The following is a 540,434-nucleotide window of genomic DNA, read 5'->3' as shown; positions in this document are numbered from 1 at the left end:
AGTTGTGAATGCTGAGCTAATCTGAAAATTACATCCAAGATGTCTGACTGAGCAGCCAAAAAGTGAGGCACCCATAATCTGTAGCTAGTTCTGAAACTGCTAGCTGGAATGACTCCATATTCTTCTGAGACATCTGATAGTGTCAAGCCTAAGAGTTGGAAAATCTGAGTGAGGCCCTAACAATCATGATTAAAGTTGTACTCTGCTGGCTTTCTTCTAGCATGAGTTGTTATAGCTCATGAGTCCAAGCTTTTCTCCACAATGGCCAAAACTTTTTTTAAATGAAAGCTGAGTTCTCATATAACTTTTGGAACACAGACCTCAAGAAAAATCACCAAATTTTGTGAGACTTGCAATAAAAAAGGTAAAAGTAGGCAGCATGCATAGCTATCAAACTTTAGGTATATAACTTGCAATAAAGTTAAGGCTTTTTTTTCATTTGAGGCCAAATGTGCATTGTATCTAATTAATGCACAGAAGTATTTTAATGGAATTTTTAAAAATTGCTTTTGAAGGAAGGTACGGTCTGGAGAATTATACAGGCCAGATGCAATTAAGCAGGATGCAGTACAGTATGTTCTGACTGGGAAAAATTACTGTAGAAACATGATATACTATACTAACAAGTAAAATTATCATTTCCTCTTAGAATCAGGCTAGTAAATTTAAGTGGCTCTTTTAGTTTTCTTCTGTCTCACTCTTTTGGGCCACCTCATATTATAAAAAAAACACTACAGTAACATTCCAGAATGCTGTGGTAATTGGGTCAGTAGAGAGCTTACTTAAATAAAGGAAATATTAATAAACCATGCAGATAAGTACATTCCATACTCTGACTCCTTTTCTTGTCAGAGAGAGATTCCCAGATTCTTTTTTTATCTGTTGTTCTATCATTATGAAAGAGGGAATTTACTAATGTGAAGTGTTAAATGTACAGATCTGAGACTTTAAAATTCCTTCTATCCTACAGAAAGGGACACTCCCCCTTTTCCTCCAATTTTATGGTCTCGTTTTAAAAAAAAAAAAGTGATGTTCGATAGAATTGAATTGGTGGGTCAGGAATATAAGGATGGCTATTCTCAGTCAAACCAAAAGTCCATCTAGCCTAGTATTCTATCTTTCAACAGTGGTCAATGCCAAGTACTTCAGAGAGAATTAACAGAACATGTAATCATCATGAGGAATAAAGGGTCAGGACTTTTTGCATCATTACATCACTAAAGAATACATTGCATGATTTTGTAAAACACTTTAATATTGTGAAACAGGCGGACTTCAAAGGTATTATATGGTCTGGTACATTTCAGTGTTTCCTGTGTGGGGAGACTGAATACACAATTCAATCTTACTAATAATTATTAGGAGACAAATTCTGCTCTTCATTGTGTAGATGCGGGATCCAATTCAGTTTCTTGGGAATTCAGCTTCCATATGAAAGAGCACAGGTGGGCTCAAAGATCAGAAATAATTCACTGCTTATTAACATCACTTTGGACTGAATTCAGAGAAAGTCTGAAACTTTCAGGGATGGTAGTAAGTAGGGATGACAAAACAGTTAACCAGGTAAATGCTAGTGCTTAATCGGTTAACCAGTTAAGTTAGAGCCTGCTGCCTGGCCCACCAATGTGGCCGTAACTTTGATGTCCAGCCATGGCTGGGAGGCCCCACCACCACCACTGGGTTCCACCATCCAACCTACTGCCCCCTCCAGTTGTGCAACTGGAGTTCACTATCAAGGGCTTGGTAACCATTTAGCATCCTTAGTACTGAGCCTTCTGCTAATGCTGTGTCTATAGTTCTTTCATCAGGACTGATCTAATAATGAACAGGGTGAGAAATGGTCACTAACAAGAAGAAATCTGTTATGGGATCTTTTAAATTTTCATGATATATGTTTGTCCAGTAACACATCTGTTTGTACTGGTAAATACTAGTGCAGGATCCCTTCAAGCAATGATTGTCCATAGAACTATGTTGGAATTGTTGTATAACTTCTCAATACACAGTCAAGAATTACAGGAACATGGTTCAGGTAGTCTGTAGGGCCAGTTTTTATATTTACATCAGGCTTTAAAAATGTACTTTTGAAAGCCCGATGGGGATGTTTTCATGAAATTAAATAAATATTTTTACTAACTAATTATTTCCTGTCAAGTTGTGAATCCAAACTACAGCACTGTGGTAAGTGCATGAAACACAAAATAAAACAAACCTTCATCCTAGAAACTTGCACAACACGCTGTGTGCTCATTAACACTCCATTGTAGGTCCTGAAGCTTTCCTTAGTTCATGCCAGAATTTTCCAGGCAATAATAGCTGATGAAACTCCCCTGAAATGCATGAAATAACTAGAACATACTTGCTTTCAACAGAATCCTTTTGAAACCATTAATATGCGTTTTTCCTTTCTAATTAAGGAGAATTATCTTTGACAGGTTGGGAGACCGGCAAAAAATGAGTCACTGTTGGGTGACGATCTGTGTAGAAATCCAGCACGAAGCTTATGTGCTTCTTTAGTTGCGTTTCAACTCTCAATATAGGGCTTCAGAGCTCTGTGCTGGTCCTTTATGCAGCAGTTGATTCCACACCAGTGTGACTAAGAAATTGTATTGCCAATTCCAGGCATTTAAAAAAACAACAACCATGAATCAGTCAGCTTTCTTTTTATTTGTTTTCTGGAGCTGGAGCCAGCAGGCTGTGTGTTTTCATGCTTTTCCTACGCAACCATGAGGGGTGGAAACATTTCTTCTTCAGTGAAATCTGTGATTCTCACACAACATGAATCTAAGAGCCAGGCTTAAATACCATATATATAGTGAGACTCGCGATAAAATTGTAGGAGTTGGTAACAAGGATAAATCCTCCCAATTCAGTTATAACTTGGCCACTTAAAGTCTGATGCTACTGTTTTTAAGTGACTGTACTCTTCAAAGATTTCAGCAATAAGTATTCTAGGGTACTTCATAAACTGCCTTCATTTTATTCTGCTAGTGTAAACGTATTGACCCCAATTTTGGCATTTTGTGATATTGTCCTTTATCAAAGATAAATTCAGCACATTTCGGGATATAACGATTGAGTTTAATTGGCCTTCTGAAAGTCTTTTTGAAAAACATGAAAGTTGTAGAATAAGGATTTCATTACATGTGGAAGCTATTGCAAAATAAACTAGAGTATGAATTTAAAGCTCAATAACTATTCCACTGTAAATCCCCATGAGGACACATTTATTCTTCACTAAAGGTGCGTCTTTGTGGTTCAGCTTTATCCATTTTAGGTTAATCAAAGTGCATAAAGGTATGATTGTGTGGAATCATTTTTTGAGGAGTAACGTTAGTTCGAACCAAGGGGTTTGATTCGACCTAACGCGTCCCGGAGCACACTTCCTGGTTCGAATCAGCTGTTGAGTGGAATAACGCATGGGCGAGATTATGCTAATGAAGCGCCGGATATTTAAATCCCCGCTTCATTAGCAATTTCGGTCAGCTACATTTGCATCCCTAACTCTAACTAGGGAGCAAGTGTAGATGTACCCACAGGGAACTATTGCAGAATAGCTATTTTGAGCTATTTCTAAGTGCAGACAAGACTTAAAAGTCATATATGTCTTTTGCTAGGTCTAGAAAATGTGTATTAACTGGGAAATGACTAAAACGGTACCTATTCTGTGTTTTCCACTGTGTCAAGAAATTTCAAGATACCTCATGTTAGCATCATTCTTAAGCTTTTTAATGGAGAGAAAATAATGACATGCTTCAGTAATTGCAATCTTCCTAGAATCTCTCCTGGCGATCTTGTTGAATATTTTCTATCAGTTATGAGTTTTATTATTAATTCAACTCTGTCCTTAACCCAATTAATAGAATGCTTGAGACTTGAAGGTAAATATGGCTTCCTTGGAGCTTACATTTTCTGCAGGCTTTTGTTTAACACTAATAAAAGCAGATACAGGATGGAAAAATCTTACCAGCAAATGTCTGATGCCATACTGTACAGTTATCAATTGCTGTTTTGCTAAACATCTGCAACTTTCACTCAGTCCTACTCAGACCTGGCTGTCAAAAGCCAGGAAGTTGTCTCAAAATTGTGAAGTGGCAATAGAGTGGTTGGTTCATCTGCAGATGGTTTTGTGGAAATTTACATTCAGAACATAGTGTTCAACTTCTTTTTCTGAACTACAGGATGCTGTAAGAATATCATCTTAATTCATAACACCAAACAAAAGGTAGGGGGTAATATTAATCCCTATAGAAACTCTCTGGGAGTACGTCTACACAGCAACATGTTTTTGAAATAACTAGCATTGTTTTGAAATAACTGAGTCCACGTCCACACAGTAAGCAATTATTTTGAAATAATGTTGAAATACTGTCAAGCTGGAAGACTTCCTACTCTGTCCTGTAAACCTCATTGTATGAGGAGTAAGGGAAGTCAGAGGAAGAGTACTCTTTTGAAATAAATGCTGTGTAGACACTCCCAATTTCAAAATAAGTTACATGATTAACGTGGCTTAATTTGCATAGCTTATTTCGAGTTAAGCCCTGCTGTGTAGATGCACCCTAGAACACCAGAAGTCTGTTTATTAAAACTGATTAGTATTAATCTGGGCAAAACTACTAAGAGTTTAAATATGTATTTTTAGTACAGAGAAACCAATCTAGATGTGATACGATAATAGGCTACTTTGCTATAGTGGATTGTGCAAAGATAAAACCAGATCTTCTCAAATACAGAACCAATGAAGATAAACAAGGAAATACAATGCACATTGCCAACCCAGAGAGGAACAATTGCAAGTAATGTAACAGAGGAGCGACTGTGATTGACAAACACTTGCTCTGCTAGTATACAAATGTTCTAGGACTGTGAGAGAGATACTCTATATACCCTATCACAAATGTGAAACTTTACATTTAAAAAAATACATAACCCAAGGAGAAAGAGATAGCTGAGACAGCACCATGTTAAGTAGCTGGTTACTACTGAACATACAAAAAATAAAAATGATCATGAGTCAACACAGGAAATTAAACACTAAACACTTGCTGAAGTCCTGTTCTGAGCACATGCATTTACCTTAGTGATCCTCTCCAAGGTCTTATGTTCCATTACAGTTTGGCCACAATCATGTATCTTGTCTTGAAAAATATTTGATTTTTTAATTTGCTGTGTCAACAGTTTAACAAAACACTGCAGCTGTTAAGTATGGTAACTTGGTTTTGGTCTAATATCAAATGCCTGCTGCTATGGAGGTGCAAGTATTCTTCTTAAAAGTCAGAATTATTATAATGGAAAGCATGAGGAAAACTTTATGTTGAGCTCTTTGCTTCTCTCCCTGTAATCCAAAACATTACAAAAATCCAGTTGTAGTGCAGGATATACTTAAGTTTGGGCCAACGTCTGTCAAGCTTTGTGAGATGTATCCACTGATATCTGAACCCTAAGAACAGAAGAACAGCCATACTGAGTCAGACCCACGATTCATCTAGCCCAGTATCCTGTCTTCTGACAGTGGCCACTGCTTTATGCTTCAGGTGGAGTTACGACAACAAGGCAACATATCGAGTGATCCATCCTCTATCATCCAGTGCCAGTTTGTACTAGTCAAAGGTTTAGGGACCCCCTAGAAAATGGGATGGCATCCCTGATCAGCTTGGCTGATAATCATTGATGGACCCCTGGCATTGTGCTTTATATTCTTTATAGATATATGCTTATGATGTAAATATGGCATAATTAAGGTGAATCTGATGAAAGATGGGTCTTGTGAGTTATCAGTGGAAAGGTTATGGTTGAAGCAAAATACAGGACTATGTAGCACTTTAAAGACTAACAAGATGGTTTATTAGGTGATGAGCTTTCGTGGGCCAGACCCACTTCCTCAGATCAAATAGTGGAAGAAAATAGTCACAACCATATATACCAAAAGATACAATTAAAAAAAAAAAAGAACACATATGAAAAGGACAAATCAAATTTCAGAACAGAAGGGGGATGCAGGCGGGGGGGGGGGGGGAGAAGGTAAATGTCTGTGAACTAATGATATTAGAGGTGATAATTGGGGAAGCTATCTTTGTAATGGGTAAGATAACTAGAGTCTTTGTTGAGACCCCCGCGCAAAGTGTCGAATTTTAGCATGAATGACAGTTCAGAGGATTCCCTTTCAAGTGCAGTTTTAAAAGGCTTTTGAAGCAGGATGCAGGTAATTAAGTCATTGAGACAATGTCCTTTCTGGTTGAAATTTACTGAAGTTATGATTTACTGAATGTGCTTATCCAATTCGTGTGCATGTATCACTTCTGTATCTTGAGTTAGGAATATTGACTATATTAATTACAACTGTGATTATACCTGGAGAACTCCCAACAAGCAGTAAGCAGTCTGCCTGGATGCACTATTGGGAAAGGATGCTTATCTCCCGTTCTCCTGGAGTTCTTTCTTGTGGTTGTTACAAATAAGCTTTGTCTCAGGGATGCTTTAACGCTGTAAAAATGATGTCACCTGCTTGAAATACACCTTGGACACTACTGGTACTTTTCCACTGGAAGGTGTGGGCTATGAAACAAAAGATTCCCATCATGTATAAATCCTATTTAATCCTGGGAGTTAGTTAATCTTGCCTCTTCTTTACTGCTTACCCGCCCAAGAAGGAGGAGTGCCAAAAACACCTGAAGAAACAAAGTGATTAAAAATCAACCTGCAAAAATGAATCCCTGGCGATAGTGCAGTTAACTTTCAAGAACCTGCAACCTGCTTAAGGTGAAAAATTATTATTTGTAGTAAGTATTACTTAATGTATTAAGCTTAGTTTGTGGGGTTTGTTTTATTTGCTCAGTAATCTGTTTTGATCTGTTTGCTGTCACCTATCACTTAAAATTGACCTTTTCTAGTTAATAAAATTATTCTTTGTTTTGAAAACCACTTTGTGCAGTTCATATCTGTGGGTGCAAAAATCTGTGCATATCTTCCTCTACATTGAGGGAAGGGGCAATTTTCATGATTTTATGCTATCTAGATCTCTATGTAGCACAAGACAGCATAATTTTGGGTTTATACTCCAGAAGGGGTGTGCCCCAGAGCTCTGCGCAATTCCCTGAGCTGAGTCCTCCCGCAGAAAAGCTGATGCAGACTCTGTATGATTCTACAACTAAGCATGTCCCTACCTGTGTGTGTTCTGGACAGGGCAGCTTGAAAATCTGACACAATGGCACAGAGTGAGGTGAGAGGACCCTGGCTTTTGGGACAGGTGGGCTCAGTGGATCCCTAGTAGATCAGGTGGCATCCCCGAAAGGGGAGTCCAACACATCACAGGACCTATCCTTCATGAACCTAATTCTTTTCTGAACACTGTTACAAATGTGGCCTTCACAACATCCCCTGGCCTGAGCTCTACTGATCGTGCATTGTGTGAAGAAGTTTATTTCCTTATGATTGTCTTAAACCTGCTGCCTATTAACTTCATTGATTGCTCTCTGGTTCTTATGTTATATGAAGAGGTAAATAATACTCTTTCTCTACACTATTAATGATTTTATAGACCACTATCATATCACACCTCTCCATTGTCTCTGTTTCAATCAGACTAATCCCAGTTATTTTAATCCTCATATGAGATCTCTTTCATACCCTTAATCATTTTTGTTGCCCTCCTCTATACTTTTTCCAACTCTAACACACCTGAGATGACAAAAATGGCATGCAGCGTTCTAGTTGTGAGTGTAGCATGGATTTACTTTGTGGCATTATGATATTTTCTGTCTTATTATCTACCCCTTTCCTAATGGTTCCTAACATTTTAATTTCAGCTGTACGTTGAGCAGATGTTTTCAGAAAACTACCCAGAGTGAGTCCAAGATCTCTTTCCTGAGTGGTAATAGCTAATTTAGATTCCATCATTATGTGTATACATTGTTGGAATGATGTTTGCCAATGTGCAATACTTGGTATCTAACATTGAATTTTGTCTGCCATTTTCTTGTCTAGTCTCCTAGTTTTGTGAGATACCTTTGTAACTCTCTGGAGTCAGCTTTGGACTTAACTAGCCCATGTAATTTTGTATTGTCTGCAAACTTTGCTACTGTCAGCTAAGTGGGATGAGAGCTAGAGTCAGAGCCAGAATCAGTTGTCGGGAGCCAAAGCCACAAGTAAAACAAGGAAGCAGAAATTGGGTAGGAGTGCCAAGGGTCACAATGGCATCTGTAATCAGGAGCCAGAAACAAGGGGCAAACCAGTGGGCAGGAAGCGAAGCAACCATAGTAGTGGGCAATGAAAGGTTCAAGGCAGGGACAAGACAGGAACAAGGCAATGCAGGAGCAGGCACAGTGGTGGGCACGAGTGTTGAGAAACCAGCAAGATGCTGGCTTGAGAGCCAGTCTACTAGCCTCTGCAGCCAGTCAGGCGATGGAGTTCATCAGGTGGCCAGTTGCAGGCCAGTTGCATTGATGAAGCTGCCTGGAGCCTAGCCATGCTGCAGACACCAATTCCTCACTATTTACCCATTTTTCCAGATCACGTGTGAATATGAAGAGCACTGGTTCCAGGGGAGAGCCCTACTTATTTCTATCCATTGTGAAAACTGACCATTTATTTATTCCTGTCCTTTGCTTCCAGCCTTTTAACCAGTTATTGATCTATGAGAAGAGCTTCCCTTTTATCCCACAATTGCTAACTTTCCTTAAAAGCCTTTGATGAGAGAGCTTGTCAAAGGTTTTCTGAAAGTCCGAGTACACAGTATTGACTGAGCCACCACTGTGCACTTGTTTGTTGACACCTCAAGGAATTCTGATAGATCGCCCAGGCATGCTTGCCCTTTTCAAAAGCCATGTTGACTTTTCCCAATATATCATGTTTATTTATGTGTCTGACAGTTCTGTTCTTTACTGCCATTTCATTCAGTTTGCCTGGCACAGAAATTAGGCTTTACTGGCCTGTAATTGTCAGGATTGTCACTGGAGTCTTGGTTTAAAAAAAAAATCATTCTCACATGAGCTCTCTGTCAGTCATTGAGTACAGAGCCTGATTTAAGTGATAGATTATATACCCGAGGTACCACTTCTGCAATTTGGTATATGAGTTATTTCAGAGGTCTTGCGTGAATACCTTCTGGGCCTGATGACTTATTGCTGTATCAACACACCATAACACCTCAATCTGGGACAGTTCCTCAGATTTGTCACCTAAAAAGAATGATCCAGGTGTGGGAATCTTTCTCCCCATTCTCGGCAGTGAAGACAGATGCAACAAATTAATTTAGCTTCTCAATGGTCTTGTCTTCCTCGAGTGCTCCTTTCATACCTTGATTGTCCATTGCCTCCGCTGATTGCTTAGCAGGCTTCCTGTTTCTGATGTCTGTAAACAAATATTTTGCGTTTAGTTTGTGTATTTTCCTAGCTGCTCTTCAAATACTTCTGTGGGTTGCCTAATTCTACTTGACTTACCTGGGCTATTTTCTATTTTCCCAGACAATTCCCTTTTTAATGAGCACACACCACTTCCTTCCTCAGTCATATCTGCTGAGCCATCTCAGACATAGAATGGACCAGAACAGCTGCTTCAGGGAGACATGAGGACCAAGGCAAACTGGATGTTATTACTGGGCTTGCACCAGCAGCAGCAAGGGACCCAGACTCAGCCCACCCTGCTTCCCTCTCCCGGAGTCACTAGAGGGAGGGGCAGAAGACATAAAGAGGAAGGATGGGAACACAGGGTTGGGGAAGGGCATTGTCCTAGGCCCCATGTTTTTTAAAAGAAAAAAGAAATTCTACCATCAGCCTTGGAGAGCCAACACATCACCAGGAGAGTGAGCTGGCTTCTTTGTTGGCTCATGCATCATCAAGAAAATTAACTAAATTCCAAAGACAGGACCACCCTTGCATTCTTGTTGGTTTAAAATTATATGCTTTGTTCCATCCCTATCAAAGCGGACGTGCAATATTTTTCTTGCTAGTAATGATGTTGTTGCCCATTCTGACACCAGAGGCTGGTTCAGGCATCATTGGCACCTTTCCTTTGAGTGGTCCATGTTCAGGACCTTGCAGGTTGGCTCCCAGTGGAGAAAAAAAAAAGAGTGATGCTGAAGCTTTACTCTGTGTAACTTGCTTTATTTCCGCAGAAGCACCCAGTCAAAAAATGAGATGCTCAAAGAGCAAGCAGGGCAAACCCTTCTTCCAGGAATCTCAGTACTGTATTAATGCCTGGCTTCCATGGTTCAGCTCTGCCTCTAGAATGGCTTCGGGTGCTGATAAGAGTAAGAAAGCAAACACTTCTGTTGCTTGCAGAGCTTCCTCTATTCCAGTGTTGCTTCTACAAGCAGCCTTGCATAATCCAAAGCTAACGCCACAGGATGTATTTTTAAGTCAAAAAACTTCCTCTCACACTAAGGAAAAGAGCTTGACAGACTGTGTCATCACACCATAAGATCATTGCCACAGGAAGCATTCAAGCCACTTTTTGGCAAGATTCAAAAAGTTTGGCTGCTGACCCTGAAAATAAGATTATCCAGAGTTGTTACCCCTTCCAAAATGTTTGCTATTAATTGTATTGAACCTCATGCTTCAAAGCTGAAACTACTCTCTAGCTAATAGAGATCAAGATGAGACCAAGGCTATGTCTAGACTGCAAAGAAAAGTCGGAAAGATATACAAATTGTGAACCGCAGTTTGTGTATCTCTTTCAGCTTTTTTTTTTTTCAGAAGAGGCTTTTCCAAACTTTGGTATGTCTACACAGAGCCAAATTTCAGAAAAACCTCCTCTTTAAGAACATCCCTTTTTCTTCATACAATAAAGAATACAGGAATGCCAAAAGAATACATCTGCTTTTTCAGAAACTGTTCTGAAAAAGTGGACACATTCCTTGAATGCGGCATAGCCCAAATGTAGGTGTGGTCAGCTATCCGTACACCATGTCTGTTACAGGGCTCTGTATCGTCCTCTGAAACATCTGGTACTGGCCACTGTCAGAGACAGGAGATTGCAGTACTCACGCAGTGTGGTAATTCTTATGCAGCCCGTGACATCTGCTTTAATGATACATTAAAGGAGAAAATAGCCCACAGCTTTGACAGTCAGAAACAGGATTCCATTTGCAAGGCTGACAGTTACCTTTCCTTTCACCTGTAAACTGAGCAAATTGATATGAAAATTGCTGAGAAAAAAATAGAACCATAAAGTCAGTTTTTGGAGTAGAACCACACTTTGTAGAAGGCATGCAGCTAGTTTCTATAGTTCCCACAATCCTCCTTTGTACCAAGAGCATTGTTGCTGGCTCCATAAGTGCTCTGGAGCTGGAGCACCTACAGGAAAAAATGAGTTGGTGTGGAGCACCCACCAGTGCCAAGTTCCCTCCCTTTGCCCTCTCCCCCCACATGCCTCTTGTGCGCTGATAGCCAGGGGTGTGTCTAAACTACACCCCTCTGCCGACAGAGGGATGTAGATTAGGCACATTGCTATTGCAAATGAAGCAAGGATGTAAATATCCCGTGGTTCATTTGAATAAAAATGGCCACCGCTTTTTGCCAATGCGGCACTTTGCCAGCAAAAAGTGACAGCCTAGATGGGGATCGGTCAACAAGGAAAGCCTTTTCCAACCGATCCTGTAAACCTCATTGCACAAATCATAAGGGATTAGTTGGAAAAGGCCTTCCTTGTCGACTGATCCCCATCTAGACTGCCGCTTTTTGCCGGCAAAGTGCCGTGTCGGCAAAAAGCGGCAGCCATTTTTATTCAGATGAAGTATGGGATATTTAAATCACCGCTTCATTTGCAATAGTGATGTGCCTAATCTACAGTTGGCAGAGGGGTGTCGTTTAGACACACTCCATTTACTTACCTACTCCTTCCCCTTTCTCTCAGCATGTCTAGCATGCTGCAAACAGCTGATTCACAGTGTTCAAGCTCCAGAAAGGAAGGGGAACAGGCTCCAGTGGACTAGGGGATAAGGCATCAGCCTGGGGAGCCCAGGGATGTGGGTTCAAGTCCCTCCACCCATCCTGTAAGTACACAGACAGCTGCCCCATAGATGGAGCAGAAGAGCTGAGGTAGGCTTACTCCTGTGTTGGCCCTGCAGCTCTCCTGAAAGTAGCTGGCATGTATAGCAGTGGCTCCATGTCTGCCCCTCATCTACAGGAGATGGGGAAGTGGTGAGATGGGGCAAGGCAGGGGTGGGGTGGAGTGGGGAAGTGGTTGGGAGTGGAGGGGGAAGTTGAGTACACCCTGGCAATGTGAGAAATCAGCACCTATGACCAAAAGCTTATGTAAATGAAACAAAATAGAACAGAATAAGTAAGAGTTCTAAATGCTTATCAGTTATATTGTAACTTCATATACATGACAGATATTTCAATAAGCAGCTTCTATCTGATCAGCTATGCCACCAAATAATGAAACTTGAAGTTGTCATCAGCTTCAGAGATGTACTTATTTTCTCCATTTAGACTGCTATACTGAGAGAAACTATTACAAATTTCCTACCTCTTGTTGGCTCGCATGGCAGTACCATCTCAATAAGCCTTATTTTAACCCAAAGAATCTTCCACAGGTGAATGTATTAAGGATTGTTTCCCATGTTGTGAAAGTTGGATGCATTGGAGATGCATTTGTCCAAGAAGCTTTTGCTGTCTGCCCCCTAGGACTGCTTTAACACTAGCCTCCAAAAATCTAGTCTTAGTAGAGGGACATTGGCCCAGAACTCATTTTCTGTAGTATAATGAAAGCTAGAGTTTGGTAACATCCAAGCTGTGTTGCTAATCTTTTAATTTTAGGTACTTAACAGATGCTGGAAGCATATAGTTTTGCAAGATTTGTTGGCTACCCAGGTAGGTTGGTTGTGTAATTATTTATTTTGTTACCTAGTGTGGGAAACAGTGTTCCAGTCCATTGTGGGATCAGATACTTTGAAACTGTTATGACAATAACAACAATTTTAAAAAAAATACTGTTGCTGGATACTGGCTTCACTTTTATGTAGAATAGATAATGGTTCTTGGGGCTTTTGTTCCTCCTTAGCCTTCTGAGAAGTTTCCCACAAGTCTCATTCTCTAAATTCTAGAGGAGTCAACACCTGGCTTAGCAATTTATGGAACCAAATTCAGCAACTTGGGGACTTATTGCCTCTGGATACAAACTACTTTGTAATTTCAAATATGTACTTTTGTTTTAAATTAAACCCACTTCAGTATTCACAGTGATTTCAGAAAAGCAAATTCTTCAATCAACTCAACTGCAAAAAAAAAAAAAAAAATCACAAAACCTTTCCAACTGGTGATTAGTCAAAGTGATACTATTGTACATCTGAGAGTATGCTCTTTGCCAGTGATGTTCTCGGAGAGCTGGATTCCTTCAAATTCTGAGAAAGGTACATTCATTAATGCTTCTTAATCCTTTATCTGTGTTTCCCTCGTTCTAAAAATGAGTGCCAGCGGATGGCACTGATTTGTTGTGGGGCATCTTACTGGCACACAAGCCCCCGACAAGATCACAAGTAATATCATTAGTATCTCCAAAAATGAATAGGAGAAAAAATGGGAAGACACAGAGAAAAAAAAAAGACAATTCAAATAGTACACCCACTGTGGGCATCCAAACTAAGGAACTACACCACTTAACTGCCAAAATGTTTAAATCCAAAGTTTAGAACCACAAAACTCCTGCTCGGGTGGTGCCTAACCTTTAAGGTTCTTATGTTTCCTCTGGCAAAGTCTGGTAGGCACCAAAATGTCTGCTGGTGGACATCAAAAAGTCACCTCTGTTCAGCATGCACATTTTACCTATATCAGTTCTATTTCCAGGATTAGAAGGTTGGACTGCTTTAAATCACAGTTTTATTATAATTTGAGTGTCTGTGGTGAGACTCTACTAATCAATAATCCCCACATCATGGTTTACAGTAAAGCTCCAGCTCAGATTCCCTAAGTTCAATAACAATTCTCTCTTCCAAGTAATCTGGCATCATTCATGATTATGCTGATCGTAAGTCTCATTTTTCTCATTTGCTCTTTACAGAGACATTGTTCTTATTACCATTTCCCGAAATGTTCTCACAAGCCACTCAATTGGAGTGTCATTAAGAGACATTATTCCAAGATAGCTGGAAGCCTTACTTAGGTAATATAGCAGGAAGCTTTGCATGGTGAAGCATAGTTTTGTGCTCCCACCACACCCCTTAAAACACTGTTTCAGAATTTCACTCCTCTGATGGTTAGAAACCTTCATCTAATTTCAAGACTAAACTAATTGATGGCTAGTTTATATCCATTTGTTCTTGTGTCCACATTGGGGCTTAATTTAAATAATTCTTCTCCATCTGATGTGTTCATAGAGAGCGATCACATCTCCCTCAACCTTCTTTGATTAGGCTAAACAAATCTAGCTCTTTGAGTCTCCTCTCAGAAAGTAGGTCATCTTAGTAGCCCTTCTCTGTACCTGTTCCAGTTTGAATTCATCTTTCTTAAACATGGGAGACCAGAACTGTACACAGTATGCCAGATGAGATCTCAATAGTGCCTTAAGGTACGGCTAACCTGGGAGGAGAGGGGGTTCAGGATACCGGTGGTATCCTGAAAAAACTCCACTGCGTCCAGGGAACGCATATGCTCTTCTGCTTTTTTTGCAGAAGAGTAAATATATTCTTTTGGAAGCTCCTGTATTCCTTGTTTTACGAGGAAGAAGGGGGCTTTCGAAAAAGGATTTTTTTCTAACATTTGGCCCAGTCTAGATGGGCCAAATGTTGTAAAAGCCTCTTCCAACAAAAGAATTGGAAAAAGGTACGCAAAATGTGGAGCGCATTTTGCATACCTTTTTCTGACAAAAACTTGTAGTGTAGCCATACCTTTACATAATGGTAATAACACTTCCCTGCCTCTATTGGAAATATCTTGCTCAATGCATCGTAAAAGTGCATTACCAGTAATCTTTTTCATGGTCACAACACATTGAGGACTCACAGTTTTCCTGTTCAGTGTATTATGATATGTTTGTCTATTTTGTAGCATGGCACTTGGGAGAACTTGGCGGGAGATGTCTTTGTGAGAGGGTTTTATAAGTAAAATTTGTGTTAGGTGTACAGGAGGTACTTTATAAATAAAATTATAATTGCAGAAGAAATACACAACCCTGACCTCAAATAGTTGGCAATTTACTGTTGAAATGCATTTATGTATAATATTAAGGCTAGTCACGTATTCGATTAATGATTTCAGGATGTACATTTTTTAAAGCATTTTTTCATACATTGTTCAATTCACCTATAATGTTTTACCTCAGGCATCATACACTGCCTACATGGGTGTTTATTTGTACATTCTTGAAGTCTTATAGATTAGAGCTGGATATTTTCAACTAAATGAAATTTCATTTGAAATAAAGAAATATGCTGTCTCGTTAAAGGATTTCCTGGAGAACACTTATCAGAAGTTGGGAATGGGTGGCAGGGGTGGAATCACGTAATGACTACCTGTTCTGTTCATTCCCTCTGGAGCACCTGGCATTGGCCTCTGTTGGAGGACAGGATACTGGGCTAGATGGACCTTTGGTCTGACTCAGTATGGTCATTCTTATGTTCTGGAGGTATATCGGGAACAGGACATCCTGATAAGCTTCTTTCAGAACAAGCCCATCTCAGCCTACCTGTAGTAATTAACTGCCTAGACCCTGGTCTACACTAGGGAGTTATTTTGAAATAACTCCCCCTTATTTTGAAATAATAAGCAGAGCATTCACACTACCAAACCCTTTATATCGAAATAACAGGCTGGTTATTATGAAATCTGTACCCCTGCTTTCCTTGGGGAATAAGCTTATTTTGAAACAGGTATTTCAGGAGTTTTTATTTAGAATGTAATTATTTCTAAATACTTTCCTAGTGTAGATATGCTCTAGGTGGCAACTTGGCAGCTAATTGACAAATGAACATCTGGGCCTGTTAAAATGCTATCAGATCCCAGAAGGGACACTCCTAGAGGATGCCTCTATGTTTCTCCAAGCCTATGGGGGAAAGGAGTAAGTAGGGGAAAGAAGCTAGCTGGGTAGAAGTTAGATAAGGCCAATAGATTGATGAAGAACCAGCTGGGAAAACCAGCTCGGGATTCGTAATTCAAAGTGAGAGTGACTGTTTGTCACTTAGCTCTGGGAAGAGGGCTTCTGGAAGCCACTGGTCTAAAGAAGAGAGTGACTGTCTACAACCCAACCTCAGGGGAAGAGCTATGATACACTTGAATTATTACACAGAACCAGTTTGAGAATCTTTGATTCTTGGATTAAGGGGAGATCTGTTGTGAATTAACACCTGGACTCCCAGAAGAAGGATAGACATGAAGACTGAAGAGTTTATACTGTGTGTCTCACAAAGGAGCAAATTTTGATTTAAGTACTCAGGTCTGATGTGACATGCAAGATGACAAGCTGAAGAATCCAAAATGGCAGCAAGCCTATGCTGTGGCAGTAGGGGCTGTGTACAGAGGAGAGTGTCATATCACACCATACCTCAGACTCAAATCCCTACTTTTCTTGATTGAATGGTCTGGGATTAGAAATGAACAAACCCATACTTTGGAGCAGGAAGTTGAATACAAACCCGTGCCCTTGCCATTAGATGGTACAGCATGACATGCTAATATAGCTGGCCTGCTCGATCATGTTTTGATCCCCAAACCAGATTCAACACAAATTCAACACAATTATAATGCTATGACAATGTTTGAAAGGGTTTGTTTTTGTTCCAGAATGGAAAGAGAACAAAGTTCAAAACCTTTGCAGTTGCTACAAAGCAGAATAGTCATCCTCCGGCCAGACTTAATTGGAGACATTTGCTATTAAGCTGAGGACAAGTGAGTAGTACTGGAAATTCTCCTGTCACCCAGTGGTCTTTTTACTTCTAATTATAAGCTTTTTCTGCCTGATTTCAAGATCCTGCCTGCTAATGCAAAACTCACCAATTAGATGAAAACAGGAACTAAATGAGCTTTGAAAGAGTGCAGCAGACATAGGCTTAATTCATGAAAGCTAATGAAGTAATAAGAGCATGACAAATAGGCTCAGTGATGGCTAGGCTGGGTATTTTATGCCCATGGAAAATCTATTAATGCTGGAGTTTCTGCTCTTTAACAGGAAGTAGATCCACTTCAGTTGTCATTGACTAGAGCAGGGACTAAGGGAAAACGTTTATCAAAATTGTCTCTGATAGGACTAGTAATTGTATATGCTCCTTAACTCAGTTCAACTCACTTCTTCTTCGATGGCTTTTAGCTACACAGTAACATTATTGCAAGATAACACAGTGGTTTAAATTGCCTTGTGTAAGAAAATCTAGCTTAATCAAATAACAGAAATCCCACAAGCAGAACTGCAGCCAAATTTATAAAACATTCTGCAAACATAAGACAAACCCTGGGATACGAAACCATATTTTGATAGTCCTGGTGACATTTATACACATTGATTATTCTTCCATTTCTTTCTCTTTGCAACCAGGATGTCCTTGTGGTTTAAGGCACTGAGCTTTGAACTTAGAAAATGGGTTCTTTTTCCAGCTCTGCCTCAGATTTCCTATGTGAACAAGAACATAAAAGCAGCCATACAGGATCAGACTCAAGGTCCATCTAGCCCAGTATCTTGTCTTCCAACAATCGCCAATATCAGGTGCTGGCAAACAGAAGCTAGAAACAGAAACCATCCTTGCCTATCCTGGCTAATAGCCTTTAATGGACCTATCCTCATAAACGTTGTCTAGCTCTTTTTTGAACTCTGTTAGGGGGCATCTATGCTGCACTGTAACTCAAAATAAGATACGCAATTCGAGCTACACAAATTGCATAGCTTATTTCGAGTCTATTTTGAAATAGCTTATTTTGTCATTTGGCGCTGTTTATACAGCACCAAATTTCGAAATAAAGCACTATTCTGAAACATCCCTCACTCCTCGTAGAACGAGGGACATTGGAATAGCGAGCCTGAAATAATGGGCTTGCTGTGAAGACACAGGACAGCTATTTTGGGCTACTCCGGTATCCCGAAATAGAGTTACGGTGTAGTTGTACCTTTATAGTCCTAGACTTCACAAAATCCTCTGGCAGAAAGCTCCATGGACTGAATGTGTGTTGTGTGAAAAAATATTTCCCTTGTCTCTCCGAAACATATATGTTCACGTGATGGTGTGGTGATCCCTCACCCCCGACATTTGACCAGAAAGGGTTAATGCAGAGTGAGAAGGGGGCTAATTAACCCAACAAACCAAAGCTGAGGGGAATCAGCTGGCCAAATAATCCCTTGGCTAAATTAGGGGCCCTGCTGAGGAGGAACCAGTTGGACTGGGACCATAAAGACAGGAAATTGGAAGTAGGAGGGATGAGTGGGAAAGTTTGAAGTCACTTCTTGGGAGAAAGGGGGTGGGGTTTAGAGGCTACATAGATAGGCATCCCTTAGTTACTCTCTGGGAAGAGATTAGGAGGCTGTCAAACCCCAGAGAAGGTATAATGCTGAATGTCAGGAGAGGGCTCAGGGAAAGGCAGTAAGGTCTAAAAGGGAACAGACCTTGATTGCTGGCTAGAGGATCCCTGAGTCGCAAGCTGGAGCAGAAAGTGTGTCCATGTTCCCCCGGCAGCCACTGAGGAAGTAGCATCAACAGAGTAAATGGAAAGGCTGCCTAGGACTACTGAAGGTTACCCTGGAAGGGGAAGACACGTAGGCTGACTTGGATGGAAGGTAAAGTCACTAAGTGAAGGCAGTGGCTCATGCAGCTAAAGAGGGCCTGCAGACCCTGGGTATGTCTACACTGCAGCGCTAATTCGAACTAAGCTAATTCGAATTAATTAATTCGAACTAAGCTAATTCGAACTAGCGCATCTAGAACTAAAAACTAGTTCGAATTAGCGTTTTGCTAATTCGAACTAGCGCGTCCACACTGATTGGACGCAGGGGAGCATTTAAGGGCAGCTGAAACCGGTTCTGGCAGGGCATCAGGTCAGTAGTTGCTTTGTGTGGCTGCTGTCTGAGGCTATCTGAGGCTCGTGCTTAAAGGGACCCCCCTGGACAGCCGGTTCTCAGCTTTTCCGCTTGCTTGCCTACCTCGCCGAGGGACAGCAAATCGTTTTTCTCTGCGCCCGTCTGTGTCGGTGCTTCCCTTCGGGGACGCCGCCGCAGGTGGCAACATGGAGCCAGAGCTCGCCCTGCACTTTCTCGTGCAGTTTATGGACTTGCTGCTGCAAGCCTGCCAGCAATGGCTGGAGGCTGCCTGGTTCCACCTGGTGCACAGCAGCCCCCTGCCTCTCCGCCTGGCCACCCTGGGGGTCATGGCGCAGCTGCGGCAGCGCCCAGGTGCCGGCATGCCCCACTGCATCTGGCGTCTGGACACCAGCAGCGACTGGTGGGACCACATCGTCCTGGAGCGCTGGGGAGACCAACAGTGGACCCAGAACTTCAGGATGAAGAGGAACACCTTCCTGGAGCTCTGCGAGTGGCTCGCTCCTGCTCTGCGCAGAAGGGACACTCGCATGAGGCCTGCCATCCCCCTCCAGAAGCGTGTGGCCATCGCCCTCTGGAAGCTCTCCACGCCAGACAGCTACCGATCTGTCGGGAACCAGTTCGGCGTGGGGAGATCCACCGTCGGAGCGGTGCTCATGCAGGTACGGCACTCGCCGGCCACTGGGCCGGGGACGAGGGGGGCTGCAAGGAGGGGATGGGCTGCCCCAGGGAAAACGGGGGGACGGGGGGACGAGGAGGCAAAAGTGCCCCACACTGGAGGGGCTGGTCTCTCCCGGCCATACTACACACAGCCCGGGGGGGTTGCTCCCAGGAGTGCGGTGCGGGGCACTGCCAGGGCACGAGCACTCCCAGCCACCCGGGCGCCCCACTGATTCGCAGGTGGTCAAGGCCATCAACCGGGTGCTGCTCCGCAGGGTGGTCTGCCTTGCCAACCCGGACGCCATCATCCTGGGGTTCGGCGCCCTCGGCTTCCCCAACTGCGGGGGAGCCATTGACGGGACGCACATCCCCATCCGTGCCCCGGAACACCAGGCCTCCCAGTACGTGAACCGCAAGGGGTACTTCTCCGTCCTCCTGCAGGCCGTGTGTCACCACCAGGGACAGTTCATGGACATTAACGTGGGCTGGTCCGGCAAGGCACACGACGCCAGGGTGTACCGGAACTCCTCCGTGTGCCAGAGGCTGCATGCCGGGAGATTCTTCCCCAACCGCCACATCAGGGTCGGGGACGTGGACATTCCCGTCTGCCTGGTGGGGGATGCGGCCTATCCCCTACAGCCCTGGCTCATGAAGCCCTACACGGGGCACCTCAACCCCTCCTGCCAGGCCTTCAATGCGAGGCTCACCAGGGCCCGCATCATCATTGAGGGGGCCTTCGGGTGACTGAAAGCCCGATTTAGGTGCCTCCTCACCCGCCTCGACCTCGCCGAGCACAACCTCCCTCCCGTGGTGACAGCATGTTGTGTGCTGCACAATTTGTGCGAGAGGATGGGAGAGGCTTTCCTGCCAGTCTGGATGGCAGAGGCTGACCGCATGGCTGGCCAGTATGCTCAGCCATGCACCACCGCCATCCGGGAAGCCCAGCGTGGGGCTGTCCGGATCCGGGAAGCCCTGTGGGAGAGCTTCCAGGTGGAGGAGGAGGACTGAACTCTCCCTGCATGCCCCACTGGGGCCTTCTTCCACCCTCCCCTCCTTCCCCTTTCCCCTCTCTAACCTCCCTTCCTAACGTCAAATAAAGACACCTGTTTTGGCAAAAAAACCTCTCTTTATTTTACATAACTGGGGTGGGGGGAGGGAGGAGTGAGGGTGGGAGGGGGAGGGGGAACCCTGGGAGGAGGGAGCTGGAAGGGGAGTGGAAGGGGAGGAAGGGAAGGGAAAGCTCAGGCTTGGGGGTCCGGCTGGCTCTCCCGTCTCGCAACACTGCGGGTGCGGGGGCCTCGGGGGGGAGCGGGTGTGGAGGGTGGGGCAGGAGGAACGGGGTGTGTGGAGGAAGTGGGAGAGGGAGCAGGGGCAGCAGGGGTGGGAGGAGGAGCGAGAGCTGGGGCAGCCGCAGGAGCTGGAGCAGGAGGAGGCAGGAACCGGTTGACCAGGGTCTGGAGGTGGCCTCTGAGGCCATGGCCCTGCTCCTCCAGGGCATCCATACTCCGCTGGCGCAGCCGAAGGTTCTCCCGGACCCAGTGCTCCTGGTTGCGGAGCAGCTGCTCCATGAACCGGAGGTGCCGCTGCTGGTAGTCCTCCTGGTTTCTGGCACGCCTGCTGGCCCGGGTGCGGGTGGCTGTTGCAGGCGGGGTGGTGCGCCCTGCAGTCCCAGGTGCTGTGGCTGTGGTGAAACAAGAGCAGCGGTCAGTTCTTCCTGGGGACAAGGTGGGTGAAACCCAGCCCTCCTCTGCAAGGCCAAGGCCCCTGCACGCCACCCAGCTCCTGCTCCATGGTGGGCAAGGTCCAGGCGCACGGTCCCTGGGCTCCCTCTCCCTCCCACCCCCCCGTACACATAAGGGGAGCATGATGGTACTCACAGGTGGAAGCCTCCCCGGCCTCGGACGACACAGGAGATGTTGTCTGTGGGGTTCCTCAGGGGTCCTGGGTCCTGGGCAGGCTCCCGGCAGGCTCCTGGCTCGTGGCATCCTCCGGCTCCTCCTCCTCGGTGTCCAGGACCGGTCCCTCTGCCCCAGGGTCGATGACCAGCTGGGGGGCATGGACGGCGTGAGCCCCCAGGATGCGGTCCAGGGTGTGAAAGTGGGGGCAGGCCTCCGGGTTGGCCCCTGGCAGGCAGGCCCGGGAGCAGGACTGCCGCAGGTCCTTTATTTTGCAGCGGACCTGCTCCTGGGTCCACTGGTGGCCTCTGGAGGCCAGGCTGTCAGCCATGCGGCCGTAGACAGCCGCGTTCCTGTGGCTAGTGCGGAGATCATGGACATTGGAGGCTTCCCCCCAAACCTCAATGAGGTCCACGATCTCTGCACTAGACCAAGCGGGCGCCTGCCTCTTGTGGCCCCGGGCAGGCTCCTGGGAGCCGCCAGGCTGGTCCCGGGAAGAGGGGGAGGGCTGGGTGGCATCGGGTGGCTGGCTCATGGTGTGCCAGGTGCAGGGTCTGCTGGCTGGGTGCTGGCAGCCTTGCAACTGGCACAAACTGTGTAGCCAGCCCGTGGCCCTTTAAGGGCTCCGGGGCCGGGAGGGGGGCAGACAAGTTTCCCTGGTGTTGGCCAGAGTGGCCACCAGGGCAAGCTGGGGAGGGCTAGCCTCCCACTAGTTCGAATTAAGTGGCTACACAGCCCTTAATTCGAACTAGCTAATTCGAACTAGGCATTAGTCCTCATAGAATGAGGTTTACCTAGTTGGAATTAAGCACTCCGCTAGTTCGAATTAAGTTCGAACTAGCGGAGCACTAGTGTAGCGCCTATCAAAGTTAATTCGAACTAACGTCTGTTAGTTCAAATTAACTTTGTAGTGTAGACATACCCCCAGAGAGAGAAGCTGAAAGATGGCATGCCACTGCAGGAAGGGGTGTTGGCCTTGGGAAATAAATGCCAGCTCTGTGGGTGCTCCGAGGTTGTGGTTTCTATATAAATTATTGCCAGGTGCTCAGCACCCACTGGAAGCCAGCTTCCACCTCTTCCCCACAATGTAGAGAGGGGCAACCTCAGCTAGTGAGTGGGCCTCATGAGTAGCCCTTCATCTCAGTGGGCTGCAAGATTGGCTTAACCAAGATAGTTGCCTGGAATAGGGTAGTTTTGTTAACAGTGCTTGCCTACCTAGAATTTGCGGGGTGTATTGATTGAACTGTAGCCGCGTTTTGATGGGCCACAGAGGGAGCACACAGCTCTCACAAGGTTGTGTGCTATCCAGGGCCAGATGGAGGCATGGGCGAGCCGGGCAGCTGCCTAGGGCGCCAACCAATGAGGGGCGCCTGATGGCAGCTGTAAGGGGTGTGCCTGTCCCCTACAGCTGCCATCAGGAGCCATGTGCCCAGCTCCCGCAGCGCCGGCCTGCCCGCATCCCCGTGGTGCTGGCCAGCAGCGCCCTTCCCCCCACGGCTGTGGGGCCCTGCACGGCCCAGCATGCATGCTAGCATCACTGGCCAGGCCTGGCTGGGCAATGCTTGTGCCGTGCGCCCTGGGGGCGGGCCCCAGGCTGCGTGCCAGAGGCCGTGGCCGGTGCGCGCATACGCCATGTGCCCCGGGGGGCGGGCCTGGGCACCCCGGGGGGGGGCAGGTCCGCACTCCACAGGCGGGCCTGCGCATGCGCCCTATGCCCGGGGGTGGCACCATGCGCCCAGACCCAGGACGCCAAAAGGGCTCGGGCTGGCCCTGGTGCTATCAACACACACTTCACTTCACATGCCCTTGCTTTACGTGCATGTCACTTTTGTAATACCGGTTGCAAAAAATCCTACGTGGATGAAAACCAGCAGAATCTGATGACCTTGTATGTGGGCAACAGTAAACAAAATGCCTTGTGGTCCACACGTAGAACACCAATGGGCTGCATGTAACCCTTGGGCTGCAGGGTTCCCACCACTGCCCCAGTGCCTCCTATCTGCAGGTCAACTCCTCCTCCAGCTAGCATCTCCAGCACCCACAATCAGCCTTTTCACCGTGAGCAGGTGGCTCCAGGAGGGAGAGCGTGCAGGGAAAGAGTGGGAAGAGGAATCATAGAATCATAGAATCATAGGACTGGAAGGGACCTCGAGAGGTCATCGAGTCCAGCCCCCTGCCCTCAAGGCAGGATCAAGCTCCGTCTACACCATCCCTGACAGATGTCTATCTAACCTGTTCTTAAATATCTCCAGAGAGGGAGATTCCACCACCTCCCTTGGCAATTTATTCCAATATTTGACCACCCTGACAGTTAGGAATTTTTTCCTAATGTCCAATCTAAACCTCCCCTGCTGCACTTTAAGCCCATTACTCCTTGTCCTGTCCTCAGAAACCAAGAGGAACAAATTTTCTCCTTCCTCCTTGTGACACCCTTTTAGATATTTGAAAGCCGCTATCATGTCCCCCCTTAATCTTCTTTTTTCCAAACTAAACAAGCCCAGTTCATGAAGTCTGGCTTCATAGGTCATGTTCTCTAAACCTTTAATCATTCTTGTCGCTCTTCTCTGTACCCTTTCCAATTTCTCCACATCTTTCTTGAAATGTGGCGCCCAGAACTGGACACAGTACTCCAGCTGAGGCCTAACTAGTGCAGAGTAGAGCGGCAGAATGACTTCACGAGTTTTGCTTACAACACACCTGTTAATACAACCTAGAATCATATTTGCTTTTTTTGCAACAGCATCACACTGTTGACTCATATTCAACTTGTGGTCCACTATGACCCCTAGATCCCTTTCTGCCATGCTCCTTCCTAGACAGTCGCTTCCCATCTTGTATGTATGGAACTGATTGTTCCTTCCTAAGTGGAGCACTTTGCATTTCTCTCTATTAAACCTCATCCTGTTTACCTCCGACCATTTCTCTAACTTGCTAAGGTCATTCTGAATTATGTCCCTATCCTCCAAAGAAGTCGCAACCCCACCCAGTTTGGTATCATCTGCAAACTTAATAAGCGTACTCTCTATCCCAATATCTGCATCATTGATGAAGATATTGAACAGTATGGGTCCCAAAACAGACCCTTGAGGAACTCCACTTGTTATCCCTTTCCAGCAGGATTTAGAACCGTTAACAACCACTCTCTGACTACGGTTATCCAGCCAATTATGCACCCACCTTATCGTGGCCCTATCTAAGTTATATTTGCCTAGTTTATCAATAAGAATATCATGCGAGACCGTATCAAATGCCTTACTAAAGTCTAGGTATATGACATCCACCGCTTCTCCCTTATCCACAAGGCTCGTTATCTTATCAAAGAAAGCTATCAGATTAGTTTGGCATGACTTGTTCTTCACAAACCCATGCTGGCTATGGGAGGCATGGGGACTTGGGGGAAGAGATGGGGGTAGGGCCCGGGGCAGAGCTGGAAGGAGAGTTTGATAAGGACAGAGCCTGGGGTGAGGTAAGGGGCTGTTGAGTTCCACCCTGGCCAGAGGAAACCAGTGTCTATGCCTCAGGAGCTATCCCTGAGAGAGAGACCAGGAAGAAATACCATCCAAGTGGAGAGTGGAGCACCTGTCCTCGCACAGAAAAATAAAATGGCCAAATTCCACTCAGTCATGTCTGTGCAGAGGCAGCAGAGCAGAATTTGTGCTGCAAGCACAAGACTGGATTGTGATCATGTGCAGAATGTTTCTTCTTGCACTGTCGTCTTCCCCTGCACTGCTGGTTAGAGATTGAAATCTCAGTATGCTGAAAAAGCAAAGTAAAAAATTAAGATGATTGATTAATTTGATTATTCTGGTAAAATGTAAATCCTTAAAGTACACAGTTGATTTGCAGAACAATTTACATGTCATGAAATACGCTCTCATTTGAAATAGTTAGCTTGAAATCTCTGTCAACAACAGCTGGTGAGCTGTCAGGGGACAACACTTTTCAAAAACAAGAAGTGTGACAGCAGGAAAAGAGAACTGACCTGGAATTTCACTAGGGTAGGAAATGCTCTGCTTGTGTCTATATAAACAGCAACTAATGGTTAGAACCCAGCAAATAAAATGGAGAGAATCAATCATCAATGTAATTTTCATACGCTTTCCAGCCTTTCTGGACCTCCTAAGTTCCCCCCAGTCTCTCTCATCTGTACAAGCCTCTGATGTCTTATCAGTTTGGAAGCTCTGATTCGTGCTTTTCCCACCCTGTCTAAAGGGTCTTATGGCTCAGTGCTTCTTAGGGACCCGAGATATGCTGCTAATTCCCCCAATAGTGTGGGCTCACTGAAAAGTCTCTTTTGGCTCTTTGGAGGTCAGGAGGCCATGTAGGGTGCCTGCCAACATCTTTAGGGATGTCCTAATGCTGGTGGGGGGTGGGTTGTGGCAACTGAGGAGCATCCTTTGGCTCATTTAGGGAACTGGGAAGCTGTGAGTGTGATTTTGTTTTCTGTTGGGCAGAGGAGGAGATGATGGATGGAGGAGTGGATTCCTGAAGCAGCTCAAGTGGTGGAAAGTGGAGGCTACAAGGGAGCTAAACATGGAATGCCAGAGGTTTGTCACTCCCTGTAACCCTCTTCACGGGGGCTTGGGAGCAGCAGAAAGGCCAGGGAGAAGCTTTTCTCTTCAGTTCAGCTGAACCCCCAAATCTTCTGCCTGACACATTTCCCGCTTATTGCAGGCATCAGTGGGGAAGGGCTAGTCCTTTGTATATTAGGAATCAAAGAGGAAAGTAGCCAGGTGGGGCATGTCTGTGTGCACCCACGGTTCTGCAGAAGATGCGTCCAGACCCGGTGAATCTCTGTAGAAAATCAGAAGTGGGACACTATTTTTGCAGAACTTAGGAGGTCTGAAGTGCCAGGACTTTCTTAGACAAGACAGTGGATAACAACAGTGGTGAACTGAAACTCTGTAGCTGGCAGACTTAGAGAGAGAGTTCCCACTTCAGTTATCCACTGGGAATTCTTCAAGTAAACCTGGGATGATTTCTGAAGTTTTGTCCAAATGAACATGAAACTTGGAGGTTTTGTCTGAGTTTTACTTTCATCCTCACGTTTGAATGCCCACAGGACTTCAAACTCAGAGCAAAATTCAAGAGCTGAGAATTCACACCAAATAAAACTGAAGGTGCGATTCACACAAATCCCTAAGGTGAAACTGTTGAGTAATAACAATGACAAAGACACTGCATTTTTCTTCAGTATTTGTGCTGGGGTTTAAGAACAGTAACAGTAAGACACTAATTTCACTTCCCTCCTCCTCTTCTGAATGTTGGCACACTCATGTATACATGGCTAATAACATTTGTCAATTTCTTTGTTTAACCAACTCTGCCCAATTGAATAAAATGTCGTTAATTATGATTTCATGCTGAGAATTCATCTGATCAGCTGGAGTGGTTTGGATTTGCCTCCCTTACTCTTACAGAATGTGGGCGAAGTGAGTATGAACTATCTGAAATGGGTTGAGACTATGTAGGTGACTTCTGTAGTTAAAATCACGTTCATTAGTACATTAGCCAGCTGGCTAAGAGCTAGTCTCACTCAGCAAAGGTCCAGCCCATGGTATCTAAGTAGGAGCTCAGAATATCTTTTTACCTCTAGAGCATCTGGCACAGACTATTTGATGCATCAGGAAGGAGAGAACATAAAAATGGCTGTTTATGAACTCTTCTCTCAGATTCCTTCACTGATCTCCATAGCTGGCTGGAAAAGTGGGATAATTGGACTTAGTTTTTTATGTTCCACTATCATTATGACAAATCAGAGGCTTTTCCAAATGTTTTAAAAGTAGGGTAAATACGCGAGTTGAAACTAAGATCTCCTTTCCCTTTCCGCAAACTTAAGGCTCTTTTTAGCAATCTGCAGCTTCAGACATCGTGCAGCATTTCTTACCTTAATCATATTGCCATCATTTCAGTCCATTATGGAGGATATGAGCTGCTGGAAACCACTCACTATTTTTTGGATAGCTTGAAATCATTAACCAAGGTTTCTGCCCCGACTGGCTTTGCTGGGGCTGCAGAAGGTGCATGCAATCTGAGGTGCAATCTTTACATGCATATGCTGTGATGTTTTGGACAAGTGCTATGGACTACAATTGTATTTTTTGTACAGGTAGGCTGTGTCTACGTTGGCACCCTTTTCCGGAAAAGGGATGCTAATGATATACTTGGGAATTGCAAATGCCGCGGGGGATTTAAATTTTCCCCGCGACATTTGCATGAACATGGTTGCCGCTTTTTTCCGGCTCGGGGCTTTGCCGGAAAAAAGCGCCAGTCTAGACAGGGATCTTTCGGAAAATAAAGCCTTTTCTGGAAGATCCCTTATTCCTCTTAAAATCAGGAATAAGGGATCTTCCGGAAAAGGCTTTATTTTCCAAAAGATCCCGTCTAGACTGGCGCTTTTCTCCGGCAAAGCCTCGAGCCGGAAAAAAGCGGCAGCCATGTTTATACAAATGAAGTGGGGGATATTTAAATCCCCCGCTTCATTTGCAATTCTGACTTGTCTAATCTGCATCCCTTTTCCGGAAAAGGGGTGCAGTGTAGACACAGCCATAGTGATCTTTAAAGATGGTATTAGGGAAGTGAGACTGCAGTGACTAGTAGGCTTTTAAGCAGGGCCATACTCATTTACTGGCCAGGGTCAGCTTGCTGAATTTCTGGTTAACATTGGAAGTATCCAGTTGTGTGGGAAATGAACCCTTCCCACTAGATTTCTAGTGAGTCAAGGAGTTATGTACTTTTGAAAAAGGCATCCAGAGCTTTGGCTACTCATTTGGCTACTATCTGAAGCTGACCTCCAAATTTTCTGAGTTTCTGCCAACACTTTCTTCCTCAACTTTACCTTAGTGGTACTACTGTGATGCTGCCTTTATATGCATGCTTTCCTACAGTGCAAAGATCTGTCTACACTGTTCTGGATGGCAGTTTAAGCACAGATGCCATAAACAGTTTTAACTCATTTGTGGTTAAATAGGCCATTAGGTGGAGGGGGTGGGGAGCAATGTTGGCCACATGGTGTGTTGTTAACCAGCTATACAGTTTGGCCATCAAGTGGTAGAGTGTGTTCACTCATCTAGATTCTGCAGTTTTCTCTAATGCAGGCAACTGCCCCCTAATGCCTTGAGGGGATTTCTGGAGAATAGGATACAATGAAGAGACAAACTTGCCTGCTCCAGCAGTGGCTAACTCAATGAGCAGACTAAATGGCTCAGATGTCACATAATTTCTAGCAAGGTTGCTAGGCGACTAAAGTGGGTTCCTTAGCAACTGCTGAATAATGATTATTGGTATCTCTTCACCTGAGCAAGCTGACAGTGGAAGCAGGAGTGTTTGCGTTGCTCTGTAGGGGTAGGGACTGAGTACATATCACCTATCCCCCTCTCTTCTCCGAGAGGAGCCCTTATGCATTGAGAGGTGACATCATTTTGCTGTTGATCTTCCAGGGTTTGAATTAGTGGGTCTAGTGAAGACATGCTAATCCAAACTGAGAGGGGCACTCTGGTCAATGCTGGTAGTTCTGTGTCCACAGGGAGTAAGGGAAGTCGAAGGGAGATTATTCCTGCAGTGTGGACAGTGCCAAAAGTCGAGTTAAGGTACTTCAACTTCAGCTATGCAATTAATGTAGCTGAAGTTGTGTATCTTAATTCGACTTTATCCCGTAGTGTAGACATACCCAAAAAGTGTAAGAGTGATTCTGTTGTGTGGGGATTAGGGCACTCAAATGTATGTAGGAAACACAGCTTCCATTCCCCCTGCTCCACCTGATATCATCTTCAGTAACATTTAAAATGTGGTAACTCTTTTTTCCTTTTCTATATCTTTATTAAAAGGATAAGGTATTTGCCATGATATTGAGCAGACTGAGATCTTCAAACCCTGACTCTCATTTTAAAACTGAAGTTGAACAGAGTCAGGGTCATGTTAACACCTTCGATTCTTTGGGCCCAAATACTGCATCTAAATGAATAGAACAGGCCCCCCACCCATCAGAGTGCCTTAGCCACCGAGCTATCGTGTAGCTTGTTCTCAGTCTAATTTAACCTGTTCCGCTGTGTATAAATAATAAAGATATAGAAAAGGAAAAAAGAGTTACCACATTTTAAATGTTACTGATTTAATAAGGCTTTAATTTTAACATCCCTGCCTTTCCCTTTTGCTGTACAGAGCCTTTAGAAGGACAGCCTTCTCCCTTTTCATGGTCTTCTAGGTGCTATAGAAGATGATGGTTACCACTCTTTTGTGTAAAAAAGAAATGAGTTGAGATAGGCAGGAACTGTTTTTGTTTAAGTCTGATCTCGTTTTCTAAAAGGTAAAAAAAGACACACACACACAGGAGAAAAAATGTAGATGGCACCTCAGGCTTTGACTCTCAGTTGCAGTCTCATTGCTAGAAAAACACAAACATAACATACAGACTTATCAACCATCTGAGTCAGGACAAACTTATACCAGTATTGGTCTGTTAGGGCTTTTAGCTGCCTTTCTGGACACACGCTCACAGCCTTATTGTGGAAGAGCCAGTTTTTGTCCTGCTTGGTTTGCCAGCATTCCCAAACAGACAGTCCAGATGCCATTGCTCAAATGGCATTCAGACTTCCTGGTCAGGAAAGCTGGCAACCTTCCAAGTCAGCCTCTTATTAGAGAGAAGAGGGAAAAGGAGACAAATAGGAAAGAGAAGAAATAAGGTAGGAAGGAAAATGACACATAGGGGACACAGAGAAGGAAGATAAAGCCTCACATCTGAGCTGATCTTTGGGATTTGTTGGAGTTATGGAAGGTGCCGGTATCATCTGGGGCTTTGTCTAGACTACGGGTTTTTTTCCGGGATACCAGATGTATCCCAGAAAAACTCCGCTGCATCCAGGGAATGCATCTGCTCTTCCGCTTTTTATTTTTGTAGAAGAGCAGACGTGCTCTTTCGGAAGCCCTGTCTTCCTCATGCCACAAGGAAGAAGGGCTCTTCCAAAAGAGGAGGTTTTTTCCAAAATTTGGCCCACTGTAGACAGGTCAAATTTCAGAAAAGCCTCTTCTGACAAAACTATCAAAAAAAGGTACACAAATTGCAGAGCACAATTTGCATACCTCTTTCCGACAAAACATTGTAGTCTAGACAAAGCCTGGGTCTCTCTGGTCTGGTCTGGTCTGGTCAGGAAATCTCTCAGGATTAGAAAGAAGAAGGTCTAGGGTCCCAGAAAAGGATAGAGTTAGCAGCCATGATGATGAAGCTTTCTCCTTCCCCTTCCTTCATTTTGCAGTGATTCAGCATTCCCATCTCTGTGTATTTCTTTCCCAGACGTAAATATGGCTGCGTCTAGACTGGCATGATTTTGCTGAAATACTTTTAACGGAAAAGCTTTTCCGTTAAAAGTATTTCTGCAAAAGTGCGTCTAGATTGGCATGGATGCTTTTGCGCAAAAGCATCTGTGGCCAGTCTAGATGCGATTTTGCGCAAGAAAGCCCTGATGGCCATTTTAGCCATCGGGGCTTTTTTGCCCAAAATGGTTCTTCCCTGTCTACACTGGCCCTCTTGCACAAGAATACTTGCGCAAGAGGGCTTTTTCCCGAGCGGGAGTGTGAAAGTATTTGTGCAAGAAGCACTGATTTTGTACATTACAAAGTCAGTGCTCTTGCGCAAATTCAAGCGGCCAGTGTAGACAGCTGGCAAGTTTTTGCGCAAAAGCCATTGCTTTTGCGCAAAATCTTGCCAGTCTAGATGGACCCATAGGGTTCTTAGGGCCCAAAAAGGGAGCACTGGACAGAATAGCCCATCTCCTCATTTTGTTCCCCAGTTAGGCCTATCTGATCTTAACACAGTCCATGTTATGTAAGGAGGCCTTTTTGTTTGGACTCAGTAGTGTGTGTTTCCATTTTCTCATCAACGTTTGTTGTTTCAGGTTATTGTGACATTTTATGAATTTTCACTGACTTCACAGTTGAGCTCACAATTAAGCTATATATGAAGGTCCAACCAAACACTCAAGTTAAAATCCCTGCTGCATGTCAGGTTGGGGGGTGGGAGTGAGAGGAAATGGAGGAAGAACTGAGCCCAAGTCTCCTATAGTTTGGGAAAGTGCTCTGATCACTGGGCTAAAAGCTATGGAGGGAGGGAGGGGACAGGGGAAGCAGTTCTACTTACTTTTTCTTTCTCTCCTTTGTGGAGCCTCATCTAGTAGATAGCATGTCAGAACACCCAGCAGACTGGGCTAGGATAGATGGGGAACAGCTTGTTGGGTCTTAGTCATGAGACAGTTGCATGGACTGAGATTCCTGTGCACATGCCTAGCAGCAGATTTTAGACACCTTAGAAAGGGGTGGGTTGCTCTACAGAAGAGGGAGTTGATAGGGCTGAATTAACTAGAGCCTGTTTACAGTTTATAAAACAACATGGAGTGACATGCTGGTAGAGGCTTTTTCCACATTGGTATAAATCGGAATTAAACCAGAACTCCTGCAACTGAGCACAACCCAGAGAGGATGAGTTGTGCTCAGAACTGAAACGACCTGTATTACCCTCTTCCCCCCGGTCCCGATTTGTTACGTATTGGTCCAATTATTGCATCATTTCAATTAAATCTGCTAACCCCTGTGAACTGAATCACAGTAACAATGGCATTGATCCTGCAATGAGTGGGTGGACTCTTGCCACTTGCAGAGCTCCTGTTAAGTGAATGGAGCTCTATGTTAGAATCTTCCAGTGTGACACTTACTTCAGAATTGTTTTGCAGCTGTTGTGTGAACTGAACCTGCATAATTTATAGCTGTAAGATTTGCTTCTGCTTGTCAATTATTATGAGAATTTTTCAGGAAAGGTATGAAATTGTATTTAAAAAAGTATGAAATGGTATTAAAACTTACTTTTAAAAGTAGGCTAGTAAGGGGTTTGTTTCTTTAAGCCTTTGGTAGTCCTTAACTGGCATTTTAGTCTTCTGTGCTTAAGGCCTAGAGCATTTCACAGAAAAAGCATTTTAAAACCCTATACTGCACTGATAGTAAACTCTGCCCTTCACTTTATAGGAGGCCTGGCTGTATTTTCCTTCTAAATATAAACATGTTCTTATTGATAAGTAATTGTACAACACTTTAGTTATGAGTCTGTTTGTATGGCTGAACAGTACAGATTACATCTGATGTGGCCAGAGAAAGTGCTGGTAGCTGGATCTCCCTCGGGCCTCATCTGGTCAAAAAACCTCTCAGGATTAGAACAAAGAAGGTGTAGGTCCAGAAAAGGGTAGAGGTGGTAACTAGGTTGGTGAAGCTTAAAAATCCCCAGATTTGTTTAATCTTATGAAACATAAAAGTATTCTAGACAGAAGGTAGAAGAGAGTTTTTATTCATATACATGGGGAGGAAACCTCACTCATTTGCCTAAAGGAAAAATTGTCTTGATTCCCTATTCTTCCTTTGATAGAGAGATGGAACAATCAAGACAAGAAAAACAGAAATGATTGGAACAGGTGGATTAACTTGTGGATGCACGGGGACTATTTAAACTCTATAAAGAGATAAAAGGAAATGAAGAAATTTTAATTGTTCCATTATTTCACTGAACAGGATTTGTCACAGGGAATAGGGAACCAGATGCAGCTGAATAATACTGGTAACTAAATTTGCATCAATTACCATTACATTACATACATCCTTATATATTCCATAGTCTATATTAAATTGAAAGTAAATTAGTGCACATGTTCAGTAAATCTTCAGTTCAAAAAGTTATTTATTCAAGTGCCTAGGCTGGCTGTCTCATCCCCCCTAATCTCTTCCGGAAATCAAAGTTCAATGTGAGGTGCTCTTCATAAAAATTTGCACAGGCACTACAGATTGAACCTTTCTAGTCTGGCAATCTCTGGTCCGACTACATCTGTGGTCCAGCCAAATTTTAGTTAGTTGGAGGTCCACTTAGGGGTGTGGTCAGGTTTCCTGTGGTCCCATAAAGTTTGTCTGCAGCCACCAGTTCTGGCTCTCAGAGCTCTGTGCTGCTGTTTAGCTCTAATTTACCCCTAAATGTCTTCTAAGAGCCCAATAAGCAGTGGAAGTGTTGGTAATGCTGTTAGACAATATTGACTTCCTGTGGTTTGGCAAATTCTCTGTTTCAGCACCAGTTGGGTCTCGAGAGTGCCAAACTATAGTTCAACCATTTAGCTTGGAAATTTTATCTGAGTTATTCTGTTGCTTTGATCATTTGGTACAAAGACAATGAAATAATGCAAATATTTCAAACTTTACATATAATTCAAAATACATTAAACCCTGAGCATAATCTGTAAATGCAGAATTTATAATGTAAGTAAGTTATTAACAGTTGTTGTATATAATTAGTATATGGTCAAGAGGTTTTCAGCCTCTAGTCCATGGGCTTCTGAGGGTCCATAGATTATGTCTCAAAAGGCTGACTGAACAGAATTTAATTATATAGAAACAATGGATTTTCAAAGGCATCTGTGCTTCCATTTGAAATTTCCAAAGGGGTCTGCATGCACCTCTATTAGACATTTTTTAGGGATTCATAAATAAAAAAGATTGAAAACCACCAATATAGACTATAGACATGGTCTGGTTAACAGTTCAATAAGCTTTAGCCAAGTCATTGCCATCAGGTGTAGTTCAACCAGTTATCACCCTTTCTAGACAGCTAAAATCGATGCATCAGTTCTATTGGCTGTAATGAAAGTGGCATGATGGAAACAAGAAATATGTCAGAATTCTCACAGAGGGATTACTTGGCACAACTGTTTTTTAGACAAAAAAATACATTAAAATAGAATTACCCTTAAAAATACATATCAGTCACTGACTTAAGGGTAAAAAATAATTATCCCCAAACCAAGCATTAGAAATCAAAGAAATTCAGTATTAAGGCTATACTGTAAAGAAATGCACAATAAGGCACTTAAATAACCTTATATCTACCCTCTAGTGACACCACGAGGAGAGAAAAATTGAATGAAATCCAATGTGCCTTTAAAAATTAATGTAATTTACTCTAGGACCACAGATGGTAAAACTTTAATCATAACCATCAGTTTAGTGCATGACATCACACTACAAGAAATAAGGCTGTTTGGGTATCTTCACTGTGTATATCTTACCTTCAGCATGTTTTCTTGTTTTACCCCATCAAGCTATTTCAATAGTTTCTATGAAATGCACAGATGCTCACTCTCTGTGAGCTCATAAAATGCATAGCCCGTTTGAAAGCATCAGGCAAATATTCATGCCAGAAATGCTATAACATTTTTATTCCAGTGAGAGAGACCACAGACTAACTGTCAAAAGCACTAGAGAAGGCACAGACCACCAGCAGCAGTATAGGAAATAAAACTGCTTTCTACCGCACTCAGCTTGTCTGGATGGAAAAAGAAAAAAGCTGCTGTAATTTAACTGATATCATCATCATTTGGCATAAGTGGCCCTCATACTCAGACCAGCAATATAGAAGACTGGTCATAGTTCAAAAGCAGCAGACTCTTTTTGGCTGTGAGATGCAGTTTATTAGGAGTTGTATGGAGTTAAGGTTGAAGGAAGATGTTAGATATAAGCAGAGTTTGTTTCCTAAGAGGCATGTGATTGAGTGACTATATAGTTGGTAGGGGTATTATATATAGTTAATTAAGTAAATGTGCAACTGCTGAAAAATTCAGTGGTTACATGCCGGGGTAGAGGAGGGGAGTCAGCTCTCCAGGAGCCAGGGTGTGTGGGGAGCTGGCTTTTTAGCCAGATTCCCATGTGTACCAGGAGCCTGCATGTAACCATGAAGGTTAATCCATGTACACAGTTACACTTTCACACCCCTATTAGCTGGTATGCTCTTCAGAGTAGCTGTTCTTTAGCGGTGCTTCAGATGGGTAGCTATGTTAGTTTGCAACGGGAAAATCTTTAAAATCAACAAATAGTCTTGCAGCACCTTAGAGATTAACAAAAGATGTAGAATGGTATCATGTGCTTTCGTGGGCACAACCCACTTCTTCAGATTAATGGAGTTTAAGGGGTCCAGTTTTCAAATAAATAGCACAGAGAGGGGATGGGGGAGTGGAAAGAGGAGAAAAAAGAAGGAAAAAAAAGGGAAAGCAATTGTCAGTGCGAGTGTCCATGTTAAACAAAGCTGTTAAGAATACTTAGTACCCACTTTAAGTACCCTTTGTTTTTTTTTATGTCATTAGGATTTGGAATGCCATGGGCCATCCAGCCAATGTCTTTGTTAAGACTTCTGTTGCGGGAGTTAAACTTGTAAATGAAATTAAGTTCTGTAGCTTCCCTGTTGAGCTGGCTTTTGAAATTGGTTTGAAACAATACGATGACATTGAGTCATTAATGAGTGCCCAGGCAAGTTAAAATGTTCCCCGACGGGTTTCTGTGTGCTGCCTTTTTGGATATCTGATTTCTGTCCATTAATTCTTTCTCATAGAGACTGTGCAGTTTGGCCAATATACATGGTAGAGAGGCATTGCTGGCACTTGATGGCATAAATCACGTTAGTGGATGTGCAGTTGTATGAGCCTCTGATGTGGTTGTTTACATGGTTAGGTCTTGTGATGATATTGCATATATAGATGTGTGGACAGAGTTGGCATCTGCATTGATTACCGGGGTGGGTTCGTGGATGAGTATGATGGAGGTGCTCTGGATGGTTATAGGAAAAAAATTGTTTGAGATTAGGGGGTTGTCTATAGGTGAGGATTGACCTGTCCCCCAAAGCTTGTGAAAGTGAGGGATCATTTTCCAGGATAGGTAGTAGATTATTGAAAATGCATAGGAGGGGTTTAAGTGGGGGGCTGTGGGTGATGACAAGTGGTGTCCTGTTTTCTTTGTAGGACCTATCTTGAAGTAGCTGATGTCTGGGTACTCCTCTGGCTCTATCAATCTGTTTTTTCACTTTTCTGGGTGGGTATTTCAGTTTTAAGAATGCTTTATATAAATCCTGTAGGGCTACGTCTACACTGGCCCCTTTTCCGGAAGGGGCATGTAAATTTCACGAGTCGTCGTAGGGAAATCCGCGGGGGAAATTTAAATATCCCCCGCGGCATTTAAATAAAAATGTCCGCCGCTTTTTTCCGGCTTTTAAAAAAGCCGGAAAAGAGCGTCTAGACTGGCCCCGATCCTCCGGAAAAAGTGCCCTTTTCCGGAGGCTCTTATTCCTACTTCAAAGTAGGAATACTTTGTGCAGCTGACTTGAAGATATAAATTGTCCTCAAATTGGAAATAGTTGTGGATGAGGACAAAGTGGCAGAGCTCAGTCACCAGGTGTCTAGTGGCATCATTAGGGAGAGTGTTCCTGACTCCAATAATCCATCGTTGTACGGAATGTTGGTGGAAAGAGCTTCTATAGCCATTGTAGCCAGGATGGTGTTTTCGGGAAGATTACTGATGACCTGTAGTTTCCTCAGGAAATCGGTGGGGTCTCAAAGATATCTAGGTGTGCTGGCAGCATAGGGTCTGAGGAGAGAGTCAATATAACCAGATAATCCTACTATGTGTGCACGAGTGCTTGAGATAATGGGTCGTCCGGAATTTCCAGGTTTGTGTAACGTGGATAGCAGATAGAAAACTCCTGGTCAGGGATTTGGGGATGTGTTTGTGTAGAGTTAGTGGTGCTGTCAGTGAAGGTGGCTTCAGGGCTTTCATTTTCCCCTGGCTTCTCTTTGTATTGCCAAACAGGGAGAAAGGGCCTCTAGGTCTCTCTCTTTTATATAATGAAGAATATAATATAAAGAGTAAATCTGAAGATGTTTTCCTTTTTATGAACTTCTCTTATTGTATTGCTGTCTAGAAGCAGGTAACTGGCCTGAAACTTCAGAGAGTTATTTGCTGTCAAAACAGGGTTTGAATTAGATACCACTTGGCCATTTGCTTCTCTTGCTTTGTGTGCTCAAACTGCAAAAACAAAGAGGCAAAAATGTTGAAACAAAAGCTAGGGCAGTACCTCTACACTGAAAAAAACAAAATAAAACCCATGTCAGCAAGTCTGAAAGACTGAGTCTACTGACTTGTGTTTATACCACCAGGCCAACAACTGCCATGTTCTGTGGGTGCTCCTGCTTGAGCTCTGAAGGTATGTCTGTGCTACAGTTAGACACCCAGGGCTGGCTCATGCCAGCTGATTCTAAGTAGATTTTCAGAGTGTCACTGGGGTCTGCCCTCTAGGACCCTGAAAAATAGTAGGGTCCCAAACCCCAACACTTATATAGCAATTAAAAAGGCTCTTGTCCTGAGATCCATGAGACCAAGTGAGCTGGTAAAAGACTAGCCATGGGTGTCTAATTGCAGTGTAAACATATCCTGAGATCATTCCCACCTACCTTTACTCTGCCAATGCCACCATTTCTGAAATGTACAAGCTCTTCTCCTTTTACTAGCAAGTCACTTTTCTTCATGGGATTCTATAATGCTGTTAAAGGACAAAAAGGAGGAAAGTGGGGAGGGAACAGTTTCCTGTGCCACCTTGCCTCTGTTCTCATTGACCTCAAACTAACCAGTAGGAATTATGTGCATACACTGCTTTTACTATTGCTATTTTGAGGGTGCTACCTCATGCAAACCTAGTATGGGTATATTCCTGTGAACTGGGAGTAGAAAGCTGTATAAGGCTGTGAAGTGGTTCTTAATGTAGGGTTGTTGTTTTTTTGCCATTGAATTGTGTTTTTTCTAGAGGCTTTTTTTTCTTGGCAATTGAAATCTGACCAGCAGAAAATCAGACCTTGTGTTCTTATGCATATAAAATGGCTGTGTTGACTAGCTTCTCATTTTATTTATTTATTTCTGGAAATCAGCTTCCCTGTTGTCATGTTTGCTAGGTAAATGGCTCCATAGAATTCTTTTTTGGCATGTAATCTTTTGCTGTGTTAATGTTACCATTATTGTTAATTGCAATGTAAAAGTACTGCCTGGGGCTCCCTGATATTTCATTATGTTTTATACACACAGCCTTTTCTTTAGTATAATTCTGTCTTGGTTTCTTTTAGTGCACTTGCTCCCTTTTCCTCTGCACAGTGAATTTTAGACATGGCATTAATGGGATTTTTGTATGCTCTCATTCATTTTGAAGATTGGAAAAAATAATCTCTTAATGCATGCTAGCAACAAAATACCTACACTCAACAGATCTGTATTTCAACAGCAAATGTCAGCAGAATAGCTCCCTAGTGAAGATTTTAAGGCAGCTGAACCCTTGATTTGCTAAAGTATTAGGAAAAACATCTACTGAGAAAGCAAGCCAATGTTCCACTTCCACAGCCAGTAGCCATCTGAAAGTAGTAGTTAATTCATGTACATTTTGTGGGGTTTGAGTCACCTCTCCGTTATCAATCTGACACCAGTGTAGCACCACTTATTTTGGTGAAATTATTCCTTGCGTGCACCCATGTTAAATGGGATGAGCAAGAAGCCCCACAAGACTAGAAGTGCATAAAGTTGGAAAAGGGCATGCCCAAGAAAACTCATTCTGAAAGAATAAAAATTTGATTTTGAAAGAACCTGAATATTTCCTGCAAGGTGCCCGGTGCTGTGAAATCCCAATAAAGTAAGTATTTCTAGTGGAAGCTGAGGGGACTCATTACTTCAGAGAATTTGGCCCTAACTTTAGTTTCCACCCTCATATTTCTCTGGAACAGTAAATTAATAGATTTATTAGATGTGACTCTCAGTCTCAGTAGATGGATGATTTAAAATGCTTCTAGGATTTCATCTCATTTAAGTGTTTCTTACACATGTAATAGCCTGATTCTTGGTCCTAGTAAAGCCACATACATCATTCTACAATGTGAGGCCTTTTACATGCCAGATTAGTGCAATGAGGGTTTAGCTGAGGATCAGACCCTTAAAGAAGCATGTGTTTGTGATGCCCAGGAATTGAGTAACCTGCTTTGGATTTCAGTTGTGCCACAGACTTACTATGTGACCTTTTTTATGTCATTAAATTCTCTCTGTCTGTTTTTCTTCACATTTTTAAAATGGAACTAAAACTTCCCTGTGTGCTGAGGAACCTGCCCCCACACAAGGTCAGAGTAGGTGTAAAAAGGCCAATTAAGCCTGTGACAGGCTGCATCTGGAAAGGCATCAGGGCTGTTAAGTTCTAATTGATGATGAAGCCCAGGTGGGCAGGGACAGGCTGAGCTGAAGAAGAGGGGAGTTGGTAAAAGAGAAGCAGGAGGTGTTGGGTTCCTTCTTGGGGAAAAGGAATATGGATTGTGTGAGGTAGGTGTAGAAAATAGAGGAAGCTTTAGTGATAACCCAGGGGTGAGTTAGAAGATAGTGAGACAGAGCTTAGTGAAACAGTACCTGTGTCTAAGATTTGGTAGACTGTGGTTGCTACGCAGTGTCTCTGGGCCGTGGATCAGAAGATTGCCTGAGAGAGTTAGTCTAGAGGGCCTTTCGTACCCTGGAAAAACAAAATGATAGTGACCTGGGCTGGTAGGATTAACCATGAGAAAGCGAATAATCTGTCCTGAGAGAATGCTCACAGGATGAGCAACCAAAGGAGCAGGAGCACCAGATTAATCGAGCTAATGACCAGATAAGACCAGGGCAGAGTTTTAATGGTGAGTAATACAACCTGTCTCAAAATCTTGAAGACATAATTAATTGATGTTAGGTTCTTGGATGGGAGGAATTTTAAAATCCAAGTTTTCACCTACATACATAGGCACTATAACCTATGCTACAGGTTAAAATAGGCTGCTGATCCAGCTAACCCAGCATTTTAGTGCTGGTCATAGCCATTAATTAGTGTTCATCTGGGCAAACCAGATTAAAACCATTGTGTGAATTACAGTGCTGTTGTGTTATGATGGGGATAAAGGAAATAATTTTCCATCATGAAAAGATGGAGACTAAATAAAGCTTTTCAATTCTTGATCTAGTGGATTTCTCATGTCTTTAAAATCCTGCTAAGCTATTTGCCATTACAGCTCCTTATGGCAGCAAATTCCATGTTTTCATTCTCTGTGGCCTTTCAGTGTGTCCTTATCTTGGTTACACTTGTCTTTCAGTTACACCAAAAGTACTTGCATTTTCTGAAATGAGCACATGGTAAAAACTTACGACTTACCCCACAATTCATGTAAAATAGGGATCTGAAGCTCCTTGAGACACACACAAATTTTCCTGTGTGTATAAAGATTATAGTAGAACTGCATGAATCCCTATAGTAGAAAGGCAGTACAAAACCAGAAGCTCTCACTAATGAGAGCCTAATTATGTAAGCCATTAGTCATGAGTAGTCTCATTGAATTAACCAGAATTGCTTTTGAGTAAAGGTGGTGAAATCAAACTCTCAAATCAAGCTTAACAAGTGGAGGGGGGAAATGGATTTTCTTTGGAATGAAAGTTGTTTTTATTGGATTTTAAAAATGTTTCAAATAGGTATGAAATGGTCAGGATGCAAACCCATGCTTGGGATATCCCTAAGCCTCTGTCTGCCAGATGGATAACGGGGTGGATGGCTTGTTCATTCACTTTGAAGCATTTGACATTGGCCTATGTTGACAGATGGGGATGCTGGACCATTAGTCTGACAGTCAGACCAATCTGGCTATCCTTAGATTCTTGGAAATATAGTCTGCAGGTTTTGGTTAAAATACTCAAATATTTGGAAGTGACCTATTGTGCAGCCCTCATTCTGTAGAGTAAACTCATGACATTCAATCATGCTAATTACAAAAGCAGTAACTGTTGCTATGTGCTGGAAGAAAGGTAATCTCAAAGTATTTTTTGGCTCTTTACTCCTCTTTGTCTTCAGTGCACATATGTTAAGGCTGAAAGCTAATATGGGTTCCTGAGGTAACCACACCTCTGAGCTCTTTGTGTCTGGGCACTATACCTTCAGACTGAGGGCTTGGTTTCACACTCCTGCAGTTCACTGATGATCTTACCAGGTCTCAGGTCCACTCTACACCTACGTTAGGTTGATCCAGCTATGTGATTCTGGGGTGTGAAAAATCTGCATCTGAGTGATGTTATTGAGCCAGCCTGATCCCTAGTGTAGATTGTACTTCGTAAAAGGGAAAAATCCTTCTGTCAACCACACTCCTGCTGCTTGGGGAGGTGGGTTAACTACATTGATGGGAGAACCATTGGGCTAGGTCTACACTGGCAGCTTCTTGCACAAGAAAATGTTCACACTGCCATGTGTGAGCTGTGCTTTGGCACAAGAGCATCTGTGGCAGTGTGGAGGCTCTCTTGCACAAGAAAGCTCTGATGGCCATTTTAGTCTTAGGGCTTTCTTGCACAAGAAACCCCTGCTAAGCATCCACACTGCCCTCTTGTGTAAGAGCTCCTGCGCAAGAGGGCTTATACCTGTTTAAAAAAGAGCGTAGCTCTTGCGCAAGAATCCCTCTTACCATGCTGTACTGTAAATCTTCTTGCGCAAGAGCGGGTGGGCAGTGTGGATGCTCTGCAGAGGAATGGCTGTTCTTGCACAATAACCCGCCAGTGTAGACATAGCCTTGCTGTAGTGAGAATCTATGCTTAACTGCTACAGCAGTACAGCTGTAGGGCTTCACCTACACTGTTGTATTGTTTCGAGTATAGATAAGCACTGAGACTAGGTCAGCCCTCGGAGCCCTGTTGTCTTGGGGCAATGACGGAGTGATCCAGTGACAGCCAGCTGTGTCAGAGCTATGGGTTAGCCATTCTGAATGAAAGCGTTACAAAGAGAACCATTTATTTGCTGGTTTCCTTCAGCAGATGCTTCCTGATCTTTCACAGGAGGGTCCTAGCCAGTTTCAAAGCATTGCAAAGACCGTCTCTGCTGGTTGCAGTTTCGTGTTAGCTTTTGGATTGCATGTGAATGAGCCAGGACCATCTTGAGGATTTGTGGGGTCCTACACAGGATCATAAAACGGTGCCCCACTGACCCAGTGTGTCAGGGGGCACAGCCCCTGGGCAGAACCTATGTGGGGGGCGAGATTGGACCACATCACCCTACCAGCTCACTTGCCCCACAGGCAGAGCCCCTCTGCTGCTGGTTAGAGCAAGTCCTCCACAGCCTATTTGGAACGAGAGCAAGGCCAGGTGAACAGAGCAAAGCCTTCCTGCCTTGATGCATACATGCTCCCCTCTCTCCTGGCCCTGCCCAGCTCTTCCTGCTGCCCAGCTGCTGCCTGAGTGAGCAGAGGAATGGAACCCAGCATCCTGCACTCTCCAGGTGAATCCCTGCCCTATCCCTGAGTTCACTGGAGATCCACCTCTCTACTTTCAGTGGGTCTCCTATCCTGCCTTCCTGATGTGGGGTCCAGTTCCATCCCTGGGGCAGCCTGTGTTGGCTGTCTGGCTGCCCCTAGGGTCTAATTTTTATAGAGATGGTGCTGCTCATACCTGGCTTGGGCCAGCAAGGAGGGGACAGGAGGCTGGCAGCCAGAGATGAAAGTAACTCACATTACAGGTACTGTTGTATCGCACCCCACCCCCTTTGGGTGGGCAGGTCGCAATAGGACAGGACTGCTACGTCATATCAGACTAGACATGAAGGTATTCCACTTCATGAGGTAAAAACTGAAAAGGATTTGTCATGTAAAATATTGTGATTGTAAAATATATGTAATTAAAGCAATAACTCTGTCTGCTATTAAAGCAGTTTGATTCTTGTTGGAGTGTGTGGGAAGGAGCCAGTGGGTGTGTGGGGGATGCAGGGTAGAAGGGGGAATTCTAGAGGCTTGGGATGGCAGCAGCGGGGAGGGGACGGGGTGAAAGAAGGGAGGGGGAGGAGGCTCAAGGCAGTGGGTGGGAGTGTAAGAGACTCAGGGCAGGATGTGTGTGTGGGAAGTGCAGGAGGAGGGGGATGGCACCACAGGGAACCCTGCTGTCTGTGGTGCACTTCCCCTTCCTGTTCCCCACTCACACCAAGCGGTATGAGCCTCTCTGTGGGGGGGAGGTGGGGCCAGAGCAGCTGAAGCAGGCTTTCCTCTGTTCTGGCTTGGCTGGTGGGGGGGGGGGGGGGGGGGGGGAGGAAAGAAAAGGGGCACAGAGGGCAGCCCTGCCTCCTTCCAAGAACAACTGACTGCCTGAGGTGCACACAGCACCTGTCGGGGGGAGGGAGAGCACTGTAAAATTTTCCCCCAATGTTTGGGTGTCCCATGCAGCTCCATATTTCACATATGCAGAGGGATAGACCTGGAATGAGCTCATTTAGACCAGGGCTGTCTCTTCATAATGTCTACAGTTGTCTGGCTGACTGGACTCTTGAATCAGGTCAAACCAGTATATGTTCTCTTCCCCCAGCAGTGAAACTTTGAAAATCCCGAACTGCATTAGGGATTTTCTGTAATTATTCCCCTCTCTTCCCTGTGTGATTTCAATTCCTGTATTAAGCCAGAAATACAATCAACAGCTAGCACATCAACACTTATAAAGTATGTGAATATTTGATGTGCTTTTAACATCTGTCACACCTAAAAACAATCTTGAGATTTTTTATTAATGATTAAGTACTCCAATTGGCATGTTTGATTAATGTGCTTTATAAGTATCTAACAAGAGGCTTCATAAAGGAGTTCAGGGATAGCTTATCTCATTTCATATACCTTCACCTTAACCACACTTTGCTGCTTTTATTTCGTATGAATTTTATTGCCATCCCTAAATTTGGAATGATGTCAAAATTGAGCTCTGTTCATTCAGAGGGTGGGGGGACAATCTGCCTCATGATGTCAGATTAGGCAAAATTAAAGTTACTTCCTGCCTTTCCCTCTCAAAACACCTGTGCCATATGCACAATGTCTGTCTCCTTTCTGAAAGAAATGGGGGTATGCTTGATTATCTCAATGGCACTCAGATGGATCCGTGACTCAGTTATTGTGAAATGAACAAGGTATGCCCCATAGAAATCTGAATGCTGTCCTCTCAGAGTCTCTATCTAAGGGATGTAGGCAGGTTTTAGAAGATGCATGACAGTTGCTCCACCAAATATGCATATTTTAAAAGTTGAACTCCACTCACAGGATGCATGGGGTTCACCATAAAACCTGAGAAGGATTCTCTTTGGTTGGCATCATTTTCATTTGTTCTGCTCTGGATTCTGGAGAGAGCTTCCAAGTAAATCAGGCCCACCGACAAGGGTGGCCAAGGGAGCAATTGCCTCAGGAAGTAGAGAGTTAAAGGGGCCCCTCTGTTTCCCGAGGCAATTGGGACAAAAAGGACAATTGCACAGGGGCCTGGAGATTCAAAGGGGTCTGGAGCGCCTGGCAGCTGCTGCAGCAGCAGATCTGAGGGCACGGGGAGGGGGCACTGCAGTCCTGGGACTGCTAAGAGCTGACTGTCCTCAGCCCCGCCTTTTCTGCCCTCAGCTCTGGCCCTTCGGGAGCATGGAGTCAAGACCCCCTCCTCACCTTGCCCTGGGGCCTGCAGTGGCTGTTGGGCCTGCTGCAGCAGATAATACCACCCTGGAAATATAGCCTACACAAAGCCAGTATGTTGCCCCCTATGGAGTGCAACTTGCCAATATGCCCAAGCAAATGTTTGTAGGACCAGAGGCAGATGTAACTTTGAGGAGAAAAAATGAAGGTGGTGGAAGGACAGAGTGATCTTTTAAAACATAGTGACTATGTCTAGACTGGCATGATTTTCCGGAAATGCTTTTAACGGAAAAGTTTTCCGTTAAAAGCATTTTCGGAACAGAGAGTCTAGATTGGCAGGACTCTTTTCCTCAAAAGCACTTATTGCGGGAAAAGTGTCTGTGGCCAATCTAGACGCGCTTTTGCGCAAAAAAGCCCCGATCGCCATTTTCGCGATCGGGGCTTTTTTGCGGAGAACAAATCTCAGCTGTCTACACTGGTCCTTTTGCACAAAAGTGACTTTTGCCCGAATGGGAGCAGCATAGTATTTCCACAAAAAGCACTGATTTCTTACAGTAGGAAGTCAGTGCTTTTGCGGAAATTCAAGCGGCCAGTGTAGACAGCTGGCAAGTTTTTTCCGGAAAAGCGGCTGATTTTCTAGAAAAACTGGCCAGTCTAGACACAGCCAATGCTTGCAGGAAGAAAATACTGCTTCTTAAAAGGATCCTTTCTTGGCAGAGATCAACAGTGGCCTACATGTAGTAGAGCTGTCCCTGAGTAATTCTACTATTTATAGCTTATATATGGCAGTTCTTTTACTTGGGATGTATTGGGAGTAACTTGCATTAGAGGGTGTCACTGATAAAATGTACTGTTACCTACATTTTTGTCAGATATCAAGGGAGCATATATTTACCTTTCCATACACTATATAACTTGTCAACTTTCCCTGGGTAGGTAGCAGGTGTAAGTCAAACAAGAGGAAATACTTTTGCACACAACACAAAATGAGCCTGTGGAACTCATTGACATTGCATATTGTGATGACCAGGTGTATAACTGGGTTAAAAAAGAATTGGATACATTCATAAGGATAGGTCCAACATTGTCTATTAGCTAAGATAGTCAGGGATGTAACCCCATGCCTGGAGGGAACCGAAGCTTATGTTAGAAGATAGGAGTGGATCTTCCAAAATTTGCCCTGTTTTGTACACTGTCTGTGAAGCTCTGGTATTGGTTATTACAGGCACTGGATTCCCCTGTTCTGCCCCAGACACTTCCGCCCACCAAACCCCTTCCACCAAGTCACTGCTCCATCCCTGCTCTTCCCTTTCCTTCCCACAGTCTCTGTACTCCTTGAAACAGCTGATTGCAGGAGGCACTGGGAAAAAGGGGAAGGAGTGAATCAGCATGGCTGCTGATGGCTTGGAGGGACTAGCTGCTGGTGAGTGCTAAGCACCTACTGATTATTTTTTCCTTGGGTGCTCCAGCCTATTTCACCCTAACAGAAGGCACCTATGCTGGTTGTTTTTGGAAAGAGGATACTGGACTAGGTGGGCCATTGGTCTGATCCAATATGGCCACTCTTACGTTCTTACACATAGTACATATGCTACCACGCTGTATGGTGCAAATCTTGTATGCTTTGCTCAGGTTTTATGTGGTCCTTACCTAGGTTTTGATCGGTATGAGTTTGCTCACTGGCTCCCACTTTGGGATCTGGGATTGCCCTTGGCACAGAATGAATCAAGCACATTCTATCTTTCTCTGGAAATTGCACTTACCTGCTGGGCACTGAATCCCAGTCAAAGGGATCTGAGTGCTTTTAGAATCTGACAGAAGTGAGCCCTAAGATTGCTTTTTAACTGATGGGGAAAGAAACCAAGCCAAACCCACAAGAGACTGCATAATCAATAATACCATTGCAGATTAGGAGGTTCAAGAGAGCCAGGGACACACTGTAACATGGGGAGTTCACCTTTCTCTTCCTGGAACAGCAGTTCAGTTTGCAACCAGTATTTTGATACGGTTTGTTGGTGTGTCCTCACTTCACTGAGACGGCCCTTGTATGAGGCTAGCTAGAAATGCATTATGCAGTGCCATGTTTGACTGCCACTTGGGGAGAGAATTAAGCTTCCAGCCAGGACAGATTCTGACCCACCTGGGAGCTGTTGCAGGTGCTGTCAGTACAGGAGCCAGAAGTAAGACTAAGAGGCGGGGCTCTGCTGCATCTCCCCTCCCTTCTCCCTTCCTTGCTTGCTCTGTGGTTGCTATAGCAGCAGCCGCAGCCGCAGCGGCATCCTCACGCTCAACTTACACCCATAATTTAAAGAACAAATTAAGCGTGTTTTTTTAAAGGGGGAGTGGGGGTGGTGGTGGTGGGGAGAAAGGTAGTTCAACTCACTGCTGTAAAAGAAGCATTTACTCTGTCAAAGTCACTTGGCAAAATTTAGAGCTGCAATTCTACCTATCCCTCCTCTTCCTTTTTTCCTCTCCCTCCCCTTTCAAAGCCTGAGTGTGAAGCAGCAGCTCCTCTGTGTGTCTGGCTGCCTAAGGAGTGGGAATTGGTGGTGGTCACACAGGAAGCCACACGGTACACTCGAGAAAGGGGCTCCAGCATATCCCAGAGATTGCTGCATTCTGACAAGTTCTCTGTGTCTGTTAGACACAGCACTCTCGCTAACTCACAGTTCTGGCTGTCTCTCTCATCCTCTTCCACGCATTCTCACATTTTCTTCTTCCCTCAGCCTGTGAAAGAAAAATTCCAACATGCCAATTGCCCACTTACTGGAGCTATGGAAAAAGATAGAGGTGGAACCCATGGACACAGAGGTGAGCCACAAACCAGCTCTTAATGATTTCCACAGGCAACCCAACTCCATTGGAAATGGACTAGTTAGAAGATGTAATTTATATAAAATGCTTATTTATTCATGTAAGTGCTTCGGGGAGTTCTCTGTCAGCGTGGGAACCTCTGCTCTGCTTGGCAAAACTTTTGGATGTTTCTTTTCATGTCTTGTTTTGTGTTGAATGGAGAGCCCAATGGTTGATGGTGATGGACAATGTGAATAGCTTAATTAGTGAATTGCTTAATTTACTTCAGCAATGGGATAAGTAGCAAGGGAATGAGATAAATCTGTCATATTTAATACCTCTTTGTGGAATTATTCTTAAGAGATGGCCAGGAAATTTGTCATGCCTGAGCTCAATGGCTGCTGATTTCTGAAGTGATGAAAAACTTCAGGTCCTTTGACCATATTGGATGTTTGCTTAGACACCTACTTTGAGCAAACTGCCAGAGTATCGATCAATATACGTTGCTTTACAGAGGTGGTTTTTTTTTTTTAACGAAGGGGCTCTCTTGGAGATATTCTGGGACACTCTTAGTGTTGGAGAATGCCTATTGTACAGTTTCAATATGTGCTTTACATACAGATTGGATTTCTGTGACTTTTTAAAAAGTGTAAATAGGTGGAATTAGTCTAAAATGTTTAAGACCAGAATAATTGTGCTTCTTGAATGTAAGAACTACCTTGATTGATTTTTTTCCCTAGCGAAGCTAAACCATTCCTCTTACCACTAGATGTAGTCTTGCTACATAAACGTGTCTCCCTTGTATTCCAATATCTACTAACTTTCTTCCACTACAAAATCCTTATAGGAAGGGGCATAAATTTAGGGGTGGGGTGGGGGTTGCATTTCTTTTCCCCTGCATTTGATGCTTTACGTTTACTGGACATTTATTTTATACCAGTGAAATTTAATTGGCTTCGGTGGAGTCACACCTGATTTTGCTCCATTGTAGGTAAAATCAGAAATTACCCACTGTCTTTACTTGCCTCTAAAAATTATTGTTCAAATTCTGGATTGTACTCTAATTACCTAGCAGAGAAGATGATTGATAACCTATTAAAAAACTCACCAAGAACTATATAACATCATTACAGCATCTTGACTGCATCAGCCTTTGTCTTCAATACCTGTGTAGTTGTAGATCTTGTCTTATACTTGGAACAGGGCTATGCTAAAAAGATAGTTGACCCAGCTAAGTTGCTCAAGGGTGTGGAAAAATCCACACACTGAGGAACAACATTATGCCGATGTAATTTCAGGTGCGGTCAGTGGTAAAGAACCCCTGCTGTTCCTCTAATGAGAGACAACACTGAAGCACTGTATAACTGTAGTGGCTTAAGTACAGACATAGCCCTAGTCTCTGCCCTGAGGAGCTTACAAAACTCTCTTCTTCAGCTGGGTTTTTGTGCTGGTACTGTGAAGCATTGAATGCAATGAGCTGCGGTCTTACGTGACTATTAGGGGCTATTAGGTTCTGTCACAATATAAATTATAGTGTTTGTGGCTTTTCAGGCCTGTATATTCAGGAATTCCTGGGGTTGGGGGCGTGTTGCAAGTTGTGGGTGGCTGCCCCATCCTCGGCCTAGATCCTGGAGCGGATTGGGGGTGGGGGTGGGGAAAGGAATTCAGCCTTAGCCTTCCCCCAGCTGTCTGGAGCATGGGGGAGGGAGGCTGGGGCAATGTGCCACCCCAGCCTCACGCTTACTTGGAGGACTGGGGGGGGGGGGGGGCTGCATTCACACCCTTCACATGCCCCTTGCGTAGGGGCCTGCTTTTGTACATTTCCAGCACAAACTACAGTATCATTAGATGCATTACTAAATGAGAGCAAGACTTTTAAAACTGTAGACTTGTATATATTTGCCAGACTTATGCCTGGAGTGCAACAAACAGTTAAGCACACCCCCAGGACTATGGGAAACTGTGTGTGTGTGTGTGTGTGTGTGTGTGTGTGTGTGTGTGTGTGTGTGTGTGTGTTTTCTAGCCATAGTCTTCATCATAGTCATAGCCTTTCTGAAGTATAGCTTAACATAAGACTGCAAGAGATTAGGCCTTATTTCTCAAACTGAGATGCTGAATTTGCAAAGTTTTCTGATGTGAATTTAAGTAAAATACATGAAAGATAAAGCAAGACAAAACAAAACTCACAATCACTTAAATTCTACTTTTACTGAGTATATAAATCACTTGTTTATTATCAAATCAATATAAATAATTTTCAAAAGTATTATAATAAATATCATAGCAATAGCTTGGTGTGAAAACCCTATGTTAGGAATGTATTTGCCTGGGGTGATCAAATGCTACCTTGAGCCATATCATTCACCTCCTTTCTTGTGGCAGTTCACTTTCTCACAGTTGATTTATGAGGAAAATCCTTTTATATAGCCCTGAAAACTTGCTATTTTAGGGAAATCCAAGCATCTTAACAAATATGGCACCTCTAAGCAATGTTCCCTCTAATTTTTTCCATCCATGTGTGGAATAAATTTTATGTGCAGTGAGGCATGTGTGGAGGGCACCTCCAGTAGAAACACACACTCTCGGCTGTGGGAGTTTTGCTAATCAGCTGGGTAGCATTTGAATCTCTCCTGAGTAGCCACCCAAGTGCTCATCTTAAACCACCTCTAAGTATAACATTGTTGCCCCTTTGGCCCACACAGTTAGCTAGCATTTGGGGCCTTGCTGACTTGTCTTGGTTAGGAGAGGAAAGTGGTGATAAGAGCTAAGTGTTCCTTTGGTGGAACTCTATTTATTTACAAACCATGTACATGCAGGCCTGTCTACCCTGAACACAATAAACACAAATAACAGCAGGCAGTTGCCTTGCTCAGGAATCCATTTTTGGAAAATGTCCTATCAAATGGAGACTATCAAAACAAAACACTTCAGCTATTTGGGCTAGACTCACAAGGGCATTTAGACGTCGTTCACAAACCAGGCAGTTGTAATGGTGTCCCCTTCCCTCCCTTACACTTAACAGCCTTGGGGGAATGCCCTCTTGGGGAATGATGGGGACCTATGTTCAAAATCCCACTCGAGAACAGACTTGAATCCAGGCCTCCCCACTCCCAGGAGCCCACAAAGTAATCGGGGGTGGGGTTGTCTCAGTCTCTGCTTTGGAGCTTTTTGCATAAAATAGCAGAGTAGTCATGGGAGCCATGACACACTGAGTGACTGGATGACCACTGATTGGGGCATTCACTTGGGAGGTGGAATCCCTGGGTTTCCAGTCCTTGACCCAGACAGGAGACTTTCACCTAGGCCTCTCCCATCCCAAATGTGTGCCAACAATGGGGCTATTGGGCATAAAGAGATCACCTCTTGTTCCTTCTCCAGTCTTGTGAAAACAGACCTTATTTTGCTTTGCTTTCCTTAAAATACCCCAAACAATTTTTTTTCCAACTTTTCAATTTGTAAAATATTTCAGTTCTGGTCCAACCCAAATGAAAAATTTTTTTGGTGTCATGCTATCTCGCTTCTGTAACTGCTACCAAACCAAAGTAAGCAATGTATCACAATGGGGAGGGACTAAAACACACATCTGTTAATTACAGGCATTAATAGTTGCCAGTCCATGCTACGGGGTGGGTGATGGGATTACGTTTTTGTGCATATAATGAACCAAAAATAAGAAGATTAAATAATTCCTTATTTAAAATAGGACCCTAGATCAGTGTTTTTGTTGGACTTAATTTCCAGCTCTAAAAGAATAACAGTTGGATAATGGACTCCAGACTTGTTCATTTTTATGTTAAGGTTTTGTTTTAGGAATATCTTAATAAGGATTACAATTACTAATAAATTGTTAGCATCCAAAAGGTCTATAATTTGCTCCACAATCATGACTTATGTCTAATTCCTTCTGATTTTTGCTTATACCCATCTATAATACATCCTACTCATGTCTGTAGCCTACTTATAACCCATGTAATCATTTATTAACCCTTCAAATATTTCAGAAACAACATTTTCATATAAAGTGTGGCTGTTTAATTCTAGCCTTGGTGAGTGGAAAGTTTTACCATTTGATAGCTGTTGATAGACATTTGATAGACTTTTCAATGGAAACTAGGAGCCTAAATACCTTTGTGAATCTGGGCTATTCTGTCTCCAGTGAGCAAGTGTCCATATCAAGTCATTGTCATGACAGTTGTGAATGCAGAATCCTGCTTTAAAAGTAAATACATTAAACTTTTACCTAGACTAAACCCTTAAAGTCTGCAATGTCTCCTCCACAAAAGATTTTCACATTTTGTAAACATGCCATCTGCCAAGGAGGGAGATAAACATCTTATTTCTTTTGTGTATGCAAATCTTCCCCCTTCATGCCAAAAAACCTTTCAAAATGCATTACCAGTATCCGAGCATGACTCAGTTGCAAGCATTTAAATACAGCACTTACACTAAATCAATTTTTTGTCAGCAGAGGTTCAGTAAGGACATGTACTGCATTGTGTAAAGTGAGTAAACAAGGAAGGATTAAGGTCCAAGTCCTACTTGCTTTCCTCACTGAATTTCAAGGGAACTGCTTCTGTGAGTAAAGTAAAAGGGATCAGGCCTTACACCATAAAAGATTACAAAATGAGACCGTTTTTAGTGGATCTGATCTTGCAGTTTGCTCAGGCAAAGCTCCGTTAATTTCAATTTGGCTTCCTTTGAGGATATTTTCCTGAGCAAGGACTTGGAAGGTCAAGCCCCGAATAATCTTGTCTACTTTAAAAGCCGTTTCCTCCCCCCAAAGACCTCAGCATCCAGTAGCTCCAGCCCACATAGGTACTTAGGGTACTGAATAAGTGGTAATACAGGCAGTCCCCAGGTTACGTGGATCCGACTTATGTTGGATCCCTACTTACGAACGGGATGAGGGAACCCCGCACTAGCTGTGCCTCCCCCCTCCCCCCCAGCAGACCGCAGAGATGCGCCGCGGCGGTCCCGCCCGCGTCCTCCGCGGCAAGAAAAGCTGTCTGGGGGCCCACCCAGCAGACTAGGGAGACGTGGAGCAAAGCTGCGGAGGACGTGGGTGGCAGGACCGCCGAGACACGTCGCGGTCCCGCCGCCCCCGTTCTCTGCGGTGAGAAAAGCCTGGTCTGCTGGGGGGGGGGGGGAGGCGCAGCTAGTGCGCGCGCCCCCCCCAGCAGACCAGGCTTTTCTCGCCGCTGGTCAGTTTCAGCAGCGGCTGAATCAGGATGCCTGGGGTAGAGCAGCTGGGGGGCTGCTGGGTTGGTCCCACAGCGCCGAGGTGCGGCGCTACTGGACCAACCCAGCAGCACCCCAGCTGCTCTGCCCCAGGTGTCCCCAAGTCAGCTGCTGCTGAAACTGACCAGTGGCTGACTACAGGAAGCCCGAGGCAGAGCTGCTCTGCCCCAGGCTTCCTGTAGTCAGCTGCTGGTCAGTTTCAGCAGCAGCTGAATCGGGGACACCTGGGGTACAATATGTACCAGTTCCGACTTACATACAAATTCAACTTAAGAACAAACCTACAGTCCCTATCTTGTACGTAACCTGGGGACTGCCTGTACTTTACTGGGAGCTAAACTCTTCTGGAAAATGTAGCCCTGAGTATTCTCTTTTTCTCCCTAGTGAAAGGTTGTTACCTTTCTAGATCTCCAGAATAATCTGTTTATGAATAATTTTTCTTCATTTTTTATTCAATCTTGACATGTTAATTGCATGAGTCTGTTTTTGATTATTCAGCGATAATCATGTGTAATAGACATTGCACTCTTAGTCCTGTCTATTATAACCTTTTTTCCTCATGTATTCTCCTACCTTTTTCTTATCAGATGAAACTCCTTACTTTGTTAAATAACAGGTAAGTAAAATGCACACTATTTAGTGCATATACACAGTAGATTCAGTATTATTTGGCGTTATGATATCTTTTTAAGGCAAAATAGGTAACTGAATTCCAAAAATGTAAGGCTTTTAGTTATTGGGGGGGAAAAAGGTTAATTTAACCATTGTAAATCTGGAGCAACTACCCTGACCTAAATTGATTCAGTTTTACACTGCTATAACAGAGCAGTCTTGTTCAGAATTGTGGTGGGTTTTATCCTCTGACTCTTCATAATCTATCTTCATGAGACTTTTTTCTTTTGATTGCCAGCCTGCAGTGGAAGATGCCAGTGTGGATGAAGAACTAACAAGTGAGGTAATGCTGTGCATGTTATAATTTCTGGCTATTTTCTACCTTCATGGGGAAAAAGTCTAGTCCCCACTCCCCCATCCCTTTCAAGAAACTAGCGTGATAATTGACTTTAACTCAAATGCTACTTTGAAAAATGAACATATACTATTTGGCCTGGATCCTGGGGATCTTTCCTAGCAATAAGTCTATTCAACTGTCAAAAAAAGCTATTGATGCCATGATGCTTGTCATTTTAAGAACTGGCCTAGAGAAAGCAACAGTGATTGTGTAAAGCAGGAAACTATTCTGCAGTGGCCAAAGGATAGTTCAATTACTCTAATAGTACTTTTATTTCTGTAATTCCTGACAGCTCCAGAATTGTTACAAAACTTTCAACAGCCATTCTATTCTAAGCATGAAAATGCTATTCTTTCAAAAGTGAGACAGCAAAACTGGTGTGTGTCAGTCTTGTAGCTTAATATGAAGGAAGAAAGGTTTGAGATGTTGAATGGAAGGAGTAGGGGAGAAACCCGATAAGAGTTAAAATGGGAGAATAGATTGAGGGGTGTGTGTGTGTGTGTGTTTGTATGAGCTCTCACATAGAAAGAGAGAGCTCTCTTTCCCCTCCTCCCCACTTCCCCTTCCACCCCATGTACTGACGAGCAGGGAAGAAAAGGGTTGGAGTCAAAGCTAAGAAGGATGAATAAGTAAAAGAGGAGGATAGATATAACATACATACTCTAACTCTTTACATGTTCTCTTGTATACAGATGTAATGGTGATCTGCTGGTCTTCGGAGCTAGTAAGCAGTGCAATTACACAAGTTGCAGTGCACTAGACTCTGCTGTGGTGAATTGATGCTAAATGCTTCCAAGCTTATGGGCTTACTTCCATTAGACTGGCTCTTCATCTCAAATAGATTGTGTTCTCATAGTTTAATAGCAAAGATAAATAAACAGTACTACACTTTTGTCTGCACAATAAAAGTACTTGCTTCTAATAGTAGGTACAGCCTGTAAGTGTTCAGTGCCATGTCAAAACTGGGATTAAAACCTGCTCAGCAGGGCTCCCCCTCATCCCCATGAGCTTTGGGCTTATTGAAACACTTACCCCTAGGAGGTTCCTTGTGAGTCATTCCTCATGTCTTAATAGTTTTTTATTAATAGCTCCCTTCAGGTAGTCGAAGGCTGCTATGAACCCCTCTCCCCCCACACACTCTTTTCTTCTGTAGACTGTCCTCAGACACTCCTCACAATTCATGTGCCCCAGCCCCTTAATCATTTTCGTTGCCTTCTGTTGTATTCTTTCCAATTTGTCCACATTCTGTAGCTGGGGAGCCCAAAACTGGGGGCATTACACTGGACGTGGCCTCTCCAGTATTGAATAGAGGGAATAATCACTTTGCTTGATCTGTTGGCAATGCTCCTACTAGCACATCCCAATATGTCATTAGCCTTCTAAGCAACAAGTGCACACTGTTGACTCTTATGCAGCTTCTCATCCACTGTAATCCCCAGGGATTTGAAAGCTCACAATTGAATATTGATTGAATACATCTTTGAAGTTTTACTATGCCAAAGAAAAATGCTATTTCCCTTTAATTTTTTAGTCCTTTACATTTAACTCAATACTGTGCTTTTTTGCTGCTGCTGGATTGTCTACTTCTGGTCCAAATGAGTGAGTGTGATTGACTGGTCAGTTTATAACTCAGGGTTACAAAGACCTGAGGTTCTACTGTATTTTGGAAAGTTCTTATTAGTCAGGTGCTCTCTCTACTGCAGACCTATGATAGTAAGGAAGAGATCCTCCTCTTCACTCTGTTGTTGCTCAGAGTTTTCCCCCATGCCCTCCATTGCCTTTGGTTCTGAGTACCATGTTAGCAATAATTTAAGCGAAATTTCCATTAAAAAATGTTGACTGCAGCTTGCGGGAACAGATTGGTGGTTTATTCCCTAATACCGTTCAAGAAAGCTATGTTAGAAAAAATAGGAAAATCACAGATCAGGTGAAACTTACTCGGGGTAGTCCTAGAGGAAGTTCCAATAGGAGAACTCAGAGAGTGACAATCAGAAAACTTTGTTGCTGTCTCAGAGCTATAGGATCCGTGCAATGCCCCATTTTTTTCAGTCTGTTGAAGGAACACCTTCAGTCTGGCAGACCCTCAGAGGATCCCATGCTTCCTTAAGGGTAGACCACACAGCCTCACCACAATATACTTTGTTCTGCCCCAAGAACTGATTTAACTCTCTTGCACCCCTAGGTGGCAATGCAAAGTAGAGTGGGAAACTAAGGCATGCATAGGCACCATTATGTTATTACAGAAAGTTCTCACTTCACTGCAGTTGTCTTATATGGAGTTCTCATTGTTTATTAGCACCTTGGTCTTAAGGTTTCTCACTTTGTGGATACTTAAGACAGAAGGCAAAAGTGCATAAAGCACTTACCTGCGGATATAGTCTCATACTCTGCTTTCTGTACCTTCCCTAGCAAGTTGGATGCATAATGAGTAACTGAAAACAAGGAGTGGGACTATGCCTATCTAAACAGCCTGCCACAGTGGGCTTTTATTTTTTTTTAAAAAAAAAAGATGCACACAGAACAAGGAGGCCATTTTTCAGTTACTCAGTGTACAAGTGTCCTCTATCCTCATCTTAAGTTTTCTTAAACACTCTTTTATTGCATGGGGTCACAAGTAATGTTTGCTTTTTCAGATCATACCCTGCTGATCACCATGAGATTTGTGCTCTCAGACTGCAGACTATCCAAGCCAGAGTCTGTATAGCACCAAGAGCCTTTAGCTTAGGGTAAATCTTACATATAAAACCACTATAGAGGCATAGCTGTGCTGCTGTAGCACTCTAGTGTAGACACGGTCCATGCTCATAAGAAGGGTTCTCCTCTTAGTATAGGGAAGCCATCTCTGAGAGGTTGTAGTTGGGTTGACAAAGGAATGCTTCAGAGAAGGACTGGTTTCTTGAATGCTAGGAGTTCCCCTCCCCATGGGAACTACTGGCTGAGTAACACTAATATATCTGCCACAGGACATAAGGCAACCTTCTAGCTGATGGATATGCTGCATTCAAATCCAAAGCCAGTATTACCAGGGACACTTAGATCTATATTTCAAAGGGTGGCTTGAAGCCCCTTAATGCAGACAATAGATTGCATTCACTGAAGGGATGTGTTAAATAAAATGCTTTGGGCTATGTCTGTATCCTTTTCCACTGCTATGCACAGTCTGCCTAAACCAGTTAAAACAGCAAAACAAATGAAATTACATTCCTTATTGTCTGAGTTAGTGCTATCTGACTTTGCTGTCCAAGTGGACAAGTTCTCTGAATGTCCCAGCAGGTAAAAATGACTTAAGAAAACACTTTAATAGACAATGATTTGCCAGTACTAGCCAAGCAGCAGGAAGTACTGGCGGTACCCATGCTATTTCTGAGAATAATTTCACACACAGATGACCGGGCTGTTTTGATTGTCAAAGTGGGGCTGCTTCCAGGCAAATTTATTTCTTTGTAGAAGAGCATTTCCCTCTGTCTGAAAAGTCTAAATGTGTTAATGAAACTGATGATTTAGTGACTTAAAAACAGATTTTTTTTGGCCAATGGAAATCTTTATAACTCAGAGTTAAAAGATCCTGTGGTAATGTTAAGGGAGGGTGTTAATGCCTGTGTTTTGACCAAACTTCTGTCTGTCTAGGCTTTTCCTATAGCTTCAGTTGGGAGATGTATTCTCTCTCTCTTCGCTATTGAGAAATTAACTTGTGCACTGCTTAACAGTAAGGCCATGTCCACACTATGTGGAAGATCAACGCTGCCCCAGTGAATCTTCTGGTGTTCGATTTAGCAGGTCTAGTGAAGACCTGCTAATTCAAACTCAGAGGGTGTCCTCGTCAGTGCTGGTACTCCTGCTCTTCACGAGGAGTAAGGGAAGCAGATACACGCATTTGCTCCCATTGACTTTCCACTGCGTGGACAGTGATTTAAGAGACTTTGACAACAGCTATGTAATTAACGTAGTTGGAGTTGCATATCTTAAGTCAATCTTCTGCTCTAGTGTAGAGCAATCTTCATTGTGTTCCTCAGAAATAGCTTCTTCCTTTTAGTGGTAAATTAAATATTTCTACACTTCTGTTCCTCTATACCTTTGCCAGGAGTGTTGCAACTCTTACCTTGAGTATTTTCAGATCTGCTGCTGGAAACATACTATTGAAGTTCAGTGTGTTACTATCAAAAATGATTTCTGTCAGTTGCCACCAATCCAGATATAGAATTAGACAGATCCTCTCAATTTGTTTAATGAAAACTTGTTAGCACAACTAAAAAAGGTGGGTTTCAGAGCTACTCATCTCCCACTTTCTGACATTTTCAAATAATGATGTTGCATTGGGGAAAAAAATGATTTTCTACAACAATAAAATCGGTAGCTAGATAAAAACAGAGGCAGAAATGGAATTCTTGTGGTAACGTTTAGAGAGATCACACAGTGGCATATAACCCATGCTTTTGGCGTCTGATAGTGCAAGAAAGGCCACTAGCAGTATCCTCTGAAGCTACTGTAGTATTCACACAATTGTCCAAAGCAGTTTACCAGGGAAACCGAAACAGGTGTTCTAAATATGCTTATCCATAGTTAAGTATCTATTTTTATATAAAAGCAAAAGTGACAGGCAGAAGGTGAAAAATTACACTGAACACAAATATTAAAAGATTAAACAGAGCACTCGCATAGGAGCAAAAACTTGATGCTCTTGCGTTCCTGTTGTCATGCCAACAGTGTATTCAAAGAATGTCTGTTTGTTACACTAAACTCAAATGCCTAAAACAAAAGTTTCCTATAAAACTGGGGTGGTATTCAACTGTCAGTTATGGTAAGCACATTTTCATCCTATTTGTTCACAATTTAATGTCACTTAAATTACCTCTATAGCAATTTCAGTGTAGCTTCTGTATGCATAATATCTGGCAAATAATCACTGTTCATTCGGTGCCTGGGCAGATCACTATTATAGTTCAAGTTAATAATCTTCTCACTGTCCCAAGAGTTGTTTTCATTAAGATAATGACTTCACCCGACATCGTAAAGTTTAGTAATGGTATTTTTGATGAGCTTTCCCTGTTAGGAAAGGTACTATTAACTGGATATATTGGAATAGCAGAGGGAGGTCTCTGCTATTTAAGGATGGCATCTAATATTGGATTTAAGAGTGGGATATTCAAAGGTATTAAGCAGGGTCAGCATGAGGCATCTGTAGTCAGTTCTCACTGCACATGGTCCCACGCTTTATTATTGGCCCCACTCCAGGCTCTATTCTCATATACAGGAGATTTAGACTATTTTTTTTTACATATATATTATACACACAAATAGGCCCTGTTCCTGATCCATATATTTTAAGTAGGCCCAGTAAATAATCATGCCAGCCCTTGTATTTAGGGATCCATCCTTTGGGTTTAGGCTCCTAAATCCCAGTTTTGGGTCCACTGATATTAACAAAACTCCTCTCAAATCCTGTAATAGCCAAAACTTCACTCAGCACATAAGTTTTCAGAGTAAAAGCTCCCTAGCCCCTATGTTCCTGTGTCCTGTCCACTGTTGCCTCCATCTAGGCATCTGGAGGAGTGTCTGTGTGTTTGTGGAGAGGGAGAGGTTTTTCCTGATGGACGACAGACTGATATTGTCACGCTCTCTGGCCATGAAGGCATCCAGAGAGAAGAGGGTTGGTGAGCGTAGTGAGCAGTGGGCACAGCCCCTTAGTCAATTTTAAACCAGTGGTCAGAGCACTCACCTTGGAAGTGGGAAACCCATGTTCAGTTCCCCTTTCAGGAGGCTGCTCTTGTCCAATGTTTCTCAACTTTTTTTTTTTAAATAAAGTATCCCTTAAAAAATAAGTACTCCCAGTACCTATAGTTTTCAGACATACGCAATTTTTTTCTACCATTGCAATGTATTTGTTAAACAACTTAATCATAGCCAGGTGGGCGATGAAACTTTTGGGTGTAAAAAGTACAAAAATAATAAATCGCTATAAAACGTAAACAAAAATTCAGTTGTCTCCAAATTTCAGTTGTGTTGACATATCCCCCAGACTTCTCTTGAGTACCCCTAAGGGTACTAGTACCACTGGTTGAGAAACATGCTGTGCCCTCAAACACTTCTGTTGGAAGCTGCTCCACTTTGGATCAATAATAAAAGTGTGACAAGAGCAGCAGAACTGGCCCCAGGGTCTCCTAACCCCATTCTTTTTCTCACTTGCCCAATGACTCTCTGTGCTCAAATACTTAACTAACATGTATTCTCCACAATTGCAAGGCCTCAGTCCCTTTGTTGACCATGACCTAACTGCTTTACGTCACTGCCACTGTATATGTGAAAAGTCTCAGAGGGGGAGCTGTGTTAGTCTGTACTGCAAAAACGAGGGAGTCCTGTGGCACCTTATGCTATATCTACGCTACCAAGTTATTTCGAAATAACTCCTGAAATAAGCTTATTCCTCTTCACAAGTAAGAGTTATTATTTTGAAACTAGCCAATTAGCCCGTCATAAGACGGGATTTTCAGGTCTCTCCTCTACCTTGGTCTTCTCTCCTGAGCCTCCGGTCTCTCTCTCTCTCTCTCTCTCTCTCTCTCTCCTCCTACTGCCTCCCCCACTCTCTCTCAGCTCTCCTCCACCTCCTGCCTCTCTTGCCTTCTGCCTCTCTCTCCGTCTCTTTCTTTCTCTTCTTCCCCTCCTGCCTCTCACTCTCCCTTTCTCTTCTCCTCCTCCTCTAGCCTCTCTCTCCCCTCCGTCTCTCTCTGCCCCCGTACCGCTTCCCCTTCCCCTCCTGCCGTGGTGCTTGGCTGAGTGCTGCCTGCTCAGCTGGGCCACGGTGAGGGAGGGGGGCGGGGCGGGGCGGTGACTTACACGGTCAGGAGGTGGGGTTATGTACATCATTGCCCTGCCTCCCCTCCTCTCCCGCCGTGGGGGAGCCCAAATGGCCCCTTGTGCCACTGGCTCCCCCGCGGCGGCTCGGCTGAGGGGCGCAGCAGGAGGGGAGGAGGGGGGGGGGCGGTGATGTACATGGCCCCACCACCTGGCCATAAACGTCGCTGCACCGCTCGCTTCCTTTCCCTCCGTGATGGCTCGGCTGAGTGTTGCATGCTCAGCCAGGCCACTGCAGGGGAGCCCAAATGCTCCCCCGCGGCAGCCTGGCTGAGGGGCGCAGCACTCAGCGCCACGGCGGGAGGGGAAGGGGGGTGAGATGCTGACGTACACGGCCAGGGGGCATGGCCGAGTATGTCAGCATTACAGACTCACTGACATTGGGCTACTATATATATAATAACAAGCTTAGTACTATGGACGCTTGCCTTATTTCAAAATAACTCCCCAGTGTAGACATTCCCCTAGGGCAGTGATTCCCAAACATTTTAGCATCACACCCCCCCTTTTTGATTTTTGAGGAAATCCTCATGCCCCCCCTCCCAAAAAAAAGCAGCAAAACTTGGGGTGGGATTGACAGGGGTGTGTGTGGCTGGGTTGCCTAGCGCCCCCCTGGAATTTCTTCATGCCCCCCAGTTTGGGAACCCATGCCTTAGGGTATGTCTACACTGCATTCCTCCTTCAAGAGAGGAATGCAAATGCAGCTGAGTGAAATTACAAATGAACTGCAGATTTGAATTTCCCCACTTCATTTGCATAATTGCGTCTGGGCGCTTTTTCAAAATACCTTATTTCGAAAGAAAAAACACAGTCTAGATGGGGTTATTTTGGAGAAAAAAAAACCCTCTTCCAAAATAACCCTTAAACCTCATTTTTAAGGAGTAAGGGTTATTTCGAAAGAAGAGTTTTTTTTTTCAAAATGACCCCATCTAGACTGCATTTTTTTTCAAAATAGGGTATTTCGAAAAAGTGCCCAGATACAATTATGCAAATGAAGCGGGGAATTCAAATTCGCGCTTCATTTGCAATTTCTCTCAGCTGCATTTGCATTCCTCTCTCGAAGGAAGAATGCAGTATAGACATACCCCTAGAGACTAACAGATTTATTAGGGCATAAGCTTTCATGAGTAAAACCTCAAAGATATAGTGCATGAATAATAGCACAAGATGGAACAAAAATGTCACATAAAGAAAAAAAAAAACCAGCCATACTTCAGAAGTCTAAGTTCTGCTTTAAAAGCAAAAAAACAAAACAAACAAAAAAAACCCCAAACAAACAGAATGTTTGAGGCTTTGTGCTTTAAAAAGTCTTTTGATCTTAGGAATAGTTTGTTCCTTCCAAGAAAAGCACATAGGTGTATAAAACATCAAAAGCTTCTGTTTTAAAAACTGGTTGAGGTTAAGTGACAGAGCATTTAATCATCAAATTGTTTACAAAATCCAAGCTTTCACAAATGAGGAAATGAAAAAAGACATTATATATCCTGTTCTGCTGAAATAATGAACAGACATGTTCTTATCAAGTAATGCTTTTTTTTTCAATAAAATCATACCTCTGACCCAAAATCCTAGACTACTCATTTATGAGGAATCTCAAAATATAAACACAGCCCCTTTGAAAAAGAAGCATGAAATTAAAAATTCACTAACCTTAAATGTACACCCATATATGTAATTTTACCATAGGTTGATACTGATGCATGTATACCTAACAAATTACTCTAATTTTCAATTCTTCATAATGCAATCAGTGTTACTTTGTGTTCTACTTAATGAAAATGCTGTATGTGGGCAGTGTAAGCTTTATGAAGTCCTTAGCTATTTATTTATTTTCTTTTAAGGATTTGGTAGGTAACAATATTTTTGTAACTTAGCAACATTGACTTTTGAAATGGATTTGTATGGTCTTTTGGAATTTCCAAAGTTTTATCTTTTCTTTAAACATTTCTCATTATTTCTTTCCAGTACATAAATAAAGAAATGGCTGGGTTTTTAAAAATGTGAACAAGTGGAATTAGTCAGGGCACAACGTTAATAGTGGCTCCTGAATTACCCTGTCCAATTAATGCATGTGACAAACATGCTGTCTCAGCCTAGACCTGTACACAGACAATTGCAGAAGCACCCCTCCACCTGTGCTGAATCCACTTGAAATCATGGGGAAGGGAGATGTGGGTGCAGGGATTTGTCCATGTGGGGTTAGCTGCAAATATATATTAGCCATTCAAGTACAGTCTAGCTTCATTCTGCATCATGGTAAGAAGTTCAAAAGTCATAGTACACTAAGGGGCAAATTGTGCCTGGCTGTTGCACAGGGCTGGGCTGGGCAGATGAGGAAGAGAATAAGGGGAAATGTGGAGCTTCCCTTTCCTAGGGCATTCACAGGGCCCTGGCCAGACACCCTTCCTCAAAGGACACTGCTGGTTTTATATTAATTATATGGTTTCCTTCTTCCCACACTAGCTGAACTAGGACATCTGACATATCTTTAAATGAGTAGGAGGAACTGTTTCCATATGAAGAAAATAAAATGTTCTGCTCTCTGGGATTTTTTCACCGTGCTCATTTTTTGTCCATTAAGATACATCACGGCTATGTCTACACTGGCCCCTTTTCCGGAAGGGGCATGTAAATTTCACGAGTCGTCGTAGGGAAATCCGCGGGGGATTTAAATATCCCCCGCGGCATTTAAATAAAAATGTCCGCCGCTTTTTTCCGGCTTTTAAAAAAGCCGGAAAAGAGCGTCTACACTGGCCCCGATCCTCCGGAAAAAGTGCCCTTTTCCAGAGGGTCTTATTCTAAGTAGGAATAAGAGCCTCCGGAAAAGGGCACTTTTTCCGGAGGATCGGGGCCAGTGTAGACGCTCTTTTCCGGCTTTTTTAAAAGCCGGAAAAAAGCGGCGGACATTTTTATTTAAATGCCGCGGGGGATATTTAAATCCCCCGCGGATTTCCCTACGACGACTCGTGAAATTTACATGCCCCTTCCGGAAAAGGGGCCAGTGTAGACGTAGCCCAAGAGTCTGCTGTGCTAACACAAAAATCCCTTCCCAAGTACTGCATCCGTTCAGACCAAAGCGGTCACTTCATAGAGATGGAGCTGTGTATCTAGTAGTGGCTGATGTATAAGAGTTTACCAGATTGGGAGGTGTGAAAATTGTGTCATGGTCCATGAAATCAGGTCTCCTCATTGAAATCTTGGTTCCAGCCAGTCTGCTCTGAAGACATAGCAGAGAGCATGGGCTGCTGGCCAGGTGCCCAGCGGTGCAAGCAGTGCTGTGGCCAGCAGCAGTGGAGAAGTGAGTGTGGTTTGGTATGATATTGCTACTCTTCCTTCTACACACCTGTCGTCATCCTGTGACAAATATTGCAGAAAAATCCCACGCTTATCAAGCTGGGGGCCCCAACCCAAAAGGAGGGTTGCAATCCTATCGTGTGTGTAGGGATCACAGAATTGTCACCTTCACTTCTGCACTGCTCCTGCTGGTGGCACTGCCTTTAGAGGTGGGTGCCTAGACTGCAGCAGCAGCTGCTGCTCTCAGCTCTGCTTTCAGAGCTGGGCAGCTGCAAAGTGGCAACTGCTGGCCAGGCACCCAGTGCTGAAGGCAGCACTGTTCAGAAGTAAGGGTGAAAATACTGTGACATACCCTTTCCCCATTTGGGGTGCACCCTCCCCTTTGGGTCGGGGCCCCAGTTAGATAAAGTAGACCCCCTATAGTTGTGTACAGAATATGGTACAGCTAACTTATCTTCTCTCAAAGCAGAGAAGAGTATGAGCACATCAAATGCTGGGAAAAACAGAACAGTCTTATTATGAAAATGGTCTTTGCACTTAGAGGAGAAGTTAGAAAAATGTGGAATGGTTACCTGATCTACAGGTCATTCTTTTGTAATCAGCTGCACATATTTGATGGGTTTGCATCCACTTGAGCCTGACACTGTTTGTACTAACAGCAAAGAAAATAACAACATACAGCCAAATAAAAGCATTTCAATACCTCTTTTTTTTAAAAAATACATATTGCAGGCAGAGAGAAGTGACTGAAGTATTGTTATAACAGAAGAATAAAATGCAACATTACAGTCAGATGTATTTATATTAAACATCACTTCTTGGCTGTAATGTTAAGACTGTGCAATTAAAATAGTGACCGGAATGGGAAATGTTTGCATTCTCTTATGGTGTGGTAGTAGACTTAGGTCATGTGCTATTGAGCTTTAGTACAGGACATATTACCAAGACAGTTGCACTGAATGACTGCTTTCTTACAGCAATTCACAGATACAACTACAGTTCATGTCGCTTACCGGCTCTAGCTTTTTATATGGCCAACCCCAGACTGTTACTGAGGTTACTGGTAAATAACACAGCATTCAGCTTATTTCTCTTCAGGACTGGGAATGGTGAACAATATCGATTCTCTTCCTCAAGAGCCTTTGTGGAGGGGGTCCCGCAGGGATCCACCCAGACTGCTCCCACCTTAAAGCTCTAGCTGAGACCACTAGAGGTGTTAAAAAATCATTTTGTGCAAAATGACAGCCCCTATCCTTGATGTGAGGGAACAATTTCTTCTTTGTTCAGATTCTTTCCTTGATACCCAGTTTACCTATTTGCTGTTTAAGGCACCTTGACAGTGACCTTCAAAACCTTCATTGGAGCAGGGTGCAGTTACACACTGACCTCCTCTACATCCACGAGTTGCACAGGGAGCTTTGTTCCTGTGGGACAACACAATCCACACAAAGTCAAGGGCATGAAAAGCAATAAGCAAGAGGCTTCAGGTGTGGGCGGATGGCTTTGGAATGCAAAATTACACAAAGGATTCCCCAAATACTCTCCTAGTCACTGAGGGCTAATCGAGAAGGAAACACGGTGAAGTCTAGTTAGGAATCTCTGGTACTCACAGCAGGCAATTGGTAACATGGTGATGAGAGGCTATTGCTTAAAAAAACACCCTTAAAAATATTTTTCACTCTTGACCACAGCATTCATTAGCAACTGCTCCAAAGCAAGGAAAGACCTGAAAGTTTTCCAGAAGGTACAAAACATGTAACAGAGTTAGATTGCTTGATTAGTGGAAAATTAATAGTTCTATTTAGTTTAAACAGTTTTCCTCCCTGAACAAATAGTCCCTTATGACAGCATTTTTCAAATCTGGGTCGCAAGACTGCCAGGGTAAGCCATTAGCAGGCCCATGTGGCTTTGTTTACTTACTGTGTCTATAGCCACGGACCCTTGCAGCTCCCATTGTCTGTGGTTCACTGTTTCCAACCAATGGGAACTACAGGGCTCTGTGGCTATGGACAGGTCAAGTGAACAGAGTGGCACGGGCCTGCTAGTGGCTTACCCTAGTGGTCATGTGACCCAAGTTTGAAAAAAATGCTGTCTTCTGAGAGCGCCCTCCTTAAGTATTGTTTTGGATCCTCTTTGTTCATTAGTGGTCAACACCAAGCCACACTCTGGATTTCTGCATGAGAGAGGCGTAAATGGAGGTCAATGTCTGACAAGGAAGTGACAAAAGAACCAGTGGCAGAGTGTATCTCCTGCCATATTTGGTGCCCAATTGAGATTTGTCTGTATTTAAGTAAAACAAGTGCCATTATACATGTCTTCACAGAAATTGCATCCTTTGCCTCAGTTCAACAAAATCTGATTAAAAAGAAGTTGAGCTTGGAGGCATGGTATCTCAGTAATAGAATCACACAACTGCATTTCCTTCCACATTGTTGTTGTATTTCTGCTTTATCTTTCTCATCTTGGCTATCAGATAAAGTTTGCAATAAGAATGAACATTCAGAAATGAGTTGTATTTCTCTGTAAACGGATAGAAGATGCAAGTTATGATATTTCGGCTTCATTGACATTCTGTAATGTTAGGAATATTTGTGAACCAGAGAAGCCTAAATGAGGTGTTTTGTTTTGCAAAACAATGCAACAATAGCATCTAAATTGCGTAGCTAATACAAGGTAACTGATTGATTGCAGTATTTCATTGAAGCTAATTTCCCTTGTTGATGAACTTGTTCTAGTTTGCCAGTCATATAGAACAGTGTAAATGCATGTTAAACTCCTCAGTTTCAGCCTTTGTTTCTGACAGTTCGGGATATATAGTATATTAGGGGTTATCCATGTTAAGGACTATGGGTCAGGTTACCCATTTACAAGCTTGTATTGTCGATGAGACGTAAATGTGTTCTAGAACTTGAAGCTTTGGGCTTGTAACTTGATCAGAAGACAAACATGTAATTGCATCTTCTAAAGCTTTTATTATTAGTGTACATGGGGACTGACTTGTACACTGTTTCTTTTCTTCCCATTAGAGAGAGCATTCTATTTGCAATTTAATATTTTGTTTCATAGTGTTTGTATGGCAAGACAATATGGGCAGTGCTATAGTAGTGAAAACAAACAGCAGACAATATAACAACAACTAGCTGGTAAATGTAAGAAATAGTAACCCCAGAAGAATGTGTTTTGGTGACACTGGGTGATTTTTCTGAAAACTAGGCAGTTGTCACCATTCCTCCAAGGTATAGGTATATGGCTGGAGAGAACAATAATATTTGATGGGGGACCATTCCAAGAATTTGGTTAGTCATCAGGGGCTGAACATTTCTACAGTATTAATGGAGGGGGGTTCAGGGTCTGAGATGGAGTTTGGGTGCAACAGGGAGATCTGGGTAGCAGATTGGGGTGCAGGAGGTGGTATGGGGTCTGGGAAAGAATTTGAGTTCAGAAGGGAGTTCTGACCTGGGGTAGGGGTGCAGAAGCTGAAGCAGAGTCGGGGAGGGTGCATCAACACAGCACCCTAAATTTAAATAAGATAAGAAATTTGTGCCAAGCAAATTGCATATCTTGTTTCGATTATATTTTGAAATTGGTGTGTCTACACAGTGTCAAATGTTGAAATAACATACTATTTCAAGACATCCCTTAACCCTCCTGGAACGAGAGTTACAGGGATGCCAAAATAGCATGCCTATTACTTTAAAAAATATTTTGAAATAATGGGTGGCTTGTAAAGATGCAGGGTAGCTATTTTGGGAAATCTCTGGTATCTCAAAGTAGCTGTTCTGTGTAGATGTACCCAGAGGGATTTGGAGTGTGGGAGGGAGTGGGGAAGCAGCAGGTCTCTGTGTGCTGCACACACCTCAAGCACTGCCCTGGAAGCTCTCATTGGTTTCTGGCCAATGGGTGGCTGTAAGAATGGTGCTGGGGCAGAGCAGGGCGTGGAGACCTTTGTCATCCAAGGGATGTGTGCCTCGCAGACACAAACCTGCCTCAGCAGCCAGCCACTTGGAGCAGTGTGTGGGGCTATGGCAGCCTGAGGGTCCTGCTGGTCTGTGGAGAGTTGGATTCAAATGTTTGCTAAGACATATGCAGCCTGTGGACTGTATTTTGTCTGCCTCTATTCTGTGACCCACTGTGACCTGCCTTTGAGAGGTTACTTTGGGAGAGAGGAAATTGCAATGAAGATGTGTTCTCAGATTTCTGCAGAAGTAACACGTGCAGATCTCTGAGCTGGCGTTTCAGTGTGTTTATCTAAATTGATTCTGTGATAAAGCTTTCAGGGTTCAGACTGTTCCTTACCTACTTGAGTTTTTACGAGACTTAATGTGTATGAAGCATTTTGAGACTTACTGAGTCATTTTGGCTGAAACACGATTATCACACTGTAAATGTACATGGATGGTAGACTGATAAAGTTCCACTGCCCCTTAACCGTTTTTGAATAAATCATTTTAATTTAAAAAATTGTCTGTATATATTCCCCACAACAGGGTCAACTGAAAATATTTCGTTTAAGAACAACAAAGTGGAATTGTGGGAATCTGCTCAGTTTACTAGTTAAAAAAAAATTTAGTTTTCTGAGTACAACTCTCTTAATTTACTGGGGTTTGAAAGTCAAATTGGGATAATCATCAAAAGTAAAATGAAAATGCAATTGGAACTTAACTAACAATCCTGTTGCTAAGCAAGCTAGAACAGGCTCCAGCTCGTATTTCCAGACCTTCATAGTCTCTACAAGGCTATTTTGAATAACAAGTATTTGAATTTTTTTTTTGTCCTTCAAATCAACTAACAGGACTCTGAATATACACCAGGAGAAAAGGCATTGAAAAACAAGATGGCAATTTAATGTAAGCATTGTTCAGAACAGAACTTCACCTTAACTTTGAGTTTTCTGATACTTTTCTGTTTCTGTAATAATCTTATCTCTTATGAATAATTTAAGACAAAACCTGCCCTTACTGTACTCTAGTTATGATGCAAAATCAATCTAGGTAAAATATCTAAAGGGCAACACATATTAAAGGATCTCTTTTGCAAACATGCAGAAGAGGAATTGTTCACATCTTTTTCAGTCTGCCAGTGATTCACTGTTGTCTGACTATGTATAACGGAAATTGCTGTTCTTCGCCTTTGTTTTCAGTTAGTATCTGCTTCCTGTGGTTCCTCCTTTCACCTTAAAAAGTCTAAATTGTCATGTCAGCTTTGAGAGAAAATGCAGCAAATTCTTTGACATTGTTGGAACGTATTGAGATATGTATATATGGATTGGTTTATTAAGTGGGTCTTTGGTCATACACAATGTAGAGATCATCTCTAAATCTACCAGTTGCTCAAAGGATCTCAAAGATTATACCCTGGGTCAGAAATGGGTAGGTTAGTGAGGGGGCAGCTACATTCTTTCTCTACCTCCTACTTTATGGCTGTCTTATAAATAAGTCTTTCTAGGAGGGTTTATTTCCAGGAGTAACTGTGGCCAGTAGTGTCTGCTGGATAACTTGGGAACTTGACTGCAGATCAGCATTTCCCAAGTTTGGGGTTGGAACTGCTGCCAAATCTTGTGCCCTCCCTCCCAGGTATATGTGGGGTGGGGGAGATGTCCACAAGAAGGATCCTTAGAAATGTTTCTTTCCTCTGATCTGGTGGCTTTACTGCGGGGAGGGTGATCCTGCATATTTCAGAATAGCTTTGAAGCATATCCTATATAAAGCTGGCCTCTCCCTCCCAAAAAAGCTCAAACTCTGTTTTCCCAAAAAATGCAGATTAGGGTTGACAAACATTTACTGAATTCATGTGAATTTCAATGAAACAACAATGAAAATTATTGGAAACTAGCATTACCTGTCCTGTTGTGATGGCTTCCACCCTTCCTGCTGTTTCTGGGGGTGGGTAGGCTTGGGTCGGCTCGGACCGCATGGCCGCCTCCTTTCCCACTGCTCCCAAGGTGGGGGGAGGGGTTGCGGATGTGCAGCCTCTTCCCTTCCCATTTCTCCAGGGATGCTAGGATGCACACATGGCCTCCTCCCTCCCTGCTGCTCCTTGGGGTTTGTCTACACTACAAACTTATGTCAGTCTAATTATGTCACTCAGGGGACTTGATTGTCTCTTGGGCAGGTAGAGTCCCTACGCTGACAGAAGAAGCACTCACATTTGCATGGATAATATGTTCACTAAGCGCTACCATGGCACAGCTGCATTGTTGCAGCTGTTGCAGTGCTGTATGTGTAGACAAGCTGTCAGCTCCATCTTCACTTACAACCATCAGTGCCTAAGTGGGCACTATGTGTGTGGTGTAGCAATTGCTATGTTCATGGCGTGCAGAGAGAGAAGTGAGATGAAACATATATACTCTTGCTGGGAAGTTGCAGCCATATAGGCGAACTAGGTGGTCACCTAGGGCACCAAGTTAAATGGGGCGCCAAATGGTGGCGCAATATTATTGAGAGGTTTGGAGGTGGGGGCGCTGGTTGCTGATCGCTAGTCTAGGGCCACCCCTGGTTGCAACCTAACACTATTTGACAATTCATAATAGTCAGAACCCACAATAGAGAAACAAAGCGAGTTGCTCCTTAAAACTCATTCATCGCATGTTGTTCCAGGTTGTCTGTCAGCAGACTAAATGCTGCTACCTAGCTAGACCCCGATCAGGCATAAACCCGCCCTTAGTCTGCAAGTAGATCCAGGAAAACCCCCATAAATGTAAAGTGACAGTTCACAACTTTAACAGTTTTCAACACACTACAGAAATAACCAAGAAATCCATGACAGAAAGGCTAGAGTCTGTTAAATGTTGATATTGAATGAGAACACTGAAAATTATCGCTTAAAAATCTGGCCTCTTTCACACTGACCCAACTATTATGCAACTGTCTGCTACATTTCTGTGTAATGAATACTGAAACTATTTCTAGGAGATCATTATCTCTTTCCCAGCAGACACAACTCTATCTTACAGTCTGTCATCAGGAGGGAAAAATAATTCTCTTAAAATTCATGGATTATATTCAAATCTCTTTGAGGTGTGGGTGCACTATCAACACAATTATTATGCAAGCAAGTCACTCTGTTCTATCACTGTAGTTAAGTCATTGTTAAGGTTGATGGGTACCATATTAAGCTATACTAACGATAGTGTGTGTGGTGTGGTCTCTATTTTCCTCTCCCTCCCCACAACAATATGTCTGAATCTGGGAAATCTATTTGTTCCTACAAAATAGCAGGTGCAACAGTATGCTCTAGCTTCTGTGACATTAAAATAACAATCTCAACATCTTCACAGTACAGGTGTAAGGTGTTGGGCCACATGTTTTTATGCAGTCCTGTTCCAGTATTGTGACTAGGCAGGAATCAAAAAAGAAAGAAATTAGAACAAAGGCCTAGTTTGGTCTTAAAAAGTTGGACCAACCCAGCTATGTTGTTAAGAGGTGTGAAAAATCCACACACCCCAAGTGACCTAGATGTGCTGACCTCAGTCTCAGTGCAGATAGTGGAAGAATGTTCTGTCACACTAACTACCACCTTGTGGGGAGGTGGATTAACTACAGCAAACAATGAAAAGGGAGTTGTCCACACTACAGCATTTCAAGTGTACACAAACCTTACAACCCGACAGCAAGAAACACAGAACGGGTGTTACACTCATGCCCTCTGGGACAATGCTACGCGAATCTAAATTACTGTCTTCAGCCTAGCACCAGAGCGCAGAGCAGCACTTAAAAAGGCCAACTTGGAACACAGCAAACAATGGTGACATCTAGTGGCCTGTATTAAGATTGAACAAACAGGGAAGAAAGTCACAAGCACTTCGAGTTGGGCTGAAGAACTGGAATAAATGTGGGGTTTCACAAACCCTTTAGAACATTGGAAAAAAGTTAGCAACCAAGACAGTACCAGTAACTTGGCCCTAGGATCCCGATTGGCTTATTCATATAAACCAGGCTGATGCTTCTCTTGCTGTTGCTGATGCCACGAAGGAATTCTGAATTGCAACACTTTAGCTGGTTGGTATGGTAGAAGCTAGGAAATCATTCTGAAGCTGTGGGGTGCTGACCTCTGCTTCCATGCAATGCTCTATGCCCCCCACTAATTCACTGGCTCACGTTGCTTGGGGGAGGGGACTTTGGGTAAGGGGGGAAGGAGCGGGGCAGAGCTTGAGGAAGGGGTGGGGCAAGGCAGTGGTGGAGTAGGCCCCAGGCTTCCCTAGGTACCACCCTGTTCATGGTGGTCTGGTTCCAATCATCTTGGAGAGGTGGGCTCCAGCCAAAATTTCAGCAGGGGGTCCAGATCTAAACTTCCTTAAAGTTCAGGGTGTGGGTTCTCATCCAGTATTTTGTTTTGGGCTCCCCTCTACGTGAAATTCCAAACCAGCTGAATTTCACCAGGCAATATATTTTTATATAAATGTTTTGCAGTACTTTCATGGGTGGTGGGTGAACTTAGGGCTTGGAGAGACAACCCCTGAGTCCTGTCTCTTCCACTGAAGACCCAGTCCCAGCACACAAGGAGGGTGGGTGGTGCACCCTCAGCATGGCTGGGGGCAGCCCGGGAGCAATGCTGAAGCAGCGGGTGGAGTGTGGGTGGGACCAAGCCTGGCAGTTTGGGAAGGCAATGCCTTCTCCTGCCTCTTACACCCACTGCCCATGCCTACTTTGTTATAATAGGCAACTCAGATGACTGCATATCTGGGAAGATTAGATTGTGCATCTTTATAAGTCTGTGTCAGGTGACAGCTCTTAGAAAATGAGCATCTGATTATATATAATCTCATTTTAAAAGATTAATAATTTGTTTCTTTACTCTAAGGAGAGTATAGGGGCTGTTATTTTCTGCAAAACGTGTGGAAATTTAAAAAAAAAATCAAATAGGTGTGAATCCCAGCTGTCACACTCTTTCTGTGGGGACGTGGGACGAATATCTTATTTTTTGCCTCAGTTTCCTACCTGTAAAATTGGTGATACAAATCTTTTGGCTCATGTATGTGACTGTGTGTTAGGATTATTTCAAAAAATCTGTAAATTGCATTGTTTTCTTTGAATGATGGTGCTAAAGTTGTGCCTATTTATTAGTTAACAGAGAGGCTTACATTACCACATGGCTGTGTCTACACTGGGCCACTTATTCCGGAAAATCAGCCGCTTTTCCGGAATAAGCTGCGAGCTGTCTACACTGGCCCCTTGAATTTCCGGAAAAGCAACGACGCTGTACTGTACAAAATCAGCCGCTATTCCGGAAACCATACACTGTTCCCGCTCGGGCATAAGTCCTTATTCTGGAAAAGCTTTTCCGGAAAAGGGCCAGTGTAGACAGCTTTTCCAGAAAAGCAGAAGACGCGGAAAAAAGCGCTTTCGATGGCGCGAGACCCCGTAGGAGCCCCGGACTTCCTGGTAACCCGAGCTCTTAAAGAGCTCGGAGGCTGCTGGGCACCCGTGGCAGGAGCCTGCCGGAGAGCGTGCACCTTGAGTTCTGCCACGTGGCGCTGTGCTGCCCAACAGCCATCTCTGAGTCCAGGATGGCAGCTCCGGGTGGTGAGCCATCTGCACCTGGAGGGGAGGAAGCCCCCAGGGGCCAGAAACGCCGGGCCCCATCCTGGACCCCCAGGGAGCTGGAGACCCTCCTGGACCTCTGGCAGGAGGAGGAGGGTCTCCACGACCTACAGTCCCGCCGCCGCAATGCAGACCTGTATACGCGGCTGGCGCAGAACCTGGCACAGCAGGGACACCTCGGCCGCAACAGTGAGCAGGTGCGCTCCAAAGTGAAAGAGCTGCGGCTGGGATATGTGCAGGCCACCGACGGAAGGGGGGCAGGGCCTGATGCCTGCCCCTATTACGACCGGCTCCATGCATTTCTGGGCCAGCCAGCCGCAGAAGCCCCAGCTGTCCCTGTGGACACCTGCCAGCGCCCCCCCATCAACCGTCCCACTGAGCCAGGGGAGGGAGAAGACAGCGCCAGCGCGTCTGGCGGTGAGGAGGCCAGCGCTGCCCCCTCCAGCAGCTCCGCCAAGGCCGGGGAGGAACCCACTGGTGAGTTTGTGCAGTTTGCACTCCCAACAGGCGGGGGGCGGAGGGCGGGGGGGGGGCCAGGTGCCCGGAGGGAGGAGGGGAGAGCATGTCACTCAGGCCACGTGAGCTGCACGCTGCGTAGCATGAGGCAGCAAGCAGCACGTGCAACCACGTGCAGCCTGGTGACCGAGCAGCACGTGGCCGCGGCAGGCAGCTGCAGGGCACGCCTGGGACCGTGCTGCTCTCACGCATTTGGCAGGACCAGGGGAAAGGGTGGATGCTGGCTGGAACTGGCCAGGGCCCCAGGGACTCAGCCCAGAGCCCGCAGCTCCGCCAAGGGTGCAGCACAGAGAACAGCACACTGTCCCATGCCTCGCTGTGAGGCACAGCCAGCTGCTATTGGGTACACCCCAGCGTCACGGTCCTGTGACCCTGGACCCCCACTAAGCTCCTCGCCTGCTCCCGGTGCCTTGGCTGCCTCCCCGAGGGAAGTCCCCACTGTGGCCACACATGTCCCTGGGCTACCGGGATTGCGGGAGGGATAGTGGGAGGGGGAAGGGCCCCTGAGTGTTGCTGCAAGGATGGAACATCCCCCCACCCAGTCACTCTTCTGGTTCTGTCCAGGAGATATCCCACGCGAGGGGATCTGAGAGCCCAGACCGCCTCTGCCAGATGTGCTCCCAGGCACTGCGTGGGGATGCATCTCGCTCCCTGTCTAACACCAGTGATTAGCCCAAAGCTTTTCACAGTGTCCACCGGCAGGGAGTTCCACAAGTGAACGCAGCACACGCACCCTCCCACCTTCCACGGGGCCAGGATACAGACCGGTGCTTACAGTACTGGAGGGGGGACCCTACTCCAGGGGCGGTCCTCCTTGCAAACATACAACATGGGGGCAGGAGGGGAACCGAGTGGGCCCAAGCCACACAACTGTGCGGTCACCTGGGCTCAGGGGTGGAGGGCATGAGGTGTGGGGACAGTGGACGGCCTGCCTGACTGACCCGTCCTTTCTTCTCTTCCCTGCAGCGGGACCCAGCACCAGACCCTCCACTGCGGCAGCAGCGGCACCCCCAGCTGGCCAACCCCGGAGGCACAGGCTCCGCCAGAGGGACCAGCTGCTTCGCCAGCACGTCAACGCCGTGGAGGCAATCCAGGCCTCCATCGCGGAGCGGGTGCAGGGGGACCTGCAGTGGCGGCAGGACAGCTGGGCTGCCTTCCTGGACGAATGCCGAGGGATGCGCACCACAATGGACACGCTGACGGCACATATTGTGCATGCGATTCACTATGGCATGGGCGGAGCGCAGGCCCCCGCCATCCCTCCCGTAGCACAGCTCATGCCCCTGCCCCTGCCCCTGCCCCTGCCCCTGCCCCTGCCCCTGCCCCTGGCCACCTCCGTGTGCAGCCTGCCCCGACGCAGTCTGCCCAGCGTGGGCGGGCTGGCCCCCAGAGGAGCGCTCGCAGGGGCCGCCCGTCCCAGTAAGTGCCCCCCCTTCCTGTCCCAGTTGAAGGTCTCCCTCCCCCTTGTAAATAAACAGTTCTCTATTTTGCTGTTCATTCCTGTGTTGGGTATTGTGTAACTCTAGGTAGTGTACGAAATGATGTGAGATGCCACTTAAATTTAACACGGTGGCAAACTGTGGACAACAAAATCTGTACTCTATCACTGGGGGGGCCCTTCATAAGTGGTCAGTGGTTTGTGGCGCAGAAATAAATGCTGACACTTTTCAGTAAAATGTAAACCACAAACTATATTTACATAGCTAATAAACTAGCAAGAACGGTTACAAGATGCACACAACAAATAATTAAACATAGTCTAGGTGCAGGGAGGACGATTGTGGTGTTGCTGGCCACCTCGATCCTTTGGTCCTTCAGGGCCTCAGGAGAGTAACAGCCAGGAGATCCCTCGACGGAAGATGACTGGAATCAGGTACGCTGACTTCAGCCTTCCGCACGAACCCCACATCCTCGTGGCTGTTCTTCGGGACAGGCGATGGTGGCCTAAACCCTAGCCTAAGCTAAAAAGAAAAACCCTAACTAATCCCGACGCACCCGACAAACAGACTCGATGACGACCGACATGCTTTGACCCGACGCTTTACAATTGGAGGGGAGCTGTGGGGAAGGGTAGGGGACGGGCGGGAGTAGTCTGGGGAGACCCAGGCGATCCTACTACGGGGTTTGGGCAAACATGTCCACCAGGGCCTCTCTGATGCGCACCGCATCCTGGCGTGCCTGGCGGACGGTAGCTGTGTCGGGCTGTTCCAAGGTCTGTGCCTCGGCTGCCACCCATGCAGGGAGGAAGGCCTCCCCACTGCGCTCCACAATGTTGTGGAGCACGCAGCACGCGGCCAGGACCTCCGTTGCATTCTGCTCACCCATCTTGAGACGGGTGAGCAAGCAACGGAAGCGGGCCTTTAAACGTCTGAAGGCCAGCTCCACTGGGTTTCAGGCCCGGTTGAGGCGTTCATTGAACCGGGCCTGGTTCTGGTCCGGCTGCCCCGTGTAGGGCCGCATTAGCCAGGGCATCAGGGGGTAGGCCGCGTCCCCGACGACGCAGATGGGCATAGGCACATCCCCGACAGTCAAGTCCCGCTGGGGGAAGTAGGTGCCTGCCTCCAACCTGCGATACAGTCCAGAGTTCCGGAGGATGCGGGCGTCGTGTGCCCGGCCGGACCAGCCCCCGTAAATGTCCATGAAGCGGCCCCGGTGGTCCATGAGGGCCTGCAGAAAGATGGAGCAGTACCCCTTGCGGTTCATGAAATGGGCCGCTCGATGCTCCAGGGCCCGGATGGGGATGTGGGTGGTGTCCAGGGCTCCCCCGCATTTGGGGAACCCGAGGGCAGCGAAGCCGGCCATGGTATCATCCACGTTGCGCAGGCGGATGATTCGTGGGAGCAGGATGTCGTTGATGGCATGGACGACCTGCAGAAGGGTGCAGAGAAACACAAGGGAACACATCACATACAGGAGGGGTGAGTGTGCGCTCCCTTGGCCCCCCCCTTGATTCCCTCTGTCCTCTCCCTCTCTCTCTCTCTCTCACACTCACACACACACACCCCGGGGCCCCCCTCGCCGCACGCCCCCCCCCCCCACCGGGCCTGTGCAACGGAGGGGCGGCCCAAACCCCTGGGCGACCCAGCCAGGAGTCTTGGCTGTCCCTGGGCCTGGAGTGCAGCACCCTCCCCCCATCCCACTCCCCCTGGGACTTACCTCCACGACGATCACTCCAACGGTTGATCTTCCCACCCCGAACTGCTGGGCCACCGAGCGGTAGCTGTCCAGTGTGGCCAGCTTCCAGAGCGCGATGGCGACCCTCTTCTTCATGGGGACAGGTGCCCGCAGCCCGGTGGTGGCTCTCTGCAGCGTGGGGGTGAGCCAGGTGCACAGCTGCAGGAAGGTCTGCTTTCTCATTCGGAAATTCTGGATCTGCTGGTAGTCGTCCCATCGTCCGAGGACCACCCGGTCCCACCAGTCGGTGCTGATGTCCATACTCCAGACGGGCCGGTCTATGGTCGGGTGATGATGCCACACGGTTGCTAGGGCCTCCCTGGTGAGGGAGTCCAAGGCGATCTCTGCCTCCTGGTCCATGAACAGCATGGCACCGGCCTGCAGCAGGAGCCATCTGTACAGCCCCAACAGGGGCCCGACCAGGCACATGGCCACCCGTGGCTCCATAGCAGACAGAGCAGGGCAGAAAAAAAAAAAACCGCAGGCAAATGCAGTTGGGGGCCAAAGGGTGGTGTCCCCAAAAGTCAGAGGGCACCCACAGACCCTGCGAAGGGTGTCAGTCCCTGGCAGAGGCCCCAAGGCATGGGAGCAGGAGACCAACGGCTGCCCGGCGAGACCCCTTTAACCACGTGTCTGAACGGCGCTCTGGCCCCGCCCCCGGAAAGGTCTGGTGGCCTTTGCCCTCTTCAAAAAGGCTCCGGGCTTCTGCTTTTCCAGAAAAGCGCTTCATTACGACGATAACTCCGGGGCCAATGTAGACGCTCCTTTTCCGGAAAAACTGAAAATGGAATAGTATTCCGTTTTAAGCATTTCCGGAAAAAGGTGCCAGTGTAGACGTAGCCCATGGGTTTAGCTGGATTGGGAAGCATATAGAAAAGCTAATTTATTTGTCATTCTGTGGTATTAGAAGTAAATGGGTTAAACTGCAGTGACTCTGTCTGACAGTAGAGGTCTTTCTTGTATAAAAAACACACCAGAATTATCTTTCAGAATGAATCTGCACTAGAGCTGTATTAACTGTATGACTCAGAAGGCAAAGAGCCTTGGCTACGTCTACACTGGCATGATTTTCCAAAAATGCTTTTAACTGAAAAGTTTTCCGTTAAAAGCATTTTTGGAAAAGCACGTCTAGACTGGCAGGATGCAAAAGCACTTTTTGCGGAAAAGTATCCGTGGCCAATCTAGATGCGGTTTTCCGCAAAAAAGCCCCGATCGCCATTTTCACGATCGGGGCTTTTTTGCGGAAAACACTACTGTGCTGTCTACACTGGCCCTTTTGCGCAAAAGTCTTTCGGAAAAAGACTTTTGCCCGAACGGGAACAGCATAGTATTTCTGGAAAAGCACTGACGATCTTACATGAGATCGTCAGTGCTTTTCCGGAAATTCAAGCGGTCAGTGTAGACAGCTAGCAAGTTTTTCCGCAAAAGCAGATGATTTTGCGGAAGAACTTGCCAATCTAGACACAGCCCTTGTGTTTATCTCTTATGGTGCATCTACACAGCAGTATTATTTTGGAATAACATAGTGCGCATCTACACTACAAGCCTTTATTTTGAAATAATGTCAGGCTGAAGGACGATTTACTCTGACTCAAGGTAACCCTTGTTTCACGAGGCATAAGGGAAGTTGAAGGAAGAGTGTTCTTCTTTCAACTTCCTGCTGTGTAGACAGCACTAAAAGCCGAATTAAGCTATTTCGACTTAAGCTATGCAATTGATGCATCTGAAGTTGCATAGCTTAATTCGGCTTTAGCCCTGTTGTGTAGAGGAAACCTTAGAAAGGTAACTTAGCTGTTTGTTCTTGTAACAATAGCTGGTATATAAGTACCAGGTAATGAATAATATATGTCAAATATCCCACCAGTTGCACAGCTAGTTGACTAACTTTATTTGCTGAATAATTTATTTGACGAAGGGCTGCAACAGTTTACTGAGTAGGAGAGTCCGTATTGGTTGAAGATCTATTTTATTTTCATTTGGCATCAACAAACTATACACCCTAATGACGAACCTGGCAAAATAAGCCCATTGAATTAGTCTGTTAATAGATGGTAGTGGCCACACTTCAGAGGGTTCGGTTCAAGCCAGTCTAAATGCTCACCTGAAACCTGTTTATGTCGAAGTCAAGGAGTCAATCTCCTGTGAAAAGCTTTTCTAATGGTGTATTAGTCTTTCAACTTCCTATTTGACAAAACCAGGAAGCATAGGTAGATGTATGAGGAAATGTGAATACACAAACACAGTTGTCAAATATCTATAAATGCTTTGGGTATAGCTTGTGATTTGGGAAAGATTCAGGTCAGTTCTTATTTATCCACTCTAGCTGCTCACTAACAAAACAGTTGTTTTAATAAGAAAAAATATATAGTGATTCTGAATTGTTTACTAAACAGTGGATACCCTCAACAATACTTCATAATACTTTGTGGCAAACGGCATAAGAACCATTGCCTGGAAGATTGTCAGACAAATTCAAAGTAGAAATAAGGCCCAGATTTTTAACAGGATAGGTGGCGGGAACAAACTACCAGCGGTGAATTCTCCTATCTCTTGATGTCTTCAGATCAAGACTGGATGCCTTCCTGGAAGATATGCTTTAGTCAGACACCCGCCATGAGGCTCAGTGCAGTGCTAACTGGGTTTTTCAGACTGGTTGCAGTTTTCTCCAGCTCTGATCTGTCTTCTGGGTATGTGAATGCAGGAATTTGGGACAGTCTAGAAGGTGCTCTCTCAGCTGAGGACCATAAGCTCCTCAAAGGCACAAGGCCTCAAGTGCTTGTTTGCATTGCTTGTGGCTAAGTCTGATCTTGTGAGCAGATTAATGTCTGTTGAGCACCATGTCTTCATTGCTCTAGGCAGAGACCTGAAGGTGGTCATACACACGCACAGAACAGTCAGGTTAGCCAAACACACTCAGTTACTGCACAGTTGCCTCCCCTTAACACAAGGATGCTGCATCATGTTGATGTGTTGGAAGCTTGTTCTTTTTTTCACTGCAGTCAGAGCACAGAGATACTGTACCACTTCTTACTCAATCCTATGGCCGTTCATCGTTCACAGCAAAATACCTGCACCCTGGCTAATTGTACAATATGCTAATATCCACACTCTTGCTGTGTCTTCTACAAGAATGGCTGCTTTTAGCGTCCCGATTCCTTCAGCTGACAAAAGATTAAGTGAAGGCTGATCTAATTAGGAATTTTCCAAAACTGATAAGGAAAGCAAAAGGACACAAGGAGAAATTTGTAGCCAGCAGAGTTAAGGACAATAGGGTGGAGGTTTTAAAATTACTTTGGAACAAAAGGAATTATTTCCTAGCAATGCTTTTGAAACATTTCTACATGGAAATGGTAGAATTATCAATATTCAAATAAAAAAGATAGAAGTATTTAATAAAACATCTCTTAATGTACTTTGGAAAAAACAAACATCATGTTCTTTCCATTCCGCTAGTATCTCAGAAGGATGTTAAACCTCAGCTTCTGAAGTTAGACATTTTTATTGTATCAGCTAGGTCACTTGCATCCCAGAGTTTTTTAAAAAAACTGGACGAGGCACTTGTTGATTTTTTTTTTTTCAGTAATTCTTGGAACACTGTAGAAAGTCTAGAAGACTGGAGGAAAGTTAAACGTGCCAATATTTTTGAAAGGGGAACCTGGGCAATAAATAGGTCTTTCAGTCTGACATCAATCCAGAAAAGGCATTGGCGTGGCTTAGTGTTACCTCTAATTTTTCCGACCCCTGAGCAAAAAATGTCATTAGGTGAACACTCAGGGATGCTAAGGGGTTCATGAGGTGCATCGCTACAGAGGTGATGCGTGTGGAGATGATGTGTGCACATAACAAAATTCATATAGTGGGAGTGGGTCCTGAGTGTGGGAAAGGCCTCAGACCTTGTGCAGAGGTCTGGGGTGCAAAGGTGGCAAGCTTCAGCTGGGGCTGTAGTTCTGAGGTGGCGCCATAGATGAGGGGTTCAATGCTGGGGCAGAGAGTTGGGCAGCAGGGATATGAGGGCTGTAGGTGGGGGTGTGGTCTGTGGGGTGAGGTTCAGCTGAGGGTTAAGGGTGAAGGAGGCCAGTCACTAGGCTGGTGAGGAGAGGCATCTCTCCACTCAGTTGCAGTGCTGGGGCCACATGATAGACACACACACCCTTCTTCTCCCAGCAGCTTCAAGCCAAGGCTGGGTTGGAGCTTGGGGGAGAGCCATGCTCACTGCAGTTGGGTTCAGGTGTTGATAGGGGCACCCTTGCAATGGCAGGTCCAGCTTGTGGCAGAGTTGCACCTGGGGTAGGGGCACTCTGGCCACAGCAGATCCTGGCACCCCAGCCATGCTAGGTCTGGGCAGCCCCAGCTGTAGCTGATTTAGGGCTGGAATAGGGGGTGCCATGGCCACTGCAGGTTTGACTCACAGCAGAGTTGCAGCTGGGGGAGAAGAGCCCTGGCTACAGCAGGTCCAGGCCAGCACTGGGTTCAAACCCCCCCCCCCCCCGGACATGGCAGGTTGGGGCTGGGGAAGGGGTGGCCTCCCCACAGCTATGGCAGGTCCCCGGGCAGGTCCCTTAAGCACCTGCGCAGCAGCAAAGAGCAGCTGCATGGCAACAAAGCTTACAGGGAACATAGGTGTCTTATAAGGGACACAATTAATAAAGAAAGGAGAATAATGCAATTAATGTCAGCATGGCTTTATGGAAAATCTTATCAAACTTTTTTTTTATTAAATTGTAAGTTTGGTTAATAAAGGTAATAGTGCTGAAGTAACATACTTAGACTTCTGTAAGGCATTTGATTGGGTACATAAAGTTATGTATATAATGGCACACATTAAATGGTATATAATGGCACACATTAAATGGTTTAAAAACTGATAGGTCTTGTAATAAGCACTGTGCTTCTAGTGGGATCTGTTCTTGGTCCTATGCTAGTTAAGGTTTTTATTAATGACCTGTAAGAAAACATAAAATACTCACTGATAAAGTTTGCAGATGACCCACAAAGTGGTGGCATGGAAAATACTGAAGAGGACAGGTTACGGATACTGAACGAGCCGGATGGCTTGGTAAGCTGCACTCATGCGTGCGTGTGCGTGTGTGTGTGTACACACACACACACACACACACACACAGTTTATTGTGACTAACGGTAAATGTATACATGGAAGAACAAAGAATATAGGCCATACTTAGAGGATGTAGGACTCTCCTGGGAAGCAGTGACCCTGGAAAAGATGTGGGGGTCTTGATGGATAACCACCTGGACATGACTTCTGGTGTGATGCTGTGGCCAAACGAGTTAATGCAACCCTAGTGTAGCTAAGCAGGAGAATCTCCAGTAGGAGTAGGGAAGTTCTCTTAGCTTTGCCTTTGGCACTGGTGCCACCACTGCAGGAATACTGCTTCATGTTCTGGTGTCCACAACTCAGGAAGGTTGTAGAAAAATTAGAGTTCAGGAAAGAGCCATGTGAATCATTAAAGGATTAGAAAACCTGCTTTATAGTGATCAACTCAAAGAGCTCAATCTATTTAGCATAACAAAAAAAAGGTCAAGGGGTGAGTTGATTAGAGTCTATAAGTACCTATAACTATTTAACAAGGGCTCTTCAGTCTACTAGAGAAAGTTATAACACAACCCAATAGCTGGAAGCCTAAAGCTAGGCACGTTCAGATTGGAAATGAGGTTGAAATTTGTAACAGTTATGGTAGTAGTAATTAACCTTTGGAACAATTTACCAAGGGTTGTGGTGGCTTCTCTGACAATTTTTGGGAAGTTTTATGGCCTGTGCTATACAGGGGATCAGACTAGGTGATCACAGTAATCCCTTCTGGCCTTGGAAGTGATGAATATTGCCTTAAATCATGTGTGCGTGTGCGTGTGCGTGTGAGAGAGAGATCATCATGAGGGCAAATCCCAAAGGGAAGAACTAGCAGACTGAGTGCCATCGAGGTATATCTAAAACCCCGGGTGTCATCCAGCAGCCCCCAGCTCTAATGTACCACCTGTTCAGTATTAACCTGTTGGGGATAAAGCAGGTGGCAACTGTCCAAGAAATGGGGAGCATCATAGGCTGGAGAATATAAAAACGGCCATACTGGGCAAGAACAATGGTCTGTCTTTTGACAGCAGCCAGTGCTTGGTGCATAAGAGTAAACAAACAGAACAGGGCCATTTCAAACGATCTATCCCCTGATGTCCAGTCCTAGTTTCTGGCAATTAGAGGTTTAGGGATATGCTGATCTTACGGGTGCATAACTGTCCATCATAGACAGTAACCATTGATGGAGCTGTCCTCCATGAATTTATCTAATTCTCTTTTGAGCCCTGTTTTACTTTTGGTCTTCATACCATCCCATGGAAGCCAGCTGACCGTGCATTGTGTGAAGAAGTACTTATTTATGTTTGTTTTAAAGCTGCTGCCTATTAATTTCACCCAATGAAATTATTGTTATGTGAAGGGGCAAATAACAATTCCTTATTCACTTTTTCTGTAACGTTCATGATTTTATAGACCTGTCATATCTCCCCCCCTTTCCCCCCATAGTCAAATATTTTATAAGATGAACAGTCCCAGTCATCTTAATCTCTCCTTATATAGAAGCTGTTTGCTATATCTAATCATAGGCGCTGACTCTGTGGGTGCTTTGGGGCTCAAGCACCCATGGAAAAAAATGTGGTGATCAGCACCCACCATCCACAGTGGTTCTGGTTGGGAGCTGGCCACTGATCCGCTATTCAGGAGGAGGCGGAGTGGAGGGAGGCTTGGGGTGAGGCGAGGGCCACATGAGACTGGTGAGAGCACCCCACAGGAGAAAAAAGTCAGCATCTGTCCCTAATTATTTTTGTTGCTCTTCTTTGTACCTTTTACATTCTAATATATTTTTGAGATCGGGTGACCAGAACCACACAGACCATTCATGGTGTAGATATACCATGGATTCGTATAATGGCATTATGATATTTTCCTGTCTTATTATTATAGGGCACTGCCAAATTCATGGTCCATTTTTATTATTTTCACAACCATTGGATTTGAAAAATTAGCTAATTTCAGATTTAAACATCTGAAATCTCAGTTTTTTAACTGTGGGGTCCTGGACCCCCCTCCAAAAAGGGGGGGATATTGCAAAGAAGCCGTGGGAAGAAGGGGGACATGAGATTACCACCCACACTTCTGTGCTTCCTTCAGAGCGGTCTTGAAGCCAAAGGAAGCTCCTGGTCATCAACATGAGTCTGCTCTCCCCTCATGCTTCTGGGAGTGTGTCTGCTGAGGGCTCCTAGCTGCTAGTCCCAGTCATCTGGATTTCTTCTGCTATCTATAATAATCTGAATACATAGATTTTAATAGAACAACAAGGTGTCCAGTGGCACTTTAAAGATGAACACATTTATTACAGTGTTAGGGCGTAAGCTTTTGTGAGCTACAGCTCACTTCCTAAAATGCTGACGGGGGAAAAAGAAGACCGAGATGGGAGTGTAACATGCATGCTAATTAAATCGGAATGGATGTGGCTCATCTCCAACAGTGAGGAGAAGGTGAGAGTCCCTGAATGGGAAATTATCTATTGTAATGAGAGAACCACGCCATGTGTCGATTCAGACTAAGGTTCAAGGTGTCAAATTTGCAGGTGAATTTCAGAGCAGCAGTTTCTCCTTGCAGTCTGTTTTGGAAGCTTTTAGCCTGAAAATGGCAACTTGCAAGTCCAAAACTGTGTGTACAGGGAGGTTAAAGTGCTCCCTCTCTGGTTTTGGTATGTTGCCATTTTTATTGTCTGATTTATGTCCATTTATTCTATTACGTAGCGACAGTCCGGTTTGTCCAATGTACGTAGCAGAGGGGCATCGTTGGAACATGATGGAGTATATTACTCTGACCATTCTGCCAGATAGCAACAGCAGCAGCCCGGGCTGGGTTCATTATCTATGGGTTCTTCTCCATCCATCTAACACAGAACTAGCTCGGGCCCCCACCCAGTAACCTGGGAAATTCACACATACCCCTAAAGGCAATGCTTCCCCACTCACAAGCACAGAGTCTGAGAGTAGAAAAGAAACCTTTCATGAAAGGGGAGGGAAGTAATGTGGCATTGATTTGGGAAAACACCACAAACAGAATTCACAACCAAAACCCATGAGTAACAGTCCCAGCCCAAGTAGGTTGGGCAGTGTCCTTTTCCTCTCAGGTTCTTAAGTCCAGCAATATAAATGTCCCCTTCACATGTCCCACCCCTTCTGTGCACCCTACTCTCAGTCACTGCCCTTGGTCAGGGCAGACCAGAGTTCAGAGGTGCATCCGCAGAGTTCATCTCCTATCCTGAGATGAAAGGAAGAGAGGTAAGGAGGCATCTTACTCACTCCACTGGTCACTTGCCGTCACACCTCGGGGCTACCACTCTGCTGGCTGCTCATTATGCCTCTACACTGGCCGGTCTGCTGGCTGCTCATCACATCTTCCACTGGCTTGTAGTGGTTTTGGCTTTGGGACAAGCCTAGGGATTTCAGCTCTTAGGTCAAAGCACAGTCCAGGCACAAGAGATTCCAGCCTGAACTGGAACAAATTTAAGTCCTTATGGGGCCTTTCTTGAGCTCTGTCATTGAAACACTGGGGAGAAGTAGAATGAAGCAGTTTTCCAGCTCACACCTGGAGGGCATGTAGCCTGCTGATCGAGTCATTCCTCCCCCAGCTTAATCTGACAGGGCTCTGGGATGGGAGCCTCTGTCCATCCAAGTTTATTTACATTGACATTGTCTCCCTTGTGCTAGGTGAAGCGCACAGACTTTCTTCTTTCATATCCCCATAATAAATATAGACATTGCAATTAGTATTAACACAATTTGTGACCCAACACCAGCCCAGCTGATTACAAAACACCATTGTAACAGCCAAATATCTATCACGTCTAAGCAAACTATATTTACATAGATACACCAAGGGCGTCTCTCCCTTTCCAGCTGGCTGTAATGGAAGCATTGATTCAGACCCTGCTTACATTACATTAGTAGATGTGCAAGTAAATGAGCCTTTGATGGGATAGGTGATGTGGTTAGGTCCTGTGAAGGTGTCACTTGGGTAGATGTGTGGACAGAGTTGGCAACGGGGTTTGTTGGAATAGTGTTTTTGTTGTGGGTTGTGAAGTTGATGAAGGACTGTCTGTAAGCAAAGACTAGCCTGCCTCCCAAGGTCTATGAGAGAAAGGGTTCATCATCTATGATAGGTTGTAGATCCTTGATGATGTGTAAAAGATGTTCTAGCTGGGGGCTGTAGGTCATGGCTAGTGGAGTTCTGTTGCTTTCTTCGTTGTGTCTGTCCTCTACTAGGTGACTTCTGTGTATTCGCCTGGCTTTATCAATGTGTTTCCTCACTTCTCCTGGTGAATATTGTAGTTTGAAGAGTGCTTCCTGGAGATACTGTAGGTGTTTGTCTCTGTGTCTGAGGGACTGGAGAAAATGTGGTTGTATATTAGGGCTTGGCTCTAGACAATGGATTGTGTAATGTGCTCTGGATGAAACCTGGAGGCATGTAAGTAAGTATAGTGGTCAGTAGGCTTCCGGTATAGAGTGGTATTTATGTTACCATCGCTTATTTGTACTGTAGAGTCCAGGAAGTGGCTCTCTTGTGTGGACTGGTCCAGGCAGATATTGATGGTGGAGTGGAAATGTTGAAATCCTGGTGACATTTTTCAAGAGTTTCCTTTCCCTGTGTCCAGATGATGATGATGTCAACGTAGCACAAGTAGAGAATGGGCACATGGGGATGGGTGTTGAGGAAGTGTTGTTCTAAGTCATCCATAAAAACGTGTCCATGGCAGCGTCTCTGACCTGAAGGTAAAATTATCCTCAAATCTGAAATGGTGGTGGGTGAGAACAAAAGCACCACGTTGAGTAACCAGTTGTGCCATGACACCATTGGGGATTCAACTCCTGGCAGCTTGTACTCCGTCTTTGTGTGGATTGTAGGTGCAGAGAGCTTCTACACCCAGGCTGAGTCTAGACTGGCATGATTTTCCGCAAATGCTTTTAACAGAAAAGTTTTTCCATTAAAAGCATTTGCGGAAAAGAGCGTCTAGATTGACACAGATGCTTTTGCACAAAAGCACTTTTTGCGGAAAAGCATCCGTGCCAATCTAGATGTGGTTTTGCACAAGAAAGCCCCGATCGCCATTTTTGCCATCGGGGCTTTTTCGTGCAAAACAGTCCTCCCCTGTCTACACTGGCCCTCTTGCGCAAATTCATTTGCACAAGAGGGCTTATCCCTGAGTGGGAGCATCATACTATTTGCACAAGAACACTGACAATCTTACTTTAGATCGTCAGTGTTCTTGAGCAAATTCAAGTGGACAGTGGAGACAGCTGGCAAGTTTTTCTGCAAAAGGGGTTGCTTTTGTGGAAAAACTTGCCAGTCTAGATGCAGCCCCATAGTTTTCAGGGTGAGTTTTTTGGGGAAGATCACCAATGGATTGTAGGTTTCTTAGGAAATTGGTGGTGTCTCGAGGACAGCTGGGAGTGTTGCTAGTGTAGGGCCTGAGGAAGAAGTCAATACAGTATAGCCAAACAGTCCTGCTGTAAGACTGCCAATGCCAGAGATGGTGGGCCATCCTGGATTTCCAGGTTTATGGATTTTGGGTAGCAGACAGAATGCCCCTGGTCTGGGCTCTAAAGGCATGTCTGTGAGAATTTGCACTTGTGCTTCTTCAGTTTCTTGAGTGTGGGCGCACTCTCTGTAGAAGCCCAGTGTAAAGACCATGATTCTTGTCTGGAATACAATGAACTGGAGCTTTTATCCAAATGTGTTGTGGATTCCTTTCAGCTGGTTTTGGTAGATAGGATCCAAACATTTTGGATCCCTGAACAGTAACAGAAAATAAGTAAGTGGGTATTTCACTTCCCTACAATCTCTTCATCTGCTGTTACAGGCGTCTGAGGTTCATTTGACGATGGCTACTGTGGGTAAAAGCTAGACATACACAAATCCATGGGTCCAGATTTAATGCATCCGAGGGTACTGAGGGAGTTGGCAAATGTCATTGTGGAGCCTTTGGCCATTATCTTTGAAAACTCGTGGAGATCAGGAAAGATCCCGGATGATTGGAAAAATGCAAATGTAGTCCCCATCTTTAAAAAAGGGAAGGAGGATGATCCAGGGAACTATAGACCAATCAGCCTTACCTCAGTCCTTGGAAAAATCATGGAGAGGATCCTCAAGGAATCTATTTTGAGGCACTTGGAAGAGGGGAAAGTGATCAGGAATAGTCAACATGGATTCACGAAGGGCAATCTGTGCCTGACCAATCTGATTAGCTTCTATGATGAGGTAACTGGCACTGTGGATATGGGAAAGTCAGTGGATGTGATATACCTTGACTTTAGCAAAGCTTTTGATACGGTCTCCCACAGTATTTTTGCCAGAAAGTTAAGGGAGTATGGATTGGATAAATGGACTTTAAGATGGATAGAAAGCTGGCTAGACTGTTGGGCCTTATGGGTAGTGATCAACAGCTCGATGTCAGGTTGGTGGTCGGTTTCTAGCGGAGTACCCCAAGGATCTGTTCTAGGACTGGTTTTGTTCAACATTTTTATTAATGACCTGGATGAGGGAATGGATTGCACCCTCAGCAAGTTTGCAGATGACACTAAGCTAGGGGGAGAGGTAGATATGCTGGAGGGCAGGGATAGGTTCCAGAGTGACCTAGACAGCTTAGAGGATTGGGCCACAAGAAATCTGATGAGGTTCAACAAGGACAAGTGTAGAGTCCTGCACTTGGGACGGAAGAATTCCAAGCATTGTTACAGGCTGGGGACCGAATGGAGAAGTAGCAGTTCTGCAGAAAAGGATCTGGGGATTACAGTGGATGAGAAGCTTGATATGAGTCAACAGTGTGCCCTTGTAGCTAAGAAAGCGAATGGCATATTAGGGTGCATTAGGAGGAGCATTGCCAGAAGATCTAGAGAAGTGATTATTCCCCTTTATTCGGCTCTGGTGAGGCCACACCTGGAGTATTGTGTCCAGTTATGGACTGCCCACTATAGAAGGGATGTGAACACATTGGAGAGGGTCCAGCAGAGGGTGACCAAAATGATTAGGGGGCTAGAGCGCATGACCTATGGGGAGAGACTGAGGGATTTGGGTTTGTTTAGTCTGCAGAAGAGAAGAGTGAGGGGGGATTTGATAGCAGCCTTCAACTTCCTGAAGGGAGGTTCCAAAGAGGATGGAGAGAGGCTATTTACAGTAGTAAAGGATGGCAGAACAAGGAGCAATGGTCTCAAGTTACAGTGGGAGAGGTCTAGGTTGGCCAGTAGGAAAAACTATTTCCCTAGGAGGGTGGTTAAGCACTGGAATGGGTTACCTGGGGAGATGGTGGAATCTCCATCCCTGGAGGTTTTTTAGTCTTGGCTTGACAGAGCCCTGGCTGGGTTGATTTAGTTGGGGTTGGTCCTACCTTGGACAGGGGGCTAGACTTGATGACCTCCCGAGGTCTCTTCCTGCTCTATGATTCTAAAAGAAGAAAGCAACTTCTTCACAGAAGAATTCAATCTGTCATGAATGGTGGCATATGCGATTTGAAAGATGTTTGTCCAAAAGCTGATCTGGCCCTAAATTCTGGCTTCCTTCAATTTAATAGACTGTAACTTTAAGGTTTCAACACAACTGTGCAGAGCTACAGAAAAAAAAAAAACTACTTTTTGACCTAGCTATTGTTTTTATTGTTTGCAATTAATTTTCTGACTCTGATATGGTTTGCTATATGTTGTCCAGTGTGTTCTGGTGCAGAGATAATGTTTAGTCATTAACACATTTTAATGAAAAACTTTCCTAAGAATGCAGGCTCAACAACTTAAGTGTATTTCCTGCCAGCCTGGTTATATCTCGGAGGGATATAAATACTTGGGGGCTTAGTTATTCAGCCCAAGATATAGTTATTACCTCATAAGCAGGGATTTTCAAAGTTTGTCTCGTTGATAATTGTTTTTACGTAGCTAGTTAATTGTATTGAATATATTTTTGTAGATTATCATCTATTGCTTCAATAGCTGTAATTATGACAAATAATGTAATTACTTGATATGCGATAATGGGATGATTTTCAAAGCGGTGAAGATGGTTTTTAGCTTTGTGATGGGCAAAACCCTTGCATGTCATTTAAAATGTTTTATCTCTGTGCAAGGCAGTGAAATAATATCAAAACATGCACAAAGGTTTCTTTAATCAGGAGAGGAAATGAACTGAACATGTGCAGAGTAAGGTTTTTAAAATTCAGTAACTCAGCTGTTTCTTCTTTTTCTTCTCTCCTCTCAGAACACTTGCAGTAGCACAGGCATGCCTCTTTGTTCCAACTCGTGTGTTGCTATTGGTATCAGTAGTGAAAATGCAGGATACTGGCTTCGCAATCCTTTTTAGAGCTGTGTGGCCTATAACAGGTCCTGCATGCATAAAGAATAGAATACAAAAACTGGCATTATGTACATCATTTGTACTCTGTTCTGGTCACCTTATACCAAAAAGAGTTAGCTGAGGAAAAGCAGAAGAGGTCCAAAGAGGCAGTGAAAATGAAGAGAGGTCTGGAGAGACTTCCATATGGGGAGACACTAAGAATGTTAGGCCTCCTTAGGTGAGAGAAGAGACAGGTAAGAGAGGGTATGAGGGAACATCTAAGAGAATGAATGATCACTGAGGCACTCTTAGTCACCAATTCATATCGTATAAAAACAAGGGAGCATCTAATATGTTGTGAATCTGTACACTTTACTGTCTCAAAATGATTTTGAGGCATAAAACTTAGCTGGACTAAAAAGAGATACAAATTATGGGGGGCATTAGCCAGCCATTAATTGCCTGGTGATAGGAAAATCTTTCCCTCTGGGTAGATTACATTGTTGTATAGTTGGGCTTCCCTACACTTTCCTCTGAAGTATATAGTATTGATCACTGCGATAGATGGGCTAGTGATCTGATCTGGTACAATAATTTCTCTGTTTCTAAGGACAAGACTGGCCTAAGTATTGTGAGTAAGATTTGCATAATGATGTAATGTTACTAATGTATGTATTTTGCATTTTGATTAGACTGTGGCTCTTCTACTACTTTAAGATTACACAAGCAAAATTAAAACTGGTTACAGAATAAAAGAATGTTAATAAATTAGAGCACTGCAATGAAATTTTCTATTCTGCATGTGAAATATGAGAAGCATTACATCTCTGACTGTGCAGCTTCCTGTTTCTCTGAGTGCAATGAGAAATTACACCAACGTGACTCCATCCTGGTGGCAATTATTGTAACAAGAACAGAGTTTGGTATATAATAACCTAATCCATGTTCATGGCAATTTAAAGAGCCAAATTCTACCCTTGAACTTATATGAACTACTGTGAAAATTGTCTCAAATTATGAGTTTCATGATATTAAATCATCCTTTGATTTGAAATATGATCTTCTACTGTGACTGACGACATTCTCCTTCAAGTTCTGGGACCAATCATCTTTTTACTAGAAAGACACAAAAATGTTCCAGTTTAAAGACATAGCATGGATAATATGCAATATATAGGTTAAAATTAGCTATTTGCAAGAAGCAGACAAATGCTGTAGAATTCCCATTCTCAGCCAAATCTGCGAAATCAAACCGTTTTTTGTGTACAATGTAGCATATTTGGAGCAAGTATAGCTCTCAGACACACATTGATTGTTCTCTGAATGAAGTTTTTACTTCAAATGTACAGAGTTTCTCCCAGGCCCTCATTCTGCAAGCAGAAGTGCTCATGCCAGCATCCATGCCTATCTGGAGTCCTGACTTTATTGTGCCACTGTGCTGGTATACGGGATTGACACTAGTGTTTTTACTTGTTGGAGAGGGGGCAGATGTTGTTCCATGACCTTTCTCCAGGTGTCTTAGCCCATCACTCTCTTGCAAGTATAAGAAATAGTTTAACTCAACCCCTAGAAAACTGCTATATAATTTCATTCCCCCCTCTCCTTTCATCAGAGTTAATAAAAATAATTGTGTGTAAATTGAAGCTTTTCCTTTTAATCCATTTTCTTCCTATGGTCAGATCCTTCAGTTATTTCACAAATCAATGTCTTGTTAATGTCAATTAGCTACAGTATGTTGAAGGTTAGTGTAATATTACAAAGCGCGGACTGTGGCATTATTACTGAATTAGGAGGCAAGAGGAGGATGGTATAAAGGGGCAAAGCTCTATCTGGTAGACAAGAATATCTTGATAACTGTTCAGCTGTAGAGACAGGACTCACAGCTGGGTGTGTGGGATGTGACAGCTGATATTTTGGTCAAATATCTGTATTTTTTTTGTAATTTGCCTGCGGGTGGCAGGTGCTCTTTAAAGGGATATTACCAGCTTATTTTTTAAAATATTTGTATTAGAAACCTGAAACTGAAATCTGTTATCAAATATTATGTGTTAACTAAGAACCATTTAATCAGATATGTTGGTCTTCTCTTCAGGGACATGTATTCATCTGTTCCATAGCATGTCCATTTCCTCTCTGACTCTGCTTTGCAAATCTCACAGGCTACGTCTACACTGGCCCCTTTTCCGGAAGGGGCATGTAAATTTCACTAGTCGTCGTAGGGAAATCCGCGGGGGATTTAAATATCCCCCGCGGCATTTAAATAAAAATGTCCGCCGCTTTTTTCCGGCTTTTAAAAAAGCCGGAAAAGAGTGTCTAGACTGGCCCCGATCCTCCGGAAAAAGTGCCCTTTTCCGGAGGCTCTTATTCCTACTTTGAAGTAAGAATAAGAGCCTCCGGAAAAGGGCACTTTTTCCGGAGGATCGGGGCCAGTGTAGACGCTCTTTTTCCGCTTTTTTAAAAGCCGGAAAAAAGCGGCGGACATTTTTATTTAAATGCCGCGGGGGATATTTAAATCCCCCGCGGATTTCCCTACGACGACTAGTGAAATTTACATGCCCCTTCCGGAAAAGGGGCCAGTGTAGACGTAGCCACAGTGTGTCTTACCTAGTCTACACCTCTTTAACTCATACTTACCCTTCACTTCAGCCCTGAGTGACCAATTCATCTAAGCATGTTACACTATAAATATGTGCAGAAGCTTTAGGGGTAGCCAAGTTAGTCTGTGCAAGATAAACTTAAAAAACATCAAATGGTCTGGTAGCACTTTATAGACTAACAAAACATATAGATGGTATCATGAGTTTTTGTGGGCACAGCCCACTTCTTCAGATGGCTGGAGCTTGAGTTTATGATGTCTAGACCCAAAATAAATAGGGGAGAAGGAAGATGGTGGAGGGAAGGAAAAAATGTGAGCAGTTCCATTGAAGTGACTGCTCATGTGCTGAAAGTTAAGCACGTGTTTCAGTCACTTGCAAAATCTAGTTGAAGACTCTTATTTTTCCATTGTGTTCTCCCCCCCCCACCAGTGCAGATTTTCCCACGTGTTAGTAATTCTGTAAATCCCAGTCAGCATCCCTTCTCCTGGTGTATTACAATCAGCACACTCTATCTCCTTGGAGCAAGAGGCATGTCCAAGAGTTTTTCCCATCAGCAGGAGGCATTTTCTTAGGGAAGGAAGGATCTATGCCTAGATAAATACCTTGAATTTAAGGCTGTCACAGTTTACCAGACCTAACAAGCATCAGAGAAGATAAATATCCCAAAAAGTTACAATGGAAGTAATGTAAACATTAAGAAGTATGGAAATAAATGAAAGTAAAGAATTAAGATTCAGACATTTGCTAACAAAAATTGACACCTATGAAAATTAACATTCAACATCCTTGACTTTGATCCCTGTAACTTTACTTTGTGAAGTATAGTTGCTCAGGAAGATGCTTAATAAACATGGCATGATATAGAATGTCAGTTGTCTGAAGATGAATGATGCAAATGGTATTTTAGCTATTATGTATTTAGCACAATTGATGTGATTCTGTAGGAGGATATGTCTCAGTTACGTAAGTATTGGATACAAGCTAGTGTTCCTTTAATGTCTTCAGAATTAAATAGTTTAAAATGTTGGTATTCTGCAGTTACCTATGTGTTCAATAGACCTTGAAATGCATTGCTTTGTATAGTTTGGTGCAAGACAATTAGAATGATACCAGTTTTTGTGTGTTGAAGTAAATGTGTTCCTTTTTAAAATCTTTCTATAACTCAAGTACTGAAGTGTACTGTATTACGAGTTGTGGTAGCTATGTCTTGGAGGACAGAGTTAAGATAGTTTTCATCTCTGTACAAAACTGTTAGAAAGTATTAAGTACAGCTCACCCTTAACCATTTGATCTCTCTCTGTCTTCATGAACACCCATATTAAGTCACCAGCCCAGCACACGCACTTCTTTCAAGGTGGCATCCTGTGATTCACCGCACTTGAGTCTCGGTCTCCTGGTTGTAGGACCCAGTTTACCAACGGTGTTCCATTAGCAAGTTCGACTGGGTTTAGTGCCTGCATGAGACTTCCGGTCAGCTGCTGTGATCAGTAGCAAAATTCAATGACATTAGATAGCTTTTAAAAAAGAAAATACTATTTTTTTTAATCTACAGTAGCATGGCAATGAGAGGGCAAAGGGTTAAAACAACAAAAGGTCTAAGTGTATATGGTCTTAACTAAAAACTTTCTATTTCCTCAGTGCCTTGATCCCTAACAACACCGTGTTGTCTGGGGTGCTACAGTTCACTTTGGCCAGCCAGGAACACAGTCTACATTCCTCTAGTTCCAGCAAGAACTAACTGTCTCTGGTTCTGCAGCAGCTTTTCTATGTTCTTCCTGGGCCCTGATTGGCTGCAACTGTTCTAGAATGCTTGGACGACACTTTTGTTGCCCCTTTCCTGGGATGGGTGTGGCAGGACACTGAGGCCTCCATCAAGGAACTTCTGAGCCTAGTCCTCCACATCACACTATCCTATTTTATAAGCAGCAGTCACAGCACACCAGCTACTAGTGAGTGTTTTGTATCCATCATGACAGAATTGTTTAAAGGAAAGATCTGAAGAATTCCTCTCTTCTCCTCCTACACTGGACCTGAATTACAGCAATGCCTGCACTATGGACCTTACAGCAGTATAGTTGTACTGTGACAGATGTGCCATAGTAAGCTGCTCTACTGCCAGCACAATTAAACCATCCTCAACAAGTGTTGTTAGCTGTGTCAGCAAGAGAGCTTCTCCTGCTGATGTAGCATGTCCACACCTAGCACTTCTGCCTGTTAAATTTGTGTTGGCCAGGGGTGTGGGTTTTTTTCACACCCCCTGACCAACACATGTTTTCTCAACAGAGTGGTAGGATAGACAGAGCCTTCGATGAGCCCCAGTGTAAGAATGAAGCTTTAGTGAATGCTGTGGCTTTGGAGAAGTAGCCCAGGGAACCACAAGCAGTTAGTTGAAAGGACCTAGTGATGTGTGGCTGCTATTCTTAGGGTTTCTGGGCTGGGACCTGGAGTGGTGAGCAGACGCCTGGGGAACTGGGCTACAATTGGACAGTGGGAAACGGAACTTTCAAGAAGCCCAGGTGGAGAGCAGGGACCAGAAGGGAACGCAAGTGTGAAAACGTTACCTACAGGGTGGAAGCTCTGCAGGGTAGGGCCCATCACTAATGGAGCCGGGGCTATTTAAAAGCAGACACACCCAGTCAAAATGGGTGCTCGTGAGAGTTGTGCGCCGCCCTGTTACAGCGTCTGTTACCGGTCGTCTTCCCTTTCCCTCTGGGTGTAGGCTGTCGGCACGAGGTTTTTTATTTGTGTTCCTATGCTAAGATGGCGAGACTTCTGAGGCTGGAACAGTCTCTGTTATTACCTGCGTGTATAATGCTTATCAGAATGATCGGTGATTGGGATGCCTAGCCATGGCCACAATGCAAATAATAGAGGCTGCTGATAATGAATGGGTACATTTCTTGAGCTGGACACAGAGGCACTCTGTCCGTAGGACGGGTCGGGGCAGCTGCCCCAGGCCCTGCACTTTCAGGGGGCTCTGTGGCCACCACCCCAACTATCCTATGGATGGGACAGTCCCCCATATTGATATTAGTACATGAGGCTGGGGTGGAGGGTGGCGCAGGGCAGCAGCCGGGGTCAGGGGCTTTCCCACAGTCTCTCTCGTGGTGAGAGCCATGACAAGCTAAAGGACCCAGCAGCCTGCTCAGCTCCGCCGCAGTCTCCCAGCTGGGTCACTCTCTTCACCACACTGGACCTGGCTCCAGACCACTTCACTCTGCTCCTGGAGTGATACAGGCTCTGGGGAGCAGGTTGGGGCCAGGGCACTCTGCTTTCTGCCACGGTGAAGCACAATGACCCGGCTGGGCAATGGCGATGAAGAGGAGCAGGCCACTGGGTTGCTCAGTTTCCCGTGGCACCCACTGCCATGGTGAGTGCAGGGGGGGCATGACCCTTGCTGCTGCCCTGCAAGAGGTCCCCCACTCATCTCCTGGGCCATTTTTATTTATTTAAATATTTTTACCCCACCTTTCTATTTAAAATATTCATCTCTTGGAGGAGCTTTCAGGAAAGGGGTAAAACGCGGGTGGGAGCAGACGGAGCTGGGGCAGGAAGAGGCAGGGTGGAGGCGGAGCAGGGGTGGGGGAAAGGACAAAGTGGTGGTAGGGCCTGGAGCAGGAGGTTGCCCCAAGCTGGATGCCAACAAGTGGATGGCCTGTGTTGTGCAGGAAATCAGTCAAGAAAATCACCATGGTCCCTCGTGACCTTGGACTCTGAATCTATGAAAATCAATTCATTTACATTGTTCCTGCTCACAGGTGTTGGAATTCAAGTCATTCTCTGTGAGCAGGACTTGCATTTACTATTTTATTTCTGTTTTGATAATATAAATTGTACCTTTTGACTTGGGTTTTCCCTCACCAGCTACAATGACAGAGGCTCTGCTCTACTGTCTAAAAAAAAAAAGCTAATTCTGGATATTGTTTGTTTTTATGACTTGACTACTAACCTAGCCACAAAATTATGATGCAAAACTAATTACCAAGAGTACTAAATTAAAATCCTACTCTATTTTCATTATATTTGGGGACATAAAGAAACATTTAGAAGCATGGTGATTTACAAAGAGGGGTCTTTCTAAAAACTTGACCTGGAAATGCGTTTGCTCAACTTGTTTCAGAATTTCAGGATAGAAACACTTCAGTTTCATCTGAGAGCAAAACTTAACATGGAGGTTGAATTTTTAAATCGGCAAGGTGATGGCTGTCCTTTAAAACATAAGTTAAGTTACAAGCTTAAATATAAAGAGAGTATATTTCTCCTTAATAATAATATGCATCTCCTCATGATAGATCAGTCTTCCAAAATAATTCAGAGCCAGATTTTCATGTGCTAGATGCCTAAAATCAGGGCCAGATTTTCATTCTCAAAAGAGTTCTGTTCCTGCCTTAACATAGCAGGCCTATACGCAGGGATGTATGAAGGGTGTGAAAGTATCCCTCCATGGTCCCCCAGATAAGCAAGCACTGGCTGGCCAGGGAAAGGCAGAAGTAGCACACTGCCTGAGCCTCCTTCCCCTGTGATCTGACCAGCCGGGGGAAGGCTGGGACTGATTTCCCCACTTACTTGGGGGGCATGTGGGGAGTGCATTCACACCATTGTGGTCCACATTTACAAAAAAACACACACGCACTCCAGAAATTCCTGCACACGAGCCTGCATAAGGTCCACAGCCTCACAAATACTCAGCACCCAACAGTTCCCGTTGTGCAGGACTGCCAAGAATGAGGTGGGGGGAGGGGAATAAAGGGGACAGTTGCCCCATGGCCCAGAGATTCAAAGGGGTCCTACAGGCCCTGTCCCTTCCAGGAACACAGAGCTGGGTCCCCTAACTTGCCCACAGGCCCGTGCAGGCTGTTGGCATCCTTGCTATTGAGACACCTTAAGGCCAGATATTCAATACAGCTCAGTGTCCAATGTACTGAGCTCTTCTGAAAACATGGCTGGTTACTTTGGTGCCTAGATGACTGCAGAGCCCTCTTCAAATCTAGGCCCAATGGTGGATGCTTAGATCGTTCTTAACAAAAAAAAAAAAAAATCTGCCCATGTGTTTGTGCAATAGTGAGGGACGTGCCTCCTGATGGTAAGAACAATACAGGTTGGACCTCCCTGGTCCAGCACCCTTGGCACCTGACTTTTCCTGAATGAGTCATGTTGCTGGATCAGGGAGGTCCCCTGTTATGGTTGTCCCAGCCCACTGCCTTTCCCTGTAGCTGGCTCTGCTCCAGCCCCACTGCCACAGGGCTGCAGACCTGCTGCTGCCTGGCTTGGTCTCGGCTGTAGCGGGCTGAATGGAGCTCCCCCAGGAAGGAGCTCCCCAGCCATGGTAGCCCTACTTCTGCCTCACCCAGCTGGAACTCCCTGAGGATGCAGTTTGCCAGCCCTGCTGCTGCCCTGCCTAGCTGGAACTCCTCAGGGATGGGGTTCGCCGGCTGCTGCCCCACCCAGCTGGGGCTCCCCCAAGATGGAGCTTGGCAGTTCTTTTCTGCCCTACCTCACTGGGGCTTCCTAGAGACGGGGTCCTAGGCCATGACTAGCCCCACTGGTGGGGCTCCCCATTGTTCAACTCCCAGTGCCAGAGCTCTCTGGTCAGGCAACATGAGTGGTCCAGAAGGACCATGGATGTTGCCAGAACAGCAAATACCAGATTTTTGAGGTTTAAACTGTAGTAGGACAATGGGTCTTAAATTAGACACATTGCAAACTTTAAAAAAAAAAAAAACCCAAAAAATAGAGCAGCTGCTTTATTTAAGAATATGAGCCGTTTTCTTTGTGGCATTCATAGGTGGCTGAAAACTAGCCTTGAAAAGAAGCCCTGATTGCTACAACGACCATGGAGAGGATTCAGATTGCAACCAGGACTTGATCACCATCGTGCTACTAACCAGTGTTCCTTTTGTTTAATTGTGCTTGTGAACGTCAACGGCAAACTGTAGGCCACTGGACTACAACTGAATTTCCCATCCAGATGGGTATTTGAAAGCCCAGCTTAGTGACTCATTTACTGGAATAAAGATGTGGAAATGTCTCTGACGTTTTTGCTTTTTGGCCTTTCTCCAAGGAGACTCTCTAAATAATTTATGTTTAGTGGTGTGCACTTAGAGTGGAGATATTATATTAGATTCCCAGATGGGATTCATTTGGGTTACTGCAGCATCTGTTACAAAATTTATTGAAACAATAGAGGATTGACTGACATTTTGGGGATAAAAAGACTTCAGTAAATTTTAGCATGAAACTCTCAGACCCCCTAAATAGAATTGCTTCCTTTCTCCTGCCATCCAGTGATACTGACAATATACAGTGTAAAACAAGGCTACTGCTTGCTTTATAATGGACTTTTAACAGAATTGACTATGTATGTAGCTGTGTGTGTCAGATGCACAGGAAAAATATAATTGGGGGTGTATAGCTCATCACCCCCACTTACTCTGCGCACATGACTTTTTTTTAATTGTATCCTTTGGTATATATGGTTGTGACAATTTTCTTCCACTATTTGATCTGAGGAAGTGGGTCTGGCCCACGAAAGCTCATCACCTAATAAACCATCTTGTTAGTCTTTAAAGTGCTACATAGTCCTGTATTTTGTTTCACATTACTTTTCATTTCCCTCCCACTATGGGATGTTCATAGTCATATATTGGTGCCCCTGTCAAACTGGCTGAAGGCTGCAGGATAAAGCTATAGAAGCTTAGGCATGGGAATAAGCAGTGTGGAGTATGCAGCAGGGCCCCCACCCTTGCATCTCAGCTGTCAGCGCCAGCCCCCTTTCCTCTATCCAGGTCCCCCACCCTCCTAGAGACATGGCCCTACACCCTGCCCCAGCTCTGGGCATGGGAGAGTAGACAGGGGAAAGAGGACTGGCTTTCAGTGCCTGAGTGTTAAAAATGTTCCAATGCCACTGCACAGAAGTGTGCAGGAGAAGGGGTTTGGCAGGGAGAGGAAGAGAGAAAAATGTTGCTAATTTTTTTCTACTTTTCCCACCCACAAACCCAGCTAGTTATCCCTTTGGGTTTCTTTGGTGGTCTCCTTTCAGACTCACATTTACACCAGTTCAACACTAAGAAAATAGGTTGCCCAGAGGATTTAACTCTCAAAATTTTAAACCAGACCTTGCAGTATGTTCTTTTTAAAGGGGTCATGACCTACAATGAAATGGTTCTGGATTTGGTGAGAGCTCCAACGAACAAGAGTTTTCTGCTGCAGCAAATTTTAGTGAGGAATTATTTCTTCAAGAAACCTCTTGTTACTATGGCCTTTACTGGGAAACATTTGGGAATGGCTAATCTAAGTTGCTCTCATGAACTGTTGTACAGATGCTCTTTAAAAGGCCTGAAAATTGGAGATAATTTGGAAGACTTTAAAGAAATATAGTGTGCCTATGCTGGTTCTGTCAATTCAGAATGTGCATGTGTGGTAATGGTGGGGTGAGTCTGGCATTATTTCCTAGATGCAAAAAAGAAAAATCTGCATCAGACTCTGATCCAAATGTATGAATTCACAGTGAAACATGGAATTAATTCTTTAACAGTTGGTTGAAAGTTGATTCACCCTTGGCTTGTAAGGAGATTCAAAACCTCGGAGGCTTCTCCACTTTAAAGTGCTGCTCTCACTTCCTGTGTGTTGTGCCTAGATTCCCAGCTTCTCCAATAATGAATATGCAACAGTGCTTTTTAAATTTCAGTGTCTCAATCAATTCTTAACGCTTCAACCCGGCACAACCCTAGCCAGATATGGCTGCTCCTCCAGCATGGGTCTTTTCCTTCCTCTCCTTCACCCTCAGCATGCCAGCTGGCTGCTCAGCCAGCTATCCAGCATGGGTCCTTTCCTTCCTCCCAGCACAACTCCAGCCAGCTATAGGAGCAGCTTGTACCACGCCACTTCCACCCAGCACAGCTGGGGACTACAACTCCCAGGAGGCAAAGCGGACCAGGAACGGAACCCCCATTTATATCATTTCACCTATGGGAAATAAGGGTTCAACTTACGATGGCTCCACTTACAATGGTTCTCCTGGAACCAATTAGGTTGTAAGTGCGAGGGTTGCCTGTATTTCTCTTTTAATGATCCTGCTTCCATTTCATGGCTGAGGGCAGTGGCATAAAGAGGTCCCATTGATGCCTTGAGCAAGAGGGAAACAGCTGCTCTGTACAGACAGGTTCCCCACTTCTGCCAACAGAGTTAAGAGAACCCAGCTTTCTTGCTTGCCTCCCCCAAGGAGAGATCTCCGGGGGGGGGAAAAGGGTGTGTGGCACACTTTTTCTTTAGCGGGACCTACCATTGTGCATACTAATTCAAGCAGAATGCCAATGCCAATGCAGGCACTGCTTATAGTAATGGCTGAAGAGGATATACTAAAACTCAGCCCTTTGCTATATTTTGCACTTTTGATCTGTCGCGGATGCCTGCAGCAGCCCTCTTTCATACGCTGGTGGCAGGTTGTAGAATTTTTCAGAACAAGTCTAAGTCCCCCCCCCTCCCACCTGCCTATGGCTCTGGGAAGGAGTTTGAGTGCAGGAAGGAATCTGGGATGGAGTTTGGGTGCAGGGTGTGAGCTCTGGACTGGGACAGGAGGCTGGGGAGCTGGAGGAGGTGCAGGCTCTGGAAGGGAGTTTGAGTGCAGGAGGAGTGAGGGTTTTGGGTCAGAGTTTGGGTGTGGGCTCTGGGCTGAGGCAGGAGATTGGAGTGAGGGGTCAAGCTCTGGGAGGGAGTTTGGGTGTGGGAGGGAGTTGGGGGTGCAGACTCTGCAATGGAGTTTGGGGGAGAAAGGAGGGGCGGAGGTGTGGGGCTTGGTGCTTACCTGGAGCAACTCCAGTAAGTTACTTGCACCCTTCTCTAGAGGATGCTCGTGGGCAGGAGAGTCAGGGGGTCTCCATGTTGCTGCCCACAGGCACTGCCCCTACAACTCCCATTGGCTGCAGGAGCCCTCAGTGCAGGGGGCAGCATGTAGAGACACAAAGCCTCACCTAAGGGCTGCAGGGTGTGCCAGCAGGCATTCAAAGTGGGCAGGCAGGAAGCCTCTGCAGTCCTGCTGCACTGCCATTGGTGGTGGTGGAGTCTCCAGCCCCTTTTAAATAGCTCAGGGGCAACATGTAAGGCAGCAGGAAGGTCCAAGGAAAAGATTCAGCCCTGAATTTTGTTGGAGCCAGGTCTCTGGGCCAGGAATATTCATAGAGCCCAAGCACCACAGGCCCATATAACATGCTTTCAGATGCTCCCCCAACCCTTCTCTATTGCATCCTGAAGGTGTGTCCGGTGATGATGAGGGGTGGCGATTCAAGGTTTTAAAATGCTGAAAAGATGGAATCATGAACTTCTATGATTCTCGAATCGTACATTCCAGATGGCATGTTACCAGTTTGCTAGTAGCTTAGATGTTTTTTTCTGTCAGTCCCACAGACTTCTCCTAGGATTAGAGAATTAAGTTGATTTCTTTCCTTCGGGTAGATCACCAGTAATTTAGAATGTGGGGGATGGGCATTTATGCCTTCATTACATCTGTGCAGTCCCTCTATCTCTAATGGATTTTCACATGTACAGTTGACCGGGATATAACAATTCCAATGCTGCACCAAAAGGAATAGAACCTATCTCACTTCCTCACGTGTTGTCTCCACTGGGCTAATAGGAGGTAGACATGCAGGAAAAGCTTGTTTTTATCATTGCAATATGTAGGTAGGACAAATGAAAGGAAGAATGCATTTTTTTTACATAGGTGCTTTATTATACTTTCTGGGCTTGATCCAAATGGTCCTTACATTGGGAAAATCCTGGAGCACAGGATCAGGCCCTACATAAATTGCACTGTGTAACTTATGTGGTGTGTGACAAATCTAGCAGGGCTGCCCTTTGAAAATAAGGGGTTTGGTTTTCATACTGAAGAATGTAAGTGTACAGTATAATTGCTGCCAGGCATTGAGTGTCCAAGTCACCTCTGTGAAGATTAAATCCATCATTTGGGCTCTCCAAGTTGATTTTTAAAAGTCACATGAATGGATCCTCTTGTCACAGTTCCAGGGTTAATTGCAGCTCTGTGCCTTTCATGTCCTTCACTTAAGCACCCCTTAGATCTAAGGCCTCCAGCTGTCATGTTGGTCAGGCTTAGAACCTGTGTCCATGTTCACACCAGGGTTCAATCTTTTTGGAACTCACTGTGTGTATCACAGCGGTTCTGGCTTTCATTCACCACCTGCAGTTCTGAGACAAAATTGATAGCTTTAAGACAGCTTTTTCAACACACTGAATGCTTTTTAAGGCTAGAAGCATGAGAGAAAACTTGTAATAAGTTTAATTATACCAGATACTACCCATCATCCTTGTGGATTCTAACACATCCATACATAAGTGTTTCTTTTTTAATACTCTGATTGTCTTTCTTGAGTCAGGTCAGGCTAACTCTCATGCAGTTTTTGGGGTCTTTGTATCCCAGGGCTCCTGAATCAGGTAAAACCAGTCTATGCTATTTCCCACAGGGAGTGAAGCTTCAAAGGGATGCCTATCTGCACAACTGGCACTGGGAATCTGCATTAATTAGCCCCCAGAAATTCCAGATTCTACAAGAAACCCAGCCAGTCAGGAGCACACAGGTATAAACAACACTTACTGATACAATCATCTGTGACTATGCTATGTGCTCATAGTGTCTGGCATATCTAACTATAATAGACTTGAAATTTCCATGCTTCTGAGGTTTAACATCTGTGTTTAGCATCTCTGAGCAGAGGCAGATATAGATGGGCCCAATCAAATGTATAACACATGGAGCGGCAGAAAGGCAGTTAGCCAAGTAAGAAACTGACTTGCATTAGGGGACTGTTCCATCAGTATCTGAGTCCCCAGTTCATCACTCCTGTCAGACTGCTCATCCCAAATGTTACTGTACATGCAGTAATCAAAGTCTCAGACTTAAGTCACCCCAGAAAGGGAGAAGTCATGGGAGTCCTGTTGGTTGTTTTTGTTTTGTTTGCATCTTACAGATGTGGGTTGTAATGGTAACAACTATCTTTTTATTGTATGTTTGCACACTTCTTAACACAGCAGGTCTTGGTCTATACCTGGGGCTCCAAATTACAAATATTACTAATAAACATCAAGGGTAGATTGAATGACTATCACAGCAGGGACTGATTTTTGGTTAGCTATGATCCATATAGACTTAGTACTGATAGGGATAAAATACAATGCTAAGTTCAAAGTATTTACTATTTGTTTGTTGAGAAAGTATTGACAGGCTTTACAGGTTCTTGACATGAAACTATCAGAAATACAACAAGAATCATTACAACACTGAGCTTTCATTGAAAGAGACATTGTACAGTAATAGCCACTTGATCTCTCCACATCAGAGGGTGTTACTATATTACAGAGTAAGCATCATTATCATACTTTTGACATTACTTCTAATGATTTTTTTCTTAAATGGAGTGAAATATCTGCATATATTAACATACTAGCATGTTGATCAAATATTAATAGTAAAAAAAAAATTAGATAGGTGTGCTGGGTGTTTTGCAAGCAAATGTATTTTGTCTTAATAAATGGTAACCAAAATCTATTTTTTCCTCTATTTTGTGAGTTACATAAATGTGTACTTCCTTAAAGTTTCCTCTCCTGTCCCTTCTTACTCTCCAATAAAGCTGGGCTTCTTTTTCAAAAATGATTTGATTTAGCAATTTCTGAAAAAGGAGAGGAAGGATGCAGTTTGGAATAATAAAAATAACTCATGCAGCACTTTTTATGGGTAGAGCTCAATATGGCATAATACCGTATAATATTTACCAACATAAATTTGCTTTTTTATTTGATGTTCGCATCCAAAATGTGATAGGTGCTGTACAGACGCATTGGAATACACAATGCAAAATAAGAAAAGAAACCAAATACTGTGTTGTTTTGTCAGAGACTATTGTATCCATTCTTTATTTGAGAGGTATAATCTTGCCTACTGCTGAATGATTTCTGCTGGTTACCAAGTTCCCTCATTTTCCATAAAGGTTAAGCATCTGGCAAGATTGGGCCCACAAAGAACAGGACTCTTTTCCCCTTCTTTGTGCTATTCAATTGAATTAAGATGCTGAATTTCCTACATTGGTAAGATTAGCAACATAAAGGAGTAAAGTAAGCATTCCTCAATGCATGAAACCCTTCTTTACTCCCCACAAAAAGGCACCTTTCAGTGCTATATATAGCACAAAACAACAGGCAGACTCTGACAAAAAGAGCATGTGGTGATGCTTGCATATAAAATGCATTCATTCTTTAAATGACACAATTGGCTAAATGGATGGTGAGTAAGATGAGATTGTATGGTGTTATGTCTCTTTACGGTGACATTTAATAACAAGGAATTATCTGCCATAGTAACCACAGCAGTGTTTAAAACATTCAGACACACACCTAAAGTACCTTAAAATAAATTAGAAAAACCTTTCCACAGTGGGCAGAAAGGTAAGCATGTTTGTAAGTGCATTTATTATTAGAACCTCGCTGTGGATTGTAAGAATAGACATGGGGTGTCAGATCCTGAGGCAGACAATGCTGCCAAACCTCAAGGATAGTCCAGGAGTCTCAGGGAATTAAAGATGAATCTTTAATTAAAGATTATGTTGTGTGATGAAATCTCCAGGAATACATATACTCACAGCTGGCAACCGTAGAGGCAGTGGGGCAGTGAGCGGGGAGAAATAAAAGCAGCTGTAGCAGGGAGAATACAGAGAGGGAGCGGGAGATTGGCTACAGGTTGAACTGGTTTTGCAGCTGTGACTTGTTTGCGGAGAAATCCCTGCCATTTAACACAGAAGTGACCACCTCGGGGTGGTGGTATTTATTTAAAAGCATTTCCCTCCTGTTTTTTGCTCTTGCCCCATTGTCTTTCATGGGTGTGAGGACATATTTTTGTTTAAATGATGAGAAGCCAGTTCTGCACTGCTTGGGTGTCACCAGACAGCTCAGATAGAAAAAAGACTCAACAGTCCAATCACAATGTAGCTTTGAACAATCACAGTCCTTCCCCCTACCCCTCTAAGCCATGGATTATGCCAACTTCTAGCGCTATAAGTGGAAGGCCAAGGAGGTAGGAAGTGTGCTTTGCATCACAATGTACCTTCTACTACTCCACTGAGGGGTTCATGAAGTGAGCTGCCTTGGTCAAGGATATGACTTGGCTAGGTGAGCTGCAGATGTAGGAAGTTAGGCTCCACTTCAGATAGGCATCTGTGGCAGCTGCTAAATTTAAACATAGGGGCTCTTTGGTTGCCTTTGTTGAGACTTATCCTGTGCGTAAAGCTAGGTATCACTTCAGCACTTTGCTGAATCAGCACCTCAGCTACCTTGGGTAGCTTCCACCATCAACCCATGGTCACAATCATGCCTGCCAATGGTGAGGGGGCAAAGGGAACAACTGTCCTGGGGCCCCAGGTCCTCTAAATTGCTACTGGAGCACCGCAAGCCATACTCTTGAGGCCGGGGTGGGATGCTCCAGCTGGCACTGAGAGCAGGAGCAGGAGCGGGGGCGCGGGGGGGGGGGGGGGGGGGGGTAAAGCAATGTGGGCCTGGTAGGGCTGAGGGCTGGCTGCCTTTGGCCCCACCTATTCTGGATATGTGGAGCCCACACACACATATGCTCCAGGCTCAGGGGCCCAGCAAGGCTATTGGTTCCCCTGGTCACAATTCAAAGTTGCAATCTCCTGGACAAACTCTGAGGGGCTGGGGGAGAAGGAGAGTGGTGCATAAAACTTGCAGTTCTGAGTGACAATGAGCCAAGCCCAGTATTTGCAAATCATATAAATATCTGTGTGTTTGTGTAGTATCTTTGTGTAGTCTTCTCTTTTTCCCATTCCAAGGAAAAAAGTCTCTGGTTCATTTCAGAAAGAAATGTAAATGACAAGCTCTTTTATTGTGCTTGGCTGAGTCATACAAAATGCACACAATTAACAGGTGTACTGCGGCGAACGGCACACAGTCGGCATAGCTGGATGTCTTTCAGTGTCAGATACTGAACTAGTTTCTTCTGTGGCATGGGCTTTGAAGGATCAGCCAGATGTGGAGCTCCAGTACATTTTTGCTTTCCCTTACATTTCTTTTCCCTGCAGATAAGAATCTATTGTAACTTTGCAATTATTTTAAGAAGATAGGTGCAGCCTGCAGGCTTGTTTCTTTTTTTCCCCTCCTGCTGACAAACAGAGCTAGGCTTCAGCTGAAGCTAGAGCTGCTGTGTCTGTCCACCTGATTTGAGTCAAAGATTAGATCCAGTTGAGCCCTTGCTTTTTAATCTGTTGCTGTGATGGGGCTGCTGTGTGACATGCTGAGCTAAGCTGGTTGCAATAAGATGACAGGGAAGATGAAAGGTGTTGAACCCCTGCAGAATGGTTCAAGTACTTGCAGAATCTGACCGACGCCACAGTTCTGTATTCTGACAAAAATGATAAAGCTGTCTCACAAGAAGCTACAAAAATTGTTCCTGAAAAAGGTAAGGTGCTTCTTTGCTTTGTTTGGGACCAGACTGATGACAAAGTTTGCCAGTTGAATTGTTCTCGTGCTCACCCTTATGAAGGCACCATTGTCCTCCACCTGAGATGCATTACCCTTCTGTTTCACCAAGCTAGTTTTTTTCTTTGTGGTTTTAATGCTTTATTCTGTGTCCCAAACTAGACCTACATACAGCACAGAATGCTGCATATTTTAAGTCCAGGATAGTCACTGTTTAGAGACTTTCTCCTCCTCCTCAAGTTATCTTCTCTCTCCCCCCCCCCCCCATCTGGGTTACACTGTCTTAGGTTGAAATACAGGCTGTTCCCATCAACTTAAAGGTTAATGTTTACTGCATTTCACAAAGTGTGGGGCACCTCATTCTAGTAAGTAGAAAATGATGCACCTCCACTGACTACTTAGCAGTTTAAAAGGAAGAAGCTGTTGTTAACAAAATCAGAATTGCCCATATTTCACACTTATACCATAAACTCAAGTATCCGCTTGTAATTAGTGCATTTCCAAGTGGTGTAACTGAGAGACTCTGGTATAACACTTTCTAGGTTCAAAGCCAATTCTGTCTAAAACTCCCTGGTGAATCTGTCCCTGGTATAGTTGTGTGTTTAAATGCTGCCAATTGCTGTACTGAATAAAGTAGTCTGGAAAATTGTGTGTAGGGGTTGGGAATCTGTTGTAATCTGGGAGTAACAACTTTGGTAAAATAGTTTTTAATTTGTCTCAGCAATTTAGCTCAGTGTGGTTTTTTTTTTCCTCCCTGAGCCTGTGACCCACCCCATTTCAAGCATTGGTATTTAATATTTAGGTACTATAGTACCAGCCTTATTAAATGCCTTGTTAGACAGTTGTGCTACCTGAAGGGCCTCTTTCCCTCTCCCCAAAATTTTAGTTTTTATCCCATGGTGTATAAATGTACAATCACTGATTCTCCCCCACCCCATCTTCATATACTTGCAGTTTATTAGTGACACGTAAGACGAACAGTTTAATTCAGCATGACTCTCAGTTTCAATGTATTGTAATTTCACATTTTCCAGAATGTATTTTCACATTCACAGAATTTCACATTGATCTCCATAATATTTGCTTTTGCTTAAAAAAACATTTTGATTATATTCTTTTTGGAATAAAAAGAAACAAAGCCCTTTTTGAAAACATTGTCTCGGTGCACTATAGTCACAATCCGATTTAATTGCTGAAGATGAGTATACTCTTGTTGTGAGGAATTCTGTAATTTTTAATGTTGGTATCATTCACCTCTGTGTAACTGTCTTTGGGAGATTCTGCAGGCAAAGTGAACAATATATTGCCCTTCCCCCAAGAACATGTACTTTTTATAGTACTGAAATTTGTATGTGCATCATATGATCAGAAAATGGTTGATTTGTGTGTGCATGTAGTGCTCTAATTCCTAAGAGAATTATAAATAGATTAGGAGAATTTAAAAGTTGCATAATTCACCTTTCCGCCTTTGGCGTAGTTTTAAGAAATGCACCCTTATGCAGTCAGGGTATGTCATTGCTGAGCGACTGTTTGCAACTGATAAAGTAAAGCTGGTGCAACCTAAAAAAGAACTGAACATTATTCAGCCTGAAAATAAAACAGCAGGCCATCGATAGCATCAGTGCTTTTTTTGCCAATGAAAAAGGTACTGGTAGTTCAGGGGAAAAGTTGTTGAGCTCTGACTGGAGATGCTGGTACTGCGTCCCAGGCAGTACCATGACAAAAAAAGCACTGGATAGCATTTGGTGTCCTGTAGCAACTTTCTTTACCATGAAAAAGTACATCAATGTGGTACCACACAGTCAATACACTAAGTAGAATTGTTACCTGCCTATGTTTATGGCTAAGGCAAAGATTCACTAAACATACTTATGACTAAAATGATACGTCACAGATGGTGAATTTTTGTTTATTACCAGTCATCTGTCCATGACTTTTGTTAAACAAAAATTCACAGCCTGCGACCTGTCCATGATATTACTATATAAATACCCCGACTAAAACTTAGCAGCTCCTGGGGTTCTGGGCACCACTGCTCTGGGGGGTTGGAGGCCAAAGGTTAGCTTCTGCACTGGCTTTGGGGACTGACTGACTTGAGATATACCTGCTCTGAGGCCATGAGGACAGCTACCCAAGTAATGGCTCTTATAGCTAGCTAGACCTGGGACAGACTCCTCAACTACTGCTTGGGCACTCTTCAGGACTGGACGCTTCCCAGAGTCAGCCAACCTGGGACCACCTGAGCAATGACTGGTCCCAGGGCCACTCCAGCTGGGGGGCAAATAAAGCTTTTTTTTTTCAATAAAATACCTTCTATATTTATAGAAATAAACCTAAAAACATTTTGTAAATGTCTCTGCATCACACCTCAAATTTGGAGGAGGAGGATGAATCAGTATAGAGACTTTTTTTTTCTTTCAGTAAGAGTCAGGAAAATCACTGCAAAATAGATTAAATTATGCTAGGATTCACATGCATATTTCCAGTTCAGTTCATTATAGCTGCATATTTAGGTCATAATTGGACTTGAAATGAGACAGATCTGCATTTTATAATCTGATGGACAAATCACAGCATTAAGTGTCAGCAGATTGCGGTCCCATTCCTGCTTATGTCACAGATTTGCTCTGTGATAACTAGAGCTGTTTGAAATTTCAATGAAAATTTTTCATGAAAAATAGTGAATGTTGTTCAGTCAGCTCTGATGACCAGGTCACCCTCTAGTGGCTACTCTATGAAAAGGGACGAGGAGTCCTGTGGCACCTTATAGACTAACTGTAGCAGTATGGAGTGGAAATCTATCAACTTCATGAAGAAACTTGCCTTCAGTTAGTCTATAAGGTGCCACAGGACTTCTCGTCGCTTTTGCAGATTCAGACTAACACGGCTACCCCTCTGATCTATGAAAAGGATATGACCTCCAATAACATTACCTGGCAGCTAGTGATAACTTTGTCATGGGTCTGCAAACGATGGGGCTGTATCTGGCCTTAGAGTTCCATTGCCCTAATCCAGCACTCCTGCCAGGAAGCGGTCTCGGGGTTCAGACTTATAGAAGTATCAATGCTAGTAATTTTGAATACAAAAGAGGTTCTGCATAAGTAGCTGTAGCTTTTCTTTAAAAAAAATCATGCTGTGTATTACTAGGCATGCTGGAACAATTTTTATAGTTGGAGGGGTGGGGGGTGGGAGGGGTTGTTGAATGCTATTGAATCAAACTGTAAACCTGCATAAAATGAAAATCCCCTCAAGCTAGAACAAAAAACAGGACTATGTAGCACTTTAAAGACTAGTCTCTAAAGTGCTACATAGTCCTGTTTTTTTGTTCCAGCTACACCAGACTAACACGGCTACATTTCTATCTGTATCCCTCAAGCTAGGGCATACAACACCATCCCCTGAACACCTAGATCCAGCACCTGTATATATTAGTGTGTTTTTTAATGTTATCCAGTATAACACTGGTGTAGAAGCTACCCACAGTAGTGGAAATCCCTTTCAGGGACTGTTCCTTAAAGCATTTACTCACACAGCTGATCCCAGTGGTTTTAGTGGAACTACTTGTATGAATAAGGAGGATGATTTGTAGATTCACTTTAGCTGGTCCGTTCTGGCTATAGTCTGACCTCCAGCACCTTGTAGGCCACAGAACCTTACCTACAGGCTCTCGTAGTAGGCCTATAACCTCATTTTGAATTAGTCAAGTCCTCAAATCTTGATTTGAAGACTTCAGGTTACTGAGAATCAACCATTTACAACCATTTAAACCTGGAAGTGACCTGGGTCCATGCTACAGAGTCACTTGTTAAAGTGCTTCTGCTCTGAATATGGATTGAAAATGGCATTGTAGGATTCTAGCTTAGTCTCAATGGACCTGTCCCAAAGTGTTCAATTTAAAAGTAAATTGATGGGCTTTTTTCTTCATAAACTTAGGCTACTCTCTAAGGGCATGTCTACACTACAGTGTTATTTTGAAATAACGCATCTACACACAAAATGCATTTCAAAATAGCATGTCCACATTGAGTGGACTCTGAATCGCATTTAAGGCTGGCCGGAACCAGTTCCAGCAGGGCACCAGGTCAGGACTTACTGTGTGGGGCTGCTGCCTGAGGCTAAAAGGGACCCTCTCGGACAGCCCATTCTCAGGTTTCTCTGCTTGCTTGTCTACCTCGATGAGGGACAGCAAAGCATTTTTTCTCTGCATGCTCTGGTTGCCCTCACTCGGGACACCACAGCACTCTGCACCATGGAGCCAGAGCTGTCCCTGGGCACTCTGGTGCTTCTTTTGGACGCATTGCTGTGAGCCTGGCTGCATTTTCTGCAGGCTGCAATCTGGGAGGTCCATCGGGGGCTGTCAGTATCCAGGAGGCCCTGCAGGAGAGCTTCCACCCTGAGGAGCACTCCCTGGTCTGCCCCACTGGGGACTTGTGCCTCATTCCTCCCTCACGTCCTTCCACTTACCCTTCCCTAACCCCCTTTGCCAATGTCAAATAAAATACACATTTTCATGAACACAAACTCTCTTTATTTAACAAAACTGGGGGGGAGGGAATGAAACTCTGGTGAGACTGGGGAAAGGAGGCAGGAGAGGGGAGAAGAGAGGGTGGGAGAGGGGAGGGGGAAACCTGGAGGAGGGAGCTGGAAGGGGGAAGAAAGGGGAGGGGAAGCTCAGGGCTCAAGGTTGGGGGTCTCATCGGACCAACTTGATTGTCATGCAGACCTGTTTCTGGGTTCGCATGTGGCCTTCGGTGTCCAGGCTGGCAGCTATCTTACCATAGATGGCCGTGTTCCTCCATCTAATGCAGAGATCATGAACACTGGGGGCATTCCCCCCCCCCAAACCTGAATAAGGTCCATGATCTCTGCCCTGGACCAGGAAGGTGCCTGCCTTCTCCGAGCCCTGGCAGGCTCCTGGGGAGCGGTGGAGGGCTGGCTACCAGTGGCTTGCTGGCTCATGTTTTGGGGCCACTGGGTCAGGGACAGTGACTGCTGGCTCTGGGCTGGTAGGCTTTGAGCTGGCATAGGCACTGTGGCCAGAGCCTACACCTTTAAGGGCTCCGTGGAGGGGAGGAGGGAGTGGAGTGTTCTTGGTTGAGGCTGGAGTGGCCACCAGGGCACCCTGGGAAGGCTGGAGAGCCCCTATTTTGAATTAAGTGTCTACACAGCACTAATTTTGAAATAGCTATTTCAAATTTGGTGTTATTCCTCGTAGAATGAGGTTTACCAAATTTGAAATAAGCGCTCTGCTATTTCGAATTAATTTCATAAAAGTGGTTTGTCTGTGTAGACGCTAGGAAAGTTATTTCGAAATAAGGGCTATTTTGAAATAACTTTGCTGTTTAGACATACCCTAACAGCAAAGTATCTTTTCTCTTCCTCTCATCCCCATCTACATGTTTTGTTAAAGTGCTACCAGACTAATTGTTGTTTTAAGTTTGTCCCCAGTACTATCATTCATGCAATTCAGTGTTTATTCTGAGCATTTTTTAATCTTAAAAAAATTCTACAGAAAGAGGTGAAAAACAGCTTCTATAGGCTTTCCAACGAGACAATTCTATGAAACTTGGTATTCATAAAAAACCCACAACCTTACATAAACTACTTAATATAAAATATGGGTATAAAAGTCATTATTGTAGTAAACTATAATTTAATAACTGAATAAGGATGAAAATAAAAAGCAGAGCATATTTTAGTTTGTGTCGTGTGGGAGGGAAAAATAGACTCTTAAACACATGTAATGCAGAGTATATCACTGTTATTAACAGAGGATGCATCCTTTGTTAATAAAGAAAAGCATGTCAGCAAAAATGTAAATGAAGATTTTAGTGGCCATCACCTTTTTCATGAATCTGATGCTGCCAATATTTATTGTAGGGTTTGTAACATGCATACCAACTCAGTACTGTTAGCAGGGAGGAATCTGACTTTTATTTCCCAGTGAAGAGAGTGATGATTTGATAGTGATTACAATATTGGCAGAATATAGCTCTGTGATGGCTTATAATAAATGTCTGTGTCATACTGATCACCACCACCAATGAAAGTTTCTGTCCTTAAAGAACATATGGTTGAGTCATTGATCCCAGGGAGAGAAGAATGAAAAGCAACATGAATCTGAAGATGTAACAATCCTCTAGATGTCTTGGGGTACATTCCGGCATATGCGAGTCATATACATGGGGAAGGTATTTCTTTAATCTTTACAATGAATCTCATTGTTCTTCAGATACTGTGTAAAAAATTTTTACCTGTTTCTAACACAATAATTTTTCTTTGTGGCATATGCAGGCTTCTTTTCTATTGCAAGGTTGGCTGTGAATTCTAAGTTGCTTTTGCAGTGTGTGGTGTGCTAGCTCCAGAAGTGGCTGCATTTCAATGAACGTGGGGTAGGGGTTTGGAATCCAGGATGGAATGTCAGAGGTCGGTCAGTATGTGCATTTTTGGATGGGGCCATTTTTTTCCCTCTTGCATCTCCAATGCAACAAATTCCTGTCTACTGTGATGACAGCACAGTGTTGGGCTGACAATTATGAGGAAAATTAGAGATGCGATTTCATTGGATAACTATATTTTGGGTTTAAGGTGGGGGAAATAATCAGGTCCCTTGTCTGCTGCCAGATTTGCAGAGTCTCATGCTGCTTGTGCCATGCTTAATATAGTGTTTCTTTTTAACAGGGGCTCGACAAATCAAGGTTAATTTGAATGTTTGTATGATGATTGCCATTGAACTCAGTTAAATTAGAGTCATTTTTCCAGGTGTCCCATATTCTGCATAAGGAACTATGGTCACCCTACCTATAATGCCTATAAGAGACCAAAAAGAGACCAAAATTAGTTGCTGTGGGAACCATGCCTTTGAGATTTTTTCCCTTTTCCCTTAGTGCATATGAACTATGCTGGACCCCAGCCTGTGGTCCTTACTGACAAGAATCTCCCTTACTTGCATTCATGCTTCCATTTTTGACAGCAAAACTAATGTGTGCTAGTAAGGGATGCAGCACAGGATACAACATTGCATATGTTAAAAAGTGTTAGGTAGAATCCTGCAAACTAATTGTGGATTAATCCCATAAACAATTGAAGATCACCATTGCTGTTTCTCTCTCTTTAGGGTGCCTCTTCAGTTCACTCAATTTAGGCGCCACCACCTTTACTACAGGGGTGGGCAAGAGGCAGCCGGTGGGTCAGATCCAGCCTGCCAAACCACCTGATCAGGCCCGTGGCCACCTCCCCAGAACCCTTAGGCAGAGAACAGCTCACACTCTGCTCTGGATGCTGGGGAGAGAGGAGGGCGGCTTTGTGCACTGCCCTGCCCCCCAGCAAAATCTCTGAGCTTTCATTTGACCAGTTTCCAGTCAATAGGAGCTGAGAGATTTTACTGGGAGTAGAGGCAGTGTGTGAAGCCTCCCTCTCTTTGCTCTCTCCCCATGCTCAGAGCAGAGATGTGATGCAGCCAGCCCATGAGCCTGGAGCTGCAGTAGACAGGCAGGGAGCCTGTCTCAGGTTCCTGCAGGGCTGCTGGCTGGGAGCTGCCTAGGTAAGTGCCTCCCAGCCAGAGCCTGCCTCTGGTACCCCACCTCTTCTCTCTCCTCCCCCCCCCAACTTCTTGCCCCAGGCCACTACCTAAGACCTCTCTACTCCTTTCCCCATTTCTCCCAGGTCACAGCTCCCTCCCATACCCTGCACCTCTTCCTATACGCTGCCCCAGGCCAACATCCTCTCCTGCACCCATATCCCCTCCTTAATTCTGAGCCCTATTCCCTTGCCCCAGGTTACCACCCCTTCCTGGACCCCAAGCTTCCTTCTGCACCTTCATCCCAGACCCCACACACTCTCCACAGAAGTGCAGCCCTTGACCACTTACCAAATCTTGGAGTGGTCACCCATTAAAAATTATTGTCCACCCCAGGTTTACTAATTCATAGGGCTCAGGGCCAGCCTTACCCAGTTTATAAGGCTCAGGACATGACTTTCTGTGGGCTTGTAGACCTTTTACCAGTGAAATAGCCTTATACAGTATTATCCCTCACCTTATTTATTAACCATTACAAAAACAGACTACACACACTAATCACACAATGTCCACCACTCCCAATAAAGCAGGCAAACTTTTCATGCTGGCCAATCAGGATCAGGTTGTGCTCCTCTAGTTTATGCACAATATGGTCTGCAGTGTGTTGAAATGTGGCAACTCTGATCTTGGCTGTGTCCTGGAGTTAGGTTCCAAAGAACTGACTTTTGGACCTCACTTTAATTCCACAGTGGGTAACCTGCGACCCACCAACTGCATGAAGCCCATCGGGATTCTGTGTGTAGCCTTTGAGGCCTATTTTGTTTACCATTGCTCAGGTGCAGGGTTGCCAGATTCTGCTGGTTTCTGTCCATGTAGTTTATTGTTGTTGGGTTTTTTTCCTGCTGGAACAGGCTGATCCTCTCCAGTCTGGCACTGTCTGGTCTGGCAACATCCGTGGTCCAGCATGATTTTTAGTTAGCCAGATGTCTACTTATCATGGATGTGGCCACGTTTCATACCATTCCATAAAGTGTGTTTACAGCCACCAATCCTGGCTTTCAGTGTTCTGTGCTGTTGGTTATCTCTAATTTACCCCTAAATGTCTTCTAAGAGCCCAATAAACAATGGAAGTATAGGTAATGGCATTAGACAATGCTGACCTCCTTTGGTTCAGCAAATTCTGTGGCTCAGCACCAATCAGGTCCTGAGGGGCTGGACTAGAGAGGTTCAACCTGTATCGGTACAGTTATATGCATCTAAAGCTAGGGTACGTGAAGTGAGGTGTATGCTGATTGCACACAACATTGCCAGTGGAAGCCATGTGCTCCCTCTGTATCCAATCAAAACACGGCTACAGTTCAATCGGCACACCCCAGAAATTGTAGGTACACAAGTGCAGTTAGCAACAATACCCTATCCCAGGACATCTTGGTAACAACAATCTTGTAGCCTACTGAATTGAAGGAGGGCCACTCGTGTAGCCCACTCACTAACCTAGGCTGCCCATCACTGGTTTATATAGTGAAATTTGAGTTCTGCTTAGTTTTATCATAACCAATCATTTTAAACTAAAATACTACAAAACTGTATTTATTTTTTTCTCCAGTCCTAGTTCACTATGAAACAATTCTTTAACCAATCATACCCCAACACTTTAGTTGATTTAAATGTTGCAAAATTAGTTATTGAGGATAGGAACAATTAAAGAATCGGATAAAGCTCATACAGATAAACAATAGAGAAGTGGGAATCAGAAAGGCAAAACAATAGAGATTTTATAATTGGAACCATGGAAAGATTCCTTGCCAGACAGAAAGCTATGAAACAAAGTTGCCATTAAACACAGCAAGATCTGTTTCTTTATTTGGTGATGCTGAGTACTATTAGGATAGGGGGCACCTTCTTAATTTGATATTGCATTATTTTGATATAATTTAGAGGCAACGTGACTGCTTCTTAGCTCACCCAGTGCTAAAGAAGCTGTAGTAAAAAGGCCTCTGACTTTACAAACTTAATTTTCATTGCACTAACACTGTTGTGGCAACTATTGTGAGATTTAGAAATGGCAAGGATTCATATTGAGAGAAAAACATTTGACTTGTGTTTGAGAGAAACAAATTGCTGTTAACCTCCAAGGAGATGAGCAGTGCTCCTAGTGAGACTTTTAAAATGAAACAGAGGCAGTAGCTCTGTCTAGCTGATTTATGTTTGACATGAAACCTCCTTGTTCCGGTGTAAATTCTGGAGATGAAATAGCTCATTTGTCTTCCTCAGCACAAACAGCGGATGATGTTGATTCTTTGTTCTCCATGTGCTCACTTCTCTTCTCTCACCTTTAAAATATAAAGATGAGAGAGAAAAACTGGCAAAGACTGATGCTTTAGCAGCTATGATATTGACAGCTAATTTCTGCATTTTTAGCTGCTTGTCTCTTTCAAAATTGCTCTTATTGAGCTTAGCACTTGCTTAATGCTTTGCTGGCTGTTTGTCTACACAGAGCAAAACAACTTTTCTCAGAACCCTGTGTGTTGAAGAGAGAATACCCTGGGGGTCATAGCTGCTACCAGGAGATCTCTATTTCCAGCATGCTGCAACTGAGCCTTGTTTCCTTTTGTCAGTCCAACTTGGGCGGTGACATGTATGGCACTTGCCAAGATTCCTTGGTTTTGCAGTCCGTGGGCTAACACATCTTCTGCAATCATGACCCACTGGCGTGTTCTCAATAGCACTGAAAAAGATGCAGTAGAAAGCTGGACTTTGCTGTGTTCGGATATGGGCATACTTTCAGTGGACAGTGCTTTTGCCTCCCTGACCGAGGACGAAGGACCCTTGGAGCCATCTACTGAAACTTACACATCTCCAGTGGTAGGTGACTTTTGACTGAGAGGCTCGGTATCAGAATGAAAATTTGGTAGAATAGGGTTCAAATATTGCTTATCGTTTCAAGACATAAGAGATACTTAAAGTTGCCAAATCTACAATAGTTTGCTTGACTGATGGTAAGCAAAACAGCTGAAGATTCAATTTTGATTGATGTGAAACTGAACTGCATATAACTGATACATTAAACTAGTGTGTGCAATAATTTTATGTCTTAATTTATTATCTAAACTGCATTTAAAGAACTTGGAAAAATACTAACAAACTGTTTGCCTTTTGCAGCATCAGTATAGATTTTGACAAAGTTCATCTATTGAATTAGTCTTCCTTTTATAAATTTTAAAAATATATATTTTTTATTCTGCCTTTCCCTTCCCTCCTCCCCCCACCAAACCCTGGAGACTTATTCCCACATAGGAGTAATAGCTTCTCTGGGGCACAAGGTAGTAATATGCTCTTTGAAGATGAAGCAGCATTGTTGTTATAGCAACTAAAGTCCACGGCTATATGCTGAGTGTGCAAAAATGTGATGTTTTACTATTACATCCAATTATTCTTGATTATGGCACCCTTTGATATTGCACTGCTAGCTCTTGAAACTTTCCATGAAATGAAGCTTAACAAAAATTTTAAAGGAAACGAACTTTACCTTGTTTTCACGTGTCAAGCCAGACTCTTTCATTTAATAACGTATTGTTTGAAACTCTGCAAGGGTTCAAGATAAAGCAGACAGTGGGGTTCTCATGTATTATGTATTTACTAAGGATTTTACTCTCAAGCATCTATCTTGATCCAACTGGGAACAGACTTTGATGTTTGGTCTGCTCGAAGAATGTTGCCCCTGGCATTGAGGAAACTTCTCTGATAAACAGAAATGTTGGTTTTTTTTGTGTTTGATGTCTCTGGGAAATGCAGCCATTTCCCTTTTTGAGACATATTCATTTCCTGTAAATGTGAAGGCATTATGAACCCCTCAAGTGTGAACTTCTTCAGGCTTGTAGATAGAAAAATCCTAAGAGGCTGACTCATGGGCACATGCCTATTGTCTGTTGCATGCCACAGCTGGTTGTAAGTTATGATGAAAGATGACTAAAAAGCTACAGGAGCTGTGTTTGCTTTTTTTTAAAACAAAAACAAACCTGTACATGGCTTATTGCTATGGGTATACTTTGTCTCAAATTAGAAGAGTACAAGAGACTCCTGCAAGCACCTGGGAGTAGCCTGATAAAGACTTCTGCTCAGATGCATGGTGAAAGGCATCACCTGCCTGTTCACTGATTGTCCCACAATCAGTTTGTAGCGGTCTTTAAAACATTAGTAACGTGTACTCACAGCTTTTTGTAGTACCCAGGTGCTCAGTGTGTGATGTCAGTCTGTAGCACAGGATTGGGAAGATGTCTACATGAGAACTCTCTCTTCTCCCCGCCCCCACTTTAATTTACCTCCTATCATTGAATCTGTTGGGCACATGAGAGTGCTTTCATATGTTGGTCACCATGCACTTAGAGTACATGATTGCACTTTAGAGGATTCATAATTATCTGATGGGAAATACCTGACCTTGCTCAGCTCTTGGCTTTTTCTATGCCTTCTTATGCCCTTCCCTTGCAAATGACTCTTATTTATAAAAACCAACATGGTAAAACTTTAACCATTGCCGGTGTTGGTCTGTACAGTCATTAGAGAACAGAATAAGATCTAGCTGTAGTACTTGATTCTGGAGGCCTCTCTTGGCACAGAATCACATTTGTGCAATACTGAGGGATTTTTTTTTAAAGGGTTAAAATTAGCAATTCAGTGTTAAGATTCCCACAGTCCCTATAACATTGCTCCCTTTCACTTGGCACATGCAGTATCTATATTTTTTGTTACTGATCCTTACTAATTGTAATACCTTTGGACATAGGCCTGCTCACATTGAAGCCAATGGGAATTTTGCTGTGGAGTCCAGTGAGAGTAGAATTGGACTCGGGGGTTCTTCCTGAAAAAATGCATAGAAGAGGGGGAGGAGAGGACACCGGAAGCTCCGTGCCACCTGCAGCTCATATATATGCCCATCAGGCAGGGCTGTCCTTCAGATTTATGGGGTATTTAATAGTAATACCAGTACTATTAAGCTGGTGTCCCTATGCCCAAAAGCAGTCAGGGGCGGATGGCAATTTTTTAGAGGTATATTGCTGAAGATTATAAAAATCACATGAATAAAATATCTTAAACTAAGACCCTATAGATTAAAACAGTAAATTAAAAAACTGACAGTATATTCCTGGGGTTGGCAACTGGCTTCATTCCCATTTGAATGGCTCTCTTGATGGGTTCAATGTTCTGCTAATAGGTCTGACAGGCTTTTTCACTTTTAAGTTAACTAGATCCTCTCTGGAGGAAGCAGAGCCACTGAACAGGGATAAGAAGAGGCTGGTGGGTAGACATGAAGGGCTAGTGGTGCCCCAAATTATGTTTACAACTGCATATTCTGCATATGGGTAAGGATGGCCCTGTCATCAGCCACCTTGGGGGGGAGGGGAGGAGAATAAAAACCATTGTGATAAAAAGGCCAGATAACTAGATATAGATTCCTCCTTTCCATTCCCTGCACCCTATTTTCCATAGGTGAATGGTTGTATCCTGATGCCCGTGTCCAAAGTTATGGCTTTATTAAGAGTGTTCTTATGGGGCCCAGGAAAAAACTATTAGCTCTGAGAAAAGTTTCAATAAATATAATTTTAAATGCTTAAGGGTTCTGCAGTTCAAAAAGCAGTTGAGTTTTGGAGGTAACTACAGTGAAAACTAATTACACTAAGGCTCATCTCCAGTAGGAAACCGCATCTTAAGCAACCACTTTAAAGTAACTTAAAGGTCCCAGTCAAAGTCTTTCAGCATAAAGACCTAGTTTTCTAGTCCTTTGTGCAGTAGCTTAAGACACTATTCATGTGCTTTTAGAGAAGTCCATTTCTCTCACAATTTTGAGGCCTGTCCTATATTCTTGGGATCGTACATCCATCCTTCTCTCACACTTGCACAATGTTAGACCTCTTGTTGAACTAGGGCTTGTAGCTGCATATATCTTACAATCTAATCTTTATTTCTCCAACTCCTTGTTCCTTGAGTTGGATAAACAGAGAATTCTTGGATATTTACTCAGAGTTACTACCCAGCAACAAATAGCTTAATGCTGAGTGGTCCTAAACTTGCCTAACACCTTCTGACTTGGGGTGCATCTACATGGTGGTGCTTAACTCGAAATAAGCTACACAAATTGAACTACGTCAACTGCGTAGCTTATTTCGAAATTAGGAATGTCTACACAGGATTTATTTTGAAATAGAGCACTCTTCCTCCAACTTCCCTTACTCCTCGTACAATGAGGGCTACAGGAGTCAGAGTAAGATTTCTCCAGCTTGACAGTATTTCAACATTATTTTGAAATAACTGCCTGATGTGTAGATGCGGACTAGGTTATTTCAAACTAATGTTTCTGTGTAGACTTACCCTTGAGGTACGTGGTACTTCTCAGGACCAGATCAAAACATTCTGTCCTGAAAATTGCTGACCTCTACCAATGCATGAAAACTATAACTGTCTTCCTCCCCATGGTCTTATAATTTGGCTTGGTGATTTTCCCCCTTTGCTGGACTGCAACATTCTCAGCAGTCATGCTAGGTGTATTTATTTTAGGGTGCTGAATCAGCCACAAACAGTGCAGTACCAACCTCAGGAATATCTGATACTGGACTATAAGGGTATTTTCCAATCTTTTTTCACCCCCTCTGTTACCTGCAAGTGATATCAGTGATGGCTTTTAAGTACAATTCTGTCCTCTTAACATTATCTTCAATTACTTTGATTTGGGGTACATATTCTCTCTCTCTCTCTTTTTCTCCCTTCATCATACCTCTGTCCTATAGCAGTTTTATTACTGGAGAATATCCTTACTACTGGAAGTGGATGAACCACTGGTTTCTTGGTGGAATTTTACCTCTAAAATTTTGAGAGGGTGATAAACTTCTGATGTCTAACTTGCATTTTGGAGTGAATTGTAAAGTCAGGTTGAGACATTTCATTGTCTTCATAGGTTATTAATACAGGTTGAACCTCTTTGGTCTGGCAACATCCATGGGCCAGAAGGATTTTACTTAGCTGGATGTCCATTTACTATGGGTGTGGCCAAATTTCCCATGGTCCCATAAAGCTTGTTTATAGCCATCAGTTCTGGCTCTCAGTGTTCTGTGCTGCTATTTAACTCTATTTTACACCTCAGCATCTTTTAAAAGCCCAGTAAGCAGTGCAAGTGTTGGTAATGCTTTGACAAATTCTCTGGCTTGGCATCAGTCAGGTCCTAAGGGTACCAGACTAGAGAAGTTCAACTTGTACTTTAGAGAATTTACTGTCAGTTGACTTTGTCTTTTCACTGCCATAAACTCTTTCTGTATAGCACGCTGCCTAAGGGCAAGAAATAAAATGCAGAGATTTCACTTGTAGAATGTCTACGTCCCTGACAATTCTTACAATATGACGAGTGCCCCAATGCCTTTTTGCCCACAGATAACACACAGGTCTCTCTCCTGGTGCTCTTTTTTTATTTAAATCTCCAAATGTCCTTCATACACTAGCTGTGACATTTCAAGTCTCACCAATGTGAGAATCACAACTTTCCAGCCTTTCATATTGCACCTGGCTTAACTAAGAGCACATCTAAATTACATTCCTCTGTCAAAAGAGGAATGTAAATGAGCCTGATAGAAAATGCAAATGAAGCGCGGATTTACAAATCTCGTGCTTCATTTGCATAATCCTGTGAGAGCGCTTTTTCGAAAAAGGGTTATTCTAAAAAGAAACCTCAGTCTAGATGGGGTTCTTTTGGGGAAGAAGAAAAAAAACAACCACCCTTTTTTTTTTTTTTTTTTTTTGAAAGAACCCACACTCCTCACTTTTTCAGGAGTATGGGTTCTAGACTGCGATTTCTTTTTCAAAAAACCCTTTTTTGAAAAAGTGCTCTCACGTGACTATGCAAATGAAGCACGAGATTTGTAAATCTGCTCTTCGTTTGCATTTTCGATCGGATTCACTTACATTCCTCTTTCAACAGAGGAAAGTGGTTTGCACATAGTTGACTATGAAATTAGACATATGGCTAGCATAAATATTTTAGCTTTGCGTCTCTGTTCATACTGATTTATCCCTTTGGGTACACTTCCTGTTTCCACTCTTGTTATAAATACAGTAATTATCATTAGATTTCTACCCCACTTTCTGAGGATGTAGTCATAGGACCTGTTGGGGGACAGGAGAGAAGAAACTTCAGCATTTGCTAGATATATATACAGCTGTTTTTAAGCTTATATTTCTGGACTCCTGAAGATGAACAGAAATATTATTGGGTGTTGACTAAATAAACTGAGTCACCTTCTTAAATTTTAAAAATGTTTGGTTTAAAATGTATAATTTTACTGGAGATTTCTAATCAAGGAGAAGTGGAGTGGGGTGGCCACACCAAGTTTTACTTCAGTCTTCACATATTGCTTCTACCATTGTAACTGTGGGCTTGCCCATGTTTAAAACTCAAATAGCACCGTTGTTGTTGTTGTAGTTGTAGTGCTTCAGTTAGGATGCTACCTACACTGATGGGAACCCTTCTCCCATTGGTACAGGTGTTTCACTTCCCTGAGAAGTAGTAGCTATGTCAACAAGAGAATTCTCCTGTCCAACCTAGCACTACCTACACCAGGGGCTAGGTTGATTCCTCCTCTCCCTCCACCTTTGGACATGGGCGTCCGGTGAAAGCCCAGCTGGGGAAGGCAAGACCCAGCCTCACCCCTTCAGCCTGAGGCCCCACCCTGGAGTCAAGCTCCCCCCACCCTCCAGACCGATCCAGTTTGGCCAGGTGGAAAGCCAGGATTAACATGATGCCCCTGGCCTGGCCCTCGCCAGCAGCTGGGAAAAGCCGCATTGCCCCAATGTGGCTGTGTTTTCCCCCTCACTCCCAGTGGCCTGGTTGCTGAGCTGAGCTGCCTTCCCTGGGGGCCAGGGGTGGGGGATCTGGGCTGCGACACCATGGTTCCAGCCTTCCCCAGCGGTGGCCCTAGCCTTACACAGTCGGTCATGTAGGCAGTTTTGGGAAGGCTGTGCCTTCCCTTGCCTACATTACTGATTGCCCATGCCTCTGGGTGCCATAGCTGAGTTGACCTGACTTTTTAGTGCAGCCCAGGCCTGGGCCTGACTGCAGCAGACATTGGAACCTCTTATTGAGAACAGCCTGGAAATGCTCAGCAGTTCTACTGTTCCAGTGATTTCCAAACACAGTTGGTGGTCTTGTTATAGCAGCCTGTCTAGTTCACCTCTTGGTGCCTGTGAGATTTTATGGGGCTGATGAAAAATGATTGGGAGGCAGCATGGTCTAGTGTTCAGGGCACTGGACTGGGACATAAGAGTTAAGTTCTGTTTCCAGGAGACTCATGTCAACCTGGGCCACTTTTCCTGTCTACTAAATGGGGATACTGATACTTGCCTGCCTTTCTAAAGTGAGCTCTTGCTGGAAAAACTCAAGAGAAGAGTCCACATTTTTTTAAAAAATTTGTCACCCCTCTTATTTTGCCTCAACCTCAGTCCTTCGTGACTGGTCCAGTAAAGGCTAAGGGGAATGTAAAAGCAGCACACTGTCAACCTGGGGAGGAAAGAGCATTTGCTATCACTGTGGAATAATCGCATTCCACCCCTTCTTAACCCTTTGCCTAATCTTTAGGGAGAGAGGGCTTGACTCACAACATCTGGATCTGAGCCTTTTAAAGATTATGGCTGTGTGGCTCTGGATTGTTTCAGGCCTATTTCCTTATTTGGAGCTGTATTTAATTTTATCTAGATGAAACTGGTTTTGGCCTACCTTTCTAGAAAGGTCACCTTCTAAAGGATGTGGTAGTGGGAGCATGGGACACAGATGTGGAACCCAGCAATGCATTCCAAAGATGATGCCTGTTAAAATGTCTTGGAGGCTGTCCAATACATTCTTTTTGCATGTGACCCCACTGCTCATTATTGGGGCAACAGTCCTGGCTGACAAAGGGTATAGACATGTTAGGGTAACACACATATTCCAGTCCCCTATGGAAGCATCTTCTATTTTGTGCAATTGCATGGCCCTACCTTTTTTAGGTTGGTCTGCACTCCTTTGGAAGCAAAACCTGTCAGACCAAGATCCTCTAGAAATACCTGTCATCCAGCTCTTCAAAACAACACCTGTTGTTGTATCACAAAGAAGCACCTTATGCTGAACATTAGTCAAAGAATACCCCCAAGAAAAGGAATGCTTACTTGAATAAGAGAGTATGCTTGTTTGTGCTTCATTCCTTATAGATGTTTGGTTAAAAAAACTGAATATAAGATTACACATTTACCTTTGAAACACTTTACAAATCGAGGCACAGGACTAAAGATACTAGAAAATTGTGTGATCACATATGTTGCATCTTAAAATTTGTTAACAGTCCACTCTAATATATTTGCCTCAGTTTGTACTAATAGATCCATGTGAATCTAACAATAAGGTTCAGTTTGTTATAAATTTTATACCTAGAGTAGATGATTGCTTCTCTTGACCTATTTTATTACTCAAAGATTTACGTGTTATTGCTTGAGTTCCTAACTCAATTAATTTGTTTTTTCTTAATTTAAATAATTCCTCTGGAAGGGGCTGGAGGTGAGGGGTTCAGTATGCAGGCTTCCCTGGGGATAGAAGACAACCCCATCTCTCTGTCACTGCAGCAGCTTGGGGCCAGGTGAGACGTGCCTCTTCATGGCTGCTGCAGCCTCAGCAGGCACAGCTGAGGGAGGGGTGCATGTCCCCTGGCTGGGGCAGGCCCAGATTCATCTGCCCCCTGAGCTTCCCAGCCAGACTGAGGAATAGAGCAAACTGTGCACTTTCCCTTGTTCCCTGTGTGGGGAGGAGGGAGCTGCAGCCTCCTCCCGCCTTCTCTAAATGATGCCTGGCGGGTGGGATGCTTGGGGCTGGGTCAGTCCTGAATGGGGAAAGGGTGCACTCCCAGCCAGCCCCTTTCACCTGCCTAGTTATCCTGTGAACCTGTCTCTTTTCTGTATGGTTTTATCATGTCCCCATATGCAGAGGGAAAGCTTCAGCCCCTCCCCCTGTACAACCAAACCTTTATCTCGCTTTAAGTTCTGATATGAGGAAGCTGCATACCAAATTTGGAGGTTCTAGCTCTTACCATTTAAGAGGAGCTCTTGAACAGACAGACTCGTTCACTAACACAGACAGACAAACTCTCTCATGTATATAGTAGATACCAAACATTACTTATTCAGTCTGATGCTTTCAATTATTTTTAACTGTGCACTTATTATTGGTATAGGTTTTATCTATATACTTCCTGGTCTCTGTTCATAGCTGAGGGTAATAAAATCTGTAAATTTATGTTCCAGTGTCTAGTTACCAAAAGTGTTCATGTCATAATTGCATTGGTTTAACTGGCTGTGTAAAGCTTTTTCTTTTTATTAAATTTCAATCCATTTTTCCAAGTAAATGCATCTTCCTTTTTTGAAGATCACAATTTAGTCTCTGCTTTTTAAGTCCTACAGCAGATCACATTTAAAGCAGTGGCTCAAAAAGCACAATGTGGTGACTTCATTCTGGTGTCTCAGATTCCTTCTGAAAGCAAGAGCAAAAAATACGTTGTACAGATCATGTTCTTTTGTGGAATGTAGTAGGACTCGGTCTTTTTTTCCCCTCACTGTGGAATAGTTCCCATTCCTGTGCAGCACGAGCTCCAAGAGATTATAGGATGTGTCTCCAGGGTGCTTCATTTCTTGCGTGGCTGATTACAGGGGTGTTTCATCAGCTCCTCTGGGGTAATACAGAGTTGAAAACTAGCTGAACTTGTGTAATGTTAAGGCTGTTTCTTGTTAGCTACAACTTGTTTGGCAGTGAATTCATTTTTTGTACCACGTTATGGTATGAAGAATGGAACAACATGCTTTGTCTAGACAAACTATTATCCATGTCCACACAGTGGCATTAGAACAATTTTTAGGGTGAGAGTGCTGAGCTGTGCCTTATCCCCTCTCAGTGCTCCTCACTGCCACAAGCTGGGCCCTGGAGCCCTAGGCAGGAGGCCGGTAGTTGGGACAAACAAGAACAGAATTCCTGGGTCTGGTGACTAGGATCCTTGGGCCAGTGGCCAAGATGCTAGCAGTTGGGACCCTGATGCTGGGCTAGTGGTGGAGACACCAGGCCCAAAACATGGAGGTGCTGTAGCACCTTTCACATCCTCCCCATTTCCTGTGTTTATGGGTCCACAACTCTCTCCTTAAGCCAACGTTTTCAAAATTGAAAATTGATCTGGGGAGAGAACTACCACTTTGGTTTCTGTCCACACTTTCCTCCCACAATTTGAACCCTTATCAGGCCTTTTTAGGGTCTCACATGGAGCTGAACGAAAAATAGAATTTCCATGTTTTGGGAAATTCTGATCTTTCTAAATCTGTTTTCCTTCTGAGTGAGAAGTAAAAGTCTGAATATCAATTTTTCACAGAGAAAAATTCAATTCAGAAATGTCAAAACACTTCACTTTGGATTAAACTGAAATGTTTTGACATACCTGAACTGAGAAGTTTCATCTTGGTATATTGAAAGAAATTTACACATTTCATTACATTTTGAGTCAGTTCAACGTTAAAATGCATCTGTCTAATGGTCTTTGCTGCCACTTTTTCTTCTTTATGGGTTATCTGGACTGATTAAATCTCTCATACTGCATGGATATGTGATTCCCATCATGTACCACGTGGCTCACTCAGAGTGGAGATCATGATTCATGGCGGGAGATGTAGTTTGACCAAGGAACTCAATCAATAGGAGAGAATGGGGGTATGATACATCTGAATTGCAATAGCCCTGATACTTGCACATTACACAGATAGAATTAAATTCAAATTGACTTGAAACAAAATATTTTTTTCCTTGACAGATTTTTTTTTTCTGTGTGTACCATTAAAAAAACTTGGTGAAGTTTAGGTGCACCCTAGATCTCTGTTCCTCCCAGCTGGCCATTTTGATTTCACAAGGGAGATTGGAAAAAATAGTGGTGAACTCCCAAGCACAGTATTCTCCTTCAACTGGGTTATCTTGAATTTGGTCCACCAGGTACTTTTGATGTGACTCTTGTCATATTGTGATTCATCTTCAGACTGGTTTTCCTGCATGCCTTACTGAATCCATGTAGCATAGTAATAACATACTACACATTTAATGGTTTCACAGTCCAATACAGTTCATCATTCCCCCAGTGCTAACACTAGCCTTTGTAAATTCTGAAAAGGAAAAAATTAGCAAGCTTTCTCTTGAAACTCTTAGAAGCCAAATCTGTGAGTTTGGAACAATTCTCTATCACCTATTTACGGTATTATTGTACATGTTACTCAATTGGGAATGTAAGTAATATAAAGAAGGGAGCTTGTGGTGCCCTTCTAAAAATCTGAGATAATTAAGAGCCTTAAAAGATAAATAAACCAGAATAACAATGATACACATAAAAATTACTGAAATGCAGTAAAACCAGTTAGCCTTGAAAGCAGCATAAATCATTTCTTTTGTGCTTTTCCCTCAAGAAAACATGAACCCAGTTCTCAGTTTGACTTGTAATTTTGAATATAACTCTAAATGTACCAATTAGACTGTATTGCAATGCGTCTTTCAGGCTTCTCTTGTCATATAAACAGAACGATAATTGCCTCATAAGCATCGGAAATAAATATAATAGGCAGTGCAGTTAGAGTTTATACAGTTCTAGAATATTTTATCTTCACTCTCAGCTTTCAGAGTAAAGATGAGAAAGCATAGTGACAAAGGCCAGCAGTAGGGCATCTGATACAAGATTCATTGATGACATTGTGAGTTTCACTTGCCCAAGCCCAAAGAAGACATCCGTTTGGAGGTACGTGAAGGGAAAGCATTTGCTTTGGGTGCTAAGATGCAAAGGTGTGTAACAGGAAGTTGGGCATTGCAACTCCTTACTCGCAGCACTTGATACAGTCTTGAATTCATTTGGAGGGAAGACTAATTTGGGTGGGTGGGTGGGTGGTTTTTATATAAGTCAAGCACATTAGAGGAATCTGAAAACCATAACCAGACTGGGAGAGGTAAAGAGAAAGGGAAACCAAAAAGGATATTTAGCTTGTCAGACAAGTGGATGGAAAAATCCAGGCAAGAAGTAAGTGCTCTCTAGAAATGCAAGATTGTTACTTTACTACACTAATCCAAGATACACATTCTTAGCTTATTTTTTTGTGATTGTAAGGCTAGATGTGCTATACAGATTGTCTTTTGTTTTACTGTGATTTTCTCTCTTCTTGACTAAAATTCATAGAATCATAGAATACTAGGACTGGATGGGACCTCGAGAGGTCATCGAGTCTAGTCCCCTGTCCTAATGGCAGGACCAAGTACTGACTAGACCATCCCTGATAGACATTTATCTAACCTACTCTTAAATATCTCCAGAGATGGAGATTCCACAACCACCCTGGGCAATTTATTCCAGTGTTTGACCACCCTGACAGTTAGGAACTTTTTCCTAATGTCCAACCTAAACCTCCCTTGCTGCAGCTTAAGCCCATTGCAAGTCTTCTCCCTCCTCCTTATGACACCCTTTTAGATACCTGAAAACTGCTATCATGTCCCCCCTCAATCTTCTCTTTTCCAAACTAAACAAGCCCAATTCTTTCAGTCTTCCTTCATAGGTCATGTTCTCTAGACCTTTAATCATTCTTGTTTCTCTTCTCTGGACCCTCTCCAATTTCTCCACATCTTTCTTGAAATGCGGTGCCCAGAACTGGACACAATACTCCAACTGAGGCCTAACCAGTGCAGAGTAGAGCAGAAGAATGACTTCTCTTGTCTTGCTCACAACACACCTATTAATGAATCCCAGAATCATGTTTGTGTGGTTTTTTTGTTTGTTTTTTGCAACAGCATCACACTGTTGACTCATATTTAGCTTGTGGTCCACTATAACCCCTAGTTCCCTTTCTGCCGTACTCCTTCCTAGACAGTCGCTTCCCATTCTGTATGGCTATGTCTAGACTGGCCCCTTCTCCGGAAGAGGCATGCAAAGCAGGCAAGTCAGAATAGGGAAATCCGCGGGGGATTTAAATATCCCCCGCGGGATTTAAATAAACATGGCCGCCACTTTTTTTCCAGCTTGGGGAAAAGCTGGAAAAGAGCGTTTAGACTGGCGCGATCCTCCAGAATAAAGCCCTTTTCCGGAGGATCTCTTATTCCTACTTGCAAGTAGGAATAAGAGATCCTCTGGAAAAGGGGAAAAGCCGGAAAAGAGCGTCTAGATTGGTGCGATCCTCTGGAATAAAGCCCAAGCCGGAAAAAAAGCGGCGGCCATGTTTATTTAAATCCCACGGGGGATATTTAAATCCCCCGCGGATTTCCCTATTCTGACTTGCCTGCTTTGCATGCCTCTTCCGGAGAAGGGGCCAGTCTAGACGTAGCCTACGTGTGAAACTGATTGTTCCTTCCTAAGTGGATCACTTTGCATTTGTCTTTATTAAACTTCATTGTGTTTACCTCAGACCATTTCTCCAATTTGCCCTAACCTCCAAAGCAGTAGCAACCCCTCCCAGCTTGGTATCCTCTCCAAACTTAATAAGCATACTTTCAATGCCAATGTCTAAATGGTTGATGAAGATATTGAACAGAGCCGGTCCCAAAACAGACCCCTGCAGAACCCCACTTGTTATGCCTTTCCAGCAGGATTGAGAACCATTATTAACTTCACTCTGAGTATGGTTATCCAGCCGGTTATGCACCCACCTTATAGTAGTCCCATCTAAATTGCATTTGCCTAGTTTATTGGTAAGAATATCATGCGAGACCGTATCAAATGCCTTACTAAAGTCTAGGTATACCACACCCACCACTTCTCCCTTATCCACAAGACTCGTTATTCTATCAAAGAAAGCTATCAGATTGGTTTGACATGATTTGTTCTTTACAAATCCATGCTGGCTGTTCCCTATCACCTTACCAACTTCCAAGTGTTTGCAGATGATTTCCTTAATTACTTGCTCCATTATCTTCCCTGGCACAGAAGTTAAACTAACTGGTCTGTAGTTTCCTGGATTGTTCTTATTTCCCTTTTTATAGATGGGCACTATATTTGCCCTTTTCCAGTCTTCTGGAATCTTTCCTGTCTCCCATGATTTTCCAAAGATGATAGGTAGAGGCTCAGATACCTCCTCTGTCAGCTCCTTGAGTATTCTAGAATGCATTTCATCAGGCCCTGGTGACTTGCAGGCATCTAACTTTTCTACGTGATTTTTAACTTGTTCTTTTTTTATTTAATCTTCTAAACCTACTCCCGTCCCACTAGCATTCACTATGTTAGGCGTTCCTTCAGACTTCTCAGTGAAGACCGAAACAAAGAAGTCATTAAGCATCTCTGCTATTTCCAAATTTCCTGTTACTGGTTCTCCCTCCCCATTGACCAGTGGGCCTACCCTGTCCTTGGTCTTTCTCTTGCTTCAAATGTATTTATAAAAAGGTCTCCTTGTTTCCCTTTATTCCTGTAGCTAGTTTGAGCTCATTTTGTTTTAAATTTGTTTTAAATTTAACTAATTTAGTTTGTGATAAAGTAGAGGGCTGGCCTGGCATATATTTGAAGGAAAAACATTCTTTTGACTAATGCTGGATAGAAAATGGAATTTCCATTCCATGGGATATTAGGAGACATGGCATTGTTTTCATGTCAATTAAAAACCTGAAACTTTGGGCAAAACAGAAATTCTGAACTTTTGATTTGGGACAATCAAAATATTTGCTTATTTGTATTGGCTTAAAATCTAGCAGACCTAGTCTTGGACTGGGACCCTATCATGCTGGGTGTTGAACAAACACACAAGAAAGAGAGGAAAAAGTCCCTGCCCCCCATAGTTTACAGTGATTCACTTAAACTTTTGCCTGTCAAAATAAACACCTTCCTGCAAATCATTCTGATGGAGTCAAAATTGTATATGTTGATCAACTGTCCTGTTGAATATTTTTCAACTAGCTTTACTTCTGATCTCTTTTGTGAGAGGCTGCTGGGGAGAAAACAATGTCTTTTATGGAGCAATTCTTTAAGGTTCACTAAAATACTGGCTGTTTCCCATATCCGCTTTTTATTATTATGAATGAAAATGCTGAACACTTACTTTCAGAAGAAGGAGAGAGGGAAACTAGGAAATGGGCTTCTTTGCAATTGAAGAGAAATTATTAGTGGATTGACATTGCTAACAGTTATTTTAAAATTAAAATCACATTGAAATGGGAGGATTTGTTGTCCATTTTTCCAGTTACAAAACTACATACTAAGATAGTGTTTGAAAATTGTCTCATTACAGAAGTATGGTGCAGTTCTTCAGCTTGCAGTATCTACTCCCACAAATTCTAGTGACACAAGCTTTTTCTCTGATGAGAGCTAGATAGTAATGTCCTTGAATTTGCTCTATCCCACTTAATGAAAAATAAATTCAGCAGTAGCCATTAGACCAAGAGTCTTTCCTTATCCCTTTCATAGGAAACAAGCCAATTTTTGTTACTATGGTGCTGTGTTCTTTCCCATCTCAACCTTTAGAATTATCATTTGTTGCTGTTATTTTTCTGTTTTTTAATATTTGTACATTTGTCAGGCCATGCAGTCTATCACAATAAGAGCACTACCAGTCTTTTATAGAGTTTACGTTGTGTTTCTGAAAGAATTTTTGTGGCTCTTGTCAGGTCATTTTTTGATATTTTAGAGAACGAATCTGGAGAATCTAAATTGCTTTTAATTAAAATCACTTTGTGTCCTCTTTTTTTTTTTCTGCATGGAATACTTTCTCTTATAAAACACTTGCTGAGGATGTTTCAGATGCTTTCAGCATTTCAATGTGCCAGATTTAAAAAAATTCTTTGTATGCGCATTAATTGACCTTTCAAACCTCGGTTTTGCTTAACCTTTACAGCTTATTTTAGAAATAGACTAAAGGCCTAGAAATCTGATTTGGTTCTGGATTTTGATTACCAGGAACTTACATGGCATTTTCAGATTTTCTCTTTGGCCCACTCTTATTAGGTTATGTCTAGACAGCAGCATTATTTCAGAATAACTAACGTTAGAAGGTAGCATTACTGTCCCAATACAAGGATGGCCAGAATCAAATGGCATCAATGGAAAGATGCTGATTTACAGCAACTGAAAATCTGGGTTATAATCTTTATTTTTCTGCATTTACCTATAACATGACAGAAGTATGAGGCGATTTCTTGATAATTAGAATATCAGTGCAGATACATGGGTGCCTTGTGCTATATTTGGGTGGCAGGCAGATGCAGCAACAGAAGCCTTCTGTTTTAGATAGTGTCCTCTGAAAGGAGCTGGCCTTTCTGTCTATCCTCCACTTTCCTGACTGTCTTGACTAGTACTACAGCCTTTTTCTGTCCAGGGCATTAACCTGTAGCAAAAAAGAATTCAGAAAAGAACTTGGAGCAAGGAGGATATTTTTTAGAAACTAACTTATTACAACAACAAAAGTGTGCAAAGGTACAGTCTTCTGCTCAAACTACTTGCTTCTTAACATTGTTCAGATGGAGGGGGCTTGCAGGTCCAGAAAATGAGGCATTGACCCATGAGGAAATAGCGGAAACAAATGTTTCAGACTCCTGCTTTTAGCCTAGATTCCCTCCTCCCACCCCCACGAATGATGATTTAAAACTTCAGAGTAAACAGAATCTCTCTGGAGGTTCAGCCAGAATTTGTTGCTCAGTTCTGAAAGTCAAGGAGACAGTCTTGTAAGGCACAGGAGCTCCTTCCTATATTGTCCTCACTTTCCAAGGAATAACCAAACACAGAGGGAGAGCAATCACTATCTTCCTTTTAGTTCCACGTCATTTAGCAGGAGAGGGAAAACTAGTTGAATTTCCCTGAAGTTCTGATTGTGATGAGAATCTTCCCTAGCTAGGGAAATAGTCAATGTCTCTTGTCAGAAAAAGATATGCACATATGGGTGGGTAACAGGAACGTGTTTCTAGCTCATGAAAACTTTTAAAAGAAACTAATATTCTAGGCTCTTAAGATGTTTGGATTCTAATAACCTGATTCTTCAGTGCCTTGCACCTTGTGTAATTGCATGTGCTAAATGGGTGTAAAACACTATAGTATTTAATTTAAATAGCTTTTTATGCTCATTTTTCCTGTGCTTCTCCCATGTATAAATGAAAACATGAAACAAAGAAATAGAGAATCAGTCCCCAAGCATTGGGTTGCCCATGTTGCCTCCTTAATGATATAGAATTGCAAATGTTAGCCTTAAGATATTGCAGAGAGAGGTAGCTAGTCACATGGACCTGGAAGTGAGTGCGTAGTTCCAAAACCAACTCTCCTCCACAAATAAACAACAAAACCCACAACTTAAATCTTTTTTTCCCTAGAACTCTGTCTTTCCAAAAGCTCTCATGGTAATTGGACTCTGCATTTATCATATGGTATAAAAGCTCTGTGAGATATGAGGATTATAGGAAAGAAGAGAAACTGGGGGGGTGGGGCGGGGGCGGGGGCAGGGAAGAAATATTTTAAAAATGTAACCACAATCTTGATTAAATCAAAACTTTATTAAAGTAATTGAAATGGGGGTCAAGGGAATTACTCAGTATTCATAATGAAAAATCTACAAGATGCTACTTAGATTTTCCAGTGGTAGCAGGTAGTCATTGGCATTTTCTCAGCTTTCCCATAAGATAGCAACAATTTTGATGCTTGTTTCTATTACTGATACAAGGTATACACAAACTCCTTGGATCTTTGCTGAAATCTTTTAAGTGGCAGAACCATTCCTGAGCCATCAAATGAAGCCACTTATTTCCCCATCTACTGCTTATCCAGACTTTGCATTGTTAATGCTTCCTTCTCAAAATATTTTTTTCAGTGATGAGTGCCTTATAAGGCAATATAAATAGGAGAAGACCTACTATATATTTAATTTCCCCATGAAAATGTATGTCCCTGCTGTGGTAAATGGGTTTGGTGCTGGTAGTAGTGCAATATCTCCAGGTGTTCCATATGCAGACTCTCCTCAAGCAATGCTTATCTGTCGTGATTTGCAATGATCTTTATGGCACTGTACTCCTAACTGACATTGGGTTGGAACAAAAATTGTTTGCTAAACTTCACTGCTAATACTGGAGGGCACAATATGATGCCAGGACAGTCAACATCTCCTACTGTTTTTCTAATCCAATGTAATAGTAAATATATGCCTCATGAAAATGATTCATGCTGTAGCTCTCCTCATACTCCTTTTCTGTGTATGCTCAAGAACAGGCTTTATCAAAGTGCAGTCATTTCCATTATCAGCTAGGACCTAAGATGACAAAATTACTCAGCCTGCTCCCAGGCTGCAATGAGAACCACTGAGAGCCAGTTTCCTGAGCTGAACCAAAGTAGCATGAAGAGTGTAAACTAACATTATAACTGAACTGGTGTATACGAAAGGAACTTTGCAATAAGCATCATTGGAAGTAACAGTGGATCAGAATAACAGATGTTCCCCTCAAGCAGTTGTTGAAACTGGCAGGGTTAGCTTTGCAACCAGTTTAATGGACACTTAGTCAAGGAAGCTAAATGTAAACAGTCTGATGAATGCAATATGTCTAAGCCCAAATCTTGGCTGCAGTTTCCATGGCAACAAGGGGTGTAGTAACTGGCTACGGCTGAGCAAACTGGCTGCACACCAGGCTCACTAACCATGGTTTAGTCTTGTACACAGACAAAGGAGATAGGAGGAGCCCCCTCCAGTATCCCTAGGCAGCAGGTGTTTGTTGTGGCAGAACAGAAAGTTCATTCAAATCAGGTCATATCAGTAATATGAGGAGAAGAGAGGAAAGTGGGGGGTGAGGAATCGCGCGAAGTCTCCAGGGGGATGGGTCAGAAAGAAGAGCTGCCAAAAGAGAGGTTGAAGTAGAGTAAAGGAAAGGCAGATACAAGAAATGATCCCTTGCCAGAAATGATGTGTGAGAGGGAGGAGGAGATGATGATGATGATGGAGTAGGGATTAATGGACCTTAGTGAGCAGGAGGGAAGTCATTGTCTGGGTGACTGAGGTGTAAAAGACTACTGAGGCGGGGGGAGAAAGTGGTCTGGGTTAGAGTGGATATTTTACTGCACTAAGTCAAAAAAGATATGGGAGTGAGCACTTAAAAATTGCGTAGGAGGGAGAATGACTTGGAATAGGTGATTTGGTGCCTATACGTCCGTCAATATGCCTTGGGTACCTGGCATTACCCAGATAATGCCTGAATACTGTCCATACACATTAGAAATAAAGGTGATCAAACCTTGTTTTCAAAACTGTTTGTTGTTCATGCTGCCTCATTTTAAAAGCCTATGTAAATGTATATTTTTAAGTAAGAAGTTTAGCTTAGAAGTGTGCTTGAGATCCAGCATTTACATATGGACGGTATTTTAAATACTTTGTCATATGCTGCGATTGGGGGCGGGAAGGGAAGGCTCTCAGTGTCTTGAAGATCATCATTGATGTGAGGTTTCAGTATGGAAAATGGATCATATGACAACCACCATCAATAACTATGATCTTTGTCGTCATCAATAGCAAAGCATAAACACTCTCATGAGTTCAACACCAAGCTGTGTGCAAGAATAATAGCAACTGTAGTGTGCGGTAAGTTAAAATGACCATTCCTATTTGTTTTATTTGGAGTCTTTTTGTTGATTTGAACCTTCAATAACCAGTGTAAGGGACAGCCGTGTTAGTCTGTAACTTTAAAAACAAAGAATAGACTTGTGGCGTCTGGGGGCATTTCTACACTAGGAAATTATTTCAAAATAACTTACTTTGGAATAATAACTCACAAAATAACTGTTTCAAAATAGTGTGTCCACACTACAGGGAAGCCTTATAATTAGTCAGAGGAAGGCTCCCTTAATGTGGACATGCTGCCTCAGCTTAGAACCCCAGGAAGCACTGGGGAATAATTACTATGAATGACTCTGGGGAACAGTGAAGCATCCACACTGCTGCTATTTCAAAATAACTATGTTGAAATAAATGTTATTCCTCATGGAAATCAGACATTATTATTTCAAAATAACCAGCCCCTTACTTCAAAATAATGGTCTTAGTAGTGTGGCCCCTCTGCTTGTTGTTTCAAAATCCAGGCTCAGAGACTAACAAACACTATACATTTTTGTTAGACTCTAAGGTGCAACAGTACTATGCAGTGAATTCATGCTTTGCAGACAGTCAGATGTGACAACTCCCCTCCCCCCAAAAAACCCAAACAAACTAGAAGTGACCCAGAGATACACATAGATAATGGAGGTCAGCAGAGTGTTAACTGAACTGAACAGAGCGAAGTGCATAAAAACATATAAAATCCCTTAATTCTTTTTAAATCCAGACTAATCCATATGATTGCGGATAATCCTTTGAAACTACACTAAAATCAGCAAAGGGAGCATTTTCAGAAGCATAATGTTTAGCCTCGACACATCACTCTTATCTCTCTATTGCTTCTGTGAACAGTATGACACCTCTGATCACCAGATCTTCCTTCTCTCTCCCTGCCTCTCATGCCCCAATTTGCAACTGTCAAACTACCTAAAATCCTTTGGTTGCGAAAAGTGACGTTTTAGAACATTCACTATTTCTTAAGTGCTTAAAAGGAAAAAAAATAAGGTAAAATGTAATGTGTATAGAGACAAAGACAACTGGGACAAAGTTTCCTATAAGGGACCCTAACTGGCCACTTGTAGAAATATACTGCAGTAGGGGCATTCGTTACCTGATAACATAAATGGAGTGAAGTGGTTCATCTATACAGCTAAAGAAAATTACCCTTTTTACCTTTTGAAAATGTGTCCTTTTTAATCTTCTTCAACAAGGAGAAGATACTTCAAATATTTTTAAAAGCTCTTTGTAATATAATAAGAACCTTTTCCTCTCTCTGAAAGAGTATAACATAAAGACTTGCATGCTAATATTTATTAAATCATTAACACAATGGAAATAACAAGTAGTCCTGTGGCACGTAGAGACTAACCAATAAATATCGTATCATGAGCTTTTGTGGGTGAAACCTACTTCTTCAGATGATAATCTTGAAGTGGGTTTTGCCATGAAAACCCTGTGTGTCAAGAGGAATAAGCTTAATTTAAAATAGTTATTTGAAGAGTTATTTTGAAATAACCCGGTAGGGTAGATATAGCCTAAGGTGCCACAGGACTACTTTCTGGTTTTTAAAGTTACAGACTAACACGGCTAGCCCTCAGAGATTTTTAAACAATGGAAATAAGAAATTTATTTTGGCCTTCAAGGGAAAATAAAGTTAATTTTTCACTTTCATGCATACCACATCCATGTAGGCAGTGCCCTGGGTTTGATTACTTCATGCTAGATTTTTCCCTATTCCAATATTCAGGAAGGTATAGGTTAACAGTACTCCTATATATTGAAAAAGATGGTAACTCTGGGAAAGGGCATGAGCCCTCCAAATATTTCTAATATTTAGCTAGAGACAACTAATTCAAAAGGGGCTCCAAAGCCCATGAACAAGAATGACTTTCAGGTCACATGGTCATGTTGTCCCTTCTTCATTGGTCTCTCCATTTAATATCAATTGAGCACCATTTTCAAAATCTGGGTCTGTATTTTGAAAAAGACCTGTAGTTTGTGGGATGTTGGGATCTAGAATTACTGTGCAGGTCCATTTCTATTAACTATATTAGTTTAGAAAATAACTCTTTTTACTTTGTAAATCACACTCAAATACATCATTAATTGTTGCTTATAATTGAAAATCAGCTATATTTACAGTTTAGTTTTCTAATCTTAATTTTAGCCTTGGCAGCCTTCATTTCTTTGCAAATACCTCCTTCCAGGCATCAGCAGTATTACCCTTCAACAGGTTTAGTCCGGCAGACAGATTGTGTACAGTTTAATTCACCTCATTGCTTCATCAACAGTGAGGCCAAGCCTGAATGGTACAGCCAGCTTCAGAAAAGGTGCACTGATGGTATCATAAATCAGTATAGCATTTTCACCATTTCTTCCTCCCATCCTTAAGCACTGGAAAATGACAGAGGGAGCAGCTGAAATTTTTACATGAATTTTTGACAGGCAGATGATCCCTTATTCCATTACACTGTGAGAGACTCACTAAGTTCTATTGATAACTTTATTAGATACCTTGAGCCAGAGTTGAGATTGAGATGGTTCAGTCCTCCCATGCTTTATGAAATGTACTTATGGACATAAATGTACATTATTCAAAGGTGCTTTGAGCAAATTCCTTCATGTAACTTATCGATCTTCATGCCTTAATCCGCTGGATCTGTTTATCTTATTTTGGTGTATGTATCATTGTGGAAAAATTAGACATATGGAGTAGGGAATACATCATGGGTTTTAAATATGTGACTGAAAGTCATCAAGGTGTCTGGCCAATCATATATGCAAATAGCCTTTTGTCCGTAAGTCTTAGCAGTGGTTGGTAGGGAGTGGTCAGGTGATTCCCAATGCAATAAGGGAATTTTTTAAAAAGAACAGGAAGGTAGGAAGGAGTATTTTGTCTTTGGTTGGCTGGACATACCTGAGGAAGGTGAACCAGAGATCTCAGGAGAAGGGAGGTGACCCTGGTTTGGAAGGCAGCTGGAATAGAAACAGTTTTAGGGTGAGTTTATAATAAGTTTGTGCTGATGATTTAGTGTTAGGATTAGCTAAGCATTTTTTGTTTCTTTTGATTTGAAATCTACTTTGCCTGTTCTCACTTATTACCACTTCAATTCTACTGCTTGTACTTAATAAAATCACTTTTACTTACTATCAAGCCCAATATAAACAATTATTATCTGGGGGAGCAATCAGTGTGCACATTCCCCCTTTCATTGTTAAAGGGGTCTTACCTCACTAATTCTTTGGGGTTTGATCCCATTTGGTGAGTGGCATCCCAAAAAGCTGCATCCTAAGATGCACTCTTCTTGGACCTGAAGAGATTCAGTGTCTGTATTGCTTCTTGGGGGGACATATAAAAAAATCAATAATTTTTGTTAGTCTCTAAGGGTATGTCTACACTGCACCTTTAGCTCAAAATAAACTATGAAATTTGAGCTACACAAATTGCATAGCTTATTTCAAGTTAATTTTGAAATAGATTTTCTCATAATTTGGTGCTGTCTGTACAGTGCCAGATTTTGAAATAGAGCATTATTCTGAAACATTCCTTAATCCTTGTGGTACAAGGTTTACAGAGATGTCAGAATAGTGCACCTGTTATTTTGAAAGCCATTCTGAAACGAGTGCGCTGTCAAAATGCTATTTTGGGATACTAGAAGTATCCCGAAATAGCACCACTGTCTAAACACACCTTCTGGTCCTCCAGTACTACTTGGCTATGTCTAGACTGGCCCCTTCTTCGGAAGAGGCATGCTAATTTCTAACTTTGGAATAGGGAAATCCGCGGGGGATTTAAATATCCCCCGCGGGATTTAAATAAACATGGCCGCCGCTTTTTTTCTGGCTTGGGAAAGGACTTTATTCTGGAGGATCGCGCCAGTCTGGACGCTCTTTTCCGGCTTTTCCCCAAGCCGGAAAAAAAGCGGCGGCCATGTTTATTTAAATCCCGCGGGGGATATTTAAATCGCCCGCAGATTTCCCTATTCCAAAGTTAGAAATTAGCATGCCTCTTCCGAAGAAGGAGCCAGTGTAGACGTAGCCCTTGTGGGTTTTTTTTTAAGTTGAAGATTAACATTGCTACCTCTCTGAGACTTTTGGATGGATAGGAAGAGCCTGATAGCAAATGAGAATTCTTATTCTGTGACGTTTAGGAAAGACACTACAAACAAGCATTAGTGTTTGGTTGTTTTAACATGAATAGCTCCATACAAGCAACAGACCCACATGGCTCTGAGGTCTGGTTTTCTGGTAAGTATCTGTTAGAACAGAGCAGAAGTTGAGAGGGTAACAAACTCACTCTTCTTAATCTCAGGAAGAAAACAAGACTTAATCTACTCATTCGATTTCTACAAGGGGGGAATTTCTTGATACTCTTCCTCCACAAAGAGTCATCCACAGGGTTAGAACCTGCAATGCTGAGCCCCAAAACAGAGTACTTGAGCTGAAAGAGTAATTGCTCCGCAACTATTGCTGTTAGTGGTATAGGTTTTTGCAAACCTGATCTCTTTACCAGGGAATTACGCTGACCTGTGACTTGGTATCCTTTTTCAATAACCTGACTCTTGATGCCCTACAGAACAATGAGAGTGTTTAGAGCAGTGCTATAGCCCATATGTGGGCAAAGCTCCTAGTGACACATAAGGATTTGGAGTATTTAACACGGAGTCCAAAAAAGCTATTAGCACCAAAACACTGGGCTTTTTCAAATACTGAAAAGGAATGGGAGTCTTCTGCTATCTTCATGCCACCTACTAGACTTCTTGCTGTAGTTGTTAGAAATATTGTACCTCTAGTGTATTCCATTACTTTTAATTTGTTGTATAATCAATTTTGTTGCCCCTTTCTTTTGCTTGCCTGGCATAACATTTCTTGTTTTTTATGAGAGAGATCAATGGCTGCCAAAAATGGTCCGTAACACATTTGCTGTTGCTCCCTGGGGAGCTGGCTGGTGCCCTAGAGATAACTTTCTTCTTTCCTCATTGAGACAGCTAACAATGAATTGAATACATTCCTAGTGTTACTTTAACATATTAGGAATTGCTGGAGGTGCCAAGAATTACACAATCACAGAGGGTGGGTAGTATCCCTTGCAATTGTGATGAGACATGAATATACCCACTAGGTAACCTACACTTATTGTTTTTGACCAGCTCTTGAAATAGATAAAAGCATTGGATGATCAAAGAATAGTGGTACATTTTCCCAGAATGAGTTTTCCTAACATGATTTCTTCTTTTCTGTGTTCTGAGAATTTGTTCCATTATGGTGGTATATACACTATGAGAAAAACCCTTTTTGCAGGGTCTTGTATCCTGTCGGTGACTTCAGTCATCTCAGGAACCAAAGCCTTATTGTTGCTTTGTGTGGGTGCAAGAGAGAGCTTGTGGTGATCTATTGTAGGTTTTAGGCCCAAGAAAGCACAGAAGCTGAAATATAGCCTCTCCCCAACTTACGAACCAGTTACAGACCAAGCAATTGGTCGTAACTCAGTTTGTTCGTAAATCGGATCCCATAGAGTTACACGCAACCACACTGTTTAAGCGTGGATCGCATTCGTAACTCGGGATACGCCATTTATGACAGCTTTGGTCGTAAATGCGAATGGTTGTAAGTTGACCGTTCGCATCTTGGGGACCGGCTGAATGTTATTGACCTGAATTTAAAACAATAATTTGTATGTACAGGTCGTACCTCCCTGGTCCAGCACCCTCCGGACTTAACTGGTTCTGAACCAGGGCATCTGCTGAAGCAGGGGTGGTCAATGCTGGCACCTCTGCTGCTGTTGCTGGCTGCGGGACTCCGCTCTGGCATCAACAGAGGGGCTGATGTTAACTTGAGCAGGGCACTTGAAAGAAGAGGCAGGGGGGCTATGGAGCTTTTCAGCCCGGGGGCCAGGAGCACAGCCCCGTGGGACTCTGCACACACCTTGCCTCTTCCTCCCAAGTGCCCCATCCTATCCCTGCTCCTCACCCTCGCTCCATGAGCTTGAGTGCCACAAATGAGCTATTTGTGGTGCTTGGGAGAGCAGGGCAAGAGTTTCTAAGCATGGGACCGGACTTTTTCCCCATGAGTACTCCAGCCCAGGATCACAAATGTTGCCAGACTATGGAAGTCCAGACTATAGAGGTCAAACCTGTATTGGAGGCTGGTGAAACATCAAAGTTATAATAGGTCTCTGTACAGCTAGTGAAGAACCCTCTTAATTCTGTTCCTAACAAAGAAAACCTCCTTTCCCTGTTTGATAGCTCTATTTCACCTGCCAATGCCTTTAAAAGTAAAACTTGCATACAATTTCAGTTAGGTGTCAGATTCATGGATTTCAAGGCCAGGAGGGATTGTTCTGATCATCTAGTTTGACCTCCTGTATAAAAGAAGCCATAAAATATCCCCCAAATAATTCCTGGAGTATGTCCTTTAGATAAACATCCAATATTGATTTTTAAATTGCCAATGATGGAGACTCTTTCCTGGGACTGTTAAACATGTATGCCTTATTTCCTGTCCAAATTTGTCCAGCCTTTGGCTGGATAGTGTTGTACCTTTCTTCTGCAAGTTGAACAATTCTATTATAAAATATTTGTTCCCCAAGGCTATGTCTACACTACAGGGTTTTTGTGCAAAATTGGACATTTTTGTGCAAAAATCTGCGGCGCATCCACACTTCAAGCATGTTTTAGTGCAAGAAAATTTATAGTAAAATGGCAGAACAGAGGGCTTTTTGTGGTGTAGGTGTAACTCTTTTCACAAGGAATAACTCCATTTTGCGCAAGAGTTCTTGCTAGTGACAAGCTTCCCAAGAACGTAGCTGAGAAAAGCCAGTTTGGTACAATACATTTCCAGAAACCTAATTAACCATTCAGTATGGTAGCGTGTAATATGAATATGCAAAGGTAGTGGTTTTTGTTTTGGCTCCTTGTTCTCTTTTTGGCAGGTCTTGAAAACTGGTCATATGGAATTGATGAAATACTAGTCTAAACATCACATGGCCCAATCATCAGACCTAGAAGAGTTTAGTCCCTTAGGGTATGTCTACACAACCACCCTAGTTCGAACTAGGGTGGTAATGTAGGCAAGCGGAGTTGCAAATGAAGCCCGGGATTTGAAGCACGGACTAGGTACTTCGGACTAGGCTTCGTAGTCCGAACTACCGTTACTCCTCGTGTAGCCACGCGGCACGGAGTCCGCACTAGCAGACATTTAAAAATGGCGGCGCCCGGCTTTATGCAAATGAAGCCCGGGAAATTCAAATCCCGGGCTTCATTTGCAACTCCGGTTGCCTACATTACCACCCTAGTTCGAACTAGGGTGGTAATGTAGAAATACCCTTACATAGTTAGTTCTAGTCATGTTGTTTCACAAACTCACTAACCATAGTTTCTTACAGAGATATCAAAGTCTGTGTCTGTGCAATTTTTTTTAAACGACTCCCTTTCAGCATTATGTGCATTTTTCATATGGCTTAGGGACTTTCCCTATTAAGTGTCCCTAGGGCATATGCATCAGCATTTTCTACACTCCGAGAATGAAAAAAGAAACATAGTAGTTCATGGATCTCATTCTTAGTCAATCATTCAATTATAGGTCGATCTCTGGTTTTGCACACTCAGGACAGGAAGCAATGGGCTTATACTGCAGCAAGGGAGGTTTAGGTTGGACATTAGGAGAAACCTCCTAACTGTCAGGGTGGTTAAATGCTGGAATAAATTGCCCAGGGAGGCTGTGGAATCTCTATCACTAGAGATATTTAAGAGCAGGTTAGACAGCTATCTGTCAGGGATGAACTAGACCATGCCATAAGGGCAGGAGACTGGACTCGACCTCTAAGGTCTCTTCCAGTTATAGGATTCTATGATTCTATGAATTGTCCCTCATGGCCTTTGTGCAATGGAGTGGTCCTACTGGTTTGAATGGGACTATTTGCTGTGCGTATTAAGTTAACTAGATGAGTAAAAGTCTTTGCAAGATCAGAGCCTTGCTTTGTATCAATCTATAGTAATGTTATCACTGAAAGTAAGAAAACATAAATTCAAAATTATTATATTTGGCAACCTGAGTTCACCTTGTAGTTTCAGTTCAGCATGGCATTTTTCAGCTACCGAAATACTGCATGGAATTGCCATATGCTATCAAACAGCTGAAGCTTTCCATACGCAAATGATTGCATTTCAGTGGTGAATGAACTGCTTCCTGTAAACATAATCCTCAGCTATTTCAAGTCAATGAAGTTATATTGATTTATATCCACTAAAGATTTGGGTCATAGTTTGTAGCATGCCGATTTATCCAGATGAAAGATTCTATTAAAATGTAATATCCCAGTCCTCTATTTGGCTTAATAAACTGAAATTTAATTGGAATAAATAGCCAGCCAATGGAAGGGGCAACTTTTGGGGAAAAAAAAATTAACCAAGTAGAAACATGACTTAGATGCATGAGAGGGGCCAATATTTATTTTGAATTTTCTTTTTTATAATCTCCTATTCACCACCCTTTGACTATCACTATATGATAGCATGCAAATAATTCACCTATGAAGATACAGCTCACTTTGTGATCTTTCATTAGACATGTGCTTTAAGCCATGTACCCACTGCAATTCTCAGCCATAATTTATTTTAACCACAAACTTGACAGCAAGATACATTTATAATGTCATGCACTTGATAAGCAGTGTCAAGAGGTAATGCTGACAACTGGGCTCCAATGATTTGAAACCGAAGGAAATCATTAGCCTGTCACTGAAAATACCTTACCATATTGTAAATATATGTTTATATTGGAGGCTATTATCTTGCTTTATAGAGAAAATAAATATTGTCATCATAGTAAGACCTTATTATGACACTCAGCTTTGATTTTGTTTGTATGTTGCTTATTTTTTCTTCCAAGCCTCGTTGATTTGATGACAGTTATTATGAGAGCATAGTACTAGGTAAGTGGTAGTGCAAGCCCCCCGCAGAAGCTGTTACTGACTTATGCTGATGTAGTATTATAGGATTGAGTCCTGGAAAAGAGGCCTATACCTTGCATTGCTCACTTTCTCCTCTTCAGAAAGTGCCTTTCCTTGAGGAAGTGAACTCTTACTTTTCAGAGCTAAACTTTTCTGTGTGGCATCATGCCCCAACGCATTGGTTCGTGGCTGCAAAGACATTTCCAGCCTTTAATGTCTGATATTTATATTTACATTCTGTATAATCTCAGCTCCCAAGAGATTCTGTCTTTGTTGATAAGGTAGGCAATGGGGCTTTCACTTCTGTCTTTGTTAACTTGGAATGCATCAAGACAAGCTGGTGGCTTTTTTTAAATAGCTGGTCTACAAAAATATACTCTTTTAAAGACATGTCTTTGAGGAAAAGTTCTATGTTATGAAAAGTAGGGTGAATACTCCAATGATTACAAGAGTTGGCATGTGTCAACAGTGTTGCCTTTGAGAAGGAAACTACAAGGCATACTTTTTCATTAATTGATTTCAGATGTTTGAAATGGTAGCAGCCCAATGGCTCTAGAATATTTGGAATATGTAATAAATTAATATATGGAGGCTCTTTTTCCTCACTATCATGTTGCTGGATTTATTTGAAAGGCTTCGTTTAAAAAAAAAAAAAAAAAAAAAACCTTCCTAATTGTTAGGACCAATTTTTGTGCTCGTTCTGATGTACCTCTACCGATATATTGAGAACAGCATTTGTCCCTCATGTTTAATGCCAGTTCATATTTTATCAGTTAAGGCCAGAAAATTACATCCAGCCAGATTTGTGCACATCAGACTTCTTCATGGTTCATTAAAGGTCTCTTGTTTCTTGATTCCATAGCAACTCACTTTTGGTGCCATTTTGTGAACTGTTGTATCATACCCCCTTGTTCAAATTCCTTGCTGTAACTTCAACAACTGGAAAAGATGACAATCGGAAATGTCAATAAAATGGTGCAGAAATTAACCAGCTGTTGTGGAACATACTCTCAACACTCTGGGCATGGTAGGAAGTGCTGCCCCAGAAACTGAGAAGATCAATCCTTTTCCAGCCTGCAGGAGATTGTAATTGGTCCCCAGCTGCCGATACAGAGCGCTATTGTTGCTGCAGATAAACTGATGAACAAACTCTTTTGGTATTGATTTTTTTCAGGAGTTAAATATTACTTTGAGTATACATTTTCAATTTAAGCACATGTGAAAAGTCGTATGAAGTAGTGGATTGATAGTATTGTATGAGAAGATATAGCAGTTTTGGGTCTGTGAAGCGAATTTTTGTTTGTGTAGGAGAGAATAGAGGGATATTGCATTACCCTGATCTGTTTTATCTGCACATGTGCAAACCCTGTCTATGGGCCTTGAAGAGAATGGATTTTAGCAGTGAAGCAGCACAACTTAGTCTTCTGAATAGAGAGCTGCATCCCAGGCTTTTCTTGCTCCCTCTTTGCGGTTTTTTAATCCTTCATAGTCATATTTCTGTGCTTTGTAATATTTAGCTAACACCTTAATGATACTGAAGTTATTTTGTTTATCCTGCGTTTCCTCAGGAGAGAAACTTTTTGCTTGTAGCCGAGCTATTTTGTATGGGAGTGCTTTGTGCTACAAAAGGAGAGGTCATGTAAATAAAAGAAGTGTGGACTTGAGGGCCCCACCTCCCGCTTGATTTTACGTAAAGGAGATTCAAAAAGGATTTTGCAAAACGCTCTCCCCTTTAATTTTACATTTCAAATTATCGTAAAATCGTGAGTATAATGTGCACCTATGTATAATGCACATCTTCCTTTTCAATGTCAGAAACCTGGAAAAAAGTGAACTCCTATATATAATGCGCACCCCCATTATATTCGCGATTTTATTGTGTGTATATATAGGAAGGAAGGGGCTGCTCTCACCTGCAGGGTTGCCTGGGAAACGCACGCGCAGCACCGGGGAGCCAACTGTTTAAAACTCCCTACGATACATTATTCTTCTTATGTAGTGAATTTAGCTCCTTGGGTTTTTTAAAAAGCAACAAACAAACAAAAAAACCCCAACCTGCTATTTAACTCCGTCACCATCAAAATCTAAGAGGTGTTAACAAAGGCTTACTAAGCCTTTTACTAAGCCTTTGTTAAAGATTTAACAACCCAATTCTTTAATTAAGGGGTAAGAGAGCTTTCAATAGGATTCTGAAACACACCTTTCCTCTAAAGTCCTATAGCAAAACCAGAGAAGATCAGACTTGTAAAACCAGAGAAGATTAGACAGCAAATAGAAAAATAGCCATTTCTTCCCCGGGCCAAATCATCAAAAAGAAGGAAAAGGAGCACAAAATCCTTCCTCCCTGCTCCCCATTTGCATGTCACCTCTAAGACACTGCCCCTAAAGTAAAATGTCCTACTAAAATCTACATGTACCTCAATATCTTTCTCTAGTGGAGATGGTTTTGTAGTGGCTGTGATCTTTTAAAGACTTCTTTCATAGTTTATTAAAAAATGTTCAGTAGCTATTTACCAGCCCATATTTAATGTGCCCCACCCCTTAGATGACAGAGTACACTGCACAGTAGGCAAGGTAGATAATAGGTTATCTAGATTTTTCTCTCTAAATGAGTGACAGTACTAAACCTTTCAGGATAAGGTCCATTGTCATGTGTTGGCAGTTATTACAAATAGCTTTGTTTATATACAAGGCTTTGCTGACCTACAGCGTATTAACTGGAAAATTGTAATTTTAATGGAATACTGAGATTATAAATCTATTTTCCTATTGGTGACTGTACCCACCTTAACATGGTAAATAGTCCTACTTCTATGAAAAGCACACTTAAGGTAGAGCAGGCCCATATGCAGTGGGAAGGGAGGTGTTGAAGGGAGCAAATGCACTCTTCCCCCCCCCCCCCCCCCAGTGGTCCTCCAAGTAAGTGTGAGGCTGGGGTGGCACATGGCCCCAATTTTCCTCTCACATGCTCCGGAAGGCTGGGGTTGATTTCCAGCCCTCCAGTTCTCTCTTTCCCCTCTCCCCCTCCACAAGCAAGGCCAGAGGTGGGGCTGGACTGCTGGGGCAGGGCAGCCACCAGCTCCCCTCCCCCCTGATGGCTTGCACTCCCTCCCCCTCTCCCCCCCCCACAGAAATTCCTGCATATGGGCCTGTAGAGGGTGATTTAAAAAAAAATTTTTAACAAGGCACAAATGCAGGTAGGCCCCAAACTCCAACTGAAAGTCTGTACTGATTTCTGTGTTGTGTGAAAGTCAATGGGAGTTACATGGCTAACTCCATTTGTGTCTTTGACAATCTTTCACCCAATGTGCAGATAAACCTTTAATATTTCAAGCCCACAAAAACTCAATTGTAGTTGGTATAGTTCAAGTATCTTCCATTTTGAAAGATGCCAGCAGAACAGCCACATTTTTATTTTTATGTCATGATATAATCATAAATGCCCTAAAGACAATGTGTATATAGTATGCATCTTGTGGACACCCTGGGTTGCCTTTGAAACTTTTTAAATAAGCCAATGTATGCTAGCGCATGTCTGCTCTGTATTTTAATCACAGGATGCAATCTTGACTAATTGAAATGCCTCCCTTTGGAATGGTTTATAATTGTTTGTTGCTATTTAAGATACTTTAAAACTTACTGCTCTGAGTTACCTGTGTTTAATGTGCACTGTAATTCAACTGTTGCTTCAGAATTATAACTCATCTCAGACTACTTTTTAAAGATGCAGAATTTTCTTCCCGTTTTTCATTGTGTTTGCTGGAATTGATGCAGCTCCATTCAGGTTCAGAATGGCATAACAAGATATCTGCTATTGTAATAAAAGTGCTCCCACACAAAACACCCACATGGTGTGTTTTGAAAAATACTTTTGTTCGGGTTTTTTACTAACACAGTGTGTTGGAAACCATAACTATCATTATCTGCACCCTGCCTACTTCAAGGACAAATACTAAAAGGTGAAAAATGTTTAGCCTATTAACCACAGGAAAATCACTGTTACTTTAGTAATTCTGTCTGAATATCATCCATTACTAAAAATGCCTTACTATTTTTTCTATAATAATCATATTCCATTTTCTCTGAAATATTTTTTTACCGATTTTCATACAAATATTCGTACACTGATACTAAGATGGGCAAACCGTCACAATTTGAACTTGTAGTGGTTGAATTTTGATTATTTTTTATTAGGGCTGAATGAATAATGTTTTTTTTTTTATTTTGGAGACCAACTGTTCCTGCCCCTCCGCCACAAACAAAATCTATTTCAATTTGAACCAAATCCATTTTTTTTTAAAAAGTCATTGAATCAAAAAAAGCAAAAATTCATTCCAAAACAACTGAAATGTTAGTCAGATTTGAAACACATTTTTTTGAGTTTTCAGTCCTTTTCAAATTGAACAAAATGTGTTTTAACCTAAAATTTATTTTGTAATTTTTTAAAACAGTTCTTGTCAATTTGACCATTTTGGGGTGGTTTTTTCAAAACTGTTTTTGAAATTGTTTTTCAAATTTCTTTCAAAATGGAGTTTTTAATTCAAAGTTGAAACATTTTTTAGAGATGATTTGAAACAAAATATATTGACTTGGAAAAAACTTTTCTCAGAGACTTTAGTGATCCAATTCAAACATAGTTTGAAAACACTGAAAAATGCATTTTTGATGGAAGAAAACACTAATCAACAAAATTTTTGCTCAGGTCTGTTTCTTACTAAATATAAACATTTTTTTCTTCAAGTAAACAGAGTTAATTTTTTTTAGAGGGGAGGGGGATAGTTTTTTCTCACTGATTCAAGAGAAAAGGAAAAGCTAACTTCATCAATCAGTTGCTTCCCTCACAACTCCTGAATTTGTGATGTCAGAGAATGGGTTATTCTGCAGTAATAATATCTCAGATTTGTCTGGTTTTATTCATTATTGTTTCTGGACTACATGTGAGAATTCAAAGCATCTTAAGCACAGGTGACTGGGGCTCTCTCGTATTAGTGCAGATTAGATAGACAACATTATAAGAGCTAAAAGCTCACAGCATCTCCTTCATTGGGAGTCTACCTTCAGGCTGGAGTTGGTGTCTTGCTGAGAAAATTAAATGGCACATTTTATTACAGTTACTGGAAGAGGAGAGGAACACTATTTTGGCACAAGAAAGTGTATGAGTGATTACTAAATATTAGTACTCATCGTTTTGTTATATTTATGGCCACTTTGGCAAACTGTGATGAGTTTGATAGCGGGGAGATGTTACCAAGGGTAACATCCTGTTGGGTCCATGCTTGAAGCTTGGGATGAACGGAGAAGAACGATTCATGGTCTTTAAGGCTAAAAGAGGACAGTAGATAGACATTAAAATATGACTTCAATATATTGTTAGCAGACCTAACTTCACTGTCTGTCCTTTTAATCAGCAAACTGTTGTATTTCCCGATCCACGGTACAAAACAACATTCTAAGATGTACATAATTTTTTCCACTTCTGTTTGCCACATAGAAGACCAACCATCATTGTTCTGGGGACATATTGTTTGAAGAATCTCATTACCCTTGGAGTAGGAAATGGGATGTTTAAATAAAATCTGCAAACTATATTCATCCTGTGGACAAGAGTGTCTTATAGCTACATAAGGATAAAACTTTTCTTTCCTTTACAGAATTAGCATCCTGTTTGCCTAAACACATGGGCCATGGTGTTCTGGAAATTAAGTTTGAGAGAGAGAAGCATAAACCTACATTTTGTTTTTAAATGGGACAAGAATAGCTTTCCCCACCCAAAAACCTGAATGTTTTAGAGGTCAAACTACTTGATACCTCTTGCGGGGTGTGTGTGTGTGTGTGTGTGTGTACACCTCTCACCTTAGTTTAAAAAGTGTACTTTTGTCTGTCTTGTGAATCAGGTATACATTTATTTTATATGAATAGTCTAAATCTGCCAGTGAACATCTTGTATCTTCTGATAAACCTGAGCAAAACTGAAAAAAATTATATATAATAAAAAAAGAATAGACTGTGCTCATTTGATTTAGTGTAACTTTGAGGGATTTTGTGTGTCTCTTCTCATTGTTCTATTAGAGAAGTGATAGGAATTGTACAGAAGTAGATGAAAAAAGAAATGCTGAAAGATATAAGCACCTAATCAGGGTATAATTTTGGAATAATAAGAGAAATTGCTTAAAAAGGAGATTCTAGTTAACCATTGGGGCTAATGATACAATCTGTACAATTATTTAAATCTTTTGACAAGAAGAAGCATGGAAGACGTTTTTTATGCACCGGTGCACCATCACCACCTACTGGATATCAATGTAAGCAGCTGAAAAACTGAGAGCCAGGTCTGCATTACTGATTAAGTTACATTGCTTCTACATTGCAATCTAACTTACATTGCTAAGGAATGTGAAAAAGACATCCCTCTGAGAGATCCATGTAACTTGTGTCAAAGTGATGTCCATACCAGCACCATGGCTCTTGGGAAGGTGGAGTAATTTATGACAACAGGAGAGTCATCTTTCATCTGCATACAGCATCTTCTTCAGACATGCAGCTGCACGGATGTAGTGAATCTTGTTGTAGACCTTCCCTTAATGAGAAAGCTGAAGGCAAATGCAGTTGGTAGCTATCCAACAGAAAGCAAAGGGTGTTCTCCAACAAGCCCAGAAATCAGTGAATCTCTGTGAGAGAGACTCCCTTCCTCCAAGGTCACAAGACTATGTCTGGAGAGGACACCTCCACCCCATTCTAGGGCTAACTGGGTAAGAAATGGTAAAATTGATTGATCTTTAACATAAAAAACAGACAGTTATCTTATTGAATCTATACTCTTTAGTGAGACCTCAAATATCCACATTTTGAGATTTTAACTTATGCTGTATGCCTACAAGCGTATTGGCTGTAGACCATTTTGAACCAGAATTTTAAGCAATTACTTTTGGAATTTTGAACATGTTGCTTCCAGACCAAACTAGTGAAATAGCAGTGACAACACTCTTAAGTGTCTAATGCCAAGAGCATCCTTCTTTCTTGGAGAAATATCAGAAGCAGGATAAATCAATGTGTTAAGTACCAACAAAATTGATTATTGATAATGTGAGAAATCTTGGTCATTTGCACTGTTCTTTGGTGTAACTGCTGATATGTGGCCCTGACACTTGCTTTCAGGAGTGGGTGTAATACATGCCTAGATTGGTTATATTTATGCTTGATTAATGAACTGTTGATTGTATACTTATGTGGTTTTTGGTGAATTAATAAACTGTTTATTAAGAATAACCAATACTCATTTGAGAAATGATGTGTGTGTTTAAAGCACGTATCGTTAAAATTAGGAAGCTGACATTCCCTGGACTCAGAAAAAGGAGGTTATCCTATTCGATTCTATGCTGATATTGACTACAGCACTTACCCTGTTGGCAGCTCTAACTTATTAGATTTCAGCTTTAAAATCTAATTGGCACCTCGGTACATTCATAAAATTGCCCTGTTTCATGCTTACAATGAATCGTTTAATCTGATTAATTGACGTAACACTGGCCATCGAGAATTTATCCAAGTAATTCCTGCATCAAGACCAGTAATTTGACCTAGAGCATACCTTTTAAAAAGAGATAGTGTCTTGATTTAAAGACTTCAGGTGATGGAAAATCCTGTGTCTTAGTAGTAGTTAACCCTGTTATCTCCTATATCTGCAGCTCAGATTCTCCTCCAAACACCCAGTTGTTTTTAATTAATCTGCACCCATTCAATTGGCTCCATCAAGTTCCATAAATAATCAATTCCTTTGATCCTTCCAGGTATAGATGGTTGTCAAAAAGTTCCCTTGAACTCCCAGTTCCTGTCTCTCTTTTGTGGCATCAGATTTAACAGAACATGGCTGCCATTTCCTTTCCTGTTCCTCTTACCAATTGTTTCTTCCTTGAACCCAACACAGTCCCTACAGGACTCTCCCTGTCTCCCTTTCCGTAGGGAATTGTCTAAATTTTGTGAACTCCATACTAGCTCTCCTGCAGAAAGACATCCCACTTCCTGCTGGTCTCCCCCCATTTGTGAACAGAAAGCCCATTTTAGAAGAGCATTACCTGAGTTGTCATAAATCCATTGGTCAGCTGACCTGTGGTCTTTTCCCCTGACCTGGTTGCATGACCTTTTGAAGATCACTTCTCTGTGCCTTTGCTTTCCTGTCTGAAAAAATGGGATGTACTAAGAGAGCTGAACATGAAAAGTGCTAAGAGGCCATAATTTATAATTCATTCCAAGTCATTTATCTCTTTGTTTTCCTGTCTGTCAGTAAAGTGGGGGGGAGGGGGAGGATAATATTGACCTATAGCTTTAGGCAACATAATCCAGGATCTGATTCTCACGATAAGACCCTATTACATTGCCAGTGTGGTGCTACTCAGAGCTGTGTTGGCAACTCTTGTGTGGGGTTTCTTTTTGGGGAGGTGGGGGGAGGGCAGTGATAGGATTGTGGTGATGGCATGAGAAGCTCCAGTCATTTAGTGAATTCCGGCCTTCCCAGGGGAAGTGAAGAACCCTTCTGATTGAGAAATGGAACAGTCAGACAATCTCCTGGGATGGAGCAGTCCTGATTGGCTGCTCCAGGAAGCAGGCAGAGCTCTACCTGCCACATAACCCAACCAAGAGAGGGGAAGAGAGAACGGAAAGAGTCCTCTTACTGGGGCTGCTCCATTCCCTCTTCTTCACTCGCTCTTTCTAAGCAACTGGGTGACAGCTCTGCTTTTCCCCTCCTGCTTCCCTCCTTGCAACAACCTGGGAAGGAGAGAGGGGAGTGAAGAGCTCCTGGGGCTGCCCCCCCAGCCTGGAAGGCGGAGAAGGAGGCTGTCACAGACTCACAGGATTGTGCTATGTCCCCAGCTTTGGAACAGGCCCTTGGATGTGCCAGATGCCCAAGGTGTCTCCCTCTTCCTCTGGTGAAGGCCATGCAGCCTCACCACCTTCTGAGATTGAACCTCTGCATGTCATCTCTCCTGCTTCCCACCGTGAGCTCTGTCCAGTGAGTCCAATGCAGATAGAATCTTGGTAGAGACTTCAGGGGCGAATGCACCTCCCCAGGCATTTGCAGTGACTCTCAGGTAACATCCTCAGAATAGTAGATTGATTAGTCAGTTGGAATACAGGGGTTAGCACAGAGAAATGAAGGTGAAAGCATTGATCATACTGGTCAGCTCAGAGCAATTCACCAGCCAACCTATAGTTAAAATCCATTTACAGATTCTCTAGAAATGCTGCAGAAGCAGTGCCTCAATGTAAACACTAGCTACAGAGATCTGAGGGATTCTCCCATGGGTCTAATTAATCTCTTGCTCTCCAAGAAAGTAACAACTTAAGTTAATGGAAGAATTCTACCCTCTACCTAGCAATGTCCACACTGGGAGTTAGGATGGCCAAACTACTTTGCTCAGAGTATTCCAATATTTCACTCTCCTGATTGGAGTAGATGGGTCAACCTAAGTTTTTAATATAGATCTGGCCTGAGTCTGTCTGATCTCCTTAGTCAGCTCCTAGATGAGAGAGCTCCCAAATTCCCCCAGAAACCAACATTTTATCCCTATACCTCACACCTTCCAGTCTGTTCTTGAGGTGGGGGTTGTTGCTTAGTTGTCCTGATGAAAGACTGGGTCATTGGTTGCTAGATGTCAACATCCTGATGGCTGGGTTTTCTGCTGTCTTCTGCTGATACAATGTCAGCCCCACCTGATGCTTTTTAATGACACATTCAGGCTCAAGGGACCACCCATGTCCCTTAGCCCTCCCTGAGAGATAATTTAGTTGTCAGCCCCTATGCCCTGCATGGTGGCTGTGCAAAAATATATAGGAAACTGAGGCACACATAGGATTAATAAAGATGAGAGAAAATTTCTACTTTGTCACAGGGATGCCTCTACAACTGCCCTCATCTGAGAGAGGGGTGAAGAACCTTAGGAAAAGCAGAGGTGATGCTAGGGGTGAATAGCACTGATGTGGGGGCAGAGTGATCTGGGCAGATATGAGGGTCAGTGCTCCAGCAGCAGGGGCCACCCTCACCTGTCCCCAAAAATTTGGGAAAGTGAGCAGCATTATCTCTCTCTCACGTAGTGGGGATGGTCAAAGGGAGCTCAACTATCAAAAGACATGCCAGAAATACAATATGATCTCTTGGCCTCCACAAGCAAGTGGTTCTTAAATCTCATCGTTTTTCTGTCTGTGTGATCTGACTCATGGCTTTGGAGGTTGGCAGTACTGCTTGTCAATCAAGTTACTCCCATGCATTCATAGCTGCAGGATTGAATCCTGCATCTTTGATTTAACAAAAGGTACCTCTCAAATTCATATTTCTATGCCCAGGAAATGTCTGGCCCTGTGTCAAACGTAAATGAAAATCAATTAAATAAATTTTGTGGTAAATGATTAAGGAAAACACACTTGAATAGTTTGTAAGAGATCTCTCCTAAAATTATGTAAATCACTCTGTTTAGATCATCCTTCACACGTGAAATGCATAGAGATCAGTTAGCGATTATGCATCAGTTTTGTAATCTGGAGTTACAGCAATTAGATTTATGGGGTAGTTATTAATCTTCAGGTATCTTTCAAAATATATTTATGTATTAAAGCAAATAGTTGATGTTGCTCGTGAAACTTCATGGAGCAGATTCTTTTCATGGCCATCTGTTTGATTGAATCTGTTTTTATTTGGCACCCATCATTGCGGTATCTGATAGTCTGCAAAAAGTTAAGATGAAAAATTCCAATAAATGGACTACATTTCTCTTTCCTCTCTAGAAGGTTACTGATTTAAAAAAAAAAAGTAAATGCGAGTTTCCCATCTTATTGCTGTTCTCCTCTTTTTCTTGTTGTTGATGCATTTGTGGGAAGGTCAACTAACAGAAGTGAGCTAAAAAGTGGAAATGAAGAGTAAGTGCCTGGTGAAAGAATTGTCTGACCATACATAATAACCATCAATATTTCATGAGAGCTCACTATGAGCACAGGGGGGAGAACAAACATCCTGTGTCATTATCTTATGGTTGAAAAATTAGGGTGTGTCTGTGCTAAATTTCTCCTATGTTAAATCAATTAACAGAAATCCCATTATCCTCTCTGTTATAGTTTACTTACCTACAAAATGAGGTTGCTTCATCTGTTTCCCCATCTTTAAAATGAGGATAATACTGACTTTTTTTTTTGTAAAACACTTCATGAGCTATGGATGAAAAGCATTATACAAGAGCTAGGTATTATTATTTATTTCCTATCAGAATTAGGCCCTGATCCTGCAAATTAAATTCAATAGCACCCACATTTATCTCCACCCAAAGTCCCATTAAATCATCCTGTCTCTATGTAGGTATTGGCGCATACCCCTCACTTCAGGACTGGGGCCTTTGTGAAGTACAGAGCCAGTTTGACGGTTTTTGAACCAAAAGCTTTGGCTTCAACAAATCTAGGCTTTTTCCCCCCCCAAGAGAAAAATTTAAATGGAAAAATGTTTCTAAGCCATATTTAAAAAACTAAACACATTATTATTGTGTGGGTTTTTTTTTTTAAACTGAAAAACTTTTGTTGTCCACTTTGGGGGATGGATTTTTGATCCCCCTCTCTTCTTATACTATTTTAGAGTCTTGAATGATAGATATGCACAGTGACTAATAGATTACATATGCACATGAGCTAGTATAGGAAAACTTGGAATGTTGGGTATATCGATAGTACTGTAATTAAGAATAGTTACTATTTTCATTTCTTCCTCTTATTCTTTCCTTTCCTTTCCTTGTCTGTGATTTTTAGCTGTTTTCCTTTCCATGTTTCTCCCAGTTGCATTACAGCTAATCTCATCATTATGTGGGCTTCTTGGAATTTTACTTAAGGAACTAAAAATTAAACTGCATAAATATTATTGATGAAGGCTATTGCTTTTCTAGTTAGAACCTCTTCTTGCTTACATATTTTAAATCTATATGGCCTTCAGGTTGGGTAATGTGCATTCATTGGTTTATCTAGTTAGCTCTGTAAGGGACCTCTTATGGTACTGACTCTGATTCACCTAGTGCCAACAGTGGGCATGTTTGTTTATTGAAAATCACTTGCTTTGAAATATTAGGTGAAACCAAAGAGCCTCTTTCATTTTGTGATATTGTTTTGATTGTTAGATTTGAAAGTAAAATGTAATAACATTTAGTACTGCCTGCAGCATGGCTCTTTATCCATTGAAGGAAGTTCTTAAAACGTGCAGCCACCTTATCTTCCTTTATACCTTACCTTACGGCTCATTTCTGCCATGATCCCTACAGAGCTAGTCTGATGGTCATGGCTCCACAAGTAATAAGCAATCACTGTCCTCCTCCCTCTTCTTTCCTTTTTCTATTTGTTCAGTCTTACTTGTTTCCTGACTCTACGTCTAACCAAAATCAAAAGTTCATAAGCAGATTAAAAAAAAAAAGCTGCAACAAAGCTGTGCTATTTTTCACCATATGAATCTACTTGTATGTTCTTATTACTTTGTCTTTTTGTATCTTTTTAACTATAAGTAGAGCTGGGAAAAACTTTCTTGGTGAATAGTAAATATGATTAAAGTCATTTTTAAGGGCACCAAATTATCTGTGAATTTGGGTTGAATTTGATTAATAGTTTGTGACCAAATCTTTTTTTAAGTTGAAACAATTTTTTTCAACCATCTCAAAATTGAAACCTTTTTGCTTTTTGTTTCAAGAAATTTTATTCTGTTACAAAATATTTGTTAAACAGTTTTTTGGAAATCTCATTTGTGGGTGTTTTGCAACCTTTTTAACTAATATTCAAAATGAAATTGTTTCTGAGAAATAAAAACAAGAGGATGAAAACATCCCAGCGTTACTTGAAACAAAACACCAAAATAATCATGTGGGGCACATGTACACAGCAGCCTTATTTCAAAATACCAAAGTGAGCGTCTACACAGCAAGCCCATTATTTCAAAAGAATATCAAAATAACAGGTGTCTTATTCCGGATTCTGTAACCCTTATTTTATGAGGAGTAACACCTATTCCAAAACAGCTGTTTTGCAATAGGACATGGGTAGACAGGGCAGCTGGAGTTATTTTGAAATAAGAGGCCTCCAGGAAATGCCACAGGTGCCCTGCTGCCAACTCTGTCCACACTCATCAGAACTCCATAGTCCCACTTAAAGCTGCAGCCACAGGGGAAAGGGCTTATGGCACAATGCAGGACCTGACAGCCTTGTGCCACAGAGCAGCAGCCATCACAGCTGTCCCTGCTGCCATGAGCAATCCCCGTTGCTCCCATTGAGCCCTCCACAGCTGCAATGGAGCAAGCAGCCAGCTCCCAGGACCCTACCCAGGGACAAAAGAGACATGCACCTTCCTGGTCTGGTGCAGAGAGCCTGGACATCGTTGAGGTCTGGGGAGAGGAGGCAAATCTTCAGGATCTCCACACCAGGCACAGGAATGCAGATGTCTAAGGCCAGATGGCTGACAGCCTGGGCTACATGAGCACCCAGGAGCAGGTGCGCATGAAGATCAAGGAGCTCAGACAAGCCTATGCCAAGGCCAGGAAGCACATAGCAGGCAGGCTCATATTATGCCCAGGTCCACCACATCCTGGGGGGCAGGTCAGTTTCTTTCTCCCCACCCTTGTTATGGATTCAGGGCAGGAGACGCCTGTTGCCACCCTCTTGTGGGGCAGAGATGATGATGAGGAGGAGCTGGACCAGGCCAGCACTAGCTCACTGCCCATCAGGCAGGAGGTCACGCTCACCCTGGAAACAGTACCCCCCACCCAGCATGTCTCCCAGGTATCGTTTGAAGCCGGGGAATGCCCCTCAGGTGAGTGCCGTTACTTTCCCTAGACACACATGGCTGGAGGTGGAGTCTGCTGCAAGTTCCTTGGTTGGCCTTCTTAGCCTGGAGATCGCGGAGCAGCCTGTGCACATGGAGCACCAATCCAGGGCACACAGCCCCAGGAGGCTGCAACAGAGGACCCTTGTGCTCTTGCTCACAGGGTGCCTGGAGAGGCCTGCATTATTCCCAACATTGGGGTGGGACACCCTCCAGGACACCTTCCCACAATCCCACTATAAGCCACCACTAGAATGAGGCTAGGGACATGGACAGAGAAAGAGAGAGAGAGAGAGAGCAGTGCTATACATGGCACACAGGCATGCCTGCACTCGTGGGGCAGCATTCACTGCAGGGGCCAGTGTGGCGAGGTGGACGAGTGTCTGCTGCTCACACACACCTCTCCCCAACACCCTGCCCCCCTCTTCTCAAGTGGGATGCTGTGGGCTGCTGCCACTGCCGGACTCACAATTTGCGTGGCATGCAGGGAAGCCCAGGTGCCCCGTGTGGCCTTGCTCGAAGTACATCACCTTCATCTGACCCAAGAGCTCTCGGACTCGGCTCAGAGATGTGGGCTGACTTCAGGCCCAGTGTCTCCAGGGATGACTGCCCTTCTCTTTGTTCTCCACAGTTGGACCAGCTACAAGTGGGGCACAAGCCCCATCTCCCGCGTCATCCTCCCAACCCCGCGTGATGTGCAGATGAGCCCACAAGAAGCTCCAATGAGAGCACATCAGGACTGGCACCGCTCCCTGGACTGGCAGGACCATAAATTGTAGGAAGACCTGCAGCTGCGCCGTGACACCTCACAGGAGCTGCTGAAGCAGGGCGGGACCATGTATGTGCACGGCTTTCACCATCGTCCTCGACTGCCTGGTGGTTGCTCCTGATTGCGCTCCTGCCCCCTGCCTTCTCCCCCTAGCAACCTGGTAGGCCCCGCACAAGAGGTGTTGGGACCACCAGAGGTAGGCACCACTCCCAGCCCCATCCCTAAGCCTCTCCCCTCCCCTCCCCGTTCCCTTCCATCCTCCCCCCTTCGCAGTTTCTTTCCCCAGTCCCTCCGCAGTTACATTTACCCCAAATAAAAAAACAGTTTATTGCTCAAAAACAAAAAGTGTGGTTTATTGTCTCTGAGGTGGAGGGAGGGAGGCAAGGAAGGAAGTACATGGGAAGGGAGGGATGTGGGAAGAAAGGCACAGAGGGGCAATGCAGGGAGAGTCTCACAGCTGGCCCTAACTGAAACGCTCCCTCATGGCCTTCTGGATGCACACAGCCTCTGATGGGCCATCCATGCATGGCTGCTCCAAAGCCCTGCTGTGAGCCACTCAGCCTCTGCCCCACAACAATGCGGGCCCTGCTTAGCCTTGTGTTAAAATGTTCCTTGATGGGGTCAAGGTGTCTGGTGTAGGGCTTCCTCAGCCATGGGAGCAGAGGGTAGGTTTCATCCCTCATGATGCACTTGGCCATGGCCATGTCTCTGATCCTGATGGTACAGTTGGAGGAAAAAGTGCCGTTGTGCAGCTTCTGGAAGAGGTTGGAGTTGGAGAAGTTTTGTGCATCGTGCACCTTCCCTGACCACCTGACGTAGAAGTCTTTCAACTGGTCGTGGTGGTCGAGGGCCTGCAGAGCCATCAAAAAATACCCCTTGCGGCTGATGTATTCGGATGTCTTGTAGTCAGGGCCCAGGTGGGGATATGGGTCCCCTGCAGGTGGGGAAGTCCCTGCACAGTTGGAAGGTGTTGATGGCCCTTACCGCCTGCAGAAGGAGACACACAGAGCATCACGGGGTTGCCCAGGGCCCTCGGGAGCACACACCAGGAGCAACCCCGACTTGCCCCATTCCCCAGCAGGACTTTATGAAGGAAGGACTGAAAAATCTCTGGGGGAGGAGGCTTCCACCACCACCACCCCCTTCCCTGGGAAACCCCATTCCAGCAGTTCACCACCCTCCTGGGATAATAGCACTAGAGCACCATCCCTGTATTACCATGGCCCCGAAAGTCAGTCTCCCCTCTGAACTGATTCCTTACAGAGCAGTAACTCTCCAGTGTGGCAACCCGCTTCTGGAGGGGGATGACAGGTCTCATGTGGGTGTCACATCATGTGAGGGCAGGGATGAGCCACTCACACAGCTCAATGAAGGCATCCTTCCCCATGCAGGAATTCTGGAGCCACTGCTGGTCGTCCCACTGCTCCATGCCAATCCGGTCCCGCCAGTCGGAACTGGTGTCCAGTCACCAAAAGAGGCGCTGCACAGTGTGCATGTGGGTGGGAGGGGAGGTAGGGGAGGTCGTGCTGCATGAGCAGCACATGGAGAGAGATGAGGAGGTGCCCTGCAATGAGCTGTGGTTCCTCCTCCTGCAGAGCTATGAGAGGAGCCTGCAGTAACCGCAGCAGGAGGTACAGCATCAGATGTAAGAGCAGTCAACTGCTTGGAGGCAGGTCCAGCTCCATGGTTGGAGTGCTGTGGTGTCCATTACACTCAGTGGCAAGGCTTTGCTGTGCCTCAAAGAGGTAGGCAAAGGAGAAGAGCCAGAGACGTGACTCTACAGGGGTGTCCCTTTAAGCACAAGCCTCAGGCAGCAGCTCCAGGAAGTGACTACTGTCCTGATGCCCTGCCTCAGGTGCTTCCTGGTGGCCTTAAATGCGATTCAGTGTCTAATGAGCATGGACTCTCTATTTCGAAATAGCTCAGCGCTACTTCGACAGGTATTTGCTGTGTAGACATTCTATTTCAAAATAAGCTATTTCAGAGTTTTTCTTCCAAAATCGCTTATTCCGAAATAAGTATGTGGTGTATACGGGCCCTTATTCTAACAAAATGTAGTGTTCAATCTAAAATGATTTTTGTTTTATTAATAAGAAAAAAGTCAGGTTTAATTCAAACAGAACTACATTTGTTTCCTATCTTTGGCTTTGGCCCTCCTCCGAAAAATCAGTTATTCTCTTTGCTCTAATTGCAACATGTATTGTCCCTTTATTTATACAGAAACCAACATAATAGGACCACCCCAGTCTTTAATTAGGCTTTTGGCATTGCCATAGGATAAATGTTTGATGAAGTAAACCGCAGTTATGATTTTAAGTAGAGTTAAATTTGTCCATTAGGCCTCTGTGAACCTTTCATTAAGAACCTGAGCCTTAGCCAAGGGCTGCTGAAAAATTCCCTGAGGTTTGTGTGACACACTATCCTAAACTGTTCACAAGCTCCCTCACTCCCCACATGTACTGGGAAAAGATTTATGGTTTTTGTCCAAAGACACAGTATACATAACAGCTTTGTACAGTGTTGTCAGCTTTTGTGAGTCTATTGTGAATTTTGTGGGTTTTAGCCCAATTCTGCTAACACATGAGAATTCTAATTTATTTGAACAAAAATTAAGCTTCTAGCCCTCCCTGGTGTAGAGAAGAACTAAAAACAGGTAGCAAATGTAACCTAATGGCTGAAAAACACACCATAAATAAAAAGAACCCAACAAGTATTATTATTTTCCAAAGGCCAGGCTCATGATTTTTGAATGTTTTGGATTGGCACTACGGTTTGTATGATGTTCTGGCTGGAACCTGAACTCCGATCAAAACTCAGGGATACATATACACATATATGATCTAAAGCCCAAAGAGGTTGCCCAGTCCTGTGGTATCTAAAACTGCTGAATTTCATATAGTGTGATAGATAAGCTGAATACTTAATAACCGTAATGTTTGCAATGTCATGTTAGAATTGATCTATGGTTGCAGAACAAACAGCAGGGATCTGGTTTCTGGTTTGGGTCCTATCCTTTGAGGGACAGAACCTTTGAAGTCAATTTTGACACTTTTGGCAGCTTCCTTTTCAATTGTAAAACCACCTTTGAACATAGTGTCAAGCCCCTCATTCATTCACAAGAGAATCACTTGAGAACATTTCAGTCTAGGGTGAACCATCCTTCTTATTCTGCCTGTCAGAACTAGGCCTTGGTGGCTGTCATATTTGAGCCACAAGGTGGCAGTGGTACTTAGTCTTGCTTGGGAAACTTTTTCAGCTCAAACAACAAGGAGTCCTGTGGCACTGTTAAAGACTAACAAATTTATTAGGGCATAATTAGAGCTGCAACTCACTTCCCCGGTTGCTTGAAGAAAAAAGAAAACAGAAAAGGAAGGGATCTAGAGATAAGAGTGATATCAGTGCTAATGAAATCAGAGTGGATGTGGCTCACCTTCAGCAGGGATGAGAGAGTGAGAATACCTGAAGGGGAAATTACCTATTGTAATGCGGAAGCCATTCCATGTTTCGATTTAAACCTCTTCTGAGGGTGCCAAATTGGCATATGAATTCCAGCTCAGCAGTTTCTCCTTGCAGTCGGTTTCTGAAGGACGTTTTTTGTTGTTGTTGTGGGTTTTTTTTGGTCTGAGAATGACAAAGTTCAGCTCGGAGATTTTGATAGAGAGCCTGCATGATTTCTATCTTCCCATATGCTGTTGGCTGTATATACTGGTTGGGGAAAATTGGCAAGGATGCTTCTGAATATATATACACCCCAAATTTTTGAAATGTTGTGTAATTAGAACACTTTGCAATTGAAATTCTGAGTTTGTGTCTCCATTTTTATTTATATCACAATCTGATTTTTTTAGCTTCTTACTGCAAAGGTACCCTAGGGATTATTATTAATGTAGGATACTACCGCCACATCAATTTATCCATAAATTCCTTTATTAAATCTAAAAGCCGGAAAGTATTTCTACAATTGCTTTAAGTATGTCTAAAAAAGTAACATGGGAACACAAATCTTCTGACTCCCACCGTAGAACTCTAACCACTAGACAACATTGCCTCCAAACAATTTGCCACTGTATAGGTAGTTGGTTCTCCAAACTATGACTGTACTCTTTCTGTGATGAGGATGATGATCTCCCCTGGTTCAGAGTGGCTGAACATAGCTTCTTCCTAAGCCTATCAGTACTGCTCCTGAAATCTCCAGAAGAGTTGCTATACAACCCAGAAGACGTTTGTCTTAGCTGAGCTATGTTCCTCCAGAAGGCATTAGATCTAGCCTTTGCATTCACTTAAGGCTAAGGTTTACAGAACTTAAAAGGGATGAAACTAGTACGTTTCTATAGTAACTACTCTCAGATCTTTGAATTAGAATCCACTGGCACCTATTTTATAGATTTCTTAACCCTACCTCTAGAAGTTAGTGGAGGATCATCTACCACGGCATTCCATAGATGGGGCTAAAAATTCTATGGAGAAGTTTGCATTCTATAATAAATAGAATCTGAAATAGAATAAAATAATCTGTTTGAATTGCAAATAGGGCTATTTGTTGGGACGCATTGTCCATGATGCATAAGTTTGTTACATTATTTAAACATAACTGTGTGCCTCGCAATTGCATCTAAATTTTTGTAATAAAATGTCTGCAGTTTGTTCCCTATATTTATAACTGTTCACATGGTGATGTTTGAGACATCAGTCATAATAATAGTAATAAACAGTAACTGCAAGCCATTTCTAAGATGTAAATCTATGCATACTACTTCTGGACACATTTGTATAAATTATGCCAAATCCACACCTTGCTCAGGGTCAAGTTCTCATAGCCATTTAAATGAAATATGTGTAAAAGTGATCCATTATCATTCATGCTCATAAGTGCACAGAAGTTTATTCAGCTGGTGCACACGGGTATGACACTTAGACTGGATTTTCTGTCACTATAATTCACTCAAGATTTTGATTTTTTTTTCAGCTTCTCCAAGTCTTGCAAATGTTTTATATGTAGGTGCAAATGTTGCCACACCTTGCAATGTGTGTTTGCAGAACTTGCATGTAGAGTTGAGTCTGGAACACAAGCCTCTATTTATTATCAAATAAAATGGTAATATTTCCCAGAAAATAATCATTCTCATTATTTTGCCATTCATAATAGCAGCCAGATAAAAACTCACTCACTTCCTCCTTTTGCAATAAAAGCTATCTTAGAATACTTTCAGGGAAAATGAATTTGGTGTTACAAGTTAGTCACTTTTAAAAATAAATCATTCATCCAGAAATCTGTTAGTTGTTTCTAAAACAGTGGTGCCCAAAGGTCTCAGTTAGAGCTGATACTTTGTTAGGTACTGCACAAACAAATAGGAAAACACATCATGTTCTATGCAGAAGTAACAAAGCATTTGCAATTAGAAAATGACAACTTATGTTTATTAAGGGCAAGAGATTCCTTGAGATGACAACATATGATGTTGTATAAGCAGGAGAAAGTGTTCTCTGGCACTGCTGAACTCCACCAAGTCACTGCTACACACAGTAAATTACAAAGATGGATCCTGATGCTGCAATGGGTGATTGTAAGCATCCATGTTGCAGGATGATGGTCTTGAAGGATGAGAATTCTTGTAGTATCTCAAAGTGATTTGTGCAGTATTTTTGTCCCCATATTGGAGCATTGTTCCCATTCTATAGCAAAGCTCTGTTGCTACTCATGCTATTATAATAATTCCCAGAAGCATGGTTTAATTTTGAGGTAATAGTATTGACTGTCAGAATCTGGAGGTGGCTGTTCAGTGATCCAGAGGGCCTTACTTGTTGTCTCGTCTTTTTGTGTTAGCAGGTTTTGATGCTTCCCTCTTTGGGATGGAGCTTTTGTGTTGAGAAAAATCTAACTTCACATCTTGGACTGCAAGAATAACGTAATCTCTCCCTGCAGAATATTACAATTTTATAAAAGATGCCTCACATCTAGAAAACACTCCTACACAGGATTTGGAAGAAGCTATATTTCTAAGAGTGAAAAAATAAGAATTAAAAAAAAAAATCTTACAAAAAAACTAAGCAATTGGCTTCATTCCTTTGGGTATTTTTTTTTTAAGTAAAACATCTGTTAATGCCTGAATAGTTCTTATATTTTCTCTAGTTCGTTTGCAATCTCAGGGGATTTAAGGGTCTGTGTGAACTTCCAGCTGCCCTAGTTCAGCAAAACATAACCTAGAGAATACTTATGCTACCTGTAGCTGCAGAGCTGATAGCAGTTTGAACAATTGGTAATTGCTTTCTTTTGGATGATTTATACAAGCAGCTGCTATTTATCTACCAGTCAGTGCTCAGGAGACTTCGGATAAAATATGCTAGTGAAATTATTGCCAGAATAAGATTTATGCAGAGTATTTAGTACACAATTTCAGATGAGTAATATGCCTGAACTAGAGTTGTGTGGAGAAATATTCCCTATAGCTATCATGGTCCATTTAAAATTATGGTCCATTTAAAATTATTTACAGTTTTTGCTAATGAAATATATTTGGATACATTTTCTGTTTCATTTCATGAAGCAAATGGTAGCAACTCAGACAGTATTTAAGGATGTAACATGCTTTCCATTACAAGCTTGATTCTGACTTTCTTCCTTACTTCTTATATAAAAAACCGCTTTTCCCTAAAAATTTGCCTCTTCTGGTTGCCAGCGAGTGGGGTAAATAATGACTTTTTATATAAAGGTGTCTGTGATATAAACTTGAAAAATAAGAGATTCAACTGGTTGTAAAGTTTCTAGCTTTGTTTGGAATATAGAGTTCTGAAAACTACATCTGTTTGTTATGAATTAAAACTAATGTCTCTGAGTACTGTTTTGTTGTAGTTGGGGTGGTCAGTTTTGAAAACAGTTAATACAATTATCCAAATAATCTCTCCTGGTGCTGCTATAGCCTCCATTATGTTAACATATGAGTGCCTCATAATCTTTAATGTATTTATCCTTGCAACATACCTTTTAGGTAAGGAATTGCTATTACCCCATTTTACAGAGAACTACTGTGATTTACTCAAACTGACATTCAGCATCTGTGATGGAGTAAAGAATGGAATATTTTGAAACTCAGACCAGTGTCCTGACTTAAACACTGCCTTCCTCTTACTGTGAAGCTGAGGCTTCTCCAGCAGCATTATACATTCTGACAGTGCAAGAGAAAGCAGGAGAATCCTGTGGCTCAGATAAACTCCATAAGACAACAGAGTCACAAGGGCTCAAACCTTCCCTGGCTCTGGAGAGTTGGTGAATTTCAGAAGAATCCTGGAACAGGTGACTTGATTGTCCAACAGATCTGGGTGTTTTTTGTTTTTTTTTTAACAATCATATGAGCAGCAGTTGGTCTGTAAACGTACAGTATAAACTTTCCCCTTCCATCTGTTCTTTAGAAGAGAATTTTCAAGAAAATTACCTGTCACAGTTCAATTCCCCAACCTGGCACATTGATTGTAGATATGGGGGCCGGCTAGCAGAATAAACTCTGTAAAAACCTGTCTCTGTAACTCCCCAGAGACAAACTTGTCCTGTCTCACTTTCCCTGAATCCCAAAAGGAGGATTTTTAACTGAAGTTAAAAATAAATAAATAAAATAAACCCTGTTCCAGGGAATTGATCATTTGGGAATCCCCTCCCTAAGGCAAAGCTTTCTCCCCTGCCCCAACCTCCCTTTTGCTTAGAGTTGGGAAAACAAACAGAGAATCTGTAGAGAACAATGGGGCTCTGCTCCTCCTGGATAAGGTAGGCACATGGGCTTAAGGACACAACAAGCAAACAATGCCAAGTTAATCAAAACAAAAAGGAAAACACTTTTATTATTAAATCAAAATGACTGTTGCAAGCATACTAAATGACTGGGTGTTAAAAGCCATGGAGTGAAATCGACTCAGAGGAAATCCCTGGGTTGTAATCCTTAGTTACAAAGGAGAAAAACAATTAACCAGCTCAGACATGATTTCCAAACTCCCAAACAAGGAAAACAATAAAAACTGATGGACTATCTAAACTTTTCCCTACTTACACATTTCAAGGAGTCTATTTCTGGGAAAGTCCGATTCCTTTGTTAACTGGGGAAAAAAACGACTCTGATCTCAAACTAAAGAAGAGAGGAATAAAACCCCTCTCTGTTTGAAATTCCTATCCGCATTTTATTGGCTGAATGCTCCCTCCCTCAGGTACATTTCCAGAGTTGCTTAACTCTTTCCTCAATCTTCAGGTAAGTCAGACTCTCCTTACCAGCTCCTATTCATGACACTATCTTAGAGGAAAAACAGAGAAGTTTAAGATTTATCTATCAACAGACTTTGCACTAGTCTAATTTTTCAGATTAAATTGGGGGGAAAGTGTGCATGGATATTCAATTTAAACTAAAATTATTGAAAACTTTAAAAATCTGGAACTCATGATAGGGGAAATGGGACCATGTTAGTGGATTCCAATGGAAGATCAGAGCTGGTCTACACAAAGAGTTGTGCATGACCACTGTGCTGTAGATTTATTCCCAAACTTGTAGGGTATTAATTGTCCATTAGAAAAAGTTCCTAGATTCTTCTCTTCTTTACATTTCTATTAATAATAAATAACTTAATTGTAGGCGGAGGATGTATTCCATATTGACATTTCTGCAACTAATAGAATTTCATGCAATGATTTTTGTCTAGGAATTTGACTTCTGTAGAAGATTAAGATAATTGCAGTGTGTGTGATATTTGTAAGTGATTTGTATAGAATCCTAGAAATATAGGACTGGAAGACTCCTCAGTAGATCATGTAGTCTCGTCCCTTGCTCTGAATCAGTACTAAGCATTATTTAGACCATCCTCAACAGGTGTTTATCTAACCTGTTCTTAAAAACCTCTGGCGATGGGTATTCTACAGTCTGTATCGGTAATTGGTTCCAGTGCTTAATTGCCCTGACAGTAAGGAATTTTTACCTAATGTCTAACCTAAATCTCCCTTGTTTCAATATAAATCTGTTGTGACTTGTTCTGTCCTTGGTGGTTAAGGAGATCAGTTTATCATTTTCTTCTTCATAACAACCCTTTACATACTTATACACTGTTATCATGTCCCCCCTCAGTCATATTGCTTCTGTATCATATTTTTGCTAACAGATTTGTTATTTTTTTCTTTTTCGTTTATTATGTTTTTAGTCAGCCTCAGCTGTCTCAAGCCAGCTTTCCCTTATCTCTTGTTATTGCTTATGCCTAAGGCAGTGACTCAGACTTTTAGATTTTGGCCCAGTTCCTGTTCATTCTGGCTGTCATTCTCCCCCCTTCTTTGTGCCAGAGAATTCTTGGTGTTGTGTAGCACCATATTGGCCTTTAAGAATGACCACCTGTAGCTACTTCCTTTCAAGCCGGCACCGCATATGGCATATTCTCAGTGCTGAAATGAACCACAAAATTGCTTGGGGGCAAAGAACTAAATAAGAAAACAGCTGTTCTGACCTACATCAAATATTCATCTGTAACAATGTGGTTTGCTTTAACATAGGCTGGATTTGGGGGGTTCCCCCCCTATGTTTAAATAAAGCCATTGACCACTAAATTACTGAGAGACATGAAAAGAGAATTCTTATTATAGTTTACCATTAGCTCTAACAACAATTGTTTCCTTTTCCTTTTTACAAAAAGGATATTTTTAATAAAATTTCTTGGCACTCCTCTTGCTCTTTGCATCCAGGGGTTTTAAAGTACTTTACAAATATGAATTTAATTAAGCATCATTGCACCCCTGTGGCACTCTGATACCAGAGTGATGAGTTATAGAACAATTTAGATAAAAAGGCAGGTAGGTCAAGTAGCACTAGGCTGATCTTAGAAAGGAAGATGAGCTCAGAGAGATTAACTTGGTCAAGGTCACATTTTGAGTCAGCGGCAATCATTGAAAAGTAGAGCATAGGAATCCTGCATCCCAGCCTCATTTTATACTATGTTATAATATCAGTGGTAGTCAACTTCAGTCGTAGCGGGACACTACTTTGCAATTCATGTTTTCACCTATCAAAAATGTCATTTCCTTCCCCCACCAAATGTATAATTTAGTAGCCATTAAAAGCTTATTTTACTGATAGTGAAGAAGATGCATTCAGGAGTTGCAAGCCCACTGAAGAGGGTATAAAGGGAACAACTGCCCCAGGGTCCAGTGATTCTAAAAGGTCTGGGACTCCTGGCAGTAGAATCACAGCAGGCCAGCTGGGTATGAGGGCTGGAAAGAGCGGGTGCCGTGCTGTCTGAGCAGTGCTGGGGGTTGACTGCCCCAGCTCTGCTCCTTCTGCAGGAGGCCCTGCCTCTTCCAAAAGCTCAGAGCCAGGTCCCCTCCCCACATTTTCCAGGCGCCTGATAATTCTGTCTGCTCCCCTGAGAAGCTGGAGCAGTCATTGTTGGTTCCTTGTGTACTTGCACAGGGCCTACCCCATGGCAGAGAGGGCTAAGGAGACATGTGCTTGCTGCCCTATCCTCACACCCAGCAAACTTCCTGCAATGCAGACTCAACTGTTACAGTCCTGCCATGGCCTCACCAAACAGTGGTTACCACAGCAGTTCCTTATATAGTGAGACATAGCATGGTAAATTCCCATGGTAGAGGCAGGTTCATGAGACACTATTAGTTATACTAAGATATGAGCCTCACAGAGCACTGTGTTGTAGAAAATGTTTGTTATGGTTCATTACCGGAGAGAGTGAGTTGTGACATTTAAATCAAATCACAATCCGTAAATATTTATCAAATTTTAAAAATTTAAATATTTTAAAAATTTTAAATGTATTCTGTGGCTTTTGGGGATTCTTAGTTAGGTTAGGCCTCAGTTGCTTGGATGGATGAGCCAGTCCTGCCCAGATATATTTATTCCCTATTGTTATCTGGGATTGAAAAGAGGTGGTGTGTGTGTGTGTGTGTGTGTGTGTGTGTGTGTGTGGTGGTGCAAGAGCGGGGGGTGGGGAGGGAGGAGGTGAGAAGGTCTTTAGGAATTCAGTGGGCTTTAGGTGTCTAATTTAAGTTCACAATCACAGCCTTACTATATAAAATATCCTGTTCCTAATACCAAAAAAGTGCATATCTAAAGGGTTAAATATTTTGTAGGTAAGTTATAGGTAAAAATTTAATGGCAGAATAAAAAAATACCAAAAAACCCCTCCATTTGTGTCCCCCCCCCCCCTCCCTCCGGCTAATCAAGAATGTGATCCTCAGAAGGCTATAAAGGATGCTAATGCTTTGTACATCTATATAGCTCCTTTAACCCCAGAATCTAAAAGCACTAAGCAAACATTAAGAAATTTGCCTTTTTTACAATACTCTGGTTAGGTAGGGCAAGGAAGGAAAATCCATCAATTTTCTGGATTGATGAAGTTACTTACCCAAAGTCATGCAGTAGAGCCAGGAATAGAACCCACTAATCTTGACTTACAGCACATTGTGCTAATCACAAGATATGATTTTTGTGCCTTGTGATTTATCTAGCTATTTGAGCCCCACTATAACTAAGGCATACCTGGAGCACCCATTGCAGTAGTATGTACGATGCTAATCCATAATACGTTTTTTTGGTCTTTTGGAATCAAAATACTTTGCAGAATTTCAAACAAAGTACTTCTGCTGGACAATTTCCAGGGCAATTATTGCTTTCACAGTTTCAGTTGTGTTTGATATTGATGAGAGCACTACCAGCAGAGTCACTGAATGTCTGTGAAGAAGGAGAGTGAAATAAATCAGTCTTTTATATGAAAAATTTTTGTGCTACTTTACTTTGAATGAATTACAAAATACTTAGCTAAATGAAAGATAATATTTAATGGAAGAAGCATAATGAAAGAGATAAATCAAAGTCAGAAAGAAATTAATTCCCCATCACTATGTTAGTTATCCTACGCTTTTCCGTCATTTGGTTTCCCATTAGTTTGGCTTTTAGGAAAGGTTCTATATAGTTTATGGGATGAATGTTCTGGAGACTTCAGTATTTCTATTAAGAATGTTAATAAAAGATTAATAGATTGTAGGGCTGTCAAGCAATTAAAATTAATTGTGATTCAAATTAATTGCAATTAATTGCACTGTAAATAGTTGAATACGTTAAATGTTTTTGGATGATTTCTATATTTTCAAATATATTTTAATCACAACATAGAATACACATGTACAGTGCTCATCTTTATATTTTTATTACAAATGTTTGCATTGTAAAAAACAAAAATAATAATTTTCAGTTCACCTAATATAAATACTGTAATGCAATCTCTTTATCTTGAAAGTTGAACTTGCTAATATAGAATTATGTACAAAAGATAACTGCATTCAAAAATAAAGCAATGGAAATTTTTTTTAGACCCTATAAGGTCACTCAGACCTACTTTTTCAGCTAATCGCTCAGAAAAAAGTTGGTTTACATTTGCAGGAAAGAATGCTGCCTGTTCCTTGTTTACAATGTCAACTGAAGGTGAAAACAGGCATTTGCATGGTGCGGTTGTAGCCAGCATCCCAATATATTTACATAACAGATATACTAAATATTCATATGTTCCTTCATGTTTCAACAACCATTTCAGGGGACAAACATCCACGTTGATGATGGGTTTTGATCAATAACAATCCAAAACATTGCAGACTATGTTCATTTTCATCTGTATCAGATGCCATTAGCAGAAAGTTGATTTTCTTTTTTGTTGGTTTAGGGTCTGTAGTTTCCACATCATAGTGTTGCTCTTTTAAGACTCCCGAAAAGCATGTTCCACACCTCGCACTTCTCAGATTTTTGGAAAGAAATTCAGATTCTCAACTTTGGGCTGAGTTGCTGTAGCCATCTTTAGAAATCCCACATTGGTATCTTCTTTGTCAAATCTGTGCCGAAGGAGTTCTTAAAACAAACAACATGCGGAACTGCTCTAACCTGATGAAATATATGGCAGAATGCAGGTAAAATAAAGCAGGAGACCTACAATTCTCCCCCAAGGAATTGTCCCAAAAATTTCTTTCTTTTTTTTTTTAGCTAGTGTTATGGTGACTGTAGCATGGAGGGGCATACAAAAGTTGAGCATATCTGGCTCATAAATACTTTCAATGTCAGCTACACAAGTGCCATGCCAATGCCTGTTCTCACTTTCTGATGACATTATAAAGAAGAAGCAGACAGCGTTATCTCCTGCAAATGTAAACAAACTTGTTTGTCTTAGCAATTGGATGAATAGGAAGTAGGACTGAATGGATTTGTAGGCTCTATCATTTTACTTTGTTTTGCAGTGTGGTTATGTAAATTTGTAAGTTGCATTTTCATGATAAAGAAATTGCTGTACAGAACTATTATGAGGTAAATAGAAAAATACTATTTTTGTCACTTTTTACAGTGTAAATATTTGTAATAAATACAATACAAAGTAAGCTCTGTACACATTGTATTCTGTTTTGAAATTCAGATCAATATATCTGAAAATATAGAAAAACATTCAAAATATTTAATACATTTAAATTGGTATTTTATTTAACTCTGTTGTTAAAATTGCAATTAATCATGATTAATTTTTAAATAGCAATTCATTTTTTAATTAATCTCATGAGTTAACTGCAACTGACAGCCCTAATAAACTTATAAGAATGTTGTGACATGAGTATTATGTGTTTTTAGATGGTTATAAGACATGGTTCTAGGCAACTTATTTACTTGTGGGACTTTAATAGAGACATTAATAATTAATCAATTGTTATAAACAGTCAGTCCTTTTTAAAAACTATTTATAAATATACCCTTAAATCATATTTTGTTAACTTTTGAATGAGAATTCCACCAAGAATCTACCAGTAAGTGAAAGAGAGGAGAGATGAATTTTAGGTGGTCTAAGGGAGGTTAAGTAAGTATGATCAGACCTGTAAAATAATCTCCCAAGGAAAAGTGGAATAGGTCACACACTGTTTGACTCTTTTGGAGGCAATCACTTGAGAATATAGTTCTGTAATTTAGGAAGCAATCTGATTTAGCTTACTTGTTATTTGTAAAGCACTGACTGTGCTTGGTAATGTAAGACATAGCCTAAAGATAGTAACTCCCTCATAAGCATTCATAATCCCAAAAGAGGACTCAGAACAGCATCCACAGGATCTTGTTTGGTTTTAGGGTGTGTTTTTTTTTTTTTTAAAACCATCGACTTACTTCTTGAAGATAACTTGAAATCCACTTCCTTGAATGTCAATTTACATTTTTAAAACACCTGTTTTGGTTGGCTTCTAGGCGCTTCTAAACATGTAAATGCACATTGGTAACTGAGAATGTTACCAAAGGGGGAGCATCAATGACTTCTATATTTAGGTTGCCTAAGACTAGCCATTATAAAAATTCTTATATAGCTTAACCTAGAAATCACTGAATGATCCTATTTAGTGTGGGGGTGGAGATCCTTCATTTTAAGTAATTAATCTCTCTAACCCCCTCTTCCTCTGGCAGAAGAATCAACAAAAGTAAAAAATTAAGGTGAAGTTATTTTGGTCAGAAAGGAATATTCACCTCATTAACCATTACAGGGTATATAATTATGGTACATTAGATCCATCTTGAATCCTTAGAGAGAGACAGAATAGCTATATAAGAAGGAAAAATAATTAATGTGGCAGAATGTTTCCCCTCTAGTTAGAGAAAGTTAAATCAGGCTGTTAACTGCCCTAAGGGAGGACATAAGAACATTGATCAACTCTCCAGCCCTAGCTTTTGTGCTCAGATCTGTTGGATATTAAAGAACAGTTTCTGCAGCCTGGATGATAGTTATGATAGAAAAAATCTTACAATAGAAGTTAATTTAGCAATCTTCCCCGTGCACTAAAGGTATTTTGACAAAGAGAGCTGACTTCATAGAAGACTTTATATACGACAGTTTACTAAATGTATGATCTATTACACTAGTAATATGCAATCCAATAATTGTGTTACTATAAATGAGATTTTTGGGTGCCTCTTGGTAACAACATATTTACTGTCTTCTCCACTAGCCTTGATGTGGAACTGTTTTGTACCACCCCAGGTTTCCATTACTGAGGTTCAGATAATTGGAGCTTTTCTACCCTGCACTTGCTTTCCTATACTCCCACATAATTAAAAAGATGTCTCTCCTGGAAAGCTCAGTTCAGCAGTGTGCCTGTCCTCAAGTCCCTGATCCTTCTGTAGCCCAAATCTGTTGAGACTGAAATGTATTGTTGTATGACAACTGATAAGCAGCATAAAGCCTGGGCGGTGGGTGAAGATAGTGGGGAGGCTAGCGCCTACTAGTCCTACCCCTCTGCCCAAAGTTCTGCCCCTTCTGTGCCCGCCAAAGTCCAGTCTCCAATGTTGTCACTGGCCCCTATCCCAGGCTAGTGCACCCTCCAGAGCACCAGGGTTTTGAACAGTGCGAGCTCAGCCTTCCTGGCCTGCAGCACTGGTGTAATGGCAAAAACTACTGTTGGCAAATTTTCCTACCTCTGAGGCTCTATAGTGCCTGGGGTGGAAAAGCTTGCTGGCTGCTATTTTTGTTGTTACACTGGACAGCATGGGCCCAGTCTTCCCAGCCCTGAAGCACCAGGGAGCCAGGCAGCCACGGAAGAGACAGCCACCTGCCGAGTGAGAAGCAGGAGGGGAAGTGTGGGCAGGTCACCCAGCATCCCCATGCTTCTGATACCCACCGCCGATGACCTTCAGTCTGAGTAGCATAGTGCTTCACATTGAGGCATAATGAAGTGATTAAATGGCATTAGTGATGCCTACAAACAGGTGTTGAGTAAATATCGGAGTGGATTTAATCAGGATCCTGGCATCTTCTCTTTGGGTAAGAGTGAGATTTACATAAGGCATCAATATTGAGTTCCCTGCAAGTTTTTTTTTTTTTTTCAAGCACTGTGAACTTTTGACCTGCTATTTTTTTGTGGCAATGTGTTTCAGGAACTGTAGGTGGAGATCTGCAGCTCTCTTCTGAAAGTCATGCCTTTTCATTAAAAAATGATTTAGGGGTATGGAATGACAGTCATCTGAGGAGAGATTAATAAGATTGGGACTTTTCATCTTAGAAAAGAGACAGCTGAGGGGGGATATGATAGAGGTCTATAAAATCATAACTGGGATGGAGAAAATAAAAGTTATTTATTTGTTCCTGTAACACAAGAACAAGTGGTCACTGCATTAAATTAATAGGTAACAAGTTTAAAACAAACAAAAGGAAGTTTTTCTTCACACAATACACAGTCAACCTGTGGAACTCCTTGCCAGAGGATGTTGGAAAGGCCTGGACTTTAGCAGGGTTCAAAAGAGAACTAGATGACTTCATGGAGGTTAGGTCCATCAATGGCTATTAGCCAGGATGGGTAGGAATGGTGTCCCTAGCCTCTGTCAGAAGCTGCGAATGGGTGTCAGGGAGTGGATCACTTGATTGCCTGTTGTGTTCTGTTCGTTCTCTCTGGGGCCCATGGCATTGGCCACTGTTGAAAGACAGGATACTGGGCTAGATGGACCTTTGGTATGACCCAGTATGACCATTTTGATGTTTTTATGTTTTCAGCTGCTATAGTCATTAGGTGAAATAAGTTTCTTGATGAAGCCAATGGCTAGGAACCCTAGACTTGCTGGCACTCGCACTGTCTTACTGGGAGTTTTTGTCTACTCCTTGCTGTACTCACTCTACTAGGAGCATACCCTTAGATCTTATCTGTCTGAACAAGAGGCAGCTAACTTTGCCTATTCTTTTCAGTAACTTGGTTTTATCAGTACAGATACTCACTGCTGATTAAAATTGAGGAAAACAAGGATTAAGGTTTAGATTTGCTGTTACAAGCTCTACTATATATATTGAAGTTCCAATTAAAGTTTGAAACCTAAATATGTTGTGGCAAGGCACCTCCTCCATCTCGCCAGACTTGGCACTTTCTCCTTTCACAGTGGTGGGCCCTGTGGTAAATCAACTCCTCTCTGGCAATCTGTGTCTTCCCTCTCTCTGTTGATTTGTATTTTCATGGCAGGCCCAAAGAATGTTCCTCTGCCAAACACAAAATAAATACATTTTCCAAAAACAAAGGGGGATACATTTCTCTGCCCCCTCATTGAATGGGATGCTATCCTACATGGCCTCAAGATGTAGATCCTTCCCCTAAACAGGCACTCTATTTCAGTTGTTTCCCCTATGGGCAGCAGAAGGACCTCTGACCTTGGAGAATCCCATCTCCCTTGTACTAACTAGCCCTACAGAAACTGCTCTGTCTTCCTCCTCCTCTGCTGGGTTTCAAAAGGTCTCAAGCAGCCTTAATTGAGATCCTATGTCCCTAACTGACCTGAGGTAACCTCTTCTCAGCTCATTGGAAAAAGAGGGCTCATCCTTCTTTCTTGCAGATGTCTAGCCTGACTTTGACAATATAGGAGAAAATCTATATGAATCTACTTTTGCTACTAGGTTTATAGCCATTAAAAACATATTCTACACCAAAGCTATCAAAAATGGGTTCTTATCTGGAAGTGCAGATAAAAGTCGCTATCTTGCAATAGTTCTGAAGTCACCATTATGAATGAGTATAACTATTTATAATACAGCTGCCCAAAGTGTAATTTATCATTGTATATTATTATAGAACCTCTAATTTTATTGCTAGTGTCCGAAAATACACAGGGGAATATGATAGTGTAGTCAGTACAAATGTAGCAAAAGATAAATTGGAAAACTCTGTGAAATAAATTTCTGGAGCTGAAGCATTGAGAGCTCTAGATAAGAAAGTCTGAGAATTATTTAACGGTGCCTTAATTTTAAAAGTACAACAGCCAGAACAAAATATGGCTGAAACACAATGTAACTGGTTTCATACACATGTGAGAGAGTATGCAAGACTGGGAACAAAATAATACTGAACAAAATAATTTTAATAAAGCAATTAACATATTTAACTACATCTGCTTTAGAAAAGACATACACTCATAAAAAAATTGGCATCTTTCAAACTGTTATGTTGCAACATGCGGATCAATATTATATAACATTGGATTTATTGGCGTGATTTTACCAAATTTGCATTTTACAATTGGTAGCTAGACTTCAATGAAGTGATACATATTTGACTGAGACACAAAAGGTTTTCCTCTTTTAAGTGTTAAAGGACCTGTCCTATTTAGAAGAAAATATGTAAATGCGCATGCATAAAACAATGCTTTATTGTTCATCTTTTTCTTTCAGTTTTGTTCAGCTATCTTATTGCAATCTGTTTAGGTTCACAAACAAGAGTAAAGGCAGACTTTTTCTAACTTAATTTGTATATTTTCAGCAGGTTACAATGGATTGATGGGGGTCTGCCAATCCAGATGGCTAAAAATAAAGAGCCTAGTTCTGATCTGGCTTATTCCAGTGTAAATCAGGGGTAACTCAGTTCAAATCAGTGGAGTTAAATCAGTGTAAAAGTGGTTCAAGTGAGAACAGAATCAAGCCCACAGTATTTTTTCTACTTCCCAGAAGGTCTTTCACAGTAGTCTGGGAATACATTCAATTTTATTTTGAATTTCTGAGTAATCTGAACTCTTCAATCTTGTAACTAACATTCTGAGTCAAATCTTTCCCTGGTGTAATTCCATTGAAGTCACTGAACTTGTTCTATAGATAAAATTTGCCCCTGGGTTTTAATTTGTTTTCTGGAAAGATTTAAAACAAATTTCCAAAGACCTTTAGATATTTGTCATCTGTATTTATATATTATCTGAGATGAATCAGAGCTGAAGCGGAATCTGGATATAAAGTCGGAATCTGGATATAAAGTGGGATGTTTTTGCGTCCTATTGTTTTCTGAGTTTTTAGTCTGTTTTTTATTATTCTAATAATAATGCTGTGGTGAAGTCTCACACAGATGACAAAAGGATTAGAGTGGCCTAAGAGGCCAGTTAACCTATTGGGCTTCAACTGGAAATGAGTTGAGAATAAGTGGTGATAAAACCCAGCTAGGGTATGTCTACACTACAAAGTTAATTCGAACTAACGGACGTTAGTTCGAATTAACTTTGATAGGTGCTACACTAGCGCTCCGCTAGTTCGAACTTAATTCGAACTAGCGGAGCACTTAGTTCGAACTAGGTAAACCTCATTTTACGAGGACTAAGCCTAGTTCGAACTTACTAGTTCGAATTAAGGGGTGTGTAGCCCCTTAATTCGAACTAGTGGGAGGCTAGCCCTCCCCAGCTTTCCCTGGTGGCCACTCCGGGCACCACCAGGGAAACTCGTATGCCCCCCTCCCGGCCCCGGACCCCTTAAAGGGGCACGGGCTGGCTACGGTGCCCGTGCCAGGTGCAAGCCTGCCAGCACCCAGCTAGCAGACCCTGCACCTGGCACGGCTCGAGCCAGCCACCCGATGCCCCCCAGCCCTCCTCCTCTTCCCAGGACCAGGCTGGCGGCTCCCGGGAGCTTGCCCAGGACCGCAAGAGGCGGGCACCCGCCTGGTCTAGTGCGGGCATCGTGGACCTTGTCCACGACCTCCGCACTAGGCACAGGAAAGTGGCCATCTAGGGCAGGAGAGCTGCCAGCCTGGCCACCCAGGAACAGGTGTGCATGAAAATCAAGGTGGTCCACTGAGACCCCCGACCCTGAGCCCTGAGCTTACAATGGCCGTACTGGGTCAGACCAAAGGTCCATCTAGCCCAGTAGCCTGTCTGCCGACAGCGGCCAACCTTAGGGACCCTGGAGGGGATGGACTGACAACAGTGACCAAGCCGTTTGTCTCATGCCATCCCTCTCCAGCCTTCCACAAACTTTGGGCAGGGACACCACTCCTACCCCCTGGCTAATACCACTCCATGGACCCAACCTCCATGACTTGATCTCACTTCTCTTTAAACTCTGTTCTAGTTCTAGCCTTCACAGCCTCCTGCAGCAAAGAGTTCCACAGGTTGACTCTTTGCTTTGTGAAGAACAACTTTCTGTTACTAGTTTGAAGCCTGCTACCCATTCTTTTCCTTTGGTGTCCTCTAGTCCTTCTATTATGGGAACTAATGAAGAACTTTTCTTGATGCACCCTCTCCACCCCACTCGTGCTTTTATAGACCTCTATCCTATCCTCCCTCAGTCTCCTCTTTTCTAAACTGAAAAGTCCCAGTCTCTTTAGCCTCTCTTCATATGGGACCTGTTCCAAACCCCTGATCATTTTAGTTGCCCTCCCCTCTCCCACCCTCTCTCTTCCCCTCTCCCACCTCCTTTTCCCAGTCTCCCCGAGTTTTGTTCAATAAAGAGAGTTTCTATTTTTGACCACACATTTTCTTTATTTTGTACATCAGGAAGGGGGGCTAGGGAAGGGTAAGTGGAAGGAGGTGAGGGAGGAATGGGGTACGAGCCCCTGATGGGGAGGACTGGGCTGGCTCTGCGGGCTTCTGGGGGTGGAAGCTCTCCTGCAGCCCCCTAATTGCCCCCTCTCCCCAGATGGCAGCCTGCGGCAAGTGCAGCCGGTCTGATGACCGAGTGCTGTGATGTGCCCAGTGTGGGTACTCCGGGCACTCCAAGCCAGGACTGGTTTGCAAGCGGGGAACCCCTGAGAACTGTCTGTCCGGGGTGGGGGTCGGGACCCTTTAAGCACAGCCCTCTGCTAGCCTGAGGCAGCAGTTCCACACTCTAAGTCCTCATCTGATGCCCTGCCGGCACTGCTTCTGGCCATCCTTAACCCCGGTTCAGGGTCCACTTAATGTGGACATGCTAGTTCGAATTAGCAAAACGCTAATTCGAACTAGTTTTTTAGTCTGGATCCATTAGTTCGAATTAACTAATTTGAACTAAGTTAGTTCGAATTAGTGCTGAAGTGTAGACATACCCTCAGGGAGAGGTGGGGCCTTCATGAAGGAAGACACAAATGGTAGCTGCTGTAGGGAGAAGACCTACAGATGTAGGGAAGAAACCCAGATGAGAAATATCTAGATGTTTTGCCCCTTGGGCTGAGGGAAGCCTGGGAAGCAGAGTCCTGAGCTACAATCCTCACTGGATACAGGATGTGAACAGGGACTGCAGTCTGTCTGACTGATGCTCTGGTAGAATAATAGTGTGACACACGCCCCCCATTCTCCCTTCTGGTAGGGGAGTGAAGTCCAAGAAGTGGAGCCAAGATGGGGATGGTTTGAATTTAGGGCTAGTTTGCTACTTCAGGTTGGACTTTAAGCCCTGGTCTATATTTGGGAGTTATTTTGAAACAACAAGTGGAACATCCACACTACCAAGCCTGTTATTTTGAGATAACTCCTGCTTTCCATGAGGAATAACACTTATTTCAAAATAGTGGTAATGTGGATGCTCCACTGTTGCTATTTCAAAATAACTACTCCCCAGAGTCATTCAAAGTAAATGACTCACCAGTGCTTCCTGAGGTTCTAAGTCGAGGTAGCATGACCATGTTAAGAGAGGCTGCCTCAGACTAATTTTGAGGCTTCCCTGTAGTGTGGACATGCTATTTCAAAATAGATATTTCAGAAGTTATTTCAAAATGTGTAGACATGCCATTAGACTCTGACAAAAACTACATATTTTTGTTAGTCTCTAAGGCTGTGTCCAGACTCAGGGGTTTTTTCGAAAAAAGTAGCCTTTTTTCGAAAAAACTTCACCTGCGTCCAGACTCAAGCCGCGTTCTTTCGAAATTAAATCAAAAGAACGCGGCTTTTCTTTCGATGGCGGTAAACCTCATTTCACGAGGAAGAACGCCTTCTTTCGAAAGTTCCTCTTTCGAAAGAAGGCGTTCTTCAATGTAAATAGGGCTTCTTCGAAAGAGAGCATTCAGACTCACTGGATGCTTTCTTTCGAAAAAGCAAGCCGCTTTTTCGAAAGTTCAACGTGCAGTCTAGATGCTCTCTTTCGAAAGAGGCTCTTTCGAAAGAGGCTTGCAGTCTAGACATAGCCCTAGGTGCCACAGTACTGAAAAACTGCTACTGTTCATGCTTTTCAGACAGTCTGAAATGACCAAAAAAACAAAACAAAACAAAAAAACCACTCCACAACCCTGGAAGTGACCCATAGACACACACCGATTATGGAGGTCAGCAGAGTGGTAATGTTTCATATTAACTGAATTGAACAGAGTGAAGAGCATAAAAACACATAAAATCCCTTCATTCTTTTTAAATCCAGACTCTAATACCTGACTTGGCTAGAGGGTTAGGTCACATGAGTAGCTGAAATAGGACAAAAAAGGCATGGGGAAACAAAGGCAGAGCTTTTGCAATGCCACATACTGCCAGTAAATGGTATGGTGGCAGTCTTGCCACAAATGCTTTGTGCTGTTTGTAGACTCTCTCAAGGAGCATTCCAATCATTAATTAAACTTCAAGGTACCCTGATGAAGTAGGCCAGTATCATCATAACTATTTCAGGGATGGGTAGCGATGATCCAAAACTGGTGGCAAACTTTCTTCACATTTCAAAAACTAAAAAATTTCTGCTGGTTCTCATGACTAAATAATACAATAGTTGATTGGGGCTCCATATGCAGTGCATGAAAAGCTTATATGTTTGGGTTCCCCATGTCTTCTATGCTGCCATTCACATTAATGTCTACATGGTGAAGACAGAGAGCTCTTGTCTGTTCAGGTTATCAGTTTTATATATTTCACCACTGTTAACATAGGTTGTTGAGCACAGATGTTCTATTTTGAAATGTTGGCTAGTGTTTTGTGTCTGAGCGGGACTCAGAAGCCTTTGTAATTTGTAGTATTTCTGATGTGTCATGTATGTACTAAACTCTCTGCTGCAGCTGTCAACCTGAAGGGAGAACAAGCTAAAGTTGAATATTTACTTCCTTCGAATCTGTAGTCAAATTTTCCAACTTAATGTGTGTGTAGTGCTTAAGCAGTGCTTTACTTGTTCGAAATTCCTTTTGCAGTGGATTGGTGAAATTTAATGTTTAATGTTTTTCTGTCCTGTCACATTGTACCTTGCACCCTAAAGTTGCTACTGACTCTCCTCTCTCTTTGTTTTTTCTGGCGCTGCTGTTCCTTTCTGAGTATCATATATTTTTAATTCTTTTCTCCTCCTCCTTCCTTTCCCCCTCAATATGTTGTGTTTTACTTTTCTTTTAAGAGCTAAGGAGTTGGGGTTTTTTTGTGGTTTTGTAGCTTGGGGTGGTGGTGGTGTAGATGTAATTTTGCATTTAGAGAATCCACCCCATGCTTCCTTTCTCACCAGAAGGCTATGTGGAGTTCAAACTATGTATCCATTGCTTGTTTTCCTAGTTGAGAGGCATGCCATGGAAGAATAAAAGCTGAGTTTTACCTGATGTTGCCTTCATAAGAGCTGCTGCAAGGGCGGACAGGGACAGACTGGTTTTCAAAGTTTCCCCCAAATACTTTACCCATGAAGGAGGTGGAAAGGGGCACTAAGACCCTTGGAAATTATACCTGCCCCAGTGCTCCTGTTCTCTGTCAAGGTCCCCTAGCTGGAAAGGCCTATTGCTCTAGAGCAGGAAAATATGCTATGTCATAAAAATGTTTCTACCAGTTTATGAAAAGCTTAGTTTTCTTCTGAATGAACCAGAGCTGGTAACACGTTAGCCAATTCTTATGTGGGATGAATTTGGGGCTGATCCACATAAAGTGAACTTCTACTGTACTGCTAGAGCCCAGATGGAGCTTCAGGAGCATTTTCTGCTGCCCAGCTGAAAGAGAGGCTAACCTCTGTTCTGAGAAGTAATGTACTCTGGCCTCCCACTACCGCTGCCCACTTGCAAATAAAACCAGCTAAAGTAGACGGAAGTCTAACTCTTGTGTATGTTCCCAAATCTTCAGTAAATCCAATTGCAACTTAATGTAGAAATAAGAATATTTTCTGACTATTGGAATAATGTGAGCAGAAAAGGGTGAAGATATTTGCCTAAGCTCTCATTGCACAGGTTACTACTGTCGCTAGATTTCTGATATGTAGAGCTGTTGGAGGACTTTTCCCTGGGATTGGTGTAGCCCCAGGGGCCAGATCCAGCCTCCAACTTGCCTGGAACTGGCCTATGAGACTCTGGGCTTCCCTCCCACCCCCCGCACTGGTGAGTCCATGCTGGCACTCCAGCACCACGTCTTTCTCCCCGCCACAACTCCCTCTGTGGCTCTGAAGTGCCAGTGCTGGTTCTCCACTGTAGGATGAGGAGTTCCAATCCTTGTGGGCTGGAATCAGGCAAACCAGAGCCATATTGGATCCAAGGGCTCTGCCTGCTTGGGGAGGAAGCGGCTCTACATACTGATGCCTTCCCCCCTCCACCCCCTGCCCAGCTGGTGCAGTAAAGTGCTGCTTGGAGGCCACTCACAATCTCCCTCCCTTTCTCCCTACTAGCCTGGGTCCCCCAGGCTCTGCTGTGCAAGGGGAATGCGGGGGAGTGTCTTTCCGCTTCTGAGCCGGGTGCCATGTCTACGAGGTGGAGGATTTTTTTGTTTCTCACTTTTGTGTGTCTCCCAGCTGATTTTTCTGTGTGTCAGTGGCCCCAGACTCCAGAAAGGTTCACCACCCATGGTCTAGCTGCCGCCAGGTCAGTATTCAGCATCCATGGCTTGGACGGTCCCAAATATGCAAGCAGCACCTGAACAAGTTGTCCCCTGACATTGTGCAGAAGAAGACTTGGTAGGCAGCCGAAAAGCTGTTTTTCCCTAGAAATGTCCTGAATCAATGCAAAACTACTTGAAATTAATTACCAGACATGCTAATCCACAAATATGCCTCTGTTTCTTTTAACTTTGGCCTCTCACAGTTTTTCTGGGTTTATCCAAGTTTAACCATTTTTGAAATTCCAATTGTTGGTGACTGAATTAAACACAGGGATAAAGCAGCAGCAGAGAGAGCCTTAGGGTATGTCTAATCTACCAGAAAACACCCCCCGGCTGCACCATGTCCACTGATCTGGGCTCAGGCGGCAGGGCTACATAGTTGCAGTGTAGATTTTCAGGCTCAAGCTGGGTCCCTCAGCCCTGAGTCTGAACATCTATGTTGCAGTTTTATAGTCCTGTGAGCTCAAGCCAGCTGACATAAGACAGCTGAAAGTGTTCTATGGCAATGTAGACGTTCCCTTACTGACAACAAGGCTCCTGTGGAGGGGTTTATACTTAACTCAAGCTGGTTGAATGTACACAGCTTTAAAAATGCTGGTGTTTGGAGGGGCCTGGCCTATGCTAGGGTTCCCAAGATTGCTCCTGACAAGGCAGTTAAAGACAAAGCTCAGAACTCTGAGGATGTTCACTTTTGAGGAGCACCTCATAGGGTCAGCCCCTATATTTGCAACATTTTCACTAGTGGAATGCAGGAATCCCAGCTAATGTTCCCTCTAATATTTCCCATTCAGGTGTGGGTTTTTTTTATGTGCACTGAGGCATGTACAACTATGCACTAGAAGTAGAAACAAAAGCTAACTGTGGACGCTCTGCTGATCAACTGTGCGGCATTGGAATCTCTCCGGAGTGGATGCACAAAGTACACCACTTACAGGGAATGCTAATCACAGAGCTGAAATCATTTCAATTCAACTGTAAACATGAAACTGAGCTTGTCAGCAATCTAAACTCTATTTACACTCCCTAGAACTCTATTAAAAACAATGTTAAGGTTGCAAAATCAAACCCTCAGAAGTTACAAATTAAGGTTGATTATGCCAAAGAGAGAGAGAGAGAGAGAGAGAAGAAAATCAGCCGGAGGCTGACACCTGTCATGGAAAATTTCTGCCCAAATGGTCAAAGTTAGGCAAAGTTATCTACAACTGAAAACAGCATTTTACAATGAAAAATGTCAGGAAGCCTTAATAGCTGGTGCTCCGGGCCCTTAGCTATTGCAACTCAAACAACATGTATTTCCTTCCATTTCATTCATCTTTTTTCTAACCATTTTCTCGCATGTATATTTTGTCTGGAGAGAAGCTTGACTAACATAGAAACTGTATTTAAGAAAAAAGTGTATTTTTAACAATGTGGGGGTGGAAAAAGAAATGACTCATTACTCATATATGTCAATTTATGTAACATGCAGCTGAGAGGTGGTACTTTGATTCCTGTTCAATGTGTCTTTACAACATGAACTTGGTGAGTGATCACAGTGATTTATGTTTTGTTTCATTGTCATTTAAACTTTTATAATGAAGACGGAGGATACTGAGATTGGCTGGCTTTTCTGTGCTGTTTGAATTACCCATTGTATTTTGGCTCTTCACCTTGGACCTATTGCCTTGCTGCTTTTTTTATTCTGCTTCCTGGAAAAAAAGAGCAGAAAAAAAGAAATCGCAGTTGTGAAAATATTTTAGTGATGGAGATCATGTTGATGCTACGTTTTAACTGAATCAAGGGACCCGGTTATAACATTGAGAAATGTTGTAGCGTGAACAGGGACAGAAATTCTCTCTGTCTCCATAACTGTGTTAAGGCCCTGGATTCTTCTCAACTTCAGCCTGGTAATATGAACAAGCTTAAATTGATGGGGTATAAATAGAAATTGGCTACAGTTGTTACCTCTTTGTTGGCAGTCTTGTCAAGTCTCCATACGCAAAGAGGGTTGAACGTGGATCAAGTGCTCCAAGGGGAATCCAGGGCATTACAGGATATGGTGTTGGTGAGTAAATTAGTTAAGTGTTGCCCCGCATCCTGGGATAGCATTAAGCAATGATGGAAATGCTAGGTATATGATTTCTATGTTAAATGAATGTCCTGGATGCTGACTGTCTCTCTCTGCAAAAGCAGGAGGCATCCTAGTCAAATTTTCTGTTGGTGAGTATAGGAGCTGTGGAGCATCTCCTCCTAGATAATATGAACTGGCTGAGTCTTTTCACTGGAGTTCTTACCATCTGAGAACTGCCTGTTAGTCCAGATGTGCAGGCGGAGGAATGTTTCACATCCATTTGTTACTGGACTGCATGGGAGACACCCTGCCTGCTCTCCTGACAGTGTGGCGGGAGAAGGGTCTATACCAGTCCTTTACAGACTAAAGACAGAGGGATGGATGGAAGTGGTAATTGGGCTTCAGGTTATGTTGGTCCAACCAGTGAGGGGCTGCCCCAAAAGTGACACTGAGGGAGCCACATGGGCCATTGATCTCTCAGAATCCCAGTGACCGTGTCCAAGAGCTTGTTAACACAAGGTTGATTTGTGTGGGAAGAGGGAGGGAGAGCCCTAAATCTGTCAAATACTGAACTTTTGAGCGTGAGTGTGGCTACATTGAAATGTAACCCAAGTGATCTGGGTGAATCACTAGGAATAGCAGTGGGGTGTAGTGGAATTAGACAGAATCTGGAAGCCAGTAATTGAAGAATTCTAGTCCTAGGTCTGCCACTGGGTCCTTGAGCAATCTTGGGCAAGTCAGTTAACTTCTCTTCCCATGTGTGGATGTAAATGCAATAAATCTGATTTATTAATGACATCCCAATAGGGGTATTGCAGGTTAATTAGTTAATATCTGTACAACACTGAACATATGATTTGCTGAGTGTTATTAGGTTACTGTTAATGCTAATAATTACATTTTGCTAGTTTATAAATGTCCATGTTTCACTATACTTTTATCCTTCGTTGCAAAGAGTTTCTCCCTGTGTGAGTGGCTGAAATTATTTATACGTAGCTTGGATTGTGGAATGGAAGCCTGTGGCAGGGAAACAAGCCCAGGTCTCTCAAATACCAGGATGGTTAGTTGTCTGGTCCCTGGGCCATTCTTCTTTTCTTCATTTGCTAATGTATGGTAACTGGAGGAGACTTCCTGTGAGATACTTGTGTATCAGCAGTAGAGAGATATAAATACTTGATGATAGAACTGGTTAGAAACTGGAATCTCCATGTCAGAGGAAATTCTGAATAATTGTTCTAATCAGAATGGAACATGGAATCTCAGTTTCTCAAGACACTTTGAAAAAACTTTGGGTAAATTAAAACATCATTTTTGACTTTTATTTCTTTTTTTTTCTATCTTAATTACATTTTTAAAGTATATTAAGTGTCCAGATAAAATACGATAGCATGTAAAATTGAAAATAATTTCAATTCAACATGGACATGGAATCTTATAAAAATGCTATATTTTTAATTTAGTTCAAAACAAAATGGCATGAAATTGGAATTCCATGAAATTGAAACATTTCCACGAAATTGGTTGGTTTTGAACCCTTGCTTTCTGATGAGAAAAACAATTGGTCTAAATATACATGAACTTTATTTTATAAAATAATTGGAACGTTAGTAAATAGGATTTGTCATTTCTCTTGAGACCCACATGCTTAAGAATCAAAGACTTTTGTGGCAGCTGATTCCTCAGTTAAAGCACCACATTATTTTTATTGGCAAAAATAAAATTGCCTCTGACACATGGGCTGAAGGGTGGTTTTCTTGTGTTATTAACTAGCTCACTTCACTTTTTTTTTCTTTCTGTGGTGGGGGCTTTACGTGTTTAGCTGTGTTCTTAAGGGAATAGGCTGGAAGAAGAGCTAATTAACCGCAGATCGCTGGATGTGGCTCCCTCAGGGTTTGAGTGGGTGGTATGTCTTGTCATTGGAATTGCCTTTTGGATCTAAGAGATTCAACTGACCAAGCTGATCATCGACAGAAACTAAATACAGGACAGGGAGGAAAGACTGGCTGGACTTGATTACTAATCTCCCTGCACCATTCCTAGGCCTGCTGAAAGAGACGAGTGGAGCAAAGGAGGCAGTTATCTGGCCTCCGCCACCACCGCTACTGCATGAGCAGTGGTGGCCAGGCTCCAGGGCCCTTTAAACCTCGAAATTTCATTGACCCAATCATCCCTTTCCTTTCCTTCATCCAGAAAACACTGTGTAAAAAAGTATGTAGTTTAAAGGAGGTTCCAGGCCAGGAATTATGACTAGCCAATTTCCTTTTCAGAAAAGGGAGATGTATTTATCCTCTGTTTTGCACTGTATTTCAGCAGTGTTCAGCAGCACAGCGTGGGTTTGTTTTCTTTAATTTTCTGGTTGGGCTTTTTGCTACTTGTAGTTTTATGGCTCATTTTGATGTCTGAATATTAGCCACTTTTTATTAACCTGAAGGCATTTTTAAAAGTTTCTTTCCACACAAAGGGGCAAAGACCAACAGTTGCTTTTCCCTGGATGTGATGGTCCTGTTCAATCACATCTCCAGGCTCTGACTCTGCCCGCTGGACCTGTGAGCCCAAGAGAAGCTCACTTAACTTCAGTGGGACTCGGTGCAGGTACAAGGGTCTACTTTGAGGAGTCCTACTCAAGTGAATGGATCTTCACATGGATGCAGGTATTCACCTGCTTGGTTAGAATGCAATAGTCAGGGCCTTTATTTCCTATACACCTGTCTGTGAGTGTGCTGGTGTATCTGAGCCCTTTCTATGCAATGATCCCACATTTAACAGGACTAGCCTCCTTCAAAGGCACCCTAGAATACTTGCAGTGATGTTTGAAGTGGGGTTATAAAGGAGAAGCTATGCAGGCCCATTCTTACAGTTTGAGGCCCTATGCAGTACTATTATACTGGTTCCCCTATGCCCAATGACAGTCAGGGAGACCACAGTTTTTTAGAGATGTAATTTTATACTCTTCAGCGACAGACTAATGAAATATTTTAAAAACACATTTTAAACTAAGGTCCTGTAGACCTAACACAGTAAATTCAGAAACTGACAGTTTATACCTGGGCTTGTCAAATGCCTGGTAAATGGCTTCTTTATCATTTGAATGACTCTTTCACAGGTTCTGCTAATAGGCCTGGCAGGCTTTTTCAATTTTAACTTAACTAGACCTGTCACGAGTCTGTTTATTCGGGTTCTGGATCCCGTTATTTTACACGTCAATCGTGCCCCGATTACCTCGGATTACCCTTACGACCCACGCCCCCCAGTCATAGGGGCCATGTTAGGGCCAAACTTCTGTCTCGGTATGCAGTGCGCCATTCGACTACCGGTGGCAGGGAAGGGGGTCCGGGCCCACCCATGCTCCCAGACCCCGGCCCAGGGCCCTAACACTGGGAACCATGTCCCCAGTGGTAGCAGGCAGGGGTTAACCCCTAAACGCACCCACTCTCAGGCTCCACGACCCTACCCTGGGCCTCTGTCGACCCTGCCACCGGAACCCCTGTCGGGGTTATCCTCCCTTCTCGTCCCCTCCTGAGTTCTGGCCCCCATACCTTTCTCCATTTCCCCACGTCATGCAACGCCGCCAGCCGCCGATACTCTCCCGCTCCCCTTGTAACCTCCGGCTGCTGCGTTTCCACGCTGCGCTGGCTCACGCCCTTCCCCATGAGTGTCTGGTGGCACCTGTTCCCCTACCGCCCGAGTCGGCCTCTCACACCCCCTGGCACCGACCCGATCCGCTTGCTGGGGATAGTGGCGGGGTTGCCTCACCCTGTCACAAGACCCTTTTTGGAGGAAGCGGAGCCACTGAACAGGAATAGGAAGAAGCAGGTGAGTGGATATTAAGACTCAGTGGTGCCCCAAATGTTTGGGTGCCCTATGCAGCTCAGTGGCACATCCTGCATATTGATAAGGACTGCTCTGGTGCCATGGGAATTAACATAAGAGTTCTTGGTATCAGGAGGACCAGATGCAGGTGACTGAGTAAATCAGCCTGGATGGAAGAGCTGAGGCAGGGGAATAAACTTGTAACAGCTTAGAGAACTGCTGGGGATCACCTTTCCAGGGAGATGGCCACAAGCGTGAGGACCTCTGACTGCATGTCAGCTTGAAGACTATGTTAAACAGATGAATCTAGTAAAGGGTTTAAAATACAGAATGAAAGTTAAATGATTATTTAGGAGACTTTTCTTACATGGGAGCAAATATGGGAACATGTAATATAAGAGGAAAAGCAAAAGTCCATCAAACAATGGAAGCATGGGCTACAAAATAATTCAAAATTGATTTTTTCTTTGAAGTGACGTAAAAGAATGGAGTTCATGTTCCTTCTAAGTTTCTTCATATTCTAACATCCTATGATTGTCCACATTCGTCAACTCTTAAAACATCAAATATACAGAGCTTTGACTTCCATTTTTCATTTCACAATGTTGAGCAAGTCCTGTGAGGCCTTTATTTCATTCTATTCTAAATACTATTCATGATAAACTTCATCTATAAAAGTGTATTGGAGAAGCATCCGTACATTCCTTTCAACATATGTATTTTCATTTTCCCCAAATCATGGCTTACAAAGGAGTTTTTTCTAGGACTTGGAAGGTTGTGGAGACAATCTTTAAAAGATATATTTATTGTATTTCATTAATTTATGCATTTGTAATATGCTTAATCTATTATAAGTGTGAGAAACACGTTAGTGGCATCAAGAAAATTAGAAAATAATTACACATCTAACATAAATACATGTGTATTTTTTTTTAAAAAAAAGTAAAACCTGATATTCCACTATAAAGCTTCCCCCTTTGTGGAAAGACCGGGAGAACAAATATGTCAAATAGTAGTCATGTTTAACACGCTACTGGAAAGCACTCAGATACTATAGGGATGTGTGGAAAAAGTATGTACAATAGAATTTATATAGAATGAGTTACCATAACAATATGCAAATATCAACACCAACCCATGTATGAAAACATCACAGGAGTAAACATTCTGCAGCATTTTTATGCTGTAAATGCTGATATATTTCAGTGAACATAGTTGTAAACTGAGACACTTTTGTGTACTGTATTATTTATAACAAAAAATTTGTTTTGATCGCCTGAAGTATTCCAATGAAGAGTCACTAGAAGGTGTCTGGGAGCAGTTGAGCTTTTACACTTTGCCTGATAGGATACCTTTTCTAGTATGCTCTGTATTGGGGCATAGGCACATCTTGTTTAGATATGGAGAGCTGGAAGAACTTAGGCCAAGACTACACTACGTGAGAAAGTCAACGTAACATACGCAGCTCCAGCTATGAGAATAATGTAGCTGGAATCAATGTACCTTAAGTCAAATTTCTGCGGTCCCCCCACTGTGGGAAGTTAATGGAAGAAACTCTCCCCTTGACTTCCCTTGTTGCTCATAACTCCATAGAGTACTGTGGTCAACAGGGATGACATCAGCGGTCAATTTAGTGCAGGGGTGGACAATAATTTTTCCGGGGGGCGGAAGGGGGGGGTCGCACCAAGAATTTGGAAAGTGGCCAAGGGTCACACACTTGCACGGTATTAATGGAGGAGGTGTGGGACCTGGGATGGAGGTTGGTGCAGAAGGGAGCTGGCAATTAGGGATTGGGGTGCAGGAGAGGGTACGGGGTCTGGGATGGAGTTTGGGTGAAGGAGGTAGTTGTGACATGGGGCAGGGGAGTAAGGTGCAGAAGGGAGTGCAAGGGTTTGAGTTGTGACCTGAGGCAGGAATTTGGGATGCAGGATCTGGAAGGGGATATGGATGTGGGGGAACAGAGGGTTTGGGTTATGTGGGATGGTGGGGGCAGAGGGCTGGGGTACCAGAGGCAGGCTCTGGCCAGGAGACTTGCTGCTGGCCAGGAGTCAAGCAAGTCTTCTGAAGCAGACTATCTGCCTGCCCCACCCCCACATTGGCTGCAAGGGCCATGTGGTCTTTGAATAGCTATGAGCCTGAGGGATAGGGGGAAGGGTGCTTCACAAGCTGCCTATTGACAACGGGCAGCTCCCATTGGTTGGAAATTGGCCAATGGGATTGTTCTGGGGGTAGGGGCAGCACGTGAAGCCTCTCTCCTCTCTCCCAGGCTCTCAAACAGCCTCGTAGCTGCCATTTTTCTTAGCGGTGTACAGGGGGCTGGGAGGAAGCCTGCTGGAGGGAAAGGGGTCTGGGAGGGAGTTTGGGTGAAGGAGGCAGTTGTGACCCGGGGCAGAGGAGTAGGGTGCAGAAAGGAGTGAGTGCAGTGGTTTGGGTTGTGACCTGAGGCCTGCGGGATCTGGCCTGCAGGCCATATTTTGACCAGGTCTGATTTAGCAGATCCTTACTAGACATGCTAAATCAAACCTCAGAAGATGGATCTCTAGAGCATTGATCTCTGGGTAAGTGTGGACCTAGGTGATTTGATGCTGCTAAATTCCATTTTTTTAAAATAGAAAGTATTTTTTGTTTGGCATAAATTAAACCACCAAATTTTCAATCTGTAATTGCTATGAAAAAAATAAAGTGCCATAAAACATACTATTTATAGGTCAACGACAAACTCATGTTTTTCTGCATAAAGCATGGACTTAGGAAGGCTGCTGACACCCGTTAATACTCAAAACAGATGGTTACAACTTAGTGTGTTCTTTCTAGGTAAAGCTACACAGAAAAGACATAGAAAAGTGTAAGTAAGTCTCGGGTAGCAGTGCTAGTCAGCATCTTTAAAAAAAGCTTAAAAAACGAATGGTCCTGAAGCACCTTAGGGATTAACAAAAAATATAGTAAGTGTAAGGAAGTAACTACAGTCATCTCAGCAGAGGCGGATACAAAACCACTTTAGCTTATTCTTGTAATTATATCTGTCATCATCTAAAATAGTTTCTGAACTAGATATCATGTCAAAATATAGTACCTCTTAAACATGCATGCCTTTGAAAAGCAGAACACTTTCCATTTGTAGATACTCCTTTCTAGGTGTGGATTATTATTGTATTTTCTAACAATGAACGGGAACATAGTGTCATTGTTTCAGGTAACATCAAATTGAAGTACAGTGGCATGTGTATTGTGCAATGTCATAGATGTAAAGTGACATTTCCTTCTTAGATGCTCTGAGTTACCAAGTTGTTAGTATCCAAGAATATGATGTAGTATGTTCTTTGCTCTGTAGATTAATACTAATAAATATGTGAGACTACAAAGGGGGGAGTGCAGAATGAAAATGAGACTGAGAGAATATTTTAAGGGACTCAGTTCTCAAATCTGTGAGGTCCTGAGAACTTTGTGAAAGTTTTGGAGTGTTCTCAATTAGCAATGATATCAGTGGAAATGCACCTGACAAGCGGAATTTAACGTTTCTAAGGATTGAACTCTTTAAATAACTTCACTGCAGTCAGTATTCTTCTCCTTTTATTCAGAGCTCCACAGCGATTTTTTGGAACCCTGGTGCAAAACATCTGAAATTGAGACCCCTTTTGTCTTTTCAATAAAACCATCACTGAGTGGAATTGAGGGTACGGGCTGACATGCAAGCATAAGCTCACTCTCTCCACCACAGTGGCTCTTATTTCACAGGGCTGGGCCTATCTCCAGGCATTGCAGCTTGGTACATGGGGTCACAGAAGTGTTTAGGCCAGTCTGATGAAGAAGCACTCGTGTCAAACCTGAATTGTGCTGCAACATGGGTACTAGGTCCTAAGGCTGCTTGACTTGGAGGCTCTTTCAAATGAAGGGCTAGGGGAAAACCAGGTCACGCTTCCATTTGCACAGTGGCTACCACAACTGGCATTAGCACTGGCAAGTTTCAGCAATCAGGCCAATGATTAATCAAACAGTCTAGAATACTGAGCTCTCATCTCCAGGTGGGCTCTGCAGATCGTGGTTGACTTGAAGTATCTTGGCAGGGTAGTGAGGGACCTGTGGTGCTCCATCTCGTGTTTCTATCAATTCTGTGGCTAAATAAGGACTTCTATCTCCAAAAGAAAAGAATATCAGTAAGAAAATGGAGTATTAATCTAGCCTTCAAGTTTTATGACCAATTACTGTGTGTAAGAATGTGCCTTCACTATTAATTTAGCTGATAGCTTACCATTTCCATGTAACAATAGTCTTAACACCTTTTGAAAAATAATTTTTATTAGAGACCAAAAGTTTCTCTAGTACTTGTTAACCGTGGCATTTGATAGACTGTAACTACTCATAGGAAAAAGGAGTGCAGGATTCGGCCCTCTGTCTCTAAAATGGCTTTGCTCCACAATCTCTAGGAGATAACAAGTGTATTGAAATAAAATTACATTCCCATCATGATACAAAAGAAGCTTATTGTGTAGAATATTTATGCTAGAAATCAAGACTACTGGTATCCTTAGCTGTAATTTTCTGTGGCTCCATATAGCCTCAGTCATTTTAATAAATATTGCATTGTGTTGTCTGGTGCCGCTGAGTCATCCTAAAATGCATTTTGTGTTTCTTGCCCAAATAAGTCTTTGATAACATGATGATTTGAACAGAGTAGCCAGCTGAAAACAGTGGAGAAACTGCAGATCTTTTGGGTTAAGGTACTCCCGACTTATCCTATCGGGAAGAAACTCTTTTTGTCAGGAAGAGACAAACTGAACAACTACAGTTAAACTACATTACTTTGGTGCTCGATAATTGGAGATGCCAAAGTCAAGTCCTTATCTATTTACCAGGAATAAACTAACATACATAACTGCTAAGTAAATGACTCAGCTGCAATAGAAAATCTTGTTGTTATCCATCACATATTGACAGTGGGGCCAACTGACAGAGGAGCCCCTGGACAAGGTGAGGCAGAGGATGGTTCTATGCTCCTGGAAGGGCGATGGGCTGGCCTGGAGCATGCCATGTGGTGCTCAGCTCTGGTGATTTAAAGGGCCTGGGGCTCCAGGTGATTCCATAGTAGCAGAAGTAGCAGCAACTGGAAACCTTGGACCCTTTTGAATTGCTGAGTCCTGGGGTAGTTGCCCCTTTTGCCCTCCTGTCAGTGGGCTTGCATGTTGACACAGGTGTGCTGGGTTTTCAGATGTGAAGTTTGTGTCTTTAATAAGAATAGAGGTGAGTGAAACTTGGAAATTGTGACTTTCACTTGTTTTCATCCCAAATCAGGATTAAAAAATAGAAATTTCTCATTTGAGAAATACCAGTGTTTTGTTTTGACACTTTAACAGACTCAGAGAATTCTCTAGAGGCAAAATGGAACACTTCAGCTTTCCCAACATCTAAATAGATAACTTCCATTTATTGAAGTGACCTGAAATGTTTGAACATTCTCTTGTTGTGGTACGCCGCCTGATGAGAAGCCCCCATTCTCCTCTCCGAGTCAGGCTTTTTGGGTAGATTTACCTCTCTCTTAATGCACCCAGAGCCATGAGGCTTCCCTAATGCACCATAGAGGGAAATCCCCTTTGCTTTATAGTACATAGGAGAGAATAGGGGCCTGAACTGCAGCTCTCCTAAGGAAATGCTCTGACAGGGAAATGCAGTGCCATGTTTTATTGAACTCCTTAAAAATGAAACATTTCCAGTCAGTTCAACATAATGAAATATTTCAGTCAGACAGACCCGAAACTAAATTTTTCATGTTGTTCTTCCTTATGGAAAAATCAACATTTTAAGTAAAATCCATATTTTTTTTTGTTTCTGGTGGAAACTATTTTTTCCAGCAGCATGTCATTCTAATGGAAAAATCTCAACTACATCAATTTATGATTATTGGTGTCCCCCCCAGAGTGAAATAAATCAGTTTCTGCTTGTTTTAATGATGGACTGCCTTGAAAGAGACAGATTTGTGGAGGGCTGTAGAATTTAAGGAGATGACTCTGTGAGAGTGGAGAAGATTGGAGTTAGTTTCAAAGGGGAAAAACAGCTTTACTAATGTGGTTAGGATGGGAGTTTTTTCTAAGGAATATTAGGGGTATATTAAAAATACTTTGAAATGTCAGGCTAAAATTTTCAACTTGCAAGTCAAACGTTAACCATCTACATAGATTTACCAATTTATTTAAATCTGGAAAGGACCCATCTGACCTTTTGTAGAGCATAGCCTGTATCAATCCCAATAACATGCTTGACGAAAACAGATCTTGTAGAAAGGGCTCCAGTCTTGATTTGAAGACATCGCGAGATGGAGAATCCACAGTTTTGCTTGGTACTATGTTCCAAGGGTAAATCATCTCCATTTAAAAAAAATGCTCTAGTCAATTTTATTGACCTTTTAAGTGACATCTGCACATTATATGACTACCCCCTCCAAAAGATATCATGAAATTGGTGGTTACAGGCATCACGTGACAATTCACTAGCCAACTCCTTGATGAATATTCCTAGAACTTATTTCCCTTAATTTAAATGGGACTGACAAATTTATTTTTGAACTCCTAAGAAAAATGAAATGCGTACTGTATTTTTTGTCATTCATATAATTATTTCATAAACTGTTTTTGCAAAGATGAAATCTAATATGCTAGATGAATTATTGAATTCAGGCGGGAGTTGCTTGTTTTTATGATGCTTTCTTTTAATTTGTTTTTGAGTCCAAATGGATACTTCATAATGTTTCTCAAGGTATCTTTGCTTTTTGCTATAACTTGCTTCTGACCGCCCTATTCAATTCACTATCTAGATGCATTACAAAGTATTACAGAACATCATCTACTTTAACCAATTTTAGTTCATTTAGGGCCTGCCTACACAGTAGGGCTGAAGCCAAAATAAGATACAGAGCTTGAGCTATGTTAATTGCGTAACTTAAGTCAAAATAGCTTCTTTCAGGTTTTGGCGCTGTCTACAGAGCTGCTTAATGCCTACTTTGCTTCTGTCTTTCCCCCAAAAATAACATGACCAGATGACTAGCAAAGTTACCATGGACAGTAAAGGGAAGGTCAGATAAAGATCAGGACAAGTAAAGAACATGTCAGAGATTTTTCTGAACAATTCAAATTCATTTAAGTCAGTGGGGCCTAATGCTATTCATCCAATGGGTTCTGAAGGAATTGATGATGAAGTCTCTGAACCACTGGCAATAATATTTACAAACCCTGGGATGATAGGAGAGGTCCTGGAAGATGTGAGAAGGACTATTGTAATGCCCATTTTCAAAAAAGAGAAAAAGGAGGTGCTAGGGAACTATACGCCAGTCAGCCTGACCTTGACCCCTGGGAAGCCACTAGAGTAATGTATAAAACATTTCTATCCAGAAGAAGAAGAGATACTCACTAGCACCCATCATGGACTTACCAAGAACAAATCATGCCAAGTCAGATTGCTTTCCTTCTTTGATAGGATAACTGGTTTGGAGGGTACAGGTGGGGGGAATTTGGTTGATGTAATACACCTGGACTTCAGCAAGGCTTTTAACACAGTTCCACATGACTTTATAAGCAAGCAGGAGAAATTTGGGCTTGGTGGGAGTGGGGAGAGGAGCCACCCTTAAGTGAACAATTGGTTAAACAATCACAATCAGTAACTTTTAACAGAATGTCAGACTGGAGGGAGATCTCAAGTGGAGTTCCACAGGGATCTGGTCTGGGTTCGACCTTTAACATCTTTATTAATTACCTGGATGTATGAATAGAGAGGATACTGATGACAATGAGACAAAGTTTGGGCGGGGGCTGGGGGGGGGACTGGCAACACTTTGGAAGACAGAGATAAAATTCAGAGGGACCTTGATAAACTGGAGACTTGGACAGCAAAATGAAATTCAACAAAGATGGAAAACCCAATGGGCACAAGTACAATATGGGAGATAACTGGCTTGGCAGCCGCACTGCTGAAAAGACTGTGGGAGTTGTGGTGGATCAAAGCTTCAACACGAGACAGCAATGTAATGCTGTTTCAAAAACAAGTAAATGCACATTTAGAATGTGTTAACAGAAGTGCGGTATGAAAGTCACAAAAGGTGATAGTATGACTCTGTGGCGCTAGTTAGGCATCAGAGGGAGAAGCGGGTCCAATTTTGATGATAGAAAGGATGTAGAGAAACTGGAAAGGATCCAGAGGTGAGACACCAAGATGACCAAAGGAAGCGGCACACAAGCCATATGAGCAAAGGCTGAAAGAACTGGGTATGTACAGTCTGGAAAAGAGGAGATTAAGGGGAGATGTGCTAGCAGTCTTCAGATGCTTAAAGCTGCCACTAAAGAAGATGGAGAAAATTCGTTCTCTTGCCCCAGAGGGCAGGATAAAAGGCAGTGGATTCGAACTACAGCATAGATTAAATCCCAGGAAAATCTTCCTAATTTTAAGAACAAAAGGTAGAACAGGCCTGCCTAGAGAGGTTGTGGAGTCATCTCTGTTGGATGGTTTAGACCGAAAAAAATCCTGCACTGTGTCAGGGATTTAGATTAGATGACACTTGCGGCCCTTCTAACCCTGAGAGTCTGTGGTTCTTGAGCTATTGCCTTTTGGGATTTAAATACATTTGTGAAAAATGCTCATGATGCTTTTGTTGATCCAGAATCACAGTTGTTTAGAGAGAGAAAAAGATTCTGCCTGTAGCTATATCACCATTGCACTGTTATCCTGTCAGGTTTTCCCAGGTGCCTGTAAACAAGGTCAAGCTGAGAATTACTTGGTAAAAGTGACCTAAGAAAACAGCTAAAATACTTTGTTGCCCTGGCCTAGTTTCAGCTTGGGAAATTGCAGTTTTGCCTACCTGAGGATCCCTACTGCTTTCTATTTCAGTTGTGACAACCTTCTCCAGGTTATGTCTTACATGCTTGTGCTATCCTGTTGTGTGCTGGCAAATCATTGCTCTTTTACCTAAAAGTAACTGCATTTCAGTTGCATGTGGAGTGATCCTTGAAATAGTTGGTCTCTTGATATGCACAGCTCACTGAAATCCTTTGGGATCAAAGACACTATCTAAATGTGGTTGTGTCTACAGTAAATTTACAAGTTAAAAGCTTAGTGTTAAAGCATGCAATAGGATAAATGCTGTAGAGAGAAAATAGCCATAATTTTTTCTTTTATTGTTTTATACTACAAATGTGCGTGTGCATGCGTGCACGCGCGCACACACACACCTCCCTTCCTCTTTCCTGTAGGTCCCAGTAGGGCTACAGACTCCATAAATGAGGGCAAGAGATTGGAGACAGGCTAAAAGGCAGAGCTATTACTTGTCACTGCTATGTACTGTGGTCCTCAGGTTCTTCATTAGTGACAGAATACCACAACTCTCAGTGGAGTGGAAGCACAGCAAGGGCCTGATGATGCCATTCCTGAGTGGAAGAAAGAGAGAAGCTGGCTGATAGGCCATCTCTTCCACTTCTGCTCAGCTGGGAAGACAGTACATGCTATGGAGCAGAAGGGGTGGCCGATAGGGTAAAGAGACAGATGACCACATAACACATCATACATTTCAGGATGTGCAGACATCAGAGATTCAGTCCTACATCCTGGTAGCCCATCTGTGGGGGCAAATGAGTTTTAACAGGCCAACAGAATCAAAAGCTGGATTGTCTCTTGAAATACGGGGCTGTTGGCAAGCCAGCATAGCAAGTATTATTGGTAGTGGTCTCAGAAAATTATGGATGGAAATTGGTACTGAACAACCATGTTATCTCAGAGCAGGTTTTCCTCCTGGACTGGATTCGGGCACATTGTAGACTGTGAGGGGAAGCGTGCGCTGGACTTGCTCATGCTGCTCTGTACTATGAAGACAGAAGTCCTCTACTTCTCAGAGCAGCATCCTTCACAAGTATAAAAGTATTAAACTCCAGAGCAGATAACTTGTTTCTCCATCATGAAAAGGTGAATGGAGTTGGAGCTAATAGCAACAATACAAACTCACTGTTATGCAACTGATTTGATAGTTGATTTTAAAACGTAAAATTACCTGAAGGTTCCATTGATTGAGGTGACAAGATCCCATTTTGAGCTTCTGCGGGAGAAAAAATATTTCTCTAATGCATCAAGCCAGTTACTAAAGCTATAGAGATACCCAAGAATGATAAAAGGATTAGAAAACATGCCCTTATAGTGATTGGACTCCTCAAATCTATCCATTTAGCTTAATAAAGAGACAGTTCACAAGTACCTACTTGGGAAACAACTATTTGATAATGGGTTCCTCAGTCTAGCAGAGAAAAATTGTAACAACCCAATAGCTGCAAGCAGAAACTACACAAATTCAGACAGGAACAACAGAATATGGTCCGATTTAAAAAAAAAAAAAAAAAAAAAAAAGGTACCTTTTCTTGTCTCTGGAAATAGGGAATCATCTTTAACAGGGAGCTTAGCCATTGGAACAATTTGGAAAGGGTTGTGGACACCGTTATAATTGCCAACTTTTAAATCAAGATTGGATGTCTCTAAAATGTATGGCACATGAATTACTTTTGGGAATTCTATGGCCTGTGTTGTGTGTCAGACTATATTATCACACTGGTCCCTTCTGGCTTAGAATCTATTAATTTGATGTCTGTTTTAATCTGCTTAATCACGTTCAGTCAGCTACTCCAGGATTTTATCCATTAGTGGTTTTGAGTTTTGAAAGGGTTCCATTAAAGGGAATTAACATTAAAAATGTACCAGAAAATTAACTCTAGGCATTGTGTGGCTGCACAATACACACACTTGAATAGGAAATTAATCTCAACAAAGTAACAATGAAGCAGCAGCAAGGTTCTGAGACTGAATTTCTGGCAAATAAGCTCCCAGAGATGCACTATCATTAGTGGGGAGGATTGGGATCCATTTAATTTATTTCTTTGCACCACCTGGGTAAATTTGATTTGCATCAGCTGGATGAAACTCATTACGTCATAGACTCCTTGGGTCTAATGCTCTGTACTTGAAGCAGTCAGTTAAAATGGTCAGAAAAAAGCAGCATCTTGGAGGGAAACATTGAGGGGTTTTTTTCCCCAGCCTTTTAAAGGACATTTCCAGAAATTGGCAAGGATAAATATTGGAAAGGGAAAATAATAGCTATACAGTGGGTTTGATGTTTTCTTTTTGTTTGGTTATTTTGCCAGCAAGTCATAGCAAAAGCAATTTAAAGATGTCCAAAGAACCAGCAATTAGAGATCCAAATTCTACCTTAAGTTCATGCATGGATTTCCCATTTTCGTGAAGGGAGTTGTGTATATGTATGAAGGCAAAATTTGGCTTAAAGACCTCACGCTCCTAGATCCATAAGGCCTCTATAGCTCTTCTGACTATTAATATGAACACGGGGAAGGAAAGCACTTTCACCTGCATGTATCTGTTTTAGAAAAGGAATTTTAAATCTCTTTGTGTTTCCATAGCGCTCCCCTTGTGAGCTCATGCTGCTGTTTCCCACATGGAGGATGAAGGGGTCCCACTGAGTTGGGTGAGATAGATGTAAGCAGTTCTGTATCTAGGATATTGATATGGGGGAGGGTGGGAGGGAGAGAAGACTTATTGACAAGAAGGGCAGTTGTGCCTGTCTTCAGAAGTTCATGCACTTAGTGGAAAATGGAGACTCGGAACCCTTTTTTCCAACTTGATTTTTATAAAATAGCTGTGTATCCTATTTTCTTCTGTGCTTGTTCAGTATAACAAATAGTCAAGTATTCAAAAAATCCAAAGATTCAGAAATATAGAAGCAATGACTATGCTTTCATGACTGATCTTAATGTTACACTGCACTTTAATGTTAAAGATGCAGTAATCTTGAATAAGGGCATCTGAATTCTTCCCCAAAAAGACAGCCAGTCTTGGAGTCAAATCACTTTCATATTCTCATGCCCCAAATTAACTACAGGTCTGGCCATATGGTTCACATGGGTAGAGCCCTGGTTTGTCTCTTCTGCCCTTAGTGCTGGCGATGTGCTTGATTTTACATTACCCATCAGTAGCTATGAATGGGACACATCTAGCCTGACTCAATTAGCATCATTAATATGGGTCCAACAATTACCAGGTAACTGCTTTTGCTGTTATATATACTCTGGATTCTGTAATTTCCACTTGAACCATCTGATGAAGTGCCCAGGAAAGCTCATGATATACAGTATTTGTTAATCTCTAAGGTGCCACTGGACTGCTCTTTGTTTTTAAAATTACAGTTATGGCCACTTCACAAAGCCAGAATAAAATAAAGGGGCCTTAGTATAAGTGAGAATCAGGACCCCTATCTTAGTTATAGGTCTTTTTTAAAGCACGATACTTTAGCAGATGTGTATGGAAAAAATCAAGGGATGATTCTGCAGGCATATGGATTTAGTAATAGCAAACTTTGGGTAAAGAGAAAATGAAAAACCAAATTGAATTGTGACAGCATGGAAAATTGTTTTCATTGTTATGAATAATATTGCAATTTAGCGTTTAGTTATGGTAGATCATAATGGCACACTATTTAGAAAAGATTGCCAATGCATTTTTTATAGTGCTCATATTGTCAGTGTGTATTTTATGTACATCTCAAGACACTGAATAGCAAATTTAAATTTGTATTTAGTTTCAAATGGAATATATTGAGTTAGTGAGGACAAGAAATCCATAATAAATGGGAAGTAGTGTGATAGCCAGGTGTGTACCTATTGACTGGTTAAAAGGGGAGATATTGACTCATTTCTCTTCCTAGCTTTTGAGTGTATTAGAGGACTTAAAGTCAGTGTCACAGTCAGCCAAGCAAAAATGAGAAGACTACAAGATAGACACAAAAACACTGAGAACTTGCTTACAGACAAGTTGTACTACTATACCAGTATAATTAAATCATTAGAGTCCCATCAGTGTAGATGCAATTATATCAATTTACAGATGCTTAGGCTGCTATAGATTTTCTTGTTCAGGAAAGGCACCTCTGTATTGGTGTAACTATCTATGTCTACTCTAGGGGTTATAGCAGCATAATATTCAGTTAAAATAAATCATACCTCTAAAATAAAAGTTATATTGGTTGAAAAATCTGAGGGTACACAGGCTTCAGAATAGGTATTCCTGGGGTCTTTACTTTAGAAAATTATTGACCTATAAGACACAATTTCCTTTTTAAAAAATTTAATACTTGTATAAAGCAAGAAACAGGCCTTGAGCTGGTATTTCCTTGGGATTCTTTGCTACAGGTTAAATAATTATGGAAGTGGATGGAAGTTAGTTTGCTATATTTACATATTCAAAATATCCATGAAAATTAAATGTCCAGCTTGCTCCTCAGAGTTGCCTTTTTATCTGTGCCTCCCTACGCCTTCTCAATGCTCAGCAATGCATGTGTGCGTGCCATGTCCTGCCTTCTACCAGCTCTTAAATGCTACAGTTTCCCATTTTTATATAATGTGTGATTACAATTATTCCATAAAATTTATCAAGTAATTAAATATATATTCTTATTAAAAACTATGTGTTTGTTGATCTTTAAATACCAACTTAAAGTATTTAAAAATTATGGGAATTGGCTTAAAAATCATGATCTTCTTGTGTGAATTATATTTATTTGCCTTCTAGTGTTGGGATTTATAGGATTCATGTTTTCAAGCTTTTTCTCTACAGCCAGGAGGGCTACACTATTGGCTTTTTTAAAAAAAAAAAAAAAAAGCAGGGATTCTCCAGTAATAACCTGATTCTAGCAGCTGCAGCTCTAACAAAACCACCAGCTGTCCTGAGACTTGCATTTAGATTATGAGAGTTGGAAACACTCCAGGTTAAACCTCTTTAGTCCGGCACTCTCTGGACTGGCAACATCTGATTTTGGTTAGCTGGATGTCCACTCATCATGGGTGTGACCAAGTTTCCTACCGTCCCATAACGTTTTTTACAGCCACCAGTCCTGGCTTTCAGTGTTCTGTACTGTTATTTAGCTCTAATTTACCCCTCCATGTCTTCTAAGAGACCAGTCAGAACTGGAAGTGTGAATAATGCTGCTAGAGAATATTGACCTCCTGTGGTCTGGCAAATTCTCTGGTTCAGCACCGGTCAGGTCCTGAGGGTGCCAGACTAGAGAGGTTCAACTTGTATTAAAATTATCTACAGAGGGATGCCCTGAGTCTGAAAGTGACTTGCACCAACACAACTTGCCCCATTGACTCGAGTTCTCCTCAAGCACAAAAATTGACTCATGTGGACTCACAACCGGACTTCGGCCTTAGCACATTGAAGATTTTTTCCCATATTTATTTCCCATTACACTAGTGAGGATTTATAATGGGATAGCTGATAGCAAAATATAATCAACTCTGTTTTTGGTAATATATTCTAGCATTTTGAATAGCTGAACAGGCATATCTATTTCTGTCTTTAATACAAGGCAGCCTACGTAAACAATGAAATTTGCAATATTGCAATTCTTACAGTTGACAGTATGCAATATTAATACTTGTCATATCCCGGTGAGGAATTCTGCAATTCAGGACATTTTCAGTGACAATTTTTAAATTGTACATCTATATATATTATATGAAATTATCAAATATATGTCTGCTTCTTGCAAATGTGGCCCAATGCAATAAAAATGCATTATATGATCATGGAAATGTCATACAGAATTTTAGTAGGAATGAAACAAGTAGGGTTTTATAGAAACTTAATATGGTTCTAAAGAAATTATTTTAAAACCCAAAGATGTTACTAGAGAGTGATCTCCTTTTTGTGCTGCTTTTGAACCATCTTACAGAATTCTGTAGAAGGATATAATTTCCTGTTAAATTAATTTAATTGTTTTTTTAATAGTGCAAGGATGATGAGATAAGGAGCTACAGGAGGGAAAAATTGTGGGGGGGGGGGGGGAAGGGTTGTGTGGAAGAAGGTTGAAAACCCCAATTTTGCACTGTTGCAGATTAACATTTGCAGTCTCTCCTGAATACTCGGCTTGTAGTCTGGAGCCAACTTGTCTAGATTTGGCAACACGGGCAATTTCAGTGATAGTATTTACTGTCCTGCATAGCTGCTGTGTGTGTGTGTGCGTGTGCTGAAAAGTTTTCCGGCTTCATTACACAATGGGGTGTGATGGTGCTCAGAAGGTTGCAGGACTCAGCCGGAAGTCAGTTTTCATTCTGAATTGGACCACAGTGATTTTAAACTCCAATTGCTTCTATTTTTGCTAGTTCAGCACATGTTGTTTCAAGAAACAAAGAAATTGTTGCATGTACAGGGCCCACAAACATGCATGTAAGTGATTTTACTCATGTGCATAAGAATTCTCAGGGTTGGGCATATAAACATAAAAAAAGCACAACATGCATTTGCTTCTTGTCAACAATACATTGCTGCAAGTTTTTTAAAAATACAGTTCTTTGTGGTCCATTCTAAACCTTTTATTTGTGAAAAAGAAAGCACATGTTGTTTGTAAATGTGTTCAGTTGAATTTTATTTTTGTTTTGTTTAAAAGGCCAGCTTTCTCAAAAGAAAATGGAGATCAAAGCTTCATTAGGTTATACGACAGAAATCATTGACATACATAGTTTAAACTGAATGCCCCTGATGCTATATGTCCTATTGATAATTTTCTTCTAAGACATCTGAAGTGAAACAGAGCAGAATGAAATCAACAGAGAAGCCATGATGCTTCATCAGTGATTAATATGAGGTTGACTGTCACAAATGCCTATTTGATAGAAACCGCAAATGGCTAAGTACACAGTAGCTTTTGAGGACTGTAAAGTAGGGAAGAAATTACAGTGTTTGTTATTAGTTGACTTTCTGTGTGGGTACGAATCCGTGGTAGGATCTGTAGTCTAATCAAAATGAGATGGAGAACATTTGAGGCTGGTTGAATTTAATTATATTACCTATTGATTAGAAGCACAGACGTCACTATAGACAGGCTTGTAATATGTTTTTCAAGTTCTAGTCTGATCTAATGGTGAGAAATAATGTACAAGAATTAAACAGCTAGGCGTGTGAATGCACATTTGCTGACTTTCATTTTTCAGGTTTAGTGGGGGAAGGGAAGATTTATTGTGACAGTGAATGCAAAAAACATTAATATAGCCTCCCTTCGGTCAGACAATCTTCTATTCTCTCTTGTGTCTCGGTAGTAAGCCCCTTCAATGTGGGCCCCATCTTATAAAGAGCTGAGCTTGCCCTGTGAGATGCTAAGAGCTCTGGCCTCCACTGGTTTATGTGGGAGGTGAGAGTGTTAACATTTCATATGATCATGGCATTTCCAAGGACTGAGCCTCAGAGTTATCCCATGCCAAGACCTTCATAATTCCCTGAAAACCATTTAAAATGGAAATCTCCACCCCAGATGGAGGCGTTTTTAAATGATATTGTTTAAATAATGAAATTATTAAATTCCTCAGCAACATTGTGTTAACTGGACGCGTCAGTGAGTTTCTTTTAGGGGGGAATCTGTTGCTCACAGTGCAGTCCTGGTGGTGTGACACGGTGCACTGTTAAATAGGGCCCAATGCAGTATGGCTATGTGGGCACATTATCAGTGCTCTCTCCTACTCACATCGAGTTGCACAGTATCACACTTCACAAGCTGATTTTTCTTTCAGATGGACTACTCCTAGAGCAAGGCAGGGCTCCTCCATCTTTTCCTTTCTGAGCCGCCTCCTTCCCCACACATGGTCCATCTGTGCTACAGCCACTGATTTCTACATATAAAAAACAGGACCAGCATTCCAGGGTATCTATTAGGGTAATTGCCTGGGTTCAGATGCCACAGGAGGCTCCATGAATCTAAGTTGCTCAGGCTTTGGAGTCAACCCTAGGTGTTGGGACTCGGAGCTCCCCAGGCTTCCGCACGGTGCATCATGGCTTCGGCTTTCTTCCCCGAGCCCTGGTATGTCTAATGCCAGCCTGGCTTGGTGGATCCCTGAAAACTGCCCACACTCCTTGTATAGAATCACTGAAGTAAGGTATCTACTCAGCAGTAACTAAAGAGGGTACAATTGGACCCACTGATAGCATAGAACTGCTAGTACAGATTAGGTAGCATCTGATTCTGCTCTCACATATGCCAATTTAATTCCACTGTCTTCAGTGGAGTTCCTGCAGACTAATGCTAGTGAAAGGGAAAGAAGAATCAGCCACTCAGAACTGTCTTTTGAAGATACACTGACATAAATACCATGCAAATGGCCAAATTGTAGCAGCTGTGGGAGTACGTCAGTACAAATAATTCTTTTCAAGCCCAGTAATAAAAAGCCATGTACATTTTAATGAGAGTATGACATCATGAGCTTCTGATTTCAGTTATCATGTGGAATTTGTATCTTTATTCTGGACTTGGCTTTCCTTCCCCCTGCCTCATTATTGTTTAGCTTGGGCATTTGCCTACTTTAGCTGATATGCTAGGCATTATGAGAGTGCAAATTCTCAGTGATCTTGGTGTGCTTGTCACTGGGCAAAGCTTTCTGAAAATTGAAAATTCTTTTACATCACACATTCATTGCAAAAATCAGACTGAGCAAGGGAAGAGGTTGAATGTCAATGAGACTCTGACTCCTAAGGGTTTATAATCTCCATTTTGAAAGTGAGATTTATTTCTTAAATAAGTGAGGTGTTTCAAGGCCAAGCAAAGCAAAGCTAAAACACATTTAAAACATGAGCCCTTGTGACTTCTTTCATTTTCTCAGGATTCTTTGCTTTTCAATCCTTTTCTTAATAAAAAAGCAAGACAATAATACTCTAATTGACCGTATAACCATAATTTATCCCGATAACTGAGAAAATGGTAGTGATTCCACTGTTTTATAATGGCTCTGGTGTGAGAGCACGACAAAAGTTGAATCAAGAACACTGCTATGCTGAGAGGTACTGAGGTTGAGTGCAAACATATCCTTTGATTACCATATTGTTGAGGATGTACTCAGAAGCTACCTCTAAATTAAAAAGGTCCCAAGCCTTTTTCCAGCCAACTCAGCCCAAAAAGCTTTTTTGGCTTTCTCTCAGGCCTAAGAAGTGATTCGTCTGTTGTCTCCTTGTCTTTCTGCTTTCTTGCCTGCTTCTGATCCTCTCTCTCTCTCTCTCTCTCTCACTCACATTTGCAACAAACACTACTTAGCCCCTTGATTTGCATTCACCTCCAGCAAAACACTTCCACCCATGTAACTCAGCTTTTGAATGGCCTAACATGTGTCCTGTGGTGGTAGCTTCTATTGTTTAGGTATTTTTACACCAAAGAGGAGTTTATCTGTTTTTTACATATTTCCTAAATGAAGGGCAGCTATGTTCACCAGCTTCACCTCACCTCTGTCACAACAATATAAAACCCAGTGAATCTTTTTATTCTCAGATTACTAAAAGGGAGATCTAAAGGTGAGCTCTTAGTATGCCTGGTTGTATTTCCAGATGCTGGTGGGAAGAAGTGTCTTCTCATGACTTATGTCATTCTATAAATTACTCACATAGTACATGACTCATTTTGCTTTGTGTGAGGTTTCAGAACTTGCCAGCTCAGCTGGGAAATTAGAAACATTTGAGGTTTGCCCAAATGCACAGTTTCTGAAACTGTGAGCCCTATTCTCAACTGGTGTAAATTGGAGTAGTTCTATATTGACTTCAATAGAACAAAGCAAACTTCCACCAAGAATCTGGCTGTGAGTATAAAGCATGCACAGTAGATGTGTTAGAGGGTTAAAAGCATTTAGCAAAATGGTCAGATGATTGTACACATACAGTCTGATGGGTTATTTATTGAGCAGGGGTTATTCATGAACAGGGTCCTTCCTTTTCACATATTTAATTTATCAGAGTTTATTACTAGAACAACAAAAACAGGTTAAAATGGTGCAAAATATTAACATTTTTTCTGGAAAATATTGGAGGTTAATTAAGTAGACAGAAGGACTAAGTGGTTTGCTACAGAACCTAGGTGGCTCTGAGTTTAAGAAAACATTATATCTTAATCGCCAAATAAAACTTTTGTTTGAATAAACAGTTGTAGTGTTAGAACTATTAGCCTATAAATATTTACATTTAATAATTGAGCCATCCCATTTACAGTGTATATACACTCAACTTCATTCCTTTCTCCTGTTTATGCTAAACTTTCAAAGGCTTCCTTGTGTTCTGACATAAATCTCACTTTCAAAATGGAGATTATAAACCCTTAGGAGTCAGAGTCCCATTGACATTCAATCTCTTCCCTTGCTCAGTCTGGTTTTTACAATGAATGTGTGATGTAAAAGAACTTTCAATTTTCAGAAAGCTTTGCCCAGTGACAGGCACACCAAGATCACTGAGAATTTGCACTCTCATAATGCCTAGAATATGAGCTAAAGTAGGCAAATGCCCAAGCTAAACAATAATGAGGCAGGAGGAAGGAAAGCCAAGTCTAGAATAAAGATACAAATTCCACTTGATAACTGAAATCAGAAGCTCATGAGGTCATATTCTCATTAAAATGTACATGGCTTTTTATTACTGGGCTTGAAAAGAATTATTTGTACTGACGTACTCCCACAGCTGCTACAATCTGGCCATTTGCATGGTACTTATGTAGATGTCGTAGCAGTGGCTGTGGCTTGGGGTACCTGCCCAAGCTCAGACCCAGGGGCTGAGCAGACTAGTATTAGTGCACACTGGGAGTCAGATAGGGTATGTCTACGCTACAAAGTTAATTCAAACTAACAGCCGTTAGTTCGAATTAACTTTGATAGGCGCTACACATACAAACCGCTAGTTCGAACTTAAATCGAACTAGCGGAGTGCTTAATTCGAACTAGATAAACCTCATTCTACGAGGAGTAATGCCTAGTTTGAGTTAAGTAGTTCGAATTAAGGGCTGAGTAGCCACCAAAGGCCACATGCTAGCCCAGGAGCAGGTTTGCATGAAAATCAAGTTGTTCCAGTGAGACCCCCAACCCTGGGCTTAGAACATAAGATTGGCCGTACTGGGTCAGACCAAAGGTCCATCTAGCCCAGTATCCTGTCTGCTGACAGCGGCCAACACAAGGTACCCCGGTAGGGATGGACTGAAGACAATGACCAAGTGATTTGTCTTGTGCCATCCATCTCCAGCCGTCCACAAACAGAGGCCAGGGACACTGTTCCTACCCCCTGGCCAATAGCACTCCATGGACCCAATCTCCATGACTTTATCTAACTTCTCTTTAAACTATGTTCTAGTTCTAGCCTTCACAGCCTCCTGCAGCAAGGAGTTCCACAGGTTTACTATGTGCTGTGTGAAGAAGAACTTTCACTTATTAGTTTTAAACCTGCTGTCCATTCATTTCATTTGGTGTCCTCTAGTCCTTCTATTATGGGAATTAATGAAGAACTTTTTTTTATTCACCCTGTCCACACCACTCATCCTTTTATAGACCTCTATCATATCCCCCCTCAGTCTCCTCTTTTCTAAGCTGAAAAGTCCCAGTCTCTTTAGCTTCTCTTCATAGGGAACCTGTTGCAAATCCCTAATCATTTTAGTTGCCCTTTTCTGAACCCTTTCCAAGGCCAAAATATCTTTTCTGAGGTGAGAAGACCACATCTGTACACAGTACTGAAGATATGGCATACCATAGTTTTATACTTCCCCTCCCCCTTCTTCCCCTGGCTTCCCCTTTCCAGCTCCCTCCTCCCAGGTTTCCACCTCTCCTCTCCCCCCAGTTAATCTCTCCTCCCCCCAGTTTTGTTAAATAAAGAGAGTTTCTATTTTTGAACATACGTGTCCTTTATTTTTTACATCAGGAAGGAGGGCTACGGCGGGGTAAGTGGAAGAAGGTGAGGGAGGAATGGGGCACGAGCCCCCGATGGGGAGGACTGGGGTGGCTCTGCGGGCTCCTCGGGGTGGAAGCTCTCCTGCAGGGCCTCCTGGATCCTGACAGCCCCCCAATTGATCCCCCCAGATGGCAGCCTGCAGCAAGTGCAGCCGGGCTGATGGCCGAGTGCTGTGATGTGCCGAGTGTGGGCATTCAGGGCACTCCAAGTCAGGACTGCTTTGCTGTCCCTCATTGAGTTAGACAAGCAAGAGGGGAACCCTGAGAACTGTCTGTCCGGGGTGGGGGTCGGGTCCCTTTAAGCACAGCCCTCGGCTAGACTGAGGCAGCAGCTTCACACTCCAAGTCCTAATCTGATTCCCCGCCGGCACTGGTTCTGGCCAGCCTTAACTTCAGTTCAGGGTCCACTCAATGTGGACATGCTATTTCGAATTAGCAAAATGCTAATTCAAATTAGTTTTTACGTCTAGATGCACTAATTCGAATTAGCTTAGTTCAAATTAACTAATTTGAATTAAGTTAGTTCGAATTAGTGCAGTAGTGTAGACATACCCGTACTGAGTTCTGTTCCTAGCTCTGCTGTGCCATAAACTACTGAGACCCCAAATGCCTTCACCTTTCTTTACTGTTTTCCCACGTAAAATGGCAAGAACAACCCCTCCCCTATTTTACTGCCATTAGTGCTTTGAGTTTCTCTGATGGAAGGCATTAAAAAAGTCGCATGTGCAGCGCTCTAAATCTGGAAGGAATTCAAGGTGAAACTCTAATTTTTTTATGCTTCAGTGTTTGCTACTCGAGGGCTACTTAAAAAAGTAGCTTTGCTTTTAATTAAGTGAAAGGCTTCATTCCTTATAAGCAGATAAGGGCTTGGTATGAAAATATCAGCACAATTCAGAGCTACCAAATCAATTCCAAGCCATCTGTGCATCAAATCTAATTAATAAGGCTCTATGTTACAAGGTTGTCTGAACAATATCAGGCTACTCTTTGTATCTGTCTGAGCTTCAGTCTATTAGTTTTTCATCTCATCTATTTATTTTTAATATTATGGAAGAGAGAGTGTCATGATTTTATTACCAAAAGAACACAAACAAGCAGAGTTATAAGTAGATGTTTTTAAAAATCTGCTTCCGAAGTGTGGAGGTATTTGTATGCAAGCATATATGCAAAAGCTTGCCATTGTGTTTATGTGCATTCTGGAAGTGTGGACATGAGACCTAGTGGAGTATAAATTTCCAACTACAAAGGTATTGTCATAAAGTATATTGATTTTCTGAGGAAAAGGGGAGAAATGTGTTAAGGCCAAATTAGTTTTGTTTACATTATGATCAACAACCATTTGTGGTCTGCCTATACTTGGAAGAAATACAGAGTTGCTTCATTGCTATTTTTCCTTGAAGATGATGTACTGAGGTTGGTAGAGGAGATGAAGAGAGCACAGGAAAAAAAAATGAATATATTTTTTTTTCAGACAGAATTTGTAAGCCATGAATCGGCACTAATAGCGAGATGTCAACTATCCAGTACACATTAACATTAACCGATTATTTCAAAGCTATTCAAAGCCTGTTGGAAGTGAATTAACCTCAGTCAAGGTTTGACAGCTATAGTGTCCCTGTTGATTTAGAGATTAGAAGCAATAAAAACAATAGAAGTGGAGTACTGTGAGTATGAGAAGCTTCAGGAGGTAGCCAAGTTAGTCTGTACAAGATAAACTTAAAAAACAACAAATGGTCTGGTAGCACTTTAAAGACTAACAAAACATGTAGATGGTATCATGAGCTTTCGTGGACACAGCCCACTTCTTCAGATGACTGGAGTTTTGTGTTTAGGATGTGCAGACCCAAAATAAATAGGGGAGAAGTGAGAGGAGGGAAGGAAAAAATGGAAGGGGGTAGGAAACAAGGAGCAGAGGGTATGAAAATATCAAAGGAAAAACCAAATAGAGAGAACTGGTAATCAGTAAGCACCTAAAAATTGGATAGTTAAAAGAAGCAGTTAAGGATCAGGAATGCATCCCTGTTGTGGCTAAACAAAAAAGGGCCTAATTGAGCTAGACCGAAAGTGTTTCTTGTAAAACCTCAATGCCCACTTAAGTTACTAAAAGATGAGAATGCTGGCCATCTGAAGTAATTTGCTTGATAAATTGTAAAATGAGGCCAGCATGCTGTATATGTGTGTGGCAGCGATGCATATAAGGGTACATTTACCAATTTTCTCATGTGCTGATGGGAACTTGAGGGATACACAGAGGAAAAAAGATTTGGGATTCATGAATAGTTCATTGGAGGTGTCTGCCCAGTGCTCAGCAGAAGTTTAACAAGTAAATAGAATGCTTGAAGAAAGAGTATAAAATGAGGTAGAAATAATAACTATGATGGTACAAGAAAAATAATAAATCTTGATCTGAAGTACATTGTTTCATGTGTGCGTCATTGTAAGAGGGCTCTAGAGTGGAAAATAAGGAAGTGTAGAGAAGGGTAATGAAAATGATTAGAAGTATGTCAGCATTTACTTAAGAGATGGTAAAGCTGAGATTATTCAGCATAGAAAGAGGAAGAGGCAAAGGGACTTGGATGGCCTCTTCAGAATTACTAAGGACACACAAAACACTTCAGTCGTGCCTTTATAACCTGTCCAATAATATACAATCAGAGAGATGCTCATGAAAATTAAAGGGCACTACATTTGGATCTACTAAAAGGAAATAATATGTTAATGTGGTTTATAGCAATGCTGTAGAATTCACTGTCACAGGAGGTCAAAGAGAGACATGTTTTATGACCAGAATTAATACTGGCCAAAGTAATTTTATGACAAAACTTTCTTTTTAGTTATGCATGCCCAAGTAAGACTAAATAAAATATTACGTTTCAGGGTATAAACATATTGCATATGGGTTTCCGTGAGACACACAACCTTGCTCCACCCAATATATATTCATCAGGTTTACTTTTATTTTTATTTATTTCTTCTGATACAATAGTTATTGGCCAATGAAAGAGTCTAGATACAGAATTGGAAGGAGCTATAATATGATCATTATGGTAAATCCAATGTAACCTTGAGGACTATGCCAATAGTGATATAAGTGTAGATCCCACATTCTTATTGCTTTTCACAACTTCATTTAAAAAAAAGGACACAACCATAATTTCTAGCTCAGAGACAACTGCATAGTGGCTTTCTGTACATGGTAACAGTTACATATTACCTCTGTGTGTCTGTAGACTTGCTGAATTGCATTATATCTTGTATAGCATATTTCAAAACCTGCTGAATTGTGAAAATGAAAAACATTTGCAGAGCTGGGGCACAATACAGGGATGTAAAGAATTTTCAGATGATATTCAAAGAACATTGAGAAGTCATTGTAAAAGTGGTTGTTAGTAGCACTACGTACAAACACGATCTAGTGTAATGTGGAACAAAGTACTGACAATCCAATGGCTGGAAGTTGAGGCAAGACAAATTCAGTCTGGAAATAAAATATACGTTTCTCAGTGACAGTAATTAGCTATTGGAATAATTTACCAAAGGCTGTGGTGGATTATACATGACTCGCAACTTTTTAATCAGGACTAGATGCCTTTCTAAGGCTACCTCTACGCTACACATTCCTGATGGTGGCATGTAGTGCTGGTGTTGCTACACAGCACAGTGAAAAGCAGGCTGCATCTATTCTATGATGTATAGTTATGTGTGTCGATGAAATGCTCTAGTGTTGGGGGAAAGGCTTTACCCATATCTGGAACCTTTCCCTGCTGCTGGGACTTTTTCCTGCGGTGAGAAAGGGCTGTGGTGGGAAGAGGCAGCAGGAGCTTCCCAAAGGGAAAGTGCTCCAGTGGCAGAAAAGTGGAGGAGCCTTTTTTTCCCCCTGCCTCGCTATACATCAGCAATTCATGTGATTATCCCCAAACCAAACATTATAAAATGGAGATCTATCGTTACGCTTAAAAGAAATGTAAACTTGTCAAGAAATGCATAGGTCAGGGACCAAAACAACCTTAACTCTGACCATTATGCCATTAAGAAGAAAAATATGAAAACTCTGTCTCTTGAAAAATCAGATTAGCCTAATCTGACATCATACATACAGTCTTAATTGTGATCACATAATTATTGCATGATGTCCTCTCGTGATAAAGCTAAGGTTGCTTGGGAGCCACAGCTGCAGGGAGATGCCAGGCTTCTGCCTTAAATTCAGGTCTGAGATGGGAATTCAAATGTTTATAAATGGTAGGCATTCCCAACTCCCTTCAGCAAAAAGATACAAGCTGGGAGACTGTCCTGTGACCATCATGAGAGACAAAGAACTTCCATGCCAACAGTTATCCTTGTTCTCGGAATGTATTGTTTCAGCAGAGCCTCTCTGACCTTGACTACTTTGAATCCTCTCCCCTGCCTCCTACCTCTTAGGGCTCAGAGGAAGGATTTTCCAATGGTTAAAGCACTAGCCTTGGACTTGGGAGACAGCAGTTAAAATACCTGCTTTGCCATAGAATAGTGATAGAAATGTAGCCGTGTTAGTCTGGGGTAGTTGAAGCAAAATGCAGGACAATGTAGCACTTTAAAGACTAACAAGATGGTTTATTAGATGATGAGCTTTCGTGGGCCAGACCCACTTCCTCAGATCTGAGGAAGTGGGTCTGGCCCACGAAAGCTCATCATCTAATAAACCATCTTGTTAGTCTTTAAAGTGCTACATTGTCCTGCATTTTGCTTTGCCATAGATTTCCTGTGTGATCTCGGACAAGATACTTAGGCTCTCCAAGCCTCAGTTTCTCATCTGTAAAATGAAGATGATGCTCCTTCCCTACTGTATAGATGTGAGAATAAATAGGTAATAGATTGAGGCACTCAGATACTGTAGTAATACGACCCTTATAAATCCCTAAGATGGATGGAAATGAGGGACGGTTAGAGGGGAAGTGGCATTTATCCCCAAGGTCTGTGGGATGTTAGGCACAAAGTTTGTCCTCCAGCTGTTGAGAGAGTTCCATGGCTCCTACAGTGAATCTCTGTGTAACCAATATGTGTAGAAAACAAGGATTACTGCTGCTAAGTAACCCCTTTCCTCTCCATCTGGTAGAAGAGCAAACTCTATCATTGCCCTCCCTCTCCCCCGACTTCCCCCATATTTTATTATGTAGAATATTAATTAAGATGTGCTTATATAAGGGAGTTGCACAGAAAACATGGGAACTAGTTACAGGTCAAACTTCCTATGTGTGTGGTGATAGTGGTTAGGTTTTTTTTAAACCAGTTCTTATGAAGGCTTAAATATATGCCTCTTTCCATGTTTTCTAATTACTGCTCAACATAGCTGTTGAGCATTTTGCTCTGGAATGAACATAAAAATCCTGTATGGGCCACACCATATAATTAAATCCATCTGAGAAATAAAACATCCCTTTGTTCTGAGGCATGAAAGAGATGAGAGGTAATTCATAGAATTAATGAAGCCTTAAAGCTGTAAAGGACGATGAGTTCTCCTCCAAGAATGAGTAAGTTAGGAGCTAGTGACCATTAGCAACAATAAAATAGCTTAGTAAGGCCAGGTCTACAGTGAAAAGTTAGATCAGCTCAGCTATGTTGCTCAGGGATATGAAAAATCCATACCCCTGAGCAGCATAGTTAAATCAGTCTAACCCAAGAACATCCATACAGGGTCAGACCAAAGTATCTGGTCCAGTATCCAGGTTTCCAACAGTGGTTAATGCCAGGTAAAATATAGGTAGCGGTAGATAAATTGAAGAACTCTTCCGTCCACTTAGCTGTAGCCTCACAGGAAGGAGGATTTAGTACAGCAACAGGAACATTGTTTCTGTTGCTATAGCCAGTGTCTGCACTGAAACACTAGCTGCAGCTCTGTGTCTGTAGCATTTCAAGTACAGACATAGCCTCAGTAATGAGCAAATGTAGATGACTTTATTCTTAACTCTGTGTTCAAAAATCGTATCAGATTCCAAAAAATGAGACTGGCTTTAAAACCATTGATTTTTTTTTTCAATAAAACTGTTGGGTTTATATTAGGTGCCTTCTAGTTTTTTGAATTATAGTACATTTTCCATGATTTCAAGCTTCCCTCCCCCTCTCTCTCCCTCTGACACATACACACTCCCTAGGGCTAAAAACTTACTTTTTAAAAAAGTTTAAGGTAAAATTCCCATGTAATCACTTACATCCAAAATGTTAACAGAAAGAAATCACTGCAATCCCAAGCCTGCAAGCACTGACCCATGATATAATTTCTTTTTAAAATATTGAAATGTATCAGGGACTCTCTGATCCGGCAGTAGCCAGGAGTGGAACCCTGCCAGTGGCCAGGGGCAGTGCACTGGCTGGTGACCAGCAAGGGAGCCCTGGGAGAGTCGAAGGCCTGAGTTCAGCAAACTCCCTCCTTCGGGTCCCGAGGGTGCCAGACCTGGAAGGTCCAGCCGGTAGCTGCTGGACACACATAAAGACAGAATTTGCAGGAAAGAGTTTATAATGTAGCTAGACAAAGGTGAGGAGAAATGTATGATAAATTAGCACTTCTGCAATTTCTATTCAATACCATCTACTTTAAGAAATAATACATCTATCTTAAAGTTCCCTTCTTTTAAAAAAAATTGCTATGAAATGAATACACACTTTGTCTTGACATTTTTTGTGCACAAGCCAGCAAAAGGAACAAAAGTCAAAAAAGCGGCATATTTTACTCACAAGATATACATCCATGTGGCAAGACACACACTCCCTACACAAAGACACACAATCTCTTACACACATACAATGCATGCACATACTTGCCTACACAGATAGATAGTTTTTCACACATTTTTCCAGGGGCAGCCTAAATCCCCCAGCAAGGAAGGGGTGGGCTGCAGGGGAAAAGATGAGGGTGGAAAAGATGGGGAAGGAAAGATGCCAAGGATGTAAGAAGGGGGGGGGGGGGAGAGGGCAGTGAAAGGGGGGGCACTATGTGATGTGGATGAAGGTGCGGGGGAGGAGCAGCAGAAGACTGCAGGTACATGAAGGTATGGAGGCATAGGGGTGTATGGGAACATAATGGGAGTGCAGCAGAGTATGAAGTTCAGTGGGGTGCTGGGCTATTGGGGGCGAGGCACATGGGGATGGCAGCTTTGGGAGGTAAAGAGGATGACTGAGAGTGCTGTAAGGTACAGGGCTGGGATGGATAGGAGTACAGGGCAGGGTGATATGGAATGGGGGAGGGAAATGAGGCTATAGCCCCATTCCCAGCACTCAGTCAGGGATACACATACCTCACATTCTTGGGCAACAAACACAGTGGTTCACTGCAAGGCATGGCTCACAGCTTGTGCCCAGTCACATAAGGAGTTGAAGAAGAGGAGGGCCAGGCAGCAAGGGGAAAGGTCCACCATGCAACTTACCAACAGCCATCTGCTGAGCTCTCAAATGTCACGCTAGCTCCTCGCCTGCCCTGACCCAGCCAATGGGAGCTGTGCTTATAGGCAGAAGGTGGGGCAACACTGTGGACTTGTGCTGCCCATCCCTAGAAGCTGAACATGTTGGCTGCTTCCTGCCCTGCGAGCTGCACAGCATGGTGACTAGCAGGGAGCCTGTCAGCCCCACTGTGCAGTGTGATGCTGCCACCAACCAGAAAATCAATGGCCCAGTCCAAAACTGGACACCTGGTTGCTCTTCTAGGGAACTCCTACATGACATCCCACTGCCCTAGGTGGGGAGAGCCAAGACTAAAGCCTGGTTCCAAAGCCTTTGGCGGAGAAAGGATCAAAGGCAAAGCCCAAGGGTTCCCCCCCCCCCCCAGCCAGGGGGTTTGTAACCTGAGCCCCATCATCCAGGGCTGAATCTCTCGGGTTCCATCAACAGACTGGGTGATAGGGATCGCGCTTCAGCCCTTAGCCCCAGAGCCATCTCTGGTTTGAGAACTGCTGGTCTAGATGTACCATACTGCTATAGGTACTGTAAATAGTTGTTTTGTCAGAACCCTGGCAGGCCACCATATTTAGAGAAACTGCCGTGAGGTAAATTTCACAACAGAACTTTTATGAAGCAGGGAAATGCTGTGATAGCAACACACTTGTTTTTGCAGTAGAAACATTTTCTAATGTTTATCTCTGTGGGCTACCAATCAGTAAATTATGAGCCTAACACAGCTGTGTTTGGAGAGCGTTATTAGTTTTGCTATACATAGTAATGCTAGCCTGAGTTTCATCAATATACATTCAAAATATTGTATTGTAAACGTAAAACAGTGTTTTCACCAATGCAGCAAAGGATTACTGTTTGGTTATACTAATTAATCTGTATTTTATATTGTTAGGCAAAAGCTCTGAGCAATGAATGGCAGCTTATTGCTTGGCTATATTTTATATTTAAGATAAAATAATAATCTTTTATCTTAAATATTTGCCATTTCTATTATAGGGATTAGAACATATTTTAGATCTAATGTGAAAAGGGCTTGGCAGCTGCTAAAGCATGTGGGCCAAATTCTGTTGTCAGCTACAACTGTGTAACTCCTCTGAAGTCCATGGGTTTCATTCAGGTCTGCAAATCCCTCTCCTGTCATGCTTGGGACCCAACTCTGGTCTTGTTGAAAAGGCTACAGGGAGGCACAGCTGCGCCACTGCAGCTCTTCAGTGTAGTCGCTACCTATGCTGAGGGGAGGCATTCTCCCATTGGTGAAAGTAATCCATCTCCCTGAGAGGTGGTAGCTACCTCAGCAGAAGAATTTTTCCACTGACATAGCACTGTCTCTATGGGGACAAGGCAAGCACCTTGGCAGTTCAGCTCCAGAGTTCCAACCACCTCCTGGTGCATACCTGTCCTCTCTCCACAAGGGGAGAGTGATGTCAGTGCGTCTTCTGTCAGCTGCTGGCTCCTGTGCTCTATTTTAACCCAGTGTAAACTGTCTTGCTGCTAGGCCCTAGTCTACACTACAAAATTAGGTTGGTTTAAGTATGTTGGTGAAGAGTGTGGGGAGAAAACCTCATCCTTCCAAGCAACATAGTTAAGTTAACCTATCTCTGCATGTAGACAGTGCTAGGATGAGGGTGTGTCCACACAGCGCCCGAAACTCAAAATAAGTTACGCAATTTGCACATGGCTATTTCAAGCCATCCCTAATCCCTCATGCAATGAGGTTTACCAGGATGGTGAAAAAATTCAAAATAATGGGCAGCTTGTGTAGATGCAGAGTAGCTATTTCGGGATACCTCTGGTATCCCGAAATAGCCATGCAGTGTAGAGGCACCCTGACAGAAGAATTCTTCCTTTGACCTAACTACTGCTGTTGGGGAGATGAATTATCTACACCACTGGGAGGATCTTTTCCATCAGCACAAATAGTGTCTATGATCAAGTGCTATAGTGGCCCAGCTGTGCCGCTCTTGCGTTTTAAGTATAGAGAAGGCCTACATAGCCGGAGCTGAAAGGAAAGAGGCTGCTGCTTAGTCTGCAGTCTGCTACTGTGAATCAACAATTGCACTCACCACTCCTCCTATACTCTTGGCTTAACACTGCATGTGTATGGGGGGAGGTGGTGAAGGAGATGTAGGATCATGTGGAGGTGGGATCAGAGTACACAGGGGGCAGACCCAAAAGAATGCAGGCAGAAATGGGATCTGAGGGAAGACAGCTCTGCTGGAGTCCCGGGAAGGAGTGAAAGTCTTAGCTTTCATCTTTTAAAAATACTAAGAGTTACTCCTTCCCCACGTGCTGGGTTCCAGGAGCCTGGGAATTGAAACCATGTTTCTGCAGTATGTGCTGTTACTTTTTACGAGCCAGAATGATAGCACAGGCTGCTGTGTAAGGGCTTGGGGTGCCTGCTATTTGTGAAGCTGCACAGCTACAATATATTTGCAGCTTCTGTGAATTATGCCCAAGCCATTTTGCTTGGGAAGTCGTTGTGCTTGAAAGCTACTTTAAAGTGTGGTTTCAGCACAGCGCCCACTGAATCATGTTCTGTGTGACATAGCTGGCTGGGGCAGATGAGATCAAATCATGGCAACTGTCTTCAAAAAGTACACTGGAACTTACCTAATATTTGAACTTGGCTGTACCACAGCAGCTAGCCAAAACATACTCACAAGCAGTTTGACAGGAATTGCACTGGAAGAGTATTGTCAGCAGTGGAAGAGATGGTAACTGTGTTCTATCAGAGTCCAATATTTCCAAAATTGGTTGAAGCTGAAAATCTCTGCAAGAAAATAGAACCCAACTGTACCTCCTGAAATAACATCATTGTTTGTATAAGTGAAGAAGTTTAAGCCTTTAAACATAATCTGCATGTAACTTTTCATTTGCCTATGAGGCATGCTTAGAACATAGGGGAGACTGGGTATAGATGATCATCATGCTTCCTCCCCTTCTTTAAATGCTTTGATCAAAAGTGACACATTTAACAAAGATGTTATTTAAGGTATCATTTGGCATCTGATTTAGTTCCCTTAAAAAATAATGGGGCAGTTCACACCCCAGAGAAATCATTTCAGACTCTCCACACACTGGCAGATATTGGGTTCTATTTTGAAGGTTGCCTCTGTGGTGTTACAGCTAGAGATGACTCTTAAAATAAAAGTTACAATCCAAGATAATTTCTTTGTTCCTTGATATAATTGACAGTGGCTACATCTACATTGGCATGATCTTGCGCAAGAACTCTTTTGCGTAAGAGTTCTTGTGCAAAAACTCTTCCAGAAGAGAGCGTCTACACTGGCATGTGCTTTTGCGCAAGACATGTGCTTTAGCGCAGGAGCATCCATGCCAGTGTAGATGCTCTCTAGCGCAAGAAAGCGCTGATGGCCATTTTAACCCTAGGGCTTTCTTGCGCAAGAAATTCATGTTGCCTGTCTACACTGGCCTCTTGCACAAGAACAGTTGCGCAAAAGGGCTTATTCCTGAGCAAGGGCATCAGAGTTCTTCCGCAAAAAGCCCAGATTTCATACATTAGAACGTCAGTGTACTTGCAGAAGAACTCATAGCCAGTGTAGACAGGCAGCAAGTTTTTGCGCAAAAGCAGCTGCTTTTGCGCCAGATTACACCAATGTAGACACAGCCAGTGTGTTTTGGGAACATTAATGTGATTTTGATTAGAATTTCTATAGGAATTCCCTTGATTCCAGAATTTTTCTTATACAAACCTTTCCTTGAGTTAAATTGAAGTGACCATTATGAAGTAGGTTATGTCACTTGTCTTATATCTCTGAGATAAGGATCCAGTTCTTTTGTATGGCATTTCTGTGGGGAAAAAGCAATAGCAGTGTCTCCCCACCCCCACCCCCGAACTTCCCAGGGGATAGATATTTCAGTCTATTCTATTCTACAAATAAACAGCAAGATTGCATGTTAAACATCAAGGAAAGTATCAGAATACATGGAAGTATTCTTGTACTGGAACAAAATGGTCATGCCTCAGTGGCTGTATTTTGGCTCAATTGTATACAATTTGTAAAGTGCTTTCTAAGCTGAGGACATTTATATTTTGAATGTAGCATGCATTCACTGTTCTTGAAATAAGGTAGCTTCTACAGGTCCTTGCAATAATTTTTAAATAGAGATTTCAAAGTCAGGTTACTGACAGTGTAAGGAATTTAAGCTTGTGTTAGAATGTTGCAAGGGTAATAATTCTTAGTTTTGGTGAACTCTTTCACATAACAAGTCCCCGAGTCCCCCCCCCCCCCCCCCACACCCATTAAAAATTAAAAACACCTTTTCATATATTTAATCCCATTGTAAATACTGGAGGCAAAGTGAGGTTTGTGATGGCCACTGACAGCTCATGACCTCCTGAATAGTCCTAACTCCCAGTTTAAGAATGCCAGGACTAGGTGATATTTCATTTAGATAATGTGGTTCTCTTTATAAGAAGTCATGTTGTATAACTTCATGATCAGGAGCATCCATTTTATTTGTTGAGCTAAAAAAGCAGCAGAAGTCAAACTACTTAATTACATTCTCTAACATATGCTTAGAAGTATTCAAAACATACATTAAACACTGTAGGCTTGGAAGTTTACAGCAGAATTAATTGTATATTGTTATTGCTAGTTGATGAGAAACAAACACAAAGCACTAATTTGGTATTTATGCATATGAGACATGGAGTCTTGTTTCCTATACTTTTATGCTTGTTTTAAAAAAAAATGTGCTGTCAGTGTTACATTGCTAGATCTAGTGATGCCACAAATGGAATGATTAGGAATTTCAAATTGGAAAGAATGTACTCAATTAAATGAAAAACGTCAGACTATCAGTGACTTAATATGATGAGTTGTCAGTTCTTTGCCCATTATGAAGGCATTAGATTAATCAGACATCTGGTTATTGTACGTTCAGCTCTAAACTCTTTACAACCAATTTCACATACTTGTCGGATGACTAGGTAGACATACACCATATGTTGAAATCCCCTAGGTATTTGTTGAAGCATTATGTTCATTCATTTCATAAGTGGACAGGTATAAGCCCACAAATAGAAGGCTGTGTACAGCCCACAGCTTGGTGGTTTAAGTGGAATGGGTCATGCAACAATTCAGAGCTAAAGGCAATTTATACAGCTGGACTCATGTAAGGTTATGAAAAAGGATCACATAAAATTGTGATCTCATCAAAATTATAAAGAGGTTTGGGTTCTGTTAATAGGAAACATTCCTATACTTGAACAGATGATATTCACATAACTTTGCCTTATGCTCTTGCCACTGTCCTCACTGCCCTTGGGTCCATCCAGCCCCACCTTAAATATCTTGATTGAGCCCTGAAGCCTATCCCCATTCCTCCTGCATCATCCTCTAGATGATGAGGGGCTCCATTGTTCCTCCATGGGCCTTCTAGGTGTGTGTCAGATACTCCCTAAATCATTCAGCGTTGTCCATGCACACACCACTGTCTCCAGGGAAAGATCAGCACGAAGTGTAACTATGATGTTTTACACATAGCAAGGAGTTCCGATCATGTCATAATAGCAATAAAAATGAACATTGAACTATATCTAATGCCATCAAAACCCTGAGATCTGTATGTTACCCTATTCATTGTGTTGTTTACTGCTCCTTACCCTGTTTCTTTACGGTGTTATGATGTGCAGAGATGCCTGGTTTTTAATATTTATATGTAAAATGAACTGAAGGTGAGTTTAAAATTGGTTTTAGTCCATCTGTCAAGGTGGGGTCAGCTGTTTAAGGCAAAATAACCACCCTGAACCTTTTCCAGATCTTGAATAGGATACAAGCAACTTTTTTCCCGAGGTTTCTGAGGGTAAGTGTTTTCTGTAGTGTACACTCTGTTGAAATAGCCCTCTCTCAAATACAGAGGGTTTGTTCAGACATATCAAATGTATTTTTGCCCTTTTTTCTGCAGTTTCTGATTTCAGGTTCAGAGAACTCTGGGTGTTGTCTGGAATTGGTTAGTAGTATCACCGTAGTTTGAAACAGGGCTTCCTTTATGTAGCCCCAAAAGGGATGTGACAAATGTATTAGTGAAAGAAATCAAGCCTCAAGCTTTCAGAAGTAATTTTTTGGTTTTTCAACTCAGTGCATTTTGGGTCTATGTGTCAGTAGGAGATAAGTGCATATCTGAATTATAGGTGCCTAAATACCTTTGAAAATCTGGCCATGAATATATTAATCTTTGAAGTATTTCCCTCATGCCATGCCTGTGAGGTAAAGAAGTGTTATTTACAATATCCAGGTGGGGAATTAAGGCATGGAGAAGTTGTCACTTGCCAAGATTCACAGAGGATGTCTGTGATATGGCAGAATTTTGAACTCAGGTCTGCCAAGTCAGGAGCTAATGCCCTAATCAATAGGCTGTTCCTGTTCTCCAGCCCCAAGCTTTAATTTTTAAAGGGGATAGAAGCTCTCCCTAACATAAAAATTGTGAGTAACCATTATTTATTGTTCTCTATTGAATCCTGAAGGAGTAATTTTGACACCACCTTTCTTTATTAATAAACAAAAGTTTTGTGGTGAGGTGCTTCTAAACAATGTACCTAACTCTGTTAGGTATCTTGCCTTCCTGTCAGGCATACCAAATGGGATTCAGACATTGTTGATTCTCTAGTACATACATTCCTTTATGGCATTGCCAATTTCCTCAGTACTTTTCTTTTTGTAATCAACGATCGTAAATACGAAACAAGCACCTCCCCTGCCAGCCCAAACCCCTGTACAGTAGCTGTTCAGAGTCATGTGGATATTCATGAATATCCATGTGTTCAGACTACTGTTGAATAGCATCCATGCCTGCAAAGTATAATTCCACCCCAGTATAACAGGACCATGCTTATTGCCGTTGATTTTTTCAAAAACAAGCAAACAAAAGGTGCACCCTTTATCAGCCTTCATGGAGCATGCTGGGGCAGAAGCTGCACTGGGGTGGGGAGGAAAAAGAATCTCCTATTTCAGGGGTCTCCAAACTTTTCAGCCCGAGGGCCGCATTAACTATCAAACAGCAGTTCGGGGGCCGCTTTCACGACGGGGAATTTCAGTTGCCTATTGCGCCCTCTGTCGCAGTGCGGCCGGTACTCTGACCATGCACTCCCTCCAGTGCTGAAGGGGAGGGAAAGGGGGGCCCGGGCCCACCCTCACTCACGGGCCCCAGCCCAGGGCCCTAAGGACACGGAACCAGCTGGCTCCGGTCCGGCTGACGGGGCTCCTGCCGTAACTCGTCAGCCCACCAACTCTAACGAGTTCTTCCCTGGGCTGCTTCCTTTCCCTCCTCGTGTGACCCTCTACCTCCCCCCACCGTGGGGCGGTCACCTTTGATTCGTCCGTCAGGCTGACGGTCGTATATCCAGATGCCCACCCCTCCCACCGGGGCTGGTCCTGCCGTCTGGGTGGCCGTCGGGTCTGGACTCCTGAGAAGGGGGGGGGCTTTTCCCCCTGCTCTCCCCTTCCTCTGCACGCTGTCCTCCCCTCCTGCTTGCCACCGCTCACTCCTTCCCCCCCCCCGGGCAAAAGGGGTCACCTTTTTAAAGTTCCCGCCGGGGTTCACGTTCCCCCGCACGTCGCCGGGCGGGCGTTACCACCACCACCCATCCTGCCCCCTGATTGGCTGGCTGCCCTGTCAGTCTGGGCGGGGGAACGCCGCCCGTGCTAACCCTCACCCCCTGCGCCGTTTGCCGCCGCGCGGCCGCTTGTCAGTGGAGCGGCCCGCTTCTCCTGCCCCGGCGCGGCGTGAGTACACGCCGCACACCCCTGACAGGGCCCCCCCCCCCCCGTGGCAAGAAGGGCCCGTTCGGCGGCGCCCCAAGGACGGGCGGGGGTCGCCTCGTCACACCGGCACGCGGAAGAAGGCGGGGCCAGACAAAAAGGTCTCCACGGGCCGGATGAGAGGGCCTCACGGGCCGCATCCGGCCCGCGGGCCGTAGTTTGGAGACCCCTGTCCTATTTGAGCCTAAGGAGAAGTTGGGAAGCAATGTTTCCAAGCAAATGAAAGGCCCAGTGATGAGTAAAAGCTGTAACTGGCACTGGCTTCACTGAGGAGCTTTCAACCCAGGTTGTTAGACTAATTACCCGCCATGCGAAAAATAATCCCCAGTAAGTATGGACAACGCTGCTATGATTTATTCATGGAGGATGTGATGGGGAGGTCTAGGCCCAGGTGCCCCCTGCTGGAAGCCTCAGGGTCCTGCCACACTTGTCCCAGGAAAGGACCAGTGGAATTACTTCCTCCAAGCAGCCCATAGAGATTGTGTAGGGAAGCAGCCAGTCAGAGGGAGGCTGCAAGGGGCTAGCCAACCAGAAGACAGCAAGCTAGTATAAAAAGCTGTGGTGCAGACCAGTAGCAGCTCCTTGATGGAGTCAGAAGAGGGCAGTTGGAGTCAGAAGAGGGCAGTTGTAGCTTCTGGATGACTAAAAGGAGCTAAAGAACCATGGACAGCTCAGTGCTGCCAGGGCCTGGAGGAGCAAGAGAACGCTCCATGCTGGCTGCTGGGCCTGAACACAGAAGAGCCCGGAGGCGAGGGGGAAGCTTTTATGATAGGTAGGGTCACATGGGAAGTGGCCCAGGAAACTGCAGCCTGTGGCCGCTAAACTTCCTTGGCTGGGGCCGCCAATAAGCCACTTTGGAAATAACCCTAAAGTTGGTCAACAACAAACCTCCCAAATGAGATCTGAACTACTTAGTGGCCCAGTTGCAAAGCTGGAGGGTGCAACCATTGCCTCTAGGGAAGCAGTCCTGGGAGTATGGCCCAATACTAGGGCTGGGACTATTTAAAGATTTCAAAAACACCAGGCCAGAAGGGGTCAAGTGAGAGGTGGATGCCACGGCATTACAGGGAGTCTGTGGATGGGAAAGCGTGTATGGTAGCAAGAGCAATAGTAGTGAATGTTTTAGTCATTCCATAATGGCATTCCCCAAACCAGAAGATTAAACACTACCTTTTGAGAGAACTAACATGTCGTATTACATACACAGACAAATCAAACTCCCTTGCCTTATCCTGTCACTGCTGTTTCTGCTTTAGTCCCAGTTGTCTTTGAATAAATAAGAACAGCCTGTGTGTTGTCAGAGTACTTTCTGAAAAGTAAGTTCTCGGCAGATAACACCCAATACAACCTGAATTGAGGTCATTTTTCATGAGAGAGTGAATGCTTCATTCTAAATTGTAGGGAATGGAAAATGGATATTCTAGGCTAGAATAAGGATATTCATCACTAGAATAAGACCTCTTCAACATAATATCCATCTCATACAGTCATGAGCTATGGATCTTTGGATGACATGTGTCTTATACGCTGAAGTACAGCACAATGGAGTCAGTACTGAAGAAAAGAGTAAAAGACCCGAGAAGGAATAACTACGCCAATATACATCTTTGCTCCAAGCAAGGATTTGTGAGTGAGAGGGTGTTTACATTGTATTTTCCAGCAGTATGATTCTGAAGTAAGGCCTATCTTTCAATCAGACATAACTGGAAAAAAGCAGAAATGCTTGTGTTTGACTTGGCTGATAGCAATGGGTGCTCAGCAACTGTGAAAATTAAGTGGCTTGTTTAGGAGCCAAACTTTTAAGATCTGGCATAAGAAGGTGTTGACCAGAATCCATTAAAGATTATAATTGATACTGAGTCTGAGGGGTGACAGAGCTTAATGAGCAAAACTGGTTCCTTCAAAGCAGAACATTCTCTATATCTTGGGTGTGGTCATATGTATACTGGTCACCTTTCAGAAATTACCTTGTGCCTTGGACAGTGCCTTCAGTAGCAAAGGCCATGCCTATACTATGAACTTCTGCATATGAAAATTACATTGTGCTCATGAATACTTAGCTCCTGTGTTCACCAGCAGTGCTTGTGTTGATGCAAAGTCCAGTGCAACATGGGTAGGAGTCCTAGAATTCAACCAACCATCAGTGAGCACACTAGAAATGGCAATTCAGGGTGGGGCAGAAATGAGGCTTAAAGGGATGATTAGTGGCAAGGGGCCACCTTTCTAGTATGCGACCATTACCATACTGTCATTTAAGATCCATGATTTTCCCACCTTAAAAAACCCCCATAAACCCACCCCCCTCACAACCAGCAGCAGTCATCTTCAATATTGATTATGTGGTTTAAGTCCTACATTATATTCTGTGTGAGAATATCGCTGCACCCTCAGAGCCCCTTTGCAGTCCATAGGGTGCTGTGTAAGAACAGGGGTTTGTATTAATGCAGCAAGTTGAAGGACAGAGCACTTTGTTTTTACGAAAAAAAATATGTTCATAAGACTTTTACCCAAATCCATCAGTACGTTTTTAAAGCACAGTGTAAAGAACATGTGCCTCAGAATTGCACATTGAAGAAACATACATCAAACTGAAATGTGCCCACCACATCTGCTAATGATTCATAGGCAGTGGTAATCCAGTGAAAATGCCATCTATCATAGAGACAAGATGTGTGAGGTAATACCTTCTATTGGACCAGCTTCTTTTGGTGAAAGAGACTAGAGACTCTTTTTCAGGTCTCTGTGTTGTTCCAAAGCTTGTCTCTTTCGCCAAAAGAAGTTGGTTCTATTAAAAAATTGTACTGTACCCACCTTGTCTGTCTAATGTCCTAAGGCCAACATGGCAATAGAAACGCTGCAAATGCATATTGCATAATCACCAGAGGGAAAGTTGCCGTCTTCGTGCTGCTCAGTGGATGCTCCAGGAACACCTACCTGTTCCTGATTTTCCTTTTATGAGAGTGCAGCCTTTTTAAAAATGTGAATTCATTGATAGTCGTGCGTTTAAACGATAGCGTCCCTAGGACATGATCTCAGCTCCTGCACAGCCACCATTTCAGAAGTGAAAGTTGCCCTTTAAGATTCTCGGAGATGGGTAGACTGTTAGGGGCACACAAAGAACACACACGGTGACACAAACACAGTTATGAATTAAAAAATCTAGTCTGTATTATCAGTTATAATTGACACTCACATACACAACTACACAACCTGAGAGAGCTGCAGCAATAGCCATGCTTTATTCATACCTACATACCCAAAGATGGAGATAGAGTGTGGTGGGTTTCTCAACAGATGGTTATTGATAAAGGGATGGTTCCTGCTTGGGTCTTCCCAGAAAGCTCTGACAGTGGGGTCTTCCTACATTACTGCAGTCAGAATCACTTTTATCATCTTTTTTCTGAACTCACCTAACCCTAATGTAGCGTGCCAACCCTCCTTTTCCTTAACTGATCTTCCATGCCCCACTTTTCATAGGTTGTTCTCTTATTTTCCCTTCTCCTTATTAGTATCGTAGTAATATTAATACACATGTTCCCATGGTAACCTGCATTCAGAAGAGAACTCTCCATGTTTTAATCAGGTACCTTGCAGTCTAGATGGGTATATTACAGTCTGTTTTACCATAACATCACCTATTGGCACATCTTTTGCAGTAATTATGTGGTTTTCCTGGCATAGGATTATTCCAAGGTCACCCACATGTGTCAAGCTTCTTGAAGTCTAATGAAGCTAAGCTCAAATCATACAGGCTTCACCCTATAGGCCTGACATTACATCTATGGTTTACTTATATTTCTAATACACATTCATCACTCCTACACACTCCTCATACTTATGGAATCAATGTGTAATGAATAGCTATATGGAATAACCCCAACAATAAAACAATTAAATAATACAATTAAGTAAGTGGCTGCAAGAGAGTAAATAGGAGTGTTTAATTACCTTTTTAATGTCATTTTTGTCAAATAGACTCTCATGAATGGTCATACGGGGTCAGACCAAAGGTCCATCTAGCCAGGTATACTATCTTTTGACAGTGGCTAGTGCCAGGTACCCCAAAGGGATTGAACAGAACAGACAATCAAGTGACTCGTACCCTGTTGTCCATTCTCAGCTTCCAGCAAACAGCGGCTAGGGACCCTATCCCTGCCTATTTTTGCTAATAGCCATTGATAGACCTATCCTCCATGAAATTACCTAGTTCTTTTTTTGGTTAGGGTTTAGGGCAGGGGGTCTGCAACCTTTTCATACCAAAGAACCTAACAACATCAAAATTCAGAATGAGTGGTCAACAAAGCTCTCATTTAAGAATGCCCATTTGCAGGACTGAAAATATACAACTTTAATATTATTGATAATTGACATCATGGTCAATAATAGCATGAACAAAACATTGTACTCACAAACTTAATGGGACTTCTGCTGCTGAATCTTTTGGCACAGTTCTTTGAAGTTTATCATCACTGGTCAAATCCAGCTTTATGCACATGTTGAAGCTGCCTTCTGTCAATCTTATGGCAGGGGGCTGGGGTTGTGGGGGTGCAGGAGGAGTGTATAAGGGACTCAGGGCAAGGGATTCCATTGTATGATGGGCTCAGAGCACACGGTTGGGGTGTATGGGGGGTGCAGGAGTGTTATGGCAGGGGGCTTGAAATGTGAGGGTGCAGGAGTCAGGGTTGGGGTATATGAGGGGCTCAGGGCAGGAAGTCTGTGTGTGCGGGAGGTGAAGGAGGCAGGGGGTGGGGCACTGGGGGTGGGAAGTAGAGTATGTGGAGGGCCCTGGAGCTGGATTACCTTATCTGGGCTGCACCAGTCAGCAGTGGCTGGATGAGGGGCCAGGCCAGGATTACCACAGCTGGAAAATTGTCTTTCCTCCTACCCATAACTCACCAGGAGGGGGGCCACCACCTGTAGTCAGATGAGGACCAGACTGCGGGGCCTGCCCCAGGATCGAGGCCAGGGACAGGACGCTGCAGCCAGATGGTGGCTGGGCCCCAATTGGAACCCAGTTGGCCAGGCTGCCACAGGAGCAGCCGCACCTCAGCTCTGCCACACTGAGCAAGCTGCCCTGTGAGCATCTGGGCATCCACCATGCAGCCCACACAGGCTGCAGCTCTAGGCCTGGGGAAAGGCTTAACCTGGGGCTAGGGCCACGTGGTGGGTGGCTGTCCCGTGTGCCAAGGCTAGAGTTAGGGCCACAGTGTGGCTGCTCTTGGGGCTGCACCAGGACTCCAGACCCAGGAGCAGCCACACCACAGCTGGCTCCAGCTCTGGCACACAGGGCAGTGGTCCACCATGTGGCTCTGCCAGGCTGCATGGCAGCCACTGGAGGTGAAACTAGGGCTGTAGTGCAGCTGTCCCAGCTCCATCTCTGGCACACGGGGCAGCCAAATATGGCCAAAAAAGCAATATTTGGTGCCTACTGGGCCATATTTGGCCTGGGAGCCATAGGTTGTGGACCCCTGGTTTAAGGTTTATCTTGTTTATCCAAATAGCTTCCAGGAAACTGAAATTTTCAAATGAGTGGGTGTTGGGAGAAAGAGAAGTGCTGCCGATAAAGAAATATAAAAAACCAAGGTAGTAATACTGATATTGGTCTCCCACTTTGTACTTTATTAAAGAGTAACAAATAAACCTCTTTAGTTTATTAAGCTACCAACATTATATTACAGTTGTATTCAGTGGCTCTAATATAAATTTTGTTATAAACTAAATATAATTGTTTTTATTTATTATATATTTGAGAGAGTGTGTGTGTGTGTGTGTGTGTGTGTGTGTGTGTGTGTGTGTGTGTGTGTTCAAGAAAGGTGAAAGGGGCTGGCTGGGGGTACGCCTCACTCCCCTGTTGGGGACTTCCCCAGCCCTAAACCTCTTACCTGCTCAAGCATCTTTTAGGGAGTGCAGAGGAGGCCGAAGATCCCCCTCCATTCATACGGGAACGTTGCTGGCTGTTCCCCTTCATCAGGGAGTGAACAGAAAGTGCACAGTTTGCTGCTTTACTAAATCTCAGGTTGGGGAGCACAGGGAGGCAGATAAATTTGGACTTGCCCCAGCTGGGGGACAGTCACCCCTCCCTTGGCTGTGCCTGCTGGAGCTGCAGTGGCCATGGAAAGGCATTTCTTACCTGGCTCCAAGCTGCTGTAGTGCGAGAGCGCTAGGGTAGTCCTCTGTCCCCAGGAAAGGCTGCACACTGAGCCCCTCATCCCCATCCAGAGCAATGGTTTAAATGTAGCATGTACATTTTCATTTTATTTAAAAAAAAAAAAACACCCAAAAATTGAGGACCTAAGCAATGCCAGGTAAAACTCCTAGTTCATTAATGAAGTAGAAGGCATTAAGCAGTAAAAGTGCAGACTCACTAACCAGCAGTACATGCCTAAATAAGGTATTATTAGCAGGCGATCTTGGGGATACACAATGGATTCAGATAATTAGGATTTTGGGGTACGAGAAGTTGGGATAACAAAATATACTGTGTCTTTATCACAACCCTCTTTTTCTCCTTTGTAAACTTATGTGGTCCTAATCGTAAGTGGTCTTTTATAGGGAAGCCTTTTCTTGCCTCTAATAATTTGTTGCCTGTCTCTGGAGCCTTTCTGTTTCTCATATAAACTTGAGAAAGAGAAAGCAAAATTTCATGCATTATTCACAGTAAGAGAGTGCCATCAATTTGTACACTTTATGTACTGCTTTCTATAGCAAGACTAATTCAACCCAGCATTTCATTAGCTTTTTGGACCACAATTATACCTTCTGTATATTCATTGCATAAGCTTGTTAGGGCATCCTAGAAGTTTGTTCCTCAGCCCCTGTTAAGTCAACCTGCATTCAAGAACATCAATATAGTCCTTTCAGAACTAAAGACCTGAATCTGGGATGGTAACTTAACAGTAACACTACATGTGAACCACAGAGCAATAACTTGACAGTTATCTATTGCTTTGTTCAATTGTAATTAAAGCCAGAAGGGACCATTACAGTTATAGTCTGACCTGCACAAGACAGATCCTAGAGTTTCACCCAGTAATTTCCTGTACTAAGTCTATATTTGTGAATAATGGGAGTCCTACTTCTCAAAGATTTGTGTAATATTTCTTCCAATTATTTAGCCCAATTCTACTACTGCAAATTGGTAGTTCATGCAGCAACAACCACTCAAGTATGTCCCTTTGGGTTCTGATTCATCACAGATTGCTATTTATTGATTAATGTAAATTTCTTAGGTAGGTATCTGCAGTTCCTGGATAAAGCTGCAAGAATAACTTATTTTAAACTCTGGAATAGCTAAGTGGAAATTAAAAAAAACATTTTTGGTTTGACCCAAAATGAAAATATTAAAATATTTTTCATTTTGGGTCAAACCAAAAATGATTTCAAAAGTTGGGAAAAAATATTTTTGGTTAAACAAACTACTTTTTTTCTATCTGAAATAAAACATTTCATTTTGTCTTTGAGTTTTTTAGGCTTTTTAAAATAAAATTGAAGTAAATTTCTAAAAGCAAAGTGGTTTTGAGTTGAAAAAACAAAAAAATTTATTTAAAATGTCAAAGTGAAACATTTTCATTTTAAAAGAAAAATTCTTATTTGTGGGGTTTTTTTTTTGTCAAATTAATGAATTTGACAGACATTCATGAAATGTTTCAGTTGTCCCAAATCAGCGTTTTCCGAGCCAGAGGAGGGGAGAGGGGGAAGGGAAGAGGAGCTGTTGTTCAAAATATGTTGCCCTTAACTTGGATGTGTTCTGTGTACAACTACCTGTGAAAGTCACACAGTTCTTGGTTGTAATTTTAATTATTAGTAATCCTCCATGACATTTATGTTAAGCAAGACCTAGTCTCAGTAAATTCTGAGTTGAAGTACATTTTTTTCAATACATTTTGGTTCCAATTCTAATCATGTCAAAATAAATGAGTTTTGCCACTGACTCAAAAAAGGATAATCAGTCATTTTATCTTTTTTTAAAACTCTGTTGTGACAATTATTGCTTCAGTTTAGAAATCATAAATCAGAATAAAAAACATAAATATTACTACTAAGTATAAGTTTGTCAGCTGATCCCAATCACTTTTGTTTATTCTTGTCTTAAACATAGCCATTTGGTGTATTACATTTCTATCGAGTTCTTTGGCAATAAACATTACTCTGAGGGGATTGGATTTTAATAATTTACTTCTGTGAATTTCTAAGTGCAATGAATTTTTCAGGTTGAACTGGCTGTTAGTATGCTTATCAACAGAACAATGAATGTTCCAAATTAATTTAATTTCTTTCTTGGCTTGTACCTTTTATATTAGTCATTGGGCAAACTGGATAATCTATAGCTAACTGTAAGTTATGGGACTTGCATTCTGAGATCTCATCTTATTCATTTGTTCTTTTGAAACTAAATTAAATGCAATGGCTCAGATGCATAAAATGCAAACATGATGCTTATAGAATTTTCTATTTTCTTTGCCTATGCTTTGTTTTTGAATATGTGTGATGGACAATATTTAAGAAAACTCAGCCATCCCATCTATTGTGCCATCAATTGAGCTATCATTCAAAACCACTATTTAAAAAAAATAGTTTTGTTAATGATCCCCATTCCCAATATTAGATCTAGATTTGTTATCCCTATTTATGTAATGTAATGATGTACTCCTTGAATAGTCTAGGTTCTCAACCAGAGGTACAAATACACTTGGGATACACAGAGGTCTTCCGGGGGAGTGGGGCACATCAACTCCTCTAGCTATTTGCCTAATTTTACAACAGGCTAACTAAAATTTCATACAGACAAAATGAGAAAGTAAGAAGCAATTTTTCAGTAATAATGTGCTGTGAAACATAATTTTTCTTCCAGGTTTTATAAGCAAATGGTTTCCAGGTGATGTGTAACTTGGAGTATGCAAGATAAATGAGACTCCTGAAAGGAGTACAGTAGTCTGGAATGCTTGAGAAACACTGGTCTACAAAATGTCTTCTTCCAGGCATGGGGCTGGGTGGAGACAAGATAAGAGAAGGACCTAAAAGGCATTATTAAGCTTGCAGCAGGTGTGGGATAGAAGAAACAAGATAAAAAAAAATTGGTGGAAACTCCAGGTCCACCAGGACCTTGACAGCAATGATGCAGAGTTCACATGTGCTGTAAAAGATAAAGAGAAGCCAATGAAAAGATTTGAAGGAGGAAGTGAAAGACAGAGTAACTGGTACTCCTGAGGGCATTCTGCACCAAAAAAATAAAAAAAATATAATAATACATTCTGTGCACAATATTTTAAAAAACTCCACATTTTATTTGCTAAATAAATTTGGAGGCTCCAGCATGGCATTGGGGAGCACAAACCACTGGCTGTACACCGGTGGGAAATCACTCTGCAGCTCCCCCTGCTCAGGACTTGGACTCAATGATGAGGTTTCACATGATTCTGACACAGTGCAAGGACCTGGCCTGGGCCAGAAACCGCCTGAGGCTTTGCCCCTCAGTACAAGGTGCACCAGGTGTGAGCAGGCAGACTCAGCTCAGCAGGATGTAAAGGTGGAAGGATCCACGTGTGTAGCGAAAGGGTTCTGCGTGGGGCAATCTGGGTGCAGGCAGGTCAATAGATGATCTGGGTGCAGGGAGGGTAGATCTGAATACACAAGGGATTGTTGGGGGCAGTTCTGGGTACAACTGTAATTGGACTCTGCAGAGGGTCAGTGGGCCAGGGTCTGGATGTGGGGGAGATACAGTTTGACAGAGGGCCTGGCGGGGGTAAGGTTCGGCAAGAGGGTTTGAGTATGAGAGGGTCTAGATGCCCTGGGGATTAAGCAGATGGGTGAGTAGTTTTCTGAATACTGATACCTTCTCCTTCAGCTAAAGGTGCAGGAAGCAGGGAAGGTGAAGTTTGCAGAGCTTCCTGCAACCTCTGGAGAAATCTGAAGGTGGGTCTGACCTGGTTCTGGATACTGTTCAGAGGAAAAGGAAATCCTGTCCTCCCCAGCTCAGGTGGGACTACAAGGTGAGCCCAAGACAGGATAGAGCCACCAGGTACATCTTCCCTGGTCCCACATCTGACCCCACTGTGATTTACCTCTCTTCAGACTGCCGTGGACACCCAAAACATACTTCTGGGAAAGGTTTCATGAGTGCTCATGTGGCTTCCCCCTCAGAAAGCCATTTTCTGTGGGAAACCAAAAGAAATCTACAGGAAACATGAATTCTGCACATGTGCAGTGGTGCAGAATTTCCCCAGGGCTAAATTGGCAAGGTAGATGTTTTTCACAGGAATTGGGATGAGATGCAGGGAGTTATGGATGGAGAAGGTTACAAGAGTCCAGGCAAAAAAAACACGTGCTCTGTGTAAGTTGAAACCATAAACTCCATGACCTCTTAACATTGACTATTTTTTCCTGCATTTCAGTTATGGCAAGGGCAAAAAAAATCAACCCACCAAACCTAGCAGAGTAGGCTGTGACAATCATGACACAGCCCCTGAAGGTGTCCCCAATAAACAATTAACACAAAACTTGTGTGTTTCTCTTTAAGATCAGTTGCGGTGGAGTTGTCAGTCAGCCCCTGAGTGCCTCTTCCCCAGAATGGTGGTATCACTGTTGTCACAGCTTTTTTCAATTGAGCCAAGTAGCCAAAGCTGCATGTTGCTGGCACAGAAATGCATTGGCTTTTAGAATCACACTGAGTTTCAGTAGTTTTCTAAAGGAAATCTAAAAAGTGAGGAGGGAAAGTCCTAAGTCTGCCTGCTTCCAGTATAATGAGTAACTCTGAATTACTGTACTGTGTAAGCAGCAAGGTTTCTATTCTGTATGCATATATTGGTTTTTAACCCCCTGGAGAGAAGGATTGTAGCCTCCCATCATGATATAATCATAATACTTAACATTCATATAGTGCTTTATATTTTCAAAGAGTTGTGCAAATTACTATTTAATCAGTAGTATTAGTTGGCGCTTAATATTCAGAAAAAAATGTTTGAAATCCAGACCACTTAAAATTAAAAAATCGGGTTCAGATGCTTCTATTTTAGCAATAGGCTCATGGTGCCTTACAGTCATTTCTCAGGAAAATCTCTTTACAGGGGCTTGTTTCTTCTCAAATCTGGCCCATACTGTGCATGGTAATTATAGCTCTGCTGAAATTCCAAGCTAAAAACAGAAATGCAGCACGTGCCTATTTCCCGATACAATTCTCAAGCCAAGAGATTAAAAAAGACTGACAGAGAGAATGGGAGTGCAAGCAACAGACACATCTAATATTTATTGCAAACCTGCTCTGCCTGGGAGTTGGGAGCTGTCATCTTCTGGAGCTCATTATGTATGCAGGAAAAGCTGAGTCTGATTGGATGTAGTAGGACAGAAGGCGAGGGAGGGAGGGAGTGGAAAGAGAGTTCAGCTTGCAGCACTGAAATGTAAACAGTGGAAAGAGAGAGAGAGTAAAAAGCACTTATGCTCGGAGCAGCAAGCAGCGCACGGCAAGATTTGATGGCTCTTGTAATATCCCTTCTGTGCATCTAGCTATACAGGACTTGATGAATCAGCAACCAGTACTTACGAGAACCTGTCTACTGTGGATTTAATATAAGGATGTTCTAGCCTTCTTCATCACTGCAGCTCCTATCTGCTCGGCACTGTAGTTCAAACGGGGCAATGGAAATGAATATGAAGAAGTTCACAGTGCGTAGGTTCTTTTCAGTATATCTCCGCAAGAAGTCTCGGTCGAAGAGCTCAAGTTTAAGTAGATTTGAGGTAAAAAATTTATTGTTGTTTATATGTGGTAAATACTCTTTTATGTGCTTGTTATAAAGGTGGAGGATGGCTGCACTTGCTGATGTAATCAGCAGTTAAAGGTAACCTTCCTCTATAAGTGGTGGGGTTTGCGATGGTATTACCTCAGTATCACTTACCAGCTTTTTTTTTTTTTTTTTGGTAATACACTGTATATTGCAAAATCTATGTGACATGTTGTTGAGGCATATTTTGCCAGCATAGTCCATGAGAATGAAACCTGAATCAGGACATTGATAAACTTGTTTGAAATAATTATAATCACCTAAATTAGCACAAACAGCACCAAAATCCACTGTAGCTGTCTACTTTACACTTCCTGCCCGCAACATCAACCCAGTCTCTTGCAATTCTTGATTGTCAATTATTTTTTCATGTTTTCTGAAAGTGACTCACTCCTTTTATCCAGGATAGTAATTGCCCTTGATTTGTCTGCCTATAGGTTCCCATTCTTGTCATGTATTGGCTTTCATCTTCTCCTCAGCCCATCCATCCTGGCATTTTTTCAGTTACTGATAAGATAAGTTTTGCTATGTCAAAACAATCTATATAAATGCCTAAGCACTACCATCAAATGAAGTGCATTGTCAGTCATAAGGAAGTACAGTATTAATGTATTAGAATGTTTGGATGGGGCAGGATCTGGACATCTATGACATTGGTTTTTTTGACCCTGTATATGGAGTTGGGAACAGTCTGCATGAAGTGAGAGCAACTGAATAAATATCATTTTATTATTTTTGTTCTCTTTGTCACTGCAGATGATCTGCTGCCTCCTCATTAAAATAAAGGGGGGCTGATTCCCCCTTATTTGCATTTGCTTTTTACACTAGTATAACTCCGTTGACTTCTATGAAGTTACTCTTAATTTGCAACACTGTCCCAAGAGAAGAATCTGGTTCATCCTATTCAAATACATTTGAAAACAAATTATTTCATATCATATCTAAGATATCAGAAAACTATTTGATGATAGCATCCTTAATATGTCATTGCTTAAGTACGAGGTAATAAAAATTGAGTTTAATTAGTAAAGAAAAAAAGAGGGAGAGAAAAAGGAAATATATCCTCTGAAAAAATTACATAGCTTTCCTAATTCTATTGCACTCATCAGATAGGAATATATCACAATAAAGAAAACCTCCACAAATTATTGTTTTCACCAATTGACAACCACCCACATTTATCCAGCCCTTATTGGTAGGGAAAAGAAATTCCTTCTCCCACAGCTGCGTGCCCAAGTCATGGAATTAACGTGCTATATCTCGAAACATGTCATGAAAGTAATCAAATCCGTGTTCCACCAGAGCAGATGTGAAGCCAGGTGCAGAGATGTGGATCTTCCACAAAGGAGTTCATCAATGCCAAGATAGAGCATAGCAGGAGACGTGAATTCTGAGATATCAGAGTCCCACCAGACCATTCCTCTTAACTATTCCTATGACAGAGCTGTTGGTCTAGTACACTGAGCAGCACTTTCCACCATGTCAGTAATATATTTCGCTAGATAGTCTGAATAGCACAACTCCTCTACATTTACAATAATTCAAATTTCAGTTTTAAATAATCTCTTAAAAAATTCTTTTAGCCGTAGTTGTGGACAATCCTTGCCTTTTTAACATACAATTAGATTTTCTTTTAAATGTCCGTAGGACATTTTCTCAAAACTTGTTTTCTTGTACCAGGATATACTGGCTTTAAGGATTGTACCAGGATTTTACTGGTTTGTTCAAGAAGCAACCCAATAGATCTGTTGCAACCCATTTAAGTTATGAGTATCACATCCACTCTCCCATCCCCTACTTTATTTGCTTGCCAGCAATAACCCATATTATGCAGCGTCACTCAATATTATAATGCAAAAGGGAACAGGTTTTTGAACTACAGGCAGTCCCCGGGTTACATGGATCCGACTTACATCAGATCCCTACTTACAAACAGGGTGAGGCAACCCCGCACTAGCTGCTTCCCCCCAGCAAACCAGGGAGACGCGAAGCTAGCACGCCCCCCAGTAGACCAGGGAGACGCGGAGAGGCTTTTCTCAGCAGACACTTCAGCTTGAGAATAAAGGACTGAGGGAAGTGAGGTGTGGGAGAATAAAACTGAGCTCTGGAGAAATGTTTGGCTAGCGTTTCCCCTACAATATGTACCAGTTCCGACTTACATACAAATTCAACTTAAGAACAAACCTACAGTCCCTATCTTGTACGTAACCCGGGGATTGCCTGCAGTAAGAAAAAAAATCTGTTGTGCTATTTATGTGTGAAAATCATCAAAGAAGTTCAGACTTAGTGGAAAAACCAAACACACACACCAAAGCTCCTCTGTGGATCCCATCCCTTAGCACTTCATAATTGCAAGCTAATGAGCATTCATTGGCACAATATGAAGAGCAAACCAAGCTGGTAGTTTGATCATTAGAAATAGGAATATTCTCCTTCCAAACATTTATACTTAAAAAGAGACAAAATATTAAGTCAGTATATAGAAATTAGAATGAACAAAAATTAAAATAAAGGCAAGGAATTTGGAGAAAATACATACAGCAATGTTTTGCTTAGTGGTTGACTGCTAGTGCACCTTGCAAAAATCCTGCGTTGGTAGATCTGATTTGAAATTCAGAGGAGAATTGTTGCCTGTCTCCCTTTTTTAAAAAAAGACAGATAATCCTTACTTCAAGTAATTTATATCTTTAAACTATCACAGTTATAATAATGTCTAAGATACATATCACTGGTTAAGGTTTTGCTGCTTATTTTATCTTCCCCTCTATTCTTGTGCTGCTACTGCTTGGTTTAACTCTAGCTGTACAAGATTCATAGCACTGTAAATCAGAGTTATAGATGCAGAAGATGACTTTGCAAGTTGCAGACCAAAACTTGACCTTCGCTTAATCGCTGCAGTATACCAATATCACTTCTTTTATTTGGGACATCCAAATCCATTTCTCATTTACACTGTTAGGTTTTACACTCAGTCGTGACTTCATCAGTGGAGGCCAATGCTGTGGTAAATAAGGAACATGCTTAGTTTTTTTCCCCTCCCTTATCTGAAATGTACCCTTTATATTATTCTGGAAAAACTCAGCTTACATTTATAATTATTTTGCTACATACAGGTTGGACCTCCCTGGTCCAGCATCCTTGGGACCTGATTGGTCCTGAATGAAGGAGTTTACTGGACCAAGGAAGGTCAATTCAGGCCCTCTGTTGCCGGCCTCCTGGCTCTCCCAGGAGGCCACCAGGCTCCCCTCCCAGCCCTGGCCAGCCCTGGCCATTGGGTGGACCTCCCTATCCCGAGCTTTGCCATGCCCCCTGACCCAACTGCACTTCCCAGCCCTGGCTGCTGGTGTCTTACTGGGTGTCAATGAGCATAAACATAAAACCTCCAGGAAAAAGTGCACACAGAATGGATCTGCTAAAGACTTTGAGCTCCACTGGACTGTGTCTTGTCATAGAAATGAAGATTCCTTGATATATAAATAAATGTCAATAATGACCATCTAATAGAACAATCTAGTAAAGACCCAACAAGCCAAGAATTCAATTGGGATATTTATTCCAATGACACAGAAGCCTCTCCCACCCTTAAATGTTTCCAGGAGAATAAGAATGTAAAACATTACCAAGTAAGAACAAATGGTGATATTCTCCATTGTTTTTGTTTTGGGTCACTTTTAACTTTGTTTATTCGTGCTATATATGGCCCATATTCTAGCCCTGTCTAAATTCTTTTTATAAAGTCAACCAGGGCTCCAACATGAGTCATTTCAACTCATAGAGAGAGTGGCTAGCTGACAGTTCTGTAGAGCTGTCGTCTTGGGAAAGATACTGAACATCAGCAAAAAGAGTCTCTTTCCTCTGTGGAAATCTAATGAAATGCTGCAGAGTTTGAGCCAGGGGGATTAGGATCTAGGGCTCTTCATCTCTGCCATAAAACATATTCCATTGGGGATCAAAGTCTTTAGCAAATCTGTGCTGTGTGCACTTGGGTGACATGGGAACCAATGGAAATAATCTCTCCAACCTCTGAGAAGCTCTACTGATGCTAACCACAATGTGCACATAGAGTCCAGAGTCCCTACCAAAACTGGGCCCGATGACTTGGAAGGCTGATTGTGTCACTCTAGGTACAAGTAATGTGACTCTAAAGGGTGACTCAATGCATCCCTCCCACAAAGTCCTTCCCCGTTAGAGGGCCAGGATTTGACATAATGGCTGTGTCTAGACTGGCAAGTTTTTCCGCAAAAGCAACTGCTTTTGCAGAAAAACTTGCCAGCTGTCTACACTGGCCGCTTGAATTTCCGCAAGAACACTGACTTCCTACTGTCTGAAATCAGTGCTTCTTGCGGAAATACTATGCTGCTCCCGTTCGGGCAAAAGTCCTTTTGCGCAAAGCTTTTGTGCAAAAGGGCCAGTGTAGACAGCTCAGATTTGTTTTGCGCAAAAAAGCCCCAATTGCGAAAATGGCGATTGGGGCTTTTTTTGCACAAAAACACATCTAGATTGGCACGGACGCTTTTCCGCAAAAAGTGCTTTTGCGGAAAAGCGTCCGTGCCAATCTAGACCCTCTTTTCCGCAAATGCTTTTAATGGAAAACTTTTCCGTTAAAAGCATTTGCGGAAAATCATGCCAGTCTAGACGTAGCCAATATGAAAGGGGAGGAGGGAGTACAACTTAATCAGCCACCATTGTAGCCCCATGTCTTCAACCCCAACTGTTTTCCTTTGTCAAAGAAAGAAATGTTTAGTAGAACTGGTTATTGGAATGTTATCAAATATAACCAAGCCCTTCTGTGCTCCTCTCCCATTCTTATGCACTTTGCAAATCCAGATCAGCACATCTTTGTGTCTTAATATGTAGTCCTTGGCACTATTGGATGACTTCACATGAGGTATTACTTGTAATGTAACATTTTTGTAGCTGTAAAGATGATACGATTATTGGGGGCATATAAATATCCAGATATAATTTCACATCTCTCTAATAAACAGTGACACAAGGAGTCCGTAAGAAATAAAATTCCTTGATAAGATCATGCAGCCTGGAACAGAATTATTTAAAATAGCAAAGCAACAGATTACAGGTCTGAAAATGTTCCTGGATTAAGTCTTTCAATTATGTTCAGGGTCTCCATCTTCACTTATATTATTTTTGTATCCACTTGTTTTCAACATCCTCCTCCTTCACTGTAATATTGTTCTCATGGTAATTATAATACTTTTGTTCGGGAATTCTCAAATTTACCAATGGGGGTTGAGACCCCACCTCCAATTGACTTTTGGTAGGAGTTGGGTGCTTAACTGTTTTTTTTTTGTGGGTGGGAGGAGGTTAGAGAGAATGTGGGTGAGGTAACATCTTGTATTAGACCAACTTCTGTTGGTGAAAGAGATGAGCATTCAGACTTACTCAAAGTTCTTCTTCAGGTCTGGGAAAGATACTCAAAGAAGTGTCACAGATAAATATAAAGTGGAACAAAACTGTTTAGCATAAGGAGTTAATGTTGTAGGAGACAAGTCAAGATGAAGTAGATGGTTAATATCTCTTTGGTCACAGGAGAAAAAGCTTTTAACAATATCTCTCTCTGTATTTGGTGTACAATTTATTCAAAAAAATCCATTTCCCATCCTTGAGCTCACTTCTCGGGTACATTGTGCTTACTTTTTATGTCATCCCTGTTGGGCATCTTGTGCATGAGTGGAATGTGTTTTATGAATCTGCAATGAATGGTTGTATGTTCACTGAATGGAATTTTATGTTAGACATTCAGAGTTCTGTAGAATGAAACAGGGATGAGCCAATAGAAATTAAAAAGGATATTATAGAAATTACTCTAAAACTATTAAAATTAAAACATTAAACTAGTATATAGACTATAACTAAAGCCCCTTACATTTTAAACAATATAAAAATGGTGTGTATGATGGGGTGATTTATCTCTGTTAATTACAAAAATTGAAAAATTGGGGCAAATATGGACGAAAAAAATTGACAGCCTTGTTTCCTGGGTAAATATTGGGGTTAACTTTTGTGGAATGAGAATACAGGAGAAAAAACCATAAAATAGAGAAAAGTAAAAAGTATTAAAAGTAAAAGCAGTTTTATGCTGTTTTATTTTATGAATTGTTTATAATAGGTATACAAAGACATGAACATGTGCATCTTTAACTACATTGCCTTACTTTAATAGAGAGCCTCATGTTTACACTTAGATACATTTATGTTAATAATAAATTAGTTTAAGTATTCTGTTGGGAAGGTTATCATTCTATACTAAATTCTATTGGACTTTTCCCATAAAATACATCACAGTGCTTTTTCTCTTCAATTTACATTATATTTTTCATGACTCTGAACCAGCAGTTTTCAATTTCATTTGCAAACCTCCTAAAATGTTGAATGAAGGTGCAGATCTCTTTGGAAATGGCAAACATAGTCTTCAGATCCCTGAGGTCTGTGGATCACGGGTTGAAAACCACTGCTCTAAATAAATTGGTCATAAATAAATAATTCATGGTAAGAAAAAATCAATAGATTCAACACTGAGAAAACCAGCCACTATCCCATTACACTGTAGTCTGCCTATGATGTCAAAAGAAACACATTAACCTTGATAAAAAATGGCTGCTTGCTTCTGGGCATCATCCATCAGGCTAGAAGTAGAAACTGCTGCTACAAATCAGCTGGTTTATTATATATAATGTCTAAAACATCAGTAAAAAGCTACAATAAGCTCTTTGAAATGTTTTGTCTTGTGCATTGGAATAATTTATTTTCAAGTCAAAATGTTTATGCAGATAAATAAGCGGATATGTTTCTTTCTCCTCTTAGGAAGTTCAGTTCCACACTTTTTATAGGAGCCTAATTTTCATCCCAAGTTTCAGGTACACTATTTTAAAAAAAAATATTAAGCCAATGAACTTGTTCATTTCTTACAGTAACTTCCTAGGTGACATTGTGTTCACACACCAAAAATCCATATCAGACACATTTGCTCTCCGGAGACCTAATACTCAGACTTTGGCACCTCAAGAAGCAGATGGAAAAATACGGGCAATCTGACCTGCCTGTTGTATTAAAAACCTTAACCTTCCAAGGTCAAGTCCTTCGCCAGTTCAAAACTTGTTTACTTAGCTTTACTGAATGAAAATGAGTATAAACACTCTTCAGATACAGCATTCCTGTTTCATAAACTCATCAGGGTGCCTACCACTTGCATTTTTATTGACCTCCCTCTTCCCCTGGCACCTGCATGGAAGATTTTGTCACTTTACAGGAACTGATGAAACACTCATTATCTAAGCCAGAGTTAAACTATGGAGGGATGGGGGGGGGGGGGGGGGGAGGAAGAGGGAGGAGGAGGGAAAGGCAGTTTTCTGGTCTTAAAATTCTAGTTGCAGAAGTAATACTTACAAAACAGCTGTGATACCATAAAATCTGCAAAATGCAACTTCTAGCTGAGAAGTACATAGTCCACAGTGTCCACAGCTGTGGCAAGGGGCAGGCTCACTTTCTTCACATGGCAGGTTGTAGCTTGCACTTGGTAAAGGCACCAGCTCTAGTCTCAGTGGTGGTAAAATACAGGTCCCACAATTCTAAGGACAGAAGAAGAAACCTAACACTGAAATGATCTAAGCAAATTAGTTTTCAGGCTGTCAAATGGCAGACCCAATGGAAGTCAGGGAGTAGTGAGCGATGATAAATTGCTAATGTACTCTTTTAGTAAATAGAAAATTTCGGGGGTGGGCGGATATTGCTGTATTTAAAAGTTTCCAATTGTAAGTTGTGTGAACCTTTATAACAAAACCCCACACCAGGTAAAACTTACTTGATTTCAGATCTCATTACAAATGCAAAATGAAGTACAGTTTGCATTGGTGGGGGTGTTTGTTTCTTTCTGGCTTCTTTCTTTCTTCAGAGGGCATAGCATTGGACCCTCTGAGTTTCACTATGGGGTTCTAATTTAATACAACCCAGAAATAAAAGACTTAAATACCATGAAAGTTGATAGTTTGGGGCTGAGTTTTACAGTTACCATCCAAAATTGTAAATCAACACAAGTAGGCTCAAAAGTTGATGTAAAATTGCTGAGGATTTGTTCAGACAACCTGGATGGCCAATTTGTGCAGAACTCCAAGTGAAACACTGAAAACAGCTGGTACAGGAAACAAAATTATTAAGTTTTGCCTAGCTTTAGTGACTCTTAAATGCTATTTTCTGTAGTACTTTAGACGCCAAAGGAACTGGGCTTTATACCTCCACTACATACAGTCCCTTCAAGATGGAGGGGATGGGGTGGGAAGCAAGCCACAAGGACTTTGAATTGTGGGATGATGAGAAAACAGTCATCAGAGTGGGGTGAATTGGGTATGGAAAGCTTTTTGTTTGGGTTAGGATTTTAGGTGAGTAGCATCATAGGCAGGATGATGGAAGGGGAAAAACTAGAGGTATGGGCCTTCACTACATATTGAATCTGCTTTGGACAATCTGAATAGAGTTCTGTTCCTCAGCTGACATTTCAATCAACTCTTTATGAAACGTTCTGTGATACTGATGACTCAAACTTCCTCCCAGCCAGTTTCCTGGTCTGATCAGTGTATAGTATACAGGTGGAGGCAGCACGCTAAAAGCAACAGCATACTATTCCTAATATCGGAGTCGACAAAGTAACCAGAGTTTAGTCAGATGAATGTCGTGGAAAAATCAAAACGTGGTCTCTTATGAGTGAAAACATTCTGTGTCAGCAGCAGGAAAATACCATCCTGTGGGCTGGATCCAGTTCGCCACTGTATTTACCTTCGCCTCTGCAGGAACGGGTGATGTAGCTCCCGCTGGCCTTAGATTGTTATTCATGACCAATGGGAGCTGCAGGAAGCAGAGCTAATCCTGGCAAGCAGCTCTGTCTTATCACCCACCCCTGTTCTGAGTGATGCGTTAGTTCTTTGAGGAAAAAGTTCCCAAGGGCCTGATTTCAAAGATGCTGAGCAGCCTCAGCTCATTCTGACTTCCAGGGGATTTGTGGGTACTCCGAACTTCTGAATCAGGCCACGAAAGTCTCCCAATTATTGTTCAGTGAATTCAAATCTTAGTGCTTTTTTATGGGGGAGGGGAGGGATGGGAGCAAGACAAGATAAATTAATTGGCCCATTGTTGCAGATAGCCACTAGGAAATGGGGCATCACTTTGCCTCCCAAAAGCAATGATGCTGAATCCCAGGCAGTGACAGCCCATTGATCATCAAGAAGATAAATGACTGATAGAGAGCTGCATTCCTGTTGCCAACTCAGTCCTGTGAATGTCACACTATAGAAGAATTACAAAAAGCAAGAGGAAAAGGGCAAATTTCCTCTCTTGAATAGGGAGCATATAATAAGTTTTAGCTTCATAGATGTCCAAGACTGTTTGTGTCAAGAATGGCAGGAAAGGCTGGATGAGTGGAAGTGAGAGGAACAGAGAAAAAATAGATTATAAAAAGAGAGAAGTGGGCAAAAGATTTACCTTTTCCTCAGAAATCAGATTAGTCAGAACAGTCTATTTTAAAACCTTCACAAATTCTGTACTTTAAAAAACAAAAATTATGTTTTTAATCTGTTCATTTTAAATGTATTATCAAAAGGTAGACATCTTAATCCACATCTTTGCACTTCCTGATGGGGAAAATGATTAGGGTTTTGGAACAGGTCCCATATGAGGAGAGGCTAAAGCAACTGGGACTTTTCAGTTTGGAAAAGAGGAGACTAAGGGGGAATATGACAGAGGTACATAAAATTATGAGTGGTGTGGAGAGAGTGAATAAAAAAAAGTTATTCATTAGTTCCCATGATATAAGGACTAGAGGACACCAAATGAAATTAATGGGTAACTGGTTTAAAACCAATAAGCGAAAGTTCTTCACACGGTGCATAGTCAACCTGTGGAACTCCTTGCCAGAGGAGGCTGTGAAGGCTAGAACTATAACAGAGTTTAAAAAGAAGCTAGATAAATTCATGGAGGTTAGGTCCATAAAAGGCTATTAGCCAGGGGGTAGGAATGGTGTCCCTGGCCTCTGTTTGTCAGAGGCTGGAGATAGATGGCACGAAACAAATCACTTGATCATTGTCTTCGGTCCACCCCCTCTGGGGCATTTGGTGCTGGCCACTGTCGGCAGACAGGCTACTGGGCTAGATGGACTTTTGGTCTGACCCAGTACGGCCATTCTCATGTAAAACCTGTATGAAAAGAGAGAAATACAGGAATTTTTCCTTCCAAAGGAATAGCCTATCACCAGTCTCTGTTTCCCATGAGTTTTTAAAAATATTTATGCCAACAATTATTACTTGAATGAATTTCAAGATTCAGGTTTGCCATCTCCGTCATAGAATCAGTGATAAATGGAACTCACATCTGTAGAATGGCTCTCTCTCTAGGCAGAGGAAAGGGAGAACAGAGGATGAAATGTGAGTCCTAGACATGATTATCTCCCTTTTCCTCCCCCCCCCCCCCCCCCCCCCGCATCTAATCAAAATGGTTACACGTACCCTGTGGTTTTTGAAAGAAGGAATTCTGATATTTCTGGCTAAGTGACGTGCAAAGTCTAAGCTGATACACAGCAGTGTGCAATATTTTTAAAATTTCAACCCTGGCTAATATTTCTATCAGGAAATCTGAGGAGTTAAAGTAACTTTAGATTGGTATATTGTGTTTCAGAAATGATGGATCCCCAGAACATTAGACTGTGATCCATACAGAAATTCCTGATTGGGAAAGGTAAATTCACTTGCTAGATTTTCAGGTATCTCTGGCATTAGAAATGCTGCCTGAAATAAATTGTCCCACCAACTTATACAGCTCAAATCATGGTTGCTGCAGCACAAATGGGCTGAGAGAAATCAAGGCCAGAGAGTATTTCTCCATAGTGCACTGAAAGAAGCTCTAGCTATCTGCAGCAATAGCAGCCCCAGGGAAAGGGAAATGTCTGTCTGCACTGATGGGAGAAGGGAGAGAGGGAAGGACGTAGGGTTTACACCTATTGTACAGGTGTAACAAGTCCCACTATTTGGTGCTCTTCTTCCCAGCACCTCTGTAGATAATATCTGAGTGAAGTGTCATTTAGGTTTTTTACAGATATCTAGAGAATGTTGCGAACATCCTGAGTGCGGTGTGAGGAAAGATGTCAATGTTTTGTAGGATTATTTTAATTCTGCTGCAGTTGTGCAAATGCGAAGAGAAAAATGTTCTCTACAATAACTTTTTGGATGATCCAGTTTTCCATAGGAGTCTGCTTCTGTCGCTGCTCAGTGTGCAGAATTGCCACTGACTTCACAGAACCAGGGCTTGTTTTTTTTAAAAAAAATCTAAAATCCCCACAGACACTATTGCCTTTTTCTCAATTTTTAATCACAGGAAATGATGGTTCCTTCCCACCTTTGGCAACCGTTAGTGTAACAGGCACATATCTATCTGCAAGAGGTGCATTCCTAAAACTAGAGTTATGCAAAACGTTTGCAAGTGAATTTGGAAACTTCCAAGTTTGAGGAGGTTTTTGTATTTCAGTTGCATGGAAATTAGTCATCTTGTGAAAAATCTGTTTTTTAAAAACATATAATGGGATTTTGAGTGAAAATAAGTAATTCCTATTTCCAGGAAATTCTTCAACTCTTTTCAGCATGTGAAACTTTTTTAATATAGACAGAATTTTATATCTGGACACACAACTATGAAAAGTTCAGGTGTAGTGTTATGAAATACCCTTAACTAAGTCATGAGAATTTTTTTCAGTTACAAACTTACCAATGTTTCTGGGACACAGCAGTAACTGTAGAAGCTATTAAATCCTCAGAAGCATGCAAGAGATTTACATTGTCAATTGTAAAAGTGTTGTTCATTTGCTATCTCAGACATCTTCAGATCAAAGACTGTCTTGTACACATACCATGGGAAAGGAGGCATGTCCAATTGAGGGTCTTTGGGAAGCTGTATGCTACAGAATCACAAAAAAGCCCTCTCAACATCTTCACATTGTAACTGAGGTTAGGAGAACAAAGTTGATCAGTTGCAGGGTGTGTGGATATTTGGCTGCTGAACCACAATAAAGTAGTTCTTACCTATCAAGGAAGTTAGACATAGAAGCAAATATTTTGAAGGTGTTTATATCTCCTAACAGTATCTGCTAATTTGTATATGAATTACCTGCAGCATTTGGGCTCCTGGCAAATTTCCAGATCAGCTGTCTGCATCACAAATTATGGAAATTTCTGTTGTATGATTCCTGCCTCTTTTTGTTAAGAACCCTTAGAAATTCCAATCTAAGTACTGATTTCTGTGATTGTCTGGTTTGACAAAGGCCAGGGCATTGTAGGGATCCATTGGTCTCTTTCTCATACGTGCTACCACCTTCAAAAGAACTCAGATCTTGAATACATTTAGTTATAATGGATCATTTCAAGCCACCAGTATTAGAATGAGTTCTAAATTCTCCCAAGTTCTCCCCATCATTTAATACTTAGTAAAGTAATTGTATCTTCAAAAAAATCAGGACGCCTGGGGCAGAGCAGCTGGGGTGCTGCCGGGTTGGTCCAGTAGCGCCCAGAGTGGCGCTGCGGGACCAACCGGCAGCGCCCCAGCTGCTCTGCCCCAGGGTCCACAACAAAAGCCTGGTCTGCTGGGGGGGAGGGCACACTAGCTGCGCCCCCCCCCAGCAGACCAGGGACAGGGGGAGCAAAGCCGCAGCGGCGGGGTGCCGCGCCTCTGAGGCTTTGCTCTGGTGCGGGACCCGCCGTGGCTGCGGCTTTGCTCCCGGTGCCCCTGGTCTGCTGGAGACGGTCCTCAGCAGACCAGGGGCACCGGGAGCAGCTTTTCTCGCCCCAGAGGTCGAGGTGGCAGACCGCTGCCTGCGAGCTCCTGGGCGAGAAAGCCCCGTTCGTAAGTGCGGATCCGACATAAGTCAGATCCGCGTAAGTCGGGGACTGCCTGTATTAGCATTTCCCCCCTCTTTCTTACACCTTTCCTCAAAGTGCTCTAGACAATTCATTTAATACAATGAGAAGGGGAGGTGTTTCATGTGGGCACGGTGTCACTAACATTATGTACTAAGCAATATTTCATATGCTGTCTTGTCAGGCAATCTGTTCTATTACTCACAAGAAAGAATGATAGGCAAAAATATGTGGTGTTTTTACTAGTTTGTGAACAGGATTTAGGTTTTACTGTTCATAAGGAATGTGCTGCAACTACAATTGTGTTTTGTTGTGGAGATTTAATTGTGGAGTAGGACCCCATTGTTCTAAGCATTGTAGAAATGCAAGAAAAACCTGTCCTTTCACCCAAAGAATTTACAATTTAAGCAAATTATGTCTTGTGTCATCTCACATCACAGATTGGAAGCCATCTAGATTTTACTTCTGTTGGATGCCAAGCAGCAGATTAGCAGCCCATATTTTTGCCATTGCCTTTCCTTTTCATCTGAGAAACACTACAGAAATACTACAATGCAACAATAATTTAAATAGGGTAAAATATTAATCAAAAAGTCACTTGATTCGTAGTATATTGAGCTAATAGTGATTGTTTTCACTTTCAGCATTCTCCACCCATTGTTCTGAAAGTGGGTAATTCTAAAATCTTCCCCTTCCTTTTACAATGGAAAGAGGTACTGCCAGGGTCCCCTAAGGTTCTGTACTGGGACAGGTGCTGTTCAGCCTATTCAGAAATTATGTAGAAAAGGAAGTAAATACTGAAGTTAAAAAGTTTGCAGATGATAGTAAATTACTCAAGATAGTTAAGCCCGAAGCTGATTGTGAATCATTACAAGGGGAGGTAAAAAAAAAAAACTGGATGACTGGGCAACAAAATGTTATATGAAATTCAATGTTGATAAATGCAAAGTAATGTATACTAAAAGTTATAAGCTCAACTATAGATACAAAACAATGGGTTCCACATTAGCTGTTACCACTCAAGAAAGAGATCTTGGAGTTACTGTGAATAGTCCCAGGCAAGGTTCTTGCTACAGGGGAAGGTCGAATTAAGATATGCAAATCCAGTTGTGTTACTTAAGTAGTTGGAGTCAACATACCTTAATCTGAGTTTCCACACAGTCTCTACAGTGGGAAATCGAGAGCAAATGCTCCCATCAGCTTACCCTACTCTTCACGAGGAGCAGGAGTACCAGCACTCATTGGGTGTCCTCTCAGTTCGATTTAGTAGGTCTTCACTGGAGCCGTTAAATTGAAGTGCTGAAGATCAAACATGGCTGCATCTATCTTCCCAGTAGTGAAGACCTGGCATCAGAAAACATCTGCTCTATGTGATGATTTAGTGGGGGTTTGTCCTTCTTTGAGCAGGGGGTAGGATTAGTTAACCTTTTGAGGTCTCTTCCAATCCTAATCTTCTATGATTCTTTGTGGGACAGCTGTCAAAAAAGCTAAACGTTTAGGAAAAGGGATCGATAATAAAACAGAAAATATTCTATCATCAGTACATAAATCCATGTTCTGCCCTTGAATTTTGTGTACAGTTCTGGTCACTTCATCTAAAAAAAAATCTATTAGAATTGGAAAGGTACAGAAAAGGGCAAAGAGAATGCTTAAGGATATGAAACAGCTTCCATATGAAGCAAGATTAAAAAGTCTGGGCTGTTGATTTTAGGAAAGAGATGACTAAGGGGGGATATGAAACAAGCCTATGAAATCATGATTAGTGTGCAAATAGTGAAGAGGGAAAGTTATTTCCCTTTTGCATAATGCTGGGATCACCCAACAAAATTAACAGGCAGCAGGTTTAAGATAAAGAAAAAGTAGTATGGCTTTGCACAATGCACAGTCAATCTGTAGAATTTGCCAGAGGGGTGTTGTATAGGCCAAAAGTATAACAGGGTGCAAAAAAGAATTAGATAAGTTACAGGAGGATAGGTCCATCAGTGGCTGTCCGAAGGGTGGGGGCGGGGGGAGGGGGATTGTGCAACTCGAGGCAATGGGTGTCCCTAAAGCTGGGACTGAATGACAGAGAATGGATCTCACTAATTGTTTTGCTGTGCCCATTCCCTGTGAAGTATCAGGCACTGACTACTGTCAGAAAACAGGATATTAGACTAGATGGATCATTAGTCTGATCCAGTACATCTATTCTTGTGTCCTTATATATTATCTGTACTTTCCTGGTGCTGTTCTCCTTGATCACTCCTTGTTGTCTCATTATGCATAACTGATGGGATGCCCACCTGACAGCCTACCATGCCCTGCCCCAGAAAGGAGTAGTGGAGGTGAATCCTCCAAGTATCATAGAGAGGCTGCATGGGACACAACAGGTTTCTGTGTGTTACCTTTTCGAATATCTGACTTGTGTCCATTAATCCTTTGTCATAGTGACTTCCATTTTGGCCAATATACATGGCAGAGGGCATTGCTGGCACTTGATGGCATAGCCGGACTATTAATTGTTTTTTAAGTTTTTTCCACATATGCTACTAACAGCCTAAGGCCAAGCAGAATCAATGCCTAGCTGCTGATAAAATTCTTTTCAGAATTATAATAATTCCATTTAGATTTTTTATATTGCCAGACAATATTATATGATTTTGTCTTCCTCGTCTATGCTGTTAGCCTGCAGATGTTCATATTACTTGTTTAAAATCAGACTTGGAAAAATGTAGTGGTAGCAAACAGCTGAAATATATTGTATTCATCCCCATGTCTCTGGTAATGCCTTGGAGCAGGGCTCATTCGGTCTTCTATACTTAAAATGAGACATTTGTTCATTTCAGGGAAATTCTTCTATTGTTGAGAAAGCATGAAAAAATAGGATCATATTAGAAAAGCTAAAAGTGGTATAGATCCTGGAAATTACCCCAGGCAGAGAAATTCAAACCAGCACAGGTGATGGCATTTTATAATGAAGAGCATTAAATCTTTTCTTTTGAAACATGTGAATGTACCAGTCAGTTATTATTGTAGTAAGTATTATTATTTTAGTTTTATAAGTGTATTCCAAAAAATATTCTTTTATCATTCATTTCCTGAGGGTGTCCTTGTGAATGGTGCCGATCAACAGCAACAGAGAATTCCTTCACCACAAGAGGAACCAGATTCTGTAAAAACTTACTGGCTTTAATGGGACTATTCATATGTATACACATATGCAGGCATGGGACCAGGTACAGGATAGGCAGCAGCAAAGACCTGTATGCCTCAATCCTGAATTTTGTACAAGGTGGTTTTCAGATCCATGTTAATTTTTCTATATTTCAGCAAGTTTTGCATTCTGAAACTTTCTTGCATTGTCAAGTATAAACAAACATTTTACTCCATGTAGAAACACCCAAATCTCAGCAGGATTAAATATTTTAGTGGAGGCCTGAACTTCAGAAAATTCTCTTTTGCATCTCAAACCATTTAAGCACTCATGTATTTGGTTAATATTAAGCATGTGATAAGTCAATAGAACCATGCATACACTTAGAGTTAAGGATGTGCTTCAGTGCTGTGGTAGAGCCATGTCTTAAAGAATCCTAGCAGTGTCCTCAGTCCTGCAGTCAGATCTGTGATGGAGCTGGAATGGGCGGTGCTCTACAAAGGTGAACAGGTTCTTTCTGTGGATCTGGTTTTAGAATTTGGGCGTTGGTCTATAAAGGATAATTATTGCCTAGAATATAAACTTATCCTTTTGCTTCATAATTGCTCAGTCTTTTAACACCCCAATTAAAATTAGAGATTTTCCTGCTCTAGTGTTTTTGTCAGTCAATCCACAACCATTGGTTAGCATTGAGATACAGGTAATAATTCTGCATGCTTTTCAGTAGCAAACAGGGGGAGAAGTCAGTGGTAAATGCCATTATTTGTTCAATAAGAATAGCAGTTCCGCACAGAGTTTGTTTTCTCTTCAGCTCTGGAAAATCCCATGGAGGAGGGAGATAAAAGAGGGGATTTTTCTAACATTTCAAACTTTCCAGCCAGAAAGGTGCTTGTCATGACTGGCTCCACTAAAACTACAACAAGAGGGAAATCTTGTACCTTACTCAGCTAGTGGCACAGAGAACAGGATTGGCGAATGTGCCGCCCTTGTGCAATGTGAGATGACTCACTGTAGCTGACTCTTGAGATGTGAAAGGTGTGTTGTGAGGCTCAGGGCCTACTGCAGACTCAGAACTATACTGACTCTGCACCTGCTTTATGGACTGACTAAGGAGGGTGTCTTCTCTGGTATTGGGAAGGGATATAAGATGGATACTGATGGGCACGTTTATGATTGATAGGTTCTGTATCCATGTATGTGCAAATAGTGATCAAGAAAACAGCATATATTTTTATGTGGATCAAAAACATTTGCAGATGTTTCTTCTCTGATGATCTTCATATCAGCTCTTATGGATTGTTACATGCTGCCTATATTCTTATGCTGTTTCCAATGCTACCAAACCTGTGCCTGAATTCTTCAGCCTTGGTATCCAGCTGCATTTCCACAGAATCAATTACAGAGGGGTTCTTTTTTAGGAAACCACCCCAGCTAAATCTATAGCAGCAGCAAGCTTTATATTTGTCACCGCAGCAGGAGGGAGGGAGCCTTTGTTATAGGTGAACCACTATCTGAAACTGCTACTGCTCTCGCAGCATAATCCCACTTGAGCTAAATTAACAGCTAGATTAATTGCCAGAGCAAGAGTTCTCAGGAGACATGGGTACTGTGGCCACCATAGCTGGTATTCCAAAACAGAAGGTGGAATCTCTGTGAGTAAGATATACATTGCTGGTCTAAGGCTGCTTGCAAGCCAGCTGATCATTCCTTACTTTTGTTAAGTTCAGTGCAGCTCAGAACTCTGGTTGACAGACTCATTACATCACTAAAACCAGCTGTGTAGATATTTGGGCTCAAGCTGGAATGAATTTGAGCTCAGAAGTCAGGCCTCAGAGCCCAAGCAGCAACATCCACAACTTTCACAGTTGTATTTCTGATACCGTTCTAGATAAGTAGAATGGAAATAACCTTCAATGTTTCATTTACATTTCACTCTTTGTGTGGCTTGTTTACTATTAGAGAATTTCTGGTGTAAGCAGAAGATAATTTCTCTTCTGCTTGCACACATTTTTTGGTGCTTGCAGGAAACTGGAAAAACAACATAAAACAAAACAACTGGGCATCCAGGATTATTTGTCCTATGGCTGTTGTAACCCATTGCCCAAAAGCACTAAAATTAGTTTCACATTATTTAGCTTAATAAAAATCTCTCTGAGGCAAGAATTTAATTTCCCACTTATTTTATTAACAGGGGTTGGGAATAATTGAGGCAAGGTGAAAATGTGCTTTCATCTGGAGCAGTATAACAGCTGGTTTAAAATTTTCATTACAATCTACATACGGCTTTATTATTAGCTTACTATAGCCATAGGGTACATATCTTCACCATGCAGCAAATAATGGAAGAACATATTATGTAGAGAAAAAATGAGGCCATTTCTGATTAACCATGGCTGTAGCTTCTAACAATTGTGAATTAGTCATTTTAGTTTAGAAATGCATCAACCTGCTCTTTATTCAGATGCCAAATATGTAGAGAGAAAGAAATGAGTTTCCCTGTTACTGTTTGCCCCTTAATGGAAGGGCAATTTTTCTGAAATTCTTTGCCCCTCAAAATATATTCATGCCAATTTCAATTCTCACGATTATTTCAGCTTGTGGCAAATGTGATATGGGGTCCCAGCACCAAATTAGTAACGATTAAAAGCTCTGATCTTATTTATTGCCTGTTCTCCCAGTTTTTACTTTCCCCTTTCCCTCACTCTCTTTTCTTTTGACTAGAAAGATGAAAAATAGGGAGCTGATGGGGTTGGCTACTCACTTGTTTTGGTGAATTTGCAAATTAGTATGGTTGGGTTAGTCAAAAGAGGTTCTGTTGCCTCTTTCCTGAATGTTCTGCTGTGTTGGCACAGTGTGTGACTGAGCACAGTTAAAGAATGCACAGTGGGTAGCCATTTGTTCCGTGGGTATATGTGGGAGTAAGCGGGAAATATTACTCAGATGGCACCATTACCTCTGAAATGTTACACCACGCTCCTTGGACTTCAGTATACAAGTGGAATTGATAGCCTATACTTTATTCACCAAGTGAACAGTGTACAGAAAAGAGTTCGTCCTATTTGTCCCCCAAATATCATTGACTCAGATTTCTTTGTACATCAGGATTGTGGAGTAGGGAACACATTTGAATCTGAAAAGCAACATGTGAATTGATGGTGCCCTGTAAATGACAGTTGTTAGTATTAACAATCGCATACTAGTAGGCACAGAATGTGAATGATACCCCACGGTATATGTCAGACCAATTGCTAACCACCATGAAGAGAGTCCAAGCAAAGATAACTATAAAATGCTTCTGTATAATAGTGTGTACTGTGGGGAGATTTTGCGATGAGGGGATTGCACCATGCTTTGGCCATTTCAGAAAATGAAAGTGCACTTCCCTCTCATGGAATACTCACTGTCTGAAAAATGGGCTTGTTTGTCAATACTTACTGTATTTCTTTTCCCTCCTGCAATCAAATCTCTCTCCAGCCATTCCCTCCCCCCTCTTACATTCTCTCTGCTGGTTCTTCCTCCTACACCCATCATTTCCTTTCCAGTCCTTCCCACCTTCTTGAGTCTTTTCATTCCATTAAAATTTTAAAAAAGGCCTTCTGCATGGTGCGAGCTTTTCCTACTGCGGAGTTCCCTGTCAGGAATGCAAGCTACCTCTCATCTTCATATACTCATTAATTGTGTGTGTGAGAAGACGAGTCAGGAGGAAAGGGCCTGCTGAAGGGATACAGATAGGGGAAGCCCAGTGTCACACCTTTTCCACCTACACATGAACATTGTCTACTGGGCTGAGATGAAGCATCCTGCCCACTTCTCTCTCCGTGCTCCACATAGGCTGTCCTCAGCCCCAGGTATAAATGCACATCCCACCTTACCACTGATTGCATCTCCACCCAGGAGTATTGTTGTCCAGAAGAAATTTCAGGAGGCCCTCTAATGTGGCATGGCATAGGTGCTGATGCACACAGATTCTAGCCTTAAACCACCCCCAATTCCTTCTGTGGTAAGACTGCAGGAATAATGGGGGAATAAAAGAGATTAGGTTTCCTCAAAACATGTAAGGCAAGGAAGTTTGTTGTGAGTATTGCAGTCTTTCTCATCACTTCTGAAGTAAATATCGCCATAGTGTCTAAGTACTTGGCTGGTAAATTTAGATGTGCCTGATGGAGTCCCTATTAGACTCTCTGTGGAGTCTTCTACACTTTTCCCTTCTCCAATTACAGGAAACTTTGCTTGGAGCTGGGGTTTGTGGGGAGAAGTCCAAATCCATTCTTCTTTCAGTGGAAAAACTTCATAAAGAGGAGAGTTTTACAGTATACCTTACAGGTGGTAAGACTCCAATAAGTCTAATCCCTTCTGAGAGCTCATTCTACAGCAGCATCCTCTCAACCAGGAACATCTTACCCCTGGTTCCCGGGTGCTTTGCAATGGACTCTGCTAGTTGGATTGGTCTCAAGGGAGGACAACTGTCTTCATGAATTATTGGTGGAGATTCAGCCACTGAGGTAGTTGGCTTTTAATTATGTTTTTTCCACTTCCCACAAGCCTGAAAAAAACTTGTTTACTTTGAGCTTTAAAAGCAAATGTTGAAGTGTAAATACTAACTCTAGCTGATATAAGTATTTCTAGCAAATACAATTCTATGTTAGTCCTGTTGAAGGTGTGCAAAGTGTCTCTTCTGATAATATCGATCTAATTTGACTTCTCTGACATAACCCTGAAAAAATATTTTTAGAGACCAGACATTTCCGAAGTATGTCAGATGCTACAGGCAAGCAGGTATACTCTTCCACTCACTGCTGGGAAAATATTTGCCTTTCTCTAGTAATTCTGTTTAGATATTAACAATCATAGTGATGCCTTGGCTAATACTCATTTCAAATCTATCCATTAGGAACAGGGCCCAGCTTTTTTGCTTCCTCCCCTCCAAGGAACTGCAAGCAAGAGCAAACATTTTTATCAAATTCTCTGGGTGACATGTCATGTCAAAATGCATCACAGCAGGTTCCAACAGACATGTGAACAGTATCACAGTGCAAAACCACTGTGACAGAATGACACATTTTAATATGTCACTAGAGAAATATGAAGGAGTGGCAGTTCTCAAAGAAAGAGAAATCTTTCAGCCAAAATGTTGATTGTCCTTTGCAAAGAGGGCCAGGCACTCATTCAGCTATTCAAATTTGTTGGAAGGCATCTGTGTGATTTCCTGCTCCTGTGCTCTGCTCTGCATTTACTCCTTCTCTGTACTGATTCCTTCCCCCTCTCCAGTCTTTATGATTTTTCTTCCATGCTTCCCCTTTATAATGGAAATGTCCCATCGTCTTTTTTCAAATTCAATCTTTAAAATATATTCTGTGAAGCTTCTCATAGTAAATCCATCAAAGCAGGAAGAACATGCAAATCAATGAAATAGCTGCACCGTTTTGTAGTAGAAGATATTCTGATAGATGCAATATGTGTCTGACCTGTATAGTCTGTCCAGCTTACACAGTTGGAGACTATCGTCTCTATTTTATTAAACATTGAGCCTGCTCAAGACACTCAAGAGACTGTCACCTACAGCATTGAAATGGAGCTCACACTCATTTCGTGGACTTCTGATGGGGGACAGTATCTGGAGTTCAGACACACCATAGGCTCAGCAAGGGGGGTGGGGAATGCACCACTAGTGTAAATAGCCATCGCACTATTGGAATTGATGACTTTTACACCAGCTGAAGATGTCCTCCCAGGTGTCTGTCTAAACCTTACTCACAGTCATTTGGATCTATATTGCTTTAATAATAACTTCCTAATGTGAATTCAGTGTTTATAAAAGTTGATGGACTGGTAGCCTCACAAACCAGTCTTTTTTAAAGTGGATGGAGGAAGGAGCCTTCTCTTTGCTACTCTGCCAATGTAGCTCAACTCCAACCTAAAGGGAGTAACCATATCAATGAGAGATTAGTTCAGTGTCTGTGACCTGTCAGTCCTAGGCTTACAATTCAAGTGGGGTAGTGGTTTTGTCATATATCCTACTGTCAATGGGGAACTGGCCTGAGGCCACAAAACTCATTTAACATAAGCCACCAACCAGCCTCTGCAAACCAAGACATTGGCTGGGCTGGATATGAATTGACGATTGATGATGTTATCCTGTCACTAGTGTTGTAAATTATGCAGGATTCCCTCTTGATTTTTCTTTAGATTTAACCATTTTCCAACTGTGAGGAGAAAACCAAGTAGGTTTGGTGTTGCACATCAAAAGGACACAATAACTGTCACAGAGCGATCATAACTGCAAAAGTAATACTTACTGTATTTGCAGCTGAATTTTTTTCCTTCTGGTTCCTCATAGGTAATTTCCCCTTCACCTACTTTCCACTGTACCATGGACCTGCCGAACAGCTGCTGATAAACTCTGTGAAAACTAAACACAGATCTCTTGAAGCTTTGACACAGTGGCTCATAAACTTCTAGGCTTTTTCATCATCCTGAGAACTACAGCACAGCAGTTTTATTTCATTTGGCTCTAGGATAACTGAATGTTAGCAGTATTTCCTTCTAAGTATGTGTCCTATGGGGACTGTAGTGTCTGTTAATTAGAATTTTGTTCTTTGTTGCAGCAGTAGATATCAAAGCTGTCTGCTTACAAATAAAGTAAGAACTATATAGGTTTATAGTTGTACTTTTAGCAGTATGCTAAAGTAGCAGTAACTGATCACAAGCACCGGGCAATAGCAGCCATGGAGCAGAATTCAGGCTTCTTACTATTGATTAAAGAGCCAGCAATAAGTAAGGGGGATTCCTACTGATGAATGGGATTGTTTTCTTCAACAGCAGGAACCACAGTACAGACAGTGCAGAAAAGCAAACAGTCCTTGGATGGGCCTTTCAGAGAAACCACACTGGAGAGAAAAAGGCCTACTGTTTTGTCTTGCCCCACTGGAATTTGTTATCTGTTTGCTGGTACTAGAAGGTCATGAAACAGATTTTAGTCATGTTCTGTTTTGTTCCAGGGGTTAACAATGAAGGGGAGGTGTGCCTCTGAAACTGGGAACAGAATTTATTTTTAAAACTAGCCAATTAGCCCGTCATAAGATGGGATTTTCAGGTCTCTCCTCCACGTCGGTTTTCTCTCCTGAGCCTCCGATCTCTCCTCCTCCTCCTCCCTTCTCCCCCTTTCTTTCTCAGGTGCTCTCCTCCGCCTCCTGCTTCTCACTCGGGGGACCGTGGAGTCCAAACGGTCACTTGCACCACTTGCTCCCATGCAGCGGCCAGGCTGGGCAGTGCAGAAGTCAGCTGAGCGCCACAGCGGGAGGCAAAGGGGGGCAGTGATGTTCATGGCCAGGGGGCGGTGCCTGGAGCCACTGTCACGCTGCACGTCACGTCACCGCCCCGCCCCCCTTCGCCTCCCGCCGTGGCGCTCGGCTGACTTCTGCGCCATTCAGCTGGGCCACTGCGGGGCAGCAAGCAGCCGTTTGGGTTTCCCCGTGGCGGCCCAGCTGAGTGACGCAGAAGTCAGCCGAGCGCCATGGCAGGAGTTGAAGGGGGGTAAGGAGGTGATGTACATGGCCAGGCCCCACCCTGTCCCCTTTCCCCTTCTGCCGTGGACCTCGGCTGACTTCTGCGCCACTCAGCCAGGCCACCGCGGGGGAGCAAGTGGCACAAGCAGCCGTTTGAGCCCCGCACTCCCCATGCAGCACGGGCCACCCAGAGAGAACAGCCAGCATTTCAGGCAACAGCGCCCCCCAGAGGGAACAGCCCGCATTTCGGCGTTACAGACTCACAGACACTGGGCTACTATATATATATGATGTTTTTATAGTGATTTTTATTAATATACTTAAGGGTTTTGGCCAACAGGTGTTGCTCAATAATTGCAAACTCTGAACAATGGGATTAGAGGTATTGAGCATCTGCACCTCACATTGATCTCAACGAGAGTTGTAGGTACTCAGCATTTCTGAAAATGGAACCCTTAGGCAATAGTAAATTAAACATGCTGCTGACCTGGCAAAGCCAGTATGACTGATGTTTTGAAATCTTACTTTAAGTTCAAAGCTACTATTTTTACTTTCAGGGCATTTTACTTCCATCCCTTCTTGGTGTGGTTTCTAATTAATTGCCTTCCTCAGCAAGGATAGGAAATAGATGAAGATGCAAATGAAATATACAAGAAATGTGACCACCTTCCGTCTTACATAGTGGAGGTTAAGCCTGCTGTACACAGAGAGAAAAGAAAAGCAAAATTGTTAACATGGAGGTAGGGATAATCCCCACTGATAGCCCAGCTAGTACTTTTCCACTGATCGTCAACCAGAAGGGACATGGGTCAAAGCACAGTGTGGTCCAAAGTTAATAGTTGGTGTCATTTGGCACTTCAAGATCCTTTTGAGGTGTATCCTGCTAGAGTGTGCCCTTTACAGCTATAATCAACAAGAGGAGAAAATGAATCCCATAGCAAGCACATCTAACAGCTGTATGAAAAGTCTCAGTGACAGCATTTGAAAAGTGTATTTTTCAAAAGTTTTCCTGCTCTCGAGGAGGGTCAGGAACGCTAGTCTTTTTGACATGGCTGTCATGAAAAATATTGTGCAAGGGATATTCTATTTTAGTGGAGATAAGGGAAGGAAAGCACTTGTGAAGTGGCAGGAGTTGATGTTGAATGGCTATCTCAGAAGATTTATGAGATGTGCTTCAGTGCAACAGGGATGTTGATTTTTGCAAAAAAATGTTCTCTTGGTTAGAAGATGTTGGGGCAGGAGACAGTGAAATTTTGCTTAATGTATTAAATTGGTTAGTGTTTATCTAATACCCTGAAAATGTGGGGTGCTTTGAGTGACTTACTTTAACCATTTATTTTTTTTCCAAATTCCGGTGTGATATCAGATGTGTCTTAAGGAAGACTGAGAATTAGACTCAGATTCTGCTGATATTTACCTAAGCACAGCCACATAAGTAGTCATGCTTAAGTGTAATCACTCACATAAACATTTGCATGATCAGAGTTTTCGTTTCTAGTTTTTAAAACCAGGTAAAACCTGTTTTGAAAGGAACCTGTGTCCCTTCCCCCCCCATTCATTTCACTTGTCTTTGCATCTGCCATATCTCACATCTTATCTTCAGAATTTTGAGGATTCTTTTCTCATGTCATTTCACAAAATCCATTTTGCATGCAATAATTTACACAGGTTTGCCTTATTAACTACATTTGGCAATTTAAAGAAGGGCAATACAAAAAAACCAGACTGCAATATACACACATGCTACCAAAAAATGCAGATCCGGCAAATGTGAATGTGTAATAAGCCTTTATAAGGCTAGAGGAAACCACTGTAATTGTCTAATCTGACATCCTGCATAATACTAGCCATAGAACTCCTCTGAATTAATTCCTGTTTGAACTAGAACACATTTTTTTAGGAAAACAACCAGTCTTGATTTTAAAATTCCCAAAAGTTAATTTTTCATCCGGTCATTTTTAGCTGCATCTGCCCACAAGGGTGCACACATTGAAAGTGTGTTTTCTCATTTTAATTAAAAATAAAGGCTCTAAATCTACAAACACCTAAGTGAATGCACATGAATATTTTTATGTATATGAATTGTTCCAATAACTTCTGTGGAAGATGTTAGATATTGCACTAACGAAACATAAAACACTATTTATAGTATAACATTAAAATCTAGTATAAATAATGTACAGTAACTTAACTTCAGTAGTTTTGATTTAATATGGATAGGCAAGCTAATTGGAAATAGATTTTCATGTCAGTGGGCAAAAATTTTAGAACAGATACACGTTGTTTAGTAAAGATCAAGTTGTTGACCCTACAAAATATTTTAATTCAAACATTTTAAAACAGATGAAGACTTTGAGGGTTCACTCCCCCATGCTTTATGAAATGGACTTAACTCAAAAGTGCTTTGAACAAATTATTTAATGTTATCTATCAATCTTCATGTCATAATCTGCTGGTTCTATTTATCTAATTTTAATGTGCATAAAATTAGACATATGGAGTAGGGAATACTTTGGTTTTTTTAAATTTGTCAGTGGAAAGCCATCAAGGGTAATTCCAAGACTGGGATGCCTTGGTGTCTGGGCAATCGTATGCAAATAGCCTTTTGTCTGTAAGTCTTTGCAGTGATTGGTGAGGAGTGGCCAGGTGACTCCCCATGCAATAAGGGAATTCTTTAAAAAGAATAGGGAAGTAGGAGTCTTTTGTCTTTGGGCTGGCTGGACACACCAGAGAAGGGTTAACCAGAGACCCCAGGGGAAGTGAAATTTTCCCTGGTTTTGAAGGTGCAGCTGGAACAGAAACAATTTTAGGGTGAGTTTATAATAAGCATGTGCTGAGGATTTTAGTGTTAGAATTAGTTAAGCATTTTCTGTTACTTTTGAGTTTGTAATCAACTTTTCTCTGCCTGTTGTCGCTTATAGCCACTTAAATCCTACCGCTCATACTTAATAAAATCACTTTTGCTTGCTATCAAGCCCTGGGTAAATTATTGTTACCTGGGGGGAAAACCAGTGTGTACATTCCCTCTTTCATTGCTAAAGGGAGCTTAACCCAAATAATTGATTGGGGAATTTGATCCCATTTGGGGAGTGGTATCCCAGGAAGGTGGGCCCAAAACTGCATTCTCCTTGGACCTGAAGAGGTTCAGTGCCTATACTGCTTCTCGGGGTGGGGGGTAGGGGCAGTGATCTCAACTCGGAGTCTTGGCTGGGGGAGACCAGCGGAGCAGCAGGACCTGGTGGTGAGAAGCCCCAGAGAACGGGAAGACGAGTGGCAGCAGCCATGTCAGTACACCAGGAGACACACCCAAGGGGTCTTCTGTGACCTCACTCTGTCACAGAGACAATATCCAAGATAAGGATATACGGTAGTCTTGAGACAGTAGAAATTGAGTTACAGTGAATATAAATGTTGGATAGTGATAGAGATGTAGCCGTGTTAGTCTGGTGTAGCTGAAGCAAAATGCAGGAAGTGGGTCTGGCCCACGAAAGCTCATCATCTAATAAACCATCTTGTTAATCTTTAAAGTGCTACATTGTCCTGCATTTTGCTATAAATGTTGGGGATTTTTAAGACTGCCTAAGGGAATTAGTTGTATAACTCTTTTTTTTTGAAAAGCCCAGTCATTGTTCTCACACCAGCTATATGTATTTTTTTAGTTCATTCTATATGACTCATCTTTCCTAAAATAGTTCACTTGATAATTCAGTACAGACAGTACCCTGCATGCATTTTTCCCTAAAGAACTGTACGGCGATACTGACAATGTGAGGTTTGGTGGGAGAAATTAACAAGCAAATTTCCCCAAAAAGATGGGAAAGATATGATACACTAACCACTATGATGAGCATTAAGAGTTCTCTCCCAGCCCTGACGCACATCTACATCTCTGTACATTATAAGGCTCAACGTACACACATTTTCCCTCCACCACAGGGAATTCTGATGATATGGTTACCCACGAAGCTCACCTGATTGACACCATCAGAACCACTATTTATAGTGGTTCATTTATTTGATGACCACCTGCCCTTTGAAACTGAGGGTGCTTTAAGTGCCTCAAGCTAAGCATTAAAATCACCAGTCACTTGACAATCTTGGGAAACACAATTGTGTTTCAATTAGAAATTTGTTCTTCTGCAAAGAAGAAGCATGTATGTAACTTCCATTAAAATGCATGTAGACACACATCTCTGTCTCTCTATCAGAGGTCGAACAGGATGTCTCATCATCCCTTCCATTTAACCAGCAGCAGACAAATACCCGAGAAAAGAGATGACCCTTTCGCTTTGTCTCACCAAACAATGAAGACAAGGCTTTAGAACAGAAAATACAGGGGGAAAACACCACTGCTAACTGGTAAGGGCTTATTAGGGGTCTAATCCTAAAAGAGGGTTGAACATCTTCATGGATGGGCCAGTACCTTATGGGGTTAGATTCTCAAGAGTAAAGTAACTTTATAACTTTATTCTGTATACTATGGTGATTTGCATATTACCTGTTAAGTAGCTGGATCAGATAGAGCATTGCATGCCTCTTGTTGATTGCTGTGTAGCAGCTCTAGATGCGTTCTCCTCATGGCTATTCACCAAGGGTGTGTCTAGACTACATGCCTCCTTCGACGGAGGCATGTAGATTAGCCAGATCGGAAGAGGGAAATGAAGCCGCGATTAAAATAATCGCGGCTTCATTTAAATTTATATGGCTGCCCCGATCTGCCGATCAGCTGTTTGTCGGCAGATCGGGGCAGTCTGGACGCGACGCGCCGACAAAGAAGCCTTTCTTCATCGGCACAGGTAAGCCTCGTGAAACCAGGTTTACCTGTGCTGATGAAGAAAGGCTTCTTTGTCGGCGCGTCGCGTCCTGACTGCCCCGATCTGCCGACAAACAGCTGATCGGCAGATCGGGGCAGCCATTTAAATTTAAATGAAGCCACGATTATTTTAATCGCGGCTTCATTTCCCTCTTCCGATCTGGCTAATCTACATGCCTCCGTCGAAGGAGGCATGTAGTCTAGACACACCCCAAGTTCCCAGTACCGGACTCAAACCTAGGAATCCAACTGGGGTTAAAATGAGGTCAGGTGCCGTATGCGGACCTCAAGGTGCGCCCTAACTATGGATTCCCACTGGGAAGTGTCAAATTACCCAGGCCTATGATGCACACAGAGGCTCAGAATCCACAAGTGGCTGTTCAGTGTGTCTGCAGGGGCTCACTGAAGCACACAATACAGGTTGTATCTTCCAAAACTGGACTCTCTGGTCTGGCAACATCAGTGGTCCACCAGGACCATTGTGGGTTCCAGGATCACAGAGCCCAGGAACAGGGAGGTCTGGCGACAGGGCAGGAGTGCACTAGCAGGAGCTGGCAACTCAGTAGGAGTCCCGTGTCGGGGGGATGGGCAGCACAGTGGGGAATTCTGGCTCCAGTGGCTTGGGAACTCCACAGCCGGGGCTGGAGGGCCAGGGATGGAGGGCTAGGGCCAGAACTCCCTGGCTGCCACTGGGGCTGGAGCTCCCCAGCTACGGGGGCCAGAATGGGGCTGGAACTCCATGTTGGGGAGCTTCAGCTCCAGCAGCAGCTGAGCTGGTGGCAGCTAGAAAGCCCCAGGGGACTGAGGAAGCAGCAGGGTGACGCTGGGGCCCTAACCTAGGGCAGAGCAGCATGGGCCATTGTGGGAGGGACCTCACCTGGTCCGGCAAATCCCCTCGTTCGGAATTGGTCAGGGCCTGAGGGTGCCGGACCAGAAAGGCCCAACCTGTATTAAAATACTGTGTAATTTAAATAACTAAGCAGGATACTTTTACTATGTTTCTGAGCAATTGTAGTTGACAAAAAAGTAATACTTTGTCAGTCACTTTGCTGTGAGAAGTATATGTGTATGTATATATATGGTGGGTGTGTGTGTGTGTGTGTGTATATATATATCAATTTGCACGTACACCTACATATTTCCCTTGTCATATCTTTAAATGACGGTATAGCACTATAGTAAAGGAAACCACTAATTCATAATACTGTGGTTCTTTTGGGTAATGCTGATCACTAATTGGGCTCCTGAACCACTAAGATCTGAGTATCACTGAGCTAGGCCATGAAACTGGGGTCAGCTCACCCAAGCCTCCCCACTAGCTATTATATACTCCCAAACTTCCACCAAAGCTGTGGACCCTCTGGTTGACTGTTCCTCTCTGTGGGGAACCACAGAATGGTGTAAGTAAATAATGCAAGTATCTGCCAAGGGATTTCTTTCTTTTTTTCTCTCTCACTCTCACACACTCTTCTCTTAGCACACAAGACATACAGTTCATAGAAAAATAATAAAAGCCTACATGTGAATCTTTGTCTCCACTTCCTCACTCAAAGACTCCTTTAGGATTTGTTCAGTGTATTTTCAGGGAACCCAGCATTCTTCTGTACCCCCCCCCCCCTCCTTTCATAAGGGTCCACATGGATCTGTTCCTTCTGAAGTAATCCATTGCTTGGTAACAAACTTACCTGATAGATCTGATTGCTTAGGCAGCAGCTAACTCTTCGTCTCTAGTGCTTCCATTTGAATGAAAGCTCCCCCTGTTGCTTTGGATTGCTTGCCCAAATTCCTAGTCCAACATGGAGGTAAAAAGACAACAGCCATGGTCCCATTACAGTTTTATAACCCAAACAGTGTTTACAAAATGGAGAATGTTTACCATAGATATGGAATGCATACACTAATTCACTATGTACTGTAAAATCTCAGAAGTTAGAAGGCAACCAAGAAAAAAAAAAGCACAAACTCATGCATGCTTTTAAAATTCAAGAATGTTATTCATAGTGATGCAACGAGGCAGATCATTTAGTGGCCAAGAGGATTGGGGAGATGATCTTGTATGCAAGGGAAATACAGGCACAGGAGCACGTGCAGCAGTATTACACCACTGCTCCTCTCCAGCTGTTTCTGGTGCATCTCTACAGTTACTTCTGCATGTGTCCCACAGTAATGTAAACTAAAGCAGCTACAACATTCTGTCTTCAGGATCAGGCTTGGTGACACCCACAGTCTTACCCACTCTCCTTTTACAACATGGCAGCTCCTCTCTAACACACGACACTGCAAAGTAGGAGGAGCTGAAAGAGGCAGGAGCATCTATATGGTGCTGTAATTTGTACAGGGTGTGCATTGATACTTCAATACCTACAGTGCCTCCTGGCACATCTTGGGCCTCCCGCCTGAAAGTCCTACAGATGTCCCTTTATGACTATGATTTCTCCCATGGAAATCAATAGAACTGCTTACATGGGAAGAAAAACTGATGAGCGTATGGTCAAAGCAAAGCTGCTCTGCAGTAATTTATCAATATCGTAAGTTGGTCTGGTTATTGGGATGTCTAGTATATGACTACATTGGGGCATGGACTGTGTGACCGGGTTGCTTTAGTTTAATAGTAGGCTATTGGGGAAACCAATAGGAAGGCAAAAGCAATGACTATATATAAGACAGCCTCAACAAACCTTTTGGACTGTTCCAGGACAAGGGGACAGCGCTTGGCCTGGGGAAACGAGGTTGATTTTGCCTTGAGCTGGTTTTGGACAGCAGGGAATGCCAGGAATTGAGAGAACAAAGGATTTTAGAGGGCATTTGTGGCTGAGAGAGGTTTCAGACTGACACACTGTTGGGGATGTTCAAAAAAGTTAGGCCACCCTAGGCTTCCATCAGGGGATGACAAGCCTTTAAGTCAGCTAGATGGCTGTAGATAGCGTTTCTTTTAAAATCCTTTTTCTCTTATGTTATGCTTTATTTCTACTGTTAAAATAAAGCTGTGCTTTGGTGTAAGAAGGCTGCTGGGTCACAGTATTGTTCACTGTCCACAGAGTCCTGAGGGAAAGAAAGGCATGTGCCCAGGATGAGCAAGGTAAATAGACCAGGCCCTGCATCACAGAGCTACTTGTAAAAAAGGGGAGAATCGGTGGGAGAATCGGTGGGGAGGGGTTCCACTCAGGAGAGGTAAAGGCACAAGGCCTGACACCTGATGGCAGGCACTGAGATGGATCAAGGTGGGAACAGGTGCCGCTAGTTTAGCATCTGTGACAGACTTCAGAATCAAGCCAAGCAAAAATGTCATAGGCTCCCATGTACCGTATGCTGATGTAATAAACATTCAATAATTGAAATCAGAGCATAGGCAAAGTTCTTATCAGCTAGTTTGGAAAGAATTCCGGTAACATTAATCAAATCATGATTGTCTTAGTCCTCTTATTTTTTTTGTTTTAGCAAGTGTATATTGTAGTATATGTGTAAATCAAATATATGTTTTTCTTTGCTAGTTTTGTGTGACCTGACCTTAATCTGAAGCATTTTCAGGAAGGTTTCCAAAAATGTGCTGTTGATGGAAAAATAAAATCCGTTTAGAAATTAGTGTCAGCTAAACTTGGGCAGTTAAGAGGATGGCCAGCTGCTTCACAGAGCTTCCAGAAACCCATGTGCAAACTCAACTTCAAGTTGAAAAGCTCAAATGGAGTTTAATTAAAGTCACCTACTGTTATTTAAAATAGGCCCATTTGTGCTTTGAAGCAGCTTTCAAAGACTATCTTTCCAAGACTGAATTAAACTGACTACAGTGATGTATCAAACTCTTAAAATGTATCAAATCCCATAATTGCTGTTTTTCCCCTGCACTCCCAAGTTATAGAATCATCACATAACTTCTGCTTTGAACTCACTATATAATTAGAGTATAGGTTTCCTACTACAGTACTTCTCTTAACTGATGACTGTTGGGTGCAAGTTTGCATAACCCTTGGCAAATGATAGATCTATGTAAGATCTAAGTATTATTTATTTACTTTTGTTATCACCACTTCGTTTTAGAGCCACGATTCCAGAAATACCTTTTAAACATTAGCTTTTCCTTTTTACATTCCCAATTACAGATCCCGGGTCCACAATGAGTAATTCAAAAGGAAAAACTCTGTAGCACTTTAAAGACTAACAAGATGGTATAATAGGTGATGAGCTTTCGCGGGCCAGACCCACTTCCTCAGATCATATTCTGGAAGAGAATTGGCATGACCATACATACCAAAGGAATACAATAATGTGTTCACTTTTTTCATTGTATTCCTTTCGTATATATGGTCATGCCAATTCTCTTCCAAAATATGATCTGAGGAAGTGGGTCTGGCCCGCAAAAGCTCATCACCTATTAAGCCATCTTGTTAGTCTTTAAAGTGCTACAGAGTTTTTCCTTTTGTTTTGCAAGATCAGACTGACATGGCTACATCTCTATTACTATTCAATAAGTAATTCAGACACACATGAGGCAGACAAGTACGTGCATTGTTGGGAAAAAACGGTTCAACTGCTAAAAGCCATGAAATTCAAAGATAAGGCTTTAACTCTGCCTTTAATCTGCACTGGCTGTTGTATCCATCGATGGCATTACAAGAGCAAGTTCATATAGCGTTTGTACAGCAATAGTTGAACATAATTTGTTTGTTTTTCAGAGTATTGTTGGTGCACTGTGTGCGCACATGTATGCATTGAGAAAATTTTAAAGATGAGCATTAAAACTCAGAAATTCTAAGTATTCCAGTCCAGTGACAAGGCTCCCATGGACTTCAGCGCGTATTGGATCAAGCCCTAAATTCTTGTTTACCCACAGCTTTAAAAAATAGATTTTTGACACAAATAGAACTGCAGTGGATCTATGAAATTAATTATACTGACTTGGCCACATCACTCAACATGCCTTCTGCTGCCACCATACATCCCCCACTACCAAAAAAGGCATTGTAAACTCTGTAAAAAGTTGCTGTGCAGGTGGGTCTGTTAGTGTGCAGAATGAAATCTTTCTGACATTTATTTTCAAAGTATTGGGCCAGTTGATGGGCTAACTTGCCTATTGCACATCTGTTTTGTTATTAAAGCTAGCTTAGCAGCATTACACAAATGTTCGCCTTTGCTTCTGTGCATGTAGGCCAGCACAGAGCAGTGAATCCATGCTCTGGACAGGGGAGTTGGTAGTTCTGTACTGTGCTCTTACCTTCTCCTTGAATCCACAGACATCTCTTTGTGGGTGCCATACAGGCATTCAGTTATCTGTGTAATAAGCAGATAAAGGAAGGTGTTAGCTAACTACAGTTTCCCTACTAAGTCTGGGATGTTCTGCACAAATTAGCCCTAATTTGGCCCATATTAATTTAGCCCTGCATGGATACATCATTTTGTATCCTCATATACAAAAATGAGTCGTGGATACCCGTGTCCACATCCGCTCATGCGGATACCTGAGAATATAAAGCAGATATCCACAGATTTGTAGGGCTCTGCATATTAAGTGAGGTTGCTGCCAATCACAATCTGGATTGGGGGGTAAGGGAGGACATGGCAACATTGTTACTCAGGAGATGCTGCAAATAGGCTCAAGGTACGGGACTGGTAAACAGTGCCACGGGGATCAAGTTAATGTCAAGGGTTCCCCTGAAATCTGAGAGTTTCTGATTCGGAGTTTGTAGTCCATTTGACAGCCAAGGATCCACAAATGATGGACAAAATAGCTAGGGGAGGCTGTGAAATCAGTAGAGGTTTTTAAGAACTTATTAGACAAATACTAGTCAGGGATGGTCTAGTTATTATTTCATCTTGCCTTGAGTGCAGGGGACTGAACTACATGACCTCTTGAGGTCCCTGACTAATGCAGTTTTTATTCCCATACTAATGGCAGAGCGATGCTTTTGTGGCACATGAATTGTGTAGACAAATATTTAGTTTCATACTTATTAGTATGTCAGCTAAAAGACTTCATGACCAAAGCAAACAAAATTACTGAAACTAGGCAAGTTTTATCTAGCACTTTTCAGATGAAGAGCTCAGAGTTTATGCCATTAATAGGACGAATAGAAGTAACTAATGAGGGTATCCTTTTCTCCAGTTAACAAATGGACAGAAAATGTCATTTTCATACACTTTTTTCTTTGAAGATATTCTTTTTCAATACCTATACACAGTATTTCAGGCAGAGCTGGGGAAATCACCAATAAAGTGGAATGACTAGATGGGACCACAACACGGAATTTAAATCTGAATCTTGAATACTCCACTAAAATTGGAGGTTTTCTGTATTCAGGGTTTTGATTTCACCTATTATTGTGATGGGCCAGAAGCAATATTTTGATCTGGGCTAAGACCCAGAGAGAGGGAGAGATGTTGGATTCTATCTTCCCTCAAAGTTTGGAGGTGATGTCACATAGATAGCTCAGCCCTCCTGTGTGCTCATCAATTTTTATGCAACCAAAGACTTAAAAGGGTGTTATAAGGAGAAGGGAGAAAAGTTGTTCTCCTTGACCTCTGATGATAGGACGAGAAGCAATGGGCTTAAACTGCAACAAGGAAGGTTTAAATTGGACTTTAGGAAAAACTTCCTACCTGTCAGGGTGGTTAAATACTGGAATAAATTGCCTAGGGAGGTTGTGGACTCTCCATCACTGGTGATATCTAAGAGCATGTTAGACAGACATCTACCAGTGATGATCTAGATGGTGCTTTGTCTTGCTGGGAGTGCGGGGAACTAGACTTGATGATCTGTCAAAGACCCTTCAAGTTCTAGTATTCTATGATAAGACAGAATATGACCCAAAGTTCAAAATTTCAACTGTGTGGGTCTAAAATTAGTCACCTACTAGTAAGGTTGCTAAAGAGTTTCTTTGCCAGCATAGCTGTGACAAAGGGGACTATATTTTTCAGTGCATTGAATTTTCTGTGGCTGTCAGGGCAAAGCAAATTAATTAAAGCCATCTACTGGAAAATTCAAATGTAGGCACGTAAATACGTGACAGTAGCTTACTCTCTCTGAAGCTCTGATATATACAGAACAGAGCAAGTAAGGAATGGTCCACTCCTGGCTTCTGGTATTCAGAGGTTTAGGGTCACCTCAGGGCATGGAATTGCATCCCTGAATATCTTGGCTGATAGGCATTGACGTACATATCCTCCATGAACTTTTCCAGTTCATTTTGAACCTAGTTATGTTTTTGGCCACCACAACATCCCATGCAATGATTTCCACAGGTTAAATGTGCAGTGTGTGAAAAAGTACTGCCTCTTGTTAATATTAAACCTACTACCTAATAATTACATTGGATGACCATTGGCCTTTTATTTGTGTGAAAGTTTAAATAACACTATTCACTTTTTCCACATCTTTATTTCTAAGATGACTTAAAACAAGCTAGACAGTGTCAAATTAACAAAGGTTTTTAGAAACAGCTGGTTTTAAGTATATTGCTAGGGTCCCTAGGATATCAGCTATGTTAATTCCTAACAGGCTTCTGGAGTTCTTCTAAATGTGATATGCAGCAGCTGTGCTTCATTGTCCTTGACCAAAGCTTGATATTTTTGCTATAGGGCTATATGCAAAACTGTTGTTCAGGTGACCTATAGCAGACCTATACAACTTAAAGCACCCAGATCTTATTTTCAAATTGGTTTATAGTTTTTATTCAGTGGTTCGCAGTGTTGTTGTAGCTGTGTTGGTCCCAGGAGATGAGAGACACAAGATAAGTGAGGTACTGTAGTATCTTTTAATGGACCAGTTTCTGTTGGGGAAAAGAGGCCAAGCTCTCAAACTCACACAGATGTCTTTTTTCATCTGCCAACCTAAAGAAAAGTTCTGTGCAAGCTTGAACGCTTATGTCATGCATCAACAGAAATTGGTTCAGTGAATGATATTACTTCACTCCCCTTGTCTCTTATAAATTCAAGGTGTTAGCACTTGGAATCACTAGTTTGTTTCAGTCATGTGACACTCACTCTGGAGACCCAGGGTTAGAAACTACTGACCTGGAGCCAGATTGTCCCCTCAGACAGGAATCTGTGCTGGAGGCAGGAATTTGCAAAAATCTGTTCAGAGTTTCTCCCTGGTTGTTCCAATCTATAATGAACATCTTGTTAAAATGAAATTAAATATGTATATTAGTTAATGTCCATACTCTGGGGCATGTAATTTAGAGACATGCTGAAACGTTATTAAAGAAGTACATGCAACACCTAATAAAATAAATGCCTCTCTTGTACTGTGTCCCTTAATGGGAGGGAATTGGTGAAGCAATGAGATCTTAATTTGAAAAGATGGACAGACTGAGCAGAGGGGCATTGTTCAAGCTATCACTTCATTGAGGTTCACAGGCAACAAGATCTGTACTGCAGTCCCTACCCGAGCAATGTTCATCTTGATTTAAGTGGGAGCTGTGCATAAGTGGCTGTGAGCCTAGCTTGGCCCCTGGTGATGAGGATAAAGGATTCACATTCAGTTTTTATGAACTCTTATAAAGCCGTTGTTCTCCAGGTTGTTAGTGATTGTCTTTATGTAACAAGGGCAGCTCATGTAGACCTGTCAGAGACACTGAAGAAGATAAGTTAAGTGGCTGCTGCTGTTGTAAAACAAGCTACAAAGGTTGCAGAATGGAATGGTCGTCTTCTACACAGCAAAGCAACATGTTTTTACTAGTGCTTAGGATGCTACCTGTACTTGCTGTCTTCCTCTAAGTACAATTACGCTGCACAGTGTGGGCCCTACTGCAATTTTACTCATATTGAGAAATACTTATAGACATAGTTCCTATGTCAGCTTCCACTTGCTTGTAATAGGGCCATGGTCTGTATTCTAAAGTGTTCTTAGATTTTTAAGTGCCTCCGTTTCTGGGACAACAGCGGGAAAAACCTTAAGTGGGCCTGACTTACAGATGTGTCAATTACCCACAACAGTAACTGAAGTGAATTGGAACTGTTGGTGGTCAACACCTCTGAATATCAGGCATCTATGATTATTAGTTATTATCTATGTTTATGTGGTAGTTGTACCTAGGAACCCCAGTCAGAGAGCAAAAACCCACAGTCCTAGGAACTATAAAAATATGAAACAAAAAGATAATCCCTGCCCCAGAGAGATTTCAATCTACATAAAAATGGAGACATACAAAATTAGAGCCATTGAGACATACAAAATCAGAGGCTATTTTAAAAAAAATTGTCAGGACACCCAAGGCCTACTCTCCAGTCCTAGTGTTCAGTTCAAGTCCAAATAGAATCTGGGAATTTTATTTGGGTTTGGATACTTGGTTTTCTGTTAAGCTTTATTTATTACAATTTTTCTCTGGCTAAGTGTAATTTATTGTGATTAGACACTATAATAGCTGCATGTGTGTAAATGTCTCAGCATTTCTTTGGCAGTTCCACTCTGAGTATCAAGCTTTAGGCAAAGGGACTAGAAATCATTTATGGATCCTTGTCAGGCAAGAGATTTCTGTAAGTGGAAAATCAAAGATACCCAATTACTGACTAGAGGTGTTGTATTGCCTTGTTTTTGTAGCGTGGAGTGATAAGATTTTAATTCTGTTTTGGTGCAAATGAGTATCCAAATAATTTGGGAAATGGCTCATTTATTGCATCTACAATGTCAGCAATGGTCACTTAATTTCCGCTCCCCATTCCATTAAAACAATCTGCCACTGTGTGATATTGGAGTGAACATTTTAATTGGTTAGAAATTTGGATTCTGATGGCCAAATCATGCTGCCAATTTCCACACACACGCAAAATATTTCGCTTACCTAAAGCTTTTCTATATCCAGTATATTTCAGTAAGCTGATGTCCAGGGATTACAGCTGATGTGGTGGACTATTTCCCTGCCAAGTGAACATTGGTGATTCCCTCAAAAGGGGGGAACTGTTTGGGCCAATGTGGGAGTGTTCTAAAGCACTCCCAATGAACTAGCTGTATGATGCCCTCAGAATAGGATGAATTTTGGAGTATAAAAAGCACCAGTTTCAAACACATCTCAGGCTGATCACCATCCATGTAGAGGGCAATCCCAAAACAAAAAGCTTTGCTACCTAGCAGTTACAGTTGAGAAGTGCTAATACACTCATGCAATTACAAACCTTGGTTTAAAAAAATAAAATTGACTAGTCCTAGTCCGTGAACAATTAAAATCCTTCACTCAGAATTAACAAAACATACATTATATAGGCCTCATCTGGAAAACCTGTGAAGAAAAGAGTCCGTTACTGGGACAGAGATAAGGTTTTCTTGTAGCACAGACAGATTTGCAATCTATTGACTTGGGATAAATTTGGTACCAGGCCATGTCTACGTGAATATTTATTGCACAGCAAGCAGGGGGTGTCAGTCTACACTATAATGTGCTGTATGCTAACTGTCCATGTGGGCCCTACTGCTGCTTGCTAAAAGTTCCCTAATGCACATTTAGAAACAGCAGTACGTCCGTGCATTCTATGGAACTTCTACTACTCAGCAACAGGGTCCAGGTAGACAGTTAGCACCCAGCATGCTGGAGCACTGTAGATTTACACCTCAAGTTGCCAGGCAGATCACAGATGGTGATTTCTATGATTTGCATTAATTGATTTTTATCCTAAATAATGTGTCTAATCAGAAAGGTCTAAAATAGAACTTTTCAACAGGTTTTTGTTTGGAGATTGCATTGGTTTTATGCTGGGAATTATTGGGCGGGTTCTCATGAACACTAAGTTTCCTTTTCACCTCTCCATCATTTAGAGGGGCTTTATAATGGGAACAAATGCAATGTACACCCTTCATAGCCCCTTTATGCTGCCAGAATTATGTGAAGGGACCTCAGTGCAAATAAGAACTGGACCCAATGGCCATGAATGTTGTTGAAGAAAAATTTGTATGGGGCAGAGGCAATGAGGGCATGCAGAGTTCAGAGAAAGGGAAACTGAGGGGGCCAAGAAGGCCACTGTGCTACTCACTTACCCCTTTGCAACACTCTCTTCTAATGTACTCTTTCCCCGGACTAGCGTTAGAGGTATGTCTGAATGGGGAGGGTATAATTTAATAGGTATTATACACCATGCCATTTTGTGTTTATTTTCTCATTTTGCAAGGTTTATCCCCCCTGTATGGTGATGTAGCTGGATGAACATATACATGATATACTGGATACATTTTTAAAAATCAAATATTGTATAAGTCAATGTAATATTTGTATTTGAAATTTTTCCTCTCAGAAGCTCTCTCTCTTATATGAGTGTCTAAGAGGAAATAAAAATCATTTCTGTTCCTATGCAGCCAGCACTTTTAGTTCCTTTAAAGCTCATAGCACTTGAGAAGTCACAAGGAATAACTACATAAAGTGAGGTTAATCTTCTCAGGAGAATATAGAATCTACTAGCTGTATTGTAAAAATAATTACTTTGTTGAATGATTTTTCTTCAGTCTCCTTCATTTATTATTGTTTCCACGAACACTTTCTGGCCAGGAACTCAGAATTGGGGGTGTGAGCAAATAACTATGTCTCCTCATCAAATCCTTGAATATGTCACAATTATACACAGGGCAAGGGATTGCTGCAAATCTGCGGCCACCTCTTCTGCCATCACTCTGTGACTTAGTAACAGCACATTTAACCTGTAGTCACACAGGAAGCTGAGATGATAATGAACAGGAGTGCTTGACAACTGGGTGTAATATGCTCCTGTCATATGCTGGCTTTGAGAAAGCATTTACTTGCACAAGGCTGGGTAATCCCATCTACTGATACAGATGCCAACTCCTTAGAACACAATAATGTTTTTAGCAGATGACAGTGAAACTAATTGGGAAATATATGGAAGCATTTCTGAGTAAGAAAAACAGTAGTTTCGAGTCCTGTCCTGAGCTTTACACATGCTGCGTCTTAAAACAGCATTTTGCCATTTGATGCTAATTTAATGGTGCCTAGGGAATACAATCCCAAAACTCTAGGGCCCCATAGGTACAAGTGTACCCACATATGCATGTCCAGGCATGTACATAGAAACACTCTAGTCAGTCTTTGGATACAGTTAAAAGCCTAAAAAAAAAGTGGACTTCTGGATCAGATTAACTTAACACCCCACATGTGATTTCTTTTTTTATTAGAATTTGAGGGGGTCAACAAACATGTGGACAAGGGGGATACCGTGGATATAGTGTATTTAGATTTCCAGAAGTCTTTGACAAGGTCCCTCACCAAAGGCTCTTAAATAAAGTTTGGAAATTGGGCTAGATGGACCTCTGGTCTGACCCAGTATGGCCGTTCTTACATCAGACTAACTAAACACCTTGCATGTGATTTCTTTTTTTTTATTAGAATTCGATGCAATTCTAGGATCAAAGTGAATTCTCAGTCATAGGGTTTCTAAATTGCTCTAGAATTCCATTCCCTAATAGCCCTGCTCCTACTGCTATGGTAGTTAGTGTGAAATCTTCCACTGTCTTAAACAGGAGAAAGAGCAGGGGGGCTAGAGGCAGCAAATAGTAACGTAAATCAGAGATGCGTTTTAAATGTATAGTGTGGTTTATTATCAAAAGCTTGCATGCGTAGGTTTTTCAAATGTTTTTCTTTCCATGCTGGAATTCTAATTAATAGTCCTTTAGGTTTAGTTCCTACCATCTCCCAGCATTTTGTATTTAGAGCCTCAGCTGCCTTTGAGCCTGGGACCCTTTTTTTCATTTAGAGAAGGCACTTGGTATTCAGCCTCGCTAGCACACTTTTAGTGTATTATTACATTCTATTGTTGTGTCAGAGCGTACATTGGAACAAAGGTATTACTCAATAAACGTTTGCAGCAATAGTGGGCTGTAATTGCTAATTAGGCAAATGCTTGGTAATTTAGTAAGTAAGATATTATAACTATCTTTGATTCAATTATCTGGTGGATGAATTTGGAATGTACAGTGAGGGACCTTTAAGGGGTTGGCGGGTAGAGGGAACACATCACAAATTGGTCAGATTGCTTCATTAAACAGATTTTTGCATTTTTTTTCCCTTGGGAAATGCATTTAATAAGCCCAGTTGCTTAAGCAGACCAGCTCCTTTAGGAATACAAGCATAACTCAGTGCCTGAAATCACATCATTAAATATTCACAGCAGGTCTCTAACATCACTGCGCATTGGTCCCTCTTCACTAGGGAAGATAGCCTATCAAAGCATTTGTAATGCTAAAATGAATGATGATTCTCTTAAGGGGCACTGGGAGAAATCAGTTTCCATAAACATGTTATATTATTAGTTCTTCCTTTAAGTGCATTGTCTGTAATGTATAGTGGACTCTGCTTGAGTGATTGTTTAATTTTCTTTGCCAAATATCCATTTGTGTTGTGTGCACAGAGAGGGAAAGGTATCATGAGCCCTGGCCCATGCTTGGCTGTACCATTTAAATACAGTGGGATGGGTACTCCAGTCCAACAAGATCATTTTGCTCAGTGTAAGTGGTACAAAGTGAAATTATACCAAGTGGAGAGTTGCACAGCAGAATTCCCTCTCTGATTCTCAGCTCTGCCATAGCTCCTACTCTCATTTCTACTTGCATGAAATGCCTGCTCCCCTCTTATCAGGCCACAGGGCCAGTTTACCCTATCTCTGTCAGTTTTATATTAGCAGAGATTTCCCCTGACCAGGGAGAATTCTCCTGGGACAACTTTCAACCTTTTTAAAGCTCACTTACATTGCACAACATTGATCTGCCCACCTGGAGACTCTATATTCAATCTAATCCTCGCTCAGTTTTCCCTCCATAAAAATCTCAGATCTCATGTGTGCATGCCTGTTGGTTAAAAACACATATGTTAAACCAAGAGATGGGCAATGCAATTTTATTTAATACAAGAATACCTTGGGCATTTATAGTTTATTCTCTCTCCCTCTAATAGGAAGACTAGGTAGGCCACTGAACACTAAACTTGTTTTCTCAAGTGGCTTAGTGAAAAGTCCTTGTAGTCTAAAGTGGGAGCATTAAAACTGCCATTCAACACAAGTACATAATGGGGATCCATGTGACGCTTAACAGACTGTCAACACAAGTGGAAATTTATGAGCCAAAAAAAAAATACTCCTGAATTTATATTTCTGTTGATATTATTTGTATGTAGATTAAATATCATTATTGATTTATTAGTAAACATTAACTGAATTCATGTCTTAAATAAAAATATGAATATCTATTGTACCGATGTAAATAAGGGCAGACTTTGATTCTGTAAAGCTATTAATGTACATGTAAGTCAATGATCTTCTGCCCATACACACCCATCAACAGTGGCAGTTTTGTTGTCTATATCATGGCAAATGTTAGGGCAGTCAAACATTGGCAGCCTGATTCAACCACTGAATTATCTGGGATCTAGCTGCATCACATCTTGCAACACCTTCGATGCACCATCACATATTTACATTTGACAGGAGCACTCCTTCTGTCAAAAGCTGGTCCAATAAAAGATATAATCCCTCCCCCTCTTGTCTTAGGGTTGCATTTGCGAGGGATACTGGCAAAGCATTCTTGCCAGTGGATTTCTGGCTCTTAAAACTCAGCCCCTTGTAAGTCTGTGAGAGCCCTTGCTAACCCCGATTTAGGGGACATCACAAGGTATTTGTAGGTTCTTGCACTTCTTCAGTGAATATCTTAGTGAGCATTTCCTTGTCTTTCTGGCAGTGCGATGGTAGATGTGGTTAGTTCATTACATTTATTATCCCTTTTGGGGGGGTTGGGATTTGGGTTGGTGGCAGTTGCCTTTCTGGAAGGCACTCTTCTATGTGGGGAATGGTCACTGCACTATTCCAAAATCAAATGAGCCCTAGAAATATACTGTACCGCAAAATCATTAAATTGATTCCTCCCCCATACCCACATGCTTTTATGTCAGCATATATCCAGTGGTGGGATAACTTGCCCAAGGGAAAGTTCCCCCTAACCCTAACCAGTTAGATATAGTTTTTCATATTCACTGTTGGTGACTGTCAATGGTGAAAATTTCATTTTTGGAGCAGCAATTATTGTATTGTGACTGACTCCATAATAATAGGCCTAATAAGGTAAACACCATATGTCAGAATCACTTCGCAGGGTTTTCAATAGCAATTTGAAGGTCTGGCTCAATATATCCTTGAAATCAGATAGAATACAAATGCTGAAGTAATTCATGAGGTCCTAATACAGCTTGGATCCTCAAGCCGAATGCACATTGACAGATGAACAGAACATGGACACACTATATAGAAGCAAGAAAATACATTTATGGGGTACAGTCTAGGAAGATCATGAAACAAAAATCGACAGTTTTGCCCAATTCAGAAAAATAGTCTGAGAGAAAGAAAGGAGAGAATTTGTGTTCTCAGTATAAAGACATAGAACTAGCTGACGTCTTTCAGCTTCTGACATTAATGGCACTTGCGCATAACTGGGATTGGCACATAATAAGAGCCAGTTTTCTTCATAAGACTGAAAAGCAAGTTTGGTCTCTTTGTAATAATGCTACTAGACCTGAGTAATTTTTAGGGATATAAGGATTTGATTAGTAAGTTTCTGAGCAATTGCACAGAGCCTTTAAAATTGTGTAGATGTCTTTCAGATCTGTTTTTAATTGCTTTTTTATTTTGGTCTGAGTTCCAATTCTCTTTCAGGAGAAAAATTAATATTAAATTGACATTTGTGTGTTGTTTAAATGCTACCTTACTAAAAGTTATGTTCTGGACAATGCAAAGACATTCCACTATGAATGGTAATTTTATAAGTGATGAACTATTGTAGATAAGTATTAAGCATTATCATATTCTGAAGTGAATATTATTGTTCCACTCAACTCCTTCTGAAAATAATATTCTTGAGACCCACATTACTTATTGCTACTTACCTCTGCATAAACAGCTGTCTATGTGGTTCATTATTCATAGGAAAGTCAAAAGGAATGTAACATTCCAGGGGCATTACTGAATGTAAGCTGACTTGCAGCTGAAAAGCATATGGACTCTCCACTGTCACAGAAGTTGCTGTTTCTTTAGGCTATCATCCATTCAGATGCAGACAGATAAAGCAGACTGCATCTTTATGTTGCTGCAAGAATTTGCCCTCTGCTTTGAGGGTGTCTTCACCTTATGTAGATTACGACTGGGCACTTGAGAATTATATCAGAGAATGCACTGAATATGCTCAATGTGTCTTGACAGCTTTGAGGTCCTGTGTTCGTCCTTGAAAGCCATGCAGGGACAGTTCTAAAAGTGGCAGTGTTCCTGAAATGGAATTCTCCTGACCCACATCTTCAGCTCTATAATGGAGCCATCCTCTGCTAAGGAGAGGAGGTGGCAGTGTCATGACTGAAAGTTGCTCTTCCATCTGCTAGCAACTCCAATAGTGGTTGCAAAGGGTAGAACTTCTCCTCCAGTAGGGAAGTTCGTAGATGCTAAGTCCAATAAAGCCCACTGTTACTTCAGGTGACTGGGAGCACAAGTTCCTCACAACCAACTCCTGCAGTAGCCAGACACAGAAGCCCCACTCACCCAGCTTCTCATGGGATGGAGGAGAAAATTTAAACAAGAAAAGGTGAGAAATAGTATTTTTAAGGGGGGCTGGAACTCCATGGAATTTGATATTTAGTGAATGTTTAAAAGTGCGCAAGAGGGTTTTTCTTGCGCAAGAAGGGGCAGTGTAGACGCTCCTTGCGCTTCTTGCGCAAGAGCCTCTTCTGAAAAAAATAGTGGCTCATTAGGTATGCAAACGAGACTCGGTGATATTCCACGCTTAGCCTCATTTGCATATTATTCGTGCAAGAAGCCGCGAGTGTAGACATAGCCTTGGTGTTTATCTCCTACCAGTTTGAAACTGAAATGATGCTTTCACCCTACACTAGCCTCAGCTGGTTCATGTTGTCTGGTCACACAAGTCTCAAGTTTAGAATTGGGCCCATTACACCATAATACTTATGGCAATTTTCTTGCATATCCTTGAAAGACCTTATTGTATTACATTTATGTATTATTATAGGCCGGAATTGTGTATAACCTCTCTGTAGGGAGAAAATATGACCTGTCAGACTTGGGGGGTCCAAAAGAGTATATTGAAAATGTTCCAGATAAGAATGTACTTTGGGACATTGAGTGTTAAGTAGCTTTCCTTGGGACAAGTTAATTCATATTCCCTCAACTCTTGCTATGCAAAAACCCAGCCTTTTGAAACTACCCCATTAGGAAAGGGTCATTGTCTGCTGATCACATGTTACAGAAGGCTGAGATCGAAGGGCTGGGCTGTAGAAAGAAACTGCTAATCTGCCCAGCCTTGGTTCTGGACGGGCCTGGCCCTAGCGCAAGACGAGTAAGGCAAATGCCTGGGGCCCCACGCTGCTGAGTATTCACTATTCACCGGCTGGGCCCAGGGCCCCACTCCCAGCATCCTGCCTTGAACCCCACTCCTAGCATCCTGCCGTGGGCCCCGCAAACCCTTTGGCTGGGCCTGGTTCTGGAGCTAAGACAGATGAACTTGATAATACAGAGAAAATCCCTAGTTGAGGTTTAGGAGGATTAAAATGCACCAACGCCCTAAGCTGGAATTGGGGGTGAACTCTGGTAAGCTTTTAACTATGCTAGTAGGTTTTCATTGTTCTCTCTAATGCTTTCCCCTTAAGAATCAATGTACTTGATAAGTAGGAGCTAGTGGTAATTAGTCACTGCAGGAAATGCTAGGGATACGATTCAGTCACATATTCCATGACTTTTCAGGATCTTTCTGATTACTTCTGTGGCAGGGCCGGACCTATGGCCAACCCTGGAGCAGCTGGCCTGCTGGGGCTAGAGCAGGAACAGTGGGGCTGCGTCTAGACTGGCAAGATTTTGCGCAAATACTTTTAACGGAAAAGGTTTTCCGTTAAAAGTATTTGTGCAAGAGAGCATCTATACTGGCATGTGCCTTTGCGCAAAAGATTTGCTTTTGCGCAAAAGCATCCATGCCAGTGTAGACGCTCTCTTGCGCAAGAAAGCTCCGATGGCCATTTTAGCCATCGGGCTTTCTTGCACAAGAAATTAACTTGGCTGTCTACACTGGCCCTCTTGCTCAAGAATACTTGTGCAAGAGGGCTTATCTCTGAGCGGGAGCGTCGGAGTATTTGCACAAGAACCACTGATTTTGTACAGTACAAAGTCAGTGTTCTTGCGCAAATACTTGCAGCCAGTGTAGACAGGTGGCAAGATTTTTCACAAAAGCAGCTGCTTTTGCGCAGAATCTTGCCAGTCTAGACACAGCCTGGTGGAGCTCAAAATGGGCAATGGCAAGCTCCGACAGTGCTCTTTGTGTCCCCCTCCTCCCTCCGCAAGTATTTTTAGTAAATCTGGGACAGGGCCCAGGCTTCCATAAATGTTTATTTACTGCTAGTGACCCATCCTTGACTTTCACTAAAAATACCTGTGACAGAATCTAACCCTTAGCCTTCTGAGAGAAAGCAAAATCCAAGCAATGACCTTTTGAGCAGCCTGACTTGCTGGGGATTTCACAGTGTAAGCAGAGAGGTAGGCAGCCTCAAAGTGGCCTGTCAGGAGGGAATGAGATGTGGGCCTCCACTCAAAAAAAGTGGTGCCTGGGAGCTGAAAGCCCAAAGTGGGTGGTGTTGGTAGGGGAAATAAAAGTGCAATTATTCTGGAACTGTGGTAATGATGTAACCTTACATTTATTCTGTTTCTGATGCATAGCCAGTGGAAGTTGAAGCTTAGAGAGGGAATGCCTCTGGTGATTATACAAGAGTATTACAGTACTAGCTTATATAAGCCACTTAAAGAAAATAAGTCACTCTTCATTGATTTCCTTACATTGTCCATGTTTGCACTTTACAGCTTAGTTGGTGTTTATAGACATCAGGCCTTTGTTGTTTACTAGTAAGATGGTCTACTTTCCTGAAGGGACCCAGCTGCTTTTGTAAGAGCTCAAAAATGGATGTTCAGGCTCATCAAGGAAGAGACGGGAGAATTGTCCTGTATTCTCTCTGAATCATTCCATCTCTGAGAATTGCTCTTTCAATTGAGATTTTTGTCATTGTGCAAATATTGCCTCTGCTATACGTATTTGCTTTTAGTTGGAAGGTGAAAGAAATTATTTTTCTGCAATGTTTGACTCCCAATTACAGGGAGCCTTCTCACGGAGGTGATTAAAAAGATCACTCAGATTTATGAATGTAATGACCTTTGTAAGAGATGTACTGTAGACCACCCAGTAGTTTTTATATAGCTAAGAATGTTGCCACATTTTTCCTACATGTACATATAGATATGGATCTTTAAGATGATGGCAGGTGAGGACCATCAGATGTCCCAATGTCCCATATTATTAAAGTAATGCACTTTCCTCCGGGAACCAATGATATTGTCACCTGATGAAGCACATGACTACACAGAGCATTCCCTTTTCCACAGGGCAGCTTTTCAAATCATATGTGGGGTCCAGGTGCCCCTTGAATACCAAAGTGTCTCTGCTTGTGTGACTGATCCAATTTAATAAGGAAGGTAGCATGGTGCCAATTACTTCTCTGATTTTGGAACATTTTCCTTCCCTACTAATTTTGTCTTGTATTGAGTCTTTCTCCACTGACCCCCTATAGGAAGAAAATCACTGTTGGACTAACTGTGAATAGCCAAATACAAAACCCTGGGTAATAAAAAAGACACGCTTATTATTTCTTGTACTTGAAAATAGGTGTGCAGTGAACACAATAGATGTCCTAAAATAGAACCAGAAATCATAGGGCATCAAATCAGGGGAGAAGGCAAAGTTGTGTCCGCACATACAGTATGATATGTTATCGTCTTCAAAGTTGGGAGATACAAAGTATACAAAGTGGGAAATACAATGTCACATACAGACCTAGGATAAGTCTATGGAGGCAGACCAAAGTTTGGGAGGGAGGGGACAAGACAACTGCCCCCTTTCCCTATATTAAATTCCGGTCTTGGTAGAAACACTTTTATATACATGCAACCCTTCTGCCAGGTAGTGCCAGCTGCAGCCAGGGCCGGGTTCAATATCTAGGGGTCCCTTTTCATCTATCTCACACAGAACTGGCTCGAGCCCCCACTCAGTAGCCTGGGAAATTCATACACCCCTGGGTGCCTCTGAAAGGCAATGCTTCCCCACTCTCAAGCACAGAGTCTGAGTGTAGAAAAGAAACTTTTAATGAAAGATGAAGAGAAGTTACATGGCGTTAGCTTGGAAAAATACCACATAGTTCCTAACCCCCCACGAGTAACCATCCCAGCTCAAATGGATTTAGCAATGTCCTTTGTCCCTCAGGCTCACTAGTCCAACAATGTAAGGGTTCCATTCATTTACCCAAACTTTTTTTGGACCCCACTTCAAACACCCCACTTACAGCTCTATCCAGTCAGTGCAGACCCTGACACATCACCCTGATGACTCCACTCATTGAGCCTGAGGCCATGTCACCTTTGTGCTGCTCCTGTGGTCTGCTTGCGCCATCTGCTGCTGCTCCTACCGTCTGCCTGCCAGTCGTTCCCGCCAGCTGCCCTGCTGGCACCTGCCGCCCCTCCTATCGGCCACCTGCCATTCCCGCCAGCTGCTCCACCGGCTGCCTGCTGGTCAATCCTGCCAGCCGCTCCACTGGCCGCCTGCCACCGCTCCCACCAGCAGTCTTGCTGGCTGCAATGGATCTGGCTCCAGGCCAAACCAGTGACTTCAGCTCTTAGTGATTTCAACTCTTTAGCCACCACACAGGCTGGCAAAAGATTCCAGCTTCCACTGGACTAGCAAAAAGACTCCTGATGGAGTCTGCTTTAGGTCTATCTTTAAAACAAGGGTGAAAGAGGCAGGTTGAACCAGTCTTACAGCTCACGCCTGGCAGGCATGAAGCAGGCAGGCTCAAGCCCCTTCTCCCCAACTCAGTTCACTCAACTCTGGAAGGGGGAGGCTTGTTCATCTGAGACCTCTTAGAATGATGGTGTCTCTCCTGCAAGCACTGGTGTCATATTTTACAGTTCCCGCATTTAGGGGTAGCATGACTTGTGACACCACCACAGCCCAAATTAGTTACAGTACATCACATGCCACTCTAACAACAGATCCTCCATCAGCCCTGGCTGAATTGGATTTACATGACCACACTCCGGATTCCTTCCCCATGCCAGCATGAGCTGTATTTACATATCAACAGTTACTTATCTTGCAAGGCTAAACAATTTTAGTGAGCATACCTATCCCCAGGGCTGCTGGCTGATTGCAAGCAGTAGTTCAGCCCCTGCTTACATCCTCCCCCCAGCCAAAAATTTGCCATCCTGGCAAAATACATTCCTGATTATACCAGCAACATGAGTTCTCCTCAAAGGGTCTAAGGACCCCACTATGGCCTCTACGGGTGTGTCTAGACTACAGGGTTTTGTTAACAAGAGTGGACTTTTGTCAACAAAACTATACCTGCATCTACGCTACCATCAAGTTCTGTCGACATAACGTCGACAGAACTCGGCAGTTTTGTCAACAGCAGTAAACTTCATCCTACGAGGAATAATGCCTTTTCTCAACAGAGTTCTGTCAACAGAAGGTGTTATTGCATCTACACTGTCCTTTGTGTCTACACTCTCGTGTCGACAAAGTGGCTTGCTTTGTCGACAGAAGTGAATGTAGTCTAGATGCTCTTTGTCGTATCTGCATATTTTATTCTATAACTGTCATACCTATTCAGTTTTGGTATATGTGTCAGAATCTGTCCCATAATAATCACTATGACACAACTTTTTTCTTGTCTGCTCCCAGAAATAGTGGAAGGAACATTTCTGGAAACAAATCTGTTCTAGTTTGAAAGGATACTAATGTCACTTGTGAAATGGAAGTAACATCCTGGTGGTCATACTTTCTACCTCTAAGAATCGCATTAAAAGATTTATGAAAGTGGCTATTTTTTTTACTATAAGCAGGTAATAACTGTTTTCTAACTTGTTAATCTCTTGTCTTTAATTAAACAGAGCAGATGCTGCCTTGCCCTAGTAATGGTTAGGGACTAGCAATTCTCATGTTTCAAAGATGAATGCAACATGTAGGTCAGAGTAAAAAGTATGTATGCAATGTTATCGTAGCTGCGTCAGCCCCAGGATATTAGAGACACAAGGTGGATGAGGTAATTACTTTTATTGGATCAGCTTCTGCTGAGACACGCTTTTGAGCTTACACAGTGCTCCTCGTCCGGTGTGGGAAACCTGCTCAGAATGCCACTGCTAAACATAAGGTGGAACAGATTGTTCAGCATAAGTATTTGACAAATATTTAAGGGACTACTCAAGGTGAAGTGTTAGCTGGGAAAGGGGGAGATGGGATATTTGTGGCAGTGGAAACTGCTTGGAAGGGCCACAAGGTAAAGGCACCAGCCATGTGACACCTTCCATGTGACTCCTCCCCATGCCACCCCCAGTTTGGGAGAGGGTCCTGCCTCTTCCCATCCCTGCCGCCACCCAGTCCCCTCCTCTTTTTGCCCTTGCCTCCACTCCACTCCTTCCAAGCCCTTACGCTTCCCCGTTCCCTCCCCATCTCTTTCCCCTCATCCTCCCCCAATGAGCAACATGGCCCGGGATACCTGGCACAGGAAGTAGGGTTTGCTTCCCCCTTGTACCCACTGGCATTGGCAGGGGGAAATGGAGTGACCTGACCCCAGCATATTCCACTCCTTCTGCTCCTAGCTGAATCACTCCACTTCCTGCTGCCAGTGAGTGCAGAGGGCGGTTCAACCCCTTCTCCCAAGTGACATAGCTGGGAGCCAGGGGAGCAAAGTGGCCTAGGTCCGGATCAGACCTCTTCTCATCACTGTTGGTGACAGCAGGGTTGGGCTCGACCCCTACAGTCTAAGACAGGCCCTCTGCTAGTCCCTTTGACACCATGGGGTGATGGGGCGAATCGTCTGCTGACAAGTGTCCCCGGCCCCTCCCCCTATGGCATTGGAAGCACATGATGCTTGAGACCCATCCCCCGCATTGCCCCTGATTAGTGGCAATTAGCCATTTATCCACTGTCCATCCATTTTCCCGGAAGAGAGATTGAAACAACCTTGGACTAGATATGGGTAATTAGTTATTCTTTTGCCAGCTGAATAAGTTTCAGAAATTGAGATGGCCCTGTCTGGTGTGGACATGTGGATGAGGAGCTCTGAGTGAAGGTAGTTACATGCTTTAAATTTCCATGCAGGCCCAATACAGCTACTCACAGATGCCGACTTCCTCCTTTCCCTGGGGTGCTCAACCCCTGCTCCACTCCAGGCTCTGCCCCCACTCCACCCCTCCCCCCAAGACCTCACCCCCACATCTTCCTGGCCCTACTCACATTTCCCCACCCTCTCTCCCTTCCCCGCACTTCCTGCATGTCATGGAACAGTTGATTATGACGAGAGAAAAGTTCTGGGAGGGAGAGGGAAGAGTTGATCTGCAGGAAACACTTGGGGGAAGAGATGAGCTGGGTACTGGATGCTTAGTGCCTGCTAATTTTTTTCCATTGGTGCTCCAGCCTGTATAGTTGGTGCTGATGCAGTAACTCTACAGTATCTCTGTGCTTATGCTGAGACCATTCCATTTCAATAAAATAGAAAAAGAGTCTTAGTCTATTCGACACAGATGAGCACAGGGTAAAATATTAGTACATCTAGTAATGAATCCTGGGGATTTAGCAATATTACATGCACATGTCTCCAAATGAAAATGTAGTGATTACATTTGTGTGATCTTGTGATTATGACTGGGAGGCAGGAAAGTAAGGTTTTATCCCTGGCTCAGCCAGCCATACTATGTGAGAATGTGCAAGCAACTTAACCATACTGCAACCCAGGTGCCCATCTGTCCAAGTTAATATTTGTTTTCTTCACAGGGTTTTGTGAGGCAAAATGTTTCTCAAACACTGCGACATATGATGGAAGATGCTGCGAATGCACATCGAATTATTGTTGCTATTAAGGCAAAATGGAATATACACCGATCTCTCCAATTTATTGTACCTCTAAAAATGTAAAAGGTACAGCCCACACATGTATTTTAACATTCTAAGGAGCAGCCTCAGAAGAGTTGAATAACAATAGTTATGGCTAATCAATCAAAGTAAATTTATGTGACAGTTTAATACAACTTGTAACTTTTTTTTAGAAATGTGATTAATCCCTGTTTTTTGCTGACCCAAATTAGGTCAGCATAGCAGGCACTTACGTGAGACACTCTCCGATAGAAAATTCTGGCAGTGTATTCCTTGGGGAAGGCAATGAACAAAGCATGTGAACAAACAAAGAGAAGCTATCAATTTTTACATTGTTTCGTAGATGCAGTTGCAAATCCTGATCAGCATCTTCTTTCAGAGCAAGTGGCTTTAGGGCTTCTGGGAATGAGTGGTCAATCAAGGAGAATGGCTCCCTGGGTTTTGATTATTGAAGCATTTTTCCGGTAGCAATGGAAACTTTGAAGACAATTTAATTTTACATGAAGAAGATGGGCGTGGGGGGAGGGGGGAGCAATGGAAGAAAAGTGATGTTCTATATAGGCTGATTCTCAGTCCTCTCAGTCATGCATTCACCTTGCATATCCAAACAGTAAGTGCTTGATGAATGAGCTAGATTAACTAGATTACTTGAAATTCAGGCTAATAAATCTTGATGAGCTGTACAGCTCCTAACTTAACATTCACTTGCATAAGTTCTGAATGGGTGGAGTCTGATAAAATTGCTTTTTATGAAGCTGCTGCATCTGCCTGCATTCTATATGAGGAGTTTTCAGTGAGAGCGCAAGACTGGAAAAAATCTCAACATGGGAATATATTTTCTATATGTCCTCTCCATGTTTCTGATTACATGGGTCCTCGTCGTTCTAAATATTTAGGGTGTTTCTCAGGGATTCTTTTGATCAAGTTTATTTACAGCTCTTCTTTCAGTAACTGTGTACCCCAGGACTGACCTGTTTTGGCATTGAAAATTGCTATAAATGGGTAGAATATTGGAGTGTCCCTTATTCAGGATGCCATACAGGGGAATTCAGAATTGCCTTCTGCAGATATTAATAGCAGGAATAAATGGTCAAGGCTTATTTCTGTGGAGGTAAAAAAAAATGGATGTCATTTCTCCTTTGAGGGAGGTCATTTGTACGCTAAACCAAAAGAAGGTGATGGAATGGTGGTTTGTTTTCAGTGCACTCTTTTTAGGAAGGCTTGCAATGAAGCTATTTACCTGGTTCAACAATGGTGCTTGTGTAGGCACAGATTTCCTCTTTACCTAGAGGGTGCTTGATACCTCTCCTCTCCCACTCTGCCCCTTCCTCCACCCCTGCCCTGCTCCTCCCTTTTCCTCCCAGTACCTCCTGCATGCTGCAGAACAGCTGTTTTGTGGTGTGCAGGAGATGCTAGAAGGCAGAGGGAGGAGTTTGGCTGCTGCTGGGTGCTAAGCACCCGCTAACTTTTTTCTGTGGGTGCTCCAGGGCTATGGGTGCTACAGTTGACTAAGAACCAGATTCTTCAACTCTAATCCTTTCTCACTGTAATGGGTATACAAATACCACACGGGTGAGAGAGAATTACTGAGGTATTGTGGGCTTATTCGCCCCCACCCAGACACACCTATTGGAGAAGTCAGAGTTGGAGGGAGGAGCTTAAAAAGGGAAAACACAGTACAGTTGATGGTGGAGTGGAGAGGGTAGTGGCCTTCCATCTGCAGCTCCTGGCAGGAGGGCTGGCTGATGGCAGGAACTTCTCAGATCAGTGCTAATCCACCTTTACTGGGACTGTTTTTCCATAGTCAGTTGTGAGGCTAGTTGGGTCCACTGTTTAGCAGAAGTTCCCTGAGGAAAAAGTTGTCCTGTGGGACAACTTATTTGCATTTATTTCTTTTGATGTTTGTTGACATCCGTGGAAAGGGTATGATGTCCAGAGCCCAACAGTAAGACACAGCCTGTTACTATCAGACTGACATGGTCAAACATTCCAGAGCAGGGACCTGGAGCTTGTAATAGGGCTTAGTGGGTGCCCTGCTGATGGAGTCTACTGACACTCACATTAGGGCCAGATCCACAGAGGCCCTCAAGCCCGGTTTTAAGCACAATTGCAATTCCCAAAGCTCTTGCTCAATTGCCTCCTAACTCTGGAGTTGTCTGAACTTACTCAGCCCTTAAGTTTCTGCTTCTGAACATGCACACTTCTGTCTCGGGGAGGTGTCCAGAATTCCCATCTCACACCAAAGTCCCAGCGTGACCCTCACACCAGGGGAAGATAGGTTTTCTCCTGCCTGTTATGTCTGTGGGGACCAGTCTAGTAAGTGAACCCTGATTATTTCTGACTCTAGACCAGCCAGCCAGGGAGAGAAGAGGCAGTAGCCTCGCTAAATCCACTGGTTAAAGCACTCACTCTGGGTATGAGAGATGGCCCATTTCTACTCTCTTCTCTAACTGATGCAAAGAGCTTTGAACAGGGATTTCCCAGCTCCCTGGTGAGTACCCTAATCACTGGGCTACAAATTGCTTCCTCCTTTCCCCTCATCCACTCCCGCACACATATATATATATTTTTTTTGGCATGGAGTTAGGCAGCATCTAAGCTGTTCTCATAAGAAACAGCTTACTTAGGTGTTTAAACTGTCTGATTCTTCAAGAGGGATTCCCAGTTGTGGATCGCAAAGAGACAGGCAGTTCCCTACAACGCAGGCTTGGACACTAAACTCATAGAGGAGTTAGACTTAAAACCTACCTCTCATCAGCACCTCTCATTGGGCAGCTAGGTAGTACCCTGGCTTTTGCGGTTCAGTCTCAAATGCCCATCTCTCCCTATTCATTGTATAGAGGTCCAGGTGCCTGAGTCAGACTTTGTGGATCCCAGTGATTTTTTTTTTCAAGGTGCTGAAAACCTAAGCCTTGCAATGCTTGAGTCTCTGTGTGGATCCAGGCTTAGTGATTATTTCTATTAGTTGGAACTACTTTCCTTTGGTAAGGCTTGCAGAATTGAGTCCCAGCTACCTTTGCCCTGTGACCATATGATTGGTGATCCATTAGCATCCTAGGTAGCTTTCACTGGATTTGTCGTCCACATGGATCATTAGTACTTTGTGTTGAGAGCCTGATCATAAACCCACACAAGTCAAGGAGAGGCTTTTCAGAGTTTTTAGATCAGGCTCTTAATTTGTAAATTGGACATTTGTTTTTACTAAATATTAAACAGCAAAGAAAATAAATGCAGAAACTCTTCATACTTACAAAAGGAACAGCAGTGCTGCTGACTAAAAAGGGCATGATTTGTTGCCCCACTTCTCATTCTGTTGAGTAGAGGCAACAGATGCTGATGCCCAATTCACTTTTTAATATAGTACATTTGGCACATTGTATAGCTCCTCCTCTTCTTGTACCATTCTCAGCTGACATTAACTAACTGGTAATGAGCTATAGTGACAAATATTAGTTGTTTTTACTCATGACACATCTTGTGTTAGCCATCTGCATCCTCCTTTCGTATTTCTTTTAAAGAGCCTGATTATATTAATTCTTGCCTACACAAGCAGTGCATTCTGACATCTCTACTTATACTGGAGGCAATGGGGTTACATCCATTAATAAATTGTATGAATACAATTTTGTTTAATGGGGTCCTATTTTTACATGATAGAGCCAGAGCAGAACCAGACAAGATAGTTCATTTGTTTAAAAATGCAGTTTGGGTTAACCCAAACTATTTGTGAAATTAACGTGATGAGTTTCATGGAGAATAGCCAAAACTAGAGCTCTGGTGTTTTGAGACAGGATTACTTGAGTCCATATTGGTTTCCACTTTTCTGTTGCAAAACAGCTGTTGTTCATGAAAGTGATACATCATCTCCTACCTGTGGGTGCATCTACACAGCACAGTTATTTCGAAATAACAATGCAAATATCTACACAGAGATTCTGATATTTCAAAGTAAGTTCGAAAAAAGAAACAGCTTATTCCAGCTTCTGAAAACCTCATTCCATGAGGAATAATGCCTATTCCAAAATAGCTCTTTTGAAACCGCTATAGTGTGGATGCTCCCCTGCTGCTATTTCAAAATAGCTCCTCTACAGGGCCATTCAAACTAATTACTCCCCAGTGTCCCGTCTGACTCTAAATCGAGGTAGCACATCCACATCAGGGAAGCCTGCTGTGGACTAATTTTGAGGCGTCCCTGTAGTGTAGACATGCTATTTCGAAATCAGCTATTCTGGAGTATTTCTTCCAGAATAGCTTATTTCAAAATAAGTGTGCAGTGTAGACATCTCCTAAGAACATTGGGCCCAGCTCTGCTGTGGTTTTGACTAGCATGTGGGCCAATTGGTGTCTGGCTTTGACTAAGCCTTTCTCACAAAAGAATTTATTGTGTTTAAGGCAGGGTTAAAAGGTTCTTGAACAGTAGCAGAAAGCAACTTTGTCTGGGGTGTCCTAAATATAGCCCTGCATTTAGCTGAAGTACAGAAAGTAGGGCTACAGCCATATAAATTGTATTGTTGCTTTTTCCTGTTAAGGCATCTTTGCACAATGTAGGAGCAGGAGCTATATTTAGTGTGTCGATAAAGAAACAGAACCCAAGGAAGCCCTGGAGTCTGTGCCCTCTCTTATCTTGCTGCATGAGAAATTAACTCACTCAAGAAGTCCAAAATGTTTTGTGACTCCTCAAAAATTAGGGAGGATGGTGTATAGTCTGCTGTCCCTTAGTTTTAAACTCCATTAACCATTTTGGAGTAGAGCTGGTATTGCTGGTTCTGTACCCAAAGAAGTTGCTGTGCTGTGCACATTTATCTTCCTTGAACCTCTAATGGAACACGTCTGCATTCCAGTCTTTTCACAGACAGCCAGTTCTGAGAACATATCTAATTGCATTTACCTATTAAACCATGCTTTACGGTTCTGTCTCTTTCTGTCTTTCTGCCTGGTGCATTATGCTATGTGGCAGCTGGCTGAGAGTCATGGCAGGGGGAAACTTGCAGTTTCCATCCACAGGGTGCTGCATAGGGGGCTGCTGAGGCTACTTCATCCATTGGGGCTGCATTTACCTTGGCAGAGCAACTCCATGACCAGAAGGAGGATTTGTCCTTCCTGCATATCTGCCTAGGCTGGCAGGGCTACTTGGGTCAGGTAATGGACTCTGTATTTGTCCTTTAATGCATAGGAACAACTGTTGTTAAGTTTTACCACAGATTTCTCTCTGTGCCATGATTTTACGCTGAAGATGGCTGCTCTCGCTAGAAAGGATGCCAAGCTTTTTAAGCTAATTAAAAATACATGTTTTTAAAGCACTGGAGGATAGCACACTACAACAGATTGAAGTGAAGGGATTCCCTTCCATTGACTTCATAGGATTTGCTTTGCAGTGTGTTCAGTGGCAGTTTTGTGCATTAAGTCACTGCAGAATAGAACTCAGCACCTGGTTCTCAGGTATGCAAAGGGTGGCAGTGTAAAGGTGCCTAAGTGCAAATACGTATCAGGTCTTTATTCTTCTGCTGACAGATAATAGTAAAAACTACAATCAGGCTCTGTTGTAACCCCAGTTTTAGGACACCTCTAACTAAACAGAGTGACATTGGTAGGCCTTTCAGTTGGCAGGCTTACATTGAATATAATGATCATCCATCCCATTTTTAACAGGACAGGCCTGTATTTAAGGTGGTCTTTGGGGGGAGGGGGGAGTGGTATTGTTTTTTTTGCAGGTGTCCCATTAAAAAAAAAAAAGAACAAATTGTCCTGTATTTTCTACTCCCCCACCGGTCAGTCAGCAGTCAGCACAGCCCCCGCCCTGTCTTGTTTGCAGCTGGCGGGGGGGACTACAAGCAGGCGGTAGTGAGTCAGGGAGAGCATGTGTTGGCCTCAGGCTGAGTGGAAAGAGGCAACATCAGGAAGGAGGAGAGGCAACCTTGTGACAGGGGGAGGGAGGAGTAGGAGTTAAAGTTGTTAAATATAGAGTAATTTACTAGTCGAGTAGTCGATGGCATTTCCCTCGACTAGTCAATAGGCACTTCCACATTTCAAAGGAGGAACTCTGTGTGTTGCACGCGGGTGCCAGCTTTGAAATGTACAAAAGTCCCCAGTGGGGGCGCTTGTGCATTTCAAACTAGAAGCGCCCCCATGGAGCTTGGGGTCAGTGGGAGAGTATTTCTTTCAGAATAGCTTATTTCAAAATAAGTGTGCAGTGTAGACATACCCTAAGAGCATTGGCCTCATCTCTGGTGTGGTTTTGACTGGTATGTGGGTCAACTGGTGTCAGGTTCTTGAACAGTAGCAGAAAGCAACTTTGACCCAGGCTCCATGCTGTGCTACCACTTTGAAATGCCACATGGAGCCTGGGCTCCACATGGCATTTCCCCAGAACCCAGAGTCAGAGGGGGACTCCTCAGCTGACCGGGGACTCTGTGCAGCATTTCCCTGGAACTCAGGATCAGCTGGGGACTCCTCAGCTGACTCCAAGCTCCATGCAAATGCAGTGGCAGTGTTTCAAAGGGGCAGCACCGCACAGCTGATCCCGGGCTCAGCTGTGAGGTGCTGCCCCTTTGAAATGCTGCCTCAGCATTTCAAAGCCCTGCCAAGTGGAGCCCAGGGTCAGCTGGGGATTCCCCAGCTGATCCTGGGTTCCACAGAAATGCCGCATGTAGTCCGGACTCTTGGGCTCTGTGTGGCAGTTCAAAGCAGCAGCTCAGCATGGAACCTGGGGTCAGTAGGGGACTCAGAATCCCCCTCCTGACTGTGGGCTCCATGCAGGTGCTTTCACATACAGGTTCAGACATATATGAATTTGGTGTGCTAACTGTAACATTCCTCAGCTGAATACTTTAGGTACATGTAGGAAGGGGATTATGAATTAGCCAGGACACATACATTTCCAGGCTTTAGCTATACCGGTAGGTTTTAGAAATGAAAACTAAGAAATGGGAAAAGAAAAATAAATAAAAGGGTCGCTTGACCTTCGGCCATTCCACAGAAACCATCCTTTAAAAAGCCACACAAAGCCAACTCCCTTTCAAAACTGGCAGGGAACATCACTGTGCTGCTTCTACTTGATTTGACTGCAACCTTCAACACCATCAATCCCTCTTCCACTATGTCTTTTGTGTGTGATGCTATACTTTCCTCTTGCCTCACTGGTCTCTACTTAGCCTTTTTGTTGAGGCTGACAGGTGATGGTCTCCTTCGCTCTTTCTTCTCTACAGTCCACAATCCTCTTATCTTCTCCCTCATATAGATTTCTCTCTCTCTTTTTTTCAGGTGTCAAAGCTAAATCTGTTTACTCCTGTGTGCTTATGACACCAAATCAGTCCACATCTGTCCTGTATTTCCCAACTGTCACTATGGTATTTCCTCTCAGATTCAAAATCTTCAAGATCTTTCTCTTAACTCCTTTCTCTGTCACCATTGGCCAAACCTAATTTCCTTCCTGTCTTCTAGGTTCAAACTTTGGGCTTCCTCTTACTCTTCTTTCTTCTTTCTCACTGTCTCTGCACCCCCCACCTCTCTGCACTGCCCCTCCCCACTCCCGCCTCCACACACAACTTTTGTTTCTATGCCCAGGCCATTGCAAAGTCCTGTTACCTTTCAGTACAGTTGTTCTGCTGTAAAATGTATAGCGTACGCATAGCCCAAGACTTCAATGAATCATATGCTATTGAAATTTCAGGCTCTTCCTCTTCCCCCTGCTTACTCATTTTCCAGTTGCTCCTGAATTTTAATATTACAGAGGACATCATTCTTGCTTAAGCATTTTTTGCAGCTGATTACGTATAGTTTATTTTACTTGGTATATTCTGGTGTCATTTACACTGCTATGGTGAGCAGCAATGCTTTCTTTTAATCCCTGAAGAAATGGAGAAGAATGGTCATAAACATTCTTTATTTGAGCAGTTCATATGCAGCTGGCCCTTCAGTGTTTTACCACTGCATGAAAGTATGAAACAACAACCAGACATCTTTCCCCATGGTTCAAAATTGCAAACACCAACTGTCTAGAAGGAAACTTGAATCTTTGATTATACTAGTTCGTCGTGAATCAATAGCATTGATTCTCTATACCTTCCTTAGGTACTTGGCTGGCCTCTGTTACCATAGCATCTGGGAACCTTTTTAATATAGTTAGCTTCACAAGAGCTCTAGGAGTTAAAGAAACAGAGCAGAGAATTGAATAAGTGACTTAACCATTGGACCATCTTTTTCTGTGAATCACATGGAAACCCCTAGAGTTTGAGGTTGCTGGGCTGGCTAGTTGCCATCTTCAAGAGCTGCTCCAGTTCCACTCATAAGTTAACATGTGCATGTTAATGGAAATAAGACTCTTTTGTTTTTAAACTGAATGGAATGTGAGAGCTATAGTTTCCAATGCCCTGTCCCTTGCAGTGTTGGAACTCGGATGACGGGGTCAGAGTGACACTGCTTTGGTGAGTAGGCTGTGGTCCCAGAAGAGTGTGGTGTTTTTAGGAAATGCCGGAGCAGCTGGGGAAGCAGAGCAAACTGAGCAAGTGCACTTGTTCCACTGTACTCATCTTCCCCTCAGCTCCTGCACCATGGGGTGTGCTGGGGGCCCGACTGCTGCCGTTATGCCACACAAGACCTCCCCATGGTGACCCCAAAGCTGTGTCTTCGGGGGATGGGGTGTCATGGGGGAGAGAGGGCAGAGCGATGGGGGGTAGGGGCAGGTCTAGAGGGCTGGTAATGGACACAACCCACTCTGGCCCACCAGAAGGCTCAGGTCTGATTGCACAATCACTCCGACCGCACTTGGTGCCCAAGCCACTGCAGGTGTTACCAGGAAGATACTAAAATGTTAGTACACGGCCACCTTTGGGGCTTCACTCTAGATTTTCTGCCTTGCATTCTCTCAAATTCACCCATGAAGCAGTGGGGCTTTCCTGTCAGGGTGGTGCGCTCCCAGGCTTTCCATAGGGCAGTGGGTTTGATGAGCTGCAGGTAGTACCATCTACTCTTGTTATAGTAGAAGCCATAGCCTGACCCGACAGTATGGATGCAATATCTCACAGGTGAATGAATATTTTAAATCTTACCCAAATACATGTTTACAGCCAACTTTTATTACTAATCTTCTTAAAAATATATGAGTATTAGTTAAAAGATCAGTTTACATACAGACATGAGTGCAGTTCTGAGATCAGTTTCATAGTAGAGATGGTGAGTTGCGGAGTGACAAAGAGTTCTTCGAATTAGTCTGTAGATTCTATCCCATGTTCCATACCAGGGTAATCAAAATTAAATGGAGATCACAATCTTAGAGCTCAATGCTTCCTCCAGTAAAGCATAAGCAGATTTGAGATTAAAAAGGATCAGGACTCAAAAGACCCCAGGCCTTCTCTTGATGGAATCAAGTCCTTAGACAAACAATAGGTAATCACTGAGACTTTAAAGTAGGTCTATTTCCTAAGCATTTCCTGTTATTAACTGCAAGGATTAACATAAGGCAATCACCTGTTTTCTATAATTTTTATGTGGTCTGCTATATACTTCAAAGAGAAATCAATATAGTAATATTATTAATATTTACAGTTCATTTAAATGTTAATTGAGAGATCAAAAGGTCTTAACAGAACACAGCATAGACAGGAACAGTTTGATGACATTGTAAATCTCCAACAATATATGTGTAAACACACAAACCCACCAATATCTACTATTATAACTCTAGAGGTTGAATGTGGATCATTTATTCTACAAGATGGCCTTTCTGGCCATGTGTCAGAGTGGGGTTTGTTTTTAGTTTTTGTTTTAAAATTTGTTCTCTCATCCTCATTCCTGGTTAATGAGTTGGAGTTAACCTCTTCTGCGTAAAATCAGTACAGGCTGAACCTCTCTAGTCTGGCACCCTCAGGACCTGACTAGTACAAAAAAAGAGAATTTGCTGGACCATAGGAGGTCACTATTGTTTAGCAGGTTTACCAACACTTCCACTGTGTACTGGGCTCTTCGAAGACATTTACGGCATGTCTACACTAGGAAATTATTTTGAAATAACTAAATTTGAAATAATAATTCTCCAAATAACTATTTCAAAATAAGCTTGTTCTTCAAGGAAAGCAGGAGTACAGATTTTGAAATAACCAGCCCATTATTTTGAAATAACGGGCATGGTAGTGTGGATGCTCCACTTATTATTTCAAAATAAGGAGGGTTATTTCAAAATAACTCCCTAGTGTAGACCATGGTTTAGGAGTAAATTAGAGCTAAATAACAGCACAGAACACTGAGAGCCAGGGCTGGTGGCTGTAAACAAATTTTTAGTGATATAATCTCTCTTGTAATTAGTGTTCTTATTTCTGTGACTACTTTTATTTTAAATTGCATTTGAATACTCAGTGGGGCTCAGCTGACAGTATTTCTAACACTGTTGCTTCGTCTGCCATTCCAGTTTTCATACCCACAAGCTAATCTTGGAGCTGCTAATGTCCGGTCCATCCTGAGGACAAGTAACACTATGATTCTTGTCCTAGGCATGAGTACCCCAGTTGAACCATCTACTGAGAGCCTTTATCTCCCCTTACATAAGAACTATGCTGCCAAAGCAAATGTTTATGGAACTCTATTCTGTGAGGTCCTAAACACCCATGCCCCCATCTCCTACTGATTTCAGTTAGAGCTGACAGTAGCCAACACATTGCAGGAATCGGCCCTATGACATTGTGTAGATAGGACTTAGAGATTTGCTAGCTGGATTGATTACCCACCAGAATTTTATACCATGTTGATTTTAGGCAACTTTATACACCAGCATTATACACTTAGCTAATTTATTTGTAATACCATAGCACTTACAGGCCCTAATCACGGACTATGACCCTGCTGCGTTAGGTGTTGTACAAATGTAGACTACAAAATGGTTCCTGCTTTGGGACCCTTAAAGTCTAAGTGACAAGGAGTCCTGTAGCACCTTATATACTAACAGATGTATAGGAGCATAAGCTTTCGTGGGCAAAGACCCACTTTGACAGATGCATGCATGTCATGCATCTGACGAAGTGGGTCTTTGCCCACGAAAGCTTATGCTCCTGTACATCTGTTAGTCTATAAGGTGATACGGGACTCCTTGTCGCTTTTGCAAATCCAGACTAACACGCCTACCCCTCTGATGCTTAAAGTCTAAATAATACTCGTAGACTTTATGATCTACTCTGACATCCTCGACATCGCAGGCCACAGAACTTCTTCCTCCCTCTCCCTCTTAGCCACTCCCGCCCTCCCGGGTGCAATGCGACCACTCTCCTCTCCATTGGTTTCAGTGTCTATTGGGAGTACAGCCCTGTGTATGAGAGGATTGCAATGTCTAACCGCAGATTTCCACATTCACAGCTACACATGTCTCTCTGTGGAAGGCTCTACCCATTACTCCCCTTGGAAGGGTGTTCCAGAACTTCGCTCCTCAGGTGGTTGGAAACCTTTGCTTAATTTTGAGCCCAAACTTGTTGATGGCCAGAGAGACTCTGCCCCAGTTCACAGACTCACAGAATCTGTGATCCTTGCCTTTCACTTCCATGGGAGGAGGATTAAGCCCATGTTTATGCAACAAAACCTACAGCAGCACAGTTCTCCCATTGTGCATCCCTGATCCTCTAGTCAGGAGACTGCTTATGGAAATTCACAAGCATCCTGCCTCTCTAGTGCTTCAGAGAACATCACGCTTGCTTCCAGGAACAGAGTAAGCAGACTTGAAGTCACTTGACATGCCTTTGAGCATTTGAAATGAAGCCAGATCAAAGCAGAATAATCTTCCATGGATAGTGGTATAAACCTATTGCTTGAGGTATTTAACACTGCACTGTGCAAGTCAAATAAGCCATATATACACATATACATATATATAGACATGTATACACATATATATGAATATTTCCAACTCTCAAAAAATCTGAGACCCTTTCATTAAAAATTGGTAGGTCTAATTTTAGTTCTTGCGTGTATCCTTTTTAACAATGTTTTTGTAGTGTTAATTAAGTCTCTTTGTAGCTAATTACATTGCTGCTTTATTGCAAGAACTAATCATTTTATAATATTCCCAGGAAATAATAGATGTTTCTAATATTCTTTCAAAATATCAAATTAGCAACACCTCAGCAATTTCACTATATTGCTATAACTATGTGACGTTAACTCAGAGGGTATGTTAAGTTCAAAACCATAATGTGGAATATGCTTCAGGTTATAGGCGTGTGACACTACTTATCAATATGAATACACAGATAGAAAACTATTATATAATTTTAATTTGCTAAAGCAACTTGAATGTATAGGAAACAGTTTGTGAAATCCTAGTCCCGTAGACAGTGGGAGTTTTGTCCCTCACTTGAATGCAGCCCAGATTTCATCCAAAATGTTTTGGAGTCAGAGAATGATAGTGACAAGTGTGAGGAATTTCATTTTGATGTATATAAAACTAGGGTTAGTTTTAGCTTTGTGGTTTTAGACTTGTGCTTTGCCAAAACAAAAACAAGATCCATTTATATTTGAGTCCAATTTCTCCTATATACCCAGAGTTCAGGAGTATGAGCATATAGGTTTGGTTTTAGCCCATTTCTGTATGAATCATACATTAGCAAAACAATAGAATGATGTTAGGTTTTGCATAATCTACCTCCCTCTCCCCCCAAAGTTCATGAAATAATAAATTCTTCTGATTAATTCGTTTTTTCTTTTTTAATCTAGTAGTTATTTTGATACATTTATGTTTTAATTTTTATTTCTTCATTCCATGTGGTGAGAAAATACAACCATTGGGAAGGAAACTACAATATATAGATTACACACAGATGAGGCAGCCAGCTAGTATATGCTAATGTAGCCTCTGAGTAAATGCTATGTACTGGACTATAGAATGGCTGTGTTGGAAGAGACTTGTTTTGTTTTATAGTGATATCAATAAACTGACTCATATGGGTGGGGAATGGAGGACATGCTTTTGGGGTTCTCACTAAGTAAAAAAGGAATATGCTGTGTTAATCAGAGACAAGTACATCTACTTGATACCATGTCTTACAGCAATGATCTTGAGCAGCTCACGCAGGTCTGGTGAATGGTTCTGTGCAGTGTCCCTTCAGTAGACACAATGACAAATCTTTATTGTTAACCAGCGTGAGTTAGCATTGGCTAACTCAGGCTCCCACTCTTGCAATACTCAAACATTTAGGCTAGTGCTTAACTTTAAGCACAGATGTTTGAAGCCTCAGGAGCCCTGTTCGGCGTTTGATGCCTGACAATGTGTTGACAATGCAAATATTCCAAAGGATCCTAGAAAACACGAGACAATGGAGCTTATTCCAGGGAGGGGAGAGCAAGGGAAGAGCAGGGAAATGTCGTCATCCTTCTGCTGCCCTGTAGCATGTGGGATTTGTAAATGTTTCTATCTACAAGGTTGCTAGTAGTAACCTTTCTTTATTCGTTCAGCTGGATGTGCAGAAGCACTATGAGCAAAGTCTTTTCTCTGTCGCCCATCTATAGTCTGAGTCTACCCTTAAAGATGATAAAGCTACAAATCTTTAAATGCTTGTAAATGATGTCTTTGGACAGATTGGGGTGTAATTGGACAGGACTGCACTAGTGGTACTGTAGCACCTGTACATAGGTTACTGAAATAAATAATAAGGTCTGTGACAAGCAGGCATCCTGAGCCCAGTCGCTTCGGATTTTTAACTCAATGTATCAATTTACAGGTTCTGTTTTTATCCATTCACATGATGAAATGTCATAAGCAGAAGCAGTGAGATGCTGACTTCTTACATTCGGACTCAATATGTTGTACTGCAAATAAGTCCTGGGATAGAAACACTTCATATTTGGCATAGAGTATTCTCCAAAGATTCTAATAGTAGGGATTTAATTGTAGAAACAAGTGTGGTGGGATTTAAATAAATATTGTGGTTTTCACTCACAGTAACAGCTGTGTTTTTTGTTGTTGTTTTTTTCCTACGCAGGAAGAAGGTATAGTGAAGGAAATAGACATCAGTCATCATGTAAAGGAAGGTTTTGAAAAGGCAGATCCTTCACAATTTGAGTTGCTGAAAGTATTAGGGCAAGGTTCCTACGGAAAGGTAATTTTCTACAGTGTGTAATCATTCAATGGACCATTTTGTGTGTAGGAAAAACCTTACCTTAATTAGTGAAACTTTTCCTGTGTGAATTATACAATGACAGAGGTTTACAATGCATACGTTCAGTGTGACTGTATACCATGAGATGACAATATTAATGCATTTAGCATTCCATAAAGTCTGCATACTACACACATTCTTATAATATGAATATCTATTTTAACTAGAGCCCACAGGAAAAGCCAGACTGGTTTCTAGCTATGCTTTTGTCAATGTCCAATGGAGCCTGGGGCTTTAGCAGAAGCTGGCACCTGATCTGCCAGTGGCACACTGAAGACCCTACAAGAGTTGCTTGTGCTGTTCTTATCTATGTTTTCCTCCACATAATGTCTGTGATCCTTGTTTAACTTTATAGTGTGTGGGTTCCAACTAGTAGCCATGACAAATGGTTACTTGGCAGTGCTGCTGGTGCTCCATGCCTCTAGAAACCTTATTTAGATGCTTAAATAAGGACTTATGTATCTACAGGCAACCACACAGACTGAAGGAATTTTGACAATTTTGTTTGAATACCACTGTACCTTGTAAGAATAATAAAATACATCATTTTGCAATACAATGCATTTTTGTTCCATTTCGCTTTCAGTTTGATGGCTATTTTGATGTCCTCTAAAACAGCACACAACGTTCCTTGACTCATTTGTTTTGGAAGGGAATGTAGACCAACTGCAATCTCCCATGCTACATAGAACAGCTGACAAATGACTAATAACTTAAGCTGATGATTTTTCTTATTACAGCCGTAAGGATATTATTTGGCTTTGCAAGGTTATATAGTATAGTGGAGGGGGAGGGGTTCTGTCTAGTACTTGAAACCATTCTATATCCTTACTGGTATAATATGCTGTGCTACTGTAAGCATGGAGCCTCTTATGAACCATTATATCTAATAACGTCCACTTTATTAGGAGTTAGAGCCCATGCTGACATGTAAAGGTGAATATCAACTCTGAAACTCCTGGGGTTTAACTAGACGAGCTTACTGTGATTTTTTTCTCTGTTCATGAAGTTTTCATAAACAGACTTGTATCTTTACAATTTTATTTGTATGAAATTTTACAATAATGATGCACACACCTGTGTCAATTTCTGGATAATTGAGTTATGTATTCCAACTACATACTTAGATTGTCAATCCTGAATAATGAATCCCTTAGAATGGTTTCTTCTCCCTGAGTCACATGGCTAAACCTTTTTAAATGGACTAAATGTTTCTGGGCACAAATAGAAAATATCTTGTTTTCTCACAAATGCAGCAAGTTATGTAAAGAACAGCCATTCCCCAGACATTCATCTGAATAGCTGTTCAGAAATCAAACATATGTCTGCAAACACAATTACTGTTCGATCAGCTTTAACTGGATGTGTAAAGAACAGCTAGTATTATTAAACATGTCATCTTCATGAGAGGGCAATAGGGTACAAAACAAAACTTACAAGGAACAACTAAACCACGTGTGAAGAAAAACTAAACACTTTCAGCTATTATTTTTTTTCTTTATAATTCTTACCATCTCAGTATCCATTATTCCCACAAATTCAGCAAATGCTATCCTCTCAAAGCACAGTACATGATTACATAGTAGATGTCTTATTTTCATAGGTATTTCTGGTGAGGAAGATCAAAGGATCTGATGCTGGACAGCTTTATGCCATGAAGGTACTTAAGAAGGCAACTCTGAAAGGTATGGATTACCAACTGGGCTGAAAACACTATCTTTCTTGTACTACAAAGTTTTGATTGTGATGTCTAGGATTTGTAGGCATAGTTTTATAGGATCTAAGAACACAAAAACATGTTATCAGCTTCTGTCATGCCATATCCTCATTACAGACTGGACGTACTAAAACTTTGCACTTTCAGTGCAACATTGTGACTTTAAATAATTGCATCCAAAATTTTGCATTGCCAAGTTATTTGCATGACAAAATAATAGATGAGGAAATGTTATCTAATAGCACCTACAGATCAGGCCATAGGTGCAGATGTTCTCATTTGCACTTGCAGGAACTAGCAGACAGTGTTATTTATGGTGACCAAATGAGAAAGTAGGTCTGAAAATTGATCCCTACAATTTTTACATTAAAAATGTTTTTATGGCTGTTTAGCCATTAAAAAAATGCTCAGTATTGTCATTATCGCTAGAAGATGCAGTTGTATTTTGTGTTCATAATAACTGAAATGCTGAGGCAAGGAGAGCAGTGCACTCATTACTATGAAAAAAGGAAATAATGAAGGGAAAGAAACTGTTGTTCAAGCTGTAATAGATAACATAACTCAACCTGAGTAGTAAAGGCAGGCTTGGTTACCATTATGGAAAAATAAAATGTTGTTCTGTTTTCTCATTTTATTCTTGTTATAGCTGTGATTGAGAGAGAGTTCAGTAAGTCAATTCAGTCTTTTTTTTTTTTTCTTCTTCTTTGCTTGTCATACAGTTTTGGGAGCCAGAAATCAAATAAGGATTTTGGCATTTTCTAATTCTGCATGACTTACTCACTATTTTGATAAGGATTATACATAGTACTTCTGGGGTTACTTTTCATTCCCATTGGAGCATTGGCATCTCTGTTGTTGAATACTGTCATGGGGTGGGAGGCCAAGTATGGGAGCAGGAGCTGGGTTCAGGCAGGAGCTCCTTCCCCTTCCTTTGTCAGCCCTGACTGAGCTGTTCCCCTGGCTTTTATACTAGGCCTGCATTTGGAGCATGCCCAGCAGGGCAGTGGAGGAGGGGCCCTCTCGGCCAAGCAGGCCTGGTTAACCCCTCCCGGGCCAGTGCGGGGTTGGTACACCCCATCACAAATACATTTAAATGTTTGTGAAGAGCAGAAAATAGCTCACTATTGGTACAAAGTAATAGTACTGAATGATTCTCATTATATATTTGAAAACTCATGAGCTTAGCCTTTCAAGAAGGAAAAGTTATTTCTGGGTGCCTAACATCTGTCAATTTGTATGTCTACAATCAGTAGTAATTGTAGGTAATCTTGATTCTAGTTAACAGTACAGTAGATGTCAAGTGGCTGATGACATGACACAGCAATCCTCTTGCAAAACGGCAGATAGAAAACTGAGCACTCATATAGCACTTTCTGACGTCAACGCCCTTTATAAACATTAATTACAAGTGCTGAAGCAGCTGCTGATCTTTCAGTTTAGAATTTATATAGAAGAGTTTGCACTACGCTATTTTCCTGGAATAAACATCCTTCTAAATATTTGATTCTCACGGATAAATATTTGTGCATGTATATGCATGTTTATAATGGAGCAAATCCTCAAGTCCTTTTTCACAATCAAATTCTGCAGTACCTCAGTGGATCAAAACTCTAAGTGTTCGCCACCTGTAAAAATTATTTTTGTCCTGTGAGAAATCTGAGGAAAGAACACACAGCTTGTTACTATTTTGAACCCACAAAAACATAACCTTTCCTGTATGAGCATTTTATTTTTTTACATCCCCAGATAGATGTGTAAGGTCCTTGGATCATGAAGGACCTCTATGCAGCACCAACCAAGTATATGTTCATCAGCTAACAAATAATAAGATATATTGTCTGCTGTATGTTGTGGCTGTGTTTTAGGCTTTGGCTACACTTGCAGTTGATCAACACAACTTTTGTCATTCATGGTGCTTAACCCTCTCCCACTCCCACCACCACCATCAAAAACAAAAGTGTTGCTGTGGCAAATGCAAACGTGAACATTCTCCTGCCAACAAAGCTAAAGCTGCTCGTGGGGCCAGAAGTGTTTTGTTGGCAGAAGTACTGACAAAAACCATTCCCATACATTGACTTTTAGCAATGGGGCTGTATTGACACAGCCTTGTGGCTAAAAGCTGCGTAGTGTAGATGTAGCAGAAGTCCCAGATATTAGAGAAACAAGGTGGAACAGATTTGTTTAGCATAAGTAGCTAAAATACATGTCAGGGGGCCATTCAAGATGAAGTGCCCTGTTAACACCTTTCCAGTCATGGAAGTAGAGGGTGAGGTTGTTAGCAGGTCACAGAGTGATGCAAGAAACCATAATTCCAGTGTCTGTCTTCAGTCTGTGATTTTTAGTATCCAGCAAAAAAAATTAAACTCATCGCAGGCTAGTCTTTTGAAATTGGTGTGCAAGCTTATTTTGAGGATGAGGGCTCAGAGATCAGATCCATGGGTGGTGGGTATTAGAGGCACAGCCAAGTGTGGCCTGCTCACACTCCTCCCCCAGTTCTCCTCCTGCTTCTAGAGAGCTCTCTGTCCATGGCTGGACTCCCAGCCTACCCATGCTCTCGACCCGGGGAGGCTGGAGCCAAATTGCCCTGCAACCTTGCTCTCCAGGGCTGGGAAGGCTGGGGCTGCACTCAGGAGCCAGTGACCAAAATGGAGGGATTGGGGGCAGAGGTCAGCAGCCACAAAGGGGACGGGGGGAGAGGGACTGAGCTCAGGTGGGCATTGAAGGGGCAGGGCTGGAGGCTAGCATTCTCAAGCCAGTTTTTCACTCACTGCCCATGGTCAGATGAGTGATCACTTTTGTTAAAAGTATTGACCCCTAGGTAACATGATTTTGTGTCTTATTATGTTTCCGTGCAGGCCTGCTGATGGAGTGGGAAGGGGGCAAAAGGGACAACAGCTCTGCGGCACAACAATTCAAAAGGGCCATGGCTTCCGGCCACCACCACTGTTGCTACTGTGATGGTAGCAGCAGCCAGAACCCCGGGCCCTTTAAATGGCTCTCAGGGGTTGGGGTGGCATGCTCCAGGCAGTACTACAGGCTGGCTGGGAGGGCATAGCATGGTCCAGGCAGTGCTTAGAGCCAGCTGCCCCCAACCCTGCACCTTCTGCATGAGGGCCCCCTTTCCAGAAGTATGGAGCCAGTCTCCTCCCCCCTTGCCCAGAGGCTTAGCAATTCTGTTGGCCCCCCGGTTTCTGTGTGAGTTCCTTTTGAGAAGGTAGTAATTGTCTGGTTTTACCCACATTGCTGTTGGGGTATTAGTGCACTGAATGTGTGGTGCACCACATGGTGTGACACGCAACTGTAAGACACGTGCATCTTGAAAGATGTGCCATGGAAGATGTTGACCTTGTAGCTGTGGAGCGATATGCATCTGTTCAGGCAGGGTCTCACACTGCTTTGAGTTGGCATAAATTGGTTCTGAGGAGCTTGTTTCTGGTGATGAGCTTGGAAGTAGAGGGTGTAGTTTGAAGGCCAAGAGAAATTCTACAGAATTCTACATTATCTCTCATGAAACCTCCCCAGAGGCCATCTGCATGCTTCCCAAAATACACAAACGAACCCAGGGACACCCGTCATCCCTGGTCTTGTCATTTACAGACAGAATATTGGGACTTTTAGAAACCATCCTCAAACTACTCTTCACACAAATGGCCAGCTTCCTCCAGGGCACAATCGACTTCTTCCACAAACTCTACAATTAATAGCCTCCCTCAGAACACCATCATTGCTACCAATGACACCTCCCTATACGTCAGCATTTCTCACACTGATGGCATCACTGCCTCCTGCCGGTCTCAAATGTTTACAAAACAATGGACCACACTCAGTTGTCTATTCCAAACACATTGCCGAACTCATCCACTTCATCCTTGCCCATAACAATGTTATCTTCAACACTAACTGCTTTGTCCAAACCCTGGCGATATGCCAGCCTCTTCAGTGCCCCACAAAAGCAGTGATACACCTGCAGTGCATTGATCATCATTTCATCCTCTGGACATGTAACCTATGTCTGCTTAGTTTGGCACTTTGACCCCCTCTAGCAGCACCTAGCCCGGCTAGAGAGCAATGAGTCTGCTACAGGCTTGACTAAGCGCCACATGGCAGTAAAGGCTCATATGCTAATTGTCAGAGGTCTCAGATTCGATCTTACCTGCAGATGACTGAAGTCTGTTGGCATTACACACAAGCTACCTGGAATCCAGACAACTATATCCACAAGACCTATAGTTAACCACACCTACACACCAAGAAATCTGTTAGTTACATCCAGGCACTTGGTTTCCCCATAAAATGCTTCAAGGAAAAGCCCAGAATATACATCCTAACACACTTGAGATATTGCACTGGAGAAGTAGACTGCAATATGCAACTGGCCACCCAGCTACCTCTAGAAAACCCACTTCAAAACAGAAATAAACACTCCTCCCTCTGACCACACACACCTATTTGTTATCTATCACCCCACACTGGAACCCACAAGGGTATCATTAAACAATTACAACCCAAACTTGATGGAGATGCCATACAGAAAGAAATGTTTCCTGAAACATCTCTTCTGACATTTAGATCTCCCATTTCTCTCCCAGCTTGTCATCAGAAGCAAGCTCCTCACAGATAAGGACATACCAGCCCAACACTGCACCTGATCATACCAGAACAAGAGGTGCAAAACCTGTAGACAAATCTTCACGGCTAAGTTGACTAATTCCTCTGCAACACAAAACACCATTTTAAGATCCATGCATGGTGTAACTCCTCCAGTGCACTAAATGCCCCAATAACAACAATAGGGTGATATGAGGCAATGAGCAAGTTCTTGAAGGAATTCCCACGGAAAAAGAAGAGACCAAAAACTTCTTGTCATCCTGTGGGGGAGCACTTTTTCACAAAGAAGTCAAATATGCAGTGATCCTCCCCCTCAAAAGAAACCTGAACAACACTTTCAAAAGAGCAGCCTGCAAGCTTAAATTAATAAAATAATGGACTAGATTTTTGGCTGTGTATAACAACCTATAACCCACTAAATCCTCTTCCCCTTCTGTTTTCCTGCTTCTTTCTGCTGATCACTTCCATGACTGGAGGGCTGTTAATTGGCCACTCCACCTTAAGTAGTCCCTTGAAATGTGTTAATTCCATGTGGAATACAATTTGCTCCAGACACTCTGAGTATGTTTCCCATGCCTGAAGAAGAGAGCTATGTAAGCTCAAAAACTTGTTTCTTTCCCCTACAGAATTTGATCCAATAAAATATACTTGCCCACCTTGTCCCTCTAATACAGGTTGGACCTCCCTGGCCTGGCACCCTAGGGACCTGAGTGGTCCTGGAACTGGGAGTTTGCCACACCAAGAGAGGTCAATGCTCCCCTCCTGTTGGCTCCTCTCCTTGAGGGATCCCCTGCTAGTGCTGCCTGGCCACCCCGGTCCCATTGCCATTGGGGATTTCCTGGGGTTCCCCCGCAGGGGCTGCCAGGACAGCTTTGCTGCTTCTGGGGACTCCCATGGCCTAGCCCCACTTCCACCGGGGATTTCCCAGGAATCACAGGCCAGCACCACTGCCATCAGGGCTCCCTGAGCACTGCCTGGCCCCACCGATGCCAGAATTGCCCTGAATGGGGCGGAGATTCCCCAGCTGCCGCCTGGCCCCACCGATGCCGGGGTTCCTTGGTTCGGTCATGGATGTTGCCGGACCAGAGAGTCCAAGATTTGGGAGGTTCAACCTGTAGAATACATTAGTATTTCTAGATCACATGAGGTGGGGAATTAAAAGTTAAATGAGGGCCAATCAATTTTAAAAGGCCTGTAGGTTCAGTTCTTTTCATATATACATCTCAGAGCTTGGATGATTATTTCAGAATACACACAACTCTCCATCAAAACTTACTCTACATCAAAACATCCCACCAGATCTATCTACCTCCTACCATACCATAACGTGTCCTCCTCTCCCTGCATTTCCACAACAGCACTGTGCTTCCTAGAATACTCCACAGTGGCATCTCTGACATTTAGTAGTAACACCTGGAAACTGTCTCAGGAATATTCTATGCCAGATCTCAACGCTGCTCTTTTCCGATGAGTCACACTGTGGAGATTCCACAATCAGAGGGGATGAGTTCACTGGTTTTTGTGCCTCCAGCTACTTGATCCTAAGGCAAGCGCAGGGTAAAGAACAAAAGTCTGTAGATCAAAGGTGCAAGGAGCTCCATATTAGCTACTACAAACATGTAATCTGCCTCGAATTAACTGGCAATCCATTCACTTGAGATGCGGAAGTGAAGGCAGCCCAGAAGCCAGCTGTAGGAAGGGAAATATTAAAAGAGCTGTAGTGAGAGTTGCTGCCAGTGACGTTTCAAAGAGCTTGGCACAGAGGATAATAGGTTTGACAGCTTAATTTGATCTTTAAGTGAATTCTGAATTATCCCTGCCCACCCACACCAAGTAGGGCTGGAAATCCCTCCAACTGCAAGTATTTATTACCATGTCAAATGATGGGCACAAATGCTTAAGTGCTTGCTCGCACCACATTCAGTAATTACTGGCAAATGCATAGCTGCCCAGACTTTGCTGCTGTTTCAATCCTCGCTGCACTGAACAGCATAAAGCTGAATGTAAGGGGAAGCCCCATGAGTAAGACTAAGACTTTGTCATGGATATTTTAAGTAAAAGTCATGGGCTGGTTACAAGCAATAACCAAAAATTCATGACAGCCTGTGTCTTGTCTGTAACTTTCACTAACATATCCATGATAAATGGGGAGGGAGAAGGGTCCCACACCTAATCAGCTGAGCGGTCCAGGGGCCCCACAGGTTGGCAGCTGAGCAGCCTCAGGTGGTTCCTCCTGCCACCCACATGGCTGAGAGGTCCTGGGGTCCCCACCATGACCCAAGGTGGCTGAGAGGTCCAATGCCTTCCCGCAGACTGATACCTGTGACTAGTAGGAGCTCCAGAGGACCCCTGCTTCCCAGCATCTGGGAGCTGCAGGGGACCCTGCCACCAACAGCATAACTTTACAACAGCACGAAGGAAGGGGGTGGGGCAGAAATTATAGCTTTTATAAAAGGGGGAGGGGTCTGCCAAAAACTTTGTACCTGTTTGGAGTAGTCTGAGGTGCTCGTCTGTGGATACAGAAAGAGGGTGAGTTGCTCAGTGCATGTTTTAATTGTGTGTTACCCACTTCTGTTGAATCTCTTATTCTTCATCAGTAGATAATCCCTCCAGGCTAGTTATACCTCGGTAGTCAGCATGATGCCAGAAATCAGAGAAAGCAAAGGTTATTGTAAAAACAGCATAGAACCTTTCACCTCTAGCCATCAATAGTTTCCAGCATTCATAGCTCACAGGGAGTCAGTTCTGTACCAACTGAGCTCAGTAATTCAATTATTACTGCATATAGAGAAACATAGTATTTAGAGATGGACAATGGAGTTCCACCCCCTGCCAGAACAAATGACTTCCTCGGTAGTGGCTTTATTGTATATTAAACTGATATTAGCTGGTAGATCTTAGTCTGGAACAGTTGCAAGGCTATGGGTACTACACACGAACTTTCATGAAAATAAAAACAATGACCAGTATTAAATACAATATGTATGAATAGCCATATATTTATGGCACGGATATTTAATAGTGTAAAATGCTACAATTTGTTAGAGATCAAACCAAAGCTAGTTACTTAATGACCTGTTGCCTTCTGTGGTTGCTGCTGGGTTCTCAGCACTTCTGAAAATCGGACCGTTTATTTAGGACCCTAAATAAGGGTATAGGAATCTAATTTTAGGCACTTCAAGGGAAAAGCTTTGGTAATATTTAAAATTTAGAAAGAGCTGCTAGATAGATACTAAATGGGAATACAAGGCTGCAATAAGGAATATTTGTGGAACTTAAACTTGGAATTTTCTGACTTTCAAAATGTTTAGTGTTTCTTTTTAAACTGTGGCATTCTCGTGAGGTTTGGTTGTTTTAGTTTTTTGGTTTTTGTTTAATTTATATTTCAGGTCCTAAAACTGTGTTAAAGTACTGAATTTCTTTAGTGTTGAGAATGTTTCTTGAAAATATGTTTTTGGAAAACAAACAAGACTATAGTTATATGATTAGCAAAAAGACTAGAGGAGTATTTCAATGAAGCAGGGCTGCCCTTTGCTTCTGCTAAAACCAGTGGGATAGAAGCACTGGGGCTCCTCTATATTCTACACACGACACACAGCAACGGCAGATTTTATTAACTTGATTCTCATGTTGTTCCTCTGAAGGTGTTCTCAGGCAAACCTGATGGAGCCTGTTAAGGTTCAAAGTTCCTTTAGCAGGAGCTGTTTTGAATCATGTTAATTATAAACTCCACTAAACAGATCTGAAGAGCTTGTTGTAATGGAATACAAGGGCTAACGGTGGAGTTCACAAAGAATGAAGAGCTTACACATAACATGTCTATCTCCCAAGTTTCAAAATTCCTTGAACAAATGCCACTATCTGTATCTACAGAGTTTGTGATTTTCTTAAGCCAAAGGTAATTTGGTTTATGGTGATTACAGCTGTGCTGACTATACTGTAGAATTTACAGATTCTGAAAAGCCTAAAGAAAAATGTATTAATTTGCTGAGATCTCCAAGTGCTTTGCATTTAAAATATTCATAGCAAACCGCAAATTAAAAATGTATAAATAAAAAACCCCAGGCAGTAGATGTCACTCAGAACACTCCGCTTATGTAGCTTATATCTTCAATCATAAGGTACCATGTCTCCCTCGGTTTTCCCCCTCACTGTGCCTGCCTTCGTTTCCTGTTGGTGATTCTATAGTTTAGCTAGCCCCCAAGACTTCTTTGGTTCTGGTGTAACAAGTCCAGTGAAATAACGTGTGTATAGAGAATCTAAACATCACACCTCATCATCACACCATGCTGCGTTTACAAATAATACATGATTTAAATAAACTAACTTCACTCATTGGTGCACAGGTGCAGACTCCCGCACTATTGGGCTCTTCCCCAACCTTTGTTAAACATGTGAAAAGCAATGACTTTCATAATTTCTACTTTTCAAGCCCAAAACATTGTCTCTTCTTAAGCCCTCCCTCATCCTTTTATTGTCCCACAAAAGCTGTTTCCAGGCTTTCCAACACCCCTCAAGGACCATTTCCCCAGAGACAACAACAGTAGGTTCCATCCCCTTCAAGTCAGGAGACCCACATTAGATCTTCTCTAGTCACCCACCATTCTGAGGGAAGACTGTTGCTTATGTTTCCCTGACAACCCCATTGCTGCCTAAGGTATAGGTCACTTACTCCTTGAGAGCCTAAGTCCCAGAATGTCAATGGTTCCAGATTTCCAGAACCTGAAAAATAGAAAGAACTGGACCCTGAGATGAAAAAACAAAATGTAGTTTATGTTCTTAATGGATCACTTAAAAGATATTTCTGGGAAGAGATGTAGCCACAGGTCATAAAGAAAAATAGCCATGGTTATGCAAGCTTATTGTGTGTGAGCACATATATTCTGAGACTGTCACACTAAAAGGGAGAAATGTAAGTACTGCTGCTAGTATTGATTGTAAAATGATTGTCAAAAAGCCAACATAAAGAGTTCACAAGTCAAAACATTTACTAAACCCTCCCTGCATATAATATCATTGCAACTTTATTTTTATTGGCTGCTTTTTTGCAAAAAGATTCTTTAAAGAACGACTCATTTGCTTCTAGATCTTAATTTTTGTATGTGTGTATTTATGCTTCTTGCTGTTTCTTTAGCTATTTAGAGCACAGGATCAGATTTGGATGAGAGGGCAATTTCTGTCTATAAAAATAAATTCTGAGGACACAGCAGTTGCAAGTTTATATTGTCTGTTTCTGTTCAAGCCAGCTGGAAATTCTCATTGTAAAAGGTCTCATCAAAAGCATCATCCAAAGGATGCATTTAGAATTGTTAAAATCTTGTGCTAAAGGGAAAAAATCCCATTGCTAAGGACTTTAAGAAATGACATAGCCCAAGAGACTTAAAATGGTGCTGTCCTATGGAGTATTTTTAAATAGAAACTCAGTGTTACTCAATAGAATGATACCTACAGGGCAGAAGGAATTATAAAAGTGTGTCTGTGCTTCTTTAAATAACTTATTGGTTGGTCTGCCCTTCTTTAAACAATTGATGGAGCCTCTCAGAAGACCGAATCAGAGTAGTTTTCAAAAGTTATAATGTGACATATGGACAGAGAAATGTCTTTTGATTGATTGAATGTAGAGCCTCATTTTACTCAGCCAAAAATGTATCAGTCTGGAAAAGTGCATTCTACTAAACCCCAGGGAAAATAATCCAAAATACATAGGATGATGGGGGAAAAATTTAATACTAATTTGAATGACAGTAATTGTAATAATTTGGCATTTGGCATGTTGTAAGCACTGTCTTGTGAACTGGTTAATTAGTCACCATGATACAGCCGTGAGGAAGGTGGGAATTATGAGGAAGAACTCAGAACTGATTCAAAAGCCAGATTCTCTACTGCTCCCAAATAGAAGTTAACTTAACTTTGATACTATACATTTTTGTTAGTCTTTAAGATGCCACAGGATAACTTGTTTCTAAAGTGGCAAAGGCACAAAATGAGCTCAGACTAGCTACAGGAATAAAGGGAAACAAGAAGACTTTTTATAAATACATTAGAAGCAAGAGGAAGATCAAGGACAGGGTACAGCCACTGCTCAGCGAGGAGGGTGAAACAGTAACAGGAAACTTGGAAATGGCAGAGATGCTTAATGACCTCTATGTTTCAGTCTTCACTGAGAAGTCTGAAGGAATGCCTAACATAGTGAATGCTAGTGGGAAGGGAGTAGGTTTAGAAGATAAAAGAAAAAAAGAACAAGTTAAAAATCACGTAAAAAAGTTAGATGCCTGCAAGTCACCAGGGCCTGATGAAATGCATCTGGAATACTCAAGGAGCTGATAGAGGAGGTATCTGAGCCTCTAGCTATCATCTTTGGAAAATCATGGGAGACAGGAGAGATTCAAGAAGACTGGAAAAAGGCAAATATAGTGCCCATCTAAAAAAAGGGAAACAAGAACAACCCAGGAAACTACAGACCAGTTAGTTTAACTTCTGTGCCAGGGAAGATAATGGAGCAAATAATTAAGGAAATCTTCTGCAAACACTTGGAAGGTGGTAAGGTGATAGGGAACAGCCAGCATGGATTTGTAAACAATAAATCATGTCAAACCAATCTGATAGCTTTCTTTGATAGGATAATGAGTCTTGTGGATAACAGAGAAGCAGTGGATGTGGTATACCTAGACTTTAGTAAGGCATTTGATACGGTCTCGCATGATATTATCAATAAACTAGGCAAATACAACTTAGATGGGACTACTATAAGGTGGGTGCATAACTGGCTGGATAACCGTACTCAGAGAGTAGTTATTAATGGTTCACAATCCTGCTGGAAAGGCATAACAAATGGGGTTCCACAGGGGTCTGTTTTGGGACCGGCTCTGTTTAATATCTTCATCAACAATTTAGATACTGGCATAGAAAGTAGGCTTATTAAGTTTGCAGATGATACCAAGCTAGGAGGGGTTGCGACTGCTTTGGAGGATAAGGTCATAATTCAAAATGATCTGGACAAATTGGAGAAATGGTCTGAAGTAAACAGGATGAAGTTTAATAAAGACAAATGCAAAGTGCTCCACTTAGGAAGGAACAATCAGTTTCACACTTACAGAATGGGAAGCAACTTTCTAGGAAGGAGTACGGCAGAAAGGGATCTAGGGGTTATAGCTGACCACAAGCTAAATATGAATCAGTGTGATGCTGTTGCAAAAAAAGCAAACATGATTCTGGGATGCGTTATCAGGTGTGTTGTGAGCAAGACACGAGAAGTCATTCTTCTGCTCTACTCTGCCCTGGTTAGGCCTCAGTTGGAGTATTGTGTCCAGTTCTGGGCACCGCTTTTCAAGAAAGATATGGAGAAATTGGAGAGGGTCCAGAGAAAAGCAACAAGAATTATTAAAGTCTAGAGAACATGACCTATGAAGGAAGGCTGAAAGAATTGGGTTTGTTTAGTTTAGAAAAGAGAAGATTGGGGGGGGGAGAACACGATAGCAGTTTTCAGGTATCTAAAAGGGGGTCATGAGGAGGAGGGAGAAAACTTGTTCATCTTGGCCTCTGAGGATAGAACAAGAAGCAATGGGCTTAAACTGCAGCATGCGAGGTTTAGGTTGGACATTAGGAAAAAGTTCCTAACTGTCAGGGTGGTCAAACACTGGAATAAATTGCCCAGGGAGGTTGTGGAATCCCCATCTCTGGCGATATTTAAGAGTAGGTTAGATAAATGTCTATCAGGGATGGTTTAGTTAGTACTTGGTTCTGCCATGAGGGCAGGGGACTGGACTCGATGACTTCTCTAGGTCACTTCCAATCCTAGTATTCTATGATTCTGTGATTGATTCTGAAACTTTTAAAATTTGAAGTAATCTAAAACACACCTGTTCTCTGTTTTATCAGTTTGATATTTTTTATTCATTGATGATTTAACCAAGGGTCAAATATAATCCTCTCAAATGCTTGCGCTCTTGAAAAGGCTACATCTGAGCAACTGGCTGATGTCACACTGGCTGATGTAAAAAACTTTAAATAATGGGAAACCCTATGACTAGTCACAGCCCAAGCCAGAATCAAAAGAAATGGACACCTAGAATAAGCTCCATTTCTGGGGGGTTTTTAGCAGTGAGTAATTGGTGGTTTGGGTACTGTGAAGAAATATATTAAAGATTTTTAAAGAAAATCTTTTGCTGGAACTTATGGCTGGGATAATTTGGGATGTAATCAGAGAGGCCCTGCCCTATTCTAGGCCTGTGCTATATAAACAGAGGAAGTTGAGCAACAGAAGTGTGGTTAGATGTCTGGCTGTGCGAGAGGTTTTTTTTCTGTGTGCTGTCCCAACCTGCACAGACAGCTGGCACGGCAAACCTTGAGCAAATTGCCCAATGACCACAAGATCCGTTAAGAGACAAAGGCACCCAGCTAGGTTTATTGTTGACAAAGCACTGGTATCACATGGACTTTACCATACCACTAATATATGTACGCACATCACTGAACTAGTCCATTGTTAACAGGACTTTTTATTCCTTCCTAGGCCAGATTCTTCCTCTGAGATACATTTTTATACAAGTTTGATACTAACTTGTTTGCATCATGGTATAAAAATGTACTGCCCCTCTGACATCATTGGTTATGGGCCATGATGTGGCAGCTATTTGAAATCACCAAGCATACTGATTTAGCATTCCTCTAAATCTGTGGTTCTCAACTGGTGGTCCATGGACCAGTGGTGATCCATGGTGACTTTTTTGGTGGTCTACAGGAACATTGTCCAAAGTGACACAGCGTGAGCAGGTGCTACCGTTAGGCTGTTTTATGCTGTGTTCTAACCAAAATGTTCATTGTCTGCTTTTTTTTATCATGCCTCAAAAAGGAGGTAGTCCATGAAAATGTTTAGATTGGCCTGGTGGTCTGTGGACTGAAATGAGTTGAGAACCACTGCTCTAAATTGTGAGCTAACATGTGCAGGTTCACTTGCCTGCATCATGCATTTTGTTTTCTATTTTTTCTAGTACTGAGCAATATATATTCTTTTAATCAGGGATATTAAAAATGTAATTTTCCAGATCCTTTTGTTACTTTTGATCCAATTTGCTGCCTAGCTCTTTAAAGTTTCTGTCAATTCCAATATGTAGAACAAAATAAATTAGTGGTTCCGGAAACACAGCTGCAGCTTCCATTTGGAAAAAAAACTCAAAAGCTTTCATACACAAATTTGCTTTAAAAAGCTCAAGTAATATACTTGATCATAGTGCTTTTACCACTTCCCAACTTTCCCTTAGATTTCAATTTTGTCATGTTCATTATGATTTTGTCTGGCAGCTATTTGAAATTGTAGTAAATCCAAAATCTGCTGCTGTTCTGCAAAAATGACTACATCATATGTAGTATTGCGTACTGTTGAGTATCAATATAATCACTGTTTGCTTTTGTTATAGATATAAAAGACTGAAGGCTACCCAGATTGTTGTAATTACTATAAGAGGCCCTTCAGTTGTGACTGAGATCTGTAGCACATTTTCCAATTTCAACATGTTTAGCTACTCCATTTAGTGCCACACCAGAAGCAGCCATCCACTTATGTAAAACAGGATTGTTCTCAACGCCAGCCTCGTATTCATCCTTAACAACTTTAATTTCTGACATCTGAGGCTCTTGCAAAACATTTGCCTCCAAATTACCTTTCCGTAGAGAATCTGTTTGCCAGTTGCTCTAAATGCTGCTATGTGATCTTCAAAATGATGTGTTAGTGATAATTGTTCTGGTCGGTATCTGGCACAGAACAGCAGGTACTGTTCTTCATTTAACCCATCTTTGCCCTTTTTTGTAATATTTTTGTGAACTCTTATCAGTTTATTTTCCAGATCAATTTCTGTGGATAAAAGTCTAATGCAGAAAGAAGAGCAGTGTCTTCTGATTTCATTGCAGATTGCTAGCTGTTGTTCTGATTGAACATTAGTGGATAGAAATGCCCAGCTGCTACGATACAATGGACATACCACCACAATGTTAAATGTTTCTTGGGCTGAGTAGTCACGAAAGCAAAACTGTACTGCAGTTTTTGCAGCATTGTCCTAGACACTGCGACTTTGAACATCACCAAACAATTCCTCGAGTGTTCTCCATTTGGGCTCTCCTTTACTGTCATTTTTAACGTTTTAATTAAGGACAGAGTTGAGAGATGCAATGTGCTGTATATCAGTATGGGCACACCAGTGTTCAGATATGACTTTATTGTGCAGGTTCATCAAAACATCATTTCTCATGTTGTAAGTTGTAACTGCCCTACTCTTGACCAACCGGGTGGTATCCTATAGGTCAGGTGGAATTTAGAGCAGAACTCTTCATCACTGGTTTCTTATTTTTTTCCATATGCACCTAAATTTCCTATGCACCAATAATTGTTCCTCATCAACACTATCAAGCATTGGGTGATCCTTCAAGTCATAAAACACCAGGGACATGCCGACTTCCACAGGTTTTGAAACTCTATATGATACCGAAGGTTCTTAACATAGAAATGTGGACATACTAATGAAGAAATCAGCCTAGTTTTGGAAGAACCATGAAACAATTAACGGACTTGACTTGCCAAGTTTTGCACACCTTCCCCTAACTCTGTTTTTGGCATTGCTAACTAATCTGTTTGAATCTAGCAGTTAATATAGTTCAGACCAGTGCAAATCAGCTGCTCTTACTGTGCAAAACAATGTTGGAGGTGGTATCATGTCCAAGAGTTTACTGCAGCATGTGCCAATAGCTCTTAGTGCTCTTCAAATGTGAATTGGAGAACATTATGTTTTTGGCCAGCCTGGACTCTGCTTTCTTTCCTTTATCTCATTAATATCATTTAATTAATTCCTTCATGAGGCAATATTGCCAAGAGGATAGAGCACTGGATTGGAATTCAGGACATTCTGAATCTGTGCTTTGCCACTGACTTACTGGAGGACCTTTGAAAGTCAGTTTTCCCATCTGTAAAATGGGGATAATGATATGTACCCTATCCCTTTTTATAAAGTATGCTGAAAACTATATAAGACCCAAGTGGAATTACACAGACAATTCCAGGCTGAAGTGTGGCCCATGACATTGTGAAGTTTTGGCAAAAAATCTAAATTTGATTTTTAGCAGCTCTCCCATTTCTGTTGTGCATGAACTGTTTGAAATAGTTGGATGGACTGATAGTTAACAATTAGCTCTCAGTGATGGTAAATCTGCAGCTCCACTAGAAAATAGCATTGTAAAGGCCATATCAATCTACCCAGTCATAAACTCATAGATGGGCTGTAGAAATTTCTAGCTCATAATACAGGTTCATTTTCTAAATGAGCAGTATTTGTTCTGTTTGCTGAAGAAACTGCATCCAACTGTAATCATCACTTACTCATTTTCAGCAGCCTCTAATTATGGTACATTTATAGCTAGTAGGTAACCAAATACAACACAATCTTTAGGGAGCTGCAACAAACTGTTTTCACTGATTTCTATTTTCCCATAGAAAATATTACTACTTTTCAATTACAAAAGAGCTTTTTTACTGCTTCCTAATTAACATGGAAATCAATGTGCCCATTTCCTGTATTATCACAATAAAACCATTGAAGGCAGTGAGTTTAATAAATGCAAAAGCCATCTTGGCATAGCTTTGACCTCTTGTGGAAAGTAGATCACCTGCCCATAATAATCAAACTGCTGACTGTTCATTCAGTATACCAATGCTATTGGGCGTGCTTTGGTAATCCACTGTACATCACCCAGCATCGATTTAGTAATTCGGGAGCCTGTGGGCTGGAATCCTTGCAACTTTTGGCAGAAAATATATTAACTGGGATTTGTGTATTTTCTACATCAGCCATGAATGCTGCCAGAGTACCACATGGCACGCTCCAGGTGGCTTTAAGAGTTGTCGGGGGGGGGGGGGGGAGAGGTGCAGTGTGGTGCACTCTGGGCGGAGGTGAGGGCTGGCTTTCCCCAGCTCCCGCCTTCACCCAAGGTATCTTCTGAGTGTGTGCAGCTACCCTCCTCCCCACCTTGCCCAAGGGTCTATCAAGTCTGATGGCCCCCCTGGTTGTGACAGTCCCTGTAAACTCTCATCACAGTTGTGGCTTTTGCTCTGTGGATTCCAGGCACTCAGATTCCCAAGAAAACTTGCTTGTATACAGAATTAATCACCCTCACTATGTACTCATTGGTCACCTCCCACCCCCCCTTAGAACTGATCAACAAACTACTAAACTCATACTCTACTGGGGCCTTAGCCTGAAAGAAAGCTTCCCTGAAACCCTTATTCTTGCCTTCACAACCTGCCCTCTCTTCCCACCCCCAACCAATCTCCCCAACACCATCAGAAGCAAACACCACACAGATCAGAAGAAAGTAAAAGATGCAAACCTGCAGGCACATCTCCACTGCTGCAGTGACCATCAAACCCCGATGCCATTTTCCGTCCTCCCCCAACATACCTTTTAAGATCTGTGGGTCCCACATGTGGGGCGTACCTTGTGCACTGCATTAAATTATGGGGGTGAAACCCAACAATCATTAGACTATTGCAGCGTTTCCCAAACTATGGGCTGCAGCCCGATACCAGGCCGCGGGAAAAAAATACCGGGCCTCACCGTGGCTGCCGGTAGGGGAGCAGAGTGGGTCGGGCTGGGAGGAGGTGGTGGCGGGGGGAAAGGAGAACCAGCCGCCAGGAAGAAGGGTTGGAGGCAGCAGGGCTGTCCCGCGAAGATCAGGGCAGGCGGTGGGCGGCCGGTGGAAGCAGGGTTAGGGGTAGCAGGGCTGTCCCGTGTAGATCCAGGTGGGTAGGCGGTGGGCGGTGGAAGCAGGGTTGGAGGCAGCAGCGCTGTCCCGCGGAGATCCGGGCGGGCGGCAGAAGCAGGGTTGGCAGCAACGGGGCTGTCCCACAGAGATGGGGGGCAGAGGGCGAGAGGGTGGCAGAAGCAGGGTTGGAGGCCCGTGGAGATCTGGGAAGGCAGCAAAGCAGAGTTGGCAGCAACGGGGCTGTCCTGTGGAGATGAGGGGGGAGAGGGGGCGAGCGGGTGGCGGAAGCAGGGTTGGGGGCAGCGGGACTGTCCTGAGGAGATGGGGGGGCTGGCGGGGAGCAGAAGCAAGGTTGGGGGTAGCGGGCTGTCCTGCGGAGATGGGGGGGCAGTCAGGCAGGTGGCGGAAACAGGGTTGGAGGCAGTGGGGCTGTCCAGCAGAAATCGGGGAGGGCAGGCGGTGGAACCAGGGCTGGGAGGGGGACTGGCCAGGGGAGAACAGGAGGAAGAGGATGGGAGAACCAGCTGCAGGGCTGGACGGGGGCAGCTGGGCTGGTTGGGGGGGTCGTTGGCGGAGCAGGGCTGACCGGGGGAGATTGGTGGGGAACTGGCTGCCAGAAGCAGGGCTGGACGGGGGCAGCAGGACTTGAATGGGAGATTGAGAGAAGGAGGGAGAGGGAGAGCGGGACTGACCTGGGCAAATGCAGACCCTACAGACCCTGGCAGAGGAGCGAGTCTGCCTGGGGAATTCCATTTTGCCCCCCCTCCCCCCCACACACACACATACCCTCCCTCGAGTAGCTGCAAACTGCCTGGCAGGTAGACACACTCGGACAGCGTGAGCACATCTGCCAGCCAGGCAGTTCGCAGCTAAGGACTGATACACCTAATTATAATAAAACTTACCTAAATTAGAAAATACCAGACATTTTATATGTCTGGTAATTTCTCAATTTGTTTCTCAGACACAACCCTCAAATACCAGATTGTCCGGTACAATACCGGACACCTGGCAACCCTACCCTTCCTTGCACCCTCCCTCCTAGACAGCTACCCTACCCTCAGCCTGCTCCTGCTCCCACTTCCTGGAGTGCCCATGCAGCGCCAGGTCCCCCAAGCCCTGGCTCAGGTTGGGTGGAGGATGGAGCTGGGTGAAAACTGAAAATGTATTCATGTTTCATTCTTTTTTTTTATATGTGTTTATATTTTTGGGCTGCAAAAAACAGTAGTGAAAAAAAACCGGGTTCCAACTAAAGTAAAAAGTTTGGGAAACCCTGATCTAGCCAGCTTTCTATTAATCTTACAGTCCATTTATCCAATCCATATTCCCTTAACTTGCTGGCAAGAATATTGTGGGTGACCGTATCGAAAGCTTTGGTAACGCTGGCACTGGGGGCTTTGGGAGGACCAGAAACAACTTATTTGAATATTCATCATTTGCTTAATGAATATGCAAATATGCAAATGAATGTTGCTGGTCCTCCAAAAGCTCATGAATGGATTTACTGGTCCCCATATCAAAAAGTTTGGGAACCCCTGGACTATTGAATGGATTCAGACAAGAAAATGATCAGAGATAAGCACCCTCCCACCTGTCGGAGAACACTTTTCACAAAATGATCACCTTGTATCTGACCTCTGTCCTCATCCTTAAAAGAATCCTCCACATCACTTTCAAGACATAAGCCTGGAATCTTGCATGCAGACCTTTGTGAGACACTAAAAATCATGGTCTTAATAAAGACTAATCAATGGCTTATTAGAACTCTCTAAGCCACTAATTCCCATTCTCATTTTGTCCTATGACTGCAGGGGTGTTAACGAGCCTTTCTACTTTCCTTAGAATAAGGGCTGTTTATGCTAAAACTGTGGGTTAAATCTTGTATCTAGCTGGGACACTGATTACCTTTTCCAGTTGTGAGGAAGAGCTCTGTGCAACTCAGAAGCTTGTCTCACCAACAGAAATTGGTCCAATAAAACATAGCATCTTATCCACCCCCCTCTAATATCCTGGGGGTCAACACTGTTACAACAACACTGTGTATGCTCTACAGCACTATCATATTTTCACATTTGGGCAAAGCCTCTATTTGTGCTGGTGATTGCACAATGCCCTTGGCAATCTAGCAGACATTCAAGTTGTAGCATAGTTTCCATAGCAAGGATAATTGCATTAGCATTAAACTCATTATTGGTTCCAAGTTGCCTTTTGCGTTCAGAAGGCATTTCACATTGACGGCATGCACGTTGCTACTTAGTCTTTGTAGATGCCAAGCTGTTTGTTTTTGTGCTTGAAAACGTTAATGAACGGCAAGACTAAACACTACATTTATGGTGTACTAAGTTTAGTTTGGTAGGTACTTACTTTAAAGTCACCTGTTATCGGTACCAAGGACTGCAAACTTGTAAAGTAAGAGTATTTTGTACTTTAAAAAAAACACACACACATTCCCTCGGGTGTTTCTCTTTTATAGGGAAGAATTATAGAAGATTAGCTGGGGTTGGTGTAATAATGCGCCCCCTGCTGACAGGTGCTCTAATCCAACACTGCTTTTCCCATGAATCAGTCGTCCAGCCATATCACACTGTCATTCCATTCCCTCCCACAAAGCACAGGGCAATAATTAAGCCTCATGTCCTTACAAAAGAACTTTGTGCCCAACTCTGGATACTATGGTCCTTGCACTCACTTGGCTCAGAGTTTCCAATATGCTTATTCCTTCATATCAAGGGCTACATGCCACTTTCTCCAGTGGCTGGTGGCAGAACACAGGCTCTTCTGGGCTCCGGTCTGGGGACCCTGTGGTCTGTCTAACATGACCCTGATACTTCCCTGGGCTTCTTCCACTACAGCATTTTTCCAGGCCTTCAACCTACAAGCTCTCCAGATTCCCCCTTCTCTCAGGGCCAGGACTTGCCGGTCTCTCTCCTGGAATCCCCTAATAACTCATCAAATTTAAAACATTAACTTAAACCTATGTCTGTCCTCCTTCAGCTTAACCTTACATCTCTTAATTTTCCTCTGCTGTGTTCCCTGACAGACTGCCTCCTAGCAGCTTTTCCCTGGAAATCCCAATCTTGCCCTTTTCTGAGGGCTCATCACCTGGGCAGCCTTCTTGACTCTGATGAGGACTTCCTCCTTGACCTTTCCACTCTGTCCACTCTCTGATTCCCTGACTGTAGAGTTCCTTCCTCTCTATCCTGCAGCCCCATTCAGTACCATTAATCACCCACTTTCATCTTGAATTAAGAGTGGCCTACTCTCCAGTGCAGCCAGGCAGCATAAAGAGCCTCTCAGATCCCCATTAACCCTTTCTTTGCCTATGTAGAGTACCCAGTGTCCCACAAGTAAGCTGTCCCTCTGGAGCAGAAGGCCTGGGGGCACAGCTAGTGACTTCTCTTTCTCACCGGATTTAGCCAAACAGCACCTGATTCACACAGCTACTCCCACAATTGCCTGTCTCATGCTCTTAACCAAAGACTGGTCTCCCAGAAGCACACATGTTCATTCCGCTCCCCTTATGGCAGGTGGGTCTCAATAAATCCAAGAGCATGCTCCTTTCACACCACCAAGCCAAGATGCTGGGGACACCCTCCCTTTACTAGGGTTCCATCAAAGCCATGCCCACCTGACTTCCACCCACCACTCTGCTTTCACCCAGAAATATTTTATGATGCAGTTTCCATAGTAACAGCTGGAGGGGGGCTATTGCAGTGATGCTGCTGCCCAGCCTGGCTACACTTACTTTTAGTAAGAATTCACCTACTTGCTGCTAATTGTAACGTAAGTGAAAGGGTATAAGCAAATTTGAAACTTTTTAGTATGCCCAGCAAGTAGAGCTAGCTGCAGAGTGAGGAAAATTATTCTGACATAAATCAAGAAAAAATGCCTGTTTGGAATTATTGTCCAGTAATAGCATCTCCTCATGCTTTAGCATAATTGAAATCTGATGATTTCTCTTTATTTAGGATGCAGATATGGAGGTAAAGTGGACTCAGCAGCATTCGGCTCTCCAGCAAAATCACCCAAGGCATTTGTTAGCCAACCTCTTTTAAAAAAAAAAAAAGTTCTGTGTTTTGTACAAGGCAGTATAGGCTACTAGCTAAAGTAGTTGTTTGAGGTACAAGAGACTTGGATTCTATTCCATGCTCTGCTACTTGTTTGCTGGGTGACCGTAGACAAGTCATTCTGCCTCCTACCTCAGTTTCTCCTTCTATATAATGGTAATAATGATACTTACCTTTGTAAGATTCTTGGAGATCTACTGATGACAAGCATTCTATACAAGCTAGAACTTATTATTACTTCCAATAGGCTTTTTTCAAGTCTATCAATGCTGCAGTTTTAACTTTCCTTTTTCTTTTATTGTAACTATTAAATGTTCTTACTTGGTTTTCAAAACTGATTCTACTAAAAAAAAACTAAGAGCAATTTCAGCAATTCCTTGATGTTACTGTAGAATCTAAAAGTTTCTGAAAAATCTTCAGCATTGAAGATTGAATTCCCGCACACTCTAGCACAGTTGTAGAAGTTAGAGATGGAAAGGTCCTAGAAATATTACATCACCTAGTCCCTCTCTCCAGCCAGAGTAGGCTGGTTTAGTACTTCACACTGACTGAGTGTTTTTGTTTAGGAGGGGATTATTTTTTGTAGTTTTTTATTTAATCTGGTTTTAAAATGTGTCAAATGATGGGGCTTCGATCACATCCCCTCCCACCCCTTCTAGAGTGGCAGTGGGTAATAATTTTCATTGGGGAGGAAACTCTTAAGAATTTGGCTTGCACTTAGGGGGTCACACTTTTCTATGATATTAATGAGGGTATACAAAGGCTGGAATGGAGTTGGGTACTGCAGGGAGCTGTGGATAAGGGATTGGGGTGGGGGGGTTCTGGGAGAGAGTCGGGGTTTGGGAGGGGGTTCCGACCTGGGGTGAGGGTGTAGGAGGGAGTGCACAGGGTTTGGGTGCAGGAGGGGCTTGTGGCCTGTGGCAGGGGATTGGGGCACATGAGGGGGTGGAATGCCGGGAACAGACTCTGGCCAGAAAGAGCTTACTGAAGGCTCTTAACTCCTTAATGCTGGTGGCCTGGCAGGACCCTCAGACAGGCTCCTTGGCTGCCACAGCTCCACACTCTGCTCAAAGGAGGGTCTCTGCATGCACTTGCAAGCACTACCCTTGCAGTTCCCCTTGGCAATGGGTAGGGGACTGGGCAGAGGGGTGGGAGTAGAGCATGAAAACCCCTTTCCCGCTAGGATCACGTGCCTCACAGAGAGACACACAGTGGCCCCAGCAACCAGCCGCTAGTAGTATTGTGAGGAGCTGTGGCAGCGAGGAAGCCTACCTGAGGGTCCCACTGGGCCATGACAAGCCAGATCCAAATGTTTGGTAGGCTGCTCACACATGTCTAGAAACTAGTAGATATCACGGACAAGAATATTTTCTGATATTCAATCAACAATCTCTCATTCTTTTTTTCAACCAGTCACTACTGTTTACCCTTCACCCTTTGGATTTTTGTTAAATAATTCCTCTTCCCCCCCCTGCTGTTGGTCCTTCTGGTATTTGTTAGCTTTTATCCTGGCCTCCTTTCAGTCATGGCTCAGTAAAGTTTATACATTTTTAAACTCTGAATACCCTCTTAAATAGACAGGAGAGATGATTGCTGCTGCTACTATATAGTTCATGAAAGTATAAGTACACATGGATTTTCATAATTTGGATGGATATTTTATCAACATTCTGGAGTTTTTCCAGCATTTTAAAATTATTCACATTTTCACAATTGTGGGAAATCATGGTGGACCAGACAATAACTCACGAGAGTAAATTTTGAGATTTAAAGAAAAGTTAAAGCTTTGTAACTGCTAAAACACAAACTAGATAGACAAGGTGGGTGGGGTGAAATCTTGGATTGATTTATATGCATGTTTTCGAGCTTAGTAGAGTTACTCTTCAGATCTGGAAAAGATACAAGTGTCACAGCTAAATACAAGGTGTAACAGATTTTATTAACTCCTTATGCTAAACATATTGTAAGAGATGTTTCCAGGTGAAGTGGGAAGTTAGTACCTCTGCAGTCACTGGAGAAAAAAGGGGGGGGCTAGTAAATTACATATTGTCATTCATATGTCTTAAATCCTTTATTATGTCTTTATTAAGTCCATGGTTTTTAGCATCTAACAAACTTATGAATTCAAGTTCTCAGGCTCAACTTTTAAAGGTATTGTGGGGATTTCTTTTTGAGGGTGAAGATTGAGACGTCAGATATAGAACAATTGCTTTGTGATAAGTGTTCGCGTATGGTTGGTGTGTATGACAGTGTACCTCTTTGACCACGTGAGGGCTCAGCTTTTCTCCATTGGCATTAAGGGGTAATCAGCCTCACTCTGGAGATTTAGTACTTCAAACTGGTTTAGTTTCAGTATTTTACAGGGTAGGCCCAAGGTCGTCTTTAAGCAAAACCAAAAATATTACATTTCCTAATTCCCATGGGAGTTAGGAACAAAAACAAGATTTACCATTATAGGGAAAAACAACTCTCTCTCACTACACATAACCCTTTGATATGTGGCTTCTCATACCTCCTTCCTTTTCTTGATCACTGGAAGAGATTTTTAAAGATCACAGACTGTCCTTAGACTTAGGTGCCCATAATTAACCTGAGCTAATCTTTTTCAGTTCATAGGAAAACAGACTTCCACCATTCCAAAAGTGATACATTTGCCTTCAGCCAGCCATACAGATTTGTCATGTCTGACTGTCACATATGTCAATTGTCAGTATCATATGTCAAAATACACAAAGTAAATATCCTAAAATCACACTTGAATTTCTCAAGCAGCATTTTCTTACTTTGTCTACCTATACATTTTGATTTATATTGATGGAAACATTGTGGCTTCTGTGTCTATGATGAACTTGACATTTTCCATAATTTACAAATTAAAAATCTAATCCTTCTAAGCCTAGGGATAAGGCACCTAGAGGTATTTTCAAAACTGAGTATAGAGATTTGGATACAGATGGTAAAATCCTGGTCCCATTTGAACTGATGGGACTTTTGCTATTAACTTTCAGAAAATCTATGATTTCACTCCAGAAACCTGAACCTTGGCATGTCTTCCATCAGGCTCTCTATATGCCAGAGAAGATCATGCTAAAAATAACTTGCAATGAATTAACCATTATGTTTTGCTGCTTAAGGGGAAGAGTGCTAGTTAATCTTTTCTGGTGCGTTCCTTCTGTTCACATGACCTAGGACTGTCTATTGCAAACACTTAATCACTTTTTGTTGGCCATCATCCAAGGACCAGCTTTCGTCACTTGGAAATCACCACAAAATGTCCTGATTTTAGGCATGGGAGGTTTCTGTTTTGCTTGTGTTTTGGAAAATACAGTCACCTTACTTCTAGGGTGTTGTTTGTATTACAAAAGGTCGCGTTTCTCACCTTTGCCTTAAACTGAATCACCATATCCGAGAGATCAAAACACTGGCAAATGGCAGTTTTAAACGATAAAATAGCAAGCGATGCAAGCCTCTCATTTGCTGTATAGTTGATTGAAGATATGTTTGAATGCACTTGACCTTCAAAAAGTTATACTCATGATGGTGACTGGCAGCATGAGCAGAATGTTCAAAGCTATCTCTGCATTAGGAAAAGTGTCCTTCAGCTCAGCATCACAAATGAATTGGTGACCTTGTGGTAGAGACTGCCTTCCATTTGAGCAAAATGTGAGACATTATCCAGTCTGATAGAGAGCTTATCATCACTGATGTCCAAACATTCGCCATGTGTCAGTATCCAGTTCTGTACAAGTGTTCTAGAATGTTTTACTGTTCACCAGCAGCTTACTAAGACCATACAAAACCCTCCAAAGTCTTTTCATGGTGCTTGTTAAAGCCTTTCTTTGATGGACACTCAAGCCGTGTCAACAAGCAAACAAAATGCCTCCCTTTTTGAAATTTTTCTTCTCAGCTTCCCATCACCTCATGTTTACCCTTGTAACCAAAATATCTATTCTTCAAATAAATGTGTCTTCTTGAAGAGAGGCTCAACTCCAAAGTTTTCTGCCATTTCTTGGACAGCAGTTATGACATCTTCAAATCCATTTTCTCTGGAGACCACAATGCAGTCTAGGCAGCTTTTTATCAAAGTGGTACAAAGGTAGTAGTGGTTTTGACATCCAGCAAGTGAGTGTGTGATGCCTCGCTTACAGCGTTTGCTCAGAACAGAGATCATAAGACCAGCAAATTGAAGTCAGTGATCTGGTTTGCCAAGCTTTGCACCTTGTGTTGGATTCTGGCTTCATCTTTACTCAGCTGCACCAGTCCCATCAGGCATCGGAAACCCCTGGCACTTCGCTAGCCTTATGCTGTCAACGTGGCTTTCCCAGCAAGTTTCTTCACAGTTAGATTTGTAACATTGTCCATGAGGGTCTTCCATCTGATAGTTGATGCTGAAAACAGGACATACATCCTTTGCATTTCTCCCAAAAGAGATACTGAATCTAAAGAAGATGATGCTGCATCTGCCACAATGTGGCTGAGGGAATGGCAGGCACAAGGCATGAAGAAAGCTCTTGGATTCAGTGCAAGCATCCTTGCCTGGTGCACTGCACCCCAACGTGCCACCCAGGTCCGGCACCTCAGGCAGCTGTGGTCTGTGTGGCCTGCCCCTAGCTCCAGGCTTGTGCGTTACAACATATATGTGATCATTTAAACATCACTAAGCTCTGATTTTAAAATAAAAATGTCAAAATGGAAATTTTTTTGGTTCAAAACAAAGTGTGTCAATGGATCCCTTTTCAGACATTTGATGCTGTAGGAAATTTCAATTTTGTTCCAGTTAGAACAAAAACCATTACAAATGTTTTAATTTCTCATAGAATGGGAATTCAGAGTTTTGAACAGATCTACTGAATGAATAGAGCCTGTCCAAGTGCCAGGCATGAATAAAATTCAGTTGATGGGACAGTGCAGAATCCCACTAGGAACAATCTCCATTGTGTGAGAGAGAGCGTGACATTGTCCATTACTCTCAAAGATTTAGTCCCACTGGATAGTATTTAAATCGTTTCCCTCATGACCCTAACAACTTATAAGTGCAAAGGAGAGCATATATGCTGCATCAAAGAGACACAGCACAAGCCTCACAGAACGGGGTGGGGGGGGTGGCTAAGATGACTTTTCTGCTGTCCTAGTTCTGGGTTGCTATGGGAACTGGAAAGCTTTGTCATACTTTAGGCTGCCCTAAGGGCCTCTCTAATGAAAGTCAGCCTCCCTAGACTACCCTATATATTGCAGCACTGCCTAGATTTCAGTCCAAGCCCTGCCACCAGCTTGCCCTCTATGCAGGGGTTTACAAGTGGGTCCTCAAAAAGCAATCTTATGGCCATCCACCATAGTGCTGCACAGAGGGAAGCATTCTTCGGCCAGAATTGGGACTTCTTGAGCCCCTGGATGTCACTTTGACATTGCTACTCTAAGTGAAGGGGACAGAGCAGGGGTGAGGATTTCACCAGAGGTCTCTTTGGATGTTTATGAACAGCTCAAAGAGGGCTGTTAACATTTTTCAGCCATAAAAGCTTCATATTTCACTTCTGTGAAATACTTCAGAAAACATTTGCTGTAAAAGCCGAACACTTTATGGCAGAGTGAAATGAGCCAACCATTTGATCCGAGCCTCTTTTTAAGAATAAAGAAAATAAATGGCAATTGGTTACTCCAAGTTGGATGTATGAAACTTGCCACCTTGAGAGATCCTCTTGTGTCTGGTTGACTGGCTCATCTCCATCTCAGACTGTAGAAGAGAGACACAACTTCTTAGTTGTTCATGTTGACTTAGAGAGATCACAGTAACAAACATAAGACAGTCCATCATTTAATTCAGGAGCATCCAACAGATATGAAACATTTGCGCTATGGATAGGAGAGATGCAGGTTCTGACCTTCTGTGATAGGTGAGCAGACAAAAAGTGAACACCTCAACATGATGGCAGCAGTAACGGGAACTAGAGGCTCTAAAGAGAAATGTTGGCAGTGGCACAAGGGCAATGCTGAGGGGAAGTTCAGGCTCTGTGTTGATTCACTGATTGATTGTCTTAGGGAGAAAATCATGTAATATTTGTAGGTCTTTTCCATGCCATATAAAAAATGTTAAAAGGGAGAACACACAGTAGGAAGGGCTCTGTTCCCTCATCAAGATGTGTAACTACTGTAAGCTTTTCATTATTTAAATTCTGTATACATTGTCAGCTAACTTGTCCCTTTGTGAGCATAGCAATTTCCAGAGTGACTACTAATCCCATTTAGCGGGGCCTCCTATAGCCCTAATGCCTGGTTTATTTGTTCATTTCTTGATTTTAAAATTTTGTGATTCCTATAGTGTAGGTAATTATTGCCTGTCAGTGGCAGTTAATGCAGTAAGTGCTGGTATAGCTTGCAATAATAATATATTCATGCATCTAGGTAACTAAAAAAACGGGTAATATTAAATAAGGATAGGTTACAGTAGAATTTGAGACCAGATGCCAATATTGCATGCATCAGTTGACAGCAAGTCATGTCAAATATGGCAAATAATTCTAAATAAACATAATTTATGTAACCAAGTAAATATAGATTTGCTTAGGCTGCATTGAGAAGTTATAGCTTTTATTTGTGCAGAAGACAAGCTGGATGATCTATAATCATTCATGTAGTATAGAAAGACACTAGGTTATCTAGAGAGGTGGTGGAATCACCATCCCGAGAGGTTTTTCAGGCCAGGCTTAAAGCTCTGGCTGTCCTGCTTTAAGCAGAGAGAGAGTTGGACTAGATGACCTCCGAAGTTCTTTTCCAACCCTAATCTTCTATGATTCTATGACACATTTCATGAATATCCATATGTATAATTTTATTCTCCTTTAAGCTCTCTCCTCTCCTGATGCCTGGTAGATTTCTCTGTTCCTCATCAGGCTTTTCATTAACATTCTCATAGATAACCAATAACAATTGCAATCATTGGTATTGCATGTGATGAATGTCAGCACAAAATTTGGCCCATTGAAAATACAGGCATATCTGCCTTTGAGGAACTTTGGGTATCTTGCATGTAAGGAGGTAATAGATTGGCTTCAATGCACAGATGCATGTGTACACGCACATTTAAAATTTAAAATCTCTCCATTTTTTTCATAGCAAATGTGACACTTTATCCTTTACTTTTTTATGGATTTAAATTACTTTCATAATTAGCTTTCATTTTCAGTACAATTTCTGATTAAGAACTTCGAAAAATAATGAAGTTTGTCCAGTGACAAGAGCAGGCAGTGAGAAAACCTGGGTTCTCTTGCTGATCTTGACACTGATTTATTATATGAAATTAGAAAAGATTCAGAAAAGGCCAACAAAATGGAACTGGAAAAGATTCAAAAAAGGGCAACAGAAATGATTTGGGGTATGGCACAGCTATCATATGAGGACAAATTAATAAGACTGGAGCTTGGAAAGGAGATGATTAAGGGGGGGCAGATACAATGGCAGTCTATAAAACCATGACTGGTGTCAAAAAAAGCAAATAAGGAAATGGTATTTAATCCTTCTCATAACACAAGAACTAGGGGTCACTGAATGAAATTAATAGGCAACAGATTTAAAACAAACTAAAGGAAGTATTTTTTCACACAATGCACAGTCAACCTGTGCAAGTCCTTGCCAGAGGATGTTGTAAAAGCCAAGAGTATGACAGGGTAAAAAAAACCTAGTAAGTTCATGTAGGATAGGTTTATGAATGGCTATTAGCCAAGATGATCAGGGATAGGTCCCTAGCCTCTGTCTATCAGAAGCTGGGAATGGGCAACAGGAGATGGATCACTTGATGGTTACTTGTTCTGTTCTTACTTGTTCTGTTCATTCCCCCTGAGGTACCTGGCATTCGCCATTCTTGTAAGACGGGATATTGGGCTAGATGAACTTTTGGTCTAATCCAGCAAAGCCATTCTTATGTTCTTACGACCTTGGGCAAGTTACTAAATCAGTTTCCCTGTTTATAAAACAAGTATAGCTGCCTTGTGATGATGTATGGTTAATGTTTGTATACTGCTTTGAGAATGTCATTAAAAGGTGGTGATATATGCTGTAAGTAAAAAGTATAATCAGAGGTTTGGGGATATTTTAGAGAGATCTTTTGTTCTAACCCATAAAGTAAATCCAAGCACTAAAGAATATTTCTTGTCTACTGATAGCTGACTTTAAAAAAATATCCTAAAGTGGAATGTGTTGATTTATGTAAGAACAATATTGAGAGGAGAAAAATTACCTTTATCCAAATTTGAGTTCTTAAAGTACAGCCTGAGCCGTTACTGATTTTTTTTCCTGTATGCCCTTTAAGAATGTCTCATGATTTACTCTATCTGGTTGTTGCTGCACAGCCAAAGCTCTAAGCTTATGTACCTACACTCACTTTTTATTTCTTTTCTCTCATCTCTAAAGGTCTCACATTTAGGGGGTGAGAAGTCTTTCTCCCAGAAAAGTAGATAGTCCTCTATAGGAGAGGAGAAAACAAAAATAGAAATGTTCAGTGGCATTCTGTACAAGCCTTTGCCATTATTGTTCATTATTCAGGTGATGGTAGTATAGTTGCATACTATAACAGATCCCTATGATAAGGTATAACATGAAAATAAAACAGCTCTGGTTGTAACTTGGATTAGCAGCTCAAATTCAAGTCTGATGGACAACTTAAGATGCAATGCCAAAAAAAAATTAAAATATCAGAATTGCCTCATCTTGGTTAGTATTTTTAAACTAAATGAGTCACTTGGGTTTACTAACCCAAATTAAAGATTAAGAATACTTTTTTTTCCCCCAATGAGAATCTTTAGTGCGATTCTCTGTCAGAGAATGGAGCAAAAGTAATGCATATTTTCTTTCAAAGCACATCCAGATCCCAATCTCAGTTAGGAAGCCTATATTGCTTTGTATTTTGTAGAATCAGCTGCTGTGTATCCAGTTAATGTTCTATGACACGCATGCATATTTGAGATTAGAATCTAGTTCTTTAAAATGTTTACTTCATATGTAATAGATGGCACTCGTAGAATGAGGTTTACATACGTCGACAAAACTGCTGAGTTTTGTTGACATTATGTCGACAGAACTTAGCAGCAGTGTAGACGCAGGTATAGTTTTGTCAACAAAAGTCCACTTTTGTCGACAAAACCCTGTAGTCTGGACACACCCTTTGTGCTGAAATTTCTGCTGCTTAGCACTTACACAAAATGTATAGGCTTGAACATTCTCCCTCAGGTGTCCCAACCGTATTGTCCTCACATGGATTTTAAGTGGTGAGGAGACTTTGCATTTGTCAAATCCTCAGGTTAGCCATGTGTTGTTCAGATATCCTTAACCAAGGAATACCGAGATGCCCATAACAAGGCAAGTTCTTTACTCTCTCAACATACATCTTTACTTGAGGCGTTGAAGGAGATGAGTAAACAGAAAATTCTGGCAGTCATGAGAAAACTCATGTTAAATGGTCATGTGTCACACTGACCCCAGGTGCACATTGGGATGCTTTCTGTCTACCAGATGGATTTCATCCTTCCTGGGAGGCCAGGGCCTATTTCTTTCCCTCAAAGAGTCCAGTGTTCCATACTAGCCTTTGCAGTGTAGATTGCTGCAAAGAAACATGCAAATCCTCCAGTTTTCTTCTGGTGCATGTCTCCTCTCTGGCTGGCACTTCTCAAATTGAGGACAGCAGTGGTCCGCTACTGGCTGCCTATGGTGCTAATGAGTTTGTGGGCCCCTTGCCACCCTGTACTCTGTTTTAAGCTGGCAGAAGCGAGCAAAGTAAAAATTAGCCCTGTAACTTAGCTACCAAACCAAGACTGTTCAAATGTGATTCTTCTCCCATCACAAGGACTACTGAACCAGTAAGCTTGATGTTTGTAGCTTCATCCTTTTTGTCTTGAGTAACACAAACAGAAAAAAGGACATTGTTGTTTGGAACATAGGAATAAATAAAAAACAGGGGGTTTGTTCTTGTGATTGTATAAATCAAAAATAGATTAGCTGGTTTTTGTTCATACCTTTCAAATAAACTCACCTTCAGGCTAGGGCCAATTATGGGGAAAGGGTCAGCCTAATAGAAGCTAGTTTGAGAAAAGTCTGAGCAACTGAGGAGGAGTTAAATGTTATTTGAAATGCTTCATCACGTAGAATATCAGAGTTATGAATTGACCAGTCAACCACAAACTGCATTTGGACCAAAGTATGCAATCATACAGCATAATATCGAATTAAATATAAACTATTTTATAAAAAAGGGAAAATAGCATTCTTTTCTGCTGCACCATATTTTTTCAAAGTTGTATTAGATCAACATTCGGTTGTTTTTATTTTGAAAAAGCAACCATAATATTTTGTTCAGAGTTATGGACAACATCCGTTCCTGAAATGTTCATTAAGCTGAGTTTTTGCTGTAATCATAGCTCCCACTGTGAGCAGAGTCTAGAGTATCCGTGACCTTTCCTTTCATCCTCCTCCCCTCACTGACACTTTTTCTCTGTGGTGCTATCTATCAAAGAAACAATGACAAGTTACAGTGTGGAACAGATACTATTCCATTATATTATAACCTTCTCTTTATATTAATTTGTTTTTCTTCTAAATTAATACATTTATTATAGAGCTACTAAATTGTTCTACATTTGTTTTGCTCATGTATTAGCTAACAAAAATAATTAAAGCTTTCCAGCACCAACTTCATCAGCAAAATTCAAAACTGTCCTGCCAAAAAAAGTGAATGACTTTCCACTGACCTAAAGAACAAACATCAGCTCCTCCAAATTAGAGAGATGGAGACAAAAAATGCAATACTTTTCTAGGCTGATAAACCATCTTTGCTGCTTGTGTTATGTTGTAAGAGAAATTTTCCTTAAATAAACCTGAAAATTACCTTGTCATGGGGACAAGACGGCCATAGTTTTGAGGGCAACACTTGTCCAGATGAATCTAAGAATACAGAGAGGAAATCTTTGCCCAACTGAAGTCAATGGCAAAACCCCCATTGATGTCAGTGGAGCCAGGATAGTGAGTATTTAGGAAAGTTTCTTCATTTTTGTACTAAATTACCTACCACTTTTAATCAGCATTTTAATGGAGAAACTACCCCATCACCTCTATAACATGTAATCCCCAATTTGCTTAATTAAAGGTTTCCATTGAGTTAGCCCAATTTCCTGCTGAATTGGTAGACTTTCTATGGCTTCTGCATCAAGCAATGCCCTTCTGCTTTGACAGTATCTACAATTAGCAATGTGACTTTGCTAGCTGTGGCATGCATATAGCCAAAAGCACATCTGCTGAAAATGAATATTTTTTCCTTATTTAACTATTGATAAGATTTGATGTCAGCAAATTAGCAAGAAGGGGATGTGGAAATTTGGTTCAATTTGCTTAGGATGAAAAATACAATGGACTGTCTATGGAGATGGAACTTTGTTTTACCAGTGCAATACACTTTGTATTAATATTTTATCTCCTTTACTTTAGTCCCTTTTGTTTAGGAAAGCTATACCAGCCCTATAGCCAAAAATCCCCTTTTAAAAAAAAGTTTCTCCTCCCATCCCGACATGGACACATTCAAATGTGGATCACTTTTAGTGGCATATACTTTCTCCATTGCTGCAGGATATGACAGTATAGTCACTTCTACTCCCTTGCAGGATGTGAAACAGAAGTAATGTATAGATAATGTATTTACCCTAGACTTTACATGTGAGTTAGTGGCATGGTCAGGATTAGCATTCAGGGTGTTCTGAAGCTCAGCCTTATGTTTATTCTTCTAGGCCAGCAGTTCCCACACTTTCTTGGTTTATATACCACCACATTAAATACTTGTTATGAAGTGAATAGATGGAACATCAGAATTACCTACTGTTGTTTGAGGATCCTGCTCTAGGTTATATATAGATGGAGACATCCATCTCTGTTGTGTAGCTTGACGTTGAAAGGCAAAATGCCCATTTTGGCTTAAATCCAATACTGAATATACAGGACAAAAGCTTTCCTATTGCTAAGAGTTCAACAAATGGGTACCGTTTTCAGTGAACAAAATGTTTATGCAGATAAGTAAATATCTTCTGTTAGTATGCGTATCTCCTGCCAAAACACTATACACTCCCACTTCCTGTGCATGCTGCTTCTGCAGGTGGTGCAAATTCAAAAAGGAGCTGTTAGGTGCTAGAGATGGGGTTTGGACATCTTAACAATCCCCTGCCAATACCAAGAGAGGGGTAGGAACTACTGCAGCCTAGACAGCATAACCCCCGAAAGGCCTGGAGTTAGTACTTATTCTGTAGCAGACTGTTGCATATGGCCGAGTGAGGGGGACACATTGAAGTGAACTACAGAACTTCCAGGATGACAGAGTAAAATGGTCCTTGTGAATAGGTCCTCGTAGACAACTGACCAAATTTAGGATGATGCCAGTTGTCTCCCATGCCAGCTGATCCAGCAAAGGAAAGTACAAAGTTACACAGCCCTGTGTAATGACTTAGACAACAGGAGGTATTCGCATAGTTTCAGAAACACACATTTGTGCTTTTTGGTTCACTGGGCCAGACATCTCAATCAAGGCATAGCAACAGGACAGGCTGATGAAGTCCCAAAATGTGTCACCACCACTTTGGTGAATTATGTGAAATGATCTGAGCCACATAGGCCCAAGGGAACTGTTGAATGTGCACAGAGACAACCCCACAGCATACAGCCCTGTTACTTCCAGTGTGACCCCCCACATCTCAGAATCTCTTTTCAAAACAGACATGTTCTTATGAAGGATAAGGAGGAGTACAGATCTACAGAAATACTGACTAGTGAGGCCTGTGGCAAAAAGGCAGAAGTCTGTGATACTGAAACCCCTTATGCAGGTGGTTCCCCCACATATACAACCATTTCAATCACCTCTTCATAGCAAACAGTCTCCCTCCCCATCCCTGCCTGTGCAGTCTTCCTGGTAGCCACATAATATCCTAATCCACATCATAAACTATCCTGATACAGCACCTGCCCTCAGTGCTCTCACCAGCACAACAGGCTCATGTAAAAACACAACACCCTAACAGCGTGTCAAGAGAAATACCCAGCGGGGTGGGGGAGCCCTGCCATTGCTCATGGCTTTAGCCACACAGATGAGATGCCAGCATACATCACACCTATCCCCTCTGCTGCTACACTCAACTGTCCTTGGTCAAACTAATACCCAAAGTAACTTAAAGCCAAATTTTTTTATAATGCGATTTAAATAAACATCAGTGCATCACTACTGACTCCTGTCAAGGGCCAGCCAGGATAAAGGGTATGGTTGGTGTGGTGGGAATAGCTGGGCTGTCCTTCTCCGTCTATGCTGACTTTGCAGCTGACATACTCTTACCAAGTGGTGGGTAACAAATCACTCCTGCTTCTGCCCACTCCCTCTGTCCTCTCCCTTGGGGATTTTGTGGCTTGGAGCGGATGCATGGCTTACGTGAATGTTTTTGCGGGTTGCCTGCATTTTGCACAGCTAGACTTCTGGAAACACTCACACTAGTTTACCCATTTGATTTGAAATAGTAAATAACCTAGGTAGGGAGAGAGCAGCCATTTCTACCCCAAGAATTCCTAGGCTGGGTACAGAATTGGCTACTTGCGATGTATGGCATGTGCCACATTTTAGAAGTATGCCCCTGCCTGGATTTCCCACTGCATGACTATGATGCACCATCTTTGCACATGATCTGAAATCTGGACCTGGGTGTGGTTGGATTTTATTACAAATGGCTTGAATTGAGGAAGCAGTGTGAATAGCTAATGAGGATTACAAAACCATGCTTAAACAGAACATTAAAATAGCTAGAGCCCCACATTTTCCCAGCATTGAAAGGTTTTCATATGTGAAATTTTGGTTTGGACCAGTGTCTTTAAGCCAACCATTTTAAAAGCACAGTTGTAGAGAAGAATGTGCCATTGCACTGTAATATATTCATTACTTGGGTGCTGGAGGCACTCAGCTTTTGACCTTCCATTTATCAATACACCCAACTCACGTACATGTGACAATAGAACCACATTGAGGTCTCATGCATTATTGACTAAAATAAACTGGCAACACAGTGGGAGGGTTGGTGGGTGGGTGCTGGAGCTGAATAAATAATGTGGTACAAGGAGAAGGAACAGGAAATCTAAACAGATGTATTAGAAAAATCAGTAAAACTGTGACCAAGAAGAAAATACATCTTTAGGATTGAGAGATTCATCTGAAAAGTGGAACCCAGCATGGTGTCTTGAAATTCTATTAAACACAGTTACTATGTAATCTTCCATTTCAGTCTTGATTAGCCTGAACCCTATACACGTCAGTAATTATTTTTTCTCTTATTCTTCATTCATATGATCCATAAAAAAATCATTATTCTTGCTTCTGCCTTGCACTAATTGTCTCTGCATATGAAAATAATAGTTGCCTCTTTTGCCTCAGCCACAGAATTTTCCTTTTTACTAATTGTATCAGATTGGGAGCTTAAAATATCACATTCAGGTGTTCAATGAGTCATTCTTATTGCTAATATCAGCACAGCACAAATATGCTTAAATGCACACCGGGTTAACTATCATAGTCTCTTGGTTAACTTGCCACGATCAGTTGCAGTTATGTTTATTTTTTAATTGATGTTTTATTTTACATTAAAATTATTTGTGTAAGCCTTAATCACCTATAGTTTATTTTGAAGTAGTGCCTCACAGCCCAGCCAAGATTAGTACTTGCTATTGTACAATTGCAAAGGAACAGTCCCTGCCCTAACCACTTACTATCTACAGAGACAAGACCGATGGATAGGGACAGGGAGAGAGGGAAGGTGAAGTGACTTGCCCAAGTTACATAGGTGGCCAGTGAAAGTGTCAGAACTAGAATCCAAGTCTCTTGAGTCCCGGTTCCGTGTTCTCTCTCGTGTATCTTGCTTCCTCTTAATCGACTGTTCTCATTGTTTTTGACTTTACAGTTCGGGATCGGGTGCGATCGAAAATGGAGAGAGATATTTTGGCAGAAGTGAATCATCCTTTCATAGTCAAGCTTCATTATGGTAACTAAAATTAAATGGAATTTGCATTATTTTCATGTTTGTTGTGGAAATTGCTATTGGATCTGTATTGTTGGTAAGAATAGCACCTTCCCAAATACTGTCCATTTCCCCTCAGTTTCTGGTGTGCATGAGACTTCATTTTCCTCACATCGGAGGAAAAGTTCATCATGTGGCAGGCTTAGCTACTCCTCTCTCAAAATAAATTTGATGCCAGGTATAATGTAGGGATGGAGTTACCAAGTGATGCTGGCGGTAGGCTAACAAATATGCTAGTCCTTCCACCACTATGCAGCAAACAGCTTGATTTTATTAGTCTCTTGTTTCAAAAAAACTACTATTAATTGATCACACTCCCTAAATGTCTGTAAACTAATGTAACGCTCTCAGTTACACAGAGCAGCTTCTCCCTAGATTTGTCATAGCCCATCAAGCTCCCAGAATTCCTGGAGAGTCGTATTGCCAGTGCTTAGGAGCTTCTGTGAGAATTTTGACCAGATGTGGCTCTCTTCTTGCTCGGATTAGTTTTATTCTCTTCTCTTTTCCTCACCCTGTGCAATGGAGGGCAGTTTTTGCTTCTTACATTACATCTACACCATAATTAAAGGCCTGCAGTTGGCTTGGATCAGCTGGCTCGGACCCACAAGTCTCAGGTCGTGGGGCTCTAAAATTGCTGGGTAGACATTTGGGCTCAGACTGCAGCCCTGGCTCTGGGACCAGTTGCTGAGGAATGTGTTACTAATAAATCCCTATCTCCCAGCTAATGCAGGATTGTTCCTTTTAGTATGGGCTAGATTGCTTAGTTCAGCAAAGTTTAAATAATTCTATTCAAAAACTGAAGTGTTACTATGGTAGGAGAGTTAACAAAGGATGTAGAATTAATCAATAATATTCATTCTCTGCAGACTTTGCAATGATTAACGTTTCCATCATCTCCATTCTTTTCTTATGCAGCATTTCAAACAGAAGGAAAGTTGTATCTAATACTAGATTTCCTGCGGGGAGGAGACCTTTTTACTAGACTCTCCAAAGAGGTAAGCCCTTTGATTTTTGTGTAGAACACACAGTAATGCCTTGGATCATTTTCAGAATTTGTGTCTCTGGGTGTATTTACATTCCATGAATCTCAATTTGAGCCGTAATTGGTTATAATTTCCCTAAATGTTTTTAATGCCTTTGTTGACATTATGGGATAAGTGCTAGCATCATGTTTAATAGAAAAAATTAATTACCATTTACTCCTAGTGGTCAGATCATTGATAGTTCCTTCTCATGGTAGAATTACCCCTAACTCTCTGCTAAAAAGAGACACAGGGTGAGTGTGATGTGGACAGAAAAGATATCCAGATTCCACATCCTATGAAGTCCATGTTCAAGTGGACATGTGTAACAGGGTTAGAGAGTTCACAGGAAGCTGAGGTTCAAGTGCCAAAAAATTGGAAAATCTGGAAGGGATATTTCACCAGATATTTTACACTTAGCAGAGGTCTCGTTCTGTACTCCTTCAAGTAAACTCCAAAATTAAGAGTAAATAGGCTGGCAGGGTGCCCCAGTATATTCCCTATTGTGGCTTCTGGTGAGTAAAATTCCTGTCTTGCTGTAACTGGGTTCAGCTATCCCTGATTAGCTCCCCGATGGAGTGTCTCTCTGAGGTGACTCAAGTAGCCATTCTTCTACACACAATTTTATCACCCAATTACAGAGAGAAACTGCTGTCAACTTGGACTTGAATAAAGATATTAACTGGTTAACACACTACAAAGACATTTTCCATACCTTTAACATTCATATTTTCACATAAAAATGTATGAGTGGGATACATCAGCCTACTTAACTAGTTTCATTAACATGGGTCCTACAATTGACACGTAACTGCTTTTGCTGTTATATATATCTTGGATTCTGTTGTTTTCACTCCTACTCACCTGAAGATGTGGGTTTTACCCACAAAAACTCATGATCCTGTATATTTATTAGTCTCTAAGGTGCCACAGGATTATTAGTTGTTTCTGAACCTTTAGGAATTCACACAAAAGGTGAAATCCTGGCCGAACTTACTCCTGGTTTAAGGGTTGTTTTGAAAGAAGGGTATTTTCTCAAAATAATCATGTCTAAGCAGTGTGTTTTATCTCGAAATAAGGTATTTTGAAAAAGCAGCCGGACGCAATTATGCAAATGAAGTGCAGGAAATTCAAATCCGTGCTTCATTTGGAATTTCATTTGTCTGCATTTGCATTCCTCTCTCAAAAGAAGAATGCGGCGTAGACATACCCTTAGAAGACACTGAGGTAATTTAAAGCTAAACAACAGCACAGGACACTGAGAACCAGGACTGGTGGCTGTAAACAAACCTTATGGGACATCAGGAAACTTGGCCACACCCACAATAAGTGGACAGTTGACTAACTAAAACCATGGCAGACCATGGATTTTGCTGGACCAGAATGTGCTGAACTAGAGAGAGTCAGTCTCTTCTTTGCCTCTGCCCTTCTGCCCCAAGAATTACATTACTCCAACCCTGGACAGAAGTGCTGTCTAATCCTTAAATTTCCAATGATTTTGAGGAAGAGTGACCCAGGTTTACCACTCTTTCCCTGTGTAATGTTTTTATTTTTGTTAAACATACATTATTCATAACACAGCACTTTTAGTCTGACTAGAATATTTCATACAGACCTTATCCCACACTGCTTCCCAGAATTAAATGTCCATAAATATACAGTTACATAATTAAAAAAAATAGCAGAGAGGAGAAAACTGACAGAGGATGAGAGAGTAATGAGGAAATAATGGTTTTCAGATTAAATTTGAAAAGAGGAGGAGAGTCAATGAGGACAGGCACAGGACAGCTGCTGATGGGGGTAGGGGTTGCCCAGGAGAAGAGACTTGCACCAATCCCGGTGAGGCAGTGAAAACTACTGGGTACCACAAAGTCGAGGGTGTAAATACAGAGAAAGGAAAAGAGAGTGCATGTGAATAATGCAAGCCAAATTCTTAAAGCATTGCTCTCACCTGAAATCTGGCATTTTCAATTCACAAAGAGCAATGACAGCAAGTGGCTATTTGTTTTGAAAACATATTACATTATTTTAAATTCTACATGGGTTTTGGTTCTATCTACCATCGGTAGAGACAGTGGTGGAGAATGTTATTCCATTTACACCATTGGCTGAGCTCATAGGAGAGGATACATCTCTGAGAGTCTTTTTGCCTGGGACTTTTGCCAGTGGCATTACAAATCCCAAGGAGTTTAACCTGGGACACATGGGAGCAAGCTGGGTCTGGCTGCTGGGGAGAGGCAATAGCTAGTAGTGGAGGTGGGGATGGACACAGCTGTGAGAGACTCCAAGGCAGAGGGTGCGAGCTGACCAAGTGGCAACCTGCAGAATGTGGATAGTACTGTCCCCTGCAGCAGCTGGTGGGAGTCCCAGTCAGCCAAGAGCTACCACCTTCCCTTGGAGCTAGCAGTTCTTCTCTCTTCTGTCTCAGCTGTGTACCTGCTCCTCTCCCTGCTTCCCTGCCCCTGGAAGGGTCATCTCTGTCTCCCTTCCAATTCCTTCCTCATGGGTTCCCCTATATTCTTTTCTATTCCCCTGCCTTCCTGTAGCTGTGGTGAAAGCTATGTGGTCAGGGCTTGAGTCACCAGGACCAGGCAGAAGACAGCCCCTAGCTGGCTGCCAGGAATTGCTCTAGAGGACAGCATTAATCCCACCTCCCCACGTGATGTTTTAGAAGCACCCAGCTGGGTAATCTGCAGCTATAGCTCAGCTCTCTGAGTTCTGCTTCACAGCCAGTAGCTGCAGTTCCCATACCTTAGCAATCAGGCTCCAGGAGTTTGCCACTGTGCTCAAGTTAGACTAGTGGAGGAGCCATTTCTGGTCTGTAGCCATTCTGCCTGAGCCGGATATTGTTCTGTGTCTGATGCCATCAGGGTAATGTCTGATATCAAACTTATGTCTTGGCAGGTGAGTAAGAGAGAAGCTTGTCATAACTAAGACCCCAAATCCACTCAATTGAATTGAAAAACTCATGTTCGTTTCAATGGGTTTTTGGATCTGGCCCTAAGTCTATGCATGTTGCATATTTTGTTGACCTTTTGAAAATAAATTCCATATTTCCATTCATAAAACACTGACAGACAAAATAGGTCTAAATCTCAGCTTGTGGGAATTTGGGATTCATGTGCCAAGAATTTCATAAACAAGGATATATGTAGGTACTAAGGGCCTAGCTGGGCATTATTGACTTTGTCACTAACATCAATGACTAAGGCTCAGCCCTGATTTATATTCATATGTATTGTCGGCTGAAATGACCAAAACAAAAAGGAAAGCAGCACTATTTAAGGGAGGAGAAAACATAGCTGAATTAACAGAATTTTATCTTGTAACCAGGAGAACCTGATAAGGATAGTCAATGTGAATGCAGACAAGTACTGACACATTGAATCTGATATGATAGTCTTTCTTGAATTCCTGTGTCAGAGAATTCTCCCGTGCAGCTTGTTCAAAGGAAATCAACCGGTTATCTTACAGTAATTAGATTTGTTCTCCCTTTCTTTCTGTCTAGGTAATGTTTACGGAAGAGGATGTCAAGTTCTACTTAGCTGAGCTGGCCTTGGCTTTAGATCACCTCCATAGTCTTGGAATTATTTACAGGGATCTAAAACCAGAAAAGTAAGTGAATGAGAATAAATTAACTAAAAACATGTATATGACCCTTTCAAATCACTTCCTTGTTATATTAATAAGTCACAAAATGTCAAAGACCACCCTTCGGTATCTTTTTCTATACACTCAGATAAGCATTTGTTGATGATGAAGGCCCTGACTATTTGTAGATCCTTCATCATCATTGCTAGATTTTATCCTCAATACCACTGTGAGGTAGGTATTTACCCATTTTATAGATGGGGAGTTGAGGCACAGTGTCAGTCAAGTGACTAGCAAACCGTTATTCAAGAAGAGGACTGCGATTGAGCCAAGAATTGCTTTCTAGTCTCTTGTCAACTCAGTGCCATATCTATTAGACCAGCCTTCCTACTCTACCATTTCAGCGTGAGACAACACATCAGTCAATCATCATACACAAAAATGGGTGCCCTGTTGCTTTGGACTAGATTAAATTATCTCAGTTTAAAAAAAAACTAGGTATGGAATGAATGCCCAGATCCTGATCTCATTTAAAATGAGGAAAATCTACATTAATGCCATTAATCTGGATTCATACCATTTTAATGCAGAGCAGATTTTGACCCTAAAGTTCTTCTCAATTTAAGAGCGTTTACTTCAATTTGTAATCACGCCAAGATGAATTGGCCTCAGTCCTTCTGTTTTATAAACCATTTGGTGAGGGCAGCTAAATTGCACCAAAAGTAAGTTTACAGTTTCTAAAATGCTCATGTTCCCTTTCTCTCCTTTTCCAAAATATTTGGTTTATTTCAGTAGTAAATATAAATGACACACATAGTGAGGTGCCTGGGAGCCAGTTGATCTTTCAGGTGGTTGCTCTGTTCCAGTTGAAATATGTTTAGCATGCTTTGTTTCATGCCAATTTCAGGCCTGCCAATGGGGAGGGGGAGGAGCACCAGCCCTTTAAATCGACAGCAGAGCACTGCACGGCACGTTCCACGTGGTTCTGAGGTGCTGAGGGCTGGCTGTCCCTGGCCCTAACCCTTCTGCCTGAGGACCCTCCCCAGCACTCTCCGTGACCAATTTTAACAAACCATGCTTCAACCTATATAAGTTATAAATAAACCTTTTTATTGAAATATTCAGGTTTGTTTAGAGGAAATTACAGTGTAGTGCAATAACAAAAGCCAGTCTGACTATCATTTATGCTTCAGAGTCTAAGAAGATAGCAATATTCTTTCTCTTCCTGCCATGCAATTATTTCTTTAGAATGGTATGTAATCAGTTTCTTATTTCTGAAGGAAAGTGGAGACTAATAATATTAGAAGCTGGATTTTGCAGGTGTAAGAATTTGAGGGCAGGAAGGTTGGTTTATCCACAACTACCATGCAAATTATATAACCTTCTAATTCAGTTTCGTGTATATATTGGAGTCATTTTGACAAACCAGCAGACTGAAATGTCATTTGATCAAAAGACCATTTCATAAATGACTAAAACTTGCAGTCATTTTTTATTATTTGAAAATAAGAACCAGAAATTTACCAAATGCAGAAAGTCACCACTGAATTAAACAGCTACTTTATTACCAAATATCAAATATAAAAGAACATCTGTCATCAGTAACAAGTGCCATGTGTTTTTTTTTTTTATCTCTGTTTGCCAGCAATCTTTTTTATTTCACTATGTTTTTGGTGCTTAGCTCATTAACATTTGCTAGACAATCACATACAGCATTCATAAGCACCATAAGAAAGCTAATACATAAATAAAATAGTGTTTGTGATGTTTGGTTCTAATTGCTCTTATTGAGAATCATGAGCTAGGGTCCTCTATTGGATTATCTTATACTTACTTTTGTGGGGACTGGCACATTCTCCACAGCTTTTTGCTTTAGACCCGGGGTGGGGAACGGCAGGCCTGGGGGCCAGATCCAATCCCCAGTTTGCCTGGATCCAGCCCCTGAGACGCAAGGCTCCCCGCAGCATTGGAGAGCCCATGCTGGTGAGGGGTAGGGTTTGTTTTTGTTTCTCACTTGTATGCAGCCCCTGATGGATTTTTTTCTTCTGTGGGTCAGTGAACCCCGGCCCAAAAAAGATTCACCACCTCTGCTTTACACAAACTGATGAAGTGCTGAACCACCCTAATATAAACACATCTAAAAAGGTGAGTTAAGGTATAATTGTTTGTAGGCACATGGCAGTGAAGTTTAACAAAAAAAAAGGTTACAACAACAGGCCCCTTACAGGCCAAAAGAGACTGACCGTGTGTCAGCCGACGGTCAGGGCAGTGAGTCCCTTATGACCGGCTGAAGTTCTTTTAAATTGTGCTTGGTTCTGTTACAGCAACTGAAGGAGTCAGGTTAAAGCTTAAACAGTTACTATTTTATTGTTATAGGGTAAACTTAGTTGTTAAATGCTACTGCTGTGTTACAGATAACACAGCCACTACAAAGGACAGGACAGAAATTACACTAATAAGTCACTTACAGGTACCATGAAACCCTTTTGGTTCTCTGAGCTCTTATTAAATGCATGCAAAATACACATAGCAGGTATATATTCTCACCCCTGCGTTCCAGACTTGGCATGGCCAGCGTCTTTCTCTCAATCCCTCGGGAAGAAGTAGGGCGAGGTTGGGCGTCCCATAGACCTCGGGAGACAATCAATACCTGCCAGCAGGTATAGATGATTGGAGCTCAAATGGGGTGGGCTGCTGAACCTCTTTTATACCCCTTGGGTCATGTAGGCTTCTTCCTGGTCTCAAGTGGCCAATTAGGAAAAATGGCTTTGAACACCAAGTTTCCCACGAAGGGTGCAAAGCATAATTTACACCTGGGAAAAATGCAGACAATGGGCACCTCTGGTATGTGATGGGCGAAGATTCCTCTCCTGGGACAGTGCAGGCGTGTCAATTACTGGTGCTAGCCATCAGGGCGACGGGAGGCCCCGGGTCGTCAGCTAGCCCATTTACTGTCTGGTTTTTGTTTATGGTAGAGTCAGGGACAGGCAGCACACCTGCGTTCCCAGGGCATCAAAGGCTGACTGCCTTTCTCTTGCTCTCTTGGGGGGGGGAACAAGATGGGGTTCATGGAAAAACAAGATGTGGTTTGTGTCTGGCTACACCGTGGGACTAATGATGCAGACAGCTGGGATAGACAGTTCTATGTCAGCAAGAGAGGCTCTCCTGCTAACACTGCTTGGTGGGGTGGTTTAATTATACCAGCAGGAGAGCTCTCTCCCACCAGCAAAGAGCAGTTACACAATACTATACTACAAGTTCCATAGTATAGACAGCCTTAGGAATCTTTATACCAGTCTATGTTTACGCTAGGAGCTGTACTGGCATAAGATATGGGTTAAAAAAAATCCTAAACAAAATAGTCATACCAGTATAGAAACTGTGTGTAACCCAGGAGTAGGAGAGGATGGCAATAAGAGCTTGTGATTTCGTCAGAACTTTATGAAGCCATATTGGCTGATCTGATTCAAAACATTAAATAAAAAGAGCCAAGTTTGGAGAAAAAAAATTGATAGATTTTATATACAAGCTACATTAGCAGATATTTATCTTTCTACATGCTATTTCAGGGTTGTCCTTTTTTGACATGAATTTGGTTCAAACCACATGTGAAAGTGGTTTGTGTCTAATATTTCAGAAATAAGAAACACAATTGTAATACAGATACCAACAGCATTATATCGCTCTGTAAAACCTCTAGCCAAAGTGCTGAAATAGAGTGCCGAGTGCAATATTGGCTTGATGGTTTACATCACATCATAAAAGCTCAACAGGCCTGAATTTCCAAATGCCCCATGTATTGTTTTATATACATATACAGTGTTTTAATATATTTTAGCTGATGTTTCCAGAGTTCAGTTAAAACTAACACTTGCTGCTAACTCTTTTAAGGCAGTGATTTACTGGTATATTTTAGTTTCAGCTATAAACATCTGGATTTTTTTAAAACTTTCCATTCTTGAGGTCAATAAAGAATTACTAGATATGACTTTTAGAAACAGTTAGGATTTTAAACTCTTTAAAACTTTGTTTTGACTTAAAGTAGCAGATATTACCTTAGTATTAGCAGTGTTCCCTTTGCTTCTGTTTCACATACAAATATGTAGAGAAACTTACAAATACTGAGTTCATTTATTGATCATCCCAGACTACTGACAAGTTTTTAAGTGCAACCTCTGCACACGAAGAAGTGTTGTGATGATGAGAGCAAGATTATTTAAATCCAAATAGGCAAAAATTAGTCTCTGTCACTCAGCATTGTTGGCAAAGAAAAGCTACTTCCTTCAAGCTGCTTAAAGGCTAATTCTGACTCTTAAAGTGAGTAATATTTTTCTGCACGAGTGATCTCATTGATTTTCCATAAAACTACTCATATAATAAAGTAGTTACTCCATCCTGTAGCATTATTTGTGTAGTAAACTGCTATTCAATGCATGAATAGCAGAATTGGGCCCTTAAATTAAGTCATTAAATGCCAGAAAAACATGCACATTTGATGGAAATGTGTTAATATAGATGGTGTGGTTAAAGTAGCTCTGTCTCTTACCAAGAAGTCATAGGTAATTGTCTTCCTTTTGTGACAGAAAGGGCTAAATTAACATTCAATGTAATTCTGTTGTAACTCTTCATTGACTGCACTGGAGTTATAGAACAAATGAATTTGGATGACAAATGTGCAGTGCTGAGATTGGGTGACATGATGCAAATATTGAACCATAATAAACATATAACAGGGTGTCATGACATCTTACATTTATGACTACCTCCACTTTGTAACATTATTTTAATCTCTGAAGCTTTTATAACAAAATCTGCAACCAGATGAAACTTAGTGTTTCAGATTTTCTTACCAATCACAATGTCTGGCCAACTTTTCTGAAAAGCACCAAACATAGGTTACATTTTATGCAAGCCTGACATGACGTGAGTATGGAGCATATCGGACCAAAATCATTAAAACCTTAAATAGTTCTATGTAATTTTGTTGCCAGGCCAAATTTGGTAATTTTGGCTGAGTTGCACTCTGCTCTGGGTTGTTTTGACCTAAAAACTCAAAGAGAAGCCTAGAAGACATGAACTAAAAATAGATATAGAAACCATGAAGTTTAATGGATAGAATCATTTTCATATTGATTTGAGATGCACAGGAACATCAATATTCAATGGGGCACGTTTTTTTCTGCTGAAGATTCAGCAGTGGACTTCAGCAGTTGGTTGTAATCCCTGCTGTAAAGCAAACATTGTTTCTCTACTGGACATGTTCCTCTACTGTCCCTGTCTTAGTTCCCCATCTTTAAAAATGAAGATGAACGTACTCCCCTGCCTGCGAGCCAGAAGCAATAAAGAGCAATAGGCATTGCTTTGGACTGTCAAAGTTTAAATTCATTGTTTATGTTCTAAGATCCTAAAATTGAAATTATTAGAGAAGTGCAAATTATGGATAGTAGTTTTGAAATAAAGAATATGAAGAGCCACAGTTTTACAGACACTTTGTAACCTTGCAAGGAAAAAAATAATTATGAAATAAAAGATGCACACCATCTTAGGGTTTTGATGATATCTTCAGAGTCCTTGGAGGAATTATAATCTAGTATAATTTGCTTATCTGTTTTTCCTCTTCTTGTAACATAATTATTGTATTTTCATAGAATCATAGAATACTAGGACTGGAAGGGACCTTGAGAGGTCATTGAGTCCAGTCCCCTGCCCTTATGGCAGGACCAAATACTGTCTAGACCATCCCTGATAGGCATTTATCTAACCTACTCTTAAATATCTCCAGAGATGGGGATTCCACAACCTCCCGGGGCAATTTATTCCAGTGTTTGACCACCCTGACAGTTAGGAACTTTTTCCTAATGTCCAACCTAAACCTCCCTTGCTGCAGTTTAAGCCCATTGCTTCTTGTTCTATCCTCAGAGGCCAAGATGAACAAGTTTTCTCCCTCCTCCTCATGACACCCTTTTAGATATCTGAAAACTGCTATCATGTCCCCCCTCAATCTTCTCTTTTCTAAACTAAACAAACCCAATTCCTTCAGCGTTCCTTCATAGGTCATGTTCTCTAGACCTTTAATCATTCTCGTTGCTCTTCTCTGGACCCTCTCCAATTTTTCCACATCTTTCTTGAAATGCGGTGCCCAGAACTGGACACAATACTCCAATTGAGGCCTAACCAGCGCAGAGTAGAATGGAAGAATGACTTCTCGTGTCTTGCTCACAACACACCTGTTAATACATCCCAGAATCATGTTTGCTTTCTTTGCAACAGCATCACACTGCTGACTCATATTTAACTTGTGGTCCACTATAACCCCTAGATCCCTTTCTGCCGTACTCCTTCCCGGGCCGTCGCTTCCCAGTCTGTGTGTATGAAACTGATTGTTCTTTCCTAAGTGGAGCACTTTGCATTTGTCTTTATTAAACTTCATCCTATTTATCTCAGACCATTTCTCCAATTTGTCCAGGTCATTTTGAATTATGACCCTATCCTCCAGATTAGTCGCAATCCCTCCCATCTTGGTATCATCTGCAAACTTAATAAGCATACTTTCTATACAAATATCTAAATTATTGATGAAGATATTGAACAGAGCCGGTCCCAAAACAGGCCCCTGCAGAACCCCACATGTTATGCCTTTCCAGCAGGATTGTGAACCATTAATAACTACTGTCTGAGTACGGTTATCCAGCTAGTTATGCACCCATCTTAGTTTTCAAATTACTGAACTGGAAGAAAGATTTTTTTTCCCGTGCCTGGATCATATTAATAGTGTATGATTTCCTTTTCAAAAGGAGGGTGGAAAAACAAAAGTAGCTTAGTTCAGGTTTGCAGATCTCATATGTAATAGCTGAAATAATTGTCATTGTCACAATAGAGCTTTTGATTAATGATAGTGAAGAATAAAAAGGAATTGTAAAAAGAATAAAACAAAGAGACAAGACAGGAGGAATGACTGAAGGAGAGGTTTGTTTCCACAATTGCTAGAGAAGTTTACTAAATGCCAGTTGTTTCAGTTGGAATAATTAGTGACAGATTCAGTGGCTGCTTCACTACTCTCAAATTGATTCATTGCAATAATGAGCATTTTTTCCCTCCAATTCATAGCTCATTTTTCCCTTCAGTGTAGTTTTTGGTTCATAAATATGGAATTCTGTATATTTTATACAGTAAGGTGACAAATTACTTTGCTGTACACGTGCATCCATGCGCACACTCCCTTCCCTTTTTGTCCTGACCTTGGGCAAATGTAAGCCATAAGTTTAAGTGACAAAAGTGTAAAGCTGCCTAAGGACAAAAATGTAGCACTCAGAGACTCTAGCCTGCTGAGTACAAAGAAAAAGTAGTGGGAACATTGACTATGCATTAGTCCCTCCGTGGAGGTATTAATGGTGATGCAATAGGGACAGGTGCATCAAATGTGTGGAGATTAATGCAGGGAATTGCAATGGCTTCATTGCAAACAATCTCATCTGTCTATACCAGTAGTGGGTAAACTGTGGCCCATGAGGGTAATCTGATTGTGGGTTGAGGCATTTTTTCTGACATTGACCATCCTCAGGCACTGCCACAGATTTCAGTGGCTGCAGCTCGCTGTTCCTGACCAATGGGAGCTGGGGGCCACAGGGACATGATGGCAACCACCCCCCACAGTTCCCATTGGCCAGGAATGGCAAACCGTGGCCCCTGGGAACTGCAGGGGCTGGTGCCTGCAGATAGTGTCAGCAAAATGTCTTGCAGCCCACAATCCTGATTGGGCTTCCTGCAACCTGTGTTATAACTGCAAACATAAGCCCCACCCAAGACAAAAAAAAGTGTGTGAACCTGCCAATACTCAAGGAGGGTGGGGATATAGACTTTGTGATTCAGAAGTTAATACTGCAAAAAGTGACATACCTTTCCAGGGTGAAATTATTTATAGGATGAATGATTCAGGGGAGAAATCAATGGAGGCTTTGCAGATGTGCAAATGGAGGCTTTGCAGTCCATGCTGGAAGTGCCCCTAGAATTACTGCTGAGCTGCAGTCTTCATTGTTATTACCAAAAACTTCCCCTGGGTTTGGGAGTGAAGATGAATCATTGTGGACTATACTCCCCCTTCTACACTTCCAGGGCCAAAACTTTGTGATTAGCATATTTTCTCCTGTTGCCCTTTTTTTTGAACCAACTGGCTAGTCAAAATTCATGGCTTTGTGGATGTTTCGGTTGGGAGCAGAAATTAGTGGCAGCTAGGTATTTGTCTGATGCAATCTTGTTTATTTACAAGGCATGTACAAAGTCCTGTGTCTCTAAATGCAGAAGGAAGAGCCAAAATCTCTTTCTACAGCTTTTTCCTGGGTCACACTATGCCACAGACTTTTTCTTGCTTCTTTTCTTCTGGCCCCTCTCTCTGAATTCTGGTATATGGTCTCAGTAGCTGTGTGTTTCTCTTACTCCCAGCACATACCTACCCAAACAAAGGTCAACAGATCCGCTCTCTGGCAGGTTCACACACTTTTTTTGTCTTAAGTGGGGCTTAGGTTTACAGTTCTGATAACTGAAGGGCGAGTTCAAATCTGTCAACCTGGAAAGGGGGTGGGTTGTGGTTATCCCAAGCCATAAAAAGGTTTCACCCAGCTCCTAACATTGACCTCCAAACCACACAAGTGAGGGAAGAGCAACATTCTATTATCTTCCTCAGTGTAATGCTGTTATTGAGGGAAGATTATCACTAGTGCATATTTAAACATGCCTGGTACATGACCCGTGCTTAAAAGCTGATGCTTCTCCAGGAAGATGAAAACAGATGGAAAAACAGCATCTTTGCTTATTAAACAATAATGGTGATTCAGCTGTCAGCCGTTGGTATTGAATTATAGTCAATAAGTCTGTCCCCAGCCTACACATGCATTACAGACGGTCATCTGTTTAAATTATGTTTCAGTGCAAAGACAAGATTTTCTGCAAGTATAGACTAATATATCAGTTTTGCTTCTATTATGCTCGGATCCTTAACTCAAATAAGTTTTGTTATTCTTCATTTAAATTATTATTCTGGGGTGGGGCTGGAATGAGGGATTCAGTATGCAGGCTACCGTGGGGAGAGAAGACCGCCCTAGTCCTCTCTCCATGCAACAGCTTCAGGCCAGGTGAGAAGTGTCTGTCCATGGCCATTGCAATTGCAATGGGCACAGCAATTGGGGGAGGAGTGCATGTTCCACAGCCGGGGGACGGACAGACACACACAAACTCTCTGAAATAATGTAGTAGATAGCTGTCCCTTTCTTCATCCCTGCTGGCCTAGTGGGGACATGACCTCATTTCTTTATTATCTTACCACATTCTGCATATTGGTTCAGAGACCCTACATGACACTTAATAAAATTACCTTTTCTCCTGAGATTGCTGCAACATTGAGCCCTTCTGGGGAGGTTGGCAGCCTTAAATCTAACTTGCATTATTTGTTTGGTGTTTGACTCGATGATGATGATGATACACTTTTTTACAGTGTATAGCCCACACTTGGAGAACCTCTGATCTTCATGAGTGGAAGAGTCCATTTATTCCTCCCTTTCAAGACTCTGTAGATCACCTTGCAACCTTTGGGGTTCTCAGTGCACCTTTTTCTCCTTTCCTTCAAGAGCAGTGAAAGTTCTGTGACTCTTGCTGCTGAAAGCAGAGACCCCGCAGTCAACTCCCTTCCTTCAAATACTGTGTCTCTCTGGGTTCAGTTCATGTGTCTGGACACTCCCACCCAGACATTCAAGTCATGCAATTGGCTGTCTTGCCATGTCAGTCGGGCTGTTCATGTCTCAGGCACATAGGTACGTAGACTTTGGGGCTTCTGAGGATCTCTCTCCCCTCTGCAGTCTCTGAGGAGGAGGTTGGGCTACATGAATAAGTTGTACATATTTTTTCTCTTTCACCACTTTTTATTCTGTATTGCTAAATGTACTTTATACCTTCCTAATCCTTTGTTTTTTGTTTGTTTGTGTGTTTTGCCTTTTCCCTTCCAGCATCCTCCTAGATGAAGAGGGTCACATTAAGATTACAGGTGTGTAAAGAACAGCATTTGATCACTGAAACTTGATCTCTACCTGCCAATTCACTGCATTGCTTTCCATGCATCATTTCACCTTGGGCCAGTAGTTGGAAGGAGATTGCTGGAGAAAACCTAGGGGCTTCAGGAAGATAGGACTGATGATTCAGTAGCTGACATTATTCTCTCTGATCATTGCTGAGCCATTGGCCTGGTATAGCATATGGGCCCAGTGCATGCAGAAGGTACCATTTTATCAGATAAAATAAGGCTCCTGACTATGGCTTCCATCTCCAGTCTTCTAACTCATGAGTCATTGCAACCACATACCAGTCCAGTTTGGCTTCTACTTCCAGAGTAAATTGTAACCAAAATACACCTGGAATGGACACCTCTGTGATGCCTTGGAGCTGCTGTGCAGGTATCACTGCATGCTTGTCCACTTGTTAGGATTAGAAATTCTGTGGCACTTTTTGCAAGAATTGGGTTGCTAATTCCAGTGTTCAGTGCAAATGCCAGCTGATGTAACTAGATTCTGCCTGTCCATTTTGGGACCGTATCTTCAGAAGTGTGAAGGGGGAAATGCATGTGCCCAACTTCAGGTCACAGATCCCTTCATGCAAGCAGGGAACTTCACTCAAGTATAGCCATGAGCAAATGCAGCTTCCAACATCTATGTTTTGGTACTTATGTGCACATTGCCTGCACATGATGGGTATGTCTAGATGACACGGATTTTTTGAAAAAAGTGGCCTTTTTCAAAAAAACTTCACCTGTGTCTAGACTGCCATTGAGTTCTTTCAAAATTAAAACAAAAAAAATGCGGCTTTTTTTGACAGCTATATTTTGGAGCTTATGTGAACGTTGCCTGCCCAATATGGGTCTATGCACTTCTGTGAAACTTCAGCTCTCAGGTGGATTGGGTATTCTTCACCTCTGTCCTGAGCTGTTGTGTGTCATTTGAATGAAAAATATTGTTTAACTGTAAGGCAAGGTTTACAATCATAAGCCAAGATCTAACAAAAGTTCCATCTTTTTTAAAAATATCTAGATTTTGGCCTGAGCAAGGAGGCCATTGACCATGACAAGAGAGCCTATTCATTTTGTGGGACAATAGAGTACATGGCCCCAGAGGTGGTCAACCGGCGAGGACACACGCAAAGTGCAGACTGGTGGTCCTTTGGTGTGCTAATGGTAAGGGTGAATTATGTTTCCCTTTTTCCTTCTTTTGGCAGCTGTTTTGATATTTCAAGCTAAGAAGGCTCACTTTCAGCAATTAGTGGACTGGTAGTAAGCAGAACACAAATGGGTGATGATTGCTTTGATCGTTCACATGGCGTCAGCAGTAGGAAACTAATTACTTCTGACATTATATGAGATGACATTTGGCCACTAATTTCTCACTCCCTCATTCCAATTCTCTCATAAACTGGCTGTTATAATTGATTGCCATGAGTCATGATAACCTTATTCCAAAGAGATAGGCAGAACAAGTTTAGAAAAATACAATCACCCAGGGAATAAACAGGACCTCTGTTGTGTTATTTGCTAGCTTCGTTCCTGAGTGGAAGCAGTTCCTTATGTGAGATCTGTCAATAGGCTATCCCTGATCTCTCAGAGAAACCCATGGGAGACTCCACCTCTGCAGCATTGAATATAAAGTGAAACATCTTTGAGAAAATCAGAGAAGAGATTCAGATTCACATGCTTTTGTGCTCCAGGGATTATTCTCTGACAATGTTTCTTCATAAGGACTGGAGATTAAAATCCCAGTATGAGCAAATTTTGATGAATTTGCTTTCAAAGAACCAAATCCCCCATAGGCAATATTCACCCACTTTTAAACATACACATTAGTTATTATTTGTTAATCATAGACAATGTGATCAATTTAGACACAATGAAACACAAATTCCATATTCCCTCCCTTGAAGGGTAGCAGCCTGGTTAGACTGTAAACTCCTTGGTGCAGGGACCATCTTTTTGTTATATGTTTCTACAACACCTAGCACAGTGGGGTCATGAATAATGAATAATAAATAATGAAGAAACCATTATAAATGGATCCCAGCAACTTTTAGAGCCTCATGTACTTCAGAGATCCAGTTTGAGGTTGGTCCTGCTTTGGGCAGGGATTGGACTTGATGACCTCCTAAGGTCTCATTCAGCTCTAGGATTCTGGGATTCTGCACTAGGAGGCAACATTGAACTAAGATATGCAATTCCAGCTATGTGATTAGTGTAACTGGCATTAATGTACCTGTAATGGGGTCAACTCACCAGCATGGTGCCTTCAGCAAGATGACATTGGGGAATTAGCTGGCTGTTCCGACGTGTCCCTTTCCGCTGGCGTCTCCCCCATGTCCTCCATCGGTACGACGTTGTCTTTGTCTGCACCACCACTCTGATCTTTGTCTGCACCCCCTTCTGGGGAGGTCATTGTTCTTCCTTCACTACTTCAGGGTCCTCCCTACTTCCTAGGAACCCCAGGTCTTCTACTGGGGAACACCAAGCTCCCTCCAGGAACACCCAGTTCCCTTGCACCTTCCAGGCCTTAGTGGCCCGCTGCCAGTTCCTCTCTAGCCCTTGTCTCCGGGCAGACTGCAGTCCCTACAGGCCACTCCTCCCTGGCAAAGGGTGCGGACCTGCTACCTCTGCCTACCAGGTTGCCTCCTGCAACTCTGCCTTCAGGCCTTATGATCTGGGGCTTCCCTGGCCCCGGCTTCCCCAGCCTACTGCATCTGCCTCTCATAGCCCAGCCTTTCATGACTGTCTCTCGCAGCCCCGCCCACCATGGTTGCCTCTTGCAGTCCCTAGGGCCTTAGGCCTAGTAGCCTGGGTTTGCAAGGCCCAAAAGCCTCCCCAGCCCTGCCCTCTTTCAGGGAGCTTCTTGCTTTCCTGGCAGTCAGGTCTCTACTGCCCTCCCTCCAGGGCTACGTCTAGACTGGCATGATTTTCCGCAAATGCTTTTAACGGAAAAGTTTTTCCGTTAAAAGCATTTACGGAAAAGGGCATCTAGATTGGCACGGATGTTTTTCCACAAAAGCACTTTTTGCGGAAAAGCATCCGTGCCAATCTAGACGTGGTTTTACGCAAAAAGCCCCGATCACCATTTTCGCGATCGGGGCTTTTTTGCGCAAAACAATACCGCATTGTCTACACTGGCCCTCTTGCGCAAAAGCATTTGCGTGAGAGGACTTTTGCCCAAATGGGAGCAGCATAGCATTTCCGCAAGAACACTGACAATCTTACATGAGATCGTCAGTGTTCTTGCAGAAATTCAAGCGGCCAGTGTAGACAGCTGGCAAGTTTTTCCGTAAAAGCACCTGCTTTTGCGGAAAAACTTGCCAGTCTAGACACAGCCCAGGAGTCCCTCATAGCCTCCAGCTGGACCTTCATTAGCTGCCTCAGCTGGGCTTCCCTCAGACTCAACTCTCAGCCCCTTAAAGGGCCAGTGCAGGGCAACGCACTGTCACAGTACCTTAGATCAAGTTACCATGATATCTCCATTGTGGGAGAAAAACTCTCCCATAGACCCCGCTTACACTTCCTGATCTGGTAGAGTTCAAGAGTTGACAAGAGCACAATCAGTGGTTGATTTAACAGGTCTTTACTAGAGGCACTAAATCAACCCCTTAGGGGATCGATCCCCACAGCATCAATCTCCCGATAAGCGTAGACAAGGCCTTCCTCTCACTCCCCCTCCTCAATACTGGAAATGATAATGGAATACAGAAGAAGATGAGATAGAGATAGTAGATTCATCTTAACTGTGAGCTGGTGCTTAAGCCTTTTCTCAGAGGAAAAAGAGCTTTAACCTCTTTAACCAATTTTTCCTTTGAGTAATTAATTGATTAGGTATGTAAAAAGGGATTTCTAGATGCAAAAAGTATGGAAGGATATCTGCTGTTTGTGTTTTCTTCTTTGGCTATCTCCTTATACGGTGTTTTCCTTGAACTATGACTAACATACTCTGGTGGAAAAGCTAATCTTAAAATAATATAAAAGATCAGAAAGAATTAAGTGATATCCAAATATTGGTTAGAATTTGCCTCAAAGCAGTTTGGTCAAATTCACACCCAAAATATACTAATTGGAATCATGCATTTTCCATCAAAATACATGTCTGTAAGTGTTATTATTCATATCCAAAATCTTGATCAATAGGATGGATAAGACATATGTTCCCTGCAGTAAATTCTAAACAGCTGATTAAAATGTTAGTGATAAATGGTATTTACCATAGAAATGAGACCCATCATCAAATCGTGTTACTTCTTTTTTTCCCATTACACTATTTGCTTCAATTCACAATCGCATAAAGAGTAAAAGATCTATAAGCCATTTTAAGGAACTGTTTACTTAACCCACAATGCAGGATCCAAGCACATAAAATGTAGATTCAAGGATAAAAATAGACTGAATCAAAAGAGATAAAAAATTTGGCCTAAAAATAGGGTTCTTTTCAGATGGGTCAGTGGTTGCCAAGGGAATAATGTAATTCTATCTAAACAAGCTGTACAAGCTCTAGTGTAGTGTTCCCACTTGGTATATTATTGTAAATGGATGTGGGCTATCTAGAGGAAAGCAGTTCTTACAATGTGTGGGATTAATTTTCTGAGGTGCTAAGCACCCTTAGCAACCACTGACATCAACAGGAAGTGAAGGTACTCAACACCTCCCAAGAATTGGCCCTAACTTATAAAAGCAAATGAGTTCTGGGACAACAATGCATGTAAGGAAGAGCAGCAGGATTGCTGATGATAAAAAATAGCAGGAAGGAATGCTGGAAGAGCATTCCTATAAAGGAACAGAGAGTGAGATAGAGATTTGTTGAGAACAACGGCCCATTACAAGTATAGTTAGGGGCATCAAGATTAAAGGTGCAAAGCTTTTTTGTTATGAACTTCTGAATCCTATCAGTAGGCATTAGCAATGCCCCACCCTGTTACCATGGAAACAAATATTGCTTTTGGATCAATATCAATAGAAAGACTTGTATTCTGAGTTCAGGTGAGAGGCTCATAATTCAGGAGTTCTGATTGTGGTTCTGACACCTACTCCATCTGGATCCTTGGACAAGTAAGAAGGCAGGTCTCCTTCAAGTTTCACTGGTGTAAAATGGAGCTAACAAGGACAGATTGTCCAGTCTGCTTTGCATGGCACAAAGAGCCTAGAGGGGGTCTCACATAAGAGGAGGCATGGGGTGAGATAGCAAGGGACCTTATGCCCATGGTAGAAGCTCAAGCTGCCTTCCTGTAGCTTTAACTTAATAGGGGGTCAGATGGCTGAGAACAGAAAAGTTATTGCCAGCTTCTCATCAGCATCAGCATCCTCTCCTAAACACAGTGGAGAATCAAGCTAAAATAATATTTAGTTATACATATCATGGAAGTGTTCTAAGGTTTCATTTAAGTTTGTCAAGCACTAGGCTTGTAGTCTAGACGTACCCTATCTGACTGCTTCTCTTATTTTACTGTTTTGTGAGATCACTAGGTAAATGTTACAGCCTCTCTCAATCAAAAAAGTATGATAAGGTGAATAGTGATAGAAATGTAGCCGTGTTAGTCTGGGGTAGCTGAAGCAAAATGCAGGACAATGTAGCACTTTAAAGACTAACAAGATGGTTTATTAGATGATGAGCTTTCGTGGGCCAGACCCACTTTTTGATCTGAGGAAGTGGGTCTGGCCCACGAAAGCTCATCATCTAATAAACCATCTTGTTAGTCTTTAAAGTGCTACATTGTCCTGCATTTTGATAAGCTGAAGTGGGAGAAAGGAAACACTTCCTCTTTTGCAGTAAATCGTGGTATAATGAGTCAAGAGTGGCATCTCATAATTTCTAACATGCTAGCTAAGGAGCCCTCAGGGATTCCCCAGGAACTACTTGTTAGAGAAAGGTACCTCATAATCCATGGCATGCTGTTTCTAGAGAACCTCTGAGTCTCACTGTATGGCCAACCAAATTGAGACCAGGAGTGTTTTTCCTCTCCCACTGCTCATTAGTGAGGGATGATAAAGGGGTCAGGATTAGGGAAAAGTAGTAGTCATTCAAATGTACTGGATGGAGTGGGCACATAGGCTACGTCTACACTGGCCCCTTTTCCGGAAGGGGCATGTAAATTTCACTAGTCGTCGTAGGGAAATCCGCGGGGGATTTAAATATCCCCCGCGGCATTTAAATAAAAATGTCCGCCGCTTTTTTCCGGCTTTTAAAAAAGCCGGAAAAGAGCGTCTAGACTGGCCCCGATCCTCCAGAAAAAGTGCCCTTTTCCGGAGGCTCTTATTCCTACTTCAAAGTAGGAATTCAAGGAATAAGAGCCTCCGGAAAAGGGCACTTTTTCCGGAGGATCGGGGCCAGTCTAGACGCTCTTTTCCGGCTTTTTTAAAAGCCGGAAAAAAGCGGCGGACATTTTTATTTAAATGCCGCGGGGGATATTTAAATCCCCCGCGGATTTCCCTACGACGACTAGTGAAATTTACATGCCCCTTCCGGAAAAGGGGCCAGTGTAGACGTAGCCATAGTGTCTCTGAATATGGGGGATTCATGATGGAGCAAGTGAGAGGGGAGGGAAATGGTCAGTAACACAGCCACTGGGACCTGTACAAGACCATCAGGATAAGCAGGTAGTACACAAGGAACAAGCTATGACATGGCTTATATATGGGGAGAGGTATAGCCTGAATCTCTCAGCAGAGCTGCAGAGTTCTATGATGGGTTTGGCATCAATTTACATGATCCATATCCTGCGGTGTGTTTACTCTTTGACTGGGTGTCAGGCCTAGCTACTCTGGCCATCAGACAGCAAGCAGTGTATCTATGTGCAGGGGTGGCTGCAGCAAGTGCAAATATTTTTTGTCAAGTCTCATGTTCAGTATTGAACAGAATTCTTAATTCTTTGGTAATAAACAGGTAATGGGTGACATTAGCTGGTAAAGACATACATTATTTTAATTTACAAGGATGTTTTTCTGTTCACTTCATCTTTCTTAACCTTTTTCAGCATTATGTTGAACACAATGGCATTGCACTTTCAAAAACATCAAAGCTTTCTTCCAGATCCTGCCTTCATTCAGTTCACTGAAGGAAGAAAGCACTGATGCATACAGTGTGCTAGAGATGCACTCCTCTGACTTTCAAATATTGATGTTAAGTGTGTGTCTTTTGAATTTGATTTCATCTTGATATTAGAACCATATAATTGTAGAAATGTGGTAACAAAGTACAAGTGATTGAGACATTGTGGAAAATGTTCTGTATGGTGCTCAAGGGAGTTCCTACCACAACTCCCTAATGCCAGTCAACAACTAACTTTTTTTAAAAATAAAAGGACACCATGTGGGCAGGGGGAGGGAAGAGCTGGCTCCTGGGCTGGCAGAGCCCTCAGGGAACAGCAATTACCAGAGAGAGGGATGCCCTCTTGGTACAAAACTTCAACCTACCCTCCTCCATGTACCCTGAACTACCTTCCATCCTACACACAGCTCCTACCTACCCATCTCCTGCATCCTGAGCTACCCTCTCCCCACACAAAGCCTCTAGTGACCACCCTATCTGCAGCCTGAGCTACCCCTTTGCTCTTATTTTTAGGCTGATTTGTTTTCTGTGCCCACATTGTAAATGCAGGTCTTTTCCTTCTTACATGGCCACTGTCCAGGCTGTCACTCAATACTGCATCCTGCGTTGAATGTGTCAGACTATGGCTTCTACCAAAATGAAAAAATTTTAGACAGTTTTAATTTTCTTGAATTAGGTTTTAAGAGCAAGAAGCACAGAAAAGAGAAGAAAGACTGAAAAACATAATGTTAGATATCTAAACATCCATAATTCTAGAAAGGAGAGGGGGAAGAGTTAGTGTTAACACATATTACTTTTCTTACCACTTAATGGAAAGGTACTTAAGTTTCATGTTTTTAAATGACTTGGGTGCTTTCAATAGGACTTTGGCTCCTAATTCACTTAGGCAATTGTATGATTTTTTTTACCCACAATTTTATTCCCCTCTGTCGGGGGGCTCCCCCCTGGTTTGGGGTTGCCGCCCCCATCCAGGGCATAGTTCAGCCCACTTGGGCCTACCCCCAAAGTGCAATGCCCCTCTTTTAGGGGGAATATGGCCCACTGGCCTAGTCTCCAAACGTCCTGCCCCTGTAGTAGGGGGAATACGGCCTCCTGGCCTAATCCACAGTACGCAGGCCCTGAAGCCCGACCCAGGGCCCTATGAGTGGCGGGTGGCTCCCACCACTGGCTCAGGGGGGCTCCTCCCCACAACGCACGGAACCCTCCGGGGCCTTTCCAGCTCCCTGCCCTGGGTCGCTTCCTACCCCCGGCCCGGAGCGTCCCACCTGTCGGCGTTGGGCGGGTGGCTGTAGCGGCGCTTCCCCAGCCAGTGTCGGGGTTGGCCGAGTCCGGTCCGGTGCCTGGGTCATGGGGGGTCGGCCGGCGGCTCCGTCATTGGGGCCGGGCCCGGCTTGGGCCTGGCAGCAGCGCGTTCAGCAGTCCTGGCCACTCCCTCCCTGGCAGTTGGGTGCTAGCTCCAGCTCGGGCCACGGTCTGCCCCTTCTGAGCAGGCCTGCAGCCTTTTATACCTCGGCTCCCCTCGGAGCATGCCCAGTAGGGCTGTGTGGGTGGGGCTCTCTCCACCCCCAGCACCAGGTGGTTTCCCTGGGCTAGAGTGTGGGGTGGGGCCGCCCCGTCACACCCTCTAATAAAATAGCTATGCCTCTCTGACTTAAGCCAACCATCCTTCCTCACTTTTCTGGCCCCTTTGTTTTCTGAGTCTGGCTTATAAATGTCCACACACATTTGAAAGTCCGCTGTCTCCTTTCAAGTAGCTGTTGTCATTAACTTCATGGAGATTCTTGGTGACTAAGATTAAGCCTTAACCCTCCCTCTCCTTCTGTCGCCTCCCCAGAAAACTATAACTATTTAATGGTTGTGCTTAACTCTGTGGTTCAAGTTATTAAATCATCAAGTACTTTTCCTGCTGATGACTGTGATTATTGAAGAAGGAATTTTAGGAGCCCTTATCATTCATATAGCCCACTGATTGTAGTTCTGATTTACCAAATCTTTATAAGTCTGGACATGACATGGGCATGAAAGCTTTCCCTTTTAGACACAGAACTTTCCTTTACTTAAAAAAGGAAATGCAGTAGTGTTGGTATGGCCAATACTGTTGTGTGGCAACTGTTGAGTTCTCATAGGGTACGTCTAAACTACATGCCTCCATCGACAGAGGCATGTAGATTAGTTTATTCGAAAAAGGGAAATGAAGCCGCGATTTAAATAATCGCGGTTTCATTTAAATTTACATGGCTGCCGTGCTGAGCCGACAAACAGCTGATTAGCTGTTTGTCGGCTCAGCACACTAGTCTAGACGCTCCCCTGCCGACATAAAAGCCCTTTATCGACCTCCCCAGTAAACCTCATCCTACGAGGCATAATGGAGAGATCGATAAAGGGCTTTCAGGTCGACGCGGGAGTGTCCAGACTAGCGCGCTGAGCCGACAACCAGCTGATCAGCTGTTTTTCAGCTCAGCACGGCAGCCATGTAAATTTAAATGAAGCCACGGTTATTTAAATCGTGGCTTCATTCCCCTTTGCCGATCTGTCTAATCTACATGCCTCCGTCGACAGAGGCATGTAGTTTAGACACACCCATAGTTACCATTGCATCTTATCAGCTAGAGGAGTCGTGAATGATTATGAGAACTGCAAAATTCAGCTGACTTGTTAGCGAGTCCACTCCATAACCAGAATGCTTGAGAGGTAAAAAGGTAAAAGATATAATTTTATTTATTTTTATATTTATTTTATAGGTATGTATTAGTCTATCACCCCTCTCCGCATCAGGCTGCTAGCACAGGTACTAAAGAAGAGAAAGTATTTCAGAATAGAAAGGTACACATTTGGGGACTTTTTTAATGAGATTAGCCCCCTGGCAGCCTGGTTTTGCAGTCTATGGCTTCATGAATTATTGCTGTGCAGACACTGCATTGTGCTGTGAGTCTCAGAGGTGAAATTAAGCTTTTTTTAAAAATTTGCATTGTATAACTTGATAACTTAGTGATGGGGAAACCACATTAGAATTGAAGATTTAATATGCATGATGTTCCAGTGTGGTTGATAAAATGTGACCTGATTTAAATATCTATACAGAATAGAAGACTTTAATTTCAAGCAGTAATGTCTGAACAGCCCCAACCACAGTTAAGAGTTTAAAATGGGGGTTCACATTTATGTAATGAAATATGTATAAAAGTAAAAATATTTATTTGATAAAAATTGCAACTTCATCTTTGAAGATCAAATATTAAGAAACCACTGAAAGTGAATCTACTATAATGGCACTTTGAAATGAGTTTCAGCTTTAAGAAATGCCCTGATCTCATTGGAGTTTTACCTTGTCTGAATATTTCTGTTTCATCTCTCTTTATCATATTAAGTTCTCATACCTGCCATGTGCACTTATCTTTTAAAGGAAAACTATATTGTATGTAGCAAGAAATGTTCCTTCTGACATCTTGAAATATGATTTAGAGGTTCAAATTCTGCCCTCCCCTCTACTGGTGCAACACTGCACAATGCTCCATTGAAGTAATTAAGGCTTAGCATTTATTTTTCTCCATTTCAGTGAGAACAAAATAGCAATTTCTTTGAACTCCCTGTGGATTTAAAAAAAAATCTTTGGGAGTTTTGTACAGATTTTTAAAAAGCCATTATCCATCAAAACAAAGGACAGCCCTTCCTTAGGGTTTGTATGTCTTTGTGTCTTTTAAATTGCTGAAACGGACATAAGAGTAATAGTCTATATTAAATTCAGTATTTAATCATCTTTTACTGTTACTCAAAGCAGAACAGATATTAGCATTCTCCTGATTATGCCTGAACTAATATTTATTAACTAGCACAAGGTCATTAAAATGCTGTAGGTTAAAGAAAGGCAAACAGGATGAACCATGATCTAGCACTTATACATGTGGACTGAGAGCCAGTGACTTGGGTTCTACTGCAGGCTTTGAAAGTGGCTTGTTTTGTGTCCTTGAACAGATCATCCTGCCTTTCTGTGCCTCAGTTTCCCCAGCTGAAAAGTTGGGATAATAATTCTTGCCCACTTTTATAGTGTTCTGCGAGCGCAAGGTTTGAAAAGTCACTGTGCTAAATATCATTATTAAGTACATAGGGAAAAATTATTGATCTATTTAATTTGAAAAAGGGGAATCCTTCTAAGGGTCAGCCTCTGCCACCCTTACTAAAATTGAATAGTACCTTAATGTACAAGATGTCTCCATGAAATCAAAAGAGCTACTCCTCGGATAAGATAAGTACTTGTAAATATGTGCTTAGTTATATCCACGAATAATAAACAGTATGTATTTATTTACAGTTAAAAGACCCAAGACCTAATTTAGCCCTGACATAAGCAAACAGAATGCCTATTGATTTCAGTTGTCCTTACTTACAGCAGAATTATGAATTGTGTCCTTGATTCTTTTTTACCAGAATACAGTTCCCATTGTTGCTTATCTTGAGGAATCAGCTACCACTTGTACATGCAAACAGTGCAGTGATTCGCGCTGTGTGAAACCCTCAGAATTCAACTCAAACCAGACCAGCTCCCATGGTTTGGGTTTTTGTTACAAATGTGGAATTCCAGTCAGGTTTGCTGAAAGAGAAACTGAATTTCAGAGGAATGTTGGATGATTGCTGCTTTCAGATAGAAGCCAGGTAAAAACTGATGATCACTCCTGGGCTTTTGCTTTGAGTTTCTGAGTTCATTTAAATCTGAAACTCCAAGCAAAAATAATGATAGAATGAACCCATCTGAACCAACATGGATGGAAAAAAAGATAAAACCTATAAGCACTAGACTTTTGTGTGTCTCCACTAGTGCATGATTCTCCACACTACTAATATGAACAGTTCCTTAGGCAGCTCTTTCAATTGAAATATAGTGTTGGTCTCTGGTGTCCTATCCAGTAGAAATGTATTTGCCATAATATCTCTTTATGTATAGCTACAGTTTTGTAGGCCTTTTTGGCATAAGCAGTACATAGTCATTTGTATTTTGAAATTAATAGAAAACAAGGTCATGGAAGGTATTATAGTATGGTGTGTTGTCAGATGGAATCCTATATAAACACTGCACATGCTTATTTGATTGACTATTTGTATTGTTGTTCTACAGTTTGAGATGCTGACAGGGTCATTACCATTCCAGGGAAAAGACAGAAAGGAGACAATGGCTCTCATTCTCAAGTAAGTAGTAATGACTGTTTGGTTTATGTACTACGTGCTTGTTAGCTTTGTTCCTGGGATGGACCACTGGTCCTAAATACACTTAATGGTATAAAATTTATAGAAACCAAAAAAATACACATAGAGGCTGATATTTTCAGAGCTACACAGGGAGTTAGATGTGCAACGCCCACTAATGTCAGAATTATTGTGTACCTAAATCCCCTAGGTGACTCAGAGTAAATAATCTGAATCAGTGTATTACCGGTCAATGAGCATTCCATGGGGGCGGGGCTTGAAAAAAAACTATATATGGCCATACAATAAAAGATGTTATGGTAATACATATATATGAGTAGTAGAGACAACCTGCACTTTGTCATTGCTGACTTTGCAAATTTGACTTTGATGTAATGCTGAGCATGTGCATAAGCGGTTGCAAGATCAAAACCATAATCCCTGTTAAATTCCATATTTCTGACATGTACCACTGAAGCACCAGAACTATTAAAAAGAATCATAGTTCTTAATAATGCAAAATATGTATTTTATTATCAGACTCTTCATTCATGAAAATGTCTAGGCCTTTTTGGGTCAAACTTTCAAAAAAGTTTATTTTTGGATTGAGAACAAACCTGATGAATTTAATCAGAAAGGTAAAACTGAAAAAAAGATTGTAAAGAACTGAAAATGACCTCTTAGCATTAACAACCCTTGAGCAACATTAGCTATAAGGTGGTGGTATCTGCTTCTTGTCAGAACCTGCTCCCAATCACATCCATGATAAAACTTCCTATAACCTCAATGGGGGCAGGACTGTCATCTCCATTTATGAGCTGTCTAACCTGTCTAGGTATTAGATTTTGGTGACATGTGTATGGGTATCTGCCTGTCCCAATTACTTTCAGTTATAAAATGCAGGTGTTAATTTGAAATGTTTTGAAAAATATTTTTTAAGTGTTCTGTTCTTTCAGAGCCAAGCTAGGAATGCCTCAGTTTTTGAGCATAGAAGCCCAAAGTTTGCTGAGAGCCCTCTTCAAAAGGAACCCATCCAACAGATTAGGTACGGATGCTCATTTGATTTCTGTACAATGTGGTAGTGATAATTTTCTTTGATGCATTTTAACTGGTAGTTATCCTCTCCATTACATATACATTTATATTCATACTTATTCTGCAGCAAAACACAAGCATTACAAGAGAGAAAAGCCAGGAAATCAAGCATAGCATTAGAATCCAAAGCATGAGATTAATTCATGATTTATTTCTTCAGTGAAGAGGAGAGATAAATTGCCAACCTTTATGAATTGAATAAGATAACTCCTGTGGATACTAATATAGGAAAATGAGAACCCAGTCAGGTATTTTTAATGAACTCTCCCCATCTGCTGTACATCTTGGAGGGGAAGGAAGGGAGAGGGAAAATTCTTTCAAAGCTGCTCTGATTAAATTTCTTTGTCATCTCATTTGAGTTAGTGGGAGCATTTTGAACAAAGGACCTCCTCCTGTTTCTTTAGCATCTTAAAATGAATTGTCTGCTTTATCACAAAGATTGTGTTTTACTCTTCTTTCTTTGTTGCACCCAGTTATGTTTGAATAAGCATAGCGGATATTTTTTATTTATTTATGTAAAGCAGTCTCTGTCTACACTCAAGAGTTCCATTAGGGGTGAGGTAGAGAGTGACATAGGAGACTTAGTGTGTCCATTTACTATTTTAGCAGGTGGTTACTTTGAAAATTTATTCCCTGGAGATTTTAGTGAAAAACAAGAGTAACTATAGCAAATGGAGGATATCAAAGCCAGATCATTGTTATTATTTTAAAATGTTACTTCCATCTGTAAAAATATTATAGGTTCCTGTCAGTTCCTGCGCTGTTCTGGGTGAATAATAGACTGACTTGTTTTTTGAAGTAGAGGAGTGCAAGGGAAAATTTTTGCAATAAGAAGTTTCCTCCTGTACTCTTCCAATTTCTCTGTTCTCTTCTGCCCCCTATTTTCTTTCCAGCTTACACCTCCTATGTTCCACATATTCATTTTTTCTCACTATTGCTATACTCTATTTATTCTCCTTTTCCTGCCTTTAAAAATCTTGAGTAACACTGTTATTACAAAATTTTCACTGTTAAGTGATACCTCAGTATATAATTTGGTAAAGTTCTCAGTGGTGAGACTTAGGGAAGAGGGGGAAAATATAACAGAGAAGTTTTGGGGCCCATGATCTTAAAAGTCCATCTGATGATGTTGCTAAGAAAAGCATTATTTTCCAAATATGTTTTTCCCCATTTCTAAATACTTGATTGACTCAATAAAGATTGCAATATTAATGTTAACATCCAGAAGGCCATAAATCTCTAGGAAAATGATGTGTACCACAGAAAATAGTGTTAGTCAAACTTCTGAACATACTCAGAATTTAGGTTCAACACGAGGGGAAAGTAATATATTTGTATATAGCTCTGCTGGTGTAATTCCCCATATTGATACTCTATTTAAGAACAAAAGCAATTTTACTCTAAAATAATTTCTCCTCTTTAGAAATAAGGGAAGTAAGGTTTTGCTATATATTTAGAATATACACTAAGCATAAGGTATCCTTCACCACCAATTAGCCACATCATTTAAATCTTCTGTGTATGCTTTGTTGTATCTCTAGTGTTTGGTGGGAGTATATGCTCTAGAAATTTTAGATGGCTGTAAAGAAAAGGCCTCGGGGAAAAAGAAGAAAAGTTGATCTTTGACTTTTGTAAGATCTGTCACAGGAAAAGAAATAACTAATTCCATCTCATTAAATATACAGTTGGCTAACATCAGCACCCTTGGGTTTTGGACAGCTAATGAATTACTTTCCTTTTTGTGAGTAAGACACATAATATATAAATACTGAGAAACTTTTGAAAAACAGGATGCTGTTATCTCCTGTAACTGTTAATGTGGTTTAGATTTTTTCATTAGGAATGGGGTAGGAGAGCAAAGCTAAATTAAGCAAATAATTTGTTGTGAGATGTGTAAAAAGCAAGTGGCGCAGGCAAGATTTTTTTTGCCTCTGACTTTCATATGTACCTTTCAGTCACTTGAGGGGTCGACTACATAGAACATTTGATCCCACATGTATCAGTCAGCAGTCACATTCTTAGCAAGATGTTTGGCAGCCCCAATGTACACTTACCATCTGACTGAGTTATGATTCTTGAAATTTCTAATAATAATCTTGTGTGGCAAATGGAAGCTTCCCTCTCGATATCTGTTTCCTTTGCTACTGAGTGACTTTTTAGTGCTTTGCTAATGTATACAAATTAATATTAAAGTATATGACAGTGTGGAGCCCGTGTAGGTGCTCGTGTGCTTCATGGGCACAGGACTGGACATTTTAACATAGCAGTGTCAGATGGGGCTGCACATGTACTATCTGCCTCCTCATGCTCCCATGCAAAGGCATACATGGTAAAGTGGCTGCAACTTTCCCTCAGTTCCCCCTTATCTCTCAGTAAAGTGAGATGGAATCTGGGGTGTTTCTAACCCACTGGCTCTTAGCTTTAGTGAAAACTTGTGAATTTCTCCAGAACATCTCTGAATACCTTCAGATTTTACTGTTGAGATCATATCAGCCCATCTTCTCTGAGTCTCAGCAGCTAGATCCCACAATAAACACCTTTAGTCCCAAAGCTCATTAACATGGTAGACCTAAACCTCCTGGCTTCCAACCCTATCCATTCTCCTGGAGACTAATCCCCATAGATGGACATCACGGCTGGATTACCTAAGGATGTGCTTAGGGCACCAGCAAAGCAGGGGCACCAAAAAAAAAATTATTTTACGGTATAGTATTGTTTTTATTTTGAATTACATATGGGGGGGGGGGGGGCTTAGGGCCTCTAAAGGTCTTAATCCGGCCCTGATGGACATAGTAGGTGTCTCTTCTGTTTAGGGGCTCAAACTCCATGTTCTGGAACAATGCATGAGTCATATCAGGCCTAGAAATCCTGAGAGTGGACAAACCAGCATTGTTCAGCATCTCTATTGAAAACTGATGCAGAAAAAATGGTACCAAGCAAGAAAGTGGTCCTGCTGCTGGCACTACCATTCTCTGTCCCCTCCCCAATGTACACTTACCACAGATACTTCAGTGGGCTGGAGCACCCGGTGGAACCACAAACAGATGCAGGAATGTGATCCCAAGAAGACCGGCAATAACACATGAATTTCCAGGCGCTGTGAGATATCAGACGGCCTTCATAGCTTTCCTGCCTTTTCTGTGGAACTCTGCAGTGCAAATCCTGACACACAACATGTTGGTGATGTGCTATGTAAACAAACAAGAAGGTGCCTGATCATCCCCTCTTCTGCAAAGAAACTGTTAGTCTATAGTAGTGACATCGACAGTACTCCAATCACTATTGGACTGATACAGCTGAAACTCTTTACTCCCACCATCCTGCAGGGATAATGATGGCTAGTCCCAGCAAGATCCACACTGACACACACACAAATAAGAAAGAACTGTTAGTCAACAGTAACTGTGGTTCTTTGAGATATCATAGTCACTGTGGATCTCACAAACAGCTCCCCACTCGCACTTTGTGTCGTCAACTAACACAGGCTTCAAATGGAAAGAGAACGGAGAGTGGCACCACTCAGTCCTTTATTTCATCACACAATAGCACCAGAAGGCATGGGGAACATGCACAGGCCAAACACAAACAATGGGGGCAACTCATGGGAGGGATACAAAGAGGGAAGGGCATATGACACCGATGTAGATTTGTCCCATCTTCAGCCCGAAGCCTCCCCACTCTCTCCCCATCCCACATTACCTGGTGGGTATCTTTGCAATCAGAAGTTAGGCTAGCATAAAATTAGCATTGCCAGTCCAAACTCTAATTGTCTCCTTTGGCATTAATGAGACAGGCTCCAAGGCACCTAAAAACCACTTTTTGAAAATCGGACTTAAATGCGTAAGTCACCAAGGCACTCATGAAAATTTTACCTAGGGTCTTTAATTATAAGATCATGTTCAATTTTTCCATAGGATCCTAAAGGATAGTCAGCATTCACGGTCATTCAATGTTCTTTTTATCCTTAACCACACACCATTAAAGCCCTGCACCGAATAGAAAATTATTAATTTCCTCTTGGGCATTTCCAGGGTGTTTTCATAGAACTGTCTGAGTGCACTTCCCAAACAGCTAGTGAATTACCTTTGCAGACTTCTCTGAGGTGAGGGATGGCATTAGACCCAAATTACAGTTGAGGAACTGAGGCAAAGAGAAATTAAAGCCAAAAGTATCAACTGATTTTTTCTGTGTCCAATTTAACATACCTAACATCAGATTTTTTTCCCCAAAACTTAGCATTTGTATGGCATTTTGTATGTGCAAAGCAAAGCTCCCATTGACCCCAGTTGTAGCTGTGAACTATCAGCCTTCTATTGTTCTGACCAAAGTATCTCAAGTGGGGCAACCAAAACATATGGAAAAGTCACATAGTGACCACCTGGAGAAGTTTGAGGTTAAGTCACTTGCCCAGTAAACATTCTGTGGCAGAGCCAAGGACAGATTCCAGTTCTCCAGCATGGCATTCAGCTGCAATTAACTAAAAGACCCAGTTATGAAAATATTGGCTTGGTTTTCTCCATTATAATGGGAAGTAATTGAGGATCGAGGTTTCAAGCTTGATGCTTGCTGTGATAAAAGGATGGGATGGAGGGAGATATTAATAATAGCAGAAAAACAGTCAAGAAAAGTTTAGTTTTTAAAGGGAAGACAAAACAAAATACTGTTGAAAGGGAGTCATTGTCCTAAATTAACATTATCAGGCATTTCTGTAGTACTGGTCAATGAGCTTGTTGCAAATATCTGTGTTCGGACTAATGACTTGAAAATTAAAAGACAGGACTACAATAATGTTGGTAGTAATGAATGGAGGAATATTTAAATGAACTGGATAATAGATCTAAATATTATAATAATGCCCTTATATATATCTGAAGACTGTTATCATGACCCACTTCAGCCTTCTTTTCTATAGACTAAATATACCCAGTTCTTTCAAACTGTCCTCTTATGTTGTGCTTTCTATGACTCTTACTAGTTTTATTGCTCTTCTCTGGACTCTGTTGACTGTTTTCACATCTTCATCAAAGAGTGGTGCCCAAAACTAGAAGCAGTACTCCTGCTGAGGCCTCACCACTGCTATGTATAGAGCAAAACAATTACCTCTGTGTCTTACTGATGACACTTCTGCATTCTGGAATGGCATTTGCTTTTTCACAACAACATCACATTATTGACTACTGTTCAATTTGTGATCTGCTTATAAAGTATTCGAGCTTAAAACAAATGTCTTATGGTACAAAGTATTTCATTTGCAGCCTTCCATGATAAATATTGTCTAGTGTCTGCCAAATTCTGATTCATACATAGTATTCTCTATATTCTCTCCTGTAAATTTGATTTGAGGGCAGTAGCATTGCTCCCTGACTGAGTACAATGAGTGCCACACTGCAGACTGGTGTAATTTCCAGTCCCTGAAATGGTCTGGAATATGCAGATAAATGGAATATGCAGGCAAAGGCACATTTTGGGAAAGAAAAAGAGCAATAGGAAATGTTCATGTATCAAATTGTCAGGAATTCTGGAAAAAAGAAGGCCTGATTGTCATTTACACTAAGGCCTTTCATACCAATCAGACAGCATAAACGAGCCTTGAGATGATCTTAAGGCCCTTTTACACAGCTAAAGCAATATAAAGGGACCTTATTCTAACTGGAAATCTAAGCCAACACCATGTTGGTTGAAAGCGTGTTTCAGTAGAGCAAAGGTAACAATCAAAAAAGCAATATTACGCTTTCCTTTAAAAAACCCTAAAGATGATGAGTTCTGAATTGAGATATACAAAATGTATTGTTCTGCAATACAGCTATTTACCAAAATAACAGATCTGATAACTGTGATGGATTTCCCTCTTTAACATGAGTGTTCAATGACCTACACATGGCAAGTGATTCTATTCAATGGATTTTGAGTTCATGCTGATAGAGAAGCTATATTTTTGCAGATGCTGAAAATCCGGAAACCCTTTCATTTCATTCTGAATGGTTAACTTAGCAATTTTACAATTTCTTATGGACCCCTTTCCCTCCCAAGTTATCAAGACCCTCTTCATCCTTAAGGAGATTCAAACATCCACATTAAACAACAGGAAAATTGTATACATGTTGTTCTTGCTGTTTTCTGACATTTTAGGCAGCTGAATAATATACCATTAAAACAATCTTAAGTCATTGTTTTCTCACTTGTTAAATCCCTGCAACAAGGGGTGTAGCTAGACAAGTTTTTGCATTTACTGATTTCTGTCAGCAACTTGTTCTGTGTTCAGAGTTCTAAGGGAAGCAAGGAACCAAAACTACAAACATACCTATTGGGTCAGTTTCTCCATGTCCATGGCTAACAGCTCTCAGTGTAATATGCAAACAATATTTGTTTTTAATACCTAGTCATGAGCCAATGTTGAGCAGGCTGTAGAATGTCGTTCTTGATCAGTGCACCTTGGCAAACACTAATAATGTCTTGTGTGCACTGAAAGCAGATGTCACATTTTACAAAAGCTTGAGCTGACAAGACCTTTTACAAAACTGCTTGTTAGGAAGTGCAAGTTTTGCAAATAAAAGGCCTAGTCCTCTCAGGTGCTGGACACCAACATCTAGATACTCAAGTACCATCAGCTACCACTAATATCTGGAGAATGCTCAGCATCTTACAGGAAACGGCTCCAAAATTGCAATGCAGCATCTTCATCTCCAGGTGTTGTTTTTCCCCTGGGAGAATGAAAGATGCTATTAATAAAAACAAATCACCCAATCATATGTCACACTCAGTCAAATTTGATTGTTGTTGAATTATTACTGAGCACCTGCTGATTTTCCTCAAGCTAGTAAACTAAACATGCTGAAAGAAATTAACAAGGAAGATTTTTAAATGAAGACATAAAGCAAAAGTAATGAAAGAATGAGATATGATCTGTCATATTCCAAGGCGTTTTGCTAAATAATCGATAGAATACTGTATATAAGAAACATAAGAAAGGTGTGGTTAGTGAACAAAAAGCATTTATGACAGTTGTGTGTTTGGTATCAGTACAAATGAAAATCAAGCGTCTCAAAATGAGCGCCCAAAGTTCGAGGTACCCAAAATCAACTGATTCTTTCTGTACATTAGAATCTAAACTATGTGCACCAGTTTCCCCATCTGTAAACTGGAATTAATAATACTTAACTTGCACAGGTAACTACAAATGAATATTTGTAGTGCTAGGTAACAGTAATACCATTATTCCTATGTCAGGAAGCACTTTGGACTCTTAGGATGTGTTTACACAGCACCCTAAACTCGAAATAAGATATGCAAATTGTACTATGCAAATTGTGTATCTTATTTCGATTCCATTTCGAAATAGCTTACTTTGAAATTTGGTGGGTGTACACAGCACTGACTTTCAAAACAACACACTATTTCAAGACACCCCTTAACCCTCGTGGAATGAGGGTTACAGGGATGCTGAAATAGTGCACCTGTTATTTCAAAAAATATTTCAAAATAATGGGAGGCTTGTTAAGATGCAGGGTAGCTATTTCAGGATACCTCCAGTATCATCTCCTCCTACACCTCAGACAAAAATAGAGAAAAAGAGAGTCAAGGGGTGATGGTGGTCCTCCCTCCCTGAAACTCACTGCATGGGGCTGCCTCAAGCCATCTGCGTGCATTCACCCCCCTCCCCAACATTCCTCTGAACCCATCTAGCAGGATATGCCCCACAGTTTGCAGACCTCTGGTGCAAGCATTCTTGGTCCTACCTCAGTGTGGGAGGCTGGATTTGCTGACCTTTTGAGGTCTCCCCCAGCTCTCCTTTTCTGTGATTCTATTTCCTTATCTAATATGACGCATGAGAGACTGGTCATGCAGACCTGACACAAGCCGACAATCAAATGTATTCAAGTGTTTTTCTTTCTTGGCTGTGATGCGTGTATTAACAAAATGTCATCGTATATATTGGATGGTTTAAACAATTTCTGACATTTTAATTTTTTTTCTAAAGGGTGGAAGATATTGGGATGGTATTAAAGAACATAGCATGTACCTCCTGACTTTTTCTTCTTGTCCTGGCAGGTGCTGGCCTTGATGGAGTTGAAGAAATTAAACGGCACCTGTTCTTTGTTACCATAGACTGGAATGTAAGTAAAGCAATATTGTTGCTAATTGTAGTCTGGGATCAGGTAGATTTAGCAAAGGCCAGCTGGAAACCGAGGCTGTAATGTAAAACCAAAACAAAACAGAAAAGCTTACTGGAGTGATATCTACCATAGCAGGCCTGTGAATCAAAGCTGCTTGATTAGCAGCCACCTTTCTGCTTTTACACTGAAGAAAATAAAGCTCCATTCAACATCCTCAGCTTTTCCAAACATTTTGTTTCTGTTTTATCTAATCAGCTGGCTCATTATGGTGTAATTTGAATCACTGTCCAGAGGTTTAAAGAATAATTACCACATTCCACTCTGAAGAACATACTGTAGTGATCTCAGGAGTTGTATTAGAAGGTAGTGGAGCAGCACTAAATGAAGGAGTTCATGTGACATTTCATCCTGCAAAACAAAGCTTAAGGCTGTTTCTCTAGGTTCTTCTACTGTTGTGCTCTTATTTTATCCGTTGACATATTAAGGAGCTGTCACTGGGCCTGATTGAGTTGTGCTATGCTTTTGGGAGTCTTTGCCACCTTTGTGCTCTCCAGGATTTGCCACCAACCAATTCCTTCTCCCCCTGAGTAATTTAGAGCAGCCTCACAACTGCTCTATCTTATGGCCTCCAGCAAGGGAGTACTCCAGATATGCTCCAGTCATGACCCTTCCATTCCAATGACCTCCTATGCCAATGGAAGTGGCGAAGTGTTTTCCAGAGCAGCTTTTGCTGGCTGTATAGCAACCTGGAATTCTCTGTGCTGTGGGAATCATAAATCAGGTAGTTAAAGAAGCTGTTTTGCTGCTGTGCACCACTAGAGTGGCACAACATGGCCATAATGTGAACCAGGATCTGTCCCTTACTTATTGGGTGCTTTAAAGTGGACAGATTTTAAAGGCCAATTATTCTAATAACTGAATGTACAATTTAAGGATTCAGAGCAGACGAGCAACTGTTTTTATGGATGCTAGTTGTTTTTATTTAGGTGAGTGACTAGCACTTGAAATGAGAGCAGCAAACATTTTAATTAATGTAATAATCCTGATAAGAAGTGTTTCCCATGATGCATGGGATTGTAACCCATGATTTGCGTTTTAGCAGCTATTTCATCCCATAATGAAATTAACAGCAGAGTTCATCTAAGCATTTGATTCAGACCCCAAAGAGATTCAAAATAAGCCTTGACAAAAGCTTCAGTTAATGAACCAGCACTAATGTTAATTCAATTTTTTGTCCAAATCCAGAAAGTTGAAGTTAAAACTAGATGTGCTAACTTCTTTTGCTCTGTCTGGATATCTGTTAGAATTCTGAGGTTTGGCTTGCTAGCTCTTGTACAATTCTCCAGTCTAATTAAATTTGATCTAATTGATTCCAAACAGAGGTGAAAGTAAGTGGGTATGCCCTGGTACACAACTCCAGCAAATACTGGTTGAGCTGTGGCAAAAGCGAGCAGGGAACTATTTCAAGAGCTGGCAGGGACCCAGGTTTTTAAGTTACTTTCACCTCTGATTCTAGAGAAATACCCTAACTCACTATAATGTTAGAATTGTGGGGGATGTCAAATGGATAGAGTCACATGGCCACTACTCCCACTTGCTGTTTTGGTGAATCTGGATGAATGCACTTGAACCAATCAAACCTGTACCCTTGCCTATGGCTTCACAGAAGAGCTAATACCTAGGGGAAATCATGCTCATTTCAATGCAAATCATTTAAAACTACAGGCACTGAGTGCACATAGAAGATCATTTTAATACTGTAAAAATTCACATGCCTGCTTTGAAGTGAACTTTGTAGAGCTTGCTAGACTCTTGTTAGTACTACAGAAGCCCATAAATTCAAAAAGGGGAAAATTTGGGTTTTCATCTGCTGCCCAGCTGACTCGCATTCCAATTTCTTAAGCACTAGCTTCATGTTTTCTCTTTTCCTTTTCACTACATAAGGTTTTACATAACATTATCCATTTCAAAGTATTTTTCAAACATTACGGGTCAGTTTGTATCTAGCCTTGCAAGAGACGATCCATAAAAGCCTTTTCCTTAATGCATCCAAATTTGTTTTACACTAAAAAAAAACTTGAGTCAGCAGAAGCCTTCAGATGTAACTGGGCTTTTATGTTTTATCATAATGATACAGTCAGCTGTTAACAGGCCCTCCATGAAACAGAGGGATTGGGGAATAGAAATGGATCTAGTACAGATGTTTCATACTGATCTCTTTTGCAGAAAAAGCCACTGATATATATGTTTATTTTGTTCTCCAACCTAATACAGGGTACTTTTTGCTTTGGTTTGCTGACAGTCAGCAAACATCAATAATAAGTCAAGACTTGAATATATATTTTACTACTAGAATATTTGAAGTCCTCAGTGGGGAAGAACCACGTTATCTCAGAAATTGCCTATTCCCTTGACCCCACCATTGCATCTATAACTGACAGGGACATGGCAGCTGACAGTGTAGAAAGATTCAAGGGATGATGAAGCATTTTGCATCAAAAGCCTTCAGGATGAAATACATTCATCACCAGAGACCAAAATGAATCCAAATCTTCAGAGATTCAGCACAGGACTGATACTTTGAAGCAGGCTTTTCCCCCAACAGAAGAGTAACATGGTGACTTGGCAAGCAACAACTACACTTCATCCCATTTAAAAAAGAAGCTCAAAACAGAAAGGAGAACTAGATCTTTCTCTCAGATGTATATATGGTGGGCAGATACCAGTGATGAGTTCTTTTAGAAATACAGATAGACAAATTAATAATTTAGATCTTCATTTCACAATATGATCTATTGAAGTAATTCATTTGGCTTTTGTTAACAATTATTTCCTCAAGGACTGGAGCAAATTTCTTCACATTGGGATAGTTGAGGCATGGTAAACTAGCGAAATCCAAACCAGTTCCACGTGAGGAGGCATCACATACTTATTTGATGGGCAGGGATAGGATAAAGTATGTAAGCACACTGTCTTGAGATGACCTATTATTTTGCTTCTAGACAAGCTTTTCGACACTTGCATGACAAAACCCACTTTTGACCACTCTTCAGTAAACAGTTCAGCAGATGCAATACAGTTGCTATGTTTGGTACACATCATCTATGGTAGTTGTTTAATCCTAGAAATAATGTTTAGTGTCAAATGTTCTCTGGCTGGGCGAATTTTCAAAACTGTTTCTTCTCCTGAGGTTTAGGCAGTGCTTGTACATAAGTAATATGCCCACAATGAGCTACGGAGTCCTTGAAAAAATAATTTATGTAATTAGCTTGTAACCTGAGTTCTTCTAGATATTTTAATATTTTAATCGCTTCTCCCAGTCACGATGTCATCCAAATAAGACTGTGTACTTAGAATACCTTGCAAAACTTGATCTATTGACCATTGCCCCATAGCAGGAGCTGAAACAATACCCAACTCTAGACTGTTGTACTGATACAGATTCTTTTGTGCGTTGACTCTCCCTCAACTTCCATGCATAGCTAGGCCTGTGACAAATCAGTTTTGCTGAGATGTTGTCATCCTGACAGTGGTGCAAAAATTTCTTCAATTCAAGGCAGAGTATTTTTCAACTTTCAGTCCAGGGTTTATGATGACTTTAAAAGCTTCATACTCTCTTACTGTACCACACATTTTTTACAGTTGGAAAAATAGCATTCCCACTCAATCCAGGTCAGTTTTGAACATTTCCCTTTCCAGATATTCCAATTCAGCACCTAATTTTGAGTAAATACTATAAGGGACAGGTTAGTCTCAGGGCTGCACATTCTGATCTAGAATTGATTTAGCCTTCATGTTTTCTAGAGTTTCTAGTTGCTTCTTGACTGCTCCTAATGCCTCCCTTAGCATCCCTTCCGGTTGATTTACTGAAGTCTGCTGAAAGTGATGGCAGCATCTTTATAAATACCTGCTCCAGAGGAACCTTATGTAACTATTCACACTTGGTCCCCCTTACTGTGTAACATAAGTCTAACAAACACTACCTACTGTTGTACTCCATATTCACTGGCATCACTCCAACTGTCACTATTTTTATCTCTGGTCAGTTCTTAGTAACATCAGTGTCCCCCCTTTGGTGTTTTTAAGTTTTCTCATATTCCAAACCTGAGATGGCAGAAACTGGAGAGCCTGTGTCTAATTCCATTTTAAACATTTTCCCCACCACTCGGTGTGTCATCCAGATTGCTGACTAGTCCCTTGTGTACACACTGTATATATGCAGGCTGACTATTTCACACACAGTCTATCACTAATACTTCTGTCTACAAAAAGTGTACATTTTAAAAAAGCAGTCATGTAGCACTTTAAAGACTATCAAGATGGTGTATTAGGTGATGAGCTTTCGTGGGGCAGACCCACTTCCTCAGATCATATTCTGAAAGTGAAATGGCATAATCATTATATAACAGAGGGTTACAATGAAGAAGTAAATGAATCAGCTACACAGAATAGAAGGTGGGGGTGAGGGGACGAGGAAGAGACAAGAAAGGAGGAAATTGCTTATTGTAAGAGTCAATTAAGTGGCTAATCTGGAGTTACTACGAATATCAAAAGGTAGGGAGGCTGTCTTTGTAATGCGTAAGGTAATTATCATCTAAATTAAGGCCCATTCACAACGTGTGGAATTTTAGCATAAATAAAAGTTCTGAAGTCTCTCCCTGTTTCCATCCTGTCCCAGCCTCACTCCTGACTCAGAACCAACCCTTCTCTTGCTTTTCTTCACTCTTAATAATCTGGCACCAACCATCAGCTCTGACTCTGATTTTGTTTGTCTTTGGTTCTGTCATTCAGACTCAGATTTCAGTCCTGTGACCCTCGACTGATTCCTGACTTGAACTCTGTCTCGGGTATTGGTTCTAGCATTCAGATTCTGGCCGCTAGGCTCAACTGCCTAGGACTCAGTCCACTGACATTCTTGCAGTGGATTACAGATAGTTTCGTATTTTTGTGTTTTGTATTTTTTGGGTTACAGATACATTTGTATTTCTATTTTAGTGCCAGGCCACCGCAACACAAATTCAGTAGATTCTCCTTTAAATAAATTGATATTCTTTCAGATTCAGGTCTGGGCTGAGATTTTAAAGGTGCTGAAGGGTGCCCATCTCTCACAGCAATTCATATGCCTACAATATCTATGTTTAGGAGCAATTTGTTCCCCAAGACAAAAAGACACCACCACTTCCATTGGCTTCAATTGATTTAACAGCAGCAATGTGTCTGAGGGCAGAATTTGGGCCCCAAATGCTTTTTCTTGTTGCTTTCTCCTTGCAGATTGTGCTTATGGAAGCTTTGGCTTTTAAATGGCTCTATGAAATCCTTTTGTACAGGCCTCAGTCAGAAGAAATGGATATGAATGGCTGTTTTTTAATCAGATGCTCTAGGGGGGGAAAGGCTGAATTAGGCCCCTATTCATCCCGGATGGGATTGATAAATAAAGTAGGAGTGAATTACTCTTTTCATCAGATCTAGCTGATAGGTGGGAGTTCCTTTTCTTCCCCAGTCCCTCTGTTTCCTTTATGATGAATGTGTGTTCTGGTAAAGGTCAAACTAAATTCATAATATCAATTAATTACAGATGTTATCAACAGCACAATCTGATCTGGGGATGTGAATTCTGGTGCCCTTTCTATCATTTGCCATTAGTCTTGTTAAGGGCTAACATTTTAAGAAATAGCTCAGGCTTTCGTCCATTTATTGGATTTTTCTGTGACAGGTATATATATCAAGGAAGTTTATTCCTGTTCTGCAAGTGCGTCACTGCAGAGAGCAGCACCTTTCTATTTCTGGAAGATGTCTAAGGAATAATGCAATTCTTTAACAGAGATACTTGCTCAGTGCAGGAAATTACTAAATAGTTCCTAATTAAATTAAATCAAATCACTTTCCTTTTCTTGATATGCCAGATACAAGCATAGGGCATTTACATCTGTATCTCTTTCACATATCCATTTAAAAATGAAATGTGATAAATTAAATGTTCATGAATATTGAGGAATAGATGTGAATCCCAAACACTTCCTTGCCAACTTATTATATGCATCCCAGAGAAAGAAATGTCCAGTAACCATCCAAGTGAGCCTTGGGGACTTGGGCAAAGATATGAACAAAGCATAATAGCAACACATACTAAGCAGAACTGGTAGAAAAAAAATCAGAATTTTCAGCCGGGGGGAAATTCTTATATTTCAAAAAATAAAAACGAAAATAACTGGGCAAAAATTTGAAATGTTAACAATTTTGGGAAGAATGGAAAGTTCTGAAAAAATTCAGTTCAAAACATTTTTTTTCTACATTTCCATTAGAAACCAAAACTAAATGATTTGACATCTCCAAATCAGTTTGTTTCACTTCAGCATTAACTTGAGCTGGCGTGTCATAATGGTGTAGTCTCACCATGACACCCACTCCACAGAGAAGAATGGGTGTATTAGGCCTCCAAACGACAACTCCCATGAGGTACTGTGGCAGCTGAAGCATACCAAAAGTCAAGTCAAACTGACCAGAAAACCTGAAATAAAATATTTCGTTGGAAAATTGACAGGTTATTTTCAAAATAAATTCCCACCAAAAGTCTTGAATTTTGCAGAAACTGCATTTTCTGTAAAAAAAAAAAAAAAAAAAAAAAAAAGAGAGAGAGAGAGAAAGTTCTGATCAGCTCTGATATTAAGCTCTGTACAAAAAGGATCCCTGTATTAAAGAATATGGCAGATGCAATAGTCCATCAATTACACAATATATTTTTTCACCTGTCAAATTAAGGAAAATCTCAATGGACTTTCAACCCTCCTGTCAAAAATATAAAAGAGCAAATTGCAAAAAATGTCAGGGTTAATTCTCCAAACAAATCAGAGTTCTAGAAGCCAAGAGTTCTCAGACTGTCAGAGGTCTCTGTGTGCATTCTGGTGAATTAGATGTGAATTAATCTGACAGTAATAATTGTCAGAGCCGTGTGGCTGAACTCCCTTATCTGAGTAAGGGGAACTCTCACAGATGTAAAAGCAGATCCCCTTCTAGAACCTCAGAGAAGAGAGGTCCCTCTCTAACCCTTTCTAAGGCAGGTGTGCCTTCATACTCAATTCATAACATTTGAGGCCCTCCTAAAACTTCTTCTGTATTGTCATCTGTATTGTCAGCAAGACTTCTTCTGTATTGTCATCTGGATCAACTTGGACATTGACTGTGGTATCACCTAAAATGAAGCACCGGAACATGAAGGACGAGGAACCACCAGTAATGTTGAAAATCGCATGGGCTCAATCGCTGCTGGTACTATCATGGCCACCTAAGGAACCAGCATCTATAACTACTTAGGTGGCACAGAATGACAACACACTGTCTCCAAAGGTGCAGGTGACTTGTACTAGTCTGGACTATATCTTTGACCTCCCATATCTACAATCTCCCTTGTTATCAGGACTGATCTTCACCGAAGAGATAAAAATGCCTGTGAGAATGCAGGACTCTGGGAGAAGTCTATCCCCTGTCCAGTTCACTAGTCATGATTTCTTGTCTACGGATCTGTCATGACTACCAGTGAACCCAGATTCAAACTTTGCATCTTAGGAAGAGCTGGTATACCAGCTTCACTTTCACTCAGGGAACTCACTCAGGTAGGAGATTGAGAATTTTCTGGAGCCAGCCTCAGCTGTACAGACAAGCGCTTCCCCAGTATCTAATTCCTGGTGTACCTCCACAGTTCACTTTCAACCTCCCATACTGGCCTTATTGTGGCCCTTGGAACCTTAACACATTACCCTGGACCTATAGAAGAGGGAGAAGATGATCAAGATCCATCAGTACCCTGGCTTCCAACAGGGGCATTGTCCTTATCACCCGAGGAGGCAGTCACTCTGTCTCCCCTGGACAGTCATAGGCAGTTTCAGGCACTGTTAGAGGGTGGTGGAAGAGCTCTAGATCTCCCTAGAAGCAGTTGAAAATCCTCAGCATAAACTCTGGGATATCTTCTTGCACATGGACTCCAGTCAGGTTGCACTCCAGTAAATGAAGCCATACTAGAACCAGCAACAGCTCTAAAGCACATGCCAGCAACCCATGCTCCTACCCACAAGAGGGACAAAGAAGCAGCCCTTTGTCTCAGCTAAGGGACACTCTGCTCCAAATTCTTTGGAGGTAGCAGCAGTTACTGAAAGATCTGGACAATACCACTTGGAGGGCCATCCCTGCAGATAAAGACACTTGGATTTCAACTTCATGGGGAGGAAACGGTGTGCATACACCATACTGCTATTTCAGATCTCAAACTATCAGGTTCTTCTTACCAAGTGCAGTTTTGTGAATTACTCCATTTCTGAACTTTAAGCTTCAGGAGGATAAGGCTCAGTGTCAAACCTTTACTGACAAGTTCAAACTAGTGGCAGAACCCCTCCAAAATCAGCAACTGCTATGGCCGATACAGCATCAAGACCCATGGCAACTGCCACTGTGATGGGAATTATAGCTATACTCTGCAAGGGAGCTACATTTTCCCTTTCCCCCTTCCTGTAGAAGCATCCAACCTATGGAACTGGTGTATACAGAACCACATCACCCTATCATCCATCTACCTCTGGGCATCCAGAACTCACTGGTGGACAGTCTCAGTCGGCATTTTGTCACCCACTATAAATGGTAGTTACACAATTCATTATTGAACAGCCTCTTCGCTCAGTGGGGAACCTCACTTGGGACAAGGCAAGCAGGAAGTGCAATATATGCTACTCCAGGGGAGCACAAGGTCAGGACTCCAGGAATGATGCTTGCCTCCTGCCTGGGAGAGATCACTTCAGCCATGCTGTCCCTGCTATCCAACTGCTACCTCCGGTTCTATGGAAGATTTGATTGGACAGAGCACACACACTACTCTCAGAGGGCCCAGACAATTCAGGTTTCCAAACCTCCTATAAATGTCATCCCATCTACCTATCTGCATGTGGAGCTTCCCATATCTCATTACCCAGAAGGTCAGACATCTCAACCCCACTGCTCTTCCTTGCATGGTGTGGTATTTGGATGGGTGTCAAGCCTAGAACATTCCTTCTCTGAAGCTGTGCAAATCATTCTTAATAGCAGAAAAGGCTCCACCTGGAAGTATTACCTAGTCTAGTAGAAATGTATCTCTGTCTGGGCCTAGCAAAAGCATATGTATTCAGAGAGAGCAGATAATTTTCCCTGTTTTGGCCTATCTTCTTACCTGCAAAGTGAAGGGCCTTTCCCTTAGCCTGCTACAGAGTCACCTAGTGGCAGCTAGCAATAGAGGATTGAGCCATCTTTGACCCTCTGGCTATGTGCTTCCTGTGTGACCAGTCATCAATGGTCACCTTCCTCATTGCTATCACCTTGGCCTGAAAGGTAAGTAAACTGGGGACCTTATGGCTGATTCACTTACACAGTATTCCATAAGGATACGGTCTTGCACCTGAAATTCACTCCTAAGTTAGTTTCAGAATTTTATATAAATTCACTTACCTGTTTTTCCCCAAAGCCCCATGTCTCTAGCAAGGAGCAATGACTTAATTCCCTTGGCATGCAGTGGGTATTGGCATTCTACCTGCAGAGATAGAAACAGATCAGGAAATCACCTAGACTATTTGTTGCCATAGCAGAATGAGAATGGGGACAAGCTGTATCTTCTCAAAGGATTTCTAGCTGTATCCTATTCCATTAGTTGGCACAGCTTGTTCCCCGATATGGGGTAATGGCTCACTCTACAAAAGCACAAGCAGCCTCAGTAGAATCACTTCAGGAGGCACCCTGCTTGATATTTGCGTGGCAGCTACACAATGGTACTCCATCCACATATTCACTAGATATTTCCAGGTCTTCACAGCTGATGCATGCTTTGGGAGAGTGGTTCTACCAGCAATTACACCACCTGCATCATTGCATCCTCCTCCACTCTGAATATTGCTTGTTAGTCACTCATAGTGGAACACACATAGCAACTGGCACAAAAAGAAGTTGCTTACCTTGTTAACTGGAATTCATTGAGATGTGTGGTCCCTATGTGTCTTCCACTACCAGCTCTCTTTACCCTCTGCTTCAGTTATGACTATACATGCAATGGAGAAGGACAAGGGAGGCAGTCAATCTACTCTGCCTCTTATACCCTCAATGTGGAGCATGCGGAGAGCAAGGGCACAGACATGGATTAATTAATGCTAACTGAAAGAATTTGCCAGTCTCAGGCGCATTTGGGTGCATGCATAACCACATTAGTATACAGATAGGGATCACACATCTCAAAGAACTCAAGTTACAGCAAGGTAAATAACTGTCCTTCATCATGACACACTGAAGTTGTTACATTACCCTGAATCAAAGGAAGACAATAATATCTCTTTACATAGCTAGTAACTCTGCATAGTTCTGTGTAACAGATAATCAATTGTATCTTTCTGTGACAGCCAACATGGTAGTTCTTTTGTGAAGGTTTTTTTTATTTATTTGGGAGGGAAAAGACTATACAGATAACGGAAGACTGAGAGGCATGTAATTAAATCCTTTTTGTGGTTAGAGAAATAAAATTGATTTTTCCCCCAGCCTATTCTACAGCCATGTAAGATAAATGGGTGTACATTATCGGTCTTGTGCACCTAAATTAGGCACCCAAACTAGCTTCTGAATGCCCACATTGGCTTTTAAGTACTCTGATACCCTAAATGCCACATTGGATAGACATGAAACTGTGAAAATTGGACACAGGGGATTTAATCCTGCTGCCACTGAAAACCAGTGGCAAAAGTCCCATTGCTTTCCGTTGTGCAGAATTGGGGCCACGGTGTCTTGGAACCTACTTAATGAATTGATCTGTACCAAGAGTTATGTCAGGGCCTGACATGAATGACCTGATGGTTGGAGTTCAAATTTAGATTGCTTCATCAATAGGCATGCAGATAAATTTGTCCTATAGAATAAAAACAATAGGAGAACATGTTAACATACTGCATCATCGTAAAAGAATTTTGCATACAATTTTGGGGACATTATAGTAGATAGCAGAACATGTTTTCCTCCTTCCCACCTCCAATTAATATTGGAATATTCTTTAAAATCTAGATGGACAGCAACACTGCAAGTCATTTGGTCTCAATTTGTTGATAAAGTTAGTGGCTCTGATTTAACTTAAATTTTCTGAAAACTGGAGGCTGGTTTTAAGGAAGCCAGACTTTTGACAATCAAATGACTGTTTGTTACTGCGATGTCATTCCCAATTCTCACCATACCCCTTCTTCTATTCCAAGATGTCACTCGGCCATAAACAACTGCTTCATGCTGATGCTGATATTATAATATATAATAGCTTCCCTGGAGGACATTACTTAAGCAAACTGAACTTTAAAATGTTGGACAGCAATGTACCATAAATAAAGCATGTCATATATGACAGTAATTCCCCTATTACATAAATCATATGTTAAAGAGACTCTTCCTGCATATAAAGAGTTGGAAAAGAATGTAATCAGCTCCATTAAATATTCTGAAAACTCAGTTAGCTTAAAAGATTCTTTCCAAACGTTAATAAAGTTGAATTCTGAGCGCTTATTGTGGCTTCAAGGTTAATACAAACATTAGATTTGTGCTTAAACATATTAATTATTGAAGTTGCTCTATTTTAATCATATCAGTGCTTTGAAGTCAGAAGATAACAGTGCTGACGGGGAATATAGTCTGGTGATGAAAACAGATGGCAGGGAGTCAAATCAAGGTTCTTTTCCCAGTTCTGGCATCAAGTGCACTGTGTGATCTTTGCTAACTCACAGAGGAGCTGACCCAAAGCCCACTGAAATCAGTGGCAGTCTTTCTATTACCGTCTTTTCCGGCGTATAGGGCGACTGGGCGTATAAGACGACCCCCTAATTTTTTAATTAAAAGATAGGTTTTCATCTTATACCCCAGCGCCCCTCCACCTCCTTTACTCCCGGTGTCCCTGGTCTGCTGGAGACGGTCCCCAGCAGACCAGAGGCACCGGGAGCAAAGCCGCAGCAGCTTTGCAAAGCCTCTGGGGAAGCCGGCGGGGGGGGGCAGCCCAGGCGCGCCTGGGATGCCCCACCGCCGGCTTCCCCCGAGGCTTTCAAAGCTGCGGAGGGGCTCGGGCAGGGGGGCAGCCCAGGCGCGCCTGGGATTCCCCGCTGCCGGAGCCCCTCCACGGCTTTGCAAAGCCTCGGGGGAAGCCGGCGGCGGGGCATCCCAGGCGCGCCTGGGATGTATACCCGGCGTACAAGACAACCCCCGATTTTTGGGGGATGTTTTTTAACATCAGAGGTCGTCCTGTACGCCGGAATATACGGTAATAGTAGTGGGGTCTAAGTCACACCCAAACACTTTGTTCCTCGGTTTACTCATCTATCAAATTAATTACCACTTCATGGAAAACAGCAATAAGATATTTGGATGGAAGTTGTATAGAGGTGCAAAGTGCTACTATTACTGGTTACAAGTGTAGTCTTCCAAATTTGCTCCCTCTCTCCAATGCAAGTCTGTTTCTATCGCAAGTCCAATGCTCCCTCTCTCCCTCTCCCCAATGCAAGTCTGTTTCTATCGCATGTCTTGTATGGCACCAAGCATATGCATTGTTACCAAATAATAAATACTAATAACAAAGTGGCTCTTTCCCTCAGCACCACCTAACCAAGGCCACCAGTGCTTGGTTCCTACTGCCATCTGCAATTTCATAGATTCATAGAATTTAAAGTCACAAGGGACCATTATGATCATCTAGTCTGACCTTCCGTGCCTCACAGGCCAAAGAACCTCACCCACCCAATCTTGTAATATGTGCATAAGCTCTGGCTGAGTTACTGAATTTCTCAAATCATGATTTAAAGACTTCAAGTTACAAAGATTCCACCATTTACTCTAGTTTAAACCTCCAAGTGACCTGTGTCACATGCTGCAGAGGAAGGCAGAAAATCCCCAGCATCTCTGCCAGTCTGACCCAAGGGAAAATTCCTTCCTGACCACAAATATGGCAATCAGTTAGACCTTGAGTATGTGGGCAACTTGCACCAGGCAAATACTTGGGAAAGAATTATCTGGAGTAACTCAGAGTCTCAAAGTCTCATCACCAGCTGCTGGAAACTCTCTGCAAACTAATACACTCCCTCCCCAGAAAATATTTTGGCCCAACCTTGAAGTGCAGCCCATTCCCAGGTGCACACCTAGTTTGAAATGTTGTGCCATTCTGTAGCTAAAGGATGCCTTTTGTATAGATGGGTCATCATAATTAAAAGTGGCAAAGACTTACTAGGACACAGATTCCAATCAACAGGAGCAGAAGTAGCTGCTACATTCTCAAGCACATCACTCCCTACCAGAGTAGCACATAATTCCCCTGACAGAGGACATGCTAAAGACATGTATAATTCTGTACTTGGACCTGATTGCTACTATGTTATGATGTTATATCCCTGATTGTTCTCTATCCTTGTTCTTGTAGAAACTATACAGAAAAGAAATCAAGCCACCTTTTAAACCAGCTGTGGGACGGCCAGAAGACACTTTTCATTTTGACCCCGAGTTCACGTCACGGACCCCTACAGGTTAGCATCAGTTATGAGATGGATCAGAAGTGATGGATATTTTCTGTTAATAACTCCACCCCCACTGAAGTCAATAGGACTGATCTTTTATGGGATCAGTGGGCTGGGCCTTTCCAGCACCAAACCAGGAGAAAGCTGCCAGTGCTCAGCATTTCTCAGGAACAAGCCCATCGTTATTTTACCAGCTTCTCATTGGGTACATCATCCAGAAAAGGAAAGGTGCCTGACATCTCTAAACTGAAGAAAAATTACTTTGTTTTTACTAGGGGGGTGTTGCTTAGATTAAATAATGTTAACTATTTTAAATAACAATTTCAAAGGATTTGGCAGCTTTGCAAGTTTGTGTGTAACTGTGTTAGGCTGTCTGATTTACTTGTTGAAAGCCAGGACTATTGAATGCCCTAGAACACTCTGACCAGAGGAACATGATGAATGGTAACGGTGATGGAAGGTCATATTCTCTGCTGGCAAAACTCTGGTAAAGTCAATGGAGTTATGCTTGCCCATAGAACTTGGCCCATCACTGCTACATTCTCTGGTTAATGACCAATAAATGCTCCATTTGGGAATGTCGCTCTTAGTTTTATTTATAATTTCCACTTCAGACTAGCGATATATGCTTGGCAGAATATTTTGGGGCAGTTATTACACTTGTGGATTAGTTTTCTGACCAAACAACTGTAGTACCAGTAATCCCCGAAGCACTAGTCACTCTGTGACCTTGGACAAAGCATTTAACCACTCTGCCACAGTTTCTCCTACCTGCCATACAGATACAGTGGTACTTAACGGTGTGCCTCATCAAGATGAAGAGTTATTTTTATTGTTTGTAAAGTCATTGGAAGATGATAAGTGCTGTAGAAAGTTCTAAGTATTATATTAAATTGCAGCCTCTGGCTTCAAGTTTCAACCCCAGTTTGTCCCAAAATTATAATGAGAGTTATAAGTGAACCAGTGGATAAAACCCCTAAAAATGGGTTAGGGCACTTGGACCCAAAGTAGAACTTTTCCATAGTTTTGGTTCAGGCTGATGGTGGTTTTGTTTAAGGTTTCTCTCTTAAAATGTATTCAAACTAGCACCCAAAGCTTGACTCGAATCTTCTTTCATGACATGAAAAATGCTTGTAACGCTTTTATTTTGATCACTGTTTTACACATCCTAATTTTTTTTGTTATAGTCAGGCTGGTGTGGGCTGTGGCAGGGAAAAAGGGAGCTGCATGCCCTACAGGGTACCAGGTATTTTTACACCAGATATCTGCACATTTAATTCTGATTTTTGGAACCTGGATGCACATCTCTGTGAAATGTTGGAAACTTTACAAGCTAGTCTGTTCTTGTGAGATTTGAGGTCTGGCAGCTAGTTTGAAGAAACTGAGATATGTATTTAAATTTTTAAGTGCTTTTGGTGTTCACACTCCGCCAGTTTTATTGGCACGAAAACCACTGTATGCACAAGTGTGCTGAGGAACAGACTTGCATAGTTTATACTACATTTGTTCACAGGCATTTTCTGATAATTAACTGTCAGATTCAATTTGACACTTGGTATGAAACAGATGTACATACCAAGGCAGTGTTTTTAACCCCATTTTACATTAAGGCCCCCTTCCAATGCCAAGCCACAAGTGAAGGTGTGGTTACAGCACAGGAGAAGGCATACCTATGGCTTTAATCTGTCTAGCATAGGTAACCATAGTAGTGAAGTCAGGGCAGCATAGACTTCTGCACAGACCAGCTGCCCCAGTACAGTCACGTTGAAGAACCTGGGTGCATACTTAGGTTACTTACCCATGCTGAAGCCTGTGCCACCATGTCTTCACTATTTTTGTTCAGAAGCTTCAGGGGGTAGCCAAGTTAGTCTGTATAGGATAAACTTAAAAAACAACAAACGGTCTGGTAGCACTTTATAGACTAACAAAACATGTAGATGGTATCGTGAGCTTTCGTGGGCACAGCCCACTTCAAAAACTCTGGTTATCTGAAGAAGTGGACTGTGCCCACAAAAGCTCATGATACCATCTACATGTTTTGTTAGTCTATAAAGTGCTACCAGACCATTTGTTGTTTTATAAGTTTTTCACTATTCTTGTTACCTTTGGTTGCTAGATTAAAGCTACAGTCACATCTTAACTTGCAGTGTAGATGTATCCTTAGTCTAACTAAGAATCAGGCCCAATAATTTAAAAATTAGTGTAAGCGAGATCTATTACCACTTTTAAGATCCCCTTTACACATCTAGAGCAGTGTAAAGGGGCTTACATAAAATAAAAATCAGCCCCTTCTACAATAGTCCTTATCCCAGCACAGTATCTTTGCTTACAAATAAATTTAATTTAGTTAAGAAAAAGAGAGGAAACAGTGAACAATCCCATGGTTCTTGTACATTCATTCTATGGGCCTGTTGACACTGGAAACTAATTAAGCTTCTCTGTTGTGGTTTATTACATTTACTATGAAGCATCTGTAGTGTAGGTCATTATGCCACCCTTTGACTGTAATGTAATTTTACCCTTCTATTCACAATTAATCATCATCATGATCATATCTTAATTTAACGTGATTGATTACGTTCTTGGAGTAAGTGGAATTATATTACAGAAGCCTAGTATTTGTATCAGTTGCTGTTCAAATATTATAGTTTCCTGTCCTTGATGTGCATTCATTAGGATCCAGATTATTCCCTGCAAAGGAGTTGTTTACTTGCTACCTTCTTGCAGCACACACATATAATTTACCTTAACTGTTTTGTGAATATACTTGGACAGTGGGATTTTAGCTAGGTAAGTGATTTGTGAAGCATGAGGTTGCTTAGGATTAAAGAGCTTCCGATAAATATTTGAGTATGTGAATTTGAAAAGCATAAATAAGCATTGAGTACTGTCTGCTTCAATGCAATAGAGTCGATTTTGAAGAGTATCGCTCTGTTGTTCTTCCATTACAGGCAGTCAGCCCACCCGCATGGAGGCCAGAGGTCTATTGCCCCAGGATACAGTGGTTCAGAAGTGCCTAGAGCTCCCAGCCACTGCTACTGTGGCAATGGCACCTGGAATCCCGGGCCCCTTTGAATTGCTGCCAGAGAGCTCAGCCAGGCACTTCACATGGCAGTGGGGGTAGAGGGGGGAACCACAGTCTGGGCAGCACTAAGGGCTGATGGCCTGAGGCCCTGTCACTTCTGGGGGGTGCAAAGCTGGCCCTCTCCAACCTTTCCCTTTGCCCATTCTGATTGCAGGACAGACTTACATACCCCTCCACAGCACAGCAATTGAAGAATCTATATAATAAAATTCCTTTACAGAGTTCAAGTGCTCTACTGAGTGAATACATACATCAATAATGGATTGAAAAAACATTGTGATGGTGCTTGGACCAGACCAACCTCCCATCATATTTATGTACACCAAATCTTTAGTTGAAGTCTTTTGTTTAATGAACACACTGATCCCCAGATGAATCTGGTTGTTGGGTTTTTTTGTTTGTTTGTTTGTTTTTTAAATAAAGAGCCAGTTGTCTGTGTACCTACTGCATGTACTGGGATGGGCAGATGTAGACTCACTCAGAACTAAAAACCCGCCCCCTGATCGAAGGTGGAGCAATCACAAAGCCTAGACCACAACAAAGATCTGGGAACAGAAGAAGGAGAACACAGGGACCGGATTGGTCATAGGGGCTAATATGAAGACTTCAGAGAGGACATTAAGCAGAGAACCTTGAATCACATCTGCTACATCTGTCAGTGGACATCTCCCAGCGATGTAAGGCAACAAGGGAATGGAAGCAGGACCCACGGTTTAAAATCAGCTTCTCTACACCCAACTCTGGTCAGCTTCTTCCTGTTGGCCTGGTGGATGGCCATCTTAGCCAGTGTCATGAGGAGGTTAACAAGGAAACCTCATGATTTTGTTAGGCCATGGATGAGGTGTGCAGATACAAGGAGATATAGGGGAAAGTGCAGCCAGTACCTCTGGAGGAGGCAGAGAAGGTGCTTCAGCCTGACAAATTCTACATAAATGTATGCTAGGGTCTCCTTCCTGCTGCCAGTGTAGATTTACACTTGCAGGAGTATATTATACAAAAATTGTCTTAATCATAAGAGCACAGTGCATGTCTAATGGGGTCAAACAGGAGCTTGTTTTGTTGTTTCTTTTCTCTCATGATGTGGGCCTTAGGATCATCCCCCTTGTCACTGACAACAAACCCAAACAGTAAGTGCTGTAAAGATGGCCTATAATCTTGGTCATGACAATTCTGTTGCTGAGTTATACTGAGGCTGCCAGAGAGAAATGAAAACAAAGTACAAACATAACCTGTTATTTTAAATGCTGTCAAGTTCTTTCGGAATGAGTTCTCCTGTCTGGAAAATATTTATGTATCAGTTTTGGCCCCAAAATCTTACATTTGAATAATTTGCTGCATCAGAAGTTTTGTGTTGTCTAGGATAGAATTACTAAGAGTCAGGATTCCTAAGTTGTGTTGTGAGCCAGCTATCCTGTGTGACCTTGTCACTTAATCACGGGGTCTGTTTATCTGTAAAATGAGGATGATAATTCTTACCTCCCTCAATGGGGTATTGTTTAGTCTGAGAGATAAATATGCAAGATCAATATGCATTTGAAAGACTAAAATGCATAGTGGTGAAGTTGCTTGGAATTTGTCTAGACTTGTCAGATTAGTTAGGTTTGAAAAAATGTAACTATCATGTTTTAACTAACATGATTTTGAGCTCAGAGTAGACAGATTAACGTCCTGTTTATATACATATGAGCCAGTGTGGTCAACTTTTGCTGTTGGAAATAAAATAACTAGTGTAATTGTTGATGACGAAGAAATTGGCTGTAGATTATGAATTGGTAGTTAGTTTTAAGTAGAAAAGTACTGAAATCAAAGAGTGTGAAGCGGGAGCTGAGTTTTCCTAAGTTTCCAAACACAACAAGGAGTTCAGTGGCACTTCAAAGGCTAACAAATGTATTAGGGTATTTGAGCATAAGCCTTCGTGAGCTACAACTCACTACCTCAGATGCTGAAGAGAAAAAGACAGATAGACAGACAGAAAGCGATACAGAGATGGGACTGAAACATCCGTGCTAATTAAATCAGCTAATTTAATTTAATTTAATTTAATTAGCAGTGATGTCACAATCCCATCTCTGTATCCCTTTCTGTCTGTCTTTTTCTCTTCAGCATCTGAGGAAGTGAGTTATGCTTATACGAAGGCTTATGCTATAATACCGTAATAAATTTGTTAGTCTTTGAAGTATCACCGGAGTCTTTGATTTTGCTGAAACAGACTAACACGGATACCTCTCTAAAACCTACATTTCCAATGTGTTAAGATTTGGTTTTGATTTGTTCATTCCTGCTTTTTATTAACCAGGCTTGTAAAACTGATGCAATTCCATATTCCAGCATCTGATTTTGCAAAAGCCTTGATTCAATGCGAGCATTTGGAAAGACAGCAGTCTCCAAGATGCTGAGAGATGAACAGCTAGCTCAGATCATTTTAACAAACAAATATGACCTTTCTCGCTCTCTGGAGATAGGTCTGATTCATTGTGTTTATTTCTGATGCATGTCACAGCTACGAGTGATCCCTGATGAATTACATACCATTTGCAACCCTGGCTGCACTAACCTCTACAGTGTTAAGCAGATAATTTCCTCTGAACAGGTTTGTCGTCATGCTGCTATCCAAAGAACTGTTCAGAGCATCTTTCTCTGTTCATGATTTTTTACTGCATTTCTGAGGAAAATGTTCAGATAGGGAAATAAGTTACCTTGCCAAGTAATTCCAGTGAACAGCTACGCATGACATGTCCATTGACTTCAGTTAATATTGATACTGATTTAGCAGATGTTGCATAGACAAATCAAGAGCAGTATACATGGCCTAAGGGGATGGGAAACTGGTTGTCCTATGAGTTTTCTACCAGGAGATATTTTAGTATGGGAGGTGTAATTCCTTAACTTTTTTTTTTTTTAAAGTACTTGTTTTGTAATAGGAGGGAGTGTCAGAAAAACAATGAAAGGCAGTAGGAAATAAGTAGGCATAAATAGCATAGGTTTTATAATACCCATCTAGTTAAAATCCAGGGACAGTACCAGTAGATATTACTGAGCCCTGTTGTTTGCATTGTTTAAAAATGTTTATAAGTGTGTGTTTAAAAATGATAAATAAATCTTTTTCCCCCTTGTTGTGACAGGTTAATTCTTGGGCTGGCTACCAGAGAATGTTGTATGGGGGTGTGACTCAGAGGGCAGAAGGATTTAAACTTTCAGACTCAGATCACCCCCTTCCATGGGTTTTACAATGAGAGAGGTTTTTAGGGAAAGAAATATCCGTGAGGATCCCTTCAAAGTTTGGCCCAGTTGGTCCATCCAGGGGTAATACCCATTCCTTACATGTCCCCTCTGCATAGAATAGGTGACTGCTCTTACCCCTAAACTTGATACATTTCAACTGGGCCAGGAACTACAGTGCAGAGGCATCATATGTCTGCAATTGCTCCAGACTGGTGGTTCCTGCTACTTCTCTGACCCTGAGACAACACATCTCCATTCATGCTACTCTACATTCTTTGTAGCTGTGGCAATTCCCAGGCCTCAGGAACAAGGGTCTGTGGGGATGACGGGGAATTCAGTAGAACCTTGATTTTTACAAACAATAGTCTTAACAAATAACCATCTTATACAAACCATTTTTTATGACAGCGGATAAAAAAAACCTCCATAACGATAGTGATGTTAATGAAGAACACGCTGACATCCCTTCACATTCCAATGGCCTCAGAACCTTGGATGGAAGGACAAGAAGGAAAGCCATGCAGTGCGCCAACTTAGACACCACATCTACTATCATATTCAATTTTATGCACGGTTGGATTTTTCTGAATTGAGTTCCCAATTGGTTCATAAAAGAGGGGTTCTGCTGTACAGCTGTAGGTTGTATTTTTTCCTTGGGGAATCTCCACAAGGCCAAAGACAGAGCAATGCTCTTGTCTGCCCACTTTCTCCCAGCCCCTTCCTTCTTGGCATGGACCCCAGACTTGTGGAGTGCTCTGTTGTAATGGTGTGGTGGAAACTGCTGTGCAATAAGACCGCTGTTCAGGAGATCTATGCATAGATGTTCCCCTCTGTGTTTGGATACAGGGCAGGAAGAGGTAGTCCATGCATATCACAATCTTGAGATCATGATAATGAAGACTACAGGTGCCTGATTGCTGATTTAGTGTGGCTTGTTGTTGGATGGCAGTGGTGACCTTCACTGCTGCAAATTTTGTACCATTACTCACTTTCTGATCTCTGTTGGTTCAACTCACGCAGTCATATCCTTGTTTCTTCTGCAGACTCCCCTGGTGTTCCTCCAAGCGCCAATGCTCATCACCTTTTCAGAGGGTTCAGCTTCATTGCATCCAATTTGGTACAGGAGCCTTCACAGCCAGATTTGCACAAAATCACAATTCACCCAATTGTGCAGGTACTGACACTTCGTATTATGCGTCACGTTGGATGAGCAGATAGAGCTGCATATTACATTTGAAACTACCTCAGTCAATCAGCTTATCTATCCCTAATCTAATTTGCTTACAGCCAGCAGCAGGTGCAAAAAAAGGGGGATTTTTCAAAGGCCTTTTTAGTTGTATAATAAACTTTCCTATTTTTTGGAATAAAGAAAATGTGACACTCTCAATTTAATTACTCAAACAAAGTGCACTTCTAAATGCTTTTTAGCCCTGTTATAGTTTTGGCCTTCACAAAATCCCCTAACAATGAGTTTCACAAGTTTAACTGTGCATGCTGTAAAGATGGTCATGTTTGTTTTAAATGTGCTGCCTATTAACTTCATTCAGTGACTCTTGGTTCTTGTGCCATATGATGGGTAAATAACACTTCCTTCCTTGTTCATTTTCTCCACACCATTCATGATTTTATAGATCTTCATCATACCTCCCCTTAGCTGTCTCTTTTCTGAGCTGAACAATCCTAATCTTTTTACTCTTTCTTGGTATGAATGTTTTTCCATTCCCCTAATAAGGTGTATTGCTCTTCTCTCTACTTTGTCCTCTTTTGAGCGCCATCAACCATAACTGCATGAAGTATTCAAGATGTTGGAATAGCATGGATTTATCTGGTGATATTGATATTTTTTTTTCTATCTGTTCTTTACATGACACATAATTAAACCTGTAGAACTCATTGCCTGGGGAAGCTGTGAAGGCCAATGGGGTTCAAAAAAGAACTGGATAAATTCATAAAGGATACGTCCATCAATGACTATTGGCCAGATTTGTCAGGGATGCAACCCCATACTCCAAGTGTCCTAGCCTCTGACTGCCAGAAGCTGGGAGTGGGCTACAGGACTAGGGCACTCAATGATTGTACATTCTGTTCACTTCCTCTGAAGTACCTGGTGGCACTGGCCACTGTCAGAATACAGAATACTGCACAAAATGGACCAGTGCTCAGTATGGCTGTTTTTATCTTTTTCCTAATGGCATAAAGGAGAGTAAGGCCTCCCTTTGTGTGGGCTACACAGACCTTGGATCTACAGGCATAGGAGTAAATGGCACCATGTGCAGGGCCTCTACCTTCTTACATGAACCACAAGAAACAGCCAATAAATGGATGTTCATTGATGTTCCCTCCCCTGCATGCCACTGCAGTAAATTCACATCCCAGCCAGTTCTTTTGCTACTATGAGAAAAGGAAGCAGTTTTTTTGCCCAATGCCCCCTCTTTCCTTGGCTCTTTTGTAAATGGCAAAGTGAGCATCAGCTGTCCGTAAGGATGGTTTCTGCCCATTCGTTCACTGATGCAGATTTGCACGCCAAATAAAGAAACACACAGGAGTGAATGGCACTGCAACCACGTGAACATTGCAATCTGACATGAGGTCTTTTCTGATGCACTTCATAAGGAGTGCCCCTGCTTATCGTATCGGCTTTCATCCTCTTATTATTCTGTGTGCTACAGTGCAGTATAATTTTATATAGCTTGTTTTTTGCAATAATAGCACAAAATGCTTCACAATCAATTGCTGGGGCAGGCGAGAAAATAATTTCATTTTCTGAAAAATGTTGAGTCAGCATTAGGTCTCATTTTTCATGGAGTCAAAAATGAGACTCTTCAAAACTCTGTGGAAAAACAAGAGAGACAGACAATCCCAGAATAGCTACTAACCCAGGGTATGTCTACACTACCCTCCTAATTCGAACTAGGAGGGTAATGTAGGCATACCGCACTTGCAAATGAAGCCCGGGATTTGAATTTCCCGGGCTTCATTTGCATAAGCCGGGCACCGCCATTTTTAAATCCCGGCTAGTTCGAATCCCGTGCCGCACGGCTACATGCGGCACGGAGTAGCTAGTTCGGATTAGAAGCGCGGCACGGGGTTCGAACTAGCCGGGATTTAAAAATGGCGGCGCCCGGCTTATGCAAATGAAGCCCGGGAAATTCAAATCCCGGGCTTCATTTGCAAGTGCGGTATGCCTACATTACCCTCCTAGTTCGAATTAGGAGGGTAGTGTAGACACACCCCCAGTGACTAGGGTACTCACGAGAGACATGGGGGAATCCAGATTCAAGTCTCTCTTCCCTAACCACCATTCTATTTGGTCAGTCTCTCAATCTCTCCTATTGGGGTCGTTCCACTTTGTATAAATATTTAAATATTCATTGGGCTATAGTGTGTGATCAATTTCTAGTGAGAACTGAATCTCTAAATCGCAAAAACATCTCAACCATTGTTTCTAGACACACAATTGTAGTTTATTGAGGAAGGGCACCAATAAAGAAGGAAACACATTTATTTAGGAAGTGGACACAACTTCATTGAACTGAACTTAGATAATATATTTCCTAAGGACAATGGAGCCTTTGTATATGTTTGGAGAGGATGAGCTCAGCAGGCCCTTTATTGTCGCTGGCCAGGATTCCTCTGTTATATGGTTCCATAATGCTTGTCTTCTGATTTCCCTTGTTTTGTCTTTCTCTGCAGCAGTTGCATGGGAACAATATTCATTTTACAGATGGATATGAGATCAAGGAAGACATAGGTGTTGGCTCCTATTCAGTATGCAAAAGGTGTGTGCATAAAACAACAGAAGCAGAATTTGCGGTGAAGGTAAGAAATCATCCCGGCAGATGCAAATGTATGTCGAGGCTGCTCCATTACATTGGGCATCAATCTGGCCACGGACTCATTTGCTTTTCAGAAGGATGGTATGTTGAGTTTTAAGGTTCATCTTTCTGATTTAACCTCAGCAGGTGAAATAGCAGAAGGAAAGAACCTTTCATTCTCATATAGAATATCAATTCAGTCAGGGTTTAGTTTATTGTTAATCATTTCAGCCATTCTCACTGCTACCTAGATAATAGATTTGAACAGGATCTAAATTGAAATAGCTCCCAAATAAAAAAAAAAATAGCGACGTGTACTCCTTATAAATGCAAACTCCCTTGGTTTCTCATTTGTTGTGGTGTATTAAACTAAGACACTGCCTTTGTATAATTAGAAATACTTAGAAAAAGAAATATGCAGCACTGTCATAGTCACCTATGATTAATCAAATTCCCTTCCCCTTCTGTCTCATTAGCATTCAGAGACACTGCTAATGCACAAATGAGAGCAAGTGAGATCCAAGAAAGAATCAAAATACTAATTAAAAAGAATTCAGTTGGATATGAAAGAAAAAGCAAAGAATTTTAGATTAGGCACAGTAATATTGCGAAAACCAAGCCACAGTACATAGCTGCAGCAAAGAAAGCCAGCAAATTGCAATGCTATAAAAAAAAGGAATTACTTTCTAATAGGAAATAATGGTTGCTCTGTGTAATTCCTTGGTAAGATCACAACTGGAATATTAAATTGCAGCATCTGTTGCCTACATTAATTAAAGGATATGCAGATATTAGAGATAGCAAAAGATAAAACTTGCAGGACTGATGGTCTAGAGGGTTTGTCTTCCGAGAAAAAGTTCCAAATATTAAATGTGGTTAGCATGCAGAAGAAAAATAGCTACTAACATAAAAGCTCATGTGTCAGAGAAGTTTTAAGAGGATAACTTGCTTGATTTCAGCTTCAAATAACAAATCATATGACTATTTCCAGAAAGATCTGTGTTCTCCATGTGACTGAAGGGTAGTAGAATCAGGCCCAATGTTCCAATATTCTCTAGACACTGGGTCATGTTGCTGTAGGGGGATCAGATAGCCAGTGGGGTGCTAAGTCAGGCTACCTGCCTGTCCTGGCACTGCAGACTGCGCTGTGCCATAGGAGCAGCCAGCAGCACGCCCGGCTCCTAGGTGTGGAGCGTGGAGCACACAGGGCTCTGCGCACTGCCCCTGCTACATGCCCTAGCTCTGCACTCCCATTGGCTAGGAACCTGCTTTTGTGGCACAACATGGTCTGCGGTGCCTGGAGAGGCAGGAAGCCTGTGTTAGTACCCCTGCTGCACCACTGATCAGGAAACCCCTCCTGCCCCAGAACTGACCCCCCTCAAAACCCAAGCCCCTTCCTACACCTCAAAGCCCTTTTCCTCATCCCCACCCCAGAGTCCACATTCTAGTCACATGATGTTGAGTTGCGGTCATCAATAGTTTTCTTCAACTTGGTCATGAGAAAAAACATTTGAAACCCATTGATCTAGTGGAAGCAGGTACATAGATAAATGTAAAGTAAAGATGGATATTTACTTGAAAATACATTGTAGTACGCAATTCAGAATGTTTGCTGAATGTACAGTATTTGAGGAATGCTACGAAATTACCTTTCTTCTGAGTATTTTCCTTTTGTAAGTTTCCAAATGAATGTGAAACTTTGCTTTGTTTTAAATTGTGCTTTTGCAGGTGGGATGTGAACTAAGATGTATTTAATATTTTCTTTGTTTAAAATATTTTGGTATTGTTGGCAGTAAGCATGAAAAAAAAAGCTCAAAGGGTTAGATCCCTTTAGGTACTACTAAGAGCCTCGAAAGCCCTGCTCAGCTGTCACTTAACTGTGCCTAAAGCCCCTTGGCAACTAAATGTCCATTGTTGAAGTCCTCTAGGAATCTAATCTCCACCTTAGTCTAGGTGCCTACATCACAGTGGTTCCCCCCACTTATGAGGTCCAAATCCAGGAGATGTGCACAGAGCGCACCTAACCCCACACAAGAAGGCTAGAGGAAGTGGAGGCAGCCTTGCCCTTACAGTAGCCCAGTGATTAGAGCACTCACCCAAGTTGTAAGAAAACCAGGTTTCATTCCCCCCTCTGCCTGATGGGGAGCTGGGATTTGAACTGGAGCCTACTCCCTCCCTAGAGAGTGCCCTGACCTGAAGAATGTTGCAGGAGAGGCCTCTTAGTCTTTCCTGCTGAAGTGGTTCTACTTTGTATTAATAATTAAATGGTCTTTGCTATAGGAGGGAAAAAACCTCCCATGAGTGCCCCAGTCACCAGGCTGCGGAGTCAGTCTCATTCTTTCTCTCACCCAGTGTTAGCACTTCAGAGACTGTTCACCCCCAGGACAGTGGTATCGGCAGCAAAGGGGCTAGGTACACATCATTTGGTGGAATTACTGCAGGAAGATATGAATAATGTCACTGAGGGTATGTCTAGACTACATTCTGTTTTTGAAAGAGGATATGAAAATTCCACGGGAATTTGCATATCTTCTTCTGATCGCTTTTTCAAAAGCGGGTCTTTCAAAAGTGAAAGTAGTCTGGATGCGGAGTTTTTTCGGGGGGGGGGGAACCCTTTCAAAAAAAGTGTAAACCTCCTTTTTTTAGGAAGAGCTGTTTTTTTCAAAAAAAGGGGTTTTTCCCGAAAAAAAATGCATCCAGACTATTTCATTTTCGAAAGACTCACTTTTGAAAAAGCAATCGGAAGAAGATATGCAAATTCTGCAGGAATTCCTGCAGAATTTGCATATCCTCTTTCGAAAACAGAACATAGTCTAGACGTGCCCTGTGTGAATAACCTCTGCCAGTTGCCCAGAGAACACAACACACCATGCTGCACAGTCCCTGCTGGGACTTATTTACTATTTCTATGCAGGAGAATAGATTCTCCATATACAGGAAACCCCCGACTTCCGACCACCCGAGTTACAAAAATGGTTTTAAGTGCAGGGGGTTGTAAGTGCAGAAGGGACCGAAAACCCCCGACTTACATCCTTGGCCCGCATTTACGAGAGGCCCGGCACCTATCCTAAATGTGGGTTTGAGTTACGATGCCCCCGACTAGCGACGCTTCCCTGGGAACCAATCGCGTTGCAAGTCGGGGGCCGCCTGTATTGAGTCAGAGTACAGAGACAGACTGGCTACGTCTACACTGGCCCCTTTTCCGGAAGGGGCATGTAAATTTCACCAGTCGTCGTAGGGAAATCCGCGGGGGATTTAAATATCCCCCGCGGCATTTAAATAAAAATGTCCGCCGCTTTTTTCCGGCTTTTAAAAAGCCGGAAAAGAGCGTCTACACTGGCCCCGATCCTCCGGAAAAAGTGCCCTTTTCCGGAGGGTCTTATTCCTACTTTGATTTAAATATCCCCCGCGGATTTCCCTACGACGACTGGTGAAATTTACATGCCCCTTCCGGAAAAGGGGCCAGTGTAGACGTAGCCACTTAGTCAGTCAGAGGTGAAAATCCACCCAATAAAAAGAACCACCCCTTCCTAATCCAGAAACAGTAAATATTTGTTAAAATGTATGACATTTCTCCCTTTTCTCATTCTTGTTCATCTGAGTTCTCAGTCCTTATCATAAAGCTAGCTGGGGCTGTATTTACAAAGGTAGTTAGGCACCTAAACATGCAAAAAGGAGCTTAGAGGGATTTATAAAAAGCACATAAGCATCTTAGGCACCTATTTTCCATTGGTTTTAAACAGGAGTTAGGCACCTAACTCACTTGGGGAAGCTGGGTTTGTCTAGGTGGAGGAGTATTACTATGCACTAACTTCAGTATGACCTGCCTCTACGATAATTTTATAAGGCATATTAACTGAATTTCAGTTAGACATAGTTCTTGTCTGGCAAGCTGGGGTGTGACTGCTGTGCAATATGAATTCCCTAGCGTACTTTGATCCGCTCCCATTTGAAAGCAGGGTAGCTCAAAGCACATTAACTGAACCTAGCACTCAATGTCTACGTGAACACTGCTGACGCACATTAAGAGTTTGTCAATGTGGAATAGATTTACACTCCAGCTTGACAAAAGCTAAATGATCATGTAGGCAATCCCAAAAGTTACTGGTTGCCTAACTCACTTCTAAAAATGAGAATTAAGGGCTTTTAAAATTTTTCCCCGGGTCTTTTTCTGAGGTCACTTCCAAGTTAACAAAGAATTAAAACTAAAATGGTTGCTAGAGGTTCATTGTTTGGTGTGTAGTTTGGCAGTATCAATACAGGTTATCATGGGACTAGAAGGAACTTCAAGAAGTCATCAAGTCCAGTCCCCTGCACTCATGGGAGGCATGAGGTATTTGTCTAATCTGCTTCTAAAAATCTCCAGTGATTGAGATTCCACAACCTCCCTAGGCAATTGATTCTATTACTTAACCACCCTAAGAGGAAGCTTTTCCTAATGTCCAACCTAAACCTCCCTTGCCGCAATTTAACCCCATTGCTTCTAGTCCTATCCTCAGAGATTATGAAGAAAATGTTTTCTCCCTCCTCCTTACACCAAAATTTTAGGTATTTGAAAACTGTTATCACATCCCCTCTGTCTTCTCTTTTCCAGACTTAAAGCCAATTATTTCAGTCTTGCCTAATTAGGAGAGGTTTTCTAGATCTTGAATAATTTTTGTTGCTCTTCTCTGGACTTTGTCCACATCTTTGTCTGGACTCTTCCACTTTGTCCACATCTGTCCTGAAATGTGGCACCCAGAATGGACACAATATTTCAGATGAGGCCTAATCAGCACAGATTAGAGCCAAAGAATGACTTGTGTGCTGCTTAAAACAGTCCTGTTGATACATCCCAGAATAATGTTTGCTTTTTTGACTGCTGACTCTCATTTAGCTTGTGGTGTGCTCTAGACCTAGATCTCTTTCCAAAGAACTCTTTGCTAGCAGTCAGTTCCCCTTTTGTACATGTGCAACGGATTGTTCCTTCCTAAGTGGAGTATTTTGAATTTTTCCTTATTGAACTTCTTCCTATTTACCTCAGATCATTTCTGTAGTTTGAGACCATTTCTCCAATATGTCACTGACTTCTCAGAGATCCCTGGGAGGGCATAGGGACAAGGGAAACGATTTGGAAAAATGAAAGCATCTCTCATTTTATAGATGTCTGCTCAGGCTCAGAGTCTTCAAATACTGAATACATTTGCAAAGGCAGGTATAGCAGATGTCCAGGGATTTTAAACAGAAAGAGGGATTGGTTTTGTGGAGCATATTTGTAAGGATTATATTGGTGTCATGTCAAGGAGTAAAATAGACTGACCTGATTTTCATTAAATTAACTCAGCATTTAGAGAAATTAAGTCAATTAAGTAAAGAAAAATGCTTGGGTGGCATGGCGTGGGGGTGATATTGTACTAAAGGAAAAAGAAAGGCAGTTGGTATGAAATCCCCAAAACAGATTCAGAGCTTTATTTCAGGGAAGAAAGGAAACCGTCCACAAGAGAAGGGAGCAGCAAATCAGACACTTGAAAACACTGCAGAGACTTGATACAAATTAGAACTCTTGGAGAAAATTTTTTTTTGTTTACATACTGTTGCTGATTTTCAGCTTTGATTCTTGCATGCACATAGCAATGAAGATATGGTGCTAGATGCAGAGATAACTGTCCAGGGCTGAAATGAGGCTGCAGAGGATCGCGCTGGTTTAAGGGAGTGCTCTGAACTACATTGGCTGGTGCTAGGCCACAGGGGCTGTTTCTCCTGTAGAGAACAGCCAGATGGGAGTAAGTGCTGCAGCCATAACCCTTCTGCCCCAACATGCCATCTTCACCAGAAGCTGCAAATAGAGACTAGTTTTATAGCACAGGCCCTTCTCTAGATAAAATGACACTCATTTCAAGTTTGTAACACTGGTAATTAGTAAGTATCCTGTGGATGCAGCCACTTCTGTTTACTTTGATATAGGCTGATTTGGGAGAAAGGTGCATTTTGCTTAAGCTGTACAGATACAATACAAATAGAGAGGCAGTGTCTACAAGCCATCAAGACATAAATGTTGTTAACCCAATAGAATGACATGTTATTATTGCAGGGTCTTTGTGATCAGTACCCCCAAATACATGTATGTGCGTGCAGTGATCTAGTGAAGAAAGCCCAAATAATATATAATTAACCTTCTCCTCCCTTCCATTAATGTTCATAGTAGTAGCCTGGTGATTTTCAGATGCTTGACCTGAGTAGGCATGAAAGCATATTAGTCTGAAAGCTAGACAGTACTCAATAAAATGTAGATCACTGCACAATATTCTTCTTATAACCTGCAGCTATATCAAGAGTTTATTACTAAGTGCAGAAAGCTGTGAATAACTACCAAGATAAATTTAGCCTTCTAACACTGTCTGGTAGGCTGCTGCATTTATTTAGTATTCTTTCTGAGGAAAAAAGAATGTGTATAGTTATTTACTGAAGCAGAAAAAGGGAAAAAAAATCTGCCTAGTTGTCTTCAAGTCTGATTGATTGTTGAGGTCTCTGTATTATTGGGACTGCCTTTATGTGTATCTGGCTACAAGGCATCTACCACACATGGAAAAAATTGACCGCTAGGAAGCATAACGAGAATTTCAGTGGAAAAAAAATCTCAGGCTTGTTGTATCTTTTCACTAGGCCAATCTTGCCTGCTCCTAGAAGCAAGTGACTACACATAGCCCCACTGATTTCAAAAGGCCTCTGAACAGAATCCAAGATCTATCTGTGTTCTTAGCTTGCAAGATCAAGGCAATTTTAAGAAATTTTTTCAAATTTAACACTAAAACAGGCTTCACAGTAAGTTAATCAAATCTAGCATGCAGCATAACTGTGTAGTATCAAAGGTAATTTATTCCAAACGCCAAGCAGTGACAAAAATTTTGGGATTTGGTTCTGTATTTCCATCCTAGGGGACTTTAATATAGACAAGTTTAAGTGCTGCCAACAGTTCACAAGAGCCCCATCTTTAAATTCTGACACCCCGCTGGAAAGAAGTTTAGAATGATTTCCTTGTCTCCAATGTAATCTCACTGTCTGTGTGCTAATTGCACCCTTCCAGAGATTACTTATGAAAAGGAAATCTTTTGCCTTAGATCTTTAGAATGGTCCAAAACACATCAAATAACAGGTATGTGCCAATATTTCCAAGGAGAATAAATCCCCTGCTCTCTCCAGCCCCCTCCCCCCCCCCCTTTGGACTATAATGCAATGAAAGTGATCTGTATATATCTCAGGAGGAAAACATGAAAATTTGAACATTCTTAGCAAAAAGCAAGTTAACATAAATCTGTCTCCATCCTTTATTATGATTATGAAAAAGCACTTTCATTGAAACAGGAAACTATATTAATACATTTCATTCTCTCTCACACAGACACACATACATACACACACACTTCTGCAAGCAGATTCTATTATAGTACATAGGGTTTATCACACTCAATTAACTAATTAATGAGTATTAGTGCTGCTTTACATAGCCTCAGTGTGACCGTAACTGGAACAATTTATGCAGTTCTTGTCTCCCAATTTTAAAGAGGAATACACAAATACTTCTTGAAAAGTAGGGCCCATGTGCAAATCCAGAATCTTCCACAAAGGGCGAGAAACTCAGTCCAAATCTGTTCCAGTATGGAGCTTTTTGAATGGCATCATATGCTCTACTTATGCTGTTGCTATTCTACCAACCTAAGCATCCTTTGATTGATATATACTTTTTACTGAACCATTAGACCTTAGGATTTTTGGTGTCTCAGAAAAGAATGACAATAGAAATACTGCATTTTTTCTGTTTTCTGGAGTTGAAAAGCTATGTCTTTTTGAGGAGTGCTCAAGGATGAGGCTATTGGTGGGGGGGAGGAGGACTAAATGAATCCTTTCCACTGGTCTTCAGAGCTGAGGACATGACCTTAGACATTTTTTTGAGTGACAAATCTGAGGAACTGGCCCAGATTGAGGTTTTGGAACAAACTGATAACCTAACAGTAATAAGTCACCAGGACCAGATTGCTTTCATCTAAAAGTTCTGAAGGAATTCAGATGTGCAATTGCTAGTTAGACTTACTAATTATACTTTGTTACCTAGCGTTTAAATTAGCTTCTGTACCAAGTGACTGGAATATAGCTCATGTGACACCAATTTTTACAAAAGATTCCAGAGGTGATCCTGGCAACTGCAGACCAGTAAGTCTAACTTCAGAACAGGGCAAACTGATTGAAACTAAAGTAAAAAACAAAATTGTCAGATATACAGATGAACATGATTTGTTGGGGGAAGAGCCAACATGTTTTTTGTAAAAGGAAATCAGGCCTCACTAATCTACTAGAGTTATTTGGGGGAGGGGGATCAACAGGCATGTGGACAAGGGGAATCCAATGGATAGAGGGTACTTAGATTTCCAGAAAGTCTTTGACAAAGTACCTCACCAAAGGCTCTTCAGTAAAGTAATCTGTCAGGGGTTAGTAACTGATTAAAAGACAGCAAACAAAGGGTAGGAATCAATGGTCAGTTTTCAGAATGAGAGAGGTAACTAGTGGTGTCCTCCAGAGGTCTGTACTGGGACTAATTCTATTCAACATAATCATAAATGATCTGGAGAAAGGAGTAATCAGTGAGATGGCAAAATTTGCAGAGGATTCAAAATTGCTCAAGAAAGTTAAGGCCTGAGCAGACTGTGAAGTGCTTCAAAAAGATCTCACAAAACTTGGTGACTGGGTAACAAAGTGGCTCATGAAATTCAACGCTGATAAATGCAAAGCAGTCCATATTCAAAAACATAATCCCAACTATGCCTATAAAGATTGAACTCTGCTACTTTAAGAATTTTCTCATATCAAAACAACTTAACATCTATAGGGCTTTATAAAGGAAGGTAAGTATTATTCCCCAGTCTACAGATGGGAAAACTGAGCCTAAGAGCAGTACTGAGGTTACTGAGCAGGACCATGATAGAACAAGCTATGGAGCCCAGGTCTCCTGATTCCAGCTCCCAAGCTCTCCCCATTTGAAGCTCCCAGACTGAACAGTCTCTCTCTATAAAATATCCTTTCCCAGGGCACAAGGAGAGGGTCTCTGTGAATTAATTCATATTTGTACATTGCTTGGAAAATAGAAACCACCAAACTAGGGCTAAGTCATAGGGCTGTCATTGCAGGCTAAAATTGTAAACACTGAGTCAGCAAGTAGTGGAAATAATGTTCTGTGTTCAGAGAGCTTTATACTCCACCCACACATCTTGTCTGATGGCCATGTTTTTGTTTTTGCTGCTAATTAAATCTGTTTTAAAGATACTCATTCCACTATTTTTCTGAAAGGTTTAACCAAGAGGTGGGTGAACCCCCTGAAATGAATCAAACCTAGTAAAAGAGCAAATTGTTTCCCTCTCATCCCACCCCAAGCCACAGAACTATTAGACTTGGATTAGTTCTCCTCTGAGATATCTTAAATGTAATATTATACCATGTCCTTTTAAATAATGTGAGCACATCTGACATGATTTTCACCCAGCCTGAGTAACTTGAAATACAAAGGAACCAAAATGAAACAAATGCTTGACATAAATAGGACTTATTTTTAGAAGAAAATATGATTGAAAGGGAAACCAGCAGCACAGGACTGCAAGGTTCTATCGTTGTCACTTCTCTTTGAATTTAATATTATAGATGAACATTTTAAAATTTCAGCACACACAGTTACACCTTTTTTGTTCAAAACTGGTGTTTAGCCTGTCTGCAGTTAAAGGAACAAGTATATCAGAGTGTCATGAATGTGCCATAGATGTGAGGTATAAAATAGTCTGTTAAAAAAACATGGAATTAATTGTTTCTGTATTCCTAATTTAAAGCACTTACAAATAATATTATGATACGGATACATACAACCGTATTAAATGTTATTTAACCCATGCTACCACCCCAACCAAGCTTCTTAAAAGGTCTTCAAAGCACATTATACAACATAAAGCAGCTTCATGAAGTGACGACCTGAATATTTTCCTACTTCCCCTATGCTTTCTCTGCACTGCTGGCATCTTTTCCCTGGTGCTAATCAAAGGGAGATATTTTTGGTCCCTCCTTCCATGCTCTGTTAATGATTTCAGTGCTGTATAATGCACCTGTCACACTCCCTGGGAATCTGGTACATCTCTGTGCAAGTGCAAGTTTCAGTGGGAATGTCTGCATTTGAAAGAGTCTTGCCATAATTGATGGTATCAGTACAGCTGGTGTTAAATCACGGTGCCACCCCCAGAAACGTTTAGTTAGATTTCTCTCAAGAAGTAAGAGTGGCAGAACTGGCTACCATTTGTTTATCTAAAATTTAAAGTTCTGATCTTGTAAACCCTCCATAGATAGAACTCCTATTTGACAAGTAAGGACCGACAAGCCCATGCAAGTTCTATGTGCTGAAATTATATGACTGTTAATTAGAATTGTGATTTTTTTTTCTTTCTTGGCCTTGCTTGCTAACCTAGATAAAGTAGGAAGATTCAGTATCATCCTTTAGTTTTAAAATGTCATGAAACTTGTTCCCTAAACTTGTCCTGGAAGGAAATATACCAGTCTTCAGCTAGCCAGTTAAATATATGAAGGTTGTATTAGTCAAGGAGCAAGAGATGTTCTACACCATCTGCACTGAACCCATTCTCTTGAAGAAATGCTTTATTCAGAATTAAGACACATGAGTTTTTCATCAACCCCTGATCATTTAGCACAGAGACAAATCTATTAAGAATGGCTGAGGCTCACTTTCTTACATTTCTGAAGTACAATAGTTAACCCTTTGTGGTTTTTAGCTCTGATTTCCAAAAGCACCACAGAGCATTTAGTATGTTCTCAGTTAAACTACTGATACACTGTGTAACTTTCTGGCTTGGTGGTGTTTACCACAAAAGCCACAGAGAAATAACACTAGAGGCACATTTTCACATTATTCCAAACCCCAGCACCGGAAAGAGACAATAGGAGTCTCTTACTTTAACACTGGTGCGTGTTCTCACAAGTGTTTTCTAGAGTTCAGTTCAAAATGAAGGTCCTTAATGAAAAAAGTTCATCCCCTACATACAGAGTAGAAATGGCTCATGGGATTTCATATGGGGAGAGATTGAGAAAGACCAGACTCTCACTGTGTAAGAAATATGGTCTCAAAGGAAATGCAAAATGATCAGGATGAGTGTTGATCTCTCTTAGCAGAGGAAAAGTCTAAGGCAGGAGTGGGAAAACTTTTTGGGTAGGTGACTGCTGACCCACAGAAAAAAAATAGTTGGGCGGTTACACATCACACCCGTGAGAAGCAAAAACAAAAAATCCTCACTGACATGGCCCCCAACTGAGAGAGAAAAACACTCCCCACATTTCCCTCCCCTACCAGAACCTATGGGGGAGTCCAGGCTAATAGATTTTGTGTGCTGCAGCCCCATGGTACGGAAGCAGGTGGGGCTGGAGCACCAGACTCCCCAATGCTGGGGGGCTCTGAGCCTTGGAGGCCAGATCCAGGCAAGCCAGAGGCCGCATCCTGCCCCCGGGACTGAGGTTCCCCATCCCTGGTCTAAGGGATCGTCTACGTAGCCAGAGCCGGGTTTAAAGTGGATTAAGTCAAATTAATCTGATTTGAAAAGGTGTACACATGACAACTTCCACATTTATCTTTAACTCAGAAGTCTTATTTCAAATTTAACTAACTTTCCTGCAGAGCAAACTCGTCTGGGTCCATTGTGTGCCCACAGCATTGCTGCTTATGGATTTAGCAGTCCTCCAATAGCAGTCCAACTTTGCTTTGCAGGTGACCATCACCGACTCAGCTGTATACTTGCATGCCCTCGTATGCTTTGGGGTCAAGTTGAGTAGATGCCCTGTCCCCCGTTTAAAAGCTGGCAAAAGGACCAGATTTTGCCCATTTATTCCTGAAACTGAGTATGCCATTATAACTCCAGAAGCCTTGCAACCTTCCTTGAGTGGCGGTTTGAAGCTGCACTGAGAACTTTGTATCCCATTACCTTCTGGAGAGAATCATCAGTGCAGAACATTTTTAAGCCAGCTTCCATAATAAAGATCTGTTCATTGACATTCTCTTAGCATGGGGGTTCATGACCAGAATGCCAACTGGTGCTGGATTTTAAAAAATGAACAGCGCAGGGTGACCTATACTAAAACCAAGGATGCCAGGAAGAAATCCAGCAGAAGACACATAATTTTTGATGAGCTGGACTTGATTTTTCACAAATCCATGTCCCCAGAACCAAGGAATGTTATGGGGTGCTGCCTACTCTCTTCCCCACCATAAACATGGCCAGCTGTCACTGAGAAACTACCAAGAAGAGATCACCCACGAAAGCTAGGATTCCGCTAGGACTCAAGACCCAGATGCTGGCCAAGTAGAAGGACGGCCCAATTCCTGCCATTTAGCAACTCTGAATGAGACTGAGGAGTCTGATTCTAGGGAGGGATTATTAAATTATACTGTCATGCTACCTTTTATGCCAGGTGTCCCTCGCTGCAACCATTGTATACAGATGTAAGCTAGAAGCTTATCTGAGTCTGAGGTACCACTTCCCTTGGCCCATATTGTTCATTTGACTTTCCCATGCATATTTCTAAAACTGGCCTGTCTAATGCTAAAGCCCCAGCTAGTGATTGGTTTTAGGCCCACACCACACAAGGCATATGCCTTTCTACCTATGTTCCTTTCCCCTTGCCTCATCTGTCCAGCCTGGTGAATGCCCCGCCTTGCAATATTGTTCACCAGCTCAAAAGGAGGTAGAATTAGACCTGGACAGTGTATGCACATACAAGAAGTGTACTACATGATAGTATGGTAGCTTTACTGTAGAGATAGCAAAGCTCTTAATGGCTTTTTACAGGCTTACATAGAAAAAGGCTGGTAAAAAGTGAATGCTTCAGGCAATCAGTGCGCAGGACCCTACCTATCCGTCACTCCCCTTTCACCATGTCTGCAAGGGAGATAAAGCCTAAAGGGATATAGAAAGGGTTACTATCCACTCATCCTCAGCTATCCACCAGCTGTACCTCGAATACCTTTCTATATCAAACTTACTGATTAATCGGGACATTATGTCTCTGGGATCCCACATGTTAGCATTCAATAAGGATAGCCACAGTCTTTCTGAGCACTGTCTAGGTTCCCCTACATTAGATGAATAATACAATTCTAAGCAGAAGTTTCTAATAGGATTTTTCCATGCTGCTTGTTTTTTTTAAAAAATTTCTCTCTGCATTTACTTAAATGTGCACTTCACTGCTGGCCCACACGGCAATAGTTGACATAATTAAAATGCCTGAACCAACTGTTACGTAATCAAATCACTGGTATATCCTCAGAAGTGTACCTCCTTGCACTGATCTTCACAATAAATGAAAATGTATGCCACAGTTGATGTGCACTAATTTGTATCATTGTTAAGAAAGTTAATATTTGTAAGAAGTTTTTAGTTGAAGAAATTGTGTTATTTATACCAGGTACTAGTTCTCAGAACTACATCTATCAAAAGTCCGAAGTCTTAAGAACCAAAAATTTTAAAGTTATGAGTTTGGAAAAAGTACATGATATTTTCACAGAGTCCTGTTATTCAAAAGTGCATCTGGTGATTTCCCAGGACTTTTCAGAAGGGAAAAACAAGTCTTGTCTTTTGGCCTGAATTTCTCATGGCCAGAATTTTTTTAAAATAAGGCTTGTAGTGGAGTAGATCTTGCAACATTAGTTAGAGTTACAGCTGATGTTCCACTGTAAAGCTAATTTCCTCCAGTCTTTTTTTAATTTTTCATATTTGTCATTTACATATAAGCTAGGAAGAACCAATTAACATTCAGCACTGAAAGCAATGCTCTCTGGTGAGCAAGTGACCAAGCCCCTTTGACATCTCAAGTGTAGCAGGGAGAAATATTGATGAGAAATAAATGCTGTCTTAGCAGCAGGTTCTGTTTGCAGGGGTGGCATTTAAGCAGTAGGTATAATGTTTTCCTTAGACCTGCTGTCTACAGAGGCAAACTGTTTGTGCTAGTGGACAGTGCAATACATGGTGATGCTTTCCTCTAGAATGGAGGGCCACGCTCAGCCCCCAGCAGGGCCACTGATGGGAGGGGGGCAAAGAGGGCAGTTGCTCTGGGGCCTGGCACTTGAAAAGGGTCTGGGGCTCTAGACCTTTAAATCGCTGGCATACCACCGGGAGCTCTGTCCAGGAAACACTGAGGGCTGGCTGCACTTGGCCCCACCCCTTCCAGGGAACCTCAAGCTGAGCATCTACCACCATGTTGCCTAGGGCCTGGTGACATCTATCCCTGCTCTGGCCCATGGACACTCTCTAGTTCAATATGGTGGTGTGACACACAGAGAATAATGAATACAACAGGGCACAACTCAGGTCCATTATATCTCCTTTATGACTGTGAACGTCTTCTATAGGTTAATCAGCAATGAAGACCATAGCTGTCAAGCAATTCCTATGTATCAAGCAAGGAGGAAGCAAATGCAGGCAGCTGGTATTTATTTTTTGAGGACACTGTTCAAGTAATTCATATTCAATTGACACCACTCAGACTCACAATTGTGGGTAACAGTTGCTGGCATAAAAAAGAGGCTGAGTATTGTGCCCTCTGTTTTTGGGCAAATTGCATTTGTGGTTCTTAGTACTGCAGAACATTTGCTGTCCTATCCTAGAACAATGATTATGGGAAGACTATTAAACGTTAGTACATTTCAATTAGACATAGTTGTGTTTGGTGATGTTAGCAGATGTCTGACTGGTCTGTTTCTCATTTACTCTAGATAATTGATAAAAGCAAACGAGACCCCTCTGAAGAAATTGAGATTCTCTTGAGGTACGGGCAACATCCAAACATCATTACTCTGAAAGATGTGAGTAGTCTATGAGCTCTTTCAACAATTCTCCTTTTGATATCAAGCATACCTGCTCTGTAACTGACAAACTGTTTTAAATTTTCAGTCATTTTAATTTTAAAATGAGAGCCATTTGACTCCCAGAAAAAAAAATGTTCATTGAAAGATTGTTAGACACAAAAATGACAAGATTAGCAAACCACATAGTGAACAAATCCAGTTTGACCAAGTAGTTAAAAGCATACATGAAAGGACCCATAAAGCTAGATACAATAGAAATAAATTTGATTTTTAAAAGACTTTTCATAGTAAAAATCTTTGTGCGCTTTTTAAAATAGATTGTTGAAACCTAGTCATGAAGGTCCTGTAGATAGTTGTTCTTGTTATGACGGGTTCAGTAACTGTTAACAATCCGTCTCTCAATAAAACAGGTACTTGACATTGTCTGTTACTTAGGCAAGTAGGGCTTCCCATGTTTTTTTCTTGGGTGCTAGAAAGTCTGTCTTGCAAGTGAGCAACCAAAAAAGACAAGAAGAAGAGACCTTATTTTAACATTTAATATTAAAGACAATATCTAAGCCCTTGTCTATGCTACAGAACTTCAGCAAAGATACTCCTACCCTCCCTCCCCCACCTCTCAGCTACATTGAAGGCAGCACTAACCAGAGCGCTAGTGACACAATGACTTCTGGTACTGTTGTCTGTCTTCTGTGAGCAGCTTGAATCAACAAGATATACAAATGTTGAAAACTGCCTGAGTCTTCTCAACACTAAGAATCCAACTGGTAGCATCCCTGTTAGAAAATGTTCTTGCTAAAATCCCCTTTATATAGATAATGCCTCACAAATTGCAGTAAAGGGAAAAGGGGAAGCCTGCTTCTGGGTTGTGAAATGCTCTTGAGCGGTTGACATAAAGAAAATACACTTCTGAGAGCTCATTTGTGTTGAAGTTCCTGAAGTATTGAATTTACAAAGCTCAGAACCCTTGTTTCCAGTGGAAGATGGGAAGCTGTGAAAAAGTGTGATCACGTAGCCTTCCAAAACTTCAAGTAATAAAATGACATTCTCTGGCTCTCCACTGTTTCCTCCATTCCAAGACTTGGAGAACGTTAAGGGGGACAGACACAGGGTAGTGTGTATTTATCCAAAAACTGCAGAAATTGGGAATGATCTAGTGAGAGACTGGGTGCTCAGGGATTAGTCATGAGCATGGTATAAGAACACAGTAGAGTTCTCTCCAAGCCCAGAATGTTAATGCTTCTAGAATGCTGGCACTTTGCATGTGCGTATCTTACTGACTGTTAGGAGATTGCATATAGATCTTGTTGGGGTTTTCCTGATGCTTCTTCCACTACTTCCCCAAGAACTCAGATTCCAGACACTATGTAATTTCCTCTCACGCTGTGACAGGCAGGGGAATGGCAAGTAGTGTCCTTTTACAAATCTAGGGGGCTGGGCTTGAGTCCTTCCCCCCTCCCCTCTAAATGAGGTCTGGAGGGAAGCCTTGGAGTGGGGACAGTCCTGGATCAGTGGGAGAGCGCACCCACAGCTCGACCCTGTAACTTGCCTGCCTGCTGCTCAGTGTGGCAGTCTGCACAAAGCACTAGGACTGCACTGTGCCGTTTCCTCCAACTGAATGACACCTCTTTCTTGCCACACCTCTTTCTTGGCACACTAGCTTACTTTGATCTCTGCCCACCACACATAGTCCCCATAAAGATCTTATCCTAATCCTTAATAGGTGCCTTAGAACTGGAAGCATGAGGATTTGTATCTCCTTCAAAAAAGTTTAGCATTGACAATACTGGATATTCGTGTCCATATAAATGTCCAATCTATCAAAGGGATATGAAGTTAAAATTGCTATATTCTCATTTGGACAAAAACTTTTTTTTTTTCGGTACACTGTTGACATGAAAATGTAAACCTACATTGCAGCTGACCCAAACAGCTTATTCACCAGAACAGCAGAGCACATTGGCTGTGTCTAGACTGGCAAGTTTTTCCACAAAAGCAGCTGCTTTTGTGGAAAAACTTGCCAGCTGTCTACACTGGTTGCTTGAATTTCCGCAAGACCACTGACAATCTCATGTAAGATTGTCAGTGTTCTTGCAGAAATGCTATGCTGCTCCTGTTCGGGCAACAGCCCTCTTGCACAAATGCTTTTGCGCAAGAGGGCCAGTGTACACAATGCGGTATTGTTTTGCGCAAAAAAGCCTCGATTGCGAAAATGGCAATCGGGGCTTTCTTGCGCAAAACCGCGTCTAGATTGGCGTCGGACGCTTTTCCGCAAAAAGCGTCCGTGCCAATCTAGACGCTCTTTTCCGCAAAAAGTGCTTTTGCGGAAAATCATGCCAGTCTAGACGTAGCTATTCTGTACATCACATCATGTAAAGTAAGTAAGTATTGGCTAAACACGATACAGGTTTTTTGTCTGCTCGTGAGACAAAAGACAAATACTGATATTTAAAAATGCAAGGGCTACCCTGTAGAACTGAAAGAGAGCAAATGATTGGGAGGAAGTTTGGGCTAATATCAGAAAAGATTTCATGCCGCATTTGATGACATTGTTTCTTCAGCTTGGTTTAATATTTTGCAGATTAGACAGCAAATTATGAAACTGGCTTTCTATGCAGATCAAGTTAGGATGAATAATTGCTTCAGAGATGAGAAGTAATTATTAACCCCCTTTGCATGACATTAAAAAAAAGAGCTAATACAGGAAAATTTAATTTTATGCTCCTTGCAGAGGCGGATATAGGGCAGGGCGAATGGGGCAGCCGCCCCGGGCCCCGCGCTTCAGAAAGCCCCGTGGCGCCGCTGCATATGCATATGGCGTCACTGCGCATGTGCCGTGGCAAAGGGGGGCCCCGCAAAACGGTCATCTGCCCCTGGCTCCTTGTATTTAAAAAAAATGAACTTTTTACATTGTTTTAAATATAAGAAGCATAAAATCCATTTTTCCTTTTACTTCTGTTTCCTTGTTGTAGTAACACAACAAAATATTGCAGAATGATCATTAATTGCTAGTCTAATGTATCAATGATATGATTGCTTCCCATGCTCTTCTAGGTGTATGATGATGGGAAATATGTGTACCTGGTTATGGAGCTGATGCGAGGAGGAGAACTCTTAGACCGAATCCTTCGACAAAAGTGTTTCTCAGAGCGAGAGGCTAGTGCTGTCCTTTGCACCATTACCAAGACTGTGGACTATCTGCATTCACAAGGAGTAAGTATTATTACCTCTGTTCTCCATCTCAACCTTAGTAAAAACTGAAAAGTAGCTTTGATACTGCTTCTCGGGAAATAAATATTAAATGGGAGAGTTTGCCCAAAATGAACATTCAAAAGGTAAAAAAAAATTGAAAAGGGTTAAATGTTTTAATATTTAATAATTACATTTAAAAGTGAGCATTTCCAGTTTGTGAAACAGGATCAAAGCACTCCTGCCATTCGAGGCCAAAAACTTCATTTATGTAAAGCCTTTCACCTCAAGGATTCTAATTTTCAAATCTATGTGGACATTATTTCTTCATACCACAATCATTGTAGAATCTAAAGCAACATTTGGGAAAATATGAGCTCTTCAATAAAAAATCCAAATCAGAGTCAGGGTTTTTATAGTATTAGTCATATAACTTTTGAACTTTGAGCTGCCTACATAGAGCATTTTGAAGTACTTTCCTTTGCCATTTGTCTGGGGAATGCAACATTTTGGACGGACCTGAATATTACCTTTTCCTTATTGCAGTCATACCCAGGATGAGTTCATTTTGTACAAAGATGGATACATTTGCATAACAGTTTTGCTTGACCAACATAAATCATATTTATTTGTTCTTGGCTGAAACTCAGCCATTTCTAGTGAAACACAGCACACCAAGTCTACACAAAAGATTTTTAGAAAGGAAAACGAAGAAAAATGAAAAATGTCTTTCTTTACTTGAGGCACTCACATTAAGAGCACCCAGAGGAAGAGCTTCACTCTCAAATGACTTCTCACTTTTCTTTATGTATTGAAGTATTAAAACATTTCAAGAGCTTCCTCTACTTTAAGAGGGATGCATTTTATTTGTTTAGTAATCCCTTCTGCCAACCTACAATATAATCCTCTCCACTGGAATATCTGCCTCCCTCTTGTCTATCAGTAGAGGATGCAATTTGTATTATTTCTGATTTTAACAGAGACGTGCAATTCTGTATCCATGCTCACTTTAAAAAAAAAAAGTAGCATTCTTCAAAGGCCAAATCTTTCAAGTCAGGAACTCTTCCCCCCCTTCCTCCAAACACACATACTTGCCACGATCTGGAAACATGTCTAATGGTAACCAAGCCTACAAACTGTATAATGTTATTTATTTTTCATTTGTTTCCCATAAAGGTTGTGCATAGAGATCTGAAGCCCAGTAATATTCTCTACATGGATGAGTCAGGAAACCCAGATTCCATCAGGATCTGTGACTTTGGATTTGCCAAACAGCTGAGAGCAGAGAATGGCCTGCTCATGACACCTTGCTACACAGCCAACTTCGTAGCCCCTGAGGTAGGATTGTGTTTCATAAACATTTTTATAACAAAAAACACGTGCCTGTCCTTGTTCTTCCTTTCTCTCACGGCCTTTTAAAAAAGGAATAAAACAGGAATTAGAAGAGAGATAAGCTTCAGATGCCTTGTCCTATGTCCTATCACTCCAGGTTGGTTAGCTTTTCCCTTGTCCCTACTGCCTATAGCCATGTCTAGTGGGGACTTACCTACCCTGAAGTAATGAGCCAAAGTGGCAACTAAGTATCTCTTTTTCCTCCAGCTGATTCACCTATGAGGTCAGAAGTTGGTTTCCCATTCAGTGTGCCTCATCCAAGCAAATTTAGTCTCAGACAAAGTATATTGAAACCAAGATTAATTAAGAATCTAAAGAAAAAAATTATTGGAATAAATTCCTGGCCCCACTGACGTCAAGGGGAGTTTTGCTAATGGCTTAATTGGTTCTATGAATTCAGGAGTTGAAAAGAAAAATACAGCCCACAAAACATCTTGGGTCTTGAGTGCATCAAATGGTAATCCAAACAGATAGGATCTGTGTGGTTATGGTGAAGATGACAAAAGGTGTTACAGGTGTAGTGAACTCTCCTTACCTAAGTTTAGTCCATCCTGCTCTTACCCTTTATGTGAAATGATGACTGAATTCCTTCTTTGCCTAATCACATCTCCCATCTGGGACAGTTTTTGGAACTGTGCATGGAGTGAGATACTGAAATCCATGGGGCTACTCTTAGAGGAACATGCTATTGAATGTGAGTAAGGCCCTTTATCTGTGGTACTGATATGCCCCTGTACCTGAGCACCTCCAGTTTTTAAATGTATTGTATCCTTACAACACCACCTCGGTGAAGCAGAGAAATGCCATTATCCTTAGCACTTGCAGATGGGGAACTGAAGCAGAGATAAGTCAACTGACGTTAACAAGGTCACAGAAACTGGATCCCCCTAGTTCCAGGTTATCACTAACCTAAGCGAGTTTTCTTCCTCTTTATTCCCCTAACCTTGTTTTAACCATGGCTCTGGCTTTGATTCCCCTACCTGTTTGGACTGTTTTGGCTGCCCACTGTGACTGAGGACTTGAAACTCATATTGGTCCTTCTATGAAGCATCAACAAGTTTATTTCCTGGATGACTGTTAGTTGTTTGTTACTCTCATGTTTACTTTTATGGGCAGGATCTCTGTGGTCCAGCACTCTCGGGACATGAGCAGTCCTGAACCATGGAGTTTGCCAACCAGGGGAGGTCAAGGCTTCTCTCCCGGCTTTTGGCCCTTCTCCCCAGTTGCAGCCTTGGCCACTGCACTCCCCGCTATACCAAACATGCCCTTGGCCAGGCTTACTCCTGAACCTGACCAGCCGGGACTCTTTGGTCCAGCAGCAATATCAGTGGTCCTGCCAGACGATGGATGTTGCCAAACCAGAGAGTCCTGGATTTCACAGGTTTAACCTATAATATATTCAGAGACTTGAATAAACAACTCTGTTTGTCTACCTTTGCTGGTTACTACCAAATAACAGAAAACAGAATGATTATAGATCATAAAACATATCATTCCACTATCAAATACCATTTCTTCCCTCAGACAGTATGCAACTCTCAACTTACTTTGTCTCCTAAGTAAGTAAACCTCCAGCCCAAAAAAGTAGCAACTTGGCATTAGTCTAGAACTATAAAGTACGTGGATCATCTTGGTGAAGATAATACTTTTAGGAAGTTTTTAAACATTTGGATATATGCCCCTAATTCTCAAAAAGTGACTTGTTTAATTGACATCTCATTGTTACATGATGTAGCTCAATAGGTTAGACACAAAGCCATGTTCCAGGACACACATCACAACCACGACCAATGTATAAAAATGCAGATATCTTATTAACTCTTCCATGATCAAATTAGAGTGGTCAGTTATTTTGTTCCTATTTGGTCTAGTTTTCCACTCTGGAAAGTGGAAATAGCTCTTTAAATATCAGAGGAAAAAATGATATTTAAAGCCCCATGTTTCCGGCTGGTCGCCATTTTAGAAATTGACTAGCCCAAAGTAACTGCCCATGTCTACACGCGGCAGTGAAACGGGATTCCGGAATAAAGTCCCTAAATCGAATTAAGTGGTATTCCTCATGGAATGAGGTTTACCACATAATTCGATTTAGGGGCTTTATTCCAGAATCCCGTTTCGCTGCCGCGTGTAGACATGGACAGTTACTTTAGGCTAGTCAATTTCTAAAATGGCGACCGGCCGGAAACATGCAAATCAAGCTCAGGATATTTAAATCCCAGGCTTGATTTGCAATTCCAGTCGCCCTTACTAGCCTCCCTAGATCGATCTAGGGGGCTAGTGTAGACGTACCCTGAGAGATTAGACTTTAGTTAGCTGAATTCCGATCAGTTATCATTCTCAAAGAGAGTCAAGCAAGTCCTCTTAATGCAGGAAACATTAAGAATCAGTTGAAACATTGTCATAACTGACAGCTCACATGAAAGCCTTATGTGCTGCTTCTATATTTTCCCTATGATATAATGCTGTCCTTCAACTCAGATTTGTCTTTTACTGTGTCAGTGCAACTCTCTTCTGCAGTCATTTCCTCTAGTGTGCCTGTGAAACTCAATAGGAAGTTAGGAAGGAGATTGAGCGTATGATGCAGGAGGAAGATAGCAGAGGTCTAATGGGAGTTTTGCTTATATAAATCTCTTTATTTTGGAAACCATTTAATTTTTGGTATTAGATGCTAATGTGGCTATTGCGGCATAAAATATCATAGATAGCAAAAGATGCCCAAGAGGAAGAACCAACATGCCACCTAGTGGGAGCAGTGCTCTGTAAAGAATAAATAGCATGGGTCAGTCAGGAATAAAAGCACAGGTACCATGCATTATGGGGCAAGTAAAGTAAGGAGCCTTCATTCTTCAAAATTCAACCAAACTTTGGACAGAATGATTTTTAGCATGCAAGGATATAAGAATTTATTTTTTCTGTTCTTGTATGTGCCCTAGTTCCCATGACAACTAGAAGCAAAAATGTTCAAGTACCAGAGAGCGCCTATTTTCACAATATTTTACCCCAATAATGCAAAATCTAAAAGTTAGATGATTTTGGATACACTTCTAGGTGGGTGTCAGAAATCAAGTGAAGTTTACTCATCGCTACAAATTACTTGTAGTATTCTGACGTAAGAAATATAATATATGTATGTTGGAAACCTCATTCTGTTCCTTTGGTGATCTCAGCTCTTACATATGTAACAGGTTCTCTGATTTCCATGGGGACAGACTAGCATACCTTCTCCTGTAAAGAAAGCACTAGCAAAAAAGACTTCTGTGGAAGTTGTCAAAAAGAACTAATATCCAATTTCAGTTAAGATGCTTATTATTTATTATAGTTGTGACTAGAAACCCCATTGTCCTAGTCACTGTACAAACATAGGCATTGTCTGTTCTAGGCCTTATCAAAAATGTCCCACACTGCTGTCATCTGAGTTTCACCAGTGGGAGCTGGAGCATACACGAAGCACTAGTGGCTGCTGGCACTTGATTCACTGTGTTGTTGTAGATCTTTTCTGGACATGATGCTTAAAACATCATGCCTGGTAGTTCTAGCTAGCCCTCCCACCATTGTTGCCACTGCCCCAAATGCCCTATTGTATCCCAAACAGTCTGAGTAATTGCACGCCTACTTTTTCCAGATTCCCTACAGGATATGTTTGCACAAGGGCGGGTTTTGCACCACAAAGTATGTAGATTTTCTGCCTAATTATCAGGTCTGCAGCCTCCAAAATAGATACATTTTTTAAGCGACTGTGGAACCTCTCAGTTTTATTTCATGTAGCTGTAAAAATCAGTGACATGAACTATTAAAATTATTTTGGAAGCTAATACACACCCTAACAGCTGTTCTTATTTTACTAGATGTTAAAACAGTCATAATACAGTAGTCAGCCAGCACAGTCAAAGCAAATATACTTTTAAGCTCTTTAGAATTGTGTCTAATCTATTTGTCCCCACGTCATAACTGTCTTGTGTAAGGTAACTTTTTCCAAAATAGCCGATGCACACTCAGCACATCCGTCAGATGCAGAAAATGTTTTGCCAGGTCATGGATATTTGCTAGTGTACCTAGTCAGGACTTTCTGAAGCCATTTTTTGTCCATAGATTCGAAGGATAGTAGAGACTGTTGTGATTATCTAAACTGACTTCTTGTCAAACACAGACCATAGAACTCCCTGCCCTCCCCCCCCAAAAAAAAAATCCTAGAGGAGATCTTTTAGAAAAAGGTTCAATGTTGATTTTAAAATCAAGAATCCACCATGTAGATGCATGTAGAAGTTAACTGACGAGACCAGGCTCATCAGTTAACCATGTACAGGTTAACATCCCTACTGTATACCTTATCCATCATGGAACCCACTTCAAGCCACGGGATCCCACAGCACCCTTTGCATTTAGTTTCAGCTCCTATGCTCCAAAATCTGCAGCATAACATTTCTCACTTGTTAGCTCACATAAGGTAAAACTATCACAACTTGGTCTAATACAGTGTAATGCCCACTTGTCACATTCCACAAGAGAGCCTAGGAAGTAGCATGTACAGGTAAGGGCACCATTTATGGGGGACTAGGGGGGCAGTAGCTCCCCCTCCTGAGTTTGAACACTTGGATTTCATACTTGAGGTCTGCTTAAAACCCATGTCCTGACTCCAGAAGCAGTTCTTAAATTCAAGAGGCAAGGAGTTTGTAATAAAAGAGGGAGGCAGGGTGATAAACAACAACAAAAGGCTGGACATTCAGGTAATTGAAGGATTGTTAGAGTATGAAAACGTTTCTGGGTACTCCACTTAAAAGATGGGGGGAAAGAGTAAGAATGAGTATGGTGCTGCAGGGATCTGCAGTTGGACCACAGGGGTTAAACTTCTCATAAGTGTGCTTGAAAGAGGGGTGAACAGTGACTAATCCAAAGCTGACTGCCAAGAGTTACAAAGGGATCTCACAAAACTGGGTGATTGGGAAACACAGGGGGAGATGGGCTGTTACCACTCAAGAAGAGATCTTGGAACCCTTTTGCATAGTTTCCTGAAAACATCTGTTCAATGTGCAGTGGCAGGTCTAAAAACCCATAAGCTAACAGAATATTGGGAATCATTAAGAAAGGAATAGAAAAGACAAAATACCATATTGCCTCTATACAAAGTCATTGTTTGCCCACATCTTGAATACTGTCTGCAAATCTGGTCATCCCATCTAAAAAGGTACAGAAAGGGCAACAGAAATGATTAGGGCTAGAGAACAGCTTCCATATGAGGAACGATTCAAAAGACTGGGACTTTTCAGCTTGGAAAATAAATGACTAAAAAGTGGGGGGATATGTTAGAAGTCTAGAAAGGCAGAATAAGGAAATGTTATTCATTCCTTCACTAATATAACACAAGATGACAACCCAATTAAATGTATACGCAGAAGATTTAAAACAAATAAAATAGGCAACTGGGGATGGATCATGATGATTGTCTTTTCTGTTTATTCCTTCTGAAGCACCTGGCATTGGCCACTGTTGCAAAACAGGATACAAGCCTAGAAAGACCATTGGCCTGACCCAGTATGGCCATTCTGATGCTCTTATATAAATCTGAAATGTATCTGCCTTCTGCTGTAACCCACCAGACCCCACTCTCCTTCCAGAGCTGATACGCAGTCCAGGAGTCCTAATGGAGTTTGTTCCTAACTCTGGAGAGAGCCACCAAGTAAAAATATATATTTAATTTTTAAAGCTAACCAGTGTCCCTTAAGTAACTTGCCACAAGATGTCAGGATATGCTAGTGTTGAACTTAGTGGGTCTAATATTTATTTAATGTTCTTTCTTTTATATGGGAATTTGATGCAGTGCTCCTGTCAGATAACTGCTAAGTTGTCTGCCAAAAAAGTAGTGCCTTAGTAGCCCCGGGATAGAGATGATGTGGGGGGGAGGGCAGATGGGGTGGGTTCTCCCCATTTGGTTCTTGGCTTTTACTGAGGATGCTCAGTAACACTGCTGTAGCCTCTGTCCTCGGTCCATTCTCCTCATGCTCTCCCTCTTTTCTGCCCCCTGCCTATCATGGCATGCACAGGTTGCCCCACCCCCATAACAAAATTTGAAATGGCACCCATGTACAGGCTGAACCTCTCTAGCCTGCCACCCTCAGGACCTGACCAGTACCAAACCAGATAATTTGCTAGACCATGGAAGGTCAATATTGTCTGCAGCATTACCAACGCTTCCACTGCTTACTGGGTTCTTAGAGGACATTGAGGAGTAAATTAGAGCTAAATAATAGCACAGAACACTGAGAGCCAGGACCGGTGGCGGTAAATGAACTTTATGGGACCTCTAGAAACTTTGCCACACCCATGATAAGTGCTAACTATAATCATGCTGGACCACGGATGCTGCCAGGCCAGAGCCTGATTTCCTTTCTCCTTCATGCACTACCTGCTAGACACAAGTTATTTGGTTACTGATATAAAATGAATATTGCTATGTGACCTCCAATTCTAGGGTCACTTTATCTCCTTGCTGTAATTTCAGAAGCTTTCACATCCTTATTTTCCAGTGTTCTTATGTAAAAATGCCAGTGATGCGAAGTCATATGTACAAATACTTGATGTGCACAAAGTTAGTAAGAGCGGGTGAACAAACTGGGTATTGGTCTGAAAATGACGTATCAAGTGTTTTATACCTTAGTTGTGCACACAGAACTGGTAACTGCATATGAATTTGTACATTGACCTTTTCAACAGTCAAACCCTTAAAACGCAATTTGTGTAATGCCATTTTACACTGTTCTGGCCACTTAAAGGGATCTCATGTGCCTCATGTAAGCCCCCCTTCATTCTGCCAGAGCAACACATAGTTAAATTAGACTGTTTTTTAAATGTCCAGAATCATTTTAACTAAACTCTGTTGAGAAGCTCACATTTGCTTCAATAGTAAATTTAAGAATGTGTTTTGGTCTTGTTATTGCTTTCTTTTGTGATTTTCTTGCATATCATGGGGTAACTATAACTTGAGTTAATGTTCAAAGTATTTATATATTTTCTCTGTGTGAAAGAATAATTGCTTGTATTGTTCCCTTTAAAAAAATCTGCCTCCCCCACCACACACACTTCCCAGTTTCTCCATCTTATTTGGCTTCTTTAGAGTTGCTTGTCTAGGACCAGCTAAATAGATTATTATTTTCAACAAAATGGTAAATGTAGCCCCTTGTAATCATCCAGCTGCCCACACAAACAATTGCTGACTGTTTTGCTTCCTGAGGCAACTTCCTGTTCTACCTGTAAGTTAGAGCAAACCTTGTAAAACGTGAAAGCACTGCTATAACAGCCACATTTTCCTGAAGTTCAGAATCCACGAGCATGAATTAACCTTGTCTCTTGATTTCCTTATGTAGGTCTTGAAACGACAAGGTTATGATGCTGCTTGTGACATCTGGAGCTTAGGGATCCTGCTGTACACCATGTTGGCAGGGTAAGTATGCAGCTATAAATATCAATGGTCTCTGGTGGAGATAGTTCAACACTGATTAAAGCCATGAACAAGTTATGGATAAACACAAATTACATTGTGTTTTGAGAAATTATACCAATTGAAATTTTGATCCTATGTGTCTGGTGTAGGAGTAGTCTGTTAAGAGCCAGGTCCTGTTCACCTTATTCATTTCATTACATTTCAGTTTTAAGGTGTGTTCTTTCTATTCAGGTTTTTGTATTGTGCACATCACCATAGTACTTAGTGCCTGTGAAAAGAGGATTTTTCAGATGCAGTTTGAAAGATAGATGGAGGCACAATAGGAAGTTTTCTTCTGATGGCAAGATTTGCAAAGGTGGCAGCTCTCGTACCAGCAATAAGATTGCAGAAAGGAACAGCTGGGTCAAGGGAACAGAGGTACAGATGTGGTGGTGAAGATTAAAGACGGTCGTAAGACAGCTCAGAGGAAGAAGGCAGATTGAAAGGAGTAGGGAGGGCTGAGAATGAAGAGTTGGTTTGAATCTGAAACTCAGTGTGAAATTCATAGAGCACAAACCAGAAACAAAAATTGACAAACCACTTGCAAACTGAAAATATTTCTGAGGGCTCTAGCAGAGGAATTTCTGGATTAGAATTCATGCTCATTTGTCATATCTAATCTCTGGTTAAATCTTTGCAATGGCCCTAAAAAAAAACCACAACCTTATATCAGGTTCTTTCTAGTTTAGTGGAAAAGAACTTTAAATTCCTTCCTCAGATTTGTATGGAAAACACACACAGTCATTCATATTGCTTGTTTCATCCATTACACACACAAAAATGCCAGCACTTCCAATACTGGCTATTTAGTTTCTGAACAATTCTGATTGCTACTGAGCTACACATGTTAAGACACCTGAAGAATAATGTGCAAAGCCTGGCAGACCTGCACTGCAAGTTAGTGTCTGCTCTGAACTGAAGCAGTGTTTTACAGTACTTTGACTTCACTGTGGACTCTGAAAAAGTTAATACCACAGATTTACAGCAGTACATGGCAAAAGGAGATAAGGGCTTTAAAGACTATGCATTACCTGTGATCAATTAGATTAACCTCTTTTTTAAAATGTAATCCTGAAAAGAAAATCTGAATAGCTCTTAGACAATTTCACTTGCTCTTTGGCCAGGAGCTTGCTCTCAAAGCTGGGACGTGGCAGCATGCAATTCCAAAGCTTTTTTTTAAAAAAAAAAAAAAAGCCAACAACAACAAAAAAAACCACACACACTCGGGGGCCTTTATTATAAATGTTTTGTGTCTGGATATGTTGGGCTTGCAGGAGATTTTCCTTCACAAATTGTCTCACCCATTTGAGGTACTCCTGCATTTGTTGGAGCTGCTGTAACATTATTTGAGAGCATGACTACTGCTCTTCTACCATATATTTTAAGGTGATCCATGATTCCTCAAGGCTGTCGGCTATATAACATTTCAAAAGATGAGAGGACTGTTGAGGTCTGGGGCATCTCTTGTACTCCAAAGAGGAGGAGATAGCTTAGAGGTGGTGAGACAGGCTTATCATAACTAATCACCTGTGATTTATTTTGCCATCATTATGACTATAAAAAGCCCACCTTTCCCATTTTCTTATTTTTTTTTTTTTAAGTTGCAGGTTTTTCTGCTTCCTTTTTTGTTTTCGCTCCTGCCTTAGTCATAATTCCACTACTTCTCCAATCAAAGTCCTGAATTTTTAATGTTAAAAAAAGGAGGAAAAATCCCACTTATAAAAAAGGGTTTTTTTAAGTAAAAAAAACCAACAAGAGGGGAACTAAGTTGCATTTCTTTTTTCTATGCGGGATAACTTATAGGGGATAGTACAGCATTTAGCCATGAGGAACTCACCATAGCTGAATAAAAATTAAAGGACTGTCTGCAGTCTTTCTTTTAGATTAAACACCTAATGATCTCAGTGGACTGCAGAACCAGGTCCTATCAGGTAGGCCTAAAAATCTGCAATACAAGAAGATATGACTTTTACTGTAAAAAAGGTTGTTTCTTTCACAGATTCACCCCTTTTGCAAATGGACCAGATGACACCCCAGAAGAGATACTGGCCAGGATTGGCAGCGGGAAGTATGCCCTTGCAGGAGGAAACTGGGATTCAATATCTGATGCTGCCAAGGTCAGCAGATTTTTGGGTTTTATCCTGCTTTCCAAAAAGGGGTAATTCTGCAAGATGTAAGATTATTTCTAAGCAAGAGGAGATGAAATCAACAGCTGTATTAGTTCAATAAATTCTATTTTCATAAGAACTGTGTATCAGAATGGTTGTGTGGCTAGTTATTTTATTAATTTCTGTATCCTGTTTCAGGAATGTAAGATGGAATACAGTAGAACACAAATGAAATGTAACCAAATCCACAAATGTTCAGTTTAATTATGGGTCACTCTGTGATCCTTAAAAGTAAACCCTATAAAAAGACAACCCATAAAATAATCTTTTAACATTCATCTAGCTATGTTTGTTTCATGGTTATGTATTCACAACACTTGGCTTTTGTGTAGTGCCTTTCAATCAAGTCTCTCAGTTGCCTTTACAATTTCCCTGTCACTTGTGAGGAACATAAATATATCTGTCTTTTTAAAAACAGATGAGAAAAGTGCAGCACAAAGTGATTATGGCCAAAGTCTTCACAAATGGCCACTAATTTTGGATATCTAAATTTGTGTGGCTTTCAGAGGTGCTGAGCACCCACAGCTCCTTTTGACCTCATTTGAAGTAGCAAGCATTCAGCCCCCACCTACTTCTAAATCAGAACCAAAGTGTCTAAAATGGGCACCCATTTCTCCAAGTACTGGACACTTGTGTACATTTTGGCCACAGTGACTTGCCCAAAGTCACATAAGAAGTCTGTGGAAGATCTGGAATTAGAACAAGGATCTCGTGAGGCTTTGTTCATTTCTCTTGTATAGAGTTTAAGGCCAAAAGGGATCATTTCTTTGTCTCGGTTTTCATCAAGATGGTGACGGAATGCCTAACATAGTGAATGCTAGTGGAAATGGGGCAGGTTTAGAAGTTATAATAAAAGAACAAAGTTAAAAATTACTTACAAAAGTTAGATGTCTGCAAGTCACCAGGGCCTGATGAAATGCATCCTAGAATACTCAGGGAGCTAATTGAGGAGGTATCTAAGCCTTTAGCTATAATCTTTGAAAAAATCATGGAAGTTGGGAGAGATTCCAGAAGACTGGAAAAAGGCAAATATAGTGCCCATCTATAAAAAGGGAAATAAGAACAACCCAGGAAACTACAGACCAGTCAGATTAACTTCTGTGCCAGGGGAGATGATGGAGCAGGTAATTAATTCATCTGCAAGCATCTGGAAGATAATAAAGTGATAGATAACAGCCAGCAGGGATTTGTAAAGAACAAATCATGTCAAATAAATCTGGTAGCTTTCTTTGATAGGATAACAAGTCTTGTGGATAAGGGAGAACCGGTGGACATGATATATTTAGACTTTAGTAAGGCATGAAAGTCTCGCATGATCTTCTTATCAATAAACTAGGGAAATATAACCTAGATGGGGCTACTATAAGGTGGGTGCATAACTGGCTGGGTAACCGTTCTCAGAGACTTTAAGGTCAGAAGGGACCATTATGATCATCTAGTCTGACCCCCTGCACAATGCAGGCCACAGAATCTCACCCACCCCCTCCTAGAATAATCCTCTCACCTATATCTCAGATATTGAAGCCCTCAAATAGTTTGAAGACCCCAAGATGCAGAGAATCCTCCAGCTGTGATCTGTTCCCCATGCTACAAAGGAAGGCGAAAAACCTCCAGGGCCTCTAAAAAAAAACCTCCAGTAGGACTCAGTCCCACAGAGTATCCCCCCCCCCCACCATTCAGTTTACCTTCTACCCTGTTTCCTGGTACAGGCTGACTTTCTTCTCTGGCAACATCTGTGGTCTGGCAGGACCGTGAACATTGTTGAACAAGAGAGCCCCTTGGCAGGAGGGCCAGAAGCTAAAAACCCCATGAAAGGCGAGGTTGATGGTAGCGGGGCCAGAGCCACAGCAGATAAGCCGCAGTAGCAGAGCCGTGGTAGTGGGGTTGTGCCATAGAAGCCCAAGCAGGACTGGATGCCAGCCCAGTAGTGGGGACAGAGCTATGGCAGCCTGGCTGGCAGTAAGGCTGGTCTGTGGCAGCCCAGCAGGGGAAATCTGTCTCAGGCTGCATGCTGGCCAGCAGTGGGACTGGGGCCACGGCAGCGGGGCCAATGCTGCGTGCTGCCGTGGCGCTGAAGCAGCAATTATGGTAGTGGGGCTTAAGTCTCAAGGGTGCTGGACCAGAGAGGTCTAGCCTATACATATTGTTTACCATCAGTCAGGACAGCTTCAGGAGCAGCATGACTCAGTCATCTCCTCCTTGGCTGGATTCCCTCTTTTACCCCATCCCTATGCAGAGCAACTTCTTCCTTCCCCTTATGGTGAGGAGTTTCCCCCATTTAAGCTCTTGATGTTCCAGGCCGCACAAGCCTGGCAGGTGTATCTTGTTGGCATGGAACAAACCCAGAGGAACTCATTATCCTCCTGAATATCAGGATGAGGGCAACCCTTCACACTGCCCTATATTCATTATTTTCCTTTCCACCAATCTCCACCTTTTACACTAATTTTATCAGTTGTGATTTTATAGTTACTCCTCGATCATTCAAGGAAGTGTGAGTAGTTCCAGACCTAAAGCCATTCCCAATTCAGTGACTCCTCAATGACAACTACTTTGAGTTCTGTCAGACAGTTCTTGAGCCACTTAGCTCTGAAGAAGAGCTCTATGTAAACTCAAAAGCTTGTCTCTCTCATCAACAGATGTTGGTTCAATCCAAGATAATACCTCACCCATATCGACATGGTAATATCCTGTGACTAACACTGCTGCAGCGCCCCCCTCATACAAACATTACTGTAACAATATGTCAGGACAACATAACGGGTTAAACTGAACTCTGAAAGAGATTTATAAATTAGAAGCTTCCATGAAAAATGTTTTTCATGCCTCTCAGCATTGGAATAGGGCTACTGTAACAGAGATGACTGGATGAAATTAATGAACATTCTGAAGCTAGTAACTTTGGCTACGTCTAGACTACATGCCTCTGGCGACAGAGGCATGTAGTCTAGACGTAGCCACAGTGTAACATTTTTCAGAACTGCCTCTGGGACAAAGGAATCCAACTTACTGTACACTTTCAGAAGTCACTTAGCCTTTAATATCCCCATTTTCCTAGAGTAAACTCTTTTCAGTGATTTGTTTGTTTGGGTTTTTTTTTTTAAGTTACAAGTTCATCTTACATGTGCAAGCCAATTGTCAAATGATAATTTAAGGAGGTTGTCTTTCATATGAATTTGTTCAGATGGCCTCTTGGGTGCTTAAATATCAATATGAACTTTGTTCGGTTAAGAATCCAAATTTGAAAGTTTGGTTTTACTTCTGAAAATTACAAGGGATTATAAAGGTTTGGAAGCATGGCATTGTCTATTAAATACTGCTGATGAAACTATGATGAGTAAGGGAAAATCTAAGTAAAATATTTCTAGACTCATAAAAAACATCAATTGAAAGATTTCACACACATCCCTTCCTTCTCCAACTACAGGATATTGTGTCCAAGATGCTTCATGTAGATCCTCATCAGCGCCTAACAGCAATCCAAGTGCTCAGACACCCGTGGATAGTGAACAGAGAATATCTCTCTCAAAATCAACTCAGCAGACAGGATGTTCACCTGGTGAAGGTAACACAGCATTTACTTCCTGATAACTTTCTTCCTGAGTAACAGTGAAAAGGGGATTTGTATTAACGTCTTGGAGATGCAGGAAATAAGGGGGTTATTTTCAAATGAGCCCAAGATATAGCATTACATTAAATATAAAGCTTTTACACCCAGCATCTGCTAGGTACTGTATAACTTTTTCCTGTGTTATGAGCTACTTTGAGTGTGTGCGTGCGCACCAGTGCCCCTTGGTGGGTGGAACTGGAACCACTCAGCTGTATGCCAGGCCCTATGGTGTTAACATCTTCTTTCTCTCTGTGGTAGGAACTAGAAAAGGGAGGGATATAATGAAAACTTATTTTAAGTCCGCTGTTTTCTCTTTTACAGGGTGCAATGGCAGCCACGTACTTTGCTTTAAACCGAACGCCTCAGGCACCAAGGCTGGAGCCTGTATTGTCCTCGAATCTGGCTCAGAGGAGGGGCATGAAAAGACTTACCTCAACACGGTTATAGCAGTGCCCAAAAATGCCTCATTGAAAACCTACAGTTTGTTATCCAACAGGTTCATCTTTATTACTCAGTTAACAGAACTTTGGGCAACTTGCACATGAAGTCACTGGAATCAGCAAAGTCCAGCATAAGGAAAAGTTATCCTTTGCTGTTTTATTTCTTTTACATTTGAGCCAGGATCCTGAATCAGCAGCTTCTCAAAGATGTGCCAATTGCCCTATTCCTTACTGACTTAAAGCCAAATAAAATAGGTACCCTGCCAGCCCCAGGTACTATTTTTAGAATCCTCAAGATGTTCTATGAGAACACTTAAAAAAAAAAAAAGCACTTTCCACAGTGAAAGCAAGCAGCTTGGATTAAAAGTTTTCAACTGTGGCTAGCATCTGCATAACGGTGAATTGGCTCAACCTGTCAGTAGTCTATATCGACTGATCATCAGCTGCATTGAAGCCCATCTCAAAGGGACTGAAGGTTGGGGAGATATGGTGCCAAACACCAGACTTCAAACAAATGCTGTACAAAGTGAAGGAGAAAGAGCTCTCTCTGATGAGCACATCTTCAGATTCTGAGATGACTTGTGAGCCCTCCCACTCTCATTTGATGTTGGTTAAGGTATGGAACACAGTGACATCTCCCTTCCGAGGAGGTGTCGGAAGCCGTAACGCAGATTTGGCACAGAACTCTAGGAACTGCAGTCTTCAAAAAGGATTGTTAGGTTTCATGTCACTGAGGAGTTCAGATGCATGTCCAAGAATATAATAAGTAGGGTTGGATCTTGTGGCTCAGAGAGGAAGTATGCAGACCTGAGAAAACAAACTGGGGTTGGTTGGTGGGATAGAGCCAGGAAAAGACATGGGAGACTCCGAGGAAGGGTATTGGTAGAAGGAAGTAGCTTGGACATGACAAGTAAGAGGGGTGTTAGTTGGGGGAGGGGGGAGGAACTAGATCTTTCAGCAAGGGTGGCAGGAAATCCCTTACTGAACAGTTGATTTAGCCCCAGCTGGATTCAACAATCCATTAGTATATCTCCCTCTAGGCCTTTTCCTAGGTCTCTTCCACCAGCCCTCCTGTTCATTTCCTAAGTCTGCTACTCTGGACAGATCAACCTTAAAGCATTTCTCCACTCCTCTAGGATCCCCCTTACATAGTCTTGGCTTGTCACCTGTCACACTCCTATAGACACAAGACACACACCAGTTCCTCCCTGGTTCCCTGCTTTTAAAGAACCAAGCCTATTATGCCTAGGCTCACAGTACTCTAAAGAAGCCACCTGATTCTTAGAAGGTATTATAATATTAATGCAGGACACTCTGCTATACAAGACAAATCAATCATGTTCTGCTATCTTGGTTTTCCAGGTAAAGGGAAAGAAAACCACCCAAAAAGTCTTAGTAAAACAAATCTTTTGCATTTCCTGACTTCAAAAGAAAATGGGCAAGGTTTGTAATGCTGGACTTCAGACTTTTTTTATTCCTTTTCTTATCCATGTTGATTCTTGGTCACAAGTTGGCCAGGGTTGTTAATTTATAGTGCTTCTGTTAATTTTTGGTTTTCAAGTGAATTTCATCACTTCACATGCTTTGCAGGAGCAAACAAGATTCTATGTTGGCTTTTATTTTCTGTCGCAAAAGGTTAAAAGAAAAAATGTGAACATGGAGCTTTATATCCTAGAAGTGGTGATTATTTTGCTGGGTAGCTACCCTGCGCATCTTAAGACTCAACTGGACTGAGCAGATTCACACTCTTTGCAGCAGTGTGTCCAGGGGAACAAGGAGCTGCATTAACTACAGCAATGCGCTTCCTAGAATTATATTTTCCACTGGCGTTCTGAATTGTTTGTTTGTATTAGTCTATTTTAAAATTTATAAACTTAATTTAAAATCAATATTTAATGTTTTATGTGCTGTGCACACGGGACTGCATCAAAGCAGCTCTCCTTGAAGCTGTATTTTTTTTTTTTTTTTAGAATAAAACAATGCTGTGAAACATCGCAAGGTGAATGAATTGGCTCAACTTTGTGTCCTTCTATTATATAAACATACATATGTACAAACCATTTTCCAGCCAAGCTGCACTTGGGACAGGACCAGGCATGTCGGTTTTATGCTCCCCTTATCAAAAGAGCCCAACCACCCAGCTTTCAACAGCCTTGAGGGGATTTCTGGGGCATAAAGATGCCCTATCCAACACACCCTTTTTTTCTGGGAAAGATTCTGGAATAGGCATATGAAGTTGGGGGTACAGAGTCACTACAGCAGTTGTTTGCCACCAGAAATTCTGCATACACATGGGATTGAGGGAACTGGATCTACTGGGTCCTCTACTTGCTTTGTGCTGTTTGAGCAGACTCAAGAAGTAAGCCTTGTGTGTAAGTGTATTGTGTATTACAAGGGGCCCAGTGTGTCTCTCCTAAGGATGCCTATTGATCTTGCAATGCTGTCATTTCCCCCTCTATTCAGAGAAAGATGAAATCTTTATCCCCCTTTGATAAGATGAAAAGAGTGCAGAAGGCTAAAACTTAACACTTCACTTGGCCCACTCAACTTCATACAAGCACTGCTTGTGGTCCTGCTTAGGGATGTGGTTCTGATCTCAAGTATATGAGAATAGTTCTCAACTCCAAATTATCCCCAACTTCAGGTGTAAAGAATGTGCTCAACTATGAAAGAATGTTAGCTTGCACTAATTATTTTGCTTTATAAGCTCAGAAATAAGGTTTAATAATGTTTGCCTACTAGGGTTTTGCTGTCAGTGCATCCAAAAATACATAAATTCCAATTTATCCAGACTTATGCAGTGTTTCAAGTGATATTATATTGATGAGAACTCTATACTGAGCCTTAAAAGTGAAGTAATCTCAGGTAAAGTGGCAATACCCATTATCACTAGGGTTGCCAGATGGTTTCAACAAAAATACCCGACACGCTTGACATTATATCACAATCTACATTACATCTTATTTAGAAAATACTGGACACTTATATTTTCTCAATTTGTTTCCTGAACAGAAAGCTCAAATACTGGACTGTCCAGTTCAAAACTGGACAGCTGGCAACCCTAATTATCACTACTAGAGTGACTTTTTTATGCCAGCGTTTTCCTTTATAGACTCCTAGACACAAAGCTTTATAGCTCAGCAATAAACACTTTTTCTAGGAGAAAGTTTAATACACAAGGCATAGCTTATTTTTTTAAACACTATGGGACATTAATAGCATGTAAAAACCCATTATTTGAGTGGGATTAGAAGTTTTTTGGAGTCCTATAAATATAAAATTACTGACCTAGAAGAGACCTGATCACAAGGGTTCTTTGTTGGCCTTTGAAGTTATAACACAGTAATAAGGTTGCCAGATGATTTAACAAAAAATATCGAACACCCCTCCCCCCACCACCAAAAAAAAACAAAACACACCACACACCAGGAAAAAATGAAGGGGAGCCGAAGTTGTTAAGCAAAAGTTGCACCACTCCCTTCAGTTTGGGACCACACACTAGCTATCAATGCACTCTCCCCTCCCCGAACCAGTCCCCCCAGTTTCCCCATCCTAATGCACTCATCCCTGCCTCAGACCCAGGCCCCCTTAGCATTCCCCCCCGGAACACTTCCTCTGCCCTGAGGCAGGCATCCCCAGCGTCAGGAGCGCCGGCTCCAATCAAATCTCTCTCCTCCCACCTGCAGAGCCAGGCATGGAGGAACAATTTGACTCTTAAAAGTGACTCCTCCGGCCGGCCGCCTCAGCTCGCATTGTGGTCTCTGCTGGTCACGTGGGCCAGAGCAGCGTGAGCTCTGCTCCCAGCCCAGCCCGGCACCCCCTACCATGGCGTCCAGCAACTGCCCTCTCCTGCCCCCGCTTCGCTAGACTCTGCCATGCTCCTCACTCCCCTGCTCCTGCCAGATGCAGCAGGGGAAAACTGTCCCCACTGGGCTTCTGTCCCAGGGAAACAGGAAATACCGGACATATGAAGTGTCGGGTATTTCCTGTTTTTTTTTTAAACCGCACAGAGCCCGCGAATACCAGACTGTCTGGGTGAAAACCGGACACCTGGCAACCCTACATAGTAATGGCTAGTAGTTGGCAAAGACACTAGGCCACTCACTGAGCATAATGAAAAACCAAGTTAAATACAATAAACCATTCTAGTGTATAAAAAAGGTACAGTGCAATGTACACACAGTAAAATGTACCTACTAGGGCCCCGTCTGTTGCACTGCTAAGCAACTTTAGCTGTCATTTCAGATCAACACCTCCTCACAGTCTCAACACCTTGCATGCTTGGGCCTGATCTAGAAAAGCACAACTTCACAACTGGTTTTTACAAATACATTTTTAGAAGTTAAGCTAACTTAAGGGGCCAAATGTACAAAACCTGGTTTCTTTGTCAACATACAACTTGATCACACAGTCACCTCCATAATTTTTTTTTTTAGCACTAAGGATGACAATTGCACACATTTGCAAACACAGCAGAACCTTGATTTTAAAAACACCAACCTGATGAATGACCAGTTGTACAAGCCATTTTTCCTGATTTAGGGAAGGGGGCACATAAGAAAGGTGATGTGGATGAATAAGTCTACATGTCTTCATGTTCCAATGCACAGGAAATTGCTTAGCAGTGATTTGAAGGACAAGGAGAAAGCCATGCAATGTGCCATACTGCACAGCATATAAACATCTCAAGATTATGACAGTGGTATGAACTCAGTCCCCCATCAGTTTAAGAAACAGAAGTCCTACCATGGAATCTATCCTGCTGCTCCAGAAAGCCTCTTAACTAGCTTGTGTAATAGCAACCCCAAGCTGGAATGGAGCTGGCTGGCTAAGTTTCTCTATCGCAACCAGTTTCAGACCAGAGGTCCACTGTGATCCAGCTATTCCTAGTTTTGAGACTGGACAGCAGGGCTTATGTTTGAGCAATTGATGGGCTGATTTTGAAATGCATATTAAATCTTGTGTTTTGGAGCTTAAGCCAATCTCAGATCAGGATGAGACTCTGGTGGAGGGCAGATCATCTGTCTACTATAGGATTCTTACACCTTTTGAAGCATCTGGTACTGGCTGCTATCAGACTGGATATTGGACTAGATGGATCTTGGGTCTGAACCAATGTCAGAGGTGCTATGACTTAAGGTATTCCAGGAATTAAATCAGTCCCTAGGCTAAACCCAACTACCAATTTGGAAGTGCCAAAAAGGGGCTTAGAGGTTCCTATGCTCTCCTTTTCACTTTGAATAAAGCAAGGCTCAGATACAATTCAGAAAACAAAACCAAGGATTTTTTTTTAATGCAGAAGGAATTTGAGCGTGCAAGGTTGTGTGCACAGAAATGGTGGTTGAGGTCTCCTTGAAAAGGTTCACCCTCACATCTAACACACCAAGAAAAAAAATAGGGGTGAAATGGGAAATAAAAGAAATTGCTAAAGGCTAGCTATTTATTGTAACTCAAGGCCAAATCCTGCCACCCTTAATAGCCACAGTACCTTCCTCTGCAAGTAGCCCCTATGAAGTCAATGGGACAACTCACTGTGCATCTGAATGGCAGAATCTGGCTCTTAGGAAATAATGCGAGTGAGGAGTTTTCTCTTAGTATTTGATAAATTAGCCAAAGTATAAACCATAATCCAGCATTTTCTTTACAGGCTCCATATTCATGTTTCCAAACACTTTAAGTTTCCTGTTTGCAATGAGCAGCCAATGCAGATGTATTATGCTTATCAGAGATTCTGAATATTTTTCTATACATGGTTTTGTAGAGTTTTTATAGCACTAGGATGTTTGGATTTCCTATATGGTTACATAGAACAGATAAGCTTTGTGCTTCCTTCTTTCTGTGCTCTGTACCTGAGTTGCTGCAAGCAAGCTACTAACACTGCAGGCCTCAGCGACTGCCACGGGGCAGCAAGTTGATAAGAGTACTATGAAACTGTCTGAACGAGGCTTCAAAGCGGATGTGATTGTGCAGAAGGGCTGGATGCATGATGGGGAACACTGGCAGGGGAAAGTGGTGAGATGTATTTGAAAGGGCAAGAGTTTACTGTGACAGACTCCTGAGGAGAAACTGATTTTGGCTTATCATGCCTATTCTTTCTGAAACTGATCAGCGGCTGACTTGGGGACGCCTGGGGCAGAGCAGCTGGGGTGCTGCTGGGTTGGTCCAGTAGCGCTGACCAACCCGGCAGCCCCCCAGCTGCTCTACCCCAGGCATCTGCGAGAAAAGCCTGGTCTGCTGGGGGGGGGGGGGGGGGACTAGCTGACCCCCCCCCCCCACAGCAGACCAGGGAGACGCAGAGCCGCTTTTCTCGCCACAGAGGACGCGGGCGGCGGGACCGCGGCGCATCTTGGCGGTCCAGACGCCCGCGTCCTCCGCGGCGAGAAAAGCCGCTCCGCGGCTCCCTGGTCTGCTGGGGGGAGGGGGGCACTAGCTCCGCATCTTCCTGATCTGCTAGCTAGCTGTGCCCCCCCTCCCGTTCGTAATTAGGGGTCCAACTTAAGGTTGGACTGACGTAACCTGGGGACTGCCTGTACTGTCTAGACCATCCCTGATAGATGTCTATCTAACCTGCTCTTAAATATCTCCAGAGATGGAGATTCCACAACCTCCCCAGGCAATTTATTCCAGTGATTAACCACCCTGACAGTTAGGAACTTTTTCCTAATGTCCAACCTAAACCTCCCTTGCTGCAGTTTAAGCCCATTGCTTCTTGTTCTAGCCTCAAAGGCCATGAAGAACAATTTTTCCTCCTTCTCCTTGTGACACCCTTTTAGATACCTGAAAACCGCTATCATGTCCCCTCTTAATCTTCTCTTTTCCAAGCTAAACAAGCCCAGTTCTTCCAGTCTTCTTTCATAGGTCATGTTCTCTAGACCTTTAATCATTCTTGTTGCTCTTCTCTGGACCTTCTCCAATTTCTCCACATCTTTCTTGAAATGCAGTGCCCAGAACTAGACACAATACTCCAACTGAGGTCTAATCAGCACAGAGTAGAGCAGAAGAATGGTTTCTTGTGTCTTGCTCACAATACACCTGTTAATACATCCTAGAATCAGGTTCTTTTTTTGCAACCCTCTAGAAACCTCTAGTGACCTGGGTTGTGACTGGGAATAGAGGGTGCAAGGTCTGGGAGGGAGTTGTGACCTGGAGAAGGGATGTGACCTGGAGAAGGGATGTATGAGGAGGGTGCAGGGTGTGGGAGACAGTTGTGACTTGGAGTGCAAGGTCTGGGAGGGAGTGGAGAGGCGGGAGGAGGGTGCGAGAAGCAGGGTCTGAGCAAAAGGTATTTACCTAGGCAGCTGATTCCTCAGCCAGGTTCCCTTACTTCCATGTTCCTGTACCAGCTGTGGGGAGCCCGTGTGCAGCTCTAAATGCTGTGAACTAGAAAGGGGAGGGGTACTTCACATGCTGTTTGTCCTGAAAAAAGGCAGCTCCCATTGGCCTGAAATGAGCCGATATTAGTTGTGAGATTAGCTAGGGTCAGGAGCAACACACAAAACCTCACCCCTCTTTCCCCCAGCTCACAGCATTCAGAGAGCTGCTCTGAGCAGCATGCGGGGATGTGGAAAGGCAGGCAGAAAGCCTGGCTGAAATTCCAGCATGCTGGATACAGTGACTTGGCAGGCCATATCCAGGCTATATTTTGTCTTTCCCTACACTCGACAGACTCATACCTTCATGGAGTGCTTCAACTCAAACGCCTCTGATGGGTGAAGAGTGTGAAGTTAGTTTGTAGAGTGTGGATTTAATTCTGTCTCATACAACTGGAGGTATTCAGATGCAAGGTTTTAATTTGAACCATGAGAAAGAGAGAGACAAGCTGTGGACTTCAGGTTTGGATCTCCATTCAAATGCCAACTTCTGCTTCTCTAATTCATACACATTTGTAGGTAAGTGGATGTTTTTGTAAAAAAGTTGTCAAGGACATGCAGAGTATCAGGTAGGCACCTTTCCTTCTTACACTTCCTATAAACCTAAAGCAGACACATATATTGATTCCCAAATGACCTTTACTAGCGTTGCTTGTAATTCAGTACCTGACACTTCCACTTTGATCCCAGTAACTATGGAAAGGACTTTGGCACATTCACCCTACAAGTTAATCATCCAGTGTGCTTAAAGTTTGTTTATCCACTGTTTGATTTAAGTTATACTTTTTTGCCCTTGTTAGAGAATTAGGCCAAAGGTAACCTATTTGGGTGTGCATCAAAGTGACTTCATGAAAGAGAATCTTTGGCTTCCTAAGAGTCAACAAGGTCCCAACTAATTTGCTGGCATAATTCCTCAGATCAACATGCCAAATATCAGCCCTAATATAACTAAGTTTAACTCCACTGAGGATAGCATAGTTATGCATGCCTCAGTTTCCTCACCTTGAGATGTTCAGGCTTAGGTCAGAATCCTCTACAGAATCCAGGATCATCCTTCCTTCTTTCACATGGCTTCATGGAGTTTTTCCTCTCTTCCTTCTGATACCAATTTCCTTCTTCTTGAGCTGCCTGGTCAGTGGTTAAATTGGACTCCCCACTACCATTTGCCTACATAAGTGCCTTGTGTCTCTACATCCCTTACTACCAGCCCTCCTGGAATCTCTAAAGATAAGTCTGCACTGGGAAAGGTAGGGAAGAAGCCACATATACCCTGAGACTGGCTGCTATGGTGTATTTACACAGACTAGAAAAGCCCACAGCTGGGCGCAGGCTGCCGAGCTAGTTCACTACTTTGTAAGCTTCCAGCCCTGAGCTTGCACAGAGGCACTGGGACACTGTGGGACAGGAAGGTCCCAGAACTCAGGCTCCAGCCCAGGCCGGAAAGCCCCAAGAGCCATAAACCCAAGTTGTCTGGTACAAGCCAGCTACCAGTTTCTTCGCTATATAGACATACCCACAAAATTGACATAAGGTGCTCCAGTCACCATATATGAGCCTCATTGAGGCAAGATCTGAGAATTAGCATTTACCCCACATGACACCCCATCACTGGTTACTTATAGGCAAGGACTGCAGTTTCTTTAAGTCAGTCCCCCAGACACATCTCTATTTAGTTCCTTTCCCAACTTTCAGAACATCAAAGTCCCAATACTTTCTATTTTGCTTCTGAAGTTTGTATCACCTCCCAGTGCCCACCCCAAACTTCCCCAAGCTATCAAAGAAATGCTATTACAAGGCACCCTGGTCTGCTCACTCTCCAGTTCCATTTCCCTGGATTCTTTGCTATTTCTTTTTATCAGCCACTGCCTCTTTTTCTTTTTATTCCTTACCACCATCTCCTGCTCTCACTTGCTGGCTTTATAATCCTAAACCTTCTTTCTCTCCTCCACCACCATCATCCCAGCTGAGCTTAATTTACAATAAGGATTTATCAGCCCCGGCTCCCCTCCAGGTGCAGTGTATGAGGTTAATAGACCCTCTTCTGGCCCACATTAACCAGCTCAGGACTTGTAACTATCCCATCGTCCTAGGTCAACTGACTTGGACTCTAGTTACAAAGCTAAAAATAGCAATGCTGATGTTTCTGCTTAGGCTGGAACTCAGACTCTGGCACCCTCTCCCCTCACTGATTTCACAGGCCAGGCTCTAGCCTAAATTCATGCAGAATGGGTCTGTCAATGACTATTAGCCAAGATGGTCAGGGACTGCCAGAGGCTGGGACTGGATAATAGGGGATGAATTCCTTGAGAAATTGCCCTGTTCTGTTCATTTCCTCTTCTGCCCTGATGCAGCCATCAGGGTGAGGTGCAAGAAAAGAAGGATGGATCCAAAGCCCCCAGGGGCATTCAGTGCAGCTGGGGCTCGGAGAAGCAGGCCCTGCCCCCTCAGCTGAGCCCCCACCCTCGCAGCAGGGAAGGGAAGACCACTCATGCACCCCAGCATCCCTGGAGCAGTAGGGAGGGAAGAAGCCACCTGGCCCAAGCCTTCCTAGCCCTGGGAGCAGCAGAGAAGGAGGATGCCATATGGCTCCTGGCTCCCAGAGCAATGGGAAAGGAGGAAGTCACATGGTTCCAGTCTCCTCAACCTGGAGCAGCAGGAAGGGAGGTGGCCACGTGGCCTGATGATCCCAGAACTTGGGGAGGATGGGAAGTTCTGGAGCAACAATATTCTAGCCCCATTACACCTACAACAGGCATTCTGGGGGGGCGGAGTGTGGGCAGGGCCAGGATGGCAATTTGGAAAGGCAGAGCCTTCCTGCCTAAGCTCCCGGATGCCCATGAAAGTCCCCATCCCAGAGCTAACATGGTGTGGGATGAGAAGAGTGACCCCAGATGGGACACATGGTGATGGGGAGGTTCACTGGGCAGAGGACAAATGGTGCACTCACATATCCTTCCCATTAGATTGTGCATTAAGATACTCATTTCACATTTTCTGACTTATCACCACAATTTAGAGGAGAACTAGAAAGTTACCTGTTTTAATGAAACCTGAGATTCTCATCTATTCATCTCTCCAAGCGCTGGGAGGGTTTTTTTTAAATACAAACGCTCCCAAAACTTAAGACAAAATCAAAAGAGCTCACAATACAGCTTTACCTCTGCTGTGAGTGTGTCTAAACGAAACCAGACCTCACAATTTTCCAACATCAAAATAATCCCAGAGCAAGGCCCCTCTGCCAGTAACCATCTGCAGCAGGCTAGGAGCAGACCCTCTAAGAAGTCCAGAGAGGCCCTGGCCACTTCCAGCTTTTGAAGCCCCTCACCGTAATAAAATTTTAAACCCACATTCATCATGATCTAATCTTGTGCCATCAGAACCGATATTTTTATTAACGTTTATGAACATTTTTAACTCTTTCATATGACATATTATTTAGCCAAAATATATGGATTCAATCAAATCACATCTCTTCTTTGCTTAAATTTGCAGCCCTAAGCTGAAAGTGTGAGTCACATTTTGGTCCAATAGTTGTGAAATGTATTAAATGTCATAACATTAACAAGCGTCTAAATTTGAGCCCCCCCCTTTGAGCCCAGGCCAAATGGCCCTCCTGTGCCCCACCCGCAATTGGCCCTGGCTAGGAGGTGCCTGTAGAGAGGAGCTCGCTCTCCTGCGCGCAGCCTCAGCTCCGCTCACAGCAGCGGGCCGCTGCTACTGCCCTTGACACAGCAGGTCGAGAAGCGGGCACGGGCACGGGCTGGGGAGTAGGGACAGCGACCAATAGGAGACAAGCAGCCACCTGCCAGCGGCCAATAACGGCTCAGACACCCGCTGCTGTGCTCCCCGCGGGCCACTTCGGCTTCCTACCCTTTCTTTGTCTTTCAGCTTTACGACGTAACGCTCCCTACTCCCGCCTCGCTACTTTACGGCAGTCGCTCTCCACCTCCACAGAGGTTGGCGAGGAGGTGGGGCAGTCGGGGCCAATGGGTAGCCCGAGCGCCATGGCGACGGAGGACGGTGCCGTAAAGCGATAGCCAGGGGTGTCGCGCGCAGCCGGTTTGACCCCGGCCCTGGGAGGCAGTTGTCATTGGAGTTGGGGACGCGAAGCGCGTGCGGTGTCTGCGCGCCCTGCTCCTTTCCCCGCCCGGCGCCCGACCTTCCCCTGCCGACATGGCGGGGGCGCTGGCCCGCAAGGCCGCGGACTATGTGCGGAGCAAGGACTTCAGGGACTACCTGATGAGGTGAGCGCGCGGGGGCTGGGGCGGGCCGTTGAACCGGCCTCCCGCGGGCTCGCCGCGGCGCCTCAAGCTCTGGCGCTCACGAGCCGTGGCTGGGCGGGGAGGCTGGCGACGCCCTTTGAATTCCGCCCGCGGAGCTCGGGGGAGTCGGGCGGTGACTGGCCCGGCCCGTCTGGCCCCGGGGCAGGCACAGCGGAGTCCAGGGCAAGTGCTGCCCGGGACGTGCCGAGTTTCGGTCAGGGAGGCGGCTTTCCCGCAGCCCCCGCGCCGCTCCACCAGCAGAGCCAGGCTGGGTAGTGGGTCCGTACCGTGGTTCGCTGCAGCGGGTGGAACTGGCCTCCTGATGTACGTGGGGTTGGCAAAGCGCTCAGGGCAGCCTGTAGCTAACAGGCAGCAACATGGAGACTAACAGAACATGTAGATTAGTGATAGAGATGTAGCCGTGTTAGTCTGGGGTAGCTGAAGCAAAATGCAGGACAATGTAGCACTTTAAAGACTAACAAGATGGTTTATTAGTGATGAGCTTTCGTGGGCCAGACCCACTTCCTCAGATCAAATAGTGGAAGAAAGTAGTCACAACCATATATACCAAAGGATACAATTTAAAAAAAATGAACACATATGAAAAAGACAAATCACATTGCAGAACAGGGGTGGGGGGGAGGAAGGAAGGTAAGTGTCTGTGAATTGATGATATTAGAGGTAGGGAGAGTGGGATGTTTGTGAGTTAATGGTATTAGAGGTGATAATTGATAGTTTCCCCAATTATCACCTCTAATACCATTAACTCACAAACATCCCACTCTCCCTACCTCTAATATCATCAATTCACAGACACTTACCTTCCTTCCTCCCCCCCCCCCCCCCCCTGCATCCCCCTCCTGTTCTGCAATGTGATTTGTCCTTTTCATATTTGTTCATTTTTTTTAATTGTATCCTTTGGTATATATGGTTGTGACTACTTTCTTCCACTATTTGATCTGAGGAAGTGGGTCTGGCCCACGAAAGCTCATCATCTAATAAACCATCTTGTTAGTCTTTAAAGTGCTACATTGTCCTGCATTTTGCTTCAGAACATGTAGATGGTATGAGCTTTAGTGGGTAGTCTGTGAGCTGCTGCAAGACTGTTGGTGGTTTTTTAAGCTTTTCCAGTTACAGACTAACTTAGCTACCTCTCTGAAGCTTAAGAAGCAACGTCTGTGTCTGCTCTGTTTTCTTGAGTGTAAATCTGTTCACGTGTTAGTGACGCAAATTACAAAGGAGGCCAAAGTATCTGGGCTACAGAAACCACCTTACAGAGTGCTGCTTATCTTTTTTTAAAGGGGTGGGCAATTTAGTTATTGTAGTAATCGTGGCCTTTTTGCTTGGGCAGGTAAACTGTGGTGTCAGTTCATAGAATCATAGAACCACAGAGCTGGAAGAAACCTCAGAAGGTCATCAAGTCCAGCCCCCTGCCCAAGGCAGGACCAATCCCAAGTTTTACTAGGCAAAAATGGCACAGACTTATGCTTTATGATGCAGGCTCTAATTATTATTTAAGCATATAGGGGCCAAGTAAAAGTTTTACAGGCAACCTTAATCTAGAATTTTGAGTGGTTTTGTAAACTTAATGTTTTTATAACCTTGCTTTTGTATATAATTTCCTGGGTTTTTTGTTTTTTGTTTTAAAGATACATAAAACAAACCATAACAGCTGTGGTTTGGATCTTTCAAGAGGCACCTGACACTGGGAGGCAGCTGCAGGGTGGGGAGATGGGGTGGCTCCACAGGAGCTGGCACACAGGGGGAGCTGGTTTAAAAGCTGGCTCCCCACACACACACTGGCTCCACTGCTCTACTGCCTCTATATCAGAGGCAGCAGGGGTTGGGGGATTGATTGCATGTAACTGAGAAGGCTCATCAGTTAACCACTTATGCAAGTACATACACATTGATATCTCTACTTCTCATCTGGCCCCAAGCAGCTGTGGTGAGAGAGGACTGGAGTAGTTCTCTCTCCCTGGGGAAGCCTGCAAACTGAACCCCTTATCACCAGCCTCATGCAAGAGCAATGCTTTAAATGAAGGAAAAACAAAAATTAAGGACCCGAGCAGCGACAGGTAAATTTTCTAGTATCTAATAAAAAACATTGATCTGATTTCTTTTTTAATGGCCAAAATGGACATTGTGATCAGTCATCACACCTTAAGAATATTACCCATGCCACCTTCTGTTGTATAATGTAGGAGGATTTTTTGCAGAAAAGACACTTGAAGGATTTTTTTCAGTTATTTTAAAGGCTTACCAGTTTGGAAGGAACTCGCCAAACAGGATAATGTGGTATTCCAAATCTTAGTTTCTTTAATGTTGCAAAAGACTCTAGTTTCATGGGATGTGTTGCTTTCTATATACAAATTATACTTATTCAATCCTATGTCTGAGTTTGTAGCTGTTTGATTTTAAATTTTTAGTACGGTGGAAATCTTTTTTTAAATGTGATTATTTTATGCAATATATATTTTTAGCTCCATTTTTGTGTAAACACTATTTCTAGTCTTGTTGAAAGCCTTAGACAGTGATCTTCATTCAAAAGATGGAAGAATTGCAAAGAATCAAGCAATACTAGCCAAAAATCTCAGGAGATAGGGGAAAAACAAAATTAAAAAATTGATTCATACCTTCAAATTATGTTGTTGTCTTAGCTTCCTTATTGTAGGCCTTTACTTTCCCTAATTAGCTTTCCTCGAGATTGTTACCTCTCTGCCTGCTATTACAGGACTAACAATAGGGTGGTTAGATCAATTGAGTGAGACAACAACTTTGCAAGTCATAAAAGAGCATCCATAAATGCATTTTAAATCAGGTTATTTAATGAGTCACATGTTTAAATTTTTTTTTAATCTTATACAAACAGTTCACTTTTGACAGACAAAAACTAAATGCCTCATGTCTCAAAGATGGATGTTAATTCTAAATACAATAAAAACAAGTCATCTATTAAGCTGTGTTCCAAGTATAATCAGTTGACTCAACAGATGCTATAACAACTCTTAAATTATGGTTTATCTGACATGCATATTAAATAGTAATCTAGATGCTTGTATGTCCAATTATATTTTCACAATTGAATGTCAGTTTTTTACCTACTTTTTTAATACAACCATTATGGAAATGTAAACTACAAATAGATCTTTTGCAATACCTGTTGATGACTAATCTTCTTAGATTTGAAGATAGCTGATGATCATTTAAACACTTGGGCTATGTCTACACTGGCGGGTTCTTGTGCCAGAAATATGCAAATGAGGCTAAGTGTGGAATATCGCTGAGCCTCATTTGCATACCTAATGAGCCACCATTTTGCAGAAGAGGCTCTTGCGCCAGAAGGCTCAGCGATAGTCAGTGCTTAGCCTCATTTGCATATTTCTGGCACAAGAACACACCAGTGTAGACATAGCCTTTGTGATTGAAAATACCTGGTTCAGAGTTTAAATGGTGTGATTAGCATGTTTCTGAACCACTGGGAGAGAGACTCAGTTGTCTAAGATTTCTTGCATCACTGAAATGAACATTGCAAAAAAAGTTATAATAAAATTGTAGCTTTTAATTTTTTCATCCACAAACAGAGATGCTTTGCAGGTATTGTAAAATATAAACGGAATTCCGCCCTACTAATTAGGAGTCTAAAATATCTGGGATCCATTGTAAAAGACTGCACTTTGAAAATTTTCAAAGACATTTTGGAGTTTATATTTCTTCATTGTGGCTCAACATTGCAGTAACGGTCCCTTGATCTATACCAGGGGTCTCCAAACTTTTCAGCCCGAGGGCCGCATTAACTATCAAACAGCAGTTCGGGGGCCGACTACACACTTGAGGTCCAAATAAAAAACAATCAAAACATGGATGTTGTTTTTAATTATTTATTTAATATTATTTTATTCAGTTATTATTTAATAACACATTCATACACTACACATGAACACCTGTATTAGTGTGAATGGTGAAATTGTTTCCTGGATGCCAAAATAGCAGACATTTCTGGCTTTAGATTTGTTGTCCCTAACATCAACAGTGACCTGAGATTATCATCGGACAAGTTTGTTCTCAAATTGTTCTTCACGTATTTCATTCTTGAAAATGTTTGTTCACACAGGTATGTTGTTCCAAAGATTGAAAGGTACCTTGATGCAAAAGTTTTGACATTAGGAAAGTCTTCCTTGGGCAAAAACTGGTAAAAACCCACCAGTCCTATTTTGAACTTGTCCCTAAGGAGGTCATTTGCTTGCAACTCAATGACTTCCAGCTGCAGTTCATCTGGGCAACTGGCCACATCTGCTTCAAATGGGTTTTGAAACAATCTCACTTCTTCTGCCTTTGAATCCAAAAAGGTCTCCACGGGCCGGATGAGAGGGCCTCGCTGGCCGCATCCGGCCCCCGGGCCGTAGTTTGGAGACCCCTGATCTATACTTACAGATTGTTCTGAAGTGAGTATATTCCATTCCTTGTAAAGCATGAACAGTTTTATTAACTGAGGTCATCTCTAAAATGTGACTGGAAATACTAGTGGTATATTTGACATGTATTTAAACAACAGAGGGACACTGTCCCCCTTTTCAAGCAACTGCTCTTGCTTTCAGTGACAAAATCATGAACTGGAATTAATTATTCTCAACCCTTCTTGTTGACAGATTTTTAAACAAGAAGTGTACTTCAAAGTAAGCTCTTCAAAATGTGTACATACAATGTGTATACTTTGGCAGAAGTTGAAGGACACTGATTTCAAGGGCTTAAAGAACTGCTTTCTTGTTTGTAGCTTAGTCACACTCTATCCCTTTCACATTTGTAATTCCAAACTAAGAATTTAGCGTTGTATGGGTGGTCTTAGCTTGGGGGGGAGGATTCATTCTTTTCTTATGCAAAGTCTCTTTAATACTACCCAACTGCTATTCAGATCTTTGTCACTCCAGCAGGTGTGTAACTTAAATCCATATACAGGCAGTCCCCGGGTTACGTACAAGATAGGGACTGTAGGTTTGTTCTTAAGTTGCATTTGTATGTAAGTCGGAACTGGTACATATTGTAGGAGAAACTCGAGCCAAACATTTCTCCAGAGCTCAGTTTTATTCTCCCACACCTCACTTCCCTCAGTCCTTTATTCTCAAGCTGAGGTATCTGCTGAGAAAAGCCGCTCCGCGTCTCCCTGGTCTGCTGTGGGGGGCGCTAGCTTGGCATCTCCCTGGTCTGCTGGGGGGAAGCAGCTAGTGCGGGGTTGCCTCACCCTGTTTGTAAGTAGGGATCCGATGTAAGTCGGATCCATGTAACCCGGGGACTGCCTGTACAAGGTTCTTCTGGGTGAGGAAGACACAATTTGGAAATGATTTAGTGACTAGCTATCAAGGGATTGTTTTTTCCTTGTCTTTGCAAAAGGCTAAAATTGTTATATCCCTAATCTGTTAGCTAGTATTGTTTTTATCACTCTTCAAAAAGGCTGTTCTCAGCCTTTCCCACTTTTAAAGAGGCTGAAGGTAAAATTTCTTAGTAGTATAATACTTGTGTTCAAAAATGGTCACCAGGACAAATCATAGTAGCAGTGTAAGGTTTTGCTGTTTCACATCTGCAATATCCGTGATCCCAACTTGTGCAGATCTGGAACAAGAAGTTAAAAATCTAGTAACAGCCCAGTTATAAATAGGAAGGGCTGAGACTACCAATGGTCTCTTACTGCAAGTTAGGAAACTGAAAGGTGAGCCAATTGAGAGCCACTTCCTTAACTGCACCTGGGCCTTATCTACAGCTCAGGACAGCTTAGCGTGAGGCTCTGTTAGAAGCCAGCAGAGTGACATTAGTTGTCTGGTAGGATTTTATTATTCATGATTGATAAAGTACCCCCTAAAATACCCTGTTTCCTGCTTTGCTTACAGATGAACCATGGCACATAGAGCAGGAGGGGGATGGAAATGACACAGGGCAATTGTGATAGTTGCTAGTGAATATGGATGCTTGCTCTAGTCTTTTCATGCCTCTGCCATCTTAATAGTTCACTGTAATGTACCTGAAACCTTCAGGATGTTCAAGCTAATACATAATGCACCTTACTGCTTGCCTGTCTTACAAAATGCACTCACTGCAGTGCTCTGATATGCTCTGGCTATCCTGTTGATTTTAATTTAGGGCTTCTCTACCTGAACAATTAGTGCATGGCAAGTGTGTCTACCTTGCATCAGTGGTCCATCATTTAAGTGTTCCCTTTGAAATGGGACTAGATAGAGCATCTTAAACTGTTGATGCACAGCAGCAGGACAGTTAAATGACAGACCGCTGGTACAAGTTAGTCAATACCCCAGCTTACCATGCTCTAATTGGTAAAAGAAGCAACTAGGAATCTAAATCTGACCTGTTGTGACTAATATAGTTCTTGCTCAGAAGAACAAGAGTTCTGTTTTAGAGGGGTTGCACTTACTAGGGATGTTAGATGTTGTTCAGTTCAATAATCGGGTAACCGCACCATATCGTAGTGGTTATGCAACTATTTGATGGTCCCTGGAAGCCAGGCCGGTAGTCAGTACACTCCGAGCCCCAATCCCGGGGAGCCCCCCTGCCAACCTATGCTGCTGTTCTCTATATCATCCCAGAGAGCTTACTTTAGGGCCTGTAGTGTGTGTAATCGCTAGGATTTTTTTAGTAGTTAACCATTACATTTTAAAATGACCAGTTACATCCCTAGAACAAGCATATACTGCAATCTGATTACATCTAATTGAGAGATTATAACATCTGTTCATGTAACTGATCTGTTCTTGGCTGCAAAGCACTAAGCTAAATATGAACTTGCTTCTGAGGGTAGAGTTTGCATAACCTTGTTTTTCCATATTCCTCCCACTGTGGTAACTGCCCCAAGGGCATGTGAACAAAAAGGATTTGGTTGAGGGGAAATAATCTTCCCCATCTGGAAAGGTTGTGCGTTCCACTGTAAAAATAACAACAGTACTTTAGCTTCTGTTGCAAACTGGATTTAATTGGCATTAAATTTAACAAACTTCCATTAAAATACAGGTTGGACTTCCCTGGTCCAGCACCCTTGGGACTTGACTGGTCCCACATGAGGGACTTTGCCAGACCAGTAGAGGTCATTTCTGGCTGCTGACCCCTCCTCTTGCCCTGCCGCCCCATCAGGCTTCCTGACTCCCCTGGCAGCTCACCTGAGTTGTGCACTGGGCTTCCTGGCTCTCCTGCCACCCCCCTCCTGAACAGCCCAGCTGAACCATATCTTACGGGCAGCCCAGCTGGGGTGTGCGTGCCGGCCTTCCCGCTATCTTCCTTCGCAGCCCAGCTGAGCTGCACACTAGCCTTCTCACCTACCCTCCTGCCCCGCAGCCCAGTTGAGCCACATGCTGGGCTTCCTTGCTTTCCACCTCCCCCTTCTCTCTTCATCTCCACCCCCCCCCCCCACCCCAACAAAAGCTCAGCTGAGCCACAGCCCAGCTTGACCACACGCAAAGGCTCATGGCCCCCCTGCCTTCCCACATCACACCATGATCCTAGAACATCTGTGGTCCTGCTGGATCAGAGAGTCCTGGTTTATAGAGGTGCAACATGTATTAAGAATTAGTCTAAGAAAATGTTTTGAATTAGTTCGATTTAGGGATGTGAACAACTAGTAGACTATCCGATAAGCAAATGCTTATCGACATGCTAGTAGACTAGTTGCTTCCCCTTCTATCCCCCCTTGCTGCTTCTATCAGAAAGAGGCAGCAAAGAGGGGGGAGGACAGGGTGCTTCAAAGCAGCAGCGCCACTTTGAAACATAGCGTGCATCCTGGGACCAGCTGGGGAGTCTCCAGATAGCCCGGACTGCATGCGGTTTTTCAAAGCAGTAGCACCGTGAGGAGCCCAGGATCAGCTAACCCAGGGATCCATGTGGTGCTGCTGATTTGAAATGCCGCAGGGAGCACAGAGCAAGTGGGGGACTGCTTGGCCTTGTGCACTCCACAGCGCTTTTGCTACACTTCAAAGGTGAGGCGCGCCTTTATCGACTAATCCAGCAGTTAATTCAAACCGCATCAACTATTCGATTAGCCAGTTAATCTAAATTTAACTTCCTGAGTTTGATTAGCAGTGTTTCCCAAAACTTAGCTAAACATACACTGTAATTTTGTTTTAATGAAAATGGCACTTCTAACACTGTCACCATTTAAAAAATGGACTGATTCATCCTTTCTTCAGTGGAGTCAGGTGGAGACTGGTTCATTGTTCATTATTCAAATCACTGAGGAAAAAACAAAAGTCACACAGTCATGAAGCTAACAAATTTGTATCGGGTGTACTAAAATGTAGTTTACTAAAACTTTCTATCATGTCACATTGTTAAAAACGTTGTATACTCAGGAGCCCAATAACAAGTTACTGTGGAACATACTCACAAAAATGCACATGCAGCATCTTGAATCAGTCAGTGAGCCATGGTTACAAAAAAAAAAAGGAAGAATACTAGAAATAATGGTGAAACCATTTCTTTGACAGATATACTGAATAGGACTTTATAAGCAGGTCTGACAATTTAAATGTGCAGGAATACCTGGTGGTCTTGCATATACCTTTTGTACACTACTACGTCTAGTCACAAAGTGTCTTAAACTAGTAAGAGTAATGTCTTCAGAAACTTCTTATCATACAAACTCTAAAAATACAGAATTGTGGAATTGATTATGGTAAAGTTTGTGCATCTCAAGACAATGCATGACAGTTTCTAATGCATGTTATCCTTTGCCCTTTTATGTGCATCCTGTATCATATTAAGGATGTTGTTAAGTATTGGGTAATTGACTAATCAAATAGTCAATGCATTTTTTATCGACTATTCGAATAGTCGATAGGTGCCTCCACCTTTGAAGCATAGCAACAGCCCTTGGGCTGTTGCTATGCTTCAAAGGCAAAAGCCCCAAAGCCCAGGATCAGCTGGACACTCCCCCTCTGACCCTAGCCTCTGTGCAGCGCTGCCACTTTGAAACGTCATGGCAACTTTCTGTGAATTAGCAAGTCGGTTTGATTGTTGATTTCTTTATCAAAGCCAATGCAACTTCTTTTGTGATTTACATTAATTACTGTTTGTTCGAGTTCATCAGTAGTAAAATCTTACACTTTATTAGATTTCTTCTCCATCTGTAGTTACATAGAAGAGGTAGCCAGCCACGTTCCTTTTATAACTCAGTTATGCTTTTGCCACCCTCTGATCTAAAAGACTAGAGGTGGAATCCTGGCCCCATTGAAGTCCATGGCAAAATTCCTACTTACTACAGTGGGACTAGAATCGCACCCTAGCATATTAGAGGGTAAAATGTGTGTTCTATCAAGACAATTGTTAAATAATTTAAGTTCTAGTACAATAAATTGTACAATAAATTGAGAAAAATTGCTGCAGCATTACTGATGTCTTCCTTTCTTCCATTTAAGATCAGTAATTTGACAATGTTTTTTGTAGGAAACTAACTCTCTTCTTTGCTTCTATTTCATGCATCATCTCAATGGTGAATGCTGACAACATAGTACGGTAAGAAAAAGCTATTTCTCCTCCATTTCAGCTATTTGTAATCTTGCTGTAGTAGCATTGTTATGAACTGACCTGTGAGAGACATTGCTAATCTTCAGGACTGGTTATTGAGTTAGTAATTTTTCCTTGTCTCTCTCTGCCCATGTGCATCAGACTAACAATCCCCTCATTTAAAGAGGGCTAAAGCAGTTAAGGAATCACTTCAGAAAGATACAGGTTTCTTTCCTATCTGTCACTGTTTGCTAGGGGCATGGAATTGATTTAGAGCTCCATCTCTGACTACTGCACAGTCATATGCTGTTGTTAGATGAATGTTTTATTTGTAACCATGTTTACTTCAGATAGTGAGCACTACAGTCCCACAGCTCTCACTCAAGACTTTCTCTGATGGTCCTCCATTATTTCCATTACTAATTTTGGCTCATTATATTGTGGGATTCAATGTACTTAGTGCTATACTATGGCTAAGTACATACTAACATAGAAAACTATCCTACTCTACTTCCCATGTAGCATGAAGATAGTCTATATATGTAAAGTTGCACTTCATTATATAGACATCTTATATATTTTTCCTCTAAGGGAGGATGATGCCTCGGGGAATTGAAATGGGATTATGGAGCCTTTTACTTCTTGGACTCCAATTCAAATGTGGTCTAGGTCAGTCAAGATTGAAAGTTACTATTTGATGAAAGATTAGTGATGTGTATGAAGCAAGTTGAGTGGACTCTGACTTGTTTCTAGTGAAGTCCCCCCATTACTATAATCCTGGGACTTGATTCCTTCTTAAGTTGCTTATAGAAGGTACTAAGTACTAAATGAACATGAACTATCCTTCAGAACAAGAAGCTAGCATAAAGTCTCTTAAAGCTAAAACTTTTTGAGGGTAAATGAGCAGCTACTTTCCAGTGCTCTCGTTGTGTAAATTCTCAAGCACTAAATTCCATGATTTTAAAATTAATCAAAAGATAACTATAGAGATTTTAAAACACTATTTGTGACAATGTGTGTACAATTGTGGATACAACTCACAACTTAAACTGATGCATGAGCAACATAAACTTAGTTAGGATGTGGGCTGGAATTTACCTCTGTTTGCATAAAAGCTGTGGTTGTAAACTATGTTGAAATTATTTAAAAAACTTGGTTACATACAAGACCTCCAAAATAACAGAATTCCACTCTTACTGAATTAATACTAGTATATATCAATTTGATGCTTGTCAGGTGTCAATATCTCATTAATGGCAAGATCTAGGTGAAGCCATAAACGTACAAGAGGAATTCTGTAACTCAGAACATTCTTGTTTTGTGGGTTTGAGTGGTAATGGGTTGATTTTTAATTAGTGATTTCTGATGCATTTTCTTTTCCAGTTAACTATCATGTTATTCCACATTTTCAGTAGTAGAAATGGAAGTCTTTAATTTCTCTAACAAAAAACAGGACTATGTGGCACTTTAAAGACTAACAAGATGTTTATTAGGTGATGAGCTTTCGTGGGCCAGACCCACTTCCTCAGATCAAATAGTGGAAAAAAATTGTCACAACCATATATACCAAAAGATACAATTATAAAAAAAAAAAGTTTCAGCAACACCAGACTAACACGGCTACATTTCTATCACTATTTTAATTTCTCTAGTCAGTATTCTACTGTATTTCACAAGTAAATTGTGTCATACTGGTTAGACTTCTGAAACTAAACTGGATACAATTGTTAGAAGCACCCAAGTCCCATTGTTAAGCATTTAAAGTGACTTTTGGCAGTGTTACTTTGTGGTGTTTAGCCTTGCAGCCTTAAATGCATGAAGTCACTTCTAACTGTAGTAAGATAAATCGCCAGCCTTTGTACAAAACAGCACTTAATCCAGCAAAATGGATCATGGAGGTTTGTTTAGCTGTCTTTGGTAAGATTTCTACCTCTTCTCACTAGTCTGCACACTACTAATAATTTAGATCCCTTTATTCCATCACAATAAAGGCAGTTAAGATTTTGTCTGTCTTTGAATTGGGGGTGGAAGCAAAGCTGTCTCTATTCTTGCGGATTTTACTTGTGGATTCCACAAGCTCATGCCCAGACCATTGGATGGCACTCAGCAGAACTAAAATTACAGGTGAAGAAACACATTTTCTTCTTTCTCTCCTGCATATGTTCCCTTGTTCTGAATCACTGGAATATGTCTAATGTTAACATCATTTTTGCATCTATTTTAATATTAGCTGGCTGTAAAGAATTCCAGCTTTCACTTGCAAATAGGTACCCTAATGTTTCACCTTTTCACCTTAGCAGTTAGCCAGTTTGGAGGTCTTGTAAGTGGTTTATGTTGGGAGGAGAAATTGTTATTGGTACAACCATGTTCATTTACTTGGGGCAGGGATCGGCAACCTATGTCTCGCAAGCCAAATATGGCTCACTAGAGAGCCAGATATAGTCCTTCTGTAGCTTGAACTCAGCCCCCCTTGGGTCCCTTTGCAGCAGGGAGCCTGCACTCATGCTCCAGCCTCATGGCTCCCTGCAAGATTGGAGTGCCAGTGCTGGCTTCCTGTGTGGGGAGGGGGGAGAAGCCCTGAGGCTCCCCACTAGGTTTGGCTTTCCAGCTCCGCGCTCTGCCGTTTCCCTTCCGCTGGTTGAGGGAACAGCAGCACGCAGGCACGCTTCCTAAAGGCTTTCTGGAGCAGCGGTGAAAGCCTCCAGTGCCTGGGAGTGGTGCACAGTGCAAAAACAAGTAAGTGCCCCCAAGCCCTTCATGCCCAACCCCTGCACCCCTCAGCACCCTCACACACTCCCTTCCCCACCAAGACCCTGCACCCCCAGCCTGCTCCTGCTCCTCTCCCCAGCCAGACATCTACCCCCAGTCTGCTTCTACACCCTTCCCCAAGGTCAGACACCCTACTCCCAGCTAGCTCCTGCACCCCACCTCCTACCCAGATTCTGGCCCCTTTCCCTCCCCCCTGCACATCCCCAGCCCCCTGCCATAAGATTGACAGGAGACAGCCTGAATGCGTGAATGAAACTGAATTTGACCAGTTATGATGTAAACTTCAAAGCAATATGCAAAAAGATGCAGCAGCAGAAGTCCCATTAAATAAGTCTGTGAGTACAACGTTTCCTAATTCACGTTAGAGACTAACTAAAAATATATAGTATCATGAAATTTTGTGGACAAAACCCACTTCTTCAGAGGAGATGATCTTGATGACTACTCAAGGTTATCTCCTCGGAAGAAGTGGGTTTTGCCCATGAAAGCTCATGATACTCTCCTTATTTTTTAGTCTCTAAGCCCTGGTCTACTCAAAGTGAGTTATTTTGAAATAACTCCCTAATTTCGAGTGAAGCATTCACACTACCAAGTCCATTATTTTGAAATAAGGGGCTGGTTATTTCAAAATAATAACTCCTGCCTTCCTTGAGGAATAATGTTTATTCTGACATAGTTATTTTGAAATAGCAGTAGTGTAGATGCTCTGCTGCTGCTATTTTGAAATAACTACTCCCAAGCATCATTCCAAGTAATTACTCCATAGTGCGTCCTGGGGCTCAAAGTCGAGGTAGCATGTCCACAGTAAGGAAGCCTGCCTTGGACTAATTTTGAGGCTACTCTGTAGTGTGGATATGTTATTTTGAAATAGTTATTTTGGGAGTTATTATTTCAAAATACTTTTAAAATTTTCTAGTATAGAATAGGCATGTTAAAATTAGATTAATCAGCTAATCAAACAGTTGATGGAATTTCCATCGACTGTTTGATTAGTCGATAAGGGTGCTTCTGCTTTCAAATGTGGCAAAAGACCACCCGGCTGTTGCTATGTTTCAAAGGCGGAAGTTTCACACAGCGTTCCACCTTTGAAATGTACAAGAACCCCAGCAGGGGTCTGGGGCCAGTGCGGGACTGAGACACACCCACTGGCCCCAGGCTCTATGTGGCACTTCCGCTTAGAAATGTACAAGAGCCCCAGCAGAGACTCTTGTACATTTGAAAGGTGGAATGCTGCCGTTGCGCCCCGCCCCCTCCCACGGAGCTGGAGCTGGGGGGAACAGGCTTTTAAGCTGGCTCTCCCCAGTACCTTCTTCTCTCCTCCTACCCCCCCTTTGCTGCTACTTTCTGACTAGTGTGTCAGCTGTACAATAAGCTTTTTCTTATTGGATAGTCGATTAGTCGCTTACATCCCTAGCGTATGTAAGTGAGTAGTTGACTTCCTGATAAGCATATGGTTACTAGGTAGTCAAGTAGTGACTCGACTAGTCACTTCCCCTCTCTTGCTGCTTCTATCAGAGGTGGGGAGAGAGCAGGAGCCAGAACTGCGGGGAGCTGGCTTAAAAGTTGGTTCCCCCCCCAGCACTGTTGGGGGAGGCAGAGGTGAAGCTGGGATGGGGCGTGAGCCAGGAATCAGCTGATTGCCAGATCACTTCTGGTACCCCCAGGTGCACCTCTGCTTTTTAAATGTATTAAGAGCATAGTGGGGTCTGGAGCTAACCCTGCTGTGGCTCTGTAGTTTCCCTCCTTAGCAACTAATCGAGTAGTTGATGGAAATTCCATCGACTACTCGATTAGCTGATTACATGCAATTTAACATCCCTAGTGTAGACCTGTCCTACGGTGCCACAGGACTGTTCATTGTTTTTAAAATTACAGACTAACCTGGTTACCCCTCTGAGTCCCTTAAGTTATTCACTTAAATATTTTCCATTGAGATTTTTTTCCCTGCTTTTATACTGAATGATGCTTTGGAGAATTTGCATGAACAATATGTACTACTTGTTTGCATGAATTAGCTGTAGACTCTCTAGTATAAACCTGAAGTTACAATAGTGACCCCAGAGCGGGTTCTGTTGCCACTTGACAGCCTGGGAAGAATGGTATGTTGTGTCCTTCTCCCCCATAACACAAGCTATGCCATACCCACATCCATGGTCTTAGGAAAGTGGGAAGGATTTTTCCCTGCAGTGGAGAGGATAAGACCTTTATTTGACAACAGATTTTTTTTTCCTCCACTGAAGTGTGCTTGAAAACTGTGTCTGTTCGAACGTGGAAGTTTTAACATATTACAATTCTTCAAGAACATCCGCTAGTAAAACATATAAGAATAACACGTAGCTGATAGGAAAACAATGCATCTCAAAATGTGAAGATAAACTCTTTGCTTTGTTCCACTTTATTTACAGCACTTTTGGGGACCGGTAGCCAACTGGGGACTCCCTATTGCTGCTATTAATGACATGAAGAAATCTCCAGAGATCATTAGTGGGCGGATGACATTTGGTAAGAAACAGGGTTGAAACTGGAACAGACTATTAAACTATCAGATCACTTAAAGTCCACAAAAAACTTGCCAAATGCTACACTTAAAGCAATAATATTAGTTTAACATATCCATAAACTCTCTTATTGTTTCTAAAAACTGTGTATTTATGTTTTTAAAAGTAACCCATAACTGCTCCCTCCTTTTTTAAGGTGCCCAACTTGAAACATCTTAAAGGGGCAATGTTTCCCCCCCAAGAGAGTAGATACTCAGTAATTAATGTAGATGGCAGGGAAAGGGTCTCTTAAAGGTGTCTCAAATTGGGCATTCAAAATCAATAGTTGTAATTACATAATTACAAAATTTTCTCTCCTTTGCCTGTTACCGTATAACATTCATTACAGAACATTTTCCTAACTTATTTCCAATGTTAATTTGTTACTGCTTCTGCCTTGTACCACGACTCTCTCATGGATGCTGCTTCTGTGTGGTATGAGTTTTAAATTACAATACTTGCCATCTGAAGAACTGAAAGGCAGTGTCTTCTGAAGTTTAAGTTCTGCCTGCACCTTAATAACAGAATTAAATTACTTTTAGAGAGTAACAACTCTGTATTAGAAGGTTTTCTACAAATGCAAGGGAGCTTTAATCACTCTTGAAAACTTCTCTCTATCATTCATTCTGTGTTCTGTTCAGAAGATTTGCTGCTTGGAAATGGATGAATAGTTTCATTTAAACAATTGTTTTTCCTGGAATATAAACATTTTCCTCAAGTATCTGCTTTCCTTCTGACATTTGATTTTCTTTCTTCTTGCATCATAAACATAAAACCAAACCAAATCCTTTAAGTTTAATATACAGCTCTTAATTACATAATGACTTTTACATTAGCCAAAATATAGTGCATTCCACTTAATTTGTTCAGTATTCTTTTGAGCAAATTCCCTTCCAAAGTAAAAACATGTTTGTTATAACAAAAGGTCTGATTTCTACCCATTTAATTTGATTGCTTCAAGCAAGTATTATTGGAGAATTGAGTTACTATCTATTAAATGTTGCTCTCAAGACAGCCAGTATTGCTTACTGATGGAAGACCCCTTTGGGCATTGGTATTGACATAGACACTGCTTTGTGCTATGTGTGCTGAAATAGGCTCTGGTGGTCAACTCCTCAGGTCAACTAAAGTGTAAGGCATATCCAGAACAGAGAGACAATAACAGTATGCCATTTTTTCATCATATATATATATATGACATTCACATGCAATATAGTGAATCTTCTGAAACCTTTTCAAATTTCATCCAGAACAAAATTTTAAGATCTTCCCTAGCAATACTGTAAAAATCCCCCAAAAATGAGGTTTAAGGGGTTCTTGCACAAAAGGTTTTTTTTTGCACAAAATGGCCCCGTCTACACTGGTTTTTTGCGCAAAAACCTCTTCTGCAAAAAGGATCGGAAGAGGATATGCAAATGAGAGCGCAACATATGCTAATGAGTGCGCCATTTGCATTTCCTCTTCCACAAGAGGGAAGCAGTGTAGATGTAGTGTTAGAAATGGATTCACAAAGGCCAGCATGCTTGGTGGCTCATTGCCTACACCAGCCAATGAGAGATGCCAAGCTGAGAGGTGCTCTGCTTCTCTGAGATGCCTGAAGCCAGGGATAGGTGCTTCCCTGTGCCTTGGCTTCATCCTTGCAAGCCCTTTCTTGGTGCTAGATGCCTGTTTAGCAAGAAGATGGAGGAGAACAACCTCTCCCAGAACTTTTAGCCATGGAAATCATTTCAGAAAAATTTGGGGAAGGAGAGCAGTATTCCCTCTAATTTTTTTTAATGTCCATGTATGGAATGACTTTTGTTATGTTCACCAATATGGAGGTGGTGTCTCTCCTAACAAGTCATTTCACACATGGACAATATGTGGCAGGAGTAGCTCCGAGGGTTGGGGTGAAGGCTCTGGCTGGAGATGAGGAGTTGAGGGTACAGGCTCCTCCACACACAGACACACACTTGTCCGTCAATCATCTCTCACCACTGAAGCTTGAGGCCAAGTGAGCTCCACAGTTCCAGGGGCACAGCTGGGGAAGGAGAGCCTGACTGCCATTGGTTGCAGGTCTATGGCCGTTTCAGGTTGGTCACCATGCTGGGGCAGGAGTAGAGGCACACTCCCCCAGCATGGAGCAGTTGTGACGAGGGGGTGGGATAAGGAAGAGGTGCCTCTACCTGTCAGCTTCAGCACAGAACTGCTTTGGCTTATCTGCTGCAGCAACTCCATCCTCCATCAGACACATAGAAGTTTGTGTGGTTGTATTGCACTCTGTAAGGTTCGGAGGAAATTGCTCTCCTTGCCCCATAGCAAATGATGTCCTTTCTTTTAGCCCAGTGGTTAGAGTACTCACCTTGAGATGTGGAGACCCTCTGGTTCAAGTCCCCCTTTAAATGAGGGGGGAATAGGGACTTGAACTGGGATCTGACACTTCTCAGGTGAGTGTCTGAACTGCTGCTCTATGTGATGAAGGGTGGGGGTTCCTTTAAAGTCTTCTGCTGAACTAGTTCCAGTTTGGATAAATAATTTGTAAAAGTCATTAGATCCTTGATTTTTTTTTTCCACTTCCCAAGTTGAGTGCTTTAACCACCAGGCTACAGACATCCTCATGCTCGCTTGCTCGCTCTCTCTTCTCTCCTTTCCTCCCCCCCCCCCCATGTTTATATGCAGTGGAACACTTTTTCCAGGAAAGACTGGAGCACCTAGTACATGAGGTACTGAAGCCATGGTAGCATAGACAGTAGCGAATGCTGGTATAAGCTGGCTGCCCCAAGTACTTATCCACAGGATCTGACAGCTTGGTATTCAAGGTTGCTAACCCATGCTGCTGCTCTCTGCTTTCCATGCTACAATGGCTACACTATCTTTAGCACATTAGCTTGATGAGAGCTGGTACAGACATGTTGACTGGAGCTGGGAATTGGACCCCAGTTCTAAACATAGACCTAGCCTTAGGGATTGCCACATCAGACTGTACCATAGACCAGTGGTTAGGGCTCTCACCTGAGAGGTTTCAAATCCCTGCTCAATTTGCTCCTCTTTCCTCTCCCCCCTCTTCACCTCCCAAAGCTTCAGCAGAAACTTATGTAAGATCACCTATCAGAGCTTAAGTCAATATGCAAGCTCTGAGTGCATAAGAACACCTATTCCTATTCAGTTGGTGAATTGCTTGGAGGCTTAGGCATGCAGATGCTTGACGCTTGCGTCTGCAGTGCATAGGCCCAGTGCCAAAAACATAGGTAACTAGGAGACTTCTACAGCAGAAACTTAGGTGCTGAGGAAGTTTACGCAGCTGCTGCTGAGTGAGGTTTTGTGAGTCCCAGTAGAACCTGTTTCTGGGGGGTACGTCTAAACTACATCCCTCTTTTGAAAGAGGGATGTAAATTAGACATGTTGAAATTGCAAATGAAGCCAGGATTTGAATTTCCCGTACTTCATTTGCGTAATCACTTCATGGCATTCTTTTGAAAAACGCTATTTCGAAAGTGAAAAGGCGGTCTAGATGCAGTTCTTTCGAAAAGAAAAGCCTTTTTTGAAAGATCCTGTAAACCTCATGTTTTGAGTACAGGATCTTTCAAAAAAGGCTTTTCTTTTTGAAAGAACCGTGTCTAGACTGCGGTTTCACTTTTGAAATAGCGTTTTTCAAAAGAACGCCTTGATGCAATTATGCAAATGAAGCATGGGAAATTCAAATCTTGGCTTCATTTGCAATTTTGATATGTTTAATTACATCCCTCTTTCGAAAGAGGGATGTAGTCTGGACATAACCTGGGATTTTATTTGTTTATAAGTGGCAGTATTCTCCTAACAGTCTAGCCCATGCTGAAGAAACTGATAAATAAAACACATTTGCTTCCTTTTCATCTTCACATGGAACTGAATCAAGGTTCAGTAGTTTTTGTCTTAAGCAACTAATCAAAAGGGATATTTTGTAGTGTAAGTTTGTTCAGTCTGTAATGTCCCCTTTCTATATAGCTAATACTGGGTGTCTGCTTAAGGTTTTATTGTATTTTCATGTTTTACAAGGTCTTCATTTTTATAAGCATTTTACACTAAAATAGATGTTTCAAGACGATGTTGAAACTACCCATCTTCTCTTTACAGTGGAATAGCACACTCCCATTGGGATGGAAGTTTAAATACCCATTTTGATTTTGGGAGGAGGATTTTTAAATAGTGAAATTGCACAGTTCTTCAAATATTTTGCCAAAGAACTTTGCTTCCTCAAATATATGTATATTACAACACAATGTTTAGTTAACTAGTTCAGTTTCCACTTTGTACCTGTTTACAAACAGAAGGTTCTATTACTGTTAAAAATAGTTTTATTTACAATGTTTGGGCTGGAGGATGACTGCAACTGTTACAAAGGTTAGTAGGTGAGCTTTCTCTCCACCAAGCAGTATCTTTGCTACATGCTTGAATGAGTTACATTTTGTACAAAACGTAAACAAGTCCTTTCTTCCCTCTTCCAAATTTTCTGATAGAAGTGCAAATGATTCCCTTAAAATACAAGGCTTTCCCTTCTGAGACCAGGTCTGTTTGGTCTATTGTCACAAATAGCTATTTCATTATGGCTCACAAAAGGCTGTCTTGAATTTCCATCAAAAATGGGAAAATTTATACTACAGCAAAAAATTAATTTTCCTTGGATTTTAATTTTCTAACCCTTACCCTTAATAGCATTTAAAGGGAGATTAAAAATCATTTGTGTGCCTTCCTGAAGTTATACTCGCCCTTGAAGGTGAGTATTTTGAAGAATGTATGGAGTTTTTTAGGAGCATTTATTGCTTTTAAAAATAAAAGTCCTTTCCTACCAAGAACCATATTTAAATACAACATGCCAAGAGATTCAAATTTGCAGGGGTCTTATTTATGTAGGGCCTGATCCAGTTACCACTGGAATCAATATTAACTGTAGTAGGAGATGCATTTGGGCCAGTGCTCTGATTAACTTTTTCCATCCTATGTGGATTTTTGTCCATCCATGTGCAAAATAAATGTTTATATGCATGAGGGATATGTGAATGTGTACCACCAATAGAAACAAAACCTCTGCTAATCAGCAGAGCAGCGTTTGAATCTCTCCTGAATGGCCAAACAAGCACACCACTTACAGGGAATATTTGGACCCTGAATCGAAGACTCTGTATCTTGTGTGTGGTTATAAGAAGCCACTGAGAGTTGCAATACCTGTGGATTTCTGAATCAATGAATCCTCTGTTTGGATCCCAGCAAAACAGACCACTTACTACTTTGCTCTGTTTGAGATGCTGCCACAGTAAGGATAAATGCATTCAGTAGTTGCTAAATAGTGGTTTGCCATGAAATTAGCATTGATTGCATGAAAATGATGTCTTAACAAATAGGAGGAATTTGAAATCTTAAGTGATAAATTTCTTAACCATAAGCCAGTGATGTTGGGGATTTTTTTTTCTTGTTTTTGGTTGGTTCATTTTTTATTTTTGCCTTCCTTTGCAGCACATGTCAGTGCAAGTCACTTGCCAGGATTATTCTATTCTTTCCCTGTGGCTCCTAATAGTCTAGTCTCCAGGTAGATGTAATACTTCGATCTAAATTTAATTGTTGGATTTAGCGTAAGGGTGATGTTTTGTGGCCTGTAATATGCTGAAGGTTAGACTAGATTATATGGTGGTTCCTTTTGACCTTATAGTTGGACTCTACTACTCACGCTATGTTGGCTCTTGTTTTACAGCACTATGTTGTTACTCTTTGACTTTTATGAGATTTGCCTACAAGGTACAGCCGAGAAACTGGCTTCTGTTTGCATGTCACTTCACTAATGAAATTGCACAGCTTATCCAAGGAGGACGACTGATGAAATACACGTGAGTAAATTTGAAAATCTGGGTGGAGAAGGGTTATCAAACTGACATTTGATAGGAATTGTTCTCTATGCATGAATTCAGATTAAAAAGGTTGCAGTTTTTTATCTTGTATACTCAACAGTGACTATTAGTTGTTTGTGGTGCCTCCTGCTTATAACATCCTATTGCTAGTTGTTCATCTCTCTGTTGCTGCTGCGGGGTAGACCTCCCAGGAAACAAATGGCAGAAACAAATCAAATGCTGAACATTTCATTGCCTCATCAATAGCTAGCTGACACAATAGCTTAGGAACTCCCATCTTTTGGGACATTTTAAAACTAGAGTACACAAAACAGGATAGTTTAGGGAGCAGTTTTATTTTGGTAAGGTTATAAACCAGATAAACGAATTCTTTTTTCATACCCAACCTTTGATTTCCACAGAATATTCGAGCCTTAGTCAGTAATTGTAATTAAATACTAAGACTTTCACTGAATTTTCCTGTTTTTGTTTGGTAGGATGGAAAAGAAGAACTAAATATCTTTATCTTGGAAAAACAGGGAATGCGCTCCTCATTGTGAATTACAACAAAGGAAGAGCTCTACATCTGCTATGATGCAGACTTTTGCATTTTCTTCTCCATTATAAAATTCATCATGAATACAAAGTTTTGCCAACATAAAACACATCATCCTTCCACTAAATCTTGTAGCCTGCCTTTTTTGTAACATACTCTTTCAAATGTAAACAATTACATTTAACTCTTTGCTGCCTTACAAGAACTAATTTTTTACTATTAATGAAATGACTTACCCACATCATGTCAATTTCTTTTTAAAAGATGAGAACTTTTGTTTTTATTTAATCAACCAGATAACTGAATGGGACAGGACCATTTCATGAAACTTAAGCCTGCAAAATCAATATGTATTTAGAGGTCAGTAAAACAATTGTAAGAGGTGTAATTGTTCTGCATATTTAAGTATTTTAAAACCATTTAATATAGTAATTTGGGAGCATTTATTCCTGACTGTTTCATCATTAAAATTTATAACAGACTTCAGCAATATCTTGCCAGTTCCAGGTTGCCAAGTCACTCACTGTGTGCCTGTTGTCAGTAATGTGACTAAAGGATTTTACCTGAAAGGGCATGTTACTTTTTTTTCATAATTTCTGCTCCAAGTCATCTTCAGAGAAGCAAGAATTTCTTGTAAACCAAAGTAGGGTAACAGTAATTACAAATAGGCATATTTAAGAGATTTGGAATGTTGAGGAGTTTATATTATTAAACATTTCATTTTGTGCACTTGGGCCTCTGAAGGCTGCTCCAGTCCTTATTTGGGCAAAAAAAAATTCCTGTTACTTCAGTGAAGGATAAAACTCCATTGTCTGGTTGCCTCCACATTGTGGCAGTCACATTTTTTTTCTACTTGTTCATATTTGCTTGAAAGTGGCATCAGCAATGGCAATTAATGTATATAGCATAAAGACTTAATATGACACAACTTTATCATCAGTGAAATAATTTTTGGACAATAAAATCTGTGTCCTATCTAAGATTGTATTGTCAAAGTTTTAATTGGGGGGAAAAAATGGCAATAAATAATTCTGATAAAATTCTGATGCAAGTAGCCTTTACACAATAAAATGGAATACTCTTCTTATACTCTAGTGTCAGATCTTAAAGGAAATCTACATACGGGAAGTCTGATGGTCAAGACTTCTCAGATAGTGGCCATTTCCTGTTGCAGTGAGCTGTAATTATAATTAAATAAACTGGTGTATGAAAATAGCGTTGATGTTTTTACTGACTGTTGTGGATTTATTGGCATACAGTTGATGGATAATAAAAATGTCTCTGTATATAAAGAAGTCCTTTACCTAAATGGGATTTGTTGGAGCAGGAAAGAGATGAGGAGACACCTCTTTGGAATTTTTACTGTGACACTGTGTTAATTGTACAGATCAGATCAAATCAATCTCATTAGTTTGCATTTGAGGAAAATGTTGATCTTTGGTTCTTTACATCCAATAGATCACAAACTACACAAGTGGCCACAAATGAGAGGGCTATGTGGAAGTGTCTTTCAGCTGGGGGAATTTTGGAGTTAACAATACAAATTATTCTATGTGTCTTAAGTAGATCATGTGCTGCTGGTTAGTTATGCAGCACTCTCTTCTCTTCCTGTATGCTTTGTTCTTTTTGCTTGTATGTAACCTCTTCATAGGATGACCCTTCAACAGTGGCCATTGCCAGATAGTTCAGAGGAAGTTGTGAAATGTATAATGCACATAGCTGCTAATGCAGTATTGCATATGAGTAGGAGAGAACAATGATCCCTTGAAAGGAATCATTAGTTGTATCCATATTACAAATAAGGATAAGGTGAGACACTTTTAAGCCAAGATTTTCAATTATTTCAGTTTGAACTATTGGGTGCTCACCATTTTGGGCTGGAATTAAGTGCCTAAATTTGAATTTAAGTGCCCATATTTGAATGGGTTAAGCACCCATATTTGTATATGTAGAAGGTCAAAAAGAAAGTGGTAGAGACTGAAAATAAAGCTTAGGTCTCCTAGTTCCCACTCTTAAGCTTTATCCGTTATTGATTATTCTTTTTTTCCCTACTCCCCATAGAGTTAAAATAGTTGATGCCTCTCCTTGTTCTTATGAAACTGCATTAATGCAATGGTATATTTAAAACCAGACCATGTGCCAACTCTAGCTTATTGGTTTTATTTCATAAGGTTTTGTCCAAGCACTTTCTTCGTGTTGAATCTGTACCAGTTCCTACTCTTTGTGTGTTTGGAATTCAAATAAACATCAAAATATAACGCTGAACTCTTAAAATGAGCAGTTTTATTTTTTATTGGAAGAAAAACCACCAAAAATGCAAACTCTAGATACGAAGCTTCAGATAGTGTGGGGTTTTTTAAAAAATTTAAACACAAAGCCCCAAGCAGCCATAGGTTCATTTGAAACCTTAATAAAAAATCCAGTTAAACTTTTTAGAATTTCATGTTTCTAAGGGATCCTGAAACAATTTGGGACTTTTAAATCTTTGTTGTAAATGTTGAGCATAGTGTTCAAAATGAGGCAGCAGTATAAATATTGTGTAACTGCATGACTTGGATAACAATGGTACACCCCTTCCCACCCTCCCCCCCAAATTAGTGTGGTCATATATTCACTTTGAGTATCTAATTTGACTAAAATGATGGAATAGTTCATATTGCTGAGCTTCTAAAGTTTTGTTATATTTTTACCTTCCTATAATGCCGTAGAAGTGGTAAACCCTCAAGCAAATACACTCCCAGTGTTTCCTGATTAGAGTTGTAGATAATCATCCCAAAGCTCACAGGTTTATACAAATTTGGGCTTTTTAAAGATAGTATTTAACATCAAAATGAGGAGAAAAGATGACCATTGACATCAGTGGAAGTTGGGAAGTGTTACCATCTCAAAAATGAGACTACTTAGGATACATGTACACAGTAGTGTGTAGCTCAAAATAAGCTATGCAATTTGGGCTACACAAATTACGTAGCTTATTTTGAAATTTGGTGTTGTCTGCACAGCGCTTATTTTGAAATCACTATTCCGGTGCCTTCCTTAGTCCTTGTGCAACAAGGTTTACAGGAAGCAGCACTAACAAGCCCGTTATTTCGAATGTATTTTGAAATAACAGGCATGCTGTTAAGATGTGCCGAAAGCTATTTCAGGATAATGTCTGTTATCCCAAAATAGTGCCACTGTGTAGACATACCCTTAGTGATCTAAATTAAATAATCTAAATCCATATTTAGGCACCTACATTTAAAAAATTTTCCTAAAATGTGGCATTTAATGACATTCCTCATCCTGCTCCCCTATTACTCGCTGTTGTCAACAACTGTCATTTCCTCTTTCAGTAGGTTAATAACAGGTTGGGTAACCTTGCTATGGATTTTCTGCATCAAATGCTCTGTTTTAGGCTTGGATAATTGAGATGCCATAAAACATTGTTTACAAAAACATTCTATTAAGGAAATGCCAACATGGCAATTTTCATAACTTACAAATTGCGTGGCCTGCTGCAGTTGGTGGGTTAGATGGAAGTTCAAGGAGGCAGCAACTTCCATTCATAAATTATCTTCATGAGAACCTTCAGAAGTAAGAAGGATTTAGGATTGCAGCTCAAGTTAGTGGGTATTCTGGCTGGCCCTACAAAATGAAAAACACACTGCTATATTACATTATATATATATATATATATAATATATATATGAGAGAGAGAAAAAGTCCAATTTCTGTAACGCTGAAACACTTGCTGTTCCCTCTGGGCGGCACTGTTGCCTCCTGCCATGGCACTTGGCTGACTTCTGTGCTGCTCAGCCAGGCTGTCACACGGGAGCAAGCAACACAAGCAGCTGTTTGGGGTCCATGCCCCCCATGCAGCACGGAGGTGGCAACTGCGCCAGCCAGAGGGAACAGCCAGGGGGCAGGGTCTGGATGAGCATGCATCTCTGACATCAGGAAAGGGCACCAGATTCAAAAGGAGAAAAGCAGAGCGGATGCAGAGGAGAACAGAAGAGGTGGAGGACAGTGAGAGAGTGAGACACAGCAGGAGGAGGAGAAGAGAAACACAGAGTGAGAGGTGGGAGGAGGAGAAGAGAGAGAGGCAGGAGGCAGATGAGAGCTGAGAGAGAGAGGGCAAGGCAGGAGGAGGAGGAGAGAGAGAGGCCGTTTGTGTTGCTCCCGTGCGGTGGCCTGGCTGAGCGGCGCAGAAGTCAGCCCAGCACCATGGCGAGAGGCAAAGTAGGGTAGGGCAGTGACATACATGGGCAGGGGGTGGGGCCTGGACAAGGGTGCATCCCTGACAGACAGAGGAGAGTGGAGAGAGAGAGTGAGAGGAAGGAGGGAGAGAAGAGAAGGAGAGAGAGGCAGAAGGTGGAAGAGAGCTGGGTGGGGGGGTAGGAGGAGGAGGAGGAGAGAGCAAGAGATTAGAGGCTCAGGACAGAAGACCGACATGCAGGAGAGACCTGAAAATCCCGTCTTAAGACAGGCTAATTTGGCTAGTTACTTAATAGTTTTTTCAGCATATCTGGAGGAAATGAGTCATATAGTGCTTGTGGCGGGGTTCAGGGTCTGCCATGGACTAAGTCCCCAGGCAACCTGAGACCAGCTGGCCTGTAGTAGGCTGCCTGTTTGGCTATGCCACCTCATTGATTAGAAGAGTTAGCAACCAGCCTGTTCACCCCAGTGGCTGCAGTTCAGTGGCTACTCAAATAATTTTTTAGGCCTCTGCTAGCTCCTGTCTTCTTCCCAGTCGTGCTTTTGCCTTGCTTCAATTCAGGTAAGTGGGTTCTGGTCTTTGGCTTTGATTTCTGACTTGTGCTAGAACCAAGGTTCTTAGCCATTGCCCTCTGACCCACAGCCTCAGACCTTGGGTTCCAAATCTGACTGTTGATGCATTCTTTAATCACTAAGCCTAACTCTTGCTCTGATCTCAAGGCACAACCGCCTATGTCCTAATCTCTGACAGTTTGGGCACCCCAACACACATGAGAAGGAACTAGAGATTATACAGTGATCATGGATTCAGGTATGCTGGCAGAGTCTTCCTTTTGCATCTTGAATGTTGCTGGCTAGAGCAGTAATTCATGGGGAAGACTAATGCACATGTTGCCTTTCCACTGAAGAGGAACACGCATGATGTCCTGAATAGCTGGTGCTGCAAAACAGAGTATGGATGCTAATTTATGGGTGGTTTACTGTGTTTGCCAGCTCCATAGGACTGAAAGATGGAACCAGAGTGGGAGCTGTGCATTGTTCCTAATGCACTCATGAGACTGGCAAGAGCTCTAGCCCTGTGCTTTTACTTTCATAAGAAAAACTTCAGGAAAGAGAGAAACTCCTGTTTGATATCTGTTAGCTCACCAGTGCCACACATGGTAGGATGTAGCTCTAATTATTCCATAACTAGCACTAATTATTCCATAGATTTGTCATGTCATTACGCTAGCTTACAACACGTGTACTGCTTGGTTTTACATATGTGGATAGTCTTAAGTCATTCTGATACTGTATTACAGCTCTGGAAAGACCAGCTGCCTTTAAGGATTTACTATGTGCAAGTTTATGAAGTGCTATGATAGCCTGTCTCTAATTTTAAATATACATGGGTGTGTCGAGACTACAGGGTTTTGTCGACAAAAGTGGACTTTCGTTGACAAAACTATACCTGCGTCTACACTGCCCCTGAGTTCTGTCAACATAACGTCGACAGAACGCAGCAGCTTTGTTGACGGCAGTAAACCTCATTCTACGAGGAATAACGCCTTTTATCAACAGAGTTCTGTCAACAGAAGACGTTATTGCATCTACACTATCCTTTAAGTCCACACTGTCATGTCGACAAAGCGGCTTGCTTTGTCGACAGAACTGGATGTAATCTAGACGTTCTTTGTCGACAGAAGCCTGTATTCTAGACATACCCTATGTGATCAGCAGCAGGTGACATCCACTAGAAGATGGCTCAAGGTCTAGGCGCAAGGAGTCCTGTTCTATCAGCACCAGTGAAGTATATCTGTTGTGGTCTTGCTTGTAAAATGCTGACTGCTTCGCCGTGTACATAGTATGATTCCAGCTGAGTACCAATTATTTGCAGCTTGTTTAGAAATTGTAACCCCACATGGCACTCCAGCATCTACAAGAACATGGCAGTTTTGCAGCGACAGGGAGGATGCATTTCAAATAACACTCATTGCCCTTGTAAGGTTTCTCTGGGCTAGGTGAATAAAGCAGGCGTTTGTGCTGTGGTCTATTTATTCTATGGTGCGGAAAGAAGGGAGAGTGCAGATCCTTTCCTTTGACTTAGCCCCAAACTGACTGTTGCAACCATAGTAGTGGAGGAGCATGGTGTTTTTGCTTGCTAGTCACAAGATGCTAACTTCACTGGCATCACAAAATAATCGGCTGTTTCTCAGCTGTGTGACGAAATGAGTAAATTAATGAATAACACGTTTGGATTTACAAATATGACACACACTTATGGGCCACTCCAACTATCCCACCACTTCTGCAAGTGAAGATGATCTAGACTGGGCAAATCTTGGTTTGTGATGTGGCAGGTGGGGTTTGCTGGCTCAATGTCTCTCCCACAGGTACACCAGAGGTTACAATGGCTTGGGAAGGGGATGAGATTAAGAGAATGGCTGTTGGCTGTGAAAGCATCCTCTCTGTAATGCAGCATAGAGTCCCATGGTGGTTTTCACTGATGATGTGTCTACTGAACAACAATAACTTTTGTCATTCCAAAGTGTTAAAAACACACACAACAGTTTTGTTGGTGACAAATGCTGGTGTAGGTTAGCAGCAGAAGTGCTCTGTTGCCAACAGGACTAATGCCACTCATAGCAGCTTTATTCCACACCTTTTAGCAGCACAGCTCTAGTGACAAAGCCATGTCTTTAAAACCTGTGCAATCTTATAGCCTGCATGAAACTCTGCGTGAGACTTGGGGGTGGGGAGGGTGGACAGATTAGCTGCAGACCACAGGAACATGACCTCCTAGGGAGTCATGCTGCTTAGTGGACTAAAGGAGCCTGTTTATTATTGTGGCTTTTTTTGTTGTTTTAATATTGTAATAGGTTAAAACATGGCTGGGTCCCATGTATCCAGGCAAAATCAAATGAAAAAGGGAGTCAGGTGTGCAAACATTCCGGAGTGAGTTAATTTGGAATGGTCCTTAAGGAACATGTGCTGCCTGTTCCATAGAACAATCAGTAATGAGGCAAAGTAAATATAACACAGGAACTGCTGACATTGGGTCACATCAGGTATTGTATGATAGATTATTGTTTTAGAAGGCAGAGAAGCTGTTTTATTGGAACTTTGATGAGGTTCCACTTGGCCTCAACAGGATTCCCAGGGGAGATTCTAGTTTTCATTTTACTTCTATTATTTATACAGTCTGGAATAAATAATGCTCCAGGCTACTGTCTATCAGCTGTAATTTCCTGAAGCAATAATGAGCTTCAGAACTAATTCAATTAGACTGTTCTGATTATACGATTCACTACTGTTAGTTAAGAGATCTAGCCTGTAAGGTGCTGAACACCTGTACAGGCAGTCCCCGAGTTACGCGGATCTGACATATGTCGGATCCGCAGTTACGAACAGGGTTTGCTGCCCGTCTCCCTGGTCTGCTGGAGACCAGCAGACCAGGGAGACGGGAAGCAAAGCCTCTGAGGACGCCGGCAGCGGGACAGCCGCAGTGCATCTGGGCTGTCTGCTGCCCGCGTGCTCCGCGGCTTTGCTCCATGTCTCCCCAGACCAGGGAGACGGGGAGCAAAGCCGCAGAGCACGCGGGCAGCAGACAGCCCAGATGCACCGCAGCTGTCCCGCTGCCGGCGTGTTCCGTGGCTTTGCTCCCCATCTCCCTGGTCTGCTGGAGACCAGCAGACCAGGGAGACACGGAGCAAAGCCGCGGAGGACCCGGGCGCGGGACCGCGGTGCGTCTTGGTCCCCCGCCCGCGTCTCCCTGGTCTGCTGGGGGGGGGGGGGCGCAGCTAGTACACCCCCCCTCCCCCCCAGCAGTCCAGGCTTTTCTCCGGACTCCTGTGGTAGAGCAGCTGGGGCGCTGCCGGTTGGTCCCGCAGTGCTGCTCTGGGCGCTACTGGACCAACCCGGCAGAACCCCAGCTGCTCTGCCCGAGGGGTCCTGATTCAGCTGCTGCTGGTCAGTTTCAGCAGCGGCTGAATCAGGGCGCCTGGGGCAGTGCAGCTAGGGTGCTGGTGGATTGGTGCAGTAGCGCCAAGGAGCAGTGCTACTGGAGCAACCCAGAAGCACCCCAGCTGCTCTGCCCCGCCCCACGCGTCCCCAAGTCAGCCACTGCTGAAACTGACCAGCGCTGACTACAGGAAGCCCGAGGCAGAGTTGCCTCAGACTTCCTGCCTCAGACTTCCTGTAGTCAACCGCTGGTCAGTTTCAGCAGCGGCTGAATCTGGACGCCAGTTCCGACTTACATACAGATTCAACTTAAGAACAAACCTACAGTCCCTATCTTGTACGTAACCCGGGGACTGTCTGTACTGGGAAATGAGGGTGTGATTACCTAACGGGGTGAAGAAATATGATAGGTCAATCTTTTTCCTATTGGCATATAGTTTTAGAGGAGGAGTGCCACCATATGGCTTTTTGGATTCCTTTATATGCTAAAGGGGCTAAATGGTTTGCCACACTAGTCATTCTCATTTGCCTAAAAACAAAATGGCTTGGAAGAAGAGCTATTTGTAATATATTTCCCAATCTTGTTAATAACAAATAGTTACGTAACTATACATCCCTGTCTCCCTTCACACAATGCATGGAGATTGATAAATGTATTGGCATTTGGGTGGATGTAATTTTTGGCAACTTGAACATCAGCTAAAAATATTTTCAGTTTAAAAAATGGCATTAATGGCTTTGCATTCAATACGTAAATGTCATTGGCTTTTTCAGCATCTTTAAGGATTTATTAAGCTACACATATAGACTTGTGCTGTCTTAAAGAGTTAATGCTGTTAATGCTAACACACTTGGAATTAGTGTGTGTTAGCTGACTATCTGTATTTTCTAGCTTCAGAGGGGCAGCTGAGTTAGTCTGTAACTGGAACAACTTAAAAAACAATAATCTTAGAATTATAGAATCATAGAGCTGGAAGAGACCTCAGGAGGTCAAGTCCAGCCCCCTGCCCAATGCAGGACCAACCCCAATTAAATCAATCCAGCCTGGGCTTTGTAAAGCTGAGACTTAAAAACCTCTAGGGATGGAGATTCCACCACCTCCCTAAGTTACCCATTCCAGTGCTTAACCACCTTCTTAGTGAAATAGTTTTTCCTAATATCCAACCTAGACCTCTCCCACTGTAACTTGAGACCATTGCTCCTTGTTCTGCCATCTGTCACTACTGAGAACAGCCTCTCCCATCCTCTTTGGAACCTCCCTTCAGGAACTTGAAGGCTGCTATCAAATCCCCCCTCACTCCTCGCTTCTGCAGACTAAACAAACCCAAATCCTTCAGTCTCTCCTCATAGGTCATGCGCTCCAGCCTCCTAATCATTTTGGTCCCCCTTCGCTGGACCCCTCCAATGTATCCACATCCTTTCCATAGTGGGGGGCCCAGAAATAGACACAATATTCTAGATGTGGCCTCACCAGAGCCGAATAAAGGGGAATAATCACTTCTCTGGATCTGCTGGCAATGCTTCTCCTAATGCACCCCAATATGCCATTAGCCTTCTTGGCTACAAGGGCACACTGTTGACTCATATCCAGCTTCTCATCCACTGTAAACCCCAGGTTCTTTTCTGCCGAACTGCTACTTAGCCATTCGGTCCCCAGCCTGTAACAATGCTTGGGATTCTTTGTCCCAAGTGCAGGACTCTACACTTGTCCTTGTTGAACCTCATCAGATTTCTTTTGACCCAATCCTCTAATCTGTTCAGCTCGCTCTGGACCCTATTCCTGCCCTCCAGCTTATCTACCTCTCCCCCTAGCTTAGTGTCATCTGCAAACTTGCTGAGGCTGCATCCATCCCCTCATACAGGTCATTAATAAAGATGTGGAACAAAACCGGTCCAAGAACAGATCCTTGGAGCACTCCGCTAGAAACCGACCGCCATCCTGACATAGAGCCGTTGATCACTACCCGTTGGACCCAACAGTCTAGCCAGCTTTCTATCCATCTTAGTCCATTTATCCAATCCATATTCTCTTAACTTGCTGGCAAGAATATTGTGGGAGACCGTATCAAAAGCCTTGCTCAAGTCAAGGTATAGCACAGCCACTGACTTTCCCATGTCCACAGAGCCAGTTACCTCATCGTAGAAGCTAATCAGATTGGTCAGGCACGACTTGCCCTTCGTGAATCCATGTTGACTATTCCTGATCACTTTCCCCTCTTCCAAGTGCTTCAAAATGGATTCTTAGAGGATCCCCTTCATGATTTTTCTGGGGACTGTGGTAAGGCTGACTAGTCTGTAGTTCTCTGGATTGTCCTTCTTTTCCCTTTTTTAAAGATGGGCACTACATTTGCCTTTTTCCAATCATCCAGGATCTCTCCCGATCTCCACGAGTTTTCAAAGATAATGGCCAAAGGTTCCGCAGTGACACTTTGCCAACTCCCTCAATACCCTCTGATGCATTAAATCCGGGCCCATGTATTTGTGTATGTTTAGCTTTTTCTAAATGGTTCCTAACGTGTTCTTTCCCCGCCAAGGGCTGTCCACCTCCTTCCCATGCTGCTTTGCATAGTGCATTTGTCTGGGAGCTGACCTTGGCTGTGAAGACAGAAGCAAAGAAAGCATTGAGTACTTCAGCTTTTCCCGCATCATCTGTCACTAGGTTACCTCCCTCATCCAATAAAGGCCCCACAACCTCTCTCATCACCCTCTTATTGCTAACATGCCTGTAGAAACCTTTCTTGTTATCATTCACATCCCTTGCTAGCTGCAATTCCAATTGCTCTTTTGCCTTCCTGATAACTCCCCTGCATTCTCGAGCAATATATTTATATTACTCCCTAGCCATCTGTCCAAGTTTCCACTTCTTGTAAGCTTCCTTTTTGTTTTTAAGCTCACCAAAGATGTCCCCGGTAAGCCAATCTGGTCGCCTAACATATTTGCTTTTCTTGCTGCGCATCAGGATGGTTTCTTCCTGCGCCTTCAATAAGTCTTCTTTAAAATACTGCCAGCTCTCCTGGACTCCTTTCCCCTTTATGTAAGCATCCCAGGGAATCCTGCCCATCAGTTCTCTGAGGGAGTCAAAGTCTGCTCTTCTGAAGTCCAGGGTGTGTATGTTGCTACTCTCCTTTCTTCCTTAGGCCTTCACCTTAAATCTACCATCTCATGATCACCTGCTTCCCAGGTTGTCCCCCACCTCTACTCCCTCTACTAGTTCCTCCCTGTTTGTGAGCAGCAGGTCAAGCTGCGCATGGCCTCTGGTCACTTACTTCAGCACTTGTACCAAGAAGTTATCCCCAACATTCTCCAAAAACTTCCTGGATTGTCTGGATATTGCTGTATTGGTCTCCCAACAGATGTCAGGGTGATTAAAGTCACCCATGAGAACCAGGGCCTGCAATCTGGAAGCTTCTCTCAGTTGTCCAAAGAAAGCCTCGTCTACCTTATCCACCTGATCTATAGCAGACCCCAACCACAATATCACCCCTGTTGCTTCCATCTCTAAACTTAACCCATAGACTCTCAACAGTCTTTTCTCCCTCTAAATACTGGATCTCCAAGCAATCATACTGCTCTCTTACATACAATGCAACTCCTCCTCCTTTTCTCCTCTGCCTGTTCTTCCTGAACAGTTTATACCCTTCCATGACAGTGCTCCAGTCATGCGAGACATCCTACCAAGTCTCCGCTATTCCAATCAAATCATAGTTCTTCGACTGGGTCAGAGCTTCTAATTCTTCCTGTTTGTTTCTCAGGCTTCTTGCATTTGTGTACAAACACCTTAGCTAACCAGTTGATCACCCTACCTTTTCCATCCGAATCAGGGGTCCTCCTTTGTTACCCGTTCCTCCTTGTGATTCTTCCAGCATTTTAGAGACTAACAAAACCTGTAGATGGTGTCATGAGATTTCATGGGCACAGCCCACTTTATCTGAAGCTCATGACGCCATCTACGTGTTTTGTTAGTCTCTAAGGTGCTGCAAGACTTTGTTGTTTTGTTTTCTAGATTATATCAAATCTGCCTACACATGGAGATATTCCAGAATAACTGTTGCATGTACCATAACTTAATCCAATTTAATTTTGAAGCACAGCCAAGAGCTAGTAATAAAAGCACTTATTGTTGTAACTATGTATCCCTTATTGTATTCCCTGTTTCTCTTTCACCAGACTATGGCAGAGGCCTGCATGGTATCTCCTGTTCCTCTGTTGTTTGTGTAGACAGCTGTAGTTGCTCTCCTCTTTCATGTTTTCAGACAGGAAAGAATCTCTTACCTTTTTCATTGTCACTTGACTGCTGCCAAGGAGCGTTATGCCTCTTCAGAATTCGAGTGGGATAGAGGCAATAATAATTTCATTTACAGAACCATAGCAATTTTAGTTGGAAAAGACTTATTGAATCATTTAGTCAACATGACTGAGAATTCAGTAACCTGTGATGGTCCTAAAATAATTCACAGAACTTGTTTTGTGTTTGCAAAATTAAAATGTTGCTTCTGTGTAAATCTGATTTTGGAAACTTGCCACTTACAGCTCACATGTGGCGATCATTCAGCTAGCATAAGAACAAATCACAGAAACAATCACAGTGGGATAATGGGAGGGAGTGGGATTCCTTTTAATTAAGAGAAAGATGACAAGTGCAATATAATTTCATCATTCTGCTGCTTCTGCTCTCATTAAGAGTAATGGGGTTCTTTTTCTTCTGAGACCAACTAGTGAAGATTCCCCTTAGCCTGATAACTGAAAATGAAGCTTTCCCACGCTTGTAGAGAACACTCTATTAGTATATTACCTTTGTTGACAGCACAGTGGGGAGTGCTTTGTTCTCTTCACACTGACCATATGGGGAAGGCAGGCTGGAGATGTGTAGGGGAGCTAGAAATTGACAGAAAAGAGACCAAAGAGAAATCCCAGAATGAGAGATGGGCATCAAAATAGGAAAATTAACAACCCTTTGGAGGCAGCTGAGATGAGCTATAAAATAGATCGTAGAAACTGCTAAGCTAGGTCAAAGTAATGATGCAGCTAGCCCAGAATACGGTATAATTCCACCCTTAGAGATGCTGAACTTAATTTTATTATGACCCTCATTACTTAGTGGCTCAACTATAGCTACTATTTGAACCAATTCCTGTGTTTAATATACGTTACTAAAATGTTTAAAATATCCTTTTAAACATCTATGTGGCTGCAATCAGGAAAATGCCAGTATTTAGTATGCTAGTTCAGAAAAAGGAAAAGGATTAAAAATGGCGGGTGATAAGTAGAATATAAATAAGAAGCAGAAGAGCATGAAAAGGAAAAAGTCCAAAGGAACAAGAAAATTTTAAAAAAAGCAAGTGAGCAAAGGAGAAAAAAAATACAGATGTGGAAAAAATACTGATGTGGAAAATAGAACTAAACCTGCATGAAAAGTGACTTTACAAATGGTGGAGTGGGATTTGTCCGTTGTGTCTGATTTCCATTTCAAAGGCACAAAAGGGAAAAACCACTGTTTTACTAACTGCCAGACCTACAACCTCAGTCAGTCTTGCTCATTTCCTTTTTGCCTACCATTACTAGTAAAAATAAGGAATGAACAACCTAGTTGCCTCCTCCCCCCTTGAGTAAGCTGAAATATTGCCTAATGAGTGAGCTGAAGAGCCATACAGACTCCATCTGAGGCCTCATCTGCACTTCACCCCCTTGTGGATCTAAGTTATGCAACTTCAGCTACACGAATAGCGCAACTGAAGTAAACGTCCTTTCCACAGTGTCCTCTGTGTGATAAGGTCAGCAGGGGCTGTTCTCTCGTGGACTCGAGCTTCTCTTCTCATCCTGGTGGATTACGGGAGACAATGGAAGGGTGCTCAGAAGTTGATTTATTGCATTTAAGCAAACTTGATAAATCAATCACCAGAGGACTGATCACTGCAGTGTTGATCCACCAAGTAGTGAAGCCAAGTCCTGAGAGCTCGCTCTCAACTGAAAGATATCTTCTGTCTCTACACTCCTTAGCTGTGTTAAAGTTTTCCGTTAAAAGTATTTTCGGAACAGAGCGTCTAGATTGGCACGGATGCTTTTCCGCAAAAACCATGCCAATCTAGACGTGCTTTTCCACAAAAATGCCCCGATCGCCATTTTGCGGAAAACAAATCTGAGCTGTCTACACTGACCCTTTTGCACAAAAGTTTTGCGCAAAGGGACTTTTGCCCGAACAAGAGCAGCATAGTATTTCCGCAAGAACACTGACAATCTTACATGAGATCATCAGTGCTTTTGCGGAAATTCAAGCGGCTAATTTTCCGGAAAAACTGGCCAGTCTAGACACAACCCTTGACTGAGAGAGTCAGGAGGAGTGTATGCTATGGTACAAGCTTATAAGGGTGGTGGGGAGAAAACTTTATACAAATTGCACCAGGGGTTTGACCAGAAGAAGGTCTCTGAACTGTTTGACTACAAAAGGAGAGGAACAATGTCCTGTCACAGTTAGTAAAGCTATTATTTTATATCCTTGGTGGCATATGTTACTTTGAGTGGTTCCTAGTCTTCAAGGCAAGAAGGAATTATTCTGGTCACATAATCTGACCTGTATAATTTGACACAAGCTACAGAACCTCACCAATAATTTCTGCATCAAGCCTATAGACTATAGTTCAAACAGAAGCTATCTTTTAGAAAGAAATTTAGTCTTAATTTACAGACTATGAGATATGGTGAATCCATAAGGTCTCCAGGTTGAAGCTGCTGCTTTCAGTAGACAAACATTTTTTAACTGTCACTCCATCATCTCTAATAGAACAGTGCTAAAAGAGTAGGCAGGAAATCTCTAAAGTGATAGGCAGAGATGCCTTTCCTGTATGGCTCTGAGGGCTCGTCTAGACTACGGGGAACGGGCGAAAGACAATATGCAAATTCTGTGGGAATTTGCATATCTTCTTCTGATCGCACTTTCGAAAGCAGGGCTTTTGAAAATGAACGTAATTAAGACGTGGCTTTTTCGGCAAATCATCCCCTTCGTCGAAAAGCTGCTCTTCCTCAAAGAAGGTGGTTTACGTGGCTTTTTGATGGGGGGGGCGCGAGTTTCGCCGAAAAAGCCATGTCTTAATTATGTTCCCGTGGAATTACTTTCCCGTGGAATTTGCATATCTTCTTTTGACCATTCCCAGTAGTCTAGATGAGCCCTGAATAAATGGTTAATGTGTATACAGCAAGTTGTAGTTGTGTTCTTAGAGATCTAATTGGGACTGTAGACTAGCAAACAAAAAACACCATCTAAGGAGTTGGAGTTGTGTTTGACAAGTTAGCAGGTGAGGAATTTTTAATTTTACTGGTAGCTGACTGCAACAATTGTTGGCAGAAAGACAAGGTAGATGAGGTAATGCCTTTGTTGGTGACATTTTCAGTAAAGACCTTAATAGAAAGGTGATTGTGGTGTCCCTGTTCCAGACTCCAGTGAGACTGGCAGTCGGAACAATAGAGGCATTTGCAGTGTAGAAAAATGGATCCATATTTCACTGTTCAGTATGCAACAACAAACCACAGAATAGGTGGGAACAGTTGATCTCAGCAACAGGGAAAGCAAACTCTTCAGCCAAATCCTTTCTTTGCTCTGGGCATCAATGAGCCTGAAGATTGCAAGATGGTAGAGGACATGGGCTACGTATTACATTATTAGGTGGAACAAAGCAGTACATTTCAGACAAAAGTGAGTTTGATTATGTGGGGTAATATAATCAAGAAACACATCGGGGGAGGGGCTGAATTGGTTTGGGAGCACTTGCTCTTGGGCAAGTGATCTGAAACAGCTTGATTATTAACCAATGACATTCTGGTGTCTGGTAATCACACACCCTGCACTAGGAGACACACACAAAAACATCCTGCCCTGAGATGATGTGTAGGTTGTGTGTTTTTTGTCTGGGAAAGGGGATGTATTTTCTGACAGAATCCTACCCTGAAGAGAATTGATGGCAAATAGGCCACTGTTACTACACCACTAGCCCTTCTCTACTACAAGCTTTCATCATGTCTGCTTTTTAGACTGTAAGGATGCGTATACACAGCAAAGTTATTTCAGCATAACAGCCGTTATTCTGAAATAACTATGCAAGTGTCTGCACAGCAATAGTGTTGTTTTGAAATAATTTTGAAATAATGGGAGGTTTATTCCAACTTCTGTAAACCTCATTCTACAAAAAATAACACCTATTCCGAAATGGTTATTTCGAAATAGGGGCTGTGTAGATGCTCCACTTCTGTTATTTCAAAATAGCCCCTCACCAGGGCCATTCTAACTTACTCCTCTGCAGTGCCTCCTGGGGCTCTATATCAAAATAGGACATCTACATTAGGGGAGCCTGCCTCAGACTAATTTTGAGGCTTCCCTGCAGTATAATTGTGCTATTTTGAAATAAGCTATTTCAGAATAACTATTCCGGAATAGTTTATTCCAAAATAAATGTGCAGTGTAGACATAGCCTAAGGGCCTCTGGGCAGAGACTCTCTTCACTTTAGTGTATTGTGTAGTGCTGTGCACGCTGTCAGTGCTGAGCAAATGAATAACAGAATTATCCTTTCAAAACCCATAATGATCCCTTTATTTTCCTCAAAAAATGTATAATGGATGAACCAAAGCCTCAGATCCGAACTCTTCTGTAGGTATTTGGAGAACTGTGGTAGTTATTACTTTGCTTAAACACAGTTGGAGCTAGCACAATTCTGCTCCCATTGTGAACAGAGGTTTATTTTGGTTGAACAAGTAAGCCCCTCCAAACTCCAGTAGCTATGCTGAGTGACTAGTCCTTTTAACTTTCTAAACTATTGCAGTTTGTCTTTATTTAGTAATGCATCGAACAACTGTTCAGAAGTCTCTCTTTGCTGGTGTATTAGCTGTCTTTACCATGGACGGTGAGTTATATGGGCTCGTGGTGCCCATGCTCCAGCAATATTCAGAGTCGGGGGCCCTGCTCCAGCAATATTTGGAGCTGGGTCTCTCCCCCATCCCTGCCTGGAGTGGGCCCTGATCCCCACCTGCTGGTCCCCCCATGTGTCCACAGACCATCCCTGCCGTGCACAGCTTTCAGTCGGCTCCCCCTTGCCGGCGCGTGCTGCTGGCTGCTGCCACCACCATGTGCGCATTTACAGGTGAGCGGGGTGACACCCAGGCGTGGCGTGATGTCACGGCCCGGGACTTTAAAACTGCTCGGTGCAACATTGCACCGCACGGCCTAGCTCTGGGTTCGGAGTCCGGGGACTTCTGGGACTGAAGCGCAGACTCCAGCCCCACAAAGTGGAAGGCAGAAGGGAGGGGAGGGGAGGGCAAGGGAAAACTAGGGGGAAGGGGTGGGAGAGGAAGGGGCTTGTGCGGAGGGGGAAGTGGTGGGAGAAGAAGGGGCTTGTGCGGAGGGGGAGGGGGAAAATAAGGGAAAGGGTGGGAAAGGAAGGGGCTTGTGTGGAGGAGGAGGAGAAAGAAAGGGGAAGGCACTAAGGGACAGGGCGGAGGAGAGACAAATGCCAGGGGGCTAAGTGCAGACAATAAGGGAAAGGGCAGGAGGGGAGATGTCAGTGAGAGTGGGGACAGGGTGATGCTGGGAGAGGAGAGGGTAAGGGCATTGGGGACTTTAGGGGGAGGTGCTGGGATAAGGCTTGAAGGGGTGGGCATGAGGAAGGTGGGAATGGAGCAAGTCATTTATGAGGGCACAGGGGCAGAGGGTGGTGAGGGGGTGGGCATCAGGGAAAAGAGAGCAAAGGGGGCAGAAGCAGAGAGGGAAGGGGGAGGCACCAGGAGGATGCAGGGGTAAGGGAAGGTGCAGGTGCCAGGGGATTCTGGGGGTGAAGCAGAAGGGCAGACACCTGCAGGGGAGGGACCAGCACCAGAGGAGAGAGGCAGGGCAGGTGTGTAGAGGGAGGTGTTAGAAGAGGGGATGAGGACGGGTAGATCACATGATCAGAGTGGGGCTACTGGAGGAGTGGGCACAGGGGGGAGTTAAGAGCTGATGGAGGGGAGCAGGTTGCAGGAGGGCTGAGGACAGTGAGAAGAGCAGGAGTCAGGACAGCAGAGGAGGGTGAAGAGTTGGGGGGCAGCAGGCACCAAGGGAGCTGATGGAGCAAGGGGAGGAGACATGGCAGCAGACAGAAAAGGTAGAGGTTTATAAAATATTTATTAATAACTTGTGTGCCATAGTGGCACATCCAAACAAGCCACGTGAACTCAGTACTGGTGCACAATACAAAATTAATTCTGCTCATGGGAGGAAACTCTTAGGCTACGTCTACACTGGTGGCTTCTTGCACAAGAGCATCTTGCAAGCAAGGGTTCTTGCACAAGAGAGCTTACACCTGTTAGAAAAGAGCGTAGCTCTTGCGCAAGACGCTCTCTCTTACCACGCCGTACTGTAAATTTCCTTGCGCAAGGGCAGGCGGGCAGTGTGGATGCTCTGTGGGTTCTTGTACAAGAAGCCGCAAGTGTAGACATAGCCTTAGAGGGAACACTTCCCCCAGCCTCTCTGCCCCTTAGTTAATGTCACACACATTGGGCTAATGCAATTGCAGGATAGTTGCATGAGGGGGGTTTGATGGGGGCCAAACTAATCCCTATTGGTAGGAGGATGGTGGGAAAAGTCCTTCGAGAGAGGTGACATGACACCTTTTACTTCTGGTCATGTGTCTATCTTGCCCTGAGCGTGTTATCTCCAGAGGTCTGGTTAATGGGGGTCAGGGACGTGGTTTACAGGATCCAAGGGGTGTGGCTAATGGGTGTTGGGGCGTGGTAAACAGGGGTCAGAGGGTGTGGCTAATGGGGCACCACTAAAAATTATACAAACCTGCCTCCCCTAGTCTTTACCCCTCATTTTGTCAGTGGAGTAGCCCTCTATGGCTATGTCTACACTCGCGGCTTCTTGCACAAGAAATATGCAAATGAGACTAAGCGTGGAATATTGCTGAGCCTCATTTGCATACCTAATGAGCCGCTATTTTTTGCAGAAGAGGCTCTTGCGCCAGAAGGAGCTGTCTACACTGCCCCTTCTTGCACAAGAAAAAACCCTCTTGCACAATGCCGTTATTCCTGAAAATAATCAGCGTAGCAGCATTGCACAAGAGGGTTTTTCTTGCGCAAGAAGGGGCAGTGTAGACAGCCTCTTCTGGTGCATGAGCCTCTTCTGCAAAAATGGCGGCTCATTAGGTATGCAAATGAGGCTCAGCGATATTCCACGCTTAGCCTCATTTGCTTATTTCTCACTCAAGAAGCCGCGAATGCAGACATAGCCTGTAAGTAATGAATACCAGTAACACCCAGCACTGTTGCAAATAGACGATAGGTGTCAGGGGACTCTATAGTATGTGAGCAGAAAAATTTCACTTGTTTTTTGGAAAATACACTACGTGTGTATCATTTAGACCACATTTTTTGATAGCCACTCACACATTCCACACATGGCCAGAGTCAGGCAAAGCAATGATTTTTTATATTTCTCTGCACCTATAGTCTCAGCCTTCTTCTTGCTGCAGCTTTCAGATAACTATGGCAACAAGCCTAACAATTTTCAGCCAAGTGGATTCATTCTCAAATCTGGGTCATGTTGTTCTCGCTAAATGGAGCTAATGTACTACAAATGTTCGGCCAAACTCAGCCTTTGCTAAAAGCGGATATAACTCTGTCCATTTTGATGCTGCCATGCCTGCTTGTATGACAGCTGAATTTGGCCCAGAGTTTCAAACTTGTGATTGTACTGAGCCAAAGAGTTATGGTTTGGAGAGATGTTAACCCCTGCCCTGGAGAAGAATTGTGCTGATTTTCAAGTCTGGTTAGGAACAGTCTGACTGCTTGGTAAAAGTTACTGCCATGGGGAAGCATCACCTGAGAGAAGAACCTTTTCAGAGTGGTGCTGAGTGATGAGTGAGAATAGAAGCCTAATACTTGTTCCTTGTGGAGGATAACTATGTGTACATCTCCAATGCAGGGTGGATCAATGCTGGGGTGAGCAATCCACCGGGGATCAACTTAGCAGGTCTAGTAAAACTCCAGTACTCCACCAGAATGAGATGAATAAGGGGAGTCGACAGGAGAGTTTCTTCTGTAGAGCCAGTGCGGTGTGGACCCTGCGATAAGTAGATCTAAGCTACACAAATTTGTTACACTGTAATGTAACTGAAATTGTGTTGCTTGGTCCACCTTCTCCTTGCAGTGTAGACCTTTCCTGAGTCTCTGAAATCCTAAAATTGTGTGTCTGCATGAAGAGGAATTAGTGACTCCTCTTAGCTCTCATTCCACTGGCCAGCTGAAGCTGAGTTCATAGCTGCTAAGGTAGAGGTTCTCAAGTTTGTTCATAATATTATAGACCACATATTAAAAGAGAAATTTGTTTCCTGGATTGCGCCCTTCGCCATTCACAACAAGGCAGACTAATTCCCCTTGCGCTGATGATCATGTAACATTCTTATGGCAATTAAAGCAATGGTGTACAGAGGAAAATAATATTAGGAAAGTGTTTTAGGGTATTTTGATCTTTCTGTGGCATGAAGTGGCACTATCATACTGCCAGCAGCTTGTCCATAACTGCTTAGTTGACAGGTTTCCCTGCTATTGTTTTTTGTTTTGTTTTGTTTTGTTTTGTTTTGTTTTGTTGTTGTTGTCACCTTGCATAAAAAGTGAGAATCTGCTAATAACATTTGTAGCTAGCACAAAATTGGAAGATATTGCCAATAGGGAGGAGGACAGGACTATCATACAAGAGAGTCTGGATGACTTTGTAAACTTAAATAATAGAAATGGCTGAGGTCATGCATTTAGTGAATAACAATAACATCTTTCCCACTATAATACGATCACAATGGCAGTGATTCAGCAATGCAAGGCTTCAGAGAAAAAAGTTTTCTGAATACTTGTTTATTGACATTCGATTCCATCATCAGTGTGATATGACAGTGGGAAACAAGGAGCAGAGTCAGTACCAAGTGATCAGACCCCTCTCCAACCTAGTGCTTCATGGACCATAGGCAGGGAAAGAGGAGCACAAGCCCATTTATTTTCTAGTACATTGCAAATCTCAAAGGTTCAAAAGTTTGGTTAAGTTCCCAAAAGCTCAGAGACTGGTCCAAACCTCTATGATACTGAACTTGAGTCTGATACCATGTGGAAAGATACCACATGGAAAGACTTTTGGTACTTTCACTGGGACCAAAAATACATTATAAGCAGCTATTTCCCCCCAACATTTCAGGTGGTTTACATCGAGCTCTAGATGACACTGCAAATGGGAAGGGGAGGAAAAATCTATCTACATGTATTTGAACCCCCAAGACTTACATTAAGTTCACTTGAATTTTGGGTGAAGATCTACGTTGGTCTTGCCTTTTCTGCATCAGTTTGTCTACCCTGGTTAATAGCCTGGATCATTCTGCTGAATGTAGAATGGGCTCCTCGGCAGACGCCTTTGTGCAGAGATAGATGGGATGAAGGAAGACCTTGGTTTGTAATCCTACAAACCCTTCACCATAAAACTGGAAAGGCATCCTGAATAGGGTATTAATATACCTACTAAACAGAAAAGAGTGACTTTTTTTCTGTGCCCTTTTGTACCATGGGTTAACCTTTATAGAGGCTAAACAAAAAATACCTTGTATGGCTGGCTTAATCCACAGAAAGTAGTGGAACAGGTTTTTGTCTCTGCCTAGCCTTTCCGTTCAACAGTCAGCCAAGGCAGAGAAAACCATTTATTCCTCTCTTCTGTCAGGCCTGTCTTATGGACACAAAAGAGGGCAGGGTCCTCATTACAGAGGGTAACATTTTCAAAGGTACGTAGGAGGCTTAAGTTCCTAAGGTTTCTAAATGCCTAAGTCACTGTCAAAAAAAGACTTAGGGTATAACTACACTACAAAATTATGTTGAGCTATGTTATAGCAGCATACAGCCACTACATTAATTAAATCACTTCTGCACGTGCATTAATTAAATCACTTCTGCACATGCTCATGAGGTTTTGCACCAACTGAATTATCATTCTGGATCAGAAAACTAGCAAGACTTGATGTAAACAACACAGTATTTACACACTGAGTCAATGTAACTACATTGGCCTACGTGTTGTGCCTCTCACGGAAGTAAAATTATTAAGTCACTGTAGCAGGTGAAGCTTCAGGGGGTAGTCGAGTTTGTCTGTACAGGATAAACTTAGAAAACAAATGGTCTGGCTGCACTTTACAGTCTAACAAAACATGTAGATGGTATCATGACCTTTTGTGGGCACAGCTCACTTCTTCAGATGATTGGAGTTATGCTGGCAGAAGCAATATTGTATTGTATAGCAGGTGAGTTATGCTAGCAGGAGCAATATTTTATTGCATAGCAGGGGTGGAGAACCATTTTCCTACCAAGGGCTTCTGACTGCCTGAAAAAAATCAGTCAGGGTCATGCACAGCCCCATTGTGAGGGAAGGCACAGAAACTCAGTTTCCCCTAGGCTTCATAATTAGGATTGCCAACTTTCCCAATTAGATAGATCAGATACCATTGCTCTGAATGATGATGCAACTCTATAATTGGAATGGGGTCAAAAATGAAGGGTTTAGGGTGCACAGGAAGGAACTTCAGGCTGGGGCAGAGCATTGGACTGAGAGAGGGAGATGAGGGTGTGGACTTGGGTGAGGGTTGCAATTCAGGAGGGTCTGGACTGGGACCAAGGGCATTGGAGTGTGGAAGATGGCTTGAGGCCGCTGGGGATGCGAGATCTAGCAAAGAGTTGGGGTGTGGGATGGGGCTCAGGTTCAGGGCAAAGGGTTGGGATGCAGAAGTGGGTGCAAGGTAGGGATATTTAATGTTGAGTAACTCAGTGTTTCTCAACCTTTTTTTATGAAGTGCCCCTTTAAAAAATTAAGTACCCCTAGTACCTATAGTTTTCAGACACACACATTTTTTTCTACCATTGCAACTCATTTGTTTAAACAACTTAATCATAGCTGGGCAAAAATGATAAGGTGCTATAAAACAAAAATTCAGTTTTCTCCAAATTTGAGTTGTCTTGAAGTACCCCCCAGACTTCTCTCAAGTACCCCTAAAGGTACTCGTACCACTGGTTGAGAAACACTGGAGTAACTGACTATTGGATTAGTCTATAGGGTGCCTCCGCCTTTGAAGTGTAGCAACAGCCCTAGGGTTAGTGCTACACTTAAAAGGCGAAAGCACTGCCTGGAGCCAGGGGTCAGCAGAAGACTCCCCTGCTCACCCCAGGCGCTGATGCTTTGAAATGCTGAGAAGAGCCTGGCCTCAGGCTCCATGTGGCATTTCAAATCAGCAGCGCCACACAGAGCTAGGGGTCAGTGGGGAAGTCCCCAGCTGATCCTGCACTTCATGTGCTGCTGCTCCCTTGAAACACTGTAGTCTGGGGACACCCCAGCTGGCCCTGAGGTGCATGGGGTGTTTCAAAGCAGCAGCGCCACATGGAGCCCGAGGTCTGGCTCCAGGCAGCACTGCCGCTTTGAAGTGCTCCCTTCCTTCCACCCCCCTCGCCTGCTGCCTCTTTCTGAGAGAGGCAGCAAAGCGGGGGAAGCGATTAATCGACTAACTGGTCGACTATTCCCAGTCGTGCACATCCCCCAGACTGCAGGGTGCCTGTCTCCAGCAGCTCCCAGACTCAGAACCGGGGACATGTCCCAGTGGCTCCTGCAGACGTCGTCCCCACAGCTCCCGATGCCCACGGTTCCAGCCAGCAGGGAGGACCCACGTGCGTCTCGCTGCCCCAACCACTCTGAGCCCGAGCCCTCCGCTCCAGCTCCGAGGCGGCAGGGAAGCAGCTGCATGGTGGGCGGGGAAAGGGGCGGGGCTATGACTGGCAGCGGGCGTGGCTGAGAGAGCTGAAGATCGGTTGTGTCACGGAAGGGGGCGGGGCTAGGAGGGAAGGGGCCGTGCGCGGAAGCCTTGGGAGGGGGCGGAGCTATGAGGGAAGGGGCCGTGCGCGGAAGCCTTGGGAGGGGGCGGGGCTATGAGGGAAGGGACCGTGCGCGGAAGCCTTGGGAGGGGGCGGGGCTATGAGGGAAGGGACCGTGCGCGGAAGCCTTGGGTGGGGGCGGGGCTATGAGGGAAGGGGCCGTGCACGAAGGCCTTGGGAGGGGGCGGGGCTAGGAGGGGAGGGAGCGGGGCTATGAGGGAAGGGGCCGTGCACGAAGGCCTTGGGAGGGGGCGGGGCTAGGAGGGGAGGGGCCGTGTACGAAGGCCTTGGGAGGGGGCGGGGCTTGTCTTGGCTGCCGGCCGGACTCTAACGATTGGACTAAAGTCCCTGTCGCGCCGGTGGCTTCTCTTTCCGTTTGTGGTCGCGTGACTTCCGGTGGGGCTCCGGGCGGGCGGGCGGGACGGGTCAGTGCGCGGGGGCTCGAGGGGAGCAGGAGGCGGAGCCATGGAGAAGCTGCGCCGGGTGCTGAGCGGGCACGAAGACGAGGAGCAGGGGCTGACGGCGCAGGTAGGGGCGGGAAGGGGCGCGTGTCCCGGGGCCATAATCGGGTTCTCCAGTGTCGCGGCGGCGCCTGCCGGTGTCTCTTGTTGCCGACGGCGGCGGGCGGCCAGTGGCTCAGAACCGGGCAGGAAGCCCCATCGCCAGCCGGGGAGCCAGCCCCGTGGGGAAGGGGCGCCCCTTCCGTCACCAGCCATTAGTTTGGTTGTAGCCTGAAGCCTGGGGGCTTAGCGTCTGCTCTAAGGGCTTATCTGGGAGGGGAAACGGGGCTCTTCGGGGATAGGTCCTTCCCTGGATGGACACCTCTTTTGGACTAGTGAATGCATGTCCTATTGGAGCGGTTTCTGGTGCCTGCCTCATGTAAACAAGTATTTGTTTTTTTAATCTGATGGGGGGGGGGTCCTGGGTCTTCTAGCTACATATGCAAATAGCTTATTTTTATTTGACTTCTGCAGAGCAGTGAAACTGCAATAGTGTTAAGGATGTTCAATTTAGATTAATTGGCTAATGAAATTCTTGATTTAACTTGCATCAACTATTGGATTTGTGGTTAAGGGTGCCTCTGCCTTAGACGTGTAGCCACAGCCCCCGGGAGCTGTTGATATACCTGGAAGGGGGAAAACACATTAGGGAATACTCCCAGTTGGTCCTGGCCTGCACCCTGGGTATCAAAGCTATAAACTTCGGCTCAGCGCAGTGCTGCCGCTTTGATGTATCCCCTCCTTCCTTGGTCCCCCTGCTGCCTCTTTCTGATAGAGAAGGGATGGGGCTGGAGAATGGCTAGTCAGCTAGTGTGTCGACTCTCCAATAAGCTTTTGCTTATTGAATAGTTGACTAATTCACATCTCTGAATAGTAGATGGCAAGATGTCTATTTTAGATTTGCTGCCTTTCAGTTTCTATGTTTCCTTTATTCAACTGAAAGAAAACGAAGGAGCACCCAAATTGTGTTCAGTGTAACAAGCTAGACAATTGGTTGTTTAATTTGTCCAGTTAGACTAACTTGGCTAACCCTCTGAGGCTTTTGATTATTTTGACTTTTCTTTTATGTTGTACTTTCCTCTTTCCTTTGTAAACCAGACTCATTCTTTAAATTCTCTTTGTACAACAGTTTCCCCGTGCCTCAGTAACTCTCATCATTACCCTGAATCCCTTTAATTTTTGCTATTTGTCTACGAGGTGTTACCTGAGATACAGCATGTTATTTGAGTTGAAGGCGCACCATAAATTTGTTGTTGTCATTCTAACTTGAATATTTTGTGTGCTGTTTTTGTTGATTGTCCCTGAATATTGAAGAGAGGTTTTAATGGTATTAGTGACAACTTTCCCTGTTCATATAGCAGTTAGCTAATTTATAGCTCAGCCAGATGTATGAATAGTTGAGAATTCATCTAAATGTGCATGACATTAGGCTGCATTAAACAGCACTGAATTCTGTTTTGTTGTATCACCCATCCACCCATCTTTGTAGGAACACTGAAGTTTCTCATATGGCATTTTTAAAAATTAATATTTATATTTCTCATAATTCAGTGTTTAAATCAAGCTCAAATTTCTGGAGACTTGGAAGAAATTTCCCTGAGGGAGAGGTTATTCAGTAACAATTCAGTATAGGGCTGTGCTTTCTAGGGAAGCATTTGATATTCTGTGAAAGTAAAAATCCAACCAGTAAAGCAAAGACACTAAAACGCCGAGATTTTTGGGTTCCACAAAATGTTGACACCTACAGTTGACACCAACTGTGCTTAAAAGGTTCATGCTACAACAGGCCTGAGCAAAATATGGCCCCGGGGGCTGGATCTGGCCCACAGAACCCCCAGATCCAGCCTGCAGACTCTCCTCCCCCCCCCCCCGGCCGCTGGGACCCTCAGACACTCAAGTGCCGCAGTTTAAAGTGCATTCCTTGCAGCTCTTTGCTTTTCGAAGTGGGGGAGTCTGTGTGTGTTCTCCCTGCCCCCAGCCCAATGCTCATCTCCTGTTGGCAGGAAGCAACTAGCCAATAAGAGCTAAGAGACGGGCCTAGGAAATGGGGACAATACAAGTCTGTTCCCCCTCCTGGAGCTGAGAGCCTTGTGGAGGGAACAGTCTGCAGTTTAAAGTGATCTGGGGCTACAGCAGGCAGGGAGCGAAACCTGCCTTGGAGGTGCTGCAGGGCAGCTGGCCAGGAGACACTTAGGTAAGTGCCTCCCAGCCAGATCCTGCCTCTGGCACCCTAGCCCCTCCTGCACTCCAACTATCCCAATTCTTTGACCCAGGTCACAACTCCTTCCTTCACCTTCTACTTTTCGACCTCACAACATCTCTTGCACCCCAGTCCCTTAACCTCTGTGGCCTTCTGCACACAGCCTCCATCCTAGACCCTGCATCTCTTCCATAGAAGTGTGTGGCTCTTGACCACTTTTCACAATCTTGGAGTGGGCCCCCGCCCACCCAAAATTGTCCACTCCTGCACTAAAAAGAAACATTAAATGATAGCATACTACTAGTGTTTGAAAGATTGGTGGGAGAAAAATAAGATATACGTTAAGTTAATTGAAATATGCTGCATAAGGTAAGCTTTTTGAGGTAGTGTATGAATAACAAATATTTAGCTGAAGTGATAAATATGCAATAAATATTGTATGGCTTATTGATTATAGATAAAAACAGTCAAAGATCAAAAAGCTAAATTTGACCCACAGTGTTATCCAACTGAATAATAAATAGTGTTTTACATCAGGGGCAGGGAATTGCAGCGGTGCAAACTTGTGCCTCAGCTGCAAAACAAGACTTTGAGCCTAGGCACCCCTGAGGGGTAGGAGCATGTGTAGGATTTCTCTTTTTAAAATTTTCTCTTTTTGGGAGCCAGGTCAGTGAGTGTTTTTAGGGGGGTGGGCTGTTTTTTGTTTTATGCTGCCCAGCTGATGATTTTTTGTTGTTGTTGGTCACTGGTTCCTAACGGGAAAAAAGGTTTGCTACCCAAAAACTGTCTGCAGTAATTAAGCAGAAGAAATTGAAAGAATTCTTTATTTAAAAAACAAAACAAAACTCAGACTTTCTAAATTACCATGTCCTGCTGTAATAGTTTGGGGGTATGAGGAATACATTTATTTAGCACTGCATAAGTTTTCAAAATTAAAGGATAAATAGCGAAATTATAATCCCAAGTTACTGGTGTATTTAGGATAACACAACTCTGTCAGCACACAGTTCAGAATACTTGTATGAAAAGTGAAACTAACACCAATTAGTTTGGGAGAGGAAGCAGGGAGAGAACAAATTGAAATAGTTATTTATATTTGTCTTCAGCAAGAGAGCGGCAATATATCAAGGGAGGCTTTTAAAAATTCTAGCATGCATTCAAGCTTCTTTATTCAATATCTTAAGGAGTACCCAGTTTTATGATCGAGCTAACCTAAACTCTCAGAAACAAAAAGTTTTGCTAATAACAATGTTTAATTTTTCTAACAAAGCTTTGGTTAAACAATCTGTTCCAGTTGGGAAATACAAAAACAAGTGACTAAACTCCATGAGTTTCCAGTATCCTTTGCTTTCTCCTTATTGAAATATAGTATTTGGCTTAGGGATGGGAATGTGTACCTGGGTACACAGTTACATGCAGCCACTTCCGTCTGCCTCTATATGAGAGTTTAGAGTGCAGGGAGGCAAGGAACGAGGGAGACATTACCTGGTGCTCCTGGGGAGCCACCTTCAGTTCCCCAGCTGCCTCAGGAGGCAGGCAGAAGTCAGGTTAAAAGCTGGCTCCCAGCAATTGCATGTTTACAAAAATACACACATTTTAACATCTGTAATTTGTCTGTCTTTACTCTTGCATTTTAATAACTTTTTAATAGTGAAAAGTAATGATGCTCCTAATTTTTTTCAGTTTTACTCTAATATGATATTAAAAACACATGTGAGGAAACCTATTGAAAAAAGATTAATCCTTAACTGTTACCTGTTTAGTTAATAGTGATATAAAAGGTCCGTTTTAAGAGTGAGAAATTAATATAAAATGAGTGTGCTACATAGATGCCGTAATGTTGTAGTAGAGACTTTACACTTTGAATTTTGTGACTGTAATCTGTGTAAATTTGATGTTAAACTTGGATTTGTTCTTTGAGAAAGAAGTCTGGGGGCAGCTGGGTTCTGATCACTTTTTTGACAGATGGTGTTCACTGCATTTTTCAGAAACAGCTGTGATGCCTTTCTTCAAATTTCCAAATTAAATCAGTCACCTGGAAACTTGTGCCTGAGAAGCTTTAGTTTAAAAAAATATATGCAAACTGTCAGCTTCTACCAAAACCATGATTTACTCAATAGGAATGCTGAAATAATGGCAGGTGTTTCTACTAATTTGTATGAAAACTCAATTTAAAGCTAAATCTTCCAGAAAGCTGAGCACTTTCTGGGAGCAGAGTTTTCCTTAAAGTCTTGCAGTAATCAGGATTTTTGTTCACATATTGTTATCTTTGCTCTTCAGAAAATGTTTAGTTATTGTAGCTAACTACCAGTATCTTTCTCTAAATATTCTTTCCAGAGCCACCAGAACATAAATACTCATTCAGAATTGTCATGTGTAATTCGTTTATTCTGTTTTACTAACCTCTGCTCAGCATTAATTTTGATTGAGACCAAAATATTTACTACGCTATTCTGAGAAATCAGGTGAAAAATAGGTGCCTGGGATATTGCAACAAAAATGTCTGGAGATGTGATTCAGGACACATTGTTAACCCAACCCCTCTCTCCCCCTTCCCCCCCTTTTTTGGCCATATTTACAGTAGCCTGATCTTCTGTTTAATAAGTGCAGAAATTAACATGATCATTCTTGGTTTAATGTATATGGTGATTACTGTAATCTCTTCTTTTGGGTGGTGATATCAACAAGGATGTTAACAGAGTACTAGAAATAATTCAGCTACTTCTATTGACTGAACAGTGTATATTTCCATATGAACTCTTGCATTGTAATTATCCATTTAGAATGGGGAGGATTTTTCTCCAGCAGCTCTTTAAAAAAGACTTGGAAGGGATTCTCAATGTTCTCTCCTTCAGAATAGGAGTTATATTTTTAAAGTCCCTCCATTGCTAAGAATCCCTGCCCTAAAGGAACAAACTAGTTTTGTCAAGGTAATTAATACAAGTTCAGTGGCGACTAACTTTTTATTAAAGACATGGCACCTTTAGTAAAATTTTAAGTTAAAACTGCCTCTTAAACAAAACTTAACTTCCTGAAGATGATGAGAACAGTAAGTCAAAACTAAGGTGACAAAACAAGTCATGAAACAAATCCCTTCAAAAACCGATTTGGGGCAAGTATGTAACTATTTTTAATAAGAAATTGTATTAAGTATAATTATACAGTTTCATCTAGTGTGAAAGGTATGATTATACCTGTTTGTAACAGTGTTTTTTGTTGTTGTTGTTGTTGCCTTTTTTACTGCAATTCAACCAGTTACATGAAATAACTCCCTCCTCTGGGGGCAGGTTTCTGCAGCAGGGGATAGAGTTCTGTGGCTGGGAGCAGGGGAGAGGGAACAGGGAGCAGGGGAGAGGGAACAGGGGGCAGGGTGCCAGTGGGGACAGAGTCCCCTGCACCTGCCGCCGCCTCAGGATTTCCCGTCCCCCCCAACCCCCAGAGGAGGGAAACCCTGTCGCACACCTCCTCCCTCCGATGGAGCAGGGAAGCCCCCGTCACGTGACCCCTCTGGGCCCGACTCCCCCCTCCCACAGAGAAGGGAAGTCCCAGTGCGTGCTTCTTCGGCACACTGCAGACCTGGGGCAAGGAAGCAGCCAGTGCATTTTCGGAACCCCCGGAAGTGACGCGCAGCTGCAGAACTTCCGTCCACCCCATGGGAAGCTGCCACTATCTCCATTGTTGCTGGAGGTAGGTAGTGGGGCTTCTTGGGGTTGGGGGGAAATGAGGGGCCCAGAATGCCTCACGATCGACCAGTTGAGGCTTTGCGATCAACCAGTTGATCGCAATCGACTGGTTGGTGACCACGGGTCTAAATGGTGCTTGGTCCTGCCATGAGATCAGGGGACTGGACTCAGTGACCTCTAAGGGTCCCTTCCAGTTCTAGTGTTCTGTGTCAACATTGCTGTGTGTGCTGGGTCACTCTGCCCCTTGCCCAAACTGCCCCTCTATGCAGAAACTTATTGCCAACTCTAAATATCCAAACGTAATGAGTTAAATCCCTAAAAATCATTAAATTGTCTTAAATGATGGAAATTCATGTTGGGAGTGGTAGTGAAGGGCTTTATTTGCCTTTTGGTTTCCAAATGTTCAGGATAGACTTGAAGAAATGGCTTTTACCTTCCCTCCAATCCTCACCCCTACTCCAGACAGGAAAGGGTGGCTTTCCAGAAGAAGCTGTCTAGAATCTTTAATATGGTGATAGCACTTGCCATACCAGAACTTCCTTTTTGAGCTGTGGTGGAAAGGATTTAACATGTTTGTGTGCTTGTTGTTTGTTTGCATGAATTAATGTTCCTGAACATGTGATTGAAATATGTATCGTCAACTATTTGAATGTGCAGACATTCCCATTTGATTCTGTGTTCAGGAACATAATCACTATATATTGTTTAATTTTTTTTAAGATATATAGTTACTCTTTTATCTACTTCTCTTATGCCTACATAAGGATTAAGAGCTGGATCTAATAAGGTAAGCAGAATATTCTGTAATGTTGGAAGGGCAAATTTTAATTGTTGAGAACTGTGACACTTAGATGGACTTCATCAGTGCATTTAATCTGTAAGCAAATGTAAAACATTAAGTTCCCGTGTAGCTGACTGTTTTGTTTTTAAATTGCTTATTTAGACATTTAAATTTAATAGATGTGACATCTTTTTTTTTAATTCAGTGTCTTTGTAAAGTCTGATGTATGCTCCACTGTACATGTTTAGTAGGAAGACTTTATTTTTATACTCCATATTCAGGTTATTATCCAGCAAAGTACTTACATTTGTGTTTAGCTTTAGGTATGGCCCCACTGATTTAATTGGCATTTCTTATGTATTTCTGTGCTTTACTGGTTTCAGAACTTTAGAGGCCCAATCCAACTTCTAGTAAAGTGACATAGTAGGAATTGAATCAGGCGTGTAGACCCCATTCTACAAACACTAAAGCAAGTGCTTTGCGTTTACCATGAGAAGCAGTAATGAGATCTTCATTTAAGTGGGACTGTTCAGTGATATTGTGTATGTATTTTGACAACCATTCATGCACACTAAGGCAGTGGTTTCCAACCTTTTTTGTACTGTGGACCAGCAAACCCATTCATAAACTTTTGGCAGACTGGTAGCATTTTATTTGCATATTTATTATGCAAACAATGTTACCAGTCTGTAATGGATCAGAGTTTGCAGATATCACTAAAACATTCACAGAAAGGATTCCCCTCTGGTTGCTGAGTGGGGCAGCCCCTCACTCAGGGCAGCTGGTGTCTGCAGAGGGATGGGTGCAGGGAGGGGCACCCACAGGGGTAGGAGGCATTTGGGGCACCTTATTTAGTAACTGAAATTTTGTCAGTGGCATAGGAGCTGGAGCCCCAAGCATTACCACCAGGCACCTCTGCCCTTTCCCACTCCTGCCCCAGGGGATGCGGGAGCTGCCATTGTATCTCTCCCTCATCCTTCTGTACATCCCCTGCCCTGTATGTCTCCCTTTCTCAGCCAGGCTGCTCTTGCTACTAAAGTCTCCCCCAGCCTCCCTTCCCCTCATTCCTCCCTGTGAGCCCCCTCTTCAGAGTTTCCCTTCAGTGCACCCCTGCTCCCATCAGCCCCATAAGTCTCCCCTGAATCCTTCCAATGTCCCTTCAGCTCCTCCTGCATCCTCCTCCTGCCCCTGCTTCATACATCCCTGTTCCCCCTCATTCACCTTACCTACCTCCACCCCTCTTCAGCCCCCCAGCCCTGGGAGCTGATGGCAGCTTCCCTAGACCCTGGGCAAGGATTGCAGCCAGCTCTGCTTGGAGCAGCCCAGGGCCAACATCTCCCTCCCCCCATTTAGATTCGGGGCACTGAGGGCACCGCTTTCGAGGGGAGGGGGGGCTCCTCTTACCTGCTCCCCAACCCTGTCTGCCCAGGCTGGGGGTGCTGCCCTGGTAGAAGCTCCTGGGGAGCAGCAGGAATAGTCCTGTTGGAGATTCCCCATCTCTGCAGCTTCTGCTGCTGCCGCTGGGTCCTAGCAAGCAACCCTTTCTTCCCTGGGCTCAGGCAGTGTGCTGTGGCCTGGCAGCCAACAGCTTCTGGGCTGGTAGCTAGGAACTACTTCACTAAGGGCTTGCCTACATGGAGAGTTAGCATGTGGCATGTCACTGTATTAAACTGTAGAGCACTAACTAGATGTATGGACCCTGTCATCGTGCACTAAAATTTCTGTAGTACTGTCAAGAAGGCGTCAGAGCGCACTCTGGAACTTTTAATGCACTAGTGCTAGGTCCAAACGTTTAGTTAAGTATGCAGGAAGCTAGTGCAGTGTAGATTCGTACTGTAGTTTGTCATGTTGTTACCCTAGGACGCAGTAACGATTAATTTAGAGATCTGATTAGGCATGCCCTGACACTCGGAGATGTTAATTGTCCCAAGTCCCAGAAGAAGGGATCGCCCGAGGCTGTGTCTATCACCGGTTATGGGTTTTAAACAAATGAGTCGGAGACAAGATATGGGGCCAAACCATATATTGTATAAATCTGAAAAGGTTAACACGTAAATATCAATTTGTCCACCCTATCCCAGAAGAAAAAGATGATAGAATATCCCCAATATACAAGATATATACATTACATCCACTCGATTGAATAAATAGGTCTCGGGGCTCACAACCTCAATGCTCTGGCTAATAGGAAGCCTCCGCAGAGGAACGATGAGGAGATCCTTCGATGATACTCCGGATCATCCGGCCTGGCAGGTGCAGTTGTCTGGAGCCTGTAACGAAGGGCCTTCTGCTCTCCACGTGGTAATCCAATAGGGCGTCGAGTAAACCCTCAGTAGCCAACCCTGCGCTGGGCTATCGTTTACACGGGACTTCTCCACAGGAAACTAATCCCACTGGCAGGGCAACCACTACCTACACCCACATGGTCACACTATTCAATCACTCTTCCATACATTTAATGACAAACAGGAAAACATACCACTAGCATACCTACACAATGACACACGCTGAACTCAGAAGACCGAACCCGCCCTGAATCACAGCTAGGGTATTTATAGACAAAAAGGCGGGAAAATGTTAGTAGGGCTGAGTGCAACACCATTTGGGCAGTGTGCAAAGCTTTTTGGATCGTGTGCAGCTCTTTTGGAATGGAGTGCAAAGCATTTGGTAATGAGTGCAACTCTGTAAGAGGCAGGAATCTTTAGACAGAGAAACCCCTCGCCCCACTCCTTTGGTTAGGCTGACAGGATTATATTCCAACAAGGCTGACCCACAGACTCCATTTTAAAATCCAAATAAACTCCAGCCCAATTATATATTTCCATAGATTACAGTGGTAACAATGTACTAACTCTGTGTAGACAAGTCTTTAGATCCAAATATTGCCTTAAGATTCTCTGTCCATCATGTGGTCAAACCAGTTATCTTGCTAACTTGATGTTCATTCATGCTCTGTCATTTTTACACAATAAAGTCACATTGCAGGCAAGACCTGTTACTTTTTAAACACTCCAAAACTGTTTAACTGAACAGATGGCAATGAATCTGAAAGTGATTAAAATTTTCAAAAGTGGGTTGAAGCTTATATTTCATTGGAAGTCATTGGTACTTAGGCACATAAAATACTTCTAAATGTTTTATGTGCTCCTCTTTTTTTTTTATGGTCACCTTTTTGAGTTCAAGAATATATGTAGTCAAATCATTTGAAATCCTAGCTATGATCAAATGATGATGGATTTTAACCAGACTGGTAGAGTATATAACACTTACCAAGAAGCCAGTCACTGAAGAAAACTATTTGACATTTTTTATTGAGTACTTTCTATAATAATTTCATTCATATAATATTCTTTGAGATGTTTAATTAAATGTTAGAATTTCATTTAGCTCTTTATCATTCACACTAATCTGAGTATGCAATGAACAGATTTAAAATACTTTTTAAAGAGTATGAAGGATAATAATATTTTGACTTCCTCAGCTTGAGATCTAAACTTATGTGAAGTAAATATGTTGTATTTTAAGGTAATTAAAGATTCAAAAAGCTGTGCAATCCAATTTGCAGCTTTACAGTCTGCTGAACATTGTTCTTCAAGGATATAGCTAGGAACTGGGTCATCCTTGTAATACAAAATGTGAAATCATTAGAAAGAATTAGCATAATGTTTGTTTGGAAGTACATATACAACTGAAAGGACATAAAATGAGAGGCAAGGTATGATTTAGCATAAATTGAATTAACTCTAAATAAATTGAATTGAATGTTTAGTCAGTTTAGATAAATTGTAGCTGGGATTTAGTTGTCTGTTTGATGGTTCATGCATTTGAGAGTAAAGCTCAATACTCTGACTTTGCCCAGAGCAAATTACAGTATCCTATATTGTGCTTCTTGGTTGCCACACTTGAAGCACTTATGGAAATGGAAATAACTGCTTGACTAATCAGTGAGTGCTACATCACAATGTGTATAACACTCAGGTATAGTTCTGAGACCTTTCAACTATAATGAACAAAATCAGGAGGAGCTGGATTTGCTGCTCTGCAGGATGTGGTGCTTTGAAGTATTTTTTCTCTTCCCTGAAGTGAATTTGAGGTTCATCTCCTAAATCGTCTCCTCTAATTTTTTTTTCTTGCGGGATAACGGTGACATCCTGCTGCCCTCTGCCCTCAACTGCGTGGCTTCCTTCTTCCCCAGTGAGGGAGGCCGTGGCAGGGCAGAGTCCAGTGAAACTGGTGGATCCGCCCCCCTGTCAATGGTGAGCAGCCCCAAGCCAGCTGGACCCGGCAGCGCCAAGGAGAAGTGTTTCTCCAGGAAGCTGCTGTTCCCGGGACAGGTGGATCCGGATTGGTTAGTTCACTCAGCAGCTTCATGAGCTGGGTGCTCAAGACCCTCTCCACCCTGTCACACTACAGCACTGCACCAGAGGCAGCACTGGGCCCTTTCTCCCCCCCCACCAGAGGCGGTCCGCAGCCTGGGTAACTGCTTCTAGGCATGGCTGCTGCAGAGCGCCAAGCCAAAGCCGCTACCCAAGATGGGGGAGTTGGGCAGGAGCTGGTGCCCCAACTCATCCCGCTGCGGAGGGAGTGCAGGGGAGGGGAGAAAGCCCTCCTTCCTCCCCCATGCATTTGGCACTCTAGTGCTCATATTCAAGTTAGTATGCAGGGTGCTGGGTGGGCTGGCAACAGGGATTGGGCTGCTCTGCACTAGCAGCAGGAGCCGTGTGGAAGTGGAACTGTGCAGCAGCCTGCTCCAGTCTATTGTCATCTCCTAAGCCACCCTGTATTGGGACTTGGCTGCTCTGCTTCCTGCTGCTGAAGTGGAGCAGCTGGGCTGGCTTGGGAGATGGCAGCAGAACAGAGACTACTTTGTAGCTTCACTTCCTTGCAGCTCCTACAACCATGCTGAGTGTGTAGGACTGGACCTTTGCTTCTGCTCCATGCCAGGCTCCTGATAATCCCCAGGCCACATCCTGAATAGTTTGGGATGGAGGTGAGCAGGGGCTGGACTTGGGGGAAGGTTACAGACATCTCCCCAGAGCCGCAGGGACCAGGAACTCGTGTGCCAGCAGCTGTGTGCAGGTTGGATTGTGGAATTGCTTGGATGGCAAATGGCCCCCGACTTAAAGAAACATAAGGTTTTGGTTGTGCTGGGAAAACAGGATTCCCTAGAATGGGATTGCTTCTCATAAAATCAAGCAGTGCTTTGTTACAAGTTGCTGCACTAAGTGCTAGGCAGGTGAAAGTGGCTGGACTGTCCTAATCTCAAGCCTCCCATCCTCCAGATACCCTTTTGGGAGTGCGGGGGGGGGGGGGGGGGGGGAGGGGAGCGGAGCAGAGCACCTCCCCCCCACCCCGATATGTACTGGACGTTGCTTGCTGTTCTCCCTCATCACGGTCAGGGAGCAAGGGTAAAGCGCAGTTTGCTGCGCTCCTCTCCCTATATATAGGGAGGATGGGGCAGATGAGCTGTGCATTTGGCTTTTGCTACCTCACAGGAACAGGAAGGGTGACAGCCAGCAGTTTCAGCCCCCTTTGTGCTTTGACATACATACCCAAGCTCCTGCTCTTTTTTCCTTAATTTTTGCAAAAATGTCAACATTTTAAATAAAGCATGTACATCTTTCATTTAATTTTCAAAATAAAAATGGTTAAGGACCTGAGCAATGCCAAGGTACATCTATTAGTATAGTATAATGGAGTCCATTGGTTCACCACTCCGCACATGTTGCTCACTAGATCTTATGCAGAAAATGGTCTCACTAGTTTGGGATGACATGATTTAGTTGTAGCAATTTGGTTATGGGTGGATCTGCGTATCTTATTCTTGAATGCTGTGTTACGTATATAATTTTAAAGTGGACTAAAGTAACCTATCTAATCAAGTTGCTAATGCCATCTTTAACATGGAACAAAGTAAAAGTGAGAGTTCTTAGACAAGCAAACTAAAATGAAAGTACTTCGTGCATGTTGAGAAATCAAGGCTATTACACTTTTTATTAAACTCCTAAAATGCAAAAGAAATTATGAGTTTTAGGTGCTATCTAGAATACATTTTTGTAATCTAACTTTCTTTTTCTCCAAGGTCCTTGATGCCTCAACGCTTAGTTTTGGTACTCGAGTAAAATGGTTTGCCATATGTTTTGCAGTTGGCATTGCCTGTTCTATTCTTGTAAGTGAATTTTTTTCTACTTATTTTGAAGACGCTGTGGTGGGACCTCAGTTCTTAGTTGTCTGGGCCTGAGCCTGTGGAGTGCTGAGCACCCTCTTCCTATTGTTTCAATTAGAATCAAGGGCATTCAGTACCATACTGCATCTGACACTTTATAATCCACATTATTGGTCGTCTTTCTTTATTTACAATAAATTGTCTTATTATTATGTAGCATTTTATATTAAAACTAACTTAGAGTAACCAAGTCACAGTTGAATAAAATTCTGACTAGTTTTTTTTTTTTGTCTGCTTGATAACTTACGTTAAGATCACTGTCGTTGGTATAATTGATTATTTTTCTAGGTCATGTTAATTGTTAAAATGAATGAAAATAATTTATACCACTACATTTGAATTAACCTGTATACTATGACATGGGGAGATGGTGTCATGCTTTGAGACAGGCAAATTGAGGCAGAACCTTTTAAAACAAAACCCTGTGATATACCTCACAATTTCTTGTTTGTCAAGCATAACATTTTCAGAAGAGATTGCTAGTTTTGTTTGCTCATCTTGAGACGCTTTTTGTCTTGATTTATCACATGTGCTGTATGCCACTGATCCGGTTGACTTCCCTAGCATAGTTGCTCAGCATTTCTGAAATTAAGTCAAAGAGATCTCAAGTTGGGCATCTTAAATAAATGGTAATATTTGAAAACAGGTGCATATGGTGAGAGATCTTCAAATTGTGTACCATACAGGCACACTTAGAACTGCTATTTTGTAAGCATTTGCACCTTAATTTAACACATCCATTTAATGTGTAAAACTCTCTAGATGAGTATAGTTCTTGTGAGTGTTGGTGCATAGTTGTGATGTCACCCAAAACCCACAACTAACCAGTTGAAATGTAGCTTGCTGACCAGTTAGGCTTAAGTCAACAGAGGCTGTTGCAATCCCACACTGCTCCCTCTCAAACGGTTTTTTCTTTTTTTAACTGGCTCTCCTGGCAGCCCAGCTTGCTGGCGCGCTGCTGCCTGTGACTGAGCTGCTCGTTGTGAGGGAGGCAGGTGTGAGAAGCCTCTCCAATTTCAATTCAAATGGTGAGAGGAAGGTGTTTTATAGAGTACTTAAAGTAGATGTAATGCAAGACAAAGTAGTAGTCAAGTCATTTATATTTTAAAAAAAAGATATTTGCTAGTAGTAAAAGCTCTTGGCCTGTGTTTTATGGAAGGCCATCAAGAATGGGACACCGAGAGAACTACGGTAGTGCAGGCATGCAAAGGGAATCAAAGATTCAGAGGTGGCAGAATGCTACTATAGTGATCTGTGCAGCTATCAGTCTTGTATTTAATCTGATAGTGTACAAAATAGTCATTCAATCTGAGAATTATCTGGGGTGCTGATGCTCAACTCAAATTCACTATATGTGAAAGAAAACGTAGAATCAAATGAAGTAAAAACCTTAAATGAGTCAAAATGTTCCATAGAATCTCTATGGTTAGTAACTCTGTGCTCCAATAATAAGAATATAGCAGTAGGGATATATTATCAACCACCTGATCAGGACAGTGATAATAACTATGAAATGCTAAAGGAGATTAGAGAGGCTATCAAAATAAAAAAAACTAAGTAATAGCGAGGGATTTCAACTATCCCCATATTGACTGGCTACACATCATCTCCAGATGGAATGCAGAGAGAACTTTTCTTGTTACATTAAATGACTGCTTCTTGGAGCAGCTGGTTCTGGAACCCACAAAATGAGAGGCTGTTATTGATTTAGTCCTAAGTGGAACATAGGATCTGGTTCAGGAGGTAGATATAATTGTACCACTTGGAAATAGTGACCATAATAATAAAATTCAACATCCCAGAGGTGGGAAAAACACCTCAGCAGCCAGCACTGTGGCATTTAATTTTAGAAAGGGGAACTACACAAAAATGAGGAAGCTAGTTGTACAGAAATTAAAAGGTACAGTGACTAAAGTGAAATCTCTACAAGCTGCATAGAAACTTTTCAGACATCATAATAGAGGCCCAACTTCAATGTATACCCCACGTTAAAAAACACAGTAAGAGAACCAAAAAAGTGCCACTGTGGCTTAACAATTAGGAAAAGAATCCGAGAGAGAGAAAAAGACATCTTTTAAAAAGTGGAAGTCAGATTCTAGAGAGGAAAATAGAAAGGAGCCATAAACTCTGTCAAATTAAGTTTAAAAATAGAAGAAAAGCCAAAAAGGAGTTTGAAGAACAGTTAGCCAAAAACTCAGAGTAAAAGTAAAAATGTAAGTACATCAGAAGCAGGAAGCCTGCTAAACAACCAGTTGGGCCCTCGGATTATTGAGATGTTAGCACTCAAAGATGATCAAGTCATTGTGAAGAAGGTAAAAGAATTCCTTGCTGCAGTCTTTACAGTTGCAGACGTTGGGGAGATACCCAAACCTGAGCCATTCTTTTTAGGTGACAAATTTGAAGAATTATCCCAGACTGAGGTGTCATTAGAGGAGGTTTTGGAACACATTGATAAACTGAACAGTAACAAGTCACTGGGACCAGATGGCATTCACCCAAGAGTTCTGAAATAACTCAAATGTGAAATTGTTGAACCATTACTGTGGTTTGTAACCTATCCTTTAAATCAGCTTCCATACCTAATGACTGAAAGATAGCTAACATGACACCAATGTTTTAAAAGGGTTCTAGAGGTGATCCTGGCCATTACAGATGGGTAAGTCTAACATCCGTAACAGGCAAATTAGTTGAAACCAAAAAATAAAATTGAGACATGTAGATGAACATAGTTTGTTGGGAGAAAGTCAGCGTGGTTTCTGTAAAGGGAAATCATGCCTTATTAATCTTCTAGAAGCTTCAGGGGGTAGCCGAGTTAGTCTGTTATGGGGAAAAAAACAACAAATGGTCTGGTAGCACTTTATAGACTAACAAAACATGTAGATGGTCATCTGAAGAAGTGGACTGTACCCACGAAAGCTGATGATACCATCTACGTGTTTTGTTAGTCTATAAAGTGCTACAGTTCTTTGAGGGGGTCAACAAACATGTGGAGAAGGGGGGCAGGTCCAGTGGATATAGTATACTTAGATTTCTAGAAAGCCTTTGACAAGGTCCCTCGCCGAAGGCTCTTAAGTAAAGTTGTCATGGGATAAGAAGAAAGGTCCTCTCATGGATTGATAAGTGGTTAAAACACAAGAAACAAAGGTAGGAATAAATGGTACATTTTCAGAGTGGAGAGAGGTAACTAGTGGGGTCCGCCAAGGGTCTGTCCTGGGACCAGTCCTATTCAACTTATTTATAAATGATCTGGAGACGGGTAAATAGTGAGGTGGCAAAATTTGCAGATGATACCAAACTGTCAAGATAGTTAGGACCAAAACAGACTGTGAAGAGCTTCAAAAAGATCTCTCCAAACTAACTGATTGGTCAACAAAATGGCAAATGAAATTTAATATTGATAAATGTAAAGTAATGCACATTGCAAAAAATAATCCCAATCATACATATGATATGATGGGGACTAATTTATCTACAACTACAGGCAGTCCCCGAGTTACGCGGATCCGACTTATGTCGGATCCGCAGTTACGAACGGGGCCGTTCCTCTCCCTGGTCTCCAGCAGACCAGGGAGAGGAAGCAAAGCAGCGGAACACGTGGGCAGCGGACAGAGCTGTCCGCTGCCCACGCGCTCCGAGGCTTGGCTGTGCTTTGCCCCCCCCCCCCCCGGTCTGCAGACCAGGGGGACGGGGGCAAAGCAGAGCCAAGCCGCGGAGCGCCCGGCCAGCTGACAGCCCAGACGCGTCTGGGCTGTCCGCTGCCCGCGTGTTCTACCGCTTTGCTCCCCGTCCCCCTGGTCTGCAGACCAGAGGGACGGGGAGCAAAGCCACGGAGCCCGAGGGCAGCGGGACAGCCACGACGCGTCTGGGCTGTCCCGCTGCCCCCGTGCTCCGTGGCTTTGCTCCGGACACCTGTGGTACAGCAGCTGGGGCGCTGCCAGTTGGTCCCGTAGCGCCGCTCTGGGCGCTACTGGACCAACCGGGCAGCACCCCAGCTGTTCTGCCCCAGGCATTCTGATTCAGCCACTGCTGGTCAGATTCAGCAGCGGCTGAATCAGGACGCCTGGGGCAGAGCAGCTTGGGTGCTGCTGGGTTGGTCCAGTAGCGCCGAGGAGCGGCGGCGCTACTGGACCAACCCAGCAGCACCCCAGCTGCTCTGCCCCAGGCGTCCCCAAGTCAGCCGCTGCTGAAACTGACCAGTGGCTGACTACATGAAGCCCCTGCCCCGGGCTTCCTGGAATCAGCCGCTGATCAGTTTCAGCAGCAGCTGTCTTGGGGATGCCTGGGGTTCTTAAGTTGAATCTGTATGTAAGTCAGAACTGGCATCCAGATTCAGCCGCTGTTGAAACTGATCAGTTTCAGCAGCGGCTGAATCTGGACGCCAGTTCCGACTTACATACAGATTCAACTTAAGAACAAACCTACAGTCCCTATCTTGTACGTAACCCGGGGACTGCCTGTACTCGAGATAAAGATCTTGGAGTCATTGTGGATAGTCTCTGAAAATATCCACTCAGTTGGCAGTGGTAGTCAAAAAAACACACAGAATATTTGGAATTATTAAAAAACGGATAGAGAATAAGGCAGAACATTGTATTGCCTCTATTTAAAACCATGGTACATCCACATCTTGATTACTGCATACAGATGTTGTCGCCTAATCTCAAAAAAGATATATTGGCATTGGAAAAGATTCAGAAAAGGGCAACAAAAATTATCAGGGTTTGGAACGGGTCCTATATGAAGAGAAATTAAAAGGACTTGGCGTTTTAATCTTATAAAAGAGAAGACTAAGGGGGTATATGATAGAGGTCTATAAAATCTTGACTGATGTGGAAAAGGTAAATAAGGAAAAGTTATTTACTTGTTCCCACAAAATAAGAACATGGGGTCACAAATTAAATTAATAGGCAGCAGGTTTAAAACAATCAAAAGTAAGTATTTCTTCAGTCAACCTGTGGAACTCCTTGTCTGAGGATGTGGTGAAGGCTAGGACTTTAACAGGGTTCAAAAAAGAGCTAGATAGATTCATGGAGGTTAGGTCCATCAATAGCTGTTAGCCAGGATGGGTAGGAAGGGTGTCCCTAGCCTCTGTTTGTCTGGAAATGGATGACACTAATTAAAATGGAAATATACCAGTTTAATTTGCCTCCCTCTTCTATCTATTATATTGTTGTTTGTATGATTGCTTAATAAATGCATAAATGATGATTACCTGTTGTGTTCCCTCTCTGAGGCATCTGGCATTGGCCACTGTTGGCAGACAGGATACTGCGCTAGATGGACCTTTGGTCTGATCCAGTAGAGCCGTTTTTATGTTTGTTGAAATTCACTTTACTGCTAAAAAAAAGTAGGGTTGTCAAGCAATTGAGAAATTGTAATTGCATGATTTTAAAAACTATGCAGCTGATTGCACTTTTAATCACACTAAATGCTCTTTTAATCACACTAAATGCTATTAGAATACCATTTATTGAAATATTTTTGGCATTTTCTATTTTCTCAAATATAGGGTTCGGGAGAGGCATGGGGCTTCAGCCCTATGTCATTGCCTCCACCCTGCCCACAATTGGCATGCAATTGATATGCAATTGACATGTTGCTTGTGCTCTGGTCAACATTATCCTTTTGGTTTGTGTGAAGATTTAAAGTATTGGTTTTGTCTAAAGAAGCCCTTAATAGGTTGGCTTCAGGTTAGCTTCAGAAACTGCTTCTCTCTAATGTTGGTCATGGCAGTTCTGGTCAGCCAAGGGTTTTAAATTATCAATCCTCTAGTTTAAACAAGAGGGCTTGCTGCAAGGTGCTCTTGGGAGTGAGATGCTTGATTCAAACATACTTTCTCTTGTCCTTGCACGTGTTTGGTCTGCCAGCTGAGGTTTGTTGACTAAGACTCTCTTAACTGTTATGATTGGAGTGTGAGTGGGATAAGTGAGAGAGTATTTTCTTAGTAGTTTGGGAGGGATTGTGGATATTGGTCCAGTATGACTTCATGGATAACTTCCTTTCACATAATGTACAGGAGCCTCAAACTTGGAAATCATGGGTTTTAATGAAACTGGAAGTCTTGCTTCTATACCATAACATAATAAGCATCTATACAATTAAAGCTAAAAAGTACCTGAAAATAGGCCGCTTACACAATGTTGTCTGTAGAAATGTTGATGGGGATTTATTTTCACATCTCTACAATAATATTGGGGCATCTCCGATACATTATTGGCAAGTGAGATGTAGTAATCTAGAGGGAGGTATTCATCTACTGGATAGCTAGTGTAGTCTCTGTCTATAGTATATGACCATCATAGGTCATTGTGACTTGCCTTTCACTTGAAATTTATAGCTTACATTTATTTTCAGGCATACTAATCTGGATGGACTAGCAACTGAAAGTATGAACAATTGTTTTTCTTGTGCAGGGGACAGGATTTCTTTGGCTTCCCTCAGGGCTGAAACTTTTTGCAGTGTTTTACACCATAGGAAATATTTCTGCATTAGTCAGGTATGCATTATTTTCCTAATTACTACTAATAAGTTCTGCTATTTTAGAATCTGAAATTCTAGCTGCCAGATTGTGTTTAACATTGAATATTTAAATGTGAAGAACAATACTGTTGGTAATTTCAGGTTATATGTATTTTGAACTTCAGATTTTCATGATATTTGTACACTAATTAAAATGGAAATACACCAGTTACTTATTTGTCTCTCTCTTCTACCCAGTTGTATTGTTGTTCATATGATTGTTTCATAAATGCATCCTGATTTTGCTTTAAGTAAAAGCTTTATCTGGCATGACTGGGGAATGGAGAGGTGTTGGTTTGCCAAATATTCTGCTGCAGGAGAAGTAGAGGGCTCCAGCCAGTGGTGCACGCTCTTGTGTGAGGCCCGAGGATGCGGGGTTTGAGATGCAGGAGGGGGCTAGGGCACAGGAAGGGTTTTGGGTGCCAACTCTGGGCAGGGCTCACCTTGGGCAGCTCCCTGTAAGTAGTGTGTTGCTACTGCTCCTTCGTAGAGTTGTGGCTAGGCACCTCTGCGTGTTGCCTTTGCAGGCACCGTACCTGCAGCTCCTGTTGGCCGCAGCTCCTGTTGGCCACAGTTCCTGGCCATTGGAACTGCAGAACCAAGGGTGGACATAGAAACCTTGTGACTGTTCCTCTGAGTAAGAGTAGCAAGGACATATCACTGCTTCTGGGGAGTCATGGAGAGATAGGGAGGAAGCTTGCCAGCCAGTGTTCCCTCAAAGGCTTTTCCATCCATGAGCAGAATGAGTTTTGTCTTGTGCGCCAATATTGAGATGATGTGCGCTTGTTTGGATGTGTGCCACTGTAGTGCCCAAGTTTGTAACAAATATCTTATATATTTTTAAATGTTATGGACAAAAGAATATTAAAACAAGGGATAATTAACAAGGTGAATGACTTTAGATGTTTATTTACTATGAAGTCAAATGAAGGAAAAAATACTGCAAAACTTTCTATAGCCAACTTCCTCTGTTTATAGCACTCTCCCAGACCATCCCTCAGCTGGGGTTACGCTTCTGTTAAATCTGGGTCTCCTTTCAGCAAGACAAAACTCACTACGCTCATGGATTGGAAGTCTTAGAGGGAACACTGTTCCCCTGCAGCATTCTTTTAAGTGAATTAGGAAAATATCTAGGGTCTAGCTCTAGTGGACCCAGAGGGGCCCTGATAACCATCTTCAAATACGTTAAAACTGTTAGAGGGGATGAGGATCAATTGTTTTCCACATATACTGATGGTAGGACAAGTCATGTCCCCAATCTGCAGCAAGGCAGACTTGATGACCTCGCAATATCCCTTCAAGACCTACAGTTCTAAGATTTTGGACATTTAAAGCAACAGGTGTATTAAAGAAAATGTTCACATAGCGATGCTAGATTAAATACAACTTAAATTAACTACTCATGGTTTTTTACTTTTGAGGTATCGCTTTAATAGCCATCAAAGAATTATTGTAATAAGGAGTGATTATAACCTATCATCTTTAAGAGTATTAAATTAACCCATATGGATATCTGGCTCAACCTTCAAATGATAAATCATCAACCCATGCCCCTCTGTGTAACCCCTCCCTCCTCCCATCCTGCCCCTGCAATCTCCTTCACCTCCCTCCTGTGTCCCCAGTGCATATATCGGCATGGTAGCAATGTTGGGACTCTCAGCCCGCTGGGAGTATCTCTGGGGCGAGGAGATGCGGGGTGGGGACAGAGTCTCTTCCCTATCTGTCCCAGTCCTTTGCCTGCAGGATGGGAATGGGGCGGCCAGAACTCGGGGCTGGCTCCAGCCTGCAGTGAGCAGTGTGGCACAGCCTGGGCCCTGGATCTGCAGAGCGGGCCCAACCTCACCTCCTCCCAAAGGAGGAAGCTTGTATCGCAGGGGGAGGAGTGTTACCCTTTAGCTTCCTGGAACTTCACGCCCAGATTGTAGCCCCAGGAATGCTTGTGCCTCACCTGCCCTGCCTTCCCCAACAGCTCTGGCCCCCAGAGCAGCCTCATTCAACCATGTGGCCTCATTGGCCAGGCTGCGTGGCTGCCACAGAGCAGGAACTGGGGGCCGTGTTGAGACTGCTCCAGCAGGGACAGCCTCACCGTAGCTGAGCCAGAACACACCACTCACTTTCCAGCAGGAAAGCGAGTGGTAAGTGCTGCTTTGCAAAGGAAGTGGGCAGGCACAGAATTTTTTGTGCATGGCCGTGCAGGTGTGCACCTTAGAGGGAACACTGCTTCCAGCCCAATTTCAGTAATTAATCACTAATGTAGACATCTGAGTATAGGCATCTTATGATAGGAAGTGTCCTGTTTTTCATTATAAAAAAAAAAAAAAAAAGCTAGTCCAGTTTCCCTTATCCACTGGTCCCCTTGTCTCCAACACATTACATCATTTGCTTGCTACATGATTAGTAAAAGAGTAGTCCAGTAGTTGACTACCCGATAAGCCTAGGCTTATCAGGCAGTCAAGTTGATGACTAGCATTCATTCCTTCTTCTCCCACTGCCTCTATACCTATATCAGAGGCAGCAAGGAGTGCAGAGAGGTTTGTGGGGAGAGGAAGCAGGAGCTGGCTTAAAAGTTGGTTCCCCACAGCACAGTCTTCTCTGTAGTTTGGAGGAGGGTGCAGGGACAGACTGGGAAGGCAGAGGCACAGCAGGGAACCCAGTGCAAAGGCAGAGGTTCAGCAGTTGGCAGAGTCGACATTTCCGAGGCAGAGAGAGGCACAGCAGTTGTGATGTGGCACGAGTAGGGACTGTAACAGTCCCAGGTTCCCTGCTGTGCTTTGGCCTGTGAAAGAGCAGCTCTTACTAAATTTCAAAGGCAGAGATCGGGAGGAGGAGGAGGGGAGAACCTGCTGCTGGAAGCAGGGCTGGACTGGGGCATCGGGGGAGGGGGAGTCGTCTCGTCGGGGGAGCAGGGCTGACTGGGGGGTAGGGGGTGGGAAATGGGCTGCCAGAAGCAGGGGGCTGGGGGGAGTACTGACCTGGGCACATGCAGACCTGGGCACACAAGTGAGTCTGACCCTGGGGGTTCCATTTTGCGCCCGCGCCCCCCCCCCCCTCCGCATAGCCTCCCTCGAGTAGTTGCGAACTGCCTGGCTAGCAGACACACTCACGCACCATGAGCACATCTGCCAGCCAGGCAGTTCGCAGCTAAGGATTGATACACCTAATAATAATAAAACTTACCTAATTAGAAAATACTGGACATTTTATATGTCCAGTATTTTCTCAATTTGGTTTCTGGACAAAACCCTCAAATACCGGACTGTTGAGTACAAAACTGGACACCTGGCAACCCTACCACTCCTTGCACCCTCCCTCCTAGCCAGATACCCTACTCCCAGTCTGCTCCTGCTCCCACCTCCTGGAGTGCCCATGCGGTGCCGGGTCCCCCAAGCCCTGGCCCAGGCTGGGCAGAGGATGCAGCTGGGTGAGACACTGAAAATGTATTAATTTTTAATTCCTTTTTTTATATGCGTTTCTATTTTTGGGCTGCAAAAAACAGTACAGGCAGTCCCCGGGTTACATGGATCCGACTTACATCAGATCCCTACTTACAAACGGGGTGAGGCAACCCCGCACTAGCTGCTTCCCCCCAGCAGACCAGGGAGACACGAAGCTAGCGTCCCTCCCCCCCACAGCAGACCAGGGAGACGCGGAGCGGCTTTTCTCAGCAGACACCTCAGCTTGAGAATAAAGGACTGAGGGAAGAGAGGTGTGGGAGGAGAAAACTGAGCTCTGGAGAAATGTTTGGCTAGAGTTTCCCCTACAATATGTACCAGTTCCGACTTACATACAAATTCAACTTAAGAACAAACCTACAGTCCCTATCTTGTACGTAACCCGGGGACTGCCTGTACTGGAAAAAAAAAATAGGTTTAACTCAAGTAAAAAGTTTGGGAAACCCTGTTCTAGCCAGCTTTCTAGCCATCTTACAGTCCATTTATCCAATCCATATTCCCTTAACTTGCTGGCAAGAATATTGTGGGTGACTGTATCAAAAGCTTTGCTAATGATGGCACTGGGGGCTTTGGGAGGACCAGAAACAACTTGTTTGAATATTCATCATTTGCTTAATGAATATGCAAATTAATGTTACCAGTCCTCCAAAAGCTGGTGAATGGGTTTACTGGTCCCTGTGTCAAAAAGTTTGGGAACCCCTGCTTTACAGAAACTAGCCAATGGGAGCTGAGAGACTTTTTTTTTTTTTTTTTTTTTTTTTTTTGCTAGGGATGGGGGCAGTGTGTGAATCCTCCCCCTCCTCCCCAGGCACCTAGAGCAAAAAGCCACAGGGAGCAGCCAGACATTTTGAGCAGCCTGGCATGGCAGGTATGGAGCCTGCTTTGAGGTTTCGCAGGGCTGTTGGCTGGAAGTTGCCTAAGGCATAGTGTCCTGACCATAGCCTGCCTCTAGCATGCCAGCCTGTTCCTCCCCCAAATCTTTGCCCCAGGTAATCACCCCTTCTTGCCTCAGGTCACCATCTAAACCCTCTGCATTCTGTTCCTGTCCTTGCCCAGATCACAACTCCCTCTGAGACCCTGAAACTCCCCCTAACCCTCTCCCTCAGGCCAGAATCCTCTCCTGTACCCATGCCCCTTCTGGACCCTGCACCCCAAGCACCTATCCCAGATCACAACCTTTTCTTCACCCATACTCACTCTGAGACCCCACACCTCTCCTGTACCTCAGTCCCCTTCCCCAAGCTCCTTTTGGTACCCAATCTCCATCCCCTTGATCAAGTGTAGCGCTTGACCAATTTGCAAAATGTTAGAGTGGTACCCCTCCCATCAAAAATTGTCCTTTAGTCTACTTGATCTGGTGATTGAGCTCAGGCAAAGGAATGGAGTTCCCCTGTTGGCTTGACTATGTAATAATAAAAGCTTCAGAGGGGTAGCAGAGTTAGTCTGTAACTGGAAAAACTTAAACAACAAATAGTCTTGCAGCACCTTAGAGACTAACAAAACATGTAGATGGTATCTTGAGCTTTTTGAGGGCACAGCCCACAGAAATGGGTTGTGCCCACAAAAGCTCATGATGCCATCTACATGTTTTGTTACTCTCTAAGGTGCTTCAAGGCTATTTTTTGTAGTTGCTGTTTTTTAAATATAACAACATATTTTCACTGCCTGGAAGCTCAGAAGAGGTTGGAGTTTTTGACAACTTTTACCACCAGAAACTTTTTTTTTTAAAGTTCTGTTCAGGTTTGGCATTGGACATACCCAGCCTGATAAATCTTTCAATTTAGAACCCTTCAGGTTTCCTCAGTTCTGGTGAATTTTATTTTTAAGTCAAATCTAGATTGACTTGACTCAAACTGGTGTCCCTTTGATACATCTAGGAATATTTTTGAAGAGGAGATGCACATATAGGCTGATTGCTGGGATATATGTAAAGAATAGTCATCTTGGACCCTCTTACTGGTAGTTTTTGAAGTGATATGCCTTTCTCTAGCTTAAAGATTGGATGGCTTTGTTACCTGTTTTGATTCTTTGCAAAAATTAGCTGAATGTTTATTACTGTTTATTCCTTTTTTCATTAGCACATGTTTCTTGATGGGGCCTGTGAAGCAGTTGAAAAAAATGTTTGAGCCAACAAGATTAATTGCTACAATTGTTATGCTGGTAAACTACATTTACTAATTTTTTAAAAACTTTAAAATATTACTGCATGGGCTGGGGTTGGAGGAGAGGCATCAGATCCAAGATGGATTGGAAAGAAGAATTGCCTGATGCACAATAAGGGTACATCTACACTACGCAGCTATTTCAGAATATCGGAGGTATACCGAAACAGCTACCCCATATCTTAACAAGTCACCTGTTACTTCAAAATATTTTTTGAAATAACGGGCATGCTATTTTGGCATCCCTGTATCCCTCATTCCACGAAGGCTAAGAGAGATTTTGAAATAGTGTGTTATTTTGAAATCTGGCACTGTGTAGAAGCTTCAAATTTCAAAATAAGATAGTTTGAAATAGAATCGAAGTAAGATACGCAATTTGTGTAGTACAAATTGCGTATCTTATTTTGAGTTAGGGTGCTGTGTAGATGCATCCTATTTTTTTATTCGATTATTATGTTCTGGATTAATAATCATTTTTTAACATTACCCAGTCTTTCTCATCAGATTCTATTTTCAGTTGCTCACAAATTTTGCCAAACTTCATATTTTGGCTGAAATTTTCCATGCCAGGTAATTCAGTTGAAAAGTTTTAGTACCAGGATAAGTTGGAGCAGGTATCTGAATTTTGCCAGGCTGCTTTGATGTGAGGTTGTGTCTTTTGCCATCCCTCTAAAAATTCCTCCAATCCCCACAGTTTGGCCAGATTCTAAACCTTTGTGACCTCACATTGCTTATCATCAGTGGAGACTTGTTAGAGCATCACCGGTAAAATCAGCTGGGGCTGAGCAGAAATTTCTCAAAAGTTAAATGAAATACAGAATTACTAATCTGTAGAAAATTTGAGTTCTTGTTGCATTTGTGAATCTTTTTTTGTTTTGTTTTTTCCTGAAATGTTTGATTGGGAGCGAGTGGGGGCAGAAATTCCAGTTTCTGGTCAGCTCTAGATTCTGCCTGACTGCCACAGCGTTCCTCTGTGGTATTGGGCTGGTCACTTCAAAAAATAACCTTTTCACACATGAGTACTAATTGTATGTTCTGAGTGCCTGACTTAAAACTCTAGGATCTAATTTGTAGAAGTGGTGAGTACTTCAGCTGCAATGGAAGTCAGTGGGAACTGTGTTCAGAACATAAAGTGCTATCTAATGCTAAGACTTGGAAAAATCAGGTTCTAGGTGTCCCCGATTGGGCACACAAAACTAATGGATACTTTGGACCTTAATTTCTCTGTCCCTTTGGAGCTTAATTTCTCTGTCCCTCAGTTCCATAGCTGTAATGTGGGGATAATACCCAGTCATCTCACAAGGTTTTGTGCAGATCAGTTCATTTAATATTTGTGAAACACTCACTGTAATGATAATGCCATAGAACTACTAATTTCCTCATGATCCTTTCTATTTTCAGAGCACAGGCCATACGTTGAACCATGAAGTTAAAACAAAATATTGTATACCTGTTCTTTTAATGAACAAAATCCATTCTGTACACCAAATTAGGCTAATTTTGAGCACAGGTCATGTAATTAAAGACTATCATAATGCATATGTGCACAGAGGCCAAATTAAAAACTGCACAGACCAACCTTATTTCTGGAATTTTGTGACTTCTGAGTGCTAGACTTAACAATTTGAAAGTTACTTACATGTATTTTAATGTAATTTATGTTGTTACAGCTCTGTGTGGTTATATGCATTGTACATCTGCACAGGAAAATAGTCTTTGTTCCAAAGAATTTAAAATAGAGATGTTAAGGACTATCCGACAAACATATGCTTATCGGATACAGGCAGTCCCCGGGTTACATCAATCCGACTGATGTCAGATCCCTAGTTACAAACGGGGGGGGGGCGCAGCTAGTGCGGGGTGCCTCCCCCATTGTTGCCGCCTCTGGCGGCGTGGGGGGCGCTTCCCTCCAGCAGACCAGGGAGATGCAGAGCGGCTTTTCTCGCCGCGGAGGACAAGGGTCTGCTGGGGGGAACAAGACACCAGCCAAAAGGGGGCACCCCAGAGCGGAAAAATTAATTTCCTAGGGAACAGCAGGAGCAGCAGGCAGTGAGACCCCATTGTGTTACAGTCCTCACCTTGGGAGCAACAGCTCTTTCCCTCTTCAGCACTAGAGCTGCAAGTATCTTGTTAGCGTCACATGAAATTAACAAGTCCTTTCCAGCCTGGCAGAGGTGAAGCTGAAAAATTACCCAGTGGTGTGGGTGGGCAAGAATGGGGAGGAGCAGGACAGAAGGGAAGAGGGGATAAGCCTCAACCCAACACCCTGGCTGGAGCGGAGCAGGGTAAGCCCCGAGGGGATGGGTCTGGTTGCAAAGTGGGTGAGTGGACAATGAGGACCCACCTGTGGCTAAACTCCTGTTCCCAACACAGAATTTTTCTTTAAAATTAATCCTGTGGATAAATTCACACACACTTTTCACAGGAAGGGATTTCCGTTTTCTGCTCAGCAGAATACAACAACAGCTTTGATTGTATCTCTATTTCACTATGCTCTCCAATGACTATTGTTTACACTTAATACCCATTTCACTGAACCATCTGTAGCAAATTCTATTTGGAACAGTAATATGCATTGAATAAACTTTTTTTATTTATAAAAACAAAGATTCTGACTATTAAATGAATAACTGGGATCCCAGGTACCCCAAAAGGAAGATTTGGATATAGCATGAAACACTGAAACTTATGATCAGTTTTTAATTAAAATATCAACCAAAAAAACCTTCATATCAAAACAGTATGTGTTTTTCTTAGAATAAGGAAGTTGTATGAGAATCAGGGTCTTTTCCACCTAACTCCAGCTCTCCCCCCCACCCCCAAAAAATATGTACCAGTTCCGACTTACATACAAATTCAACTTAAGAACAAACCTACAGTCCCTATCTTGTACGTAACCCGGGGACTGCCTGTAGTTGACTAGTTGCTCTCCCCTCCATCCCCCTTGCTGCCTCTATCTGATAGAGGCAGCAAGGGTGGGGAGAGAAGGAGGTACTTCAAAGTGGCAGCGTAGCACAGAACCTGGGATCAGCTGTACAACGCTGCCCCTTTGAAATGCCACGGTGGTGTTTCAAAGGGGAAGCGCCATCCTATCGACTCATCGAATAGTCAATGCAAAAATGCATTAACTATTCGATTAGTGAATTACTCGATACTTAGCATCCTTAATTTAAAATGGGACTAAAGTGAGAAAAATGGAAACATTGCAGACAATAATGACTATTTACACATTATTTGTTCCTTTAGAACAACCTTTTTAATATTGGGGACTGGTAAACCTATTCAGTCTACCTATTCAGTCTTTTTTGGTGAACCAGCCTTGTTTTATTTGAATATTCATTATGCAAATAATGAATATGGAAATAAAATGTTGCCAATCCACCCAAAGCCCTGGCCCCCAGAGCCCACTAGTGCCAGCCCTACCCCTAGAATCCTTCACCCTTCCACTATCCCCTAGTGCCATCCCCTGCACCCAACCCTCTGTGCCAGTCTCCCATCCTCAGAGCGCTGCAGTGCCAGCCCCTATCTCTACCACCTCAGTGTCATCTCCCCACCCCTACGAACTCTCCCACAAGATCCCCCAGTTCCAGACGCCTGTTTCTAGAGCCCCACTGCACCCAGCCCCCAATATTAGCCCCATCCCCAGAGCCTCCAGTGCCAGTTCCTGTTCCTAAAGCCCCCTGCTCCCAGAGCCCACCCTGTTCCCAAAGCTCCCCACCTCAGGAGCCCCCCAAGTACTAGCACTGCTTCTGGAGCCCCCAGTGCCTTCCCTGCTTCCTTCACCTAGTCCTACGTTGCCTCAAAGCCCCCAGCTGAGCACAGCTGCTTGGGTTGCAGCTGCTCTGGGTGCTAGGGCTGGGGAATGCAGCCCAGCTCCTCCTCTTCCACCCCAGCTTTTGGGAGAGGTGCATCCTGACCCTGTGCCTCAGCCAACCAGCACCGGGCAGGGGTGGGGTCTCCTCCCAACCACAGAAGAGCAGTTCCCTGCACAGGGAACCACTCTTCAGCAGCTGAGAGGAGACCCCGCACTGTGCAGCCCTCCCGCCCCAGGGGAAAGGTGTTGGTTGGCTGAGAAGTGGGGCAGAACACGCCTCTCTCAACAACCATGGCAGGCTGGAGGTGCTGGGTGGTGGTCCCCAGGACAGCCGGTTTGCAGATCGGCTGTTAAGAACCGTAGCTTTAGAAGTCACGTAAGACTTGTCTACATATACACATAATTTGCTGCAAAATGGGTTATATACATGTCTACCACCGCCATTCTGCTATCCATGTGGACCTTGCTGCCATGCTCCAGAAGTTCTCTAGTGAACTTTAATCTATTCTGTTTTGAAACAGGAGCCAGATTCAAGTGCTTTTGGAAACTGATAGTGCATGGGTATTTAGATGGATATTTTAGCAAGCTGCAGACTAGTGTGGGGTGATTTTACACTCCAGTTTGTCACTATTCATGTAGGCATTTCAGTGAGCACAGTTTTAGTGGAGCGAAGAGGATGGAAAACAGATTAGGGGAAATCGTTAGATGACTAAATCAAGGCAACAGTGAACTATACGCTGTTGCATTTTATACTTGATAAATCCTGGGATTATAAACCATTTTATTTGTAATCACTTAATTGTAATGCTATACCTTTCCTTGCTGTAACATTAAATAGAAAGGGTAGCTGGAAAGCATAAATGTGAAAAACATGTAGAGAAAAACTGTGCATTATAGAGATAATATTTCTAGCAAGATAGAAAGCTCTTCTTGGCCTGTACTTTGCTTTGAAGTTAACACTCTATTTACAATTGCAAAACTCTTGGGATTTTAATTAGAACAACAAACTATTCTGTTCATTAATCTGGCCCTTACATTATTTGGCATTGCGTATTGCAAGATACTGAAGTTAATTATACTTGGCATCCTCCTTTGTCCTATTAAAATGCAAACAGGCCACTGATAGGAAATAACAGCCACATACGTAGCTTGAAGTTTCATATGATCTTTATTGAATACAAAGCTCCCTAGTGGGCCTTTTTTCACTATTACTGGAAGATAAAAACATTGGCAAAAACAAAGTCTGTGTTTGCCAAATACTATAATTGTGAATGGATGTTTTAAACAATGGATTGTGCATCGTTATGCTGGTGACTGTTCTGTCAAGGATGGGTATTCTAAATTTTAGATTCACAGTAACATTCTTTGTGGCATTAATTCTCAGGATTAAGTTCAGAGTGTTGATGCTAAAGAAAAGTCTATTACTGGTGTCCTTGTTTCAGATAATTAATTTGAAAATGCTGATAACTTATTGAGAACATATGTAAACTATTTGCTTCATGGAATATTTGCACATTACAGACACTGATTTTTTCTTTGTTCCTCAGTTATGTTTGATATGCACCCTGTGTGCTGTATTCTGGGTAAGTGATGAACTCAAACCCTTTGTCCTTTTTAAGAGCAAGCTGGCTTTCATAGGTTTTTGGCTTTGGCAATACTCTGTATTTCATCTAATACTTTAGAATAGTTCTAGGACTGTGTCATTAAAGTTCTCATCCCACGAGGAATAACGGGGCTGCCAACAAAGGGCTTTGATGTCGGCAGGGGAGCGTCCAGACTAGCGCACTGAGCGGACAAACAGCTGATCAGCTGTTTGTCGGCTCAGCGCGGCAGCCATGTAAATTTAAATGAAGCGGCGATTATTTAAATCGCCGCTTCATTTCCCTTTGCCTACAACCCTCATCTACATGGCTCCGTCGATGGAGCCATGTAGTCTAGACACAGCCTAATGTTGCTGAGACTGTGTATTGATGGTGATTATAAAGGAGATGATAGTTGGGTTATTGGAACAGGTTGTTGTGAAGTTTCAGAAATAGGGAAGACTTGACTATCAAAGGTGATAATTAGCTGTCTTCAGCTGAAATGATCAAATTTTTCTAACAATTGTTATAGTTATTGCATAGTGTAAGGAAGCTCTGTTTAAGCACACACACCACTTAATTAAGGAGACTGATCATTGTGGATCAGCGAAGGTTTTGGAGTGAACTTCTAGTTGCTAACCTAATTTATTTTGTATAAATCAATTTTAATCTGCAGTGTTTCTTTTGTTTTAGTGGGGTAAGAAAGGCTTGGCCCTGCTATTCTGCATCCTCCAGTTCTTAGCAATGACCTGGTAAGGTTTTCTACACATCATCTTGAATTGTTTTACTTGCTACATAAACTTGTCATGTATTTAAGAGGTACATGTGAAAATACTTAATGTAGATAAGGCCTAATTCTGCCCACAAGTCACATATTGCTCTAATTTAAATTGCATATGTGCAGTTGGGCAGGATTTAGCTCAAAATACCTTGCAGAAAAGTGTTTGGTAGCTACAGATATCTGCTGTAGGACTACTTGTGGGTGGTGTTGGGTGGGTTTTATTTTATTTTATTTTATTTTATTTTTTATTTTATTTTTTATTTTATTTTATTTTATTTTATTTTATTTTTAGTTCCAGACTAACATGGCTACCCCTTTGAAAATTGTAGAAAATGTGGTGATTAATTTACTGGGTCTGAGAGAGTGATGGGTAAGGTGCCCTGGTGAAAGGTGGAACATCCAGAGTCCCCTTGTTCTGACTGTTGAAATATTTAATACAAGTAAAGTGCACCAGCTTCAATTATGAGAGACTAACAGGGCACTATATCAGAATATGCCATAGCTCAGTGGTTAGAGTACTCTCCTAAAACATGGAAAACCCTTGTTCAAGTCTTTCCTCTCCCTCAAGAGAGGATTGTTAGGGGGGATTGAACCCAGATCTCCCACGTCCCAGATCTGCACCAGTTTAAAAGTTAAGGAAGGTACAGCCACCTACTCTTCTTCTGGCAGGATTTTGACTGGGGACTGATGTGAGAGGCATACTCTGAACTGGGGATCATAGAATCCTAGAATACTAGGACTGGAAGGGACCTCGAGAGGTCATGTTCAGTTGTGGTTAATCAGGTATTGGAGTAGTGGATAGAATTTCCATCGACTACTCGATTAGTTGATAAGGAGGCAGGGGAACGCTTACTACTATTACGTTTAAACTGCAGAGCTATAGCAAAGTTAGCTCTCGGAGGCAGCATAAGCCAGGACTAAGCAGTCGCTAAACTACAGAACCGCAGCATCCCGAAGTCGGTGCAAACCAGGACTGGTTAGTCTGGCTTGTGCCAGCCCCAGAAGCTAACCCTGCTGCAGGCTCTTACTACATTTTAAAATGCAGAGCCACAGTGGGGTTAGCTCCTGGGGTGGCACGAGTCTGGACTGAACAGTCCCAGCTTGATCCAGCTCCTGGACCCTGCAACTCTGCCCCCTCCAGTCGCCCCCAGTGGAGATAGTGCTGGAAGGAACCAGCTTTTAAGTCTGCTTCCCTCCCCTTTGCTGCTTCTGATACAGACTCGACTACTCTCTCGCATCCCTACTCAGAACACACCTATTGGATTGGGTCCCACAGGTAAGATAGGTGGACAAATGCTAGTGGTCTGGCTAGCAGATGACATTGGGGATAGGCAACTGGATGGTTACAGCAAGATAAAAATGCATGAGCCAACAGGCAAAAACTTCAATACCCTGGGAACTTTCACAGCAGACAGTTGGGTGTAATGAAGGAATAGGGTGGGAGTTATGAATCACATTTGGTACCTGGGAAGACAGATACGTTTGTGAACCTGGGCAGTCGTGATTTTATATAGGAAAATCAGGTATGGTTTTCCTGTATTAGCACCAGGAAAGAGGGACACACTTTTTTCAAACTCTGGCCAATGTGTGATTGAAATAGCTTACAGGTTGGAGTTTAGGAAGGCAGATACTGGACAGTGAGTTCGGCTGCATGCCCAAGCTAGTGCAGGAGTGTAGTGCAGGGGTGAGGCTTTAAATCTTGAGTTCCCAGAGGTAAACAGAAGAAAATTCTGAGCTTACTGGTGAACCCTATTAGCCTGGAGGAATAAGAGAAGACATTAAGTCACTGCAGGTAGAGATGCCTTTCAGATATACCCTTGTGTCCTTTCTCATGGGAAGAAGTGAGGATTCAGAAATAGGCTGAAGTGGGCCATCCTTGAGCTGGGGATCAGCTGTGCAACAGCTGCCCCTTGGAAATGCCACCTCTGCGTGTTTGAAAGGGTCAGCTGTGGACCCTGGGGTCAGCTGGGAACTCCCCAGCTGATCCCAACCTCTGCATGGCATTTCCCCAGAACCTGGGGTCAGCTGCAGAGTCCCCAGCCGATTCTGGATTCAGCTGAAATGCTGCCTGGAACTGGGGTGAGCTGGAGAATCCCCCTGCTGACCCCGGACTCCATGGCTTTGAAATGCACAAGAGCTCCCGCTGGGGAGTCTTGAACATTTCAAAGCAGGCACCTGCCTGCAGCCCAGAGTCAGCAGGACTTCCCGCTGGCCCTGGGCTGTACACAGAGTTCCACATTCCTCCTTTGAAATGTATAAGAGCCCCTGCTATGGACAGGGGAGAGGCGCCTTTCATCTTGCCCTGAGCTGCTATGTTAAGAGATAATGGTATCTTGCTCTCTCTCCACTTGCTTCCCCCTGGGCTGCTTGCATCCCAGATAGCTTAATCTCTGGCCCTACCACAGAGCCTGTGCTTCGAGTGTGCTTACCCCACAGCACACCAACCCCTTGGCCCTATATCCACCACACATTGTCTGTGTGGAATGACTTCTGTTATATACCCCCACCCAGTGGTACATATATCAAAAGTAATTCTGCACATGGACATAAAAATGAGGAAACACTGCATACTACCAGGTACATACTTACATGAACTACTTTATCAAACTAAACAGTTTCTTTGTTATCTTGGTTTATGGTAGAATTGTAGGTTTTATATTGAAGATGGAAAGGAATAGTCAACTACGTGCGTTCTCCACCCCTACTCCCCTTGCTACTTCTCTATCAGAGGCAGCAAAGGGCAGGAAAGAGGAGATTAAAAGCTGCCCCCCTTCCCGCCCAGCACTGTCTCCGCAGTGCTGCCTGTCCCCTTCGCTCCTTGCTGTCAACTCTATCAAAGGCGGTGGTGGCAGGAGGACAGGGACTGCTTCTGGCTCGGCAGGCAGCTTGGCTCAGTCCTGTTTACGCTGCTCTGCAGTTTAAAAGGCAGTAGGAGCTGGGGAGCCTGCTCCCTCTCCCTGCCCCGCCCCCAGCTCCTTTTGCATTTTAAATTGCAAAGCTGCAGCAGGGTTAGGTCCCAGAAATGGCATGAACTGGGTTGCTTATCGACTAAGCAAGTAGTCAATAATTCTATTAACTACTCAATTAGTTAAATACCTGTCGCCTTACTCAACTATATAAAATAGGCAGGGCTCGACAATTAATGTAATCTACTCGTCCGTGGCAAGTAGATGACAAGCTGGCACAGACGCGCAGTGCGCGGGGATCGCCGCTGCTTGGCAAGCCCTGGAAATAGGGATGTTATCACTCTTCAAGAAACCAAGCTGAGAATTTTAAGTGATAGTACATCTCCATATTCTGTTTTGTAGTGGAATTCATAGTCAATGAATGTTAAGTGCTACATAGCAACACACATCATAAAAAGAGACAAGAATCTCTTGGCAGTACACTTAGTTATTGAAGTATTCTTTTATTGTAAAGTGCAGAGCTTAACAGTTAATGTAATCTACTTGCCCGGGGCGAGTAGATTACAAGCTGGCACAGCACGATCAACACATGCGCAGTGTGGTCTGCGCGTGCGCAGCGTGCAGAACTGCGCAGCTGGCGAGCAGAGCTTGCCGCCACTTGGTGAGCCCTGGTAAAGTGGATATAATTTCAATATGTAATCCTATTGCATGGTTTATTATAGAAGTCTGCAACAAAAACAGTGAATTGATATGTAGAAAACAAATTAAACATTTCAAATGAAGACCTTTTTCCTCTTTTTTTTTTTTTCCAGGTATAGTCTCTCATATATTCCTTATGCAAGGTGAGTCACCATTAATTGATCTCCGTTTAAACAATTAAAAGTGAGTCCGTTTAGTCCTAATTTTTTTTTTCAAGAGTGTAATTAAATCACACTCTTTAAACTTTTCTAATTTTGAAAAGCCAAATGTAGCCTCCATATTTTATATATATCTTAGCTTTTGGGTGGACAGTAACTGTTTGAATTGAAAGGTCTACCATTAACAGGTTATAATTAAGACTGGAACTTTTCAGCTTAGAAAAGAGAAGACTAAGGGGGAGGGGGAGGATATGACAGACATCCATAAAATCGTGACTGGTGTAGAAAAAGTGAGTAAGAAAAAAGTTATTTACTTGTTCCCATAACAGCATAACACAAGAACTAGAGTCACCAAATGAAATTAACAGGTAGCAGGTTCAAAACAGACAAAAGGAAGTATTTCTTCATGCATGGTGTCCCTAGCCGCTGTTGGTCAGTGACTGGCAATTGGTGACAGTGGAGAGATCACTTGATGATTACCTGCTCTGCTCATTTCCTCTGGAGCACCTGTCATGGGTCACTGTTGGAAGACAGGATATTGGGCTAAATCAGCGGTGGGCAAAAAGCCCTCTGCAGGCCAGATCTGGCCCAGCAAGTGAGTTGATCAGGCCCGCGGAGGCTCTGCTGCTCCCCCTGTCCCCAGGCCAATTAGGGCCTGGGGTTGCAGGAGTGCACAAAGTCGCCTCCCACCCTGCAAGGAGTGTAGGGATGCTCCTTGCAGGGCAGAAAGAGATTACTCCATCCCCACCCCAACCCTCACTCCTGCCCCCACCCCAAGCCAATCAGGTCTTGGGAGGGGGAGCATGTGAAGTCTCCTGTGGCTCTGCAAGGGAGGGGCTCAGCATTTAAAGTCTACCACTAGCTGCTGCTCAGCTGGCGGTTGACTTTAAGCAGTTCTCCCTTGCAGGGTGGGGGCAGGAAGAGAGAGATTTCACATGCTCCCCATCTCTAGGCCCTGATTGACCCGGGAGAATCAGGAGGAAGCACATGAAGTCTCTTCCCACTGCCAGGATCACAGGTACCTAGAGGGAACAGCCAGCTGTTGTGAACAAGTAGCGGTGCACAGACTTTATGTGCTCCTTCACCCACAGACCAATCAGGGTCTGTGGGTGGGGAAACGGGAAGTGTCCTGGCTCTGCTCCTTCCAGGGAAGACCTGAGCCACTTCAAAAATTTCTGATGTGGCCCCGGTCAAAAATTATTGCTAATTCCTGGGCTAGATGAACCTTTGGTCTGACCCAGTATGGTTGGTAGATGTCAGAATTAAACCATAAAACAAGTCATCCTGCCTAATGAGCATTGACGGACCTATACTCCATGAATTTTTTTTTTTAACTTTGTTAAAGTCTTGGCCTTCACAGTATATCCCGGCAGGGAGTTCCACAGGTTGACTGGGCATTGCATGAAGAAATACTTCCTTTTGCCTGTTTTAAACCTGCTACTTCTTAATTTCATTTGGTGACCTCTAGTTCTTGTGTTATGGGAACAAGCAAATGGCTTTTTCCTTGCTCACTTTTTCCACACCAGTCATGATTTTATGAACCTCTGTTGTACCTCCACAGACCCCATCTCCTCTTAGAGGAAAATTCCCAGTCTTGTTAATCTCTCTTCATATGGCAGCTAGGGATATAAGTGACTAGTGGACTATAGGATAAGCATAAGCTTCTAGGCTAGTCGACTAGTGATGCAGCAAGGGTGGGGGAGCAAGAGCCAGTGCTGGGGAGAGTTGGCTTAAAAGCTGGCTCTTTCAGTACTGTTTCCGTGGAGGACAGGGGAGGTAGAGACACAGCGGGAAACAGAGGAAGCGGGGACTGAACCAGTCTCCACTCCCGCTGCTTCTGCTGTGATTCTGCTTTTGAAATGTACAAGAGCCCCAGCAGGGGACGGTTCTCAAGATAGCTGAAAGCAGGGAAATAATACAAAATTAAATATTAAAATACGGTATCTTAATTTTGATGCATCCCAACTTCTCCAGTCAGACTTTTAACTTTCTAAATGTTCACTACCATGTTTCACTTGTAGGCTTATTTTTGTTCAGATCGGTTTAATTCATTCTGCTGTTTTAGTACACGCAAATATATTCGTATATCTAGATATATTAATAACCAGTGCTTTTCTTGTGACGGTCGGCCCCAGTACTTTAATTGAATGGGATTCCCCTCTGGCATACCAGCACCTATTTCCTGGGGCAGCTTGACTCCCAATGCTCAACAACTTTTCCATTTTGTGTTTTTCCCTTTTTTCTTTCTCTCAACAACTTTGAACTTGGAGTACCGGCACCTCTTTTCTTACAAAAAAAGCACTCTTAATTATTGGGGGCCAGCTTTTACTTTCCCTTATTTGTATGCTGATCTGGTAAAACATGAGTTGACTTGTTTCAGTTCAGTTTGAATTAGATAATATAAAAATGTCTTCAATAAATCCCAAGGCGTCTATGCTCATTTTGACCAGTAGTTATAATAGTGTACAAGCCTAATTCCTTATCAGGTAATTGAAATATTTACTAGTATAAAATGTCGTCTCAGATAGAGCTTCCAGTGTTGTCTATCTCTATAAGTAATTGGCAGAGCTATTCCGTGATGCCACGAAGTGGCATTGCATAACTTATCTTCTGTATTCATTTGTTTTAATGTGCATTAAAAAGGTTATTGCAAGAAAATACCCCTATTGAGGAGTGTTTACTTTGAGTAGGATGTATACGTCCTATTTTTAGCACGGGTTTGATTATATAAATCTTAATGATAGGACAGCTGTGTTGGGGCATATGGAAATAATTTACTTACCTAAACTCAAGAATATGGGGAATGTCCTTCCATTTTTAAAATTGCTAACAACCAAGTACAAAGTCTGCTGAATAGCAAATCATTAAAGTTTTGGGAAGATGAAAAAATGAGACTGCGCAAATTAAGACTAATCAAAACAGAATAGTGTACAAAAACAGTGTGCAATATGCTTGTCAGGGAAGAAGTGTGCCTTCAGCTCTTTGAAACTCTCCAAAGAGTTTAATATAAATTATCAGAATTCTGCATATGACAAGTAATTTCCTTTTTATCTAAAATAGTGCATCATTGAATTTGTATGTTTTTATAATTAATTTGCTAATATTTTTCAGATTCCATAATGTTTTGTTGCATTTCCACAATTTGAATGTAGCCTGTTAAAATTAATTGTTTTTTTTTAAAGGGATGCTGTGATTAAATGCTTCACGTCGTGCCTGAATTAGACTAATCAAAACACCAAACTAGTCAACATATTTTAAAACCAGCTTATGTTTTTGTGACTGTGTATCAAAAAAATTTTATGAATGTCCACTTCTGAAACACCTGATGCCAATTATAGTATCTCCCTTGCCTTTTGCACAATGGGGATTAAATTATTTTAGCAAGAAGAAGTTTTAAATATGAGCCAAGTAAGCTGTGTTTTATTCCTGTCTCAACCTTTTAGAAAGTAGTATAGGACTAATACTTCAGGCAATGGAGTCATAAAACTGTTTGACTCAGTTCTGTTAACACAGTTTAATCCCCAAGATAGATGGTTCAGGATTTGAGTAATGTATGTAAAATTTCTTATAAAGTTTTGTGTATCATTTATGTTATTACTATTGGTTGTTCACTCTATGCATTTCCCAAAGATCAGGATTTTATAATGATTGTAGAGAAAATGTTTAGTTAATTATAGCTGGTAGGACTGCTTTGAAATGTTTGTAGGTTTGTAACCGTATGGAGAAAGCTTTATATGAGCATGTGAGGTCTGGTAAAAGCTTACTCAGTTTTGTTATAATGCTAACATTTTAAGCACCAATTTTTTTACTTTGAAACTTAAAATATGATTAGAATGACTTATGAAAATAATATATACATTGATTTACAAAATACATGTATTTTAAATGTCTATAATTTTTAAACTTGAGCCACGTGGCAGAAAATTAAAAGGCTGTTTTTGAAAATGTGTTCCATTGTGGAAGTAATAATTTGAAAGTGTGTTGACTAATTTCAATCTTATACTGCCCTCCCATCTTTGTCAGTCTAAACATAGTTGATAAATGTACCAAACTCTAACTGAAACAGTCTGAATATGAAGTAGGGGTGAGCAAAATCAGGACCAGGGACGAGATCTGGCCTGCCCACGAAAGCTTACGCTCGAACACTTCAGTTAGTCTATAAAGTGCCACAGGACTCCTTGCCGATTTTTCTTCAGCTTGCCCATAGGCAGAACACACATACTTACAACCTGCAGCATGTGTTAAGCTACTCCTCTTCCTCCCCTCCACCACTCCCACCTTCCTCCATCCTGCCCCAGAGCTGATCCCAGGATTCTCACGCTAGCTGTGCAGAGGGGAGGAGAGTGCTGAAGTCAGTGTGTCCCCCTGCCCTGTACCCATTCTCTACAGAGCTGGTCTAACCTGAAGTGTGGATAAGTGACTCAGAAGTGCCAAGTTAGAGGAGGATAGAGATAACAGCAGAAGAGAGGGCCCTTAAAGAAAAAGAACAGGGCTTCTCAGAAACTTAGCCAGCACACACACATACTGTGTGTCACTGTCATACACACCCAGTCTATGCCACGCTTGCGTGCCCACACGCGTACTCATTGTCACATACATAGGTGTGCGCACGGGGTGTGCTAGGTGTGCCCAGGCACACCCTAATGTCTCGGGCCGGCTAGGGGCTGCTGGAGGAGGAGGGGTATTTGAGATGGGGAGCCGCAGCTCCTCACTTTCCCTGTGGTCACCTATGGCGCACTTTGGGGCAGAGAGAGCGCGTGCGCGGAGAAAGCAGCTGGGGCCCGACCACAGATGCTGGCTGGAGCCATTTTTGTGCCCCAGCTCTGCCCAGCCCAGCAGCACCACGCGGCACCCCACCTGCGCCTGGGGCCTCGTCCTTGTCCTCGGCCCCGCCCACGTGGTGCCCCTTAAAGTGAGGCGCCCCAGGCTAGGGTCCGGCCAGCTTGTAGTTTGGGTCAGCTCTGCCTCCAGCCCTGTCAACTGGAAAGCAGAAGCCGGCTTAGCCTAAGGTGAGGTGAGGTGTGGGAGAGGAAGGGGCTTATGCTGAGGGGAGGGGGGCAGATGAGGAGAAGAAAGGGGAAGGCACCAAGGGACAGGGTAGAGGAGAGACAAATGACAGGGCCAAGTGGAGACAATGAGGAAAAGAGCAGGAGGGGAGGTGTCAGTGGGAGGGGGGACAGGGTGATACGGGGAAAGAAGAGGGTAAGGATATAAGGGGTTGGGGGGGAGGTGGAGGTGCTGGGAGAAGAGTTGAAAGGAGGGGTGGGCATGAGGAAGGCAGGGATGGAGCAAGACTTGTGAGGGCACGGGCATGAGGGGAATGGGGGCGGAGGGTGGAAAGGGGGTGGGCATCAGGGAAAAAGGGGGCAGGGGCAGTGAGGGAAGGAGGAGGCACTAGGACGATGCAGGGGTAAGGGAAGGTGTGGGTGCCAGGGGATTCTGGGGGTGAAGCAGAAGGGCAGACACCTGAAGGGGAGGGACCAGCACCAGAGGGGAGAGGCAGGGCAGGTGTATAGGGAGGTGTTAGCTGAGGGGATGAGGAGGGGTAGCTTGCATGATCAGAGTGGGGCTACTGGAGGAGTGGGCACAGGAGAGAGAGGAGGGCTGGTGGTGGGGGGGCAGGTCTCTGGAAGGCTGAGGGCAGTGAGAAGGGCAGGATAGCAGAGGAGGTTGAGGGGTTGGGGGCAGCAGGCACCAATGGAACTGATGGATCAAGGGGAGACATGGCAGCAGAGGGAAAAGGTAGGGGTTTATAAGATAGTTATTAATAACTTGGGTACCACAGTGGCACATCCAAAGAAGCCACATGAACTCAGTACTGGTGCACAACACAAAATTCATTCTGCAGATGGGAGGAAACTCTTAGAGCAGTGGTCCCCAACGTTGCGTGGCTGCCGCGCGCCCGGGGGTGGGGCCACCCACGAGCCGCGTGCCCGGGGCAGGGGCCGGCAACGCACCCCGGGCTGGCACTGCGCATGGGCCGCGTGCCCGGGACCGTCCACGAGCCACGCCCCCAGGCCGGCAGTGCACATGTGCCCTGGGTCTGGGGCTGGGGCCACCCACGCGCCCTGGGCCGGCCCTGCCCATGTGCCACGCGCCCAGGGGAGGGGCTGCCCATGCGTCCCGCGCCTGGAGCCGGCACCATGCATGTACCGCGCGCCGGGGGCAGGGCCAGCCCAGATGTTTCAGCGGGCGCCCAGAAATCCCCCGGCGGGCGCTATGGCGCCCACGGGCACCACGTTGGGGACCACGGTCTTAGAGGGAACACTTCCCCCAGCTCCTCTGCACTTGAGTTAATGTCACATATATTGGGTTAATGCAATTGCAGGAGAGTTGCATAAGGGGGGTTTGGTGAGGGCCAAACTAATCCCTATTGGTAGAAGGATTACCTATTGGTGGGAAAAGTCCTTAGAGGGGATCACGTGACACCTTTTACTTCTGGTCATGTGTCCATCTTGTCCTGAGAGTGTTACCTCCAGAGGTGTGGCCAATGGGAGTTGGAGTGTGCCCAGTGGGGCTCGGGTGTGGCTAATGGGGGGTCAAAGTACATTTTAAAACTCTTTGGATGCACACCCTAATAAAATGTGCTGCACACCTATGGTCACATACAAAATGCTGTACACTCAATCTGTATCTCTCACAGTCTGTGTCGCTCTCAAAATGTTGTCGTCTTTGAGTGCTGCTTGAGAAAAAGCTCCAAAGAGACGGTGCACGCGGCGCGCGCACACCTTATTTGAATGGACATGATCAACACATATCGAAGAACAAAAGTTACAGGTGTCAAAGTCAGACAGGACTCACAGATTTGGCAGACTGCTCTGTTTATTTCAGCAAAGCTTTGCTAAAATGCATGGAGAAAATGTGAGTACCCTACAAGGTTCAAACCCCTTGATTTTATACAGTCAAAAGGAAGCCAAAATTAACAGGATTAAAAGGGGGGCAAAACTTCACATAATTAGTGTGAGGCTACTCAAGTACTCTTCATTTCAATATTAAGCACACAGCAATCTCCTGGCTATATCTCCCTGATTATCTGGAATTGTTTCCTAACACTTAATGTTTCTTTTCCTGTTAAACTCAGGCCCAAATTGGCTAGCACCTTGATCTGCATACCTACAATCAACATTAACATACTTTTTCTTCTTCCTCTTAAGAGACAAACAGAATTCCTTTAACTTATTCAATTATTACAGCACAATTCATCTTTTTCTTACAGTATAATTCTTTCTACTTTCACAATCCCTCCTTTTGGTCAAGCTTCGCCTATGACCAACAATTACTGGGTTTCTTGCATTAACCGTTCTTTGTCTCTCTGTTCATCAGTGATATTTAAAATCATCAGATTAGCACTCTGGTGAGGGGTAGCTAGCTGTGTGATATGTTTTGCACAGTTTTGGATACAACAGGAGATTAACTGAAAACATACAAAAATCATTAAGATCCCAAATAGGATAGTCAGGGCTCCCTGAAACAACCAGTTTCCTATGCCAGTGAAATTGAACAAGTTACTCAGCCATTTCCACAGGGAACTTGGCTCTTCGTGAGGAAGATATGCAATCTTTTCTAAGTAGCTAGCGCGATCTATTACATAATTGGTGTTGTCTGGTATATATACACAACATTCTTTGCCAATGAGAGCACAGGTCCCTCCTTTTGCTGCCAGCACTATATTCAATGCCTGACGGTTTTGGAGGACTACTTGTCTGATCGCTTCTGTTTCTTTGGCCAGGGCCCTTAAACTTTCTCCAGTTTCATTTGCCATGATTTCAACTACTGCTTGTAACCTCAGAAGCCTTTTTGCATGATGTATTACTCCCCCAAGTGGGATAAAGGAACCACCAATAGCTTCTTCCCAAGTTAAAGGGCTTATGTGATTCACATACCATTTGGCATCCGACAAGTCCCTACTTTTTCGCCTAAAATTACGGAGGCGTTCTCGTGGGAAGGACTCTAACACTCGGAATTGTGGGAAGAGTTGGGCGAGATAACAGATACCTGACCAGTTAACTGGTAATGTGGTATAGGCCTTTGTTCCACAGACCCAATGATGCCCTATCAAAGCCGGGAAGGGTCGGTTGCACCCCTTTGCCATATAGATGTCTATAAAGGAGGAGTAATATCCCCCGAAGGGCACAAGGTGATTCTCCTTACGGGGAGTAGTGTTATTTGCATGGCATTAAAGATTGTACTGATGTTACAATATGCTGGAGACAACTGCTTCTCCCCAGATTTAGCCCCGTTCCATTACACAGCAAACACCAGTGACCTTTTCCCTCCACCACGCTTATCCATTTAGATACATTTATTCCCACTGCTTCCCAAGTGTCATTACTGTTCCATGTCTTGTTAAATGGATGAGGTCCTCCGGTGAGGCCTGGGGAATTAAGTGGGATTGCCAAGACAGGAACCAGCTTGTGAGTGGGCTGGGATGTGGCTGCAGACCCAGCAATTAGAGATATTAAGGGTCTGAGCGATCCATACTTGCTGGTGGATAAAAGAATTGTCATTGTGGATTCCCCAGACCTTAAGACACCAGTAGCCGAGGAACAGGCCCCCACCAGAGGCACATGCTGGAGGCAAGACCCTTTTTGGTTCTGACAACCTCAGCTGAGGGAACCGCAGTCACGGTTTTATGTCCACCAGGCAGCAGGCGCTAGGCTCACTGCTGCTTCTTCTTGGGCCTTGCTTTTGGTTGTCGTCTGCTTCAGGCAACCCTTACGTGAACGTAGGTTGTAAGGTATTGCAGGCTATTCCTCTACGTCTTCTTCTGGAGTCAAAATTGACTCTGCGTGGTCCTGAGGCGATGACTGGTCTGCTGGGGGTGGTGCCTTCTTACACTGAGAAGCATGTATCCATGCTGCTATGCCGGATAGCTTAACAGCCGTCTGGGTAGTGAGCAGCACCTGATGTGGGCCCTTCCACCGGGGTTCCAAGGCGTGTTTTCGTTGGTGGTGTCGTATGTAGACCCAATCACCTGTCTCGAGGGTGTGGCAGGCGTCAGAGGTGGGTTCGGTTGGCCAGGCGGCTCAAACCTGTGAATGGAAGTGACTTACAGCTTGCATTAGTCCCTTGCAGTACTGAAGGAGTATACTGCGAGTCAAGTTCAAGTCTGAGACTGGAGTAATGGTAGTCATTGTTCGCATAGGGCGCCCCATAACAATTTCAAAAGGACTTAATTTATGTCTTTGGGATGGGGTGGATCGAATTTCCATAAGGGCCAATGGTAAGGCCGCTGGCCAGCTTAACCCTGTAGAGTCACAAATTTTTGCAAGCTTATTTTTTTTAGCATGCCATTTCGTCTTTCAACTGCACCTGCGCTCTGTGGGTGGTAGGGACAGTGCAGCAAGTGCGTGACATGTAATACACGATCCAGGTGCTGAACAAGTTGTCCAGTAAAATGTGTACCCCGGTCACTGGACAGAGTGGCAGGAGTTTCTTTTAACAAACATTTGGCAACAGACAGCGAATCAGCTTTGCGACAAGGAAAGGCTTCAATCCAACCCGAAAATAAGCATACCATAACCAAAATGAATTCATATAGTTGACACACAGGCATTTGTACAAAATCAAGCTGCCAATGCAAGAATAGTGCTTGGGGCAGGCCCCAGAACCCGTGAGCTACCTTTACAGGTTTGCCAACATTGTAGCTTTGGCAAGTGGTACAGGCGGCACAGTGGTGAGCTGCAAAAGAGCTGAAATGTGGGGCCCACCATCCTGCCTTAGTTACAGCAGAGATCATACCCTCCTTTCCGACATGCGAAACGCCGTGTAGCAGGGCGGCTAGAGCTGGGTAGAGCGAAAAGAGGGCCACAAAGGCACCAATAAGGGGGCGCCAAAGGGAATCAGGGTGTAGAGAGCAATCCTGGGCGACCCAGGAGTCTTTTTCTGTTTCTGAGGCAGAGTCTTGGAGCAGGGTGACTTTAGAAAGGGACTGCGGTGGTACAGAAACAGAAAGGGAACCGAGAAACGCACCTGGGGAAGATTTTATGGCAGCATTACCCTTAGCAACATTAGTATCTGCTGTGGAGTGACCAGGGCACTTAACAATAGCTAATGCAGATGGGAGTGCATACAGGAGGAGCAGCAATGTAGGGGCCATTCTTGATAGGGGTACCAGCAGAGGTAAGGAAACCCCGAGCTTGCCAGAGGGTGCCAAAGTCATGTACAACCCCAAAAGCGTAACGAGAATCAGTATAAATGGTGGCGGAGCGTCCCTCAGCCAGAAAGCAAGCGCGGGTTAGGGCAACTAGTTCAGCGACTTGTGCTGAAGTCACAGAAGGTAACGGCGCAGCTTCTAGGGTTTCAGAGAGTGATACCTCAGCATATCCTGCGAGGAGACGACCTTGGCTATCTCTAAAGCAGGAACCGTCAGTGAATAACACAAGGTCGGAGTTAGAGAGAGGGACATCAGAAAGGTCGGGGCATGGGACGGTGACAGCAGAGACACTTGCAAGGCAGTCGTGGGGTTCACCGTCATTAGACAGAGGAAGGAGAGTGGCAGGGTTCAACTGAGAACAGCACTTTATGGTGATATGCGAAGCCGAAAGCAGTAAAAGTGAGGCGGGCGGAGGAAAGGTGAGCTGTATTACCTTGTAGCAGGAGAGTATCTATAGAGTGAGGGACCATGAGAGAAACAGGAGAGCGGAGGACAAGGGACTCAGACATTTTAATTAGGCGTGCCGCGGCAGCCACAGCCCGCAGACGGGGGTAGACCTTGGGCAACAGGATCCAAGGTGGCAAAGAAATAAGCTACTGGACGATTTTTTTGCCACCATGCTCCTGAGTAAAAACCCCAAGTGCACAACCAGATTGCTCGTGGCAGAAAAGGGTAAAGGGCTTACAGTAGACAGGTAACCCTAAGGTGGGGGGGGGGGGGGCAGTGAGAAGCACTAAAGAGTCAGTTTCTGAGACAGATAATGAAGGGGAACAGAGGAGTAGATCATTTACACATTGGACCAATGTGGACCCAGAGGGGAAGACCAGGTTAACAAGGTCTTTGGCTAATGCTTGGGAAAAGTAAGACGGGCTTTCTGTGTACCCCTTGGGAAGCATACTGCTGCTCCTTGTAAGAAAAGGCAAAAAGATACTGGAACTTAGGGTGAACCGGGACAGAAAAGAAAGCAGAACACAGATCAACATCAGTAAAATGAGTTGCATCTGGCAGGATAGAAGCCAGATTAGTTGCTGGGTTAGGGATTACAGGAAAGGTGGGTACAACAATGCAGTTAATAGCTTGAAGATCCTGAACAAACCGCCATGATTTCCCATCAGCCTTTCGAACTGGGAGGAGGATAGGGGTGTTACAGGGGCTGGAACAGGGGACAATAATGCCTTGTTCCCACAGGGTGGATATGACCGGAGCTGAAACCTCTAAATCCCAAAAACCCGGTGCCACGACCCCTTCTCTGACCTTATCCCCATTCTTGGTACCCTCCCCATTCCCGGTACTGTCTACCCTGCCCTGAATAATGCTATATTTGCAGAGCTATCAACCTTTGTGAGGACTGCTTCTCTTTCCTTTTAGAGTGCAGTGGCAATGCTCTGCCACTGCTTGCAATTTGTCCATGGTCTTGGCCTCCGATCCAACACTTATTTGCTTTAACATACTGCTAATAGCAGATAAGAGGCTATTAACAAACGCATGCGCCAGGGCGCCCTGTCCATTTTTACCTGGTTGCTGTACCCCCAAAAAATCAAAAAAACCAACCAAACAAACAAAAACCATCAGTCAGTCTGTGTGATAGTTGCCCGGGTTTTTTTCTTTGTTGCTGTTTACGGGGTTATAAGTAGCTTACACAGTTGCAGGAGGTCTGCTTCAGAGGGTTCATAGGCATTGCACACTAGCAAAATTCCTCTGCAAATTTGGTAGGGTTTTCCTGGGGCTTTGGAAAACCTTTTAAAATCGAGTGGAGCTCCGTGTGGGTCCAGGGTTTATAGCTTCAAGTGGGACCGGTCTGAGTTTTCTTGGAGGACGGGGTAAAGGGAAGCGCTTGGTCTGGTGGTGGGAGAGGAGGTTTCCAATAAAGCTTTTTTTTCTTATAATTAGAATTTTTAAGGGAGGCGAGCTTCGATTCAGTTCATTTAAGATTTGCCTCGTCCCACCACTGCATGAAGCAATCTACCTCTCCTCTAGCCAATTTAGTTTTTGGGAAGGCCAAGTTTGTCTTTTAAGACATCCACTT

At 42.5% G+C, this 540,434-nt stretch overlaps 3 protein-coding genes and 2 long non-coding RNA genes across 10 annotated transcripts; 4 read left to right on the top strand and 1 right to left on the bottom strand.

The window, feature by feature from the left end:
* Positions 1 to 32,139: 32,139 nt before the first annotated feature.
* LOC142827946 (uncharacterized) lies at positions 32,140 to 54,753 on the top strand. Of its 2 annotated transcripts, XR_012902763.2 has the most exons (5): positions 32,140 to 32,311; positions 32,911 to 33,099; positions 47,515 to 47,599; positions 53,730 to 53,774; positions 54,521 to 54,753. It is a non-coding gene; the product is annotated as an uncharacterized LOC142827946 (long non-coding RNA). The 2 variants fall into 2 exon arrangements; XR_012902762.2 differs by lacking the exons at positions 32,140 to 32,311; positions 32,911 to 33,099 and adding an exon at positions 39,611 to 40,036.
* A 52,497-nt stretch (positions 54,754 to 107,250) lies between these two features.
* Positions 107,251 to 437,916, top strand: RPS6KA2 (ribosomal protein S6 kinase A2). 3 transcript variants are annotated; one of them, XM_006134512.5, is made up of 22 exons: positions 236,470 to 236,609; positions 238,120 to 238,350; positions 304,644 to 304,760; positions 306,424 to 306,505; positions 342,914 to 342,994; positions 343,946 to 344,025; positions 347,561 to 347,667; positions 357,639 to 357,676; positions 358,713 to 358,855; positions 369,850 to 369,920; positions 370,874 to 370,962; positions 379,062 to 379,126; positions 392,562 to 392,664; positions 400,006 to 400,136; positions 402,656 to 402,781; positions 417,560 to 417,649; positions 420,704 to 420,862; positions 422,015 to 422,176; positions 429,589 to 429,665; positions 431,704 to 431,821; positions 435,300 to 435,437; positions 435,804 to 437,916. In XM_006134512.5, exons 2-22 carry the CDS (start codon positions 238,252 to 238,254, stop codon positions 435,927 to 435,929), a joined length of 2,202 nt encoding a protein of 733 aa, XP_006134574.2. In that variant the 5' UTR covers positions 236,470 to 236,609; positions 238,120 to 238,251; the 3' UTR covers positions 435,930 to 437,916. The 3 variants fall into 3 exon arrangements, with proteins under 3 accessions (XP_075780739.2, XP_006134574.2, XP_089633454.1); XM_075924624.2 differs by lacking the exons at positions 236,470 to 236,609; positions 238,120 to 238,350 and adding an exon at positions 107,251 to 107,627; XM_089777328.1 differs by lacking the exon at positions 236,470 to 236,609 and having other exon boundaries at positions 238,014 to 238,350.
* Positions 418,003 to 445,807, bottom strand: LOC142827947 (uncharacterized). 2 transcript variants are annotated; one of them, XR_012902765.2, is made up of 3 exons: positions 444,295 to 445,807; positions 420,731 to 420,847; positions 418,003 to 418,130 (listed from the first exon to the last, which is right to left on the bottom strand). It is a non-coding gene; the product is annotated as an uncharacterized LOC142827947 (long non-coding RNA). The 2 variants fall into 2 exon arrangements; XR_012902764.2 differs by having other exon boundaries at positions 418,005 to 418,134.
* Positions 445,808 to 447,254: 1,447 nt separating this feature from the next.
* On the top strand, positions 447,255 to 469,966 carry MPC1 (mitochondrial pyruvate carrier 1). Its single transcript, XM_075924625.2, has 5 exons — positions 447,255 to 447,536; positions 449,984 to 449,987; positions 462,227 to 462,323; positions 468,063 to 468,195; positions 468,693 to 469,966. Exons 1-5 carry the CDS (start codon positions 447,466 to 447,468, stop codon positions 468,709 to 468,711), a joined length of 324 nt encoding a protein of 107 aa, XP_075780740.1. The 5' UTR covers positions 447,255 to 447,465; the 3' UTR covers positions 468,712 to 469,966.
* A 23,192-nt stretch (positions 469,967 to 493,158) lies between these two features.
* On the top strand, positions 493,159 to 532,201 carry SFT2D1 (SFT2 domain containing 1). 2 transcript variants are annotated; one of them, XM_075924621.2, is made up of 8 exons: positions 493,159 to 493,319; positions 506,038 to 506,124; positions 512,595 to 512,677; positions 518,231 to 518,312; positions 523,676 to 523,711; positions 524,402 to 524,460; positions 528,208 to 528,237; positions 531,435 to 532,201. In XM_075924621.2, the coding sequence occupies exons 1-8, from the start codon at positions 493,257 to 493,259 to the stop codon at positions 531,472 to 531,474; spliced, it is 480 nt and encodes a 159-aa protein (XP_075780736.2). In that variant the 5' UTR covers positions 493,159 to 493,256; the 3' UTR covers positions 531,475 to 532,201. The 2 variants fall into 2 exon arrangements, with proteins under 2 accessions (XP_075780736.2, XP_075780737.2); XM_075924622.2 differs by lacking the exon at positions 506,038 to 506,124 and having other exon boundaries at positions 493,177 to 493,319.
* Positions 532,202 to 540,434: the final 8,233 nt, after the last annotated feature.

The sequence above is a fragment of the Pelodiscus sinensis genome, chromosome 3 (assembly GCF_052426305.1).
Source record: "Pelodiscus sinensis isolate ZL-2025 chromosome 3, ASM5242630v1, whole genome shotgun sequence".
NCBI lineage: Eukaryota > Metazoa > Chordata > Testudines > Trionychidae > Pelodiscus > Pelodiscus sinensis.
The sequence above is the reverse complement of the archived record's forward strand: the minus strand, read 5'-3'. Positions and strand labels throughout refer to the sequence as shown.

Bases quoted from the DNA above. Each gene is read 5' to 3' on its own strand.
- MPC1 (XM_075924625.2), top strand. From the start codon at position 447,466: ATGGCGGGGGCGCTGGCCCGCAAGGCCGCGGACTATGTGCGGAGCAAG. The intron at 462,324-468,062 runs GTAAGAAACAGG...CTTGTTTTACAG, and splicing joins TAGTGGGCGGATGACATTTG to CACTATGTTGTTACTCTTTG.
- SFT2D1 (XM_075924621.2), top strand. From the start codon at position 493,257: ATGGAGAAGCTGCGCCGGGTGCTGAGCGGGCACGAAGACGAGGAGCAG. The intron at 518,313-523,675 runs GTAAACTACATT...TTTGTTCCTCAG, and splicing joins TTGCTACAATTGTTATGCTG to TTATGTTTGATATGCACCCT. The intron at 524,461-528,207 runs GTAAGGTTTTCT...TTTTTTTTCCAG, and splicing joins CAGTTCTTAGCAATGACCTG to GTATAGTCTCTCATATATTC.
- RPS6KA2 (XM_006134512.5), top strand. From the start codon at position 238,252: ATGGAAATGAATATGAAGAAGTTCACAGTGCGTAGGTTCTTTTCAGTA. The intron at 369,921-370,873 runs GTAAGTAGTAAT...CTGTTCTTTCAG, and splicing joins ACAATGGCTCTCATTCTCAA to AGCCAAGCTAGGAATGCCTC. The intron at 402,782-417,559 runs GTAAGAAATCAT...CATTTACTCTAG, and splicing joins AAGCAGAATTTGCGGTGAAG to ATAATTGATAAAAGCAAACG.